The sequence below is a fragment of the Sturnira hondurensis genome, unplaced genomic scaffold, assembly GCF_014824575.4.
Source record: "Sturnira hondurensis isolate 20B ecotype Veracruz unplaced genomic scaffold, ASM1482457v3 Scaffold0007865, whole genome shotgun sequence".
NCBI classification, from domain to species: domain Eukaryota; kingdom Metazoa; phylum Chordata; class Mammalia; order Chiroptera; family Phyllostomidae; genus Sturnira; species Sturnira hondurensis.
The window spans coordinates 10,228,883-10,803,914 of NW_028080496.1; the positions used below are offsets into that span (position 1 = coordinate 10,228,883).

General features: G+C 48.8%; 6 protein-coding genes and 2 non-coding genes across 21 annotated transcripts; 2 read left to right on the forward strand and 6 right to left on the reverse strand.

Moving 5' to 3' along the window:
* The first annotated feature begins 5,915 nt into the window (after window positions 1-5,915).
* MEF2A (myocyte enhancer factor 2A) lies at window positions 5,916-110,458 on the forward strand. Of its 10 annotated transcripts, XM_037053727.1 has the most exons (14): window positions 5,916-6,413; window positions 32,734-32,820; window positions 42,468-42,548; window positions 52,762-52,768; window positions 59,327-59,517; window positions 68,502-68,705; window positions 84,277-84,414; window positions 86,788-87,007; window positions 87,923-87,982; window positions 99,495-99,682; window positions 102,253-102,276; window positions 104,996-105,122; window positions 107,214-107,340; window positions 108,761-110,458. In XM_037053727.1, exons 5-14 carry the CDS (start codon window positions 59,464-59,466, stop codon window positions 109,101-109,103), a joined length of 1,485 nt encoding a protein of 494 aa, XP_036909622.1. In that variant the 5' UTR covers window positions 5,916-6,413; window positions 32,734-32,820; window positions 42,468-42,548; window positions 52,762-52,768; window positions 59,327-59,463; the 3' UTR covers window positions 109,104-110,458. The 10 variants fall into 10 exon arrangements, with proteins under 10 accessions (XP_036909622.1, XP_036909620.1, XP_036909629.1 ...); XM_037053725.1 differs by lacking the exons at window positions 42,468-42,548; window positions 52,762-52,768; XM_037053731.1 differs by lacking the exons at window positions 42,468-42,548; window positions 52,762-52,768; window positions 84,277-84,414 and adding an exon at window positions 84,080-84,211 and having other exon boundaries at window positions 5,921-6,413.
* A 12,546-nt stretch (window positions 110,459-123,004) lies between these two features.
* Window positions 123,005-128,132, reverse strand: LYSMD4 (LysM domain containing 4). Of its 3 annotated transcripts, none has more exons than XM_037053736.1 (3): window positions 128,054-128,132; window positions 126,560-126,849; window positions 123,005-124,282 (listed from the first exon to the last, which is right to left on the reverse strand). In XM_037053736.1, exons 2-3 carry the CDS (start codon window positions 126,839-126,841, stop codon window positions 123,689-123,691), a joined length of 876 nt encoding a protein of 291 aa, XP_036909631.1. In that variant the 5' UTR covers window positions 126,842-126,849; window positions 128,054-128,132; the 3' UTR covers window positions 123,005-123,688. The 3 variants fall into 3 exon arrangements, with proteins under 3 accessions (XP_036909631.1, XP_036909630.1, XP_036909632.1); XM_037053735.1 differs by having other exon boundaries at window positions 127,980-128,060; XM_037053737.1 differs by lacking the exon at window positions 128,054-128,132 and adding an exon at window positions 127,694-127,973.
* A 19,725-nt stretch (window positions 128,133-147,857) lies between these two features.
* ADAMTS17 (ADAM metallopeptidase with thrombospondin type 1 motif 17) lies at window positions 147,858-335,524 on the reverse strand. The gene is made up of 24 exons (XM_037053739.1): window positions 335,371-335,524; window positions 334,603-334,967; window positions 326,674-326,839; window positions 319,780-319,782; window positions 293,774-293,943; window positions 284,574-284,657; window positions 283,683-283,840; window positions 279,150-279,193; window positions 252,661-252,766; window positions 232,360-232,500; window positions 230,221-230,371; window positions 218,134-218,235; window positions 217,165-217,310; window positions 209,462-209,628; window positions 203,436-203,563; window positions 196,297-196,417; window positions 190,147-190,227; window positions 184,524-184,681; window positions 181,592-181,751; window positions 180,341-180,476; window positions 163,335-163,539; window positions 159,764-159,916; window positions 151,712-151,889; window positions 147,858-150,519 (listed from the first exon to the last, which is right to left on the reverse strand). Exons 1-24 carry the CDS (start codon window positions 335,447-335,449, stop codon window positions 150,350-150,352), a joined length of 3,372 nt encoding a protein of 1,123 aa, XP_036909634.1. The 5' UTR covers window positions 335,450-335,524; the 3' UTR covers window positions 147,858-150,349.
* A 19,876-nt stretch (window positions 335,525-355,400) lies between these two features.
* On the reverse strand, window positions 355,401-440,139 carry CERS3 (ceramide synthase 3). Its single transcript, XM_037053740.1, has 12 exons — window positions 439,942-440,139; window positions 433,065-433,165; window positions 417,609-417,782; window positions 408,801-408,915; window positions 402,023-402,141; window positions 396,320-396,377; window positions 395,360-395,410; window positions 393,195-393,287; window positions 390,845-390,973; window positions 387,602-387,708; window positions 377,723-377,876; window positions 355,401-357,401 (listed from the first exon to the last, which is right to left on the reverse strand). Exons 3-12 carry the CDS (start codon window positions 417,779-417,781, stop codon window positions 357,234-357,236), a joined length of 1,167 nt encoding a protein of 388 aa, XP_036909635.1. The 5' UTR covers window position 417,782; window positions 433,065-433,165; window positions 439,942-440,139; the 3' UTR covers window positions 355,401-357,233.
* An 18,860-nt stretch (window positions 440,140-458,999) lies between these two features.
* On the reverse strand, window positions 459,000-481,762 carry LINS1 (lines homolog 1). 2 transcript variants are annotated; one of them, XM_037053741.1, is made up of 7 exons: window positions 480,891-481,762; window positions 465,366-465,833; window positions 465,167-465,256; window positions 464,208-464,349; window positions 463,197-463,787; window positions 461,667-461,838; window positions 459,000-459,884 (listed from the first exon to the last, which is right to left on the reverse strand). In XM_037053741.1, the coding sequence occupies exons 2-7, from the start codon at window positions 465,747-465,749 to the stop codon at window positions 459,002-459,004; spliced, it is 2,262 nt and encodes a 753-aa protein (XP_036909636.1). In that variant the 5' UTR covers window positions 465,750-465,833; window positions 480,891-481,762; the 3' UTR covers window positions 459,000-459,001. The 2 variants fall into 2 exon arrangements, with proteins under 2 accessions (XP_036909636.1, XP_036909637.1); XM_037053742.1 differs by having other exon boundaries at window positions 481,672-481,751.
* Window positions 481,763-482,097: 335 nt separating this feature from the next.
* On the forward strand, window positions 482,098-520,080 carry ASB7 (ankyrin repeat and SOCS box containing 7). 2 transcript variants are annotated; one of them, XM_037053744.1, is made up of 7 exons: window positions 482,098-482,606; window positions 482,773-482,869; window positions 485,983-486,092; window positions 490,466-490,587; window positions 492,321-492,582; window positions 503,077-503,682; window positions 517,711-520,080. In XM_037053744.1, the coding sequence occupies exons 5-7, from the start codon at window positions 492,372-492,374 to the stop codon at window positions 517,848-517,850; spliced, it is 957 nt and encodes a 318-aa protein (XP_036909639.1). In that variant the 5' UTR covers window positions 482,098-482,606; window positions 482,773-482,869; window positions 485,983-486,092; window positions 490,466-490,587; window positions 492,321-492,371; the 3' UTR covers window positions 517,851-520,080. The 2 variants fall into 2 exon arrangements, with proteins under 2 accessions (XP_036909639.1, XP_036909638.1); XM_037053743.1 differs by lacking the exon at window positions 485,983-486,092.
* A 39,534-nt stretch (window positions 520,081-559,614) lies between these two features.
* LOC118992144 (U1 spliceosomal RNA) lies at window positions 559,615-559,777 on the reverse strand. Its single transcript, XR_005067583.1, has one exon. It is a non-coding gene; the product is annotated as a U1 spliceosomal RNA (small nuclear RNA).
* A 218-nt stretch (window positions 559,778-559,995) lies between these two features.
* On the reverse strand, window positions 559,996-560,158 carry LOC118992097 (U1 spliceosomal RNA). Its single transcript, XR_005067546.1, has one exon. It is a non-coding gene; the product is annotated as a U1 spliceosomal RNA (small nuclear RNA).
* Between the last annotated feature and the right edge of the window lie 14,874 nt (window positions 560,159-575,032).

Genomic DNA, 575,032 nt, shown 5'->3' on the forward strand with positions numbered 1-575,032 from the left:
CAGAAAGCTCACCCAGCTTCCTGAATTGTTATCTTACATTAGGAGAGTAAAATGGTCAAAACCAGGACATTAACACTGATATAACACTGCTAACTAAAGCGCTCTGGTTTCACCAGTTTTCTTGCCGTCTCCTTTTTGCACCAGGATACAATTCAGGATCCCATTTCGCATGGAGTCATGTCTCCTCCTTGTCTTTTGTGATCTGTATGCTTCTGATGAGTACTGGCCAGTTACTTTGTGGAATGTCTCTCAGACTGGGTTTGTCGATGTTTCGCATGGTTCGGTGACACATTTTCAGCAGGAATACCAAAGAAGGGACGTGTCCTTCTCTTCGCATCATTTCACAGGGTACGTAGTGTCCATACACCTGGTGACCGGCAATGCTGGCCTCGTTCACTCGGTCGAGCTGGTGTCTGCTGGATTTCTCTATTGCAAACTTTACTATTTGTACCTTTGTCATTAGTAAGTATCTTGTTGGGGGCTGCTTTGAGGCTATGCAATGGTCCTGTTTCTCATTATTCCTTTTCCAGCTAATCATCCGCCTCTATTGATAGCGCCTGCCTGCTATAGTTATTAACTATGGTGCTTTTCTAATTTTGTATTGCTCCCATTTCTTCTACATTTTTAATTGGAATTCTCCCGCAAGCACGGTATGTGCTTTCTCTCCCATGTATTTATTCAGTCAGTGATGTATTATCAGAATGGACTCATGGGTATTTATTTCATTCTGTGGGTTATAATCCAGTACTAGCGTGATTTGCTATGTTGCTCAGATTGTCCCGGCTTCGGCCCCTGGCGGCTCTTTCAGGATGACGCCTGAGTCCCTTTGACACGGCCTCACTGCTTTGTGAGCACTTCCTGCTTTGTGGCACATGGAATTGTCTAGTTTGCTTGCTTGTTTCCTCCCCTAGTCCCGGAATCAGCCATTTCTCCTCGGAGCCTGGTTCCTTTCATTGGAAAATGGCATGTAGACCTGGTTGTTCATCCTGGAGCTGGAAATGGGAAAAAAACGCGCAAAAAGACCCCCTCCTGCAGTTAGTGATTTTAACTTTAAAGAACTCACACTGTACAGTACAAAGTGGATTATGTTTTCATCTTTAGGTTTCCTTTGAAGTGTGGAATTTTGATTTTCTGAAATATTTAGAAGCCATTAGGTCCCATGTCAGATTTACAAGTAAGTAACCTTCCAAGCAGGTGTGGTTTCCCTGCTATGTGGTGTTTCTCAACACGACACAAGCCCTTACACAGTTACATTTGGAGAATTCGCTAATTGAGGGTAACACGTTCAAACCTTCAATTTGTATTAATTGTTTATACTTATACAAGATTGAGACATCACGAAAAATATTTATTGAGACACCGTGCCTGGTTCACATCATATTTAATAAACATCAACTGTGTTCAAGTACTGTGGACCCAGACTGAACAGGTATGGTCTGATTCCTACGTTCGAACAGCTCACAGAATTAAAGTGCCCCTGAGCCTCTTCTTTTTTTTTAAAGCTTTTAAATTTTTTATTCTTTTTAGATACTTTTTAAAAGATATTTGTTTATTTATCTTTTGAAGGGAAGGGGAGAAGAGAGGGAGAGACACATCAATGTGTGGTTGCCTCTCACATGCCCCCTATTGGGGACCTGGCCCACAACCCAGGCATGTGCCCTGACTGGGAATCGAACTGCGATCCTTTGGTTTGCAGGCCTGCACTCAATCCACTGAGCTACACCAGCCAGGCTCTTCTTTACCCTGATCACTTTTGGCTCTAGTTTTCCCTGGTTTGGGTAAACTTATTTTTTCCCTTTCTGAATCCATTTTCTTTTTTACCATTCACTCCCCTTCATCATTATTCTTCTACTCCTTATTTCATTCCCCACCCTTCTTTACCAGCCTAGGTTCCTCAGTTTTAAAATTCTACAGAAACTTCTCCTTTAAGAAGCCCTCCCTGGATGGTCCCGGCTCATCTAGTTGTACGCTTCTCCCCCCGCACGGGGCTGAGGCTGTGTTGTCCCACAGGTGTCTCAAAGTCAACATGAGCAGACACAACCCGTCCCATTGCCCTCGTCCAGCCTGTTGGCCTCGTCTTCCTCCAGTGTCCTTCAGGCAAATGACACTGCTAGTATCCACCCTGGAGCCCAAACCAAAAACCTGGGGGCACCTGAGACTCTTCTGCTGTCCCTAACCCCAGGCTCAATGGTCAGGCAGCTGTTTCCAGTCAGGTCCTCTTTCTTCCTTATCTCAGTTACCATCTGTCTTCAGTGAGTCCCCCGAAAAGAAGACCCTAAAACAAAAATTTTTGTGCAGGTATTTTATTTGAGAGGCAATCCCAGGAAGTGCTGTGAGAGATCGGGAAGTGAGATAAGGGGGGGGACAATAAAACGTGTGCAGTGAGTGCATCACTCCTCAGGGCCACTCGGGGGCCTAATCCACTTGGACCTCCCCTTCCTGAGAGATTTTTAGGGAACGTGCCTCAGAATTGTCTTCCCAAGGCATGCGGAAGCTGGAGTATTGATCTGCTGACTTGAGCCCTCTTGTGGGGTCAGAGCATGTCCCAGAGACACACAGGAAGCCATCAGCAAGTGTGGGGACAGCCTGGGGAGACCTTCAGGGAGGGGGTTCCTGACAGCGGTGACTGCATCTTGACTGTCCTCCTCACTGGTTGTCCTCCTCCAGTCTTGCCCCCACCCCACCCCCAACTTCTTCCCTAAGCAATCCCTCTAGAATGCCTTAATAGATCAAGTTATCCACCTGCTTTAAACCTTCAGTGGCTTCCCATTGCCTTCAGAAAAATCCCAATGTCCTGGCTTGAGTTAAAGGCTTTGCACCATCTCACTCCCCACCACTCTTCCAGCCTCACCCCTCCACCGCACGCGATCCAGGCTCCGGGAACACTACACTGGCTGTGGGTTCTCTCTTGAGCCTCCCTCAAGGGGTCCTTGCCCCCAGCACTTGCTCATAAATATTCAACAGATAATTATTTGATTATCTATATGCCAGGCACTGTGCTGGATATTGCACACCAATTAAGGAGGCAACCACAGTTCTTGTCTTCAAGGAGCTTCCTCTCTAAAGGGGAGGGGATAGGTATACATAAGGGAATGCTTACCTTCCCACTAAAGCACTTGTATTATAGAAGGGCTCTTGGAGAAAATTAGACCCAAGTGGAGACTCGATGGATATAAGGAGTTTACCTTGCAGAGAGGTAAACACCTCTGGCGAATGCAGAGAAACTTGTCCGGCAGGAAGAGGTGAAGGCGAGGCTGGCCAGCTGGTTTGAATTTCCTGCCTCCTAGGGTGCTCGGGCTTTATTCTGCAGGTCAAGATATAATAAAAGGACCCCTTTTTCATCATCAGGCTTCCTAGAATGTAGGGGTGTCAAACTCATGTTCACGGTGGGGGGGGGCGGTGGCGCTACATCAGCCTCACGACTGCCTTCAAAGGGCTGAATGTAATTTTAGGGCTGTGTAAATGTAACTACTCCTTAACTGTTAAGCGCTGTTGCCGGGTAGAAACAAGGTGCCAGGTCAGACAAAATAAGGTGGAGGGCCAGATTCGGCCCTCGGGCCTTGTGTTTGCCACCTGTGTTCTAGATCCTGTAAATTGCCTCCTCTAAGCAGCCCTCCCTAAATTCTCCTCCTTCCTTCGAACCCTAAGAAACCCCTCCTTGGGTGGGCATTGGGCTTGTGTTTTAAAGCGTAGCTCCCCCCAAAGGTGCCAGCCACTTTGAAGGAAGAGCTGTTCTTCCTCACCTCGATGTCGCGGTGCCCAGTACAATGTGTCTCTCTTCAGCTCAGACACACCTGAGTGCTTTCAAGAGGGCCCGGAAGAGTGGGAGGAAGGACAGGTGCCGTTCTTCGGAAGTTACTGCCGAGACAACAGCAAACACAAGTGCTCACACGTGTGGTCTGCGTCACATTGTGCGCCGGAAGTTCCTGAAGACGCCGGAGTCCAGGTATGTGTTCCAGACCTGAACAAAGGCCGTGATGATTCCCGAAAATTGGCGACTTTAATTACAAGTAAGAGTGACTGTATTTTGCTAATGGATTTTGCTGTGCTCTAAAGTTCTTAAACTTACTCTTCCTTCCTTCCTACCACTCCCTGCAATTCTTCGGCAACTGCTTTGATGTCCAGGGGGTGTTGCGGAGAGAGAGGTGCTTCCTTAGGTGAAGCAAACACTGTTCATTTCTGCTTTGGCCGGACTGACAGCCAAGTTCTCTGTCTGGCTCTCTGGAGGGACCAAGATCATTTGAACGGGTAGGGGGTGGTCAGGGTGAGCTGAGTCTTCTGTGCCTGGAGCGAGTCAGCTTTTGCAAGGGTGGGAGATGGGGTGGAACCAAGAGAGAGTGAAACATCTGGAACAGCCTGTTCTCCTTCCAGGGAGAAGGACAGGTGGGAATGAAGGAGCCGTTGCTCATTGTCTCCTGACCCCAGACTATCGTCTTTGAAGGAAAACTGTCTTTTATATTCCTGAAGCAAAGTCAAATCCAGCTGGGTTCGCAGCTCCAGGCAGGTTAAAAAGCATGCATTTTCACATGACTTGCCTAGTTACACCAAATTTTATCCTATTTTAACCCCCCCACCCCCTGCTGCTGTCCTCTGACCAGACATTGTGGGGGCTCTCAGCGGCACTCCAGGTTTGTTTTTCAGTGTCTGGAGTTCATGAGCCTCTTTTGAGTTGGGTTTTCCCCAGGCCATTGCCTGCTCCTTGCGGGAGGAAGCCCGTGAGCCTCCAGCTTCCTTTGTAACTTCCCAGTTCCTCTGCCCACAGCCTCTTGGAGTCTGCTCACCCACCCCAGACACGTTGTTTTAAAGTGCTGTGGGACTGAATTTCTTTTCTTCATAGGAAAATAAGCATTTGGCCATGTGTCCGTGGCATAAGACGGGCAGATGTAGGCAGTGTGAGAAACGCTGAGGAGCTGGGCACCCTTCAGGATGAAAGGGCCTACAGTGGCTCCTCTCCGAACAACCTTCTTCCACAAAAGCAATACCCCACCAAGCGGAACAGCTGTCCCCAGCACGTCTCCTTTGTACCTCTCTCAAAAAAGGCAGTATGCAGAGCAGTTGGTAGTTCAAGTCCTCAGTGCCCCTCCCCGCCCCCCTCTTAAGCTCGGTGACCTCAGAAGGTCACTTGAGCGCTCTGCTTCCCTTTCCTCTTCTGTAAAATGGGAATAGAAACTGAATCCAGCCCATGTCGATGTTGTAAGAAATAATGAGCCATGTTTGGCACATAATATACCGCTTAAGGCGCACTGGCTATGCCTATTAGTAATTAACTGTTACTAATACAAAAGACTAAGAGGTTGTGTCTCTTCCACGACTTGGTGAGTGTGGCCGACGGGTCCCAAAGCGGTCGCGGGCCTTCCAGGAGCCTTCAAGCCCCACTCACTCCGGGCAGCGTCCCAGCCGCCTAACCAGGGGCCCGGGTACCACTGTGATTACTCAGCGAAGTTGACCTGGCGACCGCCCAGGCGCGAGCACAGGTGCGGCCATGACCACAAAGAGGGCGTGGGCTCGGGTGCGGCGAGCCGAGGTCTGGGGAGGCCGCGTGTGCCGAGAGCGGGATGGGGATGGGGGCTGGCCCTGGCCCCATGGGACCCATGGGCCCCGCAGGGGACGCCCAGGGTGCTCCTAAGGACGCTATCGTGCACCGGGCTCCAAGACCGTGCGGAACTCTCGCACCCGAGCCGCGGCCCCGCCCCCCGGCGCCCCGGGTTGGCTGCCGCCCGCGGGCAGGCGCGGCCATTTGCCTCGCGCGGCGTCATTAGAGCCGCTCCGCCCGGCCCCCGCGGGCTGGTCAGGGGGGGCGGGGGGGGCCGAGGTCCTGGACGCCACCGGGACGCCACCAGGCCGCCCCGCCCTGGGAGACGCCCAGCCCTCATCAAGTGACCAATATCCCTCCCTAGCGAGCACGCCTTCAGAGGAAAGCAAGGTCCATCCCGCAGCCCGGCGCCAAACCGCCGTCATCTCCCTTCCTGTACTGATCTGTCTCCTCACCCACCCGGAAAAACATAGTCCGCCCCTCTTGTCCTTGTGGAGTAGCTCTGACTTCCAATCAGTGTGCCTGTCTTGGTCCACACCTTTGTCTTTCCCATTTCAAGACTCTAGGATCCACCCAGAGGGTAAAGCAGCTCCAAAAGGAAACCTGCGATAAGCGCGAGAGGGATTCGGAAGAAAGGAACGAGAAGGCGAGGCTGGCGGAGGGACACTGAGGCCCTCTCGCCTACTGCGCATGCGCGCGCGCAGGAACGAGTTCCGGTCTGGCCCAGGCCTGTCTCCTAAAAATAGCCCCGGTGTGGGGATCCGTGCGCGGATGTCCCGGCGAGTCCCGGGCTGAAGGAGGCGTCTCCGGGCGACGCAGAGCGCTGGTGGCGGGTCCTGGCTGCAGCGTGAGTGCGCCCGCCAGCTGCACCGGAGACACGGTGAGGGCCGCAAATGGTGGGGCTGGGTCCTCGGGGCCGGTGGTGTCAGGTCGGCGTTTCGACCCGGGGCCAGACTAGGGCTGAGGGGCGCTGGGGCGGGATGCGGTGTGACCGAGGAGAGGAGCCCGCCGGCCCCAGGGACGCCAGGACAGGGCGGCGTCCGGCTGGCAGGAGGCCGGATCGCAGGCTCGGGGCGCTGGGGCGGGCGGGGTGCCGGGTAGGCGACCAGAGGTGGTGGAGAGGGGTCGGTACCGAGGGGCGAGGCGCCTGGGGAGGTGGGGGCGGGGTGCCCCGAGGGCTGTTCCTGGGACCCAGGGGGTGTCGCGGAGGGACTGGGCAGTGCGGACTCCGCTGGCTGAACCTCCCCGCGCACGCACGGCGTTTGGGGCTGGGGGGCGAGGGTAGACGTCACCTTCTTGAAAGTTGAAGGAGTTCCCTGGAGGCTCGGAGCCTCTCCGGGGCGGAACGCCCGAGCGCCCTTTCCTTCCTTCCTTCCTCCCTGGTTGCCTCCGAGGCCGGGGTCTCCCCGAGGTGATGGACCCCCAGTGTGGGAGGCGTTCTGCGCTGTGGTGGGACTTGAAGAAGTTCCCCCACTTCTGCTTTGGGCGGAGGTTGCTCTAACGGGGCGGAACCTTGAGGTCCGCACGCTCCTTGAGTGTAGATGTCAGTGGCGGGGTCGGTATTGGGGGCCGCGGAGGCGGCCGGGCTGGGGGCACCTGCGGGCGCCGACAGCCGACCCTGCAGGGAAGCGTCGCGGGGAAGGAGGGCGCCGCGTGCCGCCCGGGACGGCCAAGTATCGGCAGACAGACCCCGGCTCGCGGGGAAGGGTTGGCGAGACAGAAACTTTGCCTTGGAGTTCGATTATCAGCTGCGGTGGAGCCGTGAGAATTCCATGGGTCGGTGGCAGAGTGCGGGCTACTTCGGGGACGGGGAGCGTTTCTGAGTCGGGGAGACCGCTCTCCCCGTGGAAGGTGCGGTGGCTGAGCTGGGAAGCGAGCCCGCCTCCTCGGGCCGGCAGGGGGCCGTGTGTGGAGCGGAGGGACCTGCGTTTGCGTTTTCCGAGGGGCTGGGATTCCGGGAACGGCGTTCTCGGACCGGCCTGCTGTGAGGCATGAACGACAGACGGTGCGTGTGTGCTTTCAAACCAATCTTGTCTGATTTTTCTTTCTTTCTTTTTTTAAACGCGGTGTGTTTTCTTTGTGTCTTGTATCACGTCTTACTCCACGAAGAGAAGGTTTTCTTAAACTGTAATTAGGTGTACATTACAGGCACACGAGTACTTTCCCTTTAAGAATCCAGCTGTGTTGTTTTGGCAATGCCGAGTACTCCGGTTGTCAGTTTTAAAATCGGTTACCTTGGCAGTACTTGAACAGTCACTCTGTGGAAGAGGTAAACAAAGTAGCTTTAATTTTTTTTTTTTTTTTGGAAAGGAGAAAATAACTATTGTGCTGTTGTAGCTTTTGTGTGTCCATTTTTTGGTTTGGGTGTATTTTTTTTGTGGGCATATTTTTGGAGGGCTTGGTCCACTCATTTCTTTAACTGTACGATAACTTTTGTTGTAGGAAGAAGTAAAAGATGCTTCCACTAAAGTGGATGCCACTTTTATTTAGTCTTTAGCACTTGAAATGATCACAGGTGACGTGTCAAAATACTAAGATTAGTGTGTTCTGTATGGCGATTCTGGAGTCACTTTGAGTTCTAAGTGAGCATATTGTAAAAAGTTGGGCTGATGGTGTTAAAATGATGAAAGTATTCTGGAGAGCTAAAACTGGGATTTAAATACTTTGTAGACTCGGTCTTGAGATAAACAGTTTGCAAGATTGTTTCCAGTAGAAGCTTAATTGTTAAAGTAGTCAATGTCTTGAATAGTGCCCACCTGAAACAAATTTGCAGATCTCATGTAATTCACATGTGTTTAAAGCTAGGGATTTTTCCACATTGGAACAAATGTGATGAAATTATATTGAACTCAAATTACTTTCCAGGGAAAGTTAAAAAAAAATTAAACTGTTAAGGGACGTGAGTGAGGGGTGGGGGTTGTTCAGTGGAAAGCAAAGAGCTCATTGGGGCTCAGAAATAATCAGTGTCACCGGGTTGAATTTCTGTTGGAGATGATCTCCTTCCATATTCTTAGTTTTTATGTTTCCTTAATAGGCATGTGTGACAAAGGTTGTTTTTGGTAAATGCAATAGGAAATACTCTTTTAAAGGTGTTGAGTGTTGTGGAGTGGTGTTTTGTTTTTTGAAACAATTGCATTATAGCGTTGTATTTTCCATTTAGAATGCCATGCAGGTTAACATTAATTTTATTAATATTCAAGCAGTAGCAACATTACTTCTTTGGTTACCAAGAGAGAAACAGTTACATGTACTCTGAAGGTGGTTAAGTAATTATGGAAATGTTTAATAGAACTTGCTTTTAGCGTTTGAACTGTTTCGCTTACATCTTGAGTAGGTTTGTGTTCTGATTGACAAGGAGGCAGCTGGAAACAAGTTTGTTACTGGGAAGTAGCATGTTGTCAGTTAGGTTTTGGAAAGCCTTTCCCCCCTCCCTTTGCAGTTTTTCATCTGAAAAGGGGACATGCAATGATGATGGTTCTGCATTGTCCGTGGGCATTTCTTCTGCCTGGTAATCAGCCCTCCCTTTGCAGTTTTTCATCTGAAAAGGGGACATGCAGTGATGATGGTTCTGCATTTTCCGTGGGCATTTCTTCTGCCTGGTAATCAGACCATACGCCATCTGTTTTTTTTTTTTTTTTATTTTATTTATTTATCTTTTTAGAGGGGAAGGGAAGGAGAGAGGAAAGAAACATCAATGTATGGTTGCTTCTCAGGCATCCCCTGCAGGGAACTGGCCCCTGCAGGGAACTGGCCCCTGCCGGAAACTGGCCTGCAACCCAAGCATGTGCCCTGACTGGGAATCGAACCGCGATCGTCTGGTTCGCAGGCCCCCTGCTCAATCCACTGAGCTACACACCAGCCAGGTGTTTTTTGCAGGATATACTCATGGTACCTATGAATGTTACAAAGTCCAGCTGAATTTTTTTTAATCAGTGATGGGGCAGTGAACATATTGCTTCATGGGTTGAAAATGATCAGTATTGCTTTTTTCTAGATTAGAAAGAAAATCTGTGAACATTCTTAGTAGATGGAGAAGGGAGTGCCCTCCCAGTGTTTAAGTAATTAGAGAAGTTTAAATGCGGAAAATCACATCCATCTTGCAGTTAGATAACCTCCTTCAAAGGGACAGTTGAACTCGTGCTGATGTGCAAGTCCTCACGAAGGAAGACTCTCAGTGTGTCCTCAGATCTTGGTTCCGATCTCGGCTCTACTGCTGACAAAGTTACAGACATCTGTGAAATCCAAAGGAGTTACACTACCTACCCTTGGAATGGCTAAAATTAAATGAAATAGCAGGTGTGAAACTTTAATGCACTGCCTGAGGCTTCATGTACAAAAACGCATGTTGCCTGAGCTCCCTTTTCTTCCTGCCTCCGTACATCCCTTTCTTCCCAGGAGATGACGCGGGTGCTTTGCCTAATGCTTGTACGTGTAGTGCCTGTGGCCACAGGGCTCCATTTAGTGCGTTAAGTGCAGGAGAATGCACGTGTGTGTTTGGCATACAACACCCCAGCCTTTAAATTCACCGTCAGATTATACGTAAATGTTTAGTTGGCTGTTCTACAGTACGTTTGTGATCTGTAATCATTGTTTTGTTCCAACCTCCATAATCTGCCCAAACATTAAAAAAAGTTATAGAGCTAAATATAAGTATGTTTCTTACTCTTTGGTGAAATGTGTCCTTTAGGAATTACCTGTGTCTTCCAGATACAGTAATTAAAGTTTAAAATTAGAAAAACATTTTTATAACATACCCGGAATAGGTATGTTTTCAAAATAGCTTTTTAGTAGGTAATCTGCAGGATGGGGCAAAAGCAGTTTCACAGTTGTGAGTGTGTGAAACAGTTTGTTCTTTCATTATCATTAGTTGTATTATTTTCCATATGAACAACTGTAAATCTGCTTTTGCCCTACCCTGTATAATTTTTTATACTTTATGCTACCGCTTTGTGGAATGAAATGATTTTATCTGTGTGTGCTTTAACTGTGTCCTCAATAATCTGTGGACCTGTGTCCAATTTATGGTAATTCAGTGTAACTCGTTTGTTAACGTCTTATACATAGCACATGATATATATTGGCACATAGTAGATACTGTATTTTAATACATTTATTTGTTATTTACTGATTTTAATATTTACTCTCATGTACTGAATTTAATTGATATTTATTGAGCTTAATCTTTTATTTAATATCATCTTAGTAATCGCTTGATGAAATTATAGGCATGTAAGTTAAAAAATTAGCTGGTTTCTGAGGTGGAATGCCAATATTTGGACACTGGTGTATGGCAGTGGGTCACTTACTTCTTTAGAGTGTTAACCAGTGGTGCTGGAAGCCAGAGGAGCTGTGAGCATGGGTGGAAACCAGGCTTCTGTCAGACTTCTAATAAACATCAGCCAAGGCACCTCTTCTTATGGTTGCCTCGAATCAGTGCTACTTTTATTTTCTTATACAAAAATATAAACTTTAATCTATGAACCTAACCCCCCCCACCCCCAAACCTTCAATAATAAAGTTAGGTTGTGAGAAATATGTTCGTAGTGAGGGGTAGATTTATACTGCCCGAGCTGGATCCTTTTACCAGGTTATTTTTGTTCCCTGCAGCATGCTTGTGTAGGTTGGTTGACGTGTATTACTTTTGAGACGTGATTTGTGACCCTTGGAACAAAGGGGTCCTCCCCATTGAACCTGGGAAGGTAACTGTTGGCTTATTAAAACAAGGTGCTCTTGCACTGACGACTACTGGGTCCGTCGCCTCTCTCACTTCTGTTCCCCTCCCTAACAATCCAGCTTTTACTTAGAGGTGGAAATCATGCCTCTAAAATTCAGATCTAAATGCCATTCTTTTTTTAAGAAAAGCTTTGAAAGTACAGAAAATTAGTAGAGAGATAGTCACTTAAGGCATAAGAGATGGGGCTTTGAAATCACACTGCCTTAGTTAGAATACCCTCTCTAGGACTCTGTACTCTCTGGCAAGTTCTCAGTCTTTTTGCAGCTTTGTGCATAAAACAGCGATTATAATATTATCTACTTCATAGAGTTGTTGAGATGACTAAAGTGACATGTATTAGGAAGGCTTTCGCACAACGCTTGCTACCTAAAATGCAGTAATTTTTGCTCCCTGCCACTGCTATCGCCATCTGCCATCGCTGTCATTTCAGTCATGGTTCCCTGCATCGTAGGATTCTATCCTGTCTTTCCAGGTTCATTGTCGGCCACTACCCTTCAGTTTCTCTGACCCAGTTAGGGCCAGCTGTTTGCTCTTCCCTGAAAAGGCCGTGAGTGCTGATGATTGCCACTTCTGTCTTTCTAGCCCAGAATTTTCCCTGAGTTTGATGTCCACTTGGGAATCGAGTTGGAATTTCAAACATAGTATTAGCCATAGGACTAAGATACAGCTATTTATTCCTTTCCCCCAATCTTCTTCTTCCCCCTACCCCCAAACATGGTTTGCTGGCTTGTTCTCTCTCAGTAAATGGCAGTACTCGAGTCAGAAACTTAAGCTATCTTTCTAGATTCATTTCTTTTCTCTCAAATCCTATCCATCCACACATTCTGTTGTTCCTTCAGAATTTATCCTGAGCCAATCCACCACTCTTAGTCTTTGCTGCCCCTCTTAATTTCAAGGCATCATTATCGACTTGCATGATTTACTGCGGTAGCTTGTAACAGGGCTTCCTGTTTCTTTTCTTGCTCCTTTTAAGTTCTTTTCATCACACAGCAGCTCCAGGGATTATTTTAGGAGCTAAATCATGTCATTTCTCTGCGTAGAATCTTCCTATGACTTCCCATTCCTCTTGAAATGGAGCCTGTATTCCTTTACTTGGCTGGAATGGCCCTGATCTTTCTCTCCTCACCCTTCTTCCTCTCACCATTCTCCTCCTCAGTCCTTGGATGCCAGCCACAGGGACTCCTCAGTGTTCTTTAAACGCTGTATGTCCTTATTTTAGGGTCTTTTGCACTTTCTGTAATACCTGCTTAACACCTTCTTTGTAAGACTAGAATGTCTTAATCCTTTGGAACTTGGCCAAAATCTCACTTTCTCAGGCAGACCATGCTGTTGTTTAATGTTGTACTTCATTAGTTACTGTCTCACACATCTCATTTATTTCCTTTAAGATACTCATACTGTATACGTAAATTGTTTATTTAGTTATTGCTTACTTAAGATCTTTCTCCAACCTGCATGGAAGCTCCATGCAGGCAGAGGCCTTGCTTGGTAGCTGGGTCTCCAGCCATTGGCCCGCTGCCTGGCACTTGGAAGACAGGAAGTGCCGGACTGAGTGCCTCTGTACCCTCATTTGCGTTGTTGCCCGGAGCGGGCATGCTCCTTTGCTCCGATGCCTATCACACCACTCAGTCTTTAAGTTGTAGCTCAAATGTCATCTGCGACACCAATTTTAATCTCTCTGGACGAAGTTTTTCTCCCTTGCTCTTGATACACTATTTGTAGAATAAATACCATTTTAGACTACTTGGAATATTCCAGTTGATGTCAGTCTTTTCTGCTAGGCTGAGTTCCTACATCAAAGACTGTCTTGCTCTGTTCGTGTGCTCAGTGTTCTCCCGGCTGTCATGGTATATAGTGAATGCTGGAGTTTCCCTAACTACTGGGTGGGCCAAACAGGTTAGTTTTTTCTGTATGATGGCCCCAGTGGTGCTTAGTTGTCTTTTGACTTCATTTGAAACAATTTCGTTAGATTGTATTGTGACAGCTGTCATACCAGCATGCATTAAAGAAACTCACCAAAATTGGTGAATTTTTGTGCAACCTTTTAATATTTAAGATGGAAGAAAATAGGCAATTTTGGCATATTATGCTTTATTATTTCGAGAAAGGCAAAAACGCAACTGAAATGCAAATAAAGATGTGTTCAGTGCATGGGGAAGGTGCAGTGAGTGATTGAATGTGTTGAAAGTGATTTGCGAAATTTCTTGGTACTATCGGCACTTTGGCCAGATAATTCTTTGCCATGGGACTGTTTTATGCATTAGAAAAGGTTTAGCCGCATCCCTGGCTTCTAAACGTGCTAGAAGCCAATAGCGACACTTAGTCAATAAACTCAAAATATCCAGAACAATAAAGTTATTGGTGAAAATGGAAAAATGTGTCTCATGTTTTATGAAAAAAACCCATACACACTTTTTTGGGCAATCTAATAAAATAGCCAATCAAAACTAGTTTTCCCAGTCCGCCTTTAAAAATTATAAAGGTACTTTCCCGACTATAAAATACTATCCTATGAATTTGTATTCATATTAGCATACTATCATCAGCATTCTGGGTCAGGGCGGTGATCTCAGAGCTGTGTAGCACCCGCGGCGTTTCCTGATGTTCCATTTCGCCTTCTGGATGGGCAGTGAGGAGCCATCTCACCGAGGGCTACACATCAGGCTTGAAATGCCTGTCCCTGTAAAAACTGGGTTGAACAGTGCTGTTGGTTACTAGTTGCTCCTTCCTAGCCTGCGTCCCCTCCATGTCCTCCCTTTAGCTTAGCCAACTAATTTTGTGTCACTTCAGAAAGGCTCAGGGGAGGGGACTCTGCAATTTAACACAGTGTCCATGAAATACAACGCTAGTTCAACTGTGCTGCCAACAAAGGTTTACGGAGAGCTTTCGTGGCCGCATTAGGGACCGGACACTATTTGTAATAGTGAAAATCATTCCACACTTTGAGAAGCTGACTTACAAATGGGCCTTTGGAATGTATCCCATTTGCAGGTTGGGGACTACTTTAGCAAAATATTGATTTTGATACTGAAAACCTTTTTCTTAATAGTGTTAACCTTAATTTGACATGGATTATGAAGGGAAAGGAAGAGAAGAATCTGGGAGTTAAGCTCTTGTCGTTTAGAGATGGCTCAGTTACCCAAAGTAGACTTTTAGTATTGGCAAAAGTGTGTTTTGTTTTGTTTCTAACTTTTTGTTTTGGAAAAACCTTAAGAGAAAAGTACATGAATAGTACGGTGAACTTCCATATGCCTGTCACCTCCAGTAACATTTGGCATGTTTGCTTTATTACTTTTTGTATTCCCAGAGTGGCTCCGAAGTCTGGAAGCAGATACTGGTATTCATTTTCTTTGCAGTTTGGTGCTCCTTGAGTCCGTCTTCTGCAGTGGGTCCGAGAGGCTTGCCAGCTGATGTGAGACTACACAGATGCAGGCGGGGGTGGATGGGCACGCCACGTTAACACACGGCGTTAACACGGTGCCTTGATGACAAGGGAACCGCATGTTAGATGCATAAGGTCATTGAACATCTGTCTGTCTTGTAAAGTAATGGCAGGAGCACACTCTACAGATCTCCTTTTGGGTCTTCTCTTTCCTCCTCTTTTTTTCCCTCTTCCTCCTGTAAATATTTTCATCGTTGAACCGTTTGAGAGTGGGTTGCACACAGCAGGATCCTTTACCCCTGATTGCTTCAGGTGATATCCTCGAAGAACAGAGTCCCATTCTTATATACTTATAGTATGATTCAAGAAATTTCATGTTGATACTATCATATACAGTTACTGTTGAAATCTCCATTGTGCCATTTATATATCCTTTAGTAGATTTTTTTCCAATCCACATTATCTATTGCATTATAATGGTCTTTGCATTGTAGGTATCATATCCCTTTTAATCTGAAACAGTCCTTCACTATTTTTCCCTGTTCCCTGACATTAAAAGTATTGGAGAGTCCAGAACCTTTGTTTTGTAGGGTGTCCAGTAGTTTGTGTTTGTCATACTGCTCCTTTGTTGTCAGACTTTGGCTATGCGTCCTTGGCAGGAATCCCATGCAAGTGGTGACGTGGCCTCCCTGAACTGCCTTAGGGGGCAGGGCCATGTCAGTGTGACCCATGGTCGGTGATGTCTACTTGGACCACTTAGCAGGTGTGCCTGCCAGTTTTCTCCTTATAAAGTTACTGTTGTCATCTTCATTATTATTGAACAATTGGTGGAGAGACAATTTGAGACTGTAAATATTCAGTCCTCTGTGAAGTGGTCATATAATAGTTTCACCTTTCATTGATGATTCTTGCCTAAGTCAATTATCAATTACACAATGGTTCCAAAATTGTGTTTTTGTATTATTCCTTCCACTTTTATTAGTTGGCATTTTATTCCATTGTAAAGACCAACTTTCCCTTTTTGTTTGCTTATTTGATACCAATGTAAGTGCAAATGCTCTTGCTGTGAGTGCGGTATTCATTTGCATGTTCCACCTTCACTCACATTTCCTTCAGCTTAAGTCATTGATTGCTTTCACCTCTTCCTGTCATTTTTGGAGCACGTCCTTCTTCTGGGACAAAAAGTTATTCTAGACTCATCCTCTGCCTTTCCTACAGCTGTCTTAGACACAGCCACTTCTTCTGGGAGTTCTGGTCTCTCTTATTGCGCGGGGCATTGAGACACGCAGAACTGGGCAGTAGACTGCTTGATGGTAGCACATTTTAGAGCCCTCGCAGCTGGCCAAGCTAAAAAATTCTGAGTGATTCCTTGGGCAGTAGATTGTAATTTCTCTGTATATTCCTGAAACTCCTTAGGAGAAAGTCTTTTCCTTTGAAAATGTTAACAATTTAAATGACTGCTTTCACTTAATTTTTCTGTTTAATTTTGTGATGGTTGGGTGTTGTTTTCCAACACACTTTAAGCTTCTTGGGAGTAAGAATCCTATTTGATGTTTCTTCACGTATTCAGTGAGTGTGTTCCACAGGGCCTTGAGTATAGTTGATACCTATGTTGTTTATAACATATAATTATATAAATGACTCAGTCAGTATTATCTTTATTACTCCTATACCATAATTAAATATTCTTATATTATAACACTTAGGTAATTTTGGATTCTTTAAAGTGAATTGGTGATTCATTTGTTCTGTTTTTAGTAACTCTGCTATCCTAGAAGAAGTGAAAAACTTTAATGTTTTTCCACTTCAAAATTTAAAATGCTAATTTCTGAGATTAAAGTATGTAATTAAAGAACATCAAAATGCCTAACCTTGGCATTGCTGTTTTATAGTGTTTTGTTCTTTAGCCGGTAATAACCTCTCTGGGCATCACTTTAATTAATAAAATTAGTTGATAGCTAGATCCTTCTTAACTTTAAATGCTTTATACCTAATTAACATCGAATTGTTTATGAAAGTAAAATTAAGTGCCACAAAGTATAGTGGGAAGAATAGTGTGCTCCTAAGCCAGGACTCGTTGGGTGTTGAGTCTCTGCGATGTAGTTTACAGTAAGGGTCGTTACCATATGCGCTCAGTACACTGGGCTGGGTGGCGAGCCCTCCCAATGACCAGGCTTGGCTTTCACAGTCCTACAGGTGGGAGTGTGGTTGTATCTATGTTTGTAGTCCCCTTTGTTGTGTGCTTGACGGGGGCAGTGCAGAGTTCTCCAGGAACACAAGGGGCAATTCACCCAGTTTAACTGTGACAGAAAAATTTATTCCCTGGGAAGTGACACCTTCACTTTAGGCTGGAGCCAGCAGAGTGAACAGGACGGCTTTGTGAAGAGAGACGGTGGTGTTCACCAGGGCCCAGTTAAGGACAGAGATACACTGAGAGAGCTTGAATTAATTGCCCGGGGAAACTTAGAGTTCAAGTGTGGGTGGGTCAGTGCAGGAGAGGGCAGGGTCGGGGAAGATGGGCTGAGGGAGGCAAACATGGGCCAAGTTGTGAAGAGCCCTTAAGCTATATAAGCTATATAAGCTATATAAAGCTATATAAAGCTATATATAAGCTATACAGAGGAATCTGTGCTTCATCCTGGGGCAAATGGGAGCATCTTAAGCCTGGAAGGAGACTGATTAAAAGGATAATACTGATTGCACTGTGGAGAGTTCTTTGGAGAGGGCTAAAACTAGAAGGCAGGGACAGTAGAGGGTGTTACAGTTCTTGATTGTTAAAAGGGGTGAGGTGGCCTGGAGTACCACGGTGGGATGAGGACTGAGAAAATCGGTGACTCTGAGAGATGCAGGAGGTGGAATGAGAGGACTCAGTGAGGGAGGGCACGTGGAAGGTGGAAGGAAAAGAGTCAGGGGTGCAGATGGGGTGTCTGGGCAACTGAGGGAACCAAGGGCAGCTCACTCANGTAGAGGGTGTTACAGTTCTTGATTGTTAAAAGGGGTGAGGTGGCCTGGAGTACCACGGTGGGATGAGGACTGAGAAAATCGGTGACTCTGAGAGATGCAGGAGGTGGAATGAGAGGACTCAGTGAGGGAGGGCACGTGGAAGGTGGAAGGAAAAGAGTCAGGGGTGCAGATGGGGTGTCTGGGCAACTGAGGGAACCAATGGGCAGCTCACTCACAAGGAAGCACAGGAGGAGGGGCAGGCTTGCGGAGATGATGCAGTCCCTCGTGGGAGAGTGCCTGGGCGGATGAAGGGGTATGTCAGGGAGTGGGGTGTGCAGTTTACTACCAGAGTGGACAGGTCCTGGTCATGACGAGGCCCAGCCATTTGGCTCGGAAATGGATGTTTGGAGAGGAGTGGAGGCGAAGATGTGAAGCCGGTAGGGAACTGAGGGGGTTTATCTATCTATCTATTAAGTGTAAGGAGAAGGCTCACTGTTAACTCGTTCTTCTCTTGTCTTTGTGATCTGGATGCTTTTGAGAGTACCAGTTCTTACAGTTTAGAATGTTTTTTAGTTTGCTTGGGTTGGTTTGATGCTTTGTTATGATTCATGTGGGATTTTGCACTCTGGCTGTAACGCCAGAAGAGTAATGGTATTATACCAGGAGGTGCATTTTATATCAGCGGGTACATGATGTCAGTGTCTTGTTACCGGGGACGTTGATTTTGCTCGCATGATGTAGGTGGCCTCTACTGGTTTCTTCATTGTGAAGTTGTTTTTTCTCTTTGGAGATGTTATTTGGGGGGAGAGTCTGTGTTAAATGTCCTGTTTCCCTTCAGACTTTGACCCACTCGTTTTAGCATCCATCAGTGGAATTTACTACAGCAGTTATTTCTGTCATGTTTACTTAGTGGTGATTTTGTCGTTTTTTTTCCCTTCATTTGCCAGCTGAAAGTCTTTGATAAAGAAGAGTTGTCCCTTCTCTGCCATTTATTTATTTAGTCACTTACTTATATTAGTACAGACCCAAAGATATTTTATTTTGTAGGTTATAATGTTATACTGTCATTATTTATTTTATTGCTCAGATCATCCAGCTTTGGCCATTGAGAGCTCCTCTGGTTGACTCCTGTGTCCTTTTGACCTCTCTTCATTCTTTCTAAAGAACTTCCTAGTTTCTGCTACTGTGAGAGATTCCATCCAGGCTCAACTTGAGTTTACCTGGCCCAATCCTGTGGTTGTCTTCTTTCCCAAAGAGCACTGGCTTTTATTGGAGGGGAGCAGTTAGACATCAAGATCTGGGCACTGGGTGTGCTCATCGCTACCGAGGTGTCATTGTTTCTAGGCCTTCTCTGTAGAGCTAAGGGTTACACATGTGTGTGTGTATGTTCACATGTACAGTCAGTTCTGTGATAGGGCCTGTGTGTTCTAAATTCACCGGGCCTGTGCAGCACATACCACAGGGCTGCCTGGGACCGCTGGGTTGGTGGGAGCGTCGGCCCGCACACCAAAAGATGAGGGTTCTGTCCCCAGTTGGAGCACATACAGGAGGCAACTGATCGATGTCTGTCTGTCTGTCTGTCTGTCTCTCTCTCTCTCTCTCTCCCCCTCTCCCTCTCTCTCCCCCTCTCTCCCTCCCTTCCTTCCTCTGTCTAAAGTCAGTAGACATATCCTCAGGTGAGGACTAAAAAAAAAATAACACAGGGCTAATGGGATTGATGGAGTTAGGGGAACAAACTAAAAAACTTTGTCAGTGACACATTGAAAAGAAAGAATAGGAACCTAATAACCTATTTAGACATGTCAAATGGCTAAGCAATACCTAAATGTGTAGCAAATACAGTATTTCACTGTGATAAAAAACATAAGTTTGCTTATGTGAGTGAGTGTCTGAAGGGGTGTAAGTTACTGTGAAGTAACCTTGCTGGGTCCTGTTGTCCCCATAACCAAGGCTGTGGTTCACTCTCCATCCGGGCACATGCAAGAATCAACCAATGAAAGTATAAATAAGTGGAACAACAAACTGATGTTTCTTTCCCTCGCCCTCTACAATCAATAAATTAAAAAAAAACTTATTGTGGAGTTGTGGATAGGGAGTTATCTCAGATCAGATGAAGCGTAACAGCAGGTGTGGATGGCCGTGGCTACACCTGGTGGATGGTGGACTGTGGTAGCTCGTTTTCATTTGAGTCAGTTCTCCCATGGGTGACTTGCAATTTGTTCCTCACTTCAGTAATAATTTTTAAGTTTTTCCCATGTCTTTTTGGAATTCAGCCAGCTTTTTGGTATTTGGTCCATTTTTGTTTTTAATGTTTGAATATCTGATTCACAGTGGTTTTCATATCCTCAAATACTTGTTTGAGTATATTTAATTGTGTTTGGAGTATGACTTACCTATTTTTCCTGCTTTGAGGTTGTTTTGGGTAGGGGGTGTTCCTCTTTTGATATGTGTCAAATTCTTGATTTTCTGGATTTTACCTTTCCTTTGTGTGTGTTTTACAGTATTCCTAGATTATGGGGTGCCCTCTTCTGTCAGTATACAGCTGGCCAGTGGTCATGCGACGTCCTGTGTTGCAGTTCTCTTTGGTCTTCCAGCAGCTTAGATTTTCTCCTCTTTCTTTTTCCCTTTACTCTCCGTTTGCCAAAGGGTATGTTCCCCTTCCTTTTGCCTGTTTTCTTCACCAGAAGCTGTGTGTCGCAAAGTTGTGCCCCTCTGCGTGGCAGGCGGCAGCCTGCTCCTTCGGGTCACCAGAACTGTGAACCTCTCTTCCCAGTGCTGGTGCCCCAGACACGTTTCCAGTGTCTTTGGATTCAGAGTGAGTTTGATATTTTGAGTGCTCCTTGCAAATGCCCTTAGGCCCCTTTGCTAGCCTCCTTGCCACCAAGCCTTGTGGCTGAGTAGGCTTAAGAGGGGCTGCCTTGGGACATCAAATGCTGGAATTTGGCGAATTTTCTGTTTTCATTCGCAGCTATTTTGCAGTATCAGCGTTCTTTGTCTTTAGGGTATGCTGAAAGTGTGGTTTTGTGTAGAATTTTCTTTTCCTTTGTTTTTTCATATGGTTTAGGGAAGTATTTTTGGAGTTACTTAGATATTCTGTGACCATTGTTCTCAAAAAAGTCTCTACTTTTGGGGGAGAGTGAGTGGGAACCTATTGATTTATGCCAGTGATTTTCCCCTGGTGCACCGTAGCACACCAGTGTGCTGCATGTTTAAGACATGGAGCGCCTGAGACTGTTTGGTCAGGGCCACTGACCTCTTTTCCCTTAGATTGTCCAATTAAAAAAATGACCACAGCCAACACATCAAGAGCCGCCTGGTGTGAATGAATCAAAATTACACCTATTTTTTATCAGATCAGCAAAAAGTGTATTTGTTATTGTGCTGCAGAATTTTAGTAACTAGTTTATGTGCGCCTCAAGGTGGAAAAGGTTGAAAGTCGCTGATTTATGGCTGTCAGTGCTACAAAGCTTTTAGTTAAGAAGAGACACGGGCAGTCACCTCCCAGTGGAGGGCTAGGTGCTCCAGAGCGTCCCTTGTCTGAGAAATAAACGAACTACATACAAGGGCTCTGACTGCAGTTTGCTGGCACGCAAACGCAGGTTCTGGGCGGCTGCAGCAGCCGCAAGTGCTTTCTTCTCCGAAGCACGGCTGTTAACTCGCAGGTTTGTTTCTACAACGTGTAATGGAAGTAAATGCCTTGGTATTATTACAGCGCGAATGAGTGGTAGGCCTAGATTCAGCCACGGGCTTCTTTGGTATGTCTTTATTCTAATGGCAATTAACATGTGAAGTTTTCAGAAAAGTTAACTTCTAAATTTAGGATTTAACTGATATTAACTTCTTTGAAAGTTAAGCCCCATGTACTTTTAGAAATTATTTTTCTATCCTCTTATAGTTTTCTCAGTTTTATTTTATGACCTTGATAATTGCCCTTTGATTTTAATAAATGGTTAAGTGTGGGTTATTCCCTGACTCTCTACGCCTTACTTCGTGTAATGAGGTGGCATTATGTCTGTCTTTTGTAGCTTGAGCTAATTGGTCCTCTGTCTTTCATGCTTTTTAACATGAGAAATTTAACAAAAAGTTGGAATTATACGCGGGAGTACTTTATGATTGGTTTCTAGAATTTAGTTGTTTAACACATTTACCTTAAGCATTTCTTCTTGTAGAATTAAAAACTTTTTCGTCAGTGTTTTATGTTGTTGGAGGAGAAATGGACTTGTATTTCTTTAAACAAGAGCAGAAGCTATGTGAAGACGTGCCGGGCCTCCTGGGAAGTTCAGGGACATGGATGGAGGTGGCAGGGCTCGGGGGACAGTGGGCCTTCTTGGCTTTGGTGCACTACCTTCCCTACCCAGGGTTGTGTAAGAGCCCGGCTTTTACGCCTTACTCAGGCTGGGGCTGTGCTGTATTCCCGTGGACAGGATTAGTCTTGCCTTTCTCTTATCTTCCCCCCGCTTTTTTTGTCACGCTAAACTCAAATGCTTTCCTGTTTTCGAGGTTGTGCGTAATCGTGTTGTGCCCGGCTGTCTGTCCTGCGCTCTGCTTTGCTCTTTTTGTTCACACCTACTCAGGTTTGTGTCATGTTCCTTTCTTACCTCCTGTGATCGGAACAGCCCCTGGGTGCTGAAAAATCACTGTCTTCTTTTAAGTGCTTGCCTCTGAAATTTTACTGACTTCAAGATATTGTTTCTTGTGACTTAGTATTTAAGATGCTTATGAATCTTTGTAAGGCCTTAGCAGTATTTTTTTTCAGGTTTAGTATTAGATATTAAATGACTGCAAATATCATCCAAATCTTCCAGTTTGGCTTTTGCTATAATGTTTGACTTTGTTTTTGTGAACTAAGTGACGGTTTTTTTTTTTTAAATAGGAATGTTGTTAATGAATTGATTCCCACTGACATTCAAGTGTTCCATCTGTCCATTTTCTGGGTTATTTCTTCACGATTGTACTGCCCCTTTAACAAGTAATTATAACTATAGTGATGATGATGCTAATTAAAAAAACAGCCCAAGTGACTAGTTACCACTTACTGAGCTCAGACTGTACGCTAGGCACTGCGCTAAGCACGTTATATGCTTATTTAATGCTCACAACTAAATTCAGGAAGGTTGTGGAATGTTACTATAGTGTGGGTGAAGACACCAAGACTTAAAGAATGATGCTCATTGTCCTTGGTCTGAAATTGGTGAAGTCGGAACCGTATGCTGGTATGCAGAGCTTTTGGTGTTGAGGTCTGGCTTTCACAATGTGTGAATTTTGGGTTTTTGTGTGTTCTCTGGTGGTGGCTCAGAAATTTGCAGATTTATTCCTAAGTGGGATCATACAATATGTACTCTCTAGTGTTTGGCTTTCTCTCTGACCAAGACGTTTCTGTGACTGGTTCATGTGTGTGTCCTATCAGTAGTTTGTTCCGTTTTATGTCTATACTGCAACTTCTCTGTCCACCTTTCGTGGACGTTTTGGTTGTTTCCAGTTGGGAGCCGTCATGAGTAAAGCTCCCGTGTGCATTTGAGTACAAGCCTTGGTGTGGACATAAGCTTTCATTATTCTTGAGCAGATACCAAGGAGTGGGATTTCTGGGATGTGTTAAGTGTACTTTTCACCGCGCAAGAAACTGTGAAACTGCTTCCCGAAGTAGTTACGTAATTTTACAGCCCCACCAGCAATGAGAGTTGCAGTTTCTCCATGTCTTCAGCAGCACTTTGTGTTGTCAGCCTCCTTAGGGTCTGCTGTTCTAGTGAAAATACACCAGTCGCCTCCTTATCCATGGGGTTGGAGCGGGGCACACATTCCAAGACCTCCAGTGGGTGTCTGAAGCCAGGGATGATACTGGACTTACATATACGATGTTTTTTTTCTTTGATTACTTACAAATTACTTACAGTAAGAGATTAGTAACAATAACTAACAACAGTTCTGACAATGTACTTTAATAAAAGTTATGTAGTGCAGTCTTTCTCAAAATACCCTATTGTAGTATACTTACCTTTTCACTCAAAGGACGCACTTCAGGGCTTCTCTCTGGGGCCACTGCTAAGTGAAACGAGGGTCACTTGAGCACAGGCTGTGATATCTGGCAGCCTCAGGATGACTGATGGGCAGGTAGGGCATATGGTGTGGCTGGTTCACGGCCCAGGCGGAGCTGAGCTGGACAGTGTGAGACTTCATCACCCTGCTCAGAGTACTGTGTGTTTCATGCAGTTTGCTTTTGGAATTTTTCATTTAGCATTTTTCAGACTGTGACTGAAACCCCAGAAAGTGGAATCACGGCTAAGTGGGGACTACTGCACACTGGCATCTCAATTGTAGTTTTAATTTGTATTTCTTTGATGAGTGATGATGATAAACATTTTTTATTTACTTGCTGGTTATTCATGTGTCTTCTTTGGTAAAATGTCCAAATCTTTTCCTCATTTTAAATTAGGTTGTTTGCCTTCCTATTACTAAACTATAAGGCATCTTTATATATTCTGGGTAGAAGTTACTATTTTTTTCCATTCTCACCATTGTAGAACATTTTCTACCATGTGTGGCTTGATTTTTATCTTCTTACGGTGTCTTGGGAAAAGCGGAAGGTTTTATTTTTGATAAAGTGCTGTTTGTCAGTTTTTTCATTTATAGGACTTGTTTTTTGTGGCCTTCGTGATACATCTTTGCCTTACATGTGACAGTGGACTTTTTTGTTGTTGTCATGTGTTTACATTTGGAAGTTTCACAGTTTAGCTTTTACATAGGTCTGTGGTCCTTTTGAATTAATTTCTGTGAATGGTATGAGGTAATATCAAGATTCATCTATTCTTGCACCGTTTGTCGATAGGCTTTTCTTTTCCTGTGGAATTACCTTGGCACCTTTGTTGAATTCAAATGACCATATGCATGTGAAGTTGTTTCTGGATTCTCTATTCTGTTCCATTGATTTATGCCCCCCCCCACCTTATTTTGTTTTAAGCACAGCATGTGGTATACTCCAATCTTTATTTTTTTTACAAAATTGTTTTAACTATAATACATTGGAATAACCTTTGTCAGTTGCTACAAGAATGCTTGCCGGGATTTTGATTGGGAGTGTGTTGAATCTGCAGATCAGTTTGGGGAGAATCAGTGTCACAATAATAATGGTTGAGCATTGTGATCTATGAATGTTGATCTCTCTCTCTTCCTAATTTCCCTCGGCAGTGTTTTCTAGTATTCAGGTTAATAGTCTTGCATGTATATTGTTACATTTGTCTTTACATAATTCATACTTTTGTTGCTAAGGCGAATGGTATTTTATAAAAGTATAGTTTTGCATTTGTCATTACTTGTACATAGAAATATGACTTTAAAAATTTTTTGATCTTGTATGCTACACCCTTTCAAAACCAGCTTTTTAGTTCCAGTACTTTATTGCAGATTTTTTGGGGTTTCCTGTGTATTGTCATGTCATGCACAAAAAGAAGCTGTTTTCTTTCTCTCTTTGCAATCTCATGCCTGTCTTTCTCTTTCCTACATCATTGCATTTGTCAGGACCTCCATCCAGTGAAATGGTGACTAGATATGGTTAGACTGAGTGAGTACCCATGCCTTGTTTCCAGTCATGGCGGGGATGGATGTTGTCTGTTACTATTAAGTGTGATGTTATCTGTAGGTTATTTATTTATTTATTTATTTTTAAAGATTTTATTTATTTATCTTTAGAGAGGAAGGGAAAGAGAGAAATATCAATGTACGGTTGCTTCTCGTGAGTCCCCTGCTGGGAACTGGCCTGCAACCCAGGCATGTGCCCTGACTGGGAATCGAACCGCAATCGTGTGGTTCGCAGTATGCTGACCTCTTTAAATGTGGGAAATGTTTTCCCATTTCCTAAAAGAGTTTGTAGAAGACTGATTGTATCTTTAGATGTTAGAAGAATTCACAAGGGGAGCCATCTGGGTCTGGAGTTTTCTTTGTGGGAAGCCTTTTTATTTTGAATACAATGTGTCTATTAAATAGAGGGTTATTTAGACTTCTTTTGTGTCAGTTTTGATAATGTGCATGTTTCAACAAGTTTTGTCTATTTCCTTTGTCAAATTTATTAGCTAAAATTGTCCTTAGTATTATCTTACTATGCTTTTACTATTCAAAATACCTCTCTTTCAGTTCTAATGTCGGTAATTTGTGTCTTCCCTTTTCTGGTCTTGACCAGTCTAGCTAGGGCTTCTGTTCAAAGAACCAGCTTTTGTTTTCATTGATTTTTCTCTACTGTTTATCTCTGATCTATTACACCAATTACTACTTTTATCATTTCCTTACCCCTGTGTTTTTTTCACTTAGCTTCCCTAAGGTGGAAGCTAATTTAGAACAATAATGTTAAACTTTTAGTCTTTTCTAACATAAATACTTAAAATTGTACATTTCTAAGTATCCTTAGCTCCACCTCACATTTTTAGATAATGTGTTTTTGTTGTCACTCAGTTCAAAGTATTTTCAAATTTCTCTCATGATTTCTTTGACCTTCGAGTTTTTGGAAGGTTAATTTCCAAATACTTTGAAAAATGTCTAATATTTTTCTGTTATTGGCCTTTAATTTTATTCTTTCATGGCTAGAAAACCACTTTTATATTATTTCAGTTCTTATATTTTTCTTTGTGTCTTATTTTATGGTGCAGTGTGTGTATGTGCTCTTAGGTCAGGCTGGTTCATAGTGTTGTTCAGGTCTCCTCCGTCTTCCCTAATTTTCTTTCTGCTTGTCTTACCAGTTGTGAGGGAGCATTGAAACCTTCGGCTGTAATTATATAGATTTATCGCTTCTCCTTTTATTTCTGTCAGTATTTGTTTAGGTATTTTAAAATTAGTATTGGCTGCCTGCATACTGAGGATTATGTTGGATTTCCAATAACTTGACAGGTTACGGAGTATGATGTATGTCACTTTTCATACCTGTAATGCTCATTCTCCTGCAGTCTGCTCTGTGGAACACAGGGACTCCAGCTTTCTGAAGATTTATGTGTGTGTGTGTGTGTGTGTGTGTGTGTATGTATGTATGTGGTATACCCTTTTCTATTTTATGGTTCACCTGTCTATTGAACATATTGAAAGTTAACCTATCTATTGATCATGTTGAAAGTTAGTATCTTTAACCAATTTAACAGTGTCTGCTTTTAGTCTGATAGTCTTTACCTTTTAATTGGGACATTTGACCATATATGTTTAGTGTAATTTGTAGAGTTGGGTCTGAGTCTACTGTCTGCTATGTTGTTGTTGTTGTTGTTCTTTTTTCCTTTTTCTGTCTCTTTTCCTATCTTTTTTTTTTGGATTGCATATTTTTTAGCAATTCATTTTATCTTTCTTGGTTCATTAGTTTTATTTTACTGGTGTCTCTCTCTCTCTCTCTCTCTCTCTCTCTCTCGTAGTTGCTCTGGGGTTTTCTGGCATGCATTTCAACTCACCATCATTTACTTTCATCACTGTATGAATAATGTGAGGTCCTTCCTCACATTACCAATTTTCCAATTTTCTCCTCTGAGTTCTTTGTTCTGTTTTTGTCATTTATTTTATTCTACACGGTAATCACATTATTGCCACCTCTGCTTTACACAGCCAAGTACCTTTTTCAAAAATTAAAAGAAAATAAATGGTAAACTCACATATTTATCATTTCTGTTGCCCTTCCTTTGTGTAGAACTGGGTTTTCTGTCTCCTATTTCTTCTTTCATAGATGTATTTTTAGAGCACTTTCAGGGTTACAGAAACAGTAGATGTATTTTTAGAGCGCTTTTAGGTTTACAGAAAGTATAGAGTTTCAGTGTACTTCCCCCACACCCCCCCTTTCCCCCCTCACTCCACGTCCCCTATTATTAACATCTTGCGTGGGTGCGGTGCATTTGTTACAACTGATGAACCGATGTTTGTATGTTATGATTAACTAAGGCCGTAGCTGACATCAGGGTTCGCTCTGCTGTACAGTTCTGCTGTCCTTTGTCTGTCTGAGGAGCTTCTTCCAGTGTTCCTTGTCATGCAGGCCTGCTGGTGACAGGTTCTCAACTTTTGTCTGAACATGTCTCTATTTCCCCACCTGTGAAGGGTATTTTTATTTTATGTGGGTTTTAGTTTACAGCTTTTTTTTCTTTCTAGCACTTTAAAAGTGTTGTTCCTTTGTTTTAAACTTGTGTGCATTATTTTTGACAAGGAGTTTGTGGCAGTTCTTACCTTTGTTCCTCTATAGGTGTGTCTTCCCCCCGCTTGGCTGCTTTTCCATTGTCTCTGTATTACTGGGTTTCTGAAGTTTTATTATGATATGCCTCAGTGCGGTCTCTCTGTGCTCGAGTTGTTTTGTCCATTGAGTTTCTTGAATACATGGGTTCAGTTTTCCTCACATTGGGAACTGCTTTGGCTCTTATTTCTTCAGACATTTCTTGTCTTCCCACTCTTCTGGGATTCCAGTTTTACACCATTTTCAGATTGCCCTTGATATTCTCACAGGTCCTCAATGCTCTTCTTTGTTTCTTTTTTGCATCTTCAATTTAGGAATCTTTTTTTCTGTTTTATCTGTTGCTAAGTCTGTCCAGTTATTTTTCAAGATACTACCTTTTACATCTTTAGAAATTCATTTGATTCTTTTAAAAAATAATTCTTTGTTTATTCCTGTTTTTCTTTAAATACTTTAATATCTTTATAATATTTTAAACTTTATATGTCTTTAAAGATATCATCTCTCTGTTTCTGGGTTCGTGTCTTTTTTTCAGGTTTTTCTCCTGGTGAGGGTTACGCATTTCTCCATTTTCTTACCTTTAGTAAGTTCTGATTGAGTCTTGGACATTCCTCACACCGTTGTCTAAATTTTGTTGATTTCCTCAGGAGAGATTTAAATTTTGTTTTGGCAGGCTGTTACATTTCTCGTGGATCATTTTGAGCCTTTTAAGGCGTGTTTTTAAACTTTACTCTGGTGGGTCTAGTGTAGCCTTTACTCCAGAAGTAGTAAAGTGACGAATCTGCCTTAGTTGCTCCTGATTGCCCCAGGGTGTCGGGGAGATTGTTCTCCCCTCTGGTCAGAACTTGGGCATCCCTCAGGCTTCATGTAGTCCCTGGGAGTTGCCAGCTTGCTGCTTCCTGATCATTGTTCTTTGCGTGGCCTTGTGGAGTTTCACTTTATTCATGCATGGCATCACACTCAGTGAGAAACTTCATTGTCAAGTATGATAGCAGTTAGCTGCATGTTGCTGCTGAGAGCTTGAATTTTGGCTAGTTCACATCTAAATATGCTGTAAGTATAAAACACGCTGAGTTTCAGTTGTATCCTGAAATGATAGTGTTTTGAGCATATTGAGTTAAATGAATTATGTTAAAATTAGTTTTGCCTGCTTCATTTTACTTTCAAATGTGGTTACTAGGAAATGTAAAATTATTATTATATGTTACATTTACCTTACATTTGGGCAGAACTTCTCAAGAAGCCTCTGCAGATTTCAGACACACTTTCCCTTCCTGTGCTCCGTGCCTCTGCTGCTTCGTCCCGCAGTGTCCCCCTGCCTCAGCCTCCCTCGGTGTCCTTCTCTGTCTCTGCCCATCGAGTCCCCCACGTTCTGCTTGGCTTCCCCTTCTCGCCCTGCCTCCTTACTCTGCACTGACACATTTACCTGTAGGGAATAGTTGCCTTTTTTGCAGGCATCACAGTGCCGAGCTGCTTCTTGCCCAGTGTTTTAAAATTATAATTTTATGTATCTGACACGTTTTAATTCAGTTCAGTGGGAGGAGAGCATGTCTGGTACTAGTGACTCCATCATGGCTGCTAGCAAAATCTCTTTAAGGCATGAGTTCAGTGCGCCTACATGAGAGCTGACCCTCGTTTGAATTAAAAACACCATTGCTACTAACCCAAGCTTCGATTACAAACTGAATTCATATTTGAGCAAATAGGCAATTTTTATTGTGTTTATAGACTTTTTAAAATGCTTTCTCCTGTTTCATTTTTGTCCTAATCCAGATTGACTTTAAAGTTGTTTATTTTCAGATAGAAACCTCCTTTCTTGGGCCCTGCATTATGCTCAAGGCAGAGGTATTCGATGAAGTTTTGATAATTTCTGACATCCAAAAGTAATTTCCTTTATAAATATAATGGGTTGGAGTTTTTTTGTTTGGATCATGATTTGAGGACATGCTTAGGTTTTTAGGCCCTTAGAGTTTGAAACTAGACTGTTACTATTATGTCAGCAGTACTTTGGTCTCACTTTGCCTTCTAGCTTATTGGCACTCACTGATTAGGCATTTAACAGGAATTAGGGAGCAAGCTATTTCTTTTTGGTCATTCATGTCTTCAGTTACCATCAACAGTTGTACTAGGTGTTGTCTGTTTGCTTGGTAAAGCGTAGTTGAAACATTTGAGGAGAGGAGTTTGAACCTTGGTCATTCCATTTAACCCTCGTTAAAATGGACAGTTGGAAATTGACAGGAACCTGTGCCACTTATAATACCTTCAAAAGGTTGCATTTGTTTCAAAGTGCCTTCTTTAAAAGTTTATTTTTTTTACCATGAGATTTTTGTGTACTTTGTTTGTGGTAACTGTCACTTACAAATTTAAAATGTATCTTACAGGTTATTGAGAAGTCATCTGTGCTGACTTCTCACAGCAGACGCTCGCCTGTTACATGTCAGGGTGTCTGTCACGCAGGTGTGGGTGTGCAGTGTATGTCCGTGTGTATCAGAGGCTGCTTAGGTGTGTCAGCCCTCTGAGACCGAGGTTTGCTCTGCTCTGTTCGGAAGCCATTGCTACAGGGTGCACTCATTTTTTCACTAATCGAATTCATTAAAAAACAGCATTACTTCAACTGTGGTTAGGCGTAGCTGTTAAAGCATGCCTGAATTCTAATCCTGGCTTTACCACTTCACTAGCTGAGCTGTGTGACCTTGGCAAGATGCTCCTTAGTGTTTTTCAGTTTCCTCCTGAGGATAATAGTGAGGTATTGTTGGCTTTACATCAGTTAACACATGGAAAGCAATTAGGAAACCGATTAGCAGGTGATAAACACTTAGATGTTATGCTGCTGTTCTTACTGTGATTACATTAGGTCTTCCCTGATGCCTTTTCTCATGTTTAGTCTCCTCCCTATGACAGTACATCACCCCCCCTTGCTTTATTTATTTATTTTTTTCTCATGAAGAAATTTCCACTAATCTGCAGTATCCTCATTCAGTGGGGAAGAAACTTGAACAGAGTTATTGCCTCCACAGTTGAGGCAATGGCTTGTAGTCCAGGTTAATTAGAAGTAGAGGGAGCTAGGTAGTTGGTTGGGGCCAGTTTGGAAGGCGCAGCTGTTGGAGGTACAGGTGGTCTAGCCCTTGCCTGGATGGAAACAGGAGAATTTGGAGGTTCAGTATATGAAATTTGCTTATAACTGGCTGTAGCACTAACATTTTCGTTTTAGTTTTTGGAGGTCAGAGTGTGTTTCATTGAAGGTCTTTTTATACTTACTAAAAGACTACAAAAACTTGGCTTTTAGAATATTGCCTTTTAGAAACTCTGAGCCCTGTACAAAACACAAGTTATCAATAACAGTTCATGGACTGAGTTTAGGGGTGAATTTGATGTAAGAATAGGCACTGCGATGTGTAACCATCAAATTTGTGTTTAATCATTTATTTGCCTGGGGTCGAATCGCTGACCTTTAACTCCTGCAGTGACACCGGTGACACAAAGCTGTTGCCAAAGTCCATGATAAAGTAATTAGTTTTGTGTAGATGGGGGACCCCTGGAGAATAGTGTTACTTTGAATTACGGGGTTTTAGAAGCTGGTAAGTAATAAAGCTGTATTGGAGGAGTTTTTCCTTTCTATGTTTCTTAGAATTAGGTCAAAGACTGAAACTGGCTTTTTAAAGCAGGCTCCTTTTACTCTTGCTAAAAAGGCTTATTTGAATGTGCGTCTGTGTACTTTAAAATTTAAGCTTTTAATACTTAATTTGTTGATATAAAAGGAATATGGAAGTAGGAAAGATGAAGGTATTTATTTCAACGAGAAGTAACATGACAGTATCATAGTAATTAGTGCTGTTGAATCAGATTCAAAGGACTGGTGTTTCTGTGGAGAAACGGTGATTCTCGTTCGGTGAAGCGGACTCACCTGAGGGACTGGCAGAGTCACCCAGTCACGCAGTTGATCCCACGCATGGTGGGTCCTGGCTGGTCGGGGAGCAGACGGGTGGTTGTCATCATCTCTCCCCCTGTCTGCCTGAATGTCTTGCTGTTATTTCCAAGCAAAAAAGTAGCAGGACTAGCTCATTCTTCATGCACTGATCCATTGGTTAGTATTCACCAGTGTTCCTTTATTATTGTGAGTTAGTGACATTGATCAATTTTATAGTCAGTTTTGGCATTTTATGGTCATTGTTTTTATTTTATGTTCCCTTTAAAAATAGATAAAGCTGCAGTTAAATACTTTGTGTATGAATACAAACATATATTATGGCAATAGAGATCACTGGCCCTGTCGACAATTTTCTTTCCAAATGAGAACATAGTACAATAAACAATTTCAACTATATTATCAAAACATAAATTCAGTGGTCTGTGTGTACCAGGTAAATATAAAGCATTATATACCAGGTAAATATAAAGTGTTCTGTACCAAGTAAATATAAAGCAATATCATGCGATACAGAGGATAGGAAAGTGGAACCTAGGAAACCAGTTTGCGACTCTTGGAGTGCATAGAATATTACTGAACATCCGAGTAATGCTCCCTAAAAAATGGATTAGTGACATTAGGAATGCTCGATTGGCTAACATTATGTTTTTATTAACCAAATAAAACAACTGACTTTTTTTTTTAATTTTTAGAGAGAGGGGAGGGAAAGGGAGGGAGAAAGAGGGAGAGAAACATCAATGTGTGGTACCCTCTCATGCGCCCCCTAGTGGGGACCGGCCTATAACCCAGGCATGTGCCCTGACTGGGAATTGAACCGGTGACCCTTCAGTTCGCAGGCCTGCACTCAATCCACTGAGCCACACCAGCCAAGGCAAAAACAACTGACTTCAAAACATATTTTATATTATTCAGCAAGTATTTGTGGAGCTATCTGCCAGGTACCATGTTATTATTGGAATTTATAATAATGAAATATATATTTAATTATATGTCAGTTAAGAACAATTATTAACCCATCTTATATCTTTCTCTTTATTAGGGAATTGCATTTTGTGAAGAAGAAACACGGGAGAGTTTTCTGCAAGAATCATATCTAAGTGCACTTTTTATTGAAACATCATTTCTAGTAAGACATTTTTCATTTTTCCATGATATGCAGTAAACAAATACAATGGAAATGCTTTGTTAAAACACTTAACTTTGGGAGTTAAATGTAATCCATTCAGACTGTCTTGTAAGTTTGAATGACAGTCATTTTGGAGTTTATTTTGGGGATTAATGTAGATGGAATTAAGGACAATTTATAGAATCCAGTTGGAGCGCGTGATATTATACAGATAATGTCTCCTGTGTTTTGTCTGCCGCTGCTCAGATAACAGCAGGTCTTTCCACTCAGACACGTCCATGTCGATTACCCTTGTTTTTTAAAAAAGAAAAAGATCTAAAGTAGGGGGTTCATATGTAACAATAATTAGAAGGGAGGGAGGGAGGGTTTGAGGATATTGCATAAGCTAAGGATTTGTCTTTCAAATGATAGACAAAGTGGACAAATCTGGCCATGTTTCTTGAAAGGTGGGAAGGTTCAGTGAAAAAATTATGCTAATTTAAGTAATCCTTTGAAATGTGGACTCCTTTTGTTGCCTTATGTCATAGGCCTATGATTGCAAAGCCCTATAAACTATTTTGATTCAAAAACCTAATTGGTCTAGGTTAATGGTTCCAATATGCCAGTAAGATACGTAGTTCTTCTCAGAAGTGTTCATGAGTGAAACCTCATCTGAAGTCTACCTTTTTTTCCCCCTCCCTCCTACCTTTTTTTTTTAGTGGAAACAAATTATGCTGTCACCAGACTATTTAAAAGTAATGTAAAAAATAGTTTTCATAAGTTATCAAAAGTAATCATTAACATTTTAAATATTAGATATCATTGATTAAGCCTGATTTTGTCAGTAAAAACTTGGGGAAAGTAGTCGATATTTTTTTGTTCTTATTATTTTAAGAATAGTTTTGCTATTTAACATAAGGTCTAATTTTTAACTTGAATAATTAAATGTTAGAAAGTACTTTTGTGAACTTAATAAAATGAGTTCCTTGTTAAAATACTGTATTCCAATATCAGTTTCTTGTGGCTATCTATTTTTACTGTTAAAGTTTGAAAAATAGCCCATTTTATACCCTTCACTTTGAGGAACTAGGAGAAAAGGCATTGTTTTTTCAGTTGAAGCCAAGTATTTTTCAGTCCAAAACTTACATATGTACAGGCAGGATGGGAATAATGAAGTTTACTTTATATTTTAAAATACAAACTTTGGTTAGTCTGTGTAAATCTTTGAATGTTTATTTTCCTTTTTAAAAAAAAATCCAACTTACACTTGTCATAAGTTCCTTTTGTTCACTAACAAAAGTTCACTAACTGCTCAAAACTGAGTGATTTGCGTCCAAGCACTGTAGGTATTTAGCCATGCTCATGCCCCCGGCTCAGAACTCCGCACCTCCTCTGAACCCTGGAAGTGGCTGTGTGTGTAACTTCAGCTGGTACGTTGTGGGTCACGGTTAAGCATTAGGGACTTCTCGGCGACGTGTCCTTCGCTACACCTGAGGCTGTAGACGGTGTCTTTGTCTTCATGGCAGGGTCACATTAGTGGGAAGGGTTCTTCAGGATTTATCCCTTCGGGTTTTCTGTTCATTCCAGTAACTGCTGACTGAGGTGTATGGAAATCTTCATCTTGAGTTATGGATATGTCTGTATCCTTTCACTTCTTGGTTCATGTATTTTGAAGGTTTATTATTGGGTGCATGCATACTTAGTTTTTCTAATGTCTTCTTGATGGATGGGATCCACTGTCTTGAAATGTCCCTCTTTGTCTCTAGTCATATGCTGGGAAATACCAAGTTTTTGAAGCAGTGTGCATAGTTTCTGACAGAAGGTCTGATGTTACTCTTACTCGGTATCCCCATATTGTTTGCACCCTTAAGACTTTTGCAGTGATTGTTTTAGTCATTTGATTAGGATGTGTCTTAGTATGGTTTTCTTTGAGGAAATACTGCTTAGATTTTAATTTTTTTACAACAAAACTTGGAAATACAAGCCAGTATTTCTCAACTACTTCCCCTCCCTTCCATTTTTCCTTCCTTTCTTCTTTTTTCCTTCCTGAGACATTCTAGTTATACTTTTGGTATTATCTCTCTTGGCTCTTATACACTTTGATTCTTCAGAAGTTCTTTTCTTCTCTGCTTTATTTGGAGGGTTGGTGTTGTCATGTCTTTGAGTTTACTGGTCTTTCCTTCTGCAGCGTATACTCTGTTCTCAATCCCATCCGGTGTCTTGTTTTGTTTTCCCGATTATTATTTTTTGTATCTGAAAGTGTTACTTCTTCCAGTTCTCTCCTTATCATGTTATTTTCCTTTACCTTTTCCAGCATATAGGGCTTATTTATAATCATTATTTTAGTGCCCTCATCTATTAATAACTCCATAAACTTTTTTTTCTCCTGGGTTTCTGTATATTGATTGACTTTTCTTATTATGGGTCACATTTTCCTCCTCTTCATTTTTTTAGTTTGTTTGTATGTTGAACATTGTGATTTCATACTGTATTTTTTTGTATAGTGGTGAATTGCCTCGTTGTACAGATGTAAATAAATTGCTATCAGCTGAATTCTTTCGAGCCTTCTTTTTAAGCTTTGTCGACGTTGGTCCAGAGCAGCCTTTATTGTAGAGTTAATTTAGTCATCCATTGAGGTAATGCCTTTCTGAGGGTTAGAATCCATGCCCTTTTGAGGATTATTCTCCATTCTAAGTGCAGTTGACTCATGAACAACATGGGTTTGAATTGCACGAGCCACTTTGACATGGGTTTTTTTCATTTGACACTGTTCAGTTGACCTTGCTTTTCAGCTGACAGCAGTTCACCCGACGGGTGCAGGTCAGACCTGTTGTTCCTGGATGGACTTGGCGACTGGGAACCAGTATAAGTGGAGGGCCAACGGTAGTTATGTGTGTATTTTTTTTAAAATATATTTTATTGATTATACCATTACAGTTGTTCTATTCCCCTCTTCAGTCCCCTCCACCTGCACCCTCCCTCCCCCACCATTCTCCCCCCCCTTAGTTTATAACCACGTGTCTCAAGTTCTTTGGATTCTATATTTCCCCCACTATTCTCGCCCTCCCCCCTATCTCTTTTCTACCTACCATCTATGCTATTTTCTGTGCCTTCTCCCCCCTTCTCCTCCTCCCACCCCCCTGTTTCTAACCCTCCATGTGTTCTTCATTTCTATGGTTCCACTCCCGATCTAGCTGTCCTCTTAGTTTGCTTTTGTTTTAGGTGTGGTTGTTAATAACTGTGTGTTTGCTGTCCTTTCACTGTTAATATTTTTCATCTTCTTTTTCTTATATAAGTCCCTTTAGCATTTCATATAATAAGGGCTTGGTGCTGATGAACTCCTTGAACTTGACCTTATCTGAGAAGCACTTTATCTGTCCTTCCATTCTAAATGAAAGTTTTGCTGGGTAAAGCAATCTTGGCTGTAGGTGTTTGGATTTCATGACTTGGAATACTTCTTTCCAGCCCCTTCTTGCCTGTAAGGTCTCTTTTGAGAAATCCGCTGACGGTCTGATGGGTACTCCTTTGTAGGTGACTGTCCCCTCATCCCTTGCTGCTTCTAGGATTCTCTCCTTCATTTTAGTCTCGGCTAATGTAATTATGATGTGCCTTGGTGTGTTCCTTCTCGGGTCCGACTTCTTTGGGACTCTCTGAGCTTCCTGGATTTCCCGGAAGTCTACTTCCTTTGCCAGACTGGGGAAGTTCTCCTTTATTATTTGTTCAAATACGTTTTCCACTCGTGGCTGTTTCTTTCCCCCTTCTGGTACCCCTATAATCCGGATGTTGGAACGTTTAAAGATGTCCTGGAGGTTCCTAAGCCTCTCCTCATTTTTTTGAATTCTCATTTCTTCATTCCTTTCTGGTGAGATGTTTTGTTCTTCCTTCTGGTCCATTCCATTGATTTGTGTCCCCGTTTCCTTTCCATCACTATTGATTTCCTGGACATCTCCCTTCGTTTCAATTAGTTTAGCCTTCATATGTTCCTCTAGTTTGTGACTAGAATCTACCAGTTCTGCGAGCATCCTGATAAATAGTGTCTTGAACTGTGCTTCTGAGAGGCTGGCAATTTGTCAGTCGCTTAGAGTTGTTGGCTGGCTCTGGGACTTTGAGTTCTTCTTGCGCCATCTTTTGGGCTGTTCGTGCCTATTCCGTAGCAGGATCGGAGCCCCAAAGTGGTCACTAGAGCGGGGCAACTAAGTCGCTGGGTTGTGACGCTGTATGTGGGGGCGGGGTCAAAGAGGGACTGTGGCGTCCTGACCGCCGCCTGCTGCCACGGCCCTCACCGATCCGGCAGTTGCTGCCGTCACCGGGCCCATGCGTTTCGTCCCACTGCACGCGAGTGTGCCACCGCCGCCAGCTCTCGCCCCCTGGGGCCTGCGTGGTCTGTCTCACTGTGTGTGAATATGCGCCCGCAGTCTGCCCCGAACCCCAACTGGTTCCCGTCTGCCTGCGCGCCTGGGTCGGGGGCCCTGTCCTGCCTGACCCTGCTCGCTGCTGGCTCCGCCCCTCTTATCGTCCCCGTTGAACAGTTAGATGTAGTCGGACTTCCGTATAATTCAGTTTTCTGTCCTTTGGTTGTGTCTTTGTTTCTCCAAACCTTTGTTGTATTCAAACTTGGTTGTGGGGAAAGGCACAGTGTTTCCACCTATGCCTCCATCTTGGCGGAATTCCAATTTTTGAGGGAGGTTTGTGCTCATGCTCCCAGATCTTTAAGGTTCAGCTGTAACCCTAATTGGTATTATTATAATTTTGTTAGTTTGTCTGTTTTTGTGTTGTGTTGTATAAGGGAAATTTTATGGTCCAATAACAGCTTAGAGTTCTGCACATACACTGTCACATCATCTACAGATGGTGACAGCTTTACTTCTTCATTTCCAGGTTGGATGACTTTTATTTCTTCTGGTCTGATTGCTGTGGTTAGGACTTTGAGTGCTGTGTTGCGTAGGGGTGATGAAAATGGACATTCCTGTCTTGTGTGTGATCTTTAGTTTTTCCCTGTTGATTATGATGTTAGCTGTGAGTTTATCATATGTGGTCTTGATTACCTGTGGTATGTTTCCTCTATCATAAGAGTTTTTATCATAAATGGGTGCCAGATTTTGTCAGATATTTTCTTTTGCATCTGTGGTGATATGACCATACGATTTTTATTCATTTTAGCTTAGGTAGTGTTGGAAAAGACAGAGTGGAAGGACTCTCTACACTCAGTACTTAGCCATCTACAGTAATTACTTCCGTCAGCTAGTGCCGCAGAGACGGAGAGAAGATACACGGAGCCTGGGGGAAGGTCAATATGTCCATGGACACTTGCTTTATGACAAACAGGCACTTTAATAAAATTATTGGGGCAAAAATATGCCATAAATCATATGGGAACAATTGGCGATCCATAAAGAAAAAAATGACTCATGCTCCATACCGTATGCAAAAGTCAATTTACTATTGATTGAACATCTCAACATGAAAGGCAAAAATTATAAAATTTTAGAAGCTAATCCAAAGAGAACATTTTTATAATCTTTTGACAGGCAAAGAGTTATTAAAAAGAAATAAAAACCACTAATAGAAGTAAAACAAGTGATGAACTTGATTCCCTTAAAATTAAGAAATTTTTTTCTTGCAAAGTTGCTTTTAGGAGAGTAGAGAGGCAAACCAAAGCAGAAGAACGCACTTGCGATACATAAAATGGACAAAAGGCTTATGTCAGAACATTCAAAGCAGTTCTACAAATCAGTGTGACAAACAATCCAATTGAGAAACCTGCAAGACACATGAAAAGGTACTTCATAAAATAGTCCAAATATTTAAAAGATATGTGAAGGTGCTTAACTTCATTAGTAATATGGGAAATATAAGTTAAAACTGCAAAGAGACTCTGTCCTAAGCAACTAGAGTGGCTAAAAGTAAAAAAAGTTCAAGTTTTGGGTAGAATAAACTATGGAAATTCTGTGTATACTGCTGATGGGAATGTATGTTATTACAGCTACTTGAAGAAGCTTTTTCGATGTTCACATATCCTGTGACCCAGTAATTTCTTACCATGGGCACACCCTCAAGAGTAATGCATGGTCACGTGTACTCAGAGATGTGTTAATAATTGGTAGCAGCAGTGTTTGTGATAGCTTCAAATATAGTCCATTGTTCATTAACAACTGCCTAAACTTGTAGTCAATGTAATAAAAATAGATGAACTACAGCTGCGGACTCAGGTGAATATCAGATACATTTCTCAAAAAAAGCCAGAAATGAAAGAATTCATAACTTGTGATTCAACTTATATAAAGATAAAAAACACAAATTAAACAGGTAAAATGTTTTTATTTTATATTTGTATACATTATATATTAACAGTTTCTAATTTCATTGCTTGCCTATTCTTTATACTTTTTTCTATGCTCCTTTTCATATTCATTTAGAAATCTGATTCTGAGTCTAATAGTATACCCCAAATCGAGTTTATCTTTATAAATAAGGATAAGGTTAGGCCTAGAGAAGCTTTTACATACAAGTTCGATTTGGGTGATATAAGGTAAAAGTTTTTAGTGAACAGTGTTGGAATCATAATGTAGAGAACCAAGATGGTTTCTAGGAATGATAATGTATCTTTCATACATGATGTAATTACGGGCAAAGCTCCCCTGCCCCCTGCCCAAAATTATGACAGACAGAGAAGTATTTGGGATAGGTGTAAGTATCTGCATTTTACAGGGAGGAGGTGTTGATATTGGAAGTGTGTTAGTGCTGCTGAAGGCCTGGAGTGTCATTTTCATTTCCACGCCTTGCCTTGCTATGTCCTTTATTTCCCTTGCGTGTCCCATGTGAAGACTGGACATTGCTGTTATGTGGGCTTAATTAATCTGGTAATGAAAGGTCATGTGTGGATGGGCAGTAGTCTTAATAAGGGCAGTTTACAAAGTCTCTTTTCTAATCATGGTTTTAATAATACTGTGCCTATCTCTAAGGAGCCCAAGGTGCCCTGTGGTTATATCCTGTGGGGCGCAGAAAATAACTTCCCTCCCAGCTTCTCTGAGTTCTTTTAGCTGGGCTAATAATCAAATTAACAGGAGACAAATTAACAGGAGAAAATGCCCCAAATTTATTGCAGATGTACATGTGAGGGTGCCATAAAATAATTAGACCCAAGGTGCCTTGGGCAGTTGAGGTGTAAAACCATTTTGGAGAAAGGAAAAAGGGGCAGGGGTCTGGGGCTTCATGGGGGCAGTAGGTGATGCACGGGCAAGGGCACCTTGCTGGTGGACGCATTCTTGCTGGGCAACCCAGCAACAGTGGGACACAGAGGGAACGTTTAAGAGCAGACTCTGATTGGGTCCTGCCTGTTTGTCACACTTAATTCAAATAGGCTACGCTAAATATGCCACGGTTATACGCTAATATTGCCTTCCTGAATCAGGTTCTTTTTGAATTCCTTTAGGCGAGTAAGGGGGAGGGTCAGAGGTTCTTTGAGTCTTTTGTTTCTCAATAACCAGCATAAAACCAATATCCTGAGAGGCATATTTGGCATGGCGAAACTTTGGTCCCTTCAGTTCTCCTCGGAGTTCGAGCTGGGAACTGACTTCACTGGTAGACGCAAGTGAGGTAGCGAAAAAGTGTGTCACTGCAGAATCGAGTGACATGTCATTGGGGTACCCAGAAAGAACATCTAATTGTATAGACTGGTCATTCTGGGTAAAAACTTTGAACTTATAATGTCTTTTTTAGTCAGTCGTTTGGATTATTTAACATGATTAACTAACACTTTATATCATTTTAAAATACAGGTATGTTTTGCTTTAAGGAAGCACCATTTAAAAAAAAACTTCATTCTACCTGTACAGTTAAATGAAGGGAGTGATAACTGGCATTAAAACATTGCTTCTAGTTTCTATAACATTTAGTTAACTTCTGTAGCAAATTTAAGATGCTATGTTACTGACCAATAATTGTGACCAACACATAATTTTTAACACTGTATCGCACATTGTATAAAACAAGGTGTATGTGTATTTCTCTACTAGGAATAGGCTCTTAATGTTTCACCCTATGCTTTTCCTCTGATCTTTTAGCCTTCAGTTTTAAAATGACCTTAATCTCAAAACACAGGCTCACAAAGCATACACAATGCACCACCTGTTATTAATCAGAGGAAACCAGATAAAGATAGAGAGATACCGTATTCAAACCACTTTAGTTTTTCGACTTTACCGAAAACAGTCACATAATGAGCACATGGTAAGAATTGGTATTTTGGCATTCCAAAATACCAGGCAGATCCACCAGTATTCAGTATTTCAGTCTTCCTAGCTTTGGTGCAAGTCCTTTGGAGATGTGAGGAAGCTGGGAAAAGGCCCCTGTCCGAGTTTTGGGTGGATGCTGCCCTCTGCATCCCTCTAGGGTTCGGGGACTCGAGCGAGCAGAGAACAAACTGGCTTTCAGTCCCCATTTGCCTTCTCTTGGCTCCACACCCACCGGCAGGGTTCAGCCTCCACTCTTTTCATAGTGAGTGACTTTAGTCACAATGAGTTCTTGCCCATCTTCCGACAGGTTTATGGAATTCGCATGCTTGTGCAGGTCAGAATGTCTGTTACGATACCCACAGAATGCTTTAAGTGGTTTCTTTTAGCTGCTAAGGATTATTTTCTCAGTGCTGTCTTGAATCAGATGCTAGTGTTTTGAATTTTACCTAAAATTTCTAATAAGGTAATATAAGTCAGGACTTTGTAAAATTAAGTGTAACATTTATTGTTCCTTTATGAACATTATATACATACAGCAAAACTGCATTTATATTCAAAGTGATTTTGTTGTTGTTGAGCCATTTCTCTAAACAGTGGCTGACAGCCATCATGTGTCCATCATTGTATTTTAAAAATAGGTAATTGGAGCCCTGGCTGGGGTAGCTCAGTGGATTGAGTGTGGGCCTTTGAACCAGAGGATCGCGGTTCGATTCCCAGTCAGGGCACATGCCTGGGTTGCAGGCCAGTTCCTGGCAGGGGACATACCAGAGGCAACCATACATTGATCTCTCTCTCTCCCCCCTTCCTTTCTCCTCTAAAAATAAATAAATAAATAAGTTTTAAAAAAGGTAATTGGATACAGCATGTACAAATCACGTACTGTTCTGGCTGAAATGAAATCTTTAGTTATTTTCCATAAAACAGTACTTTAATGATAGCCTTACATTAATTCAGAATTTGAATTTCTGCCTGGATTTAATTGTTGGAAACACTAATGGAAACAACTGTTTTTAGAGGGAACAAAGAACAATTTTTTCATGTCGAAAGTCATTGAACAATAATTCTGTGAGGGCAAAGAACCTCTGATTGCATTACAAATTACAGTAAGATAGTTTCCTCAACTTTGGCAAACAGAATGAGTGTGAGTGGTTTTTTGTTTGTGTATTTTATGAGGGAATACATTGCATGTTTTTTGTATATGTGTCTGCCCGTGTGTGTGTGTGAGTGATGTTGCACTGTCCTGAAATTGGGATTAAAGTTGTTCGACATCGTTTGATTCTGATTTTTCAAGGATATCTTTCAGCAAAGTGGATAGCCTCCAGGGTTTCTTGCTTGTTTGGATAATGTTTTCCCCCTTCTAGAAGATAATAATTAGATGACCCAGGGTGTTCATCCTCAAATGCAATGAGCTTTTCTAATTAATTTTTTTTCTAGAATTGAAAGTTTCTGAAATCAAGAATCGTGTAGCTCTGGCCAAGTGACTCATGGTTGGAGCGTCATCCCATAGACCAAAAGGTCACAGATTCCGTCCCCAGTCGGGGTACAAACCTAGGTTGTGGCTTTGACCCCTGGTGGGGGCGCATGTGGGTCTTCCTCTTTTGCCCTTCTCTCTCTAAAGTAAATTAAAACATGTCCTTTGGTGAGGACTGAAAAAAATCATATAGAATGCTACTAGGAAATCTGTAATGAAATCGAGAAAACAGTTTCATTTACTATAGCAACAAAAGAATAAAATTATTAGGAGTAAATTGAACAGAAGCGTGACACCTGCACACTGAAACTACAAAACATCATTGAAAGAAAGGAAAGAAGAGCCAAGTCAGTGCACAGGTGCGCTGTGTTTACGGACTGCAGTACTTAGTGCGATTGCACTGCTCCTCAGATTGAATGCAGTCTGCATCAAAATCTTAGCTGGCTTTTTTTTTCTTCTTTTGCAGAAATTGATAAGCTGATCCTAAAATTTACATGAAAGTTCAAAAGGTCCAAAATAGATAAAACATAACCTTTAAAAATGATAAAGCCGAGGACTCCCACTTCCTGATCTTAGAAACTACTACGAAGCCGCAGCAGTGAGGATGGCGTGGCAATGGCATAGACAGGGGTGGACGGGAAGAGCAATGGCATGGAACTGAGGGTCCGGAAGTAATCCCTTACATTTAAGGCCAGTTGGTTTTGGTCGCCAAGACCATTCACTGGGGGGAAATGGCCCTTTGAACAGGTGATGCTGGGATACCTAGATGTCGACATGTAAAGGAAGGAAATTTGTTTTTTACTTTACACTATACACAGAGATTGGCTCAAAATAGATTCAGGACTTCAGTGTGAGAGCTAAAACGTATTAGCTTTAAGCTTCATGGCCTCGCATCAGGTCATGGTTCCTTAGATACGACACCGAAAGCACAACCAACCAAAGGAGAAGTAGGTGTAATGGCCTCTATCAAAATTAAAAATGTCTGCACTTTTAGGGATTCTATCTCAAGGCAGTGAATAAACAGCCCGCTGAGTAGGGGAATATATTTGCAAATCATATCTGATAAGGGCCTAGTATCCAGAATATATAAAGAACTCTTTTATAGCCTAACAGTGAAAAGATGAATGACAAGGATTGGAATAAACCTTTCTCCAAAGATACACACATGGCTGATAGGCACGTGATAAAATGCTTTATGTCATTAGTCATCAGGGAAATGCAAATCGAGACCATGTGAGATACCACATCACACCAGTAGGATGGTTGTAATAAAAGAGAAAATATCAAGCCCTGGTGAGGATGTAGAGAGATCAGAACCCTTATGCTGTATGACGCTGGTGGGAATGTAAACGTTTCTGGTGCCTCAGACAACAGTCTGACAGTTCCTCGAAAAGGCGGCAGAGCCGCCTCGTGACCCAGCAGTTCTGCCCCGTCTGCTGCGCACCCAGGAGAATTGAAGGCACACCCACACAAGAACTTGTGTCCCATTAAACATAGCAGCATTATTCATGATGGTTAATACATCAGAGCCCTGACTGGGCCAACCCATACAGACAGAAGGTAGATTAGTAATTGCCAGGGCTTGGGAGGGGGTGGAACGGGAAATGTTTGCTAACGGGCACTGAGTTTTTTAGGGGGATGCTGAAAATATTCTATAATTAGATACTGGGAATGGTTGCACAACTTTGTGAATATAGTAAAAAACAAAACAAAACAAAACCAAGTAACTTGTACACTTTAAAACAAGAGTTTATGGCATAAATGAATTATACCCAATTTTTTAAAATCATAGAGAAATGAAAACAGATTGAGCTCTGATCTAATTTATTATCAAGCCACGGTATTTTGACAGTGAGGGTCCTTGCCTAATAATGGCACCCTCAGAGTGGACAGAAAGCAGGTGGTTCCCGGTAAACCAGAATGCCTGTTCTCCTTCCTCCCTTGAGTGTTTAAACTGTCTTCTTTCTCCTCACAGAAGAATGAGGGATGTGAAACCCATGTATCTTTATCACCCCTTTATCTTTATGTGGGAAAAGGAGAAAGGCAGTGTAAGTCAAGGAAAAGGGAGAGGAGATACCTCTTTGTGGAAACGAACACGAATGCCTGCATCACGTGCCGTCAGGACTCATTTGTGTGATTCTTTGTCACTTCACTCTCGTGCGTAGCCAGTGAGTGAGTGAGTGAGTGAGTGAGTGGTTCAGGGCTGTGCCGTGATAAAGCAGTTTCTCCGAACTGGGGGTGTGCGTCATCGTCACCATCATCGTCATCATCTGTAGAGCTCTAAAAAATCACTGGTGCTGGGGCACTCGTCTCGGTTAGGGTTCAAGAGTTTCATTGTGGGGCCAGGGTAAGTTCATAAGTGCAAAATATATGTTTTCGCTCCTCAGTCGGATCTAGTATTCATTTAAATTGAGAGACACTGCATTCCATCAACGGGTTTCATTGATCCATTTATTGAAATATATACTTACTATTGTTTTGTGTGTAAATAGTAAACAGCAGCAGGGTTGTGAGAACCGCTGTCTAGACTAATACCCACTCATCTTTTTTTTTTTAGGACCAGCTTGTGGGTAATCCAGAAATTGTGGTTCATTGAGAATCACAGTGATCGTGTTAATTCTCCAAGATTGATAATAAGGAGTCTTCTTATTTATGTATTTTTTTAGGTTATCTTAAGAGTAGTAGTGGGGAGTAGGTTGAAGCTGAGTTCCTTTGCAGGTACTTGAAACTATACTCTTGACAGGCAGAGAAGGGCATCGTCAGTGCTCTACGCAGCAGGAGGGACTGGGCACTGGGGGCCTTGCAGGTCAGAATTTGCTGATTAGCGGACACCTGGCCCTGGCCTTTCTGTTTTGACGGCCCACTGTAGCGTCCGATACCCTGCCCTCTGAGGGCTGCGGGGCTGGGGGAAGATGTAGTGCGATGCGTGGTCCTTTCACAGCTTCAGTTTCTCTTGTGCATCCACTTGTGCATTCCAATTTAATGGAAGTTCCGTAGTACTCTGCTGTTGGAAAGTAGCATGGACCCATTAAATGGGAGTTGGGTGGCTCTTGAAGATTTTGAAGTTTAGTTTATTTAGTGATGGGTCATGTCCATCCAGAAAAGTCTCTGTGACAATTTTTACTGATAGCTTTTCTTCAGCTGCTGCTTAATAGTTCCAGTGGTCATTCTGATGGTGGCTAGATGGGACGGGAGTTGGGGGGATGATGAGAAAGGGGAGGAGATTAAGGTGCACAAATTGCCAGTTATAAAAAAACAAGGAATACAAAGTGTAGCATAGGGAATACAGTCAACAATGTTGTAATAACTGTGTGGGATTCTAGATTTACCAGGGTGATCACTCTGTAAGTTGTATGGATGTCTAATCACTGTGCCGTACACCTGAAACTAACATAATATCTTATGGTAACTGTAATTGAAAAATAAAAAAAAAAACATTAAAAAACAGCATCAGTGGAGATACTATATTGTAAAAACGAAACATGGCATTAGAGCCAAAATTTCAATGCAGCCCCCTCGTGTGGGGTTGCATGAATGGTACTTTTGGCCCCCGGTCCTTCCTCAGGAAACGGAGCAAACGCTGGTGACCTCGCGCGGTTCCTGGGCCTGTAAATGAGACAACACACCCTAACGTCTGACACGCTGTTGGCACGTGCTGGCAATGGATGCGTATTACTTATCTTTCCTTTTCCACTGATGAAGAACAGCTGACAACCTTGAGAAGGTTGGCTCTCAGAGAGTTTTCAGAGTTCGGGGCCTGAAATCTTTCTTGTACTTTGATTGATTGCTTTCATTCATTAACTAAGCGACTATTTATTGAGCTTCTGTTTTTGGTTAGGCCCTTGGGTAGCTGCTTGAGTTACAGGGGCAAAATATGGTAGATTTAATCCTCTTCATCACTGAGCTTACAATTTGGCGAGGGGTAGGGGAAATGAAACATTTCGTTGTGCAAGTGATTATGTTACAGTCGTGGTAAGTACTGTAACAGAGAAGCAGGGTGTGCTCTGAAGTATGTTAGGAGTCCTAAGATAGTTTGGGTTAGGGAACATTTCATGGAGGAAATAGTAGTAATACTGAGACATGAAGACTCTGTAGGACTCTTAGTAAAGGGACGTACTTGGGAGGAGACCTCATGAGAGGTGGCCAGCTGACAGTGTGTGGAAAGGCCTGTGCCTGAGGCTTGCTGAGCGAGAGGAAGAGAGGCAGAGGCGAGATTAGACAGGGCTTTGTAGGTCACATTCAGGGCTTGGATTTAAGAACAGTGGTGACATCCTGGTATTTGGATTTTATTTTAGTTTTAACTTTTTTTTTGAAAAAATTATTTTTAGAGACAGGAGGGAAGGGAGGGACATTGAGAGGGAAACATTGATATGTGATTACCTCATGAACACCCCCTCTGGGGACCTGGCCTGCGACCCAGGCGTGCACCCTGACTGGTAATCGAACCAGTGACCCTTTGGTTCATAGGCTGATGCTCAATCCACTGAGCCACACCAGCCATGGGCCGGTATTTTAAAATTGCTCTAGCAAAAATGGGAAAATTGGATTGGAGAGGAATACGAATGCCCACCGAGACCGGTTAGTGGATGGTTGCCAAGGCTAGGCTAGGGCGGCAGTGATGGTTTCAGGAAGTAGAGTCCTGTGCTGTGAGTGGGAACCAGATCTTGCAGTGGCTTTCTTCTTGTGGACAATGTGGGCTCAGTGGAGATTTTATAAATTAGAGTAATTTGGCTACGTAGGATGTTTAACCTGGGCAGGAAAGGCTTGGTTTTAAAAAACGTTGCATTTTGTAATACCTGTAGGGGACACTCAGGGAGAGTAGTCAAGAGTATGGTTGGAAACACAGGGCCCGTTTGGCTGGTGATTTCACTCTAGTGTCCAGGTGGTGGCCAAGGGCCTTTGCAGGAGGTTGGTGACCCGAGTACCTGGTATTTGTCCTTTTTGCACATTTCACAACAGTTTGGATGCACCTGCTGTGATTTTCTTACCATTTGTAAACTTACTTGTGCTGCACACAACACTAAGGATTTTATGTTATCTCCTTTAATTCTCACAAGTGTTGTCTGAGCATTAGTTAAGACATGATGTTTTTAAGACGTGGCACCTGAAGCTTAGAGAAGTGAAGTAACTAAGGTTAGCTGTTAACGGGCTGTTCATAGCTGAGGTCTGAACGAAGGCGGGCTCACCACAGCACCTGTCCTCTGAACCTCTCTGTACCAGATGGCACTCCTCCGCGATGTTTGACCCAGCAGGTAAACAAGGCAGAGAGTGACTGACTGAGAACACATTTGTTGACCTTCAATGGAGTTGTGTGTGCTTTGTGTTGCTTGTGCATTAGGTGCGTTAGTGTACTTTCTTTCTTTTTTTAAAAAAGATTTTATTTATTTATCTTTAGAGGGGAAGGGAAGGAGAGAAGGAGAGAAATATCAATGTATGGTTACCTCTCGTGAGTCCCCTGCTGGGAACTGGCCTGCAACCCAGGCATGTGCCTTGACTGGGAATTGAACTGGGATCGTGTGGTTCGCAGGCCCGCACTCAATCCACTGAGCTACACCAGCCAGGGCTGTGTACTTTCTCATTTACCTTAGTATTTACATGTTCTGTGATGTGTTGGGTACCTGCTCTGCTTTAAAAATGCAGAGACCGTGGCCCAGAGAGCCTAAGTGACTTACTTGGTCGAGATCCGTAATAGCTAGTTAATGGCAGGGCTAGGATTTAAAATGGGCCCTTTTACTCCAAGGTGGGTGTATTTTCTGTTCCATTACTTAAAAATAAGAATTGTGTTGACCTAAAATGAGAACGCTTTCCTTGAGGAACATGATGGATTTAATGGTTATATACCAAACTACAGTCTTGTTCTTACAAATAAATTATAGATCATCAGTCTTCAGGGTTAGTCATTGCATTTCAAGGATAAACCACTGAACAAATTGAAATACTTAAAAATACTTTTATATCTGTACAAAGTAAAGATTTTTATTTTGGAAGAGATAAGATATTATCTAACAAATTCATGTTTATTTTTCAATATCTTTGAAGAAATTAGACAAAATCACAATATTGATATATTCAATGGCGGTTTTTTTGAAAATTTTTATTTAATTTTAGAGAGAGGGGAAGGGAGGGAGAAAGAGAGGGAGAGAAACATCAGTGTGTGCTTGCATCTCACGTGTTCCTCACTGGGGACCTGGCCTGCAACCCAGGCATGTGCCCTGACTGGGAATCAAACTGGTGACCCTTTGATTCTCAGCCCACGCTCAATCCACTGAGCCATATCAGCCAGGGTCAATGGCTTTTATAGTCTGTAGATAATTGTTAGCATTTGTATAGGACTGCATCTTGATTTTGCTTAATTCAGTCAGTCATTTAATTTTCTTTTTAATTTGAGAGGACAATTGAAAGTTAATATAATGACATAAAATAGTATAATGTATTTTCAATATTGGCTTCCCATAAGACTTCAGTATTATTGGTGCTTGTTAACCGCCTGCTGGATACCAGTGAGAGGCAGTTAGCTTAGTGTTAACAGCATAGCTCCTTCCTTAGGATCTGACTTTGGAATAAATAATGTTTACCCCAGTGAGCCCTCTGCAGAAAGACTAGTGTGAGGCAGTCTTAGGAAAAATCACCTGTCATCTGCCTTCATTGTCTGGTGCTGTGAATTAATGAGGTGGAGTGTCTCTCGGGTACTGAATGCCTGTAAAGTCATTCTAGGTTGAGGTTTCTTTGGGTTGCTGAGCTGTGGCCACGCGTGTTCTTATCACAGGGAAGGTGAAACCCTGTCTCGCTTGGCCAGCAGAGCCTGTCTGGAAAAGATACTCAACTTTGGCTGGGTGGCTGGATGTGTGAGCATTTTGAAGCCGTTTTATAAGGTTCTTGAGAATTTTAGGAAGCAGCGAGTAGCTGAGTCAACAAGCTGTGCGACTGTCTTCCCCTTTATCTTTGTTACAGTCATTTATTAGTTTGCCTGCTTTCTAAATGTGATTATGATCTGTGTATATTAAAAGGATCGATGGCTCCTCTGTGAATGCCGGCTTTTGTCGCCCAGCACTGCCGTTTAGCAGCTTTTCATTGTGTTCATTTCACACACCATCATTTCTTGTAAAGACTGTGCTGCACTGAGTACCTGTAAGGTATCAGATAGCTTTTGTCAGCACCACATAGGAAACTCTTTCATTTTTAAGGCTCTGTGTGCTTCACTATATGATTTATATTTATTTACAAAGCATTTTCATTTTTCATTTTCTGTGTTTATCATTTGCAGTTTTGACTTGGAAGATTTTGGTCTTAAGACCATTTGTACATCTCTTTCACATCTAAAATTAAAAAATAGAATGAAATGATACATCATGGAAAATGTTTATGATTTGGCATGAAACATCTGCCTGAAACATTTAAAAATGATCTGTACTTTACTTATCCTTTTGGGAACAGATTACAGTCCACTCTTAAACTGTCTGCATGCGTGTGTCAGGCAGGGTGCTTTCTGCTGCGAGTGATGGAGGGGCTGACCGAGGAGTGAGGGTCTGACCATCTCATCTGACGAGAAGGTCAGGGTTAGGGCGGTTCCTGTGTCGGTGAACTTGGGTCCCTCTTCTCTACCTTCTCTGGTGTTTTCGTGTTCTGCCGTTTCATTCTAGGTTTATGTAGTTGCCCCTCCTACTGGCACAGTCCCTGGGCAGAGTGTGGTTGGCCTGGGCTGCGTCTGCGCCTGTGGGGGAGGGAAAAGCAGTCGGCTTCTTTGCTCTGGATTGCTCCTGAAGATCCCAGTTTATTTTCTGTTTCATCTTTTATTTTCATTGTTGAAACTGAAGGAATGTGAACTATCTTCTAAGTATCTACTGATGCTTATTTTTTAATTACATATAGACATCAAGAAAAATGAGCATTAAAAAAAGAATAGAGAATAACAAGTGTTTCTCTCTGTAGTCAGTAGTCCCTCAGACAATAAAGAATCCTGTCAATAAATCCAGTCCACTTACTATGATGTCCATGGTATAACATTAAAACATGTTATTCAAACATCGTAACAAAAATAAATGCTGTTGATGAAAATCTAATGTATCTAACTATGAACTTTGAATCCAGGTAAATGAGAAGATGATTCTTGCTTTCATAAAAGAGAATCACAGTCTTCTTCCAGATAATCAGTTTTCTCTTATTATAAATGTAAATCTTGTAGGTTTATAGTATCTGATGAATTTCTGTAAATATCTTATTAAATTTGCAAAATTTAAAATTGATCTTCGCCTTTTAGATGTTCCCTAGGTGACAGCCAAGCCTAGGCTGCTGGCCTCATTAATTTAATGATCAACAAATGGGTACTTGGGGTTGGAATCAACTCACTATTAGCAATGAGTATAACTTTTAAGCACCTGTGATGCCAAGTGCTGAACAGGTGCTTTATTTTTAGAAACCGTCACAAAATTGCATGTGAAATTCATTATTCTCCTGTGCAGATTTGAAAACGAAGGGCGATAGAAGTTTACGCTACGAGATAGTGCCCCAGAGTCCCGTATCTCATAAATAACCGACTCCTGGAAAGTGGACAGAAACTTGTGTTGGTGTGTTTCCAAGGGGGGCTCTCTCTGTCTTTGGTTTTGGCCCCTGCCTTTGGTGTGAGCACACGGGGCAGGTCCGTGGAGAAGAACACAGTCCCCTGTGTCTGGACACTCCAGAGGTCCTAGACTGTCATGCCAGCCCATGCAGCCTTTAAGAATGTGTAAAACTGTCTGCAGATTCTTTTTTACCAGCTTTTGTGGTAGAAGCCTGTAGTCTCAGAGAGACCTGTTGGCCTTTGGGATTCCATCCACATGGCTGCCTTGCAGCCTTAGCTCTTTGATAAGCTCAAGAAAGGTTATGCTTTGTAAACTGTTCGGCTCTTTTGGTGAGGATAGGAGCGGTGTTATCTTGAGGCCTGTTAGTGTCCTGGGCTGAAGTCGTGCGTTGAGCCTGGAGCGGTGCCGGGGTTAGAGAGTCACAGTCGGATAGAATGGAGACACACCGGAATTTCTTAGGGCGCATTTGTTCATCATTAGTTAATTATGTGAATTAGTATCGGCCCTATCAAGAATAAGTTGTCTTGATGTCATTTAGGAATGAAAGGCAGGATTCTGTTAGTCCTCCTCCTGCCGTCCATTGTGGCCACAAATGTGTTAGGGGAATGAAGCAGGTAAAGATTTTTGTTCCGCAGTCTTTTTACATTCTGTGCCTGTCTATGGAAAACAGCGACTGTAACGCGGGATGTGCTGTAGAGCTAGATTGCTCTTATGGAGGGGGTAAGTCTCCTGTGCCTTTGATACAGTTACCGGATTATAGCTTACGTGTAACTAAACAGGAAGCGCTTGATGTTATATTTCTTATCCTTGGCTGTACTGAAAATATATATATATATATATTTTCTCTCTACTTGAAGTCAATGAACACTTTTTCAGATAAACAGGGCAAATTTCACTGATTGGAAGTGTTTTTTTTTTTTTTTGTGGTCTTGTTTGTCCTTGTGTTTGCAAGTCTGATTATCTTGAAAATGTGCAAAGTTTTTACCTTTTGGGGGTTATCCTTCTTGCTAATAAATTTTTGGACGTGAGACCCTTGCCTGTCCTTCTCGCTAATAAATTTTTGGACATGTGTAAAACATTTTGTGTTGCCCTTATCCGCCCCACTTGTTTTCCTAACCAGCTCTGGTGCTTTGGGTGCACTTCCTGTGTCTCTGGCTGCCTCTTACTTGTGAGGAATAGAAAGAGCCTGGGATGCACATCTGTTTGTAAATTATTGAATAGTGAGCATTATAAAGTAACATGAAGGCTTAGGAAGAATGTTTAATGCAAACTAGTGTTATTAATGAGCACTGTTACTTGTGATTTTCTGTTAATTCACAGATGGGGAATTGCCCCCCATGCCTCTCTGACCAGTGAAGTGAAGTTGGACAAGCATAACCTTTGCTCCCCTAATAACATCTTGAATAACTAGATGTCCTTCCACTTCACACAGCATCATTTTGATGGCGATTTATGTTGTCTGCATGGTATTCACAAAGATAAAATTGATCTTTGTTCAGTAGAGGTTATAATTTTCAAATGATAAAGATTTCATTTTGAGAAGGGTTTTATTAATATTAGAATCATGGGATGTTAAAGCTGCAGGATTGGCTAGCAGTTACACAACGTTTTATATATGCTTGCCACCCTGATGAGAATTTTATGCCTATTAGTAAGAGGTAGATGGACACCAAGCTTCTGGATGCAATACCCTAAGAAGGATGCAGGTGTGTTTGTTGGGAACTTAAATGTGAGGAAATATCAGACAAACCTAAATTGAGAAATACTGTGTAGGAAAACTAGCTTGTATTCTTCAAAATGTCAATGTCATGAATGCCAAAGGCCAAGAAATGTTTCTAGAATAAAGCACACCAAAGAGACGGACGACTCAATGTGGTATTGGATCCTGGATAATGAGCTGGGTGTATGGGGGGCTTTAAAGAACATTATTGGGACAACTAGCAAATTGGAGTATGGCCTGCACTTTAAAGTACTGTATCAGTGATATATTTCCTGGATTTGTTTATTTTTTTCCTTTTTAAAAAAATTTAATTATTGTTCAAGTACAGTTTTGTGTCTTGGATTTGTTTATTGTACTTCAGTTATATGAGAAAATACTTGTATCCTTAGAAAATTCACACTTTAAGGATTGATATATGCAATTTGCCCTCAAGTGGTTCAGAGCAATACATTTTTAACATGTGCAAGAATATTATAGTAGGTCAAGGAATATCTATATCCCGAAGTATGGGCAAGTAGGAGGAGGCAGCCACCCGCAGCTTGAAACGATAGATTGCAGTGCTTCTGGCCCGGCCATATGGATGGACGGACGGATGGACGGACGGACGGAAGGAAGGAAGGAAGGAAGGAGGAGGGAAGGAGCCAGGCTGTGGGAGTGGTGGTGGGGTTCCTGTACCTGACTGTGGTTGGAAGTCTGGCTTCTTCTCTCCTCCCATGATCCTTTGCCACGGTGGATACAGGGTGTCTGTCTGTGGTAGGTCTGGACTAGAGATGGCGGGGTGGCCAGCAACCCTCCGCTGCAGGAAGACTGCCTGCCACAGGGCCGTCCCTCCATCCTCTTCCTGAGGCTGCAGGGTGCAGCTGTGACCCTGGGAGTCGCAGAGCCCGCTCAAGGGTCTGGAATGGCCTCGGCTCTGGTTCTTAGCAGCTCTGGCCTTGCGGAGTGATACGTGTTGCCTAAACTTCGGTTTTCTTGGACTGAAAATGAGAAAAATAATAATGTCCCTCTCATAAACAGGGTGTGCGAATTTGAGGAGATCGTGTGTGTCGAGTGCTTTGCTGTTATTAGGTACCAGGACCCTCAAAAAACTTCATTTCTCTGTTCAACCAACTAGTAAGTGAGAGAAAGTGTGTTCATTGTCTGAATCGACAGTTATGGGGTGAATTGAACCAGCAGTGAATATATTTTGAATATTATGAAAAAATACTTAAAAGGCCTGACAAAAGCTTTGAAAAAGCACTTTCCCCAAATTGATGGAAGAAATGAATGGCAATGGAACCCATTTTCCACCCGTTTGAAAACAGCCAAATGTATTCCCACATTTGTGAAGGGGACTTCAGAAGCCATCTTGAGGCAACAGTTAGTTAGACAAGAGTTACCTGCCTTTTCGATTAGGAACGCATTTCCAGTATTTCAGCCCTGTCAGGGATGGTTGCTCGGTCTTTCCCTTTTCTGGTTAAGTACACATGTGAGATGGGGTTTTTTGTCTGGTTTACATTAAAACTAAAAATGGAGTAAAATGGAGTAAAATGTGTTCCTGAGTAAAATGGAGCTGAATCCCTCTTTAATTTTTTGTAATCTCATTCTTCCTGAGGAAATTATTGTGTAAGTATGCATTTTTACAAATCAGGCCATTTGATATATTGTTGCTTGTAATTAACATGATTATATACATATTATATGTTATGTATGTTTTATATATAGAAAGACAGGATGGGGCAAAAATAGTTTTACAGTTGTACATGAAACAGTTTGTTCTTGTATTATTTATTAATTATTGTGTTTTTTCCATGTGAATGTCAGCAAACCTACTTTTACCCCACCCTGTAATATGTAGTTACCATATACTATACATGTGTTATATAGAGAGATATATCTATTTACCCCATATAGTCATGGAAACTATAATAATAACATCATACACATATACATGTATATACACACCAACATTGTATTTAATCGCTTTAATTTTACTTCATGTTTAATTGTTTTTATTATTTTAAGGCTATCTTCCATTTGTGGCAAGTTATACTAATTTTTCTGTTATAGCAGTAATACAGTTTAGCATTTAAATATATTTATTAAAGTAAAAAAGGCAACTCATAGATAAAGCAGATGGGTCCGTAACTCGGAGGAGGACCGAGCAGTGAGCAACGCCTGCTGTGTCCCGGGAAGGTGCCTGGGCGTGCGGAGGGTTTGGGCGGCACGCATTTTCCCTTGGACTTCAGTCTCTTCTTTGCTACAGGGTGATTTCTTAGGTAAGCTGAAAATTTGAGGACCATTCGCTTTTCAGGTAGCTCGACTGGAGTGTGGCCAAGAACAAGGTGTCGATGAGAGTGGGTTGTGGAGCAGTGTTGACTCGGCTTGCTTTCTTCCCCTCCTTTTTGTCGGTAGATTATTTACAGAGCTTAAGGAAAAAATTTAAACTGTATAAACTGTATATAAATTTAAACACTATATGTATTATTATGTAATATGTCACTTAAATGTCTACTTTTATGTCATAAAAGTAGCTTTTTTAATGCATAACTTTACATACCTATTTGACATTCATTTATGGGAAATTAGTTACAAGAAAATGGTTTGCATTTAATTTTTTCTGATTTTTATTGCATATGCAAAAAAAGGTATTCATCTGTTTCAAGGGAATTAAATATGTAAACTAGCATGCACACAGTAAATAAAGTACTTTATTTTCTGATCACAAATATTAATAAGGTATATGTTCTTTGGCTAATCCCTTCACCTTCTTTCACCCAGTTTTCCCTTCACCCCTCCCCTCTGACCGCGGTCAGTCCGTGTGTCCGTTCCTCTGTTTCTGTTTGGTTCCTCAGTTCACTTTGTTCATCGCTTTCTACATACAAGTGTGGACATGTGGTATTTGTCTTTCCCTGACTGGCTAAGTTCACTCAGCTTAATAATAGCCTCTAGGTCCATCCATGCTGTAACAAAACGTAAGTTTTCCTTCTTTACAGTCATGTGGTATTCCACTGTGTAAACGTACCACGGCTTTTTAATCCACTCATCGACTGCTGAGCGCTTGGGCTGTTTTCACGTCTCAGCTGTTGTCAATAACACTGTTGTGGACATAAGGTTGCATATACTCTTTCAAATTTGTGTTTCAAGATTCCTAGGATATATTCCCAGAAGAGGAATTGCTGGTCAAAAGGCACTTCCATTTTTAGATTTTTGAGGAAACTCCTTACTGTTTCCACAGTGGCTGCACCAGTCTGCATTACCACCAACAGTGCACTAGGGTCCCCTTTCCCCACGTCCTCCCCAGCACTTATTGTTTGTGTATTTATTGATGGTGGTCATTCTGGCAGGGGTGAGGTCATATCTCACTGTGGTTTTGGTTCGCATCTCTCTGATGACTAGACACAAAGTACACTGTGTTGGTGGCGGAAGGAAGGTGGGGCTGGGCTGGGTAGAGCTGGGGAAAAGGGGGGAGATATGGACATCTGTGATAGTGGCAGCAATACAAAAATTTAAAAAATAAATGTTAATAACAGGGCATGCTTGCACATATATTTGTTAATAGTAGTAATGAGTCACTTTCCCTCATATGTTTGCACACATTTTATTCTAGCCTCCTGTGGTCCATATAGCATGTGTAATTTCAGTTTTCCTGTTACCAAAAAAATTTCTTTTAACTTGGGAGTTGTCAGATACCAAAGGTTGTTCAACTATGGTAGGGCTAGGTGTTTTTTTCACTGAACTTCTAATAGTCCTTCTCAGTCGGCAAGTGCTTTCAAATTCCAAGCAAGTTGTGAAGAAAGAGTGACTGGAAATTGCACAAACACTAATGTAGAAGGGACATTTTAGTAATGTTTAAAGTTCATGCTTTCTGGCCTCCTTGTTCTTGATTTTAATGGCAGCCATGGGTTTTTGCTGTTTGTAATGATTCTTCTCCTTAGCACAACAGTGGCACTTATTTTAGGAAAAGTAAATGTAATTTTTAAAAACTATGCACAAGTTATTAATTTTTGTGACACGAGTCTACATGCAAGGTCACCTTTTGCTGGTGCACGCTACATCAGTAGAATTCTTAAGAGTGTACTGGAATTGTATATTTTCCCACCCACAAAAATGCATTGTGAACACTTTTGAAATGTTTAGGCCTTGTTATTGGCTACCATGTTTTATTATATAAACGGGTTATCCCTGGGTGCTTGCAGAGTATTTTTGCCATTCATGTTTTCCTATTTTGATTGCATTGGGGTGAGCATCCATACACATATTTTTGTCATTGACTTATTATTTTCTTAGAATTTTTGAAAATAAAATGGAATTTTCAAGGGAAGCTGAAATTTGGATTTCCTTTGAAAAAAATTTAAAAAATGCTGGCCCATTTGTTCAGAAACCTTATATATCTCGAGGATGATTTGGGGCTGTTCATTTTCAAAGACAGTGACAAAACGTTCCCTGGTGCTTTTGCTTTTTTCATTTCATATTTTACCCTGAGGTGAGTACATTTTTCCTACAATATTAATATCATCTAGATGCCCAGGACTCCCCATGGTATGTTTTTAGCTCTGATTTCTTAGTCTTATATCAGCTTCCTATTTGACTTTCTCAGTTGTGCGATCCATGACCATTTCAAGTTTAATATGTTCAAAATTGAATTCTTAAGTTTCCTCTCTTTTGAAGAATGAATTATTATCATCTTTTGATAGATACTTGTTTATTTACAGCACTCAGTTGTTGATTGAACATAGTTACTTTATTAGAAAGTTTATTTTAGTAGCTTTTGAGAAAATACATAGTTGATTTACTAGAATCATCAAAATGGTGTGTTTTGATGAACAAACTCAGAGTGGTGTTGATTTAATAAGGGCCAAGTTGAAAGTAAAGTTCACCTTCTGTTTAAAGTCCATGCTCTTAAAATATTTATGTACTTAAGCAACATGTTTTTTTAAAACAGTAAACAAAATTGATTTTAAAAGGCTGAACACCTGTATCAGTATTAATGTAATTTGGTCTGAATGGGAATGCTGGATTCTGTGTTAATCTGTTAAATTAAGTCAGCAAAACTCATATTGGGAATCTTGTTAAAACTCTAGTTCCTGATTTTTTTTAAATGACATACAAAAAAATTTTCAGCTTGAGAGTTGTTTCAGCTGATTTTTTACTGTATTATTGTTGTCTGAACACAGTTATAGGCCTCGGGGATTTAATTAGAGAGATTCATTTTTATCCCCTAGGTAAGATATTTTACTTTCTCTGTGGGCAAAAAATTCCCAACTGTGTTTGCTAAAGATCAGTTTTTGAGTTTTAAAGGTAAGTTTTAAATGTTGCCATTTCTATGAAAACTTGTACTAATAACATTTGTAGTGTTCAATTATTTTAAGGGTCTACATACTTTCTAGAGTATGTGTTTTTTGAAATTGTGGTAAAATATACGTAACTCAGCATGTACCATTTTAGCCATTTTTAAGGGTGCAGGTCATCGGCATTAAGTACTTCCAGTTTCTGTGTAGCGATCGCCACCATCTGTCTCCAGAACGTTCTCATCATCTCACCCGGAGACTCCGTCCCCTTAGGCAGTGACGCCCATCCCTCCCTCCCGTCTGTCCCTGGCTCCTACCATTTTCCTTTTTTCTGTTTCTGTGCATTTGCTCCAGGTACTGATATAAATGGAATTATACCGTATGTGTTCTGTGGCTGCCTTATTTTGATTAGCATACTTTCAAGATTCACATGCTGTTATAGCATGTGATAGGATTTACTTTTTTAAGGCTGAAAAATATTCCACTTTATGTTCATAGTGTGTGTATTCTATACTTCCCTGGGTTTTGTTTGTTTTGTTTCTCCATTCACGTGCCAGAGGACATTTGAGTTTTTTGCACCTGTTGACTGTTGTGCATAGCACTCCTGTCAGCATGTGTACAGACATGTTTCTTGAGTCTTTACCTTCATTTTGGGGGTGTCTATACCCAGGAGTGGAATTGTTGGATCAAATGGTAATTCTGTGTGTATTTTTTCAAGTAACCACCATGCTCTTTTCCACAGCAACTTTGCCATTTTACATTTCCGAAACAATGCTCAGGGGTTCTGGTTTCTTCCAGTTAACACTTGTTTTGTGTTTTTGTTTGGCTTTGATAGCAGCCATTCAGATGGGTGTGAAGTGGTTTCACATTGTTAGTGACAGGGATTTTGAGCATCTCTTTGTGTGCTTATTTTCATATCTCTGGAGAAATGTCTATTCAAGTCCTTTGCCTATTTTTTAAATTAAATAGTTTATTTTTTTGTTATTGAGTATTAGGTGTTTTTAAATATATTCTGGACATTAACCTTGTAACCTATCACTGTGTCGATAGTGCCCATTGCCACTTTTGACATCATCCATCAGTGATTTTAGGGGTAATATGAACAAGACTTCAACTTGCTTACTAATCTTATGTAACCAGAAATTTGGACAAATAGTGCTGTCAGTGTGCAGCATAAAAACAAGTTTGAAATTTGAAATAAAAACAAGTTTGAAACCTTTTCATGACTTGCAAATTTGTAGAACTTAAACTTTCTAATTTGTGTTTTCTTTTAGATCCTATAGAATTTTCAGCTGTAGCCCTTGGACTAGGAGCTGAAATAACAGAAGCTGTGTACGATGCATTAGGGTGTTGAAGAAAATTAATTTTTGAATTAAATACTTGGAATACAAGGAAGGAAAGGTGACTGAAAATGGGGCGGAAGAAAATACAAATCACACGCATAATGGATGAAAGGAACCGGCAGGTAAACAAAATTTTAATTTATGTATTTAATTGATGTAAATAATTTTTTAAAAAGAAGTATAGAATAAAATGGTTGCATTTTTCTTAAATTTCAAGTCAATACTTTTATTTCTAGAGTAACTAAGTTAAATATTTTAGCAATCAGCAAGTTTTGGCTGTTTATCATATGCTTTAAAGAAACTTTTATTTCAGAAATCATGTGTGTTAATTGCAAGAAATATAAGTAAAAAAGAAGAAAAGTAAAATCGTGCAGTCCCACCACTACCATTCATTATGTAGATTTATCATAATACATTTAATCTTCTATATATTTGATTAGTAGCTTTCTATATCAACCTCTATTTTCACAAGTAGGTAACACCTAAAGTAGCTATAGCCATCAGTGATGTGTCTGGTAAGTTAAATTTTCTGGTTAACCAACAAATAATGAGAATTTTTTTACAACTCTTACTATTACAAATATTCTAAAACATTTATGTACAGGATTGGTAAAAGTAGGTTTACAGTTGTTTGTATGGAAAATAATGCAGTAATTAATAAACAATGGAAGAATAAGCTCAATGTCTCGTGTACTCACAACTGTAACTCTACCTTGCCAACCCCGTATGGTTCTAGTACCAAAGTCAGTCAGCTCTTACCAGTTCCAGACAGTCGTGATTGCCAATTGATAAAGACCAGAAGTTGTAAGGGTTTAAAGCAGGGCTTGGAAACTGCGGTCCCTGGGCTGGCTGCCTGCTTTTGCGAGTAATGCGCTGTTAGCGCACCGCCACTGCCGCGCCCATTCATTGGGTGCCATCTGTGGCTGCTTTCCACCACAGCAGTGCACTCGAGGAGTCAGTTACCCCGGAGACCACGAGGCTCAGAGGGCTAACATCTTCACTCTCTGGCCCTTTAAGGGGACTCTGACAACCCCTCATTTTAAAGAAAAAAGAAGGAAAAAAATATACCAGATTATTGTAAGCGAACTATTCAAAGCATAGGCAGGTGGGAGAGAGATTGTCTCTGGAAAAGTGCCTCATCAGGAGAAGCTGTAAGGACGGCTGGTTTCTGGAAGCGTACAAGGAACAGAACAGTACTAAAAGTGTGTTCTGCAGAGGCTGAGCGCTTGCTCACCCAGTCGGTGGATGTAATTGCAGGGAAAACTCAGCGTAGCAACTGGCAGAGAAGTCAGGGGGAGTGGCCCACAGACCAGACTGATGAGGGCCCTTGTTCAGGGCAGGGAGGTTCCTTGGCTAAAGTGTCAGGCTCACATAGTAGGGTTCCTTACCAAGGCTGATAAAATAGGGAAGGCTGACAACCAGCCCCAAATTCCAAAGGAATGATTCTCAGTGAGGCTGCAAGTAAATTCCCCTTCACAGGTCCAAGGATGTTGACATGTAGGGAGGCGTGGGCACCTGCTTCATGAGTACATGCAGGACACATGTAAAGTGGGGTTTATCAGGGCATAACACATGCGCACAGAAGTAGCAAAGCTCATAAGAACCCCTGCCTTCTTGTCATGAGCACAGAGACACTGCACTCACCAGGGGAAGGGACTCCGCGTGATGCGGGAGTGGGGTGCCAGGAAAAGATGACTGTAATGGAACTCTTTAAGGAAAGGACCTTGCTAATAAAGAGATGGAATCTGCCCCTGTAGCTCAGCAGCTGCGTGTAAGAAGTAGATGTCTTATAAAAATATTGTCCGGAAGGAAAATCTCTGCATGACATCCATAAACATCTAATTGCAACAGTGTGGTGACCGCAGAGGGGAGGGAGTGTAGGGGGAATACATGGTAATGGGAAAAATACAACAAAAATGAAAAAGGAGAAGGAGAACTTTACAGTTGAGGGGAATGTAGACACTGAAGGATTGTTTCCCTGCTGTGTACCCAGCTTCATTATATCTAATCTTCTAGGCAGAGCGGTCTTCTCTTAAGCTGTAGTCAGCGCAGTACTTCCCCCTAATCCATGAGCGTCACATTCCAAAACCCCCGGTGGGTGCCTGCAACTGCAAATAGTACCAAAGCCTTATATACACTGTGGTTTTTTCCTGTTCATACGTACCTCTTCACTTAAAGGAAGCACTTTACAGCCTCTCTTTGGCATGTCCAAATTGCCAGCACCACTACTGTTGGGCTTTGGAGCCATTGTTAAGTACAACAGGGTGACTTGAACATGAGAGGACTGCTGAATTACCAACAGGTACGTAGCGTATGCAGTGTGGATATGCTGGACAGACGGCGGGGCGGCGTGAGATTTCACTGTGCTCCTTAGAACAGTGCCCAATTTAAAACGTATGAATCGTTTATTTCTGAAATGTCCCGTTAATATTTTCAGACCATAGTTGACCACGGGCGACCTTGCAAAGCAAAACCACAGATAGGGGCTACTGTTTCTGTTCTGGAAGATCGTACAGTACTGGTGTAATTTTTAACTGTTTGTTGGAATTCACCAGGGAACTCATCTGGGCTTGGTGCTTTCTGTTTTAGAAAGTTGTTCGTTATTGATCCAGTTAAAAGACTGTCTGAATAGACCTATTTTTTCTTGTGTGTTTTGGCTGATCGTGTCTTTCAAGGAATTGGTTTCTTTCATCTAGATTATCAGACCTATAGGCATAGGATTGTTTTCATTCTTTTATTATCCATGTGATCTGCAGTTGAGTTGCGATGTCCCTTCTTTCATTTTTGGTATTAGTAATTTGTATCTTGTTTGCTTAGTTACCCTGGCTGGAGGTATCCAGATAACCAGATTTTGGTTTTGTAGATTTTTCTCTATTGATTTCCTATTTTTAGTTTTATTGATTTCTGCTCTAATTCTTCTGCTTTCATTGGATTGATTTACTCTTTTAAAAATTTCATAAGGTAGTGACTTAAATTATTGATTTTAGGTCTTTCTTCTTTGCCAATATTGTGCATTCAGTGCTATCAATTTCCTCTAGGCTTTGCTTTCATTGCATCTCACGAATTTTGATAAGTTGTATTTTCATTTAGTTCAACATAGTTAATTTCTCTTGAGATTTCTTCTTTGATTTCTGTTTTACTTAGAAGTGTGCTACTTCATCTCCAAGTATTTGGGGATTTTCCAGCTATCTTTCTATTATTGGTTTTGTCAATGCCGTCGTCATCAGAGAGCATACCTTGTCTGATTTCTTTTAACTTGTTAAGCTGTGTTTTATGGCCCAGAGTGTGGTCTGTCCTAGTGTTTCGTGGGAGCTCGAGAGTAGTGTGTGTGCTGCTGCTGCTGCGTGAAGCGGGTGTCAATCGTGCAAGATCCACCCAAAAGTCCTTACCGGCTTTCCCCAGCATTTTTGGTGGAAGGGCATCAGAATCTCCTACTGTGATAATGAATTCATCACTTTCTTCTTGCATCGCAGATCTTTGATGCTCTGTTGTTTGCTTCACATGTTTGAAGGATCTGAGGGTTGTTATGTCGTCCTGGAGAATTGACCCCTTTGGCGTTAGGTAGTGCCTGTCTTTACTCCTAATAATTTTCCTTGCTCTGAGATCTGCTCTGTCTGAGATTAATGCGGCTTCTGCAGTTCTCTTTTGATCAGTGTTAGTAGAGGGTGTCCTTCTCCCTCCCTTTGCCTTTACCCCACATGTGTCTTTATATGACAGCGGGCTTCTTGTGGGCACTATGTATTGTTAGGTATTGTTTTCTGATTCACTGACAACCTTTATTTTTTCATTGGCAAATTTAGAACATTGACTTTTAAAGTGATTGTTGGATTAGTATCTACTACATCCATGTTCTATTTATTACTCTTGTTCTTTGTTTTTATTTTTATCTTGTGCTCTTTTTCTTTTTGTGGTTTTAATTATTTTGATTCCATTTCCTCTCCTTTCTTAACATATCAGTTATACTTAGGTTTTTTTCTCTTTTTAATGCTTGCCCTAGACTTTGCAATGTACATTTGCAACTAACCCAAGTTTACTTTCAAATAACTCTGTACAGTTTCACAGGTTTTACCTGCCTTATAATAACAAAGTACCCGTAATTCCTCCTTTCTCGTCCCTTGTATTGTTGCTGTTGTTCCTTCCCCTATTACATAAGCTATAATCGTTTAAATACATTGTTGCTGTTATTTTGAGCAAACTGTTATCTGTTAGATCAATTAAGAATAACAGTACTTCCTTTATGTAGATCAGAGTTTCTGGTCTGTATTATTTTCCTTCTCTCTGAAGGACTTCTTTCAACATTTCTTTTACAACAGGTCCACTGGCAATGGATTTCCTCAGTTTTTGTTTGTCTAGGAAAGTCTTTATTTCTTCTGAAGTGTAATTGCTTAAGATACAGCTTTTTAGGTTAGTGGGTTTTTCCTCCTTAACACATGAAACACTCTTCTTCATTGCCTGGTTTCTGAGGAGAAATTGGATGTGATTCTTATATTTCCACTTCTGTATATAAGGTGTTTTGTCCCTCTGGCTTTTTTCAAGATTTTTAAAAAAATCTTTGATTTTATATAGCTTAGATGTGATATACCTTGGTGTCACTTTAGGGTTTTAAGGGTTTTAATTTTTGTTGTTGTTTGTTTGTTGATTGCATTCATACCACTTGGTGTTCTTAGAGCTTCCCGGATTGTGGTTTGGTGTCTGACATTAATTTGGGGAAATTCTCAAATGTTATTGATTGAAATACTTCTTCTGTTACTTCTCTTTATTCTAGTAGTCACAGTTTCTGTTGACATAGCCTCAAGCTCAGAGATTCTTTCCTTATTAATTTCCAGCTTACAGATGAACCCATCAAAGACAATTCATTTGTGTTACAGGATTTTTTATTGCCAGCATTTGAAATTGTTGTGTTTTTAGAATTCCCATCTCTCGGCTTACCCATTGTTGCATGTTGTCTGCTTTTGCCATTGGAGCCCTTGGCATGTTAGTCATAGTTATTTTGAATTGCTGGTCTGATAATTCCAACATTTCTGCCATATATGACACTGCTTCTAATGCTAGCTCTGTGTCTTCAGATTGTGTTTCTTGCCCTTTAGTATTCCTTGTAATTTTTGCAGAAAGCCAGGCATGAGACAGTAGGTAAAAGGTGCTGCAGTAATAGGCCCTTAGTCATGTGGTGCGGGAAGAGGAGAAGGGTTCTGTCATCCTGTGATCAGGACTCAGTCTTTCGTGAACCTGTGTTGGAAGACCGCGCACTTTGTGAGTGCTTTGTGGTGCCCACCCCCAGCTTTGGGTGGGTGAGGATGGCTGGGAGGAAGGCTGTTTCCCTCCTCCCCGTCAGTCAGTCAGTTAGGCTCAGGTAACAGAATCTGTCTTGAGGGCAGGCCTCGTTACCAACGAATGCCCTGGTGTACTTCAGAGTGGCTCCTTTTCCCTCTCCCTGCTGGGAGCCCAAGGGGCATCTCCCTGACCTTTACCACTGGGACTTGGTGGGGACCCAACCGAGGGAGGTGAAACACGCAGAAGCATGTGTGTGTCACCCTCAGGCTGGGCCCTCCTGGGGTTTTTCACTTTGATCTTGTCCACACTAAGCCTCCAGAGTCTCCTCAGTTATGGTTCTGGTTTACCTACCCTGGTACTGGCTCCAGTTTTGGGGTGAGGGTGGCAGAAGGTGCCCTCTGACCTCAGTTCTCTGAGGGATTGAAGAAGAGTTAAGTTTTCAGTTTATTCAGCTTTTTGTTTGTCTTTAGGATGGAGTGGCAACTTCCAAGCTCCCGTACGTGCTCGGCCAGAAATCTTAAGTGTCTTAACTGACTTTTTTTTTTAAAAGATTTTATTTATTTATCTTTAGAGGGGAAGGGAAGGAGAGAGGGAGAGAAATATCAATGTATAGTGGCCTCTCGTGCGTCTCCTGCTGGGAACTGGCCTGCAACCCAGGCATGTGCCCTGACTGGGAATCGAACCGCAATCATCTGGTTTGCAGGCCCGCGCTCAATCCACTGAGCTATACCAGCCAGGGCCTTAACTGACTTTTCAGTTCAACAGTGAACTAAAGATACGCCTAAATATATATCGTGTGAGAATCTCTGCAGGTACTTGGGATTTAAGTGTAGAAGGTCTTTTAGAGATGGCACAGCCATCTTTAAATGCAGCCAGCTTCTTCAATTTAGAGAATTATAATGCTGAGTTTCGGATTTGATACAAAACTAGAAAAACTGGTTAGGTTAAAGCAAAATGTGTCTCAATTTATAGAAGCACTGAGTTTTATAGGTTAGGTCTTTAGCTTTATTTTTTCTTTATAGTGATTATAATCCTGGAGTAAAATGGCAATTGAAAAATAGGATTTTTATTTATTTTGGCTAATAAATACTGAAATAGCTTTATTAGTAATGATATTTAAAATATTTAAATTTTGTAGTACATAAAAATAAAATGAAATTAAATGTTTCATGTACCAAAATTTATAAGCCTATTTTAAAATGAAGATTCACATTTATAGGAGGAATTCTTAGTAACAAAGGTAGTTGTGAGTGATGAAATAAGGTCAGCGAGAATGAGGCCAGATCATTTATTTTGTTTGCTTAATGAGCTTGAATATTACTTTCAGTGCAATGAAAAACTCAACTCCCACTTACACATTGTGATTTATGTGTCAGAAATACCACTCTGGAAGGTAAATGGCAAATATCACTGCTGTAGGGTATAGTAGGTGAGACAGAAAATGCAGTGAAGATGACTACATAAATAATGTACGTTAGAGGGGATATAAGTTAGCCTAGGGTGGTAGCAGTGTAGACAGAAGTGTGTACATTTGAGATATGTCTGAGACGTAGAGTAGGTACAAGTTGTTCATGGGTTGGTATGGTAGGTTATTTGGTAAGAGGGATCAAGGACAGCTCTTAGATTTTTTGGCTTTGTTTGAATGGAGGGTGGTACCAGTTGCTGAAATGGAAAAGACTGTGGAAAGAGCAGCTTTATAGTTTTTCAAAGTCATGACGCTGGCTGCAGTCACCTGGCAAGGACTGTGAGGGTAAAGAGGAGGAGCTCAAGCTCGAAGCCCCTGGGCCCTTCGGTACCCAGCGCAGGTCAGGGGAAGAGGTCACAGCTCCGAGGCTGGGAGCAGTGGCCACCGAAGGAGGAGGGACACCGGGAGAGTGTTGGGCGCTGAACACTTGGCGAAAAAGTGTTTGAAGAAGGAGAATATGGTCAACTTTGTCAAATGCTGCTGACGTTATGCTAGGATAAGGACAAAAAAGGGACGATTGACCTTATTCACATAAATCGAAGGTTATTATTGACAAGTCTTAGTAGAACATGAGGAGTGGAAGTCTGAGGGCGCAGTAGGTTGGGGAGAGAACAGGTGGTGTGAAACTGGAGACAACTGTGGATGTTTCTTTCAAACGTTTGTGCTCTGAAGTGTAGAGCAAGGAGAAGGGGTGGCAGCCGCAGGAGCAGTGTGGAGTCGGGGGAGAAGCTAGAGCAAGTTTGTGTACTTACCGCCTTCGGCCTGGTCGAGAGGAAGGAGACCCTTTGTGCGGGGAGAGGGAAGCCTATGGCGTGTGGGGAGGAGCAGGGCCGGAAATGTCAACACTGGCAGCAGAGACGGGAGAGTGTGGAGAGGTACAGATGCAGTGTTTAACTGACGAGTCAGTGATGGGGAGCGCCTGCGTCTGTTGTCTCAGTGGGTTGAGGCGTGGGAAGTAGCTGACCTGGAGTGCGGGCTAAAGAGACAAGTGAAGTTATGGCTGTCAGGCACCGCTGAATGTTGAGTTTTATGATCAGGAGCTTGGAAACATCAAGTGTGTGCGTGTGTGTATGAGCTCAGGTGTTCCCAGGAGGAGTGTGAGCTACTTGGACAGAGAGACAGGGATAATTCGGTGTTTGGATAGGGGTCAGTCCCTGATTGGGGCTGCGCCAGGCAAGCGTGTGAGTGAGACAGGGTGAAGAAATCGTGAGGGCTGGCAAAGGAGTGAAAATAGAGATGGATCCTGGAATCAAGAGGTAAGAAAGGACATGAGACTAGATAGGAACAAGGTTGTGAGATCAGTAATTGGAGGACTTGATAAGCTTAAAGAATTTCTGGAGAGAGAGTGCAACTGAGGGGAGCAGGAAAAGAGGCAGTACAGTGGAATGCGTGAAAGTGAGGTTTCGGGGTAGGGGTGTCATTATTGCTGGTGGCGGAGTTGGAGGTAGGGTTTTAGGGGTGGGTGCTTGACGTGTGGTGGAAGTTGATCACTTGCAAGTTAGGAGACGAAGGAACTGAGAGACCATGGCATTGGTAGCGGTTTCCCCCCAGCCGATGCCGAAGGCACCAGAGATGAGAGCAGGGCCAGACAGAGAAGTAGTCAGATGATGCTTCTCAGTGCGCGTGAGAGGGAGTGACCAGCGGGTCACCTGGTGCCCACCACCCGGAGGGTTATTGGGGGGTGTAAATGTCATGGCCTGAGCTTCAAAGCATCTGGGAGTTTTGAAGGGGAAGGAAGGAAAAATAATTTGGGAGAATAGGGAACAAAAGGGATATATGTTCCAGGTTCTTTAGTATAGGGAATGTAATGTTTAAAAACAAATAAAAATTGATCTCTTTTTGAGAGGACTTCAGGTGACAGCTTTTACTTAAAGAAATAAATATTTAAAGGTCATTAGGGAATTTGCTGGTCCTAGACTATGAAATTTAGTGGTCACAGGAGAAGGGCTTGGGAGGGAGGGGCAAGTACGAGTTAGATTAGTGGGTGCTTAGTTGTTTGGGGAGTAAAGTCTGAGTGATGATGGATGCCTCTATGTGGGACCGGGGGTTTCTGAGGGGAACCAGTTTTGACTAGATGCTGAGGGGTCACTGTTCGATGTCTCCTCCTCTGGCTCCTTGCTTCTGCAGCGGGGTGGGTGGAAGGACCACCACCTCAGGCAGCTCCAGCGCCCTTAGAGGTACGGGGTTCACGTAGGACCGTAGCCCTGGGGCCAGTGAGGGAGGCAGAGGCTCACGGGAGCACGAGGCTGGGAACCTCTCCTCCTTCGAATTCAGACTCAGTGTTAGGAAGACTCGTCTTCAGGTAGCCTGTATTCAAGTTCTCCTAAATGGTTCTGGTGAAAATACACTTTCATTTCTTTGGTCGTCTAGGTCACCTTCACAAAGAGGAAGTTTGGGTTAATGAAGAAAGCCTATGAACTCAGCGTGCTGTGTGACTGCGAGATCGCGCTCATCATCTTCAACAGCTCCAACAAGCTGTTCCAGTACGCCAGCACCGACATGGACAAGGTGCTGCTCAAGTACACTGAGTACAACGAGCCGCACGAGAGCAGGACCAACTCGGACATTGTCGAGGTAACAGCTTGTTGGCCCGACCCGCGGGGATGCTCGTCTTTCGTTGAATGACTTTAGCTGTCAGGGTGGTTTTTACACCCGGAATGTAAATGTCCACAGGGTAGACACATGTTTTCTCGGAATCATTTCTTAGGAGGCTCTCATTGTCGCTGTACGATGAACCACTTATGTTATCAATACAGCCTACTCATCGAGAAAAACAAACTAGGCGGTGTACCATGCACCCAGTGTAACCTAGCGATCACCCAGTGTAATCTCTGGCTTATTCTATGAATGTTTAAATTGATAGTCTGAGACACATACTGTCTATATCTATAGATATAGATATCTCTCTGGACAGTATGAAGTTGTCGTTTTAATGTCTTAATTATTTCAGTACGTCAGTGATTGCCCATAGCTCTGAACACTGATGAAATGAAAGAAAACGGTGTCAGCGTTAGTGCTTAGCTGTGCCCTGCTTCTCCTTCAGCTGCTGCTTTCCAGTATCTCTCATCGTTCTGCCAATTTAACTACGTGAAAAGAAAGAGAAGGGATCTTTAAAGAATGCTTTCTTTCTATTTGGAAATAGTGTTTTAAAACTAAACCTTCGAAAAGGAGAACCAATATGCTTCTCCTTTAATGCTTTTTTGTTGCAAAATCTTCTTGTAAAAGGTACCTGCCCACGCATCTAATAGCGTTTTAGGTTGGCTCGATGTTTACTTTTGTCCTTGTTGTTTGTGGTTAGAGGTTTTGCTTCACTTCTGTTCAAACTTTTTCACTACTTGAAAAAATACATACTTTGGCTTAGTTCACTGAAGCAGAAAACTATTTTAATGAATTAGGCACTTCCTTGGTGAAAGTACTGTGACCCTGGGAAATGACGCACAACTAACTATAAAAGAAGAAATGGAGTTCCAATGTAGATTTCATTCAAATAATCGAAATTAAGATAAAGATATTTTATAGAAATCTAATTTCTTTGCCTCCACAGATACTATAGTTCTGACAATGAGTTTGAAGTTTACCCTATATTTCTCTGCCTTAGCCATTCCTTTTTGGATAGTACATAATTACTACAAAGAAAAAATTCTGCTACTTGTATTAAAAGAATACTTTTATTACTTTTTAGCAGTTAACTGATTGTTTGAAAAGAGAAGAAAAAGTGTAGCGGTATTATAGCTAGGACTCCTCTCTGTTGCTCGGTCGGCTCAGTTTTATTTAAGCGGCTCACTCCTGCAGACCTCCCCCAGACGTGTGTCCGAACGTGTGAGGAGCTTTCAATTGGGCCTTCGGGGAACAGTCGATTAAACTGCACAGTTACGTCTTTAGCCAACCCCTTAACGCAGTTATGTCAATTGTAAGTTACTTTCTATCATTGAGCAGTTTTGGTATATCTTACCACTTACATGCAGTACAAACTATTCAGTCAACTTTCCTCCTGTTCTGTAGATATGAATTTCTAATCAAAGTTGTGTAAATTAGGGGGTCGCCACTCAGGTGGGCTTTAGAGGAGACTTTGTAACTGAATTTCCTTGAAATGGGGAGTATCCCTGGTGTGTTTAGCTTAAAGTGATGTTATATTTTTTAAATCTCTATTTCTCATAAAAATTTGCACTGCCTTAAGTCAAACAAATAATAGTGTTGACTTTCTACTGGCAACAGAGGGATGGTCAGGCAAGTTTCACTCTGGGAGGCAGCGACCCTGCCGACCCCTGACCGCTGTGCTCTCTGTTGCAGAAGGGCTGCTCCTGGCCCCCGAAGTTGAGGGAGCCGTGCGTAGCCGCCGCCGACTTCCTCAGTGGACGTGCAGAAGGCCGTCTGCTTCGGTCCTCCCAGAGGTTTCAGGGGGCTGCCTCACTCTGCTCATCTCTGCCATTGTGGTCAGCCATCAGTGTCGGAGGAGGGACCCCACGCGTTTTTAGCAGTTTCCTGTGTTACAATCTGTTTCAGTATGAAGAAAAACTTTTGCAGTTCAGTTACCAATTGTTTTTTTTATCTTTTCTTTTTAATTAAACATTTTAGAAGTGAGCATAAATCTTACCAATATGTTTTTATAAAGTTCTGAATTGCATCAAAACAGTGGATAGAAAACACAGTTGTTTGTAAGGGTTTAATTTGTTGTGGTAGAATAAATTATAAGGCTTAATTTGCCTTTCTCGTATGTTAGTGAACCCGCGTTACAAGACGAGGGTGGATACATTCGTAAGATATCCTTTCCCCACACATATAAGGTGTGTGTACACTAGTAGCGTGTACGACCTGAGTGCTTTTCACCAGCAGTGCTCACGGCTGGTGCTAGTGCGGCCACAGAGATCGTGAGCCAAACCAATGACGGATACTTCCTCTGACTTCCCTGTGGGCCACTTTCTCAAACGCTTTACAAATGTCTCAATAAGGATATTTTTAGAATACCATTGTAGGTATTTTTTCCTTTTTTACATAGTTTCCTTTCAAACAATTGCAGTCATTGGAAGCGCACTTTTTGATGCCCGTTTGTTCCTTTGACAAAAATATTTGAGGGGCTTTTGTGTGCTGTGAGCTCTGCAAAATGATATTATTTCCAGATTTCTAATTCAAGCCACAAGACCATTCTTTCTACCCAAGTTTTATAGGTCATGGAGATCAACTTTTTCCAGCAGAAGATCTTGTATCTCTAACTTCTAACACGTCGGCGTGTGATGTTCTAGACGGTTCAGCCACCTCACGTGGCTGAGCACACACATCAGCACTGACAGGTGGCACACACACAACTGTGATAGGCTGGCTTTTCGTGGTCGGCAGTGGGGCCGAGAACTTGGTGAACTGCTTTCATAAAGTGTCCAGCCTGAAGGCACTGACTTCCCGCCGCAGCCCGTGTTAGTCTCCAAACTCAGCAGGATTTTACTTCCCTAACATTTTACTGAACTGTCCTCTGACAAAGTCTTGAATATGTTAAAATGGAGCCTTCTGTAGATGCGCTTCTTCTGTCTCCCACACACGAGTCCTGTTGGGACGTGCTATGAGGAGAAAGGAGGATGGGTATCCTGTGTCGTCACCACACCTGCGTGGTCTGCAGCGCAAGGATACACCTGTGTCATGCCTGTGGAATTAGCGTGTTTTCTGGGAGCGCTGTGGTAAATACATGTTACAGCTATTGGTGTTTGCCTATGGAGGGTGAACAGAAAGACACAACACTCACATTTCTCTACCTTTCTGTTTTTCACCACGGGTGTTATACACCCTCTACAGCATGATCTGTCTTTGCTCTTCCTCATTTCATACTACCTGCGTTTTCAAACTAGCTTTTAAAAATTTTAGTTAACTTTAGCTGATAACATTATTTCTATATAGCTTTAAAAAAATCAACACTTACATATTTTAGGCGACACTTAGGTATTTTAAATTAAGGTCTGCAGTGTCTTGTAGGATGTACATACTTTCTACACTGAGAAAACTAAATGTGTGAAGATGGAAACTCACACAGTGGTGAATTCGGTTGTCATTACGGTAAACTTCATAAGCACCTGCAACTGGATTTCTTTGAAATGGAGAGTATGACTGCTGTGTTTAAAATAACATCTTGTTTGAAAATGTTTGTATACCACTTTTCAGGAATGTACTTTTTAGGGAAAAAGTTACTTTATTACTTTATTTCCTGTATTAGGAGACATTATACAAAAAACATAATCAAAGATACGCATTGAACATTTTTATGTTGTTAAGCATTGATACAAAAAGTAGTAATTTAATTGAAATGTACAAAGAAAATGTTAGAACACCCAAGTTTTCAGTAAATCAATATTTAAAACTATGCAAATTACATTATGCAATTGCATAAGGACATTAGATATGTCCTAAAGTCTTAGCAACTAGAAATGAAAACTGCCCGTCAATGGCCAGTACAAACGTACGTTTTCATACATTGAATTTAAACTGAGTGGAAGCCCGGAGCCAATAGGAGGGTCCTGCATCACAGTGAACATCATTCTAAAGGCACGAGGGGGGCATTTTCAGCAGCTGCTACTCAATAAACACCTGGAATTACTTTTATATCCTTTTGAAATTTTGCTTTGCAGGAGTATTTGGAATGTTAAATATTCCTGCTCAGTAGTTTTTAAACAGCTATGACTTGGTGGCATTGGAGAATGTCAGTAAATAGCTTCTGTGGTGATTCAGATCATTGTGATGTCATTAGGATCTAAATACAGGGGCTGTGGTCACTGATCTTGCTTGTTTATGTCTTGTGAACTGTTCCCAAATAGAGCTATTTTATTCACCACAGGGATACTACAGTACTTTAAAAAAAAATTCTGCTTGTGTTATCTCATGTGATCTTCATATCCAAGGGAAGCGTTTTCGGAAGTAGAAATTGAGACCCTGGTGAAATGACCTGTGCTGAGTCAGGCTGCAGTTTAGCGGCAGAACTGCCACCAAAACCTGGGTCTTTGATTTCGCCCATCCCCTCCCCTTGTTCCCCCCGTCACTGACTCTGTTGGGCCTCTGGGGTATTTCGCCATAGGTAGATAACATTTTATACCTATACCAGTAGTATATAACATGTAGCAAACGTGAATAAGCTTTCCTCAGTAATGAACAGAAGATAAGCGAGGATAATTGTAATAGAATAACAGATAATAGTTATCAAATACTTAGTATGACCTGGTACTCTTCCAAGGGCTTACATTTATATTATCTTATTAAATCTCTCTACTGATCCCATTTTACAGTTGAGGAAATTGAGGCACACTGATAGATGAAGTAAGATGATGATAATTTGGATTCTGAAGAAAGAAAAAAAATCTGCTTTTTTGAGTTGTGATAATCCCTGCCTACTTTCAGATTACAAAGGAATTTAGAGAATATTTTGAAGTTAATATGAGGCTCTTAAAGAAATCAATATAAGATGGGCCTGTTAATTATTACGTAACAACAGTGGCACATTATTTAAAATCAGTAGTTCTCAGAGTGTGGTACCCTAACCAGCAGAATCCATCCGCATCTCCTGAGAATTTACTGGGAATCTAAGTTTTGCAGCCCTGCGTCAGGCCTGCTGAGTCAGAGACCCTTCAGAAGAGGGCTAAGCAGTCTTGTAGTAACTGTCCTGAGTGCAGCAAGACTAAAAGCTTCAAGTTCACATGAAGTCCCTTGGCGGTGGTTATCCAGCTTCTAAAATACTTTCATTCGCCACAATATAGCCTCTGAAATAATTTCAAACGGTGAGCAAACAGAAATTGTAATGCTCAAGACCTTTCTAAAAGCAATTCAAAATACTATAGCAATATCGTGAATTGCGAACTAGGGAACACGTTTCTAATGGGTTTTCCAATCTGCGTGGTTATGAATGCTCTTGAGTGTGTTCAGGGGTCTGTTGAGGGTGTGTGGGAAGGGACTCTGGTTCCTCAGTTGAGCAAAAAAGAAAGATGAATGACTTTTATCTCCTGAGGTTACCTAGTGCTGACCTTAAAGAATGGGAAGTGTGATTCTGTTGCATTTTCGTGGCAGTATTATAATGTCCTCAGGGAATCTTTCCGAGCCAACAGTTCTTTTCTCCCCGTGTTGCAGACGAGGAGCGGAGCAGACAGGGAGTGTTAAGCGGCTTGCCTAATGTTTTACAGGGCTGCAGTGGAGCGGCAGGGAAAGGGGAAAATAAGGAGACCTGTGAAGACAGCACAGAGCCTCCCTCACCTCCAGCCCCCCGCCCCGCTCTTTTGTCCCTAACAGAGCCTGACGCAGCAGGACGGTGACGCACAGGGTGAGGCTCGCAATCCTCATGGCCCCCCTCCCCCCACCTGTCCCGCACCATCTCAGGCGACCACCGCGGCTCTTGCAGTTTCTGTTTCCTGGTTTTTATTTTGCTCTGTATTCGAATATTCTTACTCATCGCACAATTATTGGTTTTCATTGTGTGCTTCTTATCAGGAACTGTGCATCTCTGTGTTTTTTCTTTCTTTGAGGTCAGATTTTTCTCCATCAGAGATTGATGTTGTTGATGTATCAACATGAGATCCTGGGGGAAAGGGTGGTACAGCCTGCTGTACAGTATAACTCACATTTCAGTGATGCATGTCTTGTGATTACTGATGAATACCTGTGTGTCCTCTTTACATCTCTCTCTGTCAGGGAGCAAGTGTGTTAGTGCTAATGATCAGATAAATTGTTCTTTTTTTTTTTCTCCTCTGGCAGTTCTCTGGTACCTGGGCCAGATTTTTGACAGTGGGAGGAGGAGGGCACGGAGGACTGGGACAGTCAGAAAACAGCCCTCTAGAGGACAGGGTTGGAGAGAGAAGGGCTAGAAGCAGGTGTTCTAGGCCCGGGGGTTAGCGTACCTGGGACTAGGGACGGAGGCATGGCACCATTATGTTACAGATTTCGGGTCAGCTGAGTGCGGCGGAAGTGTGGTGTGAGGATTAGGAGGAGCCGAGACCTGTGCAGTAAACCAGATCCCAGAGAGGGGTGTGAGGCCCTTAACTTTCTCCTGAAGATTTGGGTAGTTATTGAAAGAACGTAAAAGAATAGCAGACTAGGATTTACTGTCTTGTACTTCCCAAGCTATAAATTGTGTTAGGTTTGAACTGGATTTTTTTTGAAAGGGGTTAAGAGAAAGGGTAAAAATGTTGAATGAAATGCATTTTCTCTGTATTTTTTATTTACTGCATTGATATTTATCATACTGTGTATGGGGCATGGCTCCAGACACTACACTATAGTGGTAACTGGCTCGTGTTCCTGCTGTTTCCCTAACAAGTTGACATGTTGGCTATTTTATTGTCTTCCCACGTAAGTCCCTTTGTTGGTTATGCTTCAGAAGGATTCAGCACACTCAGAACCCCAAGATTTTGAAGTTCCCCATCAAGTATGAATCATTCAGCATATGTATTATACTACAGTTAGAGCTGGAATCTCATTTAGAGCAGAAGATGGAGGGTTCTTACCATACGTGAAAGTGTCCCGTGTCTGCTCGTGAAGTGAGATTCAGTCTGATATTTCAGTTCCTTCAGAAAAATGTAGCTAATGCAGACATGCAGGTTTTTTAAACCTGGCTATTAAAACACATAGTCAACATTAAGCAGATAGCTGCGCAGTTTTCATATTTATTTTGAGTTTTGTAGCTTAGTTCCGAGAAACTCTGTTTAGGGATCTGTAGTCAAGGTGTGTCTTCTTGGCACAGACTAGTTGTCGCTCTACTTTTAATTCAAAGAGTGCTGTGCCTGTGCAATTCCCGGCGGCACTGTGCACCTCCAACGTTTTGGAAGAGTAAACGTATCTTACAGTGCTGTTTGGCTCGTGGATTCCCGACATGGAGTACATGCTCCGATTCTTGCATACCCGAAGGGTATTCTGTGAAGAATGGTATATGTGTGGGTACACTGACATGGGGTTATATTTCTTGACTCAAGGGACATTTATCGTAGTTCTTATTGTCATTTGTTAATACGAAGACACCAGAAGGCAAGCTTGTAATACTGGTTTTGAGCTCAGTGGTTAAAGCTTCGTGAAGAAGCCGCACGCCTGAGTCTCAGAGAGCGAGCCAGCGCTTGGTGGTTTGCATTGGACCTCGCCTCTTGTAATCCAGTGGGGACGGTTTCTCTCAGGGTTTGACTTTATAGAACATCTGTTTTCATATAACTTGTTATTTTTTGGTTAACTTATGGGCTCTGGTTATTATTTCCAGAATCTGTCTTGAAAACCTCGAAAATGCTTATGTTCTGCAAAAAGAACTTAGAAATAGCAACTAGTATTTGTATAGGAATTTTAAAATTCAGCATACTTTTTTAATGCAATTAGTGTTCCTGTAGGATTATCCCATAATATTGTATAATTAAAATAATTTTATTGCCATTTTCCATGTTTGTATAGTTGAATTAAGCTTTTGAAAATTGTTGCTCTGAGGAGTAGAGAATCTATCAGTCCTGTTCTGTAGGTAGAAAATAACAGTTTAGGTGGGTATACAGTTTTGTGAAGGGTATTATTAATTCTCAGATCCTATTATTTGATATTCACTTAGTTGTAATTCAAAGTAAGTTTCTATAATTAGCATTTTTGGCCATATTAACCAGTTATTTATTGAATGTTTAGGATCACCAGCTACTACGCTCAATGTTTTATAGGAAGAGAGATTAGTATTAAAGTTCCAAACCTCATGGACTTTGAGGCTCAGTTAAGATAATGTGTGTGAAAGCGTTTTTGAAACTAGCCTGTATTCCGTTGTCCTGGTCGCAAGCAGCAGAAGACCTGACTGGAACTGGCCTTTAAAATGGGGGTGTTTGTAATATCAAGTAACCAAACCCCCAGCGGTGCAGTGGAGATCGGCCTCTGTTGAACCGGGCTCCAGGTTTCTGCCTTCCCTCCGGCGTCAGCTTCGTCCCGATGCTGGTGTTCTCATGCTGACGGTGGCTGCTGTGGGCCTGCACCTGCACACGGAAGCCTCTCAGGCAGCCCCTTTCAGTGGGACACCTCATGGTGACGGAAGTGCTCTGTGTCTGTGCCGGCTGGGATGGCAGCTGTTAGCCACGTGCAGCTGCTGAGCACGGGAATGTGAGGAACCAGATTTTTAATTTTAATGATATTTAAGTAACCACATGCGGCTAGTGGGTGCCGCATTGTTAAGCACTGTTATCAAGCAGGAGAGATCAGTTGTGCCCCACCTCAAGCAAGTGTCCTAAAGTTAATTCAGTCGTACTGGTTTAGATCATATACCTTCACCCCCGGCCCCCGCCCAATACACTAATCAGGGTGGTGGAAAGAGGAGGGAAATTGCCAATTGTTTTACTCTAGCCAAATGGCCCACCTGTAGGACGTACTGTGAGGCTACAGTAACACAGAGAGTTCGGTGTTTGCATAGGGATGGATATTAGCTCAGTGGAGCAGAACAGAGAGCTCAGAAATGTTAGAGTCACATGAGTATGGTTAATTGATGTTTGGCAAAAGTGCCAAGGGACATTAGAAAAGGAAAGCCTTTTGTGCTAGGAAAGCTGGATATACTTCCAGGGGGGGAACCCTTCAATATTTACTTCACAACACACATCGTACAAAAGATTCTGTGAAGTAGAGCTTGTATAGGGGAGAGGAAAGGTGAGGAAGAGACAGATTGGGAGTCGCTGGTGGGCAATGCCTTGAAGAGCAGGCTGAGCTCAGCCTTTGTCCCATGGGCACTCGGCAGCCCTGAGGGCTGTTTAAAAGGTGCTCAAGTAAGGGGTACAAGAACAACAATCTAGCAGTAGATAATTGGCATCTTAAAACAAGTTCATAGTTCTTTTTTTTTTTTAAGATTTTATTTACTTATTTATCTTTAGAGGGGAAGGAGAGAAACATCAATGTATGGTTGCCTTTCGTGCGTCCCCTGCTGGGAGTTGGCCTGCAGGGAACCAGCCTGCAACCCAGGCATGTGCCCTGACTGGGAATCAAACCGAGATTCTCTGGTTCGCAGGCCCGCGCTCAATCCACTGAGCTACACCAGCCAGGGCTAAGTTCATAGTTCTAAAAAATAGACTGAGTTATCTCATCTCTTAATTGTGGTAGGGTTAGTAATGTGGAGGTTGCTGTCAAGAAGAGTGCCCTTCACTCCGGGAAGGGAGATGAGAGCGAGGCTGTCGGCTGTGTCCTGAAGAAGCAGACGAGCTTCTGCTGGAATGCTGTCTGTGTGTTCCTGAGACGCCTCTCACACTGTGAAGGCGGTGTGGTTGTGTCCCGAGCAAAACCCCCACCTCCCTGAAAATTACAGACCAAAGTGGGAAGGGCGTTCTAGAGGGTGACACAGGAGAGCGTGTTCATGTGGAGGCAGGGAAAGCTTTCTTACACAGGACATAGGAAATTACTACCATACAGGAAAACTGTAAAGGGGGGAAAGTGAGACATTTGACTTCATTAAAATTAACCCATTTTCTTTTCATCCAGAGACAAGTATTTTAAAAAGTCACAGAATGGGAAAAGATTTTTTACAGTGCATAAAATTAGCAAAGGAATCATGTTGATTACAAATACAAGTGACTATAAAGCAGTAAGAAAAAGAAACAACTCAGTAGCACACTTGGCCAAGTGTCTGACAGGCACTTCACAAAAGAGAAAATCCAAATGGCCGATAGCTGTGTCATGTGCTTCACTGCCTTAGTAATCAGAGTAATACAAATTAAATCCTCACTGCATGTAGAAATGTTCATTGGTACAACTACTAGGAAACAGTTTGGCATTGTCTCGTATAACTGAGGACTGACGCTTTTAATTTTTTTTAAGGATTTTATTTATTTGTTTTTAGAGAAAAGGAAAGGGAGGGAGAAGAGATAGGAAAACACCTATGTGTGAGAGATACACCCATTGATTGCCTCTTGCACGCCCCGTACTGGGAACCTGGCCGCAACCCAGGCATGTGCCCTGACTGGGAATCTTAACCAGCGATCCTCTGGTTTGCAGGCCGGTGCTCAGTATACTGAGCCACACCAGCCAGGGCTAACATTTTATGAACTAACAATTTCACTCCTTAGAATATACCCTAGAGAAATGTGTTAAGATACACAGTTGACTATCTGCAAAAATATACATAGCACCGTTTTTGTAATAGCCAAAAACCTGAAGCACTGCAGTAGTCGCTATCTGCAGTAGAAAGGATGGACCACCCCCACCGCCACGTAACACAGTATTCAATGGAAATGAACAGTGTAACTGAGTGCAGTCCTGTGGACAACTCTCATATAGGAGGGAGGCAAGACAGAATGTACAGTGCATATAAAGAGGCTAGACAAAATAACGTAGAGTATATGTTTCTTTCACAAGGTAACAAAAGTAAGCAAAGTTAAATTATATTTGTAGGGACCTGTGTACTTGTGGCAGACCTATCAGGAAAATGCAGAAAGTGGTCATCGCAGAATTAGGGAGGCCCTGGCCCTGCAGGGTTGTGTGATTGAGGCAGATACAGAGGGGTCTGGCTCTGGTCGGTTTTTTGACTTGATCAGAATTACTGCTGTTCATTTCCTAATCATTGAATTTTATATACATTTTGATGTACTTTTCCTTATGTGTAAGAAATATCTTTCAAAATTGGAAACAATGATTAAAATGGGGGAAAAGGAGAATTTTTGTCATTAAAAAATCCTAATAGTCTAAGTTCTTTGGAACTGAAGACGTTACTCCTTTATTTCACAAGTACTCATCCGTACCTTGTGCTAGATCTGAGTGGTTATCCGTGCAGCCGGCCTCTGTGGGGTGCTCGCTGCTCAGCCGCCTCACGGAAATGAGATCTGCTGATGGGTGGTGATCTCGTGGACTGGTTTAATTGATGTGCTCCCTGTGCACTGAAAACCGTGCACGTGGGCTTCCTGAGTGCTTTCCGTTCTGTAGCTTTACTTCTAAGTGGGCAATTCTGTTAGCTGGGAATGGCATTTGCAATTATCATTATGGAATTGAACATACATTAAAGAGCACTGCAGTTCTCTGTAGGCAGCAGGTGCAATGCAGTCTGGTCAGGCCCGGCCTCAGTTAACTCTCAGGCAGTAGAGGCCCCCGAATCCAAAAGTTAGTGCTCCTCAAGAGTCCTGAAATTGCCAGTTGGGGTTTTTATCAGTCCTTATGTCAGATATTATATCTTCATTATTCAAATATTTATTTAAACACATTTCTGATGAAAAATATCCTGAATACTAGGTTTCTTTACTTTGTACACAAACACCAAAGATTATATGTGTATGTGTGTGTGTGTGTGTGTGTATATATATATGTATATACACATGTATGTATATATAACTTTAATGTAGAATAAGTATCTAAAATTTTAAATGCATTATTTTTTGCTGATTAGTTCTCACATCAGAGCATAAGAAAATTATCTTATTTCACGCTGGTGAGAGAAGATAAGCCAAAAGAAATCTATTTAGTTAACTGCCTCTGTCTGATTTATAATTCACTTTGAAATATGTTTCTTACGTGTATCGTGTAACAGAAAACCTGGATATATTTATAAAGTCTAAACATCATTGTTCTTGCCTCCTCGAGTTTCTTTTCCCTGTTGCCTTCCCACTTCTTCCTCATTCTCTCCATATTCAGTTTCAGCAGCAGATTTGGTAATAGAAACTAGAAAGTATGAGGCAAACACACGGGGCCTGCCAAGCAGTAATGTATACCCAGAATTCTATATGTGTTTTCTTGACTTGAAAGACAAGGCTGCTAATACTTTGTAAGTGAAACAACAGAACACATGACGTTAAAGGTCTTTGCTGGTGTAGGTGCCACTGTGAACCCATTTCCTCTGGCCCCAAGCAGCAAATAACCCTCAGTCACCTTGCTCCCGGCTTTCTGGACTCTGGGCTGGGGAGGCACTAGCCAGACTGGTTACGGGACCTACCTAAAGGGTTATGGCAGTTTTGTTCAGTGTTTCTTTGACTGTGAGGTCTAGGAATCTATTTGAAGTAGCTCAAGCTAAAGGGGAATTTCTTGGAAGAGTATGGGCAGATGTTACCCAAGGCGGGAAGGAATCCCTGGCTTCCTGAAGGTGAAGCACCAAGGGTCTGCCCGGTGTGTCCTCCGCCCCCACAGCCGATCAGCAGGTTCTCTTCCTGAGTTAACCAGCTTTGTGATCAGCCCATAATTCCCCAGTGCAGAAAAAGCCTCAACTGTGGTCCTTCCACGCCTCGGCAGGAGGGCATTTTGGAGTGTTGTCATGAAGGTCATGGGTTGTATCCAGTCAGCCTGAAGTGAGGGGTAGCTCAGCTGCGCACCACAGCAGATCCTCTAGCGTGTGTGTGTGTTTCAGAAAGGAGTTATGTAAGGAACACAACTAGGAGAGATCAACTTGAGTGGTCTGTGCCCCTGAAATTCCAGATTATTTGGCACAATTGCGTTTGCCTTTAAGTTTGCCTTGGCGGCACTGCAAACTGTCAGCCCCGCGTACGAGAGCGGAGCCCTTTCCAAGTCTCGTTTCCTTCAGAGCATGGAGCATTAGCGTCGCAGAAGTGGCCGTGGCGAGTGCGCAGCGTGAGTCCTCAGGGTGATTCCCCACTGAAGAGCAGATTCCTTGTAGTGCGGGGACTTCTGTGGCTGTCTTCTTCACTGAGCAAGTGTTTCTGTGGCGGCACATGTGAAGCAGGTGGAAAAGCCCGAGGCCAGCCTGTTCCTTGTATGCCTCGCCTGGCCTCGCTAATAGGTGACAGCATTCCTCTCGTGAGTGCCAGTGGCCCAGGAGAAGGCTGTGCTGTTATGCTAGGCGGTGATGATAAAGAAGGCAGAAGAGGCCTTTTTATGGTAGTCGGGTCCTCAGAACAACCCTTCATGCTCTGGTGATAAGACGGCGCACGTTGGCTTCCCAGCAGAGGTGCACTAGCCTGTTATCTGCAGAGCTGATACGGACTCCCAGCTTCCCTCGCAGTGACGGGAACCCCTCTGATGTGGAGGCTCACAGGGCTGGGGGCACAGAAGGCTGTCCTTCCTCCCGAGTGCAGGTTGGGGGAACCCTGCTGTGGTAGGGTGAGAATTGCGCGTCACTGTGAAACTCAAGCCCTGCCCCTTTTTTTCTGCAGCTGAAAAATGTCCAAAGAGAGATGCACACTCAGTAATCGCTATTATTGCGAGTGTGCGGCTCTGAGTTTCCTGGTCCAAAATAGGTGGATATGGGGGGAAACATCTGGAGATCGCAGGCGGGAATAAATCAACAACTGCGTGTCCGGGTCTGTGTGTAGGCACCTGCTCTATTTGTTCTGTTCCTGGGGCTCGGCAGGTTAGGGGAGTTCACTGGGCACCAGTGGTCTGAGTGTTAACATCCTCCCTGCAGATAGCGACTGGCGGAGCTTTGGCAGGCAGAGCTCGCTGCCGCGAATGGGGGAGGACGCGTGTCCTCAGCCTTCAGTTCTCCGCAACAGCACCTTCTATGGCTAAGTCCGCAGGAAAGGCCCTGTGTCGGTTAGACCCTCAGCACTTAGGGTGCGGGGCTGCCGTGTGAGAAACAGGTGTCGTGTTCACTCTGCCCACGGTCAGTGCTTGGGCTGTGGGGGGTGTCAGGCATTGCGGGGCATTCCTAGCACCTACCAAAGCGACCTGAGGGGCTGACATAGCTATACCGATGATTTCTTACGATTCTCTCAGCATAAACAAAATCACATTTAGTCAAGTGAAAATAATTTCACTTCAGGGAAACTAAGAACAAATTTTCAAATCTTAATGTGTAGTGTGTTTACTTTCTACTTTCAAGAAACAAAGGCATAAAATAAGCATTCTCAGTTATTGTAAGCATGTTTTAAAGGCTACCAAGATCTATTGTTATGAATTGGGAAAAAGATCTTATTTAAATGTAACTTCAATCATTATTTATTAGTGAACTTATCTAGTGTTAGTCTGTTGGTCAAACCACTTTCTCTAACTAAAGTAGCTCTGTAAGGGAGGCTTACCTGGGAAATTTTAACTTCCCCCAATTTCTTTGTGCTTGGGCAGAAGATCAACAAATCTCAGAGCTATTTAAATTCTACTTTGAAATAAGTAATTCTGCTTTGAAATAAGACCCAGAATTTTTTAAAAATATAGACATTCTAGAAGTAAATTAGTATTCTACAGATTGCCAAGCCTTTGGTTTTAAATACTTGACAAGTCATTTCTTGATGAGTTTAATTTAAAAAAAAATTAAAATTAGAAAACCAACCGTTCACTATATTTTTACAGTATTAGGAAGAAAAAGAAGTCATTTTGGTCCAGGAGATACTTTGTTGACATTCAATAAAATTCTCAAGAAAGTCACTTTTAGTGGATTCAATCAGTCCTTGAAGGATCTGTATACAAAGAGATTGGGGAAGATACATGCTGAATAACTTATTTTTTAGTAACTTTAAAAATATGTAAGCTTGCTAATATGGTCATTCTACATAGGAAAGAGTCATTCCTGTCATATATTAAATAACTACTTGAGTTTTTATACTTCAAAATTATATAGGAAAATGATAGTATTTCAGAGCAAATTAAAAATGAAATTATCGGGATAGCGTGCTGATTTTCCCTGGGGACTGGGATAACTGTCAGAGCGGGATGTCAGTAGAGGAAGGTGCCGAGCTGCTCATTTTGTAAAGGCGCCGTCATAACTTCTCACAGCATCATTTCGCTCCATTTCTGTTTCAGTTCCCACACTCATTGGCCCTAGCAGATACGTTGACGAGGCTTTAATTGGATTGGGTTGTAACTGTCAGAGCAGTGACTAATTTATTAGTATTCTCTTGGAAGTATGGACGGAAAACATCCGAACAAATAAATATTCTTTTGCTCTTTATGTGCAGCGGGGGCATCATCCAAGGCTTCCCTTACTGGAGCATTAGAGTGCATTTGCGATCATTGACAGCCATTTCAGTGGCCCTTTTTATAACTCCATTCAGTCTGTGCTCTCTTAATACATTTTACAAAGAAACCCGTGGCAAGTGAGTATCATGTGTGTGAATTTTCCAATTGTATTTCAGACGTTAAGAAAGAAAGGCCTTAACGGGTGTGACAGCCCCGATGCTGACGATTACTTTGAGCACAGTCCGCTCTCGGAGGACAGACTCAGCAAACTAAATGAAGATAGTGATTTTATTTTCAAACGAGGCCCTGTAAGTACTTTCGCTTTACCGCTCCTTTTTACGTGTTGATCCTTTCTGTTGACTTCGTCATTTAGGCTCTCAACAAGAAGGAGCACAGAGGGTGCGACAGCCCAGACCCTGACACTTCCTATGTGCTAACTCCGCACACAGAAGAGAAGTATAAAAAAATTAATGAGGAGTTTGATAATATGATGCGGAATCATAAAATCGCAGTGAGTACTAAAGTATGGTTTGTGCTTTTAACTTGTGCATGAAGAGATTGACCACACGTCTGTGTTTTCACCGTGGGTGACGGCGGCGATCAGTGGAAGGGGGAAGCAGCGTTGTTTGGGTTTTGTAGAACTTTGAAGTAAAGTTGCCGAACCCTTGCAGTACACGTTCAGTCGTTTAAACAGAAGTGAAGAGGAACACCCTGATCCAGGCTCTGCTGCTTACTGCCGCCTGTCCCTTGGGTAGGCGCCCGAGACGTCCTGGGCCCCAGTCCCTTATCCGTACAGTGAGGGAGCTGCCTCCTGTACTTTGTAAGGTCTCGTCCAGCTCTGAATTTCAATGATTTTAACTGTAAGATGCATACGACTTCTCTCTCCCTTCCATGACTTTAAAAAAAACATTGCATGTACTTTAAGTAGCTCTTGAGACTATAAAGTATAAAATGGTTGGATGTGCTACAAAATTTGGTGTTTCAAGATGATTTTTAATTCTCTTGTGTCATAGTAGCTTACTCTTTGGCTCTTTATAATTCACAGAGACGAAACAATTATAATTCATAATGACTAGGTTTCAATAAAGTACTAATTTGTGCTTTCTTGGTAACATGATATATTGCATGTCTAAATTTGACAACTACTTTAATATCAGGTTCTGACGTCTAATTTTCGTCTCTGTGAATGTTTTGGCTCTTTGGAATTTTAGCATTTATTGTTTAATATACTCTTTATAAATGTCCTCATACCACTCGGCAGACATACCTCCAAACTCCCATGCTTTTTGTATCCTGTAGGTATGGAGGAAGAAAGCCCTGGTTCTATTTTGATTTAAGGAAACAGCGTTCTTAAACTGGTTGCAAAAACAAAGAGTTGGTCTAAAATCTTCCAAGCTCGTATGTCTGACCACAAGGGAACAGTATTTCTTTGAGCTCAGGCGCCTTTGAGAGCTCTCCAAAGAGCCCCTGCTGGAAGCTCCATTGGCAAGAGCCACCTGCTTAAGGCAGCTGTTCTCGGTCTGGTTTTCGAAGGCAGTGCATGCCTCCTGGAGCAGCCTGGTTCCGATGCTGGCATTTATGTCAGTGTCGGAGCGCTGTGCCCTGACGTAGGCATTGTGGGTGACTTTTTCAGGGTCATCCTGTGCGATACAAGCCATGAAAAATAAGGAGCTATTTTTGTGCTAAACACCATTGTTTTTAAAAAACAAAACAAAACAACAAAAACAATAGCCAACAAAAAAAATAAAATTCCTTCTGACCTCATATGGATGTTGGTGAATGTGCAGTTAATATTAAGATGCAAAAGTATTGGTAAATAAGTGCCTTAGCTTTGAAAACTTTTTCATCTTATGTCCTTTATCTATTAATGAATATTGACTTTCTCCCTGAAGTAAACTATTGAATAGAGTACATAAACTATTTTATATTCTTCCAACTTTGAATTAGCATTGTTAACTTACTTTGCAAAGCAGTTTGAAAAAGGAGGAGGAGGGAAGTTTTTCTCTCATTTTAAATTATATAGGGGATTGTTATTTATCTTGGTGAACAAGTACATTGTAAATGGTCTATGGAAGAATGAATGAGGAAACAAATACCTTAAAGGGGGCGTGGAATATGTTGGAGGGAAGGAAGATAGCACCTATAATTGTAATTTAATCACAATTTAAAGAGAGCTTGTCAGTAGTTAATTTTGTTGTTTAATTATTTCTTTTCACTTTCATTACATTCAGATTGCATTGTGCTACATATATAACTTGATTATTATTATATTTTTTTAGTTTTGTCCATTAACAATGTCAGTCATTTAAATCATACCAGGCCTTATTTATAATGTCCAAAATTTTATGTACTAAGTTTATAGTATTTGTATACACTTCCCCTTTTTATTATAATCGGAATTTCCCAATAGGAATATAATGTTATTAAACTAGGTTTCATTAAAGTACTAATTTGTGCTTTCTTGGTAACATGATATATATTGCATGTCTAAATTTGACAAGAGTACTTTAATATCAGGTTCTGATGTCTAATTTTCGTCTCTGTGAATGTTTGAAATATGTACTATATACATTATTTTAGTGTATACATACTAGGATGGAAAAGATTGAAATAGAAAAGGTTCATGTTGAACATACTTGTGTTTAAATGTAATTCTGAAGAAAATGGCTTAAATTTGCAAGTCAGTTAGTGAGAACCTGTCCCCATCTTCCACGTTTAATAACTTGTCAAGTTGGAGTTAAAACTTGTTGGAGTTACCTTGTCGAGTTCAAGTTAAAACTTGTTGGAGTTACCTTGTCAAGTTCAAGTTCACGTGTTACTGAGCTCATTTAGTAATGATGAAATGAGAACTGACGGCTTTCTCTTCCTTGTTCCTTCCTTCCAGCCCGGCTTGCCACCTCAGAACTTCTCGATGTCCGTCACAGTCCCTGTGAGCAGCCCCAGTGCTCTGTCCTACACGAACCCAGGGAGCTCCCTCGTGTCCCCGTCTTTGGCGGCCAGCTCCGCGTTAGCAGACTCAAGCATGCTCTCTCCACCTCAGGCCGCACTGCACAGAAATGTGTCCCCTGGCACCCCTCAGAGGCCACCGAGCACTGGCAATGCGGGTACGTGGGGGTGTCTGCTCTGCCAGCTCTTAGACAGAAGGGGTGGAAAACCGAATTGCTGACGCAAGCAGTTCCTAATTCTGCTACTCCTAATTTTATTGTTGTAATAAGCAAGAGCCAGTCCTGCACAATTGGCTCTCTCTGAGAGTACTTTTTGAGACAGTCTGCCGTGGCTCTAGCACTGTGTCAGGGCCAGTGGAGCCGTATAGACAACCTGCCTATAGGTTCAAGCTCAATCCATGAGCTTTCCTTGTCTTGGGAAAGACGAACCTTGACAGGTTCGTGACCTAGGCAGGACATGACCTAGGGCGTCGTGAGAAAAGATTTCAGGCTGAGGGTGGATCACTCATTAAAATACAGGACTGGACCTAACTGACTGGAGTTAGTGTCTCTTGCATCGCTCCCTGCCTGAGTTTGTTTGCTAACTCAGCAGAAATTCGTGGTGCATTCACTGCATCACTCTGAGCGCCATCCCAGACTGAGTAGTGCTGCGTTAGCACTGCTCTCTCGTGTCAGTCTGTACCTTCCGGTACTGAGGCACAGGGACCAGGCGCGTCTGACTTAGAGCTGAGCCCGCCTGTAGGCGTGGGCACAGGGAGGTTCACGGTCGCAAGTGTGTGAAACACAGAGTTTATTCTTGTGTTATAATCTATTAATTATTCTATTACTTTATCTGTCTTACTGTAATTGTTTCATATCCTTACTTACGACTTACCCTTCAGGTGATGGTGGCTGGTGATTTAACCTGCTTCTGTTACACGGTATTGCAAATTCAGACTGGGCTGGCTTTAGTTTTTGTGGTTTGGGGAATGGAGTGAGGGTTACCTCTGCTTACTTTGTTCTCAGTCATTCAGGTGAGGAGAGCTGGTTCGTACTCAACCTGCCCTCTCCCCTCTCTCTCTGTGTGGCTGTCAGGTGGGATGCTGAGCGCCGCAGACCTCACGGTGCCAAACGGAGCCGGAAGCAGCCCAGTTGGTGAGTGACTTCCCGCCGTTTCACTTCGTGGGCGTCTGTCCCGTCTGAGGTGAAGTCCCCCCACCCCCCCCCCCACCCCCGACTCACAGCCTTCTCTCAGACCAGAGGAAAAATGGGGATGTGTGACCGAAGGGGACATTTCCCTCCGTAGGCCCAATTTCTTTTTGCAGGGTACTTTTACTAAGACGTAACATTTTTTTCATAACTCCCCTGTTTTACTCCATTCACCTTGGCCTTAAATTCAGTTGCTCATCTATTCAATACATATTATTGAGTGCCTCCTTCATAGCAGGCACGATTCTCTCCTAGAGACTAAATTGCCTTGGCACCGTTTTGACGTCGGAACTGTGAAGGAGAAGCTTTCCCTATCCCCTGTTCTTGCCAAAATTAGACTAGTAGACTCTGCTACACCTTACAGTAGCGCAGGAGGTTTTGGGAGAGGTTGCAGTGCGGATGGCGGCTGCCTTCTGAGACTCGGGGCCGAGAGGGCGGCCTCCAGAGGGACCGTCTCGGGGGCCGTGTGCAGAAGTTCACCTTTCATCGTGGTGGTGGCCGCGCTGGTTCTCTTACCTGGGACCCCTCCCAAGATGACCAGCAGTTTCAACCCTGCCACCAAGATGCCTGCCCCACCCTGGGTGCTGGTAAAGACAAGTTATCATCTTACAACGGCCAAACATGTGGCACATGTGTCAAAGAGTTGTCAGAATAAGTGTATCCCTTTGGATTGTCATCCCACTGATCACCCCGGTCTCTTACTCTGAGATCACCGTAGTTACTGAGGGTCAGAGCAGGTGCTCCCCTCTGCTTTTAAACTGCCGTGTGTCCCTGGAGACATCGGAAAACAGATCCCTCATAGGGACAGTTCTGATGGCACACACCTTCATTCCACAAAAACATATAACAGGCTGTGGAGATGGTTGAGTAACTTAATTTAAAATGATGAGAAATAAGTAGGCATTGTGAGTAAGACAATTACAGAACAGATAGTGACCTATATGTAGGAATCAGTGCAGAATTACCGTATTTTCCTGTGTGTAATGCACACCCACGTTTTTGGCCCAAACTTTCAGGGGAAAAAATCTTTCATTTTAGTTGTTAATTTCATTTTATTATCTAAAAGATTTTATTTTATGTATTTTTAGAGAGAAGGGAAGGGAGAAAGAGAGGGAGAGAAACATCAACGTGTGGTTGCGTCTTACGTGGCACCTACTGGGGACCTGGCCTGCAACCCAGGCATGTGCCCTGACTGGGAATTGAACTGGTGACCCTTTGGTTCACAAACTGGCACTCAATCCACTGAGCCACACCAGCCAGGGTTTTTTTAATGCTTTAATTCAATTATTTATTTATGTATAGTTAGATACTTGTTTTTTGCATTATAAAGGAATTTTAGCATTTATTGTTTAATATACTATGGTACAAGAAATTTTATGTAACAAAGAATTACAAAACACGAGAACAGACACAAGGTGTTTCAGGTGCTACCCATGCATGATGCACATCCTTATTTTCCCCTCAAAAATTTGGGCAAGAAAGTTCTCATCATACATGGCAGAATATGGTGTATCTACCACTGCATTAATTGCTATTTTAATGGAGTTAAACAGATATGATCTAGTTGTAGGATTTTAAAACAAGTAATTAATGTGTAAAGTTCATAAAGGCCCTACCAGTTATGTTAGAGCAGTTACACTTGGGTGTGTACTTCCACATATTTAGTGTCTTTTTGCCTCTGTTTTAGTTCATTTGCATTTTTCATATATGCTTTTATTCCCCAACACTATCTGTATTGCTTTCTCATCTACTTTCCAACCTGCTTAAGGCTGCCATCAGTCATTCCTATTTTGTTGAATGTTAATTTTAATAGTTCTTGGTTTTATTTCCAAAATTATTTTTACTTCGTGAAATGTAACTTTTTGAAATGTCCTCCCATGCCTTTATGTTTTCCTCATCCCGCCGGCACCGTAAGTGTAGTTTTTTCTCCTGTGAAACAAGTGCATTATTGGTTCTCTCCTCGTTTTTTTCCCCTTTTCACACTAAAATTAGACTTCATCTCTGCGGCTCAGTTTTCTGTGTTCCCTTTGGTGATTTCAAAGTTGGACTTTGTCATCATCCTTATTTGACATGCTACTTGTAATTGTTTCTTTTCTTTCTTTCCTTTTTTTTTTTTGTAAGCCTCCTCCTGCCCATTAGACCCCCAGGTCTAGAGGGTTGCCCTGACCACACATCTAGGGTTAGGCGCGTCATCGCGGGCTCGTCCCGAGCGTTCCAGCGTCCTACTCGCTCATCCCGTGTGCCTCTGTCCCACCGCCGTTCCCTTCCTCCCCATCAGCTATTTTAATGTGGTCAGCATTAATAATCATGTTAATACTCATAATGAGTGAGCATGAATTTCTATTACAATTTAAAATTTAGCATTAAAATATTTTAAGCCCTTGGTGATTTATTTAAGACCATTTCCATACACAGAAATAAATCCTGCTTCTCAGTATACACCTGACAGCACGTCACAACCGGATGTCTTGATCTGCACTGTTACACACTTGTTTTACCTGCACTGGACCTCGTTCTGCTTACTCTGCCCATTTGAAGTAGACCCTAAATCACATTTGTGTTATAACTGCTTTTTGACATGTGCTTCCTCGGAATTTATATTCAACCAGGTAGACATCTTGTACCACTTAATTTGGATACCAGCTGGAAGTAGTTATTTCTGTGCAATACTTAGAGTGTATGTGGATTTAAAGTGTGTTTTGCTGTACATACCGCCCCTCCCACCAAAATAAGTGGTTTCTGACGGGCCGCTTGGAAGTGTTGCTGTGGTGAGGAGCCGTCAGACACAGCAGGCACAGCAGGGTTCAGGCAGTGCGCCCTCTCGTCCGATGGCTGCATGGACGTGCACTTGGTGGTGCATCCCTGACGGTTTGGCTTTGTGCGCCGTTCCGTGATGTGTTGTATTAGTCAGAGTCCTAACAATAAATGTGCCTGCTGGTGGCACTGTGAATCAGTAGTGGTCTTTCTTAAATGCTTCTGGCAAGGCGTTTTAGTTGTTGTAAAAATGTTTATGCCCGTGAGCCCACTAATCCCCTTTCTGGGGATCTCTCTGAGAGAAAGAAACTAGATTATGAAAAGGTTCATTACAACTCTGTCTTTTTGTTTTTGTTTTGTTTTTGTTTTCTTCCCTGCCAACCCCACCCCCCCCAACCCAGCCATCCCCAACAACTTTATAGCAGTGAATAATAGGAACAAATCAACATGTTCAAAAGTATGAAAATTAAGTATATTAAAATTTTCAACTGAGTTCCTTTTCAATTATGATTTAAAACTATGCAAAAAAATTCACATGGAAAATAAAAAGGGGAATCCAAACCGATTACAATATTTACATTAGGATGCTGTGAATATGCATTTTCCCTCTTTTTCTAGTTTCTGAACTTTCTATGATGCCATATTGATAGCATACCTCTATAGTCATAAAATTATTATTATAGTAAATTAGAGCATTCATTTGTTTTTTTTCCCTTTTAAGATGGTGAGTTTTAAAAAGATTTTATTAATTTTTAGGGAAAAGTGAAGGGAGGGAGAAAGAGAAACATCAATGTGTGGTTGCCTCTCATGCATCCCCCACTGGGGACTCAGCCCACAACCCAGGCATGTGCCCCGACTGGGAATTGAACCAGTGACTCTTTGGTTCACAGGCCCATGCTCAATCCACTGAGCTAGAGCAGCCAGGGCTAAGATAGTGATTTTTTTTCAGTTGATGTCATTGTATATCCAAATAAAACCTGCCAGTTTTGTACATATCCTAAACTGAATATCTCTTTCATAGTGGCAGCCCACTTACTTCATTAAGGCTCACTGCATCTGTTTCCCTTCTGAGAGTTTCCATTTAACATTCAGATGACGCTGTAGTGATGACTTTGGGAACTCCTTTTAACTGTTGCGCCTCTGTTTAAAGGTCAAGCATAAAGTAAAATCTCTGATGTCTGGCAACTTCACTTTTTAAAAACATGTTGAGGAAGGAGGAAAAAAATATATATATAGGACTAGAACTAGAAGGACTCATCAGGAAGCTCTTGGAGTGGCTGAGGGTCGAGCGCAGTTAATCGGGCCGAGTGGCAGGCGAAAAGCAGAGCTGGTTGAGGCAAAGGCAGGGTGAAGAGGGAGGCGTGGCCGGGAGTGTGGGCGTGCCCAGAGCAGGTTCAGTTTGCGATGACAGGAGCGTGTCTGGGGGGAAGTGGCCACCGGACGGTTGCGTGGGGGCATAGACTGAGGAGACACAGAGCAGGATTTCGGACCTCAGAGTCCTGCTGAGTCGGTGGGTGGCGGACGCCCTGGGTGGGGAGAGGACGCGTGAAGTCTGTGAAGGAGAAGGGGGTGTGGCCTTGCCGGGGCTGCCCCTCCTGAGGGGCAGTGAGGGGGTAGGCAGTGTTCGGAAAGGGCGGCAGCAGCACCTCCTGAGCACTGCCGGTTGCAGATTATACACTTTTAATGGACAGTTTATTTTGTCTATCACGCACGAATTTTCACCAAGGAAATATGTCATCAGTGATTTTGAAACCCAAGGTCTTTTTAATTTTAGAAACCTCATTTAGTTTTTTATGCAAAAGATATAATTTTATAGACTTTTAAAATGTGTATTTGTTTACTGAATAATCAGCTGAAAGTTTGTCAGATATTATGAAAATTTGTCAAATACGATAAAAATTATTGAACTTTGCTGTAGATGAATTTTTCAGAATCCCTTGAGATTTTCAAAATCCTCTGCATGTCGATTCAACTTGGAATACATTCATAGTAATAAAATATTAACAACGTCATTGTCCACATGTTAGCCCTAGAGGAGTAGCATTAAGGACAGGGAGTGGTCTCCAGCCACTTGGATTATTTCAGCTGACGTGGTGTTCTGTGAGGCAGACCGACAGTGCTGAATGATCTGCCTGCAAGCCCACACCAGCTTTGTGACGATTCCGGAGGCGTGGCCACGCAGGTTCCTTGAGAGCGTATTTGTGAAGTTTGTGTGAGGCCCCAAAGCACATTTTAACCGCATTAAATTGGGTTTACTCACTTAGAACTGGCCTCAATTCCTAAATTTGTAGGCCATGGCAAGATGAGTTATGTACTACAGGTTATCCACTTCAAAAGTCTCAACAACACCTTCATTTTTGTCATGAAAAATGAGCTGGTAGTGTGTCACTCCACTCCACACAGTAACAAATGGTGCATCGAAGATTATCTCGTTTCCTCCTGGCACGTCCCCAAACCCTGACATCATCCTGGAGTCGTCTGCTCTCCTCTGGGCCTCACACTGCAGTGCCGTGCTTTTAGGTCCCTCCCATCCTCATAACTGGATTCTCGGGGGTCACCAGCTGCCGTGTGGAGCTGAAAGGCACCACACACCCCGCACGGGAAGAGCCATTTGCGCTTCTTGATAACGCGTCATTCTAAATCACACCCTGAGTCATCCCGTGACGTGCTGGGTGGGGGGAATGCTGCTTTATCCTTCGGATCTGAGTGCCAAGCAAGTCGGTAAGAACCTTCTAAGTATTGTCAGAGTTTAGGAACAGATAAGCATGCCAGTATTTCATTTAAAGAATGCTGTTCATCTGTCATCAATGTTAATCTAACGTTTCGCTAGTTTCTAGTAAACCGTCCTATCTTTGAATGAAACTGTGGGATAAGCATCGTACATCCAGGTGATGGGCTGTTCTCTCTGCCCAGCTCCCAGAGCAGCTCCGCTCCCTCAGGGAGGCGCTGGGAGGAGGCTGTGTTTGCTCTCAGCGCTGATTTCTGCAGGAAATGGCTCTCCAGGGTGTGGGCAGTGGTCAGCCTGGGTTCAGTGCATGCCCTTCAGGGTGATGGAAGCAGAAGGCAGGAAATGGCCTATAAGGTCAACTGAGATGCCGGTCTCACAGCAAAATGAAATCCCCTAAGTGCGTGAAAACTGGTGGGCCCCTGGGTGAGAGTTTTGGAGAAGGCAGGAAAGCGTGGATGAGAGTGGGGGTGGTGGGCAGGGAGGAGATGCCAGCTGTCTGGGGTCCTGACGTTTTGAATGACAGCTGCTGAGGAGACACAGGCCAGGCCCTCAGTGCCGCACCCCCCACACTGCAGTTTCTCTGTCCCTCGGAAGCATCCTGTTGAGGGGCCAACAAAGTTGGCCGTGTCCCATTGGCAAAACACTGGTTTGTGGTTTCTCATGAGTAATTAAGTCATAAATAACATGTATTTTTTAAACGTTAGGTATATTGTAAGCAGATATACTGAAGCATCCGTCCATTTTCTTCAGATTACCTTCAAGGACATAATCTGTCTGTTACTAGTTAAATGTTTTAACAAAATTTTAGGTTTGATAAACAGGTATCTCTCAACTGGTCCTGTACCTTATGTCCCGTCCTGAAATATTTCATGAACTTCCAAACATCATCGTGCTGTAAGTGGTTTTAGGTAATAATTCCGTTTCATTTAAGAAACTCAGATAAAATTGAAATGATCCCATAAAACCAGTACAAAAGCTCCTAAAGTGAAACACAGAGCGGTGCACAGTGGTCATTGTCGCTAACTCACTGAGTTCTGTGGGGCCATCGCTGCCCCTTCCGGGGCGAGTCTGGGCCGGTTTCTAGGCCCACGTGTGGACTCTGAAGTTGCCTTTGCTGCCTTCTGTGGGAGGGGAAGGAACAGGGCGGGCACAGCTGCCCTTCCCTTGGTGGTCGCTGGGAGGAGCCACAGCCTCCCTGCTCTTCTGAGGGCCTTCCCTTCTCCCCGTTACCCAGGGTGCCCGTCCTCTGCTGTTGCTGCCCACGTGGACTGCGTGGTGGGCGGTCCCATGGGGCTTCCCCGATGGAGCCCCAAACCCGCATTCGTGCTCTGCTTTCTGTTTCTAAGTTCTGTGCACTTGCCTCTGTTGTGTTGCTCTTGTCCTTCCGGGAGTGTGATTCTGGCACATTAATGAACGCCTCCATGGCCTGTTCCTTCTCCTGCTGACTGGAGGAAAAGCTCTCGACAGTCCAGGTTTCTCTCCTTTCCCAGACCCCCCACCGAGCAGATGTTTAAAAGTTTGTTTCCAAATGATGGAGGTGGCTCTGTCCGGTGTCTGAATTTTGATGGTTGCTACTGCTGTGTGTGACTTCCAGGTCCCAGCCAGAGAATTCAAGGGGCCTGGTCAGTCCTCCAGAAACTTCTGGTTCATTATTCTATTTTTTTTTTTTTTTGGTCAGCTTTGTAATAAACATGAAGAGTGGGATTTTTACATTTTATCTTTCAATTACAGTTTATATTCAGCATTATTTTTTATTGGGTTCAGGCATGCAGCACTGTGGGTAGACAGTCGTGTCCTTTACAAAGGGTTCCCCCACCCCCAGTGTTTCCAGTGCCCGCCCGCACCATGCACAGTGATCACAGCATCACTGATGGTGTTTCCGGTGCTGGAGATACGGCCCGTGACTCCTTCGTGACTGCCATTTGTACTTCCTCATCCCTTTGCCTTTTCCACCCATGCTGCCCATCTCCCTGTTCCCTCCGCAGCCGTGCATCTGTTCTCTGTGTCTGTGAGTCTGTTTCTGTTTGGTTTGGTTTTTTAGACTCCACATAAAAGAGTAATCATATGGCATTTGTCTTTGTCTTATTTCACTTTGCACAGTACCCACTAGTTCCATTCATACTTCTGCAAATGGTAAGATTCCATTCTTTTTCTATGTCTGAGTAATATTCCATTGTATTGTATACACGTACCAGCACTTTTTTATTCATTCGCCTGTTGATGGGCACTTGGGTTGCTTCTGTTATCTTGGCTGTTGTCAGAAACACTGCAGTGAACATAGGGGTGTGCGTAGTCTTTTGAATTAGTGTTTTGGGTTTCTCTCGGTGTGTATACCCAGAAGTAAAATCACTGAGTCATGGGCAGCTCCATTTTTCATTTTTTGAGGATCCTCCATACTGTTTTTCACAGCGGCTGCACCAGTCTGCAATCCCACCAACAGGGTTCCCTTTTCTCTACGTTGTCCCCCGCACTTCTTGATTTGACGATAGATATTCTGACAAGTGTGGGGTGATACCTCATTGTGGGTTTGATTTGCATCTCTCTGACAGTGATGAGAACATCTTCTCCTGTGTCCCTTGGCCGTCTGTGTGTGCTCTTTGGGGAGGTGTCTAGTCAGGCCCTCTACGCACCTTTCCTTGGATTGTTTGCTTCTTTGGTGTTGAGTTGTATGAGTTCTTCATAAATTTTAGAGACTAACCCTTATTGTATCATTGATGAATATCTTCTCTCCTTCAGCAGTTTGTCTTTTCATTTTGTTGACGGTTTCTTGTGCTGTACAAAAACATTTTTTAGTTTTATGTAGTCCCGTTTGTTTATTCTTTTTCTTTTGTTTCCCTTGCCCACGGAGATACATCAGAAAAAAAATATGTTAACAGAAATGTCAGGGACTTTACTATCTGTGTTTTTTTCCCAGGAGTTTTATGATTTTGGGTCTTATGTTTCAGTCTTCAATCCATTTTGAGTTTTTTATTTATAGTATATAATGTGGTCTAGTTTCTTTTTATTTTTTTCACATGTATCTGTCCAATTTTCCCAACATCATTTAGTGAATAGACTATTTTACTCCATTGTATGTTTTTGCCTCCTTGGTCATAGATTAATGGACCATGTAAGTGTGGATTTGTTTCCGGACTCTCTGTTCTGTTGATCTATGTGTCTACTTTTACACCAGTACCATGCTGTTTTGATTTCTGTAGCCTCGTAGTGTGGTTTGGTATCAGGTAGTGTGGTACCTCTGCCCTTGGTCTTTGTTCTCAAGATTCCTGTGGCTATTTGTGGTCTCTTGTGGTTACATACACATTTTGGGGTTATTTGTTTAGTTAGTGAAACACATGATTGGCATTTTGATAAGAATTGCATTGAGTCTATAGATCGCTCTGGGCAGTATGGACGTGTTAATGATGTTGGTTTCTTGTACTGATGAGTAGTTTATGCTTCCGTTCATTTGTGTCTTCACTTTCTTTCTTCAGTGTCTTAAGTGTTTCAAGTACAGATCTTTTATCTCCTTGGTTGAATTTATTCCTAGGCATTTTTCTGATACAATGTTAAATGTAATTGTTATTTTAAGTTTTTTTAATTTTATATTTTTAAAGATTTTATTTATTGATTTTCAGAGAGAGGAGAAGGGAAAGAGAGAAACATCAATGTGTGGTTGCCTCTTGAGCGCCCCCTAGTGGGCGCCCATAACCCTCTGCTTCACGAGCCGGGGCTCAGTCCTCTGAGCCACACCAGCCAGGGCAAATGTAATTGTTCTCCTAATTTCCCTTTCTGATAGTTCATATTATTGGTGTAAAAAATGCAACTAATTTCTGAATATTTATTTTGTATCCTGCTACTTCACTGATTTTTTGTGTGTGTGGAATTTTTAGGGTTCTCTATGTACACTATTGTGTCATCTGCAAATAAGGAAAACTTTACTTCCTCCCTTCCGACTTAGATACCTCTTCATTTCTTCTTCCCATCTGACCCGCTTGGCTGGGACGCCCGGTGCTGTTCGAACAGAAGTGGTGACAGCGGCATCCCTGCCTTGTTCCTGATCTTGAGGGACACGCTAGTGGTTTTTCCCCATTGAGTTTGCTGTTAGCTATAGGTTTATCGTATATGGCCTTTACTACAGGGAGGTACGATCCCTGTATTAGGAATGGAATTCTTTAGCCAGTAATAATTCTTTAACATTATCTACTTAATATTCTTAAATTAACATCTACGTGTGGTAGCAGACAGACATGGGGACTCTTCAAAATAGAAAAAAATAGTGCAGTGTTCATGGGTGAAGTTTCCACTGCCAGGAATGCACCGTACACGCGGTTAACTTAGTTTCTTATGTTTTTTATTATAGTTGATGATTTATCTTAAAAATATGCAACAGTAGAGTCACCTATGCTGTATTTTTTATAGATAGTTAACACTGTATCTTGGGTTTAGTAATTAAATTTTCACCAAATATTTTAAGTATCTATTAATTTTGTCTTCTTTTTCCTGCTTTGTTTGTGATTTACTTAGAAATTAAAATAGCATAGTAGCCTCTGTTTTATAAATGAGGTGTACTTGGTATACCAAGTATACTTGTTACTTGACCTTTAAAAAATTTGTGGCATTATCTCTCTGACTGAATTACAAACTGGTGAATACTCACTATTTGCACCAGAATACCATCCCTTGAGACTAACAAAACCATCAGAATTAAGCTTAAATAACACAGGGCATTTCCTCGCCGGTATGTAACTGGAAAGACTGGAGTCGTACAGACCACAAGAGTGGCGGGCCCTGTCGTTTTTCCCAGTTCGCCTTTCTGTCAGCCTGCCCTTCAGTCTGCCTTTCTTCTGGGTGTCAAAGTGGCTGGAGAATAAAATCCTTCCTCGGTCATTGTACTGGGTCATTGCTCCTCTACCCCCTTAGAACAACTTCTCTACCGAGGCTCTGGTGGGGTGTCCGTGATCCCATCGCTGTGGTGAGGGAGCATGCTGTTTACGCCCGGGCTGGCCCTGAGTCAGGGCTGGCCCCCAAGCCAGTCTGGGGCAAGGGTGACTGATGTGGCGTCAGCCCCATTCAAGCCACAGGGCTGTGGCACGTGACTACAGTGACCGCAGTATCCATGGAAACAGGGATGCTGTTGTACATTTATTTTCTTTCTCAATGGGTGCCCGCGTGTAGGGCACACACCACAGTGTACCCATTTCCCCATTTTCTCTGAGAGAGGCATTTCTGGTAGAGAAAGTTAAAAAGCAGAAATGGGGAAATTGAAGTCGGATAAAGCAGAGATACTTAGTGAAGACCCTCGTGCCAGCTGGAGAAACAAGGCAGAGCTGCCGCTCGGAGGAGGAGGTACTTGGTGGACCAGAGGTCCCGGGCAGGCAGTGCTGCGGTAGCTCACTTCTCGCCTGGCATCTGGTAGGGAGCCTCGCTGTCACGGGGGTGGACAGGCTGGTCTCAGGAGCACTCCTGTGACGCCCGTACTGCTCCGGGCCCCGCTAGGGGATGCTCCATTAGAAACGCGTCTCGGGTTTCTAGCGCTGCCTCAGCAGGTCCACGCAGTGAGGCCGAGCACATGTGGCCTTAATCTTAAGCTTTGTATACACTTCGGACTTTGGTTAACTTTCTTTGCTCATTTTAAAAGTAGTCAGAGGTACATGGTTTAGCTACTAATGCAACTTATTTATTTATTTATTTATTTATTTATCTTTAGAGGGGAAGGGTGGGAGAGAGGGAGAGAAATATCAATGTGTGGTTGCCTCTCATGTGTCCCCTGCTGGGAACTGGCCTGCAACCCAGGCATGTGCCCTGACTGGGAATCGAACCACGATCGTGTGGTTCACAGGCCTGCGCTCAATCCACTGAGCTACACCAGCCAGGGCTTAATGCGTTTTCCTACAAAATTCATTTGAAATCGGAACTGGGGAAAATTTGCTTCATATTCATACCAAAATATTTGAATAACGCTTTCTATGTTAATGAGCAATATTTCTTTTTTTCCAGGGAATGGATTTGTAAACTCAAGAGCTTCTCCAAATCTGATCGGAACTACTGGTGCAAACAGCGTGGGCAAAGTCATGCCCACAAAGTCGCCCCCTCCTCCGGGCGGTGGCAACCTGGCCATGAACAGCCGGAAACCAGACCTCCGCGTTGTCATCCCTCCTTCCAGCAAGGGCATGATGCCGCCTCTGGTACGCTCACCCTTCTCAGTGCTAGTCTTTGAATCGTGTGTCTTCTGCACAGTCTGTGTTTTCTTTCTGAATGTTCCATACTGTCATAGACTCTAGGCTTTTTCCTAATGATGACTTCTTTTTGAAATTAGCATTTGAAGAAACAAGTCTATTTTAAATACACAGAAAACAGATGATGGAGAAATGGAAAATAAGTCTGCTTAATGGTTATTTAAAATGAAAGCTAAATATGAAGAGGTTAGTTTTGAGCGTACTTTTAATTTTACCAGGCTGGGGTCTTTACTTAGAGGTCTCATCCCTGAACTGATCAATTAAACCCGACTGAAGTATTTTTTCTCTGTGCTGTGCACACTTCCAGTGATCCATGGCCCGTGCCCTCCTGTGTGGAAACACTGTAAATAATTTGTTAGGAAGTTCTACATGCCAACGAGCACTGCTGTAGACTGGGGAAGAATGCATGAAAACCTGAGTGAGCTCGTCTCCAAATAAGTTTTGATTTATTCCTTTTCAAATAACCTTCCCCCTAAAGTCTCTGGATGGAGTACAGGTCTCCCCCGCCCAGACCTCGGCAGTGTCTTTACAGTTCCAGCCTCATTCACTGTCGAGCCCTGTGTCTCCAGGCAGAGAAGAGTATGTTTTACCCCCTAGTCTCTTGTAGGAAGAAAACTAGAACATAACACGAGTTTTACACCAACAGTGAGTTTGGCAGCGGTCGGGCTGCTGACGTGCAGCGTGACGTGCCGGAGCTTCCAGCTGCTGAGTAGGTGCTGGAACTCAACATCGGAGTTTTTGCAAGTGAGAGCGACACTCTCAGGCTTCAGATAGTGACTCTGCGTCTGCGCACTGCTTTAGAGACGCCGGGCACCTTCACGCACGATGCCTCGTCCACCCCAAACCGACCTCGGCTGGGCAGCAATGAGTGAGGGAGACGTCAGTGCTTCCCCAACATAGCACAGAAGAGACCAGGGCCAAACTCTTTTAGCTCAACAAACAAAGAAGCATTTTCTCATTTGGAGATACAGAAAGCTGGGAACCGTGTCCCTCCCAGCCTTTCTGTGAAAACAGCCAGACAGGCAAAAAGTTCAGTTCTCCGTGAGCACATTGTAGTGCGAATGTGTCAGGGCCGCTGAGTGGCCCAGACTCCCCCTGGGGAGTGGGCAGCGCACACGCTGACTTTCCTGGACCAGGAAGGCGAGGCAGCAAGACCTCCTCGAGGGGGCTGGGGAGGCCAGGTGTTCCCCGGCCAGGCCGGGGCAACGAGGGGGCACTCCCAAAACCGGTGGGGCATGTGCTCAAACAGGCCCTCTTGCGGGGCACGGAGGTCGGCCGGATCCTTCTCCCTACTCTCTGTGGGACAGAAAATCTGTGCTAATCTGTGAGGACATGGACAGTGACCCTGGCACCCCAAGAGCCCCGGGAAGTGGGAAAGGGGCGCTAGCTCAGCCACATTCACGAGAACTACCGGTAAACGGCTGTGTTTCTGGCCAAACTGTATCCAGGCGTTTAGCAAGTGGTCAGGATCATCTCTGGTTTTTTAAAGCAGAGGCCAAGAAGCATCTCCAGGCAATACCCCAAACTGACCACACACCACCTCCACCCATACCCCTGCAGGGCAATGAGGGTACATACATGCACCCTCGCATTTTGGTGGGGGTCCCGGAGCTGCGAGTGCGCAACTGTCCCGTCACTCGAGATGAGGTGCATCCTGCCCACGAGAGAGACCGTTGTTGGCCAACCGTGCCTTCCCCCCACCCGGCAAATAGCCCGCCTCCCTCCTGTTTATGCTGTTTCTTTGCAGATAAACCTGCTTTATGTGAGGCTTCATGTGTCGGTGATGCCTGTGAAGACGCCTTTCACAGGCTGACAGAGACACCGAAGGGAAGTAGGAAAAGCTAGTCAGTCCATGGTTTCTCAAATACAAACATTTTCTAGGTGTGTAAGAGACAAGGAGCAAACAGGTTTCCGTTATCTCCTTCCTGTACCTGATTCTCAGGCCCCTCCCCCTGCGGCCTCCTGTTCTTCCCATTGGGGTGTCTCTGTGGCAGTTACTTTATTCATGGGAAGACAGTATTTGCAAACGGTAGATACATGTAAATCTGTGTTGTGTAAAACCGTTATACCTATTAACTGATGTTTGAGCTCTTGTGGTTCCCAAACACTGTGCTAACTGCTGTGGGGGTGAGGGAAAATAACTTCTGCCCAAGAAGTAGAGACTCTGGCTGGAGACAAAGGAGGTGTGTGCCCAGGTGGGGCCGAGCCGAGAGGGCTGAGGTGTGAGGCTGGATGGAGGCGAACCGGCCTGTGACCGGGCCCGTTTCAGTGCGGCGGCGGCAGCTCGCGTGGCTGGGTGCAGCCGGTGGGGGACACTGTCAGAGTCTTCCCAGGCTTTCAAAATCCACTGCAAGAGATAACAAATAATTAATGTTTGTATTTATTGCATATATAATGACCTATTTAGAATTTTCAGCATCTGCTAGTGTCCAAACAACATGTTTTGGTAAAGAAAAACTTTATTGTTGAATACCAACGGTCTTAGTAACTCTCTCATCCCTCTTGTGTTCTGAGCGCAGTCGGAGGAAGAGGAGTTGGAGTTGGTGAGTGTGGGTTTTTGCTTGAAGGGACTTGGAAAAGGTGTACAAAGTACTAATTCTCTTACACGCTTTTACCTAACCAGTGTTCCCACTACACAGATTTTTTCCTTGTGACTAAGCACTGTCCAAACACTTTGAGTAACTAAACCAATCCAGTGGTAATACAGTGTTGAGACTTCTATTCCTGATTGTCTTGATCCATTTCATTTGTGGGAGGGAGCATTGGAACGAAGCATTCGGACAGTAGCTGTCCGTGGTCATAAGACGCTTGTTAAAGATTTTCTTACAGATGCAAAATACCTTATATAGCTCCCCAAATTATTAACGTATTTTTAGAAAATGACTTCACCTTCAAAGTTCCTCAGATTGTAACACATGGTCTTGTGTTATTTCTCTTCCTTTCAAAATGATTACATCATTTTTGGTGAGGTCACCTTTTTCACAGTCGGGATTATCTCATGCAGCACGAAAGGCTCTGAGCCACAGAGGAGGTCCCTGTTTCCCGAGGGAGTGTCTGCAGCGGAGCACAGGTTTACTGCTCTTATCAGAAGATGCTCCATTCTCAAAAGTAGCTATTAATACCTCTTTCCCCCAAAACAAATGATTTCTATTTGCTTTTCTTCCAGAAAGTAAGTTTGGCTAAAAATAACTTTCAGTTGATCTGTTTTTCCTTTGGGAACTGAAACTCAGGCCTCACAGACGTTGGGTGTATGAATTCAGAGTCAGCTCTGAGGAGAGCCCTTCAGGGGATAAGCACTTGCCTGAGTTCAGGTTGCAGCGGGGAGGGCTCGGGTGCATGGAAGCATGGGGGAGGGGCATCTGTTTAGTTGACGTGTATGTGCATGCGGGCGTGTTGTGCAGTGTGCTTCTTTCAAAATAAGACTGCTCCGTTCTTAAAGTAAGAGCGAGCTCATCCTTTATTTAAATTAGTGCTCCCACAGTTTTGGATGTGGTTTTGTATTGGTTAAAATGTACTAGTCAGCTGTCATGTAGTACTGGGTTATATCACGTGCAGATCTGGACTGCCTTTTGGGAAAATAACGATACAGTAACAATTACCAAATTGTTAGTTTACAGTTCAGAAGTTTACAATTTGAGATAAAATAATTCATATTAGAAGTTGTCATGAAGGCTGCCTTGTGAATTATCTGGCAATATACTGCCCTCTAGTGGTTCTGGAAGTCACTCTGCTAAATCTCAGCACCCAACAGCATGTATTAGAATTTAGAAAGCTGTTCATGCTGGTTTGAACTCTGGGATATACTCCTGGGTGGCTCCAACCCTCATCGAGGAGGGCCAGGTGCCCTGAAGCCCACACTGAAGACTCCTGTGGGAGTCACGCTGCAGAGTCCCCCCTGACGCCCCAGGACAGCGCAGCCTGTGGCAGCTCCAGGCCACTAGCTGTGGGTCGGAAGGAAGAGAAACATGGGTCCTTTTCCACCAGTTTTCTGAGAACCCCAGGCCCAGCCATTTGGGGGGCAGTAAGGCCCTGCCCCACCCATGCGGTGCGCAGTTCCCTCCCGAGGTTCCCAGCAGCTCTGCAGGCAGGCTGCCCGAGGTCACAGCCTTCCCGCCCAGCAAATGGGAGGTGAGGGAGGGTCCTGGTCCCAGCACCGCGGTGCATCTGGGACGAAGTCCTGGGCGGTCCAGCCACGTACTGAAGGGTGTTTCTAACACTCTCACTGAAGACTGTATAGAAAATACAAACTAAAGAGAGAGAAGCCAAGCTCTGGACCCTTACTACGGAGTCAGTGTCCAGGCATATAGACCCAGGGCCTGCCTTCCTGAAAACGCAGAGGGAAACCCAAGTCAGGGGGATTCTTCTCCACCTCGGGGGGGGGCGGGGGGGGGCTGGGCCGCACTTCTGTTGGTTCAGAATGCGCCCTGCGGCTGTGGGGAGCACTCCGTCACACACTGACGAGGGACAGCGACTGGCTTAGTCGGACCTGACTGTTCACAGCAGACCTGGTTCGCTCACTCCCAGGGCAGGCAGGACACTAGTGGGGGGAGTCGGTCCGCAAGCCTGTGGCACGCATGTTCTCCAGCAGCCAAACGTGCTGTTAGAAACCGGGTCGGCTGGTGGGCGACGTGGGTGATGGGGAGGTTGTGCAGGTTTGCGGGGGGGGGATCTCTGCACCTTCCCCTCCATTCTCCTGTGAACCTAAAACTGCTCTAAAACAGAGTCTTTACACACACACACCAGCTGCGAACTCATGGGAAGGGAGCCCAGGTGGATACAAGCTGCCCCTCAGTAAGCCGTGACTTAAAAGTAGTTTAGAGCTTTACACTCAAGGACTTAGAATTTCTTCACAGACTAATGACTTTGCGGCCTTCAGGCACTTGAACCTGCAGGGAGTTCGTGTTGGCAGCCCGGCCCTGCCTGCCGTGGCTTCAAGGCCCCATTTACACCCACCCCCCCCAGCGAGGAGCTGCCCCTCGAAACGTGGGTTCTGTGCCGCAGGTGCCCCCCGACATCAGTAAATACTGCATGGAAAAGACAGGAGGAGATGAATGATTAGCGTGAAAACATGTCCCTTAAAATTCAATATTTAGTTATTCCCATTAGTATTTATTTTTAAGGTTTTCATGTCAGCACTGCTTCAAGAAATGACACCATAAAATTGTGAAAAGTGTCACTTTCAGGTCGAATGCTATTTTTAAAATGTGAAGTCTGAACACAAATACTCGCCCAGCAGCACGTGTCCCTCTTCTCCTCCCGCAGAACCCCCAAAGGATAAGCAGTTCTCAAGCCGCGCAGCCCCTGGCCACCCCGGTCGTGTCCGTGGCGACGCCCAGCCTGCCTCCGCAGGGGCTCGTGTACTCGGCCATGCCGACCGCCTACAACACTGGTAAGCCGGCCGCCGCCCTCCTGGGTTTCCTTCTGCTCTGTGGTCCACGTGTGCCTTTGAAGTGTTTATAGAGACATATGACTTCCAGTGTTTCAGACTCACGTTTGGTATGTTAAAGACATGCCCACCAGCCTTGAGGACATTACGGGAAACAGGCGGGTCACAGAGTGATTTCCCAGCGTGTACTTTCACTGCCCTGCAGCTGTGCCCAGAATTCCAGCGTGCCGTCGCCGAGGAAGGGACAGCCCGCTGCTCGGCCCTTTCTGTGCCCTTTGTCCTCACACTGTCTCCCTCCTGCAGCCCGGGCAGTAAGACATCTCTGTCTCCTTGCTGGGCCGGCCTGCTCAGGCCTTGGCTGTGCAGCGAGTTTGCTGTGCTGGGCATGGTGGTGCCTCTGTGTAACCGTGGTGTGGTGTCTGTGGTTCAGGTCTCAGGGACAGAACCGGACCTTTCTCGTTTGTCTGCAGAGGCAGCTGGTCAGTGCCCACCCCTGGGTGGGGTCCACTTTTGGCTTAGTGGGCCCCGGGTGTGGCGGGTTGTCTTTAGATGGGCCTCCCGGGGCCTGGTGGACTCGCGTGCAGGTCCCCTTCTCACCAGCTGGGCCGGACTCCTCACACATCAATGGAAGGAGAGGGACATGGTGAAATCGTGCCCGGCTAATTGTTCCAATGCCGAAAAGCAGGGATTTGTTCTTTTATGCTCCTTGTGAGTGAACGGTAATAGAGATCGTCTCGTTTTACACTGGAGGGTAAGTGCTTGGTCAAGGCACTTCCAAACCTTGGAGCTCAAGCCGCAGAGCTGTGCGTGTTTGGCGCTTCGATTCCAAGTTGTTCTTTTAAAACAAAGCATTTGTTTGTTTTAAAAGGCTTGGTTGAAAATAGATGTCTCTTAGGTGAAATGTTGACGATGTTCTCTTACAGTGGGCATGAAAAAATGCCCAAATCCAAGAGTCGCAAGTCTGGAGGAAAGCGAGGGGTCGTACTCCTGGGCGCTGTCTCGGCGCCCGTCACCACCGGCGGGCAGCGCTCCACCGGCCTGTCCCCCCTCGCTGCTGCTGGGCGGTGCCAGGTCCCACACGAGTCCTGAGGTTACGTTTAAGTCCCTCATCCATGGTCAGTTTATTCTCAGATATAAGGTGGTGGTCTGGTTTCTTTGTTTTTGCACGTATCTGTTTGATTTTCCAGGACCATTGATCAGAGAGACTGTCGTTGCCACCCAGTGTGTTCTTGATGCCTTGGTTGAACGTGCACTGACCACCGAGGCGTGGGGTCAGTTCTGTGTGTGTCTTTACGCCGGTGCCATCCTGTGTGTTCACAGCCTTGGAGTGTAGTTTGCGCCACGCAGTGTGAACCCCAACCTTGTCCTCTCTTAGGGCTGCTGTGGGTCCCTGTACACTGTTGGGTTTTCTAGTTCTGTGAAAAATTCAGTTGCTTTTAAAACAATGTTAGTTTACTGGGAAGAGCAACTTCATTGAACATCTCTCTCGAGCCATGAGAAGCTGAGTTTCGCTGCCTCCCTTTGGGACTGGATGGGAGAGGCGAGTGTCGACGAGGAGCCGGAAGAGCCCCCCACCCCCTGCAGTGAATGGTGGGCATGCGTCCCATGTTCTGGACAAAGTGGCTGTGGCTGAAGCAGCCGCAGAAAAGTCTGTGCTGTGCTTTTGTAACCCGGCTCTTTTCGTGGCGCGAAAACAGTTTGCTTGCAGTCGGGGTGTCTGGCAGCCCCGTGCTTCTAGTTTGTGTCGCGTGGGTACGCCCACTCACAGAGGTGGCAGAGTGTGTGTGTGTGTCAGCAGCTGTGCAGCACAGCCTTGGTGTTATAGACAAGTCTGGAAAAGTATCTCAACTTTTTGTGAAATAACAAACGATGAATATTTAGTACATAATTGCAACTTAGCTCTATTTGATTGTCTGCAACTATTTCAATAAACTAAGTCCATAAACCTCCCAAGAGGAAGTACTTTGTGGGATTTAGACCCTGAGGTCTGTTGTTTGAGGTTGGGCAGTCCCCGGCTTCTCTCACCCTAGGAACCCGTGAAGCTACTGCGTGAAAAGCGGGCCCTGAACCCGGCAACACCTCCCTCTCTTCCAGATTACTCGCTGGCGAGCGCGGACCTGTCGGCCCTGCAGGGCTTCGGCTCCCCAGGGATGCTGTCCCTGGGGCAGGTGTCGGCCTGGCAGCAGCACCATTTGGGACAGGCTGCCCTCAGCTCTTTGGTGTGAGTAACCGGAGGCCTCCCTGTGTCTCCCCTGCGCCCTCATTGCACCGGGGACCCCCCCCCACAGAAACTGGCAGACAGTCCTCAGTGCCCCAAGCAGAAGCGAGGGGGCCAGAGGGACTGCTGTGCTGTCCCTGCTTCCGGAACGTGGCTGGTCCCCCACCTGCTCCACGGGCCCACCGCCCTCCGGGTTCTACAGCATTTGGGTGGCCCGAGTATTTGGAGAGAACTTTGTTTATGTGGCTCTCATTTAACAGCTTGGGTACTAAGCACAGGAGGCCTTCCTTAAAGGAGATTCAGGGAGCGGGGCTCCCACAGGCACACTGCGGGGGCAGTGGGCACCCTGCCTACCAATCCCACCACAACAGAGCCGCCTGCTCCCACCCCCACTTCCCAGCCTGTGTCTGGCTATGCAGTTTGAGTGGAGCCAGCTGGAAGGTATTCGGGCGCACATGCGTCTCCATCAGCAGACAGGCGAGGATGGTGAGCTGTGCCTTTTGTCCTCGCCCTGCCCACAGGGGGTCCTGTGGCAGATCCCAGCCCACCGCACGCCTGTCCTCACTGGGGAGCTGGCAGCAGAGGACACAGCTCTCGGGCTGGGCGTGGGGATGGAGAGGACGGGCAAAAGTAGGTTCACAGTTGTGAGCACACAAAGCAATTTATTCTTGTATTTATTACTGGGTTATTTCCCACACGAACTACTGTGAGCGAGCAGGGACTCCAGTGGTGCCCAGGAGAGCGGCAGGCCCTGTGGAGCAGGTACCACACAGTGTCCCAGAAGAGGGGACAGCACGCAGCCCCAGCTGGCCTCTGAGGGCTCAGGGCGCCCCTCCTCCTACCCGAGAGTCCCCTGAGGGATGTGTGGCAGCAAACCCTTTGCCTCTCGAACACCCTACAAATGTCCCTGGTGCAGGCGGGGGCGTGGCGCTCGGAGCCAGGGAAGCCATGCACACCCCCCCCCACCCCCCCGGGTCCTACTCCGAGCAGGTTGCTTCCTCTCTGGAAATGGGGTGATGCGGCTGACTTCTAGAGTCGCTGTAAGCAGGTGTCGTGCCCCCCACAGCCAAGCGAGACCCAGCTGCAGAGGAAGCGGGGGACACGGGAGTCAGGCTGCCGATGGCTCCCCCAGGGCTTGGCCCACGCATGGCCCCAGGCTTGTGCTGGGCGCTCCAGCTATGGAAGGGCCAGGGTGTGAGCAGAACTGACCCCCGAGGGTCTTGATGGGACTGTTTTGGGGGGGTTTCCTGCCAGGGAGATGTGATTTCTTTTGAGGCCAAGCACTGAAGGGGACGGCCAAAGCCAGCCGTGGGGAGCCAGGCGGGGTCTCAGACAGGGCTCCCCTCTGTCCGGCAGCCTGTCCTGTCCTTACTGCGTAGGCACGCCCACAGGCCATCCGACATCTTTTTCTTCTCCCCTGCAGTTCTGGAGGGCAGTTATCTCAGGGTTCGAATCTGTCCATCAACACCAACCAAAACATCAATATCAAGTCCGAGCCGATTTCACCTCCCCGGGATCGAATGACCCCGTCAGGCTTCCAGCAGCAGCAGCCGCCGCCGCCGGCACAGCCGCCTCAGCCCCGGCAGGAGGTGGGGCGCTCGCCCGTGGACAGCCTGAGCAGCTCGAGCAGCTCCTACGACGGCAGCGACCGGGAGGACCCGCGGGGGGACTTCCACTCCCCCATCGTGCTCAGCCGGCCCCCGAACGCTGAGGACAGAGAGAGCCCTTCTGTGAAGCGCATGCGGATGGACGCCTGGGTGACCTAAGGCCGCCGGGCCGGTGGTCTGTACTGTTACTGCAGTGAACTGCCCGACGTAGCTAAGGGGGTTGGTGAGGACGTGAGGTAAATATATTTATATGTACATACATACATATCTACCCTTCACGTATGTATGTATGTGTGAGTGTGTGCGTGGGTGTGTGTTGCATACGCAGAATCAGGCACTTACCTGCAACTCCTTGTCGGCCTGCAGATGCGCGTCCCCGGCCGAGCAAGCACCCTGTAGGCAGAGTAGTCTGGCGTCTCCCCGGGCCCCGTGGTCGTGAGAGACCCAGTTTCTGCAGAGCAACGTGTGCCCGTAGGTGCCCCTCCCACACTAGCTTCCCGAGGGCCCTCCTTGTGTTTGTGCGGTGACTGCGGTGCTGCGGAGACGCTGTGTAGAACAGAGCAGTAGCAAAGCAGGCGCCGAGAAAGCAATACTGTACATAAAGTGTCATTTATATTAACCACCCGGCATGGGTCTCTTTTGCAACGGGGTGCATGGTAAAGGGCTGTTGACAGTAAAACACACAAAAAAAGCCCCACACGTAACTGTTTTGCACGTGCAAAAATGTATTGGGTCAGAGAAGTGATCTTTAGCTAATAAGAGGGAGAATAGAAAACACGCATGAGATCTTCAGAAAATACTAGCCTAGAAATATAGAGCATTAACAAAGTAAATTAATATATTAAGTTATAATTGGAATATGTCAGAAGTTTCTTTTTACATTCGTATCTTTAAAAAAAACTGATTTTAGCTCATGTATATTTTATATGAAAGAAAAACACCCTTATGAATTGATGACTATATATAAAATTATATTCACTACTTTTGAAACATTCTGCTATGAATTATTTATATAAGCCAAAGCTGTATGTTTTAACTTTTTTTTAAGAGACTAGCTTTATCTTGTTTTAACTTTTTAGTTTTATTCTAAGAGGGAAAAAATACCTTGCAAGCAGAACCTTGGAAAGAAAAAGCCATGAACACTTACTATTCTATATATAAATTAAAAGTTGAGCCAAACGTTCTGTAAATAGCATCTTAAATATATTACCACCTTTGATGTAAGTACCTATGTATTGTATGGTCACCAGATTAAAAAGTATATTTTTGTGGATTTGCCGCCAATTTGGGGGGAAGGCGAGATCCCTGTTGAGTAGAGTATTCACTGTTCGATATTTACTATTTTGTTAAATATATTGTACTTGGATTCTTATTATTAGCCTAGTCCTTCCGGGGGTTGTGTACGGCCCCTCACTGGTGGTGAGTGTGTGGTGTTGCCTTGTAACCTTTGTGCTGTATGGGTTGAGCATCATTATATATTTTATATGTGTGCATAAATAGCGAAGTGGCAAAAACCAGTGGTAAGTTCATGCTGCCGAAGAGCCCGGTGTGCTGTGCCGTCACACGGGCCCTGAGGCACCACCACAAACTCGCCTCCTGGGGGGGAGCCCGAGGGGTGGAGGCAGCCCTGGCCCCAGAGCAGGCGGCCGACCAGACAGACGAGCACAAAGGTTCCACGAGGGGCACAGGATCGGGGAGCCCTCGCGGGCGGGGACCTTTCTCCCCAGCCTCCGAGGTGGGGTCCTGCAGTGCAGCCGTCTCTGTGTGGGGACAGGACGCTTCCGGGGAGGGAACCGTACCCTCAGCTCCTATTCCAACCAAGGCCTTACGCTCGCAGGGCACAGCAGGTCCACCCCTGTTCTGGGCTCGTGCCACGAGCGAAGTTCAAAGTCCTATAGCTCTCCTACTGCAGACTTTTAAGTACTACTTTTCCTGAGAAACTCAAAATGAGGGTTTAGAAATGCTGCTATTTTATATTTTACACTTAACATTGAGCAGCTACCTACAATTTGTACTTACGTTTCCCCCCTAAATTGCACCCCTTTTGGGGGTTTGCTTAGATGCTCTTGGTGACAAATCATCAGGCAGGTTCTCTGCGTGGCGCCCGCAGTGCAGAGTCCCTCTGAGTGACGCGGGGCGGCCAGCAGGGGGCGTGAGGCGCTCCCTGCTCGCACCAGGCAGACACTCGCTTTTGAGACGCCCCACCTTTCTGAACTACTTCCTCGAAGGCGCAGTTCTTCCCAGGTCACCCCAGGCAGAGCAAGGCCATCTCCCGACACTGCACTTCCAAGACGACCCTCACCACGCACCCCCGCCCACAGCTTTGAAAGTGTTCAGTGACCCTTCCGTTGTTGCTTCTGCATGTTCATGACCTTCTGCTGTCCACTGGCATGGGAGTGGACACCGTCACATTTACTGTCTATTTTCTTGTGTGCCTTAAGAGATGGCTTTTCTGACTGTATCTCAGTAGTCTTTCTTTCTATGCAGGTTTCTAATCAGTACAACTACTGTTTTCTAAAATAACCTTACACAAGGCTCGGAGTTTGTATTCCACTCACAATGACCAAGTAACAATGTACTCCGTTCTCGGAACCGAGTGCTCGACTGTTAGCCCTTCCCCCACACGCGCAGGGACCCGCAGCACACGGACGGGCAGGCAGCCCGCGCCCCCACCCCACGCACGCACCGGCGCAGACTGGCCGAGACACGGGCTCCCTAGAACCTCCATCTCTCACCCTTCCAGACGCAAGTGTTTTGTATGACACCATCACAAGCAAAATGCACCCATGCAGATGAAGTATTTTATTACTAAAACACAAAAACAAAAAAAGCTTAGCGTGAATTGCACTGGTTACAGCCCGGTTTCCGACAGCCGGGCTTCCCTCCGGACCCTGCCGATGGAGGGAGGCGGCCCCGCCCCAAACTCCACCCCGTGAGCCCCCATTACTCCATTGTGTTAGCCACTCAATCGGGTTTGTTCTGAAAGGAACCACCTGTTTCACCATCTCCTTTAAGCCGAGGGACCGCTGACAGAGCATCCACCCATTTTCCGTATTAACCGTCATGCGCACAAGAAATACATAGTAAATCGGGAAGCAGAAACTCCTGCCGTTGGATCATAAGAAGCTAGAGGATTATTAGAATGTGAACAGGATTTTACAAATGTAAAACTTTCCTTTCTCTGTAGAAACTTTCTTCACTTTGCTGTGCAAGAAGACACTGCTTTGCTATATTTAAAATGGCTTTTTTAAAAGAGATTTATGTATTTGGTAAATGTTTGTAGTCAACAGTTCACACAAGAAGCTGTACGCGGTTTGACCACGTGAAACCGTTTGGCGGCACAAGCTGGACTTTGTTGCCATCCCTGAGATGAAACTAAGTTCATCTCAACTTCTCCCGATGTGTTGTTTTTTCTTCATTATACAATAAATATGATAGTGAACTTTTTATCAAATGGGTAAGAAAACGCTAGAGGTTGTTGTAAACTCTTTGTATCCTGCACTCACCACAGTAAAGACAGACTAGCTTTTCCTGTGTACCCCAGACTCTGTCGTGTTTGCCCCCAAGCCCCTCTCCTGACCCTGTCTGCCCGCAGACGCCCTCTGCGCCCCGACACCTGACATGCAACCAAGGGGACTGCCACAGTGCCTGCCAGCCTCCCCTCCCGGCCCGGCCCTGGTCCCCAGCGTCGGCCACTGCCCCCGCCGGGCTCTGAGAGTGGCCCTGCTAGCAGGATACACACGGCGAAGCGCCAGGGGAGGTGAGCAGTGGGGCGGCTGCTGTTCGAGTCTCTCAAGCTCCCGGAGAAATTGTTTTGCCTGAAATGCACACACAGTGCGGAGCTGGGGCAGCCGAAGACCGATCTCCCAAGTGAATTTTTATTTCTAAAAGCGACAGGTGGGAAAAACGTGCAGTGGAAAGTTCCTCTGATTTGCTTTCTAAAAGCCTAGCTAAGCGGATACTTGCAGTCAATTAAATTCAAAGCTCCATTTTTCTGCCGCTGTTACTTGCTGGCCAGAGGGAGGCTATGGGAGGTTTCTGAAAGGTGGCTGAGAGCGTGGCTAAAAATACTCGGTCGCACCGCAGCTATTTAAAACCCACTCCCTGCGACTGCCGAGTCAGCGCCCGAGGGGGCTGGGGGCGGGCTCTGGGCCGCCCCTCAGGTTGAAGCTGACTGCGCCAGCAGGTGGCTCTGGCCTGTTCCATCCAGGCTTCACGAGGGGTCACAGGACTCCTGGGTCGAAACGGGGGGGCGGGGGGAGCAGTGATTCTTCCCGGTCCCACAAAGGCACCAACACCCTGGGGAGGGGAGCTCTGGGTGGCCACGAGCCCAGCGGCCAGCGCGGGGGCTGCAGACAAGCTCCGCCCAGAGGGACCGCCCAGGGAGCGCGTCCGGGACGCCGGCCGCCGAGACACACACCCGACCTGCCCCCGTGCACGACAACAGCATGCGGATGGCGGTGTGGGACGAGAATTCACGGCTGCAGTAGCGGGTCTCACTGTATACCTACCCGTTCGTGTCACTTTATGTTCGACTCACTTCAGAAGAAGTTGGAGAAACGTCACCCCCAGTGTAACACGTCATAACCACAGGCCTTCACGCCCAAACGACTGCTGAGTTAACTGAATACACAGCCTCTGAATGTCCCCATTTCCCCGCTAGGTCTGTGCCTGTGACAGGATCCAGTTCGGACCCCACGTGGCACGTAGTTGTCATTTCTCTGTAGCGGCTCCTGGGTATCGCCTTAAAAAAGACAAGACACCCGGGAAGACGACTGGACAGACGGGCGGTCTGGAGAGGGCCCCTCAGTGTGGTCCGCCCGGGTCCTCTCGGCCGCAGCGAGCTGGCCAATCCGGGAGGAACGCACAGACACAACGGGGGCCGGGGCGGCACGGGGGCCGGGGCCGAGGTCCGAGTGCAGCTGGTGCACACCGTGACTGACAGGTGGTTCGGGGAGATCCTGAGACCTGACAGGTGTCCCCTCGAGCTCTCGCCCACTCACTGCAGCGGCTCCTGCTGTGGCGTCCCCGTCTCTCCCTGCATCGCGCTGGGACCTCTGTCAGGGGCAGCTGCTGCCCTCGTTATGGACTCGGGTACTCACGTAATTCTGGGGGCGATAGTCTAGTACTATCGGCACTTTGTTCCGTGAATTATTTCAGCTTTGGCCACGGAGAACGCCCTCTGCCAGGACCCCCTGCTCAGTGGGAAGCCCCTCCCCACTTCGGGGCCCTTCCTGGCTCCCTGGCAACGTGCCCCCCACTGCCCATCCTCTTTCGGACCCAGCACTGCACCCGCCACTTCAACACCGAAATGAAAAGGGAAATCAAGAAGTACCTCGAAATCAATGACAATGGAATCGGCACGGGAAACGGGGGTATTAGGGAAGCGGTTCCTAAAGGGGAAGTCGGTTCACAGTAATAAAGGGAAATGTACAACACAGTGAAGTCTCAGACCTACACTTACACCCCACGGAACTAAAAAGGAATAAAATAAGCCTGGTTCAGTGGAAGGAAAGAAAAACAGTACAGAGCAGAAATAAATGAAATAGAGATCAGAGAAACAAGAGAAAAGATCGATGGAATGAGCCAGTTTTTTTAAAAAGAAGACTGAACTGAGAAGTCTTAAAACCACACGAGGGAAAAAATCAGAACTGAAGAGAAAAAGACAAATGGATGCCGTAACTCACGTGGGATGATCACATGGCATCGCTCCGGGACAGCAGCGAATGGGGAGCCTGGATCACACGGGTGAATTCCGAGAATAAAACCCAGCAAGCCAGACCCGTGAAGGAACAAACCCGAGCAGGCGATCCCGAGGAAGGTGGCCGAGTGAGAATCGATGCCTCCCAACACAGGAGAGCCCCAGGGCCGGATAACTCCACGGGTGGAGTCTGTCAGGTATTCAGCACAGCTAACCACAGCCCTCCCTCAGTTCCAGAATATGAGGAGGGGACAGTCCCACACTCATTTTGCAGGGCCAGGGCCAATCACCCTGGCACTGAAGCCAGACAAGGACGGCACAAGAAATAAACCACAGGCCGCCATCCCTCACAACTACAGGTGCAAACACACTCAAGATATTAGTGAGCCAAGGTCAAAGGTGCCGCTGCCCGCAGCAGCAAGGGTGGTCTCGAGGTGAGGCGAGGGATTTAAAGAATGGAGAGGACCATAAGCTCTGCTGGCAAATGGCAACTTTATTCAAGGAACTGCTGGCTTATATGCAGAACTGCAGTGGCCTGAGAACAATGTTGTTTTACAAAAGTTTGTACACTCCCGAAAGCTATCAAGAGGGCAAGATGTTCTCATATCCTGAGAACATGAGCCCAAAGATAGCAGTGTCCTCATGACTATCACTTTCTTGGAACATGATGCATATGCCAAGATCTTGTTCTTTCCTTCAAGGCTGAGAAGGAGAAGGTCCGGAAGATGTCAAGAAACCTACCGGCTCCAGGGACCAGAAACCAAGTCTCTCCACCATTTTCACAGTGGGGGACTCTGTCCTTGGTCCCCTGCGGCCTGGCGGGCTCCCACACAAAGGTGCACAAGAGCCATTCACCACAAGCAAGTGGGATCTTCTGGTCTCTGGCTGTGACAGGATCCAGTTCGGACCTGGGGATCCAGGGTTGTTTCCAGGACATCATGCTACATGCCGCTGTGACAAGTGACAGAAATCACAGGACCTCCTATAAATGCAGAAAGGCCTCTGATGGAAGGCGCCAGCCCTTCCTGACAAAATTGCTCAGCAAACTGCGTGTCCCCAGCGCGCTGAAGGCCTGCACCTAACACACGTCCACGGCTGACAGTGCACCCCGCGGAGGAGGGCTGACCATCTGTCTGCGGTCAGAAAGGAAATGTTCTGGAGGCCCAACCTTCACGGTTCAGGTGGCATAAAGAAACGGGAATTCCGGGTGGGGAAAGGTGGTGGGGAGACCCCAGCTTCCCCCGTCCCTGCTCCCCCAAAGATCATTGGACAACTACCTACTGAGAGCGGGCCAGGAGATGTCTGGGATCCGCCTGGGAGGCTCTGCAAGACAGAGACGAGCACACCCAAGAATGCAGCACCAGGAGGACGACCACTGCCCCCAGAGGGCGCTCTTGGACCCTCCTACCAGGGGAGGAGGAGGGAGTTCCGCGGCTCCCCCGCGTGCAGACTCTCCAGACCCAACCCTGCAGGTGTCCACCTTTCCCCACCACCACCTTCCCCGGCCCCTCCCTGCAGCCCGCCCGCCCCCTACCACTGCCCAGGCTGGACCCCACAGCCTTGGCCACCCCAGGTCTCCCTGGCCATTTCAGGACCAGACACCTGGGGCCCACCTGCTCCACCAGGGCCAGGGAGCTCATACCCTCTGCAAAGGCAGGGCACCCACCTCGGTGTGGGGCCGACCCCACTGCCACACACGCACGGAGGGGATGGTGGTGCACTCGCCACATCAGGGCCCCAGCAGCTGCTGGTGGGAGAGAGAAGGTCCCGCCTCCCGTAACTGACCCGCACAGAGGCCATGCATACACCCAGCACCTTCACGTTGCCAGGCAGCCCACAGTGGCCCTGGACACCTGCCCTGACCCTGGCACCATAGCTGTGTCTGCAAGCAATGGGGACCACGACCTGGGCCCCTACAGCTGGCCCCACAGCTGGGCTCCGGCCACCCTGCCGCTGACCCTGGCCCCCAGCTCCTGCTCCTGGACACACGGCTTAGAAGCCACGGTCCCCGTGGCCACCGCGGATCCCTACCCACTTGCTGGGGATGGATGCCAGGGGGCTGAGCCAAAGGGACATCAACCCCCCCACCCCCCCCGGGGACCCAGTGCTGCCACACGCCCCAAGCCACTGACTCGGGGTCACAACATGAAGAGGGGCCACTTCTTCCGACACCCAGATGCCTACTCAGGGCGAGAGGGGTTGCGCAGGGTCAGGGACATGGGCCTCCACCAAGGGGGTGGAGAGAGGGGGCCCCCAGCTACTGGCCCAGAGAGGCTGAGACAAGGGGTCCTGAACAGTCCTTGGCGGGGCGGCGACTGAAAGCTGGGCCTGGTGTCAGAAGAGCCGTGAGGCTGGAGAGAGTCATAGCGTGAGCAGTTTTAGACGCGTGATCGCATTAAACTGTCGGCCCGAAACACACCGCTGCATCTGTAAGATGCTTTACGTCAACTTCCCGGGAGCCCCAGAGCAAAACTATTCCGCGGACGCACACGCGGGGAGCGGCGGGGCTCGAGGAGCAGCCCGCGGAAAACCACTGTACGGACAGGGGCGGTTCCTTGGGACGACACCGAGGCTTAAACCCGTGCGCACCCAGCGCCAGCGGGCCTTGCTGGGTTAAGCAGATACCGAGACCTGGAGAGAAGCACACAACCTCAGGAGGAGGAGGGACTCCGACGCCTCCCCGTCGACAACCACCCAGATGGAAAGCCCACGTGGACGGTGCGTGCACTGTCCTCACCTGAGCCAGCGCGTCAGCCCCAGCTGGACTAGGACCAGAGACCGGAAGCCAGAAGCCGGAAACCAGAAGCCAGAACCCCTGTGCCCCGCCCACCTCGTGCAGCACGTGCCCGGTCCCCTGCTCTACGACGGCCCTGGCGAGTGGCTCGCCCGGACCGTGCTGGGGTGTCTGGACCAAGCCCTTCCACGCTGGACGGAGTTCACGGAAAGTACAAGGACACCAACAAATGCCACAGAAACAGGAGAAGGAAGCCCCAGACTCCCTGGAAATAGTAAATACAGAGTGAAAGTTAGATTCTGTAAGGTGAGGATGGTGGTGCGTTACTAACTTTAAACAGCTCTGCTTGCACAGTTAAACACATGCAGTTGAAAAGAGCCCTAACCACAGCGCGATCACACAACGCAAAAAACACACGCACTTGTGCACCTATGGCTAAGGGGTGTGTGTGGTTTGGACTCCCCTGAAATGTCAAGTTTAGGGACCCTGTAGAACATAAGGTGTCAGTTAAAACAGGGTGTCATAACTTAAGGTGTTTTTATGTAAGTCTCATGGTGACTGTTAGGGTGGACGGGGATAGGAGGAAGCTCCGGCTGGACTTTGCCAAGACGGACATCCTCACAGTAACCTGAGTCCGAGGAAGAGACCACCAATGCTGTACTGCTTCTTTGTTCAGAGGGCACCAATCCCCAGCTCCCACAGGGAGCCAACGAAAATAAAACCCCACTACATTCCCTGCTCTGGTGCTACATCTCCTGGCCTCACTCTGCAGGCTGGGAGAACCTCGCCCGGTAGCGCAAACCCCAATAAAGCTCTTTATTGCCTACTTTATGGCTGATTGGCATTTCTTCCTCGGTGGAACCTAAGAAAACCTCTCAGTGACTACATGACGAACACCTGTAGGGGTCACACGAAGGGACAGGAGAAAGGAGTCAAAGCACACTAGTACCAAGACACCAAAGCAATCAGAAGACAGCAGGGTAAGAGGCAAAAAATGGCCCTGGCTGGTGTAACTCAGTGGATTGAGCACCAGCCTGTGAACCAGAGGGTCAAGGGTTCAAATTCCCAGTCAGGACACATGCCTGGGTTGCAGGCCAGGCCCCCACCAGGGGGCACATAAGAGGCAGTCACACATTGATGTTTCTCTCTCTTTCTCCTTCTCTGGGCTAAAAACAAATAAAAAGAAGCAAGAAACAACTGAGCTATAAAATGAGCCAGAAAACAATCAACAAAATGGCAACGGTATTGCTTGTCAATAATTACTTTAAACATAAATGGATTAAAATCTCCAATCAAAAGAGACAGAATGAGAGTCACTTTAGTGTTAAATATGTAGACTGTAATAAAGGATTAGAGAAAGATATTTTATGCAAAAGGCAGTCCCCCAACCCCCCCAAAGGTGTAACGATACTCATATCAGACAAAACAGACCTCCAAAAATGGTAACAGGAGACAATGAAGGTCACTGTATAATGATAAAGGGGTCAGTCCATGAAAATGATGGAGAATGTAGATGCTTGTGCACCACACACTCGGGCACCTAAATACGCAAAGCAGAAACTAACAGACTAAAAGGAGAAGCAAGCAATAGTTGCAGCTGCGGACATCACCGCCCCACCCTCGACAATGGACAGGTCACCAGCCAGAGTGTCAGCAAGGAGACCACATGTCTGAAGGGTGTGCCGGTCCACATGGGTTTAGCAGACGTGCACACTGCATTCAGTGACAGGAAAACACACTCAAGCATCCAGGAACACTTTCTAGGACAGACCCCATGCTAGGCCACAAAACAGTGCTTAGCAAAGTCAAGGCGACCAAAATCCCACCAAGGGTCTTCCTGAACAGAATGACAAGAAACCAGAAACCAGTAACAGGAGGAAAAGGGAAATTCATGGACACATGGAAATTCAACAGCGCCCTCCTCAACACCAGCGGGTCAAAGAAGTGATGACAGATGAAGCAACAAAAGCACACTGGGACGAGCTAAGAGGGGAAAGTTACGGGACGCAGCAAAACCAGCCCCAACCGGGAAGCTCACGGCGAAAAACATCAGGCAGGAGGCGACCACCTCTGTGCACCGTACTGTTTCACACACACTGGAAACTAATGTGCTAGGGTGTGTCAACGCCAATTTTCAAAAAGCAAGCCACTTACAAACGAGGAAGGACGCAAACAACCTGGCTCTCCATCTTTGGAAAATAAAAAGTGAAGAACAAAGGGAGCCAAAGGCAGCAGCAGGAAGGAAATAATGAAGATCAGAGCAGATGCATGAAATGGAACAGCAGAAAAATTAACGACACTAGGCTGGTTCTTTGAAAGACTTAATGACACTGACAAACCTCTGGCAGACTAACCATGGCGGAGGAGAGAGCCAACTCAAAGTTGAAAAATCCTATGATCATCTCAATAGATGCAAAAAAAGCACTGGACAAAATTCAACATCCATTCGTGATAAAAACTCCCAAACGACTGGGTAGAGAAGGAATGCGCCTCTTCATAATAAAGGCCACATGAGACAAGCTGGCAGCTGACATCCTGCTTACAGTGGGAGGCTGAGAACTCGCCCTCGAGGGTGGGTACAAGGCTGGCGCGCCCATTCCCACCACCCCTACTCCGCACCGTGCTGGCAGGCCCAGCCAAGGGCTTGCAGGCAAGAAATAAAAAGCATCAGAATCGGAAAAGAGGTAAAATTGCCTCCATTTAAAGATGACCATTTTATATATATATATATTCACCAAATCCTAAAGATTCCACAAAAAAACTGTTCGATACATCCAATGAAGGTCCAGGATACAAAATGAACGAGCAAAAAGCAGTGGTGCCTATGTGTGTAAACTAACAGTGAATTACCTGGGGGGGGGGGGGTGCAGAAAATGACACACAACAGCATCGAAAACAATGAAACTCTTAGGAACGAGTTTACCGTGATGGGGAAGGACCCCACACCGAACGTGACAGGGCGTGGATGACAGAAACTGAGACGTACACGCGTGGGAAGGCATGCCCGGCTCACAGACAGGGAGGCGTGACATGGTCAGAAGCCCGCGTTCCTCAGTCATCGCAGAGCCACACGATCGCTCTCAGGATTCCAATGGCATCTTTTTCTCTTACACAAGCAGGAAAAAACAGCCCTAATCTCTAGGGAGGCACCAAAGACTCTGGAACCTGGGCAACCCTACCCAGGAAGCACGAGGCAGGGGGCAGCAGACTTCCGGTTGGCGGCGCAGTAGAGAGCTGCGGTGCCGGGAGCCACAGCAACGGCACGCACGAGCAGCCACCAGCCAGCGGAACCGAGCGCCCAGGGCCCAGGTTAAGCAAGCGTACGCCTACAGACCCTAGTCTTTGGCACAGGGACCAAGGACGCACAACCGAGGAGAGAGGGGTCTCTTCCACAAGCAGCGCTGGGAAAACTGGGCATCCACACCCACCACAAAAGTTAACTCCAGATGGGTTAAAGCTGTGAATGTAAGACTAAAAACCATAAAACTCCTAGAAGAAATCGTAGGAAGTAAGCATCTTTGGGATTTTTTAAAAATGTATTTATATCTTTATTTTTTACGGAGTTTTTTGGGGCGACGTTGGTTAATGAAATTACACAGACCTCAGGTGCGCTCTTCCACAACACACCATCTCTATACTGTATTGTGGGTTTGTCGCCCCAAGTCAAGTTTCCTTCCATCACCATTTGTCCCCCCCCTCCCCCTCTGGCCATCACCACGCTGTCGCCTGGGTGAGTTATGTTTCTCCTTTTTTTGTTTAATCCTTTCCCCCTTTCCCCCAGCTCTGCCAACCCCTCCCTCTGACAACCGTTCATCGGTTCTCTACCTGCGAATCTGTTTCAGTTTGGTTTGCTAGTTTATCTTCTTCATGAGATCCCACATCTGAATGAAATCACACAGGAGGAAGTGAGTTTCTTGACACTGGCCTTGGCAATGATTTTTTGGGTCTGACGGCCAAAAGCACACGGCGGCACATCAAAACTAGACAGGTGGGGCAGCATCAAACCAAAAAGCTTCCACACAGCAGAGTAAACTGTCAACAAACTACACAGACAACCTCTGCGATGGGAGAAAGCATTTGCAAACCTTGTATCTAACAAGGGGTCAGTATCCAAAAGGCATAAAGAACTCACACAACTCAATAAAGGAAAAAACCAAACCAAACCAAACCATCCCATTTAAAAATGGGCAGAGGGCAACAGACGTTTTTCCAAAGAAGTTATGGATCGCCAACAAGTACATGAAAAGGTGCTCAACGGCCCGCATCATGCACCTCAAACCCACAGTGAGACATCACCTCACACCTGTTAGAACCGCTACTGTCAAAAAGACGAGATGACAATGGCCAGCGAGGAAATGGACAAAGGGGACTGTGAACTGCACAGCTGCTGCGGCAAAAGTGTGGGGGTGGGGGAGGTCCCTCGAAACGTCAGAGAGCCAGCGACCCTGGGACCCGGAGTTCCACCCCTGGGAAGCCATTCAGAGGGAATGGGAACACCGTGCAAACACGTGCCTGCATCTCCGTTCGTAGCAGCTTTACATACAAGACGTGGAGGATAAACAGATGCAGAAGCTTTACACACACACACGCAAGCGCGTGTGCACACACACGTACAGAAATACCGCGCCACAGAAAAGGAACCCCTACCACTGGGGACAGAAGGCCCTTAAGGGCACCATGTTTATGTGAAACAAGTCAGTCGGAGGAAGACACTGTCCCGTCTCGTATGTGGAGTCTAAAAAGAAAAAAAGCAGCCAAACTCACAGAAAAAGAGATTTGTGGTCACCAGAGGCAGGGGGAGGGGACATGGCAGGTGGGCAGAGGGACAGAATGTCAGTTCCCAGGCCAGTGAGGACTGGGGCCGTACCGTGCATGGTGACGACAGCTAACTCTGCTGAGACACAGTAACCTCGTTAAGAGCAAATCTTAAGAGTTCCCATCACCAGAACCCCCCCGCCCCCGGCTTTTGTATCTGTGAGAATGTGGGTGTGAACTAAACTTCCCGTGGGAATCCTGTCACTGCGTCTAAGTCCAGCCACCAAGCTGCACTCCCTAAACTCACGTAGTGTCCTATATCAACTGTATCTCACACACACACACACACACACACACACACACACACAAAAACGGGAAAAAAGACCAACCTTCAGATCTCCTCTGAGAGCCGTCTTCACGGGGGCCCCCATTGCTCCCCTCAAGCTCAGCCTTAAAGCAGAGGTGGCGGAAAGAGCGACCTCCCCCGGGAGGGTGGGGGCATGGGTGACCATGGCTTCTGCTATGAGGTCTCCCTGCACCCCCTCCCCCACAGTTCAATGGTGGGTGCTGACGTTCAACCAAAAGGACTGAACACACTTCACCACTTCCTTGAAACAAGGACACCTCGAAGACACCAAAAACATAGTAAAATACGTAGAAAACCAGCTGCACGGCCCCCGGTGTGTGTACCCAGGGAGTCATTTAGAGCACTAGTCAGCTAGACGGTGGGTGACCGTCACCTTGGGCGCAAGCCTGGGACACCTCACCCCGTCTTCTCCAACGTCCCACGCCTTTTAGTTTTGAATTACCAGCCTCCAGGTTTAAAGAAAAAGAAAGAAAGAAAGAAAGAAGGAAAAAAACAGGAATCCGTTTTCCTTCACAGAAGAAATTACTTTATTCCATTTGGAGGATACAGTTCATTCATTCTTTGCTGCACAAAAGTCATTTTCCCACAGGACGCCGGGCCCCACCCAGTGAAGTCAGTGGTGACAAGTGGAACCCTTTGGCAACCAGAATTCAGGGCATTTTCTATTATTTTAGAAGTGACGTTGCCTCACAAAGGCGAGCTGGTGAGGCAGATGCGAGGCAGGGCGACATGCACGACTGGGCAGCACTTTCTGCCAGGCAGGGAGAGAGCACTACTGGCCAGAGCCAGTCGCCCTCGGCGGTGGCAGACGGGGACCCTGCCGACAGCCAGGCGACCGGAGCCACCCGGGGCTCCTTCCCCGCACGCCCAGTCTGGGGGGGCGCATGGTGCTGTAGTGACGATGCTCAGCCCTCCATAGACACGCGTCAGTGTTTCTCCTGCCGCACCTTCAGGGTACAGGCGGCCATGGGCGTTGGTGGTTCAACTCCACAGCCATGCATTAGGCAAGGACAGGGCGTGCTCCTCGACAAGGGTGTTCAGCAAGGACTCGTCCTCTGGCGGCTTCCAGAACGGGTCCCAGTCCCACAGGGAAGTAAACGCAGCTCCCCAGGAGGTGGCCAGGGCCAGCAGACCCAGGTCACAAGCCCCGTGGCTACCCGAGCTTTTCACCACAGCAGCAGCGGCCGCTAGTTCCCCACCCAGGCGGTCGGCCTGAGGGGACTGTGCAGAGAGGGGGTGGCTGCCACTGGAATTGCTGCTTTGGGGGCTTGCCCTGGAACTGCACTCTCTGCCACCGAGCCATTGGGGACAGCAGTTGAGTTCAAGGTCCCAGGAATCTCCCCCGTCGCTTGTATTTTAAAATAGACCAAATAAAACACTGGTAAGACGATGCCCACCAGAAGCATGATACAAACGGCGTTCCACCACTGAATCCCACAGTCCGCCCCATCAGCGGGCGTCTTCGCAGGAGCCGGGGGCAGTGGCTGGCGGGGGGGCTCCACGCAGTACCTGTCCTTCAGGAAGATCTCCGACTGTACCACATGCTCAATGTTCTGGTCGATGCCCTTGAAGAAATCTGTCAGCGGGCTGGCAGCGGCCCCGTCCGGGTCTGGCTGCTCCTCCAAGGTCACCCAGGTCTCTGAGGACGGGCGGAGGAGGGGTCTGAGTTCTGTGTGGGTCTCTGTTAGGATCCCATGGTTTTTCACTGGAATCTTAACAGATTTCAAAGCATATAAGTCTTGTTCTCCGATGAAGTTGTTGGCTTTCTTGATATCTGCAACCTAGGGAACCAGGGAGACAAGCATCATGAACTACACAGGGCTCCTCAGAACTAGTATCGGAACAGCAGTCCTGAGCCTCTCGGCTTGGGGGGGGGGGCAGCACGCCCCCGGGCTCTACCCCACCATGGACACTGGGATGCTGGGCCTATATGTAAAATTATTTTAGGCTAAAGAACAGTGTGTTTTGGCTTTAACGTACAGCTTCATCATCAAAATTTCCTCCACATTTTCAACTTTGAACAACTTAAGATCTTAAGTGTTGGGAAAGACTCTTGTGTTTGCTTGCAGTGTGACTGCAACAAAATGCTTTTAGGTGGCACACAAGCCTGGTGGTGGGATGCAGGCTGGTGCTCGGCTGCTACTTTTAACTCCTGAGGAAACAGCGCCCCCGCCTGGCCACCCGCCCTCCTGCAGCGGAACGCATTTCGCCGCTGCAGTGCACATTGGCACTGTGCAAACAGAGCCCCTGCCAGCTGGCCGGGCTAAAACGGCCAGAGTTTACCAGCAATAACCTTTTAAGAGGTGTGCCTCCAGGATTCTATCACATTTTCTTCTGCACAGGTGCTGCATGGCAGACAGATTTATTTGTTAAATAAAAGTGACCTAGAGTTAATTCACCTGGAGGGTTGCACAACACGATAATTAGAAGCACGTGGGGAATCAGGACTCAAGTTGGAAACTACGGACTGAAACCTTCTATTCCAATACCAGCGCTGGAGGAGAAAGGAACAGCACTCCGAGTTTTACAAAGTAACAAAGTTCCTGAAGAACACCTTTCATTATCCACTTTGAGGTTTAAGAAGCAGGGGCTTAAAAATGAACCCTTCCTCAAGCTGTTTAAAAGTACCAGAGGCGGACTCTCCAGTGTTGACACTTAAGTCCACCTGGAGAGTGTAAGCACAGCCTAATCCAAGGCATCGCCACCGTCTTAATTATTTAGCAAGTGCTTTCAATTGTCTAATTAAACTGGGGTGAGGGACATTTTTAATTGATGTCCTGAAACTGAAGCACAGGTGCTTGGGACCACTGTGTCTTTGTCTCTAACAACCTAACGTCACATTTATTTAATTTCTACAGGAAAACTCATCACTTATTCTCGGCATTCATTATACACGCTCCACGGATTCATTACATATCACCACTCGAAGGCACTCGGTGTGTCTATTCAGCTCTTTGCAGGGAAGGATGCCTTTTTCCTCTCATGTTCTAGAAACCATGCAATAAGCCCACAGAGGCCGATCAGAAGGGTCAAATGTGTACATTTCAGTACAATTCAAGGACCGATATTGTGTTCCTGGAGGCCCTCCTGTTCACTTCCGGGGACACGTCCCAACACCCCACAGGTGTGTTCAACCATTTGAACCTTGTTAGACAGTGACAGACGGTTGGAGAAGGAATAGATTTTGTGACTATCAACAGACTGCTCAGGTGGCCGTAGAGAAAGCCGGGGAAACTTGTAGCATGGTGTCAGCAGAGCCAAATAGTTTCAAACCGGGGGGGAAAGGCAGCAATTCTGTAAATACTTTCCTACTTACTTTGCCACTGTTAATCACTCTGAATGCTAAAAACATAATTAGAGAGAGAGAGACAGGGTTATATACACAGCATACAAAAGCGAGATCATGCAGTTTCAAAAGGGAGAAGACAAAACTTTGCCAACGAAATACGTTACCACCGGCAGGAAAGGGTCAGAAAATGAGCAGCAGCCAGAAAATCGAGCATGCCAAAGGAATCTTGGACAAATTCTGCCTGGCATCTCTGATCTCACTAGGTTTGGGGTTTTTTTTAAAAGATTTTATTCATTTTTAGAGAGAGGGGAAAGCAGGGAAAAAGAGAGGAAGAGAAACAGCCATCAGCTGCCTCTTGCAAGCCCCCAATTGGAGACCTGGCCTCCAACCCAGCTATGTGCCCAGACGGGGAATCAAACTGGTGACCTTTCAGTGTGCAGGCCGGCACCCATCTACAGAGCCACAGCGGCCAGGGCTGGCCCCACTGGGTCTCAAACACAGTTTGGAGGGGCAGGGAAGAGCAGAAATATTTTGCATAAGGGGGAAACCCTCATCACCTGAGAGTCCTAACCCCCGCTTGTTATGAGCCCAGGCTTCAGGGCTGAAAGTACTTCCATCTGCCTCCCATCTCCGGCTAAACAGGAGTCCTCATGCTTCAGGAGGCCTCTCCCAACCCCCTGCTGGGGTCAGGCCGGATCAGCAGGGGCTCCCACACAGCCAGCGAGGCCCTGCACGGGCCACTGGCCCTCTCCCCTGTGGGATGTCTTACTTTGCAGCCATACTGAAGAGCCAGCTTGTTGAGGCTGTCCTCCTGGGCCAGCTCCCGCTGCAGCAACACGACGTCCCCGGCTCCTGGGTGGGGAGGGTGGTGGGCACCCTTCTTCTGGCGTTCCTTGCCCCGAGGCCGTAGAGCCACACTGTGGGACTCTTCCTCAGAGGAGTCCCCCAAGTCTCCATCACCATTCTCAAACACGTAAACTTGACTGCTCGGAGTCCCACAGACCATGGCGGGGCTTTGGAAGGTCTTGGTTAACACTCCCTTCTGCCTCATTTTCTTAACTGAAAACCAAACCCCATGGTTAATTCCTCACAAGGCATCGCATCCCTCTGACTACATTCAAGATAAGGGCTTGTCAGAGATGACTCCTTTCCTCAATCATTGTAAATCCTCAAAAAAAAAAAAAAAAAAAACCCAGCAGTACAAAACAGTGTGCTCACGCTGAAATGCAGCGTGAGAGATAAGCAAGCAAAAACGCCATTTTTCCTAATTGCATATTTTGCACAGAAAATACAAGAACCCCTCTGTGTCTCCCCTTAGTCGTCATCCACACCTGTGACTCCTGGAAACCACAAAAGGTACAGAAAAACTTATCTTTGTGGCCGCTGAGCAATGAAGAGTGGCTGGGGTCCTTGCACTGAGAAACTTAACTCAGAACTGTTGCACGAAAAATTCTTGTTCTGCTTTACACATTTCAAGGTACTCTCATTAAGGCCACTTGCTTAGAAGAACTACGAATTCGACACGCTGTTTCTGAAACATTTTACGTTATAAGCTACATGAGGCAAGTTAGGAGAAAACTCCCGCCAACCTCAGAAATTCGTCCGGTTTCTCACAAGTCCCTTTGCCTTCATTTCACCCCGTGTCTGGTTTTTATTTTCACTTCCAGCCAGGTGCATGAAGCCACAATACCCCCTTTCCCCTCCCCAGATCGTTCCAATGCGTGCAGAAACGAAATCTCAAACACAGAGAGAATGACAGACTCAGAACTGTCTCGGGGACCTTGGGAGCCACAGAGGGGCGGCCCATTCGGGGACAGCGCGTGGCCCAGCGCGACACCCTCCCACTCCGCGCCCCCACTCCCGTCCCCGCCCCCCGGAGCCCCCGCCCCACCCCGAGGATCACCTGCGGCGGCCCGAGACCGGGGCCGCGCCTACCCGTCCGAACTCCGAGCTAACAGGGACCCCGGAGACTCCCAGCCTCAGTTTCCCCGCAAAGCCTCTTCCGTGACAATAAAAACCTGGGGCGGTCCGCCTCTGCGCTTAGACAGGCGGGGCCCCAACTTACACAAGGTAAGACCTCTGACCTCCAATCCCAACAACCTCGTGCCAGTTCCCCACGGTAGCGGCCGCCGCCCCTGAGGCTGTAGGACGGTGGCCTGTCACCGAGCCTAACAGCAGGGCAAACTCACCGCGTCGCAAGGGGCTCGCCTAGCGTCCCCAACCAGCACCGAGTCAACCCCAACCCCCGAGAAAACCCCGATACCTCAGCTCCCAGGATTCGCCGCGACGCGCAGTCGGCGCTGCAGAACTACTGCGCATGCTCGTTGGCTACGAGTTTCAGTGGACCTTGGGGGCGTGGGGACCGCCAAGCAGCCAATGAAATCAGCGGTGGGCGGGCACTGGAACAAACCAGACACTCCTGATAAGTCAACAAGGGACCCGCTGAGAGCGAGGCTAGGAGGGCGGAGCACGAGCCTAGGGGCGAGGCCCGGGGCGGGGCCCCAGCCCTTCAACCTGACTCGCCCCACGCTCTCCCGTCATCCACGGGTTGCTGTTTACTGGAACGCCTCTCTCCCGACTTTCAGCGGAACCTTTGGCCCCACTTTGTACGTCGATAATCTGGAATGAGAGGGCGGATTCACAGTAGAGGGGGTGTCACGGGCTTGAGACCCCTGGCGGAGGAGGGTATCTTCGCTCAGGTGAACAAGGGGTCCTCCCGTGTTTGCCGCGCCCAAGAGGATTAAAAAAAAAGCCCACCAATGGAAACACTGAACCCCAACAACACGGACCCCAAAATTATAATTTATCAAATGTCGGATGGCAGAGGACTCCTTAACCTTAAAAGTGATCGGTGAACGGTCACACTAAAGCACAAACCTTGAAAACATGAATCCAAAATAGGAAATCAACATTAAAAGCAAAACAGTAACTTGAGTAAAATAAATGCAACAAATACCATATATGATTAAAATACTTATTTGAGAGAGACCTCATCAAATTCATAAGAAAGGCACTGAGACCACAAGAGATGAAATGTGGCCTGAGATGGCAGGTAGGGTGTCCAGTGGGATGTTTGTGGCTTTATGTAGCAAAAACTTTTAAAATGTGTATATTCTTTGATTCTGCCTCCCTTGTTTAGGGATTCACCAAGGGCGTAACTAGGATATTTACATAGACTTGGTGCAAGACTGCAGTTAATGGTGAGAAATGGAAGAAACCCAAAGTGTCCCACAGTGGGGGATTCAGCTGAATTCCTTGAGCTCACATATGGACAATCACGCATTCATTTCAAATCGTCTTGTAGAAGGTGTTTATGAATAAAAGGCACTGTTTTAAAAATCTCTGGGAAACAAGGTGAAGGACAAAAACCCTGCAGCATCACCCCGCATGCATCCAAGAGTTATAAAGAATGTTCTAGTGGTGAATTGCTTTATTTATGTGCATTTGCACTTCCAACATTGTCTCCGTTGCACATGTTTAGTCTCCTTACGAGAAGGTGGTGTAACTAAAGCCACAGGTGCTGAGTTCAGAGGTCCAACTTTGAATCCAGCACCATCCGGCAGGACCTATCAGGAAATTCCGTGGCCTCGGTTTTCTCATCTATGAAATGGGACCTTAAAGGTGGTGCTGCTACCTGTCTAGCGCTGGACAGGTACCTGGCATTCAGGGAGAATTCCAGGAACGTGAGGCAACACGATTACCAAGGGTGAAACCATACACACATAAAAGTCCCACTGAAAGAGGAGTACATTGCAGCCCTAACTTAGGTTGCTGGAAGTGCTCGCTGGGGGTTCTGTTGAGGCGTGGATCAGCTCTGATCCGGGGACAGGTTTCTCCAGTGAGTTTGCGGCCAATTCGTCAGCAGCCTTGGATTGTCCCTGGGGCCAGGATGTGGGGAGGTGCCTGCAAACAGGAGCCTGATGAACTGGGCCAACTGTCCTAGGTCACGCCAGCAAGAGCCACCGCCCTTCAGACCAGGTGAGTGCCGTCACCGGAAGCTCAGCACCTGGCCCGAGCTCCCAGGACATCATAGGCTGACTTCTGCCTGGTCATCTGCTTCCTGCTGGGAGCCCCGGGCTGCTGTCAGCTCCATCTTGGTGGGAACTCAGTCTCCAACCCCGAGTGTTTAAAGGGATCGCAGGCACATCTTAACAGCCTCCCTTTGTCCCTCTCAGGAGCAAAGCCTCAGTGCTCCCCAACCCCCCACTTTCCAATCACCCTGCATTCTCTCCCTTGGCCTCAGCCCTGGCTTCCCTGGGCGTGCCTGGGGGATTATGCCAGATTCCAAGGGCCCAACTCAACACCTCCCCACCCCATCTCCTTCCCAGTTCCCTGGGACCGACTGACCTTATTTCTAATTTTGATATGAATTACATGCTAAAACAGTACTGTCTTAGATACGTTAGGTTGCAGGAAATGTTATTAAAATCAATGTCACCAGTTATTACTCTGAGTTAGATGCCTAGGAATCGGATTGCTGGGTTGAAGAAATATGTAAATTGAATTTTACTAGGTGTTGCCAGGGTACTTTAAAAAATGCCATGACAGAGGACTTCCGCCAAGATGGAGGCGTAGGTGGAAACACTGTGCCTTCTCCCACAACCAAGTTTAAAGACAACAAAAGTTTTAGTAAACAAAAACACAGCCAAAACACAGAAAATTGAACTATACGGAAGTCCGACAACAACAAACCATTCAACCAGACCGGTGAGGGGGCGGAGCCAGCAGGAGCCTGCAGGGCGTGCAGGAAGGATCCCCCAACCCCAGGCGCCCAGGCAGCCATGGGCGGATCCCACGCATGGGGTAGCAACTGGCAGACCCAATGAGGGCACAGGGCAGGCAGGTTGACCGCAGTCACACATTCGCACGCAGATAAACCAGCGAAGGAGCAAGCAGTGAGACAGACCGAGCAGGCCCCAGTGGCAGGAAGCAGCAGAGGGGACCACCATTGTCCCTCTGACCCCGCCCCCACATACAGCATCACAACCCAACGGCTGAGTTGCCCTGCCTGGTGAACACCTAGGGCTCCGCTCCTCATACTTAACAGGCGCGAACAGTCTAAAATATGGCTCAAGAACTCAAAGCCCCAGAGCCGATAACCCTAACCGACCAAGAAATAATGCACCTCTCAAATGCACAGTTCAAAATATTGGTGATCAGGATGCTCACAGAACTGGTTGATTTTAGTCACAAATTAGAAGAACAAATGAAGGCTAAACTAATTGAAATGAAGGGAAATGCACAGGAAACCAACAGTGATGGAAAGGAAACTGGGACTCAAATCAAGGGAGTGGACCAGAAGGAAGAAAAAATGACCAAACAGAAAAATATGAAGTAACAAGAATTCAAAAAAAACTAGGAGAGGCTTAAAAACCTCCAGGACATCTTTAAACGTTCCAACATCTGAATTATAGGGGTACCAGAAGAGGAAAAGGAACAGCCACAAGTGGAAAACGTATTTGAACAAGTAATAAAGGAGAACTTCCCCAATCTGGCAAAGGAAATACACTTCCAGGAAGCTCAGAGAGTCCCAAACAAGTTGGACCCAAGAAGGAATAGACCAAGGCACATCATAATTACATTAGCCAAGATTAAAATGAAGGAGAGAATCCTAGAAGCAGCAAGAGATAAGGAGACAGTCACCTACAATGGAGTTCCCATCAGACTGTCAGCTGATTTCTCAAAAGAGACCTTGCAGGCAAGAAGGGGCTGGAAAGAAGTATTCCAAGTCATGAAATCCAAAGACCTACAGCCAAGATTGCTCTAGCCAGCAAAGCTTTCATTTAGAATGGAAGGGCAGATAAAGTGCTTCTCAGATAAGATCAAATTCAAGGCGTTCATCATCACCAAGCCCTTATTATATGAAATGTTAAAGGGACTTATCTAAGAAGGAAGATAAAAATATGAACAGTGAAAGGACAGCAAACTCACAGTTATTAACAACCACACCTAAAACAAAAGCAAACTAAGAGGACAGCTAGATCGGGAGCGGAACCATAGAAATGAAGAACACATGGAGGGTTAGCAACAGGGGAGTGGGAGGAGGAGAAGGGGGGAGAAGGTACAGAGAATAAGTAGCATAGACGGTAGGTAGAAAATGGGGGAGGGCAAGAATAGTAGGGGAAATATAGAATCTAAAGAACCTGAGACACATGGTCATAAAGTAAAGGGGGGAATGGTGGGGGAGGGGGTGTGCAGGGTGGAGGGGAATGAAGGAGGGGAATAGAACAACTGTAATGGCATAATCAATAAAATATATTTTTAAAAATGTAAAAAAAATGCCACGATAATTCACATTTCAGCAACAACCTTCAGAGAACCGTTTTCCTGCAACACACATTAATACTTGTTTTATCTTTATCAATCTTCTAGCTATAAAGTGAATACACTGTTTAATTTACATTTTTCTACTACGAACTAGTTTGAAGACCCTTTTTTGTATTGATCATTTAGATTTGCTCCTCTTTGAATTGCTATGTTGTGTTAACTGGATTAGGTTCAGCTGTATATAGCATGAAACTCCCAAATAGCAGAGACTATTTTTGTCTCAGTCCCCATGTTCTGAGATGGCTGCCAGAGTGCCAGACATCACATCCTCATTCCAAACAGCAGGAGAGAGGCAAGAACAAAGAGGGCACATTCCTGCCCTTTAAGGAGATATTTTGGACAGTACACATAATACTTCTGCTTGTATACACTGAGTCAGAATTTAGTCACATGGCTTCACCTAGCTGCAAGGGAGGCTTACAAATTTAATTTTTGAGTTGATACCCTAAATAAAATCAGGAGTCTATTAATGAGAAGGATAAGGCAGAGTGTAATTGGAATAAGCAACTGCCTTCTTTTCCACCATTTTTTTTCATTTGGCTATTTCCCTTTTTTAAATACTGTATTATGTTGAACTGTATAAAATTTTATTGATATTTTATTCTTTGGCCAACAAAAACAGTAATTCCATATGATGCAACCCAGTGGGTATGGATTCTTTGCCTTTTTCTCTCACCATCATGGCAAATTTCCTTTTCCAAAGTTGATACTTGTCTATCAAATTCGTTGTCCCTTTGCCATTCAAAAATTTAAAGTTTTTATATCATCAGAGTTGTTTACTTCTATGGCTTTGGGGTGGCCTGTTTCGGCAGAGAACTTTTCATGGAGATGTTATCTCCTACATTTTCTTCTAAGATTTGAATTGTATTACTTTTTAAAAACCATTTAAATCTTTCACTGTTCTGGAATATGTGTATATTTGCATATGGTGTGAAATCAGATCCAGCTTGATGACCTTCCGGCTGGATGGCCAGCTGAGCGGAAGCATTTATTAGGTGGCTCCTCCTTTTCCTGCTGAGTGGAAATTCCATCTTTGGTAAACATTCAAGACATACTCACAGTGGGATCTATTTGGGGACCCTTTGGGAGGTGTCAACTTTTCAACTTTCCTTGAAACTACTGAGTCTCCCACCCGCTCTCTCTGCTACTTCAAAGGGTGGCTGGTGTGTGACTGGCGACGCTCTGAGGAAGGTCAGATGGGAGACAGGCGGTCGTCTTCCCAAGTCACGCACACTTTCCTTTTTGCATAACCTGATTCAAGTCCTCGGCCCATGTCACAGGTGCTTTTGCAACGAGCCCAGCATCAGTTTGGGTGATGAACAGCCCACTGCTGAATGGGTGATTCATACTTTCAAGTGAATCATGTTTGCGCTTCCTTGCAATGCGCTCCAATGGCCGGCCCTGGGCCCCATTGTTAGAGGGTGGAAGTTGGGTCTCGCACACCCCACCCACACCTAGAGTGCTGTCCACATGCATCAGTGCTAGTGAGCACACAGCAACAAAGTGCAAGGCCAGGTGGCTTCGCTGGTGAATTACCTCGGATGTTTAAAGGATTAAGAACGTATCCGTGTGTCACAGACTTTACCAGGAGAACCCTCCTGAGGTTGTTCTATGGGGTCAGCATTGCCCTGATACCCAAACCGGACAAAGACAGCATAAGACAAGAAAATTAAAACCAGGCCCTGGCTGATGTGGCTCAGTGGATTGAGCACCGGCCTGCAAACCAAAGGGTCGCTGGTTCAATTCCCAGTCAGGACACATGCCTGGGTTGCAGGCCAGGTCCCCAGTTTGGGGCATGTGAGAGGCAACCACGCATGGATGTTTCTCTCCCTCTCTTTCTCCTCCCCTTCTCCTCTCTCTAAAAAATAAATAAATAAAGTATAATAAAAAAGAGAATTACAAACCAATGACACTTACTAATATTGGTGCAAAAATTCTCAACAAAATATCAGCAAACTGAATCCAGCATCTCACAGGAGGTATTACACATCTAGATACACTAGCACTGTCCCTGATATCAGTGTGCAGAAGGTCGGTTCAGTGTGTAAAAATCAGTCAGTGTAACAGACGACAAAAAAACAGAATGAAGGACAAAACAACATGGCCATCTCAACAGACACACAAGGAGCACCTGGCAAAATCCAACGCCCTTTCATGATAAACGCATTCAATGAGCTAGGAGTACGAGGGAACTTTCTCTGCCTGACAAATGCCATCAATGGGAACTCCGTATCTGACTTCATACCGGGGGATGGCAGACTAAAAGCTTACCTCTTACCATCAGGAGCAAGACAAGGACGTCGGCTCCTCCCACTTTGGTTCCACACTGCAGTGGCGGTTCTGACTGGGGCACTTGGGCAGAAGAAAAATCAAAGTCAGTTAGATTGCAAACAAAGACAGTAAATCTCTATGTGCGGATGACATATTCTTATATGCAGAAAATCATGCCCCACATCTATAAGAAACCAGGAGAGCTAACAAATGAGTTAAGCAAGGATGCATAAAACAAGGTCAACATATAAGTTTAAGACACACTTATATTTCTATATATGAAATGGATATTTGGTATATAGCACTGAACATTCTGAAGATAAAATTAAGAAATAATTACACTCAGAATAGTATCAAAAAGAATAAAATACTTAGGAAGAGACTTAACGAAAGAGGTGCCAGACTTGTACACTGAAATCTACAGAATTTAAAGGGACCTAGAGAAAAGTACAGATACCTCATGTTCATGAAAAATTAATATGAAGATGGCGATTCTCCCCAAATTGATCTACAGATTCAATTTAACACCCCTCAAAATTCCAACTGTGTTTTTATTGCAGATATGGACAAGCTGATCTTATAATTCATAGAGAAATCCAAGGGACCCGGAATAACCAAAACAATTTTGAAAAGAAAGGACAAGAATTGGAGGAGTCACAATTCCCAATTTCAAAACTTCCTACAAAGCTACACTAATCAAAATCACTGTAAGAATAGACATATAGAACAATGGAACAGAATTGAGGGCCCAGGAAAATCATCACATTAAAGGGCAATTGATTTTTTAAGAGATTTTTATTTATTTATCTTTAGAGAGAGGAAGGGAAGGAGAGAGGGAGAGAAACATCAATATGTCGTTGCCTCTCATGCACCCCCCTACTGGGGACCTGGCCTGAAACCCAGGCATGTGTCCTAACTGGGAATAATACTAGTGACCCTTTGCTTCACAGTCTGGCACTCAATTCACTGAGCTACACCAGCCAGGGGAAGTGGCAACTGATTTTTGATAAGGGTATCAAGACCATTCAATGGCCATAAAAAGTCTTTTCTACAAATGGTACTGAGACAACTGGATCTCCATATTATAAAAATAAATTTGCGTCCCCATTGTACGTCATATTAAAACATTAACTCAAAATGAACAAAACTAAATCTAAGAGCTCAAACTGTAAAATTCTTGGAAGAAAAACACAGGTGTGAAAATTTTTGACCCTGGGTGAGACAGAGTCTTCTTAGACAAGAGATGAAAAGCACAAGCAATCAAAGGAAAAAAAACAGACAAACTGGATTTCATCAAGAGTAAAAACACTGCATGTGAAATAACATTATCATGAAAGTAAAAGACAACCCACACAGTAGAAGAAAATACTTGGAAATCATATCTCTGATGTGTCTAACATCCAGAATATATAAAGAATTTATACGGTTCAATAATAAAGACAGCCCACTTAAAAACTGACAAAGAATTTGAATCGACAGTTCTCCAAAAAAACATTAAATATGACCAGTGAGCACATGTAAAGATGCTGGATATCACCAATGGCTATTTTGGATTGAATGTGTGACATCAAAGGTTAAAAAAAACTTGAAAGGTCATTTCATACTCTGGATCATTGTACACTTTAGGTGGGTTACTTTCTCTGCAAGCAGCTAGACCAGCGGCGGAGTGAGGGCACCCGGCCGGCAGGGGGCGCTGTGACGTTACCGTGGGTCCAGCCCCGCTAAGCTCGGCTCACAGCGTCCCTGTCCTTCAAAAATCACACCAGTGGGGAGGGGCAGGCCTTGGATTGAAGGTCGCATCTCTGTGATGCCAAAGCTCATGGTTTCCCTACTGTCTATGGCCAGAGATTGAGGGGCAGGGATGGCTGAGTTTGGAGAGGGGCCCTCTTTCTCACACGTTAATCTCACCTTGACCTCCTGGTAACCACCCCTAATTACCTCCAGAAGCCCCACTGCGGGGTTAGGGCTTCGACGTGTGAATTCTGGAGAGTTACAAGCTTTCATTTCACAGCAATTGTCTGGCACAGTCACCTGCACAGATACCTTCACCGGAGCTCCACTTCTTGCAGATTCGAGTGCCTTTGCCGACAGCCTCTCCTGTCTTCCTGTTCTCTCGTCACCGACGCATCTTCTTTCTCCACAGCACCGGGCGTCCTTCCATTTAACCCCCTGGGGCCTGTAAGAGTGTCACTCCCTGTCTGTGCCACCGTCGACCTCTGCTGCCTCCCAAGGTCACGGTTCACAGGATGCTTTCCCACCCAGCCCACATCCCCAGAGCGTCCCGAAGATGCCGGTGTCCTGGGCTACCGGAGGAAACACGGCCCTTGCAGACACATCAGGGGTCCTTCCGCGTCTCTGGAAGGCCGGGGCCGGAAGCTGGAGGCTGTCTGCACGACCCTGGCCAACCGCACGGACTGGCCAACCGTCACACAAAGCAGGCGCCCCCTTGGGCCGATGAGGGGCTCCAGTGGGATGCCATAAAACACAAGGCAGACTCAGCAATGGGTTTCTGGTAGGAGGAGACCACCAGGGCTGGCCATTAACACCACACTGTCTGGGGCCATTGTTCGAGCACTATCAATCGTGAATTAGCGCTAGAGCCATGTATGACTTATTTGTGGCGTGGAGTCACCATTAATCATGTTCCAGAGTGCTGAGGGAAGGCCGAAGTGAGCTAAATGTTGAGGTTTAAGGTTTCTTGAAGCGAAGCTCAAGAAAGCGAAGCTCAGTGACATTCACGAGAGGATGACGTATCGGGGTAACCAGTCCTTGGTATTAGTCCAGTTCCATTAGCGGTCCCAGGGGCCTTGAAGCTGCCCAGCTGCTGCGCTTTCTGGAATGGAGTGATTACTATTCAGCACGTGTCTGGGGAGAAATCATATACGACCCATCCTGTGTTTTCAAATCTCTAAGTGGAGACCAAACGAGAAGGGGAGGTTTAGGATTTCCACATAAAATTCAAAAGCTGTATTAGGCTGCAGAGGGGCGCCTGATTAACCTGCAGCTGGGGACTTAGCGCCTCCAAGCCCCAGAGGACCGGAAACTGACTTACTTCACCACAAGTCGACTCGGAGGAGCAGGAGACATGGCCGGCTCCTCGGAGCTGCAGGCTGCGCACGAAAGTGCTTCTCGCAGAGGTCGGATCAGCTACTCTGTTACTGTGAGCAAGAACACCAGCTACCAACTCTTTGGACACAATGTGTACCAGGCTCTGTCTTAGGTGTTTTGTAGGCATTACCATAAACAGTTACATGTTTTAAGATGAGAAGGGCACATACCCGCGGTGCTGAGCACATGAAAACCCCGGGGTGTGGGGTCACACGAGCCATCTGATCGTCCTCTTCACTGTCCCTCTAAGTCCTTTCTGTGGGGCCGGGTCTCTCCCTGGCCCTGGATGAAAACTTGGCCCATGAAAGTTCTGGTCTCTCCTAGATAATAAAAGCAATTCCCCGGTCACTTTCTCAGGCCAATGTCAGTTACAAAATGCGGTCTCAATTCAATGCTAGCTAGTTGCATTAAATGATTCCCCACTCTGAACTTATTTAAAGTTGGGACTTCTCCCCCTTCTTTGGCTGGGCTGGAAATCTGCTTGGGGAACGGGGTCCGAGATGAGCCTATCTGGGTATTCCCCACCACTGCCTTCCTCTTCCGTGGGCTTCGGGAGGGTGGCGGGAAAGGGGAGCAAGAATGGTACTGATGTAGCTACGGAGTACATGCATTCTTTGGGCCCTTCTGGGCACTCAAGGCTGACTTCGCTCCTTCGCTTCTGCAGGTTGTTTGGGGACACACACCCCTCGTCCTGTCACCTGCTGGGGTCTCTCACCTGTCAGGCTGAAGTGGAAGACCTGCTTTCCTCCACTGTGGCTGGGCTCCTTCTTCAGCTCCTGGGACGCTGGCAGGTCACAGTCGGACCCCTGTGGCGGTCCCCTCTCAACACCGTTTGCTCGAACAGGACCCGAGCTCCCCGCACCGGCTGCCCTCACAGCCCGCATATCTGAACACGCTCGGGAAAGGCCGGCTGACCCCAGTGCAGCTGCCTCTGCGTTGCCCTGCCTTCAAGGCATCTACACAACCCGCTACACCCTGACTTGGGCCCCTCTTGTCCATAGGTTGAGGTCCTAAAGACAGTAAATCTCTGTGCCACGACAGGCCTATATTTGGAGGCAGGGCCTATGAGGAGGGAAATGAGGTGACATGAGGTCAGAGGGGCGGGCCCCTGATCCAACAGGATGAGTGTCCTTCTAAGACAAGACAGAGGGAGGCACTGTCCCCCTGTCCCCATCAGCAGGGCAGGAGTGAGGCACAGGGCACGCCAGCAGCTCGCCACTGAGACACCCCTAACGCCTTTAGAGCCGTAAAGTTGGGTGGCACATTTGAGAGACACGGAACGGGTTTTGCCCCTTGGTTTGACGATTTGGGTCAGAGGCTGCCTTAGACACGTGGTGTCTACTGTCTCGATGTCAAACCCCGCCTCCACTTGAACACCATTTAATTCATGGCTGGGGAGAAGCTAGACCCACCTCTTAATCCAGGTTTCTCTCTCAGATTTGTTGTTCTGTCCCCAACGCTATGGCACTGACCCCCTGAAATCGAAGGATTTCTGACTGTACGCCCATGAGGGCAGGGCCGTGCCTGTCACAGTGGCTACTGTGTCCCTTGATTTCTGATGTGACGACACAGGGAGAGCCTATGCTTTTGGGCAGGTCACTATGGCCGCGTGGATGTCAGCTAATACAGTGCCTGGCACACACCGAGGACTTAACTATTTGAGAAAACTACTGAATGGGACCAGGGCGCCAGCTTCCCAGCACCAGAATAAGGGGTTAGGGGTGTCCTAAAGGTGGGGGGGTCTCCTGGATGGGCCAAGGAGGTCTCCTGGGCAAAGGGACCGTCCGGTGGGGGTTGTCACCACCTGCACGTTACCAGGCCCATTCCCATTTGGGTCCAGCTTCCACTTCTTTCTCTCTTTTTTTTTCCTGATACATGGGAGCCCTCTCCTCTCCCCTCAGGGGCAGTAATCCCACCTGGTCCCCAAAGGAGATAATTGATATCGGCCGGAGGACAAAGCCAAGTGCTGGGTGCAGGCTGCAGTCCCGGGAGGCAGCCAGTGTCTCAGCCGGGACAGAGAGAGGATCCCTGCCCAGGGAGGGCCCAGACATCAGACATGGCCTCGGCCCACGGTTTGGTGGATAAGCCCTGGCTCTTAGCCCAAGCAGAGGGAAAAAAAAATGAGAGGACAGTTAGGACAGAGGCCAAGGGTCACTGCAGCTTCAGTTTCACCCAACGGGCTGTGTGACCTTGGCAGAAACGCTTCTCTCTCCAACCCGGCCCGGAGGGGAAGTCTGCTGGCTAATGCTTTGCACATGTATGCTGCCAGGAATAATGAGACAGGCTCCACGGAGCGAATTTTCTCCTTGAGGGACAAATAGTGCGAGCTATTTATTTTAGGAGCATGGCTTCACCAGCTTAGCCTAGAAACACCCCCCAGCTACCCTGGCATGGTCTCTCAGAAGCAACAGCGTCTAATTAGCTGTCCCCTTCTGCCTGGAGCCCAGCTAGCCGGCCCAGATCAGAAGGCCGAATGCTGTTGGCCTGGCACTCGAGGTCATGTGCGTCTGATGGCAGCCACCAGAAATCTTGACTGAGGTCTTCATCTGCAGCAGGTCCAGGGCTGGGGGCGCAGCACTGCAAACAGACCGGTCTGTACTTCCGGTGTCGGCCCTCACCTCTCCCACAGAGCTGCACCCTGAGCCCCGGCGACTTTCAAGCAGCTCTGCTCCGTCGCACAGTCTGAATGCCTCTTCCTCTCCTCTGCTTGCCAAAGCCTCACGTCTCCTTTGTGAGGAGCCCAGGCGTCCTCTCTGTGAGGTTTGCACGGGCTCCATCAGGCAGACGGAGAGACGAGAGCACCCCCGGCTTCAGACTTCCTGTTGCTGAGAGCGGCCGTGCCGGGCTCTGTGTGTAGATTGGGGGATGGCTCTGGATCACTCTCTATGCCTCAAAGCCAAGCGGGACCTCATTGTGAGGTGGTTTCACCCACAAATCAGCCTCTGGGCCCAGACCTCTCAGCCAGCCTGCCATCAGGCTCTGGGAGACAGTTTTTAGCTCTGACAAAGTCATGTGCATTGCTGCCTTCCGTAAAGCTGGGGTCCAGGGTGGGTGGGCTGAAGGTCCAAAAAGACCCCAGGAAGCTTGCATGACAACGAGAGAGGAATCGATAGTTTTATGTTTGTGGTGTCCTCTTGTTCCAAGGGCCACCAGGAAGACTCAGGCTGGCTTCCCAACTTGAGAAGGAAGTGGATGTAGACCATGGGCCAGTGGGGGAGCGGGCTGAGCCGGGCAGGGTGGGGGTCGGCCGCTGACCACCTGCTGACACACAGCCCACTGACTCCTCTGCTCTCTTCCCGTGGAACCGGCCTGACCAGGCACATGGGCCCCGGAGTGCCCTGCTGTGGGGCCCGTCTGAATCCCCCTGAGGGTCCAGACCGCCTCCCTCTTCAGGTCCTGCTGTGAAAACACATAGTACTGATGGATCTGAGAGGCAGAGCAAGGCCAGCAGACCAGGGGATGATGGCCAACGAGAAGACAGTTGGCGACTCACCTCCCAAGAAAAGGCGCAGAGCCACATGGGGCAGCACAAGGGCGGGCAGGAGGCAGAGGGAGTCGGAGGGGGATACGGGGCGGGCAGAAGCCTTCACTGTGATTGTGTGGGAAGGAACGGGCGAGGCGGGGCACATGGACCCGGGGTGGGTTAGTCTGAACGAGTTCGCTGGGCTTTGGGACACAGGGTCTGCCCGAGGTTCCTTGGCATCTTGCCCTGCAGTGAGGAGGGCAAGAGGGAGCTGCCCAGCCCTCGTGGGCCTGATCCACCAGGCAGCTGGCCTGGGGGGTTTGCAGGCGCACACCGTGCTCTCCAGAGAGTCTAGGAATTGGCGGGCCCGGGAGGGGCTCCGGCCACCACTCAAGCAGCCGTGGATGGCAGAAACAGACAGCTGTTGCTTATTTCAATAACATGTTATTTATAATGATGGGCCGAAGGAAGGAATTGGCTGGTGAGTCGCAGTTCGAAGACTCCTGCCCTAGGAGGTGGGGGTCCACAGGCAGGGGATGCAGAGATGGCCCTGAGGGCGAACCAGGGGTGGGCTTCGAGCAGGGAGGGGTACCCCTGTGAGGCAGAGGTCGGTCTGCTAAGGGTCATGTTGGCATCGGTGTGACGGCCGGAGGTGACAAGGGTACCTAGGCATGACTGAAGAGGACTTAAAAGATAAGATGGGGCAGGACTTGGGGATGGGCCGAGTGTCAAGTTTCTGGCTTGTGTAGGAATGAGAGGATGGCCGGCCACTCACCGAGATGGGTAAGCCTGGGGAGGGGCCGGGCACCTGAGAATTGACCTCGGCCACGTGTGGGACTGAAGAAGGATGACACGGGGCTTCCCCCCCCCACCCCCGAATGCTCCATGGGACACCAATCGGCGAGCCAGACAGACTCGGGTGGGGGCGGCTCTCAGCGCTGTGAGAGACTTCTCCAATCCCATCTGGCACCTTCTGTCAGTTCTCGGGTACTGCTTTGGGGTTATCTGCCCTTCCCCTGAGGCTGCTCCTAGGATTCCCTCCTCATCCCGAGGGCTGTCGCTGTGATGGCTGAGGCGTGGGTTTGCTTCGACTCATTCTGTTCCCAGCTTGCAGGGACTTCTGATGTGAGGACTCACGTTCTCCTTCCATTCTTAGGCGTTCTTAGCCCCCACGTCTTCAAATATGGCTCCTGCCCCGTGCCTTCCATGTCCTCCGCAGCTCCTCTCAGACAAAAGTTGGCCCCTTTCGAACAAACCTCACTCTTCGTTAACTACGCTTTTTTTCCCTTTTCCCTTTTTCAACTCCTTTCCTTCTCTATACTGCCTTGGGGTGGAATTCTCCAGCCCTACCTTCCAATTCATGAATCTTCCGCTTCATTCCTTCATCTCTGGCGTTTATCCAGCGCTTTTGAGTTTTTTCATCGTAAGGACTTTATCAATCCTGAGTTTTCTCCTTGGCTCCTTTTCCTACGTACTTGACTTTGCTTCAAGATTTCCTGTTCCTTTACACAGAGATGTCACTCCTGGATTTATTTCTTTCAATCTGCCAAGATGGCCGTGTGAGAGCGTGCAGGCAGCTACGCGTCTGCCCGTCCATGTGACTGGGCAGCCGGGTTTGGACAGGGAAAACCACACAGGACCATCCAGTGTGGTCTGGCCGACGGATGGGCTTGCAAAGCACAGATGACGCCACTGCGAAGTGACATCTGTGATCCACGCCATGGCGTGGGCACAGAATTCACCTAGGGCCGGGGGTAGGGCAGCCGCGCCAACACCTCCAGGCACTCGGCTTGGCTGCGTCAGAGCCACCCCGAAGGCTGCGGACCTGATTCCCCGCCCTGGGTAGAGGTTTGTTTATCCCAATTTCAGAGCCAAGAGCCCGATTAGTTGGAGCTGACTGGAATATTTTTCCACATTTGGGCAGAGGCACTGTTTGCTCAGGGCAGGGCACAGCCCACATGCTTCTCGGGTTCTTGGGGGATGGGGACCGGGCTGCAGCGACCCTCCCCCCACCCTGTTTACTGGCATGCACAGTGAAACGGTCATTTATACGAGTCATGGGACAGATACGCGACGGATGCCTCAGCTCACACATCAGACGGGTATTGGGGCTGCCTTGGGAACCTCTGCCCTAGTGCAGGGACGCCACCACACCCCCGAGGACGCAGGGGTCCTCCTGAACTGCTCTGGGGACATCCCAGAAGCCACGAGGGAGTGTCCCAAGTGAGTCCTACGGTTGCACTGCGTGTTAGGTAGAAATAGGCGAAAAAAACGAAACACCACGTAACACGTGTGGATACATGACGGACTGGCTTTGTCAAAAGGCAACGCTGGCAAAAATCATAAACGCACCAAACCGACCCGGGAGCAACATCGGCAGGTCTGCGGCCCCCACCTCCCCTGTGCTGTGTCTCCATTTAGTCGGGGGGCGTTCGGCTGCCGCTAGGGCTTCCCAATCTCCCAGCGTTCGACGGGTCCTCCATCGCGGTCGCATGTGGACGCTGCAACGTGCTCTTTTAGTGAGGTGTTCCTGCACAGCAACCCTTGGACGGGACTTCCAGAACTGCTGCTGCATGACTGCCCCCTGGCATGTGAGAGCTCGCCTCAGCGGCCAGAAAGCCCACGGCTGGAGACACAACGTTGTCAGCGGCAGGAGTGTCCACCGGGCGGTTGGCGGATGTGGGGTTCAGCTGGAAGTGGGCACCCAGGCCCTGCGACAGCTTCTAAAGCACAGCTAGTCTGCGAGGACCCCAGCGAGGGGGCTTTTAAACGGTGCTTGGAAGTTTCTGTGTCCACAAGCAAACCAAGGTCAGAAGTGGAAGATCATGGGAAATTGGACAGAGTGAGAAAAAAAGTGCAGCAAGTGGAAAGGGAGGGAGGGAAAAAAAGGAGAAAGGGGGTAAATATGTACATTCACGAGATGGAGACAGAAAGGGAGGCAGCAAGATGAGAAGTGCGGAGAGACCAGGAAGGAACTAGGAAGGAGCCTATTGGAAGCTGCAGGGACAGCCCCTGGACCTCGCGGACCTGTGAGCACGCCCTCCGCGTTTCGGACCTCGGCGACGATCGACACCAGGCACATCCCCGGGCAGCCTGGGGGGATGCCATCCTCACCCTCAGGGCCCTGCTGGGAAGCGGCTCTGCTTTGGCTCCGCTGGGGGGCTCTGTCTGCCGCAGGGCCCCGTGATCCAACGGGTCCCTGACACCCTCCCTGCAAGGGGAACAGGTCCCCCAGACTTGAGAAAACAGTCTTTTCCCAGGGAAATCCCAGCGTCCCCCTAAGAAATTCCAGGAGGAGGAAAACTTCTGATTTCTTGGTCATTTTTGCAGGCCACGCTGAAGCCGCCCAGAATCTGAAAGGCGTTGCTTTTCTAAGTAGGGTTTCCAAGCCAAGGGGATGGCAAGTTCTCGGTGCCTGGGGGGAGCATGGAGCCTAGCCCTTGGTCCCAACCGTGGACACCCGGTCACACTGGAAGCCAGCCAGGCACACAGACGTGTCCCGATAACTGGGTAGGTTCAGTGATTAAATCCTTATAATGGAAACACTTGACTGTGGCGCCCAAGGGAGCTTCACAAAGACCCTCACCAAACCGGATTTTCTCTGCCTGTGAGCCTGTCAATCTCCTGTTCCAAAGACAACAGCAAAAAGAGAGCAAACAGTTTCTAGATCACCCTGGCAACCACCTGGAAACAAACACCTGTCTCTGTTGGCAAGGGGCAGCGGATGACGGGGGAGAACTTGAAAACCCCGCAGACATCTTCTTTTCCCTGACTTGCAGCTAGGTGTCCAACTATTTGTATCATTTAAGGTCTTTGCAAAAAGAAAGTCACTGCATCTAGAGTATACTTTTATTACGGCGCATAAACATTTTCTGGGACAATCCTGAACTTCTCCGAAAACAGTCTAAACCACGTAAGTTTTAACTGGCCAAGGGGAAGTGTGGTCGGTTGGTGCGTGCCTGAGCTGGGCCCCAGGGATGCAGCGACACACACACAGGAGAAACATACTTTTTGCCCCCATGAAGCTTACTTTCCAGATGGGAAAACAGACAACGGGCAAGTAAAAACATTAGCATAAAACCCATTTACAACCCTGGCTGGTGTGGCGCAGTGGATAGTGCACGGGCCTTCGAACCACAGGGTTGTCGGTTCGATTCCCAGTCCGGGCACATGCCTGGATTGCAGGCCAGGTCCCTACTAGGGAGCGTGTGAGAGGCAACCACACATGGATATTTCTCTCTCTTTTTCCCTCCCTCCCTCCCCCTTCTCTAAAAATAAATACATAAAATCTCTAAAAATAAAAAATAAAACCCACTTATAGAACTGCGGTGGAAGCAACGGCGACATACCGCTGCCCCCACACCTTCCAAAACAGTGCCTACTCTGCCCGCCCCACCACCTTCTCTCGGGTGTTGGGAGGAGAACACGCCTCTTTTGAGTTCATAGGTCTTCTGATCAAGAGAAACTGCGCCGGAAGCTGTGCCTGGGGAACAACATGGAAGGAAGCCGTCCTGACTTGGACGACGCACCCTGGATGGAGCCTGAACTCGACACCGGAACCAGGATGAGCCTCTGCGGGCAGGGGGGGGGGGAGTGAACTTGGCACACAAGGGCGTGTGCATCCTCTAGGACACAGTCCCAATGACATTTCTCACTCGCTGCTTTTCCAGTGTCTCACCACCCCACCCCCTCAGCAAGAGGTGACGCAGGCCTCTCCTGTAACTGCTTCACCGAGGAGAGGGTGGCAGATCTGCTGCTGTGCAACTTCCCAACCATCTGTGACAGGGTGGACACAGCTCTTGTGAGGGTCCCCCGCCTGTCTCTCGGGGTGTTTGTCCCGACACCCTGCCAGCAGGCTTCAGCAGAGTCAACCGGCCCAGGGGAGGGGGCCTCGTCGGTGCTCCGAGGACAGTCCTACCCGAGGTCCCTAAGGCTGACATCGGCCTCTACTTGTCCTTAAAGCCACCCCAGTGGAGGCCCCGGGGAGCAGAGGCGAGGTCAGCTGACCCCATCTCAGATTTGGGGCCGGTCTGAAGGGCCGCCCCCGCCCCAGAGCTTCCTGTGGGGCTGATTGGGCACACGGAGAGGTCACGCATGAACACGGAGGTCAAGGCCGCACATGTTGATTTGGGAGACACCAGAATGTGCATGGTTTTAGGTCCCGGGTCTGGGTGATATGACCCAGGGAGGGAGCAGAGGGAGAGAAGGCGGCCTCGAGCAGAGCTACGGGGCCCCGGACTCATAGAAGCCTCGCAGAGAAAGGAGACCTAAGAAAGAGGAAGAGGGACTGTCAGAAGGGGCTGTCCCCAAGGAGAAGGCTGCTGAGAGCTGGCAGGCAGGACACTCGGACGCCCATGCAGTTCGATGCCCTCGCGTCCCTGGAGACGCGCCAGGAGGGTGCCCCTGCTGTCCGGGGGTGAAAGCTGGCGGAACGGTCTGTACAGGGACGACAGGCAGGAGGTGGAGGCAGCGAGAGGGAACTGAAGGGGGTGGGGGTGCTGACCGAAGGTGTGAGGCCTGGACAACTGGTTCCTCCATCAGCCAGATGAGGGGGACACACAGACAGGCTGGTTTGTGTCCAGAAGCAGAAACATAAGGGCTTTTGCTGAAACCCCCCGGCAGCGCAGAGACACGATTCCAACCCCAGGCCTTCCAGCCCATGTCCAGAACGTCATGGACAGACCCAGCAGGAAGTTCCTGGAGCCCTCGTCCATCCGCCCACTGTTGTCCCGACTCTGGGCTGGTCTGGCCCGTGGGGCTGTGTTCTCACTGGTTTCCGGTTCCTAAGAACCGCTTGACCCTGACCAACTGAGAGCTTGTCAACATCGCCCCCCACATGGAAGTGCCTGAGGGCCCCTTGGAACCCGAGCAGCTCATAAAAAGACCACACAGTATCAGGGGTGTCAGACGTGAACCACCCACCGGAGAGATGGGAACTGCTCTTGGAGAAAGGGGGAGAGGGTTCTGACAGCTCCCAGAGGGAGGAGGCTGAGTGTTCTTGAACCTGGGCATCAGTGGCAACAAGTTTCCTGGTAACTGGGGGACTGGGAGCAGTTCCCTAAACAAATGGCCTTTCGTGGCCTAAGTGCTGCTCCAACGTGGAAAAGAGGCCCTTTCCGCATGCAGCTCCACGTTCCTGCGTGGGGAGCTTTCTCTCCTGGATGCCAGGGGGAGGGGAAGCCCCCAGCCCCTGGGAGCAGGCACAGACTGTCTCCTCCCTGCTCCTAGCCAGGCCCAGACAGGGTCCCATGGGCCGCCATGGCTCCAGCTACCACGGTGTGGCACCCGCTTCCTGTCCCCAGTATGGGTGATCCCCAGGGCCAGCTCTCTGGCTCCCACCTTCTGGAAGGGGGCACCTGTCTGGGGGGTCAGCAGGGTTGGGTGAGGGCTAAAGGTTGGCGAGACAAGGTAGTAGGCAGCACCTGGCCATTCTGACCAGATAGGGGCCTGGCCTCTGCCCAAGGGGGTCCTTGTCCCTCCACAGAGCGTGGGTGGCTCTACCAGCAAGCTGACCACTGAGGCTCGGGGTCAGACACACAGACTGCCAGCCTTCCGGGCAGTGTGACCACACGGGCAGGCGGCCCAGGCCTGGATGGTTGGTTAGCGCTTCCTTGCAGGGACACAGCCGCCCTCCTGCACAGCAAGTACCAGCGACCTCTGACCCTGTCCGCAGCTACGGTCTGCAGTCTCCAGCTCCCAGAGGCTCTGTGAGCGCCGCAAAGGGACTCGGCCTCCCACGCTGGGCCCTGGAGGACGGGCTTTTGTCTTGCCCTTCACAGACCGCTTACGACTGTTATGGAAAAACATTTTATTAAACGTAATCCACTCGCTTCCAATGAAATGATTAATTTTTCATTTACAGTGGGGTCCAATGTGTATCTTCTGTTCTTATTATTTGTTCTTCCTTTCAGAACCAGCACCAAAAAGTCAAACAGAAATACCACGGGTACAGCAGGTAAGCTAACTAACAGGAACTGTGTACATGGGACAGGGGAGAGAACAAAGCAAGGACACTGTCGCCGTGGGGGCCTTTCCCTGTGTTCTGACAGTACTGAGCCACGGCCCACCGAGCGCTTCATTTGCACCAATGAGAACAGCACCACGAGGCCTACGACCCTGCAGTTAGCAACGCAGGTGTGCCCCGGGAGAGGGGCCGCGCTTCAGTGACAGTGCAGGGGTGGGGAGCAATTCGGAGATGCCGCTGTTGCCCTCGCGGGGCTGTGATGTCTCCCACACAGCGGAGCAGCGGGAAAGCCCCGGTGAAATCAACCATCGCGATTGATCGACGGAAGCCGGGCCGGTAAGTTCTGGAGCGCCCGAGCCGGCGTGGGAGCAGGAGCCGGGAACCCATCGGGCGCTTCGTAACAACCGCATCCATCGTTTGCATCCTGAGGGTGTGAGGCCCTTGCCAGGGGCGTCCGGTCGATACACAGTCACAGAGAGCGAAGAGCACACTCAGAGGCAGCAGGGGACGGGCTCATCTCGGGGCACAGGCACGAGTGGGCCCAGCGACCCCTCGTGGACGAGCCAGCTAGGCCACCCTGGCTTCCTCAGTGGGCACCCACCCTGTCCTGCGATGAAGCACAGAACGTTTGGGGCTGAGAACACGCTAAGCCCCAGCTCCCTAAGATTTACTGGTTTATGGAAACAGGGTCTGGGGCGTCTGCTGGTGGCGGAGCCGGAGCTGGGGAGGACAACCCTTCCTGCAGGGTGACCACGGTGCAGGGCCCTGGCTTTCTCTCCTGTCTCCCCAGAGCCCCGAAGGTGGTTTCCCCACACTTCTCACTGAAGTGAGGGTAGCTGGACCAAGTTCCCGCCTCCCTGACCGCTTCTTGGCCCCTGGGTAGGGGACACCCCAAAACCAACACTCAGCCCCTGGTGCAGGCTCAAGACAGCAGGCAGCTTGGTGTCTGTCCTTGTGATATAAGCTGACCCTAATGTTGTGATGTGGGAAACACAGACACAGTCACACACACACAGCACCAATGAATGAAGGTGACCCTTAAAGTAAGGGAGGAGGCGGTCTCTCCTGGCAACGTCCTCAAACATTAGCACCCATCAAACCCCCCTCCCCCACCAAGTTGCTCAGCAAAGCACACCTCCTGGTGTCCAGGGTCCCTCCCTGCGACTTCCCGAAGAGGCCACTGTGGCCACTCTCCGGGGCTCCAGAGAGGGCGCAGCTCCGTCTTGCAGAGCGAAGGGACTAACGGAGGGGAAAAACCTCCTCGTGCCTTTCCGAGTGTCCTTCCTGCCCCGCTGGGGACAGGGGTCAGTCACGACAAGGAAGGCCTGCTGGTCCTGCAGTGAAGCCGGCCGGGTTGGGGGCGTTCCTCTGCCGATGCTGGATGCCAGTGAGCCGCCCCCACAGGGACCCCGCCCTGGGAGGGGTGAAGGAGCCGGGCGCCAGCTTGGGTCTTCACAGGTTCTAGACAGACAGCTCCAGGTAGACGGCCAAGGTCGAATGGAGCTACCCACCAGGTGCAAAGCTCTATATGAAGCACCGGTGGGAGCAGAGGTCCCCAGAAGGCAGCAGGGAGGCCCGCACCCCCAGGCAAAGTGGTCCCCAGTGCGGCCGTGTGCCAGGAAGCCAGCCCACGGCCGAAATTAGCACGCATCCTGTGTCACAGCACCTTAAGGAACAGGACTCTTCTGCTTCTCTCCATGGTGGACAGCAGAGATCGGACAGTTGGAGGCCCCCCCACGCCCTCCTGGAGTACTCTTCCCCACCTGCGGGGCGCAGAGCTGCTTGGCCCTGGTCTCCTCGTCCTCGGATGCAGATCCCAATGCTCAGAGGAAGAGTCCTGAGGCGAGGCCCAGGTCTCGAGAGGGCAGCTTCGGCAGGCAGGCGGGCCAAGGCCCGGTGTGGTCATGAGGGCCCCGCCCTCTCAGAGGGGCCGCCAGCATCTGTCCTTGTGCCCAGGGTGCACTGGCTTTCAGAACAAAGCCCGTGTGAACGTCACCTGTCTCACCGTGGATATTGCCCCCCGGGGTCCCTCAAATGCCGGGAATCCCGACGTCAGAAGAAAGTAGAAACAGAGGCACCCGACCACGTCCCTGTAGACAGCCACTGCGGGCGCCCTGCAGGGGGCGCACGGAACCACTGAAGCCCTGGTCATCCTGGGCCTCACGCCTGCTTCTTTCCTCGCTGCAGAAAGCCATCCAGTGGCCGTGAGCAATATATTAAGTATCAACACCCAAACGGCAAACGGCAAGTCCACACTCAAGTTCTACGGGGATCGGAGTCCCGGGACAGCCCACGGGAGAGCGGCGCTGTGCTTGCGGGGGTCCCAGCTGCAGGACAGTGTGCTCTCGGAGGGGTGGGCTCTCAGCTGGCCCTGTGGGTGGGACTCAGACCTCGCGCGGGAGCGTCGCGGGACCGAGGGGTGCGTGTCATGAGCTTGGTGATGGCGGCGGCGGCCGGCGCAGCTTGTTGGCGTAGAAGTCCCTGCACGTCTGGCAGCAGCGCTGGTACCACCGCATGTCCTGGCAGAGGTTCTTTTCCCGGATGACCCGACAGTACACAGTCCACTGGTCGCGAGTGCATTTGTAGGTCAGAGCAGCTGAGGGGACAGCGGAGACAGAAAGCCTGGGTGTTACAGACGGCATGGGGACATCGTCACGCATGCAAGGAGGGGGCCTGTGGCCGGCACATGCTGGGCTGCCCTTACTGGTGTGCCCCAGAGCTAGGCACAAATGGACTGAGGAACTGCGTCCCCTGCCAGGGCCACCGGGGATGCTACTTTCTTGACAGGGGACAGGCACGCCCCTGTGTCTGCCTTGACCACTTGGCCGAGTTTGGTGGCCTGGCTGCCTCCTTGGGGCGAGAGGGCACTGCCCATTCCTGAGCTAAGTGGTGCTTACTGTTATTCAAGGGCAGCAGATGTCACCGCTGCTGGCGTTTAGGAAACCCAAGGGCACAGGGCACTGATGCCAAAGGGCCACAAAAGCACCCAGTGGCAGCACGAGCAAGTGGCCCACACTGCCTTCTGGGTCCTGGTTGCACGGAGAGAAGGTCCTGCCCGAGGGAAGCCTCAGGGGGTCACCAAATGCACTGCAGCAGCCTGGGGTGCACCTCAGCAAGCTCAACTCCCACCCCCCACACACACACAATGAGGCAACTTAGAAACCCCCCTCGTTCTGGTGGTATTCCAACACTACGGAAAAGAACCCGGGTGGGGGGTGATATTCCCCAGGAACATCCATCTGGAGAAGCACAGACTCCATCCAAAGCCATCATCAGATCACTGTTAAAGGGGCGGGCTGCCGACGGCCAGGTCCGGAGCACTCACAAAAGCTCCCTGCAGAGCGGTGGCCGGACCCGCCAGTACTCCTGCCCACTCCTCAGGCTTAGCTCACGGAGCACCCCATGAGTATGCCACCAGGGACTCGTGACTGACACCCCCAGATCCTTCCTTTCTAGAAGTGAGCACCTCCCTTTGCACCCCGCCCCTTGTGCCAGGCACAGGAACCCTAAACCACTCGAAGAACATTCTCCCGTGACCCCCGTTTGTTGGCAGAGGGGTTGATGGGACACTCAAGGGGCTGCACTGGGACTGCAGTCAGCAGATGTCTTCGTCACGATAAGGAACGGATTCCATCTCCAGAACTCCGGATCCTCCAGAACTGACGCATGCCGGCCCCTCTGGGGCTCCAGGGAGACCCAAGGAGGGGGCTTTCAGGTTTAGAGACCCCCATCCCTGGGCAGGGGGAGGGCTCACAGGCCCTCGGAGATCGGCCGGCGCAGGCACTCACCAAGGCGGGGGGAGGTGATGGTGTTCACGTTGATCTTGTCATTGCAGACCTCCTGGTGGCACTGGCGGTAGGCCGCCGGCTTCTCCAGCGCCAGGCACTCGCTGCCGTGCCGGCCGGTGACCTTGTGCATGCATTGCACCACGCGAGACTGCAGCCCCTTCCCGCAGGTCGACGAGCACTGCCGAAGAGAGGGGCGCCTGAGCCGGGGCCTCACTTGGGCTGGGGGCACGGCCGCCACAAGGCCTGGCCCCCGTGGGGCACAGGTCTCGGCCGGGCACCGGTGGCCTGAAGGAAGGCTGTTTCAAGACTTTTCTGTCCCCCCTGGCAGTCCCATAGAGGCCTGACCTCCAAGAGATGGCATGGTGGGGGGGCTGTTGGAGGCAATTAGGGTGACATGAGGTCATGAGGGTGAGGCCCCCTTGAAGAGATCAGTGCCTTTGTGAGGAAACGGAGCAAGCTCAGAACCCTCTCTTCCTGCCTGCCGTGACCAATCACCTGGCGAGCTTTCACAGGCCTTGACAGTCCAGAGCGATCAACCAGGATCTCCGCAGGGGCACTGGGCTCCGGCGGTTTGCAAAGCTGTGCAGGTCACTGCCACGTGCAGCCAGACCTGAGGACCTCGGACCACCCCTGAACTTCCGCCCAGTGTCCCGTGTGGACGTGAAGTACAATGAAGTACTTGAGTGTTTATGTACAAATACATGCAAGTAAGTGAGAGTGGACACTCAGCTGCAGTCCTAATGGCTGAGTTTATATACAGGTGGCAGGTGTGCTCAAATATAAGGGGGGGCAAGGTCTTCGCTCACCACTACTCTGGGGAAAGTGACAGTTTGGGGGCAGGAGTAAGGCGTGCCCTGGATTATGTCATAGCAAGATCACCAAGGGTGGGGGTGGGGAAGGAGGCAAAACAATTGAACTGTCTCTGCCTGGAGGCAGGACTCTATAATCACCAATGAGGAGCGATGGGTAGGCAATCTGGTGAGTGGACACACCCAGAGATGGGGAGACCAGGCCAACTGGGTGAGTGAAGGAAACCCTGGGAACACAGAGCAAAGCCGTGCTGACGCGGTGCAGGCCACGCCAATTTGGTGCAGAGCTGCGGCAGTGCAGAGCGAAGGTAAGCCCCAGCCCGAGTGAGCGGCCAGAGAGAGCTGCACGTCCACGTGCAAGAGAAGGCGGCACTCGGGGAGTGCAGCACACTGAACGGTGGCGGCGACTCCGGTGGTGGAGCGACGCCACCGCGGCAGACAGCGTGTGGGCTGCGCCTCACAGCGGGCCAATGCCCCACTGTGTGCGACCCTGCACAAGGAGCAGGGGTACCCAGTTCAACTTCGTAACCTGCCCGAGGCAGGAAACAGCAGTGGTCCTAACACAGATCTAAGGCTTTAACTATGGGCGTGTAACTAAATGAATCAACGGCATATTTTAAGTAGGCGTTCGACTGGTCCACCAATGCCATTAGAGACTTTTATATCTACATCGGTCATAAAAAATTAAAAAGAAACCCAAAGCTACTGCCTGGGGCAACGGGATTACCGTGGACTCAGAGCCCTGTTTGGTGACCACGTGGCACTAACAAGCCCACTGAGGGAGGCAAGGGACACACAGAGGCGGCACCAACACCCCTTCACCCTCAGACCCTGACTGGGCCCACCCTCCTGGTGTGGCTCACTGCAGGAGGAAGGGCTAGGAACCCGCGCAGCCCTCCTTCTTGGAGGGATCTGGGCCAGGGGGTGGTTGGGTTTCTGGGTCCCCAGGCAAACAAAGACGACGCTCGCAGGATGCCTGTCTCACTCCCCAGGCGGCCCCTGCCACCGGGTCCCCAGGCCTTGCCCGCCGGGCAGTCAGCCTGGCTGAGTCACTTCCTGGCTGGGAACGCCAGCAGGGGCCCTGACATCTTTTGCAGGTGCCGCTGTAATGCATGTAAAAAAAGCCAGGCAAGGCCTCGGTCCCCTGGGTCTATTAAAACCAAGTGCAAAACTGACGAGGCCTCTGCCGGGACACGATCGAGGACCATTGTAAAACTCAGGTGTGTGGCAGGAGTGGCCTTGAGGACCACTTTCCCCGCGGAAACTTCTTAGTCTTGTTGCACTTGCTTTGGCCTGGGGGTGGGGGAGTGGGATAGCAGTCCCGTGGGGGAGGCATGTTCACGTGTCCCGTGGGCTCCCTGGTTAAGACCCCACAAGAGTGTGGGATGCTCTGCAATGATCCTGGGGCAGACAGTCGGCCACCAAGCTCAGTGGGGGTCAGTGTCTTGCCAAGGTCACAGAATTAGTGAGTGACAGAGTGGGGACAGGACCCCAAACGCTTGCTCCACCTTCCCCTATAAATTAGAGGTTATCCTGGAGGGCACTTCTACAGGAGGCCAGACACCCACACTCCAGGTCCTTGCCCAGCTCCATCATTTCCTTATTCACTGTCTTCCCTTGAGTTGGCCCCTGGCTTGAAATTTTCTAGTCTGGAGAACAGGGCTGCTCCCTGGGACCATGGAAGTGCCCCGAGGTGCTTCCACGGAGAGGCAGCGTCCATCCTCTGCAGAACCTCCACGGGGTAGGGCCAGCCCTCCACTGCTGGGGGCACCCTGGACCCCCACAGGCACTGTCCCCCCAGCAGGGGGACATAGTTTAGGGTCTGCTGGATCTCAGCGGGGGTCCTGGGGGCTGCTGAGCACAGAGCCCGAGGCTGTGTGTGGCTTGCACTCACCCACTGTACAATTTCTGAGAACCGAGCCTGTTTGCTCAGGTGCCTGCTGGGGCTGTCTGAGCCAGCCCCACAGAGGGTGCCTCAGGGTGCTCGGTGAGAAGATACACAGGCTACCCGGTGGTGGGCGCAAAGCCCCAGCACTGATGTGGAAGTGTGCAAGACATGAGAAACATTCACCATCTGGCGAATAGAAGGCACACTTCTGTGTCTTCTATAGTAAGAATAACCCATGTAACTAAAAATAGAAGTGGATGCCCTGGCTGGGTAGCTTTGTTGGTTGGGAGTGTCACCAAAGGTTGCAGGTTCGATTCCCGGTCCAGGCACATACCTGGGTTTTAGGTTTGATTGCTGGTTGGGGTGTGTGCCTGAGGCACCTGATTGATGTTTCTCTCCCCCCCACCACCCCGCACACACAAATCAGTAAGCATATCCTCAGGTGAGGATTTAAAAAAAATAAATGACAGTGAAAAACTCCACCAATGAGCCTTTGCTGTGGTGTCCACCTCTCACACTGGCTGTATTCCCATCTGAGGCAAGGTGGTGCTCACCTGCCCTGTCCTAAAAGCCATGCGAACCCACACCCTCCTTGACCGAGAGTTTCACAGCAAAGAAAGAGCGGTGCCGGGGCAGGAGGGGCCTGTTAGCATGCCACATGGCTGCTTACTGGGCTGGGTGACCTTGGGCAAATTACTTAACCTATCTGAGCCTCCGTTTCTTTGTTTGTGGCTTGAGAGTAATGAAGCCTTCCCCGTAGAATGGTCTCTGTGATTAGAGACAGCTCAGACCAGGTGCCGGCAGGGAGACTGGGATGGAGGGGCCCTCCCCAAGCGACACTGGGATTATTACTAACCACGGGCACAGGGCCAAGAGCAGGGAGGGCTGACCAGGGAGTCCCTGGCATCTGGGAAAGCGCATCGAGTCACCTGGCCCGTAGCTGGGGGCTCCCTGGTGACCGGGTGGTCCCCAGGCCCCTGCAGGCAGGTGTGAACCTGCCTGTCTTTGCTGGGCTCCCAGCACTGCCCGGGCAGCCCAGCGGCTGAGCTCAGAAGCACAGTCCCGGGCTGGTGTGGCCCTGAACACAGGGTGCGTTTCAATGGCCTCCCCAGGGACCGAAGCAAGCCATACTCAGGACGGCAGAGGCACAGACCACCGCCTCGGTCTCTGCCCGCCCCCCCAACCACCCAGCCTCAGCTTTAACAGCCAGGAGACCCCCTCCCTGACTCGAGTCTCCCAATAGCATCAGATGAGCCCCAAGCACCCCAGCGAAGCCCTTTTTCAGGCTTTTACACTCTAAGCAAACAGATTTACTTAAAAAAAAACAAACAACAACAACAGGTATCTGGTCTCGGGGGAAGCAGGCTTTCGCAAGTCGCTCATTACACCGGCATTTCATGGGCTCCCCACAACACAGGAAGCGGACACAAAAGTGGGGACGACAGCCCGAAAAGCTGCTTGCTTGTCGGATGACCTGGAGGACTTGCAGCCCCCGCAGGCACCCCCGCCCCCCACCCTCCACCGACCCCGAATGTGCCTACAGCTACAGCACAAATACAACCCGGTGACCTGCCACCAAGGACCTGGGGAACTTCCCCTGCTGGGGGCGGGGGGCGTCAGACACTCGGGGTGGAAGTCCCACGGGGAAAGCAGTAATAAAATTTTAAAAATTGAGTGCACAGAGAGCAAAGGGCTCATGGCAACAAGGGAGAGAGAAATATATGACCTGGATTCACTCGGAGGCTTGCAATGCAGATCAGGAGGCGAGAGCGAAAGGACAGAGTTTCCTGCGAAGGCGGAGAGGCCTTCGTTCCCTCGGACCCAGGTGACAGCACCACACTGTGCAGGCTCCACAGGCCTGGCTTCTTCAGAGTAATTGGGAAGATAGCAGCCTTGGGGCCCAGTTTGTGCACGCCGGCCCCGAACTGGGCAGCAGGCCTTCATCCCCGTCCACCCCTACACTAAGCTCTGCTGTGCCCGTGCAGTGCTGCGCGCACAGTAGGTGCACCATAAGCGTGCATGAGGGGCCTCTCAGAGAAGTGGGACACGTGGGTGAGAACGTCTGTGTAGCTCTCCCCCGGGGCCGGGCCCCCCAATCCTGGCCTGCCCTCCCTGAGGCCCCCACCCCAGCCAGCCACGGCCACACTGTCCCCCGCCACCCCCGCCGCAGGGGAGGGCCGTCTCTGTCATGGCACAGAGGCTGGCCCTAATGACAGGCTCCACCAGGGCAGGAACTCCCTTCTCCTCCCCTCTCCTGCCTGTAAAATCACAGCCATAAATAACACCAGATCCCAAAGGGATGTTTGGAGAATTAGCTAACGGAGGTTGTAAAAGTGTCGGGAAGAAGAAAACGGGGCAGGAATGTGACAGACGTGCGTGAGCTCTGGTTCTTAGAAAGCGGGGGCCCCAGACGGCCATCCACAGGCCCTGGGGGAGCCAGAGACGAGGTCAGGGTGACGGGGTGCCAGGGCGACCCTCGCTGCCCACTGTCACCCCCCATGTTGTCACTGGGCCATTCTGAGGGGCCGGTCTGCCTTGGGCAGGTTTGGGTGGCAAAGAATGGGGTGGTGGGGAGGGAGAGAGAAACAGAGAGAGAGAGAGATCGGTATGGGGGGGACAAACACCCCGACAGGGACTCTATTTTCTGTTTCTGCCTAAAAGGCACTTGGCTGGTGAGACGTCAAAAGCGTTTTTTGACAGATTTCCCCCACTACCTTGGCATGAGCCAGCCAGGCCTTGGAAGCTGCTGCAACCTGAAATGGCAGGTTTAAGCAACAATGAAAATCCCCACAGTCCCCACTCCAGCCCCGAAACTGGAAATGCCATCTCAGGGGCGCACTCGCGCACACACAGGGCCACACACACACTCCCCCGCATCCCCACGCCCTCCCCTTTGACTCCAGCTCCCTCCAGGGCGGTGTTGGCCTCCTGTCCTCAGCCTCGGTTTTGCATTTCCCTTCCTCCCTCTGATTTGCAGCCCACTGACTTGGCACGTTCTGGTGGGGACACCAGAGCCGGAGAACCAGAGAGTTGAGGTGACCCTCCCCGAATGACTTGGGCTGGTCATCCCAAGAGCCCTGGACTCCGGCTGGCGAGCCTGGAGGACGGGAGACTCTGGGGGACACTCCGCTGCCTCTCCGGTTTGGTGACTTAACTCTCCCATCAGGACCGTTTTAAAAACCCACCACCCGTCAGAGTCTCTCTGAGCTTCTACTCCCAGGGAAAACGACGCTGGCTGGTGGGGGCTGGTGTCGGAAGCACAGGCGCACAGGGCCGAGGGGAAACGACGCCAGGTGCCACTGGACCTGAACCAACTGCACCTCACCTCTGCTTCCTGCCCAGGGCACCTGTGACCACAGAAATCACCCTTGGATAGTGCAGGCTGCATGTTGGCAAGTGACCTCTACTAATTCCCCAGCTGCGATGACAGCTGTACTCCAGTCCACACCAGTGCCTGTCACTGTGTTGGACAGGTCCCCTCCCCGCCCTCGGGGACCTGTCAGGGACCACCAAACATCACGCCTGGAGACGCTTCTGCCACAGAACTGGCCCCGGTGTTTCCCCCTGGGAGCCAGGACTGACCGGGGCCCTTTCCCGGCCTGAGCCTGGAGATGCTCAGATGTGGGACAACATTTCTCAGCAGGATCTGAGAAAAGGCACGCAGCCTGACTGATTAGAGAAGGTTAGATCAGAAGAGGCTCGTCCTGGGGGCTGTGTCTCCCAACAGTGTGACCACTGGGTGACAGACGGCGGGCTCAGTTGTCCCCACCCTTAGTCACGTGCACCGGTACGTGGGAAGCTCTGAGCGTCTCAGAGAAGCAGGTGAAAGCTGGCGTTTCACAGTCCCCGTGGGAGACAGAGAGACGGGGCGGAGAGGCGGAGCCCCATGACCTGGGGAGCCCAAGCTCTGAATCCGCCTCTTTGTGCTTCCTCGCTGGGACCCCCGGTTCCAACCGCTTACTCCTTCTGTAAGAGCCTTCACAGGAAGTCTCTCACCCGCATGAGATTCGCCCTGGCAGCTCTGTGCTGAGCTTTATTACATTTCTAGGTCTGATTTTTGGAGAACCTGGGATGTTGGCCTCAGTTCTACTGCTTCGGCTGCATTTTCTGAGCTGGGAGTAAAGAAGAAGGTGTTTCTAGTCTTCCTCGAATTCACTGTCAGCCAGATGCTGCCCTGCAGCACAGCCAGCCCCAGGGAAGCTGAGAAACGGGGCTTTTACGCAGCCCAGGGGTTTGGAGGAGTTTGAATTCTGACTTGTGTGTTGGGGGGGGGGCGGATAGGGGGGTGGCTTTTCTGCAAAGACAAGATTCCAATAAGTGTTGATTTCTAACAGGCAAACCATCCCTTCCCCCACAAAGCACGGGCATAATGCGAGCGTGCTGCCTGAGCCAGGCAGGTGAACCCAGTGCCGCGAGGCTGCAAGGAGCCTGGGGGTGCAGAGCAGCACATGGCCTGGGGCGGGGGCGGGGGGGGCCGGTGCCCTAGCTGGGCCCCAGGTCACAGCCACATGTGAGGACCCAAGGCAGATTTGCACAGAGAAGCCACACTCCCAACCTTTGGGTGACCTTCCCCTGTTTTGCAATGTTACCAACTCATCCCCAAGTGTTTTGGAGATGGCACAGGCCACACAGGAACGGGCCACCAGCCAGAAGGGACATGGAGAGAAGCGAACGGGCAGCTCCCAGTGGCCAAGGCTGTAAGCAAACACGACCGGAAAGCATGCTCTTGTGGGCAGTGATCGTTAGAAAGCTCGCCATTAGAAAATTTCACACAACACGCCACAGTTTGGGGGGAGGCGGCCTCCTGGAGAACCTACTGCTTGTCTCTCGCACGTGACAGCGGTACTTACCTCCACTCCCGGCCAGCGGGCACCCGTTAGAAATGCCAGGTGAGCAGGTGAAGGGCAGGTTCAACACCAAAGACCTTCCACTCGTCCTGACGCAGCCTGACCCCGTGTGCCCAGGGCCGAGGGCTGCTCTGGAAGACCTCTGTCCTTTCTCCTGCCCCGAGCCCCTCACCCGAGCACCCCAGCGACTGTGGAAGTGCCGTCTGCCCGCAGACCCCGGGGGCAGGGGTGGGGTGTGTCTGGGACCAGGCTCCCACCCGTTTACACAGCTTTTGTGACAACCGGGTGGCCAAACCCCTGTAGGACAGGGTGGCATCTGAGATCCCGGCTTTGTGCTTTGGGGGACATCCCGTCCCTTTCAAATGGTACACGGTGTGCAGTTGCCGGCAGGTGCTGAGCTGGAAAGAAAATCTGCCTGATCACCCGGGACCCCCACCCTTGAAGCGAAGCCCGTGGGGACAGCTGAGTCCTGGCCTCATGTCCTCGGCACAGCCAGTGCGGGGCTCACCTTGGACCAGTCCCCGGTTCTCCACTCGTAGCAGCCGGAGTAGTCCTCACACGGCTCCTCGGCCTTCGGCCGGGTGGACGCGTCGCACTTCCCTTGCGAGTTGGTGCAGGTCACGGTGCGCCTCTGTGTCCCTTTCCCGCAGCTGGCAGAGCACTGGAAAGCACCGAGCGCATGTCAACAGGGGGCCAGGCCAGCCCAGGTCCCCCCACACCCAGCGGGCCCCTCCCCCGTGCCAGACCCGATGCCACAAGGGCACCATGTTTCTGTCCTCAAGACCTCCTGGTCTCCTCGAGCCTGTGAAGCTGGGACCCCCACCAGGCCATGGGGGAGGGTCACAGGAGTCAGGCTGTCCAATGAGGGGAGTGGAATTTAGGCCCAAAGGCCAAGGTGGCAGAAGAGTTTAAAGGTCAGACGCTGACGGGGCCCCTGGAGGGGAGCGGGAACAGGTCTTGGGGAAAGCCAGGTAAGGAAAGTGAAGCCCAGAGGAGAGGTCTGAGGCCCCTGGCTCTTCCCTGCTGGCCCCCAGGTTCACAGACTCTGCCTGGAGCAGCCTGGGGCAAAGCCGCCAGGCCCCGGCGGACAGGGAAGAGACCGGGAGCAAAGCCAGGCGTGGCTTTCAGGAAAGGCGGCTGCAGCCCTTGCGGGGAGCCTCCAGGATGGTTTTCCCGCAGCTGCAGAGCAAGGCTCCCTCCCTGTGGTGCTTTACTTCCTGGGAGACACCTTGAGGAGAGACAGCGTGGGGAGTGGACACCAGTGGCCCGTTCCCTCGGGCAGCACCATCCTTGATGGAGTGATGAGAGCAGAGTGGTGCCCGGGCATACACGCAGGGGACCTACAGGGTGGGTCTGCAGCCGGTGCCTGGTGTGCTCCCCTCCAACCCGCAGCCGGCTGTGGACACGGGGACACGTGTCCCCCATGGGGACACAGTGAGACCCAGGAGCCCGGGGGCAATTTCCTCCCAGCAGCCTCAGCCGGAGGCCTGGTGGGGAGCACTCCCAAGCTGCAGCAGCTCTGCATGCAGCCCTGACAGCTCAGTAACTCCCTTTCCACATTTGTGGGACTGACCTGAAATAGGGGGGACTTGACTCGGCAATGTTTGCCAGCCGCAATGAAGCTGATTTCTGCAAAAACGTGCATGAAGGACCAACTCTTCCTTATATTTCTGTTATTAATGTTTATCCCCAAACGTTACCTAGCCGTGTTTTTCCTAGGTGTTCAATTTAGCTCTCTGCCTGAAGGTCCCATGAGGGTTTCTTCTCATTTAGACTGGCCTGTTGTAGCGGAAACACACGTGTGCTCCGGCACCGGCTGGGCGTCCCCTGGGGGCGCTTGGACGGTGCAGCTATTTGATCCTGCGTGTGGGGTGAGGGGCTGGTTTCAAGGGACACGAGGGGGCAGTCCAAGGCGGGCTTCCCCCACCCCCAGGGCTGCCTGGCAGGACGGTTCTGGGCCGGGAGGGCTGCAGCAGGGAGCCCCAGGTGACTGTGTCGAAGGGTAGTCCCCCACTTTTCTGAGGGGCAGCGGTCCCTCACCGTGTCGTCAGCTCCTCCATGACACCAGCGCCCACACCGAGGGCTCTGCCTCCAAGTAGGGGCCGCCACACCGCTTCTGCCTGAGTTTTGTCTGACTCTGCTCTGCGTTCCTCCTCCCTTTCCCATGAACTTGAAGCACTGACTCTCCAGCCTGTGTCGTGGCCAATCTCTGGTGTGGCCTTTTGGACCAGCAGCCCGTGGGCTGGAGGCCTGGGCCTTTGCGGGCTGGGACTGCCTCGGAAGGGACAGAAGAGGACAATGTGCAGTTTCTCTCCTGGCTCTCGATCCGGGGAGGGGACCTGGGAGCCGAGCACAGGAGAGAGTCACTCCCTTCGCCTTCCCTTTGGACATCTGTGCCTCGTTCCAAGTTGGGGGAGCAGCTGATGAGCACCGTCAGCACAGGTGGCTGGAGAAGGCAGGCCGGGCGACGAGAATGGCCCCAGGAGAAATGCAGACAGACCCCGGGGTCTCCAGGAGCAGAAATGTTAGAGGGGCTTTGGCATGTGGCCAGGTGGTAGAAACACTAGTTTTGGAGAAGGTCACGGGGGCAGGGGGGGGATCTGATTCCAAGTTAAGTGTCTGGGAAGGAGCCTTCTGCTCCAGCCGGGGCTGAACCCGAGCTGGACTGCCTGGTGTGGGTGCCGTCTCAGGGTCAGGGTCAGGCAGGCCCAGGTTCACAGGGACACCGGGAGAGAGGTCTTTCTGTTGGTCCCCTCCCAGTGCTCCCGTTTTCCAGGGTGGCGTGCTTTAATCCTGCGATGGCAGCTGATAATGTCAGGGTTGGTTATTTCGGTAAAGAGGTATTTCCCCCCCGTAAAAAAAAGAATCTGAATGGAAAATTTATGGTTTTGAGCTAATGAAAGCATAAATCGTGTTTGGATCCAGAGGCTCCACATAAGGCCCGCAGGCTCAGGGGAGGTGGGGGAGGGTAGAGACTGCTTATCTGCCCCTCCCCGCAATGAGCACCCCCTTCCCCAAAATAAGTCCCTTGCATGCTAAACTGACCAACCTAAGTACCTATAAAAATTATTTTAAAAAATCAGACAAATTTTTTAAACTCTCCTCTTTGCTTAAAATATCACAGAGAGTAGAATAAACACGCAGGTCTTTAAACCGGTACATGCCCCAATCTGTCTGACAAGCAAACTTCGCTTCGGAACAGCCACGGGCAGGCTTTTCATTCATGAAGAATGGGGCGGCATGCTTTTTTATTCAAAATAATTCCAACTGCTTGGCAACAGAAAGGAACTCTACAAATATTTTCCACACTGGAGAGTGTCTTGGACTTGGCCTTTCTGACTTCCCTAGAACACAGATCTGACACAGGACCTGGGGGAAGCTGGCCTCGGATTCGGCTATTTTTTTTTTGTTTTGCTTTCACTTTATAGCCAAACAATCAAAAATCATTAACGCAAAGTCAGTGCAAAGCCTCGAAGGACATGTTACCAACGAGAAAGCAATCCTTACACGATCAGTCTGCAAAATGAAAAACTTCAGGCTTCAGAGACCTCCTTCCGAAATGGTTAGACACGGCATGAGATTTATAATTCAGACAAGCGCGGGAAGAGCTGTCCCTCCCGGCATCTGTGCGCCTCTTGCAATCTACAGAGACGGTCTCCAAGGGGAAGGGAAGCCTTCCAAATGCCCTCCCCAATCTGACCACACTCCAGTTCCAATCTACCCAAAGGAGGGCTACTAAACATAGGCCTGTGTCCCTGGGTATCTATCTATGCATGTGTGTATGTACCTACCTATCTATTCATCTATCCATGCCTCTATATTTCCGTGAGAATTTTCATAGGAAATAGAATCTCAAAGTATTGCAGTATATACTATCACACACACATGCATTATTAATAACACATTATCTATGCTTTCGGCCGTGTTGTCTCAGATGGAATTTAAGGGTGTGTGAGCTAGGAACCGACCTTGAGTTGACCTGGGGGCCAGCGAGAACAGGGACATGTGAGGATTGGTCATAAGCATGATGCAGGAAAAGGGACCGTGGGGGCAGCATTGGTGGCCACCCAGGCACCCACCTGGGACCACTCTGAGGCCTCCCAGATGGACAGGCAGTCCTGGCCTTCACAGCTCTGCACGGGCGCCGGCCGGGGGCCCTGGCAATAGAGGGGCCGCGTGGCGACGTGTGTGCCGTTCTGCAGCTGGTACACGCAGGTCACCTCGCGATGCTGGATGCCCTTCTCGCAGGTCGCCGAGCAGGGGCTCCAGGGGCCTGCCACCCACCTGCCGGGGGAGGGGGGGGGACGACAGTGAGAGAACCACTGGACGGAGAGGCCGCTTCCCCGAGGGGCCCACCCCACGGTACGAGGGAGGCAGGCAGACGCAGGGAGCTGTGTCATGGACACTGCGGAGAATTCCAGCGTGTCAGAGCCCACAGAGCCAGCTGGGGTGAGTGGTCAGTGGCCCACTCAGCACAGACATCCTGGCCCACGCAACACCCCGGCAGCAGACTGAGCGTCTTCCTTTGAGTGACTGGCCCCACCCTGCACGATGAACAGCCCAAAAGACAGTGCGGAGTTCCACCTCACCTCTGCTTCTGGGTGGGCTGCACTCACGAACCATGGGTTCTTCCCCACCACCCACGTCCAGGGGCCCCTCCTTTTCCAGACAGCAGCCATGTGCAAGGTCAGAGCCGGAGAGAAGTCGACCTGCTTGCCGAGCCAGGTCCAAGCAGTTGCTAAGCACCTCTAAGCCAGCCCCACCAGGGACCTCAAATCTGCCTTCCTTCCCCATTTCTGTGACCACCTTGGCCTCGGGTATTATACCCATCTCCCAGCTGGCTTCCCCATGTGCTACTTCTTTTCCCCTCTGTGTAATCCGTGTGCCCCTGCCACAGCTTCAGCCATGCGACTTCCTTACACCACAACCTGCAATGGCTCCCTAGTGCCTTGTGTCTTTCACATCCTGGGCCTGGCCCTCAAGGCCTAGTCTGATAATTTAGTCATTTCTTCAGCCCGCGCTCATCCACAATTCCACCAAGCACTGCAGATGTTTTCAGGACTATATGCAAGCAAATAAAAATAAGACTCTGGACTAGGTGAGGTGAAAATCTGAACAGATGGGGTGAGGAAACACCTCCGTGTTTGCCCAGACTGTTTGCTATTCCCTGACCCAGAGACCAGATGCCGGCCCTGCCCCTCTGCCCGGCACACCTTCCTCGTTTCTCTCTGCAGGCCCATCTCAAGGGCCTGCCCCCAGGAGCTCGTCTGGAAGTCCCAGATGTACCCCCTGCTGGCCCCTGTAAGATTCCCCCAATCGTCTGGGTGGCACTGTTTCCCCAAAGCTGTTCTCACTTGCGACAGCTGAGAGCTTCGGTGGAGGCAAGGGTCTTGGTACTCCCTTGGGCTCCCAGGTCGAGTCTCTGATGGCTTGCTCACTCAACTCGCTCCGGGTTCCACATTTCCAGCTGTGAAACGGGACTCACAGCGCCTAGTTGTTCATTTGTTCCTCACGTTCTGTGCCAGCAGTCGGTCCTGTAGGGCCAGGCTGCCACCACCTGGTACCCTGCTCTGCTTCAGCTCAGGCCTTTTTAGCGGGCACAGCACAGAACGGTTTGGGCTCTGCCCCCCACCCCCGCCAACATCCCAGACCGCCCACCTCCACCTCACGGCTGGGCCTCACGGAGGCAGCGTGTTCTGAGTACACCCTAAACCTTGGCTCCGGCACGTTGGAGAGACACCACGTATTAACACTGCTGGCTAATAAAACCGCTAGGAGATTCTTGTAAAAAGTTACAGTGGGACACATCCCCAATAAAACATCCGTGCCCTTCGGTTCCCTTCCCAGAGTGATTCCAACATCCCAACCGCACGGTGTCGCGGCAGATGCCGGGCAGATGCGCCTCAGGCCAGTGAACAGGAGACAGTAATTAGACTCAGTTAAGTTCCCAATAAATTATGCAGCCGGGACCTTTGGCCACTCAGCCCTGAGTTGCTCGCTGGGCCAAAGTCAGTGAACCTGGTCCAAACCTACTCAGAAACTCTGGATTGCTCTGGCTAATTCACGTTCGCATGCAGTCTTGGCATGAGGGGAAATAATGAATACCATAACCACTCTCCACTGAAAATCATAATTTGTTAATAATTTTGATAGCTAATGAGCTACAGAAACCATGTCCACGCGTCCTCCAAGCAGAAAAGAAAGACATTTGTTTTATTCCTGGCTTTGTTAAGTCTGGGGCATTGAGTCTCCCTGTATGCTTTTCAGGGTTTTTGTTTAAGATTTTATTTATTTATTTTTAGAGAGGGAAAGAGAGAGAGAAAGAGAGGGAGAGGAACATCAGTGTGTGGGTGCCGCTCATGCACCCCCTACTGGGGACCTGGCCCACAACCCAGGCATGTGCCCTGACTGGGAATCAAACCAGCAACCCTTTGGTTTGCAGGCCGGCACTCAATTCACTGAGCCACACCAGCCAGGGTGCGTTTTGGACCTTGATTCAACAACTATTGTATCAGGATGATCTCTTTTTGCGCAATCACTGCTTTTTCTTCTTGATTTTCAAAACGGTTTCCTGTGTCTCTGTTGAGCAAAGGTATTTCCTTCTAACCGGGCTCGAAGGACTGCCCACCGAGAGGGGCGCACGAGACGGACTGCCCTCCACTCTGCCTTCAGGAACCCGGGCAAAGGAGCTGCTTCCTACATCTGCTTGCATTGAGTCTTGTGACGTCTTTGCCCTCCTCCTCCACGTGTTGCATGTGGTCGAGTTTTACTTTCAGGGAGCAGAAGACCATTTTGTTCAGAGAATTGCAGACACGATCCCACTTTGGGGTGAAATACGTGGGGCTGCTCACACTCCTGACTTCTCTCTCCTCGTCCCCAGAGCCCTGGTCAAATGTCGACGTGCACGATGCTTGTGTGTAAGCAGTCGCCTTATTCCCAGCTCTCGTGAAGAACAGTTTCTGGAAAGAGCCTTGTGCTTGTTGGGAACCCAGCAGATATTGTTGACTTTAACTGCATTCCACGGTTGTCTGTGAAGAAGCCTGAGAAGTTACCTGAAGCTTCCTGACATCATCTTTGTGCCGGTCTGCACGGAGACCCGTTCTGCACATTCAGTCATTATAGCGATGTCTTCTGTAGCCGTATTTCCTTTGTGTCCTCAATGGAAAGTATAAACATAATTCACGCACATCGCAGAAAATCTGAGAGGGTCCACAAAAACATAAAACGAGAGAAGCAAAGAACACACACGGTCCTGGACTTTTTTCCCTAAACATGTTTACTTTGACCTTGATGTCATGCTATACATAAATCATTCTCCATGTTGCTTTATTTCACTCTCGTAGCAGAAGCAACTCCTACGTGATCAAAAATCTTTCCTCGGGATTCATTTTTTAAAAGCTTGCATGATACTCCATCGTACGGATAGAGCCAAATGACTTAACGCGCACAGAGTTCTTGGACATTTGGGGAGTTGCCAACTTTGTCCACGGTTTGGATGGCTTCCAAAGGGAAGGAACTGAGGCCCCGGATCCAGGGTGATGAGTGATGCGTTCAGAAGACCAGAAGGGGCTGCTTGGATCTGTGCGTGATGGGAGCTCGTTACACTGTGGCCGGCGCTGTCTGCTCCGCCAGCCTGTTGGGCGCCCATTCCCTAGAGAACGGTGGTTTAAGGATGTAAAAACACTGAGGCAACAGGGTCTCGGAAACCCTGTGGGTCTTTGTTTAGTCTCCCAGTGTACACAGCCTCCGACTCTTCTTCACCGGGCAGCAGTATTCTGCCACTTGCTCTTGACCTTCATCTCCTGGACACATCCCAATGGTCAACGATTTATTGGCACGGGGCCTCGACCAACACGTGCTCCAGTTATCACCTGGCCCACTTGAAATCAATAAGCAATAAGGGGCTCTCAAATCAATAAATCAATAAGCAATAAGCAACAGGTAAGGGGCTCTCCCCGTACTCCCCACCCAGCCCAGGTGTGATGCAGCACAGCCACTGTTTCCTGGTACCGTGTCGCACCTGCACACAAATTCTAGGACATCTGTCCCGTGTCCCCAGACACAGGCTCTTCCCAAAGGGCTGGAGTCCTGTTTCCCTGTCAGGCCTTCCCGCCCAAAGGCATCTCTGAAAAACAGAGAGGAACCTCTTTGTCTGAGGTCAGCCTCAACTGCACACCACACCTGCACACAGTAGGCGCTTGGTTACATCTTGTTAAGTGAGTGAATGAAGGAGCAGCTTTGACTGCTCAGTTCAATGTCAACAGAAACCCTTAGGCCTACCACGTTCGAGTTACTGCCAAATGTGGGGCTGAGTCCTGTATATTTCTACGTCCGGGTACTGGGGACTCTTTGTATTCCAAAAAATTGTTATGAACTTCAGACTTTACTGCTTTGTGATGAGAGGGGATTGCTCATACTATTTCTGTTTCATGGAACCTACTGATGTTTTCTTTTTGACCAAATACACAATCAGATTTTGTGAATGTTCTATGTGTACTTGAGACAAAGATACGTTATTTTTGCAGTGCAGTGTTTGATATACGTGACTTCCCTTGTTACGTTGTTTAGGTCTTTACGTCCTTCCTTATCCTCTATCAAGTTGCCACTCGGTCTGTCGTCAGTCAGGAACGGTGTGTTAATGTCTCCTGAACCTGGTAAGTTTCCATCTCCATCTCCTTGCATCTTCTGTGGTTCTGGATTTACATTAAGTAGTTGCCATGTTGCTTGGGGCATAAATACTCATAGCTATTGTATCTTCATTGTTACATATTCCTATCTCCACCTTCGCTTTAGTTTTAGCTCTGCAATTAAACACGTTAAAATGTCCACCATCAGCCCTTTCACCGAAGTGTCCCCAACTCATCTCTTGGTTAGATGAAGAGCATCCTGTCATAAAGGGCTGGAAAACCATGGCCTGGGGGCCAAACCCCTTCTGACACTTGTTTTGTAAGTAAAGTTTTATTAGAACGTAGCCCTTCTGTTTAGATATTGTCTATAGCAGCCTTCTGCTGCAATGGTGAAGTGGTTATGACAGAGACCGTAGGGTTTGTAGAGTGACAATACCGAATATCTTCCCTTTTTATTTTTATTTATTTTTATTTATTTTTATTTTTTTAAATTTTATTTATTTATCTTTAGAGGGGATGGGAAGGAGAGAGGAAGGAAACATCAATGTATGGTTGCTTCTCGTGCATCCCCTGCAGGGAACTGGCCCCTGCCAGAAACTGGCCTGCAACCCAGGAATGTGCCCTGACTGGGAATCGAACCGCGATCCTGTGGTTCACAGGCCTGCGCTCAATTCACTGAGCTACGCCAGCCAGGGCTATCTTCCCTTTTTAGAAAAGCTTGCTAAGTTCCTAAAAAGGGCTGGTGGGCACGGCTTCCTAAACTCTTGCATATTTGAAAATACTCTTCTGAAGCCTTAATACTGGGAGGACAGTTTTGCTGGGTATAAAACCCTCAATTTCACATTGTCCTTCCTGGTTTGCTGTTCTGTAAGGACACCACTGACAGCCTTGTGACAACTGAGGCCAGGAGTCTATGCGTCACTCATTGAAACCACGAGGAGTGGGGTGGGGGATGGAAGTAAGGAAGTGCAGAGTGGGCACCCCAGTTCTTGGGGGAGCCTTTCCACTTCATAGTCCTGAGTTTCTGTGGAGTTCCCTGGTGCTGCGGCCCTGGCCAGAGCATGACAGAGACTGACAAACTCCACAGGCGGAGCGGCAGACGACCCCCATGGGCCACCCTGGATATGAAGGAAGGAGACCTGGGTCTAGCTGTCACTGCGTGGTGATGGGCCATCAGGCTGTGGTCCAGCTCCACTTACAGAGATGTCATGGAGACTTGCCAGAGCCCCACTGACCCGACCTACCACCCCATTACTCTGTTGGCACAGTATTCCTGCTAAACCCTGTCTCATTTTGAACACACATGCAACCTTTCAAAAATGTACACATCCAAGTCATCTGTCTAGACCATTGGCTTGTCCTTGGTTTTATGAGGGCCAGAGAGCAGTCTGCATTTTGGTGCAGCCTGGGACCTGCCCACTTATCCATTTGGGAAACTAGAGCTCACCCTGAGACTCTTCTCATTGGACACGACAGTATCACAGAACCAATCAGCAGAGCCTTGGAGGGGAAAGTGCGGAGTGCAGTAACACCCTGGACTGGATTTCCCCCTGGAATGGGGCTTTGGACACTTCTACAAAATCAGGATAACGGTGATCATAAAAATGACACATTTTGCTGGGAACGATCCTAAGCAACTTATTTCTATTAACTCATATTCTCCGACAGCCTCCCGAGGTGGGTGCCATGTGTCCCCTGTTTTTACAGATGCTGAGGTCCGCCTGTGGCCTCTGTGGAGCTGGGATGGGAACCCAGCAGCCAAGCCTTCATTCTTGAACTTGGACACACACACACTGCCTACTGGGGCTCATTCTAAGCCTCTTCAGTGCTGCTCTTGGCTGCCTTGCGGTGTGCTCTCCTACGTGTCCCTTTGTCTAACCCTGTTCTCCTTGTTGAAAAGCAGCCGTGGGTTGAAACACAATGCTGGCCTTACTGGGCTTGTCCTTTCCAGGCTTTCTTACTTCGAAGGTGACTTTAGTGAGCAGGAAAACCTGCCTCGGTTGAACCCTTCAGAGCAGGTCTCAGCTTGCTGGGCTCTGCCTGCCTGGCCCGAGCTGTCTGCCACTGGCCCTTGGCACACGCCCCTTTCCCCGGTGTTCTGGTGCCTTCGGGTCTGGCATCTCCTTCAGAGCTGCCAGGTAGCAACCTTGTCCTACACTCGTCTCCTGTTTAAGATGTTATTTATTTTTAGAGAGAGGGGGAGGGAGGGAGAAAGATAGGGAGAGAATACTGATGTGAGAGAGAAGCACCAATCAGGTTCCTCTCACACATGCCCTGTCTGGGGACCGAACCCACGACACAGGCATATGCCCTGACTGGGAATCGAACCAGTGATCTTTTGCTTTATGGGGCAATGCCCCACCCACTGAGCCACATCAGTCAGGGCTATTCCCTCTTTTTTGTCTTGTTTGGTCTGTCTGTGATCACGGAGACAAAATCAAATCCTGCAGAATTCCCTCTTCCTGCTGAGCTATACAGACACTTCCTTTAGCCCCAGGGTCAGAACTAACTCCACTTTGACCTTTGTTTTTTTCTGTTTTCTAAAAGCAGAGGGGCCCGTGCTTCCCCCTCCCCTTCCTGACTGTGGAGGACGGAAAACAACACAGTCAGTCACTGCTTTCTGGGTTTCTGTCCCTGTCGCTCCAATGACTCCCGCTCCCTGGAGTGTGAGCATTAAAGTCAGAGGGAAGGACCCACACACAGCACCCTTCACCTTCTGAGAGGGCTGGGCTATGGGCCTTCTAGTCCTCTAGGCCAGAAAAGATGACCTCGCCCGCCCAGGTTAGCTGCACACTCTTTTGACAGGAGGATTTCTGCACGTGCTGTGGGAATCGACCCACGGGATCTGATCCACGGAACCTCACTGATCTGCTTGTGTGAGCGTGCCAAGTGACCTTTGTTACCGTATGGGGTGGCTCTCGGCGTGGATCCTGGACCAGCATCATCAGAGAAATGCACATCGCCAATCTGTCCATGAACAGGACCCCAGGGGGCCCTGGGGCAACAAAGCCCCTGCACAGGCCTCGGTGGGGCCCGAGGCCCACGTCTGGTTTCCCACTCGCTCCCTGAGGGTGGCTGGGCCTCAGGTCCCCTTTGTCCTCCTCGCCAAGCACCGGGCACATGCGGCTGCATGTTTTGTCCCTCCCTGCTCTCAAGATAGGTAGAAAGTTCTCTCCAAGTGGCCGGGGAGCATTCCCTTCCCAGGAAGTGGACTAGGGGGTCACTTCCTAGTGAAGGGAAAACACACGAACGAGCCACATGCGTGGCGTGGGCCAAAGCACACACGTCACCTCCACGGCACTAATTTCTGCTCCTCACACTGCGAGGAATTCCTCTCAGAACTTAGATATTTCTGCTTCCACAGGCTCCTTCCTCCAGTGACATTTAAACCCAAATGCAGGCTCGCAGGCGGAAGTGCGGGCAGGATCCAGCATTCCACATCCGCCCGCCCCGATCAAGTGCAAGTTCATTCCTCTAACTTCCTACCATCCTTCCAGCCGGTTCTGCAATGAGCAGCCCAGGCACCCTGCATCCACGAGGCTTCCAGCCATGCAGCCAGCCCGTAACCCTGCCCCAGGGTTTAAATGACACCGTGACCCTTTCACAATCCTCCTTCCTCCCCAAGTCCTACCCCCATCCTGATGACAGTATCTGAAGTTCCCAAATACAGAGCTCAGAAACATCCATGAGGTTAGACAGGAACCCTCGGAGACCTGACTGCCGACTTTGCCAACCCTGGAATGCATGTAAAGCGTACCCAGTTCTGCCGCTAAAGGGACTGTGAGCACGCCTGGGGACCACCCCCCAACCTTTTACTGTGTGGAAAATAGCAGCCGAGGTCATTTAAATCACGTAGTTATACACTGAATTAGAAACATACACGTGTGTGTGTGTGTGTGTGTGTGTGTGTGTAGTGTGTGTGGTGTCTTAAGAAATGACAGGCGAGCCGTATGGTGCCGGGACCCAACAGCTGGTGGATGTTCATCATTAACAGAGTTTGTAGCTGCGCAGGGAGGACGGTTTTGGCTGGCGTCTGTCGAGTGCTGACTCGGGACGGAGGAATTTATAGGCACGGCTTCACCTAATCTTCTCAAGACTTCAACGGGAGAAGTCCTAATTTCCCAATTCATAGACAGCGAGATCGGGTAATTTGCCAGTGAGTTTGCCTTCAGCTAGGGGTGGCGCTGGGACCGGACCGTGACTTCCGAGACCGCGCCCGTGATCAGTGACCACCCTCTCACCCGGTACAGCGCCCCCTGGGTCCCACAGGGAGCATTTCACTCTCTTTTCGGATTAGCTATCAAGCCTAACACCGTGTGTGTCTCAGTGCTGTTACATAATAAGGATATAATGACCATTCATTCCCAACTTTAAACCTATTTAAATCAAGGCTGTGGTAAAGCATGACTGGGCGGAGGAGGGGAAGAAATTCCCAAGGGCTGAGGGAGTGGGAAGAGAAGAGCAACTGGGAGGGGTCAGGGGTGAGTCAAAATCAGAGTCCGGTCAAGGTCAAGGTCAAGTGAAGGTGGGCTATGGGCATGACATGGCATACTGAAGTCCACCAGACTGAACAGAAGGAAGGGGAATGACCTACCAGGGGACAACTGAACACAGACCAGGGTCCCAGCGCAGCTCTGACTTCCACCCTTCTGCAGCGGAGTGTCTGCCCGGGCCAGATGCTTGCGCCCTCGCAGGTGAGTGCTCACTGTACTAGGGTGAACCCTCACTTCGACACCGCACCGCTGACCATGGAGCTGAGGGGTTCTGGGAGGGTAGGCACTTCCCCTCCACTAGGGAGAAATAATGCACCCATCGGGCCAGACGACGTACTAGCCCTGCGAAGCCCTGGGCACTGCTGGGCTCTGGAGGGAGAGCCCACTTGGCACATTGTAGGTGCTCTACAGACACAAGCCGAATGGGGCCTTGCTAAGGCCTTTGCCTTTGTGGGGAAGGGAACAAGAAAAAGAGGGGGAATGATGAACAAAGGAATAACAACAAAGAGTGGCTGGGCCCATCCTCTACTGGGCGTTTGGCCCAGGTGAACCCATTGTTCAGCCACAACGGACACACTGGAGGTCTCAGGGGTTATGGGCTTGACCCCGGAAGGGGTCGATGTAGCTTCATGCCCAGAGCAGCTTGGACCTGAGCCACAGAAGGCCTGTCACCTGTCCTGTCCCTGAAGTTCGTGCCACTGCGCACCAGGGTCCGAGTGACAGAGCTGGAGTCCTCCTCCCTGCCCCTACAGAGCCTGACACCAGCTAGCTGGGGGTGAGCATCCCTGCCCCCCAACACCACACACGGGCCTCCTGGGAAACCATGTCTTAGCTGGCTGAATTCCTGAATTCGGATTACTTTTCTTTTCTCTTTTTTAAAAAGATTTTATTTATTCATCTTTAGAGGGGAAGGGAAGGAGAGAGGGAGAGAAATATCAATGTACCGCTGCCTCTCGTGGGTCCCCTACTGAGAACTGGCCTGCAACCCAGGCATGTGCTCTGACTGGGAATCAAACTGTGATCCTCTGGTTCGAAGGCCCAAGTTCAATCCACTGAGCTACACCAGCCAGGGCTCCGTATTTCTTTCCTAGTGTGCGTCCGGATAACACTGAAACTTAGCCAGAAAACTGACCAACTCTAGCGCTTCGTGAAATGTGCTGAGTGTTTCATTTCAAAACTTCAAGCCTCTGGCTGCAAGTGTCCCTTCCTGAGAAGCGAGGTTGCCACAGCTTCCTCTCGGTCCCCCTCTGAGCTGAAGTCCATTGCCAGTGCCACCTGCTGACTCCCCCCGTCCCACCTGTGAATATCTACGGAGGCGCCCTTGTCAAAAGCGTTCTTTTTCGTGTTGGGGTAGGAACAGGTTGTACTGTTGTTAATGTCAGAATGGTGTAGCAAGAAGAACATCAGATTTAAACCCTGGTTTGAGCACTACTTGAGACAGTCTTGACCTCGGGTACGATGCTGAACAACCGACTCAACGTCTCAGTCTGTAAAATGGGGTGACTGCACCAGTGTCCTGGCCCTGCTCCCCTCTCTCCTTCCTGCTGACAGGCAGGAATGGACTGGCCCACTCCCACCCCCTCAGGGTTTCTGCTACCTTGGGCGGGGGGGTCTCCTGCCTCCTTCCACACTCACTGTCCCTTCGGTGGGAGGGAGAGGTCGAAGAGTGGATTTTTCCTGTGGAGGCGCAGAGTCACCTGAGCAGTCTACCTTGCAGGGGGTGGGGGGGTGGCCCCTCCAATGTGATGGCAGCAGGTGGCATTTTTGTGAGCCACAGAATGGCATCTGGCCTGGACAGAAGGACTTTCAGCCTCTTTCAATAGGGTTTGGGGGAACGGCAAGTATGCTGGGCACACAGGTTACTTATCAGCCCCACAGAGGAAAGGCATGGAGGACCCAAGGAGGGCGAGGCCCCTCACACGGGGCCGATGCCACAATGACTCACTGCGCCTGCCAAACTCCCTGACCTAAGAAACGCACTCAGAGGCTCAGGGAGAGAGAGCTGGCCTTTCGTAGTGGGAGAACAGAGGACATAAGGTGGCTGTGAAAATGAGACCCGAGGATGCTGGTTTGAGAGGGGACCCTTCCAAAGTTCTAGCCGAGACTCTGGACTGTCCTGAGATGCCTGGGCTCTGGGTGGGAACCTGCCAAGATGCCCACAGTTGACATCTGCTTCTACTCCAGTGCGGTCAGAAAAGCCTTATTCCATGATGACCAGAGAATACACTTTGCACTCTGTGGCTCCTTTAACGCGTGCTGAGGCCTCGCAGACGGTCTGTGCGGGAGGAGCGCGTCATGTGCTGTTGTTGGGGGGTGGGCTCCGCAGTCACCTGTCAGGTCTCTCGGGTTTACAGTGTTGTGGAGCTTGCACTTCCCTGCTGGTCTTCCTTCTAGTTTGCAAAACCCATTGTTGAACGTAGAGAGTGACAGCCTCTACGATTTTTCTTCTCATTCGGTCGGATTTTGCTCTATGGATTTTAGGGCTCTGTTATTAGGCCCATACATGTTTATCGTTGTTCCATCTTTGCTGTTCTATCTTTATCACTGTTCTATCTCTGTTACTAGGTCCATATGTGTTTATCATTGTTCTATATCCTCTCATTATAAGACGTTCCTTTTAATCTCTGGCAACTTTTTTTTTTGTTTTAGAATCTCTTTTATTTGGCATTTGTCTAGGCATTCTCGCTCTTCTATTTGGATGGTGTACCTTTTCTATCTTTTTACTTCCAGTGTCTTTGTATGGAAATGCACACCTGTACGAAGAAAAGAACACTCCTTCCTTAGGACACACTGCCCCCGTCCGGGGCCTGTTCATTCCCGGAAGAGAGCCAGCCAGCGGTGGACTTCACCAGCCTCCCCGGGGCAGCGACTACTTTGGGAGGCTTCCTTCCGTCAAGCACATCCCACGCTCACAGCTGAAACAGCCCTAGAAATTCTACAAGGTGGGAGTCCCTTGTCCAGCCGCCTTGTACAGCCATTCCTTCCACGTGTGGTGTTTTTCCCCCCTCAGAACCAAGAGAGGACATTTCCTACAGACTACTGTGATCGCGCTTGTTTCTGCTTTCATTCCTTGGACCGAGTTTCGACCTTTCCATTTACGTGTCTTTTCCTGTGAGGGTGACACAAAAACCACATGCAAACATCAAGGGCGCCATGCGGTTTATATTTTATTACTGAGAAAATTCCCGAAGACAGCGGGACCTCTTAACTGGCCTCAGGGTCTCCATGCGAAGCACTTCTCAACAGGAGAACTCCGCTAACCTGTGAAAAACGTTACCCGTGGAAAGCGGTACCTGGGAATTTTCTCGTGCTCTCTGATGGCCAAAGTGGGGGGGAGGTGTTCATGTACTCAAAGCGCTGAGCAGGGAGGAAAAGAAGAAAACAGAGCTTTAAAATTCAAGGCCACTCTGAAATGCTCTTTCTTTCTCCGTCTAGAATGTTCCCTAACTTAGACCAGTAAGTAAAGGCTTCAAAACTTCACTGCTTAAACACCAGGGAGGGTCTGGGATTTGGGTCATGTCAGAAAAAATTCTGGGATTCAACTCAATTTCTCCTCACCATTCACATACCATCAGTGAGGTAGGTATGTAATAGACCAAGGCTGCTACCCGCCATGCCTTCCCTCGGGCACTCTTTCTGTATTTCGCATGGCTTGCGGGGTGGCCCGCGTCCCAGACCTGTGGCCGCGTGCCTGTATGTCTGGAGAGAGGCCAAGCCTAAGAGAGGGAGCCACTCTGAGGAAGGCTGGGCGGTCGCTGTTGGCCCGTGGGGATGGACAGCCCCTGGCTTTGCCCTTCCCACCGGGAGTGGTCCTGAGTCCCAGGCTCCTGTTCTGCATGATGTAGGGAGGGGGGAGGTCAAGGGCAGCCTCCTACGGCCTCCTGCTTGGTAGACGGTGGACTCACAATGAACTTTTCCTATTCTATTTTACAGGAGGGCAGGAAAGAAAAGCCTGAAGTTTCAGACTGCTTAGAAATGGATTAAATAACACCTTTTCAGATTCTGGTAAAGAGTAACATGGTGTAGGCTTCATTCTTAAGTCCCAGTCTCTCTCTCTCTCTCTCACACACACACACACACACATACGCTTTCATAAAAACATACGGGATTCCATTCAGTGTCAACCCCAAACAAGGCAAACCTGGTTAAGATATTTGAGCAAAGAGGACAAATTTGAAATCCAAATACACTTCCTTACAGATGACGATTCAGTGCCATTGCCAGGACGATATTTAATATTCTTTTCTGAATCACCCTAATTCAATCTACAGTACAGTGTGTACTTCCTGGAAGACGTTCAAGCCATAAATGCTACAGGGAAACATCTAATAGCTCGGAATTAACTTTCCAAGTGGCCAATGAGCTCTAAAAGACTGCAAAGGCATTAACTCTGCTGAGGCCGCGCTCCGTGTTCCAGCGCGAGCCCCCGTGGCTGTCATTCACCAGCGCCTTGCGCCAGGGCTGCCCGGGACTGGGTCTTAGGGGGCTGGCGCACAGGGTTACTCTTTCAATGCCGGATGATGGGGTCGGGGTGGGGGTGCTCTTCCTTGCAGACTGTGGTCAGCAAGGTGAGGGCTGCTGGCTGCAGTCGTAACAGCTGAGCCGACCTGTGATTTCTGCCTCTCCTGCCAACGTCGGGGCCAGGTTTGCCGACGTGTTTGTGTTGGGGCACGGGGTGCTGGAGCCGGGCCATCTGCTCTGTGTGTGTGGGAGTGCAGGTTCCGTACGGTGGAGGCAGGGCTCGGGAGACGTCTCCTCGGGGGTCGGGGGCAGGATTAGAATGAAGCGGTGCGCGTGTACAGTGTACAGTCGGGGAGGAAGAAGGGGAACCGCGGGAACTGCATGGGCGAAGGGGGCTGAAGCAAATGAAAGGGAGATAAGGGGACGTAAGGGAAAACGTCCAGCACAGAGGCGACCACCTCTGGTTTTCAAGGTCGGAGGGTAACAATCACACAGACAGGCCCCTTCACTCTGCCAGATGCCACGGGACGCACAGGTGGGCTTCGTGAGTCAAGCTGGCTCCTCGGGGTCCTGTATACTGTGCATGCACACGTGTGTGAGTGTGTAAGCATATACAAGCAGGGTCTGTAAATGCTATGAAATCATTTCCCACACTCCCTCGGCCACACAGTAACTGCTCTTCCATGGGTCCTCATTTTCCTGTGTCCCTTCAGGGAAATCCCTTTGTGAGTTACGTAAAAGTCTAGCCACTGTGCTGAGAGCCTACAATGAACGCAATAGTGAATGTCTACTGTAATTAAAAAATTTAAACAGTATATAAAAAATTAAAGCAAAGGAGAAAGAGAAACAGTTCCAAGTCAGATGGTTGGAAATGAAGAAACCAACGAACCAAACCAGCCTGGAGTGGGAAAACTGGCATTTCTCTTCTAGACTCTGGGGCCAATTTCAGGTGCTGTCTCCTCTTCTATCAAATTTATTGTCTCCTCTGAAAGAATGGCCCAATTCCGCCCATTCTTTCGGGCTGATCCACACGATTTTACCGGGTCAGGGAAGCAGTGGGGCACAAAGGAGTGTGGTGGGGAGGGAGAAACCGAGTGTTTACCCAGTGACATGAGACCGGAGGCCTTGTCTTTCACCCCTGATTACCGGGATACGGGGAACAGGGCCCGGGCAAGGCGCTCGGCAAACACGCGCGCCGTGAATGAGACTGCCAATGCTAGACGGGTGCTCAGGGCTGCGTTGGGCACTTTTTAAACCGGTGCTGGACCTGGGCCCAAAAAAGTAAGGTAACAACACGTATAACAAGAGAAGACGTCCCGGGAGGCAGTACCTTCAGAGCTGCAGTCTCAACGTCTCAGTGGGCAGAGTGAGAGCGATAACCGAAAACCACCACTCCAAGGCCAAGACGGGCCTGGAGGTTGTTCTGGGGCAGACCCGAGGCTGAGGACGGCTTTCACACTTTTTAAAGGGGTTATACAACAAAAGAAAGAACATTAGAGATCACATGTGGCCTGCTAAGCCAAAAAGATGTACTGTCTAGCCCTTCATAAAGTTTGCCGGGCCTCGTTCGTTCTAAGGAGATCCGAAGAATGTGCTTCTGAAGTCACTTATAGTCTGAAATGTGCTCGGCTTGAACTTGTGAGCAGAGGCAGTGCCACGGCGAGCCCGGGGTCTGCCGCACGCCCTGGGGGCCTGCTGGCGCCACACATGCACACCTCATCCAGCCTTGGAGTGGCCCGCAGCAGCGGCTCACACAGTTTGCATCTCTGCTACCTCAGGCTGACGCAGGCGGCTTCTCCTTGGGTGTTTCCTACGTGGTTTTCTGGTTAATTTGCTAGTGCCCCCAAGTCCTCTCCCAGAAGATGTGTGGGTGGCAAAATCATAAAAGTGCCTCATGGGGCCACTTGGTGAACAGTCAGAGGGCCTTGTGGCGGAGCTCTGAATCCATCTGGACTCCAGCGGAAACACCCCACGGGCGACCCAACAGCCTCTCTCCCGTTGTTCATTAAATCGGGACACTTTGGGTCATTGTTTCTCCAATAACCATTTTCTGTTGCACCTTCCTTCTCTTCTTCTGTGATTCCAAGGACACTTATGTTAGAATGGTTGACAGTGACCCACGGGTCACTGAGCCTTTGTCATTGTCAACAATCTTTTTTCCATTTTCCAGAGTGGGTGATTTCTATTCTCCAGTCTTCACGTTCACAGATTTTTTTTTCATCTCCAATCTGCTCTTGGGCTGAAACTGCAACCCAGGCATGTACCCTGACCTGGAATCGAACCTGCGACCTTTGGCTTGGCAGGGCAAGGCCCAACTCACTGAGCCACACCAGTCAGGGCTAAAACATGATTCTTGAATCAGTCCCTGGGATCTTTCTCGCTCGGCCACGCCCTTGGACCCATGCTGACCTCTCCTCTTCCAGAGTCCCTTACCCTTCGTTCCCACCGTGTCTGAGAGAGCCATTTCTGCTTCCGAGAGAGAGAGAGACGGTGGCTTGTCAGATCGTTCAGTCCTCACAGTGGCAAGTCTTCTGTGACTGACTGACTGACTGGCTGATTGATGTGGGACGGCTGTCACACCCAAGATGCCCAGGAAGACCTTCCAAAATGGGCAGGTCCTCGTGCCCTTCAGCGTGTGGGTGGAATTCCGTTCTTTGCTGAGGGACATGTCAAATCATCAAAACAAACCACACCTTCTTGCTCTCCTTCTCGCCTTTCCCCTTCACACTCCTTTTACGAGTGTGACAAAGCTCATGCCGTTGGTGCAAAAACCAGATGCTTCGTGAAACTTTGTGGAGCAAAACAAACAAAAAAAGAACCAGAACTACCATGTCCAAAGTCCAGCCTCTTTCCGAAAGGCAAACACACCTCCACCTGATCCACAGAAGCACAAAGCCAAAACCAAGAAAGCACCTCAACCCAGAACTCGGCCAGGGTGACCTCACAGATCATGACGGAGGCAGAGCTCCAGGCAAAGTCCCGCTGACCTCTGACTGGAAAGGAGGGCTCCTCCTGGTGGCCGAGTTTCATACAACCCCTCTCTGCTGACACCCGAGAAAATGCAACTCTGGGGCACGTGCATCCCAGGGCAGAATGCTGGCCCTGGGAACGGGGGCCTGATGGATCCCGAACTGCAAAACCCAAGATCTGCACTCACTGATTCCTTTTCATCTACTGAAACAGGCGGAGCACACGCAGTAACAGGTGTGCACCGGCTCACTCACACTCTCTCACACTCACATTGAAAGGGGCAGCTGACGTGCACCAGTTGACAGTGCCTGCCTGTGACACGTTCTCCAGCGAGGAGCGTGCCTTTCCATCAGAACTCCGGCCCTGCGGTCAGAAACTCAGCACTCAGAGCAAGCACAAACCCCTCAGCAACGACAAGGGCACATGGCCCCGAGCAGTACTGTGGTGGTGACTGTGTGTCCATCCCTCCCCCACGCACACGGGCGTCGCTGCCCCCACTCTGGAGGGTCCCCGTGTGTGAGCCCAGCTCCTTACCGGGACTGGCACGGGTGTGAGTTGCACCTGCGGACCTGGGGCTCTGGTCGGCTGGCGGGAGGGCAGTCGCTGTCGTTCACCAGAGTCGTGGTCTTGTTCACAATCCGCGTGCAGGACACGATGGTTCTGCGTTCCCCTGGAAACCAAACCCCAGGAGACTGAGAGGCTGCAGCCGCAGGCGCCTCGAGAGGGCGCTGGCCCACGCTCACCCAGGAGCGTTCCCGTGCGTGTTTTGATCAGTCAGTCACGTAGCTGACTGCTGCCCGGGAGGGAGAGCTCTGGTCTTCGTGACGAGGACCTGTGAGATGTGGTAAGGGCAGGGAGGGGCAGGAGAAAAGTTCTAGAATAGCATATGAAAAAGGCAAGCCCTCAGGTCATCGGCTGTGTCTTTGGATGGCTAGGGACTCACGGAGGCCCAGGTTCTCATCTCAATCTTGGGTTTTTACCAACCACTGCCAACCTCTTTATCTGTTCATTTGATGTTTAAGGTCTACCGATCGATGCTTCTCTCTCTCTCCCTTCCTCTCTCTCTAAAAAGCAATGAAAAAGTGTTCTCAAGTAGGATTTTTTAAAAAATGGGGCTTATGTCACCATCTTAGGTGTTGGGTATGGGTGGGCCACTTCCAGGGTCCAGGCCAACCTTCTTTCTGAACTCTGTGTCCATCACAATCTGTGTCCCACCTCCCAGAACCCCACTGTGTGTCCCGTGCATCAGAGTGACAGAGGACATTGTACTGAGGGGCAGCAGGGGGCTGACCACCCAGGAAGTGCAGCTAGAGGGAAGGGAAGCTAAAATATGGCAAGTGGTGCGGCCAGGACTCCGCCCTGAATGGGTCCCTGGACTCACAGGCCTTTTGCTTTCCCCGCACCCTGGAGTGGGGTCATTGTGGCAAAGCACATCTGGGAGCACAAGCATCTTCAGGTGCCTCTCCACCAAGTGGCAATGGGGTCACTTGTCATACATACCTGGGACAGAGCCGGACGTCAGCCAGACCCTAACTCAGATCAGGGTGGCAGGGCCCTGTGCCGCAGGCAGAGCAGCCGCGAGGATGGCAGCTCCCCCGAGTAGGACACTCTGTTCAAGCGTTCTGCACAGAGACCCCCAGCGGGGCGTGGTTCAGTTCCCATGGGAACTCTGTTGGGTGGCCAGCCTGTCCCATGCTCCGAGCACTGGCCACAGAGTGCCCCCAACTCACGTCTCCTTCCTCCAGCAAGGCCCCACTGCCGCGACCCCGAGACCCTAGCGCTCACCTCCTCCGCACTGCACGCTGCAGCCCTCCCAGCCGCTGTGCGTCCAGATGAACAGAGAGTCCTGGGGTTTCTCCGGCTCACTCTGGTTCTCAGCGGTGCCGTTGACGGGAATGGTGTATTCGTAATGAATGCCATAGTTCTGGTCATGGAACAATAACACCTGGATGGCAGCAAAAGAAAAGGCCAGTCTGAAATCCTGCAAGAGCCCTGGGTTGCTGAATATGCACAGTGAGCCACGCCGAGCTGTCTCCCTGCTGGGGGGCACCGGGTTTCAAAACAGGCCCCACCTCAGGGGGCTCCTTTATTTCAGCGCTGGGCTCCACGGGTACTCAACTCTGGGCGAAGCACATGGAAACTGTCAGCAGAGTTCTGCGCTCTCCCACTGGACAGAGGAGGAATTTGGGGATGAGCAAGTTTGTGTAACCAACCATACGCCACCAGGGGAGAAAAGTCCCCGTCCCCACAAACTCCCTCGTGGAGCTGCGCCCCCTGCGGGCAAGAAAGACACGAACAGACTGCTTCTACCTGAAAAGGCATCTGAGCGAGCGGGGCTGCTCCACGTCTTTGAAAATGAACATCACTGCCGTGTGTGAGGCAGGCTTGAGGGCAAACCCAGCCCACCACTGTGGGGGAACCTTGGGGGCGTCTCTTTGGGAGTCCAAGGATGCAGCAGCCTTCACCACTGCGAGGGAGCGAGGAGGATGAAGAGCCCGCAGCGTGGCAGTGGCCTGGCTCAGGGGGTAAAGCTGGGGGTGCGAGGTGGGGAGCTGCAGTCCTGCAGCGTGGGGATGGCGGGGTCCGAGATCCTGGTGAGCGAGCAGAGGGACGAGCCCGCTCTTTGCCTGGTGGTGCATGTGGCAAGCCGTATAAGGACGGAGGTGCTCTCCTGGCTTGATCTGCACGCAGATGGTACAAATGAATGATGCAGAGCAAGGCTCGTGTGAGAGCCTGGCTGCGGGGGATGGGTCCTCCGGGACCCAAGCAGCTAGCAAGTCCACTTCCTGACCAGGAGGCCCGGGAGAAGGGCCAGCAGGAGCTAAGGGCAGACGTGCAGGGCACACCTGACTTGACGTGGGGAAGGCCGGTGGGAAGTGCCACAGGCGGGAGCCATCTTCCCTCCTGAGGGTCTCACAGCCCTCCAGGGGCTCGAGCACCGGGGCGGGGTGGGGCGCTAAGAGCCGCCCAAAGTGCACAAACACCCACTTCTCCGAGAAACAGACTTGCAGTAACACATTTGGAAGTACCCCTCCAGTTTTTTTTTCTTTTAAAGAACGCCCTTTAAAAGAGATCTTTATTATCTCAGTATGGGAATAAGACCGGTGAATGGAGAATCCCTACGAAACCAATTTTGTGCAATTTTGCAGCCACGTACAATCTGTGTGCCTGGGCGCGGCTGGTTTCAAAGGTGGGTCCCCACGGCTCCACTGGCACTCTGGACCCTGCAGAGCGCCTCGTGTGTCAGGTTTGGGGACAATGACTTCCATGCACCACCTGAGGGGCACCTCTCGGGTCTAGGTGTCAAAACTGCACGTAACAATCGTATTTCACGACAGAGCAGCAATCTGCACTAAAGAGGGCGGGGACCTGGGCTGCCTCGGTGATGGCTCTCCCCAAGGGCTGGCTGACAGTTCACTCGGGGCAGGAAGGCTTTTGGAAGAGACAGGCAACAGACCCATCTTGGCATCTGCTGGAGAAAGCAAATGCAGGAGGCTAACAGTTGATGTTTTAGTGTCTCATCCTGTCCTTTGCTTCCTCCTGTGGCCCCTCGGCATATGACTGCTTTTCAATCAGGTGAGGCGGACTTGTTCTAATGACAGACCAGGGAACAACTGTATCACAGAGAAGTGGTTTGGGTATTGGGCCCTGGAAACCACCTTGCAAGGCTACACCTGCAGATTCAGTGGGCTGAGGGTTTGCAATGACCGACTTCCAGACAGTTTATGTTGTGCACGGAAGCTGGCCTGCTTTGCGCCCGCCACGGGTGACGTTGCATTGGGTGCCAGGGCTCACAGCAGAGCTGTCCCCTCAGGAGATTCCCTAGGAGGTGGCCAGGGACTCCTCTGGGTGTCGCATAACCTCAATGGCTGCAGGTTGCCAGGGGCCACAAATCAATGCGGGGAAAGACTTCCAAGCAGAGACTGAGGATGAACTGCACTTTGATCACAGAGGCACAAGCTGCCACGAAGCCAGTTCTTTGGAGGGAGGCCCGGGGTCCATCGCAGCCCCTCTGATGGCTATCAGAGGTCAGCTGGGAGGACTCCCAGGCCCCATCGCCCCTGGAGATGCTCAATATCCTCACGGTGATGCACAAGTGACATTTCCTCAGTCTGCACAAGGTCCTCCCTGACAGGCCGCTCTGGCCTCACCCGACCCCACAGGTTTCTGGAGACCACGCGGGGAGTCACTATTCCCGTACGGCCCAGCTCTCCCTCCCAGCCCCCGCAATGCTTGCTGCAAGCCAAGTTTGGAAAGGCTGAGTGATGTTGGTTTACAAGGAAATGGAGCCACCAGCTCATTTCAGAAAGGTAATTTCCAAGGTGGACAGACAAGCCGTGGGGGCGGATCTGTGCCATCTCGTACAAAACTACAGACTCTGAGCGGGTCCCTTTCCTTCACGCGGCCGAGTCCCCCTGGCTGCCACCCACCCGAGTGGGTCCTCCCGGGAGATGATTCCTTTGGAAAGCAGACTGGGGCACTGCCAGGGAGGAGTCGGGCGGGCTTTGGAGAGGGGAGAGGTCTGCGGCATGCCGCAAAGGGATGAGAGAAGGGAAGCTACAGAGAGAGGCTTGAGCTGCAGGCAGCCGGTTACACCTCTAGAAACCAGGTGCATCTTCCCGCCACCCAAGGCCCCAGGGAAGAAGTCAATGGCGGGGGTTGGGGGGACCCCTCACAGCCTCCTTCTCAAGACAGACACGAAAGCACAGCAAGTTACCATGAGGTGCAGTGGTATCTTGGTCGGCCCTTTGGCAGATATTTTCTCCCACAGGCCCCTTCGAACGTAGCGCACGGTCGTGCCTGCGATCTGGAACTCCCCGGGCAGCTCTATCTTCCAGTCACTGTTGATGGACCTCTTACTGGAGTCCTTGAGAGCTGGGGACAAGACGCGACACGGGGCATCAGGAGGGCCCGTCTATCCTAGCGGGGAATCTGGGTGTGCTGAGTGGCGGGCAGAGGCCTCACCGCCCGCGGGGGACAGGAAGCAGGAGAAAGAGTGCTTCCTGTGTACTGAGAGCAGAAGCCTTGCTCGCGGGAAGTGGACACCCTACGACCCACAGGACCCAGGGGCAGCTGCTGTGAACCTGTCTTGGGTGGGCTGCCTGTTTTGGGCTCCACTCACGCTGAGGGCCCAGGGAAGGGCAGCCGAGTCCAGTCCCATTTCACTGAACTTGGGGAGTTCTCTGCCCGATGGGCAAATTCTGTTTTAATGGGTCTGAGGCTACAAAACACATTTCGCTACTTTAGCAAAACTCATGGATCCATTTTACAGTTACGTCCCTGGGGCTTCTACTGAAGGAGGGTGGCCTAACTCCAACATCAAAGGATTCAATACGCTACGTCAATAAAGGAGATGTTCCTTCAAGAAATACGCAGTTTTTAAGTAGTACTAATGGCCATTCATGAAAACAGTCATGGGGATGTGAAGTACCGCAGAGGAAACATAGTCAATACTATTGTAACAACTGTGTGCCAGGTGGGTGCTACACTCATCGGGGTGATCCCTCTACAAGGTATATAAACATTTAATCACTGTGTCGTACCCCAGAAACTAAGGTAATGCCAAATGCCAAGTGTATTTGGGAAACAAACTAATCTTTAAAAGGAAACAACATTGTTCTATTACATATCAGAGTCTGGGAAGCCAAGCTGCCCACAGACGGGGTGGGCCCTGTGTGGCGGGGGCTGCCACGCCGCAGCTCCGTGGGCCTCAGCCCTGTACTCTGCCTGCTTACTCTGCTCTGGGCAAAGCGTGTCAGAAGAGACACAGAATCAACCTCACGCTGATGAGCCACGAGCAAAAGAATCGGGCCGTCCCAACATCCCTGCGAGCTCTGGTGGCGCCTGGCTTTGCTTTGAGGCCCTGGTCTGGAGCTGCTGAGTTGGTGAAACCTCATCACTCTTGCAGCTCGGGGGGGGGGGGGGGTGTGCTTCGGGGGGAACTCTCACAGCCACAGAACAAATGAACATCGCACGTCCAGGCCCTGCTTCCAGCCACCTCCACAGAGGGTCCAACTTGCAGGTTCTGCAAACCCAGCTTTTCAGCGGCTCCTTGACCCCCCCATCTGAGAGCGAGCACCCCTTTCTCAGGAGAGTTTCGTCTCCAGGACAATCCTTCATATGTTTGGCAGGGGGAGGAACCCCTCAGTGTCAGTGAAAAATCAAAGGTCAGCAGCTCAAAGAAGCATGCGGATTGCTTCAAGCCGATGTCTTCAGTGTGAGTATTCAGTCAGCAAGACTCAAACTCCGCAGGTTGCTGTGATCCATGCCGAGAAATCGGAACTCCCGGCTAAAACTGGAATTCGTGCCTGACGTACCTTCAAAGGGGCGAGGCTCCAGCCTTACAGATGCTGTGGGCACAGGAAGTCCACGCGTAGCAGTGAACACAAAGGTTCAGGAGAAGTCCAGTGAGAAACCGCTCTGTGGGGCCCACATGAACACCACCACCTCCTGCCCGGAAGGAGGCATGAGCCTCACCCCGGGCGAGAGCGCAGGTGAAGAACGGGCTCCAGGGCCCACCTCGGGCACGAGTCCTTCCCAAGGCCCCGTCCACATTGTTGTGTTTTCTTAACGAACGCCCTCATGAAATAAGTTTGGGCTGCACGAGGTGCCGCCCCTCTCAATCTGGGCACCAATGGGTATATGCAACTTCCCCATGTCTGCAAGCATTTTGAGATCAGTTTGCATGTGAAATTACAAATTTTAGACCTAGATACTCAGCTGGGGCTAGGAAGAGGGTTACCACTGCTTTGATAGAACAGGCCGACCGTGAGTTCAGAGGAGAGGGGATTCCAGAGGGGCTTGATTCCTTCTGTAACATCTGGGGCTCTGACCAGCCCGGGAGGAGAACTTCGCCTCTGGCTCTGCCTGGGTCAGAGGTTGGGTATTTCCAGCCACCGTATGAAATGTCACCACGCTTGCTTTTGATTTTCTGCAGTTTGCCAAGAAGCCAGGAGAAGGTTCTCCACAGCAAGCGAGACTGCCCCGGGGACCAGGGTGGGTCCCTGCCGTCCCCAGCTCCTTCGGCAGAGGAAACCTCAGTGGCCGGAACCTGAGGGCACAGGACCAAGTTTCTATGCCGGGCTCTTCTTTCTCCCTGTGAATATTTATTACACGTTGTCCCTGGACTTCCGGGCACTGTGGGGGAAGATGGTGAGCCATTCTGGGGAGTGAGGGAGGGGGGATGCACAATGGGGGTGCAGGGCTCCTCAGGACAGCTGGCCGGAGGCCCGAGCAGGAGGCCTGGCTGGTCAGCAGAGCCTCCCCCTGAGCGGTGCTGCGCAGAAGCAGGCTCTTTTTGTCTCTCTCCCTCTTGGATTCCGCTGGAAGATCTGACCCACCGTCAACCCACTTCCAATCCTGGCACGGAGTCAGCTCCTTTCATTTCCACTCGGAGCCCGGCCAGCTCTGTTCTGAGCTGTGCAGGCAAACTGCAGAGGCATTTCCTGTTCCAGGTGGTTTTGAGCAGAGCGCCAGGCAGCGTGGGCTGGAGGTAGGTGGGGTGAAATTCTTCAGCAACTGCTCACAGCAAATGTGAGAGTAACTCAGAGCTGCACGGGCTCGCCTTCCAAAGCGCCCGGCCCCGAGTGGAAACGAGGCTGGTTGGAGCTAACCTGAGACACGTAAGGAGCATGGACCACCTCCGGGCTTGCCCTGGTGCGCGCACCAGGCCCTGGAATTCTGGGACTATGACTGGCGGGTAAGATAAGGGGACCCAGGCAAGCGCCGAGCCCCCAGGGAGGTCCTGTGCTTCTCGGAAGCTGAGAGGTTGCCCTGAGGCATCGCACTGATCTCCTCGGGCTGGAGGCTCGCTCCCCCAAAGTCCACACAGAAAGTAGTAGCAATGGGCAGGTTTTAACGCGTGTTCCCAGATGAAAGGCTGTCCCCATTTGTCCATCTCCGGCTATGACTGAGCACGTCATGGCGATTCTGGGAGGTTCCATGAATTCCAGCAGACCCAGACCAAATGAGGAGCTTGGACGAGCTACTGAACCCCTGGAGTCACAGTTTTCTCCTTGGGAAAACAGGCGGAGCAGGACATTTGGGGGCACTGGGGCCAGGTGTGCAAAGCAGAGCAGGCAGGTCAGTGCCTGTGGGGCCCTCAGGCTCCAGGAGCTGAGAGGGACCACCCGGGAGACAGCGCCCCTGGACAGCCGCCACACTCCTGTCCTCGTTGGCCCTAACACAGGTTCCCATTGAAAAGCTCATTTCCTGTCGGAATTATAACTCGAGCTATCGAAAAGGACTCTGACATCCTTCTGTCCTCTTTACACGGCCTCAGAAAAGTGGAGATGATATTCCCCTTTTGCCAGACACCTGGGGCCGCGGTCAGGTGAGGAATGTGCTGGGAAGCCTCAGAAGCCAGGGCCGGAAGCCAAGGGACTAGCTTGTAGGGGCACCTGTTTTATGGAAGAACCAGTGAGCCAACCTGGGAACTGAGCCAGCAGCTCCCGGGATACTGGCACTGTGATTTTTTTTCCAATAAGATGAGGGTCAGAGGTGATAACAGCCTCTCTTGGAGGCTCATCGCCTCTGGGGAGCAGAAGCATCATTTGCAGGTTGGGGCGGGCCAATGAACCAGTTGAAAAAGCAAATCTGGGGGGCAACCCTAGGGGAGGGGGCTTCCGACAGCAATGCTGGTGAAGTGGACCTAATTCCTTAGGTGGGCAGAAGGACAGGGGTGGCTCTCTGAGAAGTCAGCACAGGGGCCACCACTCCCTTCAGAAAGCACCTACAAGCACTGTCTTATCTGCACAGTGACAGCTGGGACAGCTGCCAAGGACGAAGGCTGGACGGGGACGAAGCCCACACCAGGAGGCAGGCAAAGCCATGGGGCTGATCTACTGGTGATCCCTGGGTGGCCACCTGCAAACAGGAGCTCCTGTCCCCACTTCCGCCTTTTCCCAGGGCAGGTGTGTGAGGGTGATTATCTGAGTGTCTGCGCCTGGCTGTTACTCAGTGGGATGGCGGTCCTCACTGGACACGTGTCTGGTAGAGGACGGATCTGTGTCTGTCCCGTTAGAACGCAGGTTTCTCAAGCAGACACCGTTTCAGAGAACAACTCGGATCATTCTGTGTAGTCCAGGAAGGCAGGAACACCAACAGAGACATTTGCTAAAAAGGTCAGCGATAAGTCCCTGGCTGGTGTGGCTCAGTGGATTGTCTGTCAGCTGTGAACCAAAGGGTCGCTGGTTCCATTCCCAGTCACAGGGCACAGGCCTGGGTTGTGGGCCAGGTCCCCAGTAGGGGGCACACAAGAGGCAACCACACACTGATGTATCTCTCCCTCTCTTTCTCCCTCCTTTCCCCTCTAAAAATATATAAACAAACCACTTTATTTACATAAGTAAATAAATAAATAAAAGTCAGCGATAAATGCATTTCATGAGTAACTCCATTTTGGTCAAAATACCTTCACTCTTTAGTTTGAAGCCAGAGGCAGCTCATGTCTTACCTCAGAGAGCACCCTCAAGCAAAGACTGAGAGGTCATAATACGAGGAAGCTCAAGAGAGGGTTACCGGGGTAGGCTGCCGGCCACTGCCAGTTTGAAATCCAACCCAGGACCAGAACATGGTGGGGGGACGGCAAGGCCACCCCCCGGGAGGACACAGGTCACAGCATGTCCCTTCCGGGTGAGGGAAGGGCACAGGCAGCCCCCGGGGCACCCCCCAGGGGCAGTGCCAACCCGGCTCTCGCACCACCCTGGTGCTCACGTGCCAGGGAGACCCTTTCAGGGACCGACGGGCAGGCTGGGAGTTGACCTTAGGACGCACTCAGAGGGCCGCTGTGGCTGAGAAGGGGTCAAATGAACAATTCTTCTGAGGCTGTAGGTGTGGTTCAAGAACGGAAGCCAATTCTTCTGCAGAAAAACTTCGGGGCCGGAGGTTAATGGGGTTGACCCTCAGGAATCCGGGGAACACGGCACTTAGTGGAAATCAGGGTTCTCTGAGTTCCCATTAGACTGAGGGGTCACCCCCAGAGCCATGGATGGCCCCCGGGTGCTCCCGGCAGGTTGAGAGATGCCCCACGCTGACCGGGCTCCGCCTGCTCTGACCTCTCTAGGCGTTGCTTCGGGGGCTGCCTGCTGCTGCAGGTCCTCACAGCTGCTCCCTGTCCAGAGCTGGTGGTTCCTACTGTCCCTGCCCCCTTCACGCTCCCCCACCTCCAGGGTGACTACACCTTATCCCAATGTGATGGCTCCGGCTGGCCCGCTCTGATCCCTACAATGAGAGTCTCAGACAATGGCCAGTCAGGGGCCGAGGCTGAACCAGATGAGTAGCCCGACTGTGCATGTCCACGCTCAGGACGTGCACGAGGAGTCAGATCGTGTTTGCGTTACCCAGAAAGCTGTGGGCTGGCTTGTCCTCCACCACACGGATCCTCCGTGCACCGGCGGGAATGATCGCTGCTTCGATGTAACCTGTAGTAACAAAAAATGCAGGCAGGTCAGCCACACTGCTCCATCACCCACCCAAGTCATGCTCTCCCGCAGTCCCTGTGGTGATTTCACAGCCTGCGCGCTGGCACAGCTATGACAAGGGCCAACTCACAGGGGCGTTCTTGTATGACAGAATCTCCTGGCCGCCGAAATTCCAGAGAGCACATCTGGTTGACCCAGGGATTGAACTGTATCTGCCCCCACCCCCCATTCATTTGTTGAAGTCCTAAGCCCTGGTACTCGGAATGGGACCTTATTTGGAAATAAGGTCACCGCAGATGTAATCAGTTTCAGTCATATTGGAGTGAGCTGGGCCTCTCAACCAATATGACAGTCATCCTTATAAAAAGGGGGCCCCAGACACAGATGACACACGGGCTAGAACGACGCAGACACGCGAAGCAGAGGTTAGGAGGTCGCATCTCCAAGCCAAGGAGCACCACAGGCAGCCAGCGAAGCCCCGGAAGCTGGGAGACAGGCCTGGGGCAGACCTTCCGAAGGCACCAGCCCTGCCGAGACCTAGACCTCTTCACCCAGTTTGCGGTCCTTGGTTACCCCAGCACACCCAGACAGCCGGACCTCCGCCGGAACAAGCCCTTTGGGGCAGTGTGGGGTTCACGAAAGCCTCTGGGCATGCTCACCCGTGGGAGGTTCCTCTGCTGCTCACCGGGGTGTGAACTGTCCCCGAACCCCCGGGGGTGCAGGCAGGGGCTCAGCGACCAGCCCTCGCTGGACACAACTGCTGACTGCCTGGACCCTGCGCCGGGGCCGTTTCCTGCCGCCACGGCCCTTGGGCACGTCTGCAACTGTCCCCGTGTGTATTTTGCATCACCAGGCTGCGGAATCCAAGCCAAGGGACGTAACTGCCAAGGTCCAGATGAGTTAATTTTCTGAGTTCCTCACCAAGGTCCCTCTGCAGCCAACGCACGCTCGCCACTCCCATTTTTAAGCTTCGCTTTGGCACGACGGGCAGCACAGAAGAGCCACCGGTTCTCTCCTCTCTCACGCACCCTCAGGTGCAGGGGCCGGCGAGCAGTGCAAAGCTCAGGGCAGGCACCCAACTCGGTTCGGCTCCGCTTTGCCCGACCTTGGAGTAGCGGGGCAGGGGTGTCACTGCCGTGCGTGGGCTCCGCCAGCCTTTCTTTCTAAGGTGAACGTCTCCAACCACGACGTGGAGGGAACTGCTGACAGAGGGAACCCCTAACCTGCACGGCGTGTCCTCGGTCGCCATCTCTAACTCACTGCCCTCTCTCCGGCGCCCCGATTCTGGCCTGGAGCCCAAAGGCTGCCCCAAGGCTGGTGCGAAGAGCAACCAGGAAGGGAAAGAGTCCCGTCACCAAGCCCAAAAGCACACGGTGGCCCCTCAGAACAGACGTCCCCAGGGCAGAAAGCAGACACCACCCTGTTGACTGGACGTGAACGATGATCGAAGGGAAGACTTGCCCAAGAATTCACGAGATACAGTCAAGTTTTAGGTATGGGAGTGGGACTTGATCTTTGGACTAACTTTCTCTGCCATGAAGCAGGAGGGCCAGCTGGAGGGCCAGTCTGGTTTCAGCGGGAAGCGCAGGGAAATCCACTGCCTTCCCCGCTGCTCGGGCACAACACGCCATTTTTGCCTTAAGGACGAGTACTTACAACAAACTTCAAAGTGACGCGGACCTTAAACCGGTATCCACTCTTCCAGATATTGACACAACCCCTCGGTCGCCATCTCTAACTCACTGCCCTCTCTCCGGCGCCCCGATTCTGGCCTGGAGCCCAAAGGCTGCCCCAAGGCTGGTGCGAAGAGCAACCAGGAAGGGAAAGAGTCCCGTCACCAAGCCCAAAAGCACACGGTGGCCCCTCAGAACAGACGTCCCCAGGGCAGAAAGCAGACACCACCCTGTTGACTGGACGTGAACGATGATCGAAGGGAAGACTTGCCCAAGAATTCACGAGATACAGTCAAGTTTTAGGTATGGGAGTGGGACTTGATCTTTGGACTAACTTTCTCTGCCATGAAGCAGGAGGGCCAGCTGGAGGGCCAGTCTGGTTTCAGCAGGAAGCGCAGGGAAATCCACTGCCTTCCCCGCTGCTCGGGCACAACACGCCATTTTTGCCTTAAGGACGAGTACTTACAACAAACTTCAAAGTGACGCGGACCTTAAACCGGTATCCACTCTTCCAGATATTGACACAACCAAACTAGGAGCACACTTTCCTGTGAAAGGATTTTCGTTTGAATTTCCCAGGTAGCCTTGCTTTTTAGACGGTATGGGGGTGGCATTTCTTTAGTAGCCTTCTCTTTGCAAGGAAATCATTTTGCTAGTAAAGGCGCCGTGACAGAGTACAGGTAAGGCCCTGGCTATGTGAGCTGAGGCCGGATTTCCCCCCAGGTTGTATCAAATACACATATATGTGTGTGTGTGTGTATATCCATACACATGTAAAATCAAAGTTCTTGTTCATAGTTAACTCAGAACATATTTGGAGAGTTTTTGTGTAAGTTTGTATCTTTGCCTGTTTACAGAAGTTCTTCATGAGCATATTACTGTCTTTGTTCTCCCTAAAGGCTGTCTGGGGACAGAGGACTCTTGCTTGGGAGGCCCACAAGGCTGGGCGAACGCTCTGGCCCACCTCGTTAGAAGGTGAGGTCGGTGCAGATGGGCCAAAGCGAGGCCGTGACCTTGAGCTTCGGCATGAAAACCAGGAGGGTGCTACCAAGCAGCCCCTGCCCTTTGGAAAATCCAGCCCCGTAATCTGGGAACGTCCCTACGCAGGAAAGTGCCACCTGCAGCTGAATTCCCTGGCGCGCCCTGGCATTATCTGGCAAAGTGCCAGGTGTGGCCGAGGACAAGGACATGCCCCTGGGGCAGCGACATGTTTCTGTCTGGCCTCCCACCTGGGACTCCTTATCTTTCACAGCTTTGAGCACGGTTTTATTCCAGAGTTTTCTTTTGGGCAATCCGTCTTCCACATCGACTCTATGCAGACAACAAACGGCCCTTGTGCTTGCACGTGGTGCAGCACACTCCCGCTGATCAGCCCAGAACACCGCCAGCACGCGAGCAAGGCACAAGAGCCCCACACCAGGCGCTCCACCGCTGGGCCCACACGTGACACCCTCACGTCTTACACGAGAAGCACTTGGGAACAGCCTTTGCCATCACACACGTGGACACCTTGGTGCAGAGGTTGTTCTTGACTGAAGAACAGAAACAACAGTGCTATCGGTTGACACGCACACTTCAGGGGTGGCGTCTCGGTTCGGTGAAGTGAGTCACGGTGACGTCATTTTACGTCATCACCGCACAGTGGCCAATCTCCCCATGTGACCTGCAGACCCAGCACACTGCGGGGGCTCCACAGGCAACCAAAATAGACCCGTGACAAAGGGATCTGCCCATGTTCACAGGGGACAGGCCCCCACTGTCACTTCTAAGGACAGACTGTTTAAGAAGGCTCTCTTTGGGCCCTGGCTGGTGTAGCTCAGTGGGTTGAGCGCGGGCCTGCAAACCACACGATTGTGGTTTGATTCCCAGTCAGGGCACATGCCTGGGTTGCAGGCATGTGCCTGCATTGATATCAACCCTACATTGATATTTCTCTCCTTCTCTCCTTCCCTTCCTCTCTAAATTTAAATAAATAAAATCTTTTAAAAAAAAAGAAGGCTCTCTTTGGGAACAAAAGGCAAAGGGGTGCAGAACCTTTGGGTCACCAGGGCGGGTCCCTGGTGGGGGCCTCAATCCAGGTCTGTCCTGGGTGTCTGTGGATACCGGTCACCTTTCTAGTGCTGGAGATAATAAAGAGGAAAATGACGGTTTAATGAATGATGTGAAAGCACCATGCCAAGGATGTTCAGATCACTAAATTCAAAACACCAAGCTGTTTCCACCCAACCAAAGGCTGGGCAGTGGGACAGCCAGGCCAGGTCGATTCCTTCCGTACAAGAGTCACCCAGGAGCTTACCTGTTGGAAGTCCAGAGGCCACCGGCCAAAGGGTAATAAATAACCCACACTCACTCAGGACGCCCGTCCCCAGTCGCTGCCCGGGGACTTCTCAAGGACACAAGAGGATGACATCTTGGAGGTGTGGACACTGTCCCCCTATGGGTGCGCTCCAGATTGTCAGTTCAAGTATTTAGGTAAGAGGACCCAGAAGAGTTCAGACAAGGGTCAGGATTTCACGGAATTGGGCAAAAAGCCTGAGCTGGATTGCTGTTTATCTTTCTGGGATGGTGTTCCTCTTTGATATTCGCCCTCCAGGATGATAAGACAGTCCCCCTCTGGAGCTGGGCAGAGATGACAGTGACCTTCCTATCTGAGCTGACAGTGGGGGCAACCCATCCAGCCACCCCTGGGGTCACCCAGAGGTCACCCCCTGGGGGGGGTTGATGCCATTTCTGAGCAGGCTTCTCCCTCAGCCTGAACTGTCCTGCCCGCATCCCCACGGAAAGTCCCCCTCTGTGTGTTAGGGCTCGGGGGCCACTAGCAGCAAGGCTGCAGCCCTGGGCAAGGTATCCCCCCAAAATCTGGGGCCCCACAGCCCCCCTGCTGAGCTGCCTCTGCCTCACACATGGACTCAGGCTGTTTGCTGGGGAGGTCCCCTCCCTGGACTGTGTGACCAACGTGGGGACAGCCGAGTTTTCATTCTGTTTACCTCACGCTCCTAACGTGGTCGGGCAACTGTTTGCCAATCTCACACACGTGCGCCTGAACGTCGCCCCAGGAGGACAGGCTGGCGTTTGCTGAAACTATCTGAGAGGGGCTGCTGACTCCAGGGGAGGGAACTCCACACCCATCTTCAGGAAACAGAGTCACCTCTGATACGCAAGCTTATGGGCACCCCAAATGCGAGGATTTGGAACGTGGCAGCTTTCGACTTTAGAACGAAGGCGTGACACTTGGCAACCACCGAGGGTGGCAGAATGTTTACAGACGACGGGGGCCAACGTGGGCTTGTGGTTCTCTGAAGGTTTGCTAAGGCTTCTGTGGCCCAGAAGCCCGAAGAAAGGATGTGAGGCCACAAGCCAGGGTGGGGATGGCCACCCCCAGGGGACTGGAAGGCATGGGTCTGCCCTTGCTAAGACCAGAGGCCAGGAAACGGATGAGATGCTGGAAGAATGGACGATGCTTCAGGCCCAACCTGGGTTCTCACGTAAGGGAACAAAGGGTGGAGGTCTGCAAAGGTGGGGCCCCAGGCTGGCCCCGCAGAGGGCGTGGGCATGGGTGTGGCCACACCTACTGTCATCTCTGCCCAGCTCCAGAGTCTTATCGCCCTGCAGGGTGAATATCAAAGAGAAACACCATCCCAGAAGGATAAACAGCAATCCAACGCAGGCTTTTTGCCCAAATGGGAACCATGGCGGCCCATTTCGTGCTTCGGAGCTCAGACCGATGTGAGGAAAATGGTCCTGCACCTCCTTTGTAAAGTGCACTTTTTAGGTCGTCAGTAAGCCTCGCTGACAGCCAGCCCTGCTGGCACGGCTGTAGAGGCCAAGGTCAAAGTCTCATGCTGGGGCCCAAAGGCAGAAAAGGGCACCAGGTGGGTAAGAACAAACAGCTTAGATCACCAGAGTTCCAGAGCAGCCTCGTCCAGAACTTTCTGTAATGGCAGCAGTGTTCTCTCTGTGCTCGCCAACGTGGCAGCCACTAGCCACAGTGGCACAGAGTGCATGCATGGTGGATCCTGGGGCTGCAGGCTCAGTTTTTAAGCCTAGTCAACTATAATTCATGATGATGAAAGTGTGAAGGGACTCAGTGCCCAGGGGCGACTAGGGTGGATGGGGCTGCCCCGTCACCACCTCAGTCGGCATCAGGAGCCGCGGGGCTGGCACAGATGCGCCCATAAGTGCCTGCATCATTGTGGACAAAGTGTCCCTCTTTGACTTCCAGAAATCAAACGAGTCTGAGGTTCCAGGTCACCCTATCTGGGACCAGCTAGCCCCTGAATAAGAAGTGCAGGGAAGGCGCACATTTGGCGGGCTTTGGGGCAAAGGAACTAACACCCACTGCACACGCCAGCTGTCCTGTGGTTGCGGCAGGCAGCCCCCAGGGCCTCGCGCTCACCTGTCCCCCGAGAGTGGCTGAAGTCGCCCTTCACCACGCGGCAGGTCTTGCCATCCCCGCTGCAGACGCCGCACCGGTCCTCTTTGGCCGCCGATCCGATGATGCCATCACAGCCAATTTTCTAAATGACCAGAGAGCGGGGTTATTGTGTGTTCATGACTCAGAGGGGCTTTGAACGAGGGTGTCCTGCAGGGCCCTGCTTCTCCAGGAGACCCAGCAGGCCTGGTGCTGGGGGCCCATGACACTTTCAGAGCCCCAAGAAAATATGTAAATATTTAAAAACCAGAACAGAAAAAAACAGAGTAGAATCCAGCTTATATTAATATTATGTTTGTCATTATATCCACATAGTTGTCAAATGTATTTTTTAAATATTTTATTTATATATTTTTAGAGGAAGGGGAAGGGGAGGAGAGAAAAAAAATCATTCTGTAGTTGCCTCTTGTGCACCCCCTACTGGGGACCTGGCCTGCAACCCAGGCTTGTACCCTAACTGGGAGTTGACCCAGCAGCCCTTTGGTTTACAAGCCTGTGCTCAATCCACTGAGCCACACCAGCCAGAATTGGTCGAATACATTCTTTGGTATTTGCTATAGAGAAGGGGGAGCCCAGGAAGGCTAAAGTGGCCCTAGCAATCACACTGAGGCCTGGCACCCCGGCCCCTTCTAGAGGTACCAGAGGCAGATGTCACTGGTAGGGAATAGCCACTCCCACACATCACCCAGGGCGGCCACAATCACACGATTCCATAATCCGTGTTCAGGAAACGCATACAAATGATGACCTCATATCCAGCTGGGCCCTGGGCAAAGCTGGGCGTAGGAGACTCGGGTTTGCACTGTGGGTTTGCACTGCTGGTCCTGCGTCTCTCTCTGCTGTGCCTCAGCCTGGTGGTAACTGCACCCCCCTTCCCCGGCCAATGGTGAAATTCAGTTCTCTCATATTTGAATGGGGTTTTCTCATATAGATTTTGATGGTCTTTTTTTTTTTCTGGCTGTGAAGGAAAGCACTTGCTTTCAACTTAACAGCTGTCTTCCAGCGACTGCCTCATTCTCCCTGTCCCACTGGAGGGTCTCCCCTGACTTCTTGTTTTAAATTGGACCGAGGCCTGCAGGTGGGCAGCAAAGCCCTCCTCTCGGTATTTCCTGGGCTCGTGGTCGGCTCCGCCAATGCCTGCAGCGTTTGCCTCGCCCCGTCTCGACTTCGCCCTGGCGCTGCTAAAGCACACGTAACAGCCCCAGGATGGTGCCTGAAAAATACCATTTCCGAGTTCCTCTGCATCTCAAAATCACTTTATTTCCCTTGCATGCTTGGTTGATGCCTTGGCTGCGGAATTCTGTAATTCTGCAGAATTCTGTAATTATCTCAATTTTCCGCCAGGGTGAGTTTTGCTGTTTGTTTTTCTTGGTCTTTCTCATTCCCGCTTCTGGTTTTCTTCAAATAGCGGATCATTTCTGGTTGGCCACTCACATGGGGGCAGGAGCCCCACAGAGAGGCCAAACGCAGGGCTAGAGTAGAGCGTGGAGGTGTTGCACGGTGGGCTTCCATTTAGGGCGGGCAGGTGGGAGGCGGGCGTCGACCCCAAGCCCAGAAGGCTGAGTGCCACGCTAAAACAACGAGGTCAGACACCTGCCCCGACTGTCCCCCGTGGGTCACGCGACCTGGGACAGGAGCCCCCTGGTATTTTGCCCAAAGGTGACACAGCCCATCAAGCTGCAGGTGCAGAGACGACCATGGTCAACCATATCACACGAGCCCCCGACTTGTCTCCTTACTTCCAGCCTACTGCTCGCCCCTGTCTGCCCGGCCTCCATCCCCAAATCCCAAACTCCCCCAAGCACGTTGCTTTCTTTTGGGTTGCAGTTCCCCACTGGTTCAGGTGCTGGCCTCTGCCGCTCCGTTCCTTCCACGGAACTCCCACCCACACCCGTCACCCAGAAAGAGGGGGGGCCGGGCCGCTGTCCAAAGCCGACTGCTGCCTCTCTTCACCGCGTGTCTGTGCTCCGCGTCCGGGATGGAAGCGGTACGAAAGCCTGGATCAGTCTGCTGCCTCCATCCAGAAGGTGGTCTGGAAGATCAGTTAGATAAAAGGGCGAAGGCAATGACGTCAGACTCTGAGGCCTGCTATGAGGACGGCTCTGGCACCAACAGTCATGTGCTTCAGCGATGTCGGCGGCAGCGTGACGGTGTGCGGAAAAGCAGCCACCGCCCAGGAGGGCGTTGCTGAAACACAGGCCCCACCAGGCATTAAACCATTCGGTCCACATGCCCGCGAGCTTGTTATCCCTTCGTTACACGGGAAACTCTGAGGCCAGAGCCCCTTAGAATTCTCCTAAATCCCCCCAGTAATTATTCTACTGGCCTAATCAACCACTGCACACANGAGTAGAGCGTGGAGGTGTTGCACGGTGGGCTTCCATTTAGGGCGGGCAGGTGGGAGGCGGGCGTCGACCCCAAGCCCAGAAGGCTGAGTGCCACGCTAAAGCAACGAGGTCAGACACCTGCCCCGACTGTCCCCCGTGGGTCACGCGACCTGGGACAGGAGCCCCCTGGTATTTTGCCCAAAGGTGACACAGCCCATCAAGCTGCAGGTGCAGAGACGACCATGGTCAACCATATCACACGAGCCCCCGACTTGTCTCCTTACTTCCAGCCTACTGCTCGCCCCTGTCTGCCCGGCCTCCATCCCCAAATCCCAAACTCCCCCAAGCACGTTGCTTTCTTTTGGGTTGCAGTTCCCCACTGGTTCAGGTGCTGGCCTCTGCTGCTCCGTTCCTTCCACAGAACTCCCACCCACGCCCGTCACCCAGAAAGAGGGGGGGCCGGGCCGCTGTCCAAGGCCGACTACTGCCTCTCTTCACCGCGTGTCTGTGCTCCGCGTCCGGGATGGAAGCGGTACGAAAGCCCGGCTCAGTCTGCTGCCTCCATCCAGAAGGTGGTCTGGAAGGTCAGTTAGATAAAAGGGTGAAGGCAATGACGTCAGACTCTGAGGCCTGCTATGAGGACGGCTCTGGCACCAACAGTCATGTGCTTCAGTGATGTCGGCGGCAGCGTGACGGTGTGCGGAAAAGCAGCCACCGCCCAGGAGGGCGTTGCTGAAACACAGGCCCCACCAGGCATTAAACCATTCGGTCCACATGCCCGCGAGCTTGTTATCCCTTCGTTACACGGGAAACTCTGAGGCCAGAGCCCCTTAGAATTCTCCTAAATCCCCCCAGTAATTATTCTACTGGCCTAATCAACCACTGCACACACAAGGGGAGGCCAAGAAATTCTGGACAATGGAAACAGTCAGCTGGAATGGGCTTCAGATGCCAAAGGACTTTAGCTGTGAGCGCAGGGGGCCCCGCCTCCCACGCCTCCACTCATTTTTGCCTCTCAGGCTGTGACCTAAAGCTCCCCTCCGAGCCAGCTCCTGGGAGGACGCAGATGATCAGACACACTCCCTCCACCGAAGCAGGTCACAGACCCCGAAGGTGTTTCATTTCAGTTCCGAGTCCATCGAGCACAGGGTATTCACAGCCGTTAAGGTCCCGGGGAAGTGCAGCCCTCACTGGACTGAGTTGGCTGCTTGGTTGCTCCGGCCTTAGAGGGAAGCCGAGCGTGTCTGGCTCCAGGTGTGTCCGGGCCTGGCCCCTGGTCTGACGCACCCACGGCAGGTAAGTAGCTTGGAGGCGGTTGGACCGGAGAGGCATATTAACTCGATGTCTTTGCTATAGAGGCCAACGGTAGGGATGGGTAATGAGGGGGCTCCTGATTTATAGGGACTTGTTGAAAAAGAGACAATGTTTGTGCCCCCCCGCCCCCTGTCGCACCTACTCTCCCTTTTATGAGCGCTGTTAAGTTTCATTTCAGCATGTTAAGTAATTTGTGACTCACTGGAATGAAACTTAACTCAGGCTTCATAGAAGCAGAATACAATGGTGTTTCCGTTTTGTGTGATGATGTGAGTCCATCTGCCGTACGGAGCCTCAGTGCCCTTCACTCCCGACCAGCGTGTTCCCAAAATTGGTTCCCAAAATTTCCCAGAATGCCTCCTACGATCCCGAAACAGCAATGTTTATAGCTGAAGGAACCACAGGGAAAGCTAGTAAGTAAACCAGGGAAATAGTTCAGTTGGTGCAGCTGAACGTAAAACATGGGTAATTTCTACTTTTTATCCAATTAGATTATATCAACGAATAGGTACAGATTTATCTTCTGTTCATAAATCTGAGACTTTTAAAAAATTACTTGCACTATTCTTCTCTTTTACTAATTTTTTTCTTTAGATTTCACTTATTTTTAGACAGGGGAAGGGAGGGAGAAAGAGAGGCAAAGAAACACCAATGTGTGGTTGCCTCTTGTGTGCCCCCCACTGGGGACCTGGCCCAAAACCCAGGCATGTGCCCTTCCTGGGAATCGAATCAGTGACCTTTTGGTTTGCAGGCTGACGCTCAATCCACTGAACCACACCAGCCAGGGCTAACTGGTTCTTCTTGTCTTACTCACCCACAACTACCATGGAACATCCTAGATAAATACAGAGTTTGAATTTAATTTCCTATTGTCTTATTTAAGTATGCTCACCTTTATTACAAAAGTTCATTAACTACAACTTCCCTGATTTGGCTTTTTGGGGGGAATTGACGTAACAGTGAGGGTAAAGTTGACCTTTATCATTTCTCTCTGCAGAATGAGTATTGTTAGAAAAATTACACATGGCATTTTTAACTTCCTTCAGAAAGTGAGTTGTTTCTCAATGTTTTAATCTCATGAGGTGCCTGCAGGTAGGAGATGCCACCGTCTACCAGGACAGTGGTCCTCTTGCTGGGACTGGTGGGCTGCCAGGGGGTGTCCTGGGGGTGTCTGCCTGCAATGGAGCCGTTACTTTTGAGAACTGGCAGGTGGGGGTCTTCCCATCAGCAGGATGGCTCCAAGCCCTACCTGCTGCGGAGCAACTCGAAAGGTGCCCCTGCCCTGAGGGGTCATTCTTGGCCAGCACTACACTCAGTGCAGGGGTCAGCAGGTGCAATGACCATAGCAATGGAGGCATTTGGGATAGACTGGTGGGTGCAGGTGTCCTGACACCTGGGCAGGCACGTGCCCCCAGGCCATTCCCGTCACACCTCGGTGCGGAGCAGGCTCTGGCATGATGGTGCCCTAGGACTACAGACTTAAGGCCATTAAAAGGACTCTAGTGGCACCTCATCCTCATTGTTCGGCCACAGGGCTACAGTGCTGCCATCATGGCACAGGGGGACATCCGACAGAAGAGGCCACAAAGACAGCCACGTCACAGAAGGGGCGCACTGGTCACCTAGTGCTGGAATCATGCCCAGCCACTTACCACGGTACCGCTGACTGAAAAAACGTCAGGGTTCTTAGAAATGCCTCCGCATTGTCAAGAACACTGCAGATGCCGGCAGGGGCTGGAGGTGGCCAGTGGGTGCGGCTCTAGAGGGAACGTGATCCCCGGAGGGACGTGTGTCACTGGGCTGCAGGATGGCCCATGCAGGCATGCGATCAAAGAAAAAATCAAATCCTGCGCTTGGCTTGCGAGCGGTCTGTGGAGGACCATCCGAGATTTCTTGTTTCAGGAATGAATGGTAAGACCGCTGTCCGCACGAGGTGGCGGCCACGAGGGCGCAGTCGTCACCCCATCACAGCCTCCTTCCCTGGGGGGGCGCCCTGGATATTGCCGAGTTCCCCTGGAAAACCCCGGATGGGGGCGAGCAAGGAAAACCACCCACGAGGTTTGCAGTGGTTAGCCGCGGGATCATCCTAAAAGTTGCCTCTGGACCTGTGCCTTCTGTCTGTCTCCCTGTCACTCACTCTCCAAAATCTGACTACCTATGCCCTCGGCCAGGCTGGGGGACACAGACGGGATGAAGCAGATCTGTTGCCTTCAGGGGGCCAGGGGGCTCCCGGCTTGGGGACAGGATCGTGGCCCAGTTGAGGGGAGACAACAGCTTCTCCACCCCAGGGCCCCTGGAATTTACGACTGTCAGGAGTGTTCAGTGTTGCGCTGAACCCGAGCAGCAGAGAGAGATGTCGAGGCCAGGAGGCGCTGGGAGCCCGACGCGCCCGTCCCCACAGGGCTCCCTCACAGCTGCTTCTCTTTTCCCGCTGAAATCCGAGGACTCCTCCGTGGCCCTTGGTGAGCGGGCCCCTTGCGTAGTCTCACACGGGCCAATGGGGGCCACACAAGGGAAACCAAACACCGGCAGCAGACCTGGCTCTCCTTTCCCCGCCATGGGGACATCAATCCCGAAACCCCCCTGCGCAGGGATCCGCTGTGTCCTCCAGCTCTGGGTGGCTCACCTGCTGAGGACGCCGCTGAGGGAGCTGGGCCACGAGGGCTGTGACAGCATGTGTCTGAGGTTGGGGGGGGCGCTTTCTGGGCTCTCGCCTGACCGGCCAGGGCAGCACCGAGTCATCAGTAGACAGGGCACGAGTCCAGGTGGAGTCACCTGAGCCACACCCCTCTGGATGCTACAGACCAGCAGCCTCCTGACCCCCCCTGGCCCCTCCCTGTCCCAGCTGCTGAAGGGCACCTGTGCTGATGGACAAACAGAGGAGCGGGGTCACCTCTGCTCCATCAGGCCGGCAGGACCGAGGGACAGGTGGGCCCCCAGCTCAGGACCCCAGAAGGCAGGTGCGGGGTGTGCTTCCATCTCCCCTCCACGCCTCCCTTCTCTCTGTTCTCTTAAAAGACATTTATCACCAGTCTAGTGAGCACAGACACTCACCATCCGGATGGGGATGAGTACACCCCAAGTAGCGGGAGCGGTGCCCAAAAGCCGGGCATGTTCATCTCCCTGGGGACCTTTTCGAAGGAGTCTGCTGAGTCCTGCGTCTTGTGGAGTGGACCAGAGCAGCGTTTGCCCCAAAACGCATGTTCACATGTACCTTCCAAACGCACCTCAGCATTTGGCGCGCTCCGCCCTTCGTCATGACATCTAAAGTCATTTCAGCATTTTTGAACATTTAAACACTAGTCGGCTACTCTGGCAGCCAGCTCAACTTTGGGCTGGCCTGCCCACGAGCCAGCAGTGGGGGTCCCAATCTGCCAAGGCCCCTGCCCTACACCGACCCCCTCAGAGGGGAGGGAGCCCCCTCCTCCAAGCCCCCCCAAGGATACCAAGAAAACACATCACCTGGCACCTGCCGTGCACGCAGAGGTCGGTCTCATAGGGCCCGCAGGGCGTGCCATCCAGGACCCTGTCAGCCACCAGCAGCGGGGCCTCCTTCCCCAGGGGCGAGCAGTACAGTTCACACGGCTTATCTGCGGAGAACAAGGGGGGTGGGCGCTGATGTGAGAAGGGCTGTGTGGACCATGCAGGACACGGGGTGTTGTTTTGCACAGGAACCTCCAGAGAAAGAAACACTGACACCCGTGTGCTGCTTCTGCCGGGCCTTGGTCTCCACCACCAGGCCCCCAAGTGGGTTCTCCCAGTAAGGTGGTGGTGGAGAAAGCCTTCTGGAGCTAGGGGACCTCAGGGGGGGACCTGGGCATCCCAGATGAAGACCCCTCACTAGAGCAGTGAAGCCACCTCACCCAGCGTCTTTGTGAGCGAGTGACGTTCACTGAATGCCACTGTGCTCAGAAGCTCTCCATGGCTCGTCTCCCATGGAGCCCTGATCAGTGCACTCGGGGGAATGTCTGTGAGAAGTGATTGAAAGTTTTAAGGAAGGGTCCCCTTTGGCCAAAGCGGGTTGAAAACCGTGGATTTCAGTAACCTTTAAACTGAAGTGTGGCCTCGGTCCTTGGGAGCGACTGAGTTTGGGGGGGACTCACTGAACAAAGGGAGTAATGCTGGGGAGGGCGGTGATGACAGGACGGTAAATAGCAACTATTACCACCATGTGCTGGGCAGCAGGCTAAGTGGTGTCTCTGCATTTCTGGCTAACTCAGTCATTGTTCGGTTCCGCAGGTGGGCACCGGAGTCCCTGATGGGCGGGGCCCGTAGCCCGCCCTGCCACTCCACCCCAATTTGTTTCCATCACCCCTGTCTTCTCTCTGAATGGAGAATTCTGGGGCCCCCAAACACCAAGGGGCAAAACGGTGTTGCTGAACACAAACCGCAGGTGTCATGGACTTTGCGGCTTCTGAGTGTAGGCTCCGACTGAAGCCAAAATGGGATGTCGGGAGGAAAAGGAAAGGCTGTTTGGAGCTAATTCAGAAAGAGCAGACTCGGAAAACATGAAGGTCGCTTATCTGTGCAAGCGTGAGAATCGGGGGCTCCCCACACCCGGGCCCCACGTCAGCGGAGGGACGGCGGCGGGCACGGCTTCAGGCAGCAAGGTGCACTCCACTCAGCTCGCACGCGACTCTCCCACCCGCTGACTCCGTCCTCCGAGGTTCGGGCAGTCTGGGGACAGCCAGGTTCCAGAACTGAGTCCAGAGGTGGCACGTGTTCCCCTGCTCGGCCGGAACCCCCTCCTTTTCTCAGCACTGCACTCAGAATTCAGGGCACCCCCTCACCCCTGTCTCCGGGAAGGAACAGCACTATCTTCCAGGGGGAGTCAAGATAACCTTCATAAAGGAAGAGGCTGGGAGCTCCGCCACGTTCTCCGAGTACGTCCCTCCGGGACGTCTGGGGGTGTTGGCAACTGATCTCCAGAAGGCCCTGGTAAAGAACACGCCACCCCGGGGCTCAGCTTCTCACCATGTCAGTAATCTTATGGAAGGAGGTCAAATCCTGTAAGTGATACACAACCACACCCTCCAAGGAAAGGAGTCCGCAGCCTCCTCTTGCCCAGAGGAAGCCGAGGCTGGGCTCCCTGGGGTGGGTCCCTGCTTCGAACTGCCCCACTCGCTGTCAGGGCTGTTGCTCGGATGGGCAAGCCACATGCTCAATCTGCTTGGCAGACGCTTGGAGGATTTCCCCCGGTGAGGAGGACACTGGTGGTCCCTTAGCACACTCACCGTTCTCCCCCTGCCAGCAGTTACAAAGTCTTATTACAAAAAGAGGAGCACCACTTACTTTTGAGGTCATCCTAAGTGCTCACCAAGCCCCGCCTGGCCTCATGTGGGGGGCACGTGCTCAAGAAGCTGCTCAGCCCCATCCCCGAAAGTGGCTCAACAGGACCCAATAGCCAGGCCTCAGTTGATTGGACCAGCAGTGGTCACCTGACTATAGCTACACCAATCAGTGTCTCCTTCTTCATCACTTCATAGTCAGGTCTCAGTTATTGGACCAGGGGTGGTCACCTGACTATAGCTACACCAATCAGAGTCTCCTTCATCACGACTTGTCAGTCTCAGTTGATTGGACCAGGGGTGGTCACCTGACTATAGCTACACCAATCAGAGTCTCCTTCTTCATCACTTCATAGTCAGGTCTCAGTTATTGGATCAGGGGTGGTCACCTGACTATAGCTACCCCAATCAGAGTCTCCTTCATCACGACTTCAGTCAGTCTCAGTTGATTGGACCAGGGGTAGTCACCTGACTATAGCTACACTAATTAGAGTCTCTTTCCCCACCATGACTTCATAATCAGATCTCAGTTGATTGGACCAGGGGTGGCCACCTGACCATATCTTCACCAGAGTCTCTCTCCTGAAAAATCAGCACTGAGAGTCTGAAAAAGAGGGTGTGTCTCCTCATAGTTGGTGGATCCCAAAGAGGTGCAGACGACCTTGTCCACACTTCAGGAATCACCCAAGCTCTGAAAATGGCAAGTGTTTTCTTCCACTTGTGGCAAACACATCTGCCGGCAAAACCAGCCTCGGCTGACGTGAGGCTGTCAGTCGTGTCCAGTGTCCAAGTGGGACACCGTGGTTCACGGGTGTCCTGGTAGAGACATCCATGCTTCTGACTGTGGGGTCCTTCCCGGGACCCCACTGAGAGTATTAGGTAACATACGGTTGCTGCACTGTTGTTCCCCATGGAACACATAAAATGCTCTGAGCTCTGAACCACAGCTGGACCCAAAGGACTGGGAGAAGGGACGAGGCCTTGCGGGAAAGGCGCTTCGAGCCGCACATCAGCCTACGTGCAGGCCAAGCTGTGAGAGCGCCATTCTGCAGCGAGGGCAGGAAGCAGTGACTCACCCGCGTGAGCCACGCCACAGGTGGCGGGCAGCCCCGACCTCGGACCCCACCCCGCCCCTGGGACCAGTGAGACGCCCTGTATCTTCAAGACAACTTCCCTCTTTTTACTTCAGCGACTCCAGCCGGCTTGGCTGAGTGGGAGTCAGAGAGTGCTTGCCATCCTTCCCTCCCCGTCCCCGGGGAGGCTCTGACCCGGAGCAGGTTCAGCCGCACTGGGGAGAAGGCACTGGGAATGCACTCCCATGTCCAGACGAGGCCTTTGCCAAGCCCGCCGCCACTTCAGTGGGCACGTGGCCTGCAGGCCTGGCCAGGGAGGCCTGAACCCAGGCAGGTTTCCACTTAAATGAGATTCCACGGGGAGAGCAGAAATGGGGTAGGTTTGGCAAGGGGCCATCCCAACGGGTTTCTGTCTGAAGGCTTTTCCACGTAGAAATATTTTCTAAGGAGAGTCTTTGTCTTCTGTTGGGGGTGGTATGGATTTGTGGTCCCGAGGCCTCCCTTGGAAAATCTACCTCTGCAAGAATTTCCTTTTTTTTGTTTTCAATAAGAGGGAAAAAAAAAGAAAAAAACATTGCTCCTCCTTTCTTGGACTGTGCATCACCCGCCAGCGAATTCCGCAGCGATAGCAATGCTGTGAGGAGGGCAGTCGTGACGGGCTGCAGGAGGGCCTGCAGGAGGGCCTGCAGCCCGACCGCAGGGTCGCTCCCTTTGAGGCGGCCTCTCCCAGCTCGAGAGCTGGGCCTTTTATAAAGCAAATTGGAGAGGAGCGCTTACAATGGTCCTCTCTCCCTGCCCTCTGAATCGGCCACTTATTCTTCTGTCTTTATCCTTGGGAAGTGCTCCTTTTCAAAGTGCTGGCTTCTGTTGATATTTGAGAAGGAAATGAAACCGGATATGCGAGAAGTCCTAACAGTTCCACACCAGAAGGGCATGTGTCCCCTGGCAAAGCCTTGAACTTGGGGTTCTCTCCTTCAAAGGCAAAATGCTTACTGTGTGTTGGCTGTCCTTCTCAAATACAAGTTGCCTTTTCAGATCAAAGGTGGCGGCACTCTGGCTATCCTTACTTCTTGCTTTGTGAGAAAAAATAAAAACCAGAAAGCGAGTGGGTTGGGGGAACACATTCTGAATGCAACGAGCTCCCCCAAATAGCTATGCTGTGAGGCCTCACACGAGGGGCTGAGCAGACATCCGTCCCAGCCCCTGTGATGATAAGGGAGCTGAGGAGGTCAGCCATCCAGCAGTGGTTAGAAGCAAAACAGAAGTTTAATCTGGACTTGGAGAAATCGGTGGAAAAACAGACACTGAAGTGGGATTTCTGCATTGAAGAAATGAGGCAGGAGAACTGAAAACTGCAGTGAGAGACGGAGGAAAGAACAACAAAGCTCCGTGCGCACAGCTGAGGGGAAATGGAAACGGGGTGCGTCTGTCTCAGCTCTGACCTCCTCTTGCTCCCGAGGAGGGGAGAGGACCTGGGAGAGGACCACAGCATCTTTCTTGGTCAGCCCAGGCAGGGCTGACGGCGTGGAAACACCGCAGCTGCTGCCGGTTCTATCCCACTCGGGCTCCAAGCGGCCCGAGACTTCTGGGGCCTCCTGTGTGTTCTGAGTCAGGCGGACAGCAGGGAGGGGCTTGGCCCAGCCACACATGCTCCTCTCTCCCCTGTCTGCAGGGAAGGCCAAGGTCACAAAGGCTACGCTTTTGAAGTCTGCTGGGCAGGGGACAATGAGGTGACCACCACACAGCTCCCGAAGGTGGTGGTCATCCTTAAAAAAAAGAAAAATGTCCGAGGAGCTCCCCTGACCCATTGATGCTTTAAAAAGAGCCCACGGCTGAGTGGGTTGGTATCCGCTGCCAGGACTGAGAACATCCCACGCCACTCTGTGAGGCAGCTCGAAGCAGACGGGTAAGGTGGCTGGGGTCACAGCTGCAGGCCTGAGGCCATTGTTGCCTGCGTGGTCTGGGCCCTCGTCCCTGTGCAGCTATGCACATTGGAGCTTGTGACAGCTGACTGCATGATGTCCATTTCAGCAGACCTCCTGATCTCTGGGAAGGAACTTAACAACCTAGCACAGGAACCTCATTTCCCCGCAGAAGACTTTAGAGGCTTCGCAAAAATCGGGCCCTGTTGCCTCAGTCCACGTGGAGGCCCCCTCACTCGGCATTGTGAGGTCGTGCTTTCTATAGGCCCTGAGTCCTGGGAGCCAGGTGATGGCTGGTTATTTTCAGAGTCAGCTCCTCCGGAACTGGGGTCAGCTCCCTTCTCTGCTTTCTGTCAGCTTCCTGAGCCCAGACCCGTCACGGACCCTGCAACCTCTGTCTTCTGCTTGGCGCGTTTCTGCATGTGAAATGAGGTGACGCGTGCAGAGCTAACCTGTCCCTGGCACATGCGGGCTCGGTGAAGGGGACCCTATACTGACCGTCAGGGTCTGGTTTCCTGAGGAGGAACAGGATTTTAAGTGTAAAAAGCCCTGACCTAGATCCTGCAGGGTCCTTACCAAAGCTAACCAGACGTCATGAACCCTACCAACCTAGTGGACCACCGAGAATGTCCTCAGCCACAGGCAAGGCTTGCAGCAGCCCAGTGGCCAGAGCTCCCAGCTCTGGGCAAATGGGCTCATTATCATCTTCACCAGCTGCGAAGTGTCCTCGGAACTTTCCCCCAAACACTTCAGTCCAAGAGGGAGACGTGACCCAGAATGAACCGGGAAAAGAAAGGCAAGAAAGCAGCGGCCCTGGAAAGGGAAGCAGCAGACTCACAAAGCCACGGTCCCGCCCTGCAGAGCCGCCTTCCCCTCCTCGAAGTTGGCCCAGGGCCCCTCGGCACATGGCAGCGAGCGGCGGGCTGCCAGCACCCCCGCCCTCCTGCCGCAAGCCGGGGTGCCGGAGGAATCTGGGCCGCCGCCTGCCTCCCAGCTGCTTTTGGGAAATCTCACCGAGCCGAGCCGGGTCACCCAAGTTCAACCCCACTGCCCGAGAAACGGGTCCAAGGCCGGACTCTGGCAGGGGGACAGGAGCATCCTATTGGGTGGACTGTGGGGCGGGCAGTGCCCTCTGGGTTTTACTAGAAGTGTCTGAGGAGTTTCTGGGAAAGGATGGAGGAAAAGGACGCGCCATATTCTCTTACCATCGACCACCACTGCAGTCAGCAGGCCCTTTTTCTTGCTGCTCAGCCGGTCGTGCGTCTGGCACTGCTGGTCCCGGAAGCTGGGCAGACCCTTGGGGCAGGGCAGGTTCTCGCAGGCGGCGTGCTCCACGCTGGCGCCCAGGCAGTGCGAGCCCCCAGGCCCAGGGCTAGAGGGAAGGGGAGGGGGTGCGTTAACTGGGCAGAGCAGGGGAAAGAGCCCGGTGTTCAGTTTTTGCCTCCTTGCCAGGAGGGGGAGGGGCTGGGCAAGGTTTCCAGAGTGACCCCGGCTGTTTTTACACATCACAACTGAGCCGCCCCAGCCCCACACGGACAGTGAAAACATGAGCCGGCAGGAAAACGCATCCAAAGGCTGTAAATCAGGTCAAGTGGAAATGCAATATGGTGAGTATCAGTTCAGCAGGGTCCACAAATGGGGTCTTGCCTCTGAACTTCAAACTTGGCCATCTGTAAGGAGAAGACCCCCAGGGAAATTTTTGGTGCGTGTGGTTTTTGTTTGCGTTGGTCTTCCATAGGACGAAGACCTTTAAAAATGGCTCCGAGGCACACTGCTGCAGTAGTGAAGTTTCGGGATGTGTAAATAAGAAGCTCTCGTCTACTTTATAATGAGAAGAATCAGAATGATTCATTTACTCGTTTGCGGGTTTTGGGGAGAAGCCAGTCAGATAGATCTCTGCTCTGAAACCTTTACCTGGGCACGTGTGAGACCACGCGCGGTCAGTGAGGTGGCCTTGGGTCCAGGACACTCTGCTGAGCCTGGGGGTCTGAGGTGTCCCGGGGGCTCCTCTGTGCTCTCCGGCCAAGTCCATGTGTGAGGGTCACTGCTGAGGGGCAGGACCGGGCCTGGCCTGTGCCCAGTTCTCCCATGAGGCTCCGGGCATCCTGGAAGGGCTGTGATAGGGGCAACCTCCAAGGTTCCCGTCATCGCCATGACACTGAGACTAACACGGAGGGGTAAGGTAGCTTCCTGTGCCCACTTCTGATTGAAGGTCAGCCCATGGGCGAGAAGAGCACAAATCACAAATCGCTGCTCTGCTCCAACTTTCCACGAACTGCTCCCACCTGCTGGCAGGATGACGTTCTTGACACAGTAACCACTTTGAGTTTGCCCGCCCCGGGCACAGCGCGAGGGCTGAGGAGTGCCAGCCCCATCGCAGTCAGAAGCCCATGTATCATTCAAGCGGGCCCTCCACACCTGCTGCCTCCTGACCGTGCACCGAAAAGGCGTGGGTGGGCATATCCATGGCCACGCTACTCCAGGACACAGAAGGCCAACGACTGCTGAAAACACACCCATGCGAGGCTAAACCCACGCCGTGCAAGGCCACGTCATTCTAGGGCCAACTGTTTCTTCTTGGCATGTCTCGCTGTCAGAGAGCAAAGCCACCCTGAGGTGGCTGCATTAAGAGACAGGAAAGAACCGCAAGGCAGGCAATAGGGACCTCCTCCTCCAGAGGCCTGGGCAGTGCCCCTGGGTCAAAACCTCATCCCGAAGTGCAATGTGGTCACTGGAGGACATGGGTGACAAGCTGTGAGGACGGGCACTGTCATATAAACAGTGACCGTGAGCTCACCTGCCCGCAGGGCTTTCATTCTGCCTGCTCTTTGTAAGCAGGACCTCGAGTCTGCACAAAGAACCAGAAGGGGGTTTCCGACTGCACCCTTCAGAGGAGATCCGTGGGAAGAGGTGGGCGTGAGAAGTGACTCCTGAGGGTTCCCAACGCCGCAGGAGCAGGCAGGAAAGGGGGGCGGCCACCCAGGGACTCCTGAGGCTGGCCCACAGACACTGTGCCCATGGGGTATGACAGGTGTCCCCAGGTGCTTCTCCAATGTCAACCCCCAACTTCTCTCTGTGCCCTCACAGGACTTCCGAAACACGAACAAAGTCGAAGCTGAGACACGAAACCCAACGACGGGAATGGGCACTTCCCAGGAAAGACTACTCGGTGGCAAAGACAGATACACACAGATGCTCAGCCTCCTGGCTCAGCAAAGACGAAAAGAAGCAGCTCAGTGAGCCACGACTCCACATCCGCAAGAATGACCCCCACGGAGAAGACGCACAGCACCGCCCGAGAGTGGTGAGGAGGGGAGCAGAGTGGAAGTTCACATGGCTCAGGGCATGGTGGTGGCATGACCACTGTGCAAACTGGGTACGCAGCTGGTCACACACGGGCACACAAGGGGCCACTCCCTGCCACCGAGCCAACACGGGCCCACATGCGATCGCCTCTGACCAGCCGCCTTGGGCAGGGAGCTATACTCTGGGACAGCAGCCCTTCTCTGCATGCTATACCGTAATGAAGATCTTTCCAACAAAGGCTGCCCTGGATGCTGTGGCTCAGTGGATTGAGCACTGGCCTGTGAACCAAAGGGTCGCTGGTTCGATTCCCAGTCAGGGCACATGCCTGGGTTGCAGGCCAGATCCCCTATAGGGGGTGCACAAGAGGCAACCACGCACTGATGTTTCTCTCCCTCTTTCTCCCTCCTTCCCCTCTCTCTAGAAAGAAATAAAATCTTAAAAAAAAAAAACAAACACCAAAAAACTAAGGCAAAGTTAAGGCAGAGGGGCTTTGGTGAGAAACGTGGAGAGAAAGTCCAGTTCCTCCCGGAGACCCTATCAGGGCGGGTTCCCCACGTTTGGGGAGGACCCGAGCAGGAGAGCAGGGAGGCAGCAAAGCCTGGCAGAGACGCACAGGGTCACACGGCAGCAGATCTCAGGAAAGGGTGGCTGTGTGGAACGGACGTGGGAGGAAGAGAAAGATGCCAGCCGGGCCGCACCTTTTACTTCTTTGCTCTGCTCTGTTCAGTGCGTACAGATCAAAGGGGAAAGTCACAACCGTGGTTCACGTCGGCTCACCCTCTGGGGACCTGGGGAGCTCAGCAGAGGGCCATGGCATGGTCTCGGGGTTTCAGGAGCGGTACAGGGCTGCTAACGCCCCTTCAGGACAGCCAATGTCCTAGTTTTAAGGCCTCCTCTGAGAGGTATTCAAGTAACTTAGGTTCTAGCACGGAAGACCAGGACGTTTATAAACCATCCAGGTGAACATGGGGTCCCTGGCTTGTGGAAAGCACATATATGGGGATTTCACTGTGGGAGCAAAAGCAATTACAGGCATGTAACTTCCCGCCCCCAGTCCTCCCACCAGGGCTTAGGAAGCAGGCTGCTCATGGGGTGATGCCACCCAGTGACCCCGAGGCAGGCCTGGCTTGCCATGTGCAATCTGAGCCTTTCCACCCCTCCCCTCAGCCTACCCCCAAAAAGGATGGGGAACCAGCATCCGAATGAGAGATGACCTTTCTGCCCTGCAGCCCTTGGGTGGAAGCTCCCACCAGCAGCAACATGAATTATGGCAGGAAAGCACGAGCCTAGGAACCTGGATTCAAACCCCGGATGGTCCCCAAGGCCCGGATGTCAGCTGGCGAGAAGAGAAAAATTCCAATAGCTGTAAAGACCAAGACGAGAGAGAAAAAAAGGGGTGGGAGCCGGTTGGGGGGCTCTCTTGCCAGTATTTTTGGACAGTGACTGAACCAGCTGCAGCAGATGGGAAAGGGGCCAGGACTGAGGTGAAGGGGGAGGGGCACGGGCTGGTGGGAGCGTGCCAAGCCCGAGATGTACATAGCAGGGAGATTTGGACATCCTGGGGAAATCTCAAGGCAGTGAGCCTGGTGATTTAAGGACTGAGCCGGGGAGAGAATGTTGTTTGGTCAGAGCTTGGCTCCGGGGCCTCGATCAGCTGTGTTTTGTAACAATCACCCCCAGGTCATTCTGCAAAAGCAGCTGATGGCAGCGGCCTGGACTTCCTAGGACACCGCCTGCACCCTGCAGCTCCCCGGGGTTGTGGCTGGCTGAACCCTCCCAACCCCCAAGGTTGGCCCTAAGCTTCCCATTCACCTGGGGGTGGGGGGTTCCCTGACAGTGAGAAACTTGGAAGAATACTCCGAGGGAAAAGAGCCTGCTGCTGCTCCTCCCAACAGGTAGAGCCACATTGTTATTGCAAAAGATCAGACAGACAACCAAGGTGTAAATACGCTACAGGAGCAAACCATACTGTTCCCATTCAGAATAAACCAGACCGAGTTAGGGCTCCGAGCCCGCCTCGAGAGGGCACTCAGCACCCTAGCCGTGAGCTATGGTCTCGCTGGCTCAGGGCGGGCACCAGCCAAGTGACCCTCATGTGCAGGGGGCCCCAGACCCCTCCTCCCTGGCTGTTCATAGCATTTGGGCTTCAGTGAAGCAAGACGGTGGTACAAGGCCTATCTGACCCACTGTCTTGGCAGAATAATGTACACGAACCTTATTGTGTCAGAGGAACATCGTACTCGGTGTATGGTCTGGGGCAGTGGGAATGCTTATTGTCAGCAAGCGTGCCCACAGGCAGCACAGTGGCCTACACGTATTACGTAAAGGTGGCTCTGTGGGACGCACAGAGGGTAGCATGGAGGAGCCCCAACAGGTGCGGCCTGCGTGGGGCTACAAAGCCAGTGCAAGGGGAACAAAGTGAAAAGCAGTGAACTAACACAGAAGAGTAATTATACCAACTGTCCTGGCACACACACAATATGACACAGGGCACCGAGAAGGGGTGCAAAGCAAGCAGCCCACCTGAGGCAGGGTGGTCAGGGAAGGAGGAACGTCCAAGGAGAGGACGTTAACTGGAGACCCGATGTGGGGCCAAGCTGAGCTGGGTGAGGGGGAGAAGGAGCACAACCCTGAGATGAGAAAGGAAGCTTCAAGACTGCAGTGGGTGGAATGGTGGCCCTTCCACCCAAAGATAAGCTCGCCTAGAACCCACCACTGGGCCCCTAAATTGGAAAGAGTCTTGGTTGATACAATTAAGGAATTTTTTTTAAAATGCAGTTTATTCTTTTTTAAAATATTTTATTTATTTATCTTTAGAGGAGAAGGGAAGGAGAGAGGAAGAGAAACATCAATGTATGGTTGCTTCTCGTGCATCCCCTGCTGGGAACTGGCCTCTGCCGGGAACTGGCCTGCAACCCAGGCATGTGCCCTGACTGGGAATCGAACCGCAATCCTCTGGTTCGCAGGCCCGTGCTCAATCCACTGAGCTACACCAGCCAGGGCCTAATTAAGGAATTCTTAATTGTAAGATGCCATGGTCCTGAAACAGGGCAGGTCCCAGGTCCAGTGAAGAGGAGAGAAGACAGGCAGAGGTGGAAGCAGAGATTGGAGTGCTGTGTCTACACGGCACCCACGCCAAAGATGCCAGAGGCCACTGGAGGCTGGGGGGTGGGGGGGACACATGTAACAGATTCTCCTTCTGAGTTTTGAGAAGGAATCAATCCTGGAGGCACTCTGACTTCAGACCTCCAGTGTCCAGAACAAGGAGAGGTCACCTGTCTGCTGTTCTAAGACACTGCGTTGCAGTAACTTACGATGGCAGCCGCGGGAAACGCACACAGAGGCCGTGGTCAAGAGTGTGGATTTTATTCTAAGTCCCATGGGAGATGACAGGGCAGGAGCAGGAGGAGACAGAATGGGATTCATGCCTAAGAGGACCACTCTGGTTCTCTGTGGAGAACTGGTCTGGGGGTGGAGGAGGGAAGGGGGGGTGCTGTGGGTCTGACAGGACAATGCAGCCCACTGCTCCGCCTCACCTGCACCATGGGAAAGGAGACCAGCCCTCAGCCGGGGCACACTAGCTGCCATCGAAGGCACGGAGCGCCTGTGACAGGCACAACCTTTGCAAATGATGCTCTGCCCTTAGCAAAGCCTTTTCACCCCAATCAGCCTCCTCTGCGCACCACCAGGGGGCAGGGCTGGTGGCCTCCTCCCCATTCCTGTGTGTGTGTTGATGTGGGACAGGGGGTGTGTCCAATACAGACCACGCCCCTTCTATGCAACCCCATGAACCAGTTACACAGAACGACAGGTAAGAGCAGTCACTTGCCATAAAGAGAGGCGCTGGGACTTGAAGCCTCGTTTGTTCTCTGCTCAAAGCCTGGCTCTTCCCACTATACCAGCTCCCTCTCAGGGGCGCAACTGAGGCCCAGAAGGGGCTTCCTTGAGGACACATGACCACTAACAACCAACCATGCCTGGCCTCCGTCTCAGCGCCACGATTCCAAATCCAAAGAGAGCTTCCTTCCCAGAACTTCAACACAGAGTAATGCAAAAACCAAAGCCACTCTCTATCATTTCCTCACCCTCTTAGCTACATAGGGTGTCTAATCATTACCCAATGGTGATGGTTAATTTGAGGTCAGCTGGGCTGGCTGCCGGGTGCCGAGATTAAACATTATTTCTGGATGTGTCTGGGAGGATGTAGCTGGACGAGATTAGCATTTGAACCAGGGGGGACGGGGTACAGCAGACAGTCCTTCCCAGTGCTGTGATATCATCCATCCACTGACGGCTAAGTGGAACAAAAGGCAGAGGAATTTGTCCCCCACCCTCGTTGGGCTGGGACATCTCTTCTCCGCCCCTGGTCCTCAGACTCAGACTGAATGAGACCAGCCAGCGGCAGGCCACGGGACTTCTCGGCCTCAGTAATCATGGGAGCTAATTCCTGCTAATAAACACCCCCCTCTCTCTGTCTTCTATTGGTTCTGTTTCTCTGGAGAATCCAAGTACACCACCAACGCTTTTAATTAAGACATCATTCCTAAATGATTAAACACCTATGTGTCAGGCACTCTGCTGGGTGTCAGAGGAAAGTTTTAATACGACAAATACAAGATACCCATTCCGATAGCACCACCAGGAGAAAAAAAAAGGTGTTCCCAACATTGTCTGAATGGTGAACATAAATTTCTCTTTAATCCGTACGTTCTCAAGGTCAGCCCATGGAATGGCCTGGAGAGATTTAAAAATCCACCTCCTGGGCCCCACCCCAGAGCTTGTGATTTATCGGCTCTGGGATGCAGCCAGGGCATCAGGGCCTTTTAAACGCAAGAGAGATTCGCTAATTATTCCTCAACGTGACTTAATTGTGAGTAAAAAGCATTTCTGTTTAGTCAAAATTTATAACTTGCTCATTTACAAAATTGATGGGATGCGGCGAAGGGCACAGGAGACATAAAACAGGCCATTTAAAGAAGCATTAAAAATGGGAACTTTCAGGAGAAGAGAAAAGCCTGTGCGATAAAGGAACTGTCACTGACCAGCCCTGAGCTTTTCCGAAACCAAAGTGTAAAGAGGGTCACGGGATCGCTCCAGTTTATCGAAGGGAGACTAAAAACCTATTTTTGGTCAAACAGTCCTAAGAGGACAGCTTAAAACTACGTGGATGCACTAAACAGCTGACCCCACAGATGCCTGGTGACTCATCGGCACTCAGCCTGCTCCCAGCTCAGCTAACAGCCAATGTGAAGGTTGGCCCCGTTCTCCTGAAAGTCGACGGGCTTCCCTGGAATGACCCCCGACTAAGGAAGTCCGCGAAGCCGGCCAGGATGGTCTGTCGTCCAGCTGTCTCTGGAAACCTTTCTCGGAGGCTCAGGCGAGGAAGCAAGAGCCACCTCATCACAGCACTCACTTACTGCACCCGAGTTTGCAGAAAGACACACGCCGCCGCCGGACAGACGCGACCCCCCTGCACCCAGGCCTCTGGGTGCATTTTGCTTGCACCCTCGCCATGGGAGAAGAAGCCTGCATAAGGCAGGGAGAGCTGACGGTCCGAGAGCCCAGTCCAGACGCCCCGGAGAGGCTGGTGCGGGGCACTTACGGGGGGTTGTCGCATTTCCGCTGCCGGAAGCGGGCTCCGGTCCCGCAGGTGCGGCTGCACATGCTCCACGCGCCCCAGGGGCTCCAGTCTCCATCCACGTGCTCCGGGATGGGCGTCTTGCTCACACACTCCCCAGCTCGGCACCACTGAAACACGAAACACAGGGATTCCTTCCACGCGAGAAGTCGCCGAGCCACCCCCAGATCGCTCCGCGCACCTTGCGGGAACGGAGCCTGTTCTGGGGTGCGCATGCGCACCAGCTTGAGGGGCCTTGCGCACCAGCTTGGGGGGCCTTCCTCACCAACCTCCTGACACCCATATCCCTCCGGGTTTTCGGTTTTGCCCTAGACTTCCATGTGCAATGTGCTCTGCTGGGGTGTCCCACCTTCCCTAAACAAGGATCAACCTGAGAAACCTGAGCTTCTGCAAACGCAACTGAACGGGAGGGTCTCTCACCCTGAGAGCAGCAGGTTCCCTGGCTCTGCAGCTCTGAATGTCAGAGTTGGGGGATTCAGTGGTGCCCAACCATGGCACCCACTTCCATCCCTGCCATATGTATACCAAGGAGAACAGCGGGCCCTGGACCCCTGTCTTCTCTAAGCCTCATCCAAGTCTCCTGGTAAAGGAAGGTCAGCCCGCAGGCTCGCTCTCTGAACTTCCGGCTGGAACGGGGTAACTGTTCTCCTGGAATCCGTTTTATGAAGGCGGGCGACCCTATCTTTCCATTTGTGGTCTATGGATATAAAAGTTTTCACCTAAGTCCACTTCAGTGACAAAAGGAGTGGAAGTAACAAAAATAGTGACTAAATGATTCTTGCATCTTATCAGAAGATAAAGAAGTAATGCAAGGGGCCCTCTGCCCAGAGCAGGTTCCATGGGTATCTCTTCAGGGGCTCCTTCAAACAGTGCAGATGATCTGTAGGGAGACTGGGAGCTACCCGTGGGGGAGCAATGGAGGGCGGGGGTTACCTTGTCCGCCCCGCACTCGGTCCCGTCCAGGGGAGGATCCAGCTTGGTTTTGCAGGAGGCGTCCCCTTCCACCAGGCACCACAGTCCGGCACACATCAGATGCTGCTGACAAGGGAAGGAGTCTGACTGCCGAGAACATCGCATGCAGGTCACAGCTGGGGCCACAAGGGGGCGTGGTGACTGGTTTGGGCTTGGGATTGGAAACAGAATGGGAAGACTGCACCCAGGACCCAGGCACGCACCTGGAATGGGAACCGAACCCACGACCTTTCGGTTTAGGAGATGACCCTCCAACCAACTGAGCCACAGCTTCAGGGGCTCACCCAGAGAATTTCTTAACATGCACACACACGCAATCAAAATAATTCTACTGAAGCAAAAACAAGCATTTAGAAGCACAGACTCCCGTTGGTATTGGGAGAAAACTTGGATGTGGACAAAGTGCTCAGAATTAGCCCATTTATGAAAATGACTGAAGCAGACAGAGCTGGTGTCCTCTCCGTAGGCCTCAGTCTCCCTGGTGGGACTCCGGGCAGACAGCAGGCTGCTTCCTGAGTCTCCCTGCTGGAGGCTGCCCTGGCCACGGTGTAGCCCTGGACTACCAAGGACAGGAGTTGGAGCAGGGTGGCTCTGAGACAAGCCCCACACGTGTCCCAGAGAGTCCCGGTGGGGTAGCCCCATGGTCCACGTGGTCACCTGCCCATCTGTGCACCTCTTCCGCCTCTCCTCTCCCCTCCACTGCTCCCAGTGCTTCCTGGGATCACCTCCCAGATGAACTACTTGCACCCAAATCCTCACCTCCTGGTGTGGAAATTGAGACCAGATGTCCTCAAGGTGCTTTTAAAGACACAGTGTTTCCATGACGCCAAATCCAATCCGTGGAGATAAAGCCTGGACTAGAGTGAGAAACGCCACCCTCCTGGTCATGGCCGGGGGACCTGGGGGTGCCCTTCGGGTAGGGTGTGCACAGCTCTGGGGAGTCACAGTGGGGCTCACCAAGGACGTGTCACACTCGGTTCTGAGGCCTGCTGTTCCAAGTCAGCTCAAACCTCTGCACTGAAGGTATGCGCTGTCATCTACGCTAACGTCAAAAAATGTCTTGAAGTGGAAAGGACAAGAATAAAGGCCAAAAAAGGCAGGGAAGCAGAGCTGGAGGGGCCGTGACAACAAGCTAAGAAAAGCCCATGGCTCCTCCTCATTTTCCAAGCATGTGGGAGCCGCTCTCTGAGCAGAAAGAAGTTGGAGATTCAAGTGTAATGTCACGAATGCGGGTTCAGAAGGGCCCCCACGCCCCCATTAGAACGGTAAAAAGATAAGAGCACTGAGTGCAGCACCAGCTGGTCCCATAAAGACGACTGCACCTCATTAAATGTGTGATTCTGTGCCCTCTGACCCAAGAGCCCATCGAGGGTGGGGTATCAGTGTGCGGGCAGGTGCTCCAGGGATGAGACTGACCCGGAGGTGAATTTACGATGGAGGAGGGCTCAGGATTAGGAGACATAACCGGCCTTTCAGGAGGGAGAGGAAGAAGGTGGTGTAAACTGTTTATTGTGCATGTTATAGACAATGCTTTCCCGTAAAACTGTTCTAGTCGTTAAGAAAAAAGAATGAGGTCAGGCAAAGCTTTCTTAAACAGAACACAAAACGTATGAACGATAAAAGATAGCACTAATGAATTATGCTACATGCAAATGAAGAACTTCCTTTTCTCAAAAGACAATTGCAAGAAAGTGAGAGAAGATATTTATAATACATGGGGGAGATATCTGTAATGCACCAACAAAAAATTTGTACCTAGGATATATATATTTTTTAAAAAACTGCTATAGATCAGTTAAGAAAAAGATCCAGTAGAAAAAATGGGTCAGAGTCTTAAATATATACCTTACAAAAAAGGATATCTAAACATATAGAAGGGCCAATAACCATGGGAACAGGTGACCAGTTTCATCGGTCACCACAGAAAAGCAAATTAAAATCACCACTAGATACCCCTACACAGCCACCAGGAAGAACGGCCAAAAGGAGAGATGGAGAACACCAAGTGTTGGCAAGGATGTGGTGTGATAAGACTTCAACCCAATGATGAGATTCTAACTTGGCTCAAAAACTTAAGAAAACTCTTTGGCAGTATTCACCAAAGCTGAAGACACGTACATTCTAATATCTAGCAATTCCACTCCTGGGTATGCGTCCAATGGATACGTGTGGGTACGTTCAGCAAAAACATTGTCAAGAATGTTCACAGAAAGAGTGCCCGCATTAGTCCCACAGTTAAAAACCACCCAAGCGCCCATCAACAGCAGAACAGATACACTGTGGTCTCTTAGAACAAGCGAACGCTATACGACTCCACTTCCGTGAAGCTCAAAACAAGTAAAGGAAAACAACGGTGGTGGGATGGAGGAGGGTGGTGGCTCGTTCTTCGGTATGAGAACAGGCAAGGGGCATGAGCGGACAAGGTGTCCTCGGAGCTACAGCCTGTGACCCAGACCCGGCCACCAGCATGGCTCTGTGTGCCCGAGCCCAGCACTGGCCCCTCTGTGATTCCTTCTCACAGCTGGACAAGCAGAGTGGACGACCAATGCCTGCTGCTCTGGGACCTTTTAGATGCCTAGGTGGCATTTGTGTCATACTTCATACATGAAATGGACTTGGTCTCCTTTTTCTGCTTTTCCAGTGAGGAGGCAGACGTTGGCGGGGGTCAAGGGCCCTGACCTAGGGCAGATGCACAGGACTGAGGAGTCCCTGTCCCAAGGTTCATATCCTGGTTCTTGCCCCTTGTGATGGTTTCACAGGGGTGTTCACTTTATGAAAAGGAAGCAGGCCCTAAACTTATGATCCATACACAATTCCTGTATGCATATTATTCTTCGACAAAACTATTTACTAAAGAAAGAAAGTAGAGGAAGAGAAAGAAAGAAGGGAGGAAAGGAAGGAAGAAAGGAGGGAGGAAGGAAAAAAGGAAAGAAGGAAGGAAGAAAGGAAGGGAGAAAAGGAGGGAGGGAGGAAGAAAGGAAACAAAATATAACAGAAAAAGAGAGAGAGATCCATTGTTTAGACTGGTTGACGGGAGACTCCGGGCCTGACGTGTCACAAGGTAGAATCGGGGACATTGGAACTGCAGAAGGAACTCTCAGGGAAATTTCTGTCTCAGAGGAGCGGGGGACTCTGTGTGGTCAGGAGCCTCTGTAGTGAGACACACACACACACACACACACACACACACACACACACTTCTCTCCTAAGGAGAGCGCCCCCCGGCCTGGACTCGGCCCTGGCTCTCTCCAGCATGAGCATCCTGTACTCAGCTGGTCCAGAAATCACTCGGGGGTGAGCATCAGCAGGAAGTAATCGGCACAGGGTCTATACTAAGAGAGCACAAGCAAAAAAGGGAGAAAGAACAGAGGGGAGAAGCAGGTGGAGAACATTCACCAGAGAATATGGTCACGCAATGGCTAAATGTAGTTGGCAAGCATGTGTGCATTAAGTTTGTGGAAAATACAGTAACTCTTGTCTTTTTTTTTCTTTGCATTTGCAAATACGCAATAACTCGGGGCAAAAAGATGGACAGGGCAAAGGAGATAACATTTGAACTATCAGAACTTGATAGTTCAAGTTCTAGAAATGTCTAAGAAAATAAAATCAGATGGCCGGTGAAGGCAACGTGGAAAACAGCACAGAGGAGACACCACTGAACACGCAGGGAGGTGAGCGGATGGAGCTGATGATTGAGAAAAAGTAAATATAAACGTAATTCCAAAAGCAATGAAGAGGAAGTGACAGATATGGAAGACACACCCAGGAGATCAGACATGAGCACAGGTGGGAGGCAGGCAGGACGGGGCTTTTGCTGTTTTTTTCACGTTTCTAATGAGGAGGCAGAAGGCTGTAAAGGTCAAGGGCTCGGAGCCGGGTTAGAGGCACAGGACCCCTAAAGGACAGGACCCCCAAAGGAGAGCAGTACAGCAATGTAACAGAGAAGGGATTTGAGTACAAACTCAAGACCACATCCTGGAGTGAAAAAAGATCTCAGTCCCCAGCTGAAAAGCAAAGTCGTCTTCCAGGAAAAATGGCAAAGGGCGATGAACGCAGAGGCAAGTCCCGATAGGGTTACTGGCCCTCACAGGTAAAGCAAACAATACTTGGGGCACCCAGGTGAAAGATCGACCCCCTGGCAATGGGGAAAGGCATCGAGCTACAGGCAGGTTCCTCTCCACGGTGGCAGGTTTGCTGGCAGGTTTGGTGGCGCCATGCTTAGACAGACACAGGAAAGAAAACGTGACCCGAGATGTTTCTGTCAACTGAACTTCAGCTCCACCATTTCTGTAACAGAGAAACACTGTGTACATACAAAGAGCTGATCCCCCCCCACCTTTTTGTTTTCGAAGACTTCAGTCAACTAAGCAATAAATGAAAAACGCATGGCAAAAACACCAGAGTGACCACAGATTGAAATCATGGGGGCCTGATGCTGGAGACCAGGATGAATTACACTGGAAACTCAGACAAGGCAGAGACACGGATAACGAGAGAACGGGGTAGGGGCAGCGGCAGCGTGCCTACAGATACACCCCGTTCTTTCTCTCTTCTAGCTGGGGGAGGAGCCGGGCAGAGCAGGCTAATAAAACAGACTGCGATAGAAGAACTCGGAGAGGCAACGAATGGATCCCTAAGCCATTGGCTGGTGGAGGGGCTGGAAAAGAGGGAGCTGGGAGTGGAAATGCCTTCATCTCATGTTGCTCGCCGGCGGGGGGGGGGGGGGCAGGAGAAACTGCACACAAGTGTGCCTGAGGCGCCTTTTGCTTCCAGCCAGCGTGCACGAGACACTCTGGGGGAGGCGGGGCTGATCTCCCGACACAAAAACAGGTGAAACATCATTCCTATGGCTGAGCTCACCAGAAGCAAAGGCAATATTATTCAAGGCAGTCAATATGGAATCTACGAAGTTGAGCCTTGAACTATGTGGGTTTGAACTGCACGTATCCAGTGATACGCGGATTTAAAAACCTGCGTGTACATGGACCCACGCCCTGCAGTTCGCCCCGATGTTGTTTGAAGGTCAACTGTCTTTTCAGGCTGTGGTTGGGAATCTGTGCATGTGGAAGGCTGGTTAAAGTTCCCTGTGGCTTTTTGATAACATGGGCAGTTGGCGCCCCTGCTCCTGCCCCTGCTCCCACCCCATTGAAGGGTCAAGGGCATTTATACACACAGACAGTCATGTTCCAATCTGTAGTGAGCATGTGCAAGGGGGGAGCTCCCCTGAGGGCCGGAGCCGATCTCAACAGTGCTAGTAAGGAAATAAGCCTCCCCTTGGACTGGCAGCAAGGCCACGAGCTTTAGCAGAGACACCCAGGGGATCTGCAGAGGTGCTTACCTGTCCTAGAAGAACTGGTTCAATCCAAATATATATTCTCCCTGAAGGGGAACAACCACTCTCCAGGCTCTGAGAATCCCATTGTCAACCCCGGCTGGTGTGGCTCAGTGGAGTGAGCACCATACCGGCCTGCGAACCAAAGGGTCACCAGTTCGAGTCCCAGTCAGGGCACATGCCTGGGTTGCAGGCTGGGTCCCCAGTAGGGGGCGCTCGAGAGGCAGCCACACATTGATGTTTCTCTTTCCTTGCCACCCTCTAAAAAGAAAATCTTAAAAAAAAAAAGAATCCCATGTTTCTGTTTAATAAAATGTGAACTCACAGTTAAACAGGAAAACGTGAGTGACAGTTGGCAAAAACAACAAACAAAAAGATTTAAATTCCCTAGGTGCTCGGACACCAGGATGAGCAGCTGCAGATATACAATAACTATCTACAACACGTTTAGAGAGCTGGGGGTCATGTGAACAAGCTAGGGACAAGATGCTATTAAATAGGATGAAGTAAATTCGAAAAGGAAAATAGAAAGAACTTTAGAAGATTAAATATATAATTGTTGGAAAAAAAAAACAGTGGATGGATTTGGACACTGCCGAAAGGGAGGCTGGGTGACTAAAAAGCACATCTGAAGAAATCACAATGCAGCTGGGAAGAAAAAGAGTGGGACAATCCAAATAAAGGTGGGTTACGGGACACACACAGAAGACAGAGTGAGAAATAGGGGTCCCTGTGAGATCAGAACGGTCTCATTACTACTCATAGCAGCCTCGACAGACACTCTCACTACTACCATTGCGTGGCTGAGGAAACAGTTACATCACCTGCCGGAGTGGCAGAGCTGGGGCCTTCCGTGACCTGACCCCAGAAGGCACACTGCCCCATGGCTTATATCGCCTCTGTGGATCTCCAGCTGCCCATTCCACTCCCGCCTCTGACGACCTTGCAACCTGCATCAGCCTCAGACCTGCAGTGGCCTCGAACGCCCTGTGCCCTCTGCCAGCACTGTTTTGTTGGCAAGCATCGTTGGGAAGCGTAATCTTTGCCTTAAATAAAAAGCCCACTAAAACAGTGTGGGGACACACAAAGGTGCAGTCTCTCAAGCCAAATCAGGGGTGGGGGTGCCCAGAGCCCACCAACTCCCGCCCCAGGAGAAGTCAGGAAGTAGCAGTGGACAGCCACAGGCCCACACTGCCAAGAGCAAGAAGCACAAAACAGCTCCCTGGTTCAGGCATCTGTTAGATCGTCGGCTACATTTAATATCTGGCAAGGGGAAGTCATGTCAAGTGTATTTTGTTGCAAAGTTCCTTGAGATGCTGCGTAACAAATAAGCCCACACTGAGCCGCCTTCCCTGGAACACTGTGGGACTACGGGGAGGGCTGGGGCTCCTCAGACAACAGACACCAGCATTCACGCATTCAAGGCTGCACCGCATTTTTCTCCTTCAGCCAGCTGCGCCCCCTTTCTTTGAGTCCTCCAACATGACCCTGAAGCTTGTGTTCACAGGGCACCTGCTAAGTGTACAGAGCTGCGGTCTGACTCCCAACCACGCTGAAGGGGGTGGTCATGTAAAAACCCCCAGAAATGTGTTGCTGAGAACACAAGCCAAAAGGAAGATTGAATACAAGGCCAAGAGCTGGATGAAAAGTAACTAATCCAAATTTCCCACACATCCTGCTGCAGCCTGAAGCCCTTGCCCAGGCCAGCATGCCAGCCCCACTTCTGGAAGGTTCCGTGAGTCCCAGGTCTGTTTGCTCCTGCCATGTTCCTGAAGGTCTTGGAGACCATCGCCTGGCTGGGGCCACCCGGGGGCGGGGGGCGGTGGCTTCTGAACTCGGGCAGAGCCAGGGTACCCAGGCCCTCAGCTGGCAAGGCGGAGCGAGAGCCGCAGGCTCACACACGACGTGCAGAGAGCTGGAGGGCCCTCTGAGGACGCAGTCTACTGAAACGTTCAAACACTTCTGGAAAATTGGGGCCATCTGCTGCCAAAGTCCGACAGCCTCAAGAGAGGCTGCAGCTGCCGGGCAGGAAGCTGAGACTGAGGCGGGCAGGACTGCTTTCCACCTGGCGTCCGCCCCGACGTCCCACTGCACCGCCCGTCTGTCTGAGGGGCAGGGTGAGGCTCCGGGCCGGCAGGCCGGCCGGCCGCCCACACTGGCCAGGTACACGGGCGTTAAAGGGGCAGGCTTCCTCTAGATCAATAGCTCCCCAATTGAGCTGAGCAAACCCCTCTGGGGGGAAGCTGTGTGAAAAGAAATACCTGCAGCCCAGGGGACTCTCACAGAGAAGAGGGGGACTGGGGCCCAGAAACCTCTCACGGTCCCTGGAGGAGGCTCCAGGGACCCCCCACAGTGAGAAACAACTGCTGGAGGAAAGGATACCGTTGTTCAAGGTGGGATTCTGCCCATCTGACAGCTTCCTGGACACCGCATGGACCTTTACAGATCGAGATGCCCACGGACATGAAGACATCAAAAAGCACACATGGGTAGTCACAAAACAGTCACGGGGACAGGAAGTGTGGCATGGAGAACAGAGACAAGAAGACCGCAATAAATACGTATGGTGCCAGTGGGTCCTGGAAATACCAGAGGGGACCCTGTGCAAAGTGTTCGGTTGTCTAAACCACAAGGCTGTGCACCTGAAACTCACACAGAATAGTATTGAACGTCCACTGTAATTGGAAAAAAAACTAATTTAAAAGAAAGATGCCCCTGGGTACCTCCTAGGGACTTGGGAAGGGACGGGAAAAGGCTTCCCGGCCTGGGGACTGGGTGTCGGAAGAGACGCAGCAGGTGGAGATGCAGTTCCCAGGGGTCCCAGACGCCCAGAGCGCCAGGAGGAGTAGAGAGGGCAGCACGGAGAAAGACGGGGGAAGGGAGGACCAGCTAAACAATGTCACTGCTGCCACTGGCCCCGGGAAACGAGGCCGTGGAAAAAACAATACTGGCTAACCTTGACTGAGGGCCTGCTGTGTGCTAAGGGCCCTGATTCCCGTGTCCCTGACCTTCCTCACCACCCTGTGATGTGTAAGGAGAACGGCTTTTCCCATTTTGCAGATGAGCACACTGAGGCACAGAGAGACGACGTCAGGTGCTCTAGAAGCAGGGCACACCACTGCTGGGCAGCCTGACGCCAGAGCCCAGCTTCTCTACCCTGGGGCCCTCCGGACGGCCCCTGCCTCCAGGCTACATGGAAAGGCCAAGAGAATTACATGGAAAAGAGCAAAAGCGTGAACATGAGAGAGAAAAACGGTGTTAAGACCCTCAAATGCCTGTTACCATCCTAGTCACTCCTGCCCTCCCAAGCTGGGTTTCCAGCTTTTGTCCTCAAGAAAGGAGAATACGCAACACCTCAGTCCCCTGGGAAGGCCTGGATCCTGGGCACAACGGCATTCAAGTCCACTCACCAGGCTGGTGCCCCTCACTTCCCAGCTCAGCCTTCCTCACCAGGGACGTGTGGACTTTGGAGCAACCAAGGGTGGAATGCATTGCCAGGAAGCAGGGAGGGTGAATGGGGGCGGGGCTGGACAAATGTCGCTGTCATGGGGGGATGGGGCGAGGGCTTTGTGGCACTGGGAGCATCGCCAGCATGTTGCCCGGCTCCCCACTTCTTGCTTCTGTCTCCAGGAGCAATGCCAGATGCTTCGTATCCGCTGACACGGCCTACCCTTGGCCTTCCCGCCCGCTGTTTCACCTGGCAGAACGTCTGGCTTCCGCCAGCTTTGGAGTCTGGTGGAAGGGCGACCCCGCTCCGCAGCGACCACTGACAGGGACGGGAGGGGCTGGGAGTCATAAAAAAGATGGATTGGGCTAATTGCGTAAAGTTCGTTTCCCCTTTCTAATAAATATTTACTACCCACTGTTTATAACGTTTAGGTTTGGACTTTCTTGAAACGCTTTATTGAATTAAAAACATCACATTACCATTGGCTAAAAGAGGAGACAGCGCTATTTGCCAATAACTTCTGCAACAAATGCCAGCTAGCTGATGCCAACTTTTTTTTTGGTGGTAGTTCTTATTTCCATGGACAGCTTTTTGAGGCTTACAATACTGGCATTCTGCAGCCATGAAAGACAGACACAGTGGTGGCGGTGTTGGGGGGCCCCAGGGCCCCAGAAATGAGAAGGGACTATGTTCTAACTTTTCTTGGTTCTCCGGGAGGCAGATGTTTAGGAAAGCAGGAACCTGGTTACTGTCTGAAGCCAGGCTACTCCCAAATCAACCGCAGTGATGTTTTTCCCAAACGCATTTACCCTACACCTTCGAGTGAGGAAGTGGCTTTTCATGTGGATTTGTCTTAACATGGCCCCAAGTGGTGAATGCCGAAAGAGGAACGTGCATGGAAGTCCAGGGAGGGAGGTTCCGTGTTTGTGATTCCACCTACAGAAGAGTCATATCCCACCCAAGCCAGCCTTTCCGGCAGCGGACAGATGCTGGCCAGCGGACAGATGCTGGGTGCCCAGCACCTGGCCTTGTGCTAGGAGACACCCGGGGGAGACCCTGACCTGCTCCCTCAGCATAATATTTGTCCATGTGTAAGGAAAAAGGACATACGATTACCAACAGAACAGTGAAATGTAATTCAAAATATAAAAATAACTACCAATGCATAGCATCTTGACAGTAATATGGGTGTCTTTGTCAGCTCACTACATAACAAGATCTTGGCCCTGGGTCTACTAAGAACTGTAGTTTTGCTTTTTTTAATCCTCGCCTGAGGACCTGCTTGGTGATTTTAGAGAGGCGGGCAGGTAGGAAGAGAGAGGGAGAGAAACATCAATGTGAGAGAGAAACTGGTTGCGTCTTATATGCGCCCTGGCTGGGAACCGAACCGGCAACCTTTCGGTCTACAGGACAATGCTTCAGCCAACTGAGCCACCCCGCCACAGCCTAAGACATTTTGAAGTACTGGTGAGTGTAAATGATATTTTGAGATATCGGCTACAACTGTCATGCAGTATACAAAGATCGGTGATGCCTCATCACGAATCACGGGTGCCGTGAACACAGCTGTGGCGTATGCCTGCATTCCCAAGTGAAGGAAACACTCATTTCAGTTACAGGTGAGAGAAAAATAAAGACATAAGTCTTTCCTCTCCCTATTTACAAAGCCTCTGAAACCGATCCACGGACCCTAGTTATTTTATACAATAACAAAGATACATCTCTCCTGAGACAATGGGCCCCTACCTCCTACCAGGAACACACTCTTGTCTCGGACCAAAGGCGGCAGCAAAACGAAACCGCTGGCCACGAATTTCTCCTCAAAACATAATCTGTCCCATTTCTTTTCTTCCCAGCTTTTACGATTTGTATTCCAGAAAAAGAAATGCTTCGACTTGTCAGTACACGTGTGTTTCGCAGTTTCATTTCTCTGGCCGGGTCCAACCTCTGTTATAGTTCATTATTACTTTCTTCTCTGTAATAGGCTTAAAGTTCTAGAAAGCTTTAAGACAAAAGGTGCCCCAGCTGCCTCATTAATGTGGAGGTGCCTCTCCAAGCTCCCCCCGTGCCGTGCACCCTGATGGCTCTGCGGAGTGAGGCTAGCTGAGCACCTTGCCAGGGAACTTCTCAAGGGCAGCAGTCTTCGGGGGAGCCCAGGGTTGGGGACACAGATGGGGTTCCCACCTGCCAGGCCCGAGTGTGGTATTGCAGGAACTCCTCCACATTTTGGGGGTTGCCGTGCCTTCCCAATATCCATTCCCCTGAACCTCCTGGCTGGGCGTGTTTTCCTTTCTTGTTCGTGGTGTCTAGTAAGCACTATTTTTCCCTATTAAAGGGGACCCCAAGAGGTTCGGCGCATTTTGTTGAAAAGTGGGCCTGGCCACTCCCTCTGAGACAACTGGAGACACCGTGCGGGGTCATGGGTGTGATTATTAGTGTCAGGAAGAGGACGGCACTGTCCATTTGGAGACATGGGACAGCCGTGGGGCCTCAAGGAGACAATATCTAAAGGGAGTATGTCGCGAACCCTAATGAATATAAGGTGCCTCCGTTTCTTAGCGAAAGGGACTACAAATGACTATGTGCGTGTACAACCCACCATTACATTGAGCTTCAGGGGTCAGAGGGGCACGCAATGTACTTCCTTACTGACCCGGGGGCTATACCTCCATTGTGTTGTTTACTGGTTGATGTACAGTTTTCACCCACTTAACTGTGTAAAACTAAGGGGAAGAAAATGCCAATTTGACCTCAGTACTGGGGAAAACGCTGGGAAAAGGCAGGCAGGAAAACACTGTGTGGTTCCTGGTGAGATGTAGAAATAAGCGTCCAGTTTCACGGCCACGTACAAAACAGGAAGACCACAGTTCATGTGCATTTGCATTCTGAGCTTATGTATTTTACTGCTGAGCCGATCGTCACTTGTCGACCTCTCATTGTCCCCCCCCCCCCAACAAAAAGATGCTGATGAAAGAAAATAAAATACCTGGTCACCTTCCTTCCCTTTGGGGTTTCTGGTCTCCCTGGGTAACAGGTACACCTGGGCGTGGTCTGCAGCCCACCCCTTTCTGGCTGGGTGTGGGTGAGTGTGTGTGTGTGTGTGCACAGGGTAGATGTATATATGTGCCCGTGTATGTGAGTGGGTGTGCACACCCATGTGTATGTGTGCTCATTTGCATGCGTGTGTGTCTAGTGTGAATATCTGTGTCTTCCAGCGGAAGCCAGATGCTCCTTCTGGAACCCCTACCCCCGCCCCAAGGCCACTTACCTCCATGTTTTTGCAGAAGGTGGCGTTGGTGCCAAACAGAATCTGGCATTGCTCGTTGGCGCTGTAGTGCATGCCGGGCAGCTTGTGGGGCAGGCGCACCGCGTGCTGGCTCCTGGGGTCCGTGACCAGCAGACAGGTGCTGACTTTCGACCTAAAACAGCCAAGAGTCAAGTCGGCTTGCAAAGGCACCGCCCAGGTTTTAATTCTGATTTCCAGTCACTGAGAAGGATGCGCCTCCGGATTATTTATGGGACAGTGGTCTAGGCACCAAACACAGGGACTCAGCTTTTTTTAACTTTTTGCTCTTTTACCACATGGCCGGGTCGGTATCCTGACTCCCAAGGCAACGAGAGCTTGGAAACTGGAAAGGGCCTGGGGGCAACACCCACAAGGCTCTCGGACTTTTCTCAGGGAGTCTGAGCACTCTCTTAGATGAAAGCACTTTTGTAATGGGTTCCTCTGATACTTCCTTAGAATATGGCTTTGAGCAAAAGTTACTAGGAGTAAAAAAACATTTCCTTTATTAGGAGTTAGGGTTGTTGTCCTTTATTTTAAGTAAAAATAACGTGCTCTTTTCCAACCCTGCAGATCCCCTCAGAGGGCGGGCCTGGAAGGCTGTGGCAACTGGCTGGAGCAGGTGTCCCACCTGACGACACCTCTGCACCCCTCTGAGGTGGCCAGGGGTGCACTCCGCAAAGGGTTTCAGAGTTGCAACCGGGATGGAGATGTTCGGAGATGCTGAGAGCATCTCCGAGAAACTGAACAGGGCTTCGAGGCTATAGCTACATTAGGAGGTTCATGATTTGAATGCTTTTGCTTTTTAATTTCGCAAACAAGGTGGATGGTAGAGGAAACAGAAGCTGGACTCTTGCTAAGATTCTGGAAGAAAAAGAGCTGTAGCCCTGGCCAGTGTGGCTCAGTGGATTGAGCATGGACGTGTGAATCAAAGGGTCGCTGGTTCAATTCCCAGTCAGGACACATGCCCGGGTTGCAGGCCAGGTTCTCAGTAGGGGGCGCTCAAGAGGCCACTAACCCATTGATGTTTCTCTTCCTCTCTTTCCCTTTCCCTTCCCTTCTCTCTAAAAATAAATAAATGAAACCTTTTTAAAAAACAATGGAAAGAAAAGAGTTGCATGCACCTAAGTACACTGGGGCCACCTGTCCCAGACTCAGGCACACACACACACTCAAAGGCAGTGGCACCAGCACCATGTATGAGAACAAATGAGCACACCCCGCTTTATTTCCTGGACCCTCTGTGTGAAATGAAACCAGGTCAAGGGGCTACAACAGTCCATGCACATTCTGTGGCGTCGAGGACTCAGCAGGAACTAGACTCTACGAAAACGATTGAGTCCATTTTTAAGCCTCGTGAACCACTGAATTTCCCTGTCTCCAGGTCTCACCACAAAAGAAGACCCAGGATGAGGACAGAAGCCGAGTGCTGTCTCTACTGGCTCACCGGAACTCACTGGGTACTTGAACGTGACATTGGGCCATAAAGCTCTGCAGTGAGCAAGGCCCACAAAGGCGCTTCCATCCCCATGGGGTGTACAGATGAATGCAACCAAGTGGGGAAGTGACCAAGGTCTGCCGTCAACTGACCCAGAGGTCCTGACACTAAGGGACCCACACGGGGACCTGGCACAGACTCTGTGTGACAAAGGTCCGAAATCAGGTGGTCGGTTCTCCCACAGAAACCAGAGAATGCACAGACACATTCTGGGAAGTGAGTGTCGGGGAGGTCAACCCATCCTGCTCCCCTGTGAATGCACATCCCCAAGCATGGGGGACACGGGACACGTCTGTCCTACAGCAGCCACCAGTACCGCTAAGGTGTCCACTCACAGGACACTGCAGTGAAATAAACCCGGGGTCAGGACACGCTCACTGTCTCGACAGTTCGACTGGCCGACAAGCATCGATGACAACCCGCCGGCTGCCCCACATCACGCCGGAGGCCCGCGGGGGAGGAAGTAGAAACCGAAGACACTGCACTGAGCCCAGCTGTAGGCCCACCAAGACTTCACACAGACACTCCCCTCCCCTCCGCGCACTTGCTGAGGCCCAACTACCGTGTCTCCCAGAAGCATTACACTCTCCGGGGCACGCAAGGCGTCGAAGGGCGCAAGGACTTACTTGAGGAAGTTTTCAAGGTCATCCCGACTGCAGGAGGACCAGGAGAGGTCGCTGGGGTTCCGGCCCTTCACCCACTCTCCCGACATGATGTGGGACCTGCCGGCACAGGACGAGTGGTCATCGTCGTGGTTCATCCCCAAGCTGCCGGGGAGGGAAGAGGAGAGAGCGACCGACACTCAGGCTACAGGCTCCTGAGCTCAGGTCGTAAATACAGAAGGTGACACAGGGTCACGCCTGCTGCTCTCCCAGTGCCGACCGGGAGTCACAAGCTCACAGGGAAGTAAAGAGGGTGATGAGTTGCTTGTAGAATGAATGAATGTAGAGCCAAAAAGCACTCATACCGTTTGCTAAATGACAAACGAACGAAGAGATTGTGTTCATGGGGATACTATAGTTTCTGATGACGAGGCCTGCTTTTTGGCACTAATGCCCCCACCTACCCCGTTAATGATCTAAACGTTTTGTAGCCTTGAAGAGAGGTTGCTGTGGGAAGGGCTGGTAGGAGCCATCCAAAACTCTTAGAGAATGTTGGGGTACAGATGGTCAAACGGAGGAAAAATGGGGCTTCCTAGTCTTTCACACCGTTATGCCTGGGTCCACCGAGATCATACCTGTCGCCTTCCCTGCCCGAAGGTACCTCACACACACCAGGACGCCTGTATGGAAAGGCATGAGTGAGCACGCACCCTATGCTGACCAATGATCTGACTGCACGCACGCTGTCCCTGGGTAAACCGTGTCACAGGACACAGGAGGTCGGACAGCCTGAGATTCTAAGGGGAGAACCTCAACAAGCACGAGGATGCCCATTCTGTGTCCACAGTACGGTTGGGGGGAAATGTGCTTTCATTCATTCCAAAGTAGTTATTAAATGTTTCTCCAGTGCCACATCACAGGCTAGAAGACACTGGTGAAAAAGGGCCAATGTTTCTCTCCCTTTCTCCCTCCCTCCCTTCCTCTCTAAAAATAGAATCTTTAAAAACAAAAACCAAAAATAAATATCTTCCCCAGACTGCGTCACAAGGGTCTCTTATCTTCTACCCAATCTAAAAATAAAAGACAGCCACACAGGGACTCAAACACACTGTCACGGAGTTCTGGTCCCTGGGTGATGGACAGTGACAAGGAGTCCAAAGGGCAGATGCGCCCACCCTCCAAGGAAAGGCTTTCACCTGCCATCACAAAACTGGTGAAAAAAGAAAAACCATGCCCTGGCTGGTGTAGCTCAGTGGATTGAGCAAAGGCCTGCGAACCACACGATCGTGGTTCGATTCCCAGTCAGGGCACATGCCTGGGTTGTAGGCCAGTTCCCAGCAGAGGACACACAAGAGGCAACCACACATTGATGTTTCTCTCCCTCTCTCCTTCCCTTCCCCTCTAAAGATAAATAAATTAAATCTTAAAAAAAAAAAAAAAAGAAAACCCAACATTTTTCATGGTATAAATTTAAAAATAATGTTTAAGGCATCTATGTATACTTTCTTTATGTTTCCCTAATTGAACCGATTTTTTTGGTCACCAGTCACTTGACCGTGTCACAAAGGGCTTTCCTGAGGAGCACCTCGGTCCAGACCCGTCTCCCCAGCTTCCCTCTGGGTTTCCCACGAGCTCCTTCAACTTCACCAGGCTCCCTCCGGCAGCCTCCTACTCTGGGGTCCCCACCAGTGGCTGTTGTGACTCAAGCACACTGTAAATTCGTATTGGGTGGGTTTCTGCTTCGTGCTGGGCAAAGAGCCCCCAAGTTAGACAAGCCACACCCCTAACGGCATGTGGGTCCAGGACCGTGGCTGCCTGCTCAGCAGAGCAGAGCAGGCCGCCTCTGGTCACCCTCATTGCTGTCCTCCTGCCTGGAAGCCCGGTGTCCACCCAACCATAGTGAAGTGAAGGACTGAGGAACCAGCAGCTAAATCTGACCAAGAGGAACGACTGAGATGCGTCTCCAATAGTTACTTTGCTTTGTAAGAGGAGTCATTTCCCAGGCCATTACTCAGCTTCTTACTTTTTTTTCCTGCTTCTTATCTATCTGTATCTACAATCAGCCATCCGTTCACCGGTCTGTCCTATCTTTGTTCACTTTTCAGGAAGAAGCTAACGGGCTTTTAATTGCATTTAGCAGAGGGTGTATACAAAGCCACCTTAAATTTGATTTAGGGTTTGATTTGATATCTGTAGCTCAAACCAGCAAGAGGGGTCTCACATGGGTCACTCTGAAAATGGTGATGGGTTTTACTGAACTAAACACGTAGACGTTACGGAAGAAAAATGACTCCTGACAAAAAGCCACTCTGTCCCATTCTGACAACAAGGCGTCGGCAGAGCCCGGGGACCAGGCCAGCTACCTGTGGACAACCTTGGAGAATCCAATTCTCCAAGAATGAACAGGAGTCAACTGTTCTTCTGGCTTACCGCCGTCACAACCAACCGTCTCCCGAGTGGCCACTGGACAGGATCTACAAACAAGGACATTGTTTTGGGAAGCCACAGTGCAAGGAGATCTGAGCCCTGGCACCACGGCCGCTTCTGAGTTTTCTGCGGCGGTCAGGCTGGCTCTGAAATTGAAAGAGGTCCCCTTACCCACACAGTCAGACCCCGCTGGCCAGGGAAGCTGACCTCTCCGGAGACAAACTCCGTTTCAAACATTGCTCAGAAGAGCTGACTGCACCATCGACCACCGTACGCCGATGTGGAGTGTTATGGCAGAATTTCCCTCTGTTGGCCCCCTGAAGTCTTCCCTAAGGAACATTGCGGTCGGCGAGCTCGGCGGAGAGCGGGAGCCGTGGCTTTCTCTCCTGCAGATCACACGGGAGCTGGTTTAGAATGTCCCAAAGCTCCCTCACTGCCTCATCCACTCGCAGTTGGATGACCCCGCATCGGGGCAGGCAGCCTTGGTATTTGAGGTTCCCGTAAACAACGCTTTAGGCTATTTTTAGTTTAAATGAAGGACTACCTGACTGAAAAATGCCTCCTATTGCAGGTTTAGGTCCCAGGGCATCTATTACCTCTGGCAACGTGCTGCTTGGCAAAAACAAGTGGTGTGGAACGCACGCAGTGATTTTAAGTGACTGTGGCAGGAAGGACACGGGCCAGCCTCCTGTCACCTGTGGCCCAGGGTCATCAGACACAGTCACAACCTAAGGGCCTGAGCTGACTGGACCTTGAAACAAGCAACACGTAGCTTCTGTGTTTGCTTTGGGAAGTCCAACGCGCAGACCATGCGGGGAGCTCTGAGAGGGTCCCACAATGCTCGGCCCCTTCTCTGCTTCACCGCAAGTCCTGCGTGGCAGAGGCTCGGGACGTCTGCCATTTCAGAAGCGCCCTTTTACTGGGCTCTGGCCTGCCTGGCCATCTTTCAGGGGCTTTGGGGTTTTGATGTCGGGGATACGCATCAGGCCCCCTCTCCTCCAAGTAGCCGTGGCTGAGCTTGTGATGGGGACGTTTGGGGTGGGGTGAAGAACCCAGGGAACCGGCTCCCTGAGGGTTGCTCCCCCACTGCGGGGGTCGGCCCGTGGCCATCTGGGAAATGGTAGGCAGGTCTGTATTAGTTACTGTTAACTAACCTGTGATCATTAACACCCCAGCTTTGCCCTGCAAGGGAAATTCTCTGCTGTCATTGCCTCTTTGCCGAAAACCAGACAGGGCCCTCAGTGTTCAGCTGCTCAGGAAGGTCACCGACCAGGGTTCCGAGTCACCAGGGGTGACAGGCGGCCCTTGTTTGTCCAGGCTGAAGACCAGGGTTAAATGCCAAGGTCATCGGTGGCCCCGTTTATAGAGAACAAAACTAACTGGCAACAGCAGCATCAAAATTCCATCCCCCCAGAGGTGTTTTTGTTGTTGCACAAGAAAATGACGAATGAATGAATGAACACGTGTACCTACATATATACATATACACGCACGGAGAGGAAATTCACGTCAAAAGGGCTTTCAACAACAATTACATTAACTGTGTTGAGAAAGAGAGTAAAAAGAAAGCACGGGCGATTCTGTCCCTTGCTCTGGTCCGTGAGCGTGTCTGGGTGTGACAAAGCCCCTCTGTGGGGGTCTCGGGGCTCTGCTGGTGAGCACGGTGTCATGCAGAGGTGATTCTATGTTTCATGATACACGCTGTTCACACAACACAGGCACACGGGGTGTGTCCTTGACCTCTGTGGAGTTCGTGTTTTGTTGGGTGTTTGAACAAAGAAGCGGCCGCTGGTTCCAACAGTGGTGGGAAGAATGGGTGGTACGGCTTCAGGGAGCAGTTGGGGGCAGGGGAGGCCCAAGGTGGCCCTGTCTCCCTAAGGGGCCCTCAAAGACAATTCTGATGAAGCACTTTCAGCTACTGTCCTTCCTTCAGGACCTGTCCACACAGGACACAACACCTTTGTGCTGTTACCGCAGGAACGTTCTCACTGATGTTACCACTGTAGGGCCTCCGGATGGAACATGGAAAGGGGCAGTCATCATATTCCTTCTTTTTTGTTTTTTGTATTTTTATTTAGTGATTTTAGAGGGTCGAAAGAAGAGGAGCGGGATGGTGGGGGGCAAAGAGAGAGAGAGAGAGAGATCTGTTGTTCCACTTACTGATGCTCTCATTGGTTGCTTCTTGCATGTGCTCTGACCGGGAATCGAACCTACAACCTTGGTCCACCAGGATGACACTCTAACCAGCTGAGCTACCCGGCCAGAGCATGTCCCTCTTCCTTGATGGGCACCTGTGGGGGCTGCACAGCTGGAGTGATTTCCTTAAGGTCACCCAGCAGGTGAGCTTCCTTGCCCCCAGCCTGCCTCATCTCTGAATCGTGTTTCCCGGCCACGCTGACCCCGGCCGGCCCTGCGCCTCTCACTGCGGAGGCTTCTTCCTTCCTGCGCCCGTCTCCACCGGGCCCCACTCAGCTTGGACACGTGCACACTCGGCAGCTGGCTCCCTGGCCCAGCCAGTCTTTGATTTTCTGCCTGTTTTGATGAAGATGTGTAAACAGTCAAGGAAGATAATACGAAATTCCCCGTCTCACGCAGACTCAGAGTGCTATGTTTGCGAGTCCTGGCCTGGCGGTCAGGCCAACCCGGTGACAATTCGGCTCTGCCTCTCAGGGGAGCAACGCCACTCCTCTGAACCTACTGGGGACAACACCACAGGCGGCCCGGGAGCAGTACAGGCATTAGGCCCTGACAGTGCATATGGGGCCCTGACTCCCATGCAATCCAAAACCTGCATATGACTTTGACTCCCCTCAAGTTTAACTACTAACAGCCTACTGTTGACCGGAAGCCTTACCAATAACATAAACAGTCGATTAATACATATCCCGTATATATATTATATGCTGTATTCTTGCAATAAAGTAAGCTAGGGGGCGCTGGCTGGTGTGCCTCAGTGGATTGAATGCCAGCCCGCAAAGCAAAGGATCTGGGGTTCAATTCCCAGTCAGGTCACAAGCCTGGGTTTTGGGCCAGGTCCCCAGTAGGGGGCGCATGAGAGGCAACCACACATGGATGCTTCCCTCCCTCTCTTTCTCCCTCCCTTCCGCCCCTCCGGCAATAAATAAATAAAATCTTAACAAAAAAAATCTTAAAAAAATAAACTAAGGAAAAGAAAATGTTAGGAAGAAAATCACAAGGTTCATCTTTGAGTTTTTCAAGTTGTCACAAATACCCCAAAACATTTTCAATATCACATACTTAAAAAAGTCTGTGTGTTTAAGTAGGTCTAGGGGTTTCAAACCAGTGTTATTACAGGGTCAGCTATACTCATTCATTTGCTCATTCATTCAACAAGGGCCTCAAACACCTCCTGCGACCAGACCCCACCCCAGCTGCGGGCACAGGCCAGGCCTCTGCTTTCACGGAGTTGCCGCACTGAAGGAGCGCCGGGAAGGGTTTCAGATACTGAGAAGCCTGGCAGGTGGTGGCTGTGGAGGGATGAGGGCCTCGCTGCGTCCAAGCTCATACCCAAGTGCAGGTGCACTACCCACCCCCCCATCCGCTGCAAGCTCAGCGGCCCTCAGATGTACCCGAAGCCGATGAGGGAAGTGGGCAGATATCCTACGAAAGGGCAGGTGCCACTAGGGCACAGGACAGACGCTGTGTGTGAGGGCCTTCCTCCCACTGTCTCATTAGCACGAGTGAGGTCATGCTGGGGAGGTCGCCCCATAAACGAGCGCAAACAAGGGGCAGCTGCTTAGGAGGCTCCTCGCCTCCTTCCTCCAAAGCCCTCACTGTGTGGCACACCCGATGCGTCCGTCCAGAGCCCCTGCGTGCATGTTGTTACTTGGACAGACTTGGAGTCAGATGGTATAGAAAACCGCTACTAAAAAAAAATTCCACAAAGCTGTTAATCTCTGACCTGGGAAAACATTCTATGGGGCAAGGAGGCATCTGAAGCTCGTTCTGGGCAGAAGTCCCAAAGAAATTCAGACCGATGGCTACACAGGTGGCATCAGGACACGGCCCCCCAAGGTGAGTGTGGACGGTGGAGGGGACCATGCTGATTCAGATGGAAAGGCTGCAGGGGGTTAAGAAAAAAACTGCCTCTGATGAGGGAGGAGGAATTCATGGAAGGAACAGGCCTGGCTTCCCTTCCTCAGCCTTTGTGTGTAGGGGTGTGTGCTTCTTCCGAAATCATCTCAGGTATTTTGAGGACGTTACTTTTTCCCATAGGATGTCATCGGTCTGTCAGGTTCCAGCAGGAGTCCTTTCAGTTCGGGCCGTACCAAATAAAGGGCTCATGTGGGGAGACACGGGGCGGTTTCCAAAGGCCCCCCAGAGGCAATATGGCCGCCAATTCTTCCTGGAGCAGCTGTTTTAATGGGTTCGGAGGGCAGCCCCCAGCACCTCCCTCCCCTTCAAAGGCCTGCAGAGCGGGCAGGAGCCAACCTGCAGGAGGGAGCCCACCTAAGAGAGAACCTGCTGCTTCAAAGTTCAAAGACCCCTCAGGGACATCAAAGGGCACAGGAAGCTCCGGCAGCAGAAACCTTAAGGACAGGCTACTTCCTGCCCCTAATGACCAGCAGCCCCTTCCTTTCCTTAAAAACCACAGACCGGGATGGCTTTATGGCCTAATTATCTACGCTCCGCCCCTTCCAACTTGCCCAGGGGGCTGAGGGGAGGTGGGCTGGGGGGGGTGGGGGGTGGCCTTTGGACCCCATCCTACGTCCTGTCTTTCTGAAATGCAAGCCACTGACCAGGCCCAAGAGGGGCGTTGCCCCCGGGATGTCAGCCCCCGAACCCAGGGCAGCCCCTTGCACAGCCATTCCCGAAACACCTCACGCTCTGGGTCCTGTGCTCCCTCCGGTCACCAGCCCCAACCTGGGCAGCCCTGTTGTTAGACCCCACCACCTGAAATGCTCTGCAGGCAGGTCACTTCCTCCCCTGCAGCAGCCTCAACCCTCAGTGGCTGAGAGGGCCCCCTCCTGCCAGATCTCCCAAGCCCCAGGCTGCTTCTCTGGGGGGCGGGGCTTGTCCTTGTCCACAGCCCAGACCCCTCCCCCAGGCCCACCGGCCTGCCCACGCAGGAGGCGCTGATCGGTGTTCACACTCTAATGGAGAAGGCTGAACAACATTCTCCAACAAAATTTACCCCCTCGGGTCTGTGGTCTCGGTGGCCAGGTGGGGGGTCGGAGAGCATCCTGTTAACCCTTTCTGCTGAGCACACAGCCCATCCAAAGCAGGCAGTCACACCTTCCCCCAGGAACAATGGGGGCTCTGTCACGGCTTCTGGCTCTGGGCAGGTTATGTCCCGCCTAATGGAACTCGACACTAGGGAGATAGGGCAGCATTACAAAGGCAAATTCTAGAATCTTAACTGGACACAGTCCAATTTTCTGTTAAGCACTGGTTCTCAAACATAACCACACAGTGCAGTCTCCTGGAGAGTTCTAGAAACCTCTGGTGCCTGGCTCTCACCACCGGAGGTTCTGATTTCATTGGCATGAGGTGTGACTGAAGCATCTAGATTCTTTTTTTAAATGACAAATAAAGTTACACACTATTCTAATTTTAGTTTCCAGAATTTTCACGGCAACATTACAACTATAAAGTTATGAGAAAACTGAAGGAACTTTTCCTACTGCCAAAGAAATACAATGAAAAAATAAATCTTTAACACAAAGAACAACAATAACATCATAACAGCGATGTCGAGAATCTTGTCTCAGGTTCACTTTTCACAGTGACCCCAGGGACAAGCTAATGTTATCAGGGCACTGAACGCAGGGCTTCCTGCACTCTGGGAAGGAAGTATCCTGCCACTTACTTTAAACATAAAAGAAATGAATAATCAACTGTCAAAATATTTAGAGACCACGCCAAACAAATGAAATGCCTATAAGATAAATCCGGATTCTTTAAAGCTCCCCGGGAAATCCAAACGCACACGAGAAGCCCGTGCCCCTCGGGTTCGGCTCGGTAAGTCCCTCCTTTCAGGACCACTTCTGGGCTTTTAGGTTTTTGTTCGACACAAGTACACCTGGCTGCAGGTAAAAATCGGCTGGGAACTGGGCCCACCTCAGACCAAGTACATCAGACTTGCTTGGGGAGGGGTTGGGTTCCACAGGGGCCCCCCGCCTTGGTGAGCCTGGTGCACCTCCAGGGCCCCGGTGCCTCAAACAAATACCAGTGTCACAGCTCCTTCCTCTGAGCCGAGGGGGACCCTCCTATGGCTTCCAGGACAGACAGAGCTCAAATATTCAAGAGCCCTCACTTGTCCCCTTTTCCTCTTCTCTCCTCTGCCCACAAATTTCAAGTCCAAGTTGATGACAAACACCAGGAGTTCTCATCAGGCTCCGCAGCCAAGCAGCAGAAGTTCAGTCACTTCTTGCTCCAAGTCAGAGTTCTGACTGTTGTTTGCACCCAGATTCCCAATTTGGGGGCGAGTCCAGGGAAGGCGCTCCTGGGGGTAGCAGGTTCTGGGCACACGCAAAGTCGGAGGCCACATGCCTCGTCGACAAACTCGACCCTGGTGAAAAGTCTAAGGAACAGGCGAATTTCAGAAATAGTAACCACCCCTAAGGCTAAACGATTAAACGCTAGCTTGTGTGACACCCTGTGAAGGACTGTACATATATAGACTATTTGTCCCACAGCAAGGGTTCGGCTTTGAAATTTCCACACAATGAAGACGCTGGGTGGCTTTGTTTCTGCTCTTTCTTTTTCCTCCTATTTATTTCTTTGAGTCTCTTCTTAAGCAATCCTTTTTATCTTTCACTGAAATCTTCACTTCCCCTGGTATAAATTATAGGCTTCTTTGCAGTAATCACTACTGCCTAACTGGCACTCAATTTACAGGCTGAAAATACATTCCCCTGGCCGCCTTAATGACTGTGTGCGCAAGACGCATCCTCCAACCCTCTGAGAATTCTGGCTCAGGGCGGCAATCACGTTAGGAGGGCGGAATGCGGTTTTAAGCCATGCCAAAAAGTATTGCCTAAGCGATAATTGATATTTTTCCTCACAGCAGCCTTTGGAGTTGATAAGAGGTTATTAAAACAGGAAGAGAGGTTCCCCCACCCTGCAGAATCCCGTCTGAGGTGTCAGAAGAAAAGGTGTGCCAGGCAGAAAGCCTCCTGGTGTCGTGGTTCCAGCAGAGAAGAGGAATCTTCTTGTGTCAGGGTCTCCAAAGCCAAAGCCAAAGCCAAAGCCAAGAGCAGCGGCTGCCCACCAGCCCTCCCCTCTCCCCCACTCCTAGCCACATGCGACCCAGTTTGGCAGGACGCTTGAACATTGGGAGAAAAAAAAAATATCCATGGGACCAAGTGCCTTGCTATCTGTGTTTCTTTTTAAAAAATAATTTTGAAATTGGCCTTGACTGAAATGTCTGCTCCTAACTGGTGTTTGCAGAGGAGGTTGGTGTGTCATTTGGCAGAGAGGAGACTAACTGGCCTGAACTGGGAGTTGCCAAAGGCATGGCTGGCCCTCCCCATCTTCGGCCCCTCCCAGGACCAAAGGCTGTCCCTGCAGGTGGGCTGCCGGGGTGAGTTCGCTGCATGGAAGGCAGCGGAGGCCTCCTGCGTTACACACACACACACACACACACACACGTTTTTCCTTGGGAAAACCCTGATTCTTTAGAGAAAAGAACCATCGCTGTAGTCCTTCGGCATAAAAGGAGACCGAGGCACCGAGCCGGACCTGACCTGCAGGGGATGCTGGGAAGAACACCCAGGGCAGGAAGAAAACGCTATACCCCAGGGCTTGTGTCCACACTCTGGTCATTTTCTGTCACTTGGTGCTCAGCCCTCCTCCTGTCCCCCAGCACTGATTCTCGCTCGGTGTATATACATGGTGCCCTGCCACCCCCAGGCCTGCTGCTGTGCAAACTGTCATACATCGTCTTTCCCTTCCTCGCCCTCCAGCCCTAACACAGATTCATCTTTGTCAATGCCACCGGCATTTGAATATGTTTCGAGCAGCCAAGGCTGTCCTCTTTTAGGGTCCTAGGAGGAAATTAATTTTTCCAGCCTTTATCAGAGTTGCAATATGCACTACCAGGACCAGAGAACTACTGCAGACCAAGGCCAGGCAGTCCGCACTCAAGCCCCTTGGGCGGAGCAGCTTCTCGGGACATAGGAGCCAATTCATGTGGCAGCAGGAAGTGACTGGGGTCCTTCCAGGCCCTCAGATTCCAGCAGGTGCCACACAGCACTTGGGCGCTGCACTGGTCTTCTAGACCCCGGGCAACATTACGTCCAAGGTAGAAGGAAAAATGATTCCCATTGAGTCGGATCCAAAAGTCAACCGAGAAGGTGACCTGCTGACAGGGTAGCCACAGAATGGGCTGTACCCAGACAGGTAGGTCCCTGGAAAGGCAGGTGGGGACAAGCTACCCTTAAGGAGAGCACAGTCCCTCACATATCAGCTTTTGCCTCAAACTGGAAAGAAAACCTGATTGGAGGTGAAGAGAGGCAAGGAAGAAATGCCCACGTTTTAAAGCTTTTGCCAAGGAGCTCAGTCGGCCCTTCCGGAGCAGCCAAGACCGCTGCTTCCGGGGCTTTAGGGAGCATTTCACGTTTCTGTTCAGTGTTTTGGTTTCCGGCCACTTCCTCCCAGGTCCTACACGGAAAAGCCCCGTGTCCCAGCCAAACGGAATTCTGGCTGGCCAGCGTGCTCTCCACCAGCTTTGTCAGTAGGCGCCAGTCGACACTCTGGAGCGCAGCCAGAAAGCGTAGCAGATCGTATGATGCACTGAGTTAAACGTTTAGACTAGAGTGGGGTCTGTCTATTTTTTTTAAAGATTTATTTATTTTTTGAGAGAAGGGAAAGGAGGGAGAAAGAGAGGGAGAGAAACATTGATGTCAGAGAGAAACATCGACCAGTTAGTTGCCTCTCACATGTGCCTTGACTGACGACCAAACCCGCAACCCAGCATCACAGAGCCCCACGTCTCCCGTGGGCTGCCTACCCTGCCCCACAGCGCCAGCACCTCCAGGGACCTGGACAAGGCCGCCGCGCTTCTTCCTGGCTCAGCTCAGAGCCGACCAGCCCACCCCCTCCTCTCTCTCTGCTCCTGATGCTCGTCGTACGTGAGCACCAGGGAACCGCCAGATTTCCTTAGCACCTGCCCCTCCTCATCGCCACAGACACGTGGTTCTGATTAGCAGGGTAACGTCTTTGTCACGTGGCCCATGACTTGCCAAGAAAATGATAACCCCACCTTGTTCTGTATTCGTCTATTATTTTATTTTATTTGTCTAAGGCCAAGAACCTCACCAGGGTCCTTGGCCACAATAGTGCCTGTTCTGGTGTCAGGACCAGTGTCTGAGTTGGCAGCCCCTCCAGCCCCCTCGAGCCTCTGTGCTGGTTCTGTCTGCTGCTGCTGCCTGGCAGCGCCACCACCTCCGTGCAATGCGAGAGCACGCCCTCTGTGCCTGAGAATGGATGAGAATGAGGATGAGGATGAGGAGGGCTCCTCCCTCAGATGGGCCACCGACCAGTGGTAAACTACCCAGGGTCTCAGAGAACTTGCAGCCATCCTTGGGCTTTTGGTTTAAAATTTCCCATGAGCCCTGGCTGGTGTGGCTCAGTGGATCGAGTGCCAGCCTTCGAACCAAGGGGTTGTGGGTTTGATTCCCAGTCAGGGCACATGGGCCAGGTCCCCAGTAGGGGGCGCATGAGAGGCAACCACACATTGATGTTTCCCTCCCTCTTTCTAAAAACAAATACAATCTTTTAATAAATAAATACATAAAATTTCCCCTCAGCAGTGGGCAGTAGACAAACAAGGATCTCAGGCAGGAAATCAAATACCTTGAGAGAATGGGGACGTGTCTTAGCCGGCTCAGGCGGCTATTATAAAACACCATCAACAGACTGGCTTCTGAGTCAGAGAGACGAACTTCTCACAGTGCTAGCTCTCCTGTCTCTTCTAAAAGCACTAATCCTATTGATGAGGTCCCCCCATCAGCTAATCACGTCCAATGACCCGGCTTTAAATACTGTCACAAACCTATGAATTTAGAGGGGACACACACATTCAGACCGTAACAGAGCACTGAGTAAGCCCAAGTACAGATAAGCAAATCCTGTTCCCAGCAGAGCCGCATGGGAAGGGCTCGGCCCGGGCCCAAGCGTGGCTCACTTGTGTAAAGGACCCTGCACCACGGCCTGGGGCTCCGGTCTGAGTCTCCTCCCGGCTGCTTAGAGCCACGGGAAGGGGGAAGAGCTCCTGAGAAAACGGGCTCCCAGCTACTTCCCGAACGTCCTGAAAAGCAAGGCAGGTTCTAAAGGGATTTCAGAGTGTGGTTCTGCAGCCCACCTCAGCCTGCGTCCCGTCTCTCCCAAGGCCATCTTGGCCCACCTGGCTCGCTGTGGGTCAGGACGGCAATCCACCTGACGATTGGATGCAGGTAACTCCCCGGCCCGAGTTATGAAACAGCAGCTTGGTTTCGTGACCTTTGTCATGACAGTGAGGAAGCTCTGGAGGTGGCGGACGCCCCAGACCCGCCCGGGTTTCCCATCAGAGAACGAGTGCCCCACTAGCACCTCAGCCCGGCTGCCCAGGATGCCGGTGGCACCACAGCCGCCTGCCTGCGGAAGAGCTCGGAGTGGCTGTCCCCGTGCTGGCAGTCGCCCGGCCTGGGCGGAGCCGGGGAGGCTGTGGTCAAGGTCCTCTTCAGGACAGCGGCGCGGGGCTTGCCAGGCCAGCAGAAGAAATGTCCTCGCCTCACCCCTGACTCCGCGTCCCGGGTAAGACTCCAAAGGAAATCCTGAGACATTCCCGGCCATTCCTGTTAATTCCGGGCAGTGAGAAATTCCTGCTTAGGGCAGAAAGGCCAGTGAACTAGGGCCACGGGTGACACGGTGTCTGCTGCTCTGGACACGGCACCTCCCACTCAGAAATCACCGGCCTGGGAGGGGCAGCAGGAAATTCTGCTTTTGCTTGCGTGTGGGGTGAGGGGAGAAGGGGAAGAAAGAGCAAGGCCTGTTGTGAAGTTTGTGATGGGGGGGGGTGGGGAGAGAGCTGTGCTGGGAGCAAGCAGGCCCTGCAGATCCCCAGGCGCCTCCTCCACAGCCACCAAGGAGGAAGCATGAGGCAGGGGCGGGAGGCGGGGCCGACAGGACCGGGCTTGTAAAGCAGTGTGAAAGGGCCTGCAATTTTCAGCAGCAAATGAAAAAAATAAAAATAAAAAGACGACGAAAGGAAATGGGTTCTGGAATCTGGCCACAGGACAGCTGTGCTCTGAGGATGCTCACACACAGACTTTGAGCCGGGGGCCACACACCGAGGAAATGGAACTCTGGAATCGCTCCACGCTCCTGGGCGAGCGAGACACCGGAGCACCCTCAGCACCTCTAGCGTGTCCAATCGCCCTGCAGCCTGGCTGGTAAAGGCCGTGGAGGCTGAGTGAAAACGGAGGGAAAGACCCGGGGACCCAGGGAGGAGACCGTCTGAAAATCCAGCATGGGACCTGCTGGGTCCGGAACCAGACCCGGGCCACCCGCACCTGCCCACACACCTGCTGGGGAAGAAACACCAGCTGTCTGTGATACCCGCAACTGCCCTAATTCCAACTAGAATGCACCCTCCTCCCAGGATTTCTAAACATTTCCATTTCCAGAAATCCCCTCTCCGCTGTGCCCTCCTTATAAAGGTGTCCAGTCTGATGGGTGTGCGGTGCCTACCAGCCGAGCACCGGACAAAGGGTTCGGGCAGGAGCGGCAGCTACCTACTCACACCTGGCCTGCGTTCTCCATGCATCTCCCCCGGCTCGTTCTTCATACGGACCACAGACAAACGGTTCTCCTCTTCACACGTCTGGATACTGGCTTTCCCTACTTTCTGCCCTGGGACCAAGACAATTCTTCTCCTTTTGAATTGGGTGGACTGCAGTTATGAGAACATTTCCCCCAGAACCGCCTCCCCCTCCCCCAAACTTGTCCACTCTCTGCCCATCAGCCACAATTTGGTCCACGCTTTCTGGGCTGCACTCCAGACGAACATGTCCCCGTGCACACGTCACTGGGACATCCTTCTGACGTCCCTGGCCCTGAACTCCCACCCACACTGTGTCACATTCTTGTAGGAAACATCCAGAGTGCCAGGAGTTAGCTTTTGACAGCATCCTCGTGGGACCTGCCTGGGGCTGCGGATCCCACTGGTGACTGCAGGGCAGGTGGCAGCATCCACAAGCCCTCTGTCCCTGAAGGATAAAGTCCCTGCCCCACCTGGGCTTCCGCTGTCCTCCCAGTAATGCCAGCCAGAACAGCGCTTCCAAACTGGGGCGGGGCACAGTTCAAGGGGGCTGTGCCCACGTGTGTGACTCTGAGAAACCAGCTGTGCACTACACACACCTGCCACCACGTCCACCCACGACTCTCTGCATGTCTGCGGCACACACATGGCTGCTGTGTCACCAAACGCAGCTCCCTGGGAGGACATCTGTGAGTCAAAAGCCCAGCCCAGCCCTGCTCTCCGTTTCTGGGCATTAGGGTCCCCGGGTCCTCTTGTGAGCGGAGGGACGCCTTGGGCCCCACCTGCTTCTCGACCTTTGTTCCTTCCCTCCCACTGGCACATCCATCCCATGACAGGGCACTTTGCGCCTTGTTCTGTGCCCTCACGGAGGTCTCCTGGGAGACGTCAGATGACAGGTGACAGGGCCAAGCCTGCCTGCGGTGACGACTTCCAGAATGGCTGTGTGTTTCTTCTCATGCCTCACCAGCCATGAGTGTGGCTGGTCGGTGAGGCCTTAGGTAGGTGGCCAAGGGCTGGAATTCGGAGTGACAGGGTGGGGGGGAATCTAGACCCAGGAGAGCTGGGCCAGATCCAGGCCTGTGAGTGGCTCCACCTGAGGGAGGCCCAGAGGGATGGGATGATGGGCAAGAGACGAAGCAAGAAGGCAGGCGGGGCCACAGATCAACATGGAAGCCCCTGGGGTGGCACCTGTCGGTGGGTCTGCCACTCAGCTGCAGGGCATCCCTGGGACAACGCTTCTCAGCTCACCACCCCCACCAAGCATGTGATCCGCTGGAGCCAGGGTGAGGCGTGCCTCCGGCGCCCCTCTCGAACAGCAGTGCCCAGCTGCCCCCACACCATGTTCAAGTCAGCGACAAAGCTTCCCTGCAGAGAGCAGTGTTTCAGAGGCCACACTCAGAGCCCACCGACCAGAGCAGAGGTAAATTCCAGAAAGAAAGACCCAAGGAAGGGCAGAAGGAAGTCAGGAAAAAGCCGGGGAAAAGCAGGTGGGGGAAACATGCACCCTAGTAAGTAAAGGGGGCGAGAGCCCAGATTCGGGGCAGGGCTCCCGGGCCCGTGTGGAGGCCCTTTTGGAGGTTCCCTGGGGTCGCAGGGCCCGTGGTTCGCAATGGCTCTCAGGAGAGGCACCGACCTGGCTGAGGCTCATCTGACTGCGCTCCCTAAATCCAACAGAAGCTGAGCTGCGTTTTCCGCCAGGGAGGGAAGGCTCTTTGTTTCTACGCGTAAAAAGATGCCCTTTTTTGTCTGTTTCTGAGTGGGTAGCCTCCCCAGCTCACCATCCCTCCTAGAAAGCCCGGCACTGCGGCATTTCCTGGGAGCTCTCCGACTTGCCTGATTGAGAAGCACACTCGTGCCTGGCGCTTGGGGTGTCTCGGGGTGTCTCTGGACCCCCGACGTCCAGTTGAGAGTCAGTTCTTTGCTCTGCTGGCACCAGGAGGGCTCCTGCCAACCCAGGGACTCTGCGGCCTTAATCACACCCTATCTGACTGACTTCCCGCCCCCCGCCGCCCCCTGTCCCTCGCCCCCAGCAAAGGCGTTCTAACCAGGATGTTGTAGAACCACTAACTTCCTCCCCTCTGACACCGAGGCTTCCAAATCCCAGCAAACAATATATCCCAAAATTCTAACAGATGTACTACACCCAGTCATTTGAACATTTCACGGACGTCACTACAACCCCCACCCTCCTGCTTGGTGAGGGTGCAGCTGGATTTGGTTTTTGCCTTTTCTTGGGGGCAGTGGGAGTGGACCTGAGCTTCTCACTTCCTCAGGGGACAGTTTTCCCCATGACCCATCTGTTGAGCCTTGAAAGCAGGAAGGCCACCACAGCCATCTTCTCAGGCCCGGGAGCTGCCCCTCGGTCAAGGTCCCCGAGGGTGAATAAAGGCACAGCAGGGCGTGGGGTAGAGCACCTGGGCTTCCGGTTGGGCTATCATGACAAGACAGGGGGACAGCTGCCTCCCTAAACGCACACATGGCCACATTTCCACCCACTAGGCAACCCAAAGTGAAGTGGAGCTGCCTGTCTAGCAGTCTCTCAGGGGCAAGACAGCAACCAAGGCCATGGACACCCTTGCCAGACGGCTGCAGCCCAGAGCCCACTCCTCCTCCAGGCAGAAACACAATGTAGCCCCTCCAGGTCCCCTCCCAGGTCCCCACCCTCGACTCCCCCCCCAGGAACTGCACATCCTTCAGTGCTGTCTAAAGCTGGGGCTCCAGTATCCTCAGCCTTGCTTTAAAGAAGGGTAATTGTCAGACAGCTGTCAATCATCAGAAGGCTGTCAATCGTCGGAAGGCTGTCAGTCTCACCTACAAACTCATGTTTCCTAGAAACCCTTCCTGATGACACACTGGCTTTCTTCTGCCAGCTGCACCATGCCATGTACTATCCTTTCTGCTGTGACAGGCTGCAAATTATAAGTGTTAATACCATGGTCTGGGAATACATAACAAGCTCTCTTCCTTATTACCTATCTCTTGTCATTTGGGTCCTTATTTTAACAGCCCTGTTGCCTGGGTTTATCACCATCTAAGTGGTTCCAAATCGTTTTAGGTAGAGTGGAAACTGTTTAAAAGAGCGAGACTAGCCTCCTCACCTAGAAAGCGAAGGCTAAATACAACACCTCCCTGAGAGGACGGATTTGACAGCATCGGCCCCAGCAGCTCACACGGCACACGCTCAGGAAACAGGTGCGTTACCGCCTCCCATCCTGTGGGGCATCCCTGACCCGACCCAGACGAGCCCTTTGCTTTGAACTTACCGCTTAGAACCGACGGGATCTCGGACTGGATGGGAGCCAGCGTACAGTCCCAAGGACGTGAGTTTGGAACTGCGATATCTAAGCCAAACCATGCATACCGAGAGACAGTAGAAAGAGCACTCCAGGACTCCGCCGAGTCAACCGTGGAACAGGAACCCGAGACCTCGCTGGGTGTTTCCTGACAGCCAAAGTGGAAGGGAAATATGGTGCACTTACGCAGCTCCCATTGTCTGAGTAATGCGATGTGTCCCTCACACGGAGTGGGAATTCTTCTCCTGACGTCTGGCTCTGAGGGCGACTGCACGGCCTGATCCTCACACGAGAAACACGGGGAAAGTAACAGAAGGGCCGTGCCCACGTGCAAAGGCACGCACACCCAGCCTTCGAAGAGACGTGGCCCTTCATCAGTGTTAAATGGTTCGGGACCAGCGGGTGGGCCCCTGGGGACTTTCTACGGGCACACAAAGGGATACCCTTTTCCATTTTCTAAAACTCGCACCACGCAGTTTTCTTGGCAGGCATGGACCGGCGTCTCAGGTCCCCTGACCATACCACCTCGTCCTATCTTAGGTCCCATGTACGTACTTCAGGAACACGGAGCTAACTATTGCTCGCCACGCCAAAACGCGGAACAGCTGCCAGGTTTCGTGTCTGGGAAGCAGCCTGGCCAGGGGCTTCCCGGGCCGTGGCGGTTGGTCTCCGTTTCAAGCCCCCACACAGCCTTGGCGGCTGATCTGAGAGCCCACGGAGCAGAGAGCCGCGGGGACAGAGAGAATGTGTGACTTCATCCTTGGGGGCTCCCCTTCCCCAGGCTCCCGGATTCCGTCAGAGACAAGACTGCCCTGGGAAAACTGTAATCACCCCCCCAGAGGCAGGGCCAAGTGCTGGAGGGGGTTTATTGGCTTTGATTAACAATAAGGTGTTTGTTTTTTGTAGGTAATTAGCGTTCAATAGCAAGCTATAAAGGGTCCTCAAAGAAATTCTAAACAGACCGTAGCTACAGGCGACTACGGTCCGACTGAATCCAACCATTCATCCTTGCAGACCTCCTGGGCCTGGACGCCAGGCTTTGATCCCGCACAATGGCACAGGTCACCAGGCAGAAAATGACCCTCTGTGTTCCCCTCCTCTGCGGAGAAAAGGCCCCTATGCGGCCCGTGGGAGCTCACGTGCGGTGCAAACAGCACTCCTGCGGCGCCCTGGTGCTGAATGCTGCCAGGGGACAACACATGCATGGGTGTAGTTAAAGGGCCCCGACGAGATGCATGCTGGGAAATGTTTTGACAACTCTGCGAGCTCACAGCCATTAGGATGTCAATTCCAGGGAACTGTGACGCCCTGGGCGCATCTTTTGACAGCAAGAAGGGGTTTGCCAACGCCGTATGGATGTGTGCCTTGCTTTGGGCAACCACTCTTGGGGACAGGCTTGTTTTTAACGAATCAGGGATGAGAACACTAATTTGATTCTAATTCACTTAAAATATATTTTCTGGTAGCACAGGCAAGAGAGTATGGGCAAAGTGCCGTGGACCGCTTTTTAAAAACATTTCCGTCAAAACGAAATAATAAGTGCGCTGAGAGACAACAGCTCGTCTTCTTTCTCTTGGCCCATGACCCGCTTTCCCCCCTTAATCCCCGGAAATATGCCCGAGATTCCTTTTACTTCCTGTGCCCACATCACGGTAACCAGCAGGCCCGGCAAGGTCAAGTACCAACCTGCCTCCAGGAGGGAAAGAAATGACAAGGGGACCCGATAACCAAAGCAAGCCCCACACGTAAGTAAATAAAGCTATAGATGTGGCTAATACGGAAGGAAAACTCTTTCGTCCTTCCACACTGGTTTCACTCTTGCAGAAGCTAGAGTTTCCATTTCCAGTCCCAAGCATCTTACTATGTAGGTCAATAGAAAACCTTTACCGCATATACATGTGTGTGCGTGTGTACATATACACACACATATGTATGTGTATATATATATGTGTATATATGGATATATATTTATATATATGGATATATATGGGTATATAGATAGATAGATAGACAGATAGATGTGATGAATTAGACTCAGTTCTGTGCCCTGGTGGCCCCTAAGAACTAGATTTCCCCCCAAGAAGTAGATTTACATTCACTTTTGCTCTGTTCAAACCAAAATTAACTTTCCCATTGTTTTACATGCTCTGGCCTCCTCGATCTGTGTATTTTTTAAGTTCATCGGCCGTTGGGTCTGAATTTCCCCTGCGAGAAACGTAAAACAGACAGCTGCTCCAGGAGACAGAGCCCACCCTTGGGCTGCAGTGGGAGAGTCAGCTGACTTCGCGCCCCTGGGACTTCCTGCCGGTGACCTCAGCCTTGGGCCAGGCGCTCGACCCCTCTGACCTTCTGTTTTCTCATCCGAGCCTCCCCCTCTGGGCTCCAAGGGTCTGGGTTAGTTCCTCCTGACGGGAAGAACTGCCACAAGCAGAGAGGCAGTCGCTGTTAGCCCTTTAAGGCTAAGATGCTGACATTCTACCTTCAGAAATGTAGACGTTGCAACTGGCTGGGAAAAAAGGAAGTTGACGGGAGGAAGACAGATAAATCCCATTGTGTGGAAGAGAGGTTGGGAGCCAGGAAAGGAAACGTGACTAGAAGACTCTGGGAGAAACCTCTTGCCACCCCCATGTCAGCTTTCAGAGCAGACCTGGGCACCGAGTTCGAGTTTCAGCTCTCGGAGCCGGCTTGTCCGGTGGCCTCTCGGGTCTCCTGCAGGGCTGGGGCCCAGGCTCGCTGGCCCAGGCCCACCACCACACCCGTGTAGAGTTTGGAGAACTAAGGGCAAAGGTCCGCATTCAGAAAGGCAACGCCAGACAGAACAACAGGGAGGCCGCTACTTACTTGTGGCCCAGCTCGTGGGCGATGGTGAAGGCCAGATTGAGCCCATTGTCTTCGGCGAGCACACATTTCCTCTTAGCGCTGCACACGCCTCCTAAGTAAGCAATCCCTGCAGCAGAGACACAAAACACACCCTCTTCAGAACACGGGACCCTGGCCTCGGGGGGGAGGTGCGCACGGTCACGTGTCATGCATGGTCCCGAACCATGCACGGTCCCGAGAGGGGTGAACGGGGAGGATGACGCGCCCAAGGCTGGCCCTGCCATCCCAGAGCTCACAGAGGGGCCGGCTGGTGCCTAATGCACTTCGTATCAGCGTCATAATAATAACATCCCCAACACACATGTATTCGGCATGTAACATGCGTGAAGCAACAGGCTGAGCAGGTTACACACATCACCTAATGCAGTCCTCAGTACCCGGGGTGGCAGTGACAGAGGCGAACTGAGATTCAGGGAGGAAAGGTGGCTTTGGCTCAAAGTCACCTGGACTGGTGCCCAGGGCTAGGACGCTGTCCAACTTCGGGTTCGGGGCTGGGACCAGGTGAGGTCAGCAAGCCCAGTGCGCACAGTTCGAGGAGAGGCTCCCTCTCAAGAGCTGACCCTGAACTTGCACGGCCCCCAGAGGGAAGGTGTGCTTCCTTCAATTCTGTACCCTGGGCACCCCCCTCGCCTCACCCTGGTCCTGGTCCTGTAACCGGCAGCACTGGTCGGGGAGGAATGTGAGCCTGGCAGAGAGCAGGCCAGGGACAAGCTGTGTGAAAAGTTCCGAACTATGTTTCAGGAGAGACAGTACAAAACCAGGACCCAGAGGGAGGGAGAGAAGGCTGCCAAGAGCGGGCCTGTAGGTCACGACTGATGATGAGCCCGAGGCCCGACTCACCCCTCTCAGCACACACTTGACTGGGCCTGGGAACCCTCCCCAAGCCAGGGAAAGCGAGCCCGTGTGGGCTGGAGGAGACACGGGTGCAGGGTGAGCCAGGGCTGAGCACGGAGGCTGGGAGGCTGCTAGCCTCTGCAGGCCGCGCAGGAGTTTTCCAGAGGAGACAGGCTCGTCTGGCAGAGGGACGTGTGTCAACAACATGGGGGCCCTGGGCGGGCGAGACACGTCCGAGGAATGCTGGGCAGCCAGCGATGCGCCGGCCACGTCTCCCACTGGTGCTGCAGGGCTGACGCTGCCCGGGGCAGAGCTCCACGCTTCCTCCCAGCTTCCACTGTCTCTGCAGGCAGGGCAGCCACCCAGGCACCGCCAGGGCTCACCGGGGACTGGGGATCGTGGGGACTGGAAACATCTGTATTGCCTCCGTGGTGGTGTCTGAGTCCTCACTACAGCCTGTGGAAGGACTGAGCCGGTGGTGGCACAGAGGGTCACACACCTGGGGGGGCTCAGTGCTGCTCCGGCTGTGAGGTCCCAAGGTGCCCACCCGTGGTCAGCTGGACGGGCCACTCCCAAGCTGCACACCACCCCGGCCTGAGCACCACTTTCATTAGCATGTGCGAGGTGTCTTAGGACCTGAAGGTGACCTCGCAGGCTCAGGACTCAAGAAGGGAAAGAACGGGCAGAGGAGGACAGGACAGGAGAATGAATTAATGAAAATGAGCCTCTCTCCCTGCTCCCAGAGAGCTAAACCAGCATCCTCTTTGCTGACAGCAATTTCAAACAGGGGTGGACCTCGGCCACACACAAGGCACGCCATCCACCTGACCCCCTTTGAGAGGGGCAGCCGGGGTTCACAAGTGCCTCCCCCACCCCATCCCCCTGCTCTGCACCATGAAGAAGCGACCTGGGGGCCCCACTCACACCGGGCACACTGAGCCCGGCACCGCACCGTGCCTACTTTCACTAGAAACCAGCAAAACTCTCAGCCAAGGGTGAAGAACTTGCCTAAAGAAAGGGGGGAGATATGTTATTTTTGGCCTCCAGATGCTATTTTGCATGGGGATGCCTGAACCCGGCCAAGCGGACGACTGGAAGCAGAGACACGACAACCAGAAAGGACGCGCCCGGCCTCCTCGGTGCCTTCAAGGTCATCTTTCTGGTTTTGTTTAAAAACTGCTATGTGGATTGTTGTGAAGAGACCAGCAGTCCATTGGTGGAATGCTCCCACAGTCCTGCTGGTATGTGAGGGCGAGGGTGTGTGCACGTGTGCACACACGCGCGCGCGCACACACACACACACACACGCGCGCGCGCAGTAGCACCCTCCCCAGCCCAGGCCAGAACTCCTGCGCCAAGAAATCAATTCCAAACAAGCTGATGAGCACGCCCAGAAGTCGTCTGGTGCGGGGGCAGAGGAGACGGCTGAGGCCGGCGGGCCTGCTGTCCCGAGAGCGTCTGCTGACCCGGCAGCCTTGAAACGCCCGCCACACATGCCTGTCCCCAGCCTGAGCCGCACTCAGTGCCTGGAGCAGGCCCTTCCGAGTTTCCACCCTGATTAGGTAACACGCAACGCTGGGGAAACAGCTCAGCACCGGGCCTTCCAATAATTGCATTTTAATTTTTCCACAGATGACTTTTTGAAAGCTAGAAACAAATGGTCAGTGTGTTTACAGAAAATGCTCTCACTCACACATCGGTGGATTAAGGTCTGGTGTGCTTTCAGTGACTGACTCTGGCCCAGAAGGACCCTGTCCCAGAGCCGAGCCAGGCAGAGGCGGAAGAGGAGAGAGAGAGAGGGGACGCGGACACGGGAGTGCACAGAAGCTGGGGGCATTTATGGGCAAGGATGTGGAAACGCTTCAAACACCCACAACAAAGTCTGGAGGAAAATCCCTGGTTGTTGTAAAGAGAGGGCTGCAGGGAATGAATGGCGATGAAACCGCAGGAAACCAAGGCCACCCCTATTCCAGGTTTCCTGGACAGGAGTGGCTGTCTGGACGGGAGGGTGAGCGGGAGGCCGGGAGAGACCCCAGCACCCCCAGCTGCAAAGGCACCACCCTACACACACCCACGCGATCCCCATTCCAGGGCTCATCCAGAAAAGAGGAAAAACTGGTTTTCTCTACATTGATTTATCTTTTAAAAAATATTTGATTTATTTTTAGACAGAGGTGAAGGGAGGGAGAAAGAGAGGGAGAGAAACATCCATGTGTGGTTGTCTCTCACGTGCCCTGCACGGATGACCTGGCCCAAAACCCAGGCCTGTGCCCTGACTGGGAATTGAACCCCAGACCCTTTGGTTCACAGCCCAGCTCAATCCACTGAGCCACACCTGCTAGGTGCTCTGCCTTGATTTCCTTTATGAACAAGTGAAATCTTCACACTCAAGTTCTCTGGACAGCAGTGCTCATGAGGGCTGTGGAACCACAGAGTCCACCCTCAGTGAGTAGAATTCCCCCCATTCACCGATTTCAAAGTAGAAATCCTAGTAGAACTTATTTCTGAAATTTTGAAAACATCAGGGAAAGCAGGACGGTGTGTGTTAGGGTCCTGTCCACGGACAAGCATGGCCTCCACACTGGACCCTCTTTTGCTGGCAGGTATCACGGCCCCATTTTACAGACAGGAAGGTGGAAGCTCAGGAACCAGGCCCAGACTCAGATGTGAACACAGGCCTCTCCTTCTCCATCGTTCACGCTTCCCCAGGCAAACCCTAGGCCTCCCTCCTGAAGCGCTGATAACCAACAACAGTGAGTCATCTTCGAGGGCTTAGAAGATGTCCCAAAACCTGAATGTGTGTTTATACAGAGACGTGGGTGGGAGGGAGCGGAGGTTCCGTGTGGTTAAGTCCGAACATCCTTCATCCTGAAGATGAAAAGGCCCCAGCGGTAGGCGAGGCAATATTAACAGTGGTTACGTCTGAGACACGGAGGAGTCAGGATAGACCTCTTTAATTTTCTCCTCTTCCTTCTTTCTTTTGTTTAGCGTAAGCCTAATATAATGAATATGTGTGTACTTGCTATGAAAATTAAAGTTATTGGTTATATTTCGTGTATCCCAGAAAACATAAAGCAAGGGGCAGAGGATGGACACCCCCCCAAAAAAAAAAAGAAAAAGAAAAAAGATAAAAACCTCTGGATTTTGATTCCAGGATGAAGGAAGTTCACGGTCAACACCACTGGGCGTGTGCTTGCATCCTGACTCCAGCTCTGCTGTACTCCTGGCATGGATGCGGGGACCAGAACATCTTTTAAAAATCTGAGGTGCTGAGCGCGGACGTGAGGGCTGGAAAGAGGTCCTCTGAGGCCTGGAGAAGAATACTCAATTCCCCGAGAGCAGCGGGCCCCGGCCCCCAGGCTGCCCGACCTACCTTCCAGCCAGGGCAGCTCCGGTCACTCTCCCTCCCCCTTTCTCTTCTACTCCTCAGCAGGAGCGTGGTTTTGGTAAGGAGATTGGGTAAGGAGGTTTAATTATTTTCTTTTTCAACTGCATGGTGTAAGCGCGTGATTCTTAAACCCAGACTTGACCACGGCATTGCAGATTTAAGAAGAAAACAGCACACAACGGTATAAACTCTGGCTTACTCCGCGAATAGTCAGGGGTAAACTGTCCGCAGCTGTTGGCCTTGCTGACCGTTTCTCGGACCTTCTCGGGCCCAAGTTTCTTCCACCAGCTGCTCAGGGTACCGGCGCCATCGAGGTTATCACCGGGAGACCCCCGGACAAGGTCAAGAAGGCAACTCCCTGGCAACCCCAGGGGTAGAGATGTGAGGATGAGTCACACGTTCAGGCTCCTTTCCCAGTCCTTCTGCTCTTATAAATGTCACGAAGTGGGATTTAAATTTGTGAACCCCATTTCAGAGCAAACATCTTCGAGTCTAGGGTGGGGCGAATGAAAAATACGACGGTCAAGTCTCGCTCTTCATGGCAGTTAGATTTGAAAACGTTGCCGTGAACACTGAGGTCACAAGTACTGGACCCTCGCTCCTAAAGGAAATACAGGGTTGGGTTCCTACCAGTCAGGGTTCCATCAGCTGTTGAGGGACCAACACAGGGCCTTGTCTACATGTGGTTCTGTGTGAAAACACCTTATCTGATACAAGTTGCTGACCGAAGAGCGCACGGCCAACGCACAACTCCTACCAGAAGGAGGCTTACCAAGCACACATTTTTCCTCCCCAAGGCATGGTGCACCTTTTATGTGCTCTGGAATACAAGAAAAGCCTTTAGCATCATCCTTGGAGGCCATGCCAAACAGCAACATCATAAAAATAAAAAACCCACAAAAATGTGAAAAACAGGGCACCCGACAGAACACGAGAGCTGAAAGCAGGCAGAGGGTTGCCTTGTTCGACCTCATCTAGGAATGCGCCCCTCAGACTCCTAGTGTGTGCACCCGACTTTGGAGTTAGAGATGAATTTTAGCAAGTGGGCAAAGCCACACGTGCAGAATCCGAGAGTGGTGAAATGCAGCGATATCCTAAAAGCCCAGGTCCTGTTAACAGGCATATCCTGCTACGTCCTTATCAGTTATAACAGGGAAATTTGCTTTCAGTCCCATGCTGCTTCTGTTTCCTAACTCTGGAGTAATCCTTACTATTTGATGCACGGAGTTCCGCTCCCCTCCACATGCTCTCTCGGAGGTTTGTGGTCCCCAGATACTACCCCCTGCATCGTGGGTCACTGAGCCTTAAGGACTCTACCTGGAGGAAACAGAGCCCCGAACATGCAGACAGGCGCAGCTTCTAACAAACGGGGGAAGAACATTCATTGCAAGGCTGTGGCAGAAGAGATGGCCGGAGTGGCGAAGTCTCACGGCTTGGGACTTAGAAGTGCTGCTGTCCTGACCTGGCCCCGGCCATCCCCTGCTTTCCACCCCAGCTCGGGGCTGCTGTCCCCTGGGAGCGCCCACGGATAGCCTCCCCCAGATCTAGCCTCCTCTCAGCCCCAGTTTCCCTGCTTCTTTGTGTCTGGGCTCCTTGGGGTCAGTCACAGTGGAAGGAAGATGAGCCAGCCAAGGTCTCCATCCCTACACAATTCAGAGACGCCTGTGCCTCACACCGATATACCGAGCAGAACGCTGAAGAAATGGAAGATGCGGCCATTAAATGAAGCAGTCCATGGACAAAGCCAGAAGGCAAGAGCTCCCCAGTCCGATCACTCAAGGGCTCCCACGCTCAGTGGTGAAGCTTACACAAGGCTGGAGGAATCAGAGCAGTGTGGCATTCGCGTAGAACGAGAGTCTTCTCAACACACGGAGCTGGGACAAGGGCACAGAAACAAGGAGCTTGTCTTACGAGTATTCAGGGCCACCCACAGATGAAGTCCTAGTGGCATTAATCAGTTAATTATTCCAAGTGGTATCGATTAGTCAGAGTGGTATTAACGACTCAGGGCCTGCCTTTATCTGTGGCACCAGGCTCCACCTGAGTCACGGGTACTCCTCGGACCACGGGAGCAGCCTAATTCACCTGCACTGTATCCTGAGGATGCCTGCAGTGGAATGTCTGTCAAAGTTGCCTGCAACGCCCTCGACTCGAAAACCTCACTCCCTTCCATGTGAATAGCTGTTTCTGCAGGAGGAATAAAATACAAGATCATGTGTAGAAATATTTGCCAACTTAGCAAAAAGAGAGAGACGCTTTCTCAGAATAATTAAGAAACCACATTTCTTGCTAAATGCTTAGCCGAGCAAAGCCATTCTCTTGGGGATGAAATGTAGGGTTCAAGGGAGACCCAGGGTGATGGTCAATAGCAGGACTGAGGGTCCTTTTGATCTGCACTTGGTTCTAGGTGCCCCTGGGGAGGGTCTGGCTCTTGGGCAGTGCATAGGGGTCAGTGGAGGTCAGGCCAGGCCCTAGAGTGGCTCTGGGCACCAAGCAGCTCCTGAGCCAAAGTCCACAAAGAGTCACCTGGCAGGACACAACAGCCCCTACATGAAAGAAGCTGTCCCCACACAGGACGCTGACTGTCGTTCGTGTGGCTGTTGACTCAGCGTTCCTGAGCTAATATCAGGGGCCCCCAACCGGTCCCCCTCCTGGGCGGGGCCTCTGCTGACAGGATGGGAGAGTAAGGACACTCCATTTCATTTAAACACAGACACAACAAAAAGCTAGCTTCTTAGAAATGTCATTGAGAGCAGCCCCGTCTATCAGGCAGGCATGGAGCCCATGGACAGGAACGGGCAGACCGGGGGCGGGGAGGGCGGTCAAGGGGGAAGATGACCAGCCCCTGGGAGCTGTGGCTGGGACGTGATGAAAAGTGGCTGGTGTGCCTCTGGGGCGAAGTCATCTGACTGTTCTGTGCTGATAAACGCAGCTCATGTATCCCCTAGGGACCGTCTCGCTGCCTGCCAGCTGCTATACCAGTACATCCCAGACTGGGTGGCTTATCAGTGACAGAAATTTACTGCTTCCAGTTCTGGAGGTTCGAAACCGGAGATCAGGGTGCCAACTGGGCTGGATGAGGCCACTCCTCTGGGTCTGTCTTCTCGTGTCCTCACAGGGCAGAGAAGGCGAGGGTGCTCTCTGGCGCCCCCTGCAGCAGGCCACTAATCCCATTCCTGAGGGCTCCACCCTCCTGACCCCGTCACCGCCGAAGGGCCCCACCTCCTAACCACGCTGGGGAATCAGATTTCCACATGGGAATCTGAGGGGACACAGACTCTCAGACCACAGAAATCATGGGGATGCCAGTGTCTATCCTTAAAACCTCAAAGGCAGAGAATACACATGTTTCATCTGTTGAGCAGTGTCACGGGTTTCCACATCACCCTTGTGTTGATGGTGGTCCCCAGGGCTGCCAAAAACCACCACCCTCTCCTGCTTAAGAAGGTGACTGGGACAGGGGGGTGTAAGGATGAGGGCGAACACTCACATTCACCACTTACCATGTGTGCTAAAGATTTCTATGCATTTTCTCATCTTCCCCTATAACCACCTGGTGAGTGAAGTACTATTGTCATCCCTGTGGTCCTGGTGGGGAAACAAAGACACCACGAAGCCACCAACGGCCTCAAGGTCGAACAGTGAGTGACGGGGCTGGGATTTGATCTCGGGTCTTGGCTCAGAGGCAGCAAGCTGGTTGTCGCAAGAAGAATGCGGACGGCAGAAATGTTCTGTGTGTTCTGTTTGGACCACTCAGTATGTGAATAAAAAGGTTAACCACTCAACAACAAGAAAAAATTAGGGATGCCCTGACTGGTGTGGCTCAGTGGGTTGGGCTTCATCCTGCAAACTGAAAGGTCACCAGTTCGATTCCCGGTCAGGGCACATGCCTGGTTGCAGGTTTGGTCCCTGGTCAGGACGCATGCGGAAGGCAACTAACTGATGTTTCTTTCCCTCTTGTTCTTCCTTCCTTCCCCTCTCTCTAAAAATAAATAAAATCATAATTTTTTAAAAATAAAAAAATTACATAAAATCCACATTTCCTGTCCCTTTTAGAAATATCTGTGACTGTGAAGCAGAAAATGATAGACTAGTCAATAAATGGNGGCTTCATCCTGCAAACTGAAAGGTCACCAGTTCAATTCCCGGTCAGGGCACATGCCTGGTTGCAGGTTTGGTCCCTGGTCAGGACGCATGCGGAAGGCAACTAACTGATGTTTCTTTCCCTCTTGTTCTTCCTTCCTTCCCCTCTCTCTAAAAATAAATAAAATCATAATTTTTTAAAAATAAAAAAATTACATAAAATCCACATTTCCTTTCCCTTTTAGAAATATCTGTGACTGTGAAGCATAAAATGATAGACTAGTCAATAAATGGCCCTAGGACAAGGCGGGGGGGTCCTCACAGAAATGAGTGAATTAAATTCCCCACCTCAAACCATATACACACACAGGAAGACTCTCACTAGATTCAATAAACAAGTATGAAAAAAAAGTTTGCATCGCCCAGAAGAAAACACAGGGGCATGTCATTCTAATTTTAGAAGTGTAAAAAAAATAGGTTTTTTAAACAAGACTAGACAGCAGAAGCCATAGCCGGAGCGACTGAGACACGTAGCAGCTAAATGACAAAAGGCATCAGAGACAAGCTGAAGACAAACCACAGATGTGACAACACTGTTTCCCATCCCTATGCCAAAAGTAAGGTTTAAAAGACACTTCCCCTGCTGGGTAATCAGAACACTGCGGAACAAAATCACTAGAAAACAGCATTCACATCCTGAACGCTGATGAGGCCTGGGGAGGCTTGTGGGATGAAAGACCATTAGATGCTGTTAAAGAGAGTGTCAGCGGGTCTAAGAGCCACTGTAGGGGACGTCGGCTTGTCTAGAAGACCTGAAAGGTGTGCAGGCGTCAAAAGGTGGGAACGCCCTGGGGAGAGCCTGTATCTCCACCTGGCTGTGTATTCAGGAAAGTCTGCATCCCAAGACACCCACGCATGTGCACAGATGCGTGCGCATGGCATGCACAGGATGGTGTTCACACATACAGCGCCCACACATGTGTGCACACAACTACCACTCTCTGAACTGATGCTATTTTACCGCCTTCATTTACTGATACCAAGAGGGTCCCGTCACACCCCCAGGTTCATGCTGTGACCAGGAAGGAGAATGGGCTGAAGCAGGTGGCCAGGCTGCGGGCTCCTCTGGCTGCCGCTGCGGGAGGGAGGCCTCTGCCTTCGGGAAAGGAAGGCAGGCCCAGGAGACGGACACACAGCCAGGCCTGCGCGTGATGCATTCCAGGGCCTGTGCGAGAAGCCTGCCAACTGCTGTCCAGGGAGTTTTCTATGAAAACACACACCAACAAGGCTCTAACACAGATGTTTTTAACCCTTGAAGCCGCGCAGAATTTGCCATGCGCGTGGATGTTTCTTGCATTCAAGGTTTATAGCTTTCATCAAATTTCCAAAGGGGTCCATAACCTCGGACAAGTCCAAAAACACTAAACATAGGAATCCCAGAATATGATCAAGGACATTACCCAGGAAAAAACAATTCCTTTCTGCATAGCCAAGTCAGAGCAAAAGATCCCGGGAACACGATCCTTCAGTCCTTGGGGATCAGCCAAGCATTCCACAGAAGGTGATAACCAACAACGTTTTGTAGAACCTGCCAGTTCGCGACTGACTGACTCAGGGAATACACGAGTGAGGGTCTAACCGCCACCGTTCACTGACAACGGGACTTTGCACAGAGCAGCCAAGGTGATGCAAAGGGGGGCGGTGGGGTCTGTCAGCGGCACGCATGCACCGGATTGAGAAAGCCCTGGCATGAAGGACGGCAGTCACTGTTATACTGGATACTGTTGTAAAGCATATATACGTGAGCCCTGACTCGTGTGGCTCAGTGGATTGAGCTCAGGCTTGCGAACCAGAGGGTCGCTGGTTCGAGTCCCTGTCAGGGCACAAGCCTGGGTTGGGGTCCTGGTCCCCACTAGGGAGCACTCGGGAGGCAACCACATACTGATGTTTCTATTCCTCTCTTTCTGTCTCCCTTCCTTTCTCTAAAAACAAAATACATAAAGTCTTTAAATATATATATATACATATAATATATATTTCTATTTAAAAATATATTTTATATTATAAACATGTATATTTATATTTAAAATAAAACATTCACATATATTTATATGAATATTCATATAGATATTTTATATAATTTATGTATTTATGTAAATATGTATGTGTCTATATACATATATTTATATGCATATGTATATTTATATAAGTATATATATATATACATGAAAGAATAGAACAGCTGAGGGATATGCATGCACATGTGTCCATGCACACATGTGAGCTACAAATATATAATCCTGAGTGCTAACATATATACACCCATGTGTGTGTATATATGTATATATGAGAACTTTAAAAGGAAACCACTCTGTTCTGTTTTGACAAGGCCCCCCGCCCACCCCTGCAGCTACATTTAACTGTAGGACCTTCTGCAAATGGAACAGAGGTGGGCTTCGCACAGAAGAGTACCCAGTGGGATTAGGAGTAAGTGGTCTTTGTCTTCTGCAGACGAGCATTTCCAAAACATGGGTTTGTATTGGGTTGATAAGAGTGAAAACAGGATACAAACGCCATTGATGGGTTTTGCTCTCCATGTGAAGGATACTGAACAGGATGTCATTATTGTTCAGAAACTTGATGTTAACGTCCATTATGACAGCTTCAAGTTCCAAGGTCAACTGAGCCTTCCTGCTTTGTCCCCGCCCACAACACACACACACACTGAGCACACCCGCCACCAGCACACACCGGCAGGGGAAGAGAGCAGACCCGAGTTTTCCCTTAAATCATTCTCAGTCATGGTCTGATGTCCACCAGCCGAGAACACCGAGGGGATAGGCAGGCAACACACCTCTAAAAGGGGTCTGTCCTTCAAGATTACCTTCTGAAAAAGTATGAAATCCCACAAACATTTTTTAGCCATTTCTTTTTTTAAAGATTTTATTTATTTATTTTTAGAGAGAGGGGGAGGGAGAAAGAGAGGGAGAGAAACATCAATGTGTAGTTGCCTCTCAAGTGCTTCCCATTGGGAACCTGGCCTGCAACCCAGGCATGTGCCCTGACTGGGAATCGAACCAGTGACCCCTTGGTTTGCAGGCTGGTGCTCAGTCCACTGAACCACACCAGCCGGGCTTAACCATTTCTAAACCACAGTGCTATACTGACCACTGTCTACTCTTCCCAGAACTAGAAACCACAGAATGTTCTAGGTTCAGCTGCCCAGCCCACCACCTACATAGCAAGCTAAAATTGTTTTACATCTTCTTTTTTAAAAAAATCTTTACTCAAGGACATTTTCTCATCGTTTTTAGAGAGAGAGGAACAGAGAGAGGAAAGGAGGGAGAGAGAGAGAGAAGCATTGACTGGTTGCCTCCTATATATATATATATATATATATATATATATATATATATATATACACACACACATACATACACACACACACACACACACACACGTGTATATTATACACGCCCTGACTAGGAATCAAACCGGTGACCCTTTGGATTTCAGGCTGGCACTCAATCCACTGAGTCACACCACCCAGGGCTAAAACTGTGTCTTAATGGCACCCGGATAACCTCCCTTAAGTAATCACCTCAATGCCAAATACGCTGTGGCCTTCCTCTGAGATGGGCCTCGATTCCCACTGCTGGGACAATGACCCGGAGCAGTGAGAGTCTGCTCTGACATCATCTCATGACAAGTTCATTACCATCCTGCAGAGATAACTGGCTCTTAGGGGGACAGAACTAGCACACCCCATTCTCTCGTCCCATTGATCTCTGTACTGCAGTTCTGTATCATGAAATAAGCATTAATCCCAACCCTCTCAGTGTAAGGTCTTCCTCGCAAAAACACGGTAACCCAAGAATGCTAACTGCTGTTGACCCCCGCACTATGCTGAGCAGACATCCGGGACAGCCACAAACAGTCTCTGCAGTGGTATCTGGAATGCGGGGGCCATCGTGAATTGGACAGACTGGTGGATGTGGAAAGGAGGAGGCTGGGGAGGACTAGCTGCTCCTGAGATGAAGTGACTCTTCTCCCAGACTCGTTCCTATTTCACGTCTGGACCTTGTCTGGAACATCCACCAGGTAGACTTGGGCCCAGACACCTGGCATTCCTCTGACAGCTCCAGCCCCAGGCCAGCGCCACTGTCCTGAGGGTGAGGCTCCGCCCCCCAGCCTGGATTCCAGGTGAGCAGAGACTCTCCGCTCCGTCCTCCCGTCCCCTCCAGCAGCGGCCACCCCGCAGAGGGTCTCTGCACAGCCAGCGAGACCTTGAAGGGCTCTAGGAGGCCCACACTGCTCATCGCTGACCTCGGTTCAGCAGCTGCAAAAAGACATCTCACCCTGGCCGGGTAGCTCCGTTGGTTGGAGCATTGTCCCGTGCACTAGATGGTTGTAGGTTCGATCCCCAGCCAGGGCGCATATGCGAAGCAACTGATCAATGTTTTTCTCTCACATTGATGTTTCTCTCTCCCTCCCTCTCTCTCTCTCTCAAATCAATAAAAACATATCCTCGGGTGAGAATTTGAAAGAAACAGAAGACTTTTCATAGCCAGAGACTTTTGGCTGATCTGACCAAGGAAGCTAGGTTCCTCCCCAGGTGTAAGGATGGTCTGTCCACAAAGCCCTGGGGCTACTCGAGAGCAGGGGGCCAACAGAGCCCCCAGAAGGCGGCTTCTAGTGCCCTTCCACCCTGCTGCTCAAAGACACAGACACCAGAGACACACATAGCGCCAACACAATGCCAGTGGTCTCCATGAGAGACCCCCTTCCTGGGGGCATTGGGCGCAGGTCTGGAGTTACTGGAGCCAGTCAAGGTGTTGCCCAACCTGGGAGGTCCCAGCTCCTGGGAGCTCTGGGGGGACCAGGACTGGGCTTCTCCAAGCAGAGCTGACTTAGGAGCTGCTGTCTCCAGTGCAGACTTGGCTTGTTGGCCCTTCTCCGGGAGGTAAACTGGGGATGGGGATTTCTCCCTAGGCCAGCAAATTCTGGGGGCGGGGAACGGGACAGGCTCCAAACACGGGCTTGCGTCGGAATCCCGCCCTGCCACTTACCACCTGGAGGACCATGGCAATGACATAATCTCTCATTTGTAAGAAGACACTAATACTCACCTCGTGGGGCTGAGGATTAAGTGAATCGTGCAAGGAAAGCGCTTTTCACATAGTAAACCCTGAACAAATATTATCTATCACTACAGTTATTTCAACCAAGGCCAAATTTTAATAAGTCTAACAAAAAGTATTTGTCAAGCAAAAACTCTGCCAAGAAGCACAGAACAATTCCACAAGTAAGTGGCAGCTTTAGCTGCTGAGTCTCCAAATGCTTTTGTTAACGGGGCATTTGGGAAGCTGAAGACAGAAGCGGAACCACAGTGGGGGCTTGGAAGGTATGTCTTTGGTGGTCTTGGGGGTTGCTCTCTTCAGATGCACCAGGGGCAAGGACAGGGCTGGGCAGCCAGAGCCATCGGGTACCCTTGACAGTGCTGGGGACCGCGCTTGTGTCTCCTCACTCCTGCTCTGGTCTCCCTCCCCAGACCCAGGTTCAACCTGGCTTCTGCACCGACTCCCTGCAAAGAGAGACTCACGGAACAACACCCTTTGCAAACGCTGGCACCAGTCCCGAAACCTTCCCGCTGTCTCCACGCTGCCTAGATGCTGCACCCAGAGGCCTGCAGAGGCCAAAGCCCTTCAATAGAGGAAGGGATCTTTTTTTTTTTTTCGGTAAATGGGACTGGACTAACTAGCTGCCCATATGCAAGAAAACGAATTTAGAGCCCTGCACCTCATGCTACCTGTGAAAATGAACTCAAAGTGGATCACAGACCTAAATACATGAATGGAAATAAACTCTTAGAAGAAAACAGGAGTAAACCTTTGTGGCCTTGGGTTAGGCAATGATTTCTCAGGTAAGACCTCAAACGTGCAAGTGACACGGGAAGATTGAGAAGCTGGACTTCCTGTTAGTTAAAAACTCTTACACCGTGAGTAAGTGAAAAGACAACCCCAGGCTGGCAGAAAATATTTGCAAATTATTTATCTGATAAGGGACTTGTATTTAGAATATACAAAGAATGCTTTCAACTCCATAATGAAAAGAAAATAGGAGAATTTAAACCTGGGCAAAGGGCCCTGGCTGGGCGGCTTGACTGGCTGGAGCGCCATCCCACGCACCAATAGCTGTGGGTTTGAGCTCTGGTCGGGACGTCCAGGAGGCAAGCAATTGGTGTCTCTCATATCGACATATCTGTGTGTGTGTCTCTATGCCTTCCTCTGAAATCAATTTATAAAAGTCCTTGGGCAAAGGATGTGAAAAGACATTTCTTCAAACAACACATACCAAAATAAGCATGATACGCTTCATGGTCAACATCACTGGCCATCCCAGAAGGGCAAATCAAAATAAAACGCTGCTTCAGAACGACTCTGACTCATTTACTGAGCCAGGAGCATGACACCGATGGCCTGAAACCTGACCTCGAACACTCTTCCTCTCATTGACAACAGACACGTGCCAACGTCGAGACGCTGCACCAGGGGACTCCTCGCCCAGGAGGCTCAGACTGAGCCCGAGGAAGACGTTTCGCAGTTCTGTGCCTTCCACTGCAATCAACAGGAATAGGACCAGCTCTGTGCCTCCCACTAGAATTGATGTTTTTCTCCTATTTGCTTTACCTGGCCTTCCGTTAACTGAGATAAAATTCACGTACCATTAAGTGTGCAAAGCCATGTTTGGTATATTCACCAAGGTGTGCAAACCATCGCCATGATATGACTTCAGAACACTTGCACCCCCTCGAAAGAAACCCTTCTCTCATTGGAAGTCACTCGTCACCCCTTTCCTCCCCAGCTCGAGGCAACCACCATGCTACTTACACTCTCTGGTCTCCCCGTTCTGAACATTCCGTCCTAGTGGATTCATATGATATGTGACCTTTTGTGCCTGGCTTCTTTCTCTTTGCATAATATTCTCAAGAGTCATCCATCTGCAGCCTGTATTAGCATTTCGTATTGCCGAGTAAGATCCCATTGCCAGGATGCACCTCCATTTGCGAAACACGTGGGGGAGTTTGCCCTCTTGGGCTATTCACGTCTGTGCATGTGTTTTTGTAAGGACACGTGTTCCATACTCTTGGGTCTACCCCCCAGGAGTAGTTACTTTATGATGGGCCATAAAGTAACTCTATTTGATTTTTTGTGGAGCTGAGCACGGGCATCTTGATCTCCAATTTAATGCCAATCTGAAGGGCAAATAAATGCATGCGTCTTTCTGAAAACAGCGGCCTGTGAGATGTTCACAAACCTTCTCAACTGCAGTAACACAAAGACTTCTTGATACACAGAAAAATACGCTGGAAGCGGTGTTTTCCCACTGAGACCCATGAACTCTAGTTCTGGTTTTTACAATAGCCACTCGAGTTTGCACCACTGCCCGATGACATTTGAATCCTGAACACAGGGCGTGACTTTGTGTGTGTGGAAGGAGAGAGAAGAATGTTTGGCTGTAGCAATGAGCAGCACGAACAGTTAGTCATATAACACGATAGACTGCAATGATTTGCACAAACTCAGTGCGAATAGTCATTGTGAACAATCAGCCATTATTTGTTTTTCTCCTACATTTCTGATTGTCCTTTCGAGACAAGAGAAGTATTGCTCTCAGATAGCGGACATTCCAATGCACTTACATCTTCCCCTTTAATGTAACATATCAACTTTCACTTTAAAACCAGTTCCACACCGTGTCAGTCGGAACTATCTGCTGAAGACCCCAATCGCGTTCAGACCTCTAGGTCACCCCCGGGACATCCGAGTCCTCCTGGAACTTGGTTCTACGAGAGGTGAAGGACGTGTCTCTGTGCAGGGTTGTGAGCTGGTCTGGAAGCCGGTGTGAAAGCTGGTCCAGACTTCAGTCGGCTCCTAAGGAGCTGGGCTCCTGTGGCGGAAATAGGGCCCCATCATTTAGTCATGTGCTCAGGGCTGGTCTGGCCCACAGGCACCTTCACCCCTGAGCTGGTACCTTTGCCGGTGGCTCAGGGTCCCCCAGAAGCATGGTGGAGGTGCCATCTGAGAGCCCTGGAAACGCTCTTGGCCCAGCACACCGGTTCGGTCACTACCCTTCCACAGGATGTGACCCAGTCAGCCAAGTGGGCTGGTACACGCCCCAAACTGTCCCATTAAACTAACTCGTGCCTTAGCCTCCAGAGTGTTCCAGTGGCAGTTGGATCTCACTGCTTACATCGATCCTGGCAGTTAGTTGTGACCTATTCCTGGTAGCTACTGCAGATGCATGCCCACAGAACAACGTAAACGGGGGTGTAAAGGCCAAAATAGGTGCCGGAAGGAAGCAGAGGGCAGGTAACCGCCAAGGAGCTGCCACTCTATGCAGACAGTTCTCCACTTCAGTCTGGGCACCCGTCCGGCTTTGGATCCCTCTTAACACCAGGCTGGCAGACGAGCCAGGCACTCCTGCCAGCTCATTTGGATCAAAGGGACTGTGGCATGTCTGAACAGAAAGGTGTGATAAGAACAAGCATAGCTTTGTTCTGCAGGGTCTTCTGAAAAGCCTGGAGCCCCACCGCAGGAGGAGGTGGGCTGGACAGACGGGCTTCGGCGCCGAGCCAGGAGGGTGCAGGGCGCGGGGCTCGGGTGACAGGCGCACCTGAGCAGCCTGCAAGCCCACCCCACACCAAGCACATGGGCTGGGGTCCCACCACTCCTGCCCACGGCCATCCCCGAGCCAAAGCATCCATGTGCTGTCCCTTCTAGAGGGTAAGCCCTGGAGGGCAGTGTTTGTCTGCCCACCTAGGGAATAAAATGACTGAGGAGTCCCCCTGGGCAGAGGCCAGAGGGGAAAAGGGCTCTGAAGCACACCAGACAGTCCCCCACACAATGAGAACCATTCCGTCCATGATGCCCCTGTGGCTGCCACTGAGAAATGGCCACAAAGCCAAAGGCCGCTGAAGACCAGGCAGGTACCCAACAGGGGAGACAGGCTCCCTTCTAGTGGGCTTTGGAATTGTGTTCTTCTGACACAGACATGCTTTGGTGGCATTTTAATCACAAAGGGGTGCTTTCTGTGACTCAATTCTATGAAGAAATAGACTCTTCCACATTTTTTATTTCCTTGAAACACACTATCTTCTTACCCTATTTTCCATTTCCTCACTTTATTATAAAGACGTGCATAAAGGAGCATTTGAGTTTCCTTTTAAATGTACCAGAGGGGATGTAACAGCACAGGCTTCCGGACAAATGGCACTTGCCACTCAGTATCAGAGAAGAGAGGTAATAGGGCAGGGTGGGGACTGTGGCAAACTAGGAACTGTCAAAAGGGAGCAGCACTACTTCTCTCCAGCAAATTGCTGCCATCCAGGATGCTGCCAGACCCACCCAGAAAAGCCAAAGAGTCAGGGGAGGGAAAGCACACTGGTTTGCTTTTTACTTTTTATGGGTGTGAGTTTTGTAAAACTAGTAAGAAACACTAGACAGAACCTATGGGAGGCAAGATGCAGTTCCTAGGTAACCAATTGGTGCATCTGCATGGGGGTGTGACCACATTTCACAGTGCTGTCCGCCTCTGCTGAGTCTGAGCTGCTCTCACGGGGCCAGCAGCTGGACCCCGCCTTCCCTGCTGGTCAGGAACAGGGCAGAGGGGGCAGGCAGCAGCCCCCAATGAGGATGGCCACAGGGACGGTGGGACTTCTGTCCCAGGGACCCTCATATGTGGGACGTCTTCCCTGACCACAGCCCTTGGGTTCTACTCAGCAACGACACAGCACAGTCCTACGTGAGTGTCCACCTGCAAGGGGTGGCCCCCGAAGAGGAGGTTCCCGTGGGTGGCAATCTCTCCCTCTGCCCCAGGGGGTAAGAAGGGGGAAAGAACTGGCTGAGACACAGACATGGTTACTGAGCCACAAATCACTCGATCCTCACAAATTCCATGGCAGGGACTCAAAGGGATTCGATCTGAGGGAGAAAATGCTCGCCATTGTAAAGAGGCAAAAACTTCGCCTTTCTTACAACATCCCAGCTCTTCACCCCAAGTGCAAAGGCGGAGAAAGGGCACTGTGTCCCCAGGGTCCCCTCTGATCTGCCTTAACCTTCTCCCGGCTTCCACTTTCTGAAGCAGCCACAGAGGGACACAGAAAGCTCTTTGTCTGACACTGGCTGCCTCGGGCACTCGCTTTCCAAGGAGCAGCCCCAGGGAAGAGCCCTGGGCCCCTTAGCACTTGCGCTCTTTGTCAAGGACAGGGCCACCCACAGGTTTTGGGGGAACAGCAAAGGAAGCTGCGAAGATGGGCAGATGACTTCACGAACCCCACAAATGAAACCAGTGAAGCTCCGCTTGGATCCGGGGTACCTGGGATTCCCGTGGGGCTACGAGGCGGCCTTATTAGAACCAAGTTACGCCTTTTACTCTCTTGTAGGGAAAATCTAATGCCAAGTTCACGGGCACTGGGAACGTGTCCTTCATACCCTGATTTCTACAAGAAACCCATTTTCTTCCATTTGTCTCAAAGCATGCACTCACTATTGTTCCATTGTTGGAAATGCAGCGAATCATCTCAGCAAAAGCCTTCGGAGAGACAGAGCAAATATTTCACTCAGGGGCCTAAAATAATCCCTTTTTTAATGGTTGGGGAGGGACGGAAAGAATGATTCCTCTACCAGGGCAGAAAAGGCATGTGGTCTCATTAAAACAACCAGGGACCAGGGCATGGTCCACGCTAGGACCCGAAAGGGGCCAGAAGGGACCTTAACAACCTCAGAGCAGGTTCAGAAACAAACCCGATGGCCACTGTGCCCAGGGCGGGAGAGGCCTGTCAGCCCAGCACGGAGGCTCACACACAGAGGAGGGCAGGGTCCTGGGGGCTACGTCTCCAAGACAAGCCAGAACCAGCCAGAAAAAAGGGGGGCTGAACCCCAGAAACCGGAGACATGGAGACAGGTGGAGACCGAGGGACCAAACTCCACTGTAAGTGTGAACCTGCACCTCACATATCACCAAGTGAAGGGAAAGAAAACCTGCAGAACCACGGAACTGGTGGCGTGAGGATGTGCGCAGGGCAGATGCAACGCCCGCTGGGAATGGGCTTCTGCAGAAATTCTGCCACCCTAGTGCGGCGTCTGCCAACCTGGGCACGGCCGGCTGGAGAGGGACGAGCAGGAGGCTTTCGGCAAAGGATGAGTCTGGGACGATGGGTGAGGAGTCGCCAACAAAAGGCCTCGGAGGAAAATCCAAGCTGGGGCTTCACCCTGTGGGCCTGAGGCAAGCAGGGGGGAGGTGCACACAGGGTGGAAGCATGAGGACATTTACGTGGGGAGTGACCCGTCACACATGGGTCGGCTTGACCTCCCACAGTGTCTGGCACAGGGCTGGGACCAAGAAATACATTTGACCCTTTGAACATCATGGTTTGAACTGCACAGGTCCACTTATACACAGGTTGTTTTCGGTGACCATAGAGCCAGCCCTCCATATCGCGAGGTTTCGCATGCACGAATTCAAGCAACCTGGGATTGAAAACTATTTTCCTGCGGCGGGGAATCCACAGGGCAGAGAGCCCACGGCATGCACGGTTCCACGCCACTCGAGTCAAGGGACTGGAGCGGTCGGCATTCGGGCAGCAGCAGGGAGTGGGGTCTGAGTCCAAACCTAAGTACGCCCAGGGCTGGCCAAAGTAGGCTCATAGTCGTGAGTACGTGAAACAGCTTATTCCTGTATTATTATTTATTAACTACTGTGTGATTTTCCACATGAACAAGTAGAAACCGACTTTCGCCCACCCTGTACGAAGTTTTGGGTAAGTCAAAAGTTTTAGGCAAATTTCCACCGCACGGGATTGCCAATATCCTTCCGCCCACATTGTTCAAGGGTCCACAGTATGAGGATGAACCAGCTAAACCTGCCTGTAGACAATGGACTTGACCTGCAAGAATGAAAACGCCACATGAGGCAACCTAATGCCTGTGACCTGCTGCTCCCTGGACTGAGAGCTGCAGGGAGGCCGGCCCCGCTCACGTGGACGAGCCCCCATCTCCTTGTCTGCAGTGCAGGCGGCCCACACTGTGTGGACCACACAGCACCGTGCCCTGTCCCCGAGGCAGCCACGCAGAGGCCACACAGGCACTGCCGGTGCAGGGTCCCCGCCACAGCAGCAGCGCCTTCGGAGAACCAGGCACAGGCAGAGGCCTTCCGCTGAAGGGCAGTCAGGAGCACTGACCTGACAGGGGGACGTGCGGCTTCCAGTGACAGGTGCATGCAGGGCAGAGGCAACAGGCTCACGGTGGCCACCCAACCAGCACGAGACGGCTGCACAATGTCACCTGCAGGAACCCACTTGGAGAACACGTGACCACGCTGGCCTCCCTCACCAGGTGAAGGCACACGGGCTGGCCAACATGCCAGTCAATGCCACAGCTTTCAACGCACTCTATTCCCACCTCTGACTGCCCAGCCCATGGACAAGTTCTTTCTAGAAGCTTCCTGATCGAGCAGGCACAAGCATAACCCGAGATGGGTATTTAAGGAGAACCAGGCAGTGGTGACTGAGAAAAGCCCCCAGTCCTGTTTGTGGAGGAGCAGAAATGTTGGTGGTGTTTGTCCTCGCTGATTCCCTCTCAGGCATCTTTATGTCCTCACAACCCGTCCGCCATGTGCCAGGGGCGGAGGGTCCTCTAACCAGCAACAGGTTCTGGTAATGCTCTCAAGCCATTGGTATGGATTTGGAGAAAGCAGTCCAGGCCAGGGGCACACAGGGCTAAACTCCAAACCCACCAGCAGACCACAGGGCTACTTTCTTCGTGTCTGTCTCAGGTCTGGCCACTGAGTTAGCCCAGAAGACTCTGATCGTAATGTTTTTGTCATAATTAGCCACTCAGCAGAAGCTCAGGAAGTTACTGGAGTTTAAATGAAGGCACCTCATGGATAACAATAACATTTGGAAGAGAGGTAATTACCCCCAAATTTTAAAATATGCACACACACACAGGAATGTATCTTAGCAGAATCCAAGTCCCTGCTTTTTACTGACCACCACCGGACACAGGTGTCCTGACTCTGCCTGGTGACCAGTCTCCCAGCCACCAGGGGACAAGACTAGTCTGCGGGGAGGAGGCGGCAGGACGGACAAGATAAGTCTTGGAAGGCAGCCACCCTTCCTTCCTGGCGCCGGGGACTCAGTTGGCATGAAGCAGAATTAGCAGTCAACAACCCTCCCTGTCGGAGCACCGATGTGAAGCCCACACAGCCGAGGGAGAAGGGGTCCACAGCAGCCTTCAAGACAAACAGACAAATGGCTCCATTGGGGTCAGTGAAGTGGCTTTGCACCTAGCGATGGCGTGCCTCCCTACCTCCAGCGCTGTGCTATGTTAATGGCCCGTGTGGCTTGAAATTCTGAACTCATGCTGTTCATCAAAGCCCATAGAATCCCAAAGGCACAATTACTTATCCTTAGACAATGCCATGAAAAGTTTAACAGGGGCTTCGGTGGAATACCTCTTGGCAGTGACCCCTACCTCTAACTCGCAGGTACTTCCCATCGCATTCAAGACATTTCCGCCGTGGGCCGTGGCTCCTGACCTCACCTCCCAGCCACTGGAACTGTGCGGGCGATGATCATCTGCTTATGGAATGGCCAGCCCCCTCATCTCCTGGCCGGGGGGGGGGGGGACGCCGGAGAAGAGAACCTGGCCATTAGGGACAAGAGACCTTGCTTCTTTCTCAATGGACCGTCTGCAATCAAGTCATATTTTCCTACCTGTTTCACCAGCTGAGCTTCTAGTTGGGATCACATGGCCTTCCCCGGAGCAGAGGTGACCCCATGAGTCATTTCCCAGCATGCCCTTGGCTTTCTCCAGACAGGAGGTGTTTGGACCATTTGCTGGGCTGGTCAGGCGCTGGGTTTTCCCAAACTCACTGAATCTTATCCAAAAAGGTCTTCTGTGCGCTGCTTCCTTCTGAGTCCTGAGTGCGCAGTCTCTGGCCTTAGATTCCCCTGTGGCTGTATTACGCAATCTTACAGTAATCCCCCGAAGACTTCGAGGGTGTGTGGTCATTCCTAGACATTTTTTCTTTCTTTCTGAGCCCAAATTGGGCTGAGCACAGACACAGAAAAATGTTTACCACCATTCTCCTTTCTTAGTCTTCACTCGTAATTCCTGAACCTTCTTCTTACATATCAGTGTTATTTACTCTAGAATTTACTAGATTAACAAAAATGAATTGAGGGGACCCTCACCCCATCCTGTTGGATTGTCTTGAAGAGTTGAGACTTGTTTTCCCGTAGCTGAAGTAACAAAAAAATTGATGGTCAGCATAAAATAGACAGAAAAGGCAGGTTGGGCTGGTGCCACCAGGCCAGAAGGCAGATGCAAATTTCAGTACAAATCTCAAAAGATGAAACTTTCTTTGACAGAGCCGGCACAACCCCCCAAACTAGCACCAGAGGCCAGTCTCTCCAAGTGGGATCCCCGTCTGCAGGGCAGAGTCAGGGCAGCAGGCTCGGCTATGACGCCCCCTCCCCAGCTCCAACCCGGGTCACTCCCCACCCCGCCAGAGGCAGGGGTGATGTTCAAGGCCTGGGTGTGGCCGCATGCCGGGGCTGTGGAAGCCAGGAGGAGACGGAAATGGTGCCAGACGTGGAACAAAGACTCCGGTATTCTCAGACCAACATCGAGTCAGGGGCAGAGTTGACACAGTTCCCCAGTGAGCCCGCTTTCTTCTGAATCAGAAGCCCGCTGGTGGGGCACAGATGCCGAGGAGCCTGCTCCCCTCCCTCCTAGGTCTGGGGAAACACTGGCCAGTGTCGGAACACAGAGTCACCAGACTGGGTGCCTCCTCTCACTGTGCACCTGCACCAGTCACTCGACAAAGGAGAGCACAGAGTGGGCTTCCGGTCTCTGCAGGACAGCACGCCCGGGCTCTACCCCGTCCCACACTTACACGGACGCCATGTTATTCGTGTTTCGGGATCTGCGTGTGTGGCAGTGCACATCCCTTCAATTGCCTGAAGTCTCACAGGTGGCAAAGCTACTTCAGGTATCGACTCCAAGGTCCACTGCCTAATATTGTTTCTTAAAAGTGGAGTATCTGCCCTGGCTGGTGTGGCTCAGTGGACTGAGTGCCAACCTGCAAACCACAAGGTTGCTGGTTCAATTCCCACTCAGGGCACATGCCTGGGTTGCGGGCCAGGTCCCCACTGGGGGCCATGTGAGAGGCAACCACACCTTGATGTTTCTCTCTTTCTCCCTCCCTTCCCCTCTCTAAAAGTAAGTAAATAAAAATCTTAAAAAAAAAACATGCAGTTGACCTTTGAATACCATGGGTGTGTGGCCAAAGGAGATTTTTCCCCATAAATACACAGTCGGCCCTTGGTATTTTGCATCTGTAGTTGGGAACCCACCGATGTAGACATTAGATAAGGGTCTCGAGCATCCTTGGATTTGGGTATCCATGGGGGTTCTGGAACCTGACCCCCAGGGTCAGAAGTTACACTCCGACTTGCGATGGTGCGATGGGGGGTCAGCGTCCTAGCCCCACCCAGTGTTGTTCAAAGGTGGACTGTATTTTGAAGGCGGAGTGGGCAAGAGTTGCCCATGAATAGGAAGTATCCAGTACCTTCTGGAATTAAGACCACGCAGCAGCCGGTCAGCTCCTAGAAGTAGCCAACAAAAATCACAGCCACCATCTCCTCCAGTGGGCAGGCACTGTGCCAAATGTTTGATGTTTATCTGTCCGCATCCTTAATCCTGACACCGTCACAGGCACACAGAGCTCCCTCCACGATGGTGCGGATGGGAAGTGGCGGTAACAAGCCCAAGGTCGCACCTGGTGGGCAGCAGAGCTGGGGGTCTCGGAGCTCCTGCTCCGTGGCCTGCCACCTCTGTGCCCCAGCCACCATCCCTGCGGTCTCTAGGCGGGTGTGGAAGAGGAGGACTTCTTGGCCCAATGTTTCCTGATTTCTTTTTCCAAGGTGAAAACCTCTTGGGGTTTCCACTTGTTCTCAAAACGTGTGTTTATCTTGGCAAGTGGAGCTCTATGGCAAAAGAAACGCTGTCGCCAGCCCACAAGGCTGGCCCGGGGGCTCCCCTGGTCTCCGCGCCCTGTCTCTCTGGGAACCCTGCCACGTAAGCTCAGCCAAGGTGGACAGGAGCAGGCCCTTCCAGCGGCTCCTCAGCCGCCCCGGCCGCAGCCCGGCGCAGCTGTTTGGTCCTGTTTGATTCTGTAACCATGGGGTCCGGGAGACAGAAGACAATAGGAAACATGGAATACGATGAAGACAAACAAGAGAACGGCAGTGGGAACTTCAAGGAAGGAGCATTAAGTGGAGTTGGCTTAAAAAAAAACAAACCACTAATCATTCTCCCGGCATCAAACACTGGAACACCGTGGGAAGAGGGAAAGGAGCAATTTGAGAACTAGAAGGTGCAAACAGCCCCAGGGAGGGACAGGACACCAGAAAAGTCTTGGGGGGGAAAATACGGCCCAGGGAGAGATTCTCCTGCCAGCTTAGATACAGGACCTCATTGCGACTGAGGGCCGAGAGGAAAGTTCTGATATTCAAAAGAAGGAAAAAAGAAGATAAAGGAAAGAAGATAATTCAAAAGAAGATAAAGGAAAGCCCGCTGGGGATCAGGGGAAAGGAAGCCATGTAAGCAGATGCATGTTGTTCAAAACACTGGAGTTCCTTCATCTTCATTCACTCATTCATTCATTCACTCATCCATTCATTTACTCATTCATTCATTTGATCAGCGGTGGCGACTAAGCCTTTGAAGCCCCTCTGTCAGATGCTGAAGGACGCAACACATGAGTAAAGCCAAGTTCAGTGCAGAGTCTTCTGAAGGTGATGAGGGATCGGTGCCTTGATGGGGACAAGCTCATAGAGCCGGGTTGGGTAGGGAGTGGAGGAGAGGCACATCTGGGGCAGAAGCTGGTGGCCGTCCAAGCTGACGTGTGGCCACTGGGAAGGGCAGGACCCTACGAATAGCCCCTGCCTTGGCAGCCCTGTCAGAGGACAGAGGGCACCCACACTGGTCACCCACAGCCCCAGCCAGGCTCAGGCGTGTGTCAGCTGTCCCCCTACTGGGGCCCACGTCACATACTACATTCGTCTCGCCCCTGCACTGCAGAGGCCACCCCCAAACAGGAAGCACACGTCGGCTGGCTGCTTTCTGACACTGAGCTCTCAGACGTGTTCGGAGGACCGATGAAGTACGACAAGTAAAAAAATCACTTGTAAACTCTACAATGCGACAAAACTGGGAGCTGTCGTTATGCCACGTGTTATCAGACCTGATAAGTCACCTAGTCCAAAGCGATCAGTTTATGGATTACGAAGATTTACCCGAGGTGGCCGGCTTTCCAAGGCGGAGCCACAGAAAAGGCTCAACACAAACCTGTGGGAAGCTCAGGTTTTGAACATTTGAATTCCACAGTAGCACCTATTTTTCAGTCCTACACAGTTTCCCCTCACTTTCCCCACAGTCAAGGCTGGACACCCTCTGTGCGCCCCATCAACCAAGCAGTCTATTCCTACACTCAAAGAACAGCTCCAACTGGATACCCACGAGAAGTCAAGGGCAAGCCGATGTCACCGGGGAGCGGGGAGAGAGGCAATGGCAAGCAGAATGGACGTGGGGAGCAGGAGGAGGCAGAGGAGGGAGGGGAGGGGAGGAAGCAGAAAGCGTTCCTCCAGCTGTCAGAGTCACCACGTGACCTGAAGGCAGCGAGCCTGGTGCCGAGGCTGGTGGAAGCCAGTGTCACCACCACAGCCACACCTCACCTGGGACACCGGGTAAAAATCATCCGCAGGCATGACAATCACGTAACTCAGCAGGGTCCCCCCTCCTTCCCTGGGGACCAAGAGGCTCAGAACCAAAGGCACCCCCACCTGCAGCCATCACCTTGGCGAAGCCTGGTGGCTCCTCCCCTGGTTTCACACTTCATATCTTCCTCATAACCCTTTGTCTAAATGCCTTCTGCCATCAGCGACCTCAGAACTTTTCCAGAAGACCAAGAACAAAGTCAAAGAATCCATTTACAAGGAACGACGCGACAGAAAAACGCAGAGCTGATCCAAAGGCACCCATCGCCCCCTCAACAATTATTCCAACCAGAAACTTACCGACAGTGTCGCATGGCTCGTCTTTGTGTACGCAGAAATCTGTCCTGGAAAGAAAAAAGAAATAAGTCAGGGGTAGGCAGTGCCCCCGAGGGTGGGAGAAGAAAGCGCCGTCGGCAGATCCCTATGAGCTGGGCTGCTCACAGCAACGCTACTGCTTTGGTGGCAACGGGTTACGACGAAGGCTAATGACCAGCAGCCCTGAGTAACCCGTCCACACTTCCACACAGAGCGCCCCAGTACCCCACACGGGACCCTGCTTTTATGGCTAAACTCTTCCACACGTAACGCTCGGCTGCCGGAGGGGCTCCTTCCAACAGCCGAAAACATTCTGGAAGAAGGTGTTTGCCAAGTCCTGGATCAGAAACAAATTACTGGTCAGTATCGGCAACCTACAGCGATTCCCCCAAGTTACTCTCCTCGGGCGGCGACGGGTGTTAGATGCTGGAATAAGGAGACCCCCCCAAAAAGTCATTTCTAAACATCATTTTCTTGAAAGCTCCCCCAGGTATGTGGCTGTGGATAAATGAGAGAGTGGATGTACTCAAGCCTGGTCCAGTCCCCATTCTGCAGGTACAAGGGATGCATTCTGGCCTCCGGCTGCTCACTGGTGTTAGGAAGACTCTGGGCCCTTCTTTTCCAAAACCAGAGCGTGCCCACGATTCCTTCCACAAGTTCCCCCAGTCAGGAGCTGGCCAGAGCGCTGTCTGGGGCAGTGCCCTGCCTGGGGTCAGGTGAGGAGAGCAGTGGCCCGACCCCAGACTCCCCTTCTTGGAGGGACCTGCGGGGCCCATAGGGACCCAGTAGAGAGCAACCCCCTCATCTTAATTCTCTGAACACACTCAAGTGCAGCTTCAGGTTTAAAAAGATGTGCTCTGAAGCTACATCTCATTTCACTTTTTAAAAATCTTTCGAGATGGTCGATGGGGACAGCCTGGCAAGGCTGGCTCTGAGCAAAACTGTGACAGAAAGCGGCAGGTCCTGGTTGGGCCGCCTGTCCCTCACCCACGTCCCCAGTTCCTCCCCTCCGTCAGAAACTATCCTTGGGGCAAGTGACTCGAAGGCAAAATGTGACTCTCCCAACCTAACGTTTCAATAGTCACCTCTCCTTCCCACTCTCCAATCCGCAGCACGTTCTGCTGTATTGGACTCCAAATTGTACCCCGTGTCCGGCAGCTGTCAGCACTGCGTGGGGCTCAGAGCCTGCCTGCTCCCGGGCCTGGCTTAGCTGCAGGTTCACCTGAGAGGGCTGTCGGAGATTCCAGACCAGCAGGTCTGAAAGATTCTGTCTGGTGTACAGACTCCCCAGGCAAAAAGTCCTACCAGGGGCCCCGTGGACCAGAGGAGAGGGCGGGGCCACAGGGGGGTGTGGCAGCTTAGAAGGTAACACCCCCAAACTAGTGCTGGTCCTGTCAGCAACTCCCAGAAGCTTTGCCTACTTTAAGTTTCTCATTTTTCTGTTAACAAATACATTTCTACTAATCAATTTTTAAACTCTTTTAACAAAGGGAAAAAGAAAGCCTTGGAGACCTTGTGCTTTTTCATACCCCACTCCCAAACCAAAGGAACCTCCACAGAAGTATAAAAAAGGAAGCCCCGTGACTTGACTTTTCTGTCCAGGGCGACCTTTTAGACGGCTAGTAACAGGTCAGAGGGGGGCGAGGAAGAAGCACAGACAGAGAGGAAGCAAAACAAAATTAGGGAGAAAAATACGTTCCCTGGTCCGATATGTAACCCCAACCCAACACTCTCAATCGGAAACCCTATTTGAATGTTTCAAGGTCTCACACAAGCTCACACACACACACAAGCCAGCCCGAGACCCCGCTCAAGGTGTCGCAGAATGAGCACCAGAATGTGGCGAGAGCCCTGTCCCACTGCCTCGCCTGGGTAAAGGGGCCACAGGAGAGTGGCCATCGGTCTACCAGGCAACAGAAGAAGGAGCCTACAGTGTGGTGCTTGAAGAGCCTGCTCTTCGGGCTGATGGGGGGTAGGGGGGATCCTGCTCCCCTCCCCCACGGCCTCGCTGTAGGGCAGCAGCTGGTCTTCCTCGATGGGCCCCACGATGCCACCTGCTGCCTCTCCAGAGGGAGGCAGGGAGGTGAGGTGGGGTCTTGGAGGACCCAGTGCAGTGGGAGTCCTGGCTTCGGTGAATCGGCTGCCGTTTGCATCTTTGCCCTCAATCGTGTTCAGCGTCCTTTCTCAGAAAATAAACAGGACCCTGTGGGGGCAGCACCACCTCCAGGCATCCCAGCTCCTGTGGCAAACTCAGGACAGGCCCGCCCATGGAGGCTGCGGAGTTCACTCGGGGAATGAAAACACAAAAGGGTGTCCTGATGGAGGTCTCCAGTCTCGGAGTCCATTCAGATGCCGCCATTCACCCAGCAAGAGAAAGAAGTCTATGCAGATCTCCGTGACGGGCCGACTTCGTGGGTGTGTGACCAGGTGGTCTCACAGGACCGCACTCAGAAGCCCCAGCCCCCAACCTGGCTTAATGCTCTGCCGTCACCATCCTCAAATTCACGATAACTTTCAAACACGGGGTCCCATGTTTTCACTGCGCTGAGCCTCGCAAGTTATATAGCTAGTCCTGGGCGTGGCCTGTTGCCTGGTACATAGTTGGGGCTTAATCAATACCGGCTCCATTACGGAACCACCGCCATACATTTCTAGACCGCTTTCAACACGCCCTGTAAGCTCCCTGGCGAGGGGGCCTCGTCCCTCCTTCACGTCTGGGAACCTGGTAAAACCTACGATGGGGTCCACAGGTAGGCACTGAGCTCTCATGCCTGAGCACAGCCTGCAGGCGGCCCCTTGGTCAGAAGGGCCGAAGAAAGATGGCTCCTGGGGGTGGATGGCGTTCCGTGGACGGGGGAGGCTGGCAAACAGCTGGGCTGGAGGCGTCCCCCGAGGCCCTGCCCTGGGCAGGCCCTTCGTGTTCATTCCTGGCCTGGTTTCTCCCAAGGGCACAGAGCAGGGTTTGGGGGGCAGTCCCACTTCCTGGCTTCCTGAGAGAGGTATGGAGTCAAAGGTAGAGCTGTGCGAGGCGTCGGAGCCCCGAGGCCCCCAGTCCAGCCAGGGGGTCCTTTCTGGCCCAAGACGTGGCTGTAGCTGCTGGGAATCCTGCTTCTGCCGCTCCTGGCCCGGCAGCCGGGGCTGGACATGAGGTCATGTTCATGTCTCCAGGGCTGGCCGTCTGCAGGGCTGGTGGGCGTCCAGGAGAACACGCTCTTGGGCCCAGCCACGGCCCAGACGGGGAGGGGGGAGGGAAGCAAGAGAAAAGAAGCCCTCCAGGGGCCAGTGTCTGGAGAGGGACGCCGGCCCCCGTGGCCCTCAGCTCGGATCACTCGGGGAGGGAGGGACGGCTGTTCCAGAGCTGCGGCTGCCTCACACCCAATTTCCGTGTGAAAACATCAGCCCATTATTATCCCAACCCAGGGAATTGCAGCTCTCGGCTCTAATTATTAAACAATGCTTCTCGGCCAAGCTGGCTCGCAGCCCCTGCTCCGACGCTGCCTCCCCCGTGTCTGTGGGAGGTCTTCCATTTAATGTCCGAGAGGGTGGGACGGGCACCCATCAGTTGGCCCGGCAGCTCCACAGAATCAGGTGAGGGGGATCAGCTGTGCCCGGGTAGCTCACAAGGGGGCAGCGCCACGTGGAGAAAGGCAAGGCCGGCTCCCACACTGGCCGCCACAACAGGGCGACGCAGGAGGCCTTGGCAGGGACCCCGCCTGCAGCTGGAGGGACCCCGATTTCCTGACCACCACGGCCCCCCTCCCCAGCACTTGCCACCCACTTACCAACAGCACCCCTAGCAATGGGCCTAGTTAGAAAAGATTTTTAAAAAATTTTTTATTGGGACAGAACAAATGTAACACAGAATTTACTGTGTTATCCATCTTCAAGCGCATGGGTCAACAGTGGCCAGCACACGGCGGCGCACCCAATGCTCAGAACGCTGTCCGCCCTGCGAAACTGCAACTCTGTCCACGGCACAGCTCCTCACTGCCCCCTTCCCCCCGCTCCTGGCCACCACCATCATGCTTCCTGTCCCTGTGGATGCGAAGACCCGAGGCGTCTCACAGAAGTGGAACCACACGCGACTTGTCTCGTGGGGACCGGCTGCGTTCTCTTGCTTTCCGATGCAGAGTAACATTCCACTGCCCCCAGGACCACCCTCTGTGGATCCACTCATCCACGGTGGGCACTTGGGCGGCTGGCACATTTTAGCTATTGCGAATACTGGATTTTCCTGGAAGGCTTGACACTCTGAGATTTCAGTCCTTTTAAATGAATGATGACGGCAACGATACTGGCTAACACTGACCGTGTCCTTGCTGCGAAAGGGACTTCCCACGCTCATGGAGTCCTCCTGTCTCAGAGGCAGGCACTATCATTTCTCTCCCCTTTGCACTGATGGGGAAACCAAGGCTTGCCCAGGTCCGGTTTCCAAGCCTGGGTCCCTGGCAACCTGCCCTCTCTCCTGTCCAGTGGGGAGTGGCTTTCCCCACCTGCGTTTTCACAGGCCCACTTTACCTGGTCACAAACACAGCGGCGTCCACGGGGGGCGTGTCGTCCTTCCCTCCTGGGACCTGGTTGTTGCCGAGGTACCGTGCACCTCCATACTCCTCATTCTGCCAGTGACAGAAGCTCTCCAGGGACCTCTCCCCATGGTGCCCGATGGACAGCTTGGCCTAAAGGAAATCGGGGGGCATTGAGAGAAGCAGAGGCCCGGGGAAGGCAGAGTTCACACTCAGACCACAGGCCAGAGGGGGAGACGGCTGCTCGCTGGGTTATCGTTCCGTGATGCGCTTCCCCAAATACAGACCCGACGCGGGCGGGCAGACGCCCAGACCGAGGCCACCACGGGTCTCCTTGTGAGTTCCGTGAAGACTATGTTATTAAAGATAAGTGCCCTTCTTTTCAGCAGACTGAACATAATGTACCCAGTCCTTCATGGTCAAGTTCATGGCTTGACTCTACAGGTAGCACTGTCACGTGGGGATGCACAACATCAAAGGACCAGAAAACAATGCTACAGGGAATCCACATGCGTGCCGGAGCTCAGGTACGCTCCAGAAGGGAAGCCTTGGTTCCGGAGGCCTCGCCGCCATCCTGCTCTGCACGAGTGGGACGTGCTGGGCCAAGGAGGCGGGCACCCAGGCGCACTGCTCGGGGTTCCTTGCGGATTCCCAGCAGACTGTGCGCACCCTAGGCAACCTGCCCTCCTGCCCCCCCCCCCCCAACNCTCCCCCCCCCCCCCCCGACATCCCGGTCCCCGGCCCACGGCACACTGCTGCCATCTGCAAAGCCAGGGAGGGTGGGTAAGACAGACAGCCCCCTGGGCTCCTCTTAAGCCGCCAATGGCAACTAGGAAGTTCAAGACCAGTCACACTTTCTGTGTGCAGGGCGCCAGTGGGGACTTACGGGACGCTGCCGCAGCAGGACCAGCTTGGTGACTTGAATGTTCACTTTAATTCCAAGGCTCTGGTGCTGAAACATATTGTAAACCTACCAAGAGGGGAAAAAAGAAATACAAATGTAAATATAAAATTTTTTTTAAAATATAGAGGTTTCCTAATTGGGATTCCTGGAACAGAGAAGAGATGTTAGATAAAAACTATGGGAAACTGAAAAAAACTATGGACTTTAGTTAATAACATATCAATATCGATCAATTAGTAATAACAAAGATAACTAATGTAAGATGTTAATAGTAGGTGAAACTGTGTAAGAACTCTCTGTTCAATTTTTCTATAAATCTAAAACTATATGAATAAAATATGAGTTCATTTTTATAAGTAAATCATAAAACATAAATGCTACTTCATTCAAGATTCTATTAATTAAAACTTAGTGTTTAAAAAATAGCTGACTTCCTCCAGTACAAAAAATCTAAAGAAAGTCTGATTATAGGAAATTCAAATTTCAGTGTTCATAGGTAAAGTCTTATTGGAGCAAAATATATATATGTGTGTGAAAAATAGAATCCAGATTTTATTTAAAATGCCTTCTGAGACCAAAACCTCCCATAAATATGAAAGCCCCCAAAGAAACATGCATATGATAGAAAAATCACACACGTTTACATTCAGACTATACACACAACGCTAAGTCAGAAATCAGCCGGTTAAAAATAATGTACAGAACAGGTTACCTTGAAAAAAAAGAGAAATGGATGTTAGATGACCCTGGGCTTTCATGAGGGACATCCAAGGGGACCTTCACCTGTCCGTGGCCAACTGCGAGGTGCCTGCCTGAATCACCTGTAACCCTCGGCACGACCCACCCTGGCTCAGAATTCCACCACAGCTCATCGAGATAAAGCACCACTGACTGTGGGTACAGCCAGTCAGCGACGACCCCGGTTCAAATCCAGGCTTGCCCAGCCAAAGAGACCATGTCCCCTGACATCCTCACACTAACCAAAGGTCATCACTGAGACAAAGTCAGAGTAACAGAAAAAAATACGTGCCTCTTGATTTTGCACTTCTTGTTTTTGTAACTTTGTTAAAAGAACTTCAATAGCAAGAAGCCAAAGGAAGGCATTTCAAAGGAAAGAGACCGAGGAAATCTCCAATAACCGACATGGTTAGAAAAAAGCCCATTGCATTTGAGGGTCCCTAGGCCATTGTGTCCCTCCTGAGTTCCTTTTCCATAATACGCAAAAAAGCTGGAGGTGGGGGGCGCGGACACAGTGGGGAAAATGATGACGGTAGAGCAGGAACAGGACTGAGAGCCTCACAAATACATGTATTTGTTTCATTACGTCCTGTGGGGTGTTCCCCTTCAGTTTTATGAGATACGATTGACTTAAAACACTGTATCGGTTCTAAGTGCAGATGACTTGCTAAGTAGGAGAACGTGAAATGTTTGCCACAGTAAGTTTAGCTATCACCCCTCACCTCACATAGTTACAATTCTTTTTCTTGTGATGAGAGCTTTTAAGCTCTGCTCTGTAAGTCACTTTCAAATACCTCTGACAGTATCATTAACTATAGTCACTGTGCTATGCGTCCCATTCCCAGGTCTTACTGATGTCTTATGGCTGGAAGTTTGAAATTTTTTTAAAAGATTTTATTTACTTACTTTCAAAGGGAGGGGAAGGGGGGAGGAAGAGGGAGAGAAACATCGATGTGTGAGAGGTACATCCATCAGCTGCCTCTCTCATGCCCCCAAACTGGGGACCTGGCCCAGAGTCCAGACATGGTCCCCATGGTCTGGGAATCAAACCAGCAACCTTTTGGTTCGCAGGCCAGCACTCAATCCAATGAGCCACACCAGCCAGGGCATGGAATTTTTTACATATCTATGTTCTTCATATCTATGAGTTCAGTTTTTAAAAAGATTTTATTTATTTATCTTTAGAAGGGAAGGAAGGAGAGAGGGAGAGAAACATCAGTGTGCGGTTGCCTCTTGTGTGCCCCCTACTGGGAACTGGCCTGCAATCCAGGCATGTGACCTGACTGGGAATTGAACCACGACCTTTTGGTTCACAGGCCCACGCTCAATCCACTGAGCCACACCAGCCAGGGTGAGTTCAGTTTTTTTGGATTCCACATATAAGTAATATCATACACTATTATTTTTCTCTGACTTACTTTACTTTGTTTTGAATATTCTACTTTTTTTTCTGGTAGACATAACCTAGAGGGAGAACATTCCAGAAGGAGCATCGAAGCTTCTTCCAGTCAGTGCTGTGTTCATCAGCACATGGCAGCAACATAAAATAATGACTGCCACCGCCAGGGTGGCCACGGTTCACTCAGGCCAAGTGACACTGGACGCGGAGTCCAGCACACGAATGTCAGAGGCAGGCACACGCGGCAACGGAGCATCCGTGTGGCAAAGGAATGAGCTGTCTCACTGGCTTGAGTTTCCTCTCTGAAACTATTATTAAAGCAAAAAGAAAAAAAAACTTTCTGTCATTTAATACTCTTTCCCACAAGGAAAAACAGAACACATTCAGCTATTCTGTTTCTACTTTTCTCTGCCCCCAGTCTCCTTTCCTCCACGACAAAATAGCAGTCATTTTTTATACTGGGCCAATTCTGAAGTCATGTCTTAATCACCTATCCCCAAACCGGGGTGAAGAAGGGGGAAAAGAAAGAGCATATAACTTTTCCCTTGTTTTGATATTTTGAGAACCACCCAATAGCTGTAACTCAAATTTTTGCAGAAACATTCAGCCCGAGGATTGGGCCCAGACTGGGAAACCTCAATTCAAAACATGGAAATGAGGAAGAACGAAACCCTGAAGTCAGGAGGGAGGAAATTTGAGTTGCGCGTGGTTTTGATGCCTCCGACCGCTGCCTGGAACGTGGACGAGACGTTGAAGAACACGGCAGACTTGGAGAAAGAACGCATGAAAGCAGCTCTCCGTGGCATTCAGACACGCCGCAGGAAAGACGTATGAAGAATCTACAGAGAACGGCGCGTGTCCCGGGAAGGACAAACTATAGGAACAATCCCCCCTTCTTGAAATCTGATTTTTTTTTTTTGCATGCTGGGCTGGTAACAGTTCTGTGTGCTCCATACACCCCCCTTAAAGGCTCAGTAGCTTCCCTGGAGTAAATGCACCAAGAATAAACAAACAAACAAACAAAAAATTGTGATGAACAAGAAGAAAAAGGTTCGTGCTCTGAGGGCCGGGAGGGAGGAGAGCTGGGGAGCAGCAGTCCGATGGGCAGGTTGCAAGATGGGTTGGTTGCAAACTTAACAACACGGAACTATACACTTAAAAATGACTACGATTGGCCCTGGCTGGTGTAGCTCGGTGGATTGAGCGTGAGCCTGCGAACCACACGATCGCGGTTCAATTCCCAGTCAGGGCACATGCCTGGGTTGCAGGCCGGTTCCCGGCAGGGGACACACGAGAGGCAACCATACATTGATATTTCTTTCCTTCTCTCCTTCCCTTCCCCTCTAAAGATAAATAAATAAAATCTTTTAAAAAATGACTCAGATCATAAATTTTAGGTGTATTTTCCCAAATTAAAAAATTTTAATTAATTAGGGAACAATAGAAGCACGCTCTAAACAGCATTGTGTGAAGCGTGCAGTGCAGCACTTCCCCCCGACGAATCGGCTGGGTGCTCACGTCCACGAGAGCAGGGACAGGAGCCCAGCCACAGCTCATGGCCGCCTCCCCTGACGGGAGCTGGACCAAGCTTCCACAGCGCGCAGGGCGGACGGTGTGTGGCACCTCCCTGGCAGCCCAGTGCCCAGCCAGGTCAGCCAGACGAAAATCGGACCACAGCCACAACACACAAAGCCGCAGGCCTCAAAGCCATGCAGCTAAGTCTCCCCGACTTTATTTTTCCCATGGAAATTCACGCTCAGGAGAAGTCTGGGAGGCAGCGGCCATCCGATGCTGTGGGAGACACCTGGTTGGGCAGGGAGCAGTGCGGCCAGTCGTCTGGAAATTCTGTCTCCGGAGTCCAGCTCTGGCTGCGCCCTGGCAGGTGTTCAGACCCCTGGCTGCAGCTGTCACATTTCCTTGGCAGCCTGGGGGCCGAGCTGGGCAGACCCACTGCCAGCGGCACGCCGCCGTCCTCCTGGCTTGGGCGACGTGGGGACATGGTCAGGGAGGGGCAGACACGGAGCAGAGACGGAGCAGTGGACAGGGCCACCTGGGGAGAGGCTGTTCACAGGCCAAGAAGGGTTTCCACAAGAGCACCCCCTACCTGTGTGACTCAGGGCCTCCCCAGGGGCAGATGGGGGCTGCAGACGCACCCTGGAGTCACACCGGGCACCCATTCAGACCCCCGCAGAGGACGGGAGGCGTTCTCTAGCACAGTGCCTCCCAGTGGGGTCCCTGGGGCAGCAGCCCCAACACAGCCTGGGTATTGAGAAATGCCAGGCCCATCTGATCAGAGACCCTGGGGGTGGGCCCGGCCACCTGCATTTAACAAGCCCCCCAGCGGCTTCCCGGGAGGCTGCTCCGACACCACACCATTTTCTCTGGTCAGGGGAGAGAGGCTGCCTGTCTGTTCCTCATGGTAATTGAGTGAAACTGATGTCATGCTCCCTCCATACGGGACTCGCCTGGAACGTCTCAGGGTTTCACTCCACCCTGGTTGTTAAGGAAGCTAGAAACAACCCAAGCTCTGTGAAGGGGCCCCATTTTCCAGCCGGGCTGCCCAGGCCCAGGCCTGTGGTGTCAGCACCACCTGTCCCCGTCCACAATTGGCCCTTTAAAATACCCCCGCTCCTGTGTCGCCCCCACCCCCAACCAAAGGAAAGTCAAGTTATGTATGGAAACAGCACACTGCAGAATGTTTGGAAAATCACTGAAACCTGGGGCCACAGCACCGTTTCCCCGTACACCTGGGCAGGTAGGTGGTTTGCTGGGGACACGGAGCCCGGAGCAGGACTCCGCTTCCCTGGATAAGAGCCAGGCAGAGGGGTCTTTTAAAACACAAATCAGTGGGTGCCCTGCTTCAACCGCTGCAGGTGCTGGGAAGCCCACTCCCCACGCACCAGCCTGTGGGGTGGCGGGGCACCTCTCGCCCAACCCCCACTCTCCCCATCGCCCAGCAGGAACCGCCTCTTCCTGTGCCTCCCAAAGGCCAGACGCACCCCTTCCTGGGCTCCTTGATGATGGGGCACCCCGGAATGCCTCAGTCACTTGCACTCGCCTGGATCTTGGCCGCGGTTTACAAAATCGGCACATCATTCGCCAACACTGGTTAGTTGTTTTCTTTCAACTAATTTTGAAATCGGGTTTATTTGTTGTCGAGTTTTAGGAGTCCTGTATATCTTCCGGATATTATCAGATATGTAATTTGCAAGTTATTTCTCTCCCTTTTTACCCTCCTGGTGGTGGCCTTTTATGCACAAAAGTTTTAGAATTTGATTAATTCCGATTTGTCTATTTCTATTTTCGTTGTCTGTGTCATACCCAAGAAATGACCGCCAAATCTGATGTCATGAAGGGGACCCTATTTTTTCTTCTCAGAGTTTTATGGTTTTAGCTCATATATTCAGCTCTTTGATCTATTTTGAGTTAATTTTTGTATATGGTGTTAGGCGAGGGTCCAGCTTCATTTTTTTGCAGGCGGATATTCAGATTTTCCGGCGCCATCTGTTGAAAGGGCGGCCACTTCCCCACTGAGAGGTCTTGGCACCCTTGCTGAAAATCACTTGGCCATGCCGTGTCAGGGGTTGTTTCTGGGGTCTCTGGTCTGTCCCTTTGGTCTCTATGTTCGTCTTAATGCCTGTACCACACTGCTGTGGTTCCTACAGCTCTGTCCTGAATTTTGGAATCAGGCAGTGTGAGTCCCCCCATGTCGTTCTTTCTCAAGGGTTTTCTTGGCCACTCAGGGTATGTCATTTGAGACTCCATGAAAATTCTAGGATGAGTTTCTCTGTTTCTGCAAAGAAAAATGTTGTCGGGATTTGCCATTGTTTTTCTATTCTTTCCTTTATGTGTCTCTGCGGTAATCTTTTTTTAAAGATTTTATTTATTTATCTTTAGAGGGGAAGAGAAGGAGAGAAGTATCAATGTATGGTTGCCTCTAGTGAGTCCCCTGCCGGGAACTGGCCTGCAACCCAGGCATGTGCCCTGACTGGGAACTGAACTGCGATTGTGTGGTTCACAGGCCCGCGCTCTATCCACTGAGCTACACCAGCCAGGGCTCTCTGTGGTAATCTTCCTGTCCTCCCTCTGTCAGCTTTGAGCTGAGTTTGTTCTTCTAGTTCCTTAAGTTGTCCAGTCAGACTGTTGATTTGAAATCTTTCTTCTTTTTCAATGTGAGAATTTACGAGCTAGACACGTCCCTCTGAGCACCGCCTTTGCTGTGTCCTATCAGTTTCTGTATGGTTTTTATTCATCATTATGTATTTTCCCTGTGATTTATCCCTTGACCCATTGGTTGTTTAAGACTGAGCTGTTCAATTTCCGCATATTGGTGAACTTTCCAGTGTTCTTTGTTGCGATTTCTCACTTAATCCCGCTGTGGTCAGAGAAGATACTTTGCGGATCTTTGAACTCTGTTGGAAATAAATTTGTGGCCTGACATGGTATATCCAGTTACTGTGTCCACTTGAAAACAAGGAAGATTTTGTTGTCCTCGGTAGAGTGCTCTGTATGTGTTAGACCACTGGTTTCACCGTGTGGCTCTAGCCCTGTCTTTGCTCGTTCATCTTCTGTCTAGTCGTCCTGCCCACCACTGAGAGTCGGCAGCTGAAATCTCTGTTCTCGCAGGGACTGTGTATATGTCCCTTCAGTTCCGTCGATGTTTGCTTCCTAGGTTGTGGTGGTCTGTTATTGGGTGTGTAAATACTTACAACTATGACATCTCCTGCTGTATTGAACCTTTTAGTCATATATGATATTCTTCTTTATCTCGTAATATTCTGATTAAAGCCTATTTTGTTTGATATCAGGATAGCCTCTCCTGCTCTGGAATTACTATTTACATGAAATATACTTTTGCATCCTTTTGTTTCCAAGTCATTTGTGTCTTCAGAACTGAAGTGAGTCTCTTGAAGACAGCATATCCTTGGGTCGTGTGTATGTGTGTGTGTTAGTTTGTAATCCATTCAGCCAATCTGTCTTTTGATTGGACCATTTAATCCATTGACATTTAAGGCAATTACTGATAGGGGGACACTTAATTCTGCATTTTGCTACTTGTTTCCTATACACTCTGTAGGGTTTTGGTTCTTGGGTTTTTCTGCCCCTCATTCCTGCATTACTGACTTTTTTGTATTTAGTTGATTTTTTAACAGGGAAACTTTTTCATTCCCTTACCATTTCCTTTTGTGTATATTATACAGCTATTTCCTCGGTGGTTACTATGGGGATCACATTTAACATCCTAAAGTTATTACGCTCTAATTTGAACTTATACCAGCTTAAAATTCAATAGCCTATCAAATTTTGCAACAAGCTGGTTTCTACAAAGCAAACATATGGAATTATAAACCAAGAGCAGGACTAGCAAGTAAAAAGCAGGCTGCCCTGATAAAGACAACAGGATGGGCTTCCCAGAGGGATCAGCAATCAGCGGGCTCTGGAGAGTGGGAAGAAGAGCGTTCTTGGGCAGACCGTGAGTCCGAGAGGTGACTGGGAAAGGGTGGCTGGAACAGCAGGAGTCAGTCCTGTGGTGGAAAAGGGAACGGAGCCCAGGAGAAGCAGGCAGACCCTGGTCCCGTGGCCTCAGAGGGCCACACAAAAGGAGGGGATCCTGTCAGCCACGAGAGAAGCCATGGAGGGTTCAGCAGGGGGCAGGGACTTAGCTATGCTAGGGGACAAAGTCTGCATTCTGTTGAAGGAACCTCTGGTTGTCAAGCCAGACATGCCTGTCACCTTGAACAAGGTGGGCTGGGGCCTTCAGCCCTGGGTGTGGGCTGTTCTCCTTCCGTGTAGTCTCGGGCTCTGTGCCCTGGCCCTGGCCCTGCCTCCAAGCCTCCGTTCCTTCCCTGCAAAAGGCAAGTGATGAAATCCACCAGGCAGGTGGAGGAGGGACAGGAAATCACCCAGCTTACCATCTGGAGGGCCCGGTTCACCCCAGACGTCCCCTTCTTCCCCTCCTTGCAAGCATGGGCCATCCAGACACTGACCAGCACTGACCGCATTCATCACAACAATGAGATGCTATGAAAACCGGGCACAAAAACCTGACACCAGATTCTCCCAGCCTGGAACACGCTGTCACTCACCAAGGCCCTACCAGTCCCCTGGCTTGCCTTGGGGACAGGGGCTCCGCTGCAGTTAGGCTAGGGGGCCAGAGCGGCACCCATGGGTGAGCTGGCCTCTGCCCACAGACATCTACGGGGGTGTGCTGGGGAGGAGGGGGTGGCCTGGATGCCGGCACCAATGGCACTACATCCTTCTCAGAAACCAGGGCCAAGCACCCACAAAAGTTACCAAAAGCAATTCCACTTCTGGGTATGTGCCTAGAAGAAAATGGAAGCGGGGACACAGACAGGCAGCCATTCACCCCGGTTCACAGATGCATGACCCACAGCAGCCAAGACATGAAAGCAACCCAGCATTCACTGACAGACAAACAGACAAACAAAATGTGGCTATACACACCATAGAAGTGCACATGGCCCAGAAAAGGAAGGACACACACATGCAGTGGCCTGACACACACTATGACACAGACCTTGAGGACACTGCGCTCAGGGACACACCCAGCCACTGAAGGACAAACACTGCATGACTCCACTTGCGTGAGCTTCCCCACCTCCCGCCAGGCCTCAGCACTGCACATGGCAAGCCCTGTTTTACATCCAAGTTTGACCTTGACTCCTCCTCCTAGCCTGGACCCCAGGCAACAGGGACGGGGCACACTCAGGGTTGAAGACAACAGGAAGGGTCGCATGCACAGCCAGGGTCTCAGGCATCTTCTGGAAGGGGGAAGTGGCAGGGACCACTGGCTGAGCGGACCCGGGGAGGAAACCATCACACTCTGGCGGGTCAGTGGGCAAGCCCTCTGCCACGGGGGCACCTGTCAGCCCTGCACCGTCCTCACTGCCCAGGGACGACACGGCTGTGTGCGCCTCCTCCCGAAACACTGCTCTTTCCCTAGGAGAAGAGACCACCATGGCCAAAGCACTCAGCCCAGAGGACACAGAGCCTGCCCGGGTCGCGACCCCGCCTGTGGACTCACCATGTTCATGACGGTGAGGATGAACCTCTGGGCGGCCTCGGCCCCGTGGTACTGCACCATATCGGCGTCAGCCACCACCAGCGTCTCTACTGTGTGCTCGTTGGTGAGCCGGATGGCATTCCTCCGCTCCCGCCAGTCCCGAGAGGGCCTGCCCTTCTGTGGCTTCTTCTCTAAAAAACAAGGAGGACATGAGTGCAGTCCTTGGTGCTGTGATTTCCAAAACCACACAGAGCACAGTCCTCCACGGAGCACTCCCCAGAGAACGGTCCGTCTCCACGGGCCAGTAGGTGGCTGGACGGCCACCGTCCTGGGGAGCCTGAGCTGTCTCCCTGGATGTGCTCCTGACGGGGCAAAAGCGAGAACGCTCAGGAGGCCAGACATCCAGACGACTCACACCCACACACCCTCACAGCGGAGGAGGCAGGTGGGACTGAGCATCACGGGAGAGAAAACGTGTCCCTTCAAGGGAATGTGGGGAGCAGCACAAAGTCAGTGGAGGGAAGGGAAGCCTGGGCCCTGTGCGGGGGGCAGGGAGGAGGGTCAGAAAGTGCCTCCCGCTGACGACATGGAACCAGCAGGACCTTCTGCAATGGCTGCACCTTCTGCTGGGACCTGGGACCAAGGAAGCAGATGTGGGGAACACAGACGGGACAGTCCCCTGGGGGCTGGCATTCCAGCCACGACTCTGAGAGTCACCAATAAAGACTCACAAATGTTCACAGGCACAAAAGCATTATTTTTTTTAAAAAAGGAAGATAATCAGACCAAGATTACATGACACACACATCCAGGCCAAGATGCATGGGTGTCCTTTAAAAAGGGCCGTCAGTAGACGTGCGGACAACCCTCTGTGTTTTCTCTGCCGACAAACTGGCTCCCTGTAAGGTCTCCCTCAGAGAAACGGCTGTTGCTGTTCATGAGAGCCCACACCAGAACGCCCGGATTCCCCGGCTGCCCAGTGAGGACCCGCAGAGGTGTTGGCGGAAACCCCTTCGCCAACCGCAAAGGCCGGCGTGGAGAGCACGCACCCTCAGCATCCAAACGTGAATAGGAAGGTAGCTCTTTAATTCGATAGTTCTTATTTCCATTTTTAGCTCTAGCCCACACGGAAGCCATCTGTCACAATTTCCGCTCACTCCACCCAGCCTCCATGCAGACACCACCTACCATTCACATTTTAATTATGTCCCGCCTAAGTTATTCAGTTACTTCGTTCATTCACTCACACGTTCATTCATCCGGCAAGAGGAGAGACTCTAAGCACCATCCTGGATTACTTAGCATAGAAGATGTCAGGTAACTTACTCCCAAAACACATAGATTAAAACCAAACTAGACAGAAGGAGAAATTTAAAAACAAAGAAAATAAAATACAAATACAGCAAACAGAGAAAGTCGACATGGCCCCTCTGGTGATAAAAGTCTCCATGGCTCATACCCAAGTCAAGCATGCAGGGCGCTTACGACATGCCGCCCACACGCTGACCGTCCCTCCCTGGGGCCCAGAAGTTGTGACCGTTGTCATCCACACCGACAGATGAGCAGGCGGAGGCACGGAGAAATCTGTGAATCCCTTGCACAAGGTCCGGAGCCCAGCTGCCTGGGATTCCAGCCCCTGCTGCCCAGCCCAGCCCTGCCCGCTCTTGCCTTAGAATCTGCTTCTGAGTTTCCTGACATCGGGGACCATTTCTCTCCAAGGTCAACATGTGGGATTGTCCGTTTGGCCCCTGCCCTCCAACAGGGGGAGAATACCACTCCTTAGGGAAAAGGCAGTGTTTTCCTAATGCCCGCTTTCACACTTAAAATGCTGACTACGACTTCCCACAGGGCCCGCTCAGTGATGCACTTGGTGGCATTTTCAGTGTTTTACGGAGAATGCGATCATGAATTCTGTTTACTTATGCAGGAACCCAAGATGCCAAGGGTCAACGAAGCCACGGTTCTGGGCTTGCTGGGCACGAGGATGGGTTTTCTCTCTTCTGCACCCGCCACGTCGGAACTCATTGCAACCTAGAACTCACTGAAACCTGCAAATCAGAAGTCACTGTGGGAAAAGCAAAGCCTCCCGGGGCTCACTAAGCCAGCGACTGCACCTCTGGGTTCACTCCAAGTGCTGAGACCTCACCCCGCCCCAGGCGGCCCACTGCTGGTGGGAGATCCAACCTTGGGTGGCTTGGAGTACCCCCCAAACCCCCTGCTCCCCAGATCTTCTCCAAACTCCGCAGATATTACTGTTTACTTTGCAGTCTAACATGAGTCTGTACTTGCCTCCTGGGCTCATAGTCTGCGAGCTTAAACACCCACACATCAGCCTCGGGACCCACCACAGCGTCCAGCTCTGCCTGGAGCACAGGAAGGACTCCATAATTCTCAATTGAATGAATTTTTAAAAAACTCTTCCCAATTCCTGATTAATAACAAGATTAATTTTTAGGGCACTTAACATAAATGTCCTGAAGTTAAATGCTCACAGGTTGCTTCCTCCAACTAAGGGGGTGGCAAAGCTAGTAGGGAGAAGCCCAGCCGGCTTTGGTTAGAATCTCTCTACCCATGGCCTTCCAGGGAGAGTGGGCTCATTTTCTCGTCTATAGAACAAAGTGGTAACTGTTCCACTCACTGAAGGGGCACGTGTCCAACCTCTAACACAGGGTCAGGCCAATAGAAAACCACACACCCAAATTACACTGCTGGTCACCCATCCCTATCATTACCTTACTAATCATTGCTGTTAGTATTAGTCTCGGAACACTAATTTTTCAACTCTGCATGCTCCCAGATCTAAACAGGGATCCTGGGTGCTTGTGAAAATCCTACAGAATTCTGAGAAGCCAAGTTACCCGCCTACCCAGAACCTCTCGTCTCGGCTCTCCCCATCCAACTTGTTGCCTTGGCCATTTCTTACTGGGCAGAGGGCGTGAAAGAATTCATCTAAGACCATCCTCTATCACGCAACACCGAGATATATAAAAAGAACATTTTCGAGAGGAATGGGGGAGTTGCCTGTAACTCTTGCTCAACATCCCGACCGACCGCCCAGCATTCCCGAGGGGGGACTATTTTAATCAGCGGGAACATGAAACATGACTGTACAGGAATCAGCTACCTAACGCACCCAGCAGGAATGCTCTTTCATGTCAGGTGCAAAAATGGACACTGGATGTTTTTCATTAAGATGAAAAGCAGACAGGGAGTCCATCCCCTTGGGGGAGAGACCCACCGCAGCCTCACCAACCCTTTTTTCAGGACACCAAAGCCACCGCTGCCACGGCTGCCACTGCATGAAAAGCAGTGACACGCGTGCTTTCGACTGCATGTCCAAGGGCCTCACTGTCTTTCGCCATTAACTTTCCTTAAAGAAGCAGCTCCGGGTGTGATGAAAGTACCTCCAGGCTGGCAATTGGGAATTCCAGACAGTCGCCTGGGCCTGATCCTGAGGTCCTTCCTACAAGGTGCCACTGAACACGAGGGGCTCCATCTCCTGAGCCCTGGGTATTGGCCTTTGCTCCCAGCCCTCTCTTCTGCATGGGACTCTGGGGCTGGCAGCCGGGGAACTACATTTCCCAGACTCCCTTGCCAGCAGGCTTCTTGTTCAGCTCTGCCAACAGGGGGTACTAGAGAGAGATGGGAAGGCAGGAAATGGGGAGATGGGGCTCCCTGTGTTTTCAGCTCTGGGTGGCATTATTCCAGCAGAACTGGACAACTATGGCTCCAGCCTCTGGCTCTTGGGGGACTTCTAGCCCAACCCCCCCATCTCCCTCAGGGGTACACCCACAGGGGCACCACCTTTGCTATATCCCTTGGTGGTCTGATGCCCCTCAGAGGTCCAAGCCCCAACCCCATAGACCAACCCCTTCCCCAAGCTCTCTGGCCCTGAAAATGCGCATCTTCCCTTTTCTCTCCCCAGCCCCCTGGGGGGACAGCTGTTTCCTGGGATACCTGGGGGGGAGGGCCGCTTTTGTTTATGCAGACTTGGACCAGCTTCCTCCTAGAAACGCCCAGCATGTTGTCAGTGCCCCTGGCTAGATACAAACCGATAGAGCCTAAAACCAGAGGGTTGGTCCTTCAACGACATTCTGCATTTCTCTCAAGCCTCAAGGGTCTTTGCCAGTCCTGGAACTGAGGACTCATCTTTTCCGCAGGGAAGTATTCCGATACTGGACATGCCCTTCCACACGGCAGAACGAGGCCACAAAAGGGAACGCCGCCCTGCATGCTGTGTCGCCATTTAACAAAAACCAGTGGATCGGGTGTCTGGTGGAGGAAACGAAGGATTTCACCGATGCATGCCCTAGATTCCTCTACGACCCGTTGGCTGCCACATCCAAGGGACCTGGGAACAGTGTCTCAGAGAGTCCCAGTCAAGGTCGGGGAAGAAACAGGAACCACCAGTGAGTGAGCGGGCAGCAGGTTTCCGGGTTTTAAAGGCTGCACGCTCACACACAGACTTACAAACTACAAACGACACGCTTTCCGATAAAGTGCTCAGGCCCTCCAGAATTACTTTATGGTCACTTTTCTTTCTTCAGCCCACGCGAAGGGTCCGTGGGTACAAAAGCGCTCTCAGCCAGGTGAACGCTCCGGCAGCTGCGTCAACCCGGCATCCTTGAAAAATAAGGGCCTTCTATTTTCTTTTTTCAAAAAGGAAAAAAAAAGTTTTGCTCTCCAAGGATGAATTCTTTAAATAACTTTCCCCAAGGCCAGGCCAAGTCATTTTTATAAAAGGCATCTTTTGCATGTAAATTCCTTACAAAGAAAGGTGACAAATAAGAGCCTTTTTTTCCCCTGGTTAAGATCCCAAATGAAGAACTGGTCAACTCTGGAGTCCCAGATCAGTGCCTGTACTAGGCAGGACATGTGAGCCACGCCCTGGTCTGGGACTCGGGTAGCAAAGCCGGGCTGGCCCCACCTCACCTTTCTTCCCAAGGTCAGAGCCACGTCGGTACCCGGCCTCCAGGCACCGCTGCCTGTGGGTGAGGTGGGAAGAGACTCAACCCCCAAACATGGACCGAGAGCTACTGTGACCTTGTAGGCACTGCCACAGCGTAGGTGACCCTCTGGGAGGGCTAGACGTCAACCACATGAACAGAGGAATGTCTAAGTGTGACGATCACTTGCAAGAAAGACTTGGTAATGTTCCGTGAGGCTAGAAAGGAGGGATTCTAATTTAGACTGGGTTCCTGTAGGAAGTGCCTCCTGGGCCAAGACTCGAAGGGTAAGTTCGAGTTCAGGAGCGGGGGCTGGGAAAGGAGCTGGGAGCAGTCGGGGCAGTGGGGGCAGCATGTGCGCAGGCCTCGGGGACAGAGGACACATTGCATGGTCCAGAAACTGCAAGAAAGCAAGAGCCAGGGAGAGCGTGGTGAGCAGTGAGCCCTGGGCAACGGGTGGGGACAATCATGGAGGGAGGGTCATGGGGAATGATCAGGGCTTTCTTCTTTGTCTTGGGAGCAGAGGGAAGCCATTGAGGGCTTGTGTGTTGAATACACCCCTCTGGCTGCGGTGGGTAGGACAGATTCCAGGAGCCAGCACAGAAGCTGGGACACTGGTTAGATGAGCCCGCCAGGACCTCAGGTGAATGGGGACCACACCTGAGCAAGGGAGGCAACTGCAGGGGAAAAGCAGCCAACAGATTCAGGGGGTGCTCAGGAGAAACCTTCAATACTGGGACTTTTGGGGTGAGGAAAGAAGAAAGGCTGCCGAGGATAACTCCTGATGTGAATGGTTGTGCTAACCACTGAATTAGAGACCACTAGAAAGGACCAGACATTAAAAAAAAAAAAAAAGTGGCACTGTGAGTTTTAGCCTAATTACGTTTCAGGGTGCTTTTGAAGTACCCAAAGGGAGAGGTCAAGTTGGCTGTCAGATGTGTGAACTTGGAGCTCAGGAACAAAGGGAAGATAGGAGACAGGCATTAGGAACCAGTGGTCCCTCAAAACCACACCGGTGGACAGAACAGATGGCGCCCACATGGGAGTGGGGGGGGGGCAGGGGGCAGGGTGCAGGAAGAATCTCAGAGAAGGGCATCAAAGGGAAAGTAAAGTCTCAGCAGGGGGCTGCTCAGCACCCCCCCCCCCATGCAGCTCACAGCCAGGTCAAGAGGGGCTGGACTGAACAAAAGAGGGTTCTCTGGGGGTCTTGGTGAGAGCCCCACTGGGACCGGGGGTTCAAAGCCAGATCAGGGAGGGGTGGTGAAGTGGGAAGTGAGGAGGTGTGCAGAGTTTGGGGAAGCCTGGGGAGGGGAGAAACGGGGGTGCTGATGGAAAGTACTAGAAGAGAGAGACAATTTCCTGGAGATGGAGAAACCCGGGCGTCGGAGGAGGGGACCTGGGTGCCCAGAGGACTGCCACCTTTCATGTCTCCCGCTCTCCCGTCCGGTCCTGTTGACGGACAGAAATCTGCACGCCCTGCCATCCTCTCCAAAGAACGAGACTTCTCACAGGCCCACCTGACACCCATAGAGAAACCCGACAGTCATCCACAGGCACCCGTCAAGCCCGGGCCCTGCGCTGGGTACCCCCCCCCCCCGCCCCCCGACGCCGAGGGAGGGAGAAAAGCGTGTAAACCCCCAGCAGCGCAGGGCACCCCAGGGGAAGGCAGGATGCTGCACTTCCTGGCTTGTTTCACGTCCATCTAAAACCTTTGGGCCAACTTCCAGGCAGTAGTAAATGTACGTGTAACAGACGCCCTGTTAGATGGTCAGGGCTGGCATGACAGAGCAACCCGAAATGGGTGTCTCAAACGAGGGACAGCTACTTCCTCCCAGCTCCAGAGGCTGGGAGACTGGGAAGGAGGTGTCACAGGTTCGGTTCCACCAGGCCTTGCTCCTGGACTCTGCTCTGCTTGATAAGGCGCCGCCTTCTTCCCGTGTGCCTTCCGGGGTCCTCCCCCTGTGCTTGTCTGCGTCCAAACTTCTTCTACGGACACCAGGCCTATCGAATTAGGGCCCACCTGGTGGCTTTGTTACAGAAAAGGGCCAAGGGGGGACAGTACGATATTACTATTACTGAAAGGACCCCCCACTAGGTTCGCTTGTCCACTACCAGAGGAAAGGCGTCTCTTTATGCCAGAAATTTGTGAAAAGGAAAGGAAATGTTTATTTAAAGCTATGCAGACTTAGAGCAGTGACCTAATGTCTTCATTAAAATATTACAGTCCCACAGACGCACACAGTCCTTCCTTCTCCCTCTGCCCTAATCCGACCTACTGTATCCCAGGAAAAGAAGTACAAGTCCGTGATTCGGGCTCCTGGCACCATCAGCTGTGTCCCCGGCCACGATCTCCAGTTAATCCAAAACCATGTGGCACCTTCTCACGGCCCCCAGCAAGAGTCCTTACACCCCTTTTCTTCCAGGCAAAGTCTCTCTTATTTCTTAAGCCATGTGGCCCAAGAGTGCACCCCAAAGCCATGGGGTCCCCACTGTGGCAAAACCATATGGTTCTCTCTCTACTGCCACAGCCGCATGGCCCTCTACCTCGTCACATGACCGCAGGGGTCCCCACCCTGGCCAAGGCCACGTGGTTCTCTCTTGCATGGCTGCCGAGTCTGGGTTTAAATCCCCACGCCAACTTCCCTCTGCAGCCCCATCTCTGACGCCTCCTACACCCACCAGCATTCCTGTGTCCTCCCAGCTTTACTGGGCTGCCATCCTGAGTCTGGGCAGGCGTGGCCCCATGGCGTGGAGCCAATCACCTCCAAGCTCTCATGCACGGGCTGTAACTCAGGGGGAGCTGCCCCCCAGTTCCATCTTGGGTGGAAGTCACTTCCATCCCCCTGGCTCAAAGCATGGCCACAGCTATTTAACATATCCATGAAACCAGTTAAAGGGTATAGATATGTTAAATGACCATGCCAAGAGGTTAGCTGCAAAGCTGTTGCTATGCAAAACAGCTCTCAGTGGCCCTGCTCCATGTGACCCATCCCCAACTCACACCTGGTGGGGGGGGAGGGTGATGACATCCTATACATCTTTCTAATATTTTCTAGTATTTCCTGGACACCTTGAGTTCTGGACCCCATTCCAAATCCCTATTTGGGGCCCCCCTCTTGGCTGCACCCTGTTACGGCTTCACTCCACGGAGTCACCTCCTTAGAGACTGTTTCCTATACAGCCACATTCCAAGGTGCTGGGGGCTAGAACTTCAACATTTGGATGGTGGGGCAGGGCACGAGTCAGGCTACAAGAGTCACCCACCCTCTCCTCTGCCTTAAGAAGTATAGACGGGCCCTGACAAGTGTGGTTCAGTGGGTTGAGCGTCCCACAAAGCAAAGGGTCGAGGGCTCGATTCCGAGTCCAGGCACATGCGTGGGTTGNGATGACATCCTATACATCTTTCTAATATTTTCTAGTATTTCCTGGACACCTTGAGTTCTGGACCCCATTCCAAATCCCTATTTGGGGCCCCCCTCTTGGCTGCACCCTGTTACGGCTTCACTCCACGGAGTCACCTCCTTAGAGACTGTTTCCTATACAGCCACATTCCAAGGTGCTGGGGGCTAGAACTTCAACATTTGGATGGTGGGGCAGGGCACGAGTCAGGCTACAAGAGTCACCCACCCTCTCCTCTGCCTTAAGAAGTATAGACGGGCCCTGACAAGTGTGGTTCAGTGGGTTGAGCGTCCCACAAAGCAAAGGGTCGAGGGCTCGATTCCGGGTCCAGGCACATGCGTGGGTTGCAGGTTCAGTACTCGGGCAGGGTGCATTTGGAGGTCGATGTTTCTTTCCCACATTGACGTTTCTCTCCCTCTCTGTCTCCCTCCCTTCCCCTCTCTCTAAAAACTAATAATAAATAAAATCTTTTTAGCCCTGGCTGGTGTAGCTCAGTGGGTTGAGCGCGGGCCTGCGAACCACACGATCGCAGTTCGATTCCCAGACAGGGCACATGCCTGGGTTGCAGGCCGGTTCCTTGCAGGGGACTTACGAGAGGCAACCATACATTGCAATTTCTCTCCTTCTCTTCTTGCCTTCCCCTCTTAAGATAAATAAATAAGTAAAATCTTTTTTAAAATCTTTTTAAAAATAAAATCTTTTTAAAAACACCAAGCAGAAGTGCGGACAGGGCGGGTCACCTTTGCACGTGTACCAGCCCACGGTCTGGACAGCGTGGCAACTCCTGGACAGGACCATGGTCTTGGAGGTGCATTGAGCTGCATTTGACGAATGGGAAGGAAACAAATGCAAAGGCTTGGACTCATCCGTCACTTTTCACCTCCACTTTTCAGTTAAGTCCATTCAGTCAGGCTAAACGATTAGCCTCCTGGAGCTTGACTGTTTGATCTCCTAAACCAATGGAAGAGAGAGAGAGAGAGAGAGAGGGAGAAAAACAGACATTCTCCAAACACACAGCTTGGGGGAAGAAATTAATTAACCTGCTCGTGTTTCAACCAGAGCGAGACAGGACAAACAAAAGCCTGAAAAGCAATCGCCTTGTCTCCCCCACACCTGGAATCCCCGTGGGGAATCCTGGGTATTGTTTCTTGTGACAGGCGGGCTTTCATCTTTGACAAGGAGGGACAAGGAACTTCAGACAGCCCAGAAATCCCTCCAGCTTTGCAAGGAGGGCAGGCAGTTCTACGGACTAAAAACTCAAACTTTCCTCCTTCGTTGCTTTCACACAAAACTGAATGCACGAAAGTTTTGAATTTTGATGGAAGCCAAAATTCATTTATTTTTTTATTTTTTGGTTCTTGTGTCTCTGTGGTCATATCTAAGGAATCGCTGCCTAATCCAAGGTCATAAAGATTTATACCTGGGTTTTCTTCTTTTTTTTTTCTTAAAAGATTTTACTTATTTATTTTTAGAGAGAGAGAGGGAAGGAGAGAGAAAGAGAGGGAGAGAAACATCAATGTGTGGTTGCCTCTCATGTGCCCCCAATTGGGGACCAGGCCCGCAACCCAGGCACGTGCCCTGAGTGGGAATCAAACCTGTGACCCTTTGGTCCACAGGCTGGTGCTCAATCCACTGAGCCACCCCAGCCAGGGCTGTATGTGCTTCTAAGAGTGTGATAGGTTTAGCTCTTCCATTTAGGTCTTTGACCTCCACTTCATTTTCCAGTCACTGCATCCCACTGGTAACTCTGTGTTGGTATCCACGAGCTCACATGAACCAGTTTCGATAATCAACTGTTTCCATCACAACTTTCCCAAATCTCATCTCCCAATTCTGCATCCACTCAGAAGCAGCTGTAAGGCTGTCGTAGAGAAATTCTTCCCAGAAGAAAGGCAAGCAAAGCAGGCTGTATCGTTTCTTGGCTCTTACCCATCTAAGGACACCCCTCAGTTGCCTTCACACGTGAACAATTTGTCTCCGAGTCGGATGCTTAGACTGCAGCCATTTCTTATCCCGGCGCTGCGGCCGGGGCCACCGTCTCTTGGGACTAAGTATCACGGACAACTCTGAGACCTGCCAGGTTTTCATTTCTTCTACATAACCTGTTTCGTCTGCTCGAATTCTAGTATAACTTTTTTCATGACTCGTGTAATTCACACCTTTTGCCGGGATAAATAATTGCAGGTCTATGCCTGTTAATTTGGACCAGAACACAGTACGCCTTGGATCCTGTAAACTGAGCTTTTCTTTTTTTAAGTGTTCCAGAAAGTCTTCATTCATTATCAATCTTTGATCGATGCCCCTATTCTAACTCGGGGGGAGCAGTTCCCTGTCTAGAGGTTCTTCAATTGGATTTCTATTTTCTATAATCCACTTCTATCACTTTGCTCCTCACCACTCTCTTCTTCCTCTCCATGGCGTCCCAATAAGGAAGCGCGGCGCGCTCAGTCCCCACATCACCACTAACTCTGCTGCGATGTCCTCGGAACCCGGGACGGCCTCCTTGGTGGGTTTCAGCTCTGCTCTAGCCAGCTTGCTTTGCGGACTTTCTTTATCTCACCAGATCCCCTTTACGTTAAGCTCACTGTTTTTCCATTGCGTCCTGGAGTCCTTTGGCTTTTGCTTCTCAGAAGCCCGATCCTCTTGCGCCCCATGTAGGAGAGCAGTTTCCTAAAACGATAGTGTGGTTCCGGCAATAAGTCCTTTCTGAAGGACAGGTGTTCTCCCTCTGCAGGTTTTTCCAGCAGGACCTTGGTGGGTTTTCTCACGCACTCAGATCCCAATGAGGGGAGGTCTATCTAAAGCAGCACCAAGACCTGGAGTGAACAGGTCTCCCCAGTGGCACCAGTGCCCACCCTGTCTCACATCTGCAGCTAGTGGGCAGGTGCATGTGCGTGAAGTCCAGGAGGCACCGGCCCGCTCGGCTCTCCCAGGCTGTGCTGGGCCCTCACCTCCGAGGGGACAGGCACCGTACGTCCTGAGTTGATGAAACCCTCGAGTCTGGCTCAGTGGGCCTCCTTCTGTCCATGGGGCAAGACCAGAAGCAAACCTCCTACCGTGGGGTCGTACTGGAGCTGGCTGGGCAATGGCTACGAGACAATGGCTGATGCCAAACCAGGAGGGATGGGCGACCCGTTTGCCAAGTATCNTTTTTCCATTGCGTCCTGAAGTCCTTTGGCTTTTGCTTCTCAGAAGCCCGATCCTCTTGCGCCCCATGTAGGAGAGCAGTTTCCTAAAACGATAGTGTGGTTCCGGCAATAAGTCCTTTCTGAAGGACAGGTGTTCTCCCTCTGCAGGTTTTTCCAGCGGGACCTTGGTGGGTTTTCTCACGCACTCAGATCCCAATGAGGGGAGGTCTATCTAAAGCAGCACCAAGACCTGGAGTGAACAGGTCTCCCCTGGTGGCACCAGTGCCCACCCTGTCTCACATCTGCAGCTAGTGGGCAGGTGCACGTGCGTGAAGTCCAGGAGGCACTGGCCCGCTCGGCTCTCCCAGGCTGTGCTGGGCCCTCACCTCCGAGGGGACAGGCACCGTACGTCCTGAGTTGATGAAACCCTCGAGTCTGGCTCGATGGGCCTCCTTCTGTCCACGGGGCAAGACCAGAAGCAAACCTCCTGCCGTGGGGTCGTACTGGAGCTGGCTGGGCAATGGCTATGAGACAATGGCTGATGCCAAACCAGGAGGGATGGGCAACCCATTTGCCAAGTATCATAAATGCTCCGAATCTCAGAGCCAAGGACACACGTGGAGGTGGGAAAACACTCCGTCTTGCCCTTTTTCAGACAGGCGGGATTCGGTCACTCTGAAAAGGCCACTGGCTGCCCTTATCAATCCAGGCCCACTGTCCTTCACAGTGAGTTGAATGTCCTCCCCAATTCTGACAATGGGTCACCTTGATCCTCTCTTTTTCCTAAATGTGCACTTCTCTTTTTCTTTCTTTCCTTTTTTAAGATTTTATTTATTTATCTTAGAGGGGAAGGGAAGGAGAGAGAGAGAGGGAGAGAAATATCAATGTATGGTTGCCTCTCACTCATCCCCTGCCGGGAACTGGCCTGCAACCCAGGCATGTCCCCTGACTGGGAATCGAACCCGGATCATGTGGTTCGCAGGCCCGAGCTCAATCCACTGAGCTACACCAGCCAGGGCTGCACTTCTCTTTTTCCATCGCTGTGCGGGTTTTAGTGGGAAGGACCCCTGCCAGGTTTGGTGTTAAACCCAAGGCCGTGCGGCAAGCACGCTTCGTCATGCCCTCAACGCCCTTGTCCTCCAGAGATTCACAAGAGAGCATGTTCAAGGCGTTTGAATCCACATGTGTCATCACCTCCAGGGTGATTGACTGCAACCTGCTGCTGCTGCGGGGACACCTGTAACAAACTCATCCAGACTGTCCTAGGCTCTATGGAGCCTTTAGAAGAGGCTCAATGAGCCACGTGCCCACCAGCCTTAGCCATCAGCTCCTGGGAGCAGGGCAATTCCTGAGGCTGAGGATGTGCTGGGAGCTGTGATGCCTCCGTGCCCCCTCGGGACATCCCCAGCAGCCCATGCTCCCTTCTCGTGGCACTGCTCTGCCCTATCTTTTACCGACAGGGTAGCCCATCATGTCCTGCCTTCCCCACCCGCATGTCCTTTTTCACACATGTTTATCGCACACCCCTCTGGGCCAGGCCCACGTCACGTCTGCTCTGATCCTGGCACTCCCAAGCCAGGATCAAGACCACGCAAGACTGGCTCACACTGGGCGGCCTCAGGGTGGTCCTGCTGCAAGAGGTGGACACCTCTCCACGAGGTGCCTGGTCAATTTCATTGTCTGATTTGATTCAAGTAACCGCCTGCCTGGAAACCCTACTGGCTACACTGATTTCCTGCTCTAGAAGCTTTTAAGAGCAGATTGACATAAAGTCACCAGCCCAGCAACCATGCTTCTAGGACAAATTCTGCCACCACGGAATCCTGGTCACTCCCAGCAGGGTTCTGAGCTGCGGTGACCACCATGAGTCACCCATCGGCACACATAGGATCGGTGCTGCCTGTGCCTTTGATCTGCCATCACGCCACCTGCCCGCACACCCCCAGCAGGCGCCTGGGGCAGGGCACCAGCGGCCACAGGAACCACCACCGGTGTGCCCCTGGTCCTACCACCGGTCAGCCCGCTTTTTGCCCGGGCCCTGCCTGAGACAGGCCGAGAGTCCAGCCAGGAAAATCTAGAGACCAGCAGCTTATTCCCATAACCAAACTGCTTCCCAGTTCTGGGGACAATACCAGTGAGTTTTCCTTCTAGAATGCACCCCCTCAGGGTGTCGGCCGTAAAAGTCCGCACTCCTTGTCACGGCCAACGCTTTCTGCTTTGAGAACTTGAAGGAATCTTAGCTCACAGACTGTACTTCCAGCAAACACGCTGCCCACAGTGAATCACTCCCTTCACGACCAATCTGTCGTGGGCAAGCTGACTTCAGATGTCCCCTGCCCCAGCCCAGGAGAGCCAATGTTACGACAATCCTAACCTTCCCACTTTCCTCCTTCAGTCTGCCCGCCACTTGAAACGGCTGCTCACGCTCTCCTTCTGGATGGGAAGGGGAGGAGCTCAGTGGTGAAAATGATTAAAACTCACAGCCATGGGGAGGTCTCTGGAAATTTCCCTGAGGGCGTACAGCAGATGAAGAAAGAGTCATTGAAGAAACTTACTAAAGCACTGGTAGGAAGAGCAGGAGCCTCGCTCCCTCCCTCCCATTCTGGCTTAGTCTGGTGGAAGCCACACTCTAGCAGGATACGACCCAGAAGACAGGGCTCCGCCCCTTTCCTGCAGCTGCCAATCAAAGAATGTGTCCTTCACCGGGCATGGGGGTAGTGTGTGTGTGTTGGGGGGGGGGGGATGGGCAGGCCACCAGCATTCCTCATCCTCTCCAAGTCCAAGTTGTAGAATGTAAATTCCTGTTGGGGACCTCCAAAACCCTGAGGCTCCCTCCTCTCACCCGGCCCTCACTCAGAGGAAGGAAGCTCTATCCCAGGGCAACATGGGGGCCACCAATCACCTTCGTGTCAGCTTGCTCACAGGGCAGACAGTCCGTGCCCGGCTGGGGAGGCAAGCTGGAAAGACCAGAGACTAATGGTCCAAACTACTGCCCACTGGAGTGGCGGAGTGAGTTTCCCTGGGGACAGAGGCAGCCCATGTGAACAAAGAGCTCTTACGCTCTCTCCCCAAGAACTAGGTGTCTTTGAAACCGACTGTGGGAAAGATGGAGCCGAAGGCCACTTCGTAAAACAATGAGGACTGAATGGAAGCAAGTATGAGGCTGGCAGCTCCTCTGAATCAAGAGCAAGAAGCTCAGTGGGAAGCCAGCCAGATCACCAGAGACTACCAGGAAAAAGGACAGCTAAGGAGAGCCCCTCGGGGTTAGAACACACCTCAGAGACATGTCACAGAAACCACCCTAACTGAATTGGGTTGGACTATACCATGGAACATCCTATGTCCCAGAAAGCAGTGCAGCCTAGCAGCTGGATGTGATGCCCCACGGCAGACAGCTTAACAGAGAGACAAGGGAAAGAACAGTTAAAGCCAGCCCTACATAACTGTCATCACCCCTGGGCGACTGCATTGGTGCCCCATGCAACTCCTTCTGAGGCGCAACTCCTTCTGAGGGGCAACTCCTTCTGAGGGGCAGCACTCTGCAAGAGGAAAAAGACATCATTAAAACGGCCTAGCCCTGGCTGGGTAGCTCAGTTGGTTGGAGTGCTGTCCCACCCACCGAAAGGTTGCAGGTTTGATCTCCCACTGGGTCACATGCAAGAGGCAACCGATTGATGTTTCTCTCTCACATCAATGTTCCTCTCTCTCTCTCTCTCCCCCTCTCCTTAAAATCAATAAACATATCCTCAGGTAAGGAGTAAGAAAATAATCCAGGTGAGTCATGACAGAAATAAACAAGCGAACGATGACAAAAAGAATCCCCAAAGACAGGGTGGAGAAACTGTATCCCAAGTTCCTACAAGTATATAACACAAAAATCCAGTTTTCAACAAAATATTATGAGACATACAGAGAAACGGAAAATGTGACCCATGCCTAGGAAAAAAGCAGGCAATAGGAACTGCCTGTGAGAAAGCCCTTGGGGCATATTTAACAGGCAAAGACTTCAAAGTAGCCACAATAAAAATGTTCAAAGAATTAAAGGAAACAAGACTTAAAGAAGTAAGCTATAATGACAACGTCTCATCAAACAGAGAAGACCGATAAGTGGATAAAATATTTTAGAAGAACCAAATTAAAATTCTGGATTCGAAAAGTATAATAACCAAAAGGAAAATTTCACTACAAGGGCTAAAACACACATTTAAACTAGAAGAAAGCACCAACAACCTTAAGAATGATGAGGATTAGGCAATCTAAAGAGCAGGGGAAAATTAACAGACTCAGAGAAATGTGGGGCACCACTAAGCACACTAACACACATATAATGGGAATACTGAAGTAGAGGAGGGAAAGAATAGAAAATTTAAAAAAATAATAATGGCTGAAAACTTCCCAAGTATAATGAAAAACATAAATCTGCACATCCGAGTAGCTTGACAAAGTCCAAGTACAATAAACACAGGGAGATCCACACCCAGACATAGCGTAGTGGAAAGGCTGAAAGGCAAAGAAAAACAAAATCCTGAAGGCAGCCAGAGAAACATGACTCAGCACGTGCAAAGGAATTCCAATAAGACAAGTAGCAGAATTCTCATCAATTACCAAGCTTGGGGGTAATTTGTTACACAGCAAGAGTTGCTGATACAGACGTGGAGGCAACCATTTGTTGGGTTTCTTTCCTGCTGAGCTAAGTAGGGTAGACATTCACAGCCCTGCTAGGCTTCCAAAACACAACCTATATTACCCGAGCCAACCTGGACTTACCTGCCTGGGCTCCTACAAAGACACAGGCCCAGAGCACCCCTTTCAGAGAGGCCTCTCACTTAAGCGTCGCTCCCAGCTTGCACACGACTTCCTTCCTCCTCCGCTCTCGAGAGAATGGAGAAGAAGGCTAAGAGGGGACCGTGACAGAGACTGAGCAGCAGCGGACAGACACTCCTGGGCCAAGGCCACCCTAGGGGTGGGCTGGAGATTGACAGGATGATCTAAGCCACCTAAGGGGGCAAGTGCAGCTCTCCCCATCCCGACGGCAGGATGGCTCTGCCACCTGGGACCACCCTGCGGCCACATACTATGCTGACTGTGGTAGGCAGACAGAGGACTCTGCTGTTCAGGCATCATGGCGAGTCCCTGTGTGGCCTGTGACCCACGCAGGGCCTGAGTCATTTTATGAAGTCTGATATCATGGGAGGTCCCGAGGACGTAAGCAGCAGCTTCCGGGGGCCACTTGTGCTCCTATCAAGGAAGACCTGCCTGAGAATGAAGTCAGCACAGAGGGAAACATAGGCCAGAGATGGCGAGAGAAAGCAAGGATGTCCAAACGCACTCCCAAAGACCCTGGGCCCCGCCAAGGCTGAAGGACGTATTACCTGGAAGATTTTTCACAGGAGCCCAAAAATTCCTTTTTTTTTTTTTGGCTTAGTTTGAGATAGAGAGAAGCCAGAGCCATGCAAGGCCTCCTCCTGCCTTTGGTCCCTAAATGCTCTTTCGTGTTTAGCCAGCTGATATGGGATCCCTGTCAACGGGAACAGCTGAGCCTTTCAGAAGGGATAAAATGAGATCATGGGTGTGATGTGCCTGGTGCAGTGCGGGGCGTGTGGCTTATGTCCTCCGTGTCCTGTGGACAGCACGCCAATGTGAGCTCCCACGGACCCTGTGCTCTTGGGGCTGCTTCCTGAGCCCCCAGATAGGCCTGGCCCCCAGCCGTGCACACATACCACGGCCTCACCTGAGAAACAGCTGCATCCACTGTGGAAGTGCTGCCTGACTGAGAGCCCCCGCAAAAAAAACAAACAAAAAACAAAAACCCGCAGATCTGATCTAGGCAAACAATTATGCTTTTTTATGAGAAAAGAAAAAGGGAGCCACCCAAAAAGTACATGCTGAGAAGCTGGTACATCGCCTGCCAGAAACTTCTCCCCTTTACGGGATTCCCTCCCAACTTCCTTAAAATGGTAAGCTCATGTACTCAATTTAAAATCTGGTTCGCTTGGCAAAAATCGCACTTTTTAAACAACGGTTCAATGACATCTATTACGGAATACATTACACGGCTGGAAGGGAACAATTACCATGCCCCCCACCCCCACACAAAGACACCCCTCTCTCACGCATGCACCCACCAAATGTTTCAGGGTAGAGCCTGGAGTCAGAAGGGTTATTACGAAGCATTTTATTTTATCTGGCAGCCAGAAACGATGTTCCGTTGTCTGCAGCCCAGGCTGCTGGAGGTGCTTGCCACAGGCCAGCGGCAGGGGGACAGCAGAGGATGACAGCTGTATGTCTCTGAACCCCAAAGGCAAAGGGAGCGGCCCCTGCAGACGGGGCCCGGGGCACGCACGCTGGCGGCGCCCCCAGAGGTGCGTTCTCCCTGCGGCCTCGGCAGCTTCCTTCTCTCCAGGCTGCTTCTAAATGCTTTTCCTCTTAGGTCGTTCCTGGCCCATCCGAACTCCCAGGAGCTACTCTTTAACACGGTTCAATGTGGAACTTCATCCAGAAGTCTACACGGTCAGTGTCAGAGTCGTGGAAAAAAAAAAAAAGTATGGGAAAGGAAAACGGAATCCCTGGCTGGCCGGCCAAGTTTGCTCCGGCTTCCCCTCCCACTGCTTCCGCTGCTGGATGGTATGTGGAGTCCCTCAGGCAGCCTGGCCGGGCGGTAGGAAAGGCCACCCTGGGGGTGCAGGGACAAATGTCACCTACATTAGACACTGGATGCCTGGTCAGCTAAGACAGGAAGCCACACGGGACCCAGGGTCATGGATCTTTGTGTTGGGTCCTTCCTAAGTCACTGTGACCCCACATCTACCACAAAGAGAAGCACAGCATTTTGCTGGGGACACTGTGACTTATCATAATATGGATGTCCCAAAGAAAGTTGTCTTTTCAATCACATGATCCCATTCATAGTCTTCCTTCCCGTGGCCTTGGCCAATGACCAGGCCAGTGGTCAGCCTGGGATGGAGCCCTCGCAACAATCTCACGAGGTGATGGCGGTCCGGAGGAGCTATGCCCGGTCAAGGTCACGCAGCACGTGTGCTTTTGGAGCTCAGGCCTGCCTGACTCCAGGCTCTGCACGCCCTGCCCTGGCTGCCATGCAGCCCTCCACACATTCTCCCAGGGGTGGGATTTCCAGCCCTGGAAGGTGCCAGGCGTGCTGACAGTGAACACAGGGACGGACGACACATCCCGTCCCCTCCTCTGTGATGGCCTACACTGTGAATCCATTGAGGTCCAACAGTGTTCAGACCCGGCTCAAACCTCTCCCCTCAATGGGGCTCCCCAAGTCCCCACCCTACCTTCTCAGAGCCCTGAGCCCCGGCCTGGCACCCCTTGGGTCAGCGAGCCTGCAGTCTGGGTGGCTCGGCCCTCTCTGGGAACGCCTCTCCATGGGCCCCGACCCCCTGTGGTGTCCTGGGAGGGCCCATTTCCCCCAGGCTGACCTGGACTCAGAGGGGCAGGAAAGGCACTGGGAGCATCTTTAGATGGAATCTCCGGTGGACTTCCTGAATGCTTCGTAAGGTGGTACGCACCACTTCAAGCTGGAGAAAAACATAACTGTGCTGCCCTGGCCGGGTGGCTCCAGAGGTAGGAGCATTGCCTTGTGCCCCAAAAGGTCCCAGGTTCGATTCCCAATCAGGGCACACACCTAGGTTGCAGGTTTGAGCCCCCCGCCAGGTGCATACAGGAGGCAACCGATCAATGTTTCTCTCTCTCTCCCTTCCTCGCCCTCTTTCAAAAAAAGGAGCGAAGGAATGTCCTCAGGTGAGGATAAGAAGGAATAACCATGCTATTCCTTTGCAGACTTTCGTGTGCACAATCTTCATCACCATATGAGACATGCAGGGACCCAAATACCCTCCTCGGAGAGGGCGTCGGGTGGGGGCAGCAAGGCAGATTTGGGGGCAGACGCTCACATCACTGGGACAGCCAAGATGACCCCCACCACCGAGAAACGCGTATTTGCACCGAAGGAGGCAGTTTTGCAAACTCACAGGCAGCCAGCAAGGCCCCTGACAGAAATTAATTAAGGGCCTCAGCCCCAAAGCGGCTCTGAACACACTCCACCAAAAAAAATGATTAACTGCTCCACGCAAGGGAACCAGCCATCCAGACGTGACTCAGATGACACCATCAGGACAGAGCGGGCGCGAAGCCCCGAGGCTCGGCTGTACCCTGCCCACAGCCAGCCCCACACGGGGGGAAGCATCCTCACCCCGACGTTAAGAGGTCAGGGTCGGTGGAGGGAAACCCAAAGGCCCCGGGGAAGAGCTGGGGAAGCAGTAGCTGGCTGTGGCAGGGGTGGCTCCTGGTGTACCTTCCGGGAGAAAGTCATGCTTCCTCAAATACTGACACAAAGCATCCCTATTATCTTCGAAAAGGCCCGGAAGGCCACGCACGGGCCCTGGCCTGTAAGCTCCATCTCTAAATAACGTCTGTCTCCTTGGAGAGAAGAAGAGCCCCTTTCCCCCTCCCCAGTCTTGAGTGTCCCTGGGCACTGCTGTAGCAGCAACACCCACAGCAGACGTGGACACGGTCTCTCTGGGTCCCTGTCTGGGGGCCTTGGCCCCTCACAGCTGGTCCCAGCCTCCATTCCGTGCCACCGTCACAGCTGACCACCCACCTACCAGGGCTGCCTGGTAGTTTCTGCTCAGCTGAGCGGGCACACTCCCAGCTGCGCTGGGCTGTTCCCCTACGGTTCACTGTCCAGCTCTGTCCAAACTCAGTGACAGGGAATTTGATCTATGACTTGCTAATGGATTGAGAAAGGTACATGCGCCTTCAGCCCAGAGGCAGTCTGTGCAACCCACACCGGTCCCGGCGAGTGAATTCCCTGTCTGGTCGTGCACGAGAAATTGCCCGTTGCTCTGGAAGAAGGCTCTGCAAAATGAAGCCACTGCATTCGTGGCTGGAGAACGCCCAAGAAAACTGGGCAGCAGATGTCCTGATGAGACTTTATTTTTATTTATTTATTTATTTTTTTGCTGGGCTTTTCCATGAGAAATGAGTGGCCTGAGAAAGCCAGACCTTTCTGCAGAAGGGGGGAAAAATGCAACCTTAAAGTCATTTCTGACAAAAGACTAAGCAGTCACTCCAAACAGGGTGTCTGTTCCCCTTCCCTTTCCCCGTGTCCGACTTTCTGGCCCGGGGCCTCCTGCTGGGAGGGAAGCCGGGCATGCTCCTGAGCTGAGGCACACATTCCCTCCAGCTCTCTCCCCCTTGGAGGAACACAAACGCTGCTGATTCAAAAATCAGACACTTCTGCGGGAACTGGCAGGGGCCGCGCACTCCACCCCCACTGCCCCTGGAACACCAAGTCAGCACCTCGGCCACCCGGCCCGTGCCTTCTGGGGACCACGGTCCCTCCCTCCAGCCTTGGGGCTGGACCGGCTGCCAGGAGCTTCCTTGAGCCACCTGGACTGTCCCAAGCCAGCGTGCACTTTAAATAATAAACTGTGCATTCCTGATCCGTCTGCAGCCCGAGGCAGATTTTCCTATTTAAGCTGGAGGCCGTCTCTGCTTTGAGTTACTCAAGTGGGGCGGGGGTGTGTTGCATAAGAGCCCAGGAGAGAACTGGGAATGGACAGCACACTTGTCTTCCAATGCCTCTGCTTGGGGGAGCTGTGGTGGGAAAAGGCATTCACACACATGCACACACACACACACACACACACACACTTACAGGCACACAGCTGGCCGGGTATCCTTTCCCTTTCTGTCTCCACACATGAGTGTTAGATTCTCTTTCTCAGTCTAGGAATGGGAATACTCAAGGAGAGCGCCAGGGTGCCTGCCCTGTACTGATTTTACTGTGTTCCCACAGAGGGTTCATCCCAAAGACAGTGGGAAGGGGAAGGCCACAGGATGGCTGCACGGCGACGGCCACTGCAGCACTCAGGCTGACGGGAGACACGTTTAGGAAAGGTGATGCATGGGAAAGAGATTTAGGAGCATGACAGGCTGATGGACAGCCCCCAAAGGTGTCCAGGTCCTAATCCCCTGAACGTGTGGCTACAATAGCTTATACAATGAAAGGGGCTTTGCGGACGTGATCCAGTGAAGGGTCCTGAGAGGGGGAGATCACCCTGGATAATCCAGTTAGGCCTCCACGGTCAGCCGTGTGCTCCTGTGAGGGAGGCCGAGAGAGAGCGCGGATGACGGAGGGAAAGGTCCCGGTGATGCGTGCGGCCTCCACGGCCCTCTGCCAGCCTCAAAGAGGGAGGAAGGGGCTGAGGACAAAGGGACGCCGGCGGCCTCTGGAAGCTGGAATAGTCCAGGAAGTGGATTCTCCCCTTAGAGAGCTTTTGGAAGGCATGAAGGCCTGCTGACATCTTGACGTCAGCCTGGTGAAACTGATTTCGGAACGCTCACTTCCAGAACTGTGGGAGAATACCTTTTTGTTGCTTTAAGCCGCTAAGTGTGTGGCTATTTCTTGCAGCGGCAACAGGAAAAGTAACAGAGGAGTCTTGCCTTCCAGCCAGAGGACATGAGACACAACTAAGACAACAAACAGCAGACTGAGATACGTGTAACACTCAGAACGTAGACACGGCACCTTGAGATTCTAGAAAACAGGTAATCAGAGTGGACTTCCTGGAAGAGATGGCATCAAAGTTGGCCCTCAAAACACAACATGGATTTCAAGAGCAGTAAAAAGACATGAAAAAGTCATTGGATACAGTTCTATAAGCCAAGGTGTACCTTGAACGTACCAAGGGTCTAGAAATATGCAATCTAGTTTGAACCACATTAAACAAAAATTATTCGACATTTTCAGTAAGGGGGAAACCTCTATGCACTTCAACCCGAAAACCCAATGAATTTACTAGGAATATATAATTTACCCAAATTGAGCCCATCGGCAATACAAGACTTAAACAGGCCAGTGTTTAGGGAAGAAACAACAGGGGAAGTTATGAAAGAGTTACAGCCACAAAAAACCACCAGGCTGAGGCTGTTCCAAAAGGGACTCTACCAACCCTTCATGGACCAGATGACCTCAATGAGTCACAAACTGTTCCAGAGCTCTGAAAACAAAGGAAAACGTCCACCAGTTTTTAAAACTAGTCTAACTTCGACAGCTAAACTAAGAGTGAGAGCCCACACGCAAAAGAGGAAAATGATAGAGCACCATGATGTATGAGTACGGATGCAAGAAGCCTACAGAAGACATTAGCAAACAGAACGCAATGTCCCTTTAAGGAAATAATACATTCCAACCACAGGAGATTTCCAGCAGGAGTTCAAGGTTGGTGTAATAGGAGGAAATCCACTTACAGCACACACCATGGTAATACATCTGAGGCAGCAAGCGCATGTCTGTCTGCACGATGCTGCAAAAGCCGTTCGGAAATCCAATGCCCATGTCTGATTTTATAAATCAGCCTCAGGAGGGCCAGGTCTGAGACCAGCTGAGCAAATGCATACATGCATACTCGTCCATATCCACAGGGCACAATAAGAATCTACAGGTCTGCACAGACACAAATAAATAAATGGGGGAGCAGGGGCCATGCCCCTTGCAGGAGAGCACAGATTTAAAACGTGGAGGAAACAGCCCTGTCTGGAGGTACAAGAGGAAACTGACTGGTGCTTCTCTCTCACATGGATGTCTCTCTCCCCCTCTGTCTCCTTCCCTGACCCTCTCTCTAAAAATAAAGTCTTAAACATGTGGAGGAAATGATAGAGTTAGAAAAGTGTCACTTTGAAGCCATCGCAGCAATAACTGAGTCTGCCGAGAATCAACGGATGCCAAATCTAGTGAGTGATCGTTTGATGGAAACGACATCAACGTTGTCTCAAAGATCCCACAATTTACTTGCTAATTACATGTGGAAAAGTAATAGCTTCACAGCAGATTAATCCAGAAACACAAGCCAAACCAAGGAATATAAGTCGACGTCACCAACCACGGACGTCCTGAGAAGAACATGCGACCTTTATGGTATTCCTGCTGAAAATGCTTAACCACAGTCCAATCATGGAGAAACATCAGGCAAAAACAAATTAAGAGACCTTCTGCAAAAGAAGAAGACTGTGCTTGTATTTTGGAAGGAATGCGAAGGCCGGTCAGGACAAGCACTAAGTAACGGACCCCAATTGGAGGAGACGAAGGGGCCGTGACAACTCAGTGCAGTGCGACCTCTTGACTGGCTTCTGCATCCAGCAAACAAAGCCATGAAAGACATCACTGGGACCACGGACAGAAGTCAAATACAAGTGACATATTAGATGATAGTACTGTGTCCACGCTTCATATCCTGAGTTTGATAAATAACTGAGGGTTAGTAAGCATTTTTAGGAAATATAAATAAAAGTATTGAAAGACAAAGGAGTATGATGTCTGCGAATCCCTCTCGGGCAGTCCAGAAAAACACAGTAAGAGCGACGGGGAGGGACGAGAGGATGCAGAAGATGGGGGAGAGAGAAGGTGAGAGGGAGAGAGAGAAAGCTAACTATGGAGCAACTCGGGGGAAGTGCTGACGATGGATGAATGTGGGTAGTGAGTATACCAACGCTCCGTGCAGCTATATCAAAATAAGGAGCTAACAAACAAATATGGCGGGGGGGCGGGGGGACAAGGAAAGCGGACGAGGAAGAAAGGGCCAATAGTTAACTTTGAGTCTGGGAGACGGGACAGAACTGGGTGAGCACACAATCCAGATCAGAAACTCCAAGTGATGGGAGCAAGCGGCGATTCCATCCATCGAAGACGAAGGGGCTCCAGACAGGAAAGGGGGCGGCTCCCGGGTGGAAACGCAGGAAGACCCCGAGGCGGTGAGATGAGCACAGAGCAGCGGTGACCAGGTGGCCGCAGAGGCCCCCTGCAACGTGCTGGCGTGTGGAGACCGTGCACACAGAGCTGAGTCCCAGCTGGCAATGCCCCTAAGGCAACGCCCCAATGGCAGGAACCAGGACTGGGTTCTGAGGGCACGCCTCAGTCCCACAGAGCCACTGGGTCCCCGCGGGGAAGGGAAAGCAGAGAACTGTAAAGGGGTCCCAGGAAGCAGTTCCGGGGGCCGGCAGATGGGCAGGCAGTGTGGGCAGCAAGACCCCCACCCCAGCACCGGGCTTCGACTTTCAGAACAACATGCCACTCGGGGCACCCCACCCCGTGTGTGGGCACCCCTGCTTTATGGGGCAGAGTCGCAGCTGTCCATCTGGTGGCCTGGTCCTCGCCTCCTCTCTTTCCTCCCTTCCCAGGCCCAGCACACACCACTGGGAGTCAGAGGGACCTTTCCACCTGCACGTCTGTCACAGGAGAAGGGGGGATGTGACGATTGGGACCCTCTTCCCCAGGGCACGTCCTGAATGAGACTGTTAATCAGCGTTCAATCCAAGTGTCCCCAACAGCCCGCTGCAGTGGCAGCTGCGGGAGGGCTGGGACCCACTCTCTCATCCCCTGCAGGAGGCCCATGGGGGGCCAGGGCTGGGCCCAGCACAGCCCACAGGAAACATGCGTTGGCCCAGCAACGACGTTGCTGCCTTTGATACAAGTGTCTGACAGGTTTAAATAGAGACCTAAAAGTAAAATCGACTCAAGCCAATTTAAAGAAGACACACACATGCACACACGCCAAGTTCCTGAAAGCTCAGAGGCATACGAACTATAATTAACGTTTACGTGAAGATTCATTCGAACGCTGCCCCCAGGCCTGGCTTTTCCATTTTTCCTGAGTCTCCAGTGATCATTTCAGAACACAGAGCCTCCAGGGGTGGGGGGAGGGTGAGGAGGAAGGACCCACAGGAGCACAGGTGGGACCCCCTAGGCAAGAGGATGTCCCTTCCAGGTGGTCCTCATCAAGCCTCCAGGGGGACCCCCTTTTCAAGATTTTTATTGTATTTATTTTTAGAGCAAGGGGAAGGGCAGGAGAAAGAGAAGGAGAGAAACATCTATGTGTAGTTGCCTCTCATGCGCCCCCTACTGGGAACCTGGCCATCAACCCAAGCATGTGCCTGACCAAGAATTGAACTGGTGACCCTTTGGTTTACAGACCGGCACTCAATCCACTGAGCCACACCAGCCAGGGCCTGAGTGACTACCTTTTTTAAAGGAAGAACAGAGGAGGGAAGGGAGGGATACAGCACAGATCAACTGCTAGTTGATGCAGGAAGAATTTTTTGCAACTGGATATACAGGAATGTCTAGAAGGTGACACACTGTCTTTGATTGTTGACCTTGGTAGATGGGCAGGGGCCCCTACCACACCGCCCACTGGCTGCCAGACCAGTCACCGGCGGGGGTCCTTGTTGGTGCCCTCCCCAGAGCGTCCCAAGTCACCCCGACATCTGCTGCTGCTGCGCAGACAGCTCATCCACACAAGTGAGCCAGTGCGGGAAGATCTGGGGGGCTGGGGGGCGGAGTCAATGCCTGGAAGAAAGAACAGCCCAGGAGGCTGAGGCAGACCTGGTCAGGGAGCGTTATACTCTGGTAGAAAGCCTGAAAACCGCACGGTGCTCGATGAATGAAAACGATCAGAAATCTCAGCAGAGATATTGAAACTATAAAAATAAAGAACCAGTGGAAACATCACATAGGCCACAGTGTCCAAACTCTCTCATACAGAAATTTGTGAAAGACGGAAAAAACCCATATGATAAAAAATTATAAAGATCAAATCGTTTCTACGTATAATAATCATAGGTAACAATGTACAGGACATCCACGAATATCATCCTTTCATTCAATGCTAATATCCTTTTAACACTAATCAAATGTCGTGGAAACTTAACTGTTCACGTCAATTAGCTTGTGGTAAAATTGGTTTTGTTATACGTCATTTTGCTTTTAAGAACCCATCAACGATGGCAAGTGGGGACTTACTGTGCAATACGTTGCATGAAATACTGCTTTGCATGTACTAACTCAGATAATCATGTGAATACTTCTATAAAGTACGTGCAAAAACCCCATTTTTCCAGTAAAGAAACCGAGACTCAAGAGCCACTTGAGCCAGGAAGTGGTGATGTCAGGCATTCAAACCCGGTAGGCCTGGATGTTCATTCTTTTTTTCTTTTTTTTCATCAATGTATGGTTGCCTTTCGTGCGTCCCCTGCTGGGAGTTGGCCTGCAGGGAACCCGCCTGCAACCCAGGAATGTGCCCTGACTGGGAATCGAACCGTGATCCTCTGGTTCGCAGGCCTGTGCTCAATCCACTGAGCTACACCAGCCAGGGCGGATGTTCATTCTTAACTGCTACAATGTGCCACCGCCTGTCTCAGAAAAGGCTATTTTGGAAACTGGAGAACATTTAGAACTGGACACTGGAAGTGTTACATACGCGAATTTGAATGCAGTTAAAGGTGTGTTTACAGAAAAATGTGTAGCCTTACACAGATACACTACAAATGAAGTAAGTTTAGTGAGCTAAGTATTCTGCTCAAGAAGCTGGGGAAAAGCGGCAGGACTGAATCTAGAGAGTATTTTTTTTAAAAAGGAGTAAAAAATATAAAATGGGAATTAAAGGAAGAAATGAAAACCCAAAAGAGTAGACAAGAAAAATACAACCAAAGCCAGTGCTTTGAAAAGATTAATACATAGATCTCTACAATTAAAATTAAGGGGCTGGATTTGCACTTTTTAACATGGACAAACCTGGAAAACATTGCTATGATAAATGCAAGTGGCACAGTACGAAACCGTCTATGTAAGTTTTAAAACATACAAAACAAAGCAATGTATGGTTTATGGCTATGTAGTAGCAATGTTACGACAGTTTGAAAACATGGGCAGGAAGGCTTCGCGCCGACCTCAGAACAGCGATGTCTTCCCGGGAGCCAGGTGGTGGGAGGAGAAGGGATGGGGTGGATAGAGGACACTCAGTCACAGCCATAAATATTACTTTCTCTTAAAAAAGGAAAGAGTCCAGAGGCAGATCTTAACATGGGTTAGGGTCTGCATGCTGGGTACGTAGCTTCCAATATTTGCTTTGTTTTGTATGCAGTGGGTGGTTTCGTTTTTTTCTTTTGGGGCCTGTTTTAAATATTTAAGTAAAAGTAATTTATACCTGCTACATTTGTTTACTTCCTCACTGTCTCCCTCCTCCCCCCGCAAACCCCAAGCTTCCTGGAGGCAGGGCCCACGCTGTGTCTTGCCACCCCCAACTCCCGCCACCGGCCCACCCAGCGTCCTGAGCGGCCAGTGAACACTGGCTAAGCAAACGCACAGGAATGAAAGGGAAGAGGTAAGCACGTGGCCTCAAGAGTGGACTCTGGTCTAGAAACACTCCGATTCCTTGATTCCATCACAGATTTGCTCAAGGGACGAGAAGGATGGATTCAAGAAGGACCACGAGAGCCTTCAGCTCCCGGGTCAGGCCTCTTTGTTCAGGGTTTCTCTTGCTTCGCCATTTCACACAGAACAAGGACATTAAAGGGCCCCCCTGAAAATGGAGAATGGGGGGCGACAAATAACAGTAATTATAAACACAGCCGCTGCGACAACAGCCCACATTTGTTAGCTGCAAGGTGACAAGTGTGCTCGATCTCACGGAAAACCCACGACATCTCCAAGAGGGAGATGCGATCCCGGAGGGGCAGATGGAGGAACAGAGGTTTAGAGCGGCCCCCGCCCTTCTAACCTGTCTAACGTTGGACGGCTCCTTTCATGGGGTCAAGGACAACCAAACAGAGAATCGGCCGACTGGGACATCTGCTCTTGCAGACAGAGTCCCTTTCTAGGACTCACTTCTAATTTCCTCTAAATTTGGTTTGTTTGTTTGTTTTTTACCTTTGGGGCATTTGTGAGAGTTCTCATGAACACGTCCTCCTGACCCAGCGCGCCGGAAGGGGCCACATCCCCCCAAATGCGTGTTCCTCAGCTACAACCACAAGAAGCATACGAGACCAGTGTTGTCTCAATGTTATGGATGAGAAAACAGAGGCTGGTAGGGGCGGAACGATGTGTGCTGACCAGCAATACCTTTGAACGGGGGCCGTTTGAAGATAAGCTATTTACTGAGCTAATTAAATGACAGTGAGGTCATGGGGGGGGGCCCATAATCCAACCTGACTGGTGTCCTTATGAGAACAGGAGATTAGGAGGCAGACAAGCACCGGGTTGGGGGGGCACCCAGGGACACGGCCATGAAGACAGAGAGAAGATGGCCACCTACAAGCCAAGGAGAGAGGCCTCGGAAGAAATCAACCCTGCTAACACCTTGGTCTGGAACTTCCCACAGCTTGATCCTGGACTTCCAGGGCCTCTAGAACTGTGAAGAAATACAAGTCTGTTGTTTAAACCGCCTATGCCATGGTCCCTTGTCCCAGCCGCTGTAGCAGACCAACACGAAGGCACAGAAATGTCAGTGACTCCTGGGGAGACAGAGAGGGCCTCAGGTGGGAGTCCTCTTTCTCCTGGAATAATAATTCTTAAAACACTGCTGTCTACTTTTGGAGGTGCTCATTTTTACACCTAAGTAAATACTTAAAATATTAAATGTGGAGAAACTCCAGTGCTTTGGGGTTTCGCTTCCAGTGGAGATGCAGAAATTCAAGGCAGACCATCACTGCCACCAAAACAAGACAAACTGAATAAACCACAAAACCTTATTTTTTAATCCACTAAAAGGCTGAGATTCCCCAAGAAGTTAGAGAAACCGAATCCCAGAGGGACGGTGCTTCTTCCACGTGAGCAAACCCTGGCGGCCATGTTCACCCCTGGGGCACCCGGGAGTAAGGGGCTAACCGGGAAAATTTTATGGAACTTGGAAGAACCAGCCCATGTCTTATGAACCACGTGGACTGCGAAGATGAATTAGATCTGAATTAGAGGTGCTCTGAATCCAGTGCAGCAGGCTTTTACCAAGCGTGCGGCGGCTTGCAGGGAGTGGAGACCAGGGTAAAAGGCAGAGGGATGCTCCTTAGACCCGAGCCCTGTAGACCCTGCCTCCGGACGCTGAGACAAACTGGTGACGGGCGCAGAGGAATGAAAGCTGCTATCCACGCCACCCCGACTCAGCTGCGACTAAACAGAGGGCACCGCCTCGGCCTCGTCGCCAGAGAGGAGCCAGCGGAGGACAAAGCTGTCACGTGGAGAAAGGACTACCAAGGAGCCAGCCCAGCCACGCCCGGGGCCAGTGAGGTTGCGGGTGGTGAAGCCAGTCACTTCCGATTGCTGTCATTTCCAACCAAACGAATCTCCACTGATACCAAGCACAAGCCGCAACCCAGCCTTTGCTACAGAGTATATGTACATGTACACATGTGGGATTGCATGTGCAATCACACACATCAGCAACATGCAACTTCTGGAGACTTGCGGTGTCTTCTAAGTACTGACGAAACGTGAACCTTTTCGTGCTACCAGTGAGCCGGGCAACATCACAAAATACCTGTGACTACTTACAAACTAATCACAACAGAACTTGAACTACAAAGCAGACAGACTTCACAGGCCCCTTCATCGAATGTGTTCTGACAAGCCCTCTGCTGCTCAAAACATGTAGGAGTCCTGTTCAGAAAGGGCCTCGTGGCACATTCGTTGTGTGAGCTTACCACCTCCCTCTACCATGACCTGTCGTGTCTACCGTGGTGGAGGAGGAGACCGAGATTCAAACTGTCACTAAAGATGCTAGTGGAAGATTCCACCCTGACTCTGAAAGGAGAAACTAAAATAGCCACAGAAGACAGACAGAAAGTTTAAAGTAACAACAACCACTTAAAAGCCGAACAACATTGCAAAATATCCCAAGTGCCATGTCCGTTGTTGAGAATGGCCAAAAAAACTTTCAAAAACTCATGCTCTCACCAAAAGGGGGAAAAAAAAAAGATTCACACAGACGCCATATTTTCATGCCAAGTTTCAACCTTCCAAACTGGAGCGATATTTTATGAATCGGTTTATAAGATCCTAAAAGTAAGGAGCTGTAACAGAAACAGGATCAGCTTGTCCCCTCTCTGGGAGCCCCAAGGACGGCTAGAAAGGCAAGCTCTGTTGTACGTGAGGAAAAGCAGCGGTTCCCTCCAGGTCGCTTTTTATGTGTTGGTACCTCTCCCCGCTAGAGTGCATGGCGGCTTACCTGGCCCAGCTCGCAGGTAAACTGAGTGCTTCGTGGAGGAGGAAGAGTTATCAGACTCCACCGGCAGGAGCCAGCTGGCGACTCCCAAAGCCACGTCCCAGGCTGGGGGACACAAGCTTAAGGGTGACAGCAGAAGCCACCATGTTCAGCCACAAAGAACACATTCCCATAGGAAAGCTTGGACTCGTCTGATTAATCTCTCCAGGAAACTTCAAAACTGTCTTTTGCACCCTGGCCTGTATGGCTCAGTTGGTTGGAGCATCATCCCATAGACCAAAAGGTTCCAGGTTCCATTCCCAGTCGGGGCACAGACTCAGGTTGTAGGTTTGATCCCCAGTTGGGGCGCATGTAAGAAGGTAACCAACTGATGTTTCTCTCTTGCATCAATGCCTCCCTCTTTCTCTCTATTCTCCCTCCCTCCCTTCCTCTCTCTAAAAGCAATGAAGAAATGTCCTCAAGTGAAGATTAAAAAAAAAACCTGTCTTTTGCTAGTGTCCCAGTAAATTAATTTCGCCACTTTCTAAACTCCCAAGGTGTGACACTTACGAGCTAAGCCTATGAGGGGCGCCACTGTGTTCAACACAGCAGCAAAGTTCAGAGCACCTTCTGCAAAGCGGGAAGGACCAGAGGCAAAACATATGCCTTTCTGCTGGGTCCCTGCCCGGCCGGAGCCTCGAGCTGGCGCCACCTCGAGAGCGCCTGTTTCTCCCGCACAACAAGGAACGTAGACGTGAGCTTTGGGGACGGGGAAGGGCAGGTTATTTTCTGAGCAACACCAGAAACGCGCCCCTTGGCATGACTGCTCTTGTTTTCGCCTTGCTTCCATCGCGTCCTCCCCACCCTGCTTTCGTCTCAGTCGCATTTTCTTGTTACAGACTGAGGAGTCTACGGAGAGGATGCCTGGGCACTGCCCCCAGGGGCAGGAATGCAAACGCAAGCACAGGGCAGCATCTAGTCAGCAGTCCCTGCCGTCACACCCCTAACGAGGAGGGCAGGAGGGCAGCTGGCGAGCAGACAAACATTCCGCGACATCACCCGCGTGCACCCTGGTTTCTGACCGCTGACCGGCAGGCAGCTCACGGGCGCTGGTTTGACTGGAGGGGCAATGAGATTCACTCTTGCCCTTGGATTTCGCGGTATGTTGACACCATGGTCCATCCTCCCTGCTTTTTTTGTAAGGGTACGGGAAGGCACAGAGCAAAACCCTAATGTGTGGTGGCAGGATCACCACACAGAGCTCTGTGGGGGCTCAGAGACGGCCTTGACCCAGCAAAATCCCCACGCACGCTCCACTGATGGAGGCAGACTGGGCTCCGGAGGGCGACTGCCTGGACAGAAACAGGGCCACACAAAACAGCAGGGCTGAGGCTGGTTTCCACACAGCCGGGCTGTTCTCAAAGGGAGCCGCCTTGCTGGCTTCCGTCTGAGGGCTCTGGGATACCAAACGGAGAAGACACGCTCCAGTTTTATAGCAGTCTCGAAACTACAAAAGCACAGCTCCCAAAGGGTCAGCCACAGGGTCCCACGGTCTCCAGGTAGGAAGTCCCCCTCTGGGCAGCAGGATGTCTGCCTTCACCAGGGGACACTCGTGGGCGGGCAGGCGGTGACGCAGCACCATACAATGTTCCTAGACACCCAGTGGGTCACCCACAGGCTGCTCGGACACAGCACAGAATGCAAGAACACTGGGCCCTCACCCTGAGATGCTGATTCATCCAATCACCTGTAAAAAAACCCCAAGTCCCACCACAGACCAATCGGATCAGGACACTGGGGACGGGTCAGTGGATGGCATTGTTTAAAGCTACTGGTTCTCACACTGCAGCTCGGTCAGATTTACCTAGAGGCCCGGGAAGGCACAGACGACGGGGCCTGCCCCCTCATTTCTGATGGAGAGGGTGGAATGTGCTTCGCTGAGAACAGGTGTCTGGGTGACATCGATACTGCGGGCCCAGGGGCCACACCTCCAGCACCCCCACTCCCTGGGACCCCAGGGCGATTCTAATTCATGTAGCCAGGACGCAGGACCACTGCCTTAGGAAACCAAGCCCTGGCCAGGGCTCCGAGAGGAGAAATTCTCGCCCCAGCCCTGCACCAACCTGGGGCCTGACAACAGGCCATCGAGGTGTTCGGGCCTCAACTGGCTCTCGTTCCATAAGAACGGAGACACCACGTTCACAAGACCCTGGGCTCCTTCCAGAAACACCTTTTCTCAAAGGGCGGCTACAAACAAGACGCGGAGGCTCATCCAGACAGAAAGGAGGAGGAAGGGGCGGGCCTTGTGGGAATTAAGGAAAAGCGTTCAAACTACAGGGGCAGGTGAATTCTTGCTGACGTGACTTTGGTGCATTTGGGGACACACCGGTGGGGGTGGCCTGGAGGCGCGCCACGGTGCCAAACGGGTGCATGCTGTTGTTCCCCGGACTCACCTGTGAGAACCTGGCAGAGCTGCCCAGGTCCCGGGGCCTCGGCGGTGGGGCTGGAGGTCGAGGGCCATCTGCGCCTGACCAGGTGCTCCCGTCCGCTGGGCGAGCCCTGGGAGTTGTTGAGGGGCTGGATGAGCACCCGCTCCTGCCCCAGCTGGATGAGGCCGACCTGCCCGGAAGAAGGAAGACGGGGTGTCGGTCACCTGCACGTACGCACGCACGTACGCATGCACGCACGCACGCACGCGACCCCAGCAGCCCACGGGCGGCGAGGCCACCCTGCTACGGCCTGGTTCCTACATCTGGGCTTTTTCTTCACCGGCTGCCCCCACAGACCAAGCCCATGAAGGCACTTTTGTGTTGCTAGAGGCATCCCACCAGCAGAAGCATGGGAGAGGGGCCGTGAGGTGTGGAGGGGTACAGCGATGTATGCAACAGGTTTGCTTTCCAAGATGCATCTATTAATAAAAACAAACTTGATGTTTACAATAATTTTTTAAAATCATCCCTCAAAAGCCCAGCTGAAGCGGCAACCCCAAATGCATACGGACTGAATGACAATTATATCCTTAATGAGAAAACGCACATCTCCCTGGGGATACTTAGAACTAAACAAGGTGGATGACCTGGCTGGTGTGGCTCAGTGGACTGAGGGCCAGCCTGCGAACCAGAGGGTTGTGGGTTCGATTCCCAGTCAGGGCACGGGCCTGGGTTGTGGGCCGGGTCCCCACTGGGGGGCATGTGAGAGGCAACCGCACATTGATGTTTCTCTCCCTCTCCTTGTCCCTTCCTCTCTCTCTAAAAATAAATAAGTAAAATCTTAAAAAAGAAAAAAATAGAGAGAGGACGGAGTTCGTCAGACCTGTAGGATCACTAGCTCTGTGGTAAGGGATTTGTGCATTTTCCCCCAGAACTTGCAGCATTTGAGAGAACTCAGAAAGGAATCCAATGGGTTAGATCTATAATTGTAATTTAAAGTGCATGGCAATCTGGCCTTGCGATTTTAAAGTCTTCCTAGGTTTATAAGCAGTACTAGAATGTATAAGAGAACTTAGAAGACCCCCCAGGTTCGTAACACTCACTTATTTAGGTTTATAAGAATCACTTAAATACTTGCCAAGGGTGTGCTTTTTAATCAAACGAAGACCTTGAAAATGAAGTTGAATATGTTAGATTTCTAAATACAGTTCGAAGGGTTTAAAAGAGGTTGATCACCACATTTATAAATGGGGGCCAAATACTATCCAAAGCCCCCTTCGAAGGGATCGCAAAAAGTTGCTGGATGACAAACAGAAAGTGATTGTCAATGGAATGACAGATGCGAGAGCCAGGATTTGCGATTGGCCGCTTTAACAGAATGAATATTGACCCTAAAAAGTATGTATGTGCACACGGTGCAGAGAACTATCAACCTCACTTGGAAGCAATGCTTCTTCCCCAGGACACCTGCTGCTACTTCCCTTTCTGATTAGGGGTCAAGGGGACCAGGCAAACCCCCCACAAAGAACTGGCAAACCCCCCACGAGGGCTGGGGGAGGCCCAAGTTTGCACCGTGGGCTGTGCGTCCATGCCCCCCACCAAGGGTCGAAGGTCAGGACTGCCTCTGCTAACAGATTCAGTAGATCAGGTGGATCAGTCCTAGGCTGTTATAAACATCCTTTCTTCTCTCCCATTGCCATGACATCCTAAACCAGTGGTCCTCAAACTCCAGGGCACATGAAAATCACCTGGAGATACATGTCTGTCTAACAGGTCCCATGGGACAGGGATGTTGCCACCCGCCACAACACACCGATCCCTCCAGTCTTGAGTAGAGAATTCACTCGAGCCCAATCACACAGGTCCCCCCACCTTTCAAAAGGATGCATTGATACCAAGCCTCTCCGAGATTCAGTCAGGTCATCCAGCAAGATCGCCTCCAACCTCCACGCTCTAAGAAGATTTCAAGGTTTCCAATCCATCAGAACGTCTGCCAACGACAACTCAGAGATTTTACTGCCCCTAATAAAACTCTCCGAGTGGCACCGTGCGGCCTCCAGGAAAGCGCGGCCTTCGCCCTCTCCCCTGAAGTTACAACTCGACCGCGTTAGACACTTGGATGCTTTGGAGAGACGGAAGTTGGTTCGGCCCGCAGGAGCCCCATGTGTCCAGGAGGAGGCGCTCAGCCCTCACAAGGGGCCCCACTTCCTGGAATGCTCGGGTCTAGCACTTTCAAAGCCAGTGATCCATGGTTCAGTCTAGTGTTTACATTCATAAGCTGCTGCACAAAAGGCCAGTTTGCAGGTAATTCTGATGGAATGCAATGTATATATAGGGAGAATCTCACCTTGGTGAGAAATCCTACTAACACACAGTCCAACCCTGGGGTGAGGGGGGAGGGCTTTAGAAGGTCTTGCTTAGAAGAACCCACAACTCCAGCCTCCAAATGCCAACCTCCTCCAGGAAGCCCCCTCAGCTATCACCAGAGACTCCCTAGTCAACAGTCAGAAAGGCTCCTCGTCGCCTCTAGGCCAGTGACCCTCCAAATGCAGCACCTGGAAATCCGCTAGAAACCCCAGCTCTCAGGCTGGAGTGGGGCCTCACCTCCCACCGCTACCCCACAGCCAACTCACTGGCTCTTCTCTCAGGCAGGCCCCGGCCACAGTGCCTTTGCTGTCGTCCTCCCCCTCGGAACCTGAGCCCCACTCCCGTCGGGGCCCCTCCTTCTGCCACCCCCAACCACCCTGCTGTGCCTTCCTTCCCACGCAAATCTGGGCCGTCCCCTGCCCCCGAGACAGGGCCTGCATTTATTTCTCTTGGAGGCTTGATGAGAGCCTGCCACAGTGTCCTGCCCATGGCAGGTGTGTGACAATGACCCGGTCAACAGTGCTGACTGACTGGTTGATTTGTAACTGGCAAGTCCTGGAACCACCTGTGGGGCGAGAGGAGCGATGTCTTTTTAATGCATTAACAACGTGCCAGCGCTCAATGATTTCACAGACTTCCTCCGTTTCACTCTATCCATAGCCACGCATGGCCAGTATTATTCACCCACTGCCCCTGCCCCACAGGGCTGCAGGTGGGGAGGTTCCCAGGAGCTGAGGGACTTGCTCAAGGACCGCAGCCCGAAGGGCCGTGCAGTCTCATTTCCTAAAGAAGGAGAGCGTGACCGTGCATCCATGTGCAGAAGCCCGCACAGGGAAAGGTTAACCAGGGGCTCTGCGTGGTTCCCTCCAACATGCTGGCTGCAAAACCCTCTCCCGTCAGACACATCCAAGGTCAGGCAGCTGCAGCGCTTCAGCGTGCAGGAAATCAGCTCCAAGAACGCAATCAGGGGAACACGTCCTCAGCTCATCATTCCATCTCGAACATCTTCAAAAAAAAATGCTGCCGACGAAGCAAAAGTTCAAATGAGGAAATCTTGTCCTGTAGCCTAGGTGACGGCCACGGGCAGCCTGACAGAATGTCACCATGAGGCCGTGTGAACGTCTTTCCAGAGAAGGTCTGGCTGTCTTGGAATTCTCTGCTCCGAATTCTTCCCTCCTGTTCCTCCACGCCTCCAAATTTCACAACCGTCCTTCACCACCTTCTTCCTTTCTTTCAGCTCCACGCAATGGTTTCTTCTGACAAAGCTTTCGAAACACGCTTTGCACTCCCCAAATATATTTATGCTGCACGTGAGAATATTAATGGATGAGTCACCTGGGACGACGCACCTTCCGGACACCTGTGTCAGTGTCATCAGGCATGACAAGGTAGTGTGGTCTATTGGCTCCCTTCCACGTGGCCTCTACGTGGTATCATTCCTGCCCAGACTAACCCCTGCTCTGCTGTATGTGATCAAATGATGTTGTGTTAACAAGCAGTCCATTTTATCGTTGATCAAGAGCCCTGACACTCTCTTCTAAGGGACAGACGGCAGCACCCCTGACCTGCCACTCCATCATAGGACTCACGTAAATGCAGGCTGCCCTCCTGAGAATGGGGCCCCCACCCGACTCTTCCCGTGTGAGCTGCCTGCTCTGACCTCAGCACCCTGCTGTTCCTGTGTGGACCACACTTTCCCCCGGGAACGGGCCTGAGCATCGGCCAAAGCTCCCAAGCGCACCAGGAGAAAGAGCTGCCAGACCCGTGAATGCGAGAGCTGAACTTCTGCCGCCGAAATGCCCGCATGGCAGGCGGGGTGACCAGCCAGAGCCAGGCGGGCTGAGCCATCAGGCCGACCCCGGTGGCCTCAACCCTGGATGAGGGTTTTGTGCAACATGGAAGCACGAAACCTAAACCATGAACTGGGCAGGGCCGCCTAACCACCCGCTATCTGTCCTCATTATCATTCTAGCACACGGAACTGTGAGACACGCCTCTCCACCAAAAGCTTCCATTATTAACTCACTCACCAAACACTCACTGAGAGCCTAGTGTGTGCTGGGCATCGTCAACGTTCCAGGTATGCAAAGCCGGCTAAAAAATGGTCACTAGCCTCTTCTTTGTGAGGGAGAACAGCTACTTAAAGAATAATTAATGATATGCCAGGTGGACAAAGGCATGGAGGAAAGGGGAGGAGTAAGAGAGGTGTCAGAAGGTGTCGCAGCGAAGACGTTGCTGGGGGAGGAGTAGAAATTCGACAGGCGGAGAAGGGCGCCCCATGGGCTGTGGCTGTGACTCCAGAGAAGGCATGCTGGGAGCATCCCCGACCTTCTCTCTCTCTCTCTCCGGGGAGGCCTGGGAAACGGGCGCAGCTTCTGAACCCCCCGCAGCCCCCAGATCCTCGGGGTCCGGGCTGGTCTCAACACCGCACACACAGCACGCCCAAGACAGGCACAGCCTCAGCCCGAAACAGGTGGGCTGGTCCTGATGTATGCGCTCCCCAGCGTTTGCGGGTATTCATCCGAGGCAGAAACGCCACTGCTCCGAACCCACTGGGATGGGAAATAGGCCCTTCCATTCAATCCTTTCAGGCAGGCGGCACAGAGAGTCATTTTCGACTCTGCTGCCCCTTCTGCTCCTTGCAGTTCCAGCCCCACTGCCAGTTCAGCAGAAGCCAGACCTGATTCCCGCTCTGCTGGCATTCCACCATCGGGTCCTCTCCACGGGAGGCGGCTGGTCCAGAGTCACGTCCGTTACTTGGGGCAGGAGACACCATCCTCACGTGCCCAAACGTCACTGCTTGGAAATTATACACTTCCAGGCACTCTCCCCAAACCTGACACGGGAGCTAAGGGCTCTCTGCCCTTATGAATGCAATGAAGCAGCATCGACAGAAGACCATTCGCATGAGCCTGTGGCCTCTGTGGGCCCCAGAAGTGCAGCGTGCCCAGCTCTCCAAACTAAGATGCAGAGAGACGAAATGCCACGGGCCCACGCCCGTGCCCACCGGCAAACGCGGTGGGTGGGGGGCAAACGGAGTATGAGATTTACTCTTCATGCCCCCGAACAATGAAGTGAGGATCTATTCCAATCACGTACCTTCTCTAAGCATCTCTGGAGCCCCACAGCCCCGCGGCAGCACTGCAGCAGGGCGCCCAGCCTGTGTGCGTTCCTCTGCCCCTGCTCCCAACACTCTCCACCAAGCCATGGAGAGGACGATTTAACTGATTTAACTCAACAGCAGAATGGAGTTTTATTGAACACAGCCACGTCCATCTGTTTATTTACTGTCTGTGGCTGCTGCCTCAGGAAAATGACAGTGTTGAGCAGTGGCAACAGAGAGCATCTGGCCCTCAAAGCCTGGGGTATTTCCTAGTGGGACTTTTAAAGACTAAGCTTGCTCTGCATGACTCTCTAGCTACAAGGAGGCGGCTTTGGGATGCCACCATCTACGGCCACCAAAAATTATCTACGTGACATTGCCTGTCTCTCACGCCTTGTAGCCACGCCTGCCCTGACACACGCCACATGCATGCACTCCCCAACCCCCCACCCCTGCTCCGCATCTCCACCTCACGATGCTTCCGCCATGGTCAAGAGTGACAGGCGCGCGCCCACCCACCCGAGCACAGCTGAGAATCAACATGCAAGCAGCGTAGAGGGCCGTGCAAACTCGGTTAGCCTACTTTCCTGTTCTTTCTCTTCTCTGTGCGTTCCGGGACCGCCTGGTACCTAAGAGGTCCGCTCCAAGTCACCAGGCTGCCTCTTCCCTCCTGCCTTCAGCCAGTGTGTTTGGGAGGAAAGGTCTAACATCCAGCACCCCGTTCACACGAACGGGATGAACAAGGCAGACTAAACAACAGAAGTGCCTGCTCCGGCAGGAATTTAGAATCTCTTGGTCTTAGAGGTCCACGCGCAGCTGGCACAGCCGAACTCAGCCTCTTGGCCGCGTTCCTTTATCTAAAGCACAGCGCCCCCACATGGTGCCGAAGGGAAGGACAGTCCCCACAGCCCCGAGGAGAACTGAAGTGAACCCTCCCTGCTCGCATGCCATCTGTGAGTGGGCCCAGCACTCACTCTGTGGGGATTTAAATCAATGTTATCCAGATTTCCACCCTCAGCTCCTTCACAGATAGCTGCTCGCTGGAAACTTTACACCAAGAAGTATAAACTCTGACCTCTACAGAAACTCACTAAACCGCAGCAAATGGGATTCAGATGTTTCCATGTACAGTACAGTGATGTGACCTAGACTTTTAAACACTTTGGCAAAAACAGCAAAAATGATGTGGGCCTTCCAGTCCCTCCCAGAACATGATACAGCCTTGACCCGAGTCCTTCATCGATCCGAGCCTTTCTCACTCCGACTTAAGCCTGTTTGCCCACAGCCCACATGGTCTGCCCCCTCCACGGGCCATTACCCTCGTCCAACTGAAGAACCCAATTTCTCCCCTTCAAGCAACAGTAGATCACATTCTGCCGCAGGAAAGTCCTGAAAGGGATGCTGGTAAAGGCCCAGGCCCGTCCCAGGACATGACCCCTGGGGTCCCCGACCTTGCTCTGAAGACAGCAGAAGTCTCACATAAAAACCCGCACCCCCAGGCTTTCTGGCTTTGTTGCAGATTCTAGGAGACTGGTTGCAGCCCAGGTGGGGAAGGGCTGGGGAGTTCTAGGTGGTGCAACTAAATAGGGTAGAGGTGGGGGAAGCAGTTTCTTGTGCCTGGGAAGGGCAGGCACAAAATACCAGAAACTGCTTCCCCAGCAGCCAGTCCTGACAGTTGATAGAGAAACAACGGTGCGTTTTATGCCCTCAGTCTCTACCAGGCTCTGCTGGAGGAGACCCATCTGCTAGCCATGTGGGCTCCTCCAGGCACCATGGGGAAGCTGAGAAGCATTTGGCTGGGCATCGATGTATCTGAGTGATGGATCGCTCGGAGTGCCAGCAGGGCAGAGGTGCGAAGAACTTCTCCTGCCCCTCGGGGCACCTGCCACAGGTGCCCCAAATGCAGCAGGGCAGAGTCCTGGGGACAGAGGAAGAGCTACTGCCACAGCAAGGGAGCTCCTGGGGACAGGGAGAATCTTATCACCAAAGTAAGCACCCCTCGGGCCAGGCGCAGGGTGGGTGCCACACAAATGCCTACATGTCTCCCAAGGGAACAAGGACATGAACACCCTCCCCCTCCTGGTTCTCACGACTCAACTAATTTGGGTGGGTTAGTGGCCTGTCAGCAAAGCGCTTCAAAAATCCTTTTCCAGGTACAGAGAGGCTCAAGAGGACAGAAGGACAGCGAATGTCCACCACCCCGTCCCCACACCCAAGAAGAGGTGAGATACACACACACAGGTGTTCCCCAAGACATGCACACATATACACCTGTGCAGATGGCAAATGCTGTATTCTCTACACGGAGCGAAGTGCGCCTCTCAGCCTAGGGGCCTGACAGGTATGGCTGGACCTGCGCTCCCCAGGGCAGGTAGAGCAGCCCAGAAGTCTGAAATTCCCACCCGCATCCCAGCCCTCCTCGGGGACCACCCCCTTCGCTGCGACAGACCGACAAGCAGACCCGGAGGGGGCGCAGGCAGTACCAGGCCGCCGGCGGCGCCGCAGGTGCTGATCGAGACCAGGGAGCCTGGGTGGCCGAGCACACTGCCGGAGTAGAAACACAGCTCAGCGGGGCGTCCGCGGCGCCCGGACTTGCCGGCCTCCTCCACCTCGAAGCCGCGGGACAGGAAGCGCAGGTCGCGGCGCAGCTGCAGGTAGAGGTCGCGCCCAAAGGCCGGCAGGTGCAGCAGCAGAGCGCGCTCGCCGGGCGGGGGGCGCTGGGGGGGCGCGCGGGGGCGACGCCGTCTTCGGTGACCGGGGATGCCGGGCAGCGGCGGCAGGTGCACGTCGTCCGGGCGCACCCGCCGCGGGAGCACAACTTCCACGTCGGCTGCAGTGTCGCGGACAGCTGAGGGGAGAGAGGAGACGCGTCAGCGCCGCGGGGCCCGCCCGGCCGCCCGGCCTCCAGCCGGCCGCCCGCCGAGCGCGGGTCCAGCGCTGGGCACATCGCTCCAGCAGCGGGACAAGGCGGCCCCGAACGGGCGCTCTCATCCCTTCCCTCGCCCCGGCACCTCCGTGCCCGCCAGCGCCTCCGCCCGGGCCCGACCACCCGGGGAAGCTCTCCCGTGCGGCCGCCCAGCTCGGAGCCCCGTCCCGCGGCTGCGGCCTGCGCCTCCTCGGCCCCTGGCGCTGTCGGCAATCCGCCTCCGGAGCCGAGCTGCGCGGTCAGACAGAGGATGCCTCGGCAGGACAGAAGCAAGGTGGTCGCGAGAGGCACCGACGAAGAAGATCGGTGGGAGAGGGAGCGCTACCTGTGCCCGGGTCCAGTCCCCAAACCAGCAGCAGCAGCAAGGGCAGGACGAAAGAAGGCAGCAGGGCGCCGTCACACATGGTACTTGGGAGGAGCAGCCCCCCGGACAGTGGCGGCGGAGCTAGAGCGCGCGAGGCGGCGGCGCCAGCCGGAGTGAAACCCTCCTCCTGCCTTTGGAAAAAGTAATTAGCGCTGCGGACAAACCCAACGTGGTAAACCCCAAGCCCCGCCTTCTCTTCCAAGAGCAGGAGATGATTGGGCTTTTTCTTTCCCCTGCCCCGCCTCCCCCTTCCCTATTGGCTAGGACGGGTCAAAACCAGGGTGCGTAGTTAGGTTGTAAGCACTTTCTTACACGTGGTTTCTGCGCAGAGGCGGGTATCCGACACCAGGTGGCGCACGATCCCGGAGGACCCTGCAGGACACCTTGGAAGACCACCGGGAGCACTAATCTTCAGAGTTTATGCTCATTTTTGAAGTCCTCTGAGCCTGCTGCCTAGCTGCACAAAAAGACAGGAAATCGTCCTGGCCAACCGTTTTATCCATAAGCATATTCTCTGCATCTACAGTAAAACGAATTTGGGTGGTTTGAAGCCGGGCACTTTCCTGCACACCTGTGTTTGCACCCGATGGATGGCTATATCCAATGCAGCAGTATTTATCCAAAGCCTTCACACCTCCTGCCGTCTTTATCCTCACAGAAACCCGTGAAACGGGGCGGGGGGGTGGGGTGGGGTGATCACACCCTCTTACAGACTGAGAAACTGAGGGAGAACTTAAGGAGCTTGTTGAGTTACCCAGCGAGTTACCGTTAGAGCTTGGGCTAGAATTTGTGGTCCTGCCTTCCAGCCCGAAGCTGCTCACTAGGAGCAGCAGGAGCACTCAAAGGGGGGCGGGGAGGAACATTAGCTGGGTTCTCCTGGTTACAACGCCGGGGCGCAAAGTGGCGACGCCTAAACTGGAATCCACGTCTTCGGGCATCGGAATGAGCTCATTGCCCGCCGCCCCCCCCCCCCCGCCCCCGCCAGACTAGCACCTTTCTTCAGAAAAAGCGATTCTTTTCGCTTCCTCAGGCCACCTTGTAAAAAAAATTACAGTGGAACTGTTCCTGGGTCCCTCCCCTCCCTTCCCTGTCACACCACTAACGGACTCTGCTCGGGGGCTCTCGGAATTGACCACAGGATTCCTATCAGAAGGAATCAAGCAGTGAACATCGAGCAGCTTCCACAACGTTCAATCAAACCAGGGAATGGACGGTGTCACTGATTCTCAGTGACGTCCACCGCTGCCACTACTGCGAACTAGATGCTCTGTGTGTCCCCGGCGGTACGGTCGGTGGAAGCATTGGCTGCCCTCCGCGGGCGCGGGCCGCTGCTAGGCACCTGCAGCTCCTGGAAGCCTCGACACGGCTCCTGCTCACTCACGGCCAGGCCTGGGGCTTCTTTCCTCCCGCCTGACAGCAGCCTCAGCCAAAGGAAGGCTCAGCAGCACCTTCTGGTGGCCCAAGAAATCATGATGAGCTCTCTGGTGCAGCTTCGTTGGCAAAAGAGCCACCTCAGAGGCCTGCCGCTGAAAGCCAGGGAGTAGCAGGCACACTGCCTCCCAAGAGCGATTACTTCTGCTGTCGGAGTCGGCCCGAAGTAGTCACTGTCCACCTGACAAATGCATTAGTCAGTCCGCAGGGGCATGCTGACAGAAGCAGCAGCAAGGTATCATCTGGCCCCCTAGACCGGGCAAAACAAAAGAGTTTAGACATATCAAACAGAGGACACTCTTCTGTACATGGGTGGGAGGAGAAACCGGCGCAGCCACTTGGAAGAGCAATTGGGTGAACTGCAGTAAAATTAAAAATGCACACACCCAGCAACTCTGTAATTCCCCCTTTGGTTCGCTACCATGGAGAAGGGCTGGCACGTGGACAGGAATGGTCAGGGCAGTACACTGTTCAGAGCCCAAAAACCTCGCAAAGACCCAAACGTCCACCATGAGATAAATGGCTAGCAGAACACCAGGCATCCAGAAAAGAAATGGAGTCATCTCATATTTGTAACAACATGGGAAGACCTCCAACCAAGACTGGTTGTCCATTTTTTTAATCGAATCGCGAAATAATAAATATTAAAGGATAATACTTCGGTGAACACACAGTGGTAAAGAATTTGGGTGATAGAAACCACACAGCAAAGTCTGAAAGGATACAAACCAAACGTTTTTAAAGTGCCCTTTTTGTATTAGATTGCATGAAAGGATGCTTCATCAGGGTCCAGCCAGGATAACTGATACCATTTTACAGGGGTGGGAGAAAGCAGGTTTACAGTTGTGAGCACATGAAACAGAGTTTATTCTTGTCTATTTATTTGTGTATTAATGATTATATTATTTATTTGCATTATTGGCCTTCTTATTGTTATATTTCCTATTCCTCTTTTAGGCAATGGTGGATGGTAATTTAACCTGCTTTGGCCCACCCCTGTCAGGGTCTCCAGCAGAGGGGGTTTAACACGGGGAAGTGCATGTCAAGGTTGGGACAGGCTGAGAGCAAGTTCAGTGGCTGCAGGTTACCCCTGTCCCTGGGGTGCACTGTCCCCCCAGGGCTTGTGCCTGTTGCTGCGTTACTGCAGCTGTTGTAGAGTTGGTTCTAGATCTCCCAGAGGTGTGACCTTGACCAGGACCCCCTGGCCACTGTCACACCAGCCACTTCCAACACCTGCTGCCCTGGACCCCACACCTCCTTCCCTTGCCATCTGTTCTCCTGCCAGAACCTAAGAGAAAGCCTAATAAAATGTAATAGAGTCAGAGCAGGTAGGTTGCAGACTTTCAGTTCCAACAAGAAAATGCAGAACATAGAAGTTCTGCACTGGTGGGGCTAAGAGACAGACCCTCTAAGTAGAGGTCTTAGCCTGGCCCACAGGAGTCTGAATTCTCTTTGTATCTCATCATTGTGTCCATGGGTCACCACAAAAGTTTAAGCTTCCCTCTCAGCATGATGTATTGACTCAATTCAATCCCTTCCACCACTTCCCTGCAGTTTTTCAGAGAAAAAGAGAAAAACTGAGTTCATATGAAACCACAAAAGAAACCCAAACAGCCAAAGCAATCTTGAGAAAGAAGAACAAAGATGGAAGTATCACACTTTCTGAGTTCAAACTATGCTACAAAGCTACAGTGATCAGAACAGTAAGGTATGGCATGAAAACAGGCACACAGACCAATGGAACAGAATTGAGAACCCAGAAATAAACCCGTGCCTATAGGGTCAACTAGTATCTGACAAGGGAGACAAGAAATACTCAAGGGGAAAGGAGAGTTGCTTCAAAAATGGCAAGGAAGAAACTGGATAACCACATGCAAAATAATTAAAATGGACCCCTATCTTACACCACTCACAAGAAAAAGAAAAACAAAACCCACAACAACTCTAGATGGATTAAAGACTTAAAGGTGAAACCTGAAACTGTAAAACTCCTGGAAGAAAACACAGGGGAAAAGCCCCTTGACATTGGCCTTGACAATGGTTTTTTGGATATGACACCAAAAACACAAGTCACGAAGCAAAATGAACAAGTGGGACGATATTAAATCTAAAAGCTTCTGCACGGCAAAAGAAACAGTGAACAAAATCAAAAGGCAATGGGCTGAGTGGTAGGAAATATATATTTTTAAGATTTTATTTATTTATCTTTAGAGAGGAAGAGAAGGAGAGAGGGAGAGAAATATCAATGTATGGTTGCCTCTTGTGAGTCCCCTGCTGGGAACTGGCCCGCAACCCAGGCATGTGTCCTGACTGGGAATCGAACCGAGATCGTGTGGTTCACAGGCCCGCACTCAATCCACTGAGCTACACCAGCCAGGGCTGGAAATATTTTTTATCTACAAAGCTGATAAGTGGTTAATATCCAAAATACATAGAGAAATCATGTCAGTCCATCGAAAACACACCCTCACATGGACATGGACACAAATAGTCCCGTCTAAAAATGTGCAAAGGACCTGAATAGACTTTCTCCTTAGAGAAGGTATATGAATGATTGACAGGTACATGCAAAGGTGCGCAATGACTAATCATCAGAGAAATGCACATCAGAACCACAATGAGATCCCGCCTCACACCTGTTAGAATGGGGAGCCTCAGAAAGACGAGAAGTACCAAGTGTTGGTGAGGGTGTGGAGAAAAGGGAACTGTTGGAAGCAATATGTGGGATGACAGAGCCACCATGGAAAACAGTATGAAGGCCCCTGAAGGACGTACTAACAGAGCTACCACATGATCCGCCAATTCCATTGCTGGGTGTACATCGGAAGACACTTATGTTAAGTGAAATGCGTCACAAAAAAAGACAAATACTGAATGATTTCTCTTAGGTGAGGTATCCGGAGTGGTGACATTTGTAGAGACAGAGGGTAGGATGGTGATAACTAGAGCCTGGGGAGGGGAGAGGACAGGGAGTTAGTGTTGAATGGGGACCAAGTTTCAGTTTGGGAGGGCAAAATAGTTCTGAAGGCGGACTCTGGTGATGGTTGTCCAACGACGTGAATTTACTGAAGGCCACGGAACTGCACACTTACAATGGTTAAGATGGCACATTTTAGGTTATGTATGTTTTCCCACAATAACACAAAAATGCTTTAATGAGAAATCCCTATTTGCTGTCACCTCATTTCATGGCAGCACACATAAGTTGCCTTGTGTCAGTTTTTTGGAAGGATGGGGCTTAAGCCCGTTTCACAGATGGAGGGGGTGGGGCTCAGGGGCAGAGGAGAAACAAGACGCACCCGTGGACCGAAGGCCTAGGTGGCAGCAGAGGTCGCGGTGCCGTGCGAGGGCCGCCCCCTTGGTTGGCTCCGGGCCCCCACAATTCTTCGTGCTCACAGCTCACAGGGCTCCTCCATTTTCAGCGCGCCTGCCTGCTGTTTGTGAACACCGCTCATCTGGGGGCAGTGGTCCTTCCCACCGCACCGCCGGAACTGACCCCGGCAAGTCCGTTGGTTACGCGCCTCTCCTGGACGCTTCCCACCTGAAGGCCCTGTCTGGTCTGGCCATCACTCTTGTTGTGGTTGAAAGCAGACAGCCCCTAAAGCAGCACAGACTAGGTGTAAAGAGGACTGCAGGCGCTTAGGACAAACTTGACCCCCACTTTAATCCCCCCATTCAGGGCTTTCCTGAGCTGGTGATTGCCCGGTAAAGTGCCTGGAACCCGGTGTACACCTGACCCATTTGTAGGCACAAGAAGGCCCTGCACTATAAAGATCACTAGGCATCGGCCAGGGAGAGAGGTGAGGAGAGGGGAGGGGACTAGAGAGGGGCTTCCACGTGACAACCTCCTGTTGGAGACCCCAGGCACCTGGTTCTTGAGCCCCACAACCCTCCTCCTGGGCAGCCCAGGGCCTGTCACGTGCCCTCCAGCAGGGGGCGCCCGGCCCCAGTCCTGCCTTCCTGAACTGGAGCTGGTGTGAAATGCGAGCACCAACTCGCTCTTGGCTCCCAAGTCCTTCTTTTTCTGATTTTCATTCCACCCTTTCCCTGTTGAGCCTGGAGCCCAGCCTGAAATGCAGCTGCTCGGCCAGCACCCGAATCCCCTGGGTGAATCTTGCCAACCCCCCTCTCCCTGTGGGGGTGTGCGTGTGGCTCTCCACTTCCAGGATGCTGGCTGGCAGGCCCTGCCCCCCTGTGACGAGGACCCTAGCCCCAAGGCCACTGCTGCCTGACTCTGGGAATAGCCACGGTCTGCAAATTCCTGCTCACCATGCAGATTAAGTCCAAGTTACGACACCCCACAGACTGACTTTTTAATCTAACTATTAAATTGGGGTTTCTAATGAGGTAGCCCTAGCCCTACTTTTTCCTAACATCTTAATTCATCCCCTCCAAAGACTGTACCCCTGAGATCTTGGCCTGCCTTGGAGCTGAGTGTCCATGGCTTTCCAACACCCCTGTTGTTGAAAGGGCAGCTCTATCTTCACGCCCCTTCTGCAGGGGGCTAGAGGTGCCATCTGACAAAGAAGAACTTGCAGCTCTCATTTCTAAATGAGCAGGATGAGGGCTGGAGCGTGATGCAGGAGCTCAGAGCTTCGTCACAACCAACCAACCAACCAACCAACACTTCTCTGTTAAGGGCAATTGAGAAAACGTATTTCCTGTCATTCTGCAGGGTACCTCGGCCTCCTCTCAGATCTCTCCCATCCCAGCACCGCCCCTCGGTGTTCCGGAGCCCCCTTTCTCTCTCAGTTCCTTTTTTTTCTCTCAAAGAAAGGAGCTGGTCTGACAAACTAGGCTAGAACTGAACGCAAGTAGAGGCTGAAGAACAGAACCGACCCAAGTTTATTTTGATTTCAGAAACAGGGATGGCTCACAGGGGAATAGTAAGGCTCCAGTGTTCAGTGTGAGGCATTGGACAACTGTCTATAAACGTGATGGTTTTCAAAATACACCTGCTCATTAGGACCCTCCCCACTCCTAATTTCTCTTAGAAAGTATGCTGGATGCACTGGCTTGCTTCTCATAAATAGGATGTGTCAGCATTGAGGCGTTGTGCTTTCTGAAGCTAGGACATTAAAAGAACACATTCTCTCTCTCTCTCTCTCTCTCTCTCTCTCTCTCATCTATTTTGGTAGAAATCAGTAGCCACGGCACCAGGACACGTAAGCAGCTCTGTGGGAAAGCCTATGGGTGGGGGGGTCTCATGCAAAGGAAACCAACTCGTCAGAACCAACTAACTAGCCAGGAGCATGAACCACTTTAGAAGCAGGTCTCCCAGCCTCTGTCAGGCCTTCAGATGATTGCAGCCTTAGAGTCCACCCCACCCACCCCAAGCAGAAGTAAGCCATCCCCACAGAGCCCTGGCTGAACCCACGAGCCACAAAACCCAAGAGAATGTAAATCACAATTTAGGTTTTTAAGGCACAAAGTTTGGGGGCGGGGGGAATTGTTACGCAGCAGTAGCTAATGAATACAGATTCGTAACACATGCTAAAATGAGTTCCAAGATAGGTTCGAGATTTACATGAACACGTTTATTTGATGGTGGCAGGCAGGAGGTGGCTGTTGGGAGCTCAGTACCCCCCGAGGCCCCCTGCAGGCTGATCAGGCTGACTACATCCACAAGGACAGCCAGACCGCTGGTTGGCCCCTCTGCACGGCCCCTCTGCCAAGAGTTGGCCCAGGCTTAGGGATGAGGCTGCTGCCCAGGGAGCGACGAGGGTGGGAGCTTGGATCCATGCCTCTGTGTGTTTGGCACCATAAGGGAACAACTCAGAATCCCAGGGCCCAGAAGGTAAGCAGAAACATTAAAAAAAAAAAAAAAAAACCCAAACTGTTCCACAAGAAGGAAACGTAATTATAATATCTGCTTGCCTCTGCAAAGAACCATGTTTACATTGCCATCATAATGCAAACACTGTGACACGGTTTTCCACTGTTCCAATCGAGGTGCTCTCCCTTTCAAACTTGAACTTGATTTTGGCCTAGCAATTCAGACAAGCCTTGAAAATGGAAACAGGGGCCTAGGAGAGTCCTGGTACGTCACAGGCACTGGATTACATTTATTTATTTTTAATTTTTTTAAAGATTTTATTTATTTATCTTTAGAGGGGAAGGGAAGGAGAGAGGGAGAGAAACATCAATGTATGGTTGCCTCTCGTGAGTCCCCTGCTGGGACCTGGCCTGCAATCCAGGCATGTGTCCTGACTGGGAATCGAACTGAGATCCTGTGGTTTGCAGGCCCGCACTCAATCCACTGAGCTACACCAGCCAGGATTACATTTATTGAATAAATGAATGAAAGAAAGAAAACAGCTGGATAAAACCAGAGAGTTCTGAAGACTCTAAGATTTGGGAGGCAGTCAGAGACCACAAAGCATGGAAACTACCTTACTCAATGGATTCATTCAGGGTCATTCTTCCCTAGAATAGCTTTAATTTACCAGGGTCGTGTAGATGTGATTTAAAAATCCAAAGGCCCACATGTTGGAAAGTTTCTCATGATGGGTAGAAAGGAAAAGGATGAAGAAGACCTCCATTATTTGAATAACACTGGGATGTCTTCGCAACGATCTGTGGTTGGTCATCAAGGCCCATCACCCAACGCCCAGGGCACTGCTTGACACCCAGCAGGCACTCAATAAATATTTGCCAAATCACCAACAGTTGAAGGATGTCTCCCTTTTCTTCTTCTTTTTAAAAATATTTTACTATTTTTTTTTAGAGAGGGAGAAGGGAGGTAGAAAGAGAGGGAAAAAAACAGATCAATGTGTAGTTGCCTCTAGGACGCCCCCTACAGGGGCCCTGGCCCACAACCAAAGAATGTGCCCTGATTGGGAATCAAACCAGCGACCCTTTGGTTCCCAGGCCTACGTGCAATCCACCGAGCTACACCAGCCAGGGCTCCCCTTTCTTATATATGTCACCCAGAACTTTCTTACTAGATTACCAGTAATTAAACTTTGAAATGCAAAGCTGGGCAGAGAGACTAATCACATCACCACAACCAGATTATATTCGTTCCAAATCTTTGGTTGCTAGTATCAGAAGTTCACGAGCTCAAGTGAGCACCACAGGGCGTTTGTAGGACAAGGTATTTATTTAATGGTCTAAAAATCCATCATTGCCACTCACGATGCTAACAAGCCGAAGGAATTACAAAGGGTCAGAAGGCAAGTTTTGCAGACACGAAATATATTCACTACATGGATTGCAAGTGCGTACATGTCAAAACTTACCAAATGGCACACTTTACATACAGGGAGCTTGTCACATATCGTCTGTCAACTGTATCTCAATAAAGTTGATGCAAAAGCAATGTCAAATTTAACGTGCAAATAATTTAGCAACATTTTTACATCACAAAAGCTCAAAACTGCACTGTATTTTTGGAGACAGCGAGTGGACTAGAGAGACATATATTAAACATGTAGCCTGGATTCCTCTCCTGGGAAGTGGAGGATGAGGAATTAGGAGGAAAATAATAGGAGAGAACAAAAGAGAGCCTTGGGTGGCCCCATGATGGTATCATGCAGTGTGATTAAATCCAACCTAAATCCAGCTAACACCCATCCCGGGGGTGGGCAGGGAAGGGGTGCCAGGGAAAGCTGGGGAGAGGAAAGGAGAGACAAAGCACCGAAGAGAGGGAGGAGGGAAAAGAAAGGGGTGCAGGGACACACACACACACACACACACACACACCACGCTGAATGATAAATGAACTCTGCTGAAACGACTCTCCAGTCCCACTCTGCAAACACGCAGCTGGCTCCGGGCCAGGCAACGCCTGGGCTATGCAAGGGTGAAGTTACATGGTTATCAAATTCCCCCTCCCTGGAGCCTCTGGAAGTGGTTGCCAAGAACAGAAGGGGGGAAATCCATCCATTTCTTTTCTTTTTTTTCCCCCCTTGGATCTGATTCCATGGTTTCCTCACTTTATTTCTCTCTGGGGACCCTCGAGCCCCTGCTGCAGATGGGGTGGGATGTGGGAGTTGAAGTGCTAGGGTTCCACCAAGCTGCAAATGAGCTCTGCAGGCTGGTGTGGACCCTGAGCCCTGCTCAGGGCCACGGCCCTAGAGGCCAGGCCAGGTGTGCTGTGTCCCCAACCCTCAACGTCCTTTTCTTCTCTTTCCTGACGCAGCCAGAAGAGGTTGGGGTGGCCCTGCACCCTTCCTGGGGTCCCAGCCCATCCAGCACCCTAGCGCATGGGTGTGGGGCAGGGGTGGGGGCTCTGCCTGCACCCCCTCTATTTGTTCAGGTCCCTCCTCCTAACTCATCTTCTTTTCCACCTTCCTGCCTGACTCACCCTGTTGGCTTCTCCAGGTCCTTAGAGAAGGAAGTTCACTTCCCAGGCCCACCTGAAGCAGCCTGTCTGGGAGCATTTTTGCTGCTTCCTTCACGGACCAAGTCTATTGGGGTTGCCTGCAGGGGTGTTGGGAGGGAGTGCAAAGGGGTGCCTGTGTGCACGGGAGGCAGCAGGGGGCAGGCCTTGAACTTGGCTGGTGCCGGTCTCACCCTAGGAGGCATGGGTGGGTCCCACCCTTTTCAGTCTGGCAATATTTTATTATGATAAAACAAGGTTCCGGGAAACCAAAGCAAAGGTCAAACAAGCAGGCGGCCAAACGCACATGGGGTTCTACAGGGGGACTGAGGGAAGGAGCCGCCAGCACATGGGGCCGTGGTCAGATTTCACCCTGAGGAAGAAGGGGTGGGGGAAGCAGCAGTCAGGGACTGGGGGTGGGGGCAGGGTCGGGAAGGAGCAGTGGAGGGGAAACAGAAGAGGTTCTCCCAGAAGGAGGCTGAAACCGGTGGGAATGGAGGGGTGGCAGAGTGGGCTGGGGGCGGGAGATGCAAGAGGCAGGTAAGGGGGACCCTCTGCCCGCTCTGCTCAGAGACCTGCTGGCTCTCAAGGGCCTTCCCCCTCTGCTGGCTCCTTCATAGCACCCCCGACCCCCACCCTCCCTCCTTCTCACCCTCTGGTGCACGCGCTCTCTCTCTGACACACACACACTCTTTTTGTTTCGCTCTGCTGTCCTCCCTCCCTCTGGGTTGCTTGTGCATGCTTGCAGTCCCTCTCTGTCACACACACTCTCTCCGACCCTCAGGCCTGGGCTGAGGGAGTGGCGCAGGTAGGTCCCGTCATGGGTGCTCAGGGTGGCTGAACTGGCCCCTGCAAGAGACCTCAGACTCTGCCCACAGCGGACACCGGCCAGGCATGTGCCTGAGAAGCTCTAATCAGAGTGACTGCACTGACCACCGAGCTGTTGGACGTCCTTCCCGGACCCATAATTTGACTTGGTTTAGTAAATCGTTCCAGGTTTTGTTTTTCTTTTACAGACAGGTATAATGCCATTATCGGCGTGGTCTGTTTAATAGAGTCCGGGGTCTAAAAACCAGCCATCATCCATCCTCTAAGCGGAGTGCCACTCCTGGGAGGGATGGCACAGTTAGCTAACCAACCTGCCTGCTACCAGCTGCCTGCCAGATTCCCCACCTCACCTTCCACTCCATAGCTAAGCTGCCTTCACAGTCATTCCCAGTTTATAACCAAAAAGCTGCCAACAGTTAAGAGGAACCCACCAAGGCTGGAGATGGAGGGAAGCAGAGCCTTGATTCTTCCAAGCCCAGACCCCTGCTCACTCATTCTCGCCTTCTTTATTTTATTTTCAAACAATACAATGCATCGCAGGTACAGAAGGGCACTTAAAAGGCGCGTGTGCGTTTAACAAGCACAGTCACCGCTGAACGCCGGGGACACGTTCTGAGAAACGCCACGTTGGGCGATTTTGCCCTGTGGGAACACCGCACCACGCACGCGCAAGGACCTGGATGGGACAGCCCACTCGCATAACTGCACGTGCTGTACTTGCTTACGCGTAGGCTCGTTTGCACCAGAACCGCTGCAAACCCGTGAGTCACGTGGCACGCTATGGCGTCGTCATGGTTACGACGTCACCAAGAGGAATTTTTCTCCTCCTTGATAATCTTAGTAGTTCGTGGAAAGGTCGTTACAGGGCGCATGGCTGTGCCAATGAGGTGCACACCCAGGAAAATACCAGCCAGGCTGAGGAAGAGAACGATACAGGGCCTGAGAACCTTCCCCTCACCTCTCGCTCCCTCAACTCGTGAACTTCCTTCCCCACCAAGAGTCTGGACTCTGCCTGCACCTCGGACGCCTCCTACCAAAGTTGGATTTTGCGAAACCAAACAGCAGCGTGGCCCCTGTAACAGGAGGGCCTTCGGGAGGAGAGAAGCTGAACAGGGCCCTTGGGTCACTGTTGGCTCTCTGCCCTCCTGAGAGGTCCTCAAGGGCCCTTTCCGGGAGGGCGAGAGAACAAGATCAAGAGCATGTCCTGGAAACACAGGTCTTCCCACACTTGGCGTACCTGGCCGGGTTCTGGTGCGGCCAGGTGTCAGTCTTCCCTCAGTGGGATGTGGAGAAGAGGATGCTTAATCATTGCTACTTTGAGGCTNGCAGAGCCTTGATTCTTCCAAGCCCAGACCCCTGCTCACTCATTCTCGCCTTCTTTATTTTATTTTCAAACAGTACAATGCATCGCAGGTACAGAAGGGCACTTAAAAGGCGCGTGTGCGTTTAACAAGCACAGTCACCGCTGAACGCCGGGGACACGTTCTGAGAAACGCCACGTTGGGCGATTTTGCCCTGTGGGAACACCGCACCACGCACGCGCAAGGACCTGGATGGGACAGCCCACTCACATAACTGCACGTGCTGTACTTGTTTACACGTAGGCTCGTTTGCACCAGAACCGCTGCAAACCCGTGAGTCACGTGGCACGCTATGGCGTCGTCATGGTTGCGACGTCACCAAGAGGAATTTTTCTCCTCCTTGATAATCTTAGTAGTTCGTGGAAAGGTCGTTACAGGGCGCATGGCTGTGCCAATGAGGTGCACACCCAGGAAAATACCACCCAGGCTGAGGAAGAGAACGATACAGGGCCTGAGAACCTTCCCCTCACCTCTCGCTCCCTCAACTCGTGAACTTCCTTCCCCGCCAAGAGTCTGGACTCTGCCTGCACCTTGAACGCCTCCTACCAAAGTTGGATTTTGCCAAACCAAACGGCAGCGTGGCCCCTGTAACGGGAGGGCCTTCTGGAGGAGAGAAGCTGAACAGGGCCCTTGGGTCACTGTTGGCTCTCTGCCCTCCTGAGAGGTCCTCAAGGGCCCTTTCCGGGAGGGCGAGAGAACAAGATCAGGAGCACGTCCTGGAAACACAGGTCTTCCCACGCTTGGCGTACCTGGCCGGGTTCTGATGCGGCCAGGTGTCAGTCTTCCCTCAGTGGGATGAGGAGAAGAGGATACTTAATCGTTGCTACTTTGAGGCTAACCGGGGCTGTCGGAAGTGAATTCTCACGTGTTTTGTCAGAAGACACGGATCCCTTTGGTCCCAGACTGCCTGTCCCTTCAAGGGTATTTGTATGGCCAACAGCCTTGGAAGACGCAGGCAGTGCCTGCCTGGTAGACGGGCGTGCTCGCTGCCCCAGATAATAGAGGCGATGGCCCCACCTGAGGCAAAAGTTAGGCAGGGCTGCAGGCAGCCCCCTGTGGTGGTTCCTTCTGCACGTCGGCCCAGGTTAAACTTTATTTCCGAGTGTGTCTGGGAGGGTGGTGCCAAGTTCACAGCTGGAGCCCCCAGCACCCAGGGAGCAGGAGTAGTGACAGGGGCTTTGTTGTCTCTCTCCCAGTCTCGGGGAGAAAGTACACATTCAGTACTTCACCAACACGTGTGCTGTTTGGTGAAGATTTTTATATTATACTTTGTCAGATTAAGGAAATTTAGCTCCCAATTTTCTTTTTTCTTTTTTTAAGAAACTTTTAAAAATATTTTGTTTATTTATTTTTAGAGAGAGGGGAAGGGAAGCAGAGAGGGAAAGAAATATCAATGTGTGGTTGTCTCTCATGTGTCCCCTACTGGGGACCTGGCCTGCAACCCAGGCATGTGCCCTGACTGGGAATTGAACCAGCGACACTTTCCTTCACAGGAAAAGGCCCGTGCTCAATCCACTGAGCTACACCAGCCAGGGCTAATTCCCAGTTCTCTAAGAACTTTAAAAAAAAATTATGGATGGATGTTCAGGAAAGACCAGTCACAGGCACTGGGGACCTGTTGGTGACCCCAAATGGCAGGGTGGACGCATCAGCAGTGGGTTCCTGGTGCCCCTTTCACCCCTACAGTGACCAGCAGGACCAGGGCGTGCGAGGCCATGCCCAGCCCTGAAGAAGTGTGCCCAGCCTTTTTGTCCCAAATTCCAGACCAATGGCCGGCACCCCGGGCAGCTGCCCAGGGACGGGTGTCTCCCGACAGAGCAGCCCCAGCTGAGACGACTCTCTGTTATCTCCCTGCCTCCCTGTCACCTCCTCTCCCCCTCTGTACCTTTATCTGCCTATGGATTTTTGTCCTTCCCCCGCCCCCCCTCCCCTGCCCATGGGAGGATTCCCAGCCAGGCCTAGAGGAGAAGGCATGGGCGCTCCTGTTTGGATTTCAAGTGGGAAAACTTCAGCCAGGTTGCACGGACTCCACCAGTCCTGGCCAGGCCCCCGCTGGTGTCCCGAGGGGGCCGAGTCCTTTACCGAAAGGCAAAACAGGGCGGTTCAGATGGGACCAATAGGGACAGTTTCTCATGTAAAAATCCACCCATCCAGTGATCCTCAGCGGTGGCCTATTGTTTTCCTAAATCCAATAAAATCCTCTGGTTGGTGGAAGACAAAAGATAAAGCCTCACCTTCCCCGAGGTCAGCAGGCAGTGGGCAGAACTGGCCCCCCAGAGTTGGCAGGCACTCCCAGGCCAACACCATGAGACTGGTTAAAAACCAGACGATACATTTTTAAGGATTACTGGGCAGCTCTCACAGAACTGAAGTCGATCAGCGGGTGCTGATGTGAACAGACCTCTCCAATACAGTAAGAAAAAAGCCAGGGCCCTGGCCGGGTGGTTCGGCTAGTTGGAGCATTGTCCCATCGTACTCCAAAAGGCTGTGGGTTCAAGCCCCAGCCAGGACATGGACCTAGGTTGTGGGTTTGATCCCGGGTTGAGGAGCTTACAGGAGGCAACCAATCAATGCTTCTCCCTCTCTCTTCCTCTCTCTTTAAAATCAATACACATACCCCCAGGCGAAGATTAAAAAAAGAAGAAGAAGCAGGGACAGAAGAATGTGGTGACTCAGAGGTATCGACAGCCTACCTGGAACCTCGGTGCAGGTCAGTAAAAGGCACCCCCTCTGCGTGCTCACAGTCCCAGGGTCTTCCATGCCTTCGTTTTCCCCTCATTCGGGCACTTCGGAGCAGCGTTCATAGGGACAAAGGCAAGTGCATGCACAGATAACACAATTCTGTACGGAGAACCCAAACCACCTACCCCTGCACAGCTCACCGTCTTCATGCACATGACCTGACTGTTCCGCTGTCACCGCAGCACAGCTTTGCTATTCCGCCAGACTTCTGCCCGGCAGACAAACCTCCTCGGTCATTTCTGGACCTTCTCGAAAGACCTGTCCAACATAAAGCATCCGCAGATGGTCACCTGCTAAGAAACTTAGAACTCTTAGAACTCCTCACCCCCAAATCCAGGCCTTGCTGCAATAACCAGCCCTAACCAGTTATGTAGGGATCCCAGCGGACCCTAACGAAGCTGTAGCACTGAATGGCGCATGAGCCAAGCTTGCAAACTCTCCATACAGGCGGGTGTCGGCCTCGCCCCTTGCCCCTCCCTCTCCGGGAACGCTGCCTTAGCCACAGGCTGCGATGGGGATGTTTGGGAGCCAGCGTTCAGCAACAGATTTATGCTGAACTGGGTGTAAGAATGTATCCGGAGGATGCGATGAGATGTGCATTAAGAATGCTTCTCTTCGGGTCCTGGTTGGTGTGGTTCGGTGGACTCGTTGTCATCCCGCAAACCAAAAGGTCGCCAGTTTGACTCCTGGTCAGGGCACGAGCCTGGGTTGCGAGTCAGGTTCCCAGATGGGGGCGCTGATATTTCTTTGCCAGTTTTTCTCCCTCCCTTCCTCTCTCTCTAAAAACAAAAAAAATCTTTTATTTTTATTTTTTTAAAAATAGTGCTCCCCTTTGGGAGAAACAGCTCAGAGAGAACTTTTCACTTTTCAGTTGATATATTTTTATATTATTTTTGCATTTGAATGTTTTAACTCTGCATATGTTTTGCTATTATCACTATTATTTGTAAATGGTAATCGGGATTATCTGATAGTGAGATTATGGACTCTTTTACAAATATATTTGCTATTAAAGTTTTTTTAAATTTAATTATTGTTCAAGTACAGTTTCCTGTCTTATATTAGTATTAAAAGTTTTTATGAAAACAGCCCTGGCTGGTGTAGCTCAGTGGATTGAGCACGGGCCTTCGAACCACACGATCCTGGTTCAATTCCCAGTCAGGGCACATGCCTGGGTTGCAGGCCAGTTCCCAACGGGGGACTCACGAGAGGCAACCATACATTGACGTTTCTCTCCCTCTCTCCTTCCCTTCCTCTCTAAAGATAAATAAATAAAATCTTTTTAAAAAATATTTTATTTATTTTTAGAGAGAGGGGAAGGAAAGGAGAAAGAGTGGGAGAGAAACATCAATGTGTGGTTGCTTCTCATGTGTTCCCTACTGGGGACCTGGCCTGCAACCCAGGCATGTGCCCTGACTGGGAATTGAACCAGCGACACTTTCCTTCACAGGAAAAGGCCTGTGCTCAATCCACTGAGCTACACCAGCCAGGGCAAAGTAAATAAAATCTTTAAAAAATTAAATAAAAATTTTAAAAAAGTTTTTATGAAAACAGAAAAGGCTGTGGTCAGTAACACCAGCTATCTCAGAAAGGGAAGGACTTAAAAGCTGCTCTTTTTTATTTTAACTTTGAAAAATTATAATATACATACAGAAAAGCATACACATCGTAAGGGTACCGTTTGAGGATTTGGCACAAACTGAACACACTCAAGAAGCACCACCACCCAGAATGTTGCCAGTACCCCAAAGAGCCCGCTCCAGGTACAGCCCCTCCCCCTCCCCTCAGGTAAACCCCCCCTAGACTTTACCACGGCGCTGAAATCATTACATATGTATTCACTTTCTGTTAGACTCTTTTGCAAAACATTAATNATCTTTAAAAAATTAAATAAAAATTTTTAAAAAGTTTTTATGAAAACAGAAAAGGCTGTGGTCAGTAACACCAGCTATCTCAGAAAGGGAAGGACTTAAAAGCTGCTCTTTTTTATTTTAACTTTGAAAAATTATAATATACATACAGAAAAGCATACACATCGTAAGGGTACCGTTTGAGGATTTGGCACAAACTGAACACACTCAAGAAGCACCACCACCCAGAATGTTGCCAGTACCCCAAAGAGCCTGCTCCAGGTACAGCCCCTCCCCCTCCCCTCAGGTAAACCCCCCCTAGACTTTACCACGGTGCTGAAATCATTACATATGTATTCACTTTCTGTTAGACTTTTTTGCAAAACATTAATATTGCAAGAAGAAGTCGCACTGTTGCAAGTCCCAGCGTGTTCATTTCTGGGGATCCCCAGTATCCCAGAGTATAAACATACCACAGTTTACTTGTCCATTCTACGGTTGATGCGTATTTGGGGAGCTATGGGCTATTAATGTTCATAATAGCCCAAACCATCGGGTTCGGGTTCAAACCATTGGGTTTGGGCTATTATGAGCATTCAGGGGCACGCCTTCGGGTACAGACCCAGGAGTAAAGCTGCAGGGTTAGACTATGTGCGTGTGTCCAAGGACGGCAAACCATTTTTCAAAGCGACTAGAACACACTCCTACAGCAGGATGTGGCTTCCGACTGTTCCATGTGACAGCCATGGGTACCATCGGTCCTTCTCATATTTGAGGAATTTTCATGTTTATTGGAAATTTAGATGCAGTGTTTTCTATAGTGTCTAAGTGGTTGGTAGTTTTCTTTCTTTTTTTGCGGGGGGAGTTCTTTACACATTCTGGATATGAGCCCTTGGTCAGTTGTAAGTGTTGCAAATATTCCCTCCCACTCCGTGGCTTGCTCTTTTACTCCCTGAGTGGTACCTCTTGAGAAAGAGAAGTTCTTTATTATCATTTAATTGGACTCATTAATCTTTTCCTTTTGGATACAGCTTTAAATTTTGTTTTGTTGAAGAAGGCTTTGCCCATCTTAATAAGGTCATGAAGATGTTGTCTTATGTTTCCCTTTGAAAGCTTATATATTTTTACCTTTCACATTTAGAGGTACAAAAAACCTGTTATTTATTTTGTGTATGTTGTTAAATAGGGGTCAAGTTTAATTTTTATCCTTAAAGCTACTTAACTGTCCATATGTGCATGAGTTTGTTTCAGGACTTTATACCATCATTTTTGTTCTGTTTGTCTATCCTTATACCGATTTCACACCGCTTTGCTGCCTCTTTATAATTAGCCATGGTATTTAGTTGAATAAGTTCTCCCCTTTTGTTCTCCATAAAATTGTCTTTGCCAGTCTTGTTCCTTGGCATTTCTGTATAAATCACATCACACACACACACACACACACATATGCAGTATGTGTGGAGGGATTATATTTACATCTGTAGTAACAGTTTTCATTTCTCCCTTTTGACTCTTGTAATTTTTATTTCTTGGAATATTTCCTTGGCTAGTTTGAGAGATATAGTGTTGACTATATTCATGTTGATGGGCATCCTTGCAGATACTGGACACCCCTGGCTCAGCAATAATCCCACAGAAAAAGCTTTCGACACTGTGCTATTATAGCATTCCACAATGCCAGCTTCATGCTTTCTGAAGATGCTATTTATCCCATTAAGAAAGTTCCTCCTTATCCATTAGATTTTGTTTTTTTAAATGAATTGATGTTGAATTTTATCTGAGGCTTTTAAAGATACGACTTTTTCCTTTGTTCTTTTTAAATGGCGAATAGCATTGATTTTCAAATAGCAAATCAAACCCAGGTCCCTGAAATAAACCCCCCTGTTTATCATGCACTCACTGTCTTCCTTACTGTTTGCTGCATTCAGTTTGCTTGGGGGTCGGGCTTTTGGACCTACGTTCATGAATGAGTTAGCCTTTCATTGTTTGGGGATTTTTCTCCTAATACTCTTATCAGGTTTTTGTTAGTACCAAGGTCATAAAAGAAGCAGGGAAGTGTTCTCTCCTCCGTCTCTGGAGAAGTTTGGGTAATACTTTTGTTAATTCTTCCTTAACTATTGGAAGAATTCACTGGGTAAACCATATAAGCCTAAAGATTTTTTGGGGGGGGGAGACCAATTTTATAATTACAGATTTAATTTTGTTTTATATAGAAGACTCTTTAGATAACTATTTCTTCTTGTGCTCATTTTGTCAAGTTGTATTTTTCTAGAAACACATTTTATTTACACCTTCGAATATATCGACATAGTCGCTCATAGGATTCTCTTACTCTCTGTTCAATGTCTGCTTTACTATCATGACAGATTTATTCTGGGTTCACCAGTCTGTATCACCAGTCTGTATCACCAGTCTGTATCACCAGTCTGTATCACGGCACCCCCATCTGTCAGCTCTGACCCTGCCAGTGGGAACCAAAGCAGGTGGGCACAGGTGGACTGCTCTTCAGAAGCGCCAGACTGGGTTAAAAGGCAGATTTCTGGTTCTCCCCCGGGAAGTACTGAATCAAAATGCACAGCAGGCAACAGGCCAGGCAAGGTGAGTTTGAAGCTCCATAGGTAATTCTGATGGACAGCTAACGGAACCATCGATCTAGACCCTGTTTCCTCCTCTACCTCTGAAAGGAAGGCACGGAAAAGGGGGATGAGCAAACTTGAGGATCAGTCCTTTTTCTTAGTTAGCGGCACAACAGTGCCTTGTGCCCCAGGGCCCAGGTGCCCTGATGCAGGTTAGAGTCCCACCCAGAGGTGTCTGTCTGTCTTCACTATGCATCTCCAAGAGGCTCACCCCAGGCAAGACCAACCTGCCACCTCTGGTCTGGTGCCTGGTGCCCCAAGGCCAGCAGCCCTAACACCCTAACTTGGCTCTGTGCCCTCTGATTCCGGGCAGGGCATTTCTCGTGAACACGCAGATGGTTTCCACGACGAGGCGAGACCAGTGATGATCTCTCAGAAGCCAAGCAACGTGTGTGCTGAAGCTGCTCTGTCCCCTGGCGGGCTGCTTTCTGTCTGTGTTTGACTGCAGGTCACTGCCATTACAGTGACATTGGTGGCAGGGTAAACTGCACTTTCCTAAAGTCAGCTGGCATAGTAGGAGCCCCATTTCCTGTAGAGAGGTTACTTTCAGATCAACCCCAAAGCCCTAAAGGATGTCGCACGCAAGCAGGCTCGTCCACCTCTTGAGAGGCAGTTCAGCGCCCTAGCTGTATCAGAAATGGTTGGAATTGGCATATCAATTTTACCTTCAACATTCAAGTATGAAAAAAAACCTGGAGGGTAGAGCAGCAAATAAGCATTTTTTTTTACCTTAAGAAGACAAGAGATGAGACCAAAATAAATCAAAGAAAAAATACTCTGCTAACTAAAAACATTAAAAAATAAAATCTTAATGTGCTCTTCTTCCACCAAAAAAATAATATAATATTAATAATTCAACAGTTATGCCCTTAACTGAGTGGAGGCACTTTAGATTATAATATAACATTATACATACAATGCATTCTATTCATTAAAAGCAAATATTATGTAGAGAACGATTCCTCAAAGGGGGATTCTGTTGGGGAAAGAATCCTGAAGGGTTTCAGTTTTGCTTTCGCTTTAACCCCAGGTTTCGAAAATATCTTTTTAGTAAAAAAAAAGCAAAAAACTGCAGATACCTTTACTGCGCACCGTGCCGTCCTGCTCCGGGGCTGCAGCCCGCGCCAGGGGAGCCTGTTTGCTTTAAGGTCCCACAGTCCTAGCTCTCACTTGGCTTTAACTACGGGCCCTGGGTGAGACAAGATGAAAGTACACAGTGTGACCGCTGAGTACGGAAGGCTGGTGGGGAGGGGAGGTGGGCTGCATACTCTGCGGGGCTCCTCCTCAGCCAGGCTGGGTCTCTCCTCGATCAGCAGAAACCTAAGACGTCCCTGAGGCCCATCCTGCCCGCTGGGCTCAGGAGACGTGCCCCTGTGGGGACCCAGAGCAGCTCCTCTCCACCCACCAGAGATGCAGAGGGCCCCAGGGGCTGTCACTGACTCTAGCACCTGCCCTTGGGCAGTCTTGGGGGTATTTCCAGCCGCTGTGATCTGTTTTACTATTCTCCACTCTGACTGGGCTGGACGGCGGAGATGAAGTAGCTAGCGTGCTCGGGCTTTCTGGGTGATAATGGCTCAGTGAGAAAATGGTCTGTCCCGTGGGCCCTACGGCATGCTGGGTAGCTCTGCTGGCCTGAAGGGGGCGCTTAGGGCAGCAGCAAGAAAGGTCTCCTTTTAAAGAAAAGAATGAAAGACCTGCACAAAAGGAGGAAACACAGGACTCAAACCCCCTCCCCTAGGCCATCAGGCCTGAGGGAGGAGAACTCCCAGGGAATCTGAGAACTACCCTAGGGGACTGATAAATAAATAGTTACTGAATACAATGGGAACAGCCTTCTGGGTATTTGTATTTCCAGGTATTTCCAGACACTTTCAATGGGAATTCTTTTAAGATGGTGTGTGGGTGTGTGTTCATTCAGGCCATTCCATGCCAAGCTTAGCCAGGGTTCTGTCTGGCAAACAGAGCTGGAATCCTAGTGCAAAGAGGGTCAGGTGGCAGTCGTACCACAGCTGAGAGCTGGCACTCTGGGTCCTGCTGTCTCTTGGACCCTGGCTATAGCCCTGTGAGGTGGGCGGGGCAGGCACTACTATTCCCACTGCAGAGAGGAGCGCCATGGCCTGGGAGGGCTCCCCCAGCCCTGGACAGGAAGTGGCCCAGGGCCTGGAAGCCTGGCCGTCAGGTCTGCTGCTTCTGCCCCGGCTCTACTGCCGCCGCTAATTTGTTTTTGGGAAATGAGCTGCTCTCTGTGGCCAAACACACTGGGAGAAAGTGGGTTAAATTAGCACACTTCTCACCCCACCTGAGGACGGCCGGGCAGGAAGGTGGAAGGCCCATAGCAAAGAGAGTTCCTGAAAAGGCCAATGTCTCCAATGAATGAACACAATTTAGAACCAAAACATTTCTCTGGAGAAACCTTTGAAATCTTCGACCAATCTGAGTTCTAACTGCAGTAAATCCATGGAAACACTTATATTTAACATTTTAACACAATTCAACAACATTTTGTTAAATACTTTTGAAGGGAGGGTTAGAAAGAGGAAGGGCAGAATCCAGGGTCCCTGGGAGTCCTGTGGGCCACCATGACCAGGGGCAGCACTTCGGCTTCCAGCAGCCCTCACCACACCGGGTGCCCAGGACCCACGTGGGCTTCCAGCTAACGGCCATGCTGGCCATTGGGAATGAGGTTCCTGTCGGCCCCAAGTCCATTCTTCAAACAGTCTTTCTCTTTGCCTTTGGTGGCCTCTTCCTTCTTCCCCTCCTCTTCTTCCTCGTCCTCTTCTTCATACTCCTCCTCATTATCACTCCTCACATCCTGGATGTTCTAGACAAAGGAAAGAATGGGCTATGAGAAACAGCCTTCTAGCAAGTCTTGAGCGAATAAGCAAACCAGTGGGACCAGTTTACAGGTATGGACGCTTTCAAACAAAACCCACTATCTGAACAATGAAACAGTCACTGGGACAGAACATATCATGAGTCACAAAACAAAGCCCAACACACTTACAGAACTGAAACTGTGCAAAGTGTGTTTTAGGTCATAATGGAATTAAACTAGGAAGCAATACCAAAAATGTAATAGGAAAATCTCAAAAACTTAGAAAGTAAACAACACACAATGAATCACAGAGCACATTTCAAGAAATATTTAAAATATTTTGAACTAAAATGAAAATACATTTTTAAATGTGTTAGATGTAGCTAATGTAGTGCTTATAAGAAAATTTATAGCATTTTAAATGTTTATATTAGAAAAGAAGAAAAGGTTTAAATAACTTGAGCTTTCACCTTAAGAAACTAGGAAAAAAAAAGAAAAAGAAGAGCAGAGTAAGCCCAAAGCAAGCAAAAGGAAGAAAATGATAAAGGTAACACACATCAATAAAATCAGAAACAGTAAAAAAAAATAGAAAAGAGAAATATTTAAAATATATATATAAATATTTTTATAAAATATAAAAATATATTAAAAATATAAAAATGAAATCTGGTTCTTTGAAAATATCTATAAAATTGATAAATCACTAGTGAGGCTGACAAAGATGAGGGAAAGCACAAATTACCAGAAAATAGGAAGGGGAAATGACGATCAATACTATAGATATCATGCACACACAAAAATAACAAAATACTATGAACAACTCTCTGGATAAATAAATATTTTACAACTTAGATAGATGGACCAATTTTTCAAAAACTACAAACATCAAAATTTACTCAAAATCATATTATAAGAAAGCTGAATAATCATATAACTATGAAAGAAAATACATTTGTTGTTTAAAATGTTCTGAAAAAGAATTATATCAAGTCCAGATGTTTTTACTGGCAAATTCTGTNCTGAAATCTGGTTCTTTGAAAATATCTATAAAATTGATAAATCACTAGTGAGGCTGACAAAGATGAGGGAAAGCACAAATTACCAGAAAATAGGAAGGGGAAACGACGGTCAATACTATAGATATCATGCACACACAAAAATAACAAAATACTATGAACAACTCTCTGGATATATATTTTACAACTTAGATAGATGGACCAATTTTTCAAAAACTACAAACATCAAAATTTACTCAAAATCATAGTATAAGAAAGCTGAATAATCATATAACTATGAAAGAAAATACATTTGTTGTTTAAAATGTTCTGAAAAAGAATTATATCAAGTCCAGATGTTTTTACTGGCAAATTCTGTGAAATGTATAAAGAAGAAATAATACCAAATCTCTACAATGTCTTCCATAAAATAGAAGAGGGAAAACATCAATTTTTATGAGACCACAATTACCCTGACATCAAAACCAAAGACCATATAAGAAAAGACAACTGCAGACCAATGTGTCTCATAAACATAAACATAAACATCCTCAACACAGTATTCTAAGTTAAAACCAGGAATGCATAAACATAATAATACACCACAATGAAGTAGGACTTGCCCCCATAATACAAGGCTAGTACAATATTTAGAAATCAATTAATGTAATCTATTATATTAATAATCTAAGAAAGGAAAAATAAATTATTATATCAATTGATGTAGAAAATTGTATGACAACATTTAACTTTCATCCACAATAAAGACAAAAACCTCAGCAAAGACTGGAAGCTCACCTCACACTTGATGGTGACTGACTGAATGCTTTCCCCCTAGGATCAGGCACAAGGCAAGGAGGTCCACTTTTAACACCCCCATTCTACACTGTAGTGGAAGCCTTAGTCAATGTAAGAAATCACAAAAAGAAACATCAAGCAGATTGTAAATAAAGTGCCCCTACCCGCAGATGACATCATTACCTATAAAGAAAAACCCAAAGAACTTTCAAAAAACTCCTAGAATTAAACAGTTTAGCACTAAGCCTGCAAAACACAATATTAACACAATATCACACACACACACATACACTCTTGATTTCTAAACACGACTGCAGCACTCCGGAAAACGTCCTCAAAGATATTAGGCCCGCACTCCTGGAACCCGTGCACATTCCCTCACATGTGATTAAGTTAGGGCCTTGGGATGAGACGATGACGGCAGACGAAGGTTTGACCCAGAGGAGGAGAGTAGGAAGGCAGGGTAGAGAGCGAAGCGGTAGGGCCACGAGCCGAGGCGTGCTGGCAGTCACTAAGGATTTGAAGGCGCAAAGAACAGGTTCCGCCCCAGAGCCCCTGGGGGATGCCAGCCCCGCTAACACCTAGATTTCGACCCAGAACTGAATATAGACTTCTGGCCCGGAGGAGTGTAAGAAGGTAACTTTCTATTGTTTTAAGACTCCAAGTTTGTGGTGATTTGTCACAGCAGCCACAGGAAACTAACATAACTAGCACTGCCCAACTAAAGGCTGAAATTTAATGGCCAGTAATGTTTGTAACAGTTTCAAAAATAAAACACTTAGGTATAAGTATAACACAGCATATATGGGATCTATATGGAAAACCTCCAAAATTCTGTTGAAAGAAATCAAAGAGCTATATAATCAGAGAGACATACTATGTTCATTGGTAGAAAAATTTAACACAGTAAGTGTTAATTATCCCCAAATTGACCTATGGATTCCACAAATATCAAAATTGCAGCAAGATTTCTTGTAGATATAGACAAGCTGATTCTAAAATTTATATGGAGTCAAAGGAACCAGAATATAAAATAGCAAAAACAATTCCAGAATAAAAGAGTTGAAAGATTCAAACTACCCAATTTTAAGACTCACTATGAAGTTATGGCAACCGAGACTAAATAGTATTACACAGGAATAAACAAAGATCAACGGAACAGACAACCTAGAAATCGACTCACGCAAATACGACCAACTGAGTTTCAACAAAGGTAAAAAAGCAATTAAATGAAGCAAGAACAGTCTTTTTGACAATGGTTGAAGCACTGAGAAATCCATAAGCAAAAAATTAATCTCTGATTGGAATGTCATATTTTATACAAAAGTCAACTCAAAATGGATCACAGATCTAAATATGAAACTATAAAACTTTTAGAAGAAAATCCATGACCTTGGGCTGGGTGATGGGTTCTTAGACATGGCACAAAAAGCCTATTCCATTTTAAAAAACTTCATGAAAATTAAAAATTAGTGCACTATGTAGAGAATCAGAAGACAAGCTGAAAACTGGTAAATAATATTTTCAAATCCCATATGTAACCTGTATACAGAATAAAGAATCCTCAAAACACAACAAGAAGAAAAAAACAAACCAATTAAAAAATGTGCAAAAGATGTAAAAATAGTTCTTCAAAGAGGACACAGGATGTCAAATAAGCTTAGGGAGAGAAGTTCAACATCACTGGTTATTAGGAAAAAACAAATTAAAAATACGATGAAACAGAACTACAGATTTTAGCCACTAGCACAGCTAAAAGTAAAAGCACTGAACGTACCGTGCCCATGAGGAGGGAGAGTGGCTGGAAGAAGCACACGCATTGCTGACAGAAAGACAAAACAGTACGGACGCTTTGGAAAAGAGCTTCACGGCTACTCATGAAGTTAAATATATCTTTGGTGCATGTCTCAGCAATCTTTTCTCCAAGTATCTACCCTAGAAAAACGAATGTCACGTTCTAACAAAACCAAATGTTTCTAACAGCTCCGTTCATAACTGCTGAACACTGGAAGCAACCCAAATGTTCTTCGCCCAGGCAATGGATAAACCGCGACCCATCCACACAATGCAATACTGCTTACCGATGAAAAGGAACAGACTGTGGACATTTATAAGAAGGTGCACGAATCTCAAAGGCATGCCGAGTGAAAAAAGTTCGTTTCCAAAGGTCGCCTCCTCTATGATGTACTATGGGGATGGAGGAGAGATGAGGGCCTGCCAGGCCCGGGGTGGCAGAAGCAGGTACTTGGGGTGATGGAACCCTTCCGTGCCTATGTTAAAAGGCATAGACTGCCCACAGAAAAAGAGAATCTGTTTTACTGATAAGTTTTAAAATAAACCTTAAAACTACTCCTTTTCAGAAAACCAACAACATGATTTTCCCAGTAAACACTGCCAGAAGACTTTTGTTGTTGGTAATTAGGATGTTTACTCTTTCCCTCACGCAGGGACTCCTTCGAGGACAGTTCTTAATTAAGAACTGTGTTTCTCCTCTCCTCTGGTGGAGTCTCAAAGCTGGGAGGAAGTCCCCTGGAAGAATCCCACTGCTCCTGCACAAGGAACTGCGACAGACTGGACTTCATTGTGAAAGGTAACAGATGGTGCGACTTAAGACAATACTGAGAACTCAAGCCCGAGGCGAGGCAAGTGTCAGGCGTGATCCCTCACCCTCCGAACCAGCTCCCAAGCATCTCTACTGAACCCAGACTAGGAGGAAAAAATGAAAAAACACGGATGACAGAGGCTGTTTCCTCACACATTGTCTCTTAAGGCGCCATCCACAACCACATGAGTTATTTTTTCCTTTTGTGACCCACAGATGAAGACTGACCACTTGCAGAGATTTTCAGGAAGAGGGGAGCATATGTAACCAAATACCCGCCTCTGCGCACAATCTCCACGCAAACCTGGCTTTCGTAAAAGACCAAAGCCTGCCACACATTCTGCCGGCTTAATAATCGTGGAAACTCACTTCACAGGTTCTGCTCTGTCCATCTCCACTTCTCCACAAAAACACAGAAAGGGTCTCAGAATACACAGACTCATCGAAAATGCTGAAGAATAAACTTGGCGTCTCATCAGCTAAGATGCATCAGAGAAAGGCACCTACTCTCTGAAACACCGGGAGCCGGGGTCACAGGGCCCCCTTGCAGAGGGAGTTGGCCAGGAAAGGGCCTCACTTGGCTGACATTTGCTTTCATGGACAGGGTCCCTTGGGCCTTCTTTTCCTTTCTCAAAAAAATTTTTGTAGGGGAAATCTGAATCAGAACAAAGAAACTGATTTCTCTCCAGAAAAGCGGCTCTCCAGGACTTACAGAGCCGCTTTGGCTGAGAAATAAGCTGGTGCTCAAGGGTGCCCCCCATCGCCCTGAGCCACATCCTCCAGCAACCTCACCTTGAGGAAGGGGTCCTGGACCACATGGAGCCCTTTGGAAACTTATGGCATCTCAGAGTCACAGAGGGTGGGGGACACTACTGACTGCTAGGGAACAGTGGCTGGGGCTGCCAGCCATCCTCCAGTGTGCATGACGTCTAAATGGGCTGCCAGACCGGCATGTCGGCGAAACCCTGTTTATAATTATCCAAGCCCAGAATCTAATTCCCCTTTACATTCAAGAACAGTAATTCTTGCATGGTTTTAATATATTCTCAATTTTCCAGGAATGCAACTATGTACATAAATCAAAGGAAGACTCTACTTTTTTTTGTTCAGAACTCCACAGTTTTGGAGAACCAAGCCACTGATGGCAAGACTTGCAGCGACATCGGAGTCCCCCGAGCCAGTGTGCCTATTCAATGTGCGAGCAGCTGCCCCGTTCGCAGTTCGTCTGCACAGAGGCGAAAAGCATCTGTCGCCTTCAGCATCCTGCTGAGCGGAGCCATGCACATATGTTACACATGAAATGCATATTTATCAGAAATGTCTTTCATCTCGTTTCTTTTTCATTACAGTTGGGCACTGTATTGCTTTCTGAAAATATGGTTGTAGGTGAGTCACGTTACACCTCAAAATTTGATTTCAGGCCCGTGCAGGGGTGAGGGTCCGGCAGGATGAGGAACCATGGCCCGAGATGTGGAACCAGGCCCGGGGGGTTTCCTGGGAGTGGGGTTGTCTGGTGCATGTGTAGGTGGTGGCATGGTACTCATGCTTGAATAATGTACATTGGAAAGTGTGCAATTTAAGTATTAATAAAACCCAATGTGATGTTCAACGTTATCATGTACATGCCATCTAGTCTACACAGTAACAGCTAGGAAACCCTGAGGGGGTTTTCAGTGCCCTAAAACTACTCAGTGCTCCACCTGTTCGCCCCTCGCTCCCAACCCCTGGTAACTGTTGACCTTTTAATTGTCTCCATAGCTTTGTCTTTTCCAGAGTCAAACAGTATTTAGCCTTTTCAGATTGTCTTCTTTTACGCGATAATGTGCATTCAAGTTTCCCCCTGTCCTTCATAACCTCATAGCTCACCTCTTTTTGGTGCCAAAGAATATTCCATTGTCTGGATGGGCCACAGTCTGTGTATCCATCACCCGTGGCGGGACATCCTGGTTGCTTCCAAGATTGGGCGATTAGGAATAAAGCTGCTAGAAACATCCAGGCAACAAGCACCCGTATGCTGGGCAACCCGTGTGCTAGACAAAGCAGTTAGTGTGAACAGTAACATTTCCTTCTCACAGCAACCCCAGGACACAGGAGCCATCCTCCTTATTTTAAAGAGAGGAGCATGAGGCTCAGAGGGGTTCAGTAACTATCACAAGGCCACACAGCTAAGAGATGCAGACAGTATGGAAACCCTGATCTAAGCTTAGACACCGGAATCACGGTGCTCTACAGACCCCTGCTGGAGGCACCTGCACGAAACCCGGAAAGACAGGGCACTGAGGTCGGTGCCCTGCAGAAGAACGCCCCTCCCCCTCCCCCAGCCAGGCTGAGCACCGCGTCTCATCACACCTTTGCCCGGCTCTGACTTTGCCTTGGTGCCATCAGGACCCACTTTGAAGCACTGAATGTGAAGTAATGAAACTCATCTGCAATCAGAAGTGCCAACCAATTTTTTTTCTGTGTGAGACCAGCAGTAGCATGTCCTATTCTATTTTATGTTTTTTAAAAAAATGATGGGCGAAATCTATGAACCCAATTTAGCAAATTTTCATGACTTGTAACCCCTAGTTTGAAAATACTGGCTAAAGTATTCTAGGAAAAAGAAACAAGGCTATTCTGATCAAGTGAAATCCGAAAAGTTTGAAGTCTAAGTCACATTCCATATTCTGCAAAACACCTTTTTACCACAACTGCAGATCTTTCCCTGTAATTGCAACCCTCAGCAGAAATCAAGAACAAGTCACACTTGCTCTAGGAAAACAAGGAATCCACGTGTTGCTAAACGGCAAGCCTTGGGGTTTTCTGGAACTCTCCCTGTCTGCACAGACGGAGCACCAAGGCGGCGCCTGAACAAGCGGCTGAATCCCTCTCCTGGGATCAGCCAGCTTTTCTCGTATCGCCCTTCCCTTTATTGTTCTAGTGTTCTATTGTTTTAGTGTTCACCAGCACCCTTCACTCCCCCACTTCTTAATTTGTCACTGGGCTGGTGGAACTTGTTTTGTGCAAATTGTTGGCCCTGACTCCTCCTACAAAACAGTAAAGGCTCGAGAAAGTACATGGGCAAAGAAGGATCCAAAACCTTTTTTGAAGACTGTTGGGTAGACCTGAGCTTCAGCAGCCGAAGGGCTGCAGCTACCTGGTGCACAGCTGTCGCACTGGGCAAAGCTCACCACGGTACAAATGCTCACCATCCTCTACTGCACTGGCCCCTGCTTGGGGGTGGCTTAGTAGCCGCCATTACAGAGACCACATTACTACTTCGAGAACTTCAGATAATTTTCTTTATAAAATTAGCAAAGATATCTAGTATTCAACTGAATTCTCCCCAGAAATGCCCTGGGTCTTCTGGAATACATTATTAACAATATTATTAATTCCACAATTGGAAGTGGAGGGATATAATTTTTTGCAAGGTCTTTTAAGAGTCCCCTGCCCCCCATCTGCCATTAACTCCCTTTGATTATGCAAAATGATGGTTAAAAAGAGAGAGAGAGACAAGTTACTTGTGTGCTAACAAGGGGAGACCTTGTTATTAGTCTTATTAGGGGCTCCGGAGCCCCCACATCACTCTGGGGAGTGTCGTCAGCGGGGCACTCCCAGTGCAGAGAAGATGTTGCTCTGAGGGTGGGGTTGATGGAAACAGCAGCCTGAGAGTGTCCCCGATGCTGAGAGAAATAACACACCCTGAAACTGAGATAAATGACCTCCCACGCATTAAAGCCACGTTGAAGCCAACATCCCCCTCTGAAGGGCATGTTCTAGGGGCAGGGCACAGAGCTGGGCTGGATCACGTCCAAAGACATGTACACATGCACCGGAACATCACTAATGCCAGGGATGCATGTGCAGCATTTCCTGCGTGTCCTTTTCTTTCAGAGGGCCGGTGAGAAGATGCTTGACACTCTTCTGTTACGTGCTCACTTGCTTTGGTGGGTGTCAAATCTCTTAGACACAAAATATGAGGACCGTGACCACAGCCCTGGCTCCCTCCAGTCCTGAGTAGGAGTGAAAGCAGTATCTCAAATCTTGTGAGTCCTGTGGATTTTGGCTCAAGTTGCTTAAAGCATGCCCTAAGACTGGCTTATTTGTGGTTCCCAATATTCGTGACTGGTCTGTGTACACAGAATGCCTTCTCCTGAATTTCAGAGCCAGACTCAAAAGTGGCTTTTTAAACTGTTCCAATTCACCAGTGCAAAAACAGGATATGTTCTATTTTCCAGTGATGGTTTTTTTTTTCATTACACTTGCTGCTATCAATGTCTCTGCAATATGTTCCTTAAGAAATGATCTCATTTTGCTAAGGCTTAAGGGATTTTGAAATGATCTTCTAAGAGAAAAAGAAATCTTTAGGGCCAGCTGGATTCTGGAGAGCGTCTGGTCAGATATGCTCATTTTCCAGATGACATTAAAGCTGTAGGCTGGATGCCACCCAGCTGAGTGACAGGGCTTAGCGACAGCAGAGCTTGGAGCTTGATAAAAATGCGCGGATTTCTTTCATATTCTCTATCTTACCTAAAAATAGATTTACAATGCACCAGACTCTGGTAATCACCAAACTGTGACAGAATAGGAAATGATTGGACTTCATAAATGTAATTTGCTCCAGGGACTTAAACCATTAAAATCAGCATATTCTCTAAATTGCCACATTTTGGGACCTTTAGAAACAGCTTTAAATTCCACAGCCTGAAAGTTCCACAACTCTAACTAAGCAAAGATACAAAAATCATTCTGAAAAACATCACTAGGACTTAGGAAATAACCATAGCAAGACAGAGGATTAAGTATATAGCCCAGAAAAACGTGTTAAAATTGAAATGCTAAAGTTTGTCTCAAATGTTAGTGTCCAACAAAGAACTCACATGCACCATTAAGAAGGAAAAAAATCTAATGTGACAGAAAAGCAGGCATTTCACAGATGAGGCTACGCTATTGACTAATAAAGGACACAAAATGCTCCATCTTAGAAACTAAAAAAAGGCAGATTAAGATAAGATGAAATCTCATGTTCACCAAACTGGCAAATATTGCAAAGTCTGATAGTACCAAAAGCTGGAGAGGATGCAGGGCGCGAGAAACTGAGACACTGAATCTGAAACAACTGCTTGGCCGCACCTCGTCCGTTTGGCTCAGCGACTCCACTTACAGACAAACTCTCCCCTCCAGCCCCAAGGAGAACTATGTGAGGATGCCTGTGGTGGCAATGGCTGTACGCAGGAGGACAGACAGACTGAGGAATATTCATCTGATGGGGTACTGTCAGAGAATGGGTTTCGCAGTCCTGGTCAGAAGTCCAAAGTCACTTCCCAGTCCAACTGGAAGCCACTGTGTAGCACTGTCCAAGGTGCTGGGGCCATATCGGTGACCAAAACAAAGTGCCTGTCCTCAGAGAGCTTCTGCTCTAATGGTTTACATGCAACACTGTTCCCTATTGCTGCGCAGAAAAGGCTGGAGGGAGTCCAGGCTGGTCGCAGATGGGGCGCTCAGGGACAGGAGCACCAGATTGGAGCAGTGCATTTGAGGTACAGGGGCCATTACACGAAAAAGGGCAGCGCCCAGAGGGATGGAAGAGACGCTGAAGTTCATCTACTCTCATTTCCATTTGGTGCCGATATGAGTGAAAGATGTACACCCCCCCATCTCTAGGAATTACAGTAAAATTGTCCAAAAGAAATCTGCGTACTTGCTGCTAACATCAGTCAATTGTTCAAACATGAGACAGTTCACTCTTCTTCGAGTGCCAGGCCCTTTCCCCTGGTTCACCCGCACCTGTACGGCATCGACCCCCATCTGCGCATCTCACATACCCGCCCCCACAGCTACACTGGGTGTCTAACGCAACCGGGCCACCCTGCTCATTCACGGCTCAGCTCTTTCATCTCCGCCACCTCCCCGAAAAAAGTGAGTATGATAAATCTAAAGTCAACCCTGAGGTCTACACTTTGGCCTTATTTTTCATGTGATTTTCCTCCTCATATTTTAAGATTCCAGAATATATAACTCTGTCAATTCATTGTGATTTACCTATTAGTGAGGGTAACTATCTGGCCCTAGTTTGCAATCCTCAAAAATTATTGCAAGGATGCTAATGCAGACCCCTGCCCAGCACTCCCACACACCTCTGAGAATGACATCCACAACTGTGGTTTCAATACCCTGTAGTCGTGTGTTTTAAATGCTTTAACGAAACTCTGGGCTGGGGAATCTGTGGCCTGTAGTCATGTCAAAGCCCAGAAGATCACGAATGACGCATACTGTCCCACTGCTTCTTGAATGGCTTTGCATTTAAACCCATAGTTGGCAATGAAACAAAGAACAATATAATAAGCATTTTATGCTGTATTGAAGACAAACTTTCTGCTTTAACTGTGTGAAAAAGTGCATTCACTCAAAGAATTCAATTTTCTGAACTACTATCAAAATACATTCTTTTTTGCAATATTAGTTCTTATTATCCAAGTTGACAGGGTCACAGAAAAAAAAGCAATTGAGTTTTTCATTTTTGCTCATCAAAGAAGCTGCATTAAGTTTAAATTGGGTTCTCTGACACCTGGCTAAAGTACGTGGAAATTTCCTGTTAGTTATCTTGAATATGAGTTTTCTAGAATATGAGTTTTCTCAAACTTTAATGTGCTTATGAAGCACTGAGAGCTCTTGACAAGACGCAGACTCTCTGCGAAGTCTCCGCTGGGGCCCAAGATGCTGCATTTCCCAGCAGCTCCAGGAGGTGTCCAGGCTGCCGGTCAGCCCCTACCCTGTGGCCCAAGGGCTGTTCCTTGGACCACAGGCCCTCTGCAGATCGCTGCTCTCTGTAAAATGCAGTTGTTGAAGCACCTTGTTTCCTAATGGTCTTTCAAGTTTTAAAATTCCATGATTTCAAATAAGTTTGATTTCCTTAGTCTCTGTGTATCAGGGGTCGTTTTAGTCCCGAAAGACAATATGAAATACCAGCGTGCCTCACGGTCTATAACAGACAGTTGTTTAAAAATAATTAGTAAATCATCTTGTAAAATGAGTCATGTCTTCAGTTCTCCGGAGAATGCACTATTTGTTTAGGAACTGTGTTTTCCTATAAAGGAAAGACTCTCCAAGTGCTTGTTTCAGCAGTCTGAATTTTCATTTAGAAGGACTGCTTAGCACAGAACATCTGTGTAACACGAATGTCTACTGCTCCTGTCAACATCGGCAGAATGGGAGCATCTGCTGGAGTAACGTCCAGCCACCCCCTGGACGTGGGGAAGAGCGCGGCGATCTCTGCTTGTTTGCCAGCAGACCCGGGGGGCGTCCTGGACAGGTGTCCAGGGGTGGAGCGCACACACAGCTGGTGCTGCAACTCTCAACCCAGCGGCTCCCAGCCCGAGGAGGCAGATGAGGATTACTTGAGTTGGAGGAAGAGGAGGACCATCAAAAGGCCCAAAGTCTGGGTCCCGTCCCCACAGGTTCTGATTAACTGGTCTGAGCAGGGACCTGGCCTGTGAGTGTTTTTTTTTTTTTAAGGCTCCACCGCTCATTCTGGCCTGTTGCAGTTACCATGGCTAGTATGTACCACGTTAATATGAAATGAAAAGGGGGTATCCTGGGAGTTCTTCTGGCTGTGGGCACTAACCTTTATTCTGTATTAGCCTTAAATATGGTTTCAGTCCTCCCTTGGTTAAACTACACATCAGGCAAAATAATAACCTTTTTTTTCCTCATGAGCTGGCTTATACAGAATACTCATGACTCCCTTTAACAGGCATTTTAAACAAAAGGTCCTCAGAAACGGTTAAGCATCTGTCGCCAAATATCATGCTTACCCATTCTTAAACAAAAGGCTCCAACAATGAGCTGATCAAGCAAAACGAAGTTTAACAAGAAGGAATGTAACTTACAATGAAAACCACCACCATCACCAGACAACCCCCAAACAGAGGAAGTGTGGCTTTGCTCACATGAAAAAAACTTAAGAGTCTATTTTAATCCATTTCAGGCTCAAAATGAATTAATGGCAACTCAGTACAATCCTCTGCTGTGTATGGATGGAAGCATTTTCACCTGCCTAGTTTTGCATTAGTCAGTTCATATCTGGAAATCGATGCTCAGTGAGAGGTGAATCTGGATAAAGTGACACAAGAGAGTGGCCAGGCAGGTGAAGAGACTCACAAGCAGGCCGTAGGGGGTGCAGCCAAAAGAGCTGGACTAGTCTGGTCCACAGAAGCAGAGCCAGGGGGTGGAGGGAGGGCAAGCCGGGCGGCATCTGAGGGCCGTGTGTGGCTCTGGGCTGCTCCGGCTGTTCTCCATGACTAAGACATCTTCAAGACTGCATGGGAGGTGTGTACTGAGACATCTGTTACAACAAACCCTTTACAACTTCTGATTCTTGTCTGTCTCCCTGTAGAAGCTAAGTGCGGTCCTCTCTGTGGGGACTGGCGTTGGGTTTGGGGTGGGGCTGGCAGAAACAGGAGGCCACGTGGACACTGGTGCACAGCCCAGAGGGCCCTCCTGGACCCCAGGTCTAGTCCCCAGCTGTGGGAGGCACAGAGCAGGGTCCTCTCTGGTACTGTCTTTGGCTGAAGGGAGCTGCCTTGCCCAGAGTTAGACTTCCTTTCCAGAGCACAGTCAGGACTGGTGACAGAATAATGTTGGCGGAGAGAGGCCTAGCCCCTTCGCCTCCACTGGGACATCTCTGAAGGGACATCACCCAGCAGCTCTAGAGCTCTCCTCAGGGCTGGCCGGGGCCCTTGTTGCAACTGCATCAGTCCCACTTCTCGCTCCGCCCAGTCCAGCTCCTTGCACTCACACTCACACACACACACACACACACACACACACACACGTGGGCACACACTCACAACTGACCTGGGGAACAATGGCTGTAGAAAGTAGGCAAAGTTTGCTTCTGAGCTCCTCCACGCCTCTGCTGAGTTTTCCCTCCCCACATCAGTGTCTCTTCCTGGACAGCCAGGACCCCAGGCTCCTCCCAGTGCCTGGACTTGCTTCATGTTCTTTCCACTGTCTTGCATCCCGGTAAATGGGTAAAGGAGACATTAGAGTTGCCAGCAGATTTAGAGGTGTCTACCAAATCATGACATAAGTAGTCATACATTGTGGCTACTACACAGGACCAGCTCTGACCTTACCCCACAGCCCTGCTGTGTCCAGACCTCCGTGACTGGGTGCTCTAGAGGCTGGGTCAGTGGCCCCAGCCCAGCCAAATGAGTGAGAATGGCCAATTCCATTCCCTCGGAAGGCAAGACCGTGGGTCCCAGGGTCACTATGGAAAGAATACAGAGGCACCCACCCAGTCCGAGTTGCTAGAAGAACGTTGAGGCCAAGGCCTGATGGCAATGACAGGGCATGGGCAAGAACGCAGAGCTGGCTGCGGGACCACACACAGAGCACCTACGCCCAGCGCTGCCCTCTCTGGGTGTCCTGAGTCTGCTGCACATGCCAGGGTAGAACCATCTGCAGAAAACAGCCCTACCAAGAGCGCCAGAGTGCCCCAGAGGGCACCCCTGCCATTCCCAGAACAGAACACCGACAGAGCCATCTGCCTCGTAAATCACTCAGGCGCCAGAGCCCATGTGATGTCAAAAATGAAAATGTTTTAAAAACAATTTATCTCACCCATATCCATAGGCTGAATAAAGCTTGCAAAAATAAAGTTTCTCTCGTGTCTTACACAAATAAGAGCTCTCTTCTGAGTCTTACATAGTGGGTGGGGCTGGGAAGGCGGCTGTGGAGACCAACGAGCACAATGCCGACCAGGGCACCTTCTCCCCCACAGCTGCTTTTATCACAAGCCCATTCATAAAACTTTCACACCCTGGAGTGAGTGTGTAGGTTTATGAACACACCATGAATTGTGTGTTTCCTCTCATCTGGGCTGACAGAGCGACTCAGGTGTGCACCTGTGTTTGTGTGTGTGTGTGTGTCTGTTTCTCTGGGAGTAAGATGGAAGGTGTCGGTTCTTTCAGGAATATACAAAACTCCATTCCTTTTGGGTGAAACCATAGCAGAACTTCTCGTCTCTGTTCTGTACTTGGCTCTTCCTCCATGCCTCACCCTCCTTTTCAACTTCAGCAAGACACAATCTGCGGTTAAGGATGACATCAGGGTCAGCATTTGGGACAGAGGAAAGGGGGGATTTGAGCACCCACTGGTAGGCTCAGAAATGTGGTCACCGGATGGGCTCTCGTTTGGACAAGTCCCTTCACTTTACAACGGCGTCACTGACTTCCTGTCCACCAAATGACCAGAGTGGCCTAGTACCTCCAAAGAACTAGTGTCTTCAAGCCACTGTCAGTAGACACGTGCACAAGGCATTTAGGAGTACGCATAAAGGGAGCTAACGTGACAAAGTATGGAAAATCATTCACATAATTAAATAACCCATGGCCAATGGCAAGGAAGTGAGATGTGCCATTTTTTAGGAGACACACCCAGCAGCTGAAGCCTGCGAGCAGTCACAGTCGGCACTCAGCGGCTGGCACCCAGCTGCTTCCCGTGCCTGGTTCCAGAGGAACAGAGGGCAGACTGAAGATAACTTAAACAAAGGCTTGTTCTACTTATTGAAAAATCCCAATGTAATCTCTCTCCATCAGACGTCAGTTTGCCTGGAACTGAGAGCTGGAGAAACATGCTGTTGTCTCAGCCGCATTTGGGTGTGTACAGTCAGGACTGTCCTAACAGAGAGAAGGGACACTTCAGAGAAAGGGAAAAGAGGCAAAATGATTTCTAAACAACCTGGAAAAAGATGTGGAACATCCAGTTATAAGACAATGCCCGGGTAATGTAACGCTGGTGTAGGAAAAAGATATGTACGGAAAAGTTCCAGTTTTCTCTCTGAGCCTTGTTCTCCGTCTGGGCAGGTGACCCTGTCCCTTCATCTCTGTGCCACCTCCTTCTCCATCGTCCCCAGAGCACGCATCTCAGTGTGCTCATCGTGCCTAGGGGGTCGATGACAGAGGCCTCCCAGTCCATGGCAAAGCAATAGGAATTCTGGGGGTGCAGGGAGCTGGAACAGGCCAGTGCAGTCATAGGCCCTGAGTCCCACTCATGCTTCATTTTCTTTGTTATCTTAGAGCCCTGCGGAGGGCTGTCTCCCCTACTTTGACTTAAACAACTTCACACTTGCAGGTTTATGAAAGCCCGGGTTTATGATTGCTTTGAGGCAGAAAATACCCTAGTGGGGCTACCCTTAGTGAGATTCTCTTAAGAGAGCCTGATGATGAAGAGCTGGCACTCGTTCATCGGTCATTTGTAAGGTAATGATAAAAAGAACCGAGCAAAGTCAACAGTAACATGATGGAGTGTGTGAGGACTGAAGGTAAGTCACACCACACACACACACACACACACACACACGTGAAACATGAATCATTCCTGTTTGGAGGACATATGTTCACCACACGGAACTACCAGGAGATGGAGGATCACAGCATTAGCCACGTGGGCTCTCCAGTCTCAGGCTTCGTGGATGCGACCTTCCACTCCCACATGACCTTGGGCCAAGTCACACAACTCCACTCACCCTCACTCTCTTCCTCTGTAAAAGAGGCCATGCTCTGATGTGGGAACTGGGTGGCAAACACAATACAATCATTAGGGCCTTGAGGAAAGAAGTCACGGCAGACATTTAGTGGCCTCTGCCAGTTCTAAAATTCTTTAGGATTCTTTCATTGTGCTGAGTTGAATGTGTAGTGGGGAAAATATTTAGATTTGATATTTTTTAAGCCAAGCAATTTTGCACAGTTTTTAAAATCATTACAAGTTTACGACTTCCACTGTTATTCTTTGAATAGATTGTTAAGCCAGTTAATCTATACTCGGAACTCTGGAACTGTAAGGTGGTGGGCATCTCTATAATACCCTATGTCAATCATCAGTCCTTGTGGTATTTCTGTGATGTTTTTCTTCTTCAGTAAAGGGCAGGTTTTACATCCACAGCTGCCTAATAACAAAAGAGACCTGGGGGCTTCTTGGATGTTACAAATTTGGTATGTCTTCCCTAACGTGCTGACATCTGAGAGAAAGTGTCATCCGGAGTGTGAGTCATGAGAGTCAGCTGGCAGAAGACAGCTTAGCAAATGTCACTGGAGCCCCTGGCTGCAAGTCAAGGGCTCTGACACCTGACACCAGCTTCGGCCTTATCTGAGAGAGTCGGAGAGGGCTTGTCTGGGAGCCAACTGCCAAGCTCCTTGGAATTCACAGTCTCTCTGGGATTTGGCACAAAGAACCTGAGTAAATAGTGATGATGATAATGATAACGGCAGCTAACACTTGTCATGTGCTTAGTGGGTGCCCAACACCAACACCAGGGCTTTATCTGACAAGGCAGTGACTAACAGTACCAGCACTATTTTGCAGGTGAGGAAACTGAGGCAGTGAGTAGATCACACGGCCAGTAAAAAGGAGAGATCAGATTTGAATGCACAAAGAATCTGAATTCTTAGCTATTACCCAAATTACTTACTAGGAAGTTACTTGGGAATTAAAGGAATAATTATAAGACATCTTCCTATGCTTTTAAAGAGTCCAAAAAATAAGTGCAAGGACTTGTTGCTGCATTTACAATCTTGATTATTTGGTTTGTTTATGTACTCACTGTTTTTTTACTCCATACAAATATTTTAAATTAATTTTCTGGTCATTTCAAATAAAGAACAATCGTTTGAACAGAGAATAATTAGATGAGGAGAAGTATTGCAAGTCAGGAGACTCAGGTGCTAGTGTACTAGTCTTGGCTTTGCCATGAAATTACCGCGTGACTTTGCTGGAGGCCTCAGTTTCCCCATGTCTATTAGAGGGCTCCTTCTTTAACTGCAGCAGTTCGGCATGTGGGAAGTGCCATTCTGTGAACTTAAGAGGCACTTCCTGTCGAGAGCAGATGTCTGGGGCAGGTTGCCAAGGGGCTAGTTTCTCCATCCCGGCTTTGGGGCCCCTCCCTCCATCCTTGGCTACGCACCAGTCTAAGATGTCACAGAGACATGCTTGAGTTGGCCAGCACCCAGCATATTTACGGAGAAGAAAAGAAAGCTTAGGACGGTCAAGTTTTCTTAGGCAATACTAACAAAAGCATGCTCTGCCCCTTCTCACTTCCTCCGAAAGCACTTCTCACGTTTGTGGAGAGAATGACAAGATGAACCCATCTGTGTGCGTCGTACTTCTGATGTGAGGTGTGGGCTGGTAGCCCACCACAAAACCACCGTTTCAGAGGACCCAGTGAGAGTCCAGCACCAAGTCTTGTTCTTAAGCGGCAAGATGCCTGCTGATTGTGGTCTGTACACTTTCAAGTCCCCAAGTTACACTGCTCTTCTTATTTCAACACGTGCGGCAACAGAAGCCAGTGGTCAGCTCCCATTCATCCTATCTGTGCACTGACCCCATTGTTTGGGAAAAATAAGATGTGATTACTTCAAAAGTCACATAGTAGTGTCAATACTAATAATAAAAAAAGAAGTGTAATCACTTTTGTCTTTTTCATTCTACCATGCAAACTCATGGAAACTATACAAAGAGTAATAAATTATTTTGTAACTCTCCACCCAAAAATGTGTGGCTTGCAGCGCCAAATTGTCTACTGATTTTCATATTCAAAATTACGTGTTAAGGGCCCACCAGGCAGAGGGAACTTTAAGGGAACAAATTCTCAATCTCTGTTGTAAGATTTAAAATAAATTTGGGGGCGCCTACAAACTTCTGCAATCCCATTTATCAAATACCCAAGAATCAGTCACCTTAGTAACAATTGAGATGTGTGTTAAATGTTAAACATGTATTCAACAGCATTGAAATCTTACTTGTTAGCTGTTCCTCTAAGAATTTCGGCTCCCGCCTCTATCCCCCTCCGCCCCTTTGCAATGCAACTATGCCTTGAAATAGCATTCTTTAAGAGGCGGCTTTATGGCTCTGGAGGCACACGTGGGTTTCACAGCCAGCTTTGCCACTGCTGTGGAAAACAGAGTGCACATGCAAGCCAGCTGAAGTCATAGGAACTGCAACGATCAGGGCTGAGGGGGCCTCCACTGCTGCTGTCAGCCTGCAATTGGAAACAGCTTTTCCAAAGTACAGCAGGAGAAAGCAGGACTTCCTGTCCACAGCTCCCTGGCCCACTGGGTTTTTAATTAGGCCTGGTATCACCCATTAGAGACCAGACGAATGAAAATCATGAGGAAACCAAACAAGAGCATCTTCTGGTTTCCATGTTTTGTTCAGCCTGGCTCCCTCCCAGGCCTGTGATTCCTGTCACTGACCAGTTAATAAGGGGACAGGAGCTCTAGGAAGGCTTGACCCCAGTTAAAGCAGGTTCAGGGCAGTGTCCTTCCTTTCCTTCAACCCCTGATGTGCAATTGTCTAAACGCTCAAATTCTTAGGCTTATCTCAGTTACTTCATCAGTCACTCAGAGATAAAGTAACATTGGCAGAGATCATAGGAAAGCTATTTAGAATATTAATAAACTAGAATCAGTCAATGAAACTTTTTCTTGGCACTCCAACCCTAATGGAGAGTCTACTCTCAGGAAAACAGGCTCTGGACAGTCACTTAGTTAAAAAAAAACACTCAGCTTTCAGGATTTGGTTTGAGATATAGCCCAATTTCCTGTACCTCTGTCTAGATCTAGAAGCTAAGACGTGGTAGAAGGTCAATTATCAATTCACCGTCAACTCCTCAATGATCGTTGAGACACACTGACTACATACAGTAGGAAAAGGAATTAATCCGAGAGTCGATCAAAGATGAACTCATCAAATTGCCAGCATATCCATTATCCACTAGGCACTCATTCTGATAGTAATACAATGCCACGTTACACAAAGATGGTAACCCGTGAAAGTGGGCCAGCTGTAGCTTTCACCTTGAACGATCCTTCAGTTCTTTAGATGTAGGATTTCCACACAAAGAGAAGCTGTGATCTGATTTTTTTTTTCACTTGCTTTAGGGCTAAAGTCAAGTTCTATCTACTCAATGAAAATTGCCCCAGCCCCTTGGGTAGATCTCTCTCTCATCCCCACAGCAGGTCTCTGGGACCTCTCTTCAGCACAGGGGCGTTCTGAACAAGGGAGGCAGTTGCCAGCAGGCGTGTCCCCACTGGATGCTGGGCTGCTCCCCAGTGGCAGTGGTTGTGTCTTAGTCATTTCTGAAGCCCCCCATCCCTGTTCTGAAATTAAAATCCAGAGCTGAATTCAAAACAAAACAAATAAACAAGAAATCCATATATTGTCTAAAGTGTATTATCAATTTGTTATTTAGGAAAAAAAGATGTTTTCAGCCCTGGCTGGTGTAGCTCAGTGGGTTGAGCACGGGCCTGCGAACCACATGATCGTGGTTCGATCCCCAGTCAGGGCACATGCCTGGGTTGCAGGCCAGTTCCCAGCAGGGGACTCATGGGAGGCAACCACACATTGATATTTCTCTCCTTCTCTCCTTCCCTTCCCCTCTAAAGATAAATAAATTTTAAAAATTGGGGAGGGCCTGCAAACCACAGGAAAAAAAGATGTTTTCAGAACAGGTATAGCCAGATGATACCCAATGTTTCAGAGAGTAGGAGAAAATCCAGAGGGAGAAAGTTATGTGCAAATTAGATGCTCAGCAAAGGTAAACATAAGGCTCTACAATGTTGCTCAACTATCACCATAAAGCTTGTCCCAAACTAGAGCCAAAGGAGACTCACTGGGTCATTTTTTTAAAGCAGCAATCAACATGTAGATAAAAAATCTTTTAAAAATAACTTGTCCTCTAATAAAAGCAATTTCTTAAAAGCACCTTAGAGACATGCTTTTTAATGAAAAATCTAGTTAAATTTTTTTAAATGTTATTAATAATGATCAAATTAAAAAAGAAATCTGGTTAACTGTAAGTTAAGTACACTGCTCCACACGGTCTGGGCCGCGCCTCCAGTCCAGCCCTGGAGCCGACTTGTTCAGAGCAGGAAGACTCGAACAACCCTTACCTTCGTGAATATGCATCTTTTGAGCATCTTCAGGATGAAGTAACCCCAGTACAGGTGAAGGACTTGCAGGACCATGAGCTGCAGATTGAGGAAGACGTAGGAGAAAAAAGGATCGAGGTAGTGCAGAGGTATAATCAGCGTGCAATACAAAATCCTGAAAAACCAAACAGATGAGAGCATTTCGTTGTAGTCCAAGTACTTGTGAATTTTCAGCAAGAAAGCAGATACTCTTCCTCCCAAGGCATGCAACATTTATTTCATTTCTAATGATGTCCAGGAAATTCTCAGTAGAAAACAATATGATAATATTAACTTTTATATCATTATTGGCAAGCCTTGAAAAAAATACGGTCCGCCTCCTGGGAGAAAAGTTAAGGCAAATGGAATTTTTATAGCCACACAGCCCTCACTCCAAGAATCTTGTACCTCAGCATCCTCCCTGAAAACAGAAGAGCACCCTACTCACCTCCCCTGACGTGCAGAACAAATAGGGTAATGCATGCTTACATGGGGTGATCATCACCTTATCTCATTTATTTGGCATCAAAGGTGAAGAGGAAATTCCACAAAAGTTAAGTTTTCCAGATATAAGAGGCTTTCAAAGAAGCAAAATTTCTACTATCACTTCCCTAAAGTGAACTGCATACTTTCCTAATTTCATAAACGGACCCCTGGACCCAGGCTGGAGCGGCCTTGCGGAGCCCGGACACACTGCCCCTGCAGGTGCTACTGCGGCAGGAAGGGCCGCCTACCTCCCCCCCCGACTTACAGCACTACTGCGGGTCTGTGGTTCTTAGGTAGGTTTGTTGGTACGTATTTCATTCTAATTCTAAAAATAATTTATTCATAGAAAGGTGGGCAAATAGAAAAGGAAGTTGCCCATAATACCATCATTTTAAACAAACAGCATTGTAATTTTGTGTATGGTCTTTCAGTTTTATCCTATATATACTTATTTTAATTTCATTTTTAAAATAACATATAGTGACATTGACTGTTTTAGTGTGCAGTTCTATGATCTGTAACACAGGCACACATCTGTGCAGTTAGGACAGAGAGCAGGCCCATCATCCCCCCCCCACCCCGCGCTATCCCTGTGCAGTCGCGCCCCCAATGCCTGACAATTGACAAGCACTTGTCTGCACTCCATCCCTCTACTTTCATCTTTGCAAGAAGGCTGTACAAATGGGTCACACAGCATGTCAGCTTTGAGATGGCCTTCCTTCACTCGGCACAGAGCCTCTGAGATTTGTGCAGGGTATCAGTAGCACGCTCCTTTTGGATACTGAGTGGTTTTCCATCTTTTTGGACATAGATAGGATTGCCTATCTCTTCACCCACTGAAGAGCATTTGCACTGTTCCCGGTTTTTCGCAATTACGAATAGAACTGCTACAAATGTTCATGTCCAGGTTTTTGTGTGAACATAAGTTTTCATTTCTCGAGGGTAACACACGGGGTGGAAGTGTCGGGTGTTACACTGAACCTCCCAAGAAACTGAAACCGGTTCCCCGGGGTGGCAGCGGGGCGGCACCAGCAACGCACAAGAATGTAGCCCTTCCTCACCCTCATCAGCACGGGGACTGTCCTCCAGAGACCTTTGCCATTGTGGTCAAAGTCCCGAGGGTGGGATTTGACGTTCAGCTTCATTAGCTATAAATCATAATCATGTCACACTCTTTGAACCTACTGGTGTATATAAGTCTTTCCCAAAGTGAGAGTCATTTCTTCAGGAGTGTTTACGTCTAAACATGAGATTACTGTTCCAAGGTATACATCAAAAGCTATTAAGGCTTTGCCATAAAGTTTTTCAAGACTATAACAATTTATAAGGCCACCAGCAAGTCATGAAAGAAGAGTTTCAAAGACCCCCTGACCAGGATCAAATGGGCTTAAAATTCAACTTAAAAAGCAAAACAATGTCAACTTTCATAATTTGCAAGGCTGACAGCTCCCTATGTCTGCTAGGTAGCCCCATTTCCTCTTTATCAGTTCTTTATCTGTGCAAAAGGCAAGTATATGAACTCTGAACTCTGCATAACAAAGATAATATAGCCACTTATCCATTTTACTTTGCAAATTTTCTTTAAAAACTTAAGAATTATAGAGGAACATAAAGACACTAAATCAAAATCACCAAAAATTCACAACTCACAGGTAACCTACTACATTTTGGTGAATCTAATTTAAGTCCTCTTTCCTAAAAATAATCTTTAAGGTGCTTTTTCCCCCTTGCCCATTACCACGTGATTTTCTATAATAGGGATCATGCTACTCATGCAATTTTTTGTATTCTGCTTTTATCACTCAATAGTATGTTATAGAGAGCTTTCCACGTCAGCAAATAGAATCCGCATGTCAGGGGTCAGAGGACACTTTATAAAGGAACAGAGGGACGTGCAGTAAGTATTTCAGCCCTCTGGGCCATTTGGTCTTTGTTGCACCTACCCAACGCTGCTCCTGCAGGGCCAAAGCAGCCGCAGACAATCAGCGCCTCGATCAATGGCTGTGGCTGTGTGCCAACAGAAGTCTATCAACAGAAACAGTCAGGGGGCTGGGTTGGGCCTGTGAGCCACAGTTGGCTGACCACTACTATATACCATCCTACTATATACCATCCTATGCCACAGCTGCACAGAAATCCATCTAGAGGTATCATCATTTATTAATTTATGTAATCCCTTATTGATAGACATTTAAATTGCTTCCAAATTCTCACGGCAGTACAAAGACTGCTGTGTAAAAGAGAACCTGCTTCCTCACATCTAGACCAGCGCTGTATTCTGTCATCCTCTGTCTAAAATATTGCAAGGTTTATATTTACATTCTTATTTCTTGTGTGTGGGTATATTTTTTAGTTTGGTTCTTTTCATTTAAACTTTGGTGAACTGCTTTTTCACGGTGTCTATCTGGTTTTCTATTGAGGTATTTACTATTTCCATTGATTCATAAACACTGTTTATGTATTAAGGACAGCCACAGTACTTTAAAACCATGTTAAATGTCATTACACAGCCGGATTCTTTTAACCTTGTTTGTGTTTTATAATAAATGCATTTTGAGAGGTTTCATAACCAAATGTGCCCACTGCTTTCCTTATAGCTGAGCCCACGGCGCCGCACTTCGAGGCCGATCTCACACCGGCACTAACACACTGGGCCCTTGACCAACCGGATGGTTGGGGGAGCCGACTACCCTCCACACAACTGAAAGTCTGGGTATAACTTTTGCCTTTTTTGCACATTATATGTTTTATATACCACATCCATACAATAAAGTACGCTAGAGAAAACATTAAGAAAATCATGAGGAAGACAAAATACAGTTAAAGTATGTACTGAAAAAAATCTGTGTATAAGTGAACCTATGCAATTCACACCCATGTTCTCCAAAGTTCAAAAGGAAATAACATTCATAAAGCTTATCTGCCATTCTGATTTGCTGCATTGTTAGGCAGTTGTGTGTTTTACCCTGTTCTCAGTCTAGAATGCCATTCTCCCTTTCAGCTGTGCCTAACTTATCATTAAACTTTATCACAAATACATGTGGTATAGGAGAAACACAGGGTGTATGGGTTCAGTACTACCCAGGGTTTCAGGGCATCCACTGGGGGCTGGAAGTTACCCCCATGGTCGTGGGGGGACTGTAGTAGTACGATCACTATCGCCACGGCAACAGCTACTTCTCCACCACCGCCCCTCCCTGTGGCAGAGCGCTGCGTGAATAATGCTGGAAGAGCAACACCCAGGAGAGCGCTGCAGAACTGGCTGGATTTTCAGTTTCGTGGGGAAACAGAGGAAGCCGCTGGAGGGAAAGAGCAGACTCAGAAGAAATGGGGACCCTGTGTGGCCTGAACATGTTCTGTAAGAGGACAGAAAGGGAGGGGCTTCACCAAGTGGACAGGGGCTCCAAAGGGAGTAGCCCCTGTGAGCCTAGGGACAGCAGGTTATGGGGCGGCAGGGACATTTTCAGGACCTCCGTCTATGGGTCTCAGTGTCCTTATGAAGGGATGGCCCAGCCTCTCAATCCCGAGATCTTCTCTTCTGCTAAAAGAAGAATGGAGAAAGGAAGGAAACACATCTGCCCTTGTGATTGGGTCCCTAACCAACGTGCACCGTGTGTGCAGGCACACGTGCGAGCACACCGACACCGGCACACTCGTTTACCTTACAGGACGCATGGGATTTCCCCTTTCACAGAGAAGGCCAACAGACCGCCGTTCTCAATCCCTGGAGCCATTCTGCTCTGTCCGCTGGCCTTCAATCTGCCCAGACGGATACACTACGACTGTGTCCGAGGGTTGCAAAGCTCGATTGGCCTTTTCCATGTTTCTGGTTTTGCTTCCCATCTTCGCTCTTTCAGTCACTGGAGCTCAGATGGTTTGTTAAAAAATCACATCATTGGTATATGTGGTAGTTGGTTTTGCTGGGCTAGGAATGGTGGCCACCGGAAAGTTGTATTTTTCCAATGAAAATAAAGTTAAAGGTCTTTTTTCCTTGCTGACTGTAGGTGTGTGCATCAGGCCATTTCAGGATAACCAATACTGGTTCTACAGGTGAGTAACTGCCTACCCAATATTGCAGAGGCGTTCTGTATTTCAAAGTGACCATGCAGTTGAAGAAACCTTTAAAAACTTAGGAAGGGCAATGCTGCCTGCTCTTAATCATCCAAATTAGTTGGTTAATTTGAAATATACCTGTTCTGTCTTCCCAATGTCCTATTTCTAGTCTTGGTTCTTTCATAACTAGCTGCATGGCCCTGGGGTGTGTAAACTCTTCACCTGACAACAAACAGGGGGACTAAATGCTTCGACAGTGTCGAGGACATGACAGGTGAAGAAGTAGCAAGCACGCATTGGCCCAGGTGAGGGACAACGGACTGCGCTCTGGCCCTGGGCCAGATCTGGTGGTGAGGGGACAGTGCAGTAGCAGACATCCTTGGATCAACAGACAAAATCGGGACACAGACGGCAGACTGCCACGCTTTCTGATGCTGAGAGCTCAACCGCGGGTCTGTAAAGGGATGGTCTCATGCTGAGAATAACACAGAAGTATTTAGGACTAAAAAGACAGGATGTTTGCGACGCTCAAATGGTTCAGAAAGTGTGTGTGTGTGTGTGTGTGTGTGTGTGTGTTTGCTGAGCGAGACAGAGAGCAGGAATGACAAAGCAAATGAGACAAAATGCTGACTGGTCAACCTGGGTAGAGGGCATGTATAAGAGTTCTCTATAATACACTTGAAATTAGTCCCAAACACCTAAATGAGTAAAGGAACTGGGTGACCTTGTGAATAAAGCGCCCCCTACAGTGCTCTGACTTGAGGAAGAGTGACCGCCGCAGCCGTCCTGTATGACGGCACAGACAGCAGGAGGGCAGGCAATGAGGGGGGGGGGGTGCAGGGCGAGACGCCGAGCAAACACGTGCAGTGAAGTCACTGTCCCCTTCACAAGGCGTGCCACTGGGAAGTCTGGTTCCGAGACACGCATCTGCAGCGGTGGCTGCAGGGAGCCGCCCAGCTTCCACGGAACTTTTCTCCCTGCACAAGCCCCTCCTTCCCTCGAGCGGCTGTGCACGGGGCCCTGCGCCACCCCAGGAGGGTCAGGGGGTGACCGTGGCACCCGAGACCACGCTCTGCCCCTGACTTGTCATCAGCACTGAGGCCCAGGCTTTACAAGGCTAGAAAGGGTCAGTGGTGTCCTCACTCTAGTCTCCTGATGAATGTCAGCTGAACTTTCAACTTGGTCTTGTCTTTTCTCTCCTTAAAACTGTCGTCTGACAGCCAGTCCAAATATTTACATGTTCTCATCACCAGCAGAATCCCCTTTCACACGAAGCTTCTCGTGGTAAGAGCTGAAGTTTGAAGTCCAGCGGACCAATGATGGGGAAAATAAAGGTCCCACAAGTGTATCTACTATTGGAGCTAGGGACTTGAGTATTATTCACAGCTGGAGAAGACTTTGTTTCTTTTTGGAAAATAAAATAAAATAAAAACAGGTCAGTATTAATAGTCTTCCAATATACAGATAAAGTGGCGGACACAAAGGTCCCCACCGCCGCCATTGTGAACTCCTGCAGGGTAGGAAGCAAGCTGGGATGAGTTCGAGTGAGGAAGCGATGAGCCAGCACTGCCGCCTGCGCACTTCAGCTGAAGGAGGGTGGTCCCTCCCTGCCACTCCCCGTCCAGGGACAGCCTGGACGGGACCACTACCCATTCTTGTCATTTATGGAGGAAACCCATCAGGAGTCATTCGCCACCTTACAAAGGTCTTTCTAGACTAATGGTTTTCAGACTAGCATTTGTATGAGTAGTTTAAAGATAGGGACGTCACTATTCAAAAATAGTAGTTGGGAATATAAACCTAACATTTAAACACTTTTGAATAAAAATGCAAACAAATGGGGCAACCAGGCATTTCGAACAAAGCAATTTGGACAATGCTGACTGGAATCTCTGCCTAACGTTGAGAGCAACAACATCCAGAAAATCAATGTAATTAACTCCTGCAGACCCTGACTGAGAATTGGCTAAATAAAATCCTGGAAAGAGCTGGAGAGGAGAAGATGGGACACAGTGGTACCAACACAAAAGGAAGCTTACTGCAGGAAAACAAATGTACTTGAGGCTGGGGAAATGAAGGAAGAGCCAAAGGAAGGAAAAGGCAAGTAGAATGTACATGCTCCAGCTCTTTCTCTCAAAGCTTCCAGAAAAATTTCAGATGGGTCAGCCTTCTCCCCACTCAACCCTTGAGCTCACCCCCAAATGGGCAACAATGGTGTTTGGGAAGAACAGAGCAACTGGACTGCAAACCGCCTCCCACCGCACCTCTGAAATGCCTGAACCCCGAAAGAGGCCTATCATCTGCACACTGTTTGCTGCATAGTCAATTCCAACAAACCTGGACCCGGAAAAGACCCATGAAAAATGAGTGTGCAAAGTTACAAGATCGAGACAGATTGTTGGAACAGGCTAACAACAGGGAACTGACTTTTCCTCTTTGGCATCACAAGATGATTATGTAACATGTTCAAGCTTATGGAAAGATATTTAAGTTAGAGCAATACACTGAAACTGATTCTTTTTTTAAAAAAAACATTGACAACATCTCTCAAACTTCTAATAGCTTGGTGAGGTTTTCTTCAACCTTCCAAATAATGCAGATCAGTCAACGTCAGTACAGAAACATTTTTACCGGCAAAAAAATTTTACAGTCAAGATTTTTAATACTGGTTCATTTGCAATCCAACTCACTCCCTGAAGACAGCAACCAGTGGTATGGGCTGCTCTCTGAATTCAGCAAAGTATCAAGATCAAGAAAATGCCAAATGCACGTGACTGTTTTCCTTGAAATCCAGAAATGCTGGCAGGAGAATGAGTTCTTCAGTGCAGGATTTTTAAAGTGAAGGATATGCGGGACAGTAACACGCACCTCCACAGTCACTCCACCCCAACACGAAGTTCGGGTGTTTACTGGGCAGGAGTAAGCTTGCCTGTGGGTTTCGAGACATCATGGGGGAGTCTGAGGGAGTGCCCCTCACTGCTAAGTCAAAAGTCCACCACAGCAGCAAGACCCAGAGGCCTCTCAAAGAGCTCCCTGGACCGACAGCTTCCGTTGTGTATGCTTTTAAAATAGGTTCACAAATTCTTTGAAACTACTCTCATTAAGAAATAGAGTCTAATTCCCCTTCCCTTAAACATGAGCTGGCCTTACTGACCAGGATCCAATGAAGAAAACCAGTTTGCAAGTGACTGGCTGTGACCAAGGCTATAAAAAGAAAGACAGTGTCTGCCTAGCTGTGTCTTGGGCTGATCACCCTGGGATTCCAGCTGCCACACGAGGAGGTCAGGCCAGTGACGGGGCCGTGTGCAGGTATTCCAGCTGACAGCCCTGCTGAGGCCCAAACCAATAATCAGCATCAACCAGTAGATTTTATGTGTTACCTCAACCATGTGAGTGAGGAAGCCTTCATGAAAATTTCAGCCGACTTCCCAGCCACCATCTGACCGTAACCACATGAATGAAAAGCATCTAGCTGAGGCCAGTCAATTCCCAGAACCATAAAGGATAATAATAATCAATAAATGTTGCAGTTTTAAGAGGGAGGTCTGCAAACTATGAACTGTGGGCAAAACTGGGCCTGCAACCCATTTTTCTACAGCCTATGACCTAAGCTGGGTTTGGCACATTTTAAAAGAAACAAAACAAAACAAAGCAAAATACTCATCAGAGACCATATGTGGCCCCCGAAGCCTTAAAGTCGTTATTCGATGGCCCTTACAGAAAAAGTTGGTTCACCGTCGTTCTAAGCCACTATGTTTTTAGACGGTCTGTTGTGCAGCTGCAGTTATGCAGCTGGAACACGTGGACCATAAGAGGAGCTGTCGGTGGGCAAATCCGGGATACGGAGCCCATGAAAATCACACTGACAAGCGACAGCGCAACTATTATCTGCACCTCAATGCTAATCCCACCATGAATCACTACTGTACAATTTTCTAATTTCACAAACATTTTGCTCAGCCAAAGCAAGCGAGATGGTAATGTGATTCATTGACCAAGAAGAGTATAATACACATGGCTCTCAGGAATCTGATTCCAGGTGAAACTCCAAAGTCTAAAAGACTCATTAATAATTTTAGTTATAATAGCTGACTTACTGAGTCCTTACTATGTTACAAACACTGTTTTAAGCTATTTTATGTGTGTTCCTTCAGCTGAGACTCATGACAGCCCTGATTTCCCCTTTGCAGATGAGAAAAGGAGGCATGGAGAGGTGAGCTAAACGATCTGAGATCACGTGGGCAGTGAGTGTAGAGCCAGGGTTTGAATTCGGGACTGACTTGTGTCCATGAACCTGACTGCAGCACTCTGCCTCTCCACTCCAGAAAATGGCTAATCAAGACACCCCATCCTCATTTAAAGACTGCAGCTGGCTTCCACGGGAAGGGTGGCACACTTGGACCTCTCTGCCCAGACTTCCCCAGGCTAGTCGTCCAGGGTGCTGTGCATCCACCAGGAATCTGGCCTAGAACCTGGGTCTCTACCGCTTTCCCCTGGAACTTAGGATCTTCAGTAGCACCAATTTTTCTGTAGAGACAATATGAAATTCCTAGACAGCCCCAAACCATAGCTGGTTATGCAATGTCCCTTCCAATCCATCAAAGGCTTCCTCACATTCCCCCCAGCCCCACCTCCAGTTTCTGTCAGTCAACACATAGAAAATTATGTTTGGCAAAGGAATGACTGTCAGGGGAGACACAATATAGATTCCTCGCTGCCAGCCCTTGGATGGAGAAAATCAACAGACTGAACAAGAACCAATCAGTATGAAAGAGATATGCAAACCACTGCTAGGACCAGTAATTATGGAGAACAAAATGAGTATCAGTTTCCTCATCCATGAACTGTGAATGATAATACCTGCCTTTGATTCGATGTGTAGACCAGTGCCAAGACATGTAAAGGGCCTAACCCAGTGGCTGGCATACAATTCCTGGTGGTCATTAATTACTGTAATTAGAATAGAACATGCCTCTCTTTCAAAGAGCTGATAACTGGCCAGTGACCTTTCCCTGGAATAAGTGGAAAAGTTGTTACTCACAAGACAGACCCATGTTTATGAAACTAGATGGAGGGTAAGAGTTGATGCTTACCCATTGGGTTACACAGTTCCCATCTCCTTTTGTTGGAGCTTTTCCCATAGGGGTAGGTTTTGTTTTAATTGTATATAAAAAGGGCCCCTACACATTCTTTTCTCCAACTGAACTTGGCACAAATAGCCCAAGATCAATGAAAGAGAGGGCCATGCTCTGACTTTACCAGTGTGCCGACGCCACCTCAGCACGGGGACCAAAGACAGGACGCAGCCTCCTGTCTACTCACCAGAAGGGAAAAATGATGAGGCGGCTGACGAGAAATATTGCAGAAAAGATGAAAAACAGGATGTTGCAGGTTTGCTTCCACCCGGCATATGAAAACATCTTAGCAGACTGAAAACAGACAAAGAAATTGTATTCAGACACAGTGATATTAGTACAAATTTCTTAAACTGAACATTTATAAAAGATATACTATCTGGGATTTTCTTCAAAACAACTGGGCGTGAGTGAGTGGGGAAAGAGACGACGCAGATGTGTGGTCTGGATGATGGATCCACTGGGTCACTCTTCTCTTTATCTGGTCATAACACAATGTTAAAGAAAGAGATGGGTAAAAATGTTCCTCCCGTCTTTCAGCAGCACTACAAGTTAGCATGCCTTTTATTGGGGCATCTATTTAATTTCTCCATTGAACGGGGAGGTGGGCAGGGCTGAGAAAAGGCTGGGGCATGAGGAAGTCCTGGCTGAGCTGGGCACGCTGCCAACGAGGCAGCTGCTCTCAGGCGGATGGGAGGCAACTCCTGGGCCTTGTCCTAGTTGAAATCCAGTTTCAAGTGCTTGATTTTCTCTCCGTACTTTATGCTAGTCTGTGCTGCTCCTACTATTTGTGTTGAATAAAGAGAATTACAGAAAGGGTTATTTAATGTGGCCTTAGAAGGCTAATTGATGAGGATTCTACACTTTAAAAGGGTTTACATTGCACTGCAATTTCCATACTTTTCTTCACTTAACCATGGGGGAAGGATGTGATTGGACCGTGGGCTTGGCACACAGCCCAAAAGGGAATGCAGTCTCAGTTCCTGAGGCAGGAGGCTAATATGCCAGGTGGGTGAACATGGGTATGAGAGAAAGGCCAGAAGTTCGAAGTGAGTGCCTGGGTTGGAGTAGGGAGCTGTCTGCAAGGGCATATCCAGGCCAGGCCAGGGTGCGCAGCTAGAGATGTGCAGGGCCAGACAGCACTCTATTGGGCACACACTCACACTGTCTATTCTGGCTGTGCAAAGGCGGATCTGAGATAGTGACCCATCTCCTCTGCTGTGCATCAGCCAGGATACTGTTAGAGCACTGGGTCCTGGATCTGAACTTGAACATGTGGACAACAGAGAAGAGCAAGAAGATGCATGAAGAAGGGAAAAGGCCACTCACGAGTAAAAGGTGGTAGATGCTGAGGCTGTTTTTCCTTGCAAAGAACAAGCTAAGAAAGGGCCCACCAACTGTCTTGAGGGACAGGAAAGATTAATAGTCTGCATCCCTAGGAAGGTCTACACAGGGGCGAAAGCTGTACCATGTCTGGGTTCAATTAGAACTTGACTGTGAGGACAAACATTAAAAAATGAACTATTTGAGGAAGCTGTGGAATAGGCACCCCTGGAGAATATAAAAAAACAGGCCCCATGCCACTACTTAATGTTATCTCTACCACCAGCAGATGGAAGGTGCTGGCCTTGCTCACTGAACCTCAAGTTTAGATCCTGACTTGTGAATCAAGAATGATTCATGATCATTAACCACATGAAACTGCTGTCACAGTTTACCCGCAAAGGGACCTCTGGATTTGACATTTCATTTTTCTTCATTTTTTACCTAAGGTCCTAAGAGCATTTCCTAACAGAAATGAGCCAACCCTGACAACATACCCTAAGGGTCAGATGTGGCTTCTCCTGTTACTGCTGAGGATAGAACACAAAGCATCCAGTGCCTTGCCCAGTTGCCTGAGGAGTCACGTGGTGTCAGAGACAGGGTGGGGGAGGGCTGGCCAGGACAATCTTAGGCTCATTCCCACTTCCAATGTCTAACTCCCTTTGAATAACACAGTCGAGCTGTTTTTACAGCGGACACACACCAAAGGCAATTGAACTAGAGGGGTTAGAAGCAACAGAGCAGCAAAAAAAAAATCTTAAGTCATGGCCAATGTGGTCTTAATTTTCAGGCAGGGTTCCTGAGATATGATCAGAGAAGGGGGTAATTAAAACAGAGGTGGCCACATTCAAAGAGAAACACATGGAAAAACTGGCACAATCCTTCTTTCGCTAAGCTATTTGCTGCCTGAAGCAAATGTAATCATCTTGACCTTCAGAATAGGATTTACATGCCTAATTACAATTACATACGAGAAACAAAATGCTCTACACAGCTAGTATTTTAATAGTAGCCAGTTGCTTTGAAATGGCTGCAAATGACTTCTCGTTATGTCTAGAACAGGGTTTGGCAAATCACAGTCCAGTCTATGAGCTAAAGGTTGTCAGCTCTTGAGGTGAGAATGGTTTTCACATTTTTTAAGGAATATAAGAAAAGACTAAAAAAAGGGGGGGGGAAGTATGTGACAAGAAATTCTATGTGGTACACAAAGCTAGATTTACTCTCTGGCCCTATTCCAAAAAGTTTGCTGCACCCAGATCTAGAAGAAGATCCTACTACATTTGATTTAGTTTCTTCCACATCAACCTGTATTCAGTTCCTCACTCTCCAAGAGGCAATTCTGAATGCGCAGTGGGTTGGCATCGTTTCCCCTGGCTTCCTTGTAAATGGGTATACCGAAACGACGAACCAAGGGGCTCTGGGAAATGCGGCTCTAAGCGCAGCAGCAGAGCTGGCAGTTGAGGGGAGCACTGGATCACCCTCTCAGGGCCACAGGGACCGGCACCTAACAAAATGGGTGGAGAAAACAGTCCTGGTTTTGCTTCGTCCCTCAGATTTGTGTGGTTTGGGATTAGGAAGACTGTTGCTTTAATATCCACTGCTCCAAAACATTCCTTTCGTAGAAAATAAAATGTTGCTTAAATAAGTAACAGCTTTCATTCATGAAGCTGGAGGACCATCAGGGCAGGGCAGTGTGAGCATCCAGTGGGCATTCAGCTTTGGCTTGAGTGAGTGCATGGCGCTGTCCAGCGTGAAGAATCCACAGGGCCATGAATCCAACTTTTCCTTTCAGAAAATTAGAGCTCATTCCATTTTCAAGTAGCTTAGCTTACTTCCTGAGCTACTCCCTGCACACAACTTCCTTAAGTGGAATCCCACAAATTAACCTCCCCGTCAAGGACCATGAAGAACAAGGGCTGGAAATGAAAATCTAAAGGTTTCATTTCTTCAAACTTGAGGATCTGGGGACCCGGCGACATCTGTGGACGTGGGTGTCTTTGGGACAGAGAGCCCTGCTAAATCGCTCAGAGACAATTCTCCCTGTGAGGAATGACAGGAACCCACAGGAAGTGCTATTGTTATCAGCGTTTCAACAGCGAACACTTACCTCCAGCCAAATGTCAGCCACGTCGTGCACGATCATCACCAGGGTCCCACTGCGAATGTAGTTAGCACACCAAGAGAAGCTCATCAAACTAATAGCAGCCAGGTGGTGGATGACATGAGCTAGAAAATCCTACATAATGAGTGGAAAATGGGAACCATTAAGAAAATGCAGCTATTTCCCAATCACTGGAAGGGCTGATAATAATAGTAATAATAGCTTAAAACTAATAACTTACATCTGCATGTTTTGATATTTGTCAAATACTTTCACTTTAATTCTTAAACATAATCCTTGGGAGGCAGAAAGGACAAGAATTATCCTCACCGATGAAGTCAATGAACTCCAAGAGAGAGCTCCGACCTCCTGTCAGGGGAGCCCTACCATCTGCTCTCCTCCCCACCGCCCCACTCTGCATATATGTAGACACATGCACCACACACGCATATACACACAAGCATATTCCTGTGCACATTTACACTGACTGTTTATTGCATCTAATTCCAACAAGGCAAAAAAGACATGGAACAGAACCACATAGCCAATACAGAAAGAGGTGCTCCATGTGAAAGAGGTAACAAATGAGAGTGAGTCACTACATTAGTAAATTGAGGCTGAGGAAGATTACAACTGAGCATAAAAACTCAAAGGTTTTCTGCAAAGAAGATGTACAACTAGCCAATTAGTGCATGAAAATATGCTCAATCTCATTAGCCGTCAGGAAAATGAGGCCCCAGTCAGGCAAATCAAGGCCCCAGTGAGATACTACTTCACACCCAGCAGCGCAGCTAAAGTAAAAAAGACAAACAATAACAAGTGTTGGCAGGAACGTGGAGAAATTGCAATGCTTATACATTGCTGTTAGGAACGTAAAATGGCATGGCTGCTTTGTTAAGTAATCTGGCAGTTTCCAAAAGGTTAAACATAAAATGACCATGTAGCCCAGCACTGCCACTCTTAGGTACATAACCAAGAGAAATAAAAACATATGCTTATGCAAAACTTTACATATGAATGTTCATAGAAGCTTTATTCATAGCAGCCAAAAATGTGGAAACAACCCAAGTATTCATCACTAATAGCTAAATAAACAAAGTGCAGTATATCCATACAAGGGCTATTTTTTTAAAAAAAAAACTAATGAAATACTGACACATGTTACAATAAGAGTGAATTTTGAAAAGATTATGCTAAGTGAAAGACGCCAGATACAAAAAACACATACTGTGTGATTCCATTTATATCAAATATCCAGAGAGTCATATCCACAGGGACAAAGAGGAGATTGGTGGTTGCTGCCTAGGACTGGGGAAGGTGGAAGAAATGGGAACCGACTGCTAAAGGAATCTGTCACTGAGGTGATGAAAGTGTTCTCAAGTGGACTGGGGCGGGGACCGCAGAACGCTGTGACTATGCTCCAAACCACTGAACTCTGCACTTCAGATGGATGAACTGTACGCCATGTGAGTACTTCAGTAACAACATTTTGTAAGATACTTAAAGAGGGAGGTTTCCTGGCAGCCAAGTAACAGAGTGAACACGCTGATGATAACAGCCTAACTTATCGAGCATGTACCGTCTACCAGGAAGTGCTTCTTGCGATTTAACTTGCTTAATCCTCACAACAACCAGAAGAGATCAGAACTGTTTCTAGCTCCACGCGATGGTTTAGGGAGTTTCTCCAACTAGGGTGAGATGCCAGTGGGTGGGCAAGCCAGGGATTCGAGCCCAGGCAACCTGGGCTCAGAGCCTCCGCTTTACCCAACTCCTGATAGTGTTACGTCTCTGAAGACATGTGTTTACCAACATGTGACATGTAGGTGCATTTAATTTTGTAACTTTTTGATATTTATTTATTTTTAGAGAAGGCGGGGGAGGAAGTGAGGGAGAGAAACATCAGTCAGTTGCCTCTCCCAGCCGGGGACCCAGGCATGCGCCCCAGTGGAATGAGCCAGCAGCCCTTCACGGCAGGAGGACACCCAATGAATTGAGCCACGCTGCTCAGGGGCGTGTTTAATTTTTGAAAAAGTACTCAATGCACCTTGTAGATGATAAAAAACAATCAACTTTTTTTTGACTGCCTCAAGAAATTACAAAAGACAAAATCATCACAGGATCCACTACCTCAGCATTTTTTTCAATTCTATCCCTTGAGAAAAATGACTCAATTAGCTTTGAAGTTAATGTTTCTATAATATTTCACTACAAATACTTACCAAGGCTATAAAAATCAAAAAGCTATGAACTCAAACTTAACACACATGAAATACAATGTAAAGACTGGGATTTGGGGCAGGGGGTAAAAACTTTTGGGAAAAAAAGAATAAAGTCGTTTTGTAAACAAGAAACTTACCTTCCTCTTGACATCGGAGCCCAGGCTGAATAAGAGAGACCAGTAAAACCCCATCTCCAAAATGTAGTACCAGTACTGGGACGGCAGCAAGGGCTGTGAAAAATGAGAGTGCTCGCTTTAATGTCATCTAACTCATTTAAGGATAAAACTATCATTTACGCCTATTGATGTAACATTCCCCCAAATAATGACATGTCATTATTTACACGTCAGCTTCCAAGAAGGAACTGGAGATAATGTTTCTGGGCATTTTATTATTTGAAGAGAATAATTTGGTAAACAACAATTCCAAAGTCACGTTATTCAAAAGTTATCAAGCATAAGATGACAAATAAGAAAGAGAACAGACCCACAGATGATCAAGACACTGGATTTATCAGACTTGGACTTATAAATAACTTCAAAATTTGGTTAAAAGGTGGACATTTTCAATAGAGAATGGGTATTTATTTTTTTAAAAATTCAATAAAAGTCTCTGAACTTTGAAATACAATAACTAAAATTGAGAACTCAAAAGATAATATCACAGCAGACAAGACACTGCTAACAGAAGTACCCGCGAACTGGAGGACACAAAAGCAGAAAATATCCAGAGCTGTGAAGGGTCGGAGGGTTTTCTCTAACTGCAAGTTACCCTGCCAAAGTTTCGGGGATGCTGGTAGAAGATACGAGACTTCTGAATCACAAATTTAAAAGTTTCTTATTCACAGTAGTAAGTTACTGATATTCGGGCCGGTTCTCTCATCCACGTTCCCATAGGGCTGAGCGAAGAGGGTCAGGGGGCGCCTGCACGTGACCAGAGAAAACCCTGAGTTCGGGACCCCACTCTTTTCTAACGGACAGCAACATGCCTATCCTTTGCTCCAGAAAGAGACACTATCTCTACCTTCCAAGGTTGTTTGTCACGCAAACGTCCTTGAAAAAACAGTGCGGAACCAAAGGCAGTCAGTGTCTCACTTCAGTCAACAGGCTGAAATGCAAGAGAGCTGTGGGCAAACGCCTCCTAATAGACGGGCACAGAGAGACCAGAGGACGAAAAATATTGGGGAAACTGTAAGAGCCACATGGGAGCTGATGTAAAAGGCGAGCACATTAGCACATTTATAATGGAAATTCCAGAAAGAAAGGAGAGAAAGGAACAGAAGGAATGCCTTAAAACTTTCCAAAACTGACTCAAGATAGCAAGCCCCAGATTCAACAAGTACTACAGACAGTAAGCGGGACAAATTCAAAGAAAATCAACATTTATACGCATCATACTATACTATACTATATATACTATACTATACATCATCAGTTATACTATAACTGCTGAAAGACAGAGACAAAATATTAAAATCGGCCAGAGGGAAAAAAGAACATTAACTTTTTAAAGAAACTGATAGGATGCAGAAGATAGCAAAAATGACATCTTTAAAGTGCTGAAGGAAAATAACTACTAACGTAGAATTCTATGCCCAGCAAAATTATCCTTTAAAAAATTAAGGCAAATGACAATAGTTTAGACTAGCAAATCAAAGGGACTTCTTCAGCCTGAAGGATGATAATCTCAAGAGGAAGCGTGGAAATGCAGCAGGCAAGGAGCAGCATGGAGAGGACGATTTGGCTGATTCACAGAACAATAACAGCAGTGACTTGCAGAGTTTTAAATATTTGGAAGAGGAATAGGAAGAGGGTATATGGCATATTCTAATGACCTTACAGTGACTAGAAAGAGGTAAGGACACTGATTTATATTAATTCTAATGATTCAAGGATGTACATGGTAATCTCTAGGGTGATTACTAAAATAATAACAGTATGCATAACTGGAAAGCTATATAAGAAAAGAAGGGGAATAATGATATTTTTAAAACTTGACTGTCCTATAAAAAGTAAAGAAGAGAATTTTAAAAAGAAAATGCATCAGGTGGCATAAATAGAAAATAAAATAGTAAGAAGGTGAATTTAAAGTCAAATACATAATTACATTAACTGTAGACAAACTAACAGAATGAGACAAATGACAGGTCAAGAATAAGGATTGGGTCACCTCCAGCACAGCAAGAGACAAAGGACTGAACAGGAGTGGACAGAAAGTAGGAACAGGACTCAGACCTGACTCAGGGGACGACACAAAGGGCCTGCTGGACGAAGTAGTGAGGGACAGCGTCGGAGGTCCTTACCTGTCTGGGGTAGCCATTCCACACCTCCCAGAGGTCATATACCCAAGGTTTCTGTAAAAAACAAGGACCCAAGAGAAAAAAATTAGTTTGTCAGAATCAAAGGCTGTCAAAACGTAAGCTGTTCCTGATGTCACTGATGGGGAGCGAACAGGAACAGCTGGACGCGTCCGTGCCAGCTTCGGGGCCCCCGCTGCACACTCTCCCTCTGTAGGTACCCACACACACTCCCAAACAGCACCCGGGCGGTCGAGACTTCCTGGGACCCAAACCAGGCCTGTCTTACAACGCAAATAATTTCAGACAAGTGCCTCTTCTACCAAAATCATTTCCGAACCAATTTCTGCTCCTGTAGCAATAAAACGCCTTCAGAGAAATGGACAGAATCTTGGGAGAAGTCTCTAAAACCTGGCTACCTTTTATTTTTCTACAAACAATTTACTATTAAGTTTATAATCACTTAATGAGGTAATCATTGAATAATTATTTAAACAGACAATGCAAAGGGTAAGGAGAAATGTAGTTTTTGATGGGCAAGTAATGAAAGCCTTCACAGAACAAGTGGCATGTGGTGTGAGCCTGGCTGGAATTTGACAGGTAGAGAAAGATGGGAGCAGCGAGACACTCCTGGGCTGAGGGGATAAAGTGTGCTAAAACCCCCAAGCGGGGGTGTACCAGGTACGGTCAGTGGCTCATCAGCAGGCTGGTTTAGTTGGTGCGTGAGTTGTGCAAGGTGTGGAAATAGGAAGAGATTAGGTTTCAAAGTTAACTTTGCAAGTGCAAAGCTTAGTGAAGGCTTCGAAGGACAGACTGAGATGTTGCTACTTCTCTAGGCATTAGAGGGGTCAGGGGTCTAAGACCTGGTCATCTTCTTAAACATATTACATCCTAAGAAAACCAAGGGCAGTAATTTTTTTAAATGAATGACAAATCCCAATCAAAGATATCAAAAAGATAACTTACATCGTAAAGAAATGCGACTCCAGCAACAGTAATCACTAAGTAAAATGCAAATCGCCAGCTGCCAAAAGAAAGGGAAGTCTTGTAAAGGTGATGGACACTCGAGGAAAAAAACCCATAGCAGCACAGAAAGAGCAAACTCTGCAGCCACACAAAGCAAAGCTGAGGTCATAACTCTGCCACTTACTAAATGGCTATGGCTTTAGGGAGGTCACTTAGCCTCCGGAGCCTCAGTCTCTTCATCTGTAAAATGGAAACAACGAAACTGGTCAAAGTGTAAAAAAATTAAAAATAACTTATGAAAAACACTGGTCATAGTGTCTAGTGTGAAATTAGCAACGATAATGGCAGTTGTTATCATTATTTTTATTCATTATTATTATGCTTAGCCCAGTTCCTGACACACAGTAAGTGATACTTTGATGCCAGTGTTATCGACAAATCATTTATTTTATCCCTATTTATTTCCCAGTGAGAAGGTTTCTTTTTTTTATTATTTTTTTAAGATTTTATTTATTTATCTTAGAGTGGAAGGGAAGGAGAGAGAGAGAGAGAAATATCAATGTATGGTTGCCTCTTGTGTGTCCCCTGCCAGGGGCCGGGAACTGGCCTGCAACCCAGGCATGTGCCCTGACTGGGAATCGAACCGCAATCGTGTGGTTCGCAGGCCTGCGCTCAATCCACTGAGCTACACCAGCCAGGGCCCAGTGAGAAGGTTTCTATGTGGGCCAGACTATCTGGCCTCTGGAAAGCATATTTTGAAAGGGTATCTTTTTCTAATGTCTGGAGAAAGACTATAAATTAAGAGACTTTAAAGACGTATCACCCAATTGTAATAAATGGGTCTCATTTAGATCCTAATTCAAATAAACAAACTGTAAAGGAGATTTGAGATAGTTAAGGAAATATGAATACTGATCAACTATTTGCTGTTATAAAACAATATTTTAAAGGTATGATATTGGTATTACAATTATGTTTAAAATTACTATGGTATGTATCTTTTAGAGATATGTATATATTAAAGTATTAACAGATGAAATCATACAATGTCTGATATCTGCTTCAAAAATGATCTTCAATAATAATTGGACAAAGGCAGTTAAAAGGTACCAACTTCTAGTTACAAGATAAATAGTCAGCATATTGTACATTACATCCCATACACGGCTGTGTGGTATATTTGAAAGTTTCTGAGAGTAAATCCTGAAAATTCTCATCACAAGGAAGCAAACCTTTTCTTTTTCTTTTTGAATCCATATGACATGATAGATATTAACTGAACTTGTGGTAATCATTTCACAACATGTGTAAGTCAGTCATTATACCATATACTTAAATGTACACAGTGCTGTATGTCAATCACACTCAATTAAACTGAACAGTCACGACCCACAAAGAATACCTTTGTTGGGGGAGAAAAGCAGGCGGGACACAGATGACAGAGCACTGCCTGAGTTGACAGTGACTAACGGTGGTGATGGACACACAGCATGCAGAGTTCATGCCACTGGTGTTTCTACTTCGGAATGTGCTCCCAGCTTCACAGTGACATGTTTAACAAGCACTGCTCTTCTATCTAATGATTGTTGAAGTGACAACAACAATAGTAAAAATAATATTTCTTCCTCACATTTGTCTGGCACCATGCCTATAAGCTATGAGAGAGAGGAGTGTGGGCTCGCTCCCACCGTGCAACGGGAGGGACACCAGGCTCACAGAGGCTGGGCCGTTTCCCTGGCTCACACGGCTGCGCAGTGACAGCTGAGACAGCACAGGTCTTTGGGCCCTGCATCCAGCATAATGTGTCCCAAACGTTATCACATAAGCTCAATGACAGCTTTTCTTCATGGCTTGTTTCCATAGATTAAAAAAGAAAGAGGGTTCAATCACTCAGAAAGTTGAACCTCGAAGACACCCAAAGGGCATTTTATACAGTGAGCTGGTTGAGACCTGTTCTCACATGACGTGTTTAGGGCTGGCGCAGCTTAGGCCCACACTTAGCTGCACAGGGATTTTCCTGGGCTCCCTGACAACAGCAGCCAAGCAAGAAGCACAGAAACAAGGAGCCAGTAAGACCTGCAGCCCCAAAGTCAGCCTTACGTCGAGGGCACATCTCCTAGCCTGTGTTTCTGAGGCACACACTGACCTCTTGACCCAGTGCCAGGTGCTGTGCAAAGCACACATGTACATGCTTCATTGCATGTTTTTTTCAGCACAAGCTCATGAAGGAGGCACCTGGTTTTCACAGGTCGATAAAATGAGTGCTGAAGGACACTGAGGCCGAGAGACGTCACCTAACTTACCCAGGGCCATACAGAAACAACCAGATCCAAGAGTAAAACCCCAATTCCCCATCTTCCTGGACCAGTCCTAGCAGGGTTCACCACACTACACTAGGGCTTCTCAAAGTGTGCACCCAGGACCCCTGACAACAAAATGTTGTCACAATAATACTGAAATAGTGTTTGCCCTTTGCTCTCACTCCCTCACAGGTGTCCAGCAGACACTTCTAGAGGGTCCACGGGGCGTGATCGTGTCGTTGCTCGAAGAGCTGATGAAATGTGTCATTCATATGTTTTATAAACATCTCGGTTTTCATTTCTAATAGTGTAACTATAGGTAGGTAAGACACACGTGAGCAAATGCTCTTTGGGGTCTTTAATAGTTTTTAAGAGAACAAAGGGGCTCTGAAAATAAGTGTGTGAGAACGGATGCACCTCCCTAATAACAAGATGAATGATGGCATCCTCGTCAATGCCATCTTACTTAATTCCAAAGAACATAAAGTAGTAAAAGTCACCCCTGCCCCAGGCAAGGTTCAGATAAAAATAATTGTGTGTGTATGTGTGGTGGGGGAACTCTTGGAAAAATAATCCAGAAACAAACAACTTGGGCTTAGATGGTGAAAGACCAGGCCATGGGGTGGAATCTGGGCGGAACTGGACAGACTGAACTTGGACCAGCAGTGAGAGGAGCTGCAGGCGTGGGGCTGCAGTGGGAGAGGCAGAGGAGAGGGCAGCAGGCCTGCCCGGGCCAGCCCTTGCTCCAGCACTGGGGGAGACCCCTGCCTATACACATATGAGCCATTACCACGTATTTGTACAGTTGACTGCACATTGCTAAATGGAAATCATACTTTAAAAAGAAAAGTGATCAGCTAATATGGAATTTGACCTAAAAATAAAGGATCCACTGTGGATTAAAATCCTTAAATGCTGTGGAACAGGATTTAGGAATCATCATTAAAGAAACTCAGTAAATAATACACTGAAGTGAAGATGCTTGGAGCTAATCTATCCTGTACTTAAGGTGTTTGTGGCTAGTCCACCTCGATAGCACAGAGGAGCGCCTGCCTCCTGGAGCATGATTTGTAAGGACTCGGTATTGAGAAGCTCCTGAGATTTCCACAGCGCTGGGTACCTCTTGCTAAGATCAAGAAGCACATCCCAGAGCTGATGGAACAAAGTGCCATTCCTATACAATTAAGCAGGTTGGCATTTTGCTTTGGTCTACTAATTTAGTCCATAACAACTTTTAACAGTTATCTGAATTAGAGAAACTTTGGGACATTGCTAAAGAATAAGATAAACCTTAAATTTGATGTGGTGGTCCACTCCTGTTTCCTAAATACTTGAATAATTTCCTGCTTTGTGCCTCTGCCTTACTTGAAACAGGCTGCCTTCAAATCATACTTTCTTTTCTTATGTCAATCCGATGCATTCTTCAAGGCCCAGCTTATGTCTGACGTCCTCTAAATAAGCCCTTCCCTAATGGTTCAGCCCTATGGAGGCCAGCACCTCTGAAAGCTCACAGCACATCTACACTTGACCGTGGACTGCAGTGTAGGGGCCTGTGTGCCACTGGGGTGGAGTCACAATAGATGCTGTGGCTTCATAAGTGATAGTCTCATCTTCCTGATTAGCTCTCAAGGCCTGTGACCATACCTTCCACTTTTTATTCCCTATAAAAATCCCTCCCCACAATGTAGGACAGTGCTGTGAGCAAAGAAGATAGTCAATGTAACCCAGACTGATTATGACTGATAGTCAATGTTGCCAGACTGATTATGGCAACTCAAAATTCCCTTGTGTAACCGGAATTCTTCCGCCAACTTTCAGTGAACTTGCTGATGGCCAAATTCCCAAATGCTGGGCCCTGGGACCCAGTTACTTGACATAGCAGGTTCTCTGCTTGCTAAGAACATTAGATGGTGAGGCGGGGAGGAGGGTAGAGTGAAGCAGAAGAGCATCAGAAAAGGAGTCAGAAGACCCAAATACAACAGCCCTGCCAACAGCCAGGTGACCCTGAACAAGTGCCTGAAACTAGATGGACGTGCAGTTCCCCATTTCTTAAAGCCCCACTTTCCCTGACTGCCTCCCGCCATTGCTGGGAGGATCAGTGATTACTTATAAACTGCAAAGTCCTATGATGTACAGGAAATTAGCAGAGAATTTCACTGGCATATGATTCAGCGGAGAATCAGCCCCTGCCTGGAGACTTGAAGATAAGACCGACATGCTAGAAAGAAGGAATAAAGGACAGCAGGGAAACAGGAAGACGTACAAGGAGACTAGCTCCACTCTGGAATGCTTTGTGGTGATGATGCAGAGAGATGCCCTCATACCAGGCATCTCATGCCATCAGCACAAACATGAGCCAATTTCCCAAGAGCTAAAATCAGAGAGAGGCAGTTAGAAAGAAACCAAGCCTCACACCTCCAGCCATGATGGGAAAGGCAGCAGAAGTGTGTGATGAGGAGTGAGTGTCAACCTGAAGCATCTGTGCCTCTTAACATGACCGTTTCCCAGCTGGATGACAGTACTCGGGAGGCCAGTGAAGGCTCTGCTTATTTACCGGAGAGTCTTCTGTCAGCTCCCTGTCTATTTCACCATCAAAATAAAATGGCCTCCTGAAAGTCCCTAGGCAATGTGAGGACCTCAACAAACAGGCAGAAGGAAGGAATGCTCTCGGTATGTAGAATGCCACAGCAGACACAACCCAACTGACATGCATTGGTCTGAATGTAAAGAAGAGGAACAAAGATGTCCATTTTGGCCACCAAAAGTGGGTGGCCTATACTACTACAATATTCTTCAAGAGAGAAAAACAAACAAACAAAAGAAAGATCTCATGTAAAACCAAAAGAAGCACAGTGCAGCTCATTGTTCTCAGAGCATATTTAAGGTAGCCAGCTCTGGCAAAATTCCCCCTCCGTGTCCCAGCCCACCTGCCCCCCGCTCAGCCAACTGGTGCACCCGCAGGACCTGGCTGCCCAGTCCATAGGCAGGGGTGGGGAGCAATGAGCCCAGTGAGACAGAAGGAAGTCCTCCCCGTGTTATGGGCAGAGAACAGACATTCTCTGCTCTTATAATGTGCTATAACAATTACGATGTGATTGGAAACAAGCGATAAAGTCTATGAACTGGGGCCAATCCCTGCTCTAGAAAAAATAAACACCAGTTAAGACATTTTTATGATTTTTCTGGACTTCAAGATAAGAACATAATATCTCCTGCTCGTCCTAGAGAGCTTATAGTTTGCCCCCTTTCACAGAGAAGGAAGCTGGAGCACCACTGTAAACTGGAGACTAGTCTAAAACACCCGCCTGGTAAGGGACAGAGCTGGGTGCCAACCCGGCTCAGAAAGAGACAACTGTCCAGCTCACATAAAACTGCAGCATCTCAGAGGTTTGACTGTCCTTACCAAGCTTCCTGGAATTTCTTCATCCTGCAAGGCCTCTCCAGGTTCCGCCGACCCCGAAACCATCTTTCAACCTGGCGCTCTGTCAAGTTACACTTCTTTGCCAGTCCATAAATATCAGTCTGAAAAGGGATGAAACGAATGAATGAGTGATAAAGAGCAGAGTCGGATTGGCAGGCAGTCAAGAGACAGTGAGATTGGATTACAAGAGCTCATGTACTGGAGAGGAGAAAAATTCCTCCTCCAACTTGGGCCAGAGAGTTCACCCCATTTGCTCATGAAAACTCTCTCTCTCTCTCCCTCCCTCACACACACACACCCATAATCCCTAAATAGAGGGAATGATAGTATCCCAGAACTCTGAGTTACTAAGAAAGATCAAGTCTTTATAAATTGGTAGCAACCCACATGTTCAGGTTGTATACATGAGCTCATTCATCAGCTCAATTTCATTCAGAGCCTCTTAGGTACCAGGTAGAGTCTAAGATGCCAGTCAAATCCACTCTCTTCATTTTTTTCCTATGAGCAAACAGAGTTTTAGTAATTGCCTAAGACCTAAAATTAGTAGCAAACTGAGGACTAGAACTTAGGCTAGCACACATTCTGTGATTTTACATGATCTTTCTAATAGCTCCAAAAGATATTGCAGGAAAAACTCATACAGGTGCTGGCCATCACTTTCACATTTAATCACATGTAGAGCCTATTTCAACTGACCTGAAATAGTTCAGATCATAAAAAATGATCGCAGAATATAAAAATGGTGGTTGCTTCTCTTCTGGGAAGCAGTTATACATTATGATTTTATTTATTTTACTTTTTTAGAGAGGGGAAGGGAAGGAGAGAGGGAGAGAAACATCCATGTGTAGTTGCATCTCATGCGTCCCCTACTGGGGACCTGGCCCACAACCCAGGCATGTTGACCCTTTGGTTTGTAGGCCGGCACTGAACCCACTGAGCCACACCAGCCAGGGCCAGAGTGGTGTTTTAAGTTGTAGCCTTTCAACACAGGCACGTTTTGAATGTTAAACCTACAGTACTCTCCACTTCGACAATGAAATAAGCTCTGTAATTTTTTTGAAGCACCAGCTTTCTTGACCTTTCATTTTCCAATGTAAATAGAAAAAATATTTTCCTCTTGACTTTACCATGAGAAAAATAAAATTCCATAAAACGGACCCTCAGCTTCAATGTTGAAGAAATAAGCCAAAGCCATCTGGACACAGCAAACGGAAATACCACTGCTTTGTCCCCAAAGTGTATCTGGGACCATGATCTGGCTGATAAATTCCAGAGCAGAGGTGTAGGGCCAGAACTTCAGTGTGACATCACAAGGCTTTCGTAACGTCAACCAATACCTCAAAGTAAGTTTACACCAACTGTGCACCAGCATTGTGAGGGCCAAACAAGGCCTTCCCTTGGCCTGATGGCTGGACACCCGAGAGCGTGTGGCCAGTAACCTAGCTTGTGCTGTGCTACTGTGGGTTGTTTGTATGATGGCTCAGGTACTCAGTGCAACAGTGGGTAAAATTCATAAGGAAGCTCTCGGGCTGAGACTGGCAAAGCACTAACAGCAGCTTCCACACACCTGCTAAACTGCTGGCATATTCCTTACCTGCAGAGAAGGAAGGCAAAAACAAAGCAAACAGGATGCAGCCTGTATGACACTGTTTCCCTGCACATCACCCTCCCCAGTACCTAGTCACTGATAGGCCAGCAGTTCACTGGTTGCTGTTTTGTTTTGGTTTTGTGTTTTAGAGGAAACTGAGTTGGCAGCTACTCATTGGTGCCTACTCCTTGCAGGCATTTTGCCAGCCTTTGGAGATCTAAATAAGCAAGACTTTACTTCACAGGGTAAAGTCTGTCTGGGGAGGAAGTCAAAACTAAAACAAAGAAGTCTAATAAGATAGGACAAGAGCCAAGAGTGGGGAAGATTAGGGCACGTGACTAGCCTTATGTCAGCAGTTCCCAGAAGTTACACTTAAGCTGAACCCTGGAAATGCCCCAAGAAAGAGAGGATGAGGAAGGAGAGTATTTTGGCAGGGGGGCCAGCATGTGAGGTCGCATGGAGGGTGAGCGGGGAACACTTGGGAGGCAGAAAGAGACCTTGCAGTGTACAATCCTACAGAGAGGAGAGAAGGAAAGATGTGGCCAGAGTCACATCAAAGGTGGCCTTGTCTGGAATTGATCTTGTGGGTTATAGGCTGCTTGTGTTTTTAGAGTCTCCCTTGCAGCCTGTAAAGAAGGCAGGAGCCAGGTGAGACAAGGTGGGGGCCGTGTCCCATCTACCTCTGGCTCTAGGCCCCTGCTCCTCCGTACCAGCAAAGAGGGCCTGGCACGCCGGGCTGGACGAGTTGGGAGAGTGCGCCAAGCTCATCACACCCCCTCCCAGGAAGAAGAAAGAGCGCAGCGAGTGCACGGACAGGAGAACACGGCCGGCAACCGGGAGCAGCAGGTGCACTTCTGCCACTTCCCGGCCGTGCAGCCCTGAGCACCACCCTCTGAGCCCCTGTACAAGCGGGGTAGTAACAAAGTGCGTGCTCCCAGGAGCAGTTAGAGGACTGGAGTTCCTGGATGTGAATGTGTGATGTGAACTGTCACGTGCTGTGCCAGTGCTACGGGTGATGGCTGAACGCAGAAGGGAGACCGCGGGCAAAACCATTTGAGAGGACGTGCTCCTCTGCTTCCAAATTCATCTGCAAACATGAACAAATCCCCCAAACAGGGCATAATTCAAACTCTGTTGCTTGGTCCATAGCAGGGTGTATTCTGCAATGCTGCTGCACTATACTTTCTACATTCTTAGGCAGAAGTGGCCAAGGGTCTAGCCTGACTGGTTTAAATGCTTCCTCACTCAGTCATCCAAAAAGATGTAGTGGGCAGAGCCATACTCACTAGTGCAAAGCACCGTGCTAGGCACTGGAGATTCAGCAGGGAGCAAAGCAAGTTCCCTGCCCTCCAAATGGAGTCTTCCCAGGTCTGAGAACAATGTTACTATCCCATCATGTCTACAGAGAGCTGCTTAGCAAATGCACCTAGAAGACAGGAATCGAACAGGACTTGAAGCATTTTTTTCTGTTTTGCAGCACAGATGAATCTGGCTGAAAGTCAGTCTTGGCAATGCTGGCTCATCCACCACAACGGTATTGAGCGGGATAGGGCTCCTCTCGCAAACAAGTCTCTAGAAGTGTTTTCTTTCATTGACACATGAAATGGGCATTTACTCAAGGCCTACAATGAACAGAAAAGTGTGCAGCTGTTGTGGAAACAAGCATAATTAAAAGACAAATGATGTTCCCTTAGGACAATCTGAACTGTGAAGACATGTTTAAAAACACTCCTGTAAAAGTCCATATGACAGATACAAACTGCAGTCACAACACTGAACATCCACTGTATGTCAGGCACTATTCTAAGTACTCAATTCAATCCTCGTGACAATCCTGTGAGATTAGCATTAGAATCATGCTCAATTCACAGCGGGGGCAACTGAGGCACAGAGTGGTTTACCCACCCACCTCCACACACATTCGGCAGCATAGCCAGGCTCTGGACCACACCGTCTGGCCTCACCATCCGTATTTTTAGCTCCGGCACTGCGGAGGGCCTCTGATATGGCCTGGAGAAAGAGCCCTGAGTGGGGGCGAAGAGGCACCTCCGCAGGCACTTCTGTCTGCTTGACGGAAACCCTCTGGGAGCACAGAGGGTTGACCCATCCTCTTTGGCTCTCACATGTCTCACCTATAAATTAAACTGAACTAGAGAGCTTTTTGCTCTAAAAAGTTTGGAGCAGTGGCTGAGACAAGCTAGCAAAGTAGAAGGCCCTCATGAACCATGATACTGGGTTTTCTGTCAGTCTCACAATGCCATGTTTTCTTGAAATCTCTCCCAGAGCTACAGACTTGTTTTTCTGTAAGTTCTCATTGCATCAGTTCTCATTGCAGTTTTGCTGAGGGGGAGGGCTAGATCATCATTTCTGCTGTTACTCCATTTTATCAATAGCAGAGTCATTGATCTGTTGGCCAGAGCTGTTGGTCGGTTATCATGGCTCTCTCCCAACACATCTTGAAGTTGTTATTAGATATATATAAAGAGAGACATAAACACATATATAAATAATGGACACACAGCTGCACATACACAGGCACAAAAGAATTGTGCAAAATCATGGCTCACAACTCTCATGGGAAGATGACGTGCACAGCATTTTGGGGCCTCAGTAACACCATGTTATACCCTTCTGTGCTAACCGGCCCAGAGTTGATACTGTATATACTGAAATAGCTTTGTTTCTACCGGTGCAGCCCACCACAGCTGGAGGAGCGTCCTCCGGTCCGCATACACCGTTGTTTTAGTAAAGGCATGTGTTACCCACATGTATGACCACTGCAGCATTCTGCCATGATAGCTTTGGGATACTTTGAGGTCGTACCCATATCTTGAAACAGCACAAAACTTTTTTCGGTTCCCCCGACAACCTGTTTTCCCTCTGCCAAATTCATGGCTGTCTGTATGACAAAATGCAGACAAAACACTATTTGTATGACATTGGCCAAGTTAATGCGGGAGGTATTATGAGATTATTTTGTTTCCACATCTGAAATCACTATTAAGTCATGTCCTTTGCCTTCCTCTATTATATTCTGCCTTCCCAAGTTCTAGTGCTTGTAATCTACGGGCATTTTTTAGACAACTTGCTACCTTGATCTGTTATGCAAATATTGCTTCAATTTTATAATCTGCAAGCAATATAACTTAGAAATCTTAATTCTTTTCCTTCATCTTCTTAGTTTGGGGTTGGCGTATAACATTTCTGTTTTGACCTGATGCAAATGTGCATATTGTACATATTGAGTTAGACCAATTATCTCTGCTGTTCCAGCGTTTAAAACACACTTCTAATATTCTATACACAGGTGAAGCAGTCACTTGGTCACTACAGGGACAGTGCCGGTCAGGGGGCTGGGGGCCAGGTTCCCATTATAATTCAGCTGCTAATCAGCTGTGTAACCTCCCATGGCTCCTTTCCTCTTATAAGGGCTTAGTTTCCCCACCTCAATCATGAAGGAAAAAGGTTACTTAGTTCCTAAATCTCTTTCAGCTTTTCTTTTTTTAAATATGTTTTTTAAAGATTCTATTTATTTATCTTTAGAGGGGAAAGGAAGGAGAGAGGGAGAGAAATATCAATGTATGGTTGCCTCTGGTGCGCCCCCTGCTGGGAACTGCATCCCCTTCTGGGAACTGACCTGCAACCCAGGCATGTGCCCTGACTGGGAATCAAACCATGATCTTCTGGTTCGCAGGCCCACGCTCAATCCACTGAGTTACACCAGCCAGGGCTCTTAGTTTTTCTTTAACTGGCACATGGCTACTGTCTCTCCATAGCAAGGAAGCTTGACAAAGACCAAATTTTCTGCATAATTTTAAATGCCCTAGAAAGTCAACTTGAAGCTCTTGCCGTAGCAAGCCCAGCAGGTAACTGGTAGCACAGCACTGGCTTTCACATTTTATACAAGCTATTACCAAGGTTAGTTTCTCTCCAACGGAAACTGAGAAGGATAATAAGGACCTCCTGAAAGGGTCCTAATGTTTCATAAAAATAGCTCAGCCATTTCCCTTTTGAAAGATGCAAACAATGATGCTCAGGCATTACTTTCTCCAGTGGAAACAGCAGTATTTAGATGAGCAACTGCACACTTTTAGAGCACGTGGAAATAAAGAACACGTGGAGATAGCTAGTCAGACTGTCCTCATTTTAGAAAGAGAAGGAAGTCAGATACCGACGCCGAAGGTAGAACAAGTTCAAGATGCTGGCTGGCCCCAAGCAATCCTGGACACTGCCTCGTGCTCTATGGTGTGGCCTCAGTGGGCCTTCTTTGGGCAAGAAGCCCACATGCCCAACAACAGACAATGTCATAGAAGCAACGGAATTCAGCCCCTTAAAACTCCAACGATCCTAAAACTATGTTAATGTGCACTTTTGGCTTTTAAAATTATTAGTGATAACTGTCTGCATTCATCATAGAGGGCGTGCCACTTTTGGAGAAGGTTTTTATTTCATCTGTCCTTTAATTGTGGAGGTATAATATAAAGAAACTAGCCCTGCCTGGGCACTGTTTTTTAAAACTGTTAGGTCAAAAGCTTGCTCTATGGTACGTAGACATGCAGGGCACAGCAACAACATTTCACGACGGACATCCTGCATTGTAAGGAGAATTACGACTTCTCAAAATTCTGTCTCCAGGGAGCAGGCAGGGGCAGAGCATATTTCTGAGTGTGTTGCAGCCTTGGATAAAATGAAGTGTCCATTGCATGAAAGTCGCCCCAACAGGCACTTTCCTAATGTGTGTGATGTATATGGGTGGTGCCACCATCATCCGAAGTGTTAGCTACAGGCTACTCTGCCTTAATAGTGATCCTTTTTGTTAATCAGCACAGTGCATATGGGCATATCCTACCATTAAAAACTACATTTTGATCTTCATACTCAACTTACAGCATTAATTGTTAGTGCCGTGACTATTAATTGTTAGTGCTGAACTATTGTGTACACTAGAGTTGTACACAATAGTTCAGCTATTAACGTTTGTTATTTTATATAATAATATTTGCCATTTTATATTATGCTTGGAATGCTATAAAACCTATCAAAAGAGAAAAAATCCAAATGAGTCATTTGCGAGTTACCTGTAACATTCATACACAGATGAGGTAAGCCACAGATGACTGAAACACTAAGAAAGGAGATTTTTAAACCCAAAAGCAAAGGATTTGTACTTACTTGAGATGGTTGCCTCGTGGAATGTCTGAAGAAATTCTCTAAGACAGGGTTTGGTATAATCTTTCGAACTTCCTCTTTAATGCCAAATGCTTTTGCTAGAGGTGTGGCAATAAACCTAGAAAAATATGAAAGAATGTAAATTCAGAATCTGATAATGAATCCACAACGACACCAGAGGACACAGGTTGTAACTTCAGATTCCAAATGAAGGCTCCGTCACCGGTTCATGCTGTGACTGGACTACCTACAGAGAAGTTCAAGGTGAACAAATTCTGAGACCTTTTATACAAGCGATAACTTAATAAAATATTTGCACAGCCTTAAAACCCATTCTATGTAAATCCAAATATATTTATACACAAGATCTAAGAATTGGAATAAGATGGTCCATTTAAGAGTTTTATTTTTATGATTCCTAGAGATTAAAATTTTTAAAAAGGTTTGATATTAAAAGTCTTATTTGGTGATACTATCTTATGGAAATCACCATGATCCTTTCTGAAGTTCTAGAAATGTCATACTCTTGGGATGAGGAATATCTAGGGATGGGGTCGACGAGTGGTGTGGAAAGTATATTTAACTTTATGAGAAACTGGTGCGTTGTTTTCCAAGTGATTGTGCCATTTGGCATTCCGACCAAGAACGTGCCAGAGTTCCAGTTACTTCATATCCGTGCCAACACTTGGCATTGGCACTTTTTAATTTCAGCAGTTCTACTGGGTGTATAGTGGTTTTCACTGATTTTTTTTACAGTAATCTTTATTATTTCCTAACTTCTACTTGTTTTAAGTTTAGATTGCTCTTCCCTTTCCCCCCAGTTCCCCTAAAGTAGGAGGTTAAATTATTGATTTGAGATCCTTCGTTTTCAATGACAAGTATTTACAGCTATCAATTTCCTTCTCAGCACTGCTTTTGTTGCATCTCATCAATTCTGGTGTGGTGCTTTCTTTTTACTTCATCTCCGTGCCTTCTAATTTACCTTGTGCTCTCTCCTCCGACCCATTAATTATTTAGAAGTATGCTGCTTAATTTCCACATATTTCTAATTTCCCAATGTCCTTGTTATTATTTTTCATTTCATGGCAGTCAGAAAACATAGCATGTAATTTCAATCCATTTCCATGTATGGAGGCTTAACAGAGGGTCTATTCTGGAGAATGTTCCTTGTGCTCCCAGGAAGAATGCATACTCTGCTGTTACAGGTGGTTTGTCCTATACATGTCTATTATATTGACTTGATTTATAGCATGGATCGAGCCTTCTATTTCCTTGTCAATCTTCTGCATGGAAGGCAGTTAACAACTCTGCCTTAGCCTTCACTTCCAGTGTGCACAAAGCCTTGAGGTCATCCGGAGGTAAGAAATTAAGGTGTTCCCGGGTTTTCCGTGAACATGTGGATAGCCTCAGCATGCCCAAAGTTCTACAAATTCAAACAGCCTCTGTTTTCCAAGAATATGTCAGAGCTTTTCAAAGCCCCCTATGGACATCCTCCTTCTCAGCTAAGCCTTCCCAAAGCTAACCAGTTGCCTCTAATTGTTTTAGACAAGCACCCCCAAGGAAAAGGCTTTTCTCAGCGGGCAGTTCTGAGTCAGGCCCCATAAAGACAGCCTGGGAAGAGGTGAATCATGTCTTCCAGGGAACCACTAGACAGGCAGAGAGTGACAGTTCTCTGGCAATGATGCTCTGAAGGAGTTCCAACTCTGTTCCACTCCCTGTGATGGCTGCAAGGCTGCTGCTTTTCATGGAAACCGCGGGCTGCCGCTGGTCCTGCAAGGCTCTCACAGAGGGGCAAAGTACAGGATGGGAACAGGGCAAGTGGGAGCACCACAAGCTTGCTAGGTTTTTCCCAAGAGTTGGCTGTTTTTCTTACATAACATTCCCTGAGTTATTGCAAGCCTTTGGTTAATTCTGAATTCTGAAAAGTTGATTTTGACACTATTTGTTAGTTTTCTGATTGCTTTTATGGAGAGATTTTTAAGAGGTCCTTCACTTTGGCATTTTTGTTAATCTCCAGTGTGTAGTGGTTTTAATTTGCATTCTGCTAGTTACTGATTATGTTAAACATCTTTCATATGTTCACTTGCCATTTACATATCTTCTTTGGTGAACTATCCGCTCAAATCTTTTGCCCATTTTTAAAATCGTTATTTCTTTGTTTATTAGTGAGTTACATGAGTTCATTATACATTCTCAATTTAGTCCTTCAGCAGACATATGTTTTTCATATATTTTCTCTCAGTCATGGTTTGTCTTTTCATTTTATGTATCCATCTTTTAAAAATAAATATTAAGGCACTCCTTGCATAGCATATAATTTGCCCTTTTCAAGTATACTACTCAGTGATTTTTTTAAAGATAATTCACCAAATTGTACAACCATCACCATGAATCACCTGTACAGTATCCTCATCACTTAGTACGATCCCTCAGGCACGTTCACTGTTAACCCTGCTTTCCCGCATCACTGCCCCACGCAATCACTGATCTACATCCATCTCCTTAGCTTTGACTTTTCTGGATACTAAATGGACTCATACAATACATGGTTCCTTAGACCTGGCCTCCTTCTCCAGGTCTAATGTTTTTGAGATCCACCCACATATTTGGATGTAATGATATTTTGAGTTCATTCCTTTTTCTTGCTCACTAATAACCCACTGTATGGACATAGAAACATTAACAATGTCTTTCAGAGAGCAAACATTTTAGTTATTTACCAAAAGAAATAAAGATGCATGCCCAACAAATGCTTATACTCAAACGTTCAGAGCAGCTCTATTTGTAACAGCCCAAAATTGTAAACAATCCAAATTTCCATCAACTAATTAGAAGATAAATTAATTGTGGTATAACAACACAATGAAAGACTGCTCAGCAATGATAATCACTATACACATAACAACGTGAAAAAATCTCAAAGTATTACACTAAGCAAAATGAACTCAGACACAAAAGACTGCAATCTTATGATTCCATTTATGAGAAATCCAGAAAAGGCAAAATTGCACCAACAGAAGCATGTCAGTGACTGGCAGAAGTCAGTATTTAGGGAGGAGACTCACTGAATGAGGTACTAGGGAGTTTTTCAGCTGATGAAAAACTTCCATATCGTTATTATAGTGATGGTTACATGACTGTATATATTTGTCAAAAGGCATCAAATTTTGGATGAAGTTTATTATATGTAAGGCATATCTTAATAAAACTGATTTTTGAAGATAATAATAGGTCTCCATTTTTCCCTCAATTCTAACAAAGGCTCTATCTCCTGCCAGGCCAGTTTATTCTTGTCCTGACTTAGGAGTTTCTGTGTTTGATTAAATGCTGGAAATTTTAGATATGAATGATCATTTAGCCCTTCAATTCATTTTTTATAACCATAGGAGTTGAATAAAAATTTCCTAAGATAATCTGATAAAATGTACAAACCAATCCAACTTCCAGATGGACTAAGTGCTCCTGGAAATGGCCCATACATTTCAGAGACATATAAAAACAAACTAATTATGCACCAGATGTACACAGAGTCATGGGGATAGATCATAAAACATAGTGCCATACTTTAAAAAAAGGAGAAGAAACAGAATAAGGTCTTATCATCATACCACATGTCAATTAACAATACATACAATTTATATTTATGCACATGTTTTACTGGGTCATACAAACAAAAAGCCATCAAAAACATTAGAATCCAGCAGCAAGGGAAATGGGACTAGGAGATGAGGATAAAAGGTAATTAGTGAAAAAGTTCATTCAAATCAATCAATCAAAAGAGGTCTGACATAGACCAAAGACAGCATACTATGATCTGAGGAATATGATTAATTACTTCCCTCTTTGCATAAAGGTCCAAACAAAACAAAAACTAAGATGTTCTTAAAACTAACAAAGTCTCAGAAAACATATCTGACAGGGTTTTGGATAAATAATGAAATTGGTTCATTTATCCAACCTACTAGTTGAAAATTTTTATTGAAGAACACACTTATTGTTTTTACTAGTAGAATAACACAAATACAAAATGGTCCAATATGGGCATGTTCTCAATCATAATCACTCAATGCTATCTCCTCAAATGTTGGAAATGAAGAAGTTAGGAAAAATGAAAAAGCAAAGCAGAACTGAGCCAAGAAGACTTATGTGGTAGGGGAATACAGCCAAATGAAGTCTATAACATTCCCCTCTGAAGGGTCACGTGAGAATACGCATGTGGATAAGTATACGCAGTGGATAAACAGACATCCATAGCACACTTGCTGATATGAAGAACAAATCTGTATTAGTTTCAACAAGAAAGAGAAATACGGTCTTGTTTTTTACGTATCCAGGCTTTGAGCACAGAAATAGCATTTCCCATAGGACAGAGGAAATATATAAATACAGTTTTCTACTTCAGCATTATCCTTCCTTTCCAAATAAATCTAGAGAATCGATCACTTCACCTAATGTAGGTGTTAATAAATATGAAGAGTATGCAATTTAACATTTATTTTGAAAAAGGAGAGAATAAAGCAGCACAATAAATATCTGATAAACTAAACTGCAAACAGAACAGAAATGGCAGGTCTAAACTCTAAAAGAACCTTAGATAAGGTCAAATTCAAGGAGTTCATTATCACCAAGCCTTATTATATGAAATGTTAAAGGGACTTATCTAAGAAAAAGAAGATAAAAATATGAACAATGAAAGGACAACAGACTCACAGTTATTAACAACCACACCTAAAACAAAAGCAAACTAATAGGACAGCTATTTCAGGAGCAGAAACATAGAAATGGAGATCACATGGAGGGTTAGCAACAGGGGAGTGGGAGGAGGAGAAGGGGGGAGAAGGTGCAGAGAATAAGTAGCATAGACAGTAGGTAGAAAATAGATAGGGGGAGGGCAGGAATACTATGGGAAATACAGAATCTAAAGAACTTGTGACACATGAACATGAACGAAAGGGGGGGAATGGTGGGGGAGGGGTATGCCGGGTGGAGGAGAGTGAAGGGGGGAATGGGACAACTGTAATAACATAATCAATAAAATATATTTTTAAGCCCTCGCTGGTGTAGCTCAGTAGGTTGAGCATGGGCCTGCGAACCACACGATCGCGGTTCAATTCCCAGTCAGGGCACATGCCTGGGTTGCGGGACAGTTCCCAGCAGGGGACTCGTGAGAGGCAATCATACATTGATATTTCTCTCCTCTCCTTCCTTTCCCCTCTAAAGATAAATAAATAATATAAAAAATATATTTTTTAAAAGGAAAAAAAAGAACCTTAGAGACTAAGTCACATGAACCTTCATTTTATTGATACAGAGTAGAAAAAAGTCCAGGAGAAAGAAAAAAGAATGTGGATTTCTGTTCCCACATAAGTGGTCCAGAGTGAGGTTAATCACCAGGAGAGGGTCTCTCAGGTCCGCTACTATTGCAGAACTGAGCCTTCCAATGGCCCCATTCACATACCCCAGTAGCCCCCTCTTTATCTGGCACCTATGAGGTCAGTTACCTATAAGCAAAAGCCTCACAATCCCAGAAGCTCCCCTTCCGCTTTTAAATATTATTTTATTGAAAAAAGGAAGGCAGGCCTGGGCAGATATTAAACATACAAAGTTTAAGGAATTCTCCTAAATAGAAACAATAGCCTACTGGCATAAGATTGCTTCCTTGCTCCTAAGGATTCAAAGGCTCTTTGACCAGAGTTTAATCAGAGGTTTTATATGAGAAAACAAGATATCTGGAGCAATACAATCTCAAATAACACTTATGTCTAATGTGTGGATTGAGAGACTGTTTAAACTGAGGCCTGGAACAATCCTTTTTGATCTCCTGAAGGATGCTACACCTGCCCTTCTTTAAAGAACGAAGGGTGGGCCACCCCCTCCTGCCCCGTGTTGCCAAGCAAAAGTGGCAGAGATGGGGAATCTATTCCTCCTGGACTAAGTCAAAGGAGAAAGATCACCTTCTCATTTCACCAACTCCACCCCAGCCTTGGGCTCTTCTGGGAACCTAATCTACTGTGAGAGAATGTGTTTATTCCACAAGTGTTTAAAGTTGAGTAGCTTAGATCCCCTTTAAATCACACTTCAGACACATAAAAGAATGCATAGAGGACTCTGGATACACTAGTTAGAAACTGTTATTCTAGACCAAAAAGAAAATAAAAAATAAGCCACAAAGGAAAGGAAAGGAAAGGAAATCCTAAAATATGAAGCAAATGTCAGTCGCTATCACCATCTACTTGTCCGTCCTCGACCAGATCTGTCTCTCCACTCTTGCTCTCTACACCTAGATAAAGGGACATTACTTCCTGACCTTAGATGGCTCCTGACTAGTGCTAGAGGATAAAAATGAGCAGCCAAATCACAAGGCCTGGTCACAGTTCCTAGGACAAAAGAAAGAAGGTTTCCTGTGATAAACATATGATAGGATACGCTGAAATGTGGTACTAAATTTACATGGTAGTTTAAGATAGTTCGGCCCTGACCCATGTGGCTCCGTGGACTGGGCGTTGTTGGTTTGATTCCGGTCAGGATCACACCAACGCGCCCGGGCTGCTGGCTGGATCCCCAGCTGGGGTGTGGGAGAGGCAACAGATCAATGTTTCTCACATCACTGTTTCCCTCCTCCTTTTTCTCCCTCCTTTCCCCTCTCTCTAAAAAAATTAAAATAAAATCTTTAAAAAACACTTCAGTAAATTTCACATTTGCTATTAACTCTTTAGGCTATGTCTTCTGTATTCACAAGAGATATATTAGTTTACTCCCTTTGGCCATCAGGAGTATTTCACTGTGAAAGTCCAAGTACCAGTATGGGGAAAATAAAAACCAACCCCCCGAACCTGGTGTCATAACACGTGGGTGCAAGTCCCAGGGTGCTCGCTCCTCCTTACGTACTTCTTGTCTGACCTTGGCTGGGTCACTTACCTCTCATTTTCTCTACCGAGATTACATCACTTGTGATTGTACACATATCTTAAACTTTAAGTTCCTATTGAAGTCTAAGGTGTCATAGTGTTTTATTTATAAATGCTTTAATCTAATACAAGTGATATGGAAGTCCTGGAAAAAATAAACTTATACTTCAAAATGCATAATTTCTCTCCCGTGTTACCTTTTCCTTACTTCTATTGCATTGAAATAGAGATGGGACTAGTAGGGCAACGCAGCGCTCTGCAGTGCCGCAGGGTGGAAAACACGAAGGGTGAATTATTGGGAGCTGAAATTAGGAAGACAGGGGAAAGATGATACAGACTTCACTTAGTCACTTGAGAAGCATCAAGAGCAGTCCTAGGAAGTAAAAGAGGATTGGATTCCTTCCTAATTGTTGTCGGCAAGGCCAAGACCAAGACAAGTTGGTCCTCCACAGCTGTGTTGCTTTGGCAACCAAGAGCAAGTTCTAGTTCACTGTCCTCATCAAAACACAGCAAATGGAGCTGTCCACCAAAAAGAGTAGGAAATCTGCAATGCAAACAAGTAGAGGAACTAGATGCCAAATTCAAAGATCACCAGACACGCGGCGAGGAAAGCAAGCATTTTAGGATGAGAGAGAATAATTTGCTAATTTGATAGCGCAGTGGCAGAATCCTACTTCATTTATTTATGCATTCTTTGACAAATCCAAACATATGAGTGAAGAGTAGAATTAACTGTCAAAGAAGGAAGAACACTTTCAAATGTTCTCAGCTAGGGTTAGCGGTACCCAGGGGCTTTCTCTTCCTCCTCCCAAGAGCAACTGCGCATTTTTGGCCCAAGGGAAGGAACTATTGGTACAGAAACCTTTTGGACAGTCCATGAGACAGAGCTGGTCAAACTAACTCCCGAGATAAGGACCCTGCAAGTGGTTACAAACATATGATCTGCATTACAGTTAGTCTTGGACAAAATGATCTTTATCAGATTTTGTCTTAAGTTTTTCCAACTCTTGACATTCAAATATTCTTTCTGCTCCAGAAAAATTATGTGCTAATAACAGTTTTTTGAAACAGAGACAACTACAGAGATTATAGATGAACATTTATCTCCTATTATCATAACACTAGCACAGTTTTAATAAAAAGGTTGAAAGTAATATCTATTTAAATTAAATTAAGAAAAAGAAGTTTACTTTTTCTAAGAAAGCAAATTAATATTTTTCTTTGATTTCCTTGTACTTTGGAATGAAGGGCTGCTATTAAAATTTTAAATAAACCTTTAAAGTAAACTGTGTGATAAAGTAATATTAAATTTGGTCTTTAATGAGCCACTTTTGCTATTTTATAGGCATTCTAAAATGATAATGCATCCCCTAGCCATAGCTTCTTCTAACACCGCCTTTCTGGAAATGCACGTCCTTTGGCAGACACCTTGGCACGGGGAAGACAAACTGGGTCCCCACACTGTCAATGATACTAATAAGCTCTGTGATCCTTAACCTCTCAATCTCAACTTTCCTTATTTTATTGTTGTTCCATTACAGTTGTTCCAATTTTTCCTGTTGCTCTCCCCAGCCCTGCCAGCGCCCACACCCCCAGTCAGTCCCCACCCTGTTGCCCATTACCTTGGGTCTTGTATACATGTTCTTTGACTAGACCCTCTCCTTCTTTCCCCTATTATCCCTCTCCCCCTCCCGTCAAGCACTTGTTTCTAATTTTTATTTGTTCAGCTTCTAGATAACATTTGGTATGCATTTGGTTTCATGAACTCCCCTGAGAATCTATGTAGCCTATTAGCTGCAACTTCTGAGCATCAGATTCTTTAAGGACCTTACCCAAACTCTATTATTCTAGAGTTGGGACAAAGAAGGGGAAAGGGAACAAAAGACACACAAACAATACTTACTTTTCAAAGAAATATCTGATAATTAGCAAGCCAAAAGCACATGGAATTGTCATATACAGATGAGAGGGTTTTACAAAGACAAGCCCGTCGTGATCCTCGAGATCTGACCACTTTATTGTTGTTGGAAGCCAGAATCTTTCCAACCAAAACCAGTCTTTAAACGTCTGAAACATTCTAGAGAGACAAAAAAGAGAATACATTAGACTTGTAAAACAAATAAGATTGAGATAACATTGAGCAACTCAACTCAAAATGCCTAAACCAGAGAATTCTGGCAAAAGAAACAGGTAAGAATGGAATACTATTATTTAATGGATTCACGGGTCTTCATTGCATAAACAAGATTGGCGCTGGCTGGTGTGGCTCAGTAGATTGAGCACCAGCCTGCCAACCAAAAGGCTGCCCATTTGATTCCCAGTCAGGGCACACGCCTGGGTTTCGAGCCAGGTCCTCAGTAGGGGGCAGGTGAGAGGGAACCACGCACTGATGTTTCTCTCCCTCTCCTTCTCCCTCCCTCCCCACTCTGTAAAAATAAATAAATAAAATCTTAAAACAAACAAACAAACATGAATTGCTCTGCCAATACTCACAGAGCAATTTTGTCCAAGTTGGGCAAACTGACGTTTAACACACCCCTGCTCATACCTTCTGTACAAAATATATTAATGTTACATGTATGCATCTTCCTCTTGCATGATTCTATGGTATGAGAAACAATAATAACCTCTACAACTTCAACATGCCAAAGGTCAGTCTCAGCGAAGCTCCAAATAATGTATGAATCTGTACTAGAATCCCCAGAACTTTTCTTGCAGATAAAAACAAGCACATTGTGCTTCATAGTACAATGTTTCAATTAGTGTGCACCAACAAATGTTTATTAGATTCTACTGTTTGTCAAGCACTGTGGTTGCACTGAGGATCCAAAGATTAAAAGACAGCATTCCCTCCTTGAGGACCTTAGAGTTTTGTGGGCAAGGCAGGTCTGAACAGACGGCTTTGACTCACTGTTTTTTGGTACAGGAGAAAAGGCATAACAGGGAGCGGTGGGAACAGATGGTGGGCACGTAGCCCAGCCAGGAAGTGTCGGGAAAAGGCCATTAGAACAGATGATCCTTGAGATGTCTTGAACAATTAGTAGAAATAAACCAGGGAATGGCAGAAAAACGGGAGGAGGGAAATGTGAGTTTTAAGACAGAACCCAGCAAACTAGAAGAATGCAGGATGAGATGTTCTAACCTCATTGTACAGGCTGTGACCATTCTAATCTTGACATGTTGACCATAAGGGTGTTTTGATTTCATCTTTTAAAAATCAGAGGAAGGAGTCAAAATGTTCTGGGATTAAAACACGGTGGTCAAAATAACTCCATCAAAACCTCTTGATTTGTAAACATCTTGATGCGCATGGGGCAAACCCGCGGTGTGGTACATCACAGCCTAAGACCCCCAGGTGTGGGTCGGTGGGTTACACAGAGGTGCCCTGAGTCTCCATTCATCATCCCGGCATAACTGTTAACAGCAGCCCTTCCTTTCAGAAGTCTTCCATTGTGGGCAATAAGGCGCACAGACACTCCTATCAGGAGGCTGGTGGGGCAGGTAAGGCTTGGTCATAAAGAGTCTGTAGTCTGTGCTAAGGAGCTTGGGCTTTAGCTACCGGAACCCAATGCTGAGCACCAAGCAAAGGAGTAAAATGGTCGGATATTTTAGAAAAGGTCACACTGGCAGCCGGGTCCTCTGTGAGCCCACATGGTGTTTTTGTACCAAGGAGAGGATGGTACCCTCTGTGGGCCGATTTCTATCTAGCAGAATGAGGCTGGGTTCCCACCCCTCACGGCCCCCAGCCAGGCTCTGGGGTGGCAGCTCCGCCGGCCGAGATGTGGAACACAGGTCGGGAGACGGAAGGCCTGGAGGGCGATCGGGAGCTGCAAGCATGAGGTACGGTCGCAAACAGGAAGGCTTGCGCTAGGGCAGCGGCATCAGGGAACTGGGGAAGAATGTCACTCATGGGGTAACACGTGAGACCCAAGCGGGGGAGGAAAGGAGGCCTGGAGAGAAGTGACATGGAGGGGAAAGTAGGAAACTCAAGGGATGGGAGATAAAGCACGGGGGTGGCAGTGGGTCAGAGGACTCGTGGGGGTGGGAAGACTGTCAGAGGGAGGCTCAGAGCGGAGCACTGCCATTTGATTTGGACTTCATAGGAGGGAGAGTTCCCGAGTGTGGAGCCCCAAGTCCTTCAGAAAAACCCCCACAAAAACCCATGAGCGAATCTTGGTGAGGTAACTGTCTACTTCATGTCATCTCTCATTTCACTGTTCAGAGACGGCTCATGCTAGGCAGCACTGTCTCAGTCACAGCCATACCTATGAGGTGTGGAAGGGCATGGATGTCTTTTTTGCCCATGTATTAATCTTTTTACTATCATTCTACCCAGGGGGAGGGTAAATCCCTTTAATACAGTTGCAAAGTTGTGCAGACATGGTGCAGTACCAATGAGCATCAAGAAAGATTTATTGAGATGAGCCCCGGCTGGTGTGGCTCAGTAGACTGAGTGCCAGCCTGCAAACCAAAAGGTCGCCGGTTTGATTCCCAGTCAGGGCACAAGCCTGGGTTGCAGGGCAGGTCCCCGAAACCACACATTGGTGTTTCTCTCTCTCTTTTTCTCCCTCTCCCCATCCCCTCTCTAAAATAAATAAATAAATAAAATATTTTTTTAAGTTTAAAAAGAAAAAAAAAAGATTTATTGAACATATCCTGTATGTCACCGTGCAGCTACCGAAAGGAAGGGATGATCCCAGACTCAGGGAGCTCACAACTGAGGCAGCACTGACATGAATCTGGACTTGGGAGGAGGCAGTGAGGCTGATGAAACAGGCGTTGGGAAGGGGGCATGAACACACCTTGGTAAACGAACTGAGGATTCAAGCTCGGTTGCCTGACATAAGTGACCAAAAGAGGAAATTTCCTTTGAAAGGTTCAGCCAGATAAGGCTAATAACAACAAGAGGCACGACTCTAACTTCACCTAAAATTCAGACTTCCTATAGATCTTAGAAACCAACCCAGGCCCTGGAGCGTCTCTATACCAGGCCTTGTCCCTCATACATTGGAACAAGATACCGCTGCAAGGGCAAAGATATTGTTTCCTACAAGTTTGCCTCAGCGGGTTCACTTCGCTGCCTCCAAATTTAACAGAATAGGGACTCAAGAAACAAATAACAATGGCAATGGGTTAGATTTTCTTTTGATATTGTTATAATAATTGTTATACAAAATAGTTTGCTCACTTCTAACATATTACTTCAGGAAGTGTAGATTACTCTGTCCAGTGTAAAATATAAATATTTCTAATTGATATTTAGAATAATATTTATAACTTAGTGAATAATAAATGGCTAAAGACTTCTAATTAAAGACTTGAATAAATAGCTTACAGTGATTATGTAGGTGTTGGCTGCTCTACATAATGCCTTGTGCACCACATGCAAGCAATGAATCAAGATGTGTTGAGAGCCATAGTGACTTTAATACCCAATAGCCAAAAACATTTAAAGGGAAATAGAGATAGAAAGAATTTAGAAGTTGAGGGTGGGCCCCTGGAAGACGCAGTTCAAACTGAGAAAAAAGCCAATCTACATTATTCATTCTTTCTTCACATGCTGCCACCAAACATTAATTATTGCTGCTTCAAAAGAGTTAACGATCCCTTCTCAGCAGCATACCCCAAAATCAATGCAAAATGAAACACAGACCTAAAAATAAGGGCTAAAATGATGAAACTCTTAGGAGACTATAAAGGAGTAGATAGATCTTTATGACCTTGGGTTAGGCAAAGCCTTCTTACATAGGACACCAAAAGGGAAACGGCAGAATAGAAAACAGATAAGCTACACTTCATCAGAATGAAAACCTCTTGTGCTCTGAGCCTTCCCCATCCTCAGGCCACAGGCCTGTGCCGGAACCTCTGGCATCCTTTAGAGTTACCTTGCCCGGACCCCAGCACACTGCACACGCCATTCGGAGGTAGCCCAGCAGGGAAATCACAGTAGCAGGGTAATCACCACTGTTGAGTGGAGTTGGTGCAATGCCTTTCCCACTGTGCAAGCCAAGGTGGACGGTTCTCCTTCTGCTGGCGGACGGCCTGGGATGGCCTCGGCTTGGCCAACTGGATGCTTTTCTCAGGACTCTGAGCCTGGAGCAGACAACAATATCCAGCAGCAGCAGATGGCACCGGGCCTAGGCTGCAGCTGCTGTTAAAAAGACAGTTGTCTCTCAGCCTCTTGGCCTTCCTGATCTCCTTGGTTTCTACTGTCACCCAAGTCTGGTCCACCACCCTCCTTCAATGCTGTGAGTCACTTCCAATAAAGTTCTTTGCTTATGACAGTAAGAAAGAGGTAGATTCAGTTGCCTACAACCAAAAGCGCTGACGGATCCACCTAGCATGTTCCCCACCCCTCACGAAATGAAGCCGATAGCTCCAACTCAGTCCTCTGAACCTTCAATTCAGCAGAGGTGCCTGGATTAGGATTTTCTTCTACAGGTTAAATGGAGAAGCAGGAACCCCTAGAATAACTGAGAAGAGAATGGCAGCCTATAGCATCTGTCACTTTCTCCCTATGTTTAGCCCCTGACCTCATCTTGCTGACAATGGACACTCATTTGTCCCTTTTCCTTTCTTTCTCCCCTGTTTTTGTTCCCGCTCTGCCTAAATTTCAAATCTGACAGTGGCCTTCATAGTCACTGCTAACTTAAGGCTTTTTGTTGCTGTTGCTCAGAGTAAAAGAGGCTGCTGTCCCCCCTCAAAAGATGCTGGGTGGGGTGCAAAACAGCTGCCCGACACAGCGAGCGGATGTTCCCTTCGTGCTGTGCTAGCATCTGAGCGCTGCAATACTTCGACGATACCCAGATGGAAAGAGAATTAGAAAGGACTGAGATGGAGAGACACCTGCATTTTTAAAACCTCACAAATGACTGCTCTGAAAACAACGACTGAGCACTTGCCACAGTGAATCTGTCGCTCAGGGACCCTGCCTGTGACTCAGTCACCTTTTGGACAGTGTAACTCCCACATTAAACTTGCAGCCCATCTCACATCTTTATTGATTTGGCTGAACTCTAGGCCTTTCTGGCAAGTGAAGAACTGTCCGCTCAGTTAACAGCTCTTCAGTCTCTCTGCTTGGTATTCTCTTGGAAGTAAATACGCTTATTTACTCCTTGGCCATTCCCAGCCCCCTTTTTCCTCATCAGTTATTCAAACTCCCCTTTTCCCATCCCTTGCACATTCTTTAAGTACTGCAATATATCTGAAGGAACCACAATTTTTATTTATATAAGAGATTTGAGGCTATTTTAAAAATCAGAAATATGTGCATGAGAAATGCTTGCATTAACTTCTTTTTTATTTAGGGAAGCATCAGTAATGGAGGTGGCATCATAACCCAGCTGTGTTTTCCCATCTGCTATTATTGTGAAATTTTTAAACCCTACTTTCAACTCCAGCTGCCAGTTGTTTGCAGGAAGACAGTCAAACTAATGTAGGTTCTTATGACTCATTATTTTCTGACCTCATGGATACAGAACCCAACAGGGTGAGGGATGCCAGTTGAGCCACTTGCTCGGATGAACACCATTAAATCTGACCTTAGGGCTGAGGAACTAAAACCATCTGGGCCATAAGCGTATCACTATTTGGAGCCACAGTATAGTACAGTAGTAAAAATATAGCACTTGAGCTATTGCTGAGGTAAGAAATCCTAGTCAGCCTGGGGCCCTGGACGGTTTCTCGTGCTTACCCACAGGATCCCTGCTATTCATGCCACACGGGCGCAGAAGACAGCTGACTACAGGACACACGGCCCGGGTACAGGAGTCGCAAGAAATTACTCTCTCTCCAGAACAGAAAATGTCACCCATACAGAGACGTCTCTGTGTGAGACGAGAACCAGAGACAGGAGGTTAGGTAGAGAAGTCAGACTGCAGTAAAGGTGTGTTCCTGAGTGGGGACGGGAAGAGAGGCACTCTGGAATCAACATCACACTCTCTGAATGTTATTTTGGGGGGAGGATGTGAGAGCTGTGGAGACTGGGTGACCAGATAAAAGTGAGCCTGGGGTTGTCTGGTTAAGTCAGTTCTGGAAAAGGAGGGCCACCTTGTCCAGCCTGTTCACTATTGTACACTCAAAGCTTGCACGCAGTAGACACTCAATAATTATTTGCTGAATGAAAGAATGGGAGGTTTACTAAGGCTGAAAATCAAAGAGAGATGTTATGGCCAAAAATGTTATCTAATTTAATTACCTACAAGCAACTTCATTTGTATTAGTTGCAAAACAATCTCAAAACTTGGTGCAGTTCAACACGCTTATCTACATTGAGTCTTTGTGTTTTCTTTGGAACTAACTCTACAAACTCAGCCAAAAAAACTGGTTATGCCTTCAAGATAAAACACCAAGGAAAACATTAGTGGCTACTTGCTTCCTGTCAACAGGGTAAGTAAGGACTGAGCCAACTGTAAATTCTACTTCGACGAGCATTTCAAATTGTGCCATTTCAAATGGACGAGACAATGCAAACGACAGAGCAACTTAACTGCAGAGGGTGTTTATTAATTAATTAATTAATTAATTTAGTGCATAAAAAGCCTGTAAATGCCTGGGCTTACAAGTGCACAAAAACTGAAGAGAAAAAGAAAAAAACCCGTACTTAGTGTAGAGAAGTAATTAACTCACAACGGCATAAAAACAACTTAAGAAATGCTGTCATACTAAATTTCCCAATTAGATCCATTTAAAGCCTTGAAGAAATTCAGAGCAGATTTAGAAACTGGAAAAAAACAACAACAATTCAGAGTGTTTGTGGTGACAGCATGGTGGCACCTCAGAGGTGTCACTGGGGGTAATGGCATGACCTAAGTACCACTCATTCTGCCTTTCACTTACAGGCCTCGCACCCCCAAGGTTTACTGGGTGCGTGGCTGCCCTGCCACGTAAGTCACCATTTCCCAACCTCCCTCGTGGCTAAGTGTGTTTGTGTGTGACTAGGTCTGGGTCGGTGACATGTGAGGGGAACAGATCTGCATGATCTTCCAAAGACCAAGCAGCACGTCCTGGTTTCTCTGCCCTTCCTCCTGACAGCTGGAAACGGGGATGGTACCTGGACTGTGACATGCAAGGGAACTAAACTCCTATCTCACAGAAGTCCTTGAGTTTTGAGTTCTTTTTGTTATAACAGCTTAGACTGTACTGCTAATTAACAGACAGGGAAGGATACAGTGTAGAAGTAAATAAGAACTACACTTTATATTGCTTCCACATAGATTACAAAACCTGAAGACATCTGTTCATGAAAAAACACCTTAGGGGAATGGAAAGGCCAGCTACAGGCTAAAAGAAATATCTGCAGTATTTGCAACACAAAAGAACATATAAAGAACATATAAAGAACTCCTACAACTGAAAAAAGAAATGAAGTCGGGGGACTTCTTCCACAATAAGCACACTGGGGGCCTGGATTCCCATTAATATTCTGCCCCTTGCAGAACATCCTAAGAATTTGCTCTATCTACTGGGCTTCTTGTCTGGGCTTGTGTCAGTTACAAATTTGTTGCTACTCAGCTCTAAATTCACCCTTTTTGCCTGCGCTGTGAAATGGGTCTTGTCCCTTTACCTGCTTCCCTTTGCCAGGTGGCCCTATCAGTAGGGGCTGGCAGAGTGACATTGCAGGGAGAGACTTGCTTTCTGTCTCCGGGGTGCTCCCAGGGAAGGCTCCAGCCGCCCCAGTGGGCAGCAGACTGGAGATCTCTATCGTATTCCAGAGGCTTGTGTCCAGTCCGTCCTGTGGCTCCCTAATTACATGAGCATAGACTGTTCCTTCTGCCTAGAGTGTGCTGTCCTCCTGCCTTTGCCCCTCCCCTTCCTTATCCTCCCAGTCTTGATTTAAGTGTTTCTAAGATCTTCATCAAGGCTCCTGCTCCCCCCTGCACCCACAGCTACAAAAAGTACTTCCTGGGTGCTTTTTCTTCATAACATGTATCAAATTAGAAATTAGATATTTGTATGCTGATTTAAGTCTGGCTCCCTCCCCAGACTTCAAGACGCATGAGGGCACAATAGCATTCAAAAAAGTTGGCATGTGCTAAGTATACAAACAGGAAGTGCTCAGTGGGTATTAGGGGAGGCAGAATGCCACAGAGGTCAAGTGTATGGCTTCAGAGCCAGACTGCCTGGGTCTGAAGCCCGGGCTGATGCTGCACTAGCTATGTGCCCTTGGACAACTAACTTAACGTCAGTTTCCGCATCTACAAAATAGGGATGATCATTGCATCTTCCCAATGGGGTGATTAAATAATGAAGTGAGTAAATGTTTGTAGATCACTGCATCACATGTCTGTTAAATGATACATTGGAGTGAAGCTATTAAATATTATGTTGCCCTTATAAAGAGAGAAACTAAATAAACTTTCTGGTCCTTAATTTTTGTAATTGACATCTATTAAATTACAAGTTATTTAAAAGTAGTATTCAGTGCTAACTATGACATAAATGTATCATTTGTATCATTTATATACAAGTGTAAAATCATTACCTTCATATGTTAATGTTACTAGTGACAACATAAATGATACTACCCTTTTGGAAATTGGGTAATACATTTTAGGAGTCATTCAAAAGTTCAAGCCCACCTAGAAATATGTGTAAAATTGAACAAAAACAAATTTTAACTACAGTTAATAAACATACTTTGATGTCAGTAATATTGGTTTTAAATGATAAAATGATACTACATAAATGATACTAGTTAATAAACATACTTTGATGTTAGTAATATTGGTTTTAAATGATAAATGATACTACATAAATGATACTATCCTTTTGGAAATTGGATAATACATTTTAGGAGTCATTCAAAAGTTCAAGCCCACCTAGAAATATGTGTAAAATTGAACAAAAACAATTTTTAACTACAGTTAATAAACATACTTTGATGTTAGTAATATTGGTTTTTTTAAATCTGAAATGTTTAAGCCCATTTTTAGATGTTAACACTATGTAATAATCAGCTGAAGCTAAAAATTATGAAATTTATCAACATGGAAAGTGTTTATGACATGTTAAAATAAAGCTACAATTCAAAATTATATCTACCATATGATCCTATGATGGCATATGATCTCACTATATTATACTATTTTATTCACATTCATATATATGTGCACATATGTGTGAAGAAAACTAGAAGGAAACATAACAATTGCTATGTAAAAATGGTAAAATTTGGGGTGTTTTAAATTTTTTAAGCATTCTTTTCCCAATATACACCCCGTTTCTCTTGACTGAATGGTGGTGTTATGGTGATTTATTTCACATTAGTACATTTTTCTTCAAGAAGCTAATTTTTTTTTAAATTTTTATTTATTTGTCTTTAGAGCGGAAGGGAAGGAGAGAGGGAGAGAAATATCAGTGTATGGTTGCCTCTGCCGGGGGCACACAATGTATCGTGTGTCCCCTGCCAGGAACTGGCCTGCAACCCAGGCATGTGCCCTGACTGGGAATCGAACTGCAATCCTCTGGTTCGAAGGCCCGCGTTCAATCCACTGAGCTAAACCAGCCAGGGCTGAAGAGCCTAATTTTTTAAAGTAAATGTATCACACACAAAAGCTAATAGCTGATTTGAAGTAGGGCGATTTTGTTACCTGCATTTGAGACTACACAGGAGATACAGAGAAGAGGGTGAGTTTAGGGAGGCAGTATCCACCAAGACGAAACTTCTGCTGCCTCTTTGCCTGTGTGGAGTCTCTGGCTCACCTCTGCCATGGGCACTAACTGGCCACCCATCGGCAGAGATGGCCAAAGCCCAGCTGAGGACCAAGAGGGAGGCAAGTGAGGGCGGAAATTCACTTAGACTGATGACATGGACAGGAGCTCGCAGAGAAACAGGTATGACTGAGACCAGCAGGATGTGAAGCAAAGTGCAGATAATGTAAGGAGAATGCAAGTCCTACGGTTCAAAGGAAAGGAGTCCAAGACCACTGGGCAGAACTCCAGAAGGTTACATAGGATTGATAATTGATAATTCTGTTTTCAAAGGTGGGATTTCCTTCCTACCATTTGTTTTTTTAAGTTAACTTTAAAAGTCTAAAATGTAAATTAATAGCTAGGTAACTAGGCAATGGTATTGCAATTAGTATCACATCAGCATTTCCTTTCCGACTGCTATGAAATACTTTGCTCCTCTCCAAGTCATTCCATGCAAGCTCTCCCCCCCTGCCTGGTGAGTCACACATCTTGCTTCACAAATTGCTCTGTTATTAGTCTCAGGCACAAGTGAGTGATGTATGCAAAAGCAAAGGAGTTAGGAAGCTCTCTGCCAGTGACTCACAGAGGAGCCTAAGGCAAGGCCTGATTCTGTCTCAAGTTTTCCCATGTGAGAGACCAGAGGACCGGCTTCCTGTGTACAAGGACCGCTGAGAGTGCTGCAGGATCTTTTCTGTCATTTAGTCCTAGGTAAAAGAGTCAGTAAGATTGCCATACAAACTGCAAAGCTATGGCAGATGAACAAAATTTAAAATGAAAAAAAAAAAACCCAATGCAGTGCTTCACATGCACTGTCTTTCAAGTAGCTGACACATTTGAGGAGGAACCACGGCTCTGGAGTCAGAGAGCCGGGTTTGCAGGCCAGCCCTGGAGCTAAGTGGTCGTGGGCAGCTTGAATCCTTCATTTGCTCACTGCTTACTAACTGGACCCACTGCGAAGACCTGCTGTAGGTGTGTACAAATACCCGGACACAATGAGGCAGGAGGCCAATGTTACATGGTAATAATATCCCACTATCCTAACCTTGCTGGATATGGTCAAGAATTCTATGTCAAGCTGGTTTAAATAATAAGATCAAACACCGGGTTTAAAAAAGATTCCTCAAGAAAGAGTAATGGGACACCCTCCTGCTCCTTCACAGCTGCCTCCCCCCACCCAAGATCTCCACATCGCTTGCTGCTGGGAGGAGATAACTGGTTTCATATCCTTCTCCCAGCAAGGGAAGCCTACATAATGGGTACAAACTCTGTAAAGCAGAAAACCCAGGGACAAGTCCTGAAGAGCTATCTATCACACAGTGTCTTCTACTTTCAACCTTTCTAACAATGATACCCAACTGAGGGGAATGCCCAGACCCCACCCCCCGAAAAAAAGAACACACTGGGGTAGAATCCCCAGGACAGAACATATGGGAACCCAAGGCCTATCAAGAATTAGGGTTTGGGGATCTGAATGCCCATCTTCACCCCTTTCCAGCTACGTGACCTTGAGAGAGCAAGCGACTTCTGCTAAGGGTTGAATGCCTCATCAGCAAATGAGGTATAATAATTTTTATTTTTGCAAAGTCTAGGTCAGGCTTAAATAACATCCTGTGTCTAAATCACATTGTATAATGCCTGGCCTATCATAAATGCCCAATAAGCTGTGGGCGTTAGTCCTGGTACCTATTTACATTTCTTTGCCAATGGCACTGTGGACGTCCAGGGGCATGACAGCCAGCCATCGTCCACTGATTTGTGGCAATGCCCTGATCAGGGCTATGGTTACCCAGGTCACATGCTGGTAAGGCACCAACTTTTCTGAGGGACAAGTGTCACTTGACAGGGTAACTCATTTCCTCAGTGATAGCAGGATTTCTTCCATCGCAGAACCCATCTTGGGCAGTGTCAGTCATCCAAGGAATCATTTTATGAGAGTCGAGACCTACAGGAGGGTGTGGGGCCCCATCCTGATCGAGAAGGAATTTGGAACATCCACCTCACAGCTGAAGGAGGATGACTTACTTTCAGGGAAGGACTTGGGGTTACTAAGGCACACTGATGAAGCAATCCCCACATTTTCACATTTTTAAATACATGCTTACGCAATGTTTATGGGCAGGGCTTCCTGCAGTACAGCCTGCTGCCCCCACAGAACGAAGCACCTCATGGAAAAGAACAAGATGACAGAGACCCAGAAATCCTCGGATGAGGGTGGGTGCAGTGGGTCTGGGAGCCAACAGGAGAGGGCAGGGTCAGGAGGGCAGAAAAATCATCCCAAGTGCATGTTCTCAACGGCTTTCTTCTTTGACTCTGACATCATAAACAAGTTAAAACAATGAAAGGCCAGGTTTCCCACTGGCAGGGACTGCCAGCACAGGGCCAAGGCACGGGCACCTGCTGGGGAAGCCCCGTTTCCTCTGGGGAGCAAAGGCCCATGGGCCCTCGCCCTGCCTTGGCCAGGGCAGCTACCCGCTCTGTCCACGGCTGCCAGCCCTTACTATTTTTGCTCACCAAGAGAAAATAACTCGTAAGATCCCCAAATCGAAAGGAACTAGTCATTCCTTCCTAGCCTCTATTTAATACAAGAAGCCCCTTAAAGTGAAAAAAAAGTATAAGGCCAGATTTTAAGTTGATGAGGGGTGGGGATGGGGGAGAGAGAGAGAGAGAGATAGATAGATAGATACAGGGTATCTACAAAGTCTGCAATATAGAGAAAATGTTTCAATTATTCATTATTACGTTTGGATTAGTGATTAAACTTATGGCTTGCAATTTAGAGATATTTTGCCTGTAAAACTATTTGTAAGAAAAAGTATACTGTATGAAAATATAACACAAACATAAAAATTGCTCTAGGTTTCTAGGCTTTTCAAACAAACATTCTTCCCAAAGGGGTATCCTAAAGTTTCTGTTTAATGTGTATTAATACTCACATGACTTTTCACTTCTGTCTCTCTGACTTCTGCGTACTAACACGAAACAGTAGGTGCTAGGAATAGGAGAAAACACTAGGCTAACACAGCGCAAGGTCAGCCCACATCTGGCGCATGGCCGACCCCTTTTTCCCTGGGGAGGAAAGTCAAATATGAGCCAATGCGATTTGCCAGTTACTCTTCTATTGGTCCAGAGCCTGCTTTCTAAAATTTCTTCTTTATATTAAGACTTATTGGCTATTTCCTCAATTTTTTTTTTTGCCGAAAAATACAGTTGGCAGAGATGCTACTGTGGATGACAAGCCCGAATTCTGTGCAGCAGGACCATGTGTGAGCCTAGAAAGAACAGTGACGGAACTGGAGCTGAGGGGCCCCCAGGGCAGGGGGGCAGCTCTTTGTGCTGGGTGGGGATTCAGACTGCTCTGCGTCCTTCCGGTTAGTGAAATGTAAACAGAAATGTCTACAGGCTGACCTAAAGGCAAGGAATGAAATGAAAGAAAGTGAACAAAAGGACCACATGATCTTCAACTCCAAAGACTTCAAGTGTAGGTACTGTCTGAAATAGATGTAAGAGAGACTGTTCTAAACCTACGTGTATTCTCTTAAAATGTGATAGGAGATCCCTCTCTGAGCCTGGGTGAAGTCCTTTCATTCACGGGGTGGGAGAAGTGACTTCTCTTCCCTGGTAAGGCAGGTGAAGATGTTCCCCAGTAGACTCCTCTTCCTGCTAGTTTATGAGTCTGGGAATGTTACTCACCCACCACCTTACGAAATCTAAGCAGCTTCAACCTTACTGTGCTGTCAGGCGAATGTTTATGGGGTGGGGTGGCGGAAGAGGAGTCCCATTTACATACACCACAGCAGTTCTGAAACTGCTCAGCCTTTGTCACTCTGTCATGTGTCAACCATGACACCATTAAGCACCAACTGTGTTCCAAGCGCACTGACCTTGGCCAGGAGCAGCCCCACCCTTATCCCCAGCCTAGTTTTCCGAGACCTTACTGTGGCTCTCCTCTGGCCACACCCCTTTCCCAAAGGCTGAGGAGTCCATAGGACCAAGGAGGTGTGCCTCCTTTCTAGACTTGCTAGGGGTACCTAGGACCCCAGAATTCCTTGCCCAGACAGCTCTGAGCCCACGTCCAAGGCCTGCATGGATGCTTGTTCACATCTGTCCTCCCAAAAGTGACAGCACAGTGTGCTCTTGGGCCTAGGGATGGCTGAAAGGAGACTACTGGAGAGTGGAAGAGCGGAGCTGAGCTTGACACACACACACACACACACACACGCACACACACAGGGGTGCCTGTACACGTGGGCTCCAGGCTTCCGGCCGAGCAGGTCAGGAATGGAGCCAGGGGAGGGGCCTGCTGAGGGCCAGATGCCTCCCTATGGACTCTTGCCCTGCCCTCCACAATGTGAGCGGTGGACCTGTCCACAGGGCCTCAGAGTGGGTCTGCAACCCAGAACTCCCTGAAATTCTGAGAGTCAGGAATCTGTTCAGGCTGTGCAACCACAAGAGGGGCTGGTAGCATGACCAATAAAGAAAATCCTCATGGAATTCCTAACTGCCCAGCTGAACCACTCCTTCCTAGAGAAAGTCCTGCCTGCCTGATTCACAGAAGGTGATTCTTCACTGGCTTCCCGATGCTTCCCAGTCCTCCTTAGCTCTTCACTATTCACTCTCACCTGACTGACTAGAAAGGAGACAGGGGAAATCCATTTGCAAAACTTTCAGTGAGAAGGTGCAGAAAATTATAGGCTAAAAGGCGGCAGTGGTGTGCGTTGGCCACGAAACCCTTCTGAGTTCTCTGCTGACCGACCCGGCAGGAGCTGGCTATGCTGCAGGGTGGGATATAGGCAGAGCTCCTCCACGTGAGCAAGGCTGTTGGTACAGAACGAAGTGCAAGAGGCATGATTCCGATGACCGGTGGCATCGGTACCTGGTTTTGCTGCTGAACACCGAGAGTGGTAACACTACTTTTCCACAGATCATTACAAAACAATGAGATGATTAAAATGATAACCGACTGTAAAATAGATCACAATTTACAAAGTCTCTTCCATAATCATTACCTCACTGAATCCTCACAAAGACAGTTACTATAAATATGCTCAATTTACCAGGAAACAATAAAATTTGGAGGGATCAAGTCACTTGCTCAAACTGACACAGGGCCACACTCAAGTGCAGCCCAGCAAAAAATGCGACTTCTCTTTCCATCACGTGATTTTGCTTTCATCAAACTGATATTTGTGAGCATGCTTTTTGAATAACGCTTCACCATACCCATGACCCTATCTGATTGTCACTCATGATGATTCTGAAGAAACATGATTTTGAAGGTTCTCTTACAGGTGAGAGACTGGAAGCTGGAAACCTGCAGAACAGGGCGAACCCTCCCGCCCACACTGAGCAGCAGGGTTGGGGGCTGGGAAGGAGAGAAGCAGGGCTGAGAGCAGAACACAGGTGGGAAACGCCACCTAAGATCATGCAGCTCTTCACCACCTGGCGCCTTCAAATCAAACTTTCACGTATCATCTCCCCTCTGAACAGGAAAAGGCTAGGAACCCATAGTGTTTCAGAGAGAAGAAAACAGCGTGCTTGCCTGGCCGCATCTCCACTCCTTCCCAGAATATGAAAAACAATTCCATGTGATAAACTTTGGAGTCACAGACATCATTTTCCAAGATTACAGTTAGGAATGCACAATAGAGGTGAGAATGATACTTACCTTGAATATATATGACAGCTTATTACCAACGATCTCAGGTACTATATATATATGTGTGTGTATGTGTGTATTAAAGCGCAGGGTTTCCTTTCACAACATCCCTGCAGAAGCAGAAAAGGGAAAAGTAATTAGTAGACTATATAATTATATAGTTAGGGAACCCACAGGTTCCCTTTAACTATAAAACTTTGTCAGAGCTACAAACTGGGTAGAACGTGCTGCCGGTTGAACCGGGCCCAGCAATTACTTTCGTTGGACCTGTACAGCGTTTTAAAACAACTCGAGCCAACATTTAAAATCCAGGGGTTCCCACACAAAGCGCACATCTGTAGTTCCACGTGAAAAATCAGAAAGTGTGGCAGCGCGGGCAGACCTTGGAGATGCTGTGGGTTTGGCTCTGGGCGCCCACCGTGCAGTACAGCACTGTACAGTGCACAGTAATCCTCTGGCTGGTGGAGGGTCTGGCTCTCACTTTGTAAAGAACACAGTAACCGTGACGTGCAATAAAGCAGGGAGCACCTCTGGTGACAGGAGCTGCAGGCCACAGCCTACCAGCCGGGCCCATTGCTAATTCAGGTATCTGACTGGCTTTCTAAGGCTTTTCACCTTGGGACTCCTTGTGTCTGTAAGGTTTACCCACATGAATTATGTTTTCCAAGTAACTTCAGTAAAGGTGATCAGGGCCTAGCATAGCCTGGTATGACTCCTTCAGTCATAGTGAGGCACAGTTTTTCAAAGGGCCAGTTGTAACCGTTAGTGCCCTACATGGGAATTACCTCGGAGCGATTCTTGAGCCATGTTCTCCCCCTATCCCAACCAATTAAATCAGGATCTCTGAAGGTGCCGACCTGGCATGAGCATGCTTGTTACTGTTGCTTAACAAACTTATTTACGAAAGTGTAGCATATAAATAGCAAAGTAACAAATCATAAAGGTGAACACACCTATGTTATAACCAGCAGTCAGGCCCTCCCTGTGGGCCTCCTCCTGGTCACGTCCCCACCTTCCCCAACTATCCGGGCCTCATTTCTAACACAATGGATGAACGGCACCGGTTCTTGACCTTTATATAAAGGCAATCACACCAAGGGCATTTCTTTGCATCTAAGTTCTTCCTCTCAACATGTATGGCTGAGGTGCATCCAGCCTTACATATAGCATCAGGTGACTCATTTTCATTGGTGCTTAGTATTCCGAGGTATGACTGCATCACAACCTATTTTTCCATTCTGTAGTTGCCAGAAACTTGGGTCACTTTGAGTTTAGAGCTATAACAAATAATACTATTATCTATGAACACTCTCAACCATGTCTCTTGGTGACTACATGTATGTGTTTCTGCAGGGCACATACCTAGGAGTGGAAATGCTAAGCCATAAGGTATACTTACACTCAGCTTTAATAGATATTGTTGGACTGTTTTCGAAAGCTGCTGCCCCAGTCTGTGCTCCTCCATCGGTATGTGAGAGTTCCGGCTGCTCACACCCTCATCAACATTTCTATTGCCTGTCTTTCATAGGTGAGCCTCTCTGGTAGGTGCGGAGTGGTACCTCACTGTGGGTGAACTTGTGTTCCCCTGATGGCTAATCAAGTGGATTCACGTTTCTTGGCTTTTTGGATATGCTCTTTTGTGAAGTGCCCTTTCGAATCTCTTGCCCATGTTTCTACTGCGTTAGACTCGTTTATTTGATCCAGATATGACTCCTTGTGGATGGCTCGTACGGCCAATGTCTCCCCCCTCGGCAACTTGTCTTGTACTCATTTATTGGTATGCTTTGATGGAAAGAAGTTCCTAGATTTAAAGTAGTTCAGTTTATAGATATTTTTATTATACGAATACATTTTATGCCTCATTTAAGAAATCACTGCTTACCCTGATGTTATCAATATATTCTATTTTATCATGCAGAATGATGCTGTGCAATAGAAATGTAGTGGAAGCCAAATACGTCATTTTAAATTTTCTATTAGCCGTATTTTAAAAAGTAAAAAGAAACTGGTAATTTTTAATAACATATTTTATTTAACCTAATATAAAATATTTTCATTTTAACATGTGATCAATATAAAAATTATTTATGAGATATTGTGAATTCTTTCTGTACAGGAAGTTTTTGAAATCTGCTGTGTGTTTTAAACCTAGAGCATGTCTCTAGTGGACCAGCCATGTCTCGGGGACTCAGTAGCCACACGTAGCTCGTGGCCACCCTGTGGGAGAGCACAGATCTAGAAGTCACACCCATCACATCTACATTAACATTTAGATCCATATAAACATGGAGGTTAGAATCAAAGCTCAACTTTGTTTCCATGTGGACATTCAAATCCTTTCCTTATAGTACTAATACAGTCATAATTCAAGGGTCCAAATATGTGGAGGTTTATTTCTGGAATCTTCAGTTCATTTGGTGAGTCTATTGTGTCTTTGGCTTTAGTATTTTTTTAAAGCTCCCTGTTGATTCTTATTTTCAGCCCATATGGAGAACCACTATTAGTGGGTCACAAAATTAATTCATTGGCCACAACCAGAAATATTCTAGAATGGAATGGAACAGAAGAGAAAACATCAATATGAATCAAGTGTTGTTTTGTGAACCCTTTTTTTCGGTTAGTATGTGTGTATGTGTGTGTGTTCTAAGTTGGGGTCTAAAAAGTATTTCTCACAATCAGTGACCATCAAAAAGAGTATGAAAACCACTATAATAGTGTAATCAGTAAAACAACTACTTAGGAAAATTCAACTTGCATATTATTTTACAGTCATCATCTAGAAAAGCTCTGAAGTCTTACTCTTCCACAACTGGAAGTGGACCAGAGTTCACATGAGGCAGATCTGCGCTGGCAACGAGTCCGGGGAGCCGGCTTCAGCTAACGGGGCAGAAGGAGCTCATTAGGAGGCTCCGCATCTTGGACCCGCAGTGCAATATGACGATGAGCCCATGATGTAAACATTACAACTGAAAATCGTTAATCTGCACAGTTTGGAATTTGTTCAGCATCAGCATATTCTGAGTTTTTAAAATTCTACTCAGATGTTAAACAAGAAAACACAATTTGAAGGAAAGAAATTGAAGCCAATTTAGTTATTAAATAATATCAAGTAATCCTCATTGTTGAAGAATATGGTCTCAGAATTTTGCTTGAATCTTGACATGATTACTTTCTTGTTCACCCTCAGTCAGGACCAATTTAATCAACAAGTATTTATTGAGTATCCACTAAAATACATATGTCTGGCACAGGGATCAAAATTAAAAAACAGACCTTGTTCTTGCATATGAGTATCTACTGAGAATAAATAGATTAAGGCATATGACTTTTCCTCACTAAGTACTTCAGTTTAGAACATGGAGATAGTAAATTAAAATGATTTTAAGCCCCTTAATGGCACATTTTATCTCTTCGAAAAATCTAAACATATGCTCTAGCTGAGAATTTTATACCTCTCCCTTTAATGAGAAACGTATTTTGGTGATCATGTCACAAAATATACAAATACCTAATCATTATGTAACATCTGAAACTGATACGAGGTTGTAGGTCAATTATAGCTCAATTAAAAGAAAAAGCCAGAGAACAACTTCCATTCCTCTCTTTTCCAGTCCTGGTGACCACGTGTCACAGGTTTCAAAGGCACAGCTGTGAGAGGGAGGCAGCACAACCTGTGACAGGAGAAGACATAAACCTTTGTGCACACACACCAAAAGGAGGTACCTTTCGGTTTTATTTGATATTGTGCACGTGAGTGTGTGTGTGTGTGTGTGTATGTGTGTGTGCGTGCGTGTGTGTATCGGTGGTCTGGGTGTGTCTGCCAATCCTAAGCAGAAGTATTTGGAAATTTGGGTGAAATATCTTAGTTTTCTGGTATTTCTTGAAGGTGTAATTCAGGAAACAAAAGGGACACATTTCATTTGCTTGGAACTTCTGTAAACCAAACATCAGTCACAGGTTAGGCCTCTGGTCTGTTTGGTAGCACAACCCTCCTGCACAGATTCTCCAGTCACCAGGTGGGTGAAAAATGAAGAAGTGGTATTAAAGTGGACCAAAACCTTCTACCTTTGTATCTGAGTGGCATGGAGATACTTAGATAACAATGCAATCTGAAGGTAATTTAACTGTTTTAAAAACACAGTGATTGACGAAGTCCATTTACAACCACACATCTGCCCACTATGGACAAAAAGCCCATGGAGCATTTCGGCTGTTACAATGTTGTACAACATCAGAAATTCTTAGTTTCTCTGTTTACTTGCCATTTGAGGCTTTATACCTAAGCCCTCATGTATTTTAACTGGGGTTTTAGCTTAGTTGTGGTTTTCCTAATTTAAAATCCCTGCTGTAAGACACAATCCTAAGGCAATGCATCTCATGCAGTGTGACACATAAAATGATGACACCGACTATTGACTAGGGCTTAGGGGAATCAGGCCTGCTACTTCAGAAGGCTCCCCAGTGCCAGTGTTTAGTCTGTCTGGGGCTGATACAAAAATGTCTTCAGTGGTTCTGGGCCCACCAGGTAAATGAAATGACAAGTTTGGGCTGTGTAAGACCAACAAGGCCAGTGTCCGTGTGTCCAGGAAAAGAAAGACACCACTGCATCGGATTCCGGCAGGCGCATCCCTGTGTCCCTGTGCTGTCTCTCTGGGATGCCCATCACTCCATCGGGATTCACAGTTAGGGACAGACTGTCAGAGTACTGATCTTGATGCCGACTGGCCTACTTGATAAAAGCGACTCCAGGCTCTTAGCCAGTAAATACATCAACCACACATGTCTCAAATTCTTCTTAATAAAGGAATCTTATTTCTAGTTCAACCTTTGTACTGCATCCCTAAAGTCCATTGGGGAGGCCTTGTAAGACCCAAGGATGCTGTGTAGGCAGCCTGCCTGGGGGTAAACAGTGGTCGCCACACCATACCCTTTGTTCCATGAGACTTTGCAGCCAGACCCTCCTCTCACTCACCCTTTGCTGGCAATGCTTCTGCTATGACTTTGGGGACCCAGGAAAACTCAGACAAACTGGGTGTGTGTGCGTGTCTGTGTAGTGACCTACGGTGGCAACAATTAGCAAAAGAAGCTGGCTTTTGAACAAGAAGCATCTAGTGTTCTTGCTTTTTATTTTTTTGCCTGATTTTACTATGCTCTGGGGGACTCTTCATATAGGATGTTCACTACCCTGATTCAGAGGCTGTGTCAAAGCCAATCAGCTTCACCATACATGATTTTCAAAGAAAAGTCAATCACACTAAGATGGAGGAAAGCATCAACAAATAATTAGAGCAGTGATATTTATTGAAAGACTACCATCTGTCAGTCGTGTGAGAGGCAGTTTGCATATCTTATCTTTCTACTTCTGGTAACAACCCTGTGGGGTGGACATCATAATAATGACCTTATTAACAAGGAAACCAAGGTTTGAAGAATTTCACCGACTAGCACAGACTTAGTGAGCAAGAAGCAGGAAGTCAAACCTGGATCTTTCTGCCTTTCCAGTCCCTGTCCTGCTCCCCGCACCATGCCCTCACCCCAACAGCAGAAGCAGACTATAGACTGACTTTTGGTCTTTTGCTGTAAGACACCAAGTCAGCACACTGACCAAGACAGCACACATATTCAGAACTTCTTCACAGGACGAGAGCTCTAGGCTGATGCACAGGGATAGGCATGCAGAAGGCTCCAATCTCATACATCTCTGTGTGCAAAAAGGCGACAGAGTTCTGACCCTCTCCCTTCCTCGCTATGCCACGGTAAACCACTCAGCCTGTATTTCCTCATCTGAAAACTGCACAACGTGAGTTCTAGCACACTGAATGAAATAGGAAACTGCATATATGCACCACAAGGACTCAGTAAATAAATATAGATCATCACTAACCCGGAGTTATCTTCAAACTTATATAAATTAATTTGATTGCTTTTAGGAAAGGCAGAAATATTTTTAATGGGAAGATTCTAGAAATATTATCAGCAGGAACATATGTGTCTTTTCTCCTTAAAGAATTTTTCCCTTTGGCCAGGGATTCTACTGATGAAATCATAACTGGAAACCCCCATTTATTTTTTTTTAAAAAAAGGCTTATAAGGGCAGAGGAGTGAAAAGGTGCTGTTTTAAGTCTGAGCCCTCACTCATGGTAGAGAAGGCACTCGAAGATTATGGATTAATGAATAAATTACTATTCACCACCTGGCGAGTCCCAAATGTTTCTTTTCCTTGCTCCATGTAAAGCTATTAAGGAAATAAAATTGCTCAGAAGAACATGCTTGCTAAACACGTGCTTGGGTTAGAAAAAGGATAATTTTGTTTGGTTTCTCCCCAGGAGGCTGGCAGTCTCAGAGCCAATGAGCTGGTGTCTTCTGGGGATGACGCTGAGATTCTGCCCTCGAGAAGGGGCAGCACAGAGATGAGCACCACTGCGGGGAGCCAGCGCTGCCCTGTTCCCGACTGAGCCGCCCTGAGAGGGCTCACCACCCCACCTGCGGCCACGCTTTTGGTTTCAGCGCCAGGGAAGGCTTTCCTGACCAACCAAGCTGTGCTGGCTGAGTCTCGCCTTGTGGGATTTCACTCTCGGAAGAATTCTCCCTGCCCCTTCAACGAATCAGTTCAAACTCTCCCAACAGCCAGCAACACTGGTCCGAAGTAGAAGTTTGCACTCAACACTTATTCACCACGGCTCAAGATGTCTGAAGGAAGACTCGCCAAGCAAAGGGATTCAAATTCCTGTATCTTTCCCAGTATATCAGGCCAAAATGAGCATTTTGAGTCCCCCCTCCCTCTCTCTCTCTCTCTCTCTCACACACACACATACACACACAGAGGGTTAAGGTCAACTTGGTTCTGCAAGTTCTCAAACAGTAACCTCAACGGAAAGGCACCTACCTTCCCGAAACTTCAGTCCACAGAGGCGCCCCCGGCTTGAGCAGTCCAAGCCACCCTGCCAGCGTCCCAGCCAGGTTCCGTCTCCTCAGAGAGCAACTCTCTTCATCTCCGAGCAAGCTCTGAAATTCTTTCAGAGACCCACCCTCTAAAGTTGCAAGTCAAGATTTCTGACTGAGGGCAATCAGTGACGTGAGGCGCAGCTACTGGATGGCACCTTCAGGTTCTTCCTGATGGGATGTCCTTTCCTGTTTCACCACTCCGAGAGGAGAAAACTGGAACCAGTCAGGCACAGGGTTACAGTGAATTGCCTCATCGTCGTTGCATTTCAGGGCTCACAGGTATTAGTTAACTGCTGGACAGGATGCTCTTACTGTGTGTGTTGAAAGGAAGGGGTTCCTGCTGCGGAGGGAAACCCGGCACTGTGGACAATGCGCTGTCGGCGGAGCCGGTCTGACAGCCACGGTACTCTCTAGAAGCCTGCGGGCACTGACAGGGCTTTGTGCTAACGAAGTCACCACCACTGCCACCACGCCACGAAGCTCACCGACTGTGGAGCATCGATCCACAGCAACGCGCCTGTTTCCTCGCAACTGAAGTTTTTTTGAACCACAGAAGAACCAGAAAAAAGAGAGTCAGGCCATCTTTCCTTTTTATAAGTCAGATGTAGATCTCTTTGCTTTTATTTGTGCCAGTCTCAAAGGGCCGGCACCACAGACAATGAAAGACAAACCCCTAAGCACAGGATAGAAATGTGTCCGTCTGCTTGAAGGCTTTTAGTTTCAAAGACAAGTGTGTCTGCATTTTTCAGTGTTGTTTGAGATGGTGCGCCTTTTGGGGCTGTTTTCACTTTCTCTCGCCTGAAGAAGGTGCTTTGACAAGTAAGAGAGCCAAAACAAGTTGGTTCCTGTGCTGCTGGTAAGCCAACCCTCGCCTCCCAGGAGGCTGCGGAGCACCGCCCACTGAGAAAGCCTCTTCTCATTGGCTGACTTAACTGCTGAAAGACACCTTCCTTCTGCTGCTGGCTAATAGATGACAGCAGATTAAAAACTGACTAAGGGTCGAGAAGGGAAAACACCAGTTTCAAGTTCGTTAAAATTCCCCAGTTTCTCAAATTTCACTAATGAATTCAGTTTAAAGGAAGAGGACTGGTAAAGGCCTCTTCACTCAACACTTGCTCACTCAAGTCTTCCTAGGCCGGTTTTTTTCCTCTGCCCAGACGTTTTTTGTTCTCATAAGCAGTTGTAAATTGTAAACCTCATTTGGCAGCAGGGCTGTACCCCCAATCACTAAATGTGGCAGGTGGCGGTTCAGACCCTCCTCACGTCTTACAGGAGCCTCTGCAGCACCGCCTGGTCCCCCTGACCCCAGGGCGCCCACATCTGGTCCATCCTCCTCCAGCTGCCACCGGACTGATCTCCCTAATGAAACATTTTTTCTTTATCACGTCTCTCTCCCCTGCTGATAAAGCTCTACCAGCCTCCTTTTCCCTCCACAGCTACTTGGCATGGGAGACAGCCTGGTTACAACCATGCTCCTAGCATCTCCCTCTGCCCCTCCCACTACTTTCCAGGGAAAAGGACAGACAGCTCCTGGGCCCTTCCATGGGCTGCTCTGGCCAACGAAAGCCTGACTCCCCTGTCAGGTCCCCAGCTCCAGCCCTCCCAGTTCTGTGTATGTACCTACATCACAACACTCACTCCATCATTATCACTTCACTGGTTTTGCATCTGCTTCCCCACCACACTAGGAACCCTTCTGGCACATGCCTTAGACATCCCCCCTTCCTGGAACTTAACATAGCGCCCAGCTGTTCAGTACCCGCCAAACATTTCACACCACCATCGTGAGCAACCAGCACTCACTTTCACTCCGGGGACATCTGGAGAAGAGAAGACCCCTCAACTCCATTTTGACTTCCCTGCCTCAGAATTAAACAAGCCGAGAGAGTGTTGTAGAACCACATTTTTTTGTTTTAGTCACTTGTACAATTAAATATTGATACATGCCACCTACCGAAGAAATAGAATGGTCCAGTCAAGCACGAAGTATTTGTACATAACTCAGCACATCCCCTATCATCAAAAGCAGGTTGTTATCTGCTCTGCTTCTGACTCACTGTCAAGGTGCAGTTCCTCCTCATTCTTCAGGGACATATGTAAAAAGGAACCTGTTGTACACCCTAGGGGAAACGGGGCCATAGCTAGAGAAGTGGAAGTGAGGGATTCTGAAGCTCTGCTGGCTGTGGCTTCGGGGAGTGGTGCGTCTGTGCGAAAGCCTGGTGTGTCTGTGCACAGGTCCTCTGAGGAAAGTAAACAAACACAAATATGGTTCTTTGGACAACTCCTAAGGTAATGCCTTTCTTTTTCTCTTTCTCACTTGTGCCTCAGGATAACTGTATTAGTTCACAGCTGACAGAAAGAGAAAACCCCAGGAAGCAGGACAGACAGAGCAAGTTGTACATCTCAGGGCCATTTCTTCCAGGTAACCCTTAACTTTCATGTTCTGAGAAAACGTTAGGAGTAAGTTAAAACATTAAATTCATTTTACATTCTGAATCCTCATTCATAGACATTGAGTCATTTATTAAAATCTTAACAATTCATTGCATTTAACAAAGTGAACATCACATCTCTGACAACTAAATGCAGGCCATTCAGCCTGATCTTAGAGGAGAGGTTCTGTGGGGAGCAACCGAGACGGTGTTTACACACCGAGCATGGCTGGTATTAAATGTGCCTCAGGTGAGTGTTTAAAGCATCTACTGAGTGTATTTCCTGCAGTACAGTGAGGGAGTGGACCTCATCAGGATCCCGGAGGGCCACCAAGGCACACAGAAGAGATTACAGCAAGCAGGACATGGGCACACAGGCTCTGGCCCACAAGCAGAGGAGAACTGGATATAGTGCCCACAGTTCTGCAGGTCAGGAGCAAAGGGCACACAGCTGCATGGAGTGTGGACGTGGATGGAAGTAGGGCAACTTCTGGCATTCTCAGGTGTACGGTTTGTTTCAAATGATCTTTAACCTAGTTTTCTAGAAAAGAAAATATAAGTTTCATAGCCTTGACTTGCTTTTCCATCAAAGGAGAGAATCCCTTCCAAGAAACGTAATGATTACAGTTTGGACCATATTGATTTAACCTTACCAACCCACTTTCTGAGCTTTTAGTTAACAACAAACTCTTGTTTTCTTGTAATATTTCATTTTATTGTTTTTACAGACTTTTCGAATGCAAAGCTTTGCTCACAGATAGAAATATTAGTCAAAATGCTACCAGACTCTGTATTGTGAAAAAACTCCTATGCTCTATAATAAAACAAGCAACCACTTCCACAGATGCCTGGAGCAATACCTGCACTGCCTGAATTTGATGACCACCTCTTACTGACATAAAACAGTCTCCTCGATGCTTTGCCTGAGTCCCCACACTGGATTACAGATCACACGCATCCACCGGGGCCCACACTTTCCCTGCCAGACTCCTTTGTGAGAAAGGAAGCAAACTCAGGAGGGCGGTCATCAGAACTAGTGGTGTCTGAATTCCATCCCATCCTGCTTTGTTCCCCACGTCGCTCGTCACGTCCCGCACAGCGGCCCCTTCCTCATTCCCTTGTTTATTATCTGTCTCCCCCATGAGAATGTCAGCTCCAGGAGGCTGGGACTTCTGTCTGCCTTGTTCATGCTGAGTTCTCAGGAACCAGCAGTTTTTGGCAGAGTCAAGGCTCAGCGCTGCGAGAGTATGTTCAGTTATTTGGTTATTTACGATGTGTCTCTTCCTCTCTCATCAAGAGGTACTTTTTCAAAGGTAATTCGTTGGGCTTTTTCAAAAGTTTAAGTCTATACTGCGAGTTATAAAGACTGTCAGATCTACTTTGAGTTTGCTGGGAGAGGGGGAGATTTTTCCCTTGAAGACTTAAGTCTGTTACACATTGAGCCCTTGAAGCAGAGGATTCTGAGAACCCATCTGGCCTGCGCCCTGGGAAAGCTGTGGAGCTGTCTGCCAACCAGATCACACATCCGTCATGTGAACTGGCTCTCAACAGCCTCTTGGTTCACAGCCCCCATGGGGGGAGGGCCAGAGGCTCTGTGCATACAGCCTCTGCCACAGGTGTGGCTGTCAGCAAGGGGCAGGCCACACCCCACGCCCAGTCCCACTTTGTTCTCATCATGTGACCTTATTCTGATTGGGGGTATGACTCCAGACAAAGTTACTTAACCTAACTCAGTTCTTTGGGTTTCTCAAATGCAAAGGGAAGAAAGTAATAGCTACACCTTTTAAAGTTGTGGAAACATTAAGCTAGTAGATATTAAAGCATTTAAGAGAGTACCTGCCACATAGTAAGCATTAGGTCAATGTTAGTTATGATTATAATCATACTTATTAATTTATTTCATCCACAGGCTTTATTCCTATGTTACTTTGAAATAGGCCTTACTTCATGCTTATAGACTTACTTTCTCCCATTAAATCTCAAGTACCAGGACTATGTAAAGTCTCCAAAAATAGCACCCATTACCATTCCCTAAACGTAGTATTTATTTATTAACTCGTTCAACAGTAGTTATTGGGTTCATACCGTGTGCCGGGCACATGACACCTTTTGAAGGGTCCCGAGAATGAAACCACAGGTGAGCAGACGCACTCACACACCTGCTGCACGGGCTGCAGAGGGAAATCTACCCCCATGGATGCCACGTGGGTGCACTGATATTCTCTATACTTCAGCATTGGGACCTTAGAGGAGAAGGACCCTCAGACATCTACTATTTCATATCCCACGTGCATGCAAGCATAAGCCACAGACTGTACATGAGGGGCTAGGACTACATAAATATGGCATCAGGAAACAGACAGAAATGGGCTGATAAAGTTTTCACCCCCCTCCCCCCGAAACTGTGAAGGCAGAACCTGTAGCTTCAACACTGGTGCTCCCTTCATCCGACATTGTGCTGGCACCTAAGTAAATGAAACTTTCCATGCGCTTTGAATGGATATACAAGCTCAGCACTTGCATAGGTAGGAAGAAGTAGGAAGCAAGAGGGAGATGACTGAACGAATATGTCAGCTGTCGGTACTATGTCATGTGTGACAAGAAAGCCAAATGCCCCTATCCACCAACCATCATCCTTTAATGCCTTACATAAGGTGTTTGAAACACAAACGAGGAGACGGTGCTTCTGACCTCAGAGAGATAACTGTCATTTCCCTCTTGTTCCTGTTCTCCCTTCGATCCCATACCCTACATGCCACCTCCCGACACAGGGCTGGGAGAAGAGCTGTTCAGCTAACCCAAGAACAGGCCAAAGCAGGATGAAGGACCCTGTGAAAAACACAAGCTGGACTAAGCTTCATGACGTTGGCCAACCCAGACTCATTCCCGGGAACAAGACATTCAGGCCTCTGCCTTCTTATTGACCACAGACTTGGTTACTCCACGGGGCACCAGACACACAGATCAGGCTTCAGGCTGAGTGAGCATGAGTGGGACTGTGGCTGTTGGGCAGGCTCAGTCACTCTGGTCATTTCCAGACCTCTTACAAAGGAGTTTGAAACCAAATGCATTTCCCCTCATCAGCTGCTTCTGGTGGACACCACCAAAGCTTCTGTGGTGATGAAAAACTCCCACTGCAACTAAAAGTAACACTGAGACCGCAGTCCTGGGGTGCAGGGGCTGGTTTCTTTTCCTTTCTGATCCCTGAGGTCGAGCTGCCCTCCTGCCTGCCACATCACCAGGCAATCTTAAAACAGCCCCCATCAAATCACTTCCTTGCTCCAGAATTTATGGCCTCCTTATACTGGTTACATTAAACATAACCTTCTTTGACTGTCTTATTTCCTAAACTCCCCTCCAAAATGTGATCCCCACCCAGCCTATCCCACTTTATTCTCCTCCGTACCCCAATACTCACTCTCCTCTGGGCTGAGCCAGTGGCTATGTTCACTCTGACCTCTGCTCACATCCACCTGTGATGCCTCCTCATCCATGCCCCACTCAGCTCAGCTTCTCAAACGAACCTGAATCAACCTTTCTCTTCCTTGAGTTTGTACACGTGTTATCCGAATCCCACCTTTATCCCCAGTTCCTATGCAGCCCCATTCTTTAATAGTAAAGTACAGACTACTTCTGTAATACAAGCTGATCACTGTGTGTGTGTGCACAGATACACATGCAGGTGTGCACCTGGTCCCACTTTCTGAGCCCAGCTCTCACTGCAGACACACTACCAGGTTCATAAAGGACCCTCGGTAAACATGCATTAAGAACACTGAAGCATATATTTTAAGCTATATGTACCTTCTGCTGCTGTTCTTCCTCCTTCCATGGGATGTCCATTCCTTCAACAGTTATTTGTGGAGCACTTCCTATGTGCCTGAAAAGAGGGAAATCACAGTGAACAAGGCAGCTATGGTCCCTGCTCTCTCAGCACTCAGAGTCTCGAGTTCTGGCTATGGCTGGAAAACCAGGTTCACTCTGGATGTCGCCAGTCATGGGCTCTCCCTCTGTGGGAGACTGACAATTGGTCAACCGCACTACACATCAACTGTTGGAAGACACCAAAGGGATCTGGGCAAAATGCCACCTACGAAGTTGAATATAAAGTGTTCCTCACTAGCTTCTACTGAGGTCTCCAATGAGGAAAAATATTCTTTTTTTTAAACCTCTTTTTGCAGTAGGCTGGTTTTGAATTAAAAATGGAGATGTCACAACTTGTTCATTGTTGGGTGTTGTTTGAAAGTGTTCTATAGGATGGCATGATTTCTGTTATCTCTTTTCAAAGCCATGATTTCCCCGAAATAAGTCTGCTGCATATAATTATCTCAAAAGAAACCAGGTATAAAAATCAAGTTTTACTAAAAATGAATAATATGAATCGCTGAATGTTTACGCAAATAATTTACAATTATAATGTCCATTCATCCTTTTGTTCCTATATTCATGGAGTCCTTACCATAGCAGTTATGGCACCAGTGACTATGATTATAGTAAAAGTATTTTGCTTGAGCCTTGGCCGGGTGGCTTAGCTGGGTGGAGTATCGTCCCATGCACCGAAAGGTGGTGGGGTCGACCTCTGGTCAGAGAGCATAGGGGAGGCAACTGATGGATGTCTGTCTCTCATGTTGATGTTTCTCTCTCTTCCTTTCTGTCTCTAAATTCAATAAATGCATCCATGGGTGAGGATTTTAAAAAAATAGTTTGCTTGATCATGTTAAACTGTCTGCAAGGTGCATTTGGAAAAGAAAATACTAGCCATTTACAATGAAATGTCTGACCTAGACATCGGAGGATAAATTGCACACTGGGAAATTCTCTCCAACAACGATAAATCCAAACTTTTAGTGGTTTAAGTCCTTAAACTCAAATCAACCAACTATTCAGCAAGCAAATATAAAGATAATGATTGCAATAAGCATTGAGGGCTTCAAATTTTAGTTATTATTTTTAAAATCTTTACCAATGCTGAAAAGGACATCACATGACAAGTCATCAAGAAACCCCCTTTGGCCCCAGATGCTCCATGTCAAGGTCCTGTGTTCAGAAAAAGTAAGACAACAAACAACCAGAACAGACCTGAAAACTTTAAGACTGTTAAAACTTCATGTCCGGGTTTCAGCAAGGACAATGCAAAGCAAACATCCTCACGTGGCCACACAGGGCAATAGTAGAAGGAACTTACTGATCATGCATATTTTCCCAGCAGCACTGATGGCTTGCCGCTTCCCTAATTGGCAGCCATCGGAGTGACTGATCTCAAACAACAGAGAGCAATCCTGCCATTCCATTCCTGACCTGTCAGCCACGATCAGCACTGCCTGCAATGGGTCAGATACCAGACAGATGCCATGCTAATAGCGTGTAATCTAAACATAAAACATGGAGCTAATTGGGGCAGAAATACCATTTGACTCTTCCACAGTTTCAATCGTGTTGGTATTGAGACAGATTACGATGACTGCAAGGGTACTTTCTGATTATGTAACCTATTTACCTTGGTCTGAACCAGTGCCTACACTTTTAAAATGTAATCCACAATAAACACAGTTTACATCATGACCTAGTACAAATACACACACACATACGGTATAGAATGAAAATCAAAGTCTCACGAGCCCTGGCTGGTGTAGCTCAGCGGATTGAGCACGGGCCTGCGAACCAAAACACCACAGTTCGATTCCCCATCAGAGCACATGTCTGGGTTGCAGGCCAGTCAAAGCAGGGGCCAGTTCCCAGCAGGGGATACACCAGAAGCAACCGTACATTGATATTTCTCTCCTTTCCTTCTCTTCCCTTCTAAAGATAAATAAATAAAAATTTAAAAAAAAGAAAATCAAAGTCTCACAAAGCGACACTGAGCCATACGATGAGTGATGTATTGGATTGTCTGTTCCAGCCCAATATAGACTCTTTAAAAAAAAATGCTGGTCTAGCCCTGGTGGGTGCGGCTCGGTCGACCTGTAACTGAACGGCTGTGGGTCTGATTCCAGGGCAGGGCACATGCCTCGGTTGTGGGCTCGTTCCCCAGTCCGGGTGTGTACAGGAGGCAACCAACCGAGGCTTCACTCTCACACCCATGCTTCTCTCTCATCCTGTCTCTCTCTACAAGCAATAAAAAACCAAAATGTCCTCGGTGAGGATTAAAAAAGCAAAACGACTCTGGTCTGGACCTACTAAATTGTCGGATCATGAGGCACAGTGGAACCTGCCCAAACCAACCTAATTAGATTGCTCTGCCCTCTCTACAACTCTACACGCCGCTCAATTTTTCTTTTTCCACTCTAGTTGACTCAAAGGCCTTCTATAATGGGATTAAAAAAATACAGGAGTAAGCATCAACGATCAGAGGATGCATTAGGCCTCCAAACTAGACAACGAACGAGGAAGGAGCTGGGTGCCCTTCTCCTCTCTGAGGTCCCTGCACCCAGGCCTCGGTCCTGGGCCTCGGCCGTACTGGGTCCTTGGCACATTTTGTTGAATTTTAGGGGGAATAAATAAAGGAGCCTTTTGCGCGTTTAAGGTCCAGGCACAGGGAGAACAGCGAGGCCCGGCCAAGAGCCTTCCTGTCGGGGCTCTGGGACCATGTCAGCTTGCGGCGCCGAGCCCAGGCCGCCACTGTGTCCGAGCCGCCGGGGCCGCGCCGAAGCCAGTCTCCCAGGACCCGGAAGGAGCATGCGCAGGGTTCCCGTCCAGGGATGGAGCGCCAGCCCCGCGAGTCGCGGAAACTCGTCGAGGCGCAGGAAAACCACTTGGCCGTACTGTCGCCCCCTAGGCCGCGACTGATGGACTCTGCAGGGCCCAGGGCGCAGGGGCTGCAGCAGGAGGTGCGGCCACTCTGACTGGGTCAGGGCCTCAGCCTGCACGGCGACAGGAGCTGCGGCACAGCCTGTGCGCGGACAGGGACTTGGCCTCCGCTTTGGCTTCTGTGGGGACAGAAACCCGGACACGGCCCGTGTGGGCCACCGCGGCCCAGAACCACACTGCGCGGCGACAGGGCCTCGAACATGACCAGCGCTCGGCAGGGACTCAGGACAAGGACAAGGCCTGCGCGGGGCTGGGGGCTGGGCACTAGGGTGGGGGTGAGGTGGTCCCCATCCCCACATAGTCGAGCTCCACACACTCCGCACCTTGTCTCCCGGACCTGGAGGTCCTGGGAAGTTGGCTCCGCTGTGGGGCCGGCGGTCAGCGCGGGGCATCCTGGGACGACGCTCGAGGCACCGCTACGGGGGTGGTGGTCGGCGCGGGGCATCCTGGGACGACGCTCGAGGCACCGCTACGGGGGTGGTGGTCGGCGCGGGGCATCCTGGGGACTATGCTGGAGGCTGAGTGCAGGCAGAGAGGGGTGGCCAGTGGGACCCCGTCGGCCACCCACTGCACTGCACTGACAGCAGCATTCTCTTCGTGGCAAGTACTTGGCCTGGGCTAGGATCCTCTGAATTGGTACATCGATTTAAATATGAATAAACCTTTGAAAATCCTTTAAATCATTTAAACAGGCTTTAGAGCCCTGGGTTTAAACGATGACGCTTCAATTTACTAACTAGCATGTGTAACCTTGGGCTTTTTAATAGCCCTTTAAAATGCTCATTTCCTTCTGAATACAACGGGGATGATCATTTCTCTTTGCAGGGTGTCCTGGGGATTAAAAGAGATAATTTCTGGAAAGTATGTGCATAATATCTGTTGAAAATTAAGCACTCAGAAAAAGGTATTTTTAGTATTTGCACCAAAAATTTTCAGAAATTATGTTTTAATAAGCAACTCACTTATTAAGCGTTATCAAGTCTTAATAAGGTCTCTATGAAATAAAAACAGAAATGCATCAAGGAGAGCTCAGGATAATATAGAAAACCGAGGAGCTGGGATACAGCTAATAGACTGATAGAGGTGCATGAAAGGAGATAGCAAAGAAGTAGAAAAATAATCATAGGTTTAACAACTGCTCTGGAGGTGATGGTGAGCTGAATTGACTTTGGGGAAAATCAAATCAGGTATGATGAGCTCAGATGTTGTCCCAGAAGATACAGAAGAAAGAATGAAGATGGACGTGCTAAGAGAGGATGCATGGAGATCAGAAAGCAGAAATGCAATCTACAAATGATGATTTAAAAAGGCATTGTAAAGAAAAATATCTGGGATGGTACATAAGACTCATCGTGTTCTAGACAAGACTACTTAAAAGAGAACCAGATCTAGAGAGAATCTCAGAAAATTTTTGAATTCCAAGGACAAGAAATTATTTGGGACACACCCATCAGAAAAAAATCACAGTTAAGGTAAAGATAATCAAAGGACGATGTTCTCCGCTTTCTTGTCCAGAACAGCTAAGGATAGAAAACAATGGAGCCAAGGGCAACAGTTTTTAAAAAGTCGTAACCCAAAAACTATTCCCAGATAAACTGTTACTCAGCTCAACAAAAGGAAGCAACCAAAAGACACACTCTGATATGGAAACTCTCAGAAATATACCTCTCTTCCTAGAAAAGCTTCTGAGAGGCATCCTCCAGCCATCCTTCCTGGGAACATCACCCAAAAGAAACCAACCTGAGGTTAGCTTGTTGGAAACAGAGTGAAAACTAAGTAATCCATGTAATGCTGATAATGAAATGGACTGGAAAAGGTAAAGGTAAAACTGAATCAGATATATAATGTACAAAGTTATTGGAAACAGCAGTTTGGTTTATGAATTTAGATGAAATTAACACTGGCCAGAAAGCTTGAGGGGGCAGGAAAGTGAAAGGGAACTAAATCCTGCACGTAAGAGCCTACAATCAATCTGCTTCTGTCTTGGCTTCGATGACTAGAAAAAGGAATTTTCAAACATGTTTTCTGAAAGCATCTGAATGTAATGCTTGCGTCGTTAAAAAAGTAGGTGTTTTCCAAATAACTGTCAAACATAAATACAAATAACTGACAGACCACTGCAACCCCAAACAAAGGAAACACCAAGAAAGAATAAAATGTAAAATGGCAAATATGTAATTGATTTGTAAAAATCATTTATAAAGTTAAAACTGTACACACTATATGTCAATGACCATAAGTAAGTTTTGGGGGTTTTTTTCCTAAGATTTTACTTACTTATTTTTAGAGAGGGGAAGGGAGGGAGAAAGAGAGAGAGAAATATCAATCTGTGGTTGCCTCTCACATGGCCCCCACTGGGGACCTGGCCCCCAACCCAGGCATGTGCCCTGACTGGGAATCAAACCTGCGACCCTTTGGTTCGCAGCCCACGCTCAATCCACTGAGCTATGCCAGCCAGGGCTGGTTTTCAAATCTTTACAGGGGAAACTTTCTATTGTGTTTCTAATATAAAATATAATTATTTATTATCTGCTGCTTATACATGCTCAAACCAAAGAAATCATCCCAAATGGCTTAGAGGAACAGTCACACACTATATGTGGGAACCTCAAACCCTGGTCATGGATGGTCCCAATGTACTTTAAATACCACAGTGGTCTTATTCCCCCAGCTGGTTCACAACAGGCAAGGCGGACAATACAGACTGCGTAAGATTTCCAGCATCATCTGTTCTATCTATCACGACTGCACATGGCATGCTGCGGTGTTTGTGAGTCCAGTCTCCCACGGTGGATGTGTCACCACTGACCTGTCACCGTTGGAATGACACATCTTCCTGAAGATGGGCCTCTGCCACACACACCCCCCCCGACAGAGTATTAAAGAACTGAAGGAGCAGTACTGTTCATTGTCTTTGTTACGATGCCTTTGAAAGAAATGCTCCCGATAAATTCCAATGACTTCTCTCTCCACGCCAATCTAGCAAGGACAGTGTGGCGAGTGACGTCCAGGATGCATTTGCCAACCCCCAGCTGATGATATGCTGGCATCGTTTTTTGTTTTACATTTTTTTAATTTACTCAAACAGACTTTTCAGGGAATCAGGTTACTGATTCTAAACATTACTCTGATTCCACGCTTCGTTTGTAATAAAACTCAGCCATGGAATGAGAGAGTTGTTGGCCATTAATTTTATTTTCCAGTTCACCACTCATCTCCCCTTGCATGTAATCATCAAATTATTCCTTATGCATATTAAAAGCGACATGCTATTAAGAGGGCATATGCCACATTCAGGTAAAGAATGGTATGTGACATCGAAACTGGTTTATTTTCCCTTTATTGTAAAAAAAAAAAAAAAGAAAAATCAGAAAGAACATTTCGAAGTAATGTACAGGAAAACAGGCAGTCAAAAATCTGACTCTACTTTACTCCTGCAGTTTTATGTTTTACAGAAATGAACAACAAGAAAAACAACAAAAATACCCAGAAACTTAGAAATGAAAAATAAACTCTTCTCAGCAAAAAAAAAAAAAAAAAACTTTAGCCACAGGAAACCTGCCCATCCTTATGGTCACCTATTGACTTAAAAAGAGAGTCATCAGCAATCATGAACGTGTTGCTGGTGTGTTCACTGTATGGGCCTAAGGGAGAAAATGTGTCTGCAGAAAGTCTAAAACGCTTGGAAAATACACACTGTCGTGAGGACACAGGTAATTTCAACTGCGACTCCTAGACAATACCTTTCATGTAAACCAGGTTTTAAACTCTATAGCTTTCAATGATTTGGTAGAAGCTTATTTGAAACCAGACTGGAAACACCGAACCTTTGTCCCTGAACAAGAAATCCATATCCCGGTCCCGTGTTATGTCCCAGTTCTTCTAAATCTCAGAGAACCGTGCTTTCTTCGAACACAGCGCGGAAGTCCCAATGATGAACAACGCAAGTGATCCAGAGTACATGCAAATTTGTATTCAGTGTAGTAACTGTACTATAGTTTAATTAAACTACTTGGTAAAGCTCAATGGCAATGGCAAATTTAGAAAGAGATCGTGGGTTTTCCTACATCTTAAAAAAGGTATACTAGTGAGCTTTGTAATGAGGAGAGAGTATGTGGTGTTCACCATAAAGAATTTGGTGGCTTTGTTCAGCTCCACCTTCCTTAGGATAATCAGGAAAGCTTAGGATCAGTTTGCTAGTCTGACCTATGGTAACAGTCAGAAAAGGCATTTTACCAACTAGTTTTCCAAAGGACATTTTAATAAAGCAACACAACTTTATACATTGTTGCTTTAAATGAGACCAATTAAGGCTCAGTATTTAGGTCAAGTTTCCAAACACCTGGGCAGTTCAAGCCTGTTGAATGTAGCGCGAGTGGGGTGTGTGACATAGAGTGGGCCCACGTGTTTCGAGAGAGGTGGGAGGAACAGGAAGGCAGGTCAGTGCTTGAGGCCTTAGTGACCTGAATTTGGCCTTCGGGCATAGTGTTTAGATGGTTGCTGACTTGGATAGTGTGGTCTTCGGCCCTTCTACCATTTCAAAGGTCACACACACACATACACACAAATCTCAGTATTCAGATGGTACAGAGGACATGAGTTGAAACCCACTGTCCTTTTGTGGTATCTCTTCTCCCCACCTGTGCACACTTGGATCCAACTAAAATTGCTCTCAGATGTCCGCCATTTCCTCCCGATGGTCAAAACACCCAGGGGCTGCATTTCGGACATCCTGAACTCCATTTAAACTTCACTTCTCAAAGCCCTGCTGAACCTGTTGTCTGCTAGCATTTTTTTCTCCTGCCAATGTAATTCCTTTCCTCTTCCTTCTTCCTCTACCCAGGACCTTCCCCCTCCTCTCTTACATCCCAGAGCCTTCTCCCATGATGTTCTGACTCCTGTGTTTTGCTCAAATGCCTTCCTCATTTTCAACACAGGATCTGCCTGTTGGATGTCAGCATGGACTGATGACAGTGCCTAACGCCACTCAGGGGAAAACGATGCGTTTTCTTACTCAAACTTCCTGTTCCCTGGGTCCTTAAACAGCAGAACCATCTATGCAGTGAAATAACGTGCCAAGGCGGATCCTCCCCCCCTTTTTAAAAACTTCCGTGTCCCCACCGCCTCTCTTCATTATATGTTTAAAGACTCAGAGTCTTGTAGCTCTGGAAAATTTCTTCAATTTCTCTATACATTCTCCTCTCCATTTCCCCCTTTCTCTCTTCATGGAACTTCTGCCACTCAGCGATTGAACTTTGTCAACTGGTCCCCAAGTTTCCTCATCATTTCTCTCTCCTCTTTTCCAATTTCTTTGCCCTGATGCTACGCTACCTAGATTTATTTCTTTAACTTGATTTTACCACATTTCTATTGAGTTTCCGTTTCTGTACCATATTAATGAGGTTTCTTTTGCCCGCTGAATGTCCTCTTGCACATCCTTTGTGACCAATGCTCTCTGAATGTGTTAACCGATTAACTTCCTCCTTGCTTCATCTGTCTCACGTTAGAGATTTCCCCCAAATTCCCGATGATCCCTGGCTGCTCACTCCTACATGTAAATGCTCGTCGGAAGCTCTGCAAACACAGGCGAGTGTTGCCAGTCTGGATTTCAGAGGATGGAGGTTGGGCCGAGTGATTTCTTAGGGGATATCCCACTGTATCTTGAGATCTTTTGGGTTAGAGTCTCCAAAAGTCTCTTCTGGTTTCCTGGGGGAAGACAATACACGGTGGTGGTTTTCAACACAGTGTGGTAAATGTCAAACCGACTTGTTTGGTGTGCCATGCCTGCCCATCCTTGGCTGTGCCTGGTGTTCCCCCTTCCAAATTCCCACTAAAGATTTGGCTTTCTGGGGCTGCTAAGTCAGTCTTTGTGTCTCATTGCTCTTGATTTTGGTCTTTACTCATCTTCGTGAGTTTCTGGAGGGAGAGAGCCTGGTACAGGCACTCAGCCGGAAGGCCTTGGTCCCCTCGTCCATTCCCAGAGCCCTGCCTGACTTCAGTGGGACCTCTGCGAGACTCCTTGCAATCTTTCTGCTTGTCTGCCTAGCCACTCTACTTCTGTCTTCTCACTGAAGTCACTTCCTTCAGACACCAAACCAGTCATTTACTCAAAAACCTCCTTGGCTCTTAACTGCCTCCAAGACAGTCAAAACTCCTTAGCATCACGCCCAAGGTCTTGGGTGACCCGCTCCCAAGGTTATCTTTCCAGCATGACCTCTCACCATACCACCCACTCCCCAGATCCAAAGCTGTAATAATTTCACTGTTAACAGTGCATTACCCTCTGTCTCAAAGACAATCAAATATGGAGAGGAGGTTGGAACTCGCCTGCTTGAATCCATCACCCAAGTCTCCGCCACTTTGGCCAGCTGGGTAATGTTGGGCAAGCCACTTAATCTCCCCATCTGTAAACCAGGGACCCGAATCCTCCCTGTCCTCCAACATTGTTGTGAGGATCACGGGCACACTCAGAACAACGGCTGGCACATAGGAAGTACAGTGTGAGCGTTAAAGACTTTAAGTCTCTGCACACCTTTCTGACTTAGTAGGTTATCAAATCCTTGGAGAGGGAACTCCTCTTGTGCTCAGCACATGTCACGTGCTTATAATGGGACAACAGGACACTCTTCACTGGGGACAACGTGAAAAAGAGCTTGGCAAATGGAGACTGTTGACTGACAGTTACACTATACCGTAGCAATGGCCATACAGTGCCGGGGAGATTGAATGGTTCGACACCGATGGGGAAGGCTTCACAGGTCCAACATGGAAGACGGGGCCTGATGCATGGCTGTGCAAGGAAAGCAAGGTCCTGCTGCGGGGACGGTGGGCGGGGGAGAGCCCCACAGGCTGGAGAAGCAGGTCGGGCCAGTTGCACAAGGCCCTGCAGAACCTGTTTGCTCCGGTGGCTTGTTTCCAGCTGTGTGTGTCAGTTTCACCATCCTCGCACGCCGGGAGTGCCAGAGACGATTTGGGGAAGTTGAATAGCTGAGATGCAGCTACTGGACCACTGTTTGGAAAATAAATTAGAACACACTCCCAAACAACGTGGAAGAAGCCAGACAGAGAAGGACACACATATTCTAGGATTCCATTTCTATGGAAGACACAACCAGGCAAGATTGATCTGTGTGGTTTTAATTCAAGATGGAGTTGAGTTGTGTTATGGGCGGACAGTGGACTCAAAAAGGGAGGCTTCTGGGATGCAAGTAACGTCGTTTCTTGATCTGGGTCCTGGCTCTACAGGTATGCTGTCTGTAGAGCATACCTGTAGAAAATTCATCAAGTTGGGAAGTTTTATACACACACACACACACACAAGCTGTGTACTTTACCTGTAATAATTTAAAACAATACAGCAGACTCATTACATGGTGCTCACTTAGACGCACATATGCTTTAATGCGGAGAGGAGGTGGTGTTACTGATGGGGCAGATACCCCTGGTTTCGTGTTCCTTTAGGGACTGACTCAGGACAGCTCTTGGGAACCCCGAATGGCTGAGGGCAGTCACAGCTCAGCCAGCACCAGTCACCTTCACCCACAGCGGGGCTTTGTGAGCATGTGACGAACTGACTCACATTCAAGGGCAGGGTACGTATGTGGAGGCTCTGCAACACCAACTCTTGGCATCTGTGTTAGATCGCCTCTTTCTCATTTTAGATATAACGTGGGGTGATCGCTCCCTATTAACCTTATAGAGGAACACGCGACAAAAACATCTGTGCATGTGTGACTTAACGCATTCAACATTTCTGTACCCTTCAGGACATAACCAATGAGGTTGGTTGTGGTATTTTTTTTCTTAAAAAGCCATTTTCACTAAAAAAGTGTATGTACACAGTTAAAAATAAATAAAATAAAAATTATATATGAGACGTCAAATCTTCTATTTCCCATCTGTTTCCCAAGCAACCACTATTACAACTTTCTTATATATTTTTTTATGTTTTATAAGCCACAAAAGCATATGTATTGATCTATGTATCAATCTATGTATTGATACAAGAAATATTGATGTATGGTTGCCTCTCGTGCGTCTCCTGCCGGGAACTGGCCTGCAACCCAGGCGTGTGCCCTGACTGAGAAATACATAGAGAAATCTATGTATTACTCCTGCCCCCCTTTTCTTAGGCAAGCGGCGGCCAGCATACTCATATTTTGCTCTATGTTTTATATCTATAAACACGGATACAACTCAGTCTTTACATAAGTATTCCACTGAGTATGTGTTATGACTTATTATTTCTAGTTTTTTGCTTCTACAAACAATGTGGCATTGATATACAGACTTGGATATATGCTGACATTCTTTTTCATTTATGTAGAAATTGCCCCAACATATACCCCAATTGTTATCAAACTTTTTGACCTCTGCATTTCTAATTGTTTGACATTAGTATCTTGTTATTTTACTTTTTTAAAGATTTCATTTATTTATTCTTACAGAGAGGGGAAAGGAAGGAAAAGGAGAGGGAGAGAAACATCAATGTGTGGTTACCTCTTGCACGCCCCCTATTGGGGACCTGGCCTGCAACCCAGGCATGTGCCCTGACTGGGAAGTGAAGCTGCTACCCTTTGGTTCACAGCTCGGCGCTTAATCCACTGAGCCACACCAGCCAGGGCTCTTTGTTACTTTAATTATCAATCCTCTGATCTTTCCATTTGTGCCTGAATGAGTATTAACCTGTTTTGACTTCCAGTCTTTAATGTCTAGTGGACTGTCTTCCTTATATTCCTCTACAAAAGGTTCATTTTAAAAAATTAAGGATATTTCAGATTTCTAAATAGTAAAATTACCTAGGGGTTAACATTTTTTACAAGACTAGTCCCTGTTCATAGACCATCCACACATATCTACATAGAGCTAATTATGTCTTTTAAAAAGATTGCTAAGATTTACAATTTTTATATATCACAGCCTGGAGGAAATAACAACTGTACTGGGTAAGCATTCCCCCAAATTCATGTCCACCCCGAACCTGTAAGTGTGGCCTCATTTGGAAAAGGGTAACTTGTGGATGTAATTCGAATTAAGATGAGGCCACACTGAACCAGTGGGCCCTGATCCAATGCCTGGTGACCTTCTAAGAGGGAAACTGGATACAGACAGACACAGGGACTCCGAGCATCACGTGACAATGGAGGAAGAGATCTGACTGACCTGGGTATCAGTCAAGGGACACTCAGGACTGCCAGCAATCGCCAGCAGCCACAAAGTGGCGAGGGAGGATCCTTCCCTGGGGTCTTGAGCATGGCCACACCATGCCTTGACATTGGACTTGTAGCCTCCAGAACTATGAGATGATCCATTTCTGTTAAGTCTCGGATTTGCAGTATTTGTTACACAGCCCTAGCAAACTAATACAATAACCATTTCAAGGGGCGTAACTGTATCAAGTGACTGATCATTGAAGTCACTAGGCTGTTTCTTTCTAATTGGCAAAAAAGAAAGACTTACACCCTGGCTGGTGTAGCTCAGTGGATTGAGCACGGGCCTGCGAACCACACGATCTCGGTTTGATTCCCAGTCAGGGCACACGCCTGGGTTGCAGGCCAGTTCCCGGCAGGAGACGCACGAGAGGCAACCATACATCAATATTTCTCTCCCTCTCTCCTTCCCTTCCCCTCTCAAGATAAATAAATAAAATCTTTAAAAAAAAGAAAGAAAGACTTACTTTAGAAAACCATTTTTTTCAGGTTTTCTTTTTTACTATTATCCCACCAAGGCAAAAACAGTTCCAGGGAATGAAATGCCAGTGTTTTACAAAGCATTCATACTTTTATTACATATTGCCTCAATCTGTTTCAGCAACTTCAAAAGCGCTGTTGGGTTATACGGGAAAAGATTTTTCTTCTGCAAACGGTAAATGGCACCTTGGAGCTCCTCAAAGCATTTTACTGTTCTGTAAGATATTCCTGCTTCATAGACAGTGTTATCTGGGGCTATGTCACCAGCAACAGAGAAAGGAGTATTAGATTCTTTTGGAAACACAGGCCTTGATGGAAGCTCCAGACTAAGTTTTCTCTCTTCCCCGAGTGTTCCAACCGTGTTCTGAGTTTTCTTCACTGCTTCCTGGGGTGAAGATGTCTGTTCACTATTTGCGAAACACGGGTCTGTAGATCCTACTTCAGAATCATCAGAGCTGTCGTAGTCCACCAAGCTCTGAGAAGCTTGCGGGGAAGACAGGCGACTGGCCTGGACTGTGGCGTGGGTCTCCGGGGACCCCACGACCTTCCGTGGTTCAGGAGCAGCACCAGAAGCCCAGGAGTCACGGGCATGAGCATTCCTGTGACTGCCAAGAGCTGCCAAAAGACTCAGTTCTGTTTGGTTGCTGCTTCGGTCTTGGCCAGGTGAGGACATAAAACCACAGATATTCATGCCCTCGTTAGAGTCTATTACATCAAAGCCCTTGCAAATGGTGAGAAATGCATCCCAGTCTTTGAGCAGTAATTTTAAGTATCTCACAAAATATTCAAGAAAGCAGGTTTCTGATGAAATCAAAAAGTCCAGAAGAACTGTAGAATCAAATACTATATTTTTTAAAAAGAATAAAAAAATACAGTGTGGGTTATAGCCATTTTGATGTGTGTGATGGTACCACAGTTCTTTTTCTTGGGTCACACTTTCAGCGGCTTCATATTCTCTGAAAATGAAGATAAGGGAGACCCCGGATTAATGACTTTTTACAAAAATAAGTTCTGGCAGATATAATTCACCTATAATAAAGTGACCTACCAGATTACTTTTTAATCTATGCATTATTTTAAAAGAAAATCACTTCAAACCCATCTCTTTCTCCACAAACTCTACATAAATCTGACTCAATAAAATAAACAAAATCATGGCTTCGGTAGTTCTAGTCTCTGTGCCTAACGTAAGCACTCTGTCTCCCGGCCCTCAAAACCAGACTTCTTCATTCCTGCAGGTCACCACTAACCCCATGTGGTGAGGTGGGCTGCACCCCAACCTCCTTCCTTTCCTTCCACACTCCTGATCAGCGGTGGGCATGTGACCCAGATGACCAATCAGAGGACCCTGTGCTCCTGACCACCACGATTGGTTCTGATATGGACCTATGACCCAGACAGCCAATCAGATATCCCCTGGGACTGCTGCTAGTGGCCCCGCCCGAGGCTGAATTCAGAGCTGTGAGAGAGAAAGAGTCATAATCAATGGCGTGATCTGAATCCCAGTATATACAGTTATGCCTGATGCCAACTTGGCCCTTTAGAATTCCCAATTAAGAGCCTATAAATTCCAACTTTTGTGTTGGTTCCTATCATTTACAGCCAAACAATCTTAACTAATACAATTACCTTAAGAAATACATATGGCGTGCACACATGCCTCTCTGGACACAATGAACCAAGGTTAAGAAAGTTAGAAATTCACATAAAAGGGAATTTAAGTCAGAGGTTTCCTCTTTCCTGAGCGGCAAGCAGCCGGCTTTGAGCTCAACAAAGATTATTCTGAAAGGCATGTGCATTCGGATGGAATGTGTTTTTGACCGTTTCTGAACCTACCTCAAATCACATGCAGGAATTCTGTGTTCTTGATTAGACCCTTTCGGAAACTGGCCCCAAAAACTCCCAGTCTGAAGGCGGCCACAGCCGGCAGGGTCAAAACACCAGTAAGGGCTGGTGGCACAGAACCGCACCGCCGATCATTAGGGAGAAGGCCCTTCCTCTGGGGCCAAGAAAGAAATGGGAATAGAGCAAGGACTTGAGCAAGTCAGGGCTCGAGTAAAGCAGAAGCAGAAATCGGGTACAGGGTCATCAGTTACTAACTTCATAACCAACTACAGGTACTTGCCACGAGAAGACAGGACCCCAAGCACAGATGTTTTAATAAAGCAGAAACATGATCAGTATAAAATTCCATCAGTGACATCACTCCTGAATCGGTTTCAGAGATTTGCCTCAAGATGATATCCACTGCAGTTCAACTGTATATTCCAGTGAAGCCCTGAACAGCTCCTTCGATGACTGACCGGTTTGGACTCGTCTTTACAAAGGCAAAAGTCACCGCGAAGGAGCTCCGTGTGGAGAAGATAGCCCGAGAGGCAAAAACCATCCTCAAACGTCAGTAAGAGGAAGATGTGGAGAAGGGTGCTAACTGGCCCGGCTCGCACAGGCAGCGCAGAGGTGAGGCCGCACCAGAGCCCGTGTTTTCCAGTCCCTGGTTCTGCTGCCCTGGGTCTGCCTAGCCAACCAAGTTTTCAATGAGCACTCAAGAGCAATCTCATTTTCATGCGGGGCTGAGTTAGAGAAAGGAACGGCACTTATAAGGAAACCACAAGCTTGTTAGGGAATTTCTTTCCCCCCTTCTAATGATGGAAAGTAAGTAACAGGTCCAGCAACAGTATTAAAAATGTTGTCTGCTTTCCTGGCATGCAGTTAGTAAAATCACTTTAAAATATACTGACCTGCTCAGTTTTAGGAAGATGCCCATGGACGCTTTGGCAGCCTCCAGCATGTCATCGTCTTGTTCTATGAAGACCTGGGACAGCCACTCACACGGATGCTGTGACCGCACAGAGGGCTCAAGGTGAGGCTTTAAGAAGGCCAGCAACTCCGACATGAACCTCTGTAAATCAACTTCAAATAACAATTTCAAAGCACAGGCAACAGTTTATGAGTATTCATATTTTGCCCACCTTATACATATTGATAGTCACTAGCTCTGGCTGGTGTGGCTCAGTGGATTGAGTGCCAGCCTGTGAAACAAAGGGTCTCCGGTTCAATTCCAGTCAGGGCACATGCCTGGGCTGTGGGCCTGGGCGTGCGAGAGGCAACCACACATTGATGTTTCTCTCCCTCTCTTTCTCCCTCCCTTTCCCTCTCTCTAAAAATAAAGAAATACAATCTTTAAAAAATGCATTATTAAAATTCACACTCCCAAATGCCTACAAGTTAGAGATTATCTCAACTTTGCAAATTAGGAAACTGAGCTTCAGAGGAAAAAGGTGACTCACTCCATAGAATACTGTTAAAACGTACAGGCAGATTGTCTGTTTGCTACAATTGCCAAATAACTAGTCATCTTTGAGAAATAAAATTTACATGAATTCTTGCCAAAAGCATGTAAATGAATGCGCAGTAGACAACAGAATGCGCAGTAGACAACAGCTGTCTGTTCCCAGTGGCAACAATGCAACAGAACGAAAATAATTTTGCTTTAAAAGTAACAAAAATTTTTTTTGTTTATTTAAAACATTTAAAGACAGTACTACTATCAAGCACAAAAAGCAAAGAGGTTTTGGGAAGTTTCAACTGCAACTTAGAACTCTGAATTATATAACACACGCCACCTAGTGTTGTGAATTATAACTGCACAGAATCATATCCAATAAACAGTTACTATCAGCAAAATGATGTCCAAAGGAATTCAGGGAAGTCACTGCTTACAAGCCAAACCTTCCACTAAAACTATGTGCTGCTTGTTTAGAGATACTTACTCTTCATTGTTCTCAAATGAAAAAAAGAAAATGAAGACACCCAAACACCTAAATTGACTATCATGCTTTAAACGGCTGTCTTTGGACTCTGAGATGAAAATTATATGCAACACTTTCTCCATCAATATAACTTCCCACACATTAGTAGATATATCAATTTTATGAAGGGAAATTTGAAAATACTATAGATATCCAAGTATGAGATGACTCATGTTGCTTACTTTGCAGTGACTTAACAGCACCTCCCTTTTTTTAACCCTAGTCATTAATGATGCTATGCAAATTCAGCTTAACCCCCACAAAGCCGGGGTTTCTTAGGGTAATTCTAATTTTCTTTTGTTTTTTGAAGAAAATCTGATAAAGTATTACCTGGATTACATACATATTCAAGAGCTTAAATTAGTGGAGGTATAGTTCTGAGATTTGATAGTTACAAATATTTTACTTCAGTAAGTCATTACCCATTGTCTTGCCTATGAAAAGAGTTAGGAGAATTACCTTTCATATCCTTTGCTGAAACATAGTTTTGAAACTTGATGTCTAAGGATTTAATAATAAGCAAGCTGGCTGCTCTCAGGATCCCGTGATCTGGACCGGGGAGACACCCGCAGCCAGGCTGCATGTCACCGCCTCCGAAGCAGGAAGGTCTCCCACAGACAGACAAAGTCTTCAACAAACCCGAATCCACAGCATGCAGAACAGCCTCAGCGAGAGCCAACAAGTCCCCGTCTAAATGCTCATCTGGTGGCACTGAGGCAGCGACAGATCCCTGACAGAGGTCTTCGCCCACTTTGCACAGGAGGCACTTCTTAATGAAAACAATGAGCTTCCGCTTGACAAAGGCCTGAACCGGCCAGGCAACGACGCGCAGCACGCAGGTTGGCTTCAGGAAGAAGACCCTCTGGCAGGGGCACTGCAACTCCAGGTGGAGCCTGGAAGCTATGAGAAGTTCAAGCAGCTCCAGGAAGTGTATCAGGCTGTTCACCATTTTAGACTGGTCTTGGAGCTTTTCAAAATGCTGAGAAAACAAGGAATTGTAAAAGACTTCAAACGTTGCATCCAAAGGAGTCAGGAACTGTTTTAGAATTTCTGCAATTAAAAAATAGTAATTATGAACAACAGGAAAAACACAGCCTTCTTAAAGCACACTTTTACTTTTCCATCGTTATCAGTGTTATCACTTTACAAGTGATAAAATGGATTTGCATTGTTTATTTCTAATGTTAACAAATGAAGATACACAATTAACAGGCAAGGGCCACAGGTAATATTCACTTTACAAATAACCATAACATCTGATTGTGCTAGGGGCATACAATAATGAAAAGCTTTACATTTGTTTCCTTTAAAAAGGTATCCTCAAATCAAAAAATATGGGGCAAGATTCTTCAGTTTTTCACACTTCAGGACAGATCAGACGTCGTACAATAAATTTTACTCTTTCTTATAAACACAGTTCTCCCTGGGAGCAAGATAATGTTGACTGTGTATGGGGGATACAACCCGTACCTGTTTTTTGTGAACATGTGCCTTTAAGGATTTCTTTCAGGACAGCAGTAAGGGTGTAGAGGCAGTACACTCCTCCCTCGTTTTCAGAGTATTCAGAAAGATTTTTTTGGCAAAAAGCAAGCCAGAAATTACTTAACGTTATCTACAAGTGAGAACATTTTAAAAAGTGGTTAAGTTATAACATTTTCTTTATGATTACAAATCATGTACTGTATACAATGCAACTTTATACAACTTTTAAAAAAGTATATTTGTTAAAACAAGGACAAAAATAACCCAATATTCTTTAAGTCAAAATTCAGTATTTCATAGAAATAAAGGACCAAAAGGGAACAAGAAAATATCAGCAGTGGTCATCTCTAGGTGGTGAAATGTGTAATTTTTATTTTGCTCTTTATATTTTTCTCATTTTCCAAATTTTCTACCACAAATACCACGCTTTTTGCATTCAGAAAAAAATGTTATTTTCAGAAAGGAAAAAGCATTTGTAGCTTAGTCAGTAGCAGCTTAGATTTGTTAACTGATTCAGAAGGAAGAGAAAAAAAGCTCAATTTAGTAATTTCTTTCATTACGCTGAGGACCATTCTTAGAATTTATTTATAGTAACCTGCAGAAATGGTCTCGGTCTCCGGCACAGGTTCCTAACCCGTTTTTTATGGGGGATTAGAACCCTAGCTACTCCTTTGACAATTTGAGGTTATGGACCCTCGGACCTAAAATCACACCCTGTCCCCCCCACCTCAGGTTAACAGTCTGATTTATAATGAATTACAACATATTTAAGAGTCTAATCCTCCATACAAGTCACCATCATATTATCGCATTCTTTACTTCTGTGGATTTACGGGCTACTATGTTAACAAACCTGTCATTGATACAAATATTTGAAGGGTAAAATTGAATGCCAAAGAGTGATTTTAAAGAAACTAGAAAGACACAGAAACAGTTTGATTACTGACCTTTTCTTTCAGTCGGAAGTACAGAAGTGACGCAAGGCACTTTGCAGCCATGTGACCTAACAGTTTATCAGAGCTCTGGAACATACAGGTCTATAGGAAAACAAAACAAATTTACCTTCTATTGCTGCTGCTTTTAAAACTGTTATTTAAGAAATGTAGATTAAAAAAATATTTAATCTGTAAAAAACAAATGGCTTACTAATTTAGAATCAAAGTCAGAGGACTGTAAAAGAATTTTAATGATCTCTCTGTATCTCTCCTTGGCGTGGAATGCAGTCTCAACAGACAGGGTTCTGGTCACCATCACTTGGACCACAGTTAACTGAAGCAGCGCTGTTTCCCAGGCCCCGGTCTTCAAACCCACGGCAGCTGCGGAGGTGGGACGTGAACTCGTGGGGGGCTGCTGGCACTTGCCCCGGGCACCAGGGGTGTGTGAGCACGCTGAGGGTCTGGCTGTGGGGCTACCTTGGTCTGGCCACGTGGGGTGGAGATAACAGACGTAATCCAGGTTGTCACGTTCAAGTGCAGCTCCAAGAAGTACCTTCTTATATAATTGCTCTAGAATTTCCAAGGACTCTTCCATTTTGATGAAGTTTGACAATTCCAGATGGTAAATATGGAACTTAGAAATGTGATGAATCTGTAAGGTGTGTCTCTTCGGTGAAACCTAAAATAGGAACAGTAATTTCAAAATTATAAGTGTTACATACACTGTAGTTAGTATAAGGGAAAGGTATCTGTTTCCACTGAGTCCATACATTGTAGTTAGTATAAGGGAAAGGTATGTTTCCACTGAGTCATTTAGTCTCTTAAATTAAAGGTCATGCTGGTTGCTTGATTTCTAAAATGGAATGCTGGTAATGAGAACATTGTTTTAAGACCATAAAAACAAAAACGTATGTTTTCCATACAGACTTAAGGCCATAAAAATTACCTTTAATTTTATCACAGTGTTCCTCTAACCATTTTCAAAGGGCTAACACGGTCTCTCATCCTTAGTGCCAGTAGCGATGCTGGAGAAGCTCCCCAATGCACTGTGGGAAGTGGAGCAGCACCCGTCCTTCGCCCGCTAAGGTAACACTAGTGCGCCCCCTGGAAGGTGAAATCCTCCAGGCTGGAAACCACCTTGCAAACTCCAATTCATGAACCTCCTCCACCTTCCATTAACTTACGCATGGAAACGTCAAGTTAGGAAGCTGTATGGTTAGTGCTGATCAATTTCCAACTGCAAGTTACATAATACAAAGAGATCTTGGTCATCACTTAAACCATTAAATAAAAGTTACAAAAATGCCATCCCAGGAAAGACAAGATGTTAAGCCAAAGTAATCCAAACAGGAGTAAACTGTCTTGTTTTTTGGGGTTTTTTTGGTAAAACTTTTTTTTAAATTTAATTCTTGTTCAAGTAGTTTTCTGTCTTGTATTCCCAGCCCTGACCCCTGGCAGTGCTCCCCACCTCCCTCCCATTTCCGCCCCCCACCTTAGTTATTGTCCCATGTGTCCTTTATACTTGTTTATGTGAGTCCATCCCCTTTTCCCCTGTGATTCTCTCCCCTCTCCCCTCTGGACCCTGTCAGCACGTTCTGTATTTCAGTGTCTTTGGTTACATTTTGCTTGCTTGTTTGTTTTGTTGTTTAGATTCCTGTTAACGGTGATATCATATGGTATTTGTCTTCATCGCCTGGCTTATTTCACTCAGCATAATGCTTTCCAGTTCTACCCATGATGTTGCAAAGGGTAGGAGCTCCTTCTTCCTTTCTGCAGCATAGAATTCCATTGTGTAAATGTACCATAGTTTTTTGATCCAGTCATTGACTGATGGGCATCTAGGTTGCTTCCAACTCTTGGCTATTGTAAATTGTGCTGCTATGAACATCAGGGTGCATAGGTTCTTTTGGATTGGTGTTTCAGGGCTCTTAGGATACACTCCTAATAGTGGAATTGCTGGGTCAAAAGGCACGTTCATTTTTAGTTTTCTTAGAAAGTTCCATACTGTTTTCCATAGTGGTTGTACCAGTCTGCAATCCCATCAACAGTGAACTAGAGTCCCCTTTTCCCCACAACCTCTCCAACACTTGTTGTTTGTTTCTTTGCTTATTGTAGCCATTCTTACTGGTGTTAAGTGGTATCTCATTGTGTTTTTAATTTGCATCTCTCTCATAGCTAGTGATATTGAGCATCTTTTCATATGTCTCTGGATCCTCTGTATGTCTTCCTTGGTGAAGTGTCTGTTCAAGTCCTTTGCCCATTTTTTAATTGGGTTGCTGTTGAGGCAAAGGGGAACTAGTCAGAACGTACCTGTAAGGAAGCAAAAGGTGTTTTACTAACTAACGCAAAGAGGCTCCGGGACACACCCGAAGAGTGGGGTGTGTTTCAGGATGTGGTGTAAGAGCAACAATGTTAGTTAGGCAGATAGCCATTTGGACAGTCACTAGTGAGGGAAATTTTGCCCCTGTGCACGAGCTCAACTGGCCAATCAAGTAAAGGAGCACGAGCCAGTGCACGAGTTAACTCACCAATAATCAGTAACCCTATTGTGCCCCTGAGCCAACCGCTAACTGCCACATCTGCTTCTGTATCCAGGTTGCTTGCGTGCCTCCTTAAAACCCTAAGCCTGTAAGCGTTTGGCGCGACTCTCATTTGCAGCCCTTGCGGGCACCGTGTCTCCAGACACTTTGGAGAGGTCACCCCTGTGCAGGTTAAACTTGGCCAATAAAGTAACATCTTTGGAACCCTGAAAGTCTCCGACATTTGTTCTTGCGGTTGGTGAATGCAACATTGCTCGTCTTCTTTGAGTGGAGTCAAGTGAGTTCTTTGTATATTTTGGAGATTAACCCTTTGTCTGAGGTATCATTGGCAAATATGTTTTCCCAACCAGTTGCTACTCTTTTTATCTTGATACTGTTTTCCTTAGCTATGCAGAAGCTTTTAAGTTTGATGAGATCCCATTTGTTTATTCTTTCCTTTATGTCCCTTGCTCTAGGGACATATCAGTAAAAATATTGCTGCGTGGAATATCTGAGATTTTCCTGCCATTGCTCTCCTCTAGGGCTTTAATGGTTTCCCAGCTTATATTTGAGTCTTTTATCCACCTTGAATTTATTTTGGTGTATGGTGTAAGTTAGTGCTCAAGTTTCATTTTTTTGCATGTAGCTGTCCAGTTCTCCCAACACCATTTGTTGAAAAGGCTGTCTTTACTCCATTTTATGTTATTGCCCCCTTTGTCGAATATTAATTGACTGTAGAGAGTTGGGTTTATTTCTGGGCTCTCTGTTCTATTCCATTGGTCTATGTGCCTGTTTTTGTGCCAGTACCAGGCTGTTTTGATTACAGTGGCCTTGTAATACAGTTTGATATCAGGTATTGTGATCCCTCCTACTTTGTTCTTCTTTCTCAAAATTGCAGCAGCTATTCGGGGTCTTTTCTGGTTCCATATAAATTTTTGAAGTGTTTGTTCTATGTCTGTGAAATACGCCATTGGTACTTTAATAGGTATTGCATTGAATCTGTAAATTGCTTTGGGTAGTATGGACATTTTGATGATGTTAATTCTTCCAATCCATGAACACGGTATATGTTTCCATTTATTTGTGTCTTCCTTGATTTCTTTCTTCAGTGTTGTGTAGTTTTCTGCATACAGGTCTTTTACCTCCTTGGTTAGGTTTATTCCCAGATATTTTATTTTTCTTTTTGCTATATCGAATGGGATTTTTTTCCTGATTTCTGCTTCTGCTGCTTCATTGTTGGTATACAAAAATGCCTTTGATTTCTGGATATTAACTTTGTATCCCGCTGTTATGCCAAATTCATTTATTAGTTCCAGCAGTTTTTTGGTAGAGGCTATAGGGTTTTCCATGTACACTATCATGTCATCTGCAAACAATGCCAGTTTTGTTTCCTCCTTTCCGATTTGGATGCCTTTTATTTCCTTTTCTTGTCTGATCGCTGCAGCTAGAACTTCTAATACTATATTGAATAGAAGTGGTGAAAGTGGGCAACCTTGTCTTGTACCTGATCTTAGTGGAAAAGCTTTTAGTTTTTGCCCATTGAGTATGATGTTGGCTGTAGGTCTTTCATATATGGCCTTTATTATATTGAGGAATGTTCCCTCTATTCCCACCTTGCTGAGTACCTTTATCATAAATGGGTGTTGTACCTTATCAAAAGCTTTTTCCGCATCTATTGATATGACCATGTGGTTTTTGTCTTTGCTTTTGTTTATTTCGTGTATTACATTTATTGATTTGCGTATATTGAACCATCCTTGCATCCCCGGGATGAATCCCACTTGGTCATGGTGTATGATCTTTTTGATGTATTGTTGGATGCGATTTGCCAATATTTTGTTGAGGATTTTAGCATCTATGTTCATCAGTGATATTGGTCTGTAATTTTCTTTCTTTGTTGTGTCTCTATCTGGCTTTGGGATTAGGGTGATGCTGGCTTCATAGAAAGAGTTGGGGAGTTTTCCCTCCTTTTGGATTTTTTGGAATAGTCTGTGAAGAATAGGGGTTAGCTCTTCCTTAAAAGCTTTGTAGAATTCTCCTGTGAAACCATCTGGCCCAGGGCTTTTGTGTGATGGGAGTTTTTTGATTACTTCTTCAATTTCATTTGCTGTTATTGGCCTGTTCAGGTTTTCTGCTTCTTTTTCATTGAGTTTTGGAAGATTATATTTTTCTAGAAATTTGTCCATTTCACCCAGGTTTTCAAATTTCTTGGCATACAGTTCCGCATAGTAATTTCTTACAATCCTTTCTATTTCTGTGGTATCAGTTGTAATCTCTCCTCTTTCATTTCTGATTGTGTTTATTTGTGTCCTCTCTCTTCTTTTCTTAATGAGCCTACTTAAAGGTTTGTCTATTTTGTTTATCTTTTCAAAAAACCAACTCCTGGATTCATTGATCTTTAGAATTGTGCTTTTAGTCTCTATGTCATTTAATTCTGCTTTGATCTTGGTTATTTCCTTCCTTCTACTTGCTCTGGGCTGTCTTTGTTGTTGTTCCTCGAGTTCTTGCAGGCGTTGGGTTAGGTTGTTTGTTTGAAATGTTTCTATCCTCTTTAGGTGAGCCTGTATCGCTATGAACTTCCCTCTCAGGACTGCCTTCACTGTGTCCCATAAATTTTGGGTTGTGGTGAGTTCATTTTCATTTGTTTCAAGGAGTTTTTTGATTTCCTCCCTAATTTCAATCTTGACCCATTCATTGTTCAATAGCCTACCATTCAGTCTCCATGATTTTGGGTGTTTTGGGTTTTTTCCTGTGGGGTTGGTTTCCAATTTCAGTCCCTTGTGATCAGAGAAGATGCTTGGTATGATTTCTATTTTCCTGAAGTTGTTGAGACTGGTTTTGTGTCCTATCATGTGATCTATCTTTGAAAATGTTCCATGTGCGTTTGAAAAGAAAGTGTATTTAGTTTCTTTGGGATGGATGGCTCTATATATATCAATTAGGTCCATTTCTTCTAGAGTGTCGTTTAATGCTGCTATATCTTTGTTGATATTTTGTTTGGAAGATCTGTCCATTTTTGACAGTGGGGTGTTAAAATCCCCTACTATAATTGTGTTGCTGTCAATATCTTTCTTGAGGTCCTCTAGGATTTTCTTTATATATTTGGGTGCTCCTATGTTGGGTGCATATATATTTATGATGTTAATGTCTTCTTGGTGGATTCTTCCCTTGAGTATTATGAAGTGACCTTCTGGGTCTCTCTTTATAGCCTTTTTTTTGAAGTCTATTTTGTCTGATATGAGAATTGCTACCCCGGCTTTTTTTTCTTGTCCATTTGCTTGGAAAATTTGTTTCCATCCTTTCACTTTTAGTCTGTGGTCGTCTTTTGACCTGAGGTGGGTCTCTTGTAAGCAGCATATGTGTGGGTCATGCTTTTTTATCCATTCAGCTATTCTATGTCTTTTAATTGGTGCATTTAATCCATTTACATTTAAGGTTATTATTGAAAGGTACTTATTCATTGCCATTTATCTACCTGTGTTCCTCTCCGTCTCTCTATTTTCCTTCCTTTCCTTAAAGCAGCCCTTTTAGTAATTCTTGTAGAGCTGGTTTGGTGGAGGCGTATTCTTTTAGACTTCTTTTGTCTTGGAAGCTCTTTATTTGGCCTTCTGTCTTGATTGAGAGCCTTGCTGGGTACAGAAGCCTTGGTTGTAGGCCTCTGTTTGTCATTACTTGGAGTATTTCTTGCCATTCTCTTCTTGTTTGAAATGTTTCCATTGAGAAGTCAGTAGCCAACCTTATTGGGACCCCCTTGTATGTTACTTCCTTTTTCTCCCTTGCTGCCTTTAGGATTTTCTCTTTGTCTTGGAGGTTTGCCATTTTAATGATGATGTGTCTTGCAGCAGGCCTCTTTGGGTTCCACCTGATTGGGACTCTCTGCGATTCCTGGATTCGTGTGACTTTATCTCTCAACTTAGGAAAATTTTCCATTATCACTCTTTCAAGTAGGTTTTCTATCCCTTGTTCCTCTTCCTCTCCTTCTGGGATTCCTATTATTCGGATATTATTACGTTTCATGTTGTCTTGCATTTCTCTTAAATTCTCCTTTTTTCTGATTCTCTTTTCCCTTACTTGTCCGTCTGGGAGATTCTTTCTATCCTGTCTTGTATCTCACTTATGCGATCTTCCGCCATATCGATTCTATTCTTCATACCATCTACTATGTTCTTCAGTTCAGAAATTGTATTCTTCATTTCCTCTTGGCCTTTACTGATGGTTTCTATTTCCTTTTTCATGTTGGTATAGTTTGCGGAGAGTTCATTGTAGCTCCCCTGTAGTTTCTGGTAGCTCGTTGTAAGCTCTTTGAATTTCCTGATAACCATTGCTTTGAATTCCCTATCTGATAGTTGACTTGCCTCTATTTCAACTAACATTCTTTCTGAGGCTTCCTCCTTTTCTTTCATTTGGGGATTGTTTCTTTGTCTTCCCATGTTTGTGATATTCTTCTTGTTGGCATCAGCTTCTTAAATTGATCTGTTCTGGTTCCCTGGGTTTATGGTGTGAACTTCTGTGGTAGGATACCTGTGAAATTCAATGGTGCAGTCTCCTGCAGGTATCTTGTTCTCCACTTCCACCTCCTCCTTTCCAGGATATTGTCAGACTGCTAAGCCAGCGAAAGTTCCCAAGGCCTGGCCAGGATTTAGCTCTTTAGTCCCATCTTTCTTTGGTTTCACATACAAGTTGTGGATCTTAACTTCTGAGAGTCAATCTTCTTGTAATTTCGGGGGAGTCAAGTATAGTCTTCATTCTTCTTATGCTGCTGGTGGAAACCATGGAGCCACTGGCAGCTGTTGGGGTCCCAGTAACAGAATGAACTCAGGAGCCTGAAAACAGTAAGCTCACGCTTCTTGAGCTGAACTGCTGTCCCAAAGTAATCGAGTAAACTGTCCTTTGTAACCAGATGCAAATGTGGACATCTGGTTGTCTCAGAACCATTTAGGGCACAGGTGGCAAACAGAAGGCCAGTGGGCCAAACCCAGCCTTCCACCTGGTGTTATTGGGCCCGGTGGCTCGTTGAGCGCTGGGCTCCTTGCCCCTAGTTATGGAGTAGTTACATTTCTATACTCCTAAAATTATTTTGGCCCTTTGAAGGCAACCTCGAGGCTGATGTGGCCCCCCGGTGACAATGAGTTTGACCCCCCTGGTTTAGGGTCAGAAAGGGCTTCCAACTGTAGAAAATGGCAATCAGCTACAGATGATTATCAGAGGGAGTGCAGTTACAATAGAGTAAGAAGGGCGAGGAAAACTTGAAGACTCTGGCAGAAGCAGAGGTTACTAAATACCCTTTCAATAAAAGGGCAGTGCCTCTGGGAATTATCTGGTCCCAAGAGGCTAGGTTCTTCCCTCCCATAGCAGCTACTTTACACCTTGGTAAATTACGACCAATAGCAATGCAAATGATCTTGTCTATACACATGCAAATAGCTGGCTGGAGGAGGGGCCATGGTCCTGGCAGTGGGAAAAGCCAGCTATGCTTGCTTTTATAAACACATTTCAACCTTCTGTTCCTCCAGGTAAAATTGTGGTTCTTTTACTGTAGAAATGGTTGTGCCATCTGCCTGGTTCTTTCATGCATTCATGAGTTAAATAAGATGATGGACACCCATTCATTTTATGTGGGTCATGACGTTGTCCTCATTTACCCTTGAACAAAATCCAGTTTCCTGGCTTATTTGTGAATGCCCTGCCCACGCTGAACCTCCTTCCTCACTGGAAGAGACCTCTGAGGGCTGCCCCCTCCACCCCCCGTTTATACTGGGTCCCACCCACACCATAAAGCCCAAAGACCTGCCTTTGGTCTGCAAACCTCCTCTCTGCTGGTTTCTGCCCCTTGCTTGTTAGCATCTAAGGAATTTCAGTTCCCGATCACCCCCAGAAGACAGAGCTGCCCCAGTTTAGTCCTCTGGTGCAGAAATAAATATTAAGAAGCCTACAGAGTTTTATTTAAAGTTACGAAGAAAACTTTTGTTAAGTGTCCTCTGATTTCCATTTTCAAACTGTAGAGTACATTCGCTATGATTTAAAATGTAACTAAGTACCAGCAACCTCGTTCCCTTGGACAGTGTGAAACTTTACCTGAATCCCATGCTTCCAGAAATCAGAAATGGTCAAGCTCAAGGGTCCCAGGTCAGGGCTGCTCAGGAAGGGCCATAGTCCCGATAGGACTCACGGCCACCCTTCGTCACTGATACCCTTGTTCCATAAAACCCATCATTTTTTCCTCCTTTGGGAGGTTTCCCAGTAATGAGTATTATCCTGTTGCAACAGCCTAGGTAAAATCATCTCTTTAATCGTCTTGTTTATTTTGTCAGCCACCCGTCAGAAATTAGTTTTCATATTCCACTTCAAAGCCTAACTCTACTGTACCCATTTTACTTATAACAGTAACATTTCTTCCCAATACACTACTGACATTTTTATGTCAAATACTCTTTGACAACAGACTATTTTAGGTTATAAAATAACACATTCTGAATTTATCATCACTTTCCACCACAAATGGAATTATTTTTATTTCAATGCTATAGCAGTGAAATAATTCTAAGAACATATAAATCTAAGGCTCTTAAGTTTCACCCTAAAGGAGAATAAAATTGCTGTTATTTAAACACCTTATACCCACAAAAAGGGCCATTTCAAATGATTCAACCATTTCAGCACACACACACAAAAGCAAATGCCAATAAATAGATAAACAAACAAAGGCATTTTGCAGGGGGGTGGGGGGGTGGGAATGAGCTGTTTCCCATCACAGTCTTTGCCAAGGACGGTTGGGAGAAATCAAACTGAAAAGTTAGAAACTTTCAATTAAGATACAGATTCAAAACGACCCTTTATAGGCAAAGGAGGAAAACCAAGCCTCCACTAGAGGTCATGATGCCAGGCAGGTAACAAAAACGAAGAAAATAGGTGCTAGGCTGCTTCTGTTGTGACTCAGCATAAACCTCCTAATGACAACGTCTTTTAAAACATTAATGCTGGCCAAAGCGACCCACGACCCGCATTAAAATAAATGTCTGTGGGCAGCCCACTAAGCATTGAGAACTGTGGTTACTTTTTTCTAGTCATTGTTTTTTGCAAAAACAACCACCACAGATTATAGCATCAAAGAAAAGGGCACATTTTGAGAAAACTGGGGAATTTAAACCACCATCCTTTTTTTTTTCCTGAAGTGGCAGCTTCAAGGTTGGTGGCCTCGGGCTGCATTGCCACCCTGACATGGAGGAAGGTGACCCCACAGACACCCGGTTTTTCAGAGACTCGGACAAGACAAAGTGTCTGGGAAAGGGTGCTTGGCAAGATGGGGAACTCTGAAGCCAGCTAGAGTGGATCAATGAGAGAGAAAGCTGTCGGGTCCAGGAAGGAAAAAAGTATTAGGAGAGGCCTGATTCAGACAAGTGAGTGCTTCTCCGAATTTTCTCAGAAAACTCCTCCTGGCACACGACAGTGAAGGGGGCCAAGGGGTTACCCATTACAAGCATAGAATCTGAAGTCTCTCTTACACTGTTTAAGCACTATAAACTTTTAAGTTTGTATTCTATGACTAAAGAACCCTGTGTGTCTTGATATAAAAAGCATGTACTTCCCAACCACCTTCACATACAGTTGACTCTTAAGAATCGTAATTCCTAAATTTCACCAAGTGCCTATGATACGGATGGGACGCTATTCCAAGTGATTTAACTGCCTCGCCACCACCACATGAGGTGGACACTGCCTTATCAGACCCACGTTACAGACAAGGCACCCAGAGATGAGGTTATGGAGCGACTTCAGTGGCAGAGTTGGGATTTGAACCCAGGAAGTCTAATTTCAAAGCCTGTGGCTTCTTCTTCTTCTTCTTTTTTTTTTTTTGTAGCTTTTTAATCTATACCACTCCATTGACGAGGACGCTGAGATTCTCCAGGCAGAAGAAATTGGGGTGCTCTAAACAGGGCTGTCTTCCAGGACTCTGATTCCCTGCCTGGTTATCTCAACAGGAAGTTTAGGGAGGTGGGGGAGGCCTGGATATCAGGGCCGAGGTTAGGGGAGGCTGATGCGAGGGGTTAAGCCCCAAAACTGAAAGGACAGAGGTTCCCATCATGCTTGTCTATCACCTGGGACATCAAAGCTGATGATCTTTGATTTCAAATGCGCTTCCCTCCCCTACAGAAAGGAGAGGGAAGGGATACCTTCCCAAGAGCCTGCCGCGCGTGGTGGGCTCCTTCCCTTTGCCCTGCTCCTCACACTCCCCACCTTTCTCCCAGCCCAGGAGGCTCCTGAAGAGCGGGGGGGGGGGGGGGGGGGGGGGGGGGGGGGGGGAGGGGAGGGAATGGGAGGCAGCTCTTTCAAGTTTTAGGAACTCCTCCTTCTATTTACCTTTGGGCCTAGAGCAGGTAGAGGCAGTTACAAGACCCAGGGTACACCGGCCCTGCTCTTTTCCTTAAAACAATGGTGCTCAAGCCAGCTGCCTCAGAACCATCCGGAAATCTGCAGGGCCTCATCCCAGGGATTTCAGACACGGTAGTTCTGGGACAGGGCCCAATAGTTTTTGTTTCTATTGTAACTAGTTTCCAGGTTACTTGCCAAAGCACTGACAGTACTTACACCCTCCAAGTGCTAGTAAATCGTCTTTTTATTAAACTCTTACCTGTAGGACTCTCATACAGGTCAGGATTTTTATTATATTTTAGCATGAAGGAAAAGCCTGATAATTAAGTCATAGATAAGAGATTTAAAATATATGATGGAAGCCAGTGGTTACGTGCTTTTCTGGTCTATTCGTAAGAGCCTGAGATCCGGGGTTGAGTCAAACGGCTTCACCACATAATCCTGGAAGCCTTAGGCTCCTGCATTCAGGGGGCGTATTGATAGTATCCCCAGGGCAGGGGAATGGCAGGGTTCAACTACAGGGGACTGTCCCTGTAATAAGCCCCAGGGAACACCTGCCCGTATGTCCAATGCCACAGCTGGCGCTGTTAAGCACGTCCGCACGAGGCGGGACTGACCCACAGCCTGCCTGCTCTGCCCACTTCTTTTACTCCCTCTGCACTTCTATTTATGATGTAAGGCTGCTTCTACTTTTTTGTGTTTATTAATTATTTATAAGGCTGCATCTAAAAAATAAATGAACATGGTTTGATTTTGAGAGGAAAAAATTACACTCCTCCCCCATTGTTAAGGGGGCAGCAACTTAAGACAGGCACAAATATAAAACACCAGCTACCAGATTCTTCTTGTTTTTTTTATCTTGAGCAATAACTGACTTATAACATCATGTATTAGTTTCAGGGGTTCAAATACATATAGATATAAATGATCACCACAATAACTCTAGTAATGTCCGACGACATACACCATTCCAAAAATAATATTTCCTTGTGATGAGAGCTTGTAAGATCTGTTCTCTCCAAAACTTTCAAATATGCATGGTCACAATATTGACCACAGTCACCATGTTGTAGGTTACATCCCCAGAACTTATTTAAGTTTGTACCTTTTCCCGCCTTCACCTATCTGCTTCCACTCCACCGGTCCCCAACCCTGACAAACACCAATCTATTCTGTATCTATGAGCTTGGGGTTTTTTTGTTTCTTTATTCATTCATCCATGGATGGACCCTGAGGTTGTTTCCATATCTTGGCTATTGGAAATAATGCCAAGACGCCAGATTCTTGATAAGAAAGGTAGTAAGCACCTGCTAACAGGTGTGGGGCCTCCGAGCAGGAGCAGGGGAGCAGGGCGCAGTCTTGGAGATGGGAAGCAGGGCAAAAGCCAGAGGTCACACTCATCTGAACTTGACAGCTCCTCTAGGGCCATCCTAGTCGCCTGCTGGATAAACTCATGACGAACCTGTATTGGTGTTAGACAAGTACTACAGTAGTCTTGCTCTCAGAAGCCTCGAATAATAGAGGGATGGCAGTATGTAATATAAACTTGATCACCAGAAAAGAACCCTATGAAACTTTTCCAGACAGTGCCGTTACACTGACCACTCCCAGGGCAAACTTTTTTGCATGGTGCAGATGGGGGACATTACCCTCAGAGAGTGTTAGTTCCAGAAAACAAATCTCGGAGATGATCTAGACCAGTGGGTCTCCAGCTCTAGCTTCTGAATCCCCTGGGAGGCTTGTTAGAACACGGGAGCCGAGCCCAGCCTCAGCGATTCTGATCCAGTAGGTCCAAAGAATGCTCAGCAACTGGACCAGGGACCCTGCTTTGATCATCACTGACCAATCTACCGGCTCTGACAGGTTAGGAGTCTGAGAGCATTAGGTTTATACTCGATCACAGTAATGCCACACAGTTTGGCGTGTTTTGGTTTTTTTAGTGGAAAACCTCTAGTGTATCAATATAAAAAACAAGACGTTTCTATTCCCTTTCTCTCCTCCTCTTGCCCCGCCCCCCAAGAAAACCCCACACCGGTGGCAGGACCCTCCATCAGTGTGACAGTGCGACCACCTACATCACACTTGGTCCCTGAATTCTGAACTCTGTACAGACAAATAGAATTTGATTTTCAGTTGAGAAAATAAAGTTACCTGTCCCATCTCGGCAGAGTGGCACACACTGAAAGGTCTGAGAAAGCACAGGGCTTTTATAGTGAAAACACCTATACAATCCAGTAAGAGGATGCTGATACTGCTTTATTTAGTCACTTGAGAGGTGCTTTTCTGGCTCTGGGACTTGATATAACGCTGTTCCCTCTGCCTGGAAAGCTCTGCCACTCCTCCTCCTGTCTCAAGTCTGAATGTAATTCTCTATGCCAACTAACTGGACAACCTAGAGAAATAAATTCCTGGAAACATATAACCTACCAAAACTGAATTGTGAAGTAGAAAATCTGAACAGGCAGATTAAGCCCAGGACCAGGTACCTTCAAAGTGAATCCTGCCAAACATTTAAAGAGGAATGGACACGAATCCCTCGTGAACTCTTCCAAAACGACCAAAGAGGAGGAAATACTTCCAAACTCATTTTACAAGGTCAGCGAGTGTTACCCTGATACCAATTCCAGACACGCAGACAAGGGCACCCCAAGAAAATTATGAACATCGAGTAGGAAAATCCTTAACAAAATCATTAGCACCAAATTTGAAAACGTATTAAAAGGATCGTACACCATGATCAAGTGGGATTTACTCCAGGGACGGAAAACATGTTTCGACGTCTACGAATTGGTCAACGTGATGTGCCACACTAGCAAAATGAAGGAGAAAAATCATATGATCACCTTAATAAATGCAGAAAAAAAGCATTTGACGAAATTCAACATCCATTTTTGATACAGTCACACCGAAGTGGGTGTAGAGGGAACATACCCCAACACAATGAAGGCCACACACGACAAGCCCACTGCCAACATCATACCCAATGGGGAAAACCAGAAAGCTTTTCCTGTATAAGAAGAACAAGACAAAGACGTCTACTCTTGCCACTTCTACTCAAAACAGTATTAGGAGTTGTAGCCTGAGCAATCTGGCAAGAAAAAGAAACAAAAGCCCTCTAAATCGGAGAGAAGTAAAACTGTCACTACATGCAGATGACATATTATACATAGAAAGTCCTAAAGACTCCACCAAAATACTGCCAGAAGTACTAGTCAGTAATGTCACCAGACACAAACTCGATATCCAAAAATCTCTAGCATTTCTACATACTAATAATGAATACCAGAAAGAGAAATGAAGAAAACAATTGTATTTGCTTATTTATGATTGCATCAAAGAGAATAAAAATACCTGCGAATAAATTTAACCAAAGATGTAAGAGACCTGTGTAAAGCACGATTTCAATGAAAACAAATTAAGGAAGACACAAATAAATGAAAAGACATTTATGCTCACCGACTGGAGGAGCCAATATTATCAAAATGCCCATTCTACCCAAAGTCATTTACAGATTCAACGCAATCCCTATCAAAATTGTGACAGTGCTTTTCAGAAGCAGAGCAAACAACCCTGAAACTCCTGTGGCGCCATAAAAAAAACCCTGAATAACCAAAGCAATCTTCGGGCAAGGGCAAACCCCAGGCATCCCACTTCCGGACCCCTGAACGGTATTAGGATGTTACAAAAACCTCCACACTAACAAGTCCAGAATCCACAGCCAGGGTCTAGCTCCCCTCTGGGTTCTACACTCCGGTATCTAAATGCCATTGGAGAGATACACTTGGGAGGTCCCCCAGGCACCTTCAGCATCAACTCAACTCACCAACGGCTCCTTAAGCTTGTTTTCCACCATAGTCCCCGTATCCCAGCATAGGGCATCTGTATCTCCCGGTCACCCCAGCTAGAAACTTAGACATCTGTCGGGACCCTTCCTCCCTGCACTCCCCTCCATCCTCACCGCCACTACCGCGGCCCACCACGCCCACGATGGACCACTGCAACCAATTCCTTGCCAAGTGGTCGTTCTGTGGCCTACCCTACACCCACTCCCTTCTAAAAACCCTTTTCCTTAGGATCAAGTCCAAACCCGTGACCATGCTGTGTAAGCCCTTCAAGAACTGACCATTGGAGCCTCCACACATCAGGGGCGGACAAAGAAGTTCCGGGCTTTCTCCGAGTTCTTCAGGAACACTGTGTACGGCTTGGACGCCCAAGCTTGCCTAGCCCATTGTTTTCGACTAAATCATACTCCGTTTTCTACTTTCCACTCTGAGCCTTCACCTTGCAAAGCCCTAGTTTCTGCGAGGCGGTCTGTATACACAAGTCCAGGATGGGGTCCCTGCCAATTGCTCCCTCAGCGAATAGTGCAGTATTTGTCTGCTGCATTGCCTCTATTTTCTAGTTTGGTTCACGCTGCATTATAAGCTTCCTTGGGCAGGCCTGAGCCCAGTTTGCCTACGTAAGCCAACAAGTAGCTCAGGAGTATTTCTGAATGAATGAAAATGTAAAAGCAAATATTGGGGCAAACTGGAAGTGCCCCCCGCATCTGCCATACAACATCTTAATGTTTTTATTGCATAGAAGCAGTTCATATATTGAAATTATTTATCTTAATTAGGGCATGGGTGTTAGCCAAATATCTGGTGTACTGGGTGACTTCGTTTAAAACAATGTCAACTCTCTGTCCAGCCTTCCATATTTGCGGTAACCTGGCTCCCAGCTGGTCTTCTCCTTGGAGCTGTCAGTGATCTTTCCAAAACATAAATAAGATACAATAAAAGGTCCTGCGAGATCTGCAGCATGTCCCACACCCCCAACCTCATTACCGCATTGTCCCGCTTACTCACTCTGCTTGACTACGCTGGCCTTTCTCGCAGTTCCGATCAACAGCAAAGGATATTTCAGCGTCAGAGGCTTTGCGCTTTGGTTCTCTCTGCCTGCAAAATTCTGCCCCCCAGATGTTGGCGTGGCCGGATCCTCCACATTCAGATCGCTGCGGAAACGTCACTTCGTCAGAGAGCTTTCCCGACTACCTGTCTAAAATAGCCATCTCGTCCCAGACACACTCGATGACATTATTCTGCTGGATTTCCTTTACATAATATATCCGAATGTTAATTTTGTGTTTCTCTGTCTCTGTGTTTTCCCTGTTAAAAGCGAAAGCTCCAACGGCCCAAGAATGTGCATCTCTAAGTCACCGTTGTTTCTCTGACGGCGTGAACAGTGCCCGGCCAGTGAACAGTTGCTTAAATGAATAAATGCACTTAATACGCACGTCCACCTCGCACGTTTTCTCTTTTCTTTCCCCCTTCATTCACAGCGATCCGTGAAGGTCGCTATCCTCATGGGGAAAAGCAGCTGAAGAGTCACCGCCGTTCCAAAGACAGTCCTCTCCTCAGGGCTCGGCGAGCTGTGCTCTACCTGGTAGTTAACGGGGCGTAAAGGCCAGAGACGAGCCCAGGACCCGACGCTCCAGACTGAAAAGCCCCGAGGGGCGGTGGGAAAAGGCGCCCCTCTCTTCGCTTCCCGGGACTGCCGCTTCCTCAGCCTTAAATCCTTAGGCCAACCTCTTGGTCTGCCGCAAACACGGTTCCCCTGCCGCCGAGCTCAGCGGCCGATCCCCGTTACCTGTCAGAGACCTCCTCACTCAAGGACCCTTACCGTCACATCGCCATTCCAGCGAACACCGTCCCCCTCCAGGCCACCGTAGTTCACAGAAAGTATAAGCTGGCCCCTCCTTCCGCATGCGCAGAGGCTCCATTTGCGTACAGTGTCTCTTAGCAACCGCTTTGAGTCCCTCCGCTAGGGGCGGGGCATTGGAAGGCGCCGCGGGGAAGCTGAGAGGAAAGTGAGCGAGGCCAATCGGAGACGGGTCCCAGCTTCGATCGGCACGCCTCCTTTAACTGTCGCGAATGAACAGGCGACTTTACGGCAGGCAAGGGGTGGGGCAGCTGGGGATAAGGAGGAGAGAAGGAAGCAACCAACCAACCAAGTCGCCCCCACTCCCCACCCCCACCCACCCGGACCTGGTTTACGGCTCCGGGCTCGGGCTCTGGCTCGGCCGCTGATTGGCTGCTGGAGGCTTGGTCCCATCCCAGTGACCCCAAAGTGCTGGAGGGAGGGGGCGGGGGTGGCCCAGTGCAAAGTGCATCCAGAAAGCCCCTATCTAGAACCCCGGAGGCTGGCACTTAGGACCCTGTACGATCCGGGACCTTGCTACCCCCGAGACCTCCCGCGTTTCTCTCGTAGCCCCGAGCCTCCGGCCCGGAGCGCGACAGCCCCCTGCTCCGAGCCCTCAGACCGGGACTCTCCGCCCCCCCACCCCCCGCCATCCCCAGCCGGGACTTCCTCCCTGCACCCCTGCCCCGAGGCTGCCCCGCGGCCAGGACCGCCGCCCCGCGTCAGCTCGGCTGTGTGGATGCTCGCCGGGCTGGGGCCGTGAGGCACCGAGGAGGCTCAGGAACACCCGTGTCCGGCCCTGCCTGGGGTGTTTCTTCAATGGAGAAGTTGGTGAGTGTGGAAGAGGCTGAAAGGAGGAAGAGAAGCAGCAGCTGAGGAGACAGGTAAAGTCAGTTACTTTCCCTAAAGGGAAGAGGGCTGCTGGTCGGGACGGAAATCACTGCATCTCCCTGCCTTCCCTTATCACTCCCTTCCTTTGCTCCCCTTCCTCAGAGCCCCCTCCTCCTCGCTCCAGGGGCGCCGCACCTCTCACTGGTTTCTGATTTCCAGGTTTGACTTGGCTCGGGGAGCCTAGAGAGCAGGAAGCGGCCTGCCCACCCACCGGAGAAATAGCAGAGAGAGCCTCTCGCCAGCATCCTCGGTGAAGGTAATAAGCCAGCCCTCCCCTCCCCCATTGTTTGTGTCTGGCCCCTATCTCCTTAAGCAGTGCTCTATTTTCAGGGTGGTTACCTGCGAGTGCAGCTCTTTTCTGGCCTCCGTTTTCCCAGTAAAGACGACAGACCCTGCTCTTACCCTGCTTCTTAACGTTGTAATAACTTTGCTACCCCCGTAAATGTTATTTCCCACCTTTTTCTCTGCCTCCCGTTCCCGTGTTTTGCATTATCTTGTCGTTAACTGTACCGTTTACCTTGCCCTGAGACTTGGAGACCTTTTGGTAGCCCTTCCCCCTTACTCTCATAGGAATTCCTCAGTGCCTTGTTAATTGCTTGTTAATTCAGAATGACTCTGCTTTTTAATTAAACCGCAGTTTTCTGTTTTCCCCTTACTCCTTCCTATCACCTTTCTTCCACCTCCATCGGAAAATCTTTCTGAGAGTTACCTAACCATCGAGGGTTTGGTAAAGGAAAGTGCAGTGCTGGCTTGAAATTCAGTTTTCATAACATAATGTGACTTTTTCCCTAGGAAAAAGTGAGTCTGTGTCCCTTAGTAGTAAGAATCTTGAGGAAGTTATCTTCACCCCTGAAGCTCTCTTGTGTGAAATCTTCAGGCTTCTGTGTGTTTGTGTATGACAGATGTGGATGGATTCTGCCACTGTCAAAGATACATAGTAACTTGTTCCACCACAGATTTTCTGCAGCGTATGAAACTTTACATAATATCCTGTTAACACTTGACACTCAAGAATTTAAAAGCACAGGAATGTGTTGGTGTGTTTGGAATCAAGGGCTTGCTTTTTGCCCTCTTCATCAAGGAGACTCCTTGTTTCAAAGCTCTCACAGGTAATTTGTTAGATTGACATGGAAGCTTTTCATTCATGTGATCCCGTTTCTGCTGCTGTATTTTGTTGTTGCCTCTGAACATGCAGTGAAGGTAGGTTTAGGACGGCCGTGTTAATTCCCCAAGAGGGAATGTGATGAGATAAATCTTATAAAAGTTCATTTAGTTCAGAAATTAGCCCAAGTGAATGACTTTTCTAACATCCAATAACACGCTTGTAAAGTGACTTGGTAATCTCAGAGTTATTTTAATATCCCAGACTGTTTAGGGAATATGAAATACTTAAAATAGCAGAAGTTGTTAGGAAATCTTTGATTTACTCTGTTCCACTGGACTTTGTGCTTTCCACAAAAAGGAAATTAATGGCTTTCTTGATTCTTCTAATTGTCAGGACATAGCTAAAGATACTTTTGAGGGTCTCTGGGGGTTTGCATATCCTTGAGACCTGAAACCAGACACCAAAGAGAGACTGTACGCTACACAGTGGGACTTAGAATCAGTTTCTACCAACGATTGTTCTGTGGTGAACGTTAGGGCAGCCTTCCTAAGTGTAGATAGGTTGCACTTCATTTCAGCACGAGCTAGCCAAAAGCCAATGAAGTTAAAGGTGGTTTTCATTATTTAAGTATGAGATTCACCAGGGCGGTGCCTAAAGCGTAGGACTTTTAAAAAATGCTAAATTCTTGGAAGTCTGTTTTGAAGGTAAAAATGAATTCTCTTATATTCCGTTCAGGCCTTCTCAGTTCACTATTTTTCTGCTTTGGACTTCAGGTTTTCACTGCAGAAAAGTGTTATCACCTGGGATGATGGGGGGGTGGTCTGCAGCGAGTGAAACATGTGAGGTGAAGAGCACACGCCCCTTTTACTTAGCCAGTTCATCCTCATTGCTGACTTGAGCGTTCACTCATCCCCTCAGCATTTAATGGTGTTTCTAAGATTAGGGAATGTACAGGGTCCAGCAGAAGTAATGCTTGCTTGAGTGTGGTTGGTAGGGTAATAATATGGGTACAATAACTTGTAGTTTTAATTTGAACGTTTCACCTTAACACGTCCTGTGGTGTTCTGGAGTGTGATGTTGTCATGTCACAGAATGACATGCTTGTGATTTTGTGATAAAAAAGGTGTTATTGGTGCCGGCCCCCGTATATAAACTGTCAGCATCTGCTCCTACTATTAGCGTGGTCTAGGTTATGGCAAATGCTTAAAATGTTTCATTTGAGGCCTTATTCACCAACCCGGCCAGTTGTGTGGATTTTTATTGTTGTTTTTTTCAGCCTGGTTGTTAGTTTTGCATTAATTCCATGACTAGTCACAAGGAAAACCAAAATCAATCAACACCTGATTTATTTGACAGCCAAATATAAACTTGTAATTGCGTAGGGAAAATAACTGATTTTAACTGAAGATATTCAGTGCTGCATCTTGAGTGCTGTGGCCGTTGCTTGCTTCCTTTATACCTAAAGCGATGCCATTCACAGCTACTTAATGTTATGACACATACACTCTCTATTTTGTTCACATTTAGCTTTGGTAACAGAGAAGTACGTACTATCCTTAAAAAGTCTAGTCAGCCTGGCTGGTGTAGCTCAGTGGATTGAGCATGGGCCTGGGAACCAAAGGATCGCGGTTCGATTCCCAGTCAGGGCACATGCCTGGGTTGCAAGCTGGTTCCCTGCAGGCCAACTCCCAGCAGGGGACGCACGAAAGGCAACCATACATTGATGTTTCTCTCCCTCTCTCCTTCCCCTCTAAAGATAAATAAGTAAATAAAATCTTAAACAAACAAACAAAAAAAGTCTAATCAGATGAAGTTTATATAAGTGTATCTAATACCTGACTTTCAGCCTTTCTTTTTGTTCTCCACTGAAGGCATGAAGTGGAACAGTCGTTTCCTTTCTTGCAGACTTTCTAGGCTCTGAACTGAAGCTGCTGAAGTGATAATGCCAGGCCCAGGTTCAAAGGCAATAATGACAAGACCTCATCATTTATAATTCTTGTGATTTAAGTGTTGAGTTGGGTCTGGATGAGCAACTTAACAAAAACCGCCTCCTTTGCCTCGTCCACATGTCATGGAAATTAGTGGTGGTTCTCCCAGAACTTCTGTGGGTTATCGATCAGTTGTGCATGGTAGTGAGCCCTTGCATTACTTGGAGGCCCAGTAGCTGGGAGGAAATGGGAATATCCTCACTTGCTTTAGAACGCGAGCAATGTGCTGTGCTCAGTGATACCAACGGTGCACTCCTGCTTTATCTGGGGTTCCAGGTTCTTGATCGTGTACGTAGAAGTCACCAGCAGACATCGCAGCCTGATTGCCCACCTGGACCTTGCAGCGTGTCTGTGTCCACCTTCCCTTTTAGGACCGTGAGCCACTGGTGAGTTGGTTGTTTTCTTCCTCAGAGCCAATATCTTTGGAGTTGCTCATTTTATTTCCTTCCCAGCCTGTATCTCGATTTACTCTGCAAAGAAATGCTTTTTTTCTTTCTGTCTTTTTTTACTTTTTGAGTAGCAAGCTGTTACCCTGTTTCCAGCTTGTGTGAAATCTGAAAGCACACTTCTAATTTGTGTCCCTTAATCAAAAAATGTGTGAGTTTCAGTGAAAATAACATGCAAAAAGCCATTAATGACTAATCATGCTAAAGGAAATTGGGGACATGCAGGCAAATTTGATGAAAGTTATATAATTGTAGACAGGTCTTAAATACATTTTGTTTTAAAGCCCTGGCTGCTGTGGCCTGTGGATTAAATATATTTTGTTTTACAGTTGCTCTTCACTCCGTTCTGTGGATGTAGACTTTTGGAAATTGTGTGAAGCAGGTTTTGGTATTAACCTCATGAAGGTTACGTGGCATCTATATGGAAATTAAATGGTAACATTTATTTCAAAATGGATAGTTTTTAATAGGGTCAACAGTATACAAGCTCAGAGGCCTGTATTACTCTCTTTTGACCCCATGCAGGGTAGAAAAAGGTGAATTCATCAAATGTAAATGTAGCATTAACATAGGGCCACAAAGTCTTATGTAAAAAGGAGCTATGGTGAGGAAGTGTCTCGTTTAGCGTGTAATCCTGAAGTCTTCCTTGTTAGCGTGTTTTTTCTCTCTTTTTTTCCTAGCTGTGAAACCTGAAATGGAATTTCTTAAGATTGCACCCTCAACATTTGAGTCGTTCTGAGTCATTATTAACATAAAACACCGTGCCCTGCACATACATTTACTTAGAAAGGTGCCTCCTAGGCCAAATTCTTTTCTTCTGTGGGTGATTTGCAGGAGCTGGTAGGTTTTCACACTGGCACTATTTGAGGGGAAGTCAGCTTTTCTTTTTCCATTCTCAATTCTGGAAATAGTCCTTTTTTCTTTATTTATACATGCGTGGATAGTTATACTCTGTTAAATGCACGCTCTCACAAAATAGCACCAAGGTAAAATCAGTTGCCTGTCTGATGCTTTGGACTGTTAGGACAGGGAGTAATAAGTCACCGTCCTTCACAATATAAGAGATGCTGCTGATAGGGGTCACGTGTGCATGGTATGCATGTCCGTGGATTCTTTCCCAGGGACCGATGCATGTAAAGAGCGCTTCTGGGGTTTACAAGTATGGTTATACTTTATAGTGGCCGGCATTTTCAGAAGAGAGAAAAGCGGTAGATCATTTCTAGGATTATCTGATTCAATTTAAGTGTGCAGAGCCTTCTGTTGAAGTTCTACCCCAGGGGTAATAGCAGTGGCCAAGGCCCAGCAGTGTGCCAAGTTCACGTCAGGAGCTCAGTGGGCCTTCGCTTGTCTGTCACAGTAGCCCACGAGGAATCATCACAAGTTATTGTTGTCTGCGCATCTTTCTTATTGAGAGAAATGATGTAGTCGCTTCACTTTTTAACACAAAGGCTTTTCTCCATGGTATTAATAAAGGAATACCATTTCCTGTTCCCAACCCACACCTCGCTCGCCCTCATGGCCACCACGCCCACCGCCTCCTTGGACGTGGTGATAGGTGGATGATCAGCGACAGCAGCGGCCACAGCAAGGGTTCTTAGGGTTGGAGGCCATGGAGGGTCACCTCCACATCCCTAGGGGGTTGGGAGGTGCTGAGGACACGCTGAGAAGCAAGGCACCCAGTGACACTCATTCCTAAAATGTAGGTGGAACTCACCTGGGCAATAACCAGGCGCTCACTTGTGGAAACGCCGGTGGTTCATCATTGGAGACATTGGTTTCCTGACATTCCCCACCCCCAATTTCCTCTCTTACCATCTCACATTAATAGATACATTTGTCACAGGTAATGGACCAGTAATGAGCATTATTAGTAACTAAAATCCAGACTGTATTTAGAGTCCCTTAGATTTTATCCAGTGCCCTTTTTCTGTTCCACAATCCCACTCAGGATCCCACTCAGGACCCCACGTTACATTTAGCCATCTTGTCCCCATAGGCTCCTCCTTGGCTGTGACAGTTTCCCCGACTTGCTTAATTTTGATGACCTTGATGTTTGGGGGCGTATTCTGTGGGATGGCGCTTCGTTGCAATTTGTCTGATGGTTTTCTCATGACTAGACTGGCGTTCCAGCCTAACATGTCATATATCATATGTCATGCCGTGTCCTACTGACAGCATGGCTGGCACTGATGGTATTAACCATGATCAGCTGCCTGAAGCAGGGTACCTTGCTCTGTTCCCTGTCGCCCTCGTTACAAGGAAGTCAGTATATGTGTAGCCCATACTAGGGCGGGGAGGGGGCAGTTACGCTCCACCTTCCTGAGAGGGGAGAATCCACACAAAGTATTTGGAGTTCTGCACAGGAGGTTCCCCTCCCCCGCCCGCACCTTGTTTGTTGATTCAATCAGCTGTGTATTACATGCCCTGGGTAAGAATCCAATAGTCCTTTATCTTGTTCCACTTGTTCTGTCTTGGCTGTTGAGAGCTCTTTAGCTGGCTCTTGTGGCCCTTTGACATACTTCCATCATTGCGGCTTTTCTTTCTTTTCTTTTTTTTTTTTTTTTTGAGCACTTCCTTCCTGTTTGGCACCGTAAGATGCTCAAGGTTCTTGTATATTTCCTGCCCTGGTCTTAGGATCCGCATTTATGTAAGGAGAGTTCTGCATTTCTTACAGCTCCCTGTAGGAGCTGTTCTGATTATGTCTAATTCAGAAATAATGGGCAGAGTTTATATGGTGGTTGCGGTGCAGGTGGGGATGGGTGGAGGTGGAAAAGAGGGTGTGTGGGGAGATAAATGGTGGTAGGAAGCATATTATAAAATAAAAAGAATGGGCAGAGTTTTAAATCAAATATTATTGCCAAGTGCATGTTGGCAAAGGCTTTGGTCTTCCTTGAAGAGGTTTAACAAGGAAAAATAAGGAGTAGAAAAAGGGGAGGGTCAGAGTGGACTGTACTAGTTTGGACCGGGTGAAAATTCTTGGCGGGCAGCCGGCAGCACCCGTGGCCTCCAGTTTTCCCCGTGGCACCTGTTGCCAGGTGGCCCAGCCTTTTTTTGTTGAAGGGACAGGGTGTTAGTACACTTACCCCACCAGGATGGGTGGCAGTTCTCCCAATGAGAAATCCCTGGAGTGATTCGGGTAGGAAGTTGGGGAAGTCACTTTGCATGTGTTCTCAGCCTTCCTGGAATTCACGGGCTTAGGGTTTAACTGCCGTGGACAAAGATCTCTTTTTAGCTGTAGAGGCAGTTTTTTCGGAATTCAGATAAGGAAGCTAGCAAGACTGTTGTTGATCTTTTTTCCTACTTTGGTGTGTGCATGAAGGAGTAACAATATGTCCTTTTGGACATAATGAAGAACCAGTATTTAAAGACATGTTCTTCTTTTCGTTGTCATAGATTCCGTTTTGGCTTTGGCCACCTTCTGTATCTAATGCATACATTTTCTCATTTTGGTCCTGTTTGGAAAAAGCAAGTGGCTGACAGTGTCAGTGAAAAAGTAATTCAGATGATCTCTGGCTGGGTGGCCATCATCCCATAAACGGAGAGGTCGCAGGTTCGATTCCTGGTCCAGTCACACACCTAGGTTGCAGGTTCAATCCTTGCTTGGTACACATATGTGAGGCAGCCCATCAATGTTTCTCTTCCTCACTCTCCCCCTCCGTTTCCCTCTCTCTAAAATCAGCAAGCATGTCCTCCCTCGGGTGAGGATTGAAAAAAAAGTAATTCAAATGAAGCAAGTCTGAAAATATATTCCGAATAGAGCAAAAAAAGAATCTTTGTTTGCATCTCAGTTCCAACTGTGTAATTTACTATATTCTTCTTTTTTTGTTGTTTTTAACCTGCCTATCTAGGCGTAAAAAAAAGTCCTGAAAATAAATTACAGTCATACCTCGGTACTCGTCATCTTCAGAACTCGTCAAACCCTGTTCTCATCTCATTTTGATGAGAAAAAAAAGTTTCGGCACTCGGCGCTTGCTCGGGACCCCTTGCACTTGCTGGAATTTATATGAGTCCTGCCACCATCACGCAAAAGAAAATGCATCGCTTGCTAGGCATTCATCGGTTTCGGCACTCATCACGGGTTCCAGAACAAATTAACGACAAGTACCGAGGTACCCCTGTATGTATACCACCGTGGAGATGACTGTGGGTCTCAAGATCATTTTCTCTACAGCTTGATCTGAGTTCTTTTTCTCTGCTCTGTAAGTTCGTTGGAAAGGGGTGAAAGTTAAGTTCGTCAAAAGGTAGACTGTGCAGGCCGCCATGATTCTTTATTATTTTTAGGAGTGTCCCCATGAGTATTATTTGTTTTTTAGGTTAAGAAAGCTGGTCCGCACCATCATCTGGACACAGTTGGAGTCCCCTCCCCACGATGCTGTATGTGCACAATGGTCATTAGGCAGTCCACCTGTCAGGAAAAGGGACATTCTTCAGGAAGGTGAGTGACTGATGCTCACTGGCCAGCTGTACTGCCCTGGGGGAGACCCACGTAGCTTCTCCTTTCCTCCTTCACACTAGCTCGTGTGTACCCAACACAGCACTTGCTGAAACAAAATCCAGGGTTGGTTTGGGGGTTGTTTTTTTACATTGTTTAACTCTTTCTTGAATAGTGGCCCTATTTAAGTACCAAGATACTCATTCCATTAAAAAAAACCATTAAAGACAGTTGTTTTGAGCACAGATTAGTAGTTTTCATTAACTCCTTCTAATGGTCTTCAACATCTTCTCTTAGAAAGCTAGTAATAGGTGAGAACCTATTTGAAAAGGATTCTGGGTTTTCAAATTTCTAAAACGAGGCTTGATGTTAGTGTCAGGTGAAAAAAAAATAATTAAGTAAAGAAATGGTGGATGGGGGGCATCATGTCTTTTAAGAAAACAGATTGTGTTGAAATTGCTCATTTCCCAATTTTCTCCGAGGAAATGACTCTTTGTGGAAGTAGCTTAATGCTCTCAAATGATATTACTCAGTAGTGAAACTTGAGAGTCTGGTGACCCTTTTCTGTGTATAAATAACACGGGATGTTCGAGTGCCCTCTTACTGTGGCGATCTGCCCTAAGTCAGGGTTAAGGTTGCCTCTGTGCAATCTGCATGAGAAGTTTGACAAGAGAAATTATTATTGGTAACAGGATTATCCCAAGATGTCTAACCTACATAAGAGACCAAAATGTCTTTAAAGAACCTTACCACATAATTTCTTTTTTTTTTTTTATTTTTAGAAATGGAAGCCTGCTAATTAGATGAGTCCAATCTAATCCTTAAAATTAGCCCAGATGGAATGGCTTCCTAGATTAATGTTAGTTTACGTTTCTGTGCGTCTTTAAGAGTTTAAAAATGCACTACCAAAAGTTTTTGTACACGTTTTTAGATGTTTTGTATGGTCTTGCTGCTTGGCATACTTAGAGGGTAAAGCTTCTAGAAAACTGAAATAGGAGAAAATATAAATCCCGCATCAAGTAACTCAAAACGGAGAAGATAGAAATAGACACAAGGAAACAAAGCTAAGTAAATACAGTCTACACATTTTACTCGTTTGCTTAGCCCCACCCACTCTCACCCCTCAGCCTTCCACTTTTGGGGCTAAAACAAAACATTGTTAATATACTTTAGGAAAGCAGCCTAAAGGTTTTTGCACTTTTTAAAAAAAAATACATCTCATAATTAAAGGTGTTTAGTTTTCATAGTCTGTCAATTGTCCGTTTGATACTTACTTTGTGTTTACTTACTGATTTGTGAGAGAATCCCTGAATGGATCGGAACGTAAGTCTCCTCGGAGTGCTTCCGGTAAATCCGAACTCCTAAGACACTCATAGGACTCCTCAGTTGTCTCCCGTTTTCTAGCCGCCCAGCATCACCTTCCCTCTTACTTCCACATCACGCTGTTAACGTTCATTGGATGTTTGCTCTGAGTTTTCAAAGGCTGCTGAAGACACATCCTGTTTCAGCCACATAGAGCTTTCTTCCTGGCTCGCTTTTTGAAATCTTTTACCATCACGGGGAAATAACTGAAAGTTTTGCTCCTAACAGAGACTTGTCAACTAGCCATAGTAGTGTGCACTGTCATGACTAAGGCGCACGTGATTTAGCAAAAGAAAAGTCTGCGATATTTCGTGGACGCTCTGACGGCGGGAGCCAGGAAGCCTAAATGTCACGTGTTCTGCCCACCCTTAAAGGCTGATCCCCGCGACCTGATGACGCCTTTGTGAGACGCGGACTCAGCTAGGATGTTACACCACCATTGTCGCAGGAACCCTGAGCTGCAGGAAGAGCTGCAGATTCAGGCCGCGGTGGCTGCCGGGGATGTGCACACAGTCCGGAAGATGCTGGAGCAGGGCTATTCGCCCAACGGCCGCGACGCCAACGGCTGGACCCTGCTCCACTTCTCGGCAGCGAGAGGAAAGGAAAGATGTGTCCGCGTGTTTCTAGAGCACGGAGGTGAGTAGACGAGAAGCGCATCTCTTTTTCCCAGGGGGAAACTTAAAATGAAACCGTATGTCATTTGAAAGGTATGTCTGCCTGTGTGTATGATGCTTCATGCTTCGCTTTTGTTAACATCACCTTCTTATTCTGTCTCCTGTGTGAAGATACGTTGTCATGATGCTGCGTTTTGTTTCAAACCGGGTTGTCGGAAAGATCAGGTTGGTGTGCTTTTTCCTGCGTCACGGTAGTTGATGCACAGCCAGGTCTCTCCAGGTTATTTGAACTAAAAGCAGCTGTTCTTCAAGTTGTCCGGTTGCTTGTGTTTCAGAAGCGGAAGTGGCTATGGTACCCACAGCGAGAGAATCACATGAGCTTCCCCGTTGGTGATTGCTCAGGCCAGGGGACCTGGCACGGTCCCTTTAAATGTCGTGGCCTAACGATGGCCAAGGTTTTGAATTCACCCCCTTTAAAAATCCTTTTTGGATGCCTTTATGACTATTGTAGCGCACTTACTTGCTTTTTCCAGAATTGGGCGTTGTTTCTAGGCCCCCAACCAGGAGACTGGTTTATCTGAGGACTAATTTTGTGTAAATATAGGCAGCTGAAAACTACATCTGACATTTTATGTGTTTGCTTCAAAAACTGCCTGTTACCATTATTCATAATTCCCGTGATTAATAACAACAACTGTCCTAAACTAGTGTACGTTTTCCTCCAGTTGAATTTCCACTTACCTTTTTTCCCCTGAAGACAGAGTGTATGTACTTTATCTTTGTTTCCCGCCTCGTCTTTGTAAAGTAGCTTGGCTGAGACTCAGGTTCCACGTGTGCCGTTCTGGGGCCCGAGTTGCTCATGAACAGCATTCATTTTCATTGCTGAGGAGCAGTCAGGTCTTCAGACTTGCTTGGCGCACAGCCAGCGTCACAAGCCACGCGAAGACACGGACATGAAGGCTCTGAGCCCAGACTGACTTCCAAGACCACGATAAACCTGAGATTAGCTGTCCTCACGTATCCTAGGGACAGATAGGAGCTGTGTCCTTGAAAGAGTGACTATTGACACCACCCCGCCATTCCCCGGCCTGTCCTTTTTTTCAACTGTCTTCCTTCCCTCCCTGCTTCTTGCTCATAGTTCATTTCCCCCCGCAAACCTGAAAACCTCAGTTTTGTAGTTAATGAGAGGTTTGCCAGGAGAAGGATCTGAGAAAAACTCAAAGGTGAGTGTAGGATCAGAACACTTGAAACGATAAGATACTACATACATTTTGATAAGATACTACGTACATACTACGTACATAAGATACTACGTACATTACTATCGGCCAACTGGATTTGCCGATTGATCGGATGTGACGTGAAAATGAAGGAAATCAAGCATTAACTGAGCTTCTGAGCCTGAGGATAAGGAAGAAAGAGAGTTTCCATTTGTTACATGAGCGGGGGAAAGTTAGCCAAGTGCATCTTGAAAAACCAGAACATCGATCGATGTTTAACAGAAACCACTCACCAGGCGAGAAATCCTTTATCTCGGGCATATGAGCAGGTCAGATCTCACCACCGTGAAGCCTGTACATCTGCTCAGTAAAACCACCAGTGAGTGATCTCAGAGCTGGGAGGCCGTCTGGCGCAGTGCCGAGATACAGCGATGTGACCACAGGGGGAAGCCCGGCCAGGGAGCAGCTACGTGAAGCCGTACCTGCTGCTCCGAGGACAAAAATCGGGGTTCATGGAGGAAGCGAGCAAGTGGGGAAAAAGCAAGTGGTTGCTTGTGCAAGTGCCAAAAGCAAGTGCCAAACCCTGATTGGCAGCAGGGTCCATCCACGTTCCAGAAGGAGGACGAGGAAGGCTCTCTTTCTTGTTGCATCTAAACCTATACCATCCGCAGCACCTGTGGCTGTTGACATTTAAATAAAAAGTCCAGTTGCCCTCACACTAGCTCTGGTTCGGATGCTCAGTAGACATGTGTGACTTTGATCGCGGACCTCAGAGATCTCAAACATCAGCTTGGGCAGGGAAATGATATTTTGCTGCTCTACTTTCAAACATCCAGCTTCGAAATGACGACTACCTAGGGTTTTGTAATGTCAAGAAAGTGTTCGAGTTTCTGAACACAAATGCGATACCTGTAGTAGCCCCTTTGGACAGATGCTGGTATTCCCTCTGACCAGGTTAGTGTGCTGCGGGAGTTATGGGGAGGAGTATTAGAAGAAACCCATTACTATGACTGTCTTCGTTTTCACAGTTGAAGGTTTCTAAAAATCCTAAAACCATGTTGGACGTTTTGTGAAAGTGACATTAAAAGACCCTATCTTCGCGCATCTGTTTATCTTCAGGTTCAGCGTTTACCACACACACTGACCGTGGAGGGCGGTCAGCTGGGGCTCTGGATGTTAAATCCAGGAAGCAAATGACCGGAGGCCCCCAAGAAGTGCATCTGCGCTCTCCTCTTGGTACGGCAGGCAAATGCCCGGGTGAAACTCCTGAGAATGAGTGAGATTGGGGTTGATTAAATCCATAGTAGAGGGGTGAGAAATTCCAGCTTCTCAAAAGTAAGAGATTCTGCAAATGAGAACCCCAGATGTGATGAAATCAGCATTGATTGCGGGGATTTATGGAAGTAGCGTGGAGAGCAGTTTAGTACCAGGTATTAGACCCTTAGAAACGGGAGAACTCTTCGCCCAGTATGTTGACTTATGTCCACTTACTCCAAGGAAGCAGTCTTGAAGGAAGGAGTTTTTTTATATGTGAATTTGACCCCTCATTATGCAATGGTTTTCCAATAGAGGCATTCTCAGTGCCCAGAGAGAGAGAGAAGGGTAAGTGATTAGACTATGATTATAGTTACCTATAATTTTTTTAAATGCATAGAAGAAAAGCTGGAAGTATCGTTAGTGTTGACCAGAGTTATTAGAGAATGCTCTTTGTTTTTTGCCTTGCTACTTTTCTGACCTCTCAGCTCTTCATTTGTGAGAAAGTAGTACCAGATCTGGGAGAAACCCTGTTTGGAAACACTGTACCATCTGCCTTTCCAGTCCTTTGTCCTGTGGTGAAGTATTGGCAGGGTTGGGTGTGTGTCTGGACTTCCTGTCCCTGTTGGGTCTCTGTTCTACGCTCATACAGCACAACGCGCCACTGGTTTTCAGACCTCCGACAGAAATAGGGTGCGTGTGGCAGCACCTCTGCGCAGAGTCCTGGGAATGTGTTTGACCAGATGACTGGGTATGCTCGAGTCCTTCAAGCAACCAGCATAAAAAAAAAAATACAGGCATACCTCATTTTATTGCACTTGGCAGATACTGCGTTTTTTCACAAATGGAAGGTTCGTGGCAACCTGCATGGAGCAAGTCTGCCGGCGCCCCTTTTCCAGCAGCACCGGCTTATTACTTCATGCCTCTGTGTCACGTTTGGGTGATTGTCACAACCGTTCGCACGTTTGCATTCCTACAGTTGTGGCGGTGATGTGTGGTCCGTGATCTTCGATGTTGCCAGGGTGAGACCCTGCGCTGGCTAAAAGAGCAAAACTTCGGAGCAGTGGGTATACATGTCTTCAAAGAAAGAAGGAAACTGTGGTCAAAGAATTAAAGGAAGATACGATGGCACCGACTTCTCAAATAAAGGCTATCATTAAAGAAATTAAATGAATTTACAGTTGAAAAGCACAGTAACTACAATGAAGAATTCTCTAGAGTGGTTAATAGCAGATTTGAGGTGGCAGGAGATGGAATCGGCGATCTTGAAGATCACCCAAGAGACATTATCTAATCTGAGGAACACACAGAAAAAAATTTGTTAAAAAATGAAGAGTGACATGGACCACCGGGACCCTATCGAGCATACGACATGTGTGAGGCATGATGGGAGTGCCAGAAAAGAGAGGTGACAGAGAGGAAAGGGACAGAAAAATTGTTTGAAGAAAAATGGCCCAAAACTTCCTACATTTGATGAAAAGCATTAAACTACGTATCTCAGAAGCTCAGCGAACTCCAAGTTGGATAAACTCATCCGGATACGTAATAGTCAAACTGGGGAAACAGAAAATCTTGAAAGCACCTAGAAAAGTGACGGATCATGTGCAAGGGTTTCTCAGTAACAGCTGATTTTTTTTTCCCCATAAGGAATAACAGTGGCCGGAAGGCAGTGGGATGACATACTCTAATTGCTGAAAACATGCAACTAGCAACCAAGAATTTTATATCCAGCAAAACTGTCCTTCCAAACTGATGATGAAATAAAGCTGTTCCCAGATAAATGATGAGAATTTGTTGTGCTCAGACTGGCTTTATGAGAGGTACTTCTAGAATCCTTCAAAGAAAAAGACAACATGCAATTCAGAGCCACACACACAAAATAAAGTCCACTGCTAAAGATACAAAGGTACACATAAAAATGTGTATTTGTTTTTTCTTGCTGTGGAACAAATTACACAAAAATATGACTCACTACACCACACGTTTAGCACCTCTCAGTTTTAGGGTGTTGGCCAGACTGTGTTCTCATGCTCGACTGGAGAAGTATTTGCTTCTAAGCACACTCTGGTTTTTGGCAGATGAATTTCCTGGTGCTCATAGGACTGACGGTCCGGCTTCCTACAGGCTGGAGGCTGTGGTTCCTAGGCACTACGAGAGACTTTGGTCCTGTGGGCTGGCCCCCCACGGCTGCTGGTGGCATCAGGGCAGCAAGGAGATGCTCTACGTGTCTGTCGCTTTCATCAGATTCTGTTGGCTACAGGGAAGTCGCCGCCCTGCTGACAGTCCAGGAGAGGACTAAACAAAGGTGTGAACATCGGAAGACAGGGATTGTGGGAAGGGCCTCCTCGGAACCATTCTCCCGTCTACAGCATAACTATGTTTTCCCCCCGTTCATCTTGTAAAAGACGACAGCATAAAGCAATAATGGAAAACCAGTGCTGGGCTTGTATAAAGATGCAGTGTATACAACAGGAATAGCACGAAAGAAGACCAAGGAGAGAAGGCTGTGTTGAAGCAGTTCCTGTATGCTGCTAGAATTAAACCCATAGGAATGAAAATAACAAGCTAAATCAGGGGAGCGGAAAGTGGGCAAGTGATAGGGAAAATTGATGAAACCATAAAACAAAAGCGGGTTCTTTGAGAAGATCAACAAAACCATGAATTTGTAGCTGGACTGCTGGAAAGCTTCCCACCAGACAGCCTCCAGACATTAAAGGGTTGTGGGGAGTGTAATAGACATCGTTACGCCATTTACAAGAAACAGTCAGACTTCTTGAAAGACACACATTGCTAAAACTGACCCATGAAAAAGAGAACAATTAACAGCCTTACTCTATCTAGTCTGATTTCTAATCTAAAACCTTCTAGAAAACTCTAGGCCGACTTGGCTTCTCTGTTAAACGATTTCCAGTATCAGTGGAATCTACAACAATACCAGAACTCTTAGGGAAGGGACAGGAAGGAACACTTCCAAACTTGCTCTATGAAGTTCAGAGTCCACTAATAGAAAACCAAATCAAGTTACTGCCAGGAGTGAAAACTACTGACCAGTATCCTTCATGATAACAGATTAAACAAGTAAAATCCTTAACAAAAAAAACCCAGCAAATCTAATCCATCAGTATATGTTTCACCCCAGCCAAAGAGTATTTACCCCAGGAATGCAAGGTTTGACATCTGAAAATCAGCATGGTGAGTAATTCACCATATTAATAGCATAAAAGTAAAACCAATGATCATTTCAATACGTAGAGAAAATGCACGTGACTATATAAAATACCCATTCATCACAAAGACTCACCACACCAGAAGCAGAAGGTAACTTTCAAAATCTCAGGGAAGTTGCCTGTGAGAAACTACAACTTACATCACAGGAAATGGTGAGCTGTTCCCTCCAAGATGAGGACTGGGGCAAGGGTAGATGCATGCTCTTACTACCACTTCCATTCAACATTCTGTTGGAGCTTCTAGCTGTTGGAGCAAGTATGGGTCCTGTGGATTGGGAAGGGAGAGGTAAAACTGTATTTGTAGAGAACGTAATTCTATATGTGAAAATTGTGAGGAATTGCCAAAACCTTAAAATATTTAGTAAGTAATTTAATGAAGAGTGCCTGAGACTTGTACATGGAAAACTGTAAAACATTGCTGAGGGAAATTAAAGACCTAAACCAATAAATATTTCATGTTCATGGTACCAAAGAATCAATATCCTTTAGATCATTTGGGGGAGATTTCTGTTTTTAGAATAGGTGGAGTTAATAGTCAAAATTCCAGCAGGCTTCTTTCAAAAAATGGAAATGTTAATTTGTTAGCCAGAACAGTTTTTTTTAAAACATTTTTTAAATTTATTTTTAGAGAGGGGAAGGGAAGGAGAAAGAGAGGGAGAGAAACATCAATGTGTGGTTGCCCCTCAAACAACCCCCTACTGGGGACCTGGCCTGCAACCCAGGCATGTGCCCTGACTGGAAATCAAACAGCAACCCTTTGATTTGCAGGCCAGCACTCAGGCCACTGAGCTACAGCAGCCAGGTAGCCAGAACAGTTTTAAAGAAAGTTGAAGACCTGCACTAACTGCTCTCAGAGCTTATTAACATAAAGCTACAGGGAGCAAATTAATCTGGTCTTGGTATATGGATAGACTTTTAGATCAGTGGAGCAAATAAAGTTCAGAAACAGACCCACACTTGCCTGGTGAATTGATTCTGCCAAAGACATCAGGATAAATCGTTGGGGGAAAGCTAGTCTTTCCCACAAATTGCGTGGGAACAACTGGATCTCTACTCTCTGGAGGAAATAATGAACCGGGATCTGACCTCACTGCATGGAAATCAACTACCAACGGGTCATTTCCCTTAACACAGAGCTAGAAGTATAAGATGTCTAGAAGAAAACATAGAAAATCTGTGTGACGTTGTGTTGGGCAAAGGTTTCTTAAAGAGGACACAAAAAGCACAGAACCATAAAAGAAAAAAATGACATTTGACCTCAGCAATATTAAAATTTGTTCTTTAAAAGACATAGCATAAAAAATGAAAAGGCACAACAGACTAGGAGAAAATGTTGACAAAACATAACTGACAAAGGACTTGTATCCAGAATATATACACAGCTGAGTTGTGAGCTCAGTGAGGAAAGCAACCCAATAAAAAATAAGTTAATGATTCAATAGACATGTCACAAAACGAAGTATATGAATAAGCTCAATATCAGTGTGTCATCAGGGAAATGAAAATTAAGTTCCCATAAGTTACTGCTTTATACTGTCTAGAATAGGTGAAATTAAAATGACTAGTGATACCAGGTATTAGTGAAAAACAACTTGAACTCACATGTACAAGTTGGGGCAAAAGTGGATTTCCGATTCATATGGAAAATAATACAGTAGTTAATAAATATAAGAATAAACTGTTTGTATACTCAAAACAGTCCACGTAGTCTCGCCCCACCCTGTACTTTGGGTGGGAAGGAACTATATTGCACAGCCACTAGAAACAGTTGGGCAGTTTCTTCAGTGCACACCTGACACACGAGCCAGCCATTCTCGGTATTTACTCAAGGGAGACGGAGACACGTATCCACAGCTAGACTTGTTTCTGAATGTTCCCAGTAGCCTTATTCATAATAGCCTCAAACTGGAAATAACCTATTGTCTGTCTGCTGGTGAGTAGGTAAATGACAGAAGGTCCGTATTATGAGTACTACTCAGCAATATCAAGGAATGAACTTTTGATACACAAAAAACAACACGGATGAACTTCAGAAGCATCATGCTAAGTGAACTAAGTCAAACAAACTCTACGTACTCTGTGGTTTCATTTATATGTAATTCTAGAAAGGCAAACACTGCAGTGGCTGCCTGGGACCCAAAGAATTCTGGGTAGAAAATTGACGTGAAGAGGCAGGCAGAAACTTTCTGAGATGATGAATATGTTACAAGACTGGATACAGTTTGTCAAAGTTCACTGACCAGAATGCTTAAAATCGCTCAATGTTCAATCAGCTCAATAAAGCTGTCGGAAAAATGAAGCTGTAGTGATAGGGAATGCTGATTTGCCTCTACGTACAGTTTCAAGTGTTTCCATAGATTTCAGTGGGTGCCTTGAGACTATGTATCCCACCTCCTGTTTTAAATGGTTCGTGCCTGGTGCGAAATGCTTGCTGAGTGGATACAGTAACGAGGTTGGTGGGCTGCCACCAGTATTCAGGGAAGCCTTTCTGATGAATGGACGTGTGAGCATGTGAGCAGACAGATGAACCGAGTTCACGTCAAAGTTTTTTCATCGGCGCCTTATGTATTTCTTAGTGAATTAATACCTAGGTGTTGTGCAGCTTCTCTTGCTCTTCCCAAGGAGATCTTTTTCCTATCGCATTGGCTAACAATAACCCTTAAGTTCGTTTTTGTTTGCATCGTCATTTGTCACAGACCTCCCCTTCGTCGGTTCCTGGAGTAACTGCAGATGTCAGGCATTGTCACCTAAGATTCTTTATTCTGTGCGGGTTCTTCAGCATGTGCTCAGCTCTTTTATTTTAATGATTTTCCTTGAGATTATTCAGGCTATCGCTGCACGTGTTAATCATTGTTTTTCCTAACAGTGTAGCACCAAAAATGTAAGTAAAACCTGGAAAAGACCTAAAGCGGAAAACCAAAGGTGCAAGTGCAGTGTCATGTAACGTGATTTTAATTTTGCTGTTAAATCGAGTACAGTATGCACGTAAGAATGTTGGCCGGCAATTTCAGGCCACCGTGGTGGACAGAAGGTGGGAGAAATGAAAGAGGATGGTATCAGATTTCACTACCGGATTGTGAGAGAATGTCTAGAAGCAGTGGATTGGTCAGGTGTAGATTAGAAACGGACATCTTGGCAAGGTTTTCTCTTTCAGTGTGACTAGAAGGAACGGTTCTTTTTTATTTTCACTCAGTCTGCCTCAGGTAAGTGAGGTGTCGGAAGCCCGGCACCCTCTGTCAACGTGGGAAACAGCGGCGGCCTGTGTCCGCGGTCTACCAGAAGGTGGCAGCAAAGTGCTTTGTTCAGAGGTTCTCCCCAGGCCGAGGCTGGTGTGGTTCCTCGGACTGAGCACCAACCTGCGGACCAAAATATTCTCACCTTCCGTTTTTTTTTAAGTCATAATAAATAGCTACTGTATACTTCTATTTTAGTGAGAAACAAAGCAGATAGGGTACCCTTATTTTCTTTAAGTGAAGAAAAGTAACAGTATTCCTCTGTACTGTTTATATTTAACGATCTGATATGTATCAGCAATTTAACTGACACACCTTACCTTTAAAAATGGCAACGTTGCAGGTTTTGTTAGCAACCCGTTCTTAACTGAAGCTTGCATTCTGCAGAATGTTACTATTTGACACAAAGTTCCCTGCCTCATAGACTTTTCCAGGAGACCCAAGGTCATGTTTTAGAACTCAGTAACATTTTACTAAGCCACATGCACACACACACACACACACACACACACGTCATCACACGCTTTGGAGGCGTTTTGTTTGTTTGTTGGAAAAACAAGAGTTTTTCTCGTCTGTGACCAAACCAAAACGAAAGAGTGGCCTTTCAAGAAGAAAGCCTTTCAGTCCCAGGCAGGCAGGTCTGACCCGTTCACCTTCACAAGGAATTACTGGCCTCCAGCAAGTGAGCTACGGAATACCAGAGGCCGTGCTTAGAGACACCCTCGGAGTTGAGATCCGGACGCCTGCGTGTGGCGTGTGCAGGAGCTGGGGCAGGTGACAGCATTGTGACCAAGGAGTCGTTTAGCAAATGCATTTCATCTTCTTTCTATCCCCCACCCCCGCCCCCAAATCCGTCCATAGAGGAGAGGGTTTTAGAACTGTTGGAGAAAATAATGTTTATACAGTGCTGAGGTTTCTTCCCATTCTTCACACAACACACCGCTTAATTCTTACCGATTCCAACAGTCTTATAAAACTAAGAATTCAGAGTAGACTTTTTATCTTATGAAAACATGATTTATCCAGATCACTTAACATATATCTTACATGCTTTGGAATTTTTACAGACCACAGAAAAACTTTTTTTTAACCTAATACACCCCAAAACAGCGCAGGCTGCCAGACCACAGTACATCCGTAATTGAGAAGAGCAGATGTTGCTTCACATGGTTCTCTTTAAGAGCAAGAAGCACAAGAGAAAAATAAAACAAGAAGTTAAAGTAAAAGAGAAACATGAAACAGGACAGCGATGGGGGAGCCTGAGCAGCCGAGAGCAGTCGGTTCAATTAGGAAAGACAAGGGCCCGGTGATCTCAATCCTGTGTTTTTAAACACTCTGTGGGTCATTCTTCTCCTGTTAACTGGGGTTGACAGCCTTCTCCTGAACTTGGTTCCCCATGAAAACTCATTTCCCGTTAAAACTTGTCTTTGGGGAAGAAGGGTGTTTGTGGGTCCTGTGCAACCCAGTCCCGTGTCCTGTGCAGTTTGGCCCGAAGGTGCAGTGCCGCCGGCGTGAGGGCGCGTCAGGGCACGTCGCAGCGTCCCAGAGCCTGCTAACGCTCTCGTTTCGGTTCCACCTCCAGCGGACCCCACGGTTAAGGACCTGATCGGAGGCTTCACCGCCCTTCATTACGCAGCCATGCACGGCCGGGCCCGGATCGCACGCCTCATGCTGGAGTCCGAGTACAGGAGCGACATCATCAACGCCAAGAGCAACGACGGCTGGACGCCCCTCCACGTGGCCGCGCACTACGGCAGGGACTCCTTCGTCCGGCTCCTCCTGGAGTTCAAGGCCGAGGTTGACCCGCTCAGCGACAAAGGCACGACGCCGCTTCAGCTCGCCATCATCCGGGAGCGGTCCAGCTGTGTGAAGATCCTCCTGGACCACAACGCCAACATCGACATCCAGAACGGGTTCCTGCTGCGCTACGCCGTGATCAAGAGCAACCACTCCTACTGCCGGATGTTCCTCCAGAGAGGAGCAGACACAAACTTGGGGCGCTTGGAAGACGGACAGACTCCCTTGCACCTGTCCGCGCTTCGGGACGACGTGCTCTGTGCGCGGATGTTGTACAATTACGGCGCGGACACGAACACGAGGAACTATGAGGGGCAGACCCCGCTGGCGGTCTCACTGAGTATTTCCGGGAGCGGCCGACCGTGTCTGGATTTCTTACAAGAAGTCACGAGTACGTAATACCATTATTCCCATTATTGCTTTTTTTTTTTTTTAATCTGCACCCTCTGAGGAGCTTAAGGTGTTCTGACAGCTAAAAATAACCAGACACTAACGATTCCTTTTAGCCCTGCTTGGTAAGGAATACCTCATTCATCCGAAGTAAAAAGAAAGCTCTCTATCACAAAACCGCATAAAAATTCCATTGGGTTACTAAACGTTTATAGGGCTAGAAAGTCAAGGTGAGAGAAGCCGTGGAGAAAAGGACAGAAAGAAGAGAATTTTTTGCATTAACGACAATCTGTGTTGGAACAAGGCGGTTCCTGCTGGTCGTTCATGTAGTTTTTCCAGGCCGCCATAGACTTCAGGTTGAAGAATCTGGAAGAGTTTGGATTTTAGATTCCGAACCTATGGAAGTGTCCTGGTAGTTGTGCTTTTTTTTTTTTTTTAAATTACTAAGCTGCTGTTCACATTTGCTTCGTTGTGGCGTGAACCCATGTGACAAGAACAGCGTGTTATCATTTATTTAGGTGCCCTAGTGAAGCAGGTCGAGGGTGCTCGAACTTACAGTAAGAAGAGATTTGCTCTCAGCAGGAAATCTGGTGCCAGCCGCCATGGTGCCTGGCCCATTTTGGAGTGGGCACCTTGTTTTCCCCTAAAATAGTCTGGGAGAGTCCACGCCTTTGTCGGGGTGCGCGTCTCTGCGCCGCTTCTCTGATGGGAGCGTGAGTTCATGCGGACGTGGCCGCCCTCCTACCTGGCCCCCCTGTAACTAGTTGAGTGCGTGCCTCAGAACTCAGTGTCTGACACAAAGCCAAGGTCTCCTCTGGCAAATGTTACATTTTGCTGCCTGCTGTCCTTTTTGATGAATTCCCTTTTCCTCCTCTGACTTCTAACGTTAGGGAGGAAGAAATACGTTCTGGAAGCCAGATACTTGGGTTAAGGGGTGCACTTGACCTGCTTATAAGTAATCCACTCTCCCTCTTGGAACTGAATTCAGGGGTCAGAACATTTTCGAATAAAAGAACTATAACTTGAACTTGGCATATTTGTGAGGAAGAAAAGATGAAATTATTTCTGCAAAGGGTATTCAGACTAAAGCACAAAAAGAAACCACCCAGGGCTTGACTCGTGCTGTGCAGTGGAACTTTGTATTGTTGGAAATGCTCTCTCTCCGGGCCCCAGTCTGGTGGCCACTAGGCCCACGTGGCCTTGAGCACTTGTTTTGTGACCGATGCCACCGAGGGACTGAACCTTAATTGTATCCTTAACATTTAAAGGTCACTGTGCCTCAGAGTGGCTTCTGCGTCCTACAGCACAGCTCTGCCTGCCTCGGAGGGTGTTTGGGGCCATCGGGGGTGGGGTGGGGTGGGAGGTGGTCCCTGGCAGAAAGCGTTACAGCCCATGAAGTGCAGCGTTTTCATTCTGCGTCCCAGGTTTGTTTGGGGAGTGGGTGTAACTTCTATGCCAGAGACTCCCGGTCAGAGCGGCCGCCTTCGGGAAGGCGTGCTCCGTCCACAAGTGCCACAGCCCCGTCCGTGTGCTCTTCTGCTCTGTGGTTAATAGCACAGACAGAGCCAGGCTGCGTGAGCTCAGGCCCCTAACGGCCACGTGTTAGCCGTGACCTTGGGCAGGGTACCTGCTCTGTGCCTGTGTCTTCATCCTAGAATCAGGATAATTATATCTGTCTATAGGCTGGCTATGAGGACTACATGAGTTAATATTTGTAAATATACTTAAAACAGTGTCTGGCACATTTTAAGTGCTGTATTTGTGTGTGTGTTTTAAATAAAACATTTCATGAAATGTGGGTGGGTCAACAGCCAGGGCTTGCTACCCACAGAGTGACTCCCTTCGAGCCTCATTCTTTCTGAGCCTCCTGTTTTCAGCTCCGTAGACACATATGTCGCCTGCACATGGAGTCACAGCCAGTGGGGTGGAAGGAGCTGTCCCTCTACCCCCAGCCCTCAGAATGCTGATGGGCAAGACTGTTGGGTTAGAAAAGATGCACGTGTATCTTTAAGGTTCGGGGCAGATAGAAAGATCCACAGGACCATTCCCCATGTCCCAGGTCCCCACCGTACAGGAACAGCGTGTGCCCCGAGCTGGCCTCAGCGAGCATGGCCTGGTGGAATGACCGGGTCGCAGAAAGATGGTGGCCGAGCAGACGCATGGTGAGCTTCTCAGACACGAAGAACCACCTGTCTGTCTTTGAAGGCTACAGCCAGCTATTCTCCATCTTCAGTGCCTCCGCACAATTCACTGCTTCTTGACTCGGTGGTGTCTCCTGCCAAAAGCCACTGAAGTATTTCTGCTCCAGGGGTTCCATATTTGTTACGATTCCCTTTGCCTAGTGCATAATTACATGCCAGGAGAATCGACTGTAGCTGACTGTCTATGGAGAGCTGTCTTCTGAAAGCCAGGGTGGAAGAAGGCAGGGGAGTTAGGGGGCATTTTGTCAAACCTGGGAGCTCCTTCCAGCCTCCAACGCCGCCGAGGTCCACAGCTCCGAGCGCCAAGCTGCTGGCTGCTGATCTGAGGATTCCACATCCCGAGGTACAAGGACAGCTGGAGTGGCCTTTTATTCGGGGCCATTTTACCGTCATTGCACCACTCAACTAGAAGCAGGTTGTTTGCATTGGAAGCGCTCAAGAAAATCGTAATCCTGGAATGTGGAGGCTACTGTGGGTTTTTAGAAAACTCGCCGTAAAAACTTGGATACACGTTGCATGAAAACAGGGCAGACGAGCGGCATAGTTACGAAGCAGTGTCTGGTGTCTCGTTGACCAGGATGCCGAGGGAGAAGCCACGGAGGGAGAGCTGCCATCTGTTCGTCTGCAGACGGGCCTCTGGAAACCCTGGACGTCTAGAATGGCTGGAAGTCCTCCAGGAAGCCAGGCCACTGGAAGAGAGGCCTCTCCGTGCCCAGGAACAAGAAACCCAGCAGAGAGGAAGCCAGAGATCCCGCCTAAAATTCAGGGCTGTCTTGTAGGAGGAAGGACGTTTCCTGCTTAGTTGGTAGCATTTATAAGAAGCCACTTTCTGCTCTTTCAGTGCTTTTACTTGAAAGAGAAAATGAAAGTGAAACAAATAAGCTAAAGGGACGACAACAGAGAGAACACTGAAGGCCTGACCGATGACTCATAGAAATGGGAGTGAGGACTCAGCAGCCGATGTGTCGGTGGAGGTCCACTGAGGGCCAAGGTTCCCGGGTCAGCTCTGTGCACCAGGGCCAGGACTCGGGTCAGGCAGGTGTGTACTGAGGACACTCCCATTGAGGAGACACTGGTTTCAGGATCTCGAAAGTGCACACAGTTCATGAGAGGAGAATAACCCGCACGCAGCATGTGCACAGACACGGTCATGGAGCTGAGAGCATCGGTGGCAGCGCTGGCGTCTAGGATTGGGGCGCAGGTTCTCTGGTCAATGCCAAGCACTGAGTAATCTGCCCAGTTCAAACGAGAAAGCCAGCACGTGTGCACAAGAAAACATGAACGCTTCCTAGAAGTCATCTCCTGTAAGTCAGGCCTACCCCGAGGAGACAGTTAAATGGTAATACAACTCTCCCCGAGAGCTCGGGTTATAATGTAGCGCTCGTTTGCCTTGATCATCTCTCCCTTCCACGACATCAACTCTTCCAGTCAACCGTGGACGAAGGCGTCATTCAGAACGTGACGTCTTTTAAGAAAGCAAGAGAAATTTCAGAGAAAGCTGAACCTGAGGCAGTGGCTGGGAAGAACTTTTCATCTTCTCGGGGAAGAAGAAGATAGGATTTTTAATTGCCTGCCTGCCTGCCTGCCTGCCTGGGATTTCGTTCAGAGAGAAGTCCTGGAGAACCTACAGTTTGGGGATTCCTCCCCAAGCGCTTGCGCGGAAAGTGTGCACAGGGTCAGGAAGCCCTCTCTGCAGCCACCACCACGGCACGGGTGGGACGGATCCTCGTGCAAAGGGTGTGGGAGCCAGAGGAGAGTTTTAGTAGAGAAGGCAGGTCGGAGTGGAGCTGGCAGGATCCTCGTGCAGAGGGTGTGGGAGCCGGAGGAGAGTTTAGTAGAGAAGGCAGGTCGGAGTGGAGCTGGCAGGATCCTCGTGCAAAGGGTGTGGGAGCCGGAGGAGAGTTTTAGTAGAGAAGGCAGGTCGGAGTGGAGCTGGCAGAATAAAGGAGGCTGCTGCTTCTGTGGGAGAACAGCGCGCGAAAGGAGGCGGTAGCTTCCACATTGGACGGGCTAGCTTTTTTCAGAAGAGGTGCCGGTCATGCTGCCTGCCTAGGGTACCCGTTCACTGTGAGGCTTTACCCTTCACAGAGAAGAGGGCAATGGTCAGAAGGCAGAGTGGACTCGAAGGCTTGTGCAAGCAGCCAGACCCCAGGGCTGTGGCGGGGGTCAGCTAGTCACCTTTGTTGGTGACGTGCTCACTGTGTGGGGAAACGACCTGTGAAGAAGCTGCCCTTCCTGTCGAGTGTTAGCTAGGCAAGGCACTGCTATCACCACGCCGTCTGCCGTTCTCCTTAGTCTCCACATGGTAATGCCAGTTACTTCCAGTTGCCCGTCTGCTAGCTCCAACATCTGTGTCGTATCCGAGTCTCGTCCGATGCTTGCTTTGTCTCATCCGACTTGTGTTTTTCCTTGCCTATTAGCTGTCTTGTAATTTTTTATTGAAGCCAGACATGATGCATTAGGTAATAGGAACTGAGATAAATAGGCCTTGAATGCCAGATTTTGCGTGTCACGCTTGCTGAGCTGTAGGTGCCAGAGGCTTCAGACTCCCCCCATGTCCGTGGTTAGGGGCTCTTGTCTCCCGGCTTCCCTCACTGCCCGGAGAGAGTCCGTGGCCTGCGGCCCTTCTGTGCCGTTAACTGCCTCGCAGCCCTATTGGTGGGTGGGGGGTAGCAAGGAGGGGGAGGCCGGTGGTTTGCAGTCTTCTGATCACATCTCTCTGTGATTTTGTGCTTGTTCAGCTTTTTCTTGTAAGGATGGGAGTGTCGACTTCCAAACCGAAATCAGAAGTCCATTGGTTCCTTTTGCCACTTTCACTGACCGTGTGAAAAACACCCGTCTGTGGCCCACTGAGTAGTGATTTGCCTACTGGGCTTCAGAGGCCCATGTCTCCAGTGCAGCCTCCTGATGAGCTCAGCTGGGCCCGGGTCAGAGGTGCTGCTAATAAACCAGTCACATCTGGGGGCTCAGAGAGGCAGTGCCACCAAGTTCTGGACCCCAGCGTCTCACTTGCCTAATGAACTTGGGCGGTGTGCTTACCCTCTCCCTGCCCTGTGAGTCTCCGTTCCCTCCTCGGTAAGACGGGGATTACAGCGTAGTCTCGGGGTCCCTCTCTTTATAAAGCTCTTACCAGTAACCACTCTGAAAGGAGACGCTGGCCTACTCATGCGATTTGTTTTGATTGGAAGTTTTTGAAAGGCACCATGCAGAACAGTGGTGGTTTTCTCAGTGTGAACCCTTGGGGGTCCTCAGTGAAGTTTTAGGTGCCCGTGAGGCCAAAACTGACTTCATAACAATACAAAGATGCTCTTTGCCTTTTTTCGCTGCGCTGAGGTCGGCGCTGATGCTGTCAGGACCGGGGTGTGTGCATCGTCCTGGCCTCCCCACCGGCCAGTCCCAGAGAGAGCATTCCCGTTCCACTTAGGAACACTTTTAACAAAGCAGTAAAAATAATATGATGGAGTCTTACTCCTTTGAACGCGTCCATTTTTCAAACTTGTGGGGGGGTAGAATTTGAAAGTATTCCTACTGCATTCAAGTGGCGGTATGGGGGAAAAGCACTTCTGAGATTTGTTTGAGATAAGCCTGCAGCTTTCCTTCATGGAATACCATTTTTACCCAAAAGCGTGACAGCAGACCGGAGCTNCTGATGCTGTCAGGACCGGGGTGTGTGCATCGTCCTGGCCTCCCCACCGGCCAGTCCCAGAGAGAGCATTCCCGTTCCACTTAGGAACACTTTTAACAAAGCAGTAAAAATAATATGATGGAGTCTTACTCCTTTGAACGCGTCCATTTTTCAAACTTGTGGGGGGGTAGAATTTGAAAGTATTCCTACTGCATTCGAAGTGGCGGTATGGGGGAAAAGCACTTCTGAGATTTGTTTGAGATGAGCCTGCAGCTTTCCTTCACGGAATACCATTTTTACCCAAAAGCGTGACAGCAGACCGGAGCTCCCTGGCCTTGGATCGTGGGCAGACATCCTCCTAAAAACGAGTCAAGTTTACTCACCCCCTTAAGAAAAACAACTGACGGTATATATGGCGAGTCCTAAAATTTGAGCATTCAAGTGAAAATTAGCCCTTTGAACACCTTGTGTTTGCCACTGTGACGTCCACGATTTTCCCAAGTGCACATGGGTAAAAGGGGGCAAGAAGGAGCAATAGATTTTAACATGAAAGAGAACAGGAAGTTCTCTTCGCGTCCCGTGTGGCAAGTGTCCTTTAGCAAAACACCACTTGCCAAGTTTTGGCGGAGCAGCAAAGAAGGTGCACAATGATCTGAAAAGACCATTGAAAAACTCCTTCCTCTTCCAGCTACACCTGAGTGAGGCTGTAATTTCGCCTCTTTGGGGCAGGTGAGCAGATGCGGCGGGCGGAATGCAGGAGCCGGTCTGTGGAGCCAGCCGCCTGCTGCGAAGCCGGGCCTTACAAGACATTTGCTCACGTGTAGAACATCGTCTCCCACGAAATCCTTTCTGTTCTGCAAAGCAGCTCTTTGATTTTGATAAAAATGCATTTCAGCTGCTGTTGAGTTCATGTCTGTTATTTTTCAGTGAACTAGTAAATATTTTTAAATTTGTAAATGTGGTAAGAGCAGATATAACCCACTTAAACGAAAGTTCTTTGAGCTCCTCCAATTTCAAGAGCACAGAGAGGTCCCAGAACTAAAAAACGTTGAGGCCGAGCGATGGGCAATTGTTACCTTCCATTTTTAGGGACACCCGGCTAGCCCCGTGTTGTAGAACGTGATCACTCCCTGATACCTGTTTGCAGTTAAAACCTGTGGATAAAATGAGATGCGTGCGGTTGCTGTGTGCCTCGTGCCAGCGTGTTTGCTACTTAGGACGTGTGGTGACCCGGGATCGCTGAGGTGTCTGTAAAGTTGTGGTTCAGGCAGGCGCTGGGGGGGTCGAGACATGTATCATTCCCATCGGCTTGGATGGCTAGTGGCGTGTAAAAGGTAGGACTGGATTGTATTTCGATTTGTGTGGTTGTGTTTCTTAAAGATTTTAATTATTTCTCGAAAGAGGGGAAGGTAGAGAAAATGAGAGGGAGAGAGAAACATCAATGAGAGACATCGATTGGTTGCCTCTCCATACGCCTCAGCCAGAGACCAAACCGCACCCCAGCCCAACGTGTCCTGACCTGGAATCGAACCAGTGACCTTTCTCTTTGATGCCCAACCAGCTGAGCCACACCAGTCAGGGCTGATTGGTATCTTTTAAGGATGGCTGGCTTGTAGGTCAAAGAGGAAGAGGTTAGACAGATGGGAAGGGAGTTGGGTAAGCAGTTTTGCTAGAGACTTAATCTCTCAGGTAGTACTTGAGCTTGTTGCTTTCTAGAGCATCAGTTACAGGTGTTTAAAAAAATACTGTTTTGTAAACGATGCCATAACCTGCAATACATTTCTGTTTGAATTTCGGTGACAAGTATCATGTTTTAGTTGCAGAAGTTAAACTTTGAAAACAAAGTTTCAGACTTTGAAAAAGTCAGAATCCAGATCGCGACTCCTTTTTTTCTTTTTCTTTTTCTTTTTCATTTTAAGGAGATGACGTGTAGACTGAGGCTTTCCCAGCCAAGTGCAGCACAGCTACCGGCCTGTGAGCCGATGATCACGTACAACGTCACTTCTGGGCCAGGTGCCCTTGCTCCTGGGTTGTGTTTGAACAATTCTTTAATCAGTTGCTTTGAATTTTTTTGTAGGATGACTTGTCACAACAGTGTGACCCAGTGTAACTCTTCAGAGAAATAATTTTGTGTAGCAGAGTTTAACTAAGGTTATTTTCCATTATTGAATTTTTTCCTAATTGCCGATTTTGCCAGACATCTACATTTCTGTCTCAGTGATTAAAATCACTCTTCGAAATAAATGAACAAGTGGGACACAGTTTTAAGTCAAATTATACCACATTTTAAGGTTCTTTGATGTCAAAAGTATTGTCTTCTGTACTTTTCTCATCATATTCATATTACTATTTTTAATAGATGTGGGCTTCTGGAGATTCCTAGTCATTTGTTGGGAAGCAGAGTGAGGCTCTGTGTGGCTTAGTGCAAATGGGAAAAATTGGTCCAGACTCACTTGCCTGTGGAAAAAGTGTAACCAATGGGCACACGTGATCGAGGCCGATGTCGTACCTGTGGAGTCCGTCTGAGGGTTAAATCAGACCAGCTTTTTATTTTACGACGCCGTGATTTGATTTTAAGGCGAGCTGGAAACTGCCTTGTTTTACCAATAGGATACGTTTGACAAATTTCATACAGAGTCCCTGCGGAGGGAATTCAGAGGCAAGAGCAAAGACACAAAACATGATCCGGGTAGGATTTTCAACTGGAGAGCTGAGATAAAACACAGGGGTTGGGAGCCCATTCCAGGTGGTGACGGGGACGGGACGCTTGAAGGGAAAGTCAGATGCTATGAGGCCATCCAGAGGGGCTAAACCTTTCTGTCTTTATTCTTTTTCTTAAAAATTTACCCTCTCCTGCCCTGGCTGGTGTAGCTCAGTGGATTGAGCACAGGCCTGCGAACCACAGGATCGCGATTCGATTCCCAGTCAGGGCACATGCCTGGGGTGCAGGCCAGTTCCCGGTTCCCAGCAGGGGACGCATGAGAGGCAACCGTACATTGATGTTTCTCTCTCTCTCTCTCTCTCCCCTTCCCTTCCTCTCTAAGATAAATAAATAAAATCTTTAAAAAAAAAAATTTACCCTCTCCTTTCCGCCTTCAGTCTCTACCTGCCTCTTCCCCAAAGAAAAACCTGTTTTGCTTTCATTTTGTTCATTTTGGTTATATAAAAGTATTTTTTTGCTTGCCTACTTTTACAAATATTTTATCCAGAAAAGTAAGTTTAGCCTCTTAAATACGTTAGTAATGGTGATGTCCAAAGGGGAGGGGAGCGGTTTAGAATACTTAATTTTCCAAATTACGCTGCTGTCCCAGTTTTGTAATTCACACTAAACGAGACCCTTCAAAAGCCGATTTCCTGTTTTTATAACAGCCCAATTATTACTAATGATGGGCTTCTTCACCAAATGGGAAGACTTAATAGCCCTTTGAACTGTTACGTAATACCATTGTAGTTCATTGGGAGGGACACCTTGTAGTTTTTATGCTTCCCCAAAGTGTTATAATTCCCTAAATTATACTCTTTTGTGTGACGTCCCCCCAGGGACAGTCCTCTGTTACAATCCCGTGTTGTTATGGGGAAGGGATAATTTTCCCAGACACCTCGTAAACGTCGTGCACGTGCGTGCCGGGTTTTTCCCCTTTCCTTCCTGTGTTCCCTTCCTCTGCTGTTCTGTTCCCTTGGCCGCTGCCTCCTGTTCTCCCTTGAATCTCTGGGGTAGTGCGTTTTTCAGTGCGTAGTAGGTGCTTAGTAAATCCTTTTGAGCAACAGGTCGAGAGGAAAGCAAGTACTTATTTCTCAGTTGCCATCTATATTCCCAAAATGATATTCCCGAAAAAATATAACAAGCTCCTTAGCCTGAGAAATAACCATGTTTGTACTGTGAGCAGTCTTTATTACTTTGTTACTCAGTTTAGCTCGCTTTTCGCTCAGTGCCGCTACCTGGGAGGAGGGGTGACAATGGACTCACTCCGTCACTGCACAGCTTCTGAGACAGTTACCATTCTCATGTCTCTGCCTGGTGCCAGCTATGCGGTGAGTTCCACGGTGTGGGTTCCATCAGCTTGCCAAGGGCCGTTCCCCAGTAACAGATTACTGGCCCCTCCTTGGCCACTAAGCAGCTGACTAGTCCCCTCACACTTCGCACTGGGAGGGTGGGAACCTCACCTCAAGAAGGAGCCTTCTGCTCCTCTGGGAGGGGAAGGCAAACATTATTTTTACAAGTACTTAAATACTGTGTTAACATTTATTTATTTAATAAATGTTATAAATATATAGCTCTTACTGTGTGCCTGGTTCTATTCTAAGCATGTCACCAAAATTAGCTTTTTTTTTTTACACCCGTGAGGGCTGGGCTGTAGGGGACATTGTGCTCAGGTCACAGGTGAGGACACCAAGGCTGGAGGCTGAGTGACTTGCCCAGGACACACGGATTTGAGAGCGCAGGCCCAGGAATCTGGCTCCGGGCTTGCTTCTGGAGCCCCGGCGGGGTGTGCCTCTGGCATGCGAGGTCATGCTGCACACAGAAATCACACGGGGTTGAGAAACCTTTAAAAAAATCAGATTCTCCCAAAATATCGTAGCCACAGCACACTGCTGAAGGAGGGGGAAAAAGAGGAGCAAATCGAGTAAACCTTTCCCATGTTGACGTGCAGAAAGTTCCTTTTTCCCTGAGAAGGGCCCATGCGGAAGGGATCACTTCTGAGGGTGGTAGCATTTCTGCCTGGCATCCCTGGGGTCACCGGTCTCTTGATTTAAAGTTAGGTGGTCCTTGCCTTCCTGTGTTTTACCGTGGACGAGATCAGAGCCAGCATGCTGCCTGGAGAGGCTTGCCTGTTTTCTGACCACAGTGGACAGATTGCCACGAAACTCCCCCCCAGGCCCTGACCAGCAGCTTCGTCAAAGTACCTGGACAAAGCCACATATTTGGGATTTTTTTAAAGTCAGCCCTGCTTCCAGAGCCCAGAATCTCACTGGGTCATCTAATGCTGCAAAACCTAGTGGCTTAATCGCGCTGGTCAGTTCTCTAACTGCTGTCCTCTGAGAAGTGTCCCCTGGAGTCACTCGATGGGGCCTCTTTCCACAGCTGTTCTCTCAGGTGGCGGGCAGGTTGGCGCCGGCCGTGGGCTGGGCCCCGGGACTGTGGGGCCCCGACCTCAGCTCCTTCTGTGGACTGTGCGGGCTTCTTCGTGGCGTGGTGGCAGCCGGGTTCCACAGCGAGTGTCCCAGGGAGGGGGTAAAGGCATGTCACCTTTTATGACAACTACAGGGGTCACATGGCATCACTTGCTCCAGGGTCACCAGCCCACCCGGTGTCAAGGAGTGGGGACCTCCATTCGCCTCTCTGAATGACCGGAGACCCTGTGGTCGTGGCTGGGGAGTGCCATGAGCCACAAAGTGACAGTCCAGAGGCCCCCATTACAGACCTTTGTGTCTCAGTCCCGCCTTTTCCGCCGGTCACTCAGCAGTGCCAGTCATTTACTTCTTCCACTGTGTTGGGTGGTGGGTGTTCATTACGTAGGCACGTACACTTCTGTATGTCACCTTTATCCTCGTCTGTGTTTGGCCTGGGTACATGGTGACAATAATTATTTAATTAATATTGCACATGAAATGAACCTGCTACCTATTAGGAAAATCAAATTCTTTGTTTTAAAAGAAGATTCGCGTCTTAGTTCATACTCTGGGTTGCATGTGGGGATCAAGCGTTGTCAGCATTTAGTGAAAAATGACAGTGGTAATTGATTCTCCTCCTAATGGTAGCCTGTGCGTGGCGATGAAAAATAATTCGAAACAGCTTAGAAAATGATTTGCCATTGGCATGGGTGTGTCTTGCAAAGAGCCGGCTGTTTCACACTGGACACACAGGCCTATGAAGTGTTCATTCTTCCAGCCAGTGCTCGTGGGGTGCTGGGTCAGGCGTTGTTGGTCTTGCGTTGGCAGCCGGAGCTGGCCCGTCCTCACAGGGCTTGTTGGGTAGTGAGGAAGGTGGGCGCTGATGGGTGATTCTACACAGAGGTCAGGCACAGCCTGGGTGAAGGAGCTCTGAGTGTTACCTGCTGGGGAGCCTGACTCCATCTCCCCCAACGAAGTGCCCTCTCTGGGGACAGCTCGGAGCAGGAGGAGACGTAATCTTACCGGGAGACGCCCAGGCCAGGGCTCAGGGTTATGGCCCTACTCAGATCCCCGTGCAGACTGCTGTGGACACGCATGCTCCTTACAGACATGTCTAGGGAATCAGTAGCATCTATGATTCTTTTAAGAGCTCACGTGTTAAGTGACTCTTGGGACACCCTTATTCCTTCAGGCCTTCCAGAGCAGAGGTCTGAGGGGGTTTTTTTGTTTGTTTGTTTTTTATAATTTTTTAAAAGATCGATTATTTATTTATTTATTTATCTTTAGAGGGGAAGGGAAGGACAGAAGGAGAGAAACATCAATGTATGGTTGCCTCTCATGAGTCCCCTGCTGGGAACTGGCCTGCAACCCAGGCATGTGCCCTGACTGGGAATCGAACCTCGATCGTGTGGTTTGCAGGCCCGCGCTCAATCCACTGAGCTACACCAGCCAGGGCAGGTCTGAGTTTTGATGAGCCTTTTTCCTGTGTGAAGAGTTCGTTAGTTTCGAATAATGGGGACCACTGTGGACAAGTACAGTTCAGGTGCTCGAGAGAGCAAGGGTTCCCCACATGTGGCCTGGGGACCTCCGGGCTTCTCTGAGAGCTTTCTGGGGTAGCTGAGGTCAAAGCAATTTGCGCAGCAGTGCTGAGGCGTTGCTGGCCTTTCTCACACTCCTCCTCTCCTGCCTGTAAGTGGACTCAGAGCCCAGGTGACCAGGTTTTGAACGCAAAAGGTTGGAATGCAAAAGCCTAGAGGGAATTCAGCCAGACCTTTAAAAGCTTTAAAAAAAAAGAGCGAAGGAATGTTGTTGGGAAATTTTGTTGTTTTCATAACAATGTCATTTATGTTAGCATGTGATGGGTTTATTCGTATTGTTTCTAAATGAATCTATTTCTAAAATTTCGCTGTCAGCTTCTAATGTGCTAAGCGTTGATTGCTCTAACCCACATGAAAACAGGAGTTCTTTGGGGTCCTTGAGAGTTTTTAAAGTATAATGAGGTCTTAGACCAAGAAGTTTGAGAAGTATGGCCTTCTACTTGACTTTGAGTAGAAAGTTCTGCTTGGCTTTCTGCTTTGCTTACCCTCTCAGACAGGAGGAGTCTGTAAAATGAGGGCGAGGATCAAAGGGCTTCCTCGTAAAAGGATTAAAGGGGCTGGTGTATGTCTAGAACTTTTACGAATACTCAGCACAGAGCAAACGGTCTGCATTTGTGGGTTTTCCTTATCATCACTGTTTCATACGCAAGCAGAGTTGACCCGAAGCTGAGCATTTCTGCTGCCGTGTGTGGTCATCTGTATTGTTTTGGTAAAACACAGTATTCCGAGGTGAAAGAAATGGGGCTTTGTAATCTTCCTTTTGAGTGGGTGTATCGGTGAGGGTCAGGGTCTCCACTGTCGGGCCGTCTGGGTGTGGGGTTTGAAGAGATGGAGATTCAGGAGATCTTGGGGGGGCTTTTTCTGACCTCCTTCCTGCCTTCCCGGTCCACACCCTCCCCTCCCGCCCCACCCCCCCACCAACAGCCCAGCCTCCGCTGTGTCCAGGAATCTCGGTGACCAGGTGGGCAGGCATCGTTTGGGCTCCCAGTATATCTAAGTCCCACATCCCAAGGAGGAGCCGCATTGGAGAGCATCTCAGAGGGTCCCCTCGCTCCGCAGGTGGAGAAGCGAAGCACGCACCCTCCCCCGCCTGTGAGGGGCCCAGCCAGGATGAAGACTGGCAGTCTGATTTGTCCTGGCAAGGGCACCGTGCTGAGAATCAGAACTGCTTTTGGTCTCAGTCAAAAAGCCTTATTAATTGCTCATCTAACACTGAGCGATTTACTGAAAGTGTTGCTGGTGTCCTTATTTGTAAGGGGCGCGTGAAAACAAATTATCAGCCATCCCGAGGACGGGAAAAGGATCCGGTGAGCAGTCCCAGGAAGGTACCCAAGATACATTCCTCGTAGCAGAAGTCTCTCTGGCCATTTGCACGTTAAGTCCATAGAGAGGCACCTGCCAGGGAAATAAGCGATTATTTTCCGAACCTAAAAGCCAGCCTTAAATATTCTGCTTGGTTGCTTTGTAACGTTTTCTTTTTTCTGTCTTTTTAGGGCAGCCCAGAAATTTGCAGGACCTGTGCCGAATTAAAATTCGACAATGTATAGGCCTTCAAAACCTAAAGCTACTTGATGAACTACCGATTGCCAAGGTCATAAAAGACTACTTAAAACACAAATTTGATGATATCTGATATACACAGAACTGTGATCAGGATTAGGAGTTATATTCCAGATACTTAAAAGGCCTTTCGCCTTGCACAAAGTATATCCTATGCAATTTCTGATTTGCTGTGAAGTCAGAAAGCAGGTATACGCGTTTAGGTTTATTTTTGGTTGGTTGGTTGTTTGGTTTTCATTGTAGGGGATGGTTATTTTATGTGTGTGTGTGTGTGTGTGTGTGTGTATGTATATATATAGATATATTTCTATATATCTATATATATATATATATATCACATGCTTGAAGGTCTTAATTTGGTTTCTTGGTCCAGGTTGAAGAGGTCCAAGCTTTCTAGACAATGTGGCATTTACAAAAATTGTTTTTCCAAAGTGACGTAAGCAGGTCCGGAGTGGAGAATTCACCCTTTTCACATGTGTGGTTTCACTGGCGTGTGCATTGCCACAAACCAGCAGGGCACCTGGGGCAGCGGGGGGGTCCCAGCTTCCCCCTGGGGGTCCCGGTGCTCCTGCAGGATGTCCTCAGACGCACTTTCAGGACCGCTGTCACCGCATTCCTTTTTCATGGCAACAAATTGGCTGCTTCAAACTGTTCTGTCCTGATGGCTGTGGCTTTCGGGTGACAGCAATTCCGGTACCTCTGTTTTCCCGATGGTGTGCTCTCGTTTTTAACTTATTTTTTTAACAACTGTGGTACACTACTCAGAGACACTGGGCCTCACCTTCTGTCTCTAGACGAATAGTGCTTTAAAAAAAAAAAAAACTAACAAGAAAGAAAATAACTTTCTAAAGCCACTGTACTCTGGTTCTAAGACGCCGCCAGTGCAATACTTTTCCTGGTGTATTTTACCCACTATTTCACTTGATGTTCCTCATTCCACGGCCGGCTCTGACATGCCCGTGAGAACAGGAACGGCCGCTTCCATTTTCGCGGCAGCAGCAGAGTCCGGCAGTCAGTCGCAGCTTCCATTTCAAGCTTCACCCTCCATTCTACGTTAAGCAGAAAATTGCAGATCCTGATGGTAGAGTGTTCTCTAAAATGACCCCTGATATTGTGAAACCCCTTGGCTTAATGCTCGCAGCATTTGGGGCAGTTTCATGGTGTTTTTCATCTTCCCAGTTAAGAAAGATGCCTAAAGAGAGGAAAGTTTCTACCAGGCACACCATTTGCAAGCCCGGTTAATGCCCAGTGTGCGAATGAAAGACTTCGCGTCTGCTTCAGGGGCGTGCGTAGGGAGGCTGTTCGGCACAGCTCCTTACTGCGTTCACGGCCGCGTAGAAACAGCTGTGGCCACGTGTCCAAGGAAGAGCTCCCAGAAGCAGTCGGGAACCTGTGGTGTGCCCGGGGACGTGGGTTCTGTACTTGACATGTCACATCATAATCGGTTTCCGAATAGCCTTCCCAGGCATCCCAGTGTCGTTCTGCGTGCTTTGGGAAATTGCAAAAACAGCTCCACACTAGTACTAAATGTCTCATCACCAGTTTACGTGATGCGGGGCCTCTCTTGTCTGAATTTCTTCTAGCTGTACGTCCTCAAGTCTGGAACGGTGCCACCTGAAAAGCCTAACAGCAGAACCAGGGGCTGACATTGGTTCACCTTCTATCCAGGGCCTGCAGGGGTATTTTCCAAAGCACCAAGTTTATCCCCTTGGACTCAGAGTAGCGGTGGTGGCCGAGTGTCTGGTCTGCTTGTCCTAGGAGGGCGCACAGCCCTGAGGGAACAGCCAGCTTCAGGAAAAGGGTGGTTTAGGCTAGTGGGGTTCAGAGCCTCTTCTGCAGGGAGCCAGCGAGCCCTTGGCCAGTTTTCTGGCCCCTCGCACAATTCTAAGGGTAGCCTGGTGGCCAGAGGTAGGTGGTCTGTTCTTTCCCCCATAAAACTATCTCCAAAAAGTTAACTTCCGAGACAGAGAGAGTTCCTTGTGAAATTGGGAGCTGAGCTGGGGTCTGATTCTTTAAACCAACACCCAGGTCAAGGCCGAGACTCATTAGCAGCCCCCAGGACAGGGCACAGCCAGAGGTGAATTGAGCGCCACACCTCCCTGACACCCTGGGGACGAGACCGCAGTGGGGCGCCCAGGGCCCTGCGTACTGAGCAAGGGTATCATGTTCGGTTCGCACAGGGCTTCTTTCTTCATGTGTATTAATCTAATCAGTTGGTTTAAAACTATTTTTTCCACCACCCCCCAAACGATTCAAAGGTTTCCAAACTAAGCCACTAGACTTTTGAGTCGGGAAATTCCAAGGAAAAAAAGGTCAGATTAAGGTAAATTCTTCATTCTGCGCTGCTGCTGCTGCTGCAACTTCAGAAAAGGGAAAAAAAATTATGAGCGCTCTTCCTGGAATTGAAATTTCTATTTAATGAAGAAGTGTATAATTCCATTATTTATTGTTTGAGGTTTGATTTATCTGGAAGCGTAAAAAGAATGTTTTATTTTTGCTATTAATAAAATCCCAATCACACGCCATATTAAACAGTAACGACGATGTCCCCACGTGGGTCTCCCAGGGACTCTAGGGGGAAGCATGCAGGTCTGCTCTTGAATTTGATGGTCAGAGAAGCAAAATGAGGAGAGGAAACACGTGTTTTCAGAAAAATCAACTGATCGGTTTTTCCAGAATCCCGAGATGTTCCGAATGGTATCACATCTGTCACTGATCCTTCACGTTTCTTTCGCAATTGATTTTTTTTTTTAAACCTCTGAGTAAACCTTTATAAAAAATACATTTGGCAAGTACACCAAAGAAACCAGCTCATACAAGATTTTGGTGATTCACGAACTGCAAACCTCATCTTTGCAAGCCGAGATTTATTTTTTTCCCCCCGTGTAAATATTTGTGTTCATAAATGTACAGCAGAGCAAGGGTGTTTTTTAGATTATTTAATTCCCATTTTTCTAAACTATTTACTGCAGAATAATCCATGCTTGTTGGTTTGGAGGACTTGGCCATTTTGTTCTTTAATGCGTTATCAGTCATGCTTGGAACAGCGTCTGCACCAGAGAATCCAGTGCTCTGGCCATCGCCAGAGTGCACGCACGGACCACGAGGGAGCTGGCGTGATTTGCCAGGCGCACGCCCTAAGCGACAAGAATGTGTAGTTGAGTGATGAGAGAGGACCATATGGAAAATCAAGATTCTAACTTCCCCGCCGAATTGCTCAGTAGCCCAGAATGTGATTGGGATGAGGCCCTTCTGCCCCCAAATTTAGCTTTCCTGTAACTCCGAGTGTGTTCTATCATAATGTATTTTGTTCTTCCTTTGTAATGTAAGTTTTGCTTTGGGTCAGTTTGAATTAAAAAAAAAAAAACAACTTAAATCTGGTTTAAAACTTACTGGAGTTGTGTTTTCTTTCTAGCCGGCCTTGAACAGTTACTGTTATTGCCCAGCTCTTTGGGGGAAAGGAAACAAAAATCTCTCCTTCCTGCATCAGCATTTTAGATAACTGGGAATTGTATAAGAGTGCGATACAGAAAAGGGAAGAGTTTTAGAGCAGATAAGGGCGTTCTTAACCACCACCCTGTTTTTATGCATTCTGCAAATACCAAGCAACAAATGACTCTCACGGTCTTAAATGTGTGGCTCCCATACTGAGCCCTTTGGGGCTGGGTTTACCTGTGCCTCCGCCTGCCAAAGCCTGACCGGGGACAGCCTTTGGCCCACAGCACGGTAACGCGGCCAAAACTGGGACTCCGAGGTCGTTTCTCAGGCCGCAGGAGCTAGAAGCAGAAGGACCTGAGATTCACCCTTCCCCTGGCACGTCAGCCCCATTCAGGAGAGGCCTCAAACTGACACGGATGATGGTGTGTGGAGGAGAAGGGAGACCAGGGTTTACACTTGTGGGGAAAGTGGGGTGTTGTGCAACTCGCATCTCGCTGCAGGCTTGTCCGAGGGCTCGGCACTGCCGGAGGCCAGGAACGGGACCTTCGAAACTCGTCCTAATGATCAGCAGGGGAGTTCGGGTGGAAAACAGCCCTGTTGCTTGGAAATCTCGAGGTCATTCCTCTCCCACTGTGATGTCAGTAGCGTATTGTTTTTTCAGCTGAGAGATGATGTACAAGATGGTTAAACAGCTGTTGATAAAACAGATTATCTACTCCGTAATGTAGGTAATGTAAAAATATATATACGTATTTCCACGTCTCATGAATAAGATTGTAAATGGCCAGGTAGTAATACTTAAGCCAGAGTTGATGCAGACACCTAAGATAAATAATTTGTCTTGAAACGGTGTTGTCATATCATAAGGTCTCTAAGACTTAGGTCATCTACACAAAGGGTCAGCTGTCATCCAGGCTGTTAGGTCTGGTTGTGTATTCAAAGTTTGGTGATCCATTTCTCCAAGATTGTGATGCATTTTATAGATACCTCTTGGTCTTCCGAAAGAATGCTGATTCCTGAGTGACAGTTAATATGCTGAATCCTATTTGGAGAGAGCGCGTTGATTTCTGGAAGGTTCTACAAGAGATCATCGGGGCGCAGATAAAACCCTCTCTTTTCTCTTGTCCCAAAGTAGTATCTTACACTTGAGATCTGGTCCTGCCAGTGGGTGGTCAGTTCTGTAGACCCTTAAAACTTTTAGGAGTAAAGGGTCTGATGAAAGCAAATTATTTCTCTTCTGTTGCAGATAAGAGCATAAAAAAATCTTGTAATCTTCTGTAGTTATGACCAGCCTGGTTCAGGTTCAATGTTGGCTTGTTCCGGCACCTTAAACATCACTCAGAGATCCTGCTTAATGTTTCCTTTTATTTGGGAAATGGTTTTAAATGAATAGAAATGTACTTCATGTTAATCATTAAGTTGTAAGGAGGGGTTTCATTTCTGTGAGTCCCTCCATCTTTTTTGCATCAGAAAAGAGGTGGCCTCCTTCGGACAACAGGGTTCAGGGGCTCCGAGAGCCTCGGCTCTGTGACTGAGATGCAGGCCATCCAAGTGCAGACAAATGGAATCGTGTTTTTCTTGCTGCTCAGTCTTGAGCTAACATTGCTTTTCTTTCTCGTTAGAGTTTTGGGTCAGGTCACTGCTCAGTTTTCTTTTTCTTTACCAAAAAGCAAAAAATAACATTTGTAGGACACGGACTTCCCGTACATGACCATTGGATATTTTGCTACAGGTTTTCCAGATTTTGTTTTCCTCTTAATTCTGGCTGCCTAACCCTTTAGGGAAGTTCACAGATACAGACAAGGTATGGCCGTGGCCTCGCAACGTTGCTCTTCACAGGGGGATGTCAGGGTTCCTGGACCGTTGGTTCTCCTGCCTTACCAGGAGAGAAGACAAGCTTCATATCACTTAAGAAATGAGTCCGGGATGCATCCCTTTCCCCATCCTGCGCACTAGCACCAGGGAGGAACAAATTGCACTTCTTGCCTGGTTTCTTACCAAGTTACTTGCTGTGAGCACAACCGGCTCCTTGCACACAGACCCCCGTGCATCTCTGCCTGAGTCTCAAACAGCATTTGCTCAGAGAATCCGTCTTCCAGAGCGTCAGCTGCACGTGGCATCTGGCCCTCGGCCAAGCCCTTGGTTTCTTCCAGCCTCCAAGGACACCAGGGCCACGTGGGTGGCAGCAGCAGCAGCGTCGGAGCTCCCCATCTCAGGTAGGTGGCTCCCCTAGTTCCTGCCACTGTTGGCCTTTTGCTGAGCCTCCTTCACTCGGTCCCCTCCCTCAGTCCCTGGGCCGTGGCCCTGCGTGATCACCTATGATTGGGACTACGATGGCGGCTTCCAAAGAGAGGTGAGTGGACTCTGGCTGCCGGGAATTCTGTCTCCAAGCAGTCTCCCACCCTGAGCTCCCACAGGACATGGAGGGTTGCAGGACCCCTGAGGTCGGGGACACTCGGGCACACCCAGCACGGAGCTTCTGCCAGGGAGCCTCGGCACGCTGGTGTCCGGGTTCCAGCCATGCTTGGACGGGGCTCTTAGTTCTCAGGGCAGCTAGGTGGGGACTGAGGCAGACACCCTGCCCCGTGACCGACTGCTGTCTCCTACCTTCTCATGGACAGCACCCATGGCCTCGTTTTTTACATAGCCAGCAGCAGCATATCTGGGCCTGCCCGCTGTAACCGTCTCCTCTCCATAGTGCCGGCCTGGCACAGTGCCTTTCTCAGTGGGTCCTCACCCAGCAGTTTTCAAGTGAATGAACGCAGTCCAAGCTTTTCCTTGTAAGGGCAGGACAGCCAAGGGGCTGGGGATCGAAGCGATGAGGCAGCTGTGACCACACAGGAACTGGTGGTTTGGGACGTGGGAGCCAGGCCGCCACACCTTCCGTGTTTCCCGGCTGTCTCGGGGTGCGGGGGCCTGCCCCGCGTCAGCTGTCTCCTCCTGAACAGAAACTGCCCTACTGTGAACAGCAGTAATGGGATGTGATGTATTTTGGCCAGAGTTGGCAAGGCTCAGGATTTTTTTTTTTTTTAATTCTCACCTGAGGATATGTTATTGATTTGGAGAAACATATCGATGTGAGAGACATACTGATCAGCTGCTTCCAGCATGCGCCCCAACTGGCAATTGGACCTGCAAACCTTTTGGTGTATTGGGGCAATGCTCCAACCAAGCCACCCAGCCAGGAGAAGGCTCAGGATGTGATGCTTCCTGGATATAAAGCCCACACACCCAAAAACTACCCCTTATTTCCCACACAACGTTTTCTGAGAGTGTGAGCTTCATCTCCACCATGCCCTTTTGAATAACCTTGCCGGAGAAGAGACAGCTTGGATTCTATGGGGCTTGGGGGGAATAGAATCCCCTTAGCAACTATGTTACCAACCTTGTGAGTGAGGCACTAGGAATTCTTGTCACTCCGTGTTTCTAGTTGACACTGTGTGTTTATAAAATGGGTTAGATAATAGTGCAGGAGGTGCCGATGGTGTTTATACTTGTCTTTCTCCCTTTTGGTTTCCAATGCAGACAGCGAAGAGACCAGTAAGCCACCGGCCTTTGCTCGTATTCCGTGACCCCTCCCATCCACAACCCGGGATCGTAGGTGGGGCTGTCTCTGTTGGAATGGCTTCTCCAAGGCTGTTCCAGTCGCAAGCATGCCTTTCCCCGCCAGCTTCCCACCTTTGGGGAAGCCCTAGTGGGAGGGACTGGCTTGTTGTCCCTCTTTCTAGGTGAGAAGCTGGTCTACGTGCTTGTCTGCACCTGCCTCGGCGGAAGCCTCTAGAAGACGGGCCTGGCCTTCACAGCATCCAGAACAATGGCGGCGTGTAGCCAGCGGTCCAGCAGGTGGCGGGCGTGTGATCAACAGGTATGACAGTCCCTTCAAAGCCTGGTCCCAGGTAAGGAAACCGTAAGGGAACCGGTGTTCAACCCAGTCACATGTGGCCTCCTGTGGCCTTTACCTTTACTCTCCTTGAATTCCCCACACCCCCTGCCACAAAATAGGCACTTTGCATTTTCAAGATAAAGAGGCTGAAGCTGGCCTTCTTGCCCCCTCCAAGTTGCCCACCCTTTTGATGCCCCCGACCGAGGACCACTTCCAGCCTCTGCACCGGCCTTCCTCCCCTTGCCCAGGGTCCCCAGACACCTTTCTCGCCTCTGTGTGTCACTGCTGTCTCGTTCTTTGTGCCGGGTGCCTGTGTCCCTGAGGGTGCGCACAGTGTCATAGGCATGTACGTGGGACTTTTCCAGGGAGGGGGTGCGCAGCACAGCCCAGTGTTCTATAACCCACCAGTGTCAAAAAGTAGCATTTGGACTGACCCCCGGGGTCATTCCCGAGCTCCTGTCCACCTGCTGACCCAGTACCAAGGGCAGCTCCCCAACCCCCCGCCAGGACCCTGGTGTGCTTCACCGAAGTCCCCAGCATGCTGTGCTGAGCCAGGGGGCCGGAATGTGACCACACGTGTCCTCCTGCCTCCCGGGCTCAGACTCCCCAGGTGGCCCCCCCTGGGCTGGGGTTCAGGGTCAGCACCCCTGGTCGCCCCCACCTTGCTTTTCATTTCCTCACTTAGAACTGTTTCTACATGGGTGCTGAACATCTGACTTTGATGAGAAGGTCTTAGGGAGCAGAGAGAGTTTCAAGCTAGAAGGGGCCTGGGGAGTCGCAGGCCACGGTGTAGGGGGCAGAGAGAACACCGCATTGGAGGAGGCTGGAAGGCTTGTAAATGGCCTCACAGCAGGTGGTGATGCTGGGCCAGGCTGCCTTCCCGCTCCCCACCCCCAATGCCCCACCCCCAATGCCCCACCCCCAACCTCAGCACTGGGAGGGAACAACAGCGCTGTGGAGGGTCCTGGATGATAAGCCATAATGTCCCTGCCCACAAGGATGCTCACCTGCCCGGGTGAGTCCATTTGGCAGTGGCCCGGGGTGGGGGACAGCCTCCAGCAGGCCGCCTCTTCCTAGAGCCAGCCTGGCTCCCGAGGTGCGCAACCCGTCATTGCCGCCTCTTCGGGACGCCCTTGTGCCTTGAGATAAAAGGGCCAGTATGCAGGCTCCGTGGAACAGCTGAACCCTGCCTCAGACTAGGACCCTGGCCATTCCCTTGAGAAGTCTGCAGAACCGCTTCTAAAGCCTGTAATTAAGGAGCTGCCTCATTTCATGGAAAGGCTTGATGTTTAGGAAGTTATTACAGGGTTGGGGGGCGGGGGGAAGACGACCTGAGAGCAACTGATAGCATCCCTTCTCCAGGGAATAATTTTTTAAATTAAAAAGGGCTTTCATCGCCTTCTGTTTTAATGGGCAACAATAAAACGCCTGCGCAGTAGAGCTCATCTTGGCGTGGTGTGTAAGGTCTAGTCCTCTGGTCTAACTGTACCCCTGGAAACTATCTAATAAAGCTCCTGGGGGGGTCCCCCATCTTTGTAACGTGCATACCCCCAGTTTAGTTCTGCGTGGGAGGTTTCTTATATTCTTCACTAAGCATGCTCACCAGATCCTGGGAAAGTTTGGAAATGACCCATGTAAGCCCGTATTTTCGAGTGCTGAGGGCCCAGAATAGCAACGGCCCTCGGCCCTCGGGAGCCAGGCTGCATGGGAGCCCAGATGATGGATAAGAAAGAAGCAACTGGAACAGAAAGGAAGCAGGGCTGATGTGCAGAGGCCAAGCTGGGTGGAAGGCAGGTTCTTGGCCAAGGACTCCCATGTTCTGAATTCAAAATGCACGCAATTCCTTGTGGCGGGGGGTACAATTATGGTGTTCCACTGTATACACAAGTACAAGTGGGTCTCAAACTCCACTGAGCCTCAGAAACCCCCAGAGAGCTTGTTAAAATATTGCCGAGCCCCTCCCAAAGTTTCTGAGGCAGCCAGGAGAGGGGACTGGGAATCAGCATTTCCAACAAGGGCCCAGGTGATGCGGACACTGCTGCTCTGGAGACCACGCTTGAAACTACTGTATCCCGGCTCTTCCATGGCCAAAGAAAAAGAAAGGAGAAAAACCGAACAGTTACTGAGATGTTACTGACGCCACCTACCTGCCTGTCTGTAGAGAAAGTAGTTCCACCAATGCTCAGAAGCATACGTGAGGTGGTCCCCTAATTTTTTGGGCCAGCCTAGAAGACTTCTGCGTGCGATATGCTAACAAAGTATCCACACCTCCCCGCCCCATTTCAAGATGACTCCGACATCTGGGCGTTTATGTCTCCAATTATCTGTTGCAACTACTTAATTTAAGTTGGACACAGACAAAACCAGTAGCCTGTAGTCCTATTATCCCGCCGCTGTTGTTCTTCAACCTCCTTTAACAGCTCGTAAAAAAATAAGTCTGCCAAATGTTCATCGTGACCGCCCTGGCCTGCTCGGGGGTGGGGCAGGGAGCGATTCTGGCCGCCCCAGCCGCCGGCAGGGGCCCCGGCACCGCCCAGAGGCAGGCCACCTGTGTCGTGTCCTGAATGTGGGAAGAGGCCCCAGTGGCATTGCCCTACGTGCTGACTGACGGCAGATGGGGGGCCCCTCGCCAGGTTGGGGTGGGTGAGGCCGGTGCTTCCCAGCACACCGCGGCACCCACACATCTCCCAGCCCCTGGCGGCAGCCGGGGCTTCTTGGGGACTAAGTGCCTATTACCTGCTTGAAGAGAAACAATAAATCAGCTAGGAGGTGGGTGTCGCTTTGCAACGGGGGCTGCCGGGGCTGGTCCAGGAATCACTGTGGGAGCCCCCAGCGCAGAGTCACCTCTGGATGGAACCTGTCGGCAAAAAGGGACTTCCCTCTTCTCGTAAACAGTTTTACTGAGGTGTGATCGTTACACACAAAAAACTGCGCAGACGTCACGTGCTTGATTGGGTAGGTTTGATTGTCCCTATTGCAAAGTGGAAACACAGGCCCCTTGTAGTGAAGGAACTGTCCAAAGAGCCCCCCTCGTGTGACAGCTACGACTCATGTCCCAGAACCGGGGGCCAGTTGAGTGATACACCCAAAGTTCCCGTCTCAAGAGGCAAATGGCCTTGCGGGTGGGGCAGCAGGTTGGGACACCTGTGGCAAGGACAGTAGTGATACTCTCCGAGGTTCTGAGGGGACTAGGAAGGTCCAGCTGACCCTTTGCTCCAGGGCCTGGCCTGGCGGGTTTGGGGAGGATGGCCACAGTCTACCTGTAGCCACCTGCTGACCATGGTCCTTCCATGCACCCAGGTTCTTCATAAAACATTTACAGTCTGAATCTTTGGAAGGATTCCAGCAGCCTCTTCTCCAATCCCTGGATCTCCTGACTTGCTGAATTGAGTATCTTTCTAAAGGGAGAAATTGGGCCCTGCGGTCTGGGATGGCAAACAATTGCTGGCCTGCCAGAATATCAGTTTCTTCTGTTTGGGGGTTGAGAGAGACACGTGACTGGCCAATGTCTGGCGTGGGTCACGGGTGCATGGCTCTTTGTACAGTGGTGCTCCGAGGCTTTATTTACTGTTTCTGCCTACCACGAAAAGAAAAATTGTGTTCTCGCCTGCTTGGCTGCAAGACCTTTGTGGGCTGGGTGTGTTTTTTCCCTTAGGTTTTGGGTTCCAGCGCAGAGGCCGGCACGTTGTTGACATCTGCTTGTTACGTGGAAGTTTTAGTGAGTTTTGAGTTATAGAAACTGGCTCCTGAAGTCCGTGGGTTCAGCTGGTTATTAATATGGGGAGATTTCATTCTCTGCTCACGTTGTATCCAGTGCCCTCTGGTAATTGACGCGGAGGAATGAGATGGGGAACCTGCCTTCCGAGCCTTGAGACCCCGGGAGAGGAGAGAAGATGATAAACGAAAACGACCAAGGACAAGCAGGGTGGCAGGGGAGGACTGCTGGCCAGCACCCTGCATTTTGGCTGCCGAGATCCAGTCCCTGTCCAGCTTGGCTGGCTGAAGACAGAAAGGACCCATGACGCGGGCGTCACCTGGCCTGGGCTGGTCTGGCTTTGCTGCTACCTGGCTGTGCGACTCTGGGCAAGTCATTTGCCAAGGATCAGAGATGAGCTGAGGGCTCCCTGGGCTGCCAAGCTGTGTGGGAAAGACAGGAGGGCAGAGCGCAGGCCCCTGGGGCAACATCCGAGTGAGCTTCAGGGTGGGGGAGGGGGTGTTCGTTCATATACCCCCCCCCCACCCCACCCCTCCCCGACAGCCCCTATGACCGAGGAGGCTCGTTACAGGTGGTCTGTGGAAGCCTGGAATCCACGCTCCAGGGTCTGCTGCTCTGGCCAAGGGTTTAGCCCCATGAAACGCACTTTGTGAAAGTGCAGCGGCTGTGATAAATAAGCTTACGCCTCGATAATCGCTTTCTCGCTTTTCCCAATTACGCTGGGCTGCTTTGTGACAGAAGTGAACGCCAAGGAAGAATTTTAAACAAGCCCCATTTTCCTTGTCTAATTAAATTAAATACTTGAAAGGTGATTCACACGTCGGTGTGCCCCCCCGACCCCCACCCCATTAGTCAAAGTGCAAATTATAGGGTCTTTTAGGAGCTCAGGCCACGTGATTGGCCTGTTCCGCCTCTGGGGGTCAGGGAGCCCTCACCGCCCTGGACACTCTCCTGCCCCATCCCACCTGCCCACCCACTGATTTTGTGTGTGTAGTGTCCACGGTGGGGCTCTTGGGCCAGCGCTGCCCAGAACTGGGGAGGGCCTGCTTGTTCGTGATTTAATCCACACAAATCTGCACAGCGCGCTTGCACTTTTAGGTGCTTACGTCCCCAACAGGCAGTGGGTCTGTCTTGAGAGAAGGACAAGGACAACTTTCCCCTTAGCCAGTTGTCTTTGTTGTCAACTAGTGACAGAATTAACCCGGATTGACAGTTCATCGCGTCTCCGCCTCCCCCTCCTCCCAGACAAAGCTCTGGGTTCTTGAAATGCTGGCAGATACCAGCACTAGAATGCTTTCCTTGAGTTTCTCTTTTTCCACTCTCCGCTCCTATTTCTGAGATAACACACACTCACACACACACGTGCATCAGAAATTGTCACGTGTTTCACGCACACGTTTCCTCGGACATGTGAGAGCCCCAGGAAGCCCGGCCGATGGCGTTGAGTGGGAGAGAGTGCTTTGCTCAAACATTGGGAGACTCATCACCTGCAAAGTGAGTGTGCTTGGTGTGGGTTTCCTGATCGGATCAAGAATCTTTACCATTATCCACGTCCCATCCCTGGCCAGCCCTCATGGTGCAAAGGTGATCACGGTGTGCGTATTTTGAAGAGTCCTTGTCATTTCAAAATGAATATATGCTCTTCAGATGCAAACAAATGCAAATACATTACCTAAAAAGTGGAAGTCCCTTCTCTTTCCCTCCCAGGGGTAATGATGTCTTGTGGATCCTGCCAGGTCTTTCTCCTGGTCTCTGTGTACACTTCATTCTACAAAATAATCTCTCTCTAGCTAATTGAAATCTCAGAGGAACTGTTTCGCATTGCCATGTGTAGGGAGGCCTAACTCTTTGTAACAGTTAAATACTATCCCACAGTCTTTTTAAAAAATATTTTGTGTATTTATTTTTAGAGAGAGAGGAAGGGAAGGAGGAAAAAAAAGTGAGAAACATCCATGTGTGGTTTCCTCTCATGCGCCCCCTACGGGGGACCTGGCCCACAAGCCAGGCACGGGCCCTGACTGGGAATCGAACCGGTGACCCTTTGGTTCACAGCCTGCGCTCAATCCACTGAGCCACACCAGCCAGGGATATCCCTCAGTCTTTATTTCTTCCAAACGACGTGCCTCAAACATGTCCGTGTACCACGCACTTCTCTAGGGACTGAAGACGTAGCAAGTGGCAGTGTTTTTTGCAGTCTCTTTCCTACTGATTTCTTCCTTGAATCTAAAGTCTCCCACCCGCTTCCCCACCATTGTGTCACCAACTGCTTTCATTCTCTCTCATTCATTCCCACAGATTGCTTGATGTGTATTCATTTATCCTCTGTCTACGCAAAGTACCTCTTGGCAGACCCAATAATTGTGAAGACCTTGATATCGTTGCTGCATCTCTGTGTATACACATAGGCACACATGTCTTTTTTGTGCCATTTAAAAGTTGGAGACGTCATGACACTGGCCCCCTAAATCCTTTCCCCCTCTACCCAAGAATAAAGACATTCTCCAATATCAATGTCATGCCAAGGTCATTCCTAAGAAAATAATAGTAATTCCATCATCTAAGGCCATATCCAGGTCTATTTTCAAATTTTCCCAAGTGCCCCGAACTATTTTGATATTGTGTTTAATCAAGATGGAATCTTGATTAAGAGATCAAGTTTTATCCATTGCCTTCAGCTGTGTCCCTGTGGTCTCCTTGGGTCTAGAACAGTAACCCTCCCTTATCTCTTTCTTTTTAAAGTTACTTTTATTCTCATGGGACCGGCTGATGGGTCTGGAAGAGCTGCCGTGGAGAACGCCCCATATTCTGGATCCGTGTGACTGTTCGTTCCTGGCACGCTCAGCTCGTCCGTCTGCCTCCAGTGCTTCCCGGGAGCCAGGAGTCCGTCTGGAGGCGCAGCCGGGCTCCGGGTAAACCGTCTGGTGAGTGTGTCGCATCGAGGATGCTGGGTACTCGAATGCACGCTCGGCGTGTCATCTTGGAAAGCGATGGAAAGGAGGCAGTTCCCACGCCTCGCAGCAGGCCAACTAATCTCTCCGAGCATTAAACAGGCAAGAGTCACTTCTGCCCTCAGAAAGCCTTAATGAGGAAAACATCTGGTCACTTAGCAGAGGCCGGGAAATGCCCCTTCCAGGAACTAGCCGGCATTTGGTGGCATCCAGCCCTTGATCCAACTTGCGTTTTCCTCACCTGTGAGTTTAGTTCCACCGACGGGAGGTGAGACGACAGGCCAGCTAGGTGGAGAGGACGCCTGGCCCGGCTGACTTGCTTCAGTTTGAATGGAGAGTTGGGGTCCTCATTTCTTTATACCACAATGGTTTTGTCCACCCCCCCCCCCCCCACAACTCCGTATTCATTTGTCTTTCAGGCCAACAACCGAATAACAAACTAAACAGAAGCCCAGACCGGCTGGTCCCCCGGAGCCGGGGCTGCGGAGAGACTTCCTTGAAAATTCCCTCCCTCGAGTCTTAAATTCCGTGGCTCAGACTTGTCTATGTTTCAACACACAACCCCCTCACCCCCCAAAACGTCCTCACGGAAATGTGAGTGGGGAAGTAGGGGGCTGAGGATCCTCACGTCTTCAGGCTTCCGCCTAACCCAAATGGCCACTTCTAAAAGTGGCTTTTTAAAAGTGTTTCCTTTGCGTAGTAAGAGGCTCGCGTGTTAAAGAAAACCATCTTTCCTGGCGGTGTCATTTGTGGGGGCCTAATAAAGGCTGAGCATGAGGAAGGGAGGGGGCCGGGCTCCGGGTGCGGCCCAGCTCCCTGGGTGGGGAATGGGGGCTGAGCGCTGGCTGCTTGCTTTGGGCCCTGGGAGACTTAAAGCTGTGATTACTGCATGCATGGGTGCATGAATGTGGACACATATGCTTGCTGTATACTGTTTCATTTTCCCCCTCATACTGGCTCTGTAGGGCAGTCACTCTATTGCCACAAGGTAAAGATGAGGAAACTGAGGCACAGAGGGGCTCGGTGACGTGCCCGGGGTCTCATGGCGGGGGAGCGGTGGAGGTGGGTGGTGGTCCACATCTGTGTGTCTCAGATCCTCGGACTCTCCTCTGAGGGCCTAACAGCATTGTACTTGGCCTGGGTAAGCTCGCAGCCGATGCAGCTGTGGCGTTTCTAGGCCATCCAGCCGGAGCCCAGGTGACATGCCTCGAATCAGAAGCCAGCGTGCGTTTGGTTTGGTCGGAAGCCACTTTGCACATTTCTCAGTGAATCGTCTTCTCCACTCAGACCAGGGCAGCTGGGACTTCTGGTCGACCCTCTGGCAGTGCTCGTGTCACAGGGGTGTTCGGTTCCTTGTCAGCCCGCAGTGGGCGGCAGCTGGGCCACAGCAGGAGAGCCCAGTGTCCGCACCCAAACCGGGCAGTGCCCCCCAACTTCAAACCCATGGCCTTGCTGCCTGAGAGATGTCACGGTGCGGAAAAGCAGCCTTTTAGGGGTCCCGATGCGGCCCCCACCCCCCCAGGAAAGGAGTCGTTGGTTTTGTTAGAAGCATCCCAAGCACGTCGCTGTGATGGATCGAGTTGCACACAGCCAGCAGGGTCAGACACATCAAGCTGTCACAGACAGGCGGTGACGCCATAAGGTGCCCGTCCTGAAGGCAGTCACCTGTGTGTGTGCATCATATAGGGCTGGCCTCCCGAGGGCACGCAGAGTGTGCTGATGGGGAAGATGGCATCCGGGGACAGGGACTGGCACCACCCCCATCAGCCAGGGGCGTTACCTGCGGCCGCCAGATCACTCCTGCAGGCCCCAGCCTTCCGAGTGAGGAGAGTCGAGGAGAGCCAGCTGGGTCTGTGGGCACCGCGGGGCGGGCCCAGCCCCAACCCCGTCCCGTGTGTTTGGGGAGCAGGAGGGAGCGTGTTAGTGAGATGAATCCTGATGAGGCTTCCAGGGACAGATCCACACACGGGGTGTCCATAATTCCTGAACCCCAATCAAGACGACGGCCGCTCAGTGATTCGGGAGTCTGCGAGGCAGCAGGGGGAAGAGTATTTCCTAGCTGCAGTCTGACCCTCTGTGATATTTTGACAGCTTACGAGGATGAGGTTTAGACCGTTTGGGATTGTCCGTTTTCTGAACAGGACGTGAGTCACAGTATGAGTTCTCTGGGGTGGCCATACCGAAGCACCCCAAGGCAGAGGGCTTCAGCGCCAGGGGAGCATCGTCTCTCTGTTCTGGAGGCTGGCGGTCTGAACGCAGGGGGTCCACAGGGGCAGTAGGTTCCTGGCCTCTCTCCCGGCTTTTGGTGAGTTCCTGGCCATCTCTACGTCTCAGCCTTCATCTTCACGGGCATTTTTACTGTGTGTGTCTGCATCCAAATCGCCCCTTCTTATAAGGACACAAGTTGTAGCAGTTTAGGGCCCACCCTGGGGACATCGTCTTAACTAAGCTAAGTCTGCAAAAACCCTAGGATTTCCGCATGGGATTTGGGGAGGGGGGTGCAAGTCAGCCCATCACAGTCCCCATATTACACCTCAGCTGCCTGTGGCCTCCTCAGTCCAGTCAAGCTCCACAGCGTCCATGGGCCCTGGGTTTACATGAGACACGTGGGAGAGGGCCCACCTTTCAAAGTTTGCTCGTCCAAGTGATAGGAGGCTGGGAAGGCAGGGATCCAGGACGGACAGTAATAGGTGTGTGCACGTGACTTCAGGGAGATGCGAAGGTGGGAGGGGCCCTGACCGGTGTGGCTCAGTGGGTTGGGCATCATCCTGCAAAGCAAAATGTCGACAGTTTGAGTCCCAGTTAGAGCACATGCCTGGGTTGTGGGTTCAGTCCCTGGTGGGAGTGAGTATGAGAGGCAACCCATCGATGTTTCTCTCCCTCTCCTTCCCTTCCCCCTCTCTCTAAAAATAAATAAGTAAAATCTTTTTTTAAAAAGGTGGAAGAGCACTGGTCCCTGGCTGCCTAACCTCCTCCTTTTTAGTTCCTCCTTCCCCCACCGTAACCACCACCGTCCTTGTCCCAGGACCACGCCCCCACCAGTCCATAGGAAGAGAGGACTGGGGTGCTGGAGGGGAAGGTCAAGGTTGCATGGGCACCCTGTGGTGGAGAGGCACCAGCACCCATCTGCCCAGCAGGCCACTTGCAGAGCTATGGGACCACCAGCCCCCTCAGCATGACGGGGAGTTTGGGGGACACCAGTGTTGGAACCTGTCCCTGTCTGAGATTCATGGGAGGATGCACAGGGTTGTGGACGAAGGTGGAGGCCACTCCTTCCCCCCTCCTGGTCCTGTGTCCGGTGGAAGCAGAGCCAACCAGAGTGCTGTCCCGATGCTTCCTTGGCCATCGCGCCCTGACTCCAGCCTCCAGGGCTGGAGAAGACAGACAGGAGGAGCAGGGAGGAGAGGCAGCTCCCAGCGGCGGGACTTGGGCGAACCAGGCAGGAAGCTGAACTGTCAGCCTGCCCCTCTCTGACTGAATATCTGGAAGGGACCAGGAAGCAAGCAGGTGTGTCCCGGGGCCGTTCCCAGCGTGTAGGTGAGGCCGAGGTGGAAGAAAAGAATCTCATGAGCTGGCCCCACTGAGAGACCCCTCTTCAACACGGCAGAGCTGTGCAGCAGGGAGGTGACCGTGTGCGCTGTTCTGTCCTGGGCGGAGCTTAAGGGGAGCTGATTTGCATCATGGTTAAGGCGTCCAGGATGTGGGTCCCTCCCCCCTCCCCACCCCAGATTCTCTGTGGCTCTGCAGAATTAGACGCACCTTGTTCAGGTCCTGACCGCACACCTCCATGCCGTGTGGCATCAGATGGCCACCTCGGTCCCCAAGACTCAGTTTTCACCCCCGGACAGTGATCCCAGGGCTACTGCGAGGATGACTAAGATGCTGCATGTCAGCAGGCACCATGAAATGACAGCCAGCCAGCCGCCAAATGCCCAGCCTTGCTTTGCTGTGGTCTTTTTTCCCTTTGGCAAAAGCTGCACTATTAACTGTGGGTGCAAAAGGCACTCCCTAAAATATTTCTGACTCTAATTCCTGTAACCATCAGATATTTAATTTTTTTAAAGAGGAATTACCCAATAGAGGTTGGAATTTGTTTATTAGTGGGGTTTTTTGTGTGTGTGCACATCTGCAAGAAACTGAGACCAGTTGGAGACAGCAGTTTTAAAAAAAAGACAAAGTGCCTTATTATTAATTTTTTTGGAAGTCACACAGACTACACAGCATGATCTGTTAAAGACGCCGATTATGGAATATTCAAGAACCTAAGGCTCTAGACTAGGTAAATGAGTGTAAGATGCACTATACCAGGAGTGGCTTTCCTAGCCCTTTTCCCTGCTGGAACATGAGCCGCTCCTTTGAGTTGGGAAGGCCAGCTGGGGCGTGGGCCTCTTGGAGGCACTGGGGACTAGGGACGGTTCCTCCCTGTGCACAGAGAGACAGGAAGCGTTTCCCCACGCTCACGACTTTCCCGAGGACCTGGGAGAGCACCTGGGCTCTGTGCGGCCCCAAGAAGGAGACAGACATTTAGCCTCTGCCAGGGGAGCCTGGCTTCTCTCTTTTTATTCTGGGAGCCAGAGATTCTTGGGTTGCAGACACCGGGCAGGCCCAGGACAGTCTTTTTGGGAAGAGCTGCGTTATTGGAGGACCTTTTTAGGGCGAGGATGGAGGAGACATCTTCATTTTTCCTCTTCCTCCTGGACCCTAACCCTCCTGAGAAGAAGGGAGGGCCGATGCCCATCCCAAGCTCCCCTGTACATAAAGAAACAGCCATTCTGCCTACGAGCCCACAGCATTAAACTCATGAATCATCTGTCTTCCCAACTGAGCTTCCATTGGCTGGCATTCAGAAGCTGTTGGGGCCTGGAGGAGGGTGAAGGCCCAAAGCAACCCTACAGTGTCTGATTTCACCAGAAATGAGAAGTTCTGAGTCACTCTTCGGTGACACCAGAAATGTGCAGGGGACTTTGGCTCCTTGGCCCCATTTCCCTGCCAGCTAACCTTCCGGAGAAGTCAGCAGACTCAAGGAAAGCAGCGTCAGGTATTGTGTGCAGGTGGACAATATTGACAAAGACAAGACGACAGATGACAAGCAAGCACCTGGGATCCGGTGGATGCTCTGGAGTTTAAGTCTCGAGGGGCACACTTTCTAGGACACCCCAAGTTGGGCTGCCCGGTTGCTCAAGGAGATACAGGGGGCCCAGAGGGATGGGAGAGCTGGAGCCCATCCAGGAGACGTCCAGCATGTCCTCCCCTTGTCAGCCAGCCGCCCACGTTTCCAGAGCAAAGCCCTGGCTGCATCCAGGTAAAGAGGAAATCAGCATTGCTTCTGCTCGGAGAGAGGAAGCAGCCGCACCCGCCCTGGAGGGGTTCTCAGGCCTAGGTGTGGTGTGAGGGGGGTCCTGCAGGCCTCTTCTGAAGCTCCTGGTGTGTATGGGAGTGTGATGAGCCTCCCTGACCAGGAGCAGGCGGCTTGGACCTCTGTCCCGCCGTTCACCGCCCTCGGAGGCTGGGAGCCTTTCTCCCTGCCAACCCGGAAGGGCACGGTTGGAAGTGTTAGGATTTTAGGGGGGATTTCCCTCTTCACTTCTGTAGGTGATACACAGCCTGACAACGACGGTTTTGCATATGAATTTCCTCCTCGGGCAGTAGAAACAGAAAGAGCCCTTGCTATGCCTCCACATACTTCAGGGAGCTTATGCCTTGGAAGTCGCCCAGGGACCCTGTGGGGTAGGCGTCATTATCCCGTTTGGCAGGTGCCAGACCCGAGGCAGAGACAGGCCAGGGAACTGTGCAGTCAGCGAGCAGATGGGTACCCGGGGAGCTGAGCCCGCATCGCCTGGCCTCCCCGCTGCCGGGCAGTCGACCCTAGTCCTCCTCACTGCACTGTAGCTGCACCTGCTCTTTGGGGGTTCCAGGGAGAGAAAAACTGGGGCTAACTCTGAAGGCACAGGAAACGTCATTTTGCATCACCTCAGGGTGCTGGTTTGACTGTTGTGGGGGAAATGGCCTTTTGGGAGAGCGGGCAGCAGCTCCAGAGGGGAGGGGAATGAAAGATCACCATTGTGAACTCCCTGCTTCTGAGTGGTTTGTTTAGCACCATGGACCTTCATGTCTCACTCACGTGGCGATCAAGGGCAGGTGTGCTGGGCAGCAGGTGAGTTCCTTCCATATGTTATGTCCGGGGCCAGGATGCTGCCATCTTGGATCTTCGTGTCCTCCAGGCCCTTGGCTAGGTCTCTCTCCAGCTGACAAGTGAACAGAAGAACAGGAGCAAGTCACACCTGCTTCTTAAGAACCCCAACTTGAATCCCGAGTCTGCTTACATTCCATTGGCCAACACTAGTCACGTGGCCTTGCCTGGACTCGAGGGAGCTGGGAAATGCAGTTCTGGTGGGGCTCTCTCTCCCAGTGCCCACCCCGTCCATGCTTGGTCTGGGGAACACACTTTTTTTGGGGGGGGTGGGCACGTAGCATCTCCACCGCGGAAGCGACAAGGTTTACAGGGAGGCAGGTAATGGTAGGACGGCGGCTCTCTGATGGCCATGTGCTGGAGGAGAGAGACTAGAGGGAAGCCATCAGCTTCCCAGTCATGAGAGATGGTCAGCTGGGTGGACACAGGCTCGCCAAGAGCAGTGCCCCCAGGGGGTCGTGGACAGGCTCCCAGCTCCCACCTTCTGGACTGCTGCCGACGTCCTAGGGAGCAGACTTAGAACATGGAACCCTGGTAGGACATGGGGGTGAGCAAAGGAGAAAGGGAAGTGTTAGGGAATCTTGACTACAGAGGAGCCAAATATGGGGATTCCTCAGGCCAGGGCACCAGGGGACACCATGGACCCTCCCTGGAGAGAGCTGGGCCCCCAGGCAAGTGAGCCTCCATCTGGGTGAGAGAACGGGTGGGCCTGGGGCTCCCACAGAGAGGCCCTCCACAGCTCCCCCACTGTCCCCCTTGGCCAGTGGCTTGGGAATGGTCGCCCACAAACACACCAAGGAGAGGGCAGCATGCACACAGCTGGTGGCGTTGATTCCGGGTTTGAATTATGGGAAGACACGGGATGATGAAAACTTTGGAAATCGGGACAAGCCATTTGGATTCGAACTCCACAAATGTTTCACAAGTGACTAAAGCAGATGACTCATGTTTTATTTTCCAGAGCCTAGAATGACTCTCTGTGCTGTCTGGCTGGCTGGCTTCTTGGGTATTCGGAAGACTTCATTTGAGACCCACCGCGAAACGAAAACCAACTTTAACCCAAGTGGGAAGTGATGGAGGCCTACGTAGCACTTGAGCAAGGCAGACACAATGGAAGGGGCTTTTTCTGGAACCAAAAGAAGACGGGATTACAGAAAGCAATATTTGCTTAGGGCCACGGATGACTGTGAGATATTTGGCTCTGGGAGAATATTGACAGTTGACATACCCAACCTGATAATCAACAGGAGTAAACTGGATCTTTTTACCCTTCTGTACAAAACCCTTTCCCCCACCCCCGGCATGCACATTCAGCCAAAGATGATATAATGTGTAAAGCCAAAAACTTGAGTGGGAGAGAAACTTAATAATGATAATTAAGTGGGTAAACACACATTCTGCCCAAAGTCCGCAGTGTTGTCATCAGCTGGGTAAGAGCTTCTCAGAGATGCCCAACGTGAAGCCTCTTGGTTTGTACGAAAATGCAGTGAGCTTTCAACTGGAGCCATCAGAGCAGGTGACGCGGGTTTGCCGGTTCGATTCCCTGCCAGGGCACGTGCCTGGGTTGCGCCTTTGGTCAGGGCAAATCCGATAGGCACCTGATCGATGTTTTCTCTGCCACGTCGATGCTTCTGTCCCTGTCTTCCTCCCTCCCTCCTCCTCTCTCTAAAGAGAAACAACATCTTTAAAAAGAAAAGGCTGATGGAAAGAAAAGAAAAGAAAATGCTGATGGAAAGGGAGAAGTGGAAGGAACAGAGTGGAAACGTCCCCTGGGCCTCAGACTTCAGCGTGGCCTGCCAAATCCAACCTCGTGGGGAGTGGTGGACACAGAGGCATGCGTTCCATCACTCAGCCCCAGATTCTAAGAGCGGGAGGAGCAAATTACCGGAAAAGTGGGCTGTGCGGGCTCTGAATGCTGATGCAAGCGAACAAGGTAGCCCTGTTACCGACGAAACCGCCCAGCGTTTGTCTGCAGGCCAGCCCAGCTGGCCGGAATTCTCTCCTCTGCCAAGCAGGTTCCCAGGGGGCAGACATCACAGCCACAGCGAGGGCAGGAGCCTAGGAGAGAGAATATCAGGGAAAGAAGGGGGAGCCCCGGAAGGGGGAGGGGCTCAGGGCCTCTGACAGCACAAATCATGCAAAACCCCCACCCAGGGGGAGGGGGAGCCTCCAGTCCCAAGGCCCTGTGGCAAAGGCTCGTCTCCAAACGCTTTGCTGATGTGCCAGGGGTCCTGAAGGGCCCTGAAGCTCAGGGTCCCAGCCCTGTTAGTGGCCCTCGGCCCCTAGTGTTGTAGGGACGCTGCCCCAGGGACAGAAGCATGGAGACTGGGCTTCCCAGGCCTGGGCCCCAGCAAGCCCCCAGTTCCCAGGCCCCTGGCACCACTGGGCAGTGGGCAAGGGGCTGGAATAGAAGCTCGTGGTCTGTGTCTCAAACCTCCAAACCTCCAAACTTAAGTCTCCCTCCCCACCCTACACTGCGTCTCTTCCCTTATAACTCCTCTCAGGAAACCACTGGAAAAGGGGCCCATGCACCATTCGCTTCCCTGGACCCCGGGCAGGGAGGAAGCCTGCAGCCAGGGAAGGTTTGGGGCAGCGGGAAGACATGCTCTGCGGGTCCCAGTGACACCAGCGTCATAAAACTGGCCGTGGGCTCAATGTTTGTGTCCCCCATCCCTGTTCACTTGTTGAAGCCCCAGCTCCCAAAGTGATGCTGTTAGGCGGCGGGGCCTTAGGGAGGTGATGAGGTTTACATCTGGTCACGAGGGTGAGGCCCTCAGGGTAGTATTGGTGCCCTCAGAGGACAGGGAAGAGACACCACAGAACTTGCTCCCTCTTTGCCATTTGGGGACATGGAGAGGGTGGCTTTTTGCAAGCCATAAGCAGACCCTCACCAGGGGCCAAATTTGCCAGCACCTTGGACTTGGGTTTCCAGCCTCCGGTACCATGGGAAAAAAAAAAAATGTCTGTTGTCTGAGCCACCCAGTCTGTGATATTTTTGTCACAGCGTCCCCCACTGACTGAGCCAACATGGCCTCGTGAGCCTCAGTCCCCCTGGGTGGTGGCTCCTGGGGCATGTGGTCTCCAAGGTATGATAGCAAGTCAGGTGACAAGTCAAAATCCACCCAGCTTATGGCCAGCATCCCTGGGTAACAGGGAGGCCTGAATAGCCCAGAGTCTCCCAGAGGAGGTGGCCCCCCTGCGTGCAGACCCCTGCTAGGGCCCCATAGACTCGTCATGCAGAGCCGGGACGCGCCTCACTCACCCTCTCTCCTTCCAGCGCCCCCACTCTTCTGACCCTGACTTGGGGCATCCACCCCGAGTGCGACTGAGCCAGGCTGGAGTCCAGGCGGAGCCCTGTCCACACAGGTGACCTGGAGCCTGTCCGTGTACCTGGGCATGGGGAGGGGAGCACCCTGGGGTCATCTGAGCCTGGACCACATGCAGCTTCTGTATTCCCACTTCCTTGGGCAGGGCCATGCGATTCCTCGGAGCTGAAGGGCCGTGAGGGAGGTGATTCAAGTGACTTCTGGACCAAACAGCCTCTCCCATAATTCATCTGGGGAAATGCTGCAAAATGAAGAACTGGACCTGGTGTAGACCTGAGCCCAGAGTCACTCAGCTGGCCATTGACATGGCCTGGGGCTGCCAGGTGCACACATGCACACACACCTACAGGCACACCAGTTACAGAATGCCACCCAGTGGGGACAGTGCCCTAATGTGAGTCCTCCTATGTCAACCTGGCTTCTACGCATCTGGCTGGTCATGCCAGTTAGTATTTTATGAATACCCAAAAGCCCCTGGGGGAAATTGCTCTGGGTAGGTCAAGTTCAAAGCCCCCACAATAACCAGCAGCTGTGGTGAACTCACCAGCATGCAAACTGGACAACCATGGAGGCCCTTCTCTTGGGATCAGACTGGTTCCATCGGCTCCCACACAAGATTGGCGGCTGACATCGAAGCTCTCCAGGAAACGGCCCTGCACCCAATGTTACAGGTCCCAGGTCACAAGCAGAACCTGCTCTTAGCCCAGGGGTTCCAAACTCGAGTCTGTGTATTGGCTTTGGGGGACCCTCCAAACTCATTGTCAATTGTGTGCCAACAGGAACTTCATTCAGGTCATTGCATCTCAAAGGAATCCACGGCCTCCTGAATTTTAGGAACAAGTAGATCAAGAGGTCACTGCGTTCAAGGGGAGGGGGATTTTCGGCTCGCTGTTTAAATAAAGAGAAAGATACTCTGCCAATTGCTGCAGACGCAGCCCGCACAAAGCCAACTCTGGCCACGTGACTAGCCTTAGCGTCTCTTTCCTTGTAATTCCTGGAGCCAGAGCCTCCCTTGGTACTATCTCTCCTGGCCAAGTGGTGCTTTCTTCCAACTGCCTTGAGGTGCCTCTCAAATTTTGGAGGGTGGCCAATGCCGTGGCTCTGGGAACACGACCTTCCCAGGCCTCGGGAGGGCCATGGAAGAGTAGTTTATCACAATGTCCCCTCTTCCCGTCCATGTTGCTTTTGTGGGTTTTTATACTTTGTTCTCTACTGCATTTCCAAAAACAGATGGGAAGGACCTGCTTCGTCGGGATGCAGGGTGTGTGTTCTCGGTGTATCTTGCAAATGTCATTTCAGCAGAACATTCGAGGGGGGCCTGAGATACTCAAGGGTCAGTTGGTAAGACTGTGTAGTTCCCTGACGTCTAAACAGAGGGGTGTTTCTGTGTGCTTCTCTGTTGATGGCCTGGCGTGTGGGTTTGCTCTCCAGAGTGGAAATCAGCAAGGGTCTCCAGAGTGGACTGTCTCTTTGCAAGGGGCATTCCTTTGGGATTTTATGGCCTCAGGGCCACCGTCCTAAGATTGCATCCCTGCTGGTGACAAGAGTCAGGGCCATACTGATTTGTGGTGATGGCTGACACTGTGCTGTAAGCATATCCTTGATGTGAACTGATTGTATTGTGGGTTTTCTTCCGTTTCAGGAGACTCTTATGATAGCGACCTGTTGAACTTAAAGTTTTGATTTAGTTCCAGTTCATTAAAGTACTTTTTTTTTCTTGTAGTAAAATCTGTGAGTTGAGCCCTGGCCCGGTGGCTCAGTTGGTTGGAGAGTTGTACCACTGACTGAAAGGTCTTGGGTTCAGTTCCCGCTCAGGGCACACACCTGGGTTGCAGGTTCGGTCCCTGGGCCAGGTACATGCTAGAGGCACCCGATCGATGTTTCTCTCTCACGTTGATGTTTTTCTTCTCCCCTCCGCCCCCAAGCATGTCTGCAGGTAAAGAAAAAATAAAAAACCTCTGAGTTGAAAAAGTCAGAAGCATGAGGACGTGCAGGAGCCACCAGGCAGTTCTCTGAGAGGAAACCCCACGCCTGAGTTGCTGGAAGCGGGTTTCAGAAAAACAAGGGTTTCTCCACGTGGAAGCTGGGCCTTCTCCGGCTCCTGGGGAGGGCGGCTGTGCTCGTCCTGGGCCAAGGAAGGTCCGCCCCCTTTCTCTTTGGACATCTTGTTCAAGAGTGTGAGTGATGGCCATTCTCACACTATAGCTTCTCACACTGCGGGGACCCCGTGGTGTGGGAGGGGCGTGGACACGCGTGTGCTGCGCAGCCATGCCTCCAGGGATCGGGGGGTGGGAGCTCTTCTGTGTGAAAGGCCCATGACCAAATAAACATCTGACATGCTTGTTCCAGATGCTTGTCAATCCCTGAGGTGAAAGGTCACTCAGTGTTTAACTGGATCGCCACCTCCATGAGAATGGTCTTTCAGGCCAACGTTCTCCTGGAATAGATGAGGGGACAGATACCCAGAGAAGCTGTGTGAAGTCCCCCAAACCCTGCAGCCACTTGGTGGCAGAGCCGGGCCTCAGGCCCTGCCCTCAGGTCCTGCCCTCCTTCCTCTTTTATCTTTTTTTAAGATTATATTTATTTGTTTTAGAGAGGGGAAGGGAAGGAAAGAAATATTGACATCAGAGAGAAACAGTGATCAGTTGCCTCTCGTATGCACCCCAACTAAGGATTGAACCCACATCCCAAGTATGTGCCCTGACCAGGAATCGAACTGATGACCTTCCATTTTGCGGGACAGCGCCCAGCCAAGTGAGCCACACCAGTCAGGTCCTGCCCTCCTCACCCTTTCTGGACACAGGACATGGGCATCTACTGTCCCTGTCCACTGACCAGTGGCTGGTTGGGATGACTTGCTCTTCTCCAAAGCCCAGCCAATTCAGTGCCTTGTGCCTGGCAGATTTCTACAGGGTTTGGCCTACTCTTGATGGGATTTCTTGGACTTTTGGGGTGTTGCTAAATTTAAAACAGGAAGGGACAAAGAAGGATTGGATTAGGGCTTTCCAATAGCACTCCTGGTCATCCCTTACCAGAAATCCCACCAACTTTCACTTCTTCAGAGTTACTGAGTGAGGCACATCCTCGGCTCTCACCGGCAGCCCCTGAGTGTTTGGTGACAGGCCGGCGGAAACGCAGGCTTCAGGCTCAGGCTGGAGAGCCCCCGGCCAGCCTGGCCTCTGCCCTCGCCCTCGTCCTGGGATACCTGTGACGCATCACTGGCTAAACGCAGCAAAACTGTGCTCCGATTCCACTTGTCCCCTGACTAGGAGACAAGGATATTTCTCAGGCCCCAAGCAGAGCCAAGCTGGGAAGCCTCCAAGGTATCGGAGGATGTTCATAGTGCGCAGAAGCGGAGGGAGGAGAGAGCAGCCGTAGGAAGCTCGAGGTCTGGCTTGGCTGAGGCACCCANTCTGGACACAGGACACGGGCATCTACTGTCCCTGTCCACTGACCAGTGGCTGGTTGGGATGACTTGCTCTTCTCCAAAGCCCAGCCAATTCAGTGCCTTGTGCCTGGCTGATTTCTACAGGGTTTGGCCTACTCTTGATGGGATTTCTTGGACTTTTGGGGTGTTGCTAAATTTAAAACAGGAAGGGACAAAGAAGGATTGGATTAGGGCTTTCCAATAGCACTCCTGGTCATCCCTTACCAGAAATCCCACCAACTTTTACTTCTTCAGAGTTACTGAGTGAGGAACATCCTCGGCTCTCACCGGCAGCCCCTGAGTGTTTGGTGACAGGCCAGCGGAAACGCAGGCTTCAGGCTCAGGCTGGAGAGCCCCCGGCCAGCCTGTCCTCTGCCCTCGCCCTCGTCCCGGGATACCTGTGACGCATCACTGGCTAAACGCAGCAAAACTGTGCTCCGATTCCACTTGTCCCCTGACTAGGAGACAAGGATATTTCTCAGGCCCCAGAGCAGAGCCGAGCTGGGAAGCCTCCAAGGTATCGGAGGATGTTCATAGTGCGCAGAAGCGGAGGGAGGAGACAGCAGCCGTAGGAAGCTCGAGGGCTGGCTTGGCTGCGGCGCGCATCTCTGTGGGGCCGCGTCTCCCTCCCCCCCGTCCTGTGGTGACCATGACCTACGGGCAGGCACTGTCCCCGGTGAGATTTACAGGCCTTGGATTTTCCTCCGGGCTGTGCACACCCCCCAGGCCCTGGGCTTCTTTGCGCCCTGTACTCAGTTAGCATCAGTGAGAAGCCAGGCCTTGGGGGGCGCTGCCTTCTGGGGGCCCACTTCTCAGCAGTTCCCACTCTCTGTCATGTTACATGGTGGAATAAAAACGGGTCCCTGCCTCTGTCACCTGTGTCAAGAATGATGCCACCTGGTGTTTTCACTCTGCAGACGGCCTTAGGGGTGAATGTCAACTCCGCACATGTTTATCGTTTATGTACCATGTGTTGAAAGGAATAAAAAGTGACACTGTGTTAATAGAGTTCGTGCCCTGTGACAGGGGCTGCGGGGCACTTTACCCTGTTGTGCACCATCTATGTGCCACAGAACCTTCTAAGAAGGTGCCGTTATCACCACATCCATAGTTACCTGCAGCCCATCTTACAGTGATGAGTTTTGTGTACACGCGAGAAACTGCCCAGCACCAGGGGCATAACAAGACAGAAGTGTAGGCTGTTCCCTAATCCATCTCAGGATCAATCAGGGGCTCTTTGCTCAGGGCATTAGGGTTCAGGACTATATAAATAGGTGCCCTGACCGGCGTGGTTTGTTTGGCCAGGAATCATCCCTTAAAGCGAAAGGTCGCTGGTTCAATTCCCAGTCAGGGCACATGCTTGGGTTGTGGGTTCAGTCCCCGATGGGGGCGCGGGCGAAGAGGCAGCCGATCACTGTTTCTCTCTCTTTCTCCCTCCCTTCCCCACTCTCTCAAAAGTAAATAAAATCTTTAAAATAAAGATTATAGATACACTCCCCTGATATTATTAACAGAGAGCAAAGAAGAGAGGCAACGTGGGAAACCAGAAGCGAATGACTGGGAGACTCCCTCATGATTGCTTCTTTTCTGCTTCAGCTTAGTTTATTTAGACTGTCGCTGAGCGTACATCCCTTTGCCCAAGAGGTCACCAAACTCTTGCTTGTAAACCTCACCCCAGAATGAATGGACAAACAAGGAATGTGCCGTGCCTACCATGGGTGCTTGGTCCAAAGATCTTGAGAAACTCGTGTCCACACTGATGGGAACCTTAGCCCTTATCTTCCCCAGCTGGAGAAGCTCACAGGCACTGAAAGGTAGCACAGGAGGTCCTTGCGTGGCACACCTGCGGACAGACCAGAGCGGTTTGAGAGGACCGCTGTCACTGTCTGTGTCCCAATCGATGGGGGAGGCAGGGGCAGCTCCATGGAAGAGTGAAACGTGAACCCCCCAACGCCTGGTTGCGCATTGGGACCACGAGGCATTGCACATTTTTCCTCTGCCAAAGATGCTGCAGCTGCTGGCGTTCCGGCTATCAGACAGCTTCGAGAATGATGTGCAGTTTTGTTTATAAGGAAAAATGCCAAGCCCCTGAGAAAATTCCCAGAACAATGACTGTAACTCATGACAAGACAGAGCATGTGAAGTTTTCCTGGCGCCTTGGCCTAGGTTGTGGATGCAGAATCTTATGGGATTTTCGCGTTCATCCTCTCAGGAAGTTGCGCATTTTCACCATTATTACTGATTTTTTTTTAAATGAAACTTCATGGCTCTTTGGGGAGAATTCAAAGGCGATTTCACTTGAGACCAGTGTTCTGAGGGGCCTCCTCTGCTCCATGTCAGCGGGGCGGTAAATCACTTTCCTTTCGGGGCTGCCGTTGCAGGGTGTTATCACCCTGATTCTGGACTTTTACTCCAGAAACGGGATGATGTGATCTGGGATTACTGCAGCTATACATCTTCCCGAGTCCCGCTGACACCCACAACAATGTGACGGCGGAGCCTGTTTTTGTCATGCGTTTATTGCGGGACACCACCCAGGAACATGCTCCAAACCTTCACCAGTTCTGAAAACTGTGGGCAGAGATCGGCTTTGCCCCATTCTTCCTCTCCTTTCCTTTGACTCTCATTTAAGGCTGACTCCACCCTCCGTGTCGCTTAACCCTTCTTTCTTCCAAGACTTGAGGTCTCTGCGTTTCATTGTGGATAATCTCTACTAACTCAACTTCCGGTTCCCAAATTCTTTCTTTGGCTTTTTCTAACCGTCTGTTGTTAGCAGATGGATGTTTAGAGGAGGATTCTGGGAACACGAGGGAGTAGGAGGCACCGGGAATCTGTCTTCCTACCCGGACAGCAGCAGCAGAACTGGCAGAATGCGTCGGATGCGGCTATTTCGGAACTCTGGCGTCTGTTGAAGGCTTATGACTTCCAGGGGGAGACTTGCAGCTAATTTTGGTCCATCGCAGCTCTTAGCACAGTAGCGGGTCCCATTCCCCCCAACCCCAGCACCACGGCAGGCAGCCATGCCTGTGTTGCTGGAACAGAGTGTGCGCACAGCGGGTAGGAGCCAGGGCGAGCAAAAAAGACTCTGTCCTTCTGTCCCCCAAAGACCACAGGTCCGTGCGCCCCCTGGGATCGCTGCTTGCTGCTTCTGATCACTGAGATGCAGTCAAAGAGGTGGGCAGCCATTGTTACTCCACTATGATCACCACCCACCTCCATCTGCGTGACACCCCTGTTGCTGCTGGAAGCCTCTCCCGCTCTGGCTCAAGCCCCGCCCCTTGGATGAAGCCCCACCCCTTCTAGATTCTGAGAATCTAAAGGGGTGCCATCCTTCGCTCCTCCACTTTTATTTTTCACTTTTCCCGCTTTCATGGGGCAGACATGAAAGACTAGGACATTCAAAACCAACTGCAGAAATGGGAAAAATTAGTAAGTGACCACATGCGCCCAGGAAGAGGCTCAGAAAAACTTGAAAAGACCTGAAGTTTACAACATGGGCTGATCCTACACACAGAGACAGCCTACAACAATTTTAAAAAAAAACAGTAATTAAAAAAAAAAACACAGCAAACCCTGAGGAAGAGGGTGTGCTCTCCAGAGTTACCACATGATTAGAGTCAGGACTCCAGGTTTCCACAACCAATTACAAGGCATACAAAGAAAGAAGAATGTATAGCCCATTAAAAGTAAAAATATTAGCAGACTCTTTCCCTGAGGAAGACGTACGCAGATATAGTCGACAGAGACCAAAACAACTGTCTTAAAGATGCTCAAAGACCTGGAGGAAGATGTGAGTAAAGTAAACACATACACACACACACACACACAAAATAGAAATGCCAATAAAGTAAAGGGGATGCTCAGGAGATGGACAACCTGAAAAGACACCAGTGCTATGGTAACTTTTGCTTGAAATTCCAAATCTTGTTTTCTGCATCATTGAAAAGACTCATGCATTTAAAAAATATTAGTTTGTGTTTGGAGGCACAAAACATAGAAAGATGTCATTTTTGGGACATCAACAACCACAAAAGGTGGGGACAGATTCTAAAGGATCAGAGTTTTTTATGTTATTGAGGTTAAGCTGATATAAATGGGAAAAACAAGTAAAAAGTTAAGATTAAATTTTATATTATTTTTTTTAATTTCTCCTAGAAGTTCTATTTGGTTCTGTTTCAAATGTTCTGTCCCTTTTTATAGATTCCTACTCTTGCGGAAACTTTTAAAGCTTTAAATATCTTTTAACATCCTAAGCCTAGTTACATTGCAATCTGTGTCTTCTGATTCTAATGTCTGATTTTTTTGCAACTCTGTTTCTGTTATCCATCGGTTTTACTGGATGTTACTCATGGTGCCTTTTTCCTTATGTGCTTGGTTATTTTCTATTGTGTGCTGCTCATTGTCCCCTAACGCATTATTGTGGGATAACGGGATTTCCTTCAGGATTTACACTTATTTGCTGCAAGTTACCAGCCCAAGACCACTTTTAAACTGAACTCACGTTGGAGATATCTTTGGGACCATCCGAGAAATGTGAACTCAGGATGCAAACCTCCATGAAGGCTTACTCGTGATTACAGATTCTCAGTGGAACCCCAACTCTGGCTCTGGTCAGTGCTTCGGCAAACTCTCATTTAGTTTCCTGACTCATCCTGATCCGAAATATATAGCTTTTCAGGCTCAGGGCTCAATGTGGGGCGATTCTCATACTCTTTACTTTTGACTTTCGCCCCCTCACCATCAGGGGACCAAATTTCAATCCTGCCTGAACCAACCAATGCCCTCGGAGCTAAAGCCGCAATGCTGCTCTTATCTCTCTGGGCGGTCCTCTCTCCCTTAGATTTCGCCCTGTTCATTCTTTCCCGTTAGGTGGAAACATACGAGATTATTATTATCAGCTGACCATTTTCGATGGTTGAAATCTAATAAATCTTTAGCCAGACGTTGGCTTTTTAAAAAAGGTTTCTCCTACGTTGTCCAGCATCTCTAATTGTTTTCAGGAGGGTTGGCCCAAATAAGCAAGTCTGCCAAATTCCCAGAAATGGAGTCTGTCTTTTGTCTGTCCCTGCTGATGGCTGTGGGAAGACTCTCCCCTCTCTGGCGCCAGCTCAGCCTTGCGTGTTCTCTGCGACCTTTCCCCACATATCATCTCCGTATCTTGGGTGACCACAGTTTCTCTTTGGGCTAACTCCTTCTCGTCTGCGTTTTTTTGGTTCACAGTTCATGTTTCTCTTATCGCTGGAAAACTTGTCCAGCAAGGGGGAATGATCTTTTCTCTCTCACCATCTACTTTCTATCTACCATAAGGAGTAAGGTAGGAGAGAGCGAGACACTGAAAAACCAGACATAAAGGAATAGGAAACACAGTCGAGAGATGGGGGGGGCTCTTGCCCCTGGAGTTCCAGGACGACAGCCACGTGCTTGGCTCTCAGAGCAGCGCCCCCCCCCCAATTTGTGAGCAGGAAGGCAGAGGACCAGAGGAAAGAGATCTCCCCCAAAAGAAACAAAATTCATAGAATACTGAGTGTGTTTAGATATATTGAGAGGAGACTGGGCTGGAAGCGATGCTAGCGAATAACCAAGCAAAACAAAATAGTAAAAACAACACGCGTGCACACGCATGCAAAATGAAGAAACACACACAGAAACAGAAGCCATTGTTAACGCCGGGGAAAAGAAAAGCTGTAAGTAATGGAAAGATGATCATGGTCATTATGGATAGGGCTCAGCTATAGATATTTATTCAGCCGTGACTATGTTACTACAAAGTTGGTTTGTGGTGATACAAAACAGTACCAGGAGAATGAGGAATATGCATGTCAATGAGGGATAGTGTAAGAAAGCGAAATGCTCATTTTCCATTATAGAAAGTAAAGATAACACCTAAAAAATAAAGACACTAGAACAGCCCTGGCTGATGTGGCTTAGTAGGTTGGGTGTCCTCCCACAAACCCAAGGGTCACCAGTTCGATTCCCCCTCGGGGCACGTGCCTGGGTTGCAGGTTTGGTCCTCTGTGAGGGCCCATATAGAAGACAGCCAACCAATGATTCTCTCTCACATCGATATTTCTCTCCCTCTCTTTCTCTCTCCCTCCCCTCTATCCAAAAACAAATAAATGCATGATAAACTAAAAAAAAAACTAGTGTAAGCCTGCGATATGGAATCGTGGCATTGTGAAAGTGTCAGAAAAAAGTTAAACAAGATAAAAAAAGTGGCTGAATCTGAGGACTCAGAAGCAGAAGTGAGTGTGGCAGAAACTGCCTTTTTTAGTTATGTGTTCCAGCATTATTTGACGTTGTAAACTATGTGCTTTATTGCCAAAGTAAAAAATAACTTAAATATAAATATTAGAAATAAGGATAGATTTATACTTGCATGCAGTTGTGATTGATTGGATGCCTTGAATACCCAAGAGACTAATTTAAAAAATTCGTTTTGAGAAGAAAATTTAGTGAGCTGGCTGGATGCAAGGTACGTATATCAAAATCAATAGACTCTCTCTGTATGGACAAAATGTAGTCAGAAACGAGACTGCAAAGGCCCTATTCATGTTAGGGTTCAACAATACCCATAGAACTAAATCTAACAAAAAGGATAGATGTAGCACCCATTGAAGAAAATACACAACTTCAAGAAACTAGCCCTGGCTGGTGTAGCTCAGTGGATTGAGTGAGGGCCTGCAAACCAGAGAATTGCAGTTTGATTCCCAGTCAGGGCACATGCCTGGGTTGCAGGCCAGTTCCCAGCAGAGAACGCACGAGAGACAACCATACATTGATATTTCTTTCCCTCTCTCTTTCCCTTCCCCTCTAAAGATAAATTTTAAAAAATGTTTTAAGAAAAAGAAATTAAACAAAATTGGAAAGACATATGATTCTGGATACAAACACAAACTTATGTGAAAACAAAGTGAATTGTTGTTCTAAGTGCAATTCCAATGGTATATCTTAGAACTGAGCGAATGTATGTGATAGGTAATAAAAAAAGCATAAAATCTGAGAACACCCCAGAGGTAATATAAAAGCATAAAATCTGAGAACACCCCAGAACAGTTTACGAAAGAACGGTGTGGGGAGAGTGGTTTGCCTCACCAGGCTATTACAGTTGGCAAAAAAATAATCACATAAATCAGCAACAAATGAAACAAAATAAAGTCTGGGAATATTAACATTTTCTTTATGGCTTTTGGCTTGTTTCACTTAGTATAGACACATATTACTCCATGATTTAAAAAAAATCTAATAAAGGTAATTCAATAACAACCTAATGAAATAGTTTTATTTAAGCGTGTTTTTTGTATGTCCTTTAAAAAGCAATGGCTTTATTTCTTCGGTTTAGAATATATTTGGGGGGTATTGACACATACGTGCCATAACAGATGTATTGTTTTGAGGCTGTGTTACAGTTAAGAATAAATTTTTCATATCTTTCCACATCGGCATATCTGGAGCTCCCTCTCTCATGCAAAGGGCCACCTGATTCTTTCATACTATGAATGCACCATTATTTTTTTTCCAGGCCCATCCTGACCCACATTAAAATTTCTCCCATTTCAGCCAGTTCCAGCATTGCTGCTAGAAATGCTCTGGACTGTGTGGCCTAGTGCATGATGGGAAAAACTGGGTCAGTTACATTATTCTTGGCTATGAAATGACTGGGCCAGAGGGTGGCCCATGGGTGGTGAGCACGCATGGCCTTCACAGAACAGTCCCCATTCCACACTGCCACCATCTGGGTGGGGTGGGTCCCTTTCTCCCATGCTCTCCCCCACAATGGGCATCATCCATCTCTGTACATTTTGGCAAAGCTGATAGACTTTTAAATGCCACCTTATCATTTGAATCCGTATTTCCTTGTGCAACACTTCATGGTGTATCGACTTTTTATGCTTCTCCTGCGAACTGTTTGTTGAATATTTTTTCCTACTTCTCCAGTCAGGTGGTTAACTTTTATCTTATCCATATTTAGAGATTTACTATAAATTGTTGAATGTTGCCTTTCATAGACGTTATAAATATTTTCTCCCCAAGTCTCTCTCATCATTTGCACGTGATATCACTAATGTTTAGAAAGTCTTAAAAACCATAGAGAGTTAAACCTGATAGTGTTTTCTTTCATGGCTAATGAACTTGGTACCCTGCTTAGAAAGACTTTTTGCATATCAAATGTGAAGATATTTGAAAAATACCTATTTTCATAATTTTATGTTCCTGCTCTTGATGCTTTAATCCATTTAGATTCTATTTATGTTCATTACAAATCTCCTTTGTATAAAACGGTTTATTTTTAAATAAATCTTCTTAATCAAGAGCTTGAGGATCTTTCTCTAGTTGTTAAAATTTTATCTTATTTCCCTCAATAAAGTTCATAACTTTCTCAGCAAATCCTGCTTTTTTTTTTTGCCTGGTAAGTTTGTTCTTAGGTATAGGTTTATTTTGGGTAGTGTGGTAAAGAAGTCTTATTTTCCATTTTGTTTTCTACAAAAGAAAGCTGTTAATTTCTCTGTGATTTTTTTCAACTAGCCTTAGGAATCCTTTTGAAAATGTTCCAAAAAAAAAAAAACCTACCTCATTCATGGACTAGGTGAATATCCAATGAGAGAAAGCAAAAACTCTTTTAAGTTCTAAAATAGTATGTGACTGTTACTTATTTTTATTAGAGGAGGTTAGATGTCATGTCATGGCAATCAATTAACCTGTAAAAAACAAAAGTTTATTTCTCGCTCACATTAAGTCCAGTTAGAACTGGTAGCAGTTCTTTGTCTCCTGAAGATCCACCTGGTGACTCAGGGACCCAGGCTCCCTCCTTCTTGCCCCAGGTCACTTCAGCAGAGGAAGAGAGGGACAGGACACATACTGCCTCTTATTGCTTGATCTGGAAAAAGAGCACATCATTGGTGCTCACAGTCCATTGGCCAGAGTTGATCATGTGACCTGACCTCACAGCGAGGGTGGCTGAGAAACTTAGGAGAGTTCCTGGTCCCTGGGTCCGCTGAGCATCACCTTTTTCCAGGACACCCGTCCAGTCATCCGCGGTCAGCAAACTGACGTGTGTGGTCTGGTGCCTTCACGGAGGAGTTTCAGCCACCGGAGACTAGCCTTGCAGCTGCTGACGGGGTGTGGGAAAGTGTGGGGAACCCACACCAGCACCTGGCCCCTGGTCCTGTTTCCTGGATTTCTCATCCACACCCTTTGTTCTGTCTGACTCCCCACTGCTGTGTGTAAACACGGCCCAGCTCCCTCGATGCCTTGGCTGAATCATCCTCTCTAGTTCCTCATGGGGGTGATTTCCAAGGAAGTCTAATGCCAGGCCCTGGGCCAGGCTCGGGGAGGCCACCACGGGAAGAAAGGAGAAGGACCGAGTCTCTGTGTTGGGGCAGCAGCGTCCCAACCTTGGCTTCAGGGCATGTCTGCTTCCTCGTGCTGTTTCTGCTCTCCTGCGCAGTCTCAGAACGCTGAACCTTCTGCAGACAAGACTTGAGATTTTTCTCACTCTGCCGAAAGGTGTACAGCTGCTGCTGCCTTGCACAATAGAAAACACTGCTGACACTCACTGAGCTCCTACCCTGTGTCTCATCGTTTCTCTTTTACCAAAAAGGAAACTGAGTCACCAGGCCCCGAGCTAGTGAGAGGGGGAGCTGTGCGTGTCTGGCTCCAAACCTTTGCTCTCCACACAGTCAGAGAAGCTGCCCCGAACAAGCACAGCTCACCAGGCATTGGCCAGAAGGGTCAGCGGCTCCGGGAAGAACGAGATGGGTGCACTGCCTGACCTCTGACAGTTTGCATTCTGGTTGCCAAAACCAATGCCACCTACCGCTCCTGAGGGAATCACAGTCCTGAGGAGTTTAGGAAGAAGAAGCGCCTGCTGCAGTCACAGAACGAACGTGTGGAAGGCCTCGGGGAAGGCTCCAACACGATGTGGTGTTGGAATGGAGCTCAGAGGTGTTAGGGAGTCGGACACAGGAGTCTGGGGAAGTGATGGGAGAAGAGGGGGAGGCGCTGGAGGGTGGTGATTCCCAAAAGCCTGTATGGCCAACCTGCTGCTGGAAATCCTGAGGACGAGTCAGGGGCCGCCCTGGGGATGCTCACTTTTACCCTGAGTAACGAGGGTAATGGAAAAAGCACAAGGGAGCCGTTTGTGTTTGGAAAGGTTTCTGTGCTTGTGAGGAGTGGGGAGGGGTGCGGGTGGGTGAGCATGGGGCAGGGAGGCCAGTTTGGAGGCTCCTGCAAGAGTCCGGGCAAGAGAGGACGGTGTGTGGATTGTTTGGGGGGACCAAAAACAGGCTTAGAGTCACTAATCGTCAAGCAGATGCAAATTAAAACCACAATGAGATACCGCCTCACACCCGTCCAACGGCCATTATTGAAGGAAAAAAGAAAGAAAGAAAACAAGTGCTGGTGGGGATGTGGGAGAATCAGAACTCCCACGCACTGCTGGTGGGAATGCAAAATGGCCCAGCCGCTGTGGGAAGCAGTACAGAGGTTCCTCAACACTTTCAAAATTGAATGTCTGGAGGAGCTGCTGGCTCCACCTCCGGGTAAATGTCCCGAAATATTGAAATCGGGGTCTCCAAGGGAGAGTGGCACACCGTGTCCACGGCAGCGTGGTCGACAGTAACCAAGACGTGGGAAACACCAACTGCCAGGCGGATGGGTAGGTACCATAATGCACAGAGGACAATCACCCGACCTTAAAAAAGAAGGAAGCCCTGTAGCACACGCAACGGCATGGAGGCACCTGGCGGACACGATGCCGAGTGCAATCCACCAGGCTCAGAAGCACAGAGGCCGCGCGACTCCATCCACGCGAGGCATCTACAGTCGTCACACTCGCGGAAGCAGGGAGTGCCGGGGGAGGGAGACGGGGCCGGCGGGCATGAAGTCCCAACAATGCAGGGAGTTCTGTTCCGCCACATCGTGCCTCGAGTTCATAAGAGGCATGCAATGCTGCCTCTGGTTCGCAATGCTGCACTGGGTTCTGAGTTTGTCAAGAGGGCAACTCGCTTGGCAAGTATTCTCATCACAATAAAACATACATTCCAAAAAAAGAAGAAGAAACGCTAACAAAGTTAAATAGACACATGTAGGGGGAGTAACTGTTGGCAAAGCTTTGCGGGTGAGGAAACCGGGCGGATGGGGGTACCCTCTACGGAGATGGGAAGAGACCGGAGGCGGCTGGGTTTGGCAGGGAAGATCATGGGGTGATATTTTCACTGTCCCGAGCATGACAGCCGTCGAAGGGCATCAGTCAAGGGGGAGGTGGGTGAATTCAGACTGGGAGCTCAGGGGAGGACTGGGGTGGGCGCATCCGTCAGGGGATTACTGGAGGGTCCCGAAGCCACGGCAGCAGCTGTGATGGGAGCCAGTGAGGACAGAGCCCAGAGCTGGGAGGAGAACCAGGTGGGTTCAGGGATGCCAGCGCCAGCTAAGAGGGTGGAGAAGCCTGGGCCAATCAAGGAGACCAAGGAAGTTCAGGAAGCTCTACACACTGTATCTGCTTGCTTCCCACTGGAGTGTCTCGAGGCTCACGCATACAAAAGGCTCGGACTAATCTTACAATAGAGAAACACACTTCGATGTTTGGCCCAGCCTCTCCCAGACTTTATCATGATTGTTTGGGGGGTTTTTAGGGCATGTTTTGGAAAGTCAGGGGAGCCCCTGAAGGTCTTTGAACACTCTAGAAAGTCCCTCTCACAGCTGTGGACAAGCAGGTGGGCGGAGGAGGAGATGGAGAATGGAGAGCAGGCTGTGGCGAGATCGACGGGGACTCATCCTAAACTCAGGGTGTTTGTGTGCGTGCAGGGAAGGAGCAGACTGCAGAGAAGTCTGGAAGAAGGCGTTGCTAGATTCATTAGCAGTGTGAGTGTGTCTGTGCGTGAAGGTGGAGGTGACGAAGATGTTAAAGACAGTGGTTACAATGCTAGTGGTTTTACCGGTGGCGTCTGCGACGGAAGCCCACGCGTCCAGTCTGCTGCCAGCTCAACCTCAGATCTGCAGAAAGGATCTTCCCCGACAACCCACTTACAAGCCCCCCTTTTCAGGGCTGACTCAGAGCTCTTTCCCTCTCCCCCAAATGCATCTCCTACTGAGAGCTTTCACGAGAGCCGCTTTGGGGGCAGGAAGGAGAGATGGCCGCTCGGTATTTATGCGAAAACCAAGCTAACCAACCTCCACCCTGGTTTGCATTCGTGGAGCTACCCGGGGCCCTTATACCCTTGCTGGTGTAGACGAGGTGTGGTCTACTCCACCCGTATGCCTTCTATACCCCAGCAAGCAGGAGACATCTTCCCAGGCTCTGTCCCTGCCAGACCAGGAGTTCACGGTCAGCTGGGAGGAGGCTCTGACGATGCTCACCCCAGGTGTCCGCTTCCTGGGCTGCTCAGGAATGTGCACAGTCCTGTATGTCTGGCCTGGGGCCCATGGAACTGGGTGGGGTCCCACCCAAACCTCGTCTTGGTCCCCAAAGGCCTCCCATGCCCACCGGGCCAGGTCCAGTCTTGCTGCATCCCAGCGGGGGGTGAGCATGGCGGCATGGGCCAGGAGTGGCTGGAACGATCTCCAGAACTCTTGCGGGGGGAGGGGGGGGGGGGGGGCAAGGCCTGAGGCTGCTTGGCACAGGAAAGCAGAACGACCTTGTAGCTGAGAACGGGCTTTCGCTTAGTTCCTCTTGGAAGGCTTTCCTGGCTCCGGCCTTTATTTAATGTTTTGAAGTGGAATAAAGATGAAAAAAGGTCTAGAGATCCTTTTCTGCTTGAAGGGACTTCCAACCCCTTTGTCTTCATGGGTGGCGATTCCCACGGGCAACCTCGGACTTGGGTTTCACTGGATGCTTTGGTTGGTGGGACAACGTCAGTTAGCCTGGGGTGTCCGAGTTGATGGCTTGGTCATTCTGGGGTCCCCGGGGCCACTCCTGGTACAGGGCAGAGGCCTCATGACACCTGGCTTCCAGCACTGACTCAGCTTGCAGAACCGTGAGCCGGTCTCAGGCCCGTCGATCCATCTCTAAATCGGGGATAAGGACAGGTACTTGCCTCGCAGGTCGGTGTCTGATTCACTCCACGCCGCCCTATAGGTACAGCCCTGGCACACTCCTGGGCACCTAGCCCCTGGCCCAGTCTGGGCTCAGGCGCTTTCTGTAGACTCAAATTCCCTCAAAGGGATTATTCACGGTTTAGTTACAGCCTATCGGGAAGGACAATGGGCCTTTATTGTTCTCCTTCCCAGCACTCCCAGCCAGGCCTATTTACCTATTTATAACCCAGAGGATGCCTCAGAGGTGACTCACCCGCCACAGGACTCTCCCAAGGAGACCACACAGCACATCACACGCTACCTGCCTCACCTGCTGTTGTCTGGCCTGAGCTCCCCTGGTCTCACCTTAGCTGACCCAGCCCAGAGGTGCCTGTCCGTGCCCCCAGCCCCAACACGATAGGACCCTGATGGCTGGATAGGCGGACAGGTGCCAGGGGGCAGAGACAGAAAGTGAGGGGAAACCAAGTCCCCATGTGAGGCCCAGGTCAGGGGCTGGGTTGCTGTTTAGACAGGCGCATACCCGCTCAGGCCATCGCAGGGCAGTTTGGGGGAGGCCAGCACAGACAAGTGACTTCTGAGCAGCTTCTCTGGTCACCGACCCAACGGGACAGTCCAGCCAACACCGTGACTGGGCCCCAGCCTGGGAAGAGGCTTCAGTGCCAGGTGTAGGCCAGCCCTGCTGGGAGACTCCAGAGTCTAAGGGTGTCCATCCCGCAGCCTGTGGACCGCCTGTGGCCCAGCATGTCTGTGAATGCAGCCCAACACAAAATCCTAGATTTACCTAAAACACTATGAGAATGTTTTGTGATCACATGCCGCAGTGTATTGTACGCATGGCCCAAGACAATGCTTCTTCTTCCAGTGTGGCCCAGAGACGCCAAAAGGTCGGACACCCCTAGAAGGAAACTGCATGGAGAAAGGCCTTCCGTGGGGCACAGCTGCAGAGAGGGGTGCTCTGGGGCCACCCCGCGCAGAGCCAGCCCCTGTCACCGAGCCCCTCCGCTGGGCAGCTGGGCAGCGGGTGCAGTGGGTGAGAGCCCATGTCTGGGGTCCTCCCCCGCCCCTTCTCATCTTCCCACAGTCACCTCCAGCCTTAAGGCTTCATTCAGCTCAGCAGCTCTCAGCCATTTTCCTCCTTTCTCCACAGACAAGCCCAGGAAGAGGCAGCCAACAAAGCTCCCATTCTGGAGGGAATGAGCATTTCGGGTCTGGCCAGGCCCTGACATCAGCTTCTTTCCCATCTCCGCCTCTCTGCTGCTACTGCTTCTTCTTCTTCTTTTTTTTAAAGCAACCTTTTAAAGATGACGCATCCGCATGAAGGTGAACTTAAGTGGGTGTTTCCTCGGGAATTTCACAACCCCTCTGGGGGGTGTCCACCGAAGGAGCCCCAGGGCTGCCCCTGGGGGGGGCGCCTGCGACACCGGGCCTGTGCCGTCCGGCTGATGAGGACGGCAGATTTGGCCGTCCACACGGTTTTTATCTTATCAGAAAAATGTGGAAGGGCAAACACTGCTGTTTGCCAGGCACCTACTCAGCATTTTTCAGTGATTGCCTTGCTTGATTCTTTCTCTATTCCTGCACCTCTGTATAATAGCCATAGCGAACAATAACTAACACCCAGTAACTGACATGGCTAACAATAACTAACACACAGTAACTAACATAGCTAACAATAACACACAGTAAATAACATGGCTAACAATAACTAACATAGCAAACAATAACTAACCCACAGTAACTAACAGAGCTAACAGCTAAGTGCTTGCTGTGAGCTTGGCTGTGTTTTAAGCACTTTGTGTGAAATCTCCTTGCTCACATTGCCCAGTCCACTAGACAATGCCATGGTAGGTATGTCTGTGACCTCCTTTTTTTTTTAACCAGGGAAGAGCGCAAACTCAGTCCCCCACTACCACAGATTCTGCATTGAGTTCCCCACATTTGCAGAAATCACAGGGGTCGGCACGTCCGGAGTGCCATGGATGAGCCTCGCCCTGGGAAAACCACCTTCGTGATCATGGCGTCTCCCCTGCCAGGTAAGTATAGTTATCTCCATTTCATGCGGGAGGAAACTGAGGCGCAAGGTGGTCACATGTNCAAACAATAACTAACCCACAGTAACTAACAGAGCTAACAGCTAAGTGCTTGCTGTGAGCTTGGCTGTGTTTTAAGCACTTTGTGTGAAATCTCCTTGCTCACATTGCCCAGTCCACTAGACAATGCCATGGTAGGTATGTCTGTGGCCTCCTTTTTTTTTTTAACCAGGGAAGAGCGCAAACCCAGTCCCCCACTACCACAGATTCTGCATTGAGTTCCCCACATTTGCTGAAATCACAGGGGTCGGCACGTCCGGAGTGCCATGGATGAGCCTCGCCCTGGGAAAACCACCTTCGTGATCGTGGCGTCTCCCCTGCCAGGTAAGTATAGTTATCTCCATTTCATGGGGGAGGAAACTGAGGCGCAAGGTGGTCACATGTCTAGTACTCAGCAGTGCTGGCCTTGGGCTGGAGGCTTCAGGCTCAGAGTCTAAGCGCGCACCACTTCACGCCATCCTCATTCAGTAGCCAGGCTGGGATTTGAACCCAGATCTTCCTGAGGTCACAGACCACCTTCTCTACGCAGATCAAGAAGCAGCAGTACCCTAGTGAGGACTTCCAAACGTCTTCCAAACAACTTCCAAACGTCCGTCATGGGGACATGACCGATCCCCGCTCAGAGCATCGTTTTCCTGCTACAGGAAAGAATGGTGGGCAGAAGAGGGGTAAGAAGAGGAGGTGGGTCTAGTGGGGAGCGGGGCTCCTGTGCCCAGGCTGCCCCCCTGGCCCGGATCCTTAGGTGCAGGACACTGTGCTGACCCACCAGATGTTCTTTTGCTTGTTGACTCACAGGCACTGGGGAGAATCCACTTCCCTGGTGTCAAGAAAAGAGCTGGTCCAGGCAGGGGCAAAGGCATGGGAGACAGATCATCCCACCAGGCTCTTTTCTCCCCTCTTCTTCCCTCTCCAGCCACCCTCTGCTGTCCATGGGAGCTCTTGTTCAGGGTGTCTGTCTCCCGACTGGCAGGAGACACAGCCCAGTCTCATCACCCATCCTGGCACAGAGCCTCATGGCCATCAATAAACATTTGTTGAAAAAAAATGAATGAAACTTGGAGCATTTACTGGACAGAGGCCATTAACCCCTGGTTCGAGGTCCATCGGTCTGACCTCTGTCTTCGAGTGGTTTGATCAGTCCTTCTGAGGAGACCCAGAGGCCCTTGGTGCTGAGTCTGCGGTTTCTCACTGGTCAGTGATGGAGCTGGCCTGGACTGAGGCCACCAGCTCTACAAACAGGAGGCCAGGCAGCCCGGGTGTTGCTTTGCCATCCGCTGTCTCGACAGCATCCCTGCCAGGCTTCGGGTCAGTCTGGTTGAATCCCTGCTTCCCCGATCATGTCTCCAGCTATTCGGACCCCAGGATCCGGTGTGGGCACTCATACAGGGTGGGTTTGGGCAAGACAGGTTGGAGAGAAAGGCGCCATACTCCCCAGCTGGCCAGACCCGCTGCTCAAGGCCTGGTCTGCTGCTGCTGACTGGCAGCCCGTCTGCAAGGCTACAAGGGCAGGTGTTGAGAGCAAGCGTTTAGGGCGTAACGTTGCCTCAAGGTCCAAACAAGTGATCCCTGGACTCTGTTCTTCTGCCCCTAGGATGTCACTTGGTTCCAGCTGGTCCTTCACCAACGACGGCGGGAGGGGCGTCTGGGTGGGAAGAGATGGCCTCAGAAATGCAGTTTTCTAGGACACGACCTCGTGGAGGAGGGGTCCATCTGCCCATGAAATCCGAGTGTGTCCATGGCTGTTCCAGGTCCTATTCCGGCCTCATTACTACCATCCATGCGATGCTGGGTAAGTTACTGGTTGCTTTCGTTTCTCAGCGGCTGATCACTATGAGAGTTAACAGAATGCACATAGAGCTGGGCCCAGCGAATCCTGAACACTGTACACATGTCCGTTCTTGTCATTCGTGAGCATGCCCAGTTCCGTCCCCCACACTTGAGGTTCCCATAAGGAGCGTGAAACCCAGGCCCTGCCTTCCCGTTGTCCTTCGGGGAACAAGACACGTGTGCGCTGAGGCCAGGCAGGCTGGGCTCCAGCAAGAAGATGTAGCCCCGGACCTGGTACATGAGCCAGGGTCCCATGGGCGACTCCTCTGAGAGACCATGGCTGGGAGATGAGCTGTCAAGGAGCATCCACTAAGGAGTAGAAAGAGAGAGTTGAAAGTGGAATGAATGCGGGCTTGAAGGGGACTGTCGTCGGCCTCCTCGGTTAGTGGGTGCAGTGAGCAGCGCTGAGCACCCCTGAGTCTGCTCCTGACGCAGGGACCTGAGACCGGGCAGCCTGGCAGAAAGGCGGCCTCTGGCGATGACAAATGTGTAGAGAAGGCCAAGCAACCATTGGGTCCGCTCAAGGCTGGGGTTCAGACAGCTGTGCCCACAGTGCCGGGTGTGCAGGGTGTGACAGGTGACAACGATGAAGGAGCGGTGTGAAGAGAAGGGAGTGAGGAGGTGCTGAAGCCAGGTGACGGGAAAACTCGGGAAGCGAGGGGACTGCAGCAGGGAGAACACGGAATGAGAGAGCGGAAGGGCAGGGCGTGGTGGCAGCCATGCAGGGGACGAGAGGGGTGGCGACAGCAGGTGTGAAGCAGCTGTGATCAATGCCAGGGTCGGGGGATGGGAGTGGCGGCTGAGGTGGAGGGGAGGTCAGGACCCGACTGGCCACTGGGTAGCCGGCCATCCCCACGGATGCCAGGAGATGAGCCAGTGAGCCAGCCCAGGTCCTCCACAAACAATAGGTGGGCAGCGTCAATTAGTGGGCCTTGGGGTAAGTGGGGTTTTCTGGGTGGGGGCAGCCGGGGCCGGCGAAGGGGAGGGGTAGAGATGACGGGGAAAGGGTTCAGGAAACGGAGCGTTAGGCCAGACTAGGGAGTGAACACGTGAGTCTCAAATGACGCAAACCCGAGAGTGACGCCATGCTGGTCAGGTGGAGTGCATGCACGTGGACCGGGCCGCCCGGGGCGCATTCTTCATCATTGTTCATTGTTGCTGCTGCGGGTGGGGGCGGGGGCGGTGGGCGTGCGGAATGACTCGCGGACGGTGTGCGCCGTGTGGCGTGATGTGCCTGGGCCACGTGCGTTTCAGTTCTCAGGCTCTTGCTGTGAGACCCACAGAATCTATTTCCTGAAGCCGTTTGTATCCTTATTTATGTAAGTGACTAATCTTTTCATGGGTAGAGCCAAGCCTTCTGTCTCACTGACAGAGAGATACCGAGACAAATTACTCATGACGTTCCAGAAGAGATGAGTATCTCTATACATTATTGAGACAGTTTCAATATGTAAATAGTGCTGTGGGAAGCTTCGGAGCCACGGGGGTTAGACACCAGCAGTGGGTGATTCCAGGCCAGTTATCCCCATCGCGTGTGGCATGGTGCCCCACTACTTTCCAGCCCCTCTGCTTGTCCATTCCGCGGCCGTGGGAGAAGGGTGCTTCAGAGGCAGCTCAGAAAAAGAAGGGGTCACCGCTGAAGGCTCCGGATGCGTCACAGCTTGTTAGTAGGACGTTGTCCGTTTGATGGGAGGTGTCTCCAAATTTCGCTTAGTGGGTATTTTGGCAGTACCCTTCTGAGGAGCTAATTGGCCCTAATAAACCTTGCAGAAGGCAGGCCCCTGCCGACGTGGGGAGAACCCTTGGCTGTGGCGAGTGGAGTCCGCGGAAGCCTCAGGAATGAGCTGGCAGCGCGGACGTCCAGGGACCCCTCCACACTCGTCACAGGGACACACACAAAACTGTGAGCGCAGACGAGAATGAGCCGACCTTCAGGGCCCCGTTGCCTGATGACTCTGACTTCTGAAGGGAAAAGAACACGAGTTCTGTGCGAACAGAGTGGGCCAGGCTCCGCTGCAGAAGCCAGTGCAAGGGCTGTCCGAGTGAATCATCATCCCTTCCAGCGCCTGGTTGCTGGTGTCTGAGTCTTGAGTGCAGACGAAGTGCTGAGTCCGTGCTATAAAATTCTATAGCGCTTAGGGAAGCCAAGAAGGCTTTTTATTTATCTGGACTAGGTAAATCATCCTCGTAATACTTGTCCACACAAGTGGCTATCCATGGCCAAAAAAAAAAAAAAACCACGCAACCAGAAGTCTAGTGAGTTTCCGACCTCCCTGCCTCCCTGTGCCACTGAAGACACCTGCCAAGGGCTCCCCAAGGCGTGTGACAAGACAGCCAGCAGGACTTAGGCTCCCTGCCAGTGTCTCTGGATGTGGCAACCACTGTCCTTGGATGTGGTAACAGAACCAGCCTTACATTTTTGCCTCTAAACCAGTTTTGCTTTTGGAAGCTGGCTTCCTTGTGAGGTGAGGTCTGACTTGAGGGGCAGTGCCCACACCTCCTCAAAACCCATCTTCGGAACTGGCTTCCTGCGTTAGACACGCAGGGCCTTTAACTTTCCCAAATGTGGGTCCATTGAGGGCGTGCTCCCTTTCTGGAAACAAAGCTGGTGGATAGCAAGCCAAAAGCAAGGTGTGATTTTTAACTCACGGATTCTGAATGTTTGAGGGAGGCTCTAGGGCTGGCCCTATAAAGATACCGTCAAACAGCTAGTTCCATTCCAATCACTTATTATGGGCAGAATTTAGTTGGGGCAGAGGGGAACCCCAACCGTTCACAACCGGAAACACCCATTTTCAAATTCTAACTCCGGCACTTTGCTATAACTCTGGGCAAGTGACATAACCTGTCTGAGCCATAGCTGAACCATGTCCCTAAGGGAAAAACACCTACCTTGGAAGACTTGTGTGCTTCCTCTTCGCTGCTGCTCTTTCCCTGCTGGGACATCGCCTTACTTCGGAAGAGATTCTGCCATTCCTCCACTTCCTGTACTCAGCATTGTGTTGGGAAATGAAACCTGTAGGGGGTGGGGGGGAACAAGTTACAAAGCCTGGCTCTGTGGCTCCTGCCAATTTCCGTGGTGTAAATGCTTCCACCACGGCCGAGTCCAAGTTACAAGCAGGTTAACAACCAGCTTGCAAAGCTCCTAAATATCTAGCAGGGACGGTGGGAGCCGGCTGCATGTGTCTCTGTCCCTTGCCTGCTCCTCTTTTTCCTTTGTGCTTTCCAGAGAGCACACAGATGTTGCCACATAGAATGTCCACCTGTGCCCCTGACATTTACAGGTAACCAACCAGCTTCCAAAAATAGTTTCCTTCCTTCCTTCTGTTCCCGAGCAGCTGATGCGCTAGAATCCAGGTGGCCCAGCCACGGCCTCCCGTCTTCTTGAGTCCCCCTTGTCCATCTCACCAGAAGGAATTTTCAAAGGTTTTTTGGGGGGTGTGTGTGCAGGATGCGCCAATTTGCAGGGCACTTAGGACCCAGCGCTTGGGGCTGAGTGCTGAGGGGCGCGGGGCTGGGCTTCCCATGACCAGTCCCTTTGCCCGGCCTCTAATCCTCATCCCATCACCTTTGCCTGGGGAGGCCGGGCATGTTGGCCTGTCCCAGCGTGCGGATAGGCTTGGATGCCGGACATGGGCACGTGCCCCTGAGCCCGAGCTGGGCTCTGTTCTGACACTGGCCTATGCAACGTCCACGACAACTGACTGGGAACACACTGTGACTGTTCCCATTCGACAGATGAGAAAACCCAGGAGCCCGAGCATGCCTCACGGGACGAAACCAAGTCTGGAGAGGTGAAGTGACTTTCTCAATACCAACAATTGCAATAACGTTCTCCCATTTAATGAGTACCTCTCCGTGTTAGGGGCTGTGCTACCAGTATACCTCATCTTCATAAACACCCTGCAAGAGAGGCATTATTCTTGCTTTCCAAATGGGGACACCGAGTGCCCACAGGGCCTCTTGGCCAAGGTCCTGAATAGCCCCAGTCATCCAGCGGTGCCTTGGGCCTGGGGCCAGGACTCTCTCTCCAGCCACTTTCCGTAGTGTTCCAACCTTTCCTGTGGCCTCCGTGGACCTGTCCCTCAGCTCCCTCCTCTAAAGGAGGGAGGAGAAATGGACCTGGTGACCCCATTGCCAAGTGCTTTGTGCCACCGCCCAGGCTGGGAGGCAGGGGGGAAAAATCTCAGTTCCTGCTGACCAGGTGCTGGGTAGACCAGATGTCCTTCTAGAGTTTCCCCAAAGTCCTCAGGGGCAAATATAGGAGGTGAAAGGGGAGGGGGAATGGGGAGGAGGAGGGTGGTAGGGCATTTATTTATAAATTGCATTTAAATTCAGGTGCCAGTGGGCACAGCATGCTGGCTTTCTGGGACCTGAAGGATTCTGGGTGAGAACGTCACTCCCCGGGCCTCAGTGTGCCCATTCCCTCATCAAGGGAGAATAAGATCTGGAACTCTAGAGTAATGGTGTGTGCACCTGGCAGGGGCGGTCAGGTGTGTTAGGGGGAAGCCCTTACATGTTGAAATGCATTGTGTGACCTTGAGGTGCTCGGGATACCCCATTCTCTTCCCTCTTCAGCAAACCTTTCTCAGACACTCCCCTGAGGCTGGGCTCACTGCTGAAATGGCTGTACCGGATGGATACCAAAAGCTGGAAGTGACTGTGGGGGGTTCTCGTGGTGGCTGCCAGGCCCTCCCATGAGGATTCCTTTCTTAGCAGATGTCACAGTCACCATGCCTCCCTGGTAGCTGCTCAGGGACAGGCAGGTTTGGACCCCCTGACACGCGTACCCCTGTTGGCCAGGAAAACCTCCCTAGTGGGGCTTGGGACTTAGGAAGGAAGTACACTCCAAGAAGCCTGTTCTAGGCTGTGGCCTGGTGGCTCAGTTGGTTGTACATCATCCCCCAAAGCAAAAGGTCGCTGGTTCAATTCCCAGCCACGGCACATGCCTGGGTTTCGGGTCCGGTCCCCAGTCGGGAAGAGTATGAGAGGCAACTGATCGCTGTTTTTCTCTCACATCAATGTTCCTCTCCCTCTCTTTCTCCCTCCCTTCCCATCTCTCTCTAAAAACAACAACAACAACAACAACAACAACAACAACAAAACACCAAGGCTGTTCTAGTCCATCTGCCAAGACTTTCAGGTGGGCCCTTCAGGAGCTGTCTTTCCCTGGTGGCCACCAGGCCAACTGGGGCCTCCATCTGGAAAGGTCCCATTCCAGTGACGTTCTGGTCCCCCAACCGGATGACGTTCTCGTTCGCCAAGCCTCAGTGGCCCCCGCGCACACTCGCAGCAGGTGTGAGCTCAGGACTGTAGGGGCACCCTGGCTCTGCCTGGGCAGGAGGGAGGCCGGGGCAGCCCCGACGGGACAGGGTGCCCCTGGAGGCCCGTGCAGCACCCCAAGGCTTGAGGCAGTCAGCCCCCAATTCGGTTGTTCTTCACTTGCATAGCGGGATGACACTGAGGTATTTATTGGCTTTTGGCTTTTTCCTGTCTCCCCCACTGGAGAGGAAGGTCCCCAAGGGCAGGGGCTGAATCTGTTTTCTTCCCCACCACCTGTGCCCACCCCTCACAGAACCACGGCCTCTCAGACGGAGTGACAGCAAGGCCGCAAACAGCTGGTGGGCCACATCCGGTCAGCAGATACACTTCTTCGGCCTGTGTAGAATATTATCTGTCAATTACATTCGTGGCCAACACTTTCTTAAAAATTGGGAGATTTCACATAAAATCTGCGTTTCCAGTTTCTGTGGAAACGTCGGGTGTTTTTTCCGCCCCCAGGCTATACTCCCGAGTGACCCAGTGGGGTGGACCCGAGGGGCAGCTCAGTCTCCGACCACCAGGCCCGGGTCGCTGTTCCCCCAGCCCCTTTAGCTTGTCTGCACACCTGTCCCCCACGTTTGGGACGATGACTCAGGTTTTCTCAGCCTTGTATGAAGTGTGAGACCCTCTCCACCTCCTGTAGCCAACTGGATGGCCGCCCAGCGCCCCCTTTATAAAGAGCGTAAAGTAACGCCCCACCCCGCATGGGGCATCGCTGCCAGCCAGGAGGGCTGCTATCCGGCCAGCCTGGGGCCTCTGCAGCCCCCGGAGATCACCCCATGGTTCCTGGGGGTCTCCCCTCTCTCCATCAGCAGCCGGCAAACTTCCCAGAACCGTCCGAGACGCCTCCCGCCTTCCTGGAAGACAGCAGGACGGCAGCGTCCACATCTGCTTTCCCAAGCACTCCCGGCCGAGTCAGACGGGGGCTCCCCCGGAAACCAAAAGCACTAATGAAGGGAAGGAATGTAAGCCGAACACTTAGCGAGCTCCCGAGAGGAGGCATTTTGGCTCGCAAGGAGGACGTGGGGTCCTCCACGATGTGCGTCTGCGGAGCAGGGCCCAAGTGCAGCTCCGGGCGCGCCAGGCTCCCTGCGTTTGCAGATCCCAGCACAGACGTGGAGGGCCTTCCAGGCCCTTTATCTGTGAGGCGACCCAGAGAACTGTGTTCAGGGCACGTGCCCCTGGTGGTTCTGACCTGAGTGGAGAACGGGGGCGCTCTCAGGGCCACCGCAGCACCGAGGGCCCGTCGGATGAGGACAGTCCCTGAGCAGACATCCACAGCCACCATCTACGCAGCTGCTTCAACACATCTTCCCCAGGGCTTGAGGAAACACAATTTAAACCACATATCAGGGTCTAAATGAGCATCCTGCTCTCACTGAGGCTCATTAGCGCTGCCTGGGCCTCCCAACCAGGCATCTCTGGCCCTGGGGGACACATTGAGCAAGGCAGGAATAAACCTCTAGAACCAGCAGGAGCTGCGCCACTGCAGGCAAGTGGCTTAACCTCTCTGAGCCTTAATGTTTGTAGTTCTACACCGGGAACAGTAACTGCCTCACGGGGACAGTGTAAGGGTTCTCTGAGGAGAGCGACATGCATGTTTGGCCATCAGGTAGTCACGTGGCTCATGCTGGAATCCTAAGTTTGGAGAGTTGTGTCTGTAATCGTGGCTTCTGCATCCTTCCATCCTGCAACACTGGGCGTGGGGAGTGTGGGCAAATGGGTGGCGCTGTCAACCTGGGCTTTCAGTGGCCCCACCCCCAGAAACCTACTCAAGTGGACGAAACATAGAAAGGTGTGCAAATGAGGCGCATTTCTTATAAGGACACAGGGAGCCCAGAGGAATATCTGGGCTCAGGGTCACCCTACCCCTACTTCTGAGCTCCCTTCTCACTGGAGAAGGCGGTTGACCTTCAACTTCCTGGCTGATGTGTCTTCAGTTCAGGTGAGCAATGGAGATCATCGGGCATCTCCAAGTCCCCAGGCCCAGCGTGGGGGGTCTTCACCTCCAAACCAGTGAGCTGCGAGGAGGGCCCCAGCTCAGCCCTGTTACGATGTGTTTCAGCCCACCCCTGCCAATGGGTTGTCCTCAGAACAGCGGGACTAGGGTCAGCAGGACACTCCTAAAGTTTTCCCCCCATATGCCTACCTGTGAGACGCATCACACTTAGTTAGGACCTTGCACCCTCCAAGTCGTCTTGGAAGGGTCTGGGGCCGGGGGAGCAGGCGGAGCATCTCTACGGCTTTTCCAAGCAACCGCGAGCCGTGATGCAGGCCTGGTGCTCAGAGATGGGGGCACTCTGCAGAGCAAGGGGGCGATGCGGGAGAAGAGGTCACAGTGGCTTGGGAGGAATCCCGGGTCAGCCGGGCCCTCGTGTCTGAGGCCAGAGGTCTCATCCATGAGAACTTGTCATGAGATGTCCTCCTGCGAACAGGCCGACTGCCATCGATTGTCCATCTGTTCGGAAGACCTGCCCCCGGCCCAGTGCCACAAAATGTCGTGAGGATGTCCCGATGGGCTCAGACCCAGTGCGATGTGGGGCTCCCAGCTCCCGCTGGGAGGAAGCCTGCGGCTCACCACGAGTGGAGCCCTTGGCTCTCGACTCCTTTTCCTGGGGGATCCTTCCGTCCCAGGGAGGGCTGGTGGGCCTGGGCTCCCATCACGCTGCAGAGCAGAACCATCTGTTGGTGGCTCTTCTGCTGGAGCCGGGGCTCGGAGAAAGCGTTTACCAACAACGTGTCTGCACGTCAAGAGGCACAAGTCCTTGGCCCGGGTTCCTGCCTGTCCCTGGGCCAGCTGGTTCCACCAGAGACAGGAAACTGCTGAGCCGAGGGTGTGTGCCAGCCGCATCTTGGCTAATCCCAGGGACGCACAGACGAGTCTCCATCGAGGCGGACATTCTGTGGCAAGACAGGCACGTGACCCTTACAGCCACACTATCTGGGTAGCACTTCCCTGCTCTGCTCTCAAAGACTTTGAGCAGACACCTGCGCCAAGCCTCCCAAAAGCAACCGGGCACGACATTCACACTGTAGTCTAAGCAAGTGGCACCCTCTGCGGTTATGCAAGGCACCACCTAGCCCTGCTGCTAAAAAATTAACAGAGCTTTCTTGGATTCAAAGAGATGTCCAGTGCCTAAACTCCCCAATAGTGAGTTCCTCATTGGTAAATTAAGGCTAAACTATCTGTTCCTTGCGCTGTTGGGATGAGGTCATGACGTGATGCAGGGTATACTGCTAACCTAAGGGCCGGGGTCTTAGTGAGGGAGAACTTGGGCAGCAGAGGCAGCTGTTGCTGCTGCTGATGCTGTGGTGACAGTAACGTTCATTCTGAGCATTTGTGCTCACTGTTGGTCTTGAAAACCTGTCCTGCGCAGACGCACCTGCTCTCAGGGTGGGAACGTCTAAGGCTCCTGCACAGAGATCACCAGGGATTCCCGCTGTCTCCCTCCTCCTTTCCCAATGTGGGGACGGCCCAGGTCATATTTTAGGGGTTTGGCGAGATAGTAAGGGACCCAGGTCAGTGGAGAAAGGGGAAGCCATGTGGGGAGTTCAGTAGTGACATGGCTGAGGGCCCCTGGCGCCCTACAGCCGCTCCCACGGCCCACCCACCATGTCGCACTGGTGTGCCCACGCACCTGCGCATGGAGGAGGGCCTGGTACCTATGTGCCGCTTATAGTGAATGGGAGAATGAGCCAAGGAGATGAGGAGCTACCCTCCGCACTTTGGGTCTGCACATTTTCATTCTTTTTTTCCAGCAAACACTAGGGCACGTTGGCTCTGTACCATGCCCAGGGCCAGGCTGGGCACGAAGATCATCCCACACGCCCTTGACCTTGAGGCAGCTCTCGTCCAAGCACACAGAGTTCCAGGCCTTCTCTGCTCCCTCCTCCAAGCCACTGGGAAGATGCTTTGCCCTGAGGAAGCCACGAGTCTGGGTGGCTGGGGGTGGACGTGACAGCTATGGCCCACCCTCCTCGTCTCTGCCCACATTTCCCTCTGTGTTCCACCCCGTCTTCGAGGGGACCTGGAGGACGTGCCAGGCTGCCCGTGGGCTTGGAGGGGCCGAGTTGGCCTGTCCCTGGGCTGGGTGGTAGGAAAGTGTCTCCTGAAGCAGAAGGCGAGCACGCAGGAAAATGCACGAACCAGGACAAACGTCAGAAGCATATAAACACTCATGACCACTCGCAGCTGTGCGGAGCCTTGTCCCCCGGGGCGAGAAGGAGGCCGGGTGATTAAAGAGACTAGATCCAGGCGGTGGGGATTGGGGGTCCTCTCCTCCCACTTCCTCACACGCCCCTCTGCAGCTCCTCTTGGGTCGCTGTACTTGGAGTCTGAGGCGCTGCTCTGAGACTCTTGGCTTCCTAGCCTGGCCCACAGGCCCTCACTTCCTGCCCTCCTGCCCCCCCTCACTCCCCAAGCGTGCAGAGAGCAGGACGCCTGGCCTTGCAGCCAGCTGTTCCAGCTGAGCGCCGGGAAGCTCCCCAGACCCCGAATGTGAGAGCAGCGGTCATGATCACAGAGCCCACAGAATCAGCACGTACTGTGAATGGGCGGGGCAGCCTGGGGATGGGCATCAGGGCGCAGTGGGGACTGGGGAAAACAGGCAGCCTGGGGTCCCCCTTGGTGGTCCCCAAGCTCTGGCAGGTCCACACTCCTGCCTTTCCAAGGCAATGGGTTTGCGTTCCGAAATGTGCCCTTTTAAAGGTCTTTATTTTTTCACATTTAAATTTTTTTTCAATGAGAGTTTACATTTAATATTGTTATTTTGTATTAGTTGCAGGTGTGCAGCATAGTGGTTAGTCGCACACTCGGTAAAGCATTCCCTGGACCCACCTGGCCCCATACGCAGTGATCACAATGTTCTGATCCCATTCCCCGGGCTGTACTTCACGTCCCCACGACTACTCTGTAACTCCCAGTCTGCACTTCCCCGTCCCTCAACCTTTCCCCCAGCCTCCCGCCCCTCCCCTCTGGCAACCACAAGTCTGTTCTCTGCATCAATGAGTCTCTTTCTGTCTCGTTTGTTCGTTTATATGGTCCTTTAGATTCCCCATACAAATGAGATCACGTGCTATTTGTCTTTCTTGGACTGACTCATTTCACTTTGCACAATACCGTCTAGGTCCATCCATGCTATCGGCAAAGGTAAGATTTTTCTTATTTTTTATGGGCAAGTAATATTCTATTGTATACACGTACCGGTGCTTTATTATCCACTCACCTAATGATGGGCCCTTGGGCAGCTTCCAAATCTTGGCAATTGTAAAGAACGCTTCAGTGAACACGGGGTGCATAAATTCCTTCGAATTAGTTTTGGGTTTTTTTCCTATATGTATATTGAAAGTGGAATCACTGGGTCATAGTTCCTTTTTTTATTTTTTGAGGAACGTCCATACTGTTGTCCACCAATGCGGGGCTGCACCAGCCTGCATTCCCACCCACAGTGCATTTCCCACAAGTGTACAGGGGACCCTAATCCTCTGGCTGGGGACCCCGCTCGGAGGATCCCTGCCCTTCCTGAAGGGGGCGCTGTTTCCTCAGCACCCGCCTGCCGTTGCCTTGGGGAGCACAGCTTAAGGCAGCCAGATCTCCCAGGTTTTTTTTGTTTTGCTTTTCATTTTTCAGAAAAAGCCAGAAGCACAGCTTTTAATGTAAAATGTCCCAATTTTTAAAATTTGTAAGTAAATTTTTTTAAAGGGAAAGAAACTCTTAGGGGACTGAGAAAACTACATGCAGGTTGAAATAGACTCAGTGCCCTCCACTCTGTGAGCTGTGCATTTGCACACACACTGAGTCGGGGGCCTCCTCATTCCTGAGGACATTCGTGCCTGTGGCCGCTGACTATTGCCCTGCATTTCCCAGAGGCCAACAGCCTGTTGGCACCTTGGTCCCTGCTGCATCCAAAACAATGAAGCCTCCTCGCTGGTCTGTCTGCTGTGGGAGGGAACGGTGAGGCCACCCACCCTAAGAGGATTATCACAGGCTTCTCAGATGGTGGAAGTTTCCAATGCGGGGGACCCTGGGCTGAGCTTAGCAGGAGGCCAGGAGGCTCAGAGGACTGTGCAGTAATGATGGCCGCAATAAGACACAAGAGGCTCAGCTTTCAGGCTCAAAGATGAAGGAGCAGGGCCCTCCATCTTCAGAGGCTGCTCTGCGTGAAGCTGAGCAGACTGGATCTCTTTGAGCTATTTCCTGACGAACTTCTCCAACAGAATAAGGCAATCTGAGCCCATCAGGGTCTTTCAGTGTCTTCGCGCTTTATTTTCTGTGGAGCGACAATTACCTCCAGAGAAGAAAGCACCCGAAGATGCTCATTTGAGGCTGAGCCTCCTCACCCCCACCGGGCACGCCACCAACCAGGGCATCTTACTGCCCGTACTCAGTAAACCCCGAGACTCACACATCAGATCCACTGTGCAGAAATCAACCGTTACAGCGGTTTACAAAACCACTTAACTAAATAAAAACTGCCCCCTCCACTCCGGGTTGTTTTTGAGACTGGGCCCGTTTGAGTTTCAGAATGGAGCGTTTCCCGGCATTTTTGGAATGTCGTAGAGGTAGAACGCTCAGCATTACTTGGCCTGCAGATGAAGGCGGCATATACTGATTCGCATTACTGTGGAAACTCCCCCCCCTCCACCAGGTCAGTGTTTGGCGTGCCCGCAACATCCTCACTCTTTGCTTGGAAGGTTCGCTCACGTACGCAGCGCTGTGATTATCTGATTTGTTAAAACATCTGCTGAAATTCTCCCTGGGAACGCATTTGAGCTTGGTGTTCTTTTGGGGGGTGCTTCTAACTACTTTCTCCATAACTTAATCATTGGTCTGTTCAGACTTTTTGAAGGGGCCGCTTCTAGCGGATTAGGACCTGCAGGAATTGAAGGGAGAAATGCAAATGTTGTTTGTAGCTCAGAAACTATGGATACTGGTTTTATTGGTCTATGACTTGGTTTTCACGTCACAGACACTCAGAAAGCGGCGAGTTCTTTCTCACCGCTCACATTACAACTTCTTGGAATCAGGATATCATTGACAGTACGTAGTGAGACAGGCTGGGTTCCCTAAAACCTCTCTTTCTTTGGGAACAAAAATGTGTGTGAATCCGTCAGTGCGCACGTATCACAGAGGAACTGGGGTTCCGAAACCACGGGATGCACATTTCAATGTCACGTCAATTCAGGAGTTAGGGTTTTTTTAAAAAAGCAGAAAGGTTTCACTGCAGTTAAAACCTGCAATAGAATTACTAATTCATTAAAAACGATTTCTGGGGGGGTGGGGACTCTCTGGTTGGCATTTGCCGAATGAGGGTACTTTCCCTCGTGAATTCGCTTTCACAGTTTCTCACTCAGGTCTTCAAGTGCCATTTCTCTTTGTTGGATTCTGAAGCAATCTCCCCTCCCTGCTCTTCTTATTCCTCAGTTTTTCTTCTAGATAATATTTTCCACTACAACTTTGGGGAACTGAGCAGATGTATTTGGATCCCTTTGTCCAAGCTAATGACTTGTTTCTGGACAGAAAAATGTTACCATCAACAGGATTTTTTTAAAAAAAATATATTATCCAGTGTTTGGTTCGGGCCAGCAGTGTGGGCTGGGGACTTAGCGTCTGGGTTTGCCAAGATGTTTATGCGGCAAGAATGTGACTTATGTAAGCCTGGATGAGCTCCCAGCGTGCACCCCCCTCCCGTCTCAGCTTTTTTTCATTAAGAAGTTGATCTTTCTTTCATGAGACCACATTAAGTGGCTAAAAAGAAAAAAGGGGAAAATGTTTATGGTACAAAAAAATAAAGTGACCATTCACAAAACATCCATGTAGTTAAAGGAACCACAAGCCATTCTGGAAAAAAATGGGCTGCGAATTGTTTGTATTCTCCTGGCTGGACTCCGAATTCACTTCCTATTGCTCCCCGGAAGCCATCGAACCCAGACGTGGGTGGGGGTGGGGGGCGGTGGGGAACATCAAATATTTTTAAAAGTACAAGAAACAAGGAACGAACAAACAAAACACTTGCGTTTTCCTCAGGATTGCAGATAAATCTCTATGGAACGGAAAA

Excerpts from the sequence above, each read along its gene's own strand:
- MEF2A (XM_037053727.1), top strand. The coding sequence starts at position 59,464 with ATGGGGCGGAAGAAAATACAAATCACACGCATAATGGATGAAAGGAAC. Across the intron at positions 68,706-84,276 it reads CCAACTCGGACATTGTCGAG|GCTCTCAACAAGAAGGAGCA; the intron begins GTAACAGCTTGT and ends TTCGTCATTTAG. Across the intron at positions 105,123-107,213 it reads GCCGACCGCCTACAACACTG|ATTACTCGCTGGCGAGCGCG; the intron begins GTAAGCCGGCCG and ends CCTCTCTTCCAG.
- LYSMD4 (XM_037053736.1), bottom strand. The coding sequence starts at position 126,841 with ATGAGGCAGAAGGGAGTGTTAACCAAGACCTTCCAAAGCCCCGCCATG. Across the intron at positions 124,283-126,559 it reads CTCTTCAGTATGGCTGCAAA|GTTGCAGATATCAAGAAAGC; the intron begins GTAAGACATCCC and ends CTGGTTCCCTAG.
- ADAMTS17 (XM_037053739.1), bottom strand. The coding sequence starts at position 335,449 with ATGTGTGACGGCGCCCTGCTGCCTTCTTTCGTCCTGCCCTTGCTGCTG. Across the intron at positions 159,917-163,334 it reads AGGCCTCAGAGTGGTCCCAG|TGCTCTGCCAGCTGCGGGAA; the intron begins GTGGGTGCCTGG and ends GGTGCTTTCCAG. Across the intron at positions 151,890-159,763 it reads GAACCGGGGACTGGTCCAAG|TGCTCGTCGACCTGCGGGAA; the intron begins GTGAGCCCCGCA and ends TCTCTTCGGCAG.
- CERS3 (XM_037053740.1), bottom strand. The coding sequence starts at position 417,781 with ATGTTTCAGACGTTTAAAGACTGGTTTTGGTTGGAAAGATTCTGGCTT. Across the intron at positions 395,411-396,319 it reads GAGTCGCATTTCTTTACGAT|AAACCTTGGGTATATGACCT; the intron begins GTAAGTTATCTT and ends TGTTTTTTACAG. Across the intron at positions 390,974-393,194 it reads GCTCCGATGTCAAGAGGAAG|GATTTTCTAGCTCATGTCAT; the intron begins GTAAGTTTCTTG and ends CTCATTATGTAG.
- LINS1 (XM_037053741.1), bottom strand. The coding sequence starts at position 465,749 with ATGGAAGAGTCCTTGGAAATTCTAGAGCAATTATATAAGAAGGTACTT. Across the intron at positions 464,350-465,166 it reads ACTTCCGACTGAAAGAAAAG|ATAACGTTAAGTAATTTCTG; the intron begins GTCAGTAATCAA and ends TCTCACTTGTAG. Across the intron at positions 463,788-464,207 it reads CACATGTTCACAAAAAACAG|AAATTCTAAAACAGTTCCTG; the intron begins GTACGGGTTGTA and ends TTTTAATTGCAG.
- ASB7 (XM_037053744.1), top strand. The coding sequence starts at position 492,372 with ATGTTACACCACCATTGTCGCAGGAACCCTGAGCTGCAGGAAGAGCTG. Across the intron at positions 492,583-503,076 it reads CGTGTTTCTAGAGCACGGAG|CGGACCCCACGGTTAAGGAC; the intron begins GTGAGTAGACGA and ends TTCCACCTCCAG. Across the intron at positions 503,683-517,710 it reads TTTCTTACAAGAAGTCACGA|GGCAGCCCAGAAATTTGCAG; the intron begins GTACGTAATACC and ends CTGTCTTTTTAG.